The 460,828-nt window shown below is 41.2% G+C and overlaps 28 protein-coding genes across 56 annotated transcripts; 16 read left to right on the top strand and 12 right to left on the bottom strand.

Annotated features, from left to right (window-relative positions):
- Positions 1 to 323: 323 nt before the first annotated feature.
- On the bottom strand, positions 324 to 3,190 carry LOC125008972 (platelet glycoprotein V). The gene is made up of 2 exons (XM_047586409.1): positions 3,039 to 3,190; positions 324 to 2,946 (listed from the first exon to the last, which is right to left on the bottom strand). The coding sequence occupies exons 1-2, from the start codon at positions 3,100 to 3,102 to the stop codon at positions 947 to 949; spliced, it is 2,064 nt and encodes a 687-aa protein (XP_047442365.1). The 5' UTR covers positions 3,103 to 3,190; the 3' UTR covers positions 324 to 946.
- Positions 3,191 to 4,627: 1,437 nt separating this feature from the next.
- uts2d (urotensin 2 domain containing) lies at positions 4,628 to 6,129 on the bottom strand. The gene is made up of 5 exons (XM_047587626.1): positions 5,937 to 6,129; positions 5,656 to 5,760; positions 5,534 to 5,571; positions 5,198 to 5,288; positions 4,628 to 5,105 (listed from the first exon to the last, which is right to left on the bottom strand). Exons 1-5 carry the CDS (start codon positions 6,034 to 6,036, stop codon positions 5,080 to 5,082), a joined length of 360 nt encoding a protein of 119 aa, XP_047443582.1. The 5' UTR covers positions 6,037 to 6,129; the 3' UTR covers positions 4,628 to 5,079.
- A 3,369-nt stretch (positions 6,130 to 9,498) lies between these two features.
- On the top strand, positions 9,499 to 27,931 carry ccdc50a (coiled-coil domain containing 50a). 4 transcript variants are annotated; one of them, XM_047586913.1, is made up of 13 exons: positions 9,499 to 9,855; positions 13,180 to 13,242; positions 16,803 to 16,932; positions 18,452 to 18,542; positions 19,453 to 19,555; positions 21,719 to 22,621; positions 23,312 to 23,335; positions 23,451 to 23,602; positions 23,871 to 23,915; positions 24,074 to 24,202; positions 24,345 to 24,427; positions 24,515 to 24,624; positions 25,730 to 27,931. In XM_047586913.1, exons 1-13 carry the CDS (start codon positions 9,801 to 9,803, stop codon positions 25,747 to 25,749), a joined length of 1,908 nt encoding a protein of 635 aa, XP_047442869.1. In that variant the 5' UTR covers positions 9,499 to 9,800; the 3' UTR covers positions 25,750 to 27,931. The 4 variants fall into 4 exon arrangements, with proteins under 4 accessions (XP_047442869.1, XP_047442870.1, XP_047442872.1 ...); XM_047586914.1 differs by lacking the exon at positions 23,312 to 23,335; XM_047586916.1 differs by lacking the exon at positions 21,719 to 22,621 and having other exon boundaries at positions 9,500 to 9,855.
- Positions 27,932 to 40,979: 13,048 nt separating this feature from the next.
- Positions 40,980 to 42,986, top strand: LOC125009371 (claudin-19). Its single transcript, XM_047587284.1, has 4 exons — positions 40,980 to 41,320; positions 41,695 to 41,859; positions 42,204 to 42,282; positions 42,387 to 42,986. Exons 1-4 carry the CDS (start codon positions 41,119 to 41,121, stop codon positions 42,547 to 42,549), a joined length of 609 nt encoding a protein of 202 aa, XP_047443240.1. The 5' UTR covers positions 40,980 to 41,118; the 3' UTR covers positions 42,550 to 42,986.
- Positions 42,987 to 47,046: 4,060 nt separating this feature from the next.
- On the top strand, positions 47,047 to 93,590 carry p3h2 (prolyl 3-hydroxylase 2). Its single transcript, XM_047587279.1, has 15 exons — positions 47,047 to 47,663; positions 80,449 to 80,601; positions 81,252 to 81,441; positions 85,260 to 85,391; positions 86,887 to 87,020; positions 88,806 to 88,895; positions 89,365 to 89,405; positions 89,793 to 89,884; positions 90,007 to 90,134; positions 90,330 to 90,425; positions 90,619 to 90,769; positions 90,943 to 91,060; positions 91,185 to 91,260; positions 92,034 to 92,174; positions 92,384 to 93,590. The coding sequence occupies exons 1-15, from the start codon at positions 47,247 to 47,249 to the stop codon at positions 92,474 to 92,476; spliced, it is 2,052 nt and encodes a 683-aa protein (XP_047443235.1). The 5' UTR covers positions 47,047 to 47,246; the 3' UTR covers positions 92,477 to 93,590.
- A 4-nt stretch (positions 93,591 to 93,594) lies between these two features.
- On the bottom strand, positions 93,595 to 99,547 carry ccdc181 (coiled-coil domain containing 181). 4 transcript variants are annotated; one of them, XM_047587280.1, is made up of 7 exons: positions 99,477 to 99,547; positions 99,374 to 99,399; positions 98,257 to 98,367; positions 96,883 to 97,869; positions 96,609 to 96,755; positions 96,133 to 96,290; positions 93,595 to 94,184 (listed from the first exon to the last, which is right to left on the bottom strand). In XM_047587280.1, the coding sequence occupies exons 3-7, from the start codon at positions 98,356 to 98,358 to the stop codon at positions 94,013 to 94,015; spliced, it is 1,566 nt and encodes a 521-aa protein (XP_047443236.1). In that variant the 5' UTR covers positions 98,359 to 98,367; positions 99,374 to 99,399; positions 99,477 to 99,547; the 3' UTR covers positions 93,595 to 94,012. The 4 variants fall into 4 exon arrangements, with proteins under 4 accessions (XP_047443236.1, XP_047443238.1, XP_047443237.1 ...); XM_047587282.1 differs by lacking the exon at positions 99,374 to 99,399 and having other exon boundaries at positions 99,477 to 99,538; XM_047587281.1 differs by having other exon boundaries at positions 98,257 to 98,361; positions 99,374 to 99,530.
- An 820-nt stretch (positions 99,548 to 100,367) lies between these two features.
- On the top strand, positions 100,368 to 103,863 carry cpox (coproporphyrinogen oxidase). The gene is made up of 7 exons (XM_047586728.1): positions 100,368 to 101,058; positions 101,234 to 101,377; positions 101,460 to 101,570; positions 101,685 to 101,826; positions 102,620 to 102,838; positions 103,016 to 103,120; positions 103,220 to 103,863. Exons 1-7 carry the CDS (start codon positions 100,485 to 100,487, stop codon positions 103,302 to 103,304), a joined length of 1,380 nt encoding a protein of 459 aa, XP_047442684.1. The 5' UTR covers positions 100,368 to 100,484; the 3' UTR covers positions 103,305 to 103,863.
- A 501-nt stretch (positions 103,864 to 104,364) lies between these two features.
- On the bottom strand, positions 104,365 to 110,125 carry prrg1 (proline rich Gla (G-carboxyglutamic acid) 1). Of its 2 annotated transcripts, none has more exons than XM_047586729.1 (4): positions 110,046 to 110,125; positions 109,125 to 109,165; positions 108,136 to 108,296; positions 104,365 to 106,838 (listed from the first exon to the last, which is right to left on the bottom strand). In XM_047586729.1, the coding sequence occupies exons 2-4, from the start codon at positions 109,132 to 109,134 to the stop codon at positions 106,374 to 106,376; spliced, it is 636 nt and encodes a 211-aa protein (XP_047442685.1). In that variant the 5' UTR covers positions 109,135 to 109,165; positions 110,046 to 110,125; the 3' UTR covers positions 104,365 to 106,373. The 2 variants fall into 2 exon arrangements, with proteins under 2 accessions (XP_047442685.1, XP_047442687.1); XM_047586731.1 differs by lacking the exon at positions 110,046 to 110,125 and adding an exon at positions 109,747 to 110,023.
- Positions 110,126 to 113,726: 3,601 nt separating this feature from the next.
- Positions 113,727 to 120,081, top strand: tmem47 (transmembrane protein 47). The gene is made up of 3 exons (XM_047586567.1): positions 113,727 to 114,188; positions 118,154 to 118,294; positions 118,564 to 120,081. Exons 1-3 carry the CDS (start codon positions 113,963 to 113,965, stop codon positions 118,740 to 118,742), a joined length of 546 nt encoding a protein of 181 aa, XP_047442523.1. The 5' UTR covers positions 113,727 to 113,962; the 3' UTR covers positions 118,743 to 120,081.
- A 75-nt stretch (positions 120,082 to 120,156) lies between these two features.
- tab3 (TGF-beta activated kinase 1 (MAP3K7) binding protein 3) lies at positions 120,157 to 127,340 on the bottom strand. 2 transcript variants are annotated; one of them, XM_047586565.1, is made up of 7 exons: positions 127,143 to 127,340; positions 126,285 to 126,456; positions 124,812 to 126,042; positions 123,881 to 124,041; positions 123,459 to 123,552; positions 121,532 to 121,615; positions 120,157 to 121,024 (listed from the first exon to the last, which is right to left on the bottom strand). In XM_047586565.1, the coding sequence occupies exons 2-7, from the start codon at positions 126,384 to 126,386 to the stop codon at positions 120,879 to 120,881; spliced, it is 1,818 nt and encodes a 605-aa protein (XP_047442521.1). In that variant the 5' UTR covers positions 126,387 to 126,456; positions 127,143 to 127,340; the 3' UTR covers positions 120,157 to 120,878. The 2 variants fall into 2 exon arrangements, with proteins under 2 accessions (XP_047442521.1, XP_047442522.1); XM_047586566.1 differs by having other exon boundaries at positions 126,285 to 126,483.
- Positions 127,341 to 131,629: 4,289 nt separating this feature from the next.
- nexn (nexilin (F actin binding protein)) lies at positions 131,630 to 141,052 on the top strand. Of its 5 annotated transcripts, none has more exons than XM_047587730.1 (15): positions 131,630 to 131,840; positions 133,261 to 133,696; positions 133,817 to 134,014; positions 134,775 to 134,856; positions 134,957 to 135,105; positions 136,642 to 136,842; positions 136,960 to 137,139; positions 137,236 to 137,424; positions 137,700 to 137,891; positions 138,273 to 138,317; positions 138,701 to 138,895; positions 139,122 to 139,343; positions 139,430 to 139,618; positions 139,734 to 140,094; positions 140,245 to 141,052. In XM_047587730.1, exons 2-15 carry the CDS (start codon positions 133,310 to 133,312, stop codon positions 140,256 to 140,258), a joined length of 2,604 nt encoding a protein of 867 aa, XP_047443686.1. In that variant the 5' UTR covers positions 131,630 to 131,840; positions 133,261 to 133,309; the 3' UTR covers positions 140,259 to 141,052. The 5 variants fall into 5 exon arrangements, with proteins under 5 accessions (XP_047443686.1, XP_047443683.1, XP_047443684.1 ...); XM_047587729.1 differs by having other exon boundaries at positions 131,631 to 131,840; positions 139,731 to 140,094; XM_047587727.1 differs by lacking the exon at positions 140,245 to 141,052 and having other exon boundaries at positions 139,731 to 140,129.
- A 623-nt stretch (positions 141,053 to 141,675) lies between these two features.
- On the top strand, positions 141,676 to 149,867 carry mindy4 (MINDY lysine 48 deubiquitinase 4). 2 transcript variants are annotated; one of them, XM_047588385.1, is made up of 18 exons: positions 141,679 to 142,203; positions 142,479 to 142,598; positions 142,674 to 142,897; positions 142,989 to 143,250; positions 144,618 to 144,871; positions 144,982 to 145,034; positions 145,124 to 145,233; positions 145,333 to 145,449; positions 145,553 to 145,647; positions 145,802 to 145,915; positions 146,065 to 146,143; positions 146,269 to 146,334; positions 146,434 to 146,501; positions 146,589 to 146,652; positions 147,391 to 147,552; positions 148,356 to 148,536; positions 148,771 to 148,852; positions 149,176 to 149,867. In XM_047588385.1, the coding sequence occupies exons 1-18, from the start codon at positions 142,144 to 142,146 to the stop codon at positions 149,222 to 149,224; spliced, it is 2,160 nt and encodes a 719-aa protein (XP_047444341.1). In that variant the 5' UTR covers positions 141,679 to 142,143; the 3' UTR covers positions 149,225 to 149,867. The 2 variants fall into 2 exon arrangements, with proteins under 2 accessions (XP_047444342.1, XP_047444341.1); XM_047588386.1 differs by lacking the exons at positions 148,771 to 148,852; positions 149,176 to 149,867 and having other exon boundaries at positions 141,676 to 142,203; positions 148,360 to 148,511.
- Positions 149,868 to 157,884: 8,017 nt separating this feature from the next.
- On the bottom strand, positions 157,885 to 165,739 carry alkal1 (ALK and LTK ligand 1). 2 transcript variants are annotated; one of them, XM_047586259.1, is made up of 6 exons: positions 165,607 to 165,739; positions 165,041 to 165,322; positions 162,715 to 162,768; positions 161,984 to 162,064; positions 159,877 to 159,950; positions 157,885 to 158,022 (listed from the first exon to the last, which is right to left on the bottom strand). In XM_047586259.1, the coding sequence occupies exons 2-5, from the start codon at positions 165,309 to 165,311 to the stop codon at positions 159,886 to 159,888; spliced, it is 471 nt and encodes a 156-aa protein (XP_047442215.1). In that variant the 5' UTR covers positions 165,312 to 165,322; positions 165,607 to 165,739; the 3' UTR covers positions 157,885 to 158,022; positions 159,877 to 159,885. The 2 variants fall into 2 exon arrangements, with proteins under 2 accessions (XP_047442215.1, XP_047442214.1); XM_047586258.1 differs by having other exon boundaries at positions 161,984 to 162,067.
- Positions 165,680 to 174,538, top strand: zgc:153738 (uncharacterized protein LOC558115 homolog). Of its 4 annotated transcripts, none has more exons than XM_047586256.1 (19): positions 165,680 to 165,786; positions 168,098 to 168,425; positions 168,786 to 168,905; positions 169,105 to 169,287; positions 169,366 to 169,437; positions 169,696 to 169,901; positions 170,020 to 170,104; positions 170,238 to 170,348; positions 170,505 to 170,580; positions 170,859 to 170,965; positions 171,066 to 171,152; positions 171,234 to 171,295; positions 171,412 to 171,494; positions 172,082 to 172,189; positions 172,268 to 172,467; positions 173,334 to 173,420; positions 173,503 to 173,680; positions 173,778 to 174,016; positions 174,325 to 174,538. In XM_047586256.1, exons 2-19 carry the CDS (start codon positions 168,111 to 168,113, stop codon positions 174,436 to 174,438), a joined length of 2,433 nt encoding a protein of 810 aa, XP_047442212.1. In that variant the 5' UTR covers positions 165,680 to 165,786; positions 168,098 to 168,110; the 3' UTR covers positions 174,439 to 174,538. The 4 variants fall into 4 exon arrangements, with proteins under 4 accessions (XP_047442212.1, XP_047442210.1, XP_047442213.1 ...); XM_047586254.1 differs by lacking the exon at positions 165,680 to 165,786 and adding an exon at positions 167,031 to 167,174; XM_047586257.1 differs by lacking the exon at positions 165,680 to 165,786 and adding an exon at positions 167,031 to 167,174 and having other exon boundaries at positions 173,778 to 173,887.
- Positions 174,539 to 176,792: 2,254 nt separating this feature from the next.
- obscna (obscurin, cytoskeletal calmodulin and titin-interacting RhoGEF a) lies at positions 176,793 to 214,274 on the top strand. 5 transcript variants are annotated; one of them, XM_047587209.1, is made up of 83 exons: positions 176,793 to 177,005; positions 177,360 to 177,451; positions 177,741 to 177,825; positions 177,924 to 178,190; positions 178,601 to 178,762; positions 178,862 to 178,966; positions 179,139 to 179,405; positions 179,662 to 179,931; positions 180,283 to 180,549; positions 180,632 to 180,895; positions 181,013 to 181,279; positions 181,510 to 181,779; positions 181,933 to 182,199; positions 182,634 to 182,900; positions 183,148 to 183,420; positions 183,494 to 183,757; positions 183,878 to 184,144; positions 184,272 to 184,538; positions 184,630 to 184,899; positions 185,168 to 185,434; positions 185,562 to 185,837; positions 185,984 to 186,250; positions 186,975 to 187,241; positions 187,483 to 187,749; positions 187,852 to 188,118; positions 188,265 to 188,531; positions 188,691 to 188,957; positions 189,162 to 189,428; positions 189,767 to 190,036; positions 190,202 to 190,480; positions 190,583 to 190,840; positions 190,974 to 191,240; positions 191,491 to 191,757; positions 191,949 to 192,215; positions 192,463 to 192,729; positions 192,868 to 193,134; positions 193,408 to 193,674; positions 193,874 to 194,140; positions 194,312 to 194,578; positions 194,717 to 194,983; positions 195,078 to 195,344; positions 195,524 to 195,790; positions 195,877 to 198,099; positions 198,203 to 198,275; positions 198,360 to 198,454; positions 198,552 to 198,664; positions 198,837 to 199,037; positions 199,195 to 199,277; positions 199,574 to 199,747; positions 199,894 to 200,053; positions 200,149 to 200,250; positions 200,492 to 200,656; positions 200,749 to 200,907; positions 200,996 to 201,173; positions 201,371 to 201,484; positions 201,687 to 201,854; positions 202,109 to 202,211; positions 202,308 to 202,437; positions 202,563 to 202,668; positions 204,474 to 204,582; positions 204,733 to 204,863; positions 204,949 to 205,061; positions 205,264 to 205,432; positions 205,604 to 205,691; positions 205,774 to 205,974; positions 206,081 to 206,141; positions 206,220 to 206,297; positions 206,396 to 206,568; positions 206,780 to 206,806; positions 206,934 to 207,086; positions 207,339 to 207,384; positions 207,493 to 207,570; positions 207,650 to 209,390; positions 209,661 to 209,789; positions 209,898 to 210,020; positions 210,684 to 210,851; positions 211,017 to 211,122; positions 211,436 to 211,675; positions 212,126 to 212,349; positions 212,469 to 212,483; positions 212,727 to 212,823; positions 213,203 to 213,352; positions 213,506 to 214,274. In XM_047587209.1, the coding sequence occupies exons 3-83, from the start codon at positions 177,786 to 177,788 to the stop codon at positions 213,684 to 213,686; spliced, it is 19,158 nt and encodes a 6,385-aa protein (XP_047443165.1). In that variant the 5' UTR covers positions 176,793 to 177,005; positions 177,360 to 177,451; positions 177,741 to 177,785; the 3' UTR covers positions 213,687 to 214,274. The 5 variants fall into 5 exon arrangements, with proteins under 5 accessions (XP_047443165.1, XP_047443164.1, XP_047443167.1 ...); XM_047587208.1 differs by having other exon boundaries at positions 176,793 to 176,987; XM_047587211.1 differs by having other exon boundaries at positions 176,793 to 176,987; positions 212,748 to 212,823.
- On the bottom strand, positions 214,271 to 219,735 carry guk1b (guanylate kinase 1b). Of its 2 annotated transcripts, XM_047587213.1 has the most exons (9): positions 219,578 to 219,735; positions 218,299 to 218,414; positions 218,065 to 218,106; positions 217,618 to 217,728; positions 216,357 to 216,453; positions 215,453 to 215,591; positions 215,102 to 215,186; positions 214,937 to 215,022; positions 214,271 to 214,856 (listed from the first exon to the last, which is right to left on the bottom strand). In XM_047587213.1, exons 2-9 carry the CDS (start codon positions 218,408 to 218,410, stop codon positions 214,824 to 214,826), a joined length of 705 nt encoding a protein of 234 aa, XP_047443169.1. In that variant the 5' UTR covers positions 218,411 to 218,414; positions 219,578 to 219,735; the 3' UTR covers positions 214,271 to 214,823. The 2 variants fall into 2 exon arrangements, with proteins under 2 accessions (XP_047443169.1, XP_047443170.1); XM_047587214.1 differs by lacking the exon at positions 217,618 to 217,728 and having other exon boundaries at positions 219,578 to 219,734.
- Positions 219,736 to 220,366: 631 nt separating this feature from the next.
- On the bottom strand, positions 220,367 to 249,115 carry LOC125009499 (E3 ubiquitin-protein ligase RNF220-like). 3 transcript variants are annotated; one of them, XM_047587517.1, is made up of 16 exons: positions 248,802 to 249,115; positions 246,878 to 247,490; positions 229,913 to 230,039; positions 229,058 to 229,100; positions 228,867 to 228,959; positions 228,038 to 228,080; positions 227,697 to 227,786; positions 224,926 to 224,969; positions 224,491 to 224,572; positions 223,977 to 224,073; positions 223,653 to 223,712; positions 223,490 to 223,548; positions 223,298 to 223,382; positions 222,144 to 222,252; positions 221,174 to 221,248; positions 220,367 to 221,085 (listed from the first exon to the last, which is right to left on the bottom strand). In XM_047587517.1, the coding sequence occupies exons 2-16, from the start codon at positions 247,467 to 247,469 to the stop codon at positions 221,014 to 221,016; spliced, it is 1,671 nt and encodes a 556-aa protein (XP_047443473.1). In that variant the 5' UTR covers positions 247,470 to 247,490; positions 248,802 to 249,115; the 3' UTR covers positions 220,367 to 221,013. The 3 variants fall into 3 exon arrangements, with proteins under 3 accessions (XP_047443473.1, XP_047443472.1, XP_047443474.1); XM_047587516.1 differs by having other exon boundaries at positions 223,490 to 223,551; XM_047587518.1 differs by lacking the exon at positions 227,697 to 227,786 and having other exon boundaries at positions 223,490 to 223,551.
- Positions 249,116 to 266,715: 17,600 nt separating this feature from the next.
- dmap1 (DNA methyltransferase 1 associated protein 1) lies at positions 266,716 to 273,863 on the bottom strand. The gene is made up of 10 exons (XM_047588212.1): positions 273,417 to 273,863; positions 273,157 to 273,248; positions 272,636 to 272,831; positions 272,288 to 272,446; positions 271,999 to 272,166; positions 271,634 to 271,819; positions 271,246 to 271,317; positions 270,513 to 270,585; positions 268,182 to 268,531; positions 266,716 to 267,461 (listed from the first exon to the last, which is right to left on the bottom strand). The coding sequence occupies exons 1-10, from the start codon at positions 273,510 to 273,512 to the stop codon at positions 267,402 to 267,404; spliced, it is 1,452 nt and encodes a 483-aa protein (XP_047444168.1). The 5' UTR covers positions 273,513 to 273,863; the 3' UTR covers positions 266,716 to 267,401.
- Positions 273,864 to 274,428: 565 nt separating this feature from the next.
- On the top strand, positions 274,429 to 281,489 carry hnrnpm (heterogeneous nuclear ribonucleoprotein M). Of its 3 annotated transcripts, XM_047587127.1 has the most exons (16): positions 274,430 to 274,709; positions 275,525 to 275,712; positions 277,251 to 277,303; positions 278,013 to 278,020; positions 278,120 to 278,213; positions 278,339 to 278,587; positions 278,679 to 278,832; positions 278,927 to 278,976; positions 279,058 to 279,115; positions 279,359 to 279,481; positions 279,563 to 279,610; positions 279,859 to 279,927; positions 280,028 to 280,129; positions 280,249 to 280,817; positions 280,909 to 280,960; positions 281,039 to 281,489. In XM_047587127.1, exons 1-16 carry the CDS (start codon positions 274,618 to 274,620, stop codon positions 281,200 to 281,202), a joined length of 2,073 nt encoding a protein of 690 aa, XP_047443083.1. In that variant the 5' UTR covers positions 274,430 to 274,617; the 3' UTR covers positions 281,203 to 281,489. The 3 variants fall into 3 exon arrangements, with proteins under 3 accessions (XP_047443084.1, XP_047443083.1, XP_047443085.1); XM_047587128.1 differs by lacking the exon at positions 280,028 to 280,129 and having other exon boundaries at positions 274,429 to 274,709; XM_047587129.1 differs by lacking the exons at positions 274,430 to 274,709; positions 277,251 to 277,303 and having other exon boundaries at positions 275,568 to 275,712.
- Positions 281,490 to 283,761: 2,272 nt separating this feature from the next.
- Positions 283,762 to 291,493, top strand: timm44 (translocase of inner mitochondrial membrane 44 homolog (yeast)). The gene is made up of 13 exons (XM_047588135.1): positions 283,762 to 283,901; positions 284,393 to 284,497; positions 284,917 to 285,120; positions 285,217 to 285,297; positions 285,390 to 285,539; positions 285,720 to 285,856; positions 286,143 to 286,228; positions 287,246 to 287,338; positions 287,589 to 287,713; positions 288,334 to 288,384; positions 288,575 to 288,664; positions 289,153 to 289,263; positions 290,204 to 291,493. Exons 1-13 carry the CDS (start codon positions 283,872 to 283,874, stop codon positions 290,321 to 290,323), a joined length of 1,383 nt encoding a protein of 460 aa, XP_047444091.1. The 5' UTR covers positions 283,762 to 283,871; the 3' UTR covers positions 290,324 to 291,493.
- A 28,287-nt stretch (positions 291,494 to 319,780) lies between these two features.
- Positions 319,781 to 320,559, top strand: LOC125009261 (cortexin-1). Its single transcript, XM_047587034.1, has one exon. It carries the CDS (start codon positions 319,828 to 319,830, stop codon positions 320,206 to 320,208), a length of 381 nt encoding a protein of 126 aa, XP_047442990.1. The 5' UTR covers positions 319,781 to 319,827; the 3' UTR covers positions 320,209 to 320,559.
- Positions 320,560 to 321,925: 1,366 nt separating this feature from the next.
- Positions 321,926 to 381,988, bottom strand: fbn2b (fibrillin 2b). The gene is made up of 65 exons (XM_047587033.1): positions 381,826 to 381,988; positions 376,720 to 377,044; positions 368,166 to 368,248; positions 367,906 to 368,004; positions 362,623 to 362,718; positions 362,190 to 362,285; positions 353,953 to 354,150; positions 351,165 to 351,290; positions 347,445 to 347,570; positions 344,165 to 344,317; positions 343,084 to 343,323; positions 342,791 to 342,934; positions 342,433 to 342,552; positions 342,179 to 342,304; positions 341,945 to 342,067; positions 341,059 to 341,334; positions 340,898 to 340,951; positions 340,685 to 340,810; positions 340,193 to 340,318; positions 339,894 to 340,013; positions 338,864 to 339,001; positions 338,552 to 338,602; positions 338,265 to 338,390; positions 337,940 to 338,167; positions 337,685 to 337,810; positions 337,458 to 337,586; positions 337,164 to 337,289; positions 336,896 to 337,021; positions 336,689 to 336,811; positions 336,434 to 336,559; positions 336,072 to 336,197; positions 335,600 to 335,722; positions 335,386 to 335,508; positions 335,169 to 335,294; positions 334,944 to 335,066; positions 334,472 to 334,594; positions 334,025 to 334,186; positions 333,862 to 333,930; positions 333,606 to 333,731; positions 333,369 to 333,494; positions 333,113 to 333,262; positions 332,951 to 333,022; positions 332,719 to 332,844; positions 331,972 to 332,097; positions 331,566 to 331,691; positions 331,288 to 331,404; positions 330,797 to 330,925; positions 330,595 to 330,714; positions 330,241 to 330,366; positions 329,989 to 330,141; positions 329,818 to 329,883; positions 329,602 to 329,727; positions 329,096 to 329,215; positions 328,875 to 328,997; positions 328,274 to 328,405; positions 328,033 to 328,158; positions 327,649 to 327,855; positions 327,326 to 327,451; positions 327,093 to 327,215; positions 326,660 to 326,776; positions 326,401 to 326,529; positions 325,875 to 325,994; positions 325,173 to 325,404; positions 324,912 to 325,065; positions 321,926 to 324,825 (listed from the first exon to the last, which is right to left on the bottom strand). Exons 2-65 carry the CDS (start codon positions 376,896 to 376,898, stop codon positions 324,448 to 324,450), a joined length of 8,661 nt encoding a protein of 2,886 aa, XP_047442989.1. The 5' UTR covers positions 376,899 to 377,044; positions 381,826 to 381,988; the 3' UTR covers positions 321,926 to 324,447.
- A 20,897-nt stretch (positions 381,989 to 402,885) lies between these two features.
- On the top strand, positions 402,886 to 419,216 carry LOC125009687 (ceramide synthase 2-like). The gene is made up of 11 exons (XM_047587848.1): positions 402,886 to 402,969; positions 403,943 to 404,119; positions 406,309 to 406,426; positions 410,952 to 411,070; positions 411,415 to 411,472; positions 411,699 to 411,749; positions 413,943 to 414,035; positions 414,612 to 414,740; positions 416,172 to 416,278; positions 416,602 to 416,758; positions 416,858 to 419,216. Exons 2-11 carry the CDS (start codon positions 403,944 to 403,946, stop codon positions 417,065 to 417,067), a joined length of 1,218 nt encoding a protein of 405 aa, XP_047443804.1. The 5' UTR covers positions 402,886 to 402,969; position 403,943; the 3' UTR covers positions 417,068 to 419,216.
- On the bottom strand, positions 419,047 to 421,543 carry LOC125009685 (kelch-like protein 23). Of its 2 annotated transcripts, none has more exons than XM_047587846.1 (3): positions 420,356 to 421,543; positions 419,747 to 420,158; positions 419,047 to 419,650 (listed from the first exon to the last, which is right to left on the bottom strand). In XM_047587846.1, exons 1-3 carry the CDS (start codon positions 421,374 to 421,376, stop codon positions 419,347 to 419,349), a joined length of 1,737 nt encoding a protein of 578 aa, XP_047443802.1. In that variant the 5' UTR covers positions 421,377 to 421,543; the 3' UTR covers positions 419,047 to 419,346. The 2 variants fall into 2 exon arrangements, with proteins under 2 accessions (XP_047443802.1, XP_047443803.1); XM_047587847.1 differs by having other exon boundaries at positions 419,494 to 419,630.
- An 85-nt stretch (positions 421,544 to 421,628) lies between these two features.
- On the top strand, positions 421,629 to 424,227 carry lsm7 (LSM7 homolog, U6 small nuclear RNA and mRNA degradation associated). The gene is made up of 4 exons (XM_047586166.1): positions 421,629 to 421,700; positions 421,962 to 422,052; positions 422,196 to 422,267; positions 423,784 to 424,227. Exons 1-4 carry the CDS (start codon positions 421,695 to 421,697, stop codon positions 423,924 to 423,926), a joined length of 312 nt encoding a protein of 103 aa, XP_047442122.1. The 5' UTR covers positions 421,629 to 421,694; the 3' UTR covers positions 423,927 to 424,227.
- An 804-nt stretch (positions 424,228 to 425,031) lies between these two features.
- Positions 425,032 to 432,184, top strand: tmprss9 (transmembrane serine protease 9). 2 transcript variants are annotated; one of them, XM_047587809.1, is made up of 16 exons: positions 425,032 to 425,388; positions 425,931 to 426,169; positions 426,290 to 426,417; positions 426,494 to 426,561; positions 426,653 to 426,828; positions 426,950 to 426,994; positions 427,281 to 427,394; positions 427,494 to 427,659; positions 427,941 to 428,215; positions 428,426 to 428,568; positions 429,236 to 429,515; positions 429,607 to 429,720; positions 429,806 to 429,974; positions 430,058 to 430,323; positions 430,898 to 431,034; positions 431,660 to 432,184. In XM_047587809.1, exons 2-16 carry the CDS (start codon positions 426,016 to 426,018, stop codon positions 431,819 to 431,821), a joined length of 2,397 nt encoding a protein of 798 aa, XP_047443765.1. In that variant the 5' UTR covers positions 425,032 to 425,388; positions 425,931 to 426,015; the 3' UTR covers positions 431,822 to 432,184. The 2 variants fall into 2 exon arrangements, with proteins under 2 accessions (XP_047443765.1, XP_047443766.1); XM_047587810.1 differs by having other exon boundaries at positions 425,934 to 426,169.
- Positions 432,185 to 432,337: 153 nt separating this feature from the next.
- Positions 432,338 to 434,236, bottom strand: timm13 (translocase of inner mitochondrial membrane 13 homolog (yeast)). Its single transcript, XM_047587811.1, has 3 exons — positions 433,991 to 434,236; positions 433,615 to 433,683; positions 432,338 to 433,412 (listed from the first exon to the last, which is right to left on the bottom strand). Exons 1-3 carry the CDS (start codon positions 434,108 to 434,110, stop codon positions 433,314 to 433,316), a joined length of 288 nt encoding a protein of 95 aa, XP_047443767.1. The 5' UTR covers positions 434,111 to 434,236; the 3' UTR covers positions 432,338 to 433,313.
- Positions 434,237 to 440,015: 5,779 nt separating this feature from the next.
- Positions 440,016 to 451,987, top strand: enc3 (ectodermal-neural cortex 3). Its single transcript, XM_047587521.1, has 4 exons — positions 440,016 to 440,303; positions 441,495 to 442,529; positions 442,633 to 443,407; positions 450,586 to 451,987. Exons 2-3 carry the CDS (start codon positions 441,507 to 441,509, stop codon positions 443,377 to 443,379), a joined length of 1,770 nt encoding a protein of 589 aa, XP_047443477.1. The 5' UTR covers positions 440,016 to 440,303; positions 441,495 to 441,506; the 3' UTR covers positions 443,380 to 443,407; positions 450,586 to 451,987.
- Positions 451,988 to 460,828: the final 8,841 nt, after the last annotated feature.

Below are 460,828 nucleotides of genomic sequence, written 5' to 3' on the forward strand. Positions count from 1 at the left end.
TTGCTACGGAACGTTTTACTGACCTCATAAGATTACCATCAAATGTTCTTCCTGTTATAGGAATAATGGTCTAGTTTACCAGTATCCAACAAGTGACTCATTTTAGAAAAGCACAACTTCCCTTCATTCCAGTAAAAGGAGAATCTGTTTAAGAAGATTCAGAAAAGGAAATGGGAGTGTCTCAATATGTGCTCATTCTTGTTCCCGCAATTTAAAAGTTGACAGGTTGTTCTGAGTGCAAACAGATAACAGATGTTGACAAAAGGACACTCTCAACTAGTGATGGGAGAGGTAGGAATAATAACAGACAGGGAGAAAGAGAATCTGAACTGAGAAATTTATTCAGTATTTATGCAAAAACCACAGTTAAGTACATTCTGAAGCTGTGATGGTTCCTCCTGCAGTTTAACATCTTCACCACTAGAGGGCATCAAAGTACTTCTGATAAACTTAATGACGTTTATTCTTATATATTTTCTAATGCAAAAGCAGGCAAATAAAACGGGGTACATTTACACATACTGGACAGACATCAGGGCGATTTAATGGTTGCATGCAACACTAGACAGGGTACAAAGCAAAGGAGGAAGCATTGATCGATGAGTGGTTTGGTCTATTTCTGACAAAGAGTCAAAAACCCAAAGACATTAAGATAACCTCTTTATTTCATGATCTGCTTTCAATGAATTGCTGAATATGTTAAAATTGAGTAATTAGATCCTAATAGCTGTACAAATGTTATAATTACGATCAAAAAATTGATGAAAAATATATAACATTATTATAGCTCTGTTTTCTGAAACTTACGACTTTGCAGTATTACTTAATGCAGTTCCACTATTTGAAAATGTCTTCAGATTTATCTTTGTCACAGCATTTCAGATCTTTTATTCCAGGTTCAGTTGTCTTCAACTCAACTTCAAGAAAAAGCAACAACTGTAATGGTTCAGGAAATGGAGCCTGTGGAGAAAGACAGTCTATCTTCTTGTGCAGCACTCTTGATAACAATGTGTTTTTCCTTATAATGTGCATACTCAGCATTTAGCATAGCTTTGTTGAGGCGACACATGCCATAAATGGCAGCGAGAATGAGCAGCAAGCCTGTGGTCACAAGAATGATGTGGCAAAACATGAGGAATCCAGCCATGGTCGTGTTGGAGGGCAGAAACCAAACGTACACCCAGCCTTTGTGGAAGTTATGGTGGACAAACTCAGGGCCCTGTTCAACCACCAACATGCCAGAGAAAACAGCTGCCACATTAGGAGCTCCATTAGGTAGAGTGGTGGCTGTAGAAGGAAGGGATGTTAAGAGGGCTGTAGGGTGTGAGGTAATTGGTTTTGAAGCTGGAGTGATCGCTGTCTGGTCCGCTCCTGAAGTGGTGCTTGATGCTGTTGTTGTTATTTTTGTTGTTTTTGTTGTTGTGGGTGACGTGAATGTGGTTTGTCCATGGGTTGAAGCAACATGCAATGGTTGTGTTGGCTCATGGAATTCTTCATCACTAAGAGGAAAATAATCGTTGGTCCTTTTAAGATCGCAAGAGTCGAACTCATCCTCTGTCAGAGAGCCAATGGTGCGGAGCATGTTGTATGATGGACTGTGACATATCACGTCTTTTTTGTCCATAACAACATGCTCATTGTGTCTTATCCATCGTGCAATATCCCTGATGCTACAAGTGCAGCTCCAGGGGTTGTCACTCAGAGTAAGAGCCTTCAGGGCTGCATTTGACAAGAAAATATCTCCTGGAAGAGTTTTTAGCATGTTTAATCTTAAATCTATGCTCACAATTCCTCCAAGGCCCTGGAAGATGGTCTCTGGCAGACTCTGCAGTTGGTTGTTATTGAGGAGCAGTGTGTTCAATTTAGGTAGTTTGGAGAACAGGTCAGGGTGCAGGTGGACGATGTTGTTGTATTTCAGGGAGAGCTTTTCAAGGTCGGGAAGGCAGCAGAAAACATCTGGTGGCAACTCCCTTAGCTTGTCATTTAAATGGAAGTTAAGCCTCAGTAGCCCAGACATGTTAGCAAACAAATTCCCAGGAACAGTGGTGAGGTTGGTACCATACAGATAAAATTCTCTCATTTCAGGCATGTGACCCATCAGCTCATCTGGCAGAGATAACAGAGGGTTGCTGTAAATGGTGAGTTTGTTCAACTTGGGCATGTTGTAGAAGCTCTTCTCTGGGATAGCCTGAAGATGGTTGGAGGACAGAGTCAAGATGATTAGCTTCCTCAGTGACCAGAACACCTGAGGTGCAATCCTGGCAATATGGTTGTGGTGAAGTTTTAGCTCCACAAGGTTTACGAGTTTATCAAAGATCCCAGCTTCTAGCACGTCTATCTCATTGTGATAGATAAAGAGAAGCTGAAGCTTGGTAAGGGAGTGAAAGATGGTAGGTGGAAGCTTCTTGATGAAGTTCCTGCCGAGGTTCAGAAAGGTGAGATTTGTCAGTCCATCAAAAATGTCCGAAGCAGGACTCGTAAGTTTGTTACGACTCAGATCCAGATCCAGCAAACCAGCAAGCCCTTGAAACATTTCTGGAGCAAGGGTCTCCAGCTGGTTCCCGTCTAAATGCAGCTGGTTCAGCATACTGAGTGGACTGAACACTTGAGCAGGGAGGGTAGAGAGATCATTGGACGACAGCTTGACAGACTTAAGCTGAGGAGCTACGTGGAAGGCCCGTGGGTGGATAGTGCGCAGGTGGCTGTGAGTGAGACTAAAACGCAACAAGAGGTCCTGGTTGGCCAAACTCCGCTCATTTATGATGACCATGTTTGTGTCATTGAGCTGTAGCATGTATGTGTGGAGGGGCAGCTGTGGTATATCTGTGATGGTGTGGCCAACGCACATGACAGCTCCCATAAAGTTGCACTGACAGCTTCTGGGGCAAACCATGGTGCAGCTGAGGAGTGGCAGTGTGGACAGGATGAATGTCATCCAAAAGTTGCCTGTACAGTTAACACAAAGGCACACGCTTTTATAAAATTTCTTCAAATTTGATATAGGGCAAAAACTAAAACAAGATAAATATTCTACTAACCTCTGAAGAAGGAATCCATTTTTGTGCCTTGTCTGCTGTGCTCTGTGCTGCTCCTCTCTCTCATGCTCTATTGGAAGAGATGTACATCCTCTGTCTATCCCGTCTTACCCTCCGCTCCACCAGCACGACTAATCAGATGAAGCCCTCCATCACACACACCCTTCATGTGTTGCCCAATCGTTGATCTCAACCCTCAAGTTCAGTTATTGTATGGAGTATTTAAATAAACATTACATGGTCATGACTAGGATGACCTATTTAATTAGGCTTATCTTGATCCTAATACTGGAACTTATATTAGTGTTTGAAATAATAAAACTGGTTTAATGCTGTATGTTTTTGCTACAATTTTGAGTGACACACAGGATGCTGGTTCATTTCCTTAGGACTTATCTATGCAGCCTCAGTCATCCACTTCTGCTGCTTCCATGAAGAAGCAGAGGAAGTGGATGACTCCCAGTTTGGAAGCAAACTAGTTAGGGCCTGTAAAAAAAAAAGTGATTGACCTACTCGTGTTTCTTCATCTGTTCCTTTCATGTCCTTATATATTAATTTATATACTGTATATATACCATCGATACTATTTCTGATCAATGATCTTGCTGTGCTCTGCTCTGAGCTACTGCACTGAAATTTTATTTTGATGCTAATCTAAATGACAAGTAAAGTCTGTCTATGTCTAAGTCTAAGCATTATCCACGTGGTTGGTTTGACTTCTTTTTTTACAGATGTTTTGAGTCTGGAAACAATTTTCATTTGACTGGCATTAAGTTTTTTGTGACATTAAAACCCTCAGAGAGAGTGATGGGAACAAACAGCTGTCAGCTATTGCATGAACAGCTGAAAATTCTGAAGTTAAAGACTGAATTAGAAGCATTTTTCCTTTCTATGTTTGAAATTTAAATGATGTTAACATTGAACATAATGATATTCAGATTTTTTATAATGCTACATTTCCACTATAGCAAATCTACTATATGTTTGTCATGTTGTGTATGATATGTGAATGAATACTGAGTGGACTGTATTCTTAATTTAAGTGTGTGTTAAGGCTAATACTCTTTGACCCTGCAGCTAAAAATCATCAGTTTATTTGAAGCTGTTGTTTTAGACTGTGACTATAGCTCAGCGTCACATTCAGTCCGGTTTCCCTTAAACCCATTATGTGTGTCGTGCTCTGTATGATTCACACCTTTTCACCACAGCTCTCTCTTTGTTTAGACTAAGCTTGTGACTCATCTTCAACCAAAAGATCCAGTCACATGAATATCATTGCACAGCAAATCACTGTGAGAAATCACTGTGAATGTGCACCATGCACCACATTCCTTCACTTAGACGCTTACCGACGCAGTCTAAAATCACTGATTTTGATATACAGTGAACAAGTTTTATGTGTCTGTATTTTATTTGTGTTTTGTGCATTATATATATATATAATGTTATACATATTCTAATATTATATATCTTTTATATATATTTTAATGGTGAGCAAATGATTCAAAAATTCTCCTCAGACATCAAGTCATACCCAATCATTTCTCTCTCTTTCAGACACCTTAGATCTAAAACAAAACAATACAATAAAATACAGATTGACATTCTAATTTTATTTACAGAGTAAATTTAACAGCAGAGCGTTTGTAAAAGCAGTGACAGATGAGACAGTGGAGTAAAAAATGTAATTCCCATTTCTGCCACAGGAGAGCGACAAAAACACAAGCGACAGCCAAACAAAATCCCTGTGAAATAATAATATGACTTTGCAGTCAAGTCAAGTATTGTCATACCTGATCCTCAAGTATTTCCAGTGAGTCGCCGATTATTTACAGATTCAACATGTACAGAGACATTTCGTAGAGCTTTCACAAAAGCACCTCAGTGCACAGAAAATCGTACATTTATTGATGACATTGATTATGGTACAACTTTATATTGCTGGAATAAATACTGTGTGATTATACTACTGGTGTTGAGAGTTTTAAGGCTATGTTGGGCTTTGCAGCAAGATTTCAGTGGTCCTTCTCCTCTTGCATCTGTATCAGACACAGTACTTCCAGAAACAAGCTGTAAATGAAATATATCAGGAATTTTAGTAGTGCAAAGGTTGTGTTCAGTTCCATATATTAATCTGAGTGTAGGATTCTTATTTAGCTTACGTTCGCCTCGTTTCTTTGTTAGGGATTTGCTTTCTGCTATATTAGCTGTAATCTTCCTCTCCAACTCCAGGTCCTCCCTCAGTGCCTGCAGCTATAGGCAAAGAACACAGCAAGACTTTTATATCATATTAATACGGCGTCCAGTCGGTGGTTAATAAAGTAGTGAGACATTTTTTCATTCAATGTGCTGTGTCTACTTAGATTTAATTGATATTTTAGACTTGTATTGAAACAAGGTACCTGCCCTCCATTTCTAGACAAATACATTATTCTAAGATTCCTGATTAATTCACACTTTGTGGAGCGGCTTCACTTAGGACACAAGAAATTCCTTACCTCCTCTAGCTCAGCTAGTGCATTAGCCAGCTCGATACCTGCGGATAGGAAATCCAGATAACGTACATGCAATGATGTATTTGTATTATCAATTATTCCTTTTGTGGTTATTTATATCTCACCCAGATGATCGTCCTTTTCAACAGGAACTAGGCTTTTCTGCAGTAATAGTGCTAGAATCTTGCTCTGGGAATCTGTAACTTCTTTGGGATCAAAAACAGGGTTTCCTGCATGTACAAGGAAAAAAACAGCATTTTAACAAATAAACAGAAAATTAAGTCTACCGACTATCATGATCTTAGTTAAAAGATAAACCAGTTGCATGTAGCATCTCTCTATCTTTTTTTTTTCTTTTGCATTTGATTGGTTATGGTCTGTAAAGAATGAAATATTGCACACTTACCAGGGTTAAATATGCTCCGCCCCTCCACATTAAGCACTCCATGCAAGAGTAACAAACCCAGGAGTCCTACACAGTAGCTTGTAACTGTAACCCTGTCCATGGCAGTCGGTGTATGCTCCAAACAAACCCTGCACTATGTGCCCTCCTTTAAGCAAGGTTAGCAGTCCACTGCCTTGAGTCCATCCCGTCAGTACATTTATACTTTCACGACCCAGGAGGAGGGGGCAGTCTAGATCAACAGCTAGTCGTCGTTGGTTTCGTCAATAGGCCACCTCCTCACGTGGTCCATAAAGCTTCGGAGTGAAATACGGTGATCTGACGTTGCACTGGACGCCAATAACCCTACATCACTCTGACATGGGCAAATCAAACAGAGAGGAAGTTATCAATCAACCTGTTGCTTATGAGAGACCAGAATCAGATGTTCTTGGCATCTGCTAGTCTTTTTCTTTTACATTAATTGCTTCTTTAAATAGCTACATAGGAGTGTGTTGGTTTGAGGAAGGAGGGGGAGTAAATTGATTCAGTGCCTAAGTGCACCATAGACAGAGATGAAATCCTCAATCTTGGCTTCAGGACATATTTGGAGATGAAGGAACATCCATCACTGAGACCAAACACCCAGTACCTCCTAGGTCACTGCAGTCTGCTGTGTGCATCAAGGAAATCACGTCTCGTGCTATTGCCAGAGGAGCAGGCTTTGTGTTTGTTGGGTGTCAGGGAAATGAGCTGGCACCTCCTGAATTTGGCTGGTGTTGGACTCTTAAAAGTCCCCCAAACTCAACTTAGGAGCCTTGCATCCAGAACTTTTCACACTTTTCACGTACTTTAGCAATTTACCTGTTAATTACGATTCAGCTTATTGACCTAATGAAAGAACTACCAGTGTGGAAGAACTGGAAAATTAGTAGATGTAGTCATGTAAAGCAAAATCAAATGTATCCATGGGAGGTTTGTATAACAAATAAAGGACAAACAAGCGATAAATAGCAAAGGAAACAAAAAGAAATGTTGCCAAGAAGCAGTGTCTTATTGACATGCCAATTAACTTATGTTCTTAGACAAAGACCACTCAAGTTTTTGATGTGAGAAATGAACACGGTGTGTGAGTAAAGGCCTGCAGTCACCAATCCTGTTTGTGTTTCCAACCAATTCAACTGTGTCGGTGATGAAAGAGGTCAGGGTCATGTTGACCTCACGGCCTTTCATCGAAAAATAAACTTTGAGAGTAATTTCCTATTAAGCATGTGCACATCCTGTGGGCATATGCTAATGGTGTTATTGGCTGGGCTGTAAATGGACCGCTACTGCCAATTAATTATAACCAATGAACCGCATTCATTTTAAACATACAAATATCTGGAGACTGGTATGGCAGACACCTGCAAGTTGAACTGTTGACCACTAGAGGGAACAGTTACATTAACATAATCGAGATCACATGACACGCGAGTGTGTATTTGTTTATTGTCACTTAGAAATGTGAGTCGTGTTCTTGCAAACACGAAGATCTGGTCAGTCTACGAGTCTTCTCTATTTTAAATTATTCTCCCAGAGCCGCAAGTCTCTTTAGGTGGACCACAGTTTTGGCACAGGGTGGATTTACGTGAAGATTAAAGCTATAGCTGCATCGGTCTACTGTCACTGAACCTCGCGGAACTAGGTGTATCAAGTTAAAAACGTTTCGCGAACATTACACCGGAACTGTGGTAACTCGGTCTTTCAATTTAAATCGAAAATCTGATGCATTTTATTAAACCCGTGACGAAGTTGCGCTATGGTTAAAGCCGCAATTACATTACATTTCTCTTTCACTGGCCTTTGGCAGCATTCATTCACATTTATTGCACATAAAAATTTCCGCGCAGTCAAAGTCAGTGATAATACTTTTATAATAATATGTTCAACAGCACACTAGAAGCCAAATGGACAGGAAATCCCTTGTCGTGTTTCAAAAAAGACTGACAGGAGGGACACTTAGAGGGATGCATTAACGTGACATGCAGAGGCTTTGTAGTTTTGCAGAAAAGATATTGTTTTGGACAGACTACCAGTCCTTGAGAAAAGAAAGAAACTCAGGAGGATGGAGGATCAGCCCTCTCCTCAATGGAGAACACACAGACAAGGACAACAAAACCTACCCTGGTCTGTAGATACACTTTTTCATCACGGAAGTGCTTCCTTGTAACTTTGGACTTTAAACATGTATTTAAAATATTTGCTACATAGACCTTAGCTACATTTACACTGCACCGTAGCACTGTAAAAAGTACACAAAGGTGATTAATTACTTCAAAAACCTTTCAACAGACAAAACCGAGGCTCTCTCCTCCAGCCTGTCTGTCCGTGCCAGCAACAGACTTCTGGGTCCAAGTCTTTCTTGGCAGTCAGGTGGCTGCCCTCGCTTGCAGGAAGGCTCTAATGGCAGGTGACAGACACAAGACCTCAAGGTCTTCCTTCAGCCCAGAGTGCAGCCTCAGCTCTGTGGAGAACCACACATCCACTGAGCTGAGGGGCAACTGTCTTTTGGAAAGCACTGTTGAGTTTTCAGCCTTCTCACCTTTTTCAAGAAAAGGTTGGTTCTTACTGTTGAATGATGATGACTATCTTTAGCGGAACCACCTTATCTTATCTCCAAAGCTTCAACACAAACTGCCAAGGGGTCCCCTGTGGTGAAGCCCTTGATCCAGACACCTCCAGCTGTTTTTCCATCGAATAAAAGACAGCCCCACACTGCCCTGCACCCTTCAAAGATCGTCAGTGGAGAAAGTCAGTTCTTTTCTGCCCTTCTTGAATAATTGTAGAATAACATTTATTTCATGAATTTCTTGAACTTATTGTTAAACAGTGACATTCATACGACCTGCAATTTTAGTGAAACACAGTAAATATTGTGATTTTTGTGTAGTGTAAAATTAATTTTACATACTTTCCATTTTCATTGTTTTCAGAAGTAGTTTGAGCCTTAGCTATCCTGGTGTCATTTGTTTGGTTCTGGAAGTTTAGTCTGATTAATTTATTCTTTTCATATAAATAAAAAGGATGAAGAAAATGGACAACTCGAAAATCCCTCAAGCTCTGGTCCAGCACCAATTTGAGACTTTGATTACAAAACTACATGAAGTGTGTCTGCTCCTCATCAGTTTGAGGTATTTAGGTATTGTACACCTCTTGATGTTTTTGTTTCATGGTTTCATGCAGTTTCTATGTGCGTCCATGTGTTCCTGAACAGGTGAAAATAAAGATAAAGAGTGTGGTATATAAGTGGTATGTCTGTGAAGGTTCTCAGTCATCCAGGTCATGGTAATTCAAAAAAGTGTTGAATAACGAATGAGCAAATGAACTGAAGAAGCTACTCGGATGAGCGGCGAAACGTCTTCAAGAAATCCTACAAGTCCAGCTGACCTTATTCAATGCTCTTGTGGAATATAAGTGGTATGGTACAGACTGTTTTTATAGCATATGGACAATATTTACAGAAGAAACCCTACAGTTCTCTTGAAAAACATTTAAGAATTGCAGTAAGGTCTTTTATTTTGACAGGTCGCCCCAGGATGTTTGTGTTTCCTGTGTCTGGCATGGCGGGCTGGTTGCTGGTTGAAGGGAGGGAGGAACGCTCGTAGAAAACCCGACTGACACGCCAGCCTCAGCCGAGCAGCAGCCAGGCAATTACAGCGGCGACGTATCGAGAGAGGTTGGCTACCGAAACTAATCAAAAGGGCCGTCCAGCACCTGAACCATCAATCGGGTTTATGAGTAAAGGCGATCAATCAGGCGGCCGTTAACCTTCGGAAGAAACGCGGAAGTGTAATTCAGCGTCAGCGGCTTTTTTTTTTTTTTTTTTGACTTATTATCGGTGACAACATGGCTGAATGTAACGTTAGCATCGACCAGAAAAAACTACCTGGAGTGAAAGAGGGTAATGTCCATGATATATTTGCTGGCTAAATGTGACACGAGCTAGCTGTTAATGTTTATGTTTTAGTGAAAACAGGCTTCTTTTTGTTTTTTACACAACATTGTTAGTGGGTGGGTGGCAGCTAGTGCTAGTGGATGCTAATAGGCTGCCTAGTGTTTAATGCTGGAGTCAGATATTTAGCATTAATTAGACTCCTTAGCCTGGGTGCAGGTGTCGTGCCAGATTTTTTTGTCTAAGACAAAATCTGTTATCCAGTCAAAATCTCAGTGGAAGTCATTACTGTGTGTAGGATTCACAATAGACACAGTTTTAAGCGAAGTTATGATGAAGTGTTCAGCTAAAGGATATTTACACCAACATAGTGAGAGGATGCAGGGTTACAGGAGTCAGGTGACTGGTGGCTTTAGCACTGATAAGTCTGAGTTGTTTGTTTGTTTTCAGGTATGTGGTTCAGCCAGAGCTCTGAACACAGTGTGTGTTTGTTTTTTAGGACAAGTCCAGTTTTCTACTTTGAAACATTATCTTTGAAAGAAGGCTAACACCAGCCCCTCCCACATTACTACACACAACCTAGAGTGCTATTGTTGCTGATTTTGATTTAGAAACTTGTTCTTGAGTGGATTTTTTTATTTTTTATTTATTTATTTATTTATTTTGACACTGAGGCAGATTATAGCTGGCCTCGTGTCCTGGTGGGAAGGTGGAGTGAAGCAGCTGCTCAGAGAGATGCTTGTTATTCTGGTCAGAGAAAGAAGAAACCTGCATTTCCACTGCTTGTGAAAGAGCGAGAAACCTGCTGGAAAAGTTGAAGTTCACCTCACACGTGTTGAAAATACCCTCACCCGCCAGTTCATTAGGCACACTCGTGAAAACATATGCGTTCTTATGAGACAGTACTCAGTCTGGGCTTGGTTTGTTTAAAATAGCAACTGTTGATTCATCTGTGTTTTGCTTTTCGAGGCTGTGGATTGTGTAGAATTATTCAGCTGTATTGTTTTATGCCCACACATGTTTCTAATATTTTGACAGCCCCCAATGTAGTCAGTGTGCAAGGCTAAATAACAGAAGTATTTTAGTGTTAGAGTCAATGCAGTATAACAGCAGCACAGACTACATTGTAACACCTGTTAAGGGGAAACAGGACTGTTACATTGTTAGAATACATTTGTTTTCACACATGTACCTGATGACTGGCAAGTGAGTGAAGTGTACACTGTGAGGTGTCCAGCTATTGAACAGCATATGAAGCACAGATGCTTTCCCTTGTGATTATGCATGTTGTCGCCGTATTCATCCTGTTGCTGTATCTAGCTTCAAGTTGGATTGAATGAAGGTAAACTGAAACGTCATGACTTGTAGCTGTAATCCTTGTGGCACTTGTTGCTTGTTCTTGCAAACACTGAGTTCTGCAAAGCGTTGCCTCTTACAAGCTTCAAAAGCAACTGTCACACTTAGCAAAATTGTTAGACTACCGATGCAGAAAGCTCGGCCAGCCACAATTAATCTCAGGTTACTTGGCTAAGAAGATTAAGCATATGGCTGAAAAAAAGAGTCAGTGTTAATCAAATCCAGCACTGGCCCTAGTCAGCGTGAGGCTTTGTGAAGGTCTTGCCCTCCTCTTCTCAGCATCTGTTTATCCCAGCCTTGCACTAAGTCATGAGCCATCTTCTACCATCAGACAGTATGGGCTGCTCTTCAGAGTGTGTTCATACAATAGCAGTAAATCTCTTCCACTGAGCTATCTCCAATGTATGCTGACATATAGTTACCAGTTGTTCATTTTTATGACGTGGATGAGGTAATCTTTGTCTTTGTCAGTGGATGATGGGCTGTAAGACGGGTAATACTGGGTTACTGAGTGTGGGTACATTGCAATAAAAGCTTGGAGGGGATGCGATAGTGATTTGACAGATGTGTATGATGTCAGAAACGCGTGTAGATTGTTCATCTCTTTATTTTTGTCTTCCCTGAAGACAACCGCTGTCAACAGCAGAGTGGCCCATGGCCTAGTGCATGATGTATTTTCCATATTTGAAGCTGTGATGTTTGCACACGTTTTCTGCTGACAGGGGGAAAAACTACTGCAGAACCTCAAGAATACTGTCCCCAATCTTGGTAGTTGAACCATTTTGACAGTCCGCATCCATTATTAGCTGCTAAGGTTGTGAGAAAGGTCCCCTTAGCTCTCCTACTCAGGAAACTGTCTTCGTTTGAAGACTGGTTGAACCCAAATATTCAAAGGGAGAAAAAGCTGCATCCTTTCATAACAGTGTGTGGGGGGTTTTATGAGGAAAGCTCCCCTCCTACATCGATCTGCACAATTGTTTTCAGGATTGCTGTTCACAGCGTTTTGGCAGCATCAGTAATATCGAAACCCAAAATGGAGAGATCGCTGTGGTTGATATTTGGTGGAGATCTGTTTTGAGATGGAAAATAAGGAGACAAATGGAGGTTTCTATCCTCTGTTTTCATATCTTTGAGGTCATAATTGTTGCTGTAACAGTTTTCAAGCTTAGGCCAAAGAATAATTACTCCTCTCTCATACAGCTACTGTTGACGTGACTCAGTCTCAATCAGACTCTGCGTAATGAGGGTATTTCACACTTCTAAAGGTCAATCTTGCCTCTAACTTTTTAAAAAACAACATCTGTGCACACACTTATTTATTTTTTACTGTGAGGGCTGACCATGATTCCTCTTTACAGTTTCACTTCTTCTTGGCATCGATAAAAATTACCATGAAATCACTCTGCAGATGGCCAAACGCTGTGTCGAAATGACACACAATTTGGCCTAGTTTGGAGCCTGAAAAAAGTGCAGGGATGCAAATGTTTTACATTTTTTTTTTTTTTTTGATCCAGTAATCATATGGACAAATCTGCACATCACATCGTAAACAATTGAGAGTACTATGTTGCAGTATTTCGTTTGTTTTTCTTTAATGCATTCAGCTTGTGATAGAAAGAGATGCTGAGCAAAAATTAAATAAATCATAAATGACGTTTCTGCTAAGTTCTAAAATCGTATTCATTGATTCTCTGTCTATATGTTCTTGTTAATCAGCTTGCTGTATTTGAGTAAGTCACACCTTTTAAATAACTGCTAAAGTACTGCTAAAGAATGCGTGTTGGCTGATGTGCCGGATGTTAAGTTTGTGAAACTGCAAATGTTAGATCCTCATCTAACATCTCATCTGCCTCACTTGAAGGCCCAGAATTTGAATAAATGAGCATCCTGTTGTTGAAACTAAGTTTGAATGTTTTTCTGTGGTAGAGCTTTTCTCAGTACTCAATTTGAATTTAAACATCTTTCTGTTTTTTTCAGTGTGCCGAGACTTTGCTGTACTGGAGGACCACTGCCTGGCATACAACCTCCAGGAACAAGAGAGTAAGAATCCTCATATTTTTGCCTTAAGGAATGGACAACCTACTTCAGACAGACCATGTTTGCTGTTTTTCTAGAACTGCAACAACTCACTGCTTCAATTGATTAACTTGGATTATTTTGTTGATTAATCTATTAACCATTTTCTGAGTTGGTTCAACCACTAAATAAATAACTTTACATCCCCTGTTAAACTGTATTCACCCATAATCAGAACATGTTGCTGTTTACTATATTCTGTCACTTATTAGCATTCACGGTGATAAGTATGATTCAAATTCAGTGACTTGTGCAGATTTTAATTGGAAATGCACCTCTATTATCTTGTAGAGGGTCACCCTTCACACTCACACTCCTTTTTAGCCTGACCTGGGATCTGCTTCAGTTGGATCAAAGCTTGGCTGCCTTTGATCTGTTTAGTTTCATCCCAGTTTATATATACTGCACAAAAAAGGGACACCTTTGAAAACCCATCAAATTCTCAATAGGTAAAAGGAAATCATGCTGGATATCTATACTGATATGGACTGGTCAATGTGTTGGGAACGTAGGATGCCATTTCATCTGAAGGAAATTAAAATGATCAAAAACACCTGAAAATAAGAGAAAAAACAAAAGATGTGACGGGCTAGTCCATTTTTCTGAAATTGCATTGCAGCAAATTGCAGCAACAATTATTCTCAATAGTTTGTATGACCCCCACATGATTTCCTGACAACATCAGGGCATGCTTCTAGTGGGACGACGGATAGTGTCCTGAACCAGGGCATTACTGACTGGACAATCTGAGGGCTCTGGCAGTGCTCGTCCTGTTCCTCTTTGCGCAAAAGAGTAAATACCGGACCTGCTGATGAGTTGAGGAACTTTTATGGCCCTATTCATCTCTCCTATTGCAAGTGCCTGTCTCCTAGAATCTCCACCATGCTGTTGAGACTGTGCTGGGACACTGTAAGCCTTCTGGCAATGGCATGTATTGATGTGCCTTCCTGGAGGTGTTCCAGGTATCACTTCATGCAACCAATAGCCTTCAGCAGTAAAACTACCCCTGTTTTGGGAGTTGTCTCTTTGCTGCCCCCCTTGTGTACCTGATATCAACCCTTCTCCTACTTAACTGATCAGACCAATGTTCCAGATGTTTCACTGACTTAATGCATCGTTGCAACATGTGTAACACAAACAAAAGCTAAGGAAAACTTGGACATGTGCACCTTCACACACAATGTTGGAACTATAACATCCTTACATTTGCTTTGTAAAATATTCCCTTATCTAGACAGGGTGTGAAAGACTTTTATAGTTATAGTAACGTTTATTGCGGCAGACGTGTTGTCTCACAATGGACTGTTGTTATTTTCAAGTCACTTTATGGCACACATACTTTATCTCAAAAGAACAAGCCATAAAAGTCAACAGTAAAAACATTAATGAAGCAAACATTGCTGTCTGCAGCCTGATTAAGTTTAGTTGAACCCTGTTTCAGCCACACAGTTAACTGAGAGAATGGGTTAGGATACTACAATAGTACCGTATCAGAGCAGGGTGAGCTATAGTGTATAAGTGCATGTGATTTATCTGGATTACATTCACTTTAGCGCAGATCTGAAGTTCAACTGCACGACTCTACATGTGCATGTTTTTTTGTGTGAGATTATATCACGCTCCATCTAGTTTCACGTTTTGGAGATTCGGAAGAGGGTATGATCCCCTATGTTGCTTTCTACATTCATTTTAACAGTACTGATTACTATTAATGCTTTTAAAAGAAGTTAGTTTTATCAGAAGCGTGTATTGTTTTAGCTGTATGCTGGAGCCACCCTCTTCTCAGTTAAGAAGATATTTCCTGCCAAGTACAGACAAAACTTCAGACGTAGACAAAACAAGACCTTCCTTTAATTGTACACAAATGAATATCTACAGATGAGTAGCAAGCACTCCTCCCCATCTCCTTCACTTGCATAAAGAAATGTCAGGCATCAAACAACAAAGAGGCTACTGATATAACATTGGATAATTTTAGTAAAGATTTAGTGTGTGAAAACATGCATGTCTGTGACAAAAGCTAAAACAAAGCCAACTGGACTTGTTGACTGTTTGTGGAGTTGTAGTTTAGTTTTTATTAGAAACAGCTGTGAGTGGTGCCCATGTGAAACTAGCATGACTCACATGTTTATTAACAATAATGGTTATCTGCATTTAGAACATGTTGTTCAGTTCGTGGTTTGCCACAGTTAACAGCACTCTTAGGATGCATCAGTGGTTTGAAACTCAGACAGAAATAGTGTGAAAGGAGCTGGCTGATTGGATTGTGTTGTGTGCTGAAGCATCTTTAAAGAAGTGGCCTTTGGTTGGATATACCATGACCAGTAAGAACCTTCATAGACTCTGAACTCTGTAACCATGGCTCACTGTTGCCGCAATAGTTGATCTGGTTCGTGCTCGAAAAATGTTTCACCCTTGACCCTGGAGATCACCCAGGAGAATGCTGGCTAATGTATCTTTATTGTTGCCTAAATGTGCAGCGTCCCTTTCTTTGTCCTTGATCATTTTGACAGATGGCCACCCCATAGAGAGCCTTTTAGCACATTTCAAGATGCTGTGGTGTTACAGCTGGTTTTTATTTCCACTCAAATTATTGAGTATGCAGAATACTGAAGCACCCAAATGTCACATGAAAAACATTTTTTATGGCCGTGTCAGCACTTGGCATCTTTCGTATCGGGAATGTGTTTTCTTCATTTGAGCGTAAAGCTCTGCTCTGACTTGTCTGAGGCTGAGATAGCTGAGCTTTCTTACCCTTTTTCTGAATGAGGACAGATCTATTCAGGGTCAAGTTCGTTGAATCAACAAATGTAGAAAATGTCTGGTCATGTTCAGTAAATTCTGTTGAGAGAAAATGACAGTGGATTAATGATAGTCTTATCTTGATTGGTGACAACAGTTGTGCCACTTTCTTGAGGTGTCATCAACCTAAATAAATTGATAAATCATCCAAAAAAAATCCGCCAAGAGCTTGACTTTTTATCAACTTGGCACAGCTGTGACTCAGTTTCCTCTTTCAATTTAACCAGTCAAAAGCAGAAACTTTATGGTTCTTCTCACAAGTAAATTGCCAAATGTAATTTGGTCCTTTTCACATGAAAGCCGGGAACAGATCAATAGCCAGGTGAAACAGAGCTCAGCGTGTGAGTGATGCTCTCCATGCTTACAAAGTGCTTGGAGTGCGTCAGCAAGCAAGATTTATCATCTGTTATGGCCCGCAACGTGCCGTCACGTAACCTTGGAACAACGCCTCAGCTGTGAACATTCATTTCTCAGTGACTCAGAGCCCTCTCTGTTCATTACCAGAGACTGAAACGTCTGCGCCCTCCACGTTTATCTTGTCTTCTGCCGACCATCTAAACAACAGTGGCAACATCAGAAAAGTCTGGATCTATAAATAAACTCTCTAGCGCTCCGCTGGTCATCATTTATCTCATTCCTCATCAGTAGTATTGTCCAGATGACCAACTCTGGTTTGTGTGTACACAGTTTCAAGAGCGGTTCTTATGTGTTTGTGTCTACAGTTGAGAGCCACTTGGCATCCAATGTCCATAAGAGCCGTCTAGTGCAGAAGGACCTGCAGGTGGCCAAGAAACTGCAAGAGGAGGAGGATGAGAGGGCCAAGGTCCAGAACCAGAAACAACATGTTGACATGTGGGTGTCTCTCATACACTAACACACTCATCACACACAACGGTGTTAGCGAAAAACTGTCTGTTTTAGTGTAATTAGCAATATTAGCATTTGCCATCTAACTGCAGATGTATCAATCTGTCAAATGTTTTAAATGACATGTCTCTTACCCTCTCAGATATCTCTTGAAGTAATCAGACTACTGTGCAGTGCTAACTGGGTACAGGACTGATTATTTTGATCTAGTGTAATTACTCCCAAAACTGATAGATAAGACAGATTCATGCTTCAGCAGCAAGGTGATCTCGCCCTGCTACCATAGATGACTATTTGGAGGCACAAGGGAGACCTATGCAATATGAGGAAGGTGGTCATAATGTTATGCCTGATTGGAGTATATTTACTTAATGTAAAAGTGAATTCATATTTGACACACAGATTTGTATCTGCACTGCAAACACCATCATAAACTTACAAGTTTAGACACGGGCAGTCTCAGCCATTCTTGTGGTCTTTGTGTGGTATCATTGGTAGCCGTGATATATAATTATATTCACTCATTCACTCATATTCAAGGGTTTTGTGGTTGTTCCAGCTGCATGTCTAAAACATGAAGCACATGCATACTAACCCCAATGGCCTCAGTGTTTCTTAAATCAAGCTTTAGTGCATACTTGTCCAAGATAATATTGCTAAAACACAGTTCAACGATATCACTTTTGTAAACACACAAACCTAGAAGGATCTAGTGGACCCCCAGGGAGAGGCCAGATGCTGCTCCATCGATGGCGCCAGGCTAGTGCTGTTGTACAGTGGCGCACTGCCAGTGCCACTTCATGTACACCCACTCTCAAATATTGGACTAAATGCGCACATACACAGGGGATGTCACATTACTTGCTTTTTGTACACACTGTTGAATGCATGCTGCAGTGCTACAGTTAAATTAACTTTTAAAAGCTTAAGTCGTACTGAGGTCTAATACAAGTACAGTTCAGGGCAGATAGGCTGCTGCTGCTCTCCTGCTGTCAGTAAAGCATTATGCTTATGTTCGTCTGCACACAGAGAACTGATCTTTGCATACCAGCCTTCCAGGCAGGTGGTTTTGTTGTCAAAATCATGTCATTTAAAGATGAGAGTGAGTCAAGGCAAACTGTTGAGATTACGACAGGCACAGATATTCCTGCTGCTGCCTGAAGCTCACCCGTTATCTCTAACAACACACTTGATCACTTCAAAGCGGGGCTCTTTGTGTGTTCAGCCCTGTCATGTAATATGATTATTTCACATATATTTAATGCTTACATTTAAAACCAAAGCGATTTATAATTAACTAAAATTACAAAACTATAAAAACATGGAGCAGCAATTAAAAGTTTTTACGCCTGTTTTATGGACAGGCTTATTAGAAATATGTCATATCATACACTCATTTATAACCATTTTGATTATCCAACTGTAGTTTAAGACTCGCTGTCACTAATTTTGTCCATTTCCCTCCCATGTACATGGAAACACCATGAACCTTTGACAACCTCAGTGAACGACAAGACAATGAGATTGCCCAAGAGATTCAGGAACAACTGGTCCGACAGGCCGAACAACAGCGACAGCAAGAAGAGAAGGATGCAGTAAGAGATACACAATGAGACATTTCAGCCCATTCAAGTACAACGTCAGTACATCCACTTGTCAATAACTTGACTTCTAGTATTGATGTCCTTTAATGGACGGGTCATCCACATGAATCAGCCCCCTGTTGAAGCCCCCCCTCCCCTTCTCCCCATGGACTGATTGTTATATTGGCGTAGGCTGTATTTATGGTCAGTCTTTATACCACTGACCTACATAAAGAGCAGGGATTTGATGATATAGTATTAAATGTTATTGTTCATAAAATGGACAGTTGAGAGATCAGTTTCTATCCTCACTCACAATCATAGGTTCAGTTAACCAGACCAAATGAATGTTTAGGCAGACAAGATTGATTCAGATTAAAATTGCACAATTTGCAACGCGACACACAACAATGACGTCAAGTGATGCAACAGCTGAGGCAAATTCATGCTCAGAGTAGAGCAGCAATGTGCAGTAGCTGGTTCCTTACGCTGACGTTGCCATTAGAGCCCAGGCTGCCAGGCTGGTGACACACAAATCCAATCTGACGACTTGCAAATAACAGCACAGACAGTTCGATCTTAAGATCTAATTTGAGAAGCAAATCTGATTAGCGTGCATTCTCAGTAAAGCCACAGGTTCAGATTCAGTCCACTGACGACTGCCACCGTTAATAATTTGACATTTCTAGCATTACAAACATTTCTTAAATGGCCCGCTTTCTCTTATATTGCTAGTGATTTTTTTCATAATGTCTGACGCTGCTGCTCAATTAATTTCTTTATTTTATCTGATTAAAGATTGAATGGTGAGTTTACTTATTTGACACTACGTAACAGTTACATATCAAATAATGACCCAAACGGGAGCTGTTTTCATATTGACACTGGGCAGCTTGTTTACTGTGTCCGTGTCTCTTTGTAGGCCATTGCTCGTAAGCTACAGGAGAAGGAGATGAAAGAGGAAAGGAGGAGACAGAAGCAGCTGGAATCAAACTTTGAGGAGGAGTATTTTGAAGATCACGGAGGTGAGAAGGACACTTTTGGCTAATGTTCTGGTGTTACAGTGTGCATGTGCTTCTTCATCTTGTGCCTGTGTTGTCTGAATGAGCTTATGTTTAAGGACATAAGGATACAGAAGTTGCCCCCCCACCCAGAGGGTGGAGGTTTGACCCTCTGAGCTGGAGATTGTTGCTGACTACAGGCAAAGATTTTGGAATGCATTTATTAGCACATAATTAACCTTGGAGAAAGGCTTAAGTGTTCCTGCAGAGAAATAATTTGTCATTTCGCTTTCATTCAAGCACGTTCCCTGCTGTAAGAGGCCTCAGGTTTAACTTTACCTGAACGAATCCTAGTTACTGGATAATAAATACATCCAGAGAGACATTTAAGTTTACCTCAGTTATGTTGTATAATTTAGAAAATGTTGGTTTGACTTTCTTCTATAATTTAACAATGGAGTCATATAATTGTTTTTAGTCACCTTTAAGATCAGGGTTGATCATCTCCTTTGAGAAATCTTGAGCAGACTGACGGTATAGTGGCAAAGTTTATATGTAGGTCCACCTCCTGAGCCAAGGGCATGATTTTGAGTGTAGGAGGACAGTGTGTGTGTGTGTTTTTTGCTGCAGCTCTCAGCCGTCTGAGACTAATATGTCATATTGAGTCCCAGATTTCCTACCAGAACCCATAGGCATATTGTATTTAGATTGACACATACTGTAAACCACCTCATGTTGTTGCTTGGTGTAAAGGTTTGGAACATATTTTAGGTTGCACTCTCTGGACTCTGGATTTGCAAAGTTTCACAGGCAGGTATTAAAGTGTACACAGCTTTGTCTAGACATAGACCTTGGCTCGTTGTCTGACATAAACAGGACCGGGCAAGTGGTTCAAGCTTTCAGTTTACCTGTCTTGTTGCGTCTGTGTGGACTTGTTGAGGTTTCATTTATTGATCTTGTGGACTTTGCCTTTTTTTCAGTCAGTGCATTCTTCATTTAAGGGTAGTTATGCCACTGCCAGCTCCACTGTGTTTGGTGTGAGTTACGTAACCACACACCTATAATGTCCCTGATGAGTGTGTGTTTGCATATAACTGGAGAAGCATGAATATGCTTACGCTAGAAGAAAGGTACAAACGCCTTTGTTTACTGAACAAACTTTAAGGGGATGACGTAACAGTGAGTAATCAGACACTGTACAGAATGTTTGAGACTGTTGTTGGGCCTTTCATCCATGTGTGAGGGGATATTTTTTACTGGAGGGAGGCTTTTTGCATCTCTAAAATCCCTTTTTTTCATGCTCACATTTTTGAGCTGTCATGTAGCCTCTCATCAAGCTGCTGGTGAGAGGAAATGAGGAGCTGCTGACTGTTCTTTTCAATCCAGCGGATCAAAGTTGAACATAAATCTGTGTGGGCAGAACCTGTCTGCACTTGACACACACAAAATGGTGAAGATGACATAGAGACAGGCTATGTAGAAGAGTTGTGGACAAAAGAGAGCAAGCACTCTGACCAGGTACCAGTCAGTCTCCTTTATAAAAAGCTAGAGCTATGAAGTCGAGTAGATGTTTAGCAGCCGGTTAGATAGCTGGAATTCCTTTGTGACGCCTTGCTCACTGAGGACTGGGCTGTGCCTTGTGTTTCCCAACGTGTGTTTCTACACATTTGTTTCCATTCAAATTTATGTTGCTCACACGCCAATTCCCAACAGACAGGTTTTTGTTGAAGTGAACATGCTGTTCAATCTCAGGTTCAGTTGTTTTCCCACTTAAGTTGATTATGCTCTGGTTTTTCTTTGTCAAATATGGTGAAATACACAGTTCATGAACTGTTCACATTTATTAACCCATCATTTAAAGGTATAACAGCAGATTTTGAATGTAGACTAATTTCATAATATTTTATTCAGGATCCAGACTCTTGCTTCTGCTTTCCTTATTGTGCATTTCCTAAATGAAATATGACAACTCTGGACATATTTTGTATCCATTACCTACACTCTACATCTATAGTGGATACTTTCTCTCTCCTCACAGGTGCCGCTAACTCAGTGCTTACTAACTTTCTTAGCTTATATCATTCCTGTCTGTTGTTGTTTTCACATTTCCATATTGTCATCAACCATCATCATCATCATCATCATCATCATCATCTTCTTCATCACCCCCCCCACTCTGCTGTTCAGCTTCAAGAAGATCCCTTGACTTGGACAAACACACCCATCATAAATCAACTTCCCCTGGCCGAAATGATGCATATGCCCCAGTGAGCTCGCATCGTGATCGTGATTGCTCTCCAGATTATAGTTCAACTGAGCCTAAAAGGAGCAGGTACCCAAAACTGGACTCTGCAGCCCCCCATAGCCATTCCAGATACCCTGAGCACTACCTAGTGGCAGAAGGAGGGCGCAGCAGACATGCTGATCCATACCCAGAGCACCTGTTGCCCTCCAGAGGCAAAAATGGTGACAGGTATCCAGAATATGAACCAACACAGACTGGAAGAGGCAGGTACCCAAGAGAGGACGATACAGAGAGAGTGGTGAGAAGGAAAGAGAGACCAGCTAGACCACCTCCACCACAGTATCCCAATGAAAGAGACAAGGCCAGAGACAGAGAAAGAGACAAGCATCATGAAAGAGATAGAAGCAGAGAATGGGACAGGCACACGGGAAAAGACCACAGAAAAGACAGGGAGCAGGACCTGAAATATGCCAGAGCAGACGGACGAGATAGAGAAAGGTCTAGAGATAGAGGACTGAGTGCAGAGAGACAGAGAGAGAGAGAAAGACAAAAAGACAAAGACAGAAAACGAGCCAGAGACAAAAGCAGAGACAGGGGACTTGAAGAAGACGTTCTAGAGCCGGGACACAGCAGGAACTTTCCAAGGGAGAGCAGGGCTTCCTGGGAGGAGGAAGATGATGGTGAGAGGGAGAGGAGGGCCAGGGGACGGGAGCGTGTCCACTCTGACCCCAGAGAGGTGTTTGATGAGGTCCAAGTGAGAGGCGACACAGAAGAGTTTATGTCCCCCCGACAGGGTGAGGGTCCTGGCAGAGAACACAATCGTAGCCATCTCAACGGAGAGACAGGTACAACCCTGAGCGCCCCACTGGGCCCTGCAAGGGTGTTTGTGTGGTGTGCTGGACTGGCTTTACGCTGTGGCAATCTCAGGTGGTGGGTTGATCTAACATGGCAATCACTAATGACGACATCCATTCTCTCTGTTTCCATGAGGATGACAATGATTATCTTGTCTGACAACTGATGTGATTTCACTTGATCTGTTGCGCTTGTGCTGTTTGACTGGCTTGTTTTTGAATTGGTCGTTGGGTTTTAACACTGAGCAATGATTTTACTGCCAAGGCTAAACTGTGTGTTGTGGTTTTTCTAGTAGAATAGGTCTGTGGATTTTTAATAGTTAAACTTGGGCATTGACAAAGGGCTCCTGAGCAGATGAGCTGGTTGAATTGTCAAGTCAGTAACCATGTAATTCATGGTGACATTGGTAGCCCTGTCAAAGGCATTAAACAAAACCATGATAAACACCAGTGAAGATGCACTGCAGCCCTTTTAGGTGCCTAAAAAGGTTAAATGGTTTAATTTATTCAGTTTAATGCACTGTAGTAGCAAATCTGGTATTGTATGCTTCGTCAATATACAGAAAAAAATCTTGATAATCATTTCTATCAACAAATGCTTCAGATTTTATATCATTTTCTGTCATGTAAATTGATCATTTAATTTTTTGTTTTCAATCTCTTTAACCTTGGAATTTGAAGACATCGCCTCTGGGTTTGGTGAAAGTATGATCATAATTTTTTACAAATTTTCAACAAAACAATTGTGATAATCCTTTTCTTTTTAAAACCAATATACCATTCATAATCTTTTGCTCATGAAATGTATTGCCATTCGCAGGTCGTATAGTGCACCGAGGCAGCGGAGCAGTAGTAGCAGAGACTAAGTATGGAGTGAGCGAGGCCACCAAGGGTTTAACGAAGCTTGATATTCGCGATCAGGAGCTGATTGACATGGAGGTGGCCAAAAAACTGCAAGAGGAGGAAATCAAGGTGAGGATGGAAACAAGAAAATAATTTGATTTTGTGGTGGAATAATTCAAGTAGACTTAAGACTTAAAGACTTAAATAACTACTGAGAGCAAAGATTGCCTCAAATACTTATTACTGTTATCCCTGAAGACTGCAGGTTCATTTTGTAGAAGTAAGAAATGACTGTGCTAAATGACTTGAAGCATATTTAGAGTCCTAAATCTCAGTCATTATCAATCATGTTTCACTCTGGGGAAAATATTGACTTTTGATTGTTTTCCTGTTTCAGGCAAGCAAGATGCATGTGCGTGCAGCCCAAGTGGCACAAGACGAGGTGTGTAGAAAAGTCTGGGAACGCGTCTTATGCTGTCCTCTTTTTTTCCCTCTCATATCCTGTTGAGCAAGCATGTCTTAAACCAGACACTATGTAAGAAATAATTCAGTAATGGAAGTGGTAATTAATGCTGGGCGTTTTTTGATTGCCTGTGGCAGGAAATCGCCCGACTGCTGATGGAACAAGAGAAAAGGGAGTACAGGAAGAATCGGGAGCGAGAGAAAGAGAAGGAACGAGAGAGGGAGAGGCTGGCCATGGAGAGGAGGCGACCAGAGGGAGACTACAGGGTAATTTTCCATAACCACACTTATTTTTAAAATCGGTGCTTCAGGGTGAATTCTTTTCGCTGTGATTTTATTTTATATAAAAGAGTATTTCCACTGTGGCACTAGAACCATAATTACAGGAACTATAACTTTTTGTTTTCAGCCAAATCCAGAGGAGGTTGTCCGGCCCCGAACACGAGAGGAGTATGAATACCAGAGGCAGAAGAACCACAACAAGCCTGCCAGGTACAAAACTCCTTAGAACAAATATTCCAAGTCAGTCAGGAAGTCAGGGAAAATCATTTAAATAATTCCTCTGTCTGCATGTTTCAGACCTCCTCAACCTCGTACTCATGACTATGAGAATGTGAACCCGGGCTATGTCTATTCAGAGCATCCTGTTGCCCCTCGCGCTCCCACCAGACCTGAGGCTGCTTACAAAGGTAGTGACTTAATAATAAATAAACTATTAAGTAATTATGTTTATTTTTAACCACAAGTTGCTCCTTTTTGTCGAAAGTACAAATGTTCTGATTGGTCATGCAGTAAAATAATGGCTTCTGAATTTGCTAAAGCTACAATTCTGTAAGAAGATTTTCATCGGTAGATTGTATTCATCTTTATTAGATAGTGTGTTTTCTGATACTTGAATTAAGTACAATGCTGGTGTTAACGATTAACTTTCTAAAGTGTAAAAAATAAAAAGATGATTGTGACAATTAACCAGGTCTCTAAGTGAGAGCTAGCGTGTGTTGGCCACCATCAGGCCAAAACCCAGATATCTGTCAATCATATATGACAAGGAGAAGCACCATCACTAAAGGAAGAGACATAGCACCTGTAATCATCCATTGGTCCGTGGACCACTGTTTTGGCTATGACCATTTAGTTTTTTTTATCTTGCCAGAGGATGAAACATAGCTAGCTAGGTTAGCGGGACATGTCCATAGTTCACATCAAGTGTGATATTTAGTGGAATGTTTGTTTTGGCTAGTGAAAAATAATTAACTCAAATTAGTCCATTGAATCTTTAGCAAAAGCAAACTCAACAAAAGTCAAATGTAAAACCCAAATGTTAAAGTTGAAAAAACAAACTACTCACAAACACAGGTCGTAGTAGTGACTTTACTTTACTTATTTATTTTACTTTACTGTATTGGAGAAGAATTGAAAGTAATAATACAAGCTCATTTGGAGAAGATGTCGGGTCATTTTCTTATAGTTTTATGTGTAATTTGACTTTGTTCGCCCCCTGCTGGTCATTTGAATGAATGAAAGTCCTTCGGCTTCAGCGGCACTTGGCCTGATCTTCTTTTACGTTCCTACGGAGAGGATTACTGGTACACAGGAAATGATGAGCTGTTCTAGTGCATAAATGATCATCATTTCATATATTGATGATCAACCAGAAAGAAAAAATATATTCCTTGAACACTTCCTCAATGTTCAGGGACACTGAACTGCGTGCAGTGCCAAAACACCATTTTAAACTGAAGCGGGATGTATGAAGCTGCTGATAAATCTGTCTTTCTCTTCCATCTTTTCCAGGTGCCTATTATAAGCGGTGACTCAGACTCTCCACCTTGTCCAGACATGCCGTCAGTCCTTCTTTTTTCTCATTTTATTTTATTTTTATTTATCTTTTTGTTGTAAACCATTGAACTCTGTTGACCAAAAGCCTTGGGACAATCCAGTGAGTTGCAATGGAATTATTTTTTTTAATACTCTCTAAAATTGGCCCAGAGCTGAACAAGTGGGTCTGGGAGTGCTGGAACCACACTCACGTTTTCCTTTCTTTTATTTGCAAATTCTTTTTAACTGACTTGACATTAAGACTCGCCAAAGGCCTTGTGACATAAACTCCCATAATTCTTAGCTGTTGAATTCGAGGAAACTGGATCCTCACCACCTGTTGTCATTGTGTCATACTGTTTATCTCATATTGGACCGTGCCATCACAAGGGCTGAAGGCCTCTGCTGGATATAACCATGTAATGTCAGATGTCCTCATGACTCTTCATGGAACATGCCTGTCTAGTCCAACATGGCTGCTACAGTGTCTTAGATTACACCATGACAGCTGCTTCCTTCAGCCATGCTCTTGTTATTCTGTGCAAACAAACGGGCTTCACAGGCCCTGTCCATGTGCCACATCGCCAATGACTCTGGAGGAGTACGTTTCTGTTGCTCTATTCAAACAAACAAAAAAAAAAGCTTTCAACACGGTGCGGGTAGTGCTGGCTTTGACATGCTTACCACCTTGTTCCCGTGCACAGGAGGTGGAACTTTGTGGAGATCCACAGAACTTTAACTGGCTGTAGGCTGTCTTTCTCTGCTTGTGAGGGCCACTTTTTACCCACTTTTTAACTCTTCAACTGAAAGTGGTATGACTGTATATGACTCACTGTTTCTATGTGCATGCTTACTGAGAGTACTACAACCGTGCACATGCATTTCAGCTCTATCAAATTATCTGGCTCTCTGTTTAATATCAGAAAGGGCTAAAGCCACAAACAGCTAATCGTTGTGAATGAACAAAATTCCCGCTATCTCATTTACTGCTGTATAATATATCACTTTTTTGCCAATATTTCATATCGGCATGTCCTCTACAAACCATAAAAGAACCAGTACCAAAATGAAATGCATGTAAGTTGCTTGTCTGTTTCAAACCAGAATTCATGCTTGTGCTCACAGCAAATTGATAGTTTTCTCGCTTTTTTTTAAGTAGTTATGTGCCACATGTCAGAATTGTAATCTCTCCTACTAGTTTTCATTGTTCAGAAAGGGAGCTTTATATTTATTTTTTATACAATATTTTGTCATCTATCCTCACATTGTTTTCTGGATTTCCATTCCTGAAGCTTTCCCTGCTCTCCCTGCCAGTCCCTCTTTTCTTTGTCTCAAACTCAAAGGCAGACGTCACTTCCTATCTGGAGAAAATAACAAACCTTACCACAATAGGAGTGTGTCTCGATCAAGGGAAATCAGTCACATTCCTGCTTCTGTTTTTTTTTTTTTTTTTGTTTTTTGTTTTTTACTGTTCCAGGATCTGACATTTCTGTTCATATTGAATAAGGATCTTAAGGAAAAAATGAAGAGAACATTTAAGCTCTTGAGTTTACTGAATTGTTTAACAGTTACAAAAGGATTCTCCGACCATGTGATTCTGCTTCCAACTTCTTTTGTTGTACTAAATGTTCCTTAAATTAGAATTCCACTCGCACAATAGCCTCCCTTGTTGAGAGAAGATTTTCAGTTTTCTTGAACCAAGTAAAGTCGATATTGCTGAGTTGAGACATGAAGTTGTGTGTTATTGAATTATACTATGTGCTTATTGCTGTTGACAGAATGAGATGTGTGCCATATGTTTGTAATATTTTCAGGGACTTAAAAATGGGATAAAGTGGGAGTCGTGGTTGTAGCAGAGCTGCCACACCCACTGAAGTGGATCTCCTAATTTATTCTTTGATAAGAGCACCACCTTGTGGACATGTGGACACTTAAAGAAGACAATGCTTAGGATGCGTCTTTGTGTATTTGTGAATGTTGTGCATCAGACATTTTGTCTACATCAAACATATTTTTTTGTTAATCTAGGGCTTGTATGCAATCTACCAATCATGAATCAACACATATGGTATGTGTTGGCACTTGCTGTAATGACGTTTTTTAAGTACAACGAATTAACAGTTGCTTTTACCTACAGCGTCTCAAGATGTAATAAACCATATCAGCATTTACACTGTTGAAGGAATACGAGTCATTCATTAAGCCACTGAACATAAACCCCATCCTTGAATGGATTCATTACCAGAATGTCACCACAAAGATGACACACTAACATGTAGCACAAGTTGCTACAATATCCCACAGCCAGCAAGGCATTTTATCTTCAAAATGTATCTGCAGTCAGTACCTCCTGAAAATGTTGTGCAAAATTAAGAAAAGGCGTTTTATGTGTGAACCTAGTGCAACGTTTGCCTTTGTTGGCTTACAAAGGTTCGTGTAACATTTGTTTTACACAAACTGGCACTCGCCTGTTAAAGGTGTTCATGCAGGTATTTCTGGTCAATGTTCACACAGCTCTACTGAACGAAAGAAACCAGTTTGAAGGAACCTATTTTGTAGACCTCCAGGTGTTTGCACATATTAATACAAACTGCACTAACTGTATCTAAAAGACATGAACAAGAAACCTTTAAATCATTTTCAACATCAAAGATGTTTTTCTTTATTATAATACATACGGTACTTTTCCACTATCTTAATTATGGACTGAATTAAGTGTGTGTAGCGTGCAATTATTCCCTTGTATGGAGTGCTCACTGGAAGTGATGTGTCATTTTTATTGTCAGCATTTTAATTAAGTTATGCCATTTTCAAGGAAAGTACAGAGCTACACCCATCATCTGAGAATGGCTGAGTGGAGCTGGTTCACCAACATACTTGAGATTCTGAAAGGTTTGTCTGCATGTGGTAACACCACTGCCATGCCCTCTGTGGGATATGTCACAACTAAACTACTTGAGCTACACCTCTATAACCAGAAATATTGCTGCTGCTTCTGTGGTGAGATTAAACGTTTTGAAATCAAACAGAGTATCAGTTTCACTCCCAGTGTCTGCAGCAGCCGGACGATTATAAAAGCAGCATCAGATGAGGTTTGGCTATATCAAAAGGAATATACCAGCCAACATGTGGCTGCTAGCTTGTAATGTCCTTAGCTGCTTTAATATGTTTTCAATTCAACATCGACGATGAAGATGTTGGGTATGCGCCTCATTGTACAACCAAATACATTTCAAAAACAAATTAAATTTTGCACAGCAAACCTCCTCTGAGGCCCTTCTTCTCAGTCGTGGATGCACATTACACACACGACCAGAAACAATGACTGAAATTTTTGCGCACAGAAATTCCCAGGCAAAGTTTCCAGCTGTGCGGGTAACACAACTGCTGTGAAATCATCCTGTGAACAGAAAGTAAAATTAGTGTTTTGTATATCAACACTGTTCGAGTTGTTGTATGGGAATGTGTGCGTGCGTGTGTGTGTGTGCGTGTGTGTGCGTGCTCTTCCTGTACTTGCTGGTTCACCAATACAAATAACACAGGAGCTCAGGAGTTAAAGCAAATATTTATTGGCGTTCAGGCTCAAACTTGTAGGTATGTTACCCGATCAATGACTTAACACTTTGTATCACACTCCTGATCACAGGCTAGCAGCAACAGGTGTTTGTACTGGAAACTGGATTAAAGAAATATGCTGTTAGTTCTTTTAACTATCAAGATTGTTTGCTGACTGTGTTGTGTAGCTGCACAGAAAATACAACACAACACATATTTACAAGTAAGTGAACTCACCTGTGCCGGCCGGGGTCATCTGATCGTTCAGTCATTCACCTGACCCGAGGATGGTGAAGGAGCTGCCGCGCTCACTAATGATCTGCGAGGACTGACTGTTCTTCCGTGTCACACCTAGCAGGTAGAAAGGTGAGTGCAGCTGTCTATCAACTGCTACAGCCGTGTTGAGACACGAAGACACACCCACTTATTAGAGAGAGACAGAGTGAAAGAGAGAAAGAGAGACACTGCCAAAGCTGTCCTTTCCGTCTGTCCAGGGTCGTTATCGAGAGAAAAATCCTATTAAAAGAAGAAGAGAGAGAAAGAAGGAGCATGTTTCCTCTCATGGCTCTATGGTCTGACTCTGTAAGTGAATAGCGTGTTTTATCCAGTGCACTGGGGTTTTATTTTCCTCTCTGGGCCTGATACCGCCTGGGGCACATCTTCAGGAAAAACCGGTAGAGGTAGTCAGAGAACTATTTTGACAAACGCCAAACCAACCCTCAACGGAGAAAATCCAACCCCTGCCTTTTTACAGAATGAGTTACAACAAGTTTCACATTATCATTTAAAAAGGAATAATCAACGAATAGAACATCTAATACAGTACATCTTTTGGATTTGGCTTAATGTATGACAGTATGTTAGAGCAGCAGTTTTTAGGTTACCTTTTTAAGCATGTTTTGATCATGAAATGCAAAACACTGCATGCATTGAGTTGATTCTGGTGACACACATTTTACCAGGGAGCTACTTTTCCAAAATCAGTAATTACTCATAATCTGAATTTTAAAAGATAAACTGACCAAAATCAAATCTATTCTTTAACCATTTGCCACCTATTCTTTCACCATTTTCCACCAAATGAACGTATAGTCTAATACAACTCTGTGGAGAAAAATTATTTCACGACGTATGGCCGCACATAGAAATCTACAATCAAACTGATGTGAGAGATATGATCTTAATATCTCATGTCATATGCTTAATGTTCATCTTAGCTCATATAAACTTGAATAAACTTCTTAGTTTAAGAATGACACCCATACCTCTTAAACATAATTTAAAGGCTTAAATAGAGAAAATGACAGCTCAGACTCCTGGTATGCGGACAAAAGTAAACTCTGAGTTAACAATTTGCCGGGCCGTTTGGCCTGAGGCGCTCTGTGCTGTGCCTGATGAAAGAATGACATCCGACTGGTTTGAAGCAGCATCTACTCTTTATCTATGTAGGGAGTCACCGTAATCGTTGCTGAGGCCATCCTCAGGCTTTGTTTAAGCATGCACAACCAAATAGAGTACTACTGAATTTATTATAAGATACTACTAACTGATATAATTGCAGCGTGCAATACGACTAATGGTATATTACAGCACAGCCACACAAACATATAATAATATAATAATACAAACCTTAATATTAATGTATCGTCTTTTTTTTTTTGTTTGTTTGTTTTGTTTTTTTGCTAAGCGGTTAATTGTGATCTCAGACATGATGCCATGATAAGGTCAGCATATTTTGGATCCCTTCTAAGCACCTTTCTGTACATTGTTGGTTTGATTTGGCTAACCTTTGGAAGGCTTGTCAGGACGTAATGTTGTTAATTTGTCATAGAACCAGTATTTACAAAGTGCTCCTGCCGCGCTCCTGATGTTCAAGAGAGACTGGAAAGTTTCTCAAGATTTTTAATTGCTCACTGATCTCAGGCCTATTAAATTGCATTAGAAGTTGGTCGGGTGACATCAGGGGACCTGAAGCTCACTTGCCACTTGCAGAAACACTTCCGCTTAAGATGTGAGTAGTGCTCCAGGAAAAAAAAATAAAATAGCAAACATTTTTATTTTAGATGCTCTTTAAAAGTCTACAGAACATGAACACAGAAATGATTAAGTGTGTGTGTGTGCTCAATTGTGTGTACACGCACATTGGGAATGCTTTTGATAATAATAATACATTTTATTTATGAAGTGCTTTTCAAGAACTCAAAGACACTTTACAGACACAAGATAAAAACAGAAGAACATACTGAATAAAATGTTAATTAAAATAAGCATGAAAGCAGCTATAATGAGCAGTGTAAAGCTAAACATTAAAACCAATCTTAAGAATGGGCTTTGTGATGGAGGGCTTTGTGGGGGAGGAGGAGGAAGGTATTCTTTAACAGGGAGCAGCTGAAAGTGTTGGTGGACAGGGGTGATGTGGTCTGATGTTTTTCTGATCTACAGTTTATTGAGGAGTTTGGAAGGAAAACCACAGTGCAGGCTATTGTCGTAGTCCAGTCTGGACGTGATGAAAGCATGGATGAGAATTTCAGCTGGGAACTCAAAAAATCAGTTTCACCCAAAGTTGTACATGACTTGACTTCCACTGCACCTGAAGAAAAATAAAGGGCAGAGGACATGACAGGTAATGTTACAAAAGCTTATTTGAGTCTTATGGGATATTAGAATGGAAAACAGCTTATGGGAGAAATAAACTGTAAATGCAATACAATGTTTTTAAATATTTAATTGAGACAAAAAAGGAAAATATCTCACCTTCATCCACATCTTCATTGATTCCAGAATATGGATCATTTTCATATGTGACATGCCCCATTTGTTAACAAGATCTTTAGTGATATCTTCAACGGGACACACAGTCCCTTGACACCCAGAGTTTGAGGTTGAGGTTGAAGTTGGTGGTTCAGCAGATGCTACAATCCTTGAAGGTGTGTGTTGGTGGTGCAATGTTGGTGGTCGAAACAGGGGCAGACGATTCTCTGTGTCTGGAGTCATGCAAATCACCTGAGGAATGCTTAGTGTGCCTTTGATGGTGGGCAGCTCTTTTTGCAGTAGAGCACTTACTGTCAAAATCCGTTCTTCTTCCATATAAAAGAGTTTGACTTTGACTTTCAGCACCTCTGGCTACCTGTCAATCTACTGTTCTCTTTATGGTAGTTCTGACACCATTACCCTGTACCATGACCAGCTTCCAGGAAACTCCAGTTCAAATCAGTAAAACCCATCTGGAAAGGACTGGTGGTCATGAAGTAAAAGTTCTCCTTGCCCCTACACTGCATAGTTGGGTCGTTGCTAATGAAGTTTAGGTTTTTTAACTTTTGGATGATTCACCCTCAGGAACTGAAGAACTGGTTCAAGTTGAAGCAGGATCATGTTTCACTGAGGGTGACAAGGCACAGAATGTCAGAGTATTTTCTGTGGTGTACAAAAAAATTGTGTAGTGTTGTCTGTCTATGAGATGCTCCAGAATTGACTTGCTGTACCTCCTTTGCATATTTGCGCTGCCAATTTTCTGCTTAGTCAATGTGCAGAGAGATCTGTGCAAAGACCGGCTATGTGTATTGATGCTGGATGTTGAAGAGGTGTTTGCACACCTTGTCCTCCATTTCTGTTTCAAACCTTTTACCGACATGAAGTGTTCCTTTTTTATCACTACAGAAACATCACCACATGTTTCAGCTGTGACTGTTTCAGTATTGACAATTTTAGATAACTTTGTGCCTATCTTAAATATGCTAATCAGCAAAGGGTTGGCTGGCACTTTTTTTCTGAACTACTGCACACACATAAAAACATTTTTTCTGCAATAAAACCATAAAAAGAAGCCCTGGGAGGAACGTCTCTTTAAGTTACTCATTGATTTTCAGAAAAAAATTTAGAGTTGTGGCTTAAATCGTTCTCAGCTTATGGACTTTAAAAATTTATTTAAAAAAAAATTCAGTATCATTTTCATGAATTGAAATTTGGGAGGGACAACGTTTTTGCACAAATTTGGAAAAATTATCAATATATATTCATCAAACTGCATGTATGCAAGTTATTGTACCCAGTGGAAAAAGTATTAAAATGTTCAACTAAACACGCATCAGTCGGGAACAGTTTGATCACTCTTCAACATTCAGATGTACCGCACAAAGCTTCGACATAACACATCTGATGGAATGTGGCCATCATTAATTAGTTTCACCAGTCTGACAGGTCAAACCTTCCTTACGTGAGAAAGGCTTAATAGGAGCCTTTCTGTTTAACTGTGTGTGAGAAACAATGCAACCAAGAAATCAAAGTAAAACTTCTCAACTAATAATTATAGCTCCAATACAATCAGCAGCACTGACTGGAGTCTCTGTGTGTGAATGTGATGCTTACACTGTATGCTGATATGATGATATAACGCAATCTTGTGGTCAGCCGACGGACCCTACTAGCAGGTCTAAAGAACTGACTGGGGTCTGACCTATAAGCAAGTACTATAATAATGCTTTTGAAGAAGTTTCGAGTTTTGAGTAGCTATGTTTTCAAAAAATTCTTTAAGTCCAGTTGCCTTTCTTGAAACATCTTTTGTATTACCATGAACCTGAACTGAAACTGAGAACATTCACAAAAAACAGTGCAATCAGCATCAGAACTTGTGACAGGTGCCTCAGCGTGTCTTCAGTTACACCTACTTGGTGCATGTCTTGCTTGGGGAGGCCTCTAGATGGCATCCTTGTATTTTTCCTTTCTATAATATGTGGCTTTTGAAAGGATTCAGGCCCTGCTTGATCATCAAGCTTGTTCACATTATTTTCTTCAAGTGTGATGACTGTCCTCTTTAATATCAATTCAGCGTAACACTGTTTTATTTATGTTGAGTCAATAACAAACAAACTTGCCTCCAGTTGCTTTAGGCCACTAACAATATTGGAAAATCAGAGTTAGACAGAAACGGTCAGAAGTATGAACAAGCTTACTAATTCTCGTGCCTCCGCTGCAATATTTTGAATCATCTGGAGACTTTGTAGATAATTATTTGAAACATTGTGAAATGTTGTGAATAAAATGTTCAGTATCACTTTAAAACAAGGTGTTTCTGATTTTCAAATAATGCACAGGTGTCGAGGAGGCCACGTTAATGCCACTCAGATTAACTGTGATTAGAGTTCAGATGTTAAAGACAAATACAGAATTTTCAGTTTCATCTGAAGTTACAAGTATACAAGTATATTCAGGCCCGCATGCCTTAAAATGTGATTAGAATTTGATTAAGTGATTTATTTATATGGTGGAGTGTGATCTGTATGATGATGAGCAATGGAAATATTTACAGTGTTTCCAAACAACATTGTCAAATGAAACTAGCATGCATAAGGTAACGTTTGTGTGCATTGAAGAATGCTCACTGGCATGACTACACTATATGATCAATCCAGTCCAGTCTATTATTGTTACAGTACTTTCTGGAGGACTTTAACTTTCATTTTCTCAAATCAGCAACTTAAATAAATATTTGGATGTAATTAACGCTAATAGCTTTCCACTATTCCCAGAACTGAGTTTACACTGTAGCCTGGTCCTTGCTGACGGCTGCTTCCTCCCTTTGTGTAATGATGATGAGAATCTCGCTGCACTTGCAGGAAGCCTTGCAAGAGCCATGCCAGGACAACTGCCTGAGAGATCAGGAAACCTGAAGGACAGGGCCTCCATCCTTGAATCCATCCCGTGAATTCTGACAATGACATTTTCCACTGTGATCAAACAAGTGGTGGTGTGCTGTTTTCCAAGAAGTGAATCCTGCATTTCACTTAAACTGGTGTTGTTATATGTATCCAGGGAAAGCATTGTAATCTACCCACATCACCACCCAGTTGTGCCGGAAATAATGGAACACATTAAACGGATGTATACAAAGTCATGCTCCAATTTACACCGGGTCAACTTTACAAAAAGAATCAAAGAATATGAATGTGTCTGTGCTCAAAATGTGTGTATCTTCCGTGTAATCTTTACTTCCTGTAAAAGCTCAGGCGCCTCTCTGTGGGTGTTTGAAAACTGGTTCGACCAGCAGTTCCTGAGCAATACAGAATCATGTAAGATGAATACAAATCTGACAAAAACATCAGCAGCAGGGACCTTACAAAATTCAGGAGCATTTGCAGCTTCATAATGCTACCCTGTCAGCGAAAGTAATAACTTGGCATAGCACTGCAAGGCACTAGCAATAAAGCCTGAATTAAAAACAACAAAGCTTTACTGACCCCATAAGACTTACGTTTTCCTGAGGAAAATTGCCTTTCAACAGTCTATCAGAACTTTGCCAGCCTAATGGATATTTTTACATCCACATGATAGCCTGACATTTACTTGTTAGAGGAAACTATTTGAGCCTGCTGATATTTGATAATAACTGCCTCTTCAACTGCCATGGAAGTCCATGTAGGTAATGTGTTTTTGTCTGTGATAAGGTTTCCTATTTTCTTAGATAATCCTCATTTTTTTTTACATTTACAACTTAAGACATTATTAATTATTTCATTATTGGGCTCATTATTTGTATTTAAATATAATCTAAATATATTTTGTCCAATTTTAATCCCACTATTCATATGTTTATGATTTTTTATATTTTCTTCCAGTAAGGGAATTATTCCAGGGTGCAGAGTTTTGTTTGTCTGGTGAATTATTATCATCATAGTGATGACATGCAGTATTTATCACTGATTGGAGACATGAATCTAAACCCAAACAGTAATCTTCAATGTCCTGTCTTTACAGAGACAGCCAGATACAGATCTAAGGGGATTGCAACACACACTCACCAGTATGTGAGACGCTTGCTACGCATGAGTTTCACTCTTCACATTATTTCCCAATCCCGCCCAGTTTTACATCCCGCCAAAAAGCATCAATGTTACATGCAACTTTGAACATCCACACACTTTGACCTCTTCCTCTTTTCAGAGCACATGATGTCTATTCTGAGGAGTGCGGTTTTTGGGGAGTTGTTAAAAGGGAAGTGTGGAAGCATCATTCAGTTTAAGTTGCAAACGTCCAGTGTCCACAGTATGATGCTTCAAGGTGATTCACTGCAGTGACCATCAGGATGATTGAAAATACATTATGTTCCTGTCACAGTGACGTTTGCAGAGGTTAGGTTTGGTCAATCTAACCAGCAAGTCCGAATATGGTCAGACGCTGTGATCTTATTTTTAGCTTTGCTATCACTTGTTTTCCTGAAATGTTCTGTTATTTCATTCATGTCCTGTTAACCAAGAAGTGTTTTTTACATGCAACATCAATTTATCAAAAATACAGCATTCACAGTATTCAACATGAGGTACTGAGGCTGCACAGTGGTTCTCACAACAGGGATACGAATCCACCATCCAACTGAAGCCTTTTTGCAGTTTGGAGTTTACACGTTCATCAGTTGCTGTGGATTCATCCCACCATTCAAAGATGACTTGTTAGGTTGTTACTGATGATTCTAAATTGGTAGGTGTGAGTGTGAATGATTGTCTGTCTCTGTGTTAGTCCCGTGATAGACTGGAGACCTGTCCAGGGTGGACCCTGCCACTTGTCCAGCGACATAATAGCTTAATAACAAATAAATAAATAATAACAACACCAAATTGTCCCCTTTGTTTCAGTGCAAAAAGGTAAATTATAAAAATGTTTTCATTGAATGAGTTATCCTTTTACAAAACATTTTATGAACAACTCTTTTTATGGAAAAAAATTTGCAATTTCAGTGCATTGCTACCATCTAAATTTAACTTCTATGTTGTGTCATAACCACAACTCTGACTAAAACAGGGCAAACATCTTCCTCCATATCTCTCTGGAGCAGGACAGAGACAGCACTGAATGAGCTTCTCTGCCTGATTATGGTGTCATGTAGAGGGTGGCAGACATTGTTCATGATGGACCAGATTTTGTTCAAGGTCCTTGCACCTGCCACTGAGCAATTGCAGTTAATGTCTTCTATGTCATTTTCATCTCATGGCCCAGATTGGACTCTCTGGCAGGCCTGGCCTAAATTAACATTTAACATAAAACTATTGGTCTTTGAAGGGACAACATGTTGCGGGGTGCATGCTGGACATGCAGGCATGCGTACAGCATACACTCAGCATACCCCCTTCTGCCTTCAGAACTGCCTTAATTCTTCATGTCATACTTTCAACAAGCTGTTGGAAACATTCCTCAGAGATTTGGGTCCATATTGACATGACAGCATCACACAGTTGCTGCAGATTTGTCAGCTACACATCTATGATGCAAATCTCCTGTTCCACCACATCCCAAAGGTGATGGTCTATTGGATTGAGATCTGTGACTGGAGGCCATTGGAGTACAGTGAACTCATTGTCATGTTCAAGAAACCAGTTTGAGATGTTATGAGCTTTGTGATGAGGTACATTATCCTGCTGGAAGTAGCCGTCAGAAGATGGATACACCCTGGTCATAAAGGGATGGACATGGTCAGCATGAGGCTGTGACATTTAAACCATGCTCAGTTTGTACTGAGGGGCCCAAAGTGTGCCAACAAGATATCTCCCACACCATTACACCACCACCAGCCTGAACCATTGATACAATACAGGATGGATCCATTCTTTCATGTTGTTTACACCAAATTCTGACCCTGCCATCCAAATGTAGTTGAAATCGAGATTCGTCAGACCAGGCAATGTGTTTCCAATCTTCTATTGTCCAGTGTTGGTGAGCCTGTGTGAACTGTCTCAGTTTCCTGTTCTTATCTGACAGGAGTGGCACCCGGTGTGGTCTTCTGCTGCTGTAGCCCATCTTCTTCAAGGTTGGACGTGTTGTGCATTCAGAGATGGTATTTTTCAATCCTTGGTTATGACCAGTGGTTATTTGAGTTACTCTTGCGTTTTATCATCTCCACCCAGTCTTCCCATTCTCCTCTGACCTCTCACATCAACAAGACATTTTCGTCCACACAACTGTCACTCGCTGGATATTTTCTAATTTTTGGACCATTTTCTCTAAACCCTAGAGATGGTTATGCATGAAATTTCTAGTAGATCAACCATACCACATTCAAAGCCTCTTAAATCTCCTTTCTTCCCCATTCTGATGCTCGGTTTGAACTTCAGCAAGTTGTCTTGATCACCTCTACATGAACAAATGCATTGAATTGCAGCCATGTGACTGGCTGATTAGCTATTTGTGTTAACAAGCAATTAAACAGGTGTACCTAATAAAGTGGCAAGTGAGTGTATAAAAGAGCTGTGGGTACACTGGGTACCACATAAGATCCTGTGTTTATATCCAGTGACTCAAGCTCAAGGTTTAAAGTCCTTATGTCAATTTGTTTTAACCTTTTTCTTTTTGCACCTTAGTAACAACTCTTCTGTCTTCTGCCCTCAGGATGTTTGTAGGCACACACCTGCACATTAAACTAAAACTTGTCTAATAACAGCTGCAAAGAGCAACTTAGTTCCTAAAAAATTTCCATAAACAACAGTTACAAGTTTGACCAAAAACTGTTAAATTACCTGATAGTTGTTTCAAAGGCAAACATTAAGTCAATGTTACTACTACAATATGAATAATATACGGTTAGTGGTATGAAAATAAATAGTAGTTAAATAAATAACTACAGTACCTACTGAGAAGGTATTAGCCCCACAATAACAGATGTAATGTCTGGATTGTTGCGTAGTCAAATAATCATTTAAGATAATATGTATAATAAAAAGATACAGACAGGGCTCAGTAAATTATGGATGCAGCAATAAACTACTTAATGCACATTTAAAGCATCATTTCATACAGAACCTGCTGTGAAATGGTGAAAATTTTATGTAATGTTTCCTACTTTTATTACACACACAGCATGCACTAGCACCTGCTACACATACTGGCAAGCACATGCTCCAGCACAAATATTTACGGCCTATCATCATTACTGTTATTCTCATCTGTCCCTCCTAGGATGTGAGTCAGTCATTACACACTCAGGGAAGGGGCTACTGCATTGCTTACATGAATCACAGATCATTTACAAACACTGTGTTGTTCATGTAGAGTGACAAAGAGCACAAGTTCACAGGAAGGGTGTTTATCTCCAGAACTGAACACTTCAATAACTTTTCATTGTGCAGTCGCCAATTCATAGTTTGATGGATGGTTCTTGTTAAACAAGAAGCTAGTTTCCTGATACTGTCGTCAAGCATCTGATGCTGCTGCTTGCAGACTGCAAACGTGCAATAAGAATTCCACTGACATTAAGTCTGACCCTGGCACACCTGGGAAGCAGTATTAAACAATGAAAGTGACAAACATTAAATAAATGAAGTAAGTGCCTGTGAAGGAGGGATACTAAATGACCTGCTTTAGACAAGCCTGCAGCAGAGCTGTGGGCTTTAATTGCAGCGAAATGTTTTGATAGAGGCTCGTTTCAGGAAAGGGTGGACTCCGATCCAATCTAAGAGACAAATGGAAATGTTTACAAACTGGCATCCTCTTCACCAAATATGGTCAAATAATCTGCTAATTGGCTGAGTAAAATGCAGAGTTTGTTTGCATAAACACATGTTTGCTGCTCCAAATTACTGAGGAAAGGAATGACAATTGAGCATGTTAACCTAATTATTTAAGTGAACAACCTCCTTTTTAACTGCTGTATCATCAGCCCTTTTGCATCTTGATTTTGCTGTTGTCACTTCATGTATAAGATCTTTATTGAGGTTCATGCAATAATAGTTGCTCATTACATCAGACAAGTTTTAAATGGAACATCACTGTAGGGGATAGGACATTGCTAATGTGGTGAAATGGTGATCATTGAATATTGTTCGACAAGCAAGAGTATATTAAATATCAACAATAGGTGTGAAAACATGTGTCCCTACATGTTTAATTTTACACAACTGCAGGTCACACACAGCATGCCACTAGTGAAATGTGCCTGATGAATGTGAAGTTTAGTAGGCCATCAGTGTCAGGTTGATTAAAATAAAACATGCATGTTGCAAGCAGCCTCTGGATTTAATGAACAACAGCTCTAATAACAGTAGTTAATGACAATGAACCTGATTTCATAACTAGCAGGGGCCTGCATGTGTATGCTGGGCCCCAAGTGGGTTCATTTAGGTCAAAAAAAGGTGAGCTACAAGAAGGGCCCATAATGCAAATATCATTTTTCAAATTATTATCTAAGTTTGATCATTCTAGGTACGTAGGGGCACGTGTACATTCTGTTTTCCCTGACGTGTAGTACGAGGAATGGGCATGGGTGGGGCCAAAGCGCACGCCCCCTTGCGTGCCACACCAGAGACCACAGGCTATCAGTTGGCATCTGGAACACATCTGGCAAAAACTGTCAATTTGTGAAATGTGCACATTTTAAAATGTGTTTCTTCAACTATATACACTGTAAATTGTGAGCATTAACAAGACATTTGCATTGCCAGCGCGCATAAACTGAATTAACTGATTTTTATTTTATTTTATTATTATTATTATTTTTTAAATGTCATTGACTAACCTATTCTAATGTTAAACACATGTTTTCTTCATTCAAGGTTCGTAGGAACGGTGTTACCAGCATTTATTAATCAGTTTGATATGACTTCTTGAGAAAATACGTCAGCCTCAGGTGGAGTATAGAGTATAGAGACCCTTCGTGCGTCATGCGCCTTGCACTTTAAATAGAGGACGCAGCGGAATGCACGCATAACGGTCCGAGGAACTACGAGGAGGAAGAACACTTTGACAACAAACAAAGGATCCTTGTTTAACATAATTTGGAAATTCAGGCCCACGTTTTCTAACTTTTTGAGCTGAGCACTCGTCTGAATACCATGGCCAACACTGGATTACAGCTCCTCGGTTTCTTCATCTCACTGGTCGGAGTCGCTACCACTGTTGCCGCTACTTTCATGGTGGAGTGGAAGAAGCAAGCTCAGGGCAAGACGCACCGCATCTATGAGGGCTTGTGGATGAGCTGCAGTGGCAATGAGCGAACAACCTGTGAAATCCACGAGTCCCTGCTGAAGCTGCCAAGTAAGTCCTGTCCTCTGAAAACCAGATACTGCCTGTTGAGATACCTTCCACTGACAATAAGTTTCTATATTTAGCCAGAAGTTACTCCTTTGGATTGACCTCATAACTTGTTGACCCAGTCTGATATTCCTGCGGGAATGTAGTGTATATTAGAGTTTGCTTTTCTGGACTTGCTTTAGGACTGTGACAGAGTTTATGGAATAAAGTAGAAAAAGATACCTCATGATTATCATACTTACAGAAAGATGAACAATGAAAAATGAGGACTCCTAGAGAAAGGCAGTCACAAACTGAGATAATGTCCAACACACAGAGAGTGTGTTATTAGTAAGAAGTAAGAAGTTTACTACATGTTTGCACTTCTCCTCCTCCAGCTGAGGTCCAGGCCACCAGAGCGGTGATGCTGTTCAGCCTCTTCCTCTCTGCTGTGGCGCTGATGGTCTCCACAGTGGGGATGAAGTGCACCCGCTTCATGGATGGCATGCCCGAGAACAAAGCCACGACGGCTATGATCGGAGGAGTCATGTTCATGATTTCAGGTGAGTTCAGAGTGAACAGAGTCGGACAGGCTTTCACATGTCACTTATAATATTGTCAACTGTTTCAATTATCCTTTTTAAGGAAAACTGCCAGAGTATGTGAGGATTTGTTGCGTTTCTCTGTCTTATTTAATCATAAACACAAGTGTTAAAAGCACTTTTTCTCCATTTTCCTACATTTAATGAAACAAACAAAAAAATTATTAAGAAAGTAATCTGATCATTATCTGACTGAAAATGATAGTTTTATTTTTAATTTTTTTTATATATATATATGTTGATTAATGACAAAGAATTGAAATGAGCACTACTGTAATGAACAACAACGTGCTCTGTTTGTCTAGGTTTATTGACAATCATCATCACCTCCTGGTATGTCAAAATGATTGTTGACACCTTCCATGAAACACATCGTCTACACAGGTACAGTATTCCAGAGAAGCCTAATGCACACACGTACTTGCAGATGCGCTGATCTTGCAAATAAAAGTGCATCTAAATGTGTGCGTATCCATTCTTCTCACCAGTTATGAGTTTGGTAAAGCAGTGTTTGTCAGCTGGGCCGGTGGACTCCTCACTATGGCCGGTGGCACCTTTCTGAGCTGCAGGAGATGCTGCAAGTCTAAATCCCCGGAGTCCATGAGCTCCAATCTCCTCGCTACCACCAACCCCAAGTCCAACTACGTATAGTGGAGGAGCCAGGACGATCTCCAGGTTTAGAGTGTCACAAGAATATATTCATCCAGTAATAAGATTAGACACAGGATCTGAATTCATCATGTGTTTATAAGGTGCAGTGGACACAGATGGAGCAGTAGCTCCTTCTGCTGTCACCTGAAAAAATGTGAAACAGTAAGTGTTTCAATGGATTACCAGCAATTACAATTGAGCTGTACTGTTAAAAGTTTGCTTGCTGTACTGATTTACAGTGCAGACATATTGTATAACACTTTTAATAAATGATTCCCTTTACATACTGGTGTTAACTGGCGTTGTTTGTATATGTTTGTTAATTACTGTATATGTGTAAATTTTATATTTTTCATCTTGTGTTTTTATTGTATTTTGTCAGTTGGAAAGATAATTGTATGTATATTTCAAAAATAAAAATAAAACAGTCCACTTTTCCTTGTGCTTAGTCAATTTGTATATGACATTCACTAAGTTTGAGTACAATTAATTTAGTTTGATTCAACTGTTTTTGAATACCATCAATAACAATACAAATTTTCTGAAACACCCAAAGCAAGAATGAAGGTGATAGTGGCAAGAAAAACCCTCATCTTAAACTCTTTTTCAAAGGTTTCAAAGTGCTGTACCCTCACAGTAACATCAATCTGCACCATAGACTGTATACTCTACACCTAGTATATACAATCAATGATCTACATCCACTCGTTCATACAAGCGCACACACAGTTACACACCATTGCTAAGCACATTCCCTAATAGCACTGGAGTTACTAGGGGTTCACTGTCTTGCTCAAGTGCACTTTGGCATGTGGTCCATGCGCTGGGGATCCAACCACTAACCCTCTGGTCGACGAGCAACTCGCTCTGAGCTTTGCCTCTGATTGGGATTTCAAGAAACTGTGCGACCATAATAAACGAATAAACAAAATTACTAAGAAATCGTTTTATTATGAGTTGGATAATGTGATTTAGCATATAGTTCATAAAGTTTTTGGCATTTGATGCTGTTTGAATTCTGGGTCGTCACTCTGCTTAGGGTTTGTTCTTATCAAGATGAATGAATGTTACATCAAATTATGTGATATTCTCTCTTTTGAGTCCTGTTAACAGAACTGCGCGAATATCTTTTTTTTTACTTACAATTTTAACTCCTGCAGTATACTAAAATTATTACTAAATACAGTATATTTAGTTATTAAATAAAGCACTCATTAGTCAGAGTACTCATGAGTCAGAGTACTTTTCAGAAGAGTGTGCATATATAATATTAGTGGATTATATGTTTATTGATGCAACAATTTAATAGCATCATTTTAATGTTGTGGCTGGCCACCATGGGGATAAGTTGTCCCTCTTTACACATTACTCGGTAGGGTAAACAGTACATCTTGAATCTGCAAAATCATCAACTAATGTTGCAATACAAATCTTGAGCAGTAACTAAAGGAACTTCAAAAACGATACCACCCATTATCAAATTAATTTATTTATTTTTTTAAAGAATTTCATTTTCTCCTTATGTTACCATTGTTTTTCCAGGGCAAACAAAAACATCTGTAGGCTGATAAAGATATGACCTCAACAAACAGCAGGATCTGCTTTGCCTCCTCAGCGGATGGAAATTATCTCTCACGGGACAGACACTCTGCTGCCCTGATCAACCCTTCCTGAACTCCCACAAAAAGTAAAATGAGAAGAAAATAGGAAGCCATGTGATGGATGTTTACGCATGTTATGGCTGTGGAATCATGCAAAGATAGAAGAAGCTAATGTTTACCATCTTCATGTATTCTTTTCTTTTACACAGGACTTTGTAATAATAAAATAAAACAGGCACATAAAACAACAAGTTGATAAAACAGGACAGTTAAAAGAAAAACAATAAAACGCAGCAATTAAATTAATTAATTCATTAAAACTCACTTAGAACTCAAGTAAGTATGGTGCTAAAAGGTCAGCAATGTAGCGTGGGGCACAGTCATGAAGAGCTTTAAAAGTAATCACTGTAGTGATGTCATCCCTTATCCTGGTCCTGGTCAAAAAGTCAGGCAGCTGAAATCATGGACATGGAGTCACACTGAATTGCTTCAGTGTCCAGACAAGTAAAAGGGCTGTTGCAATAATCCAGATGTGATTAAATAAAATCCTCAGATGGTAGAGACTCGAAACTTAAGTCTGCATCAATCCAAACACCAAGCTTTGCTGTACTGATGTTGTTGTAGAGGGAAACAGCCTCAGTAGAACTTACTTTGGCAACTAATGAGGTCCAATAATAATCAATCCCGTTTTATCTGAGTTTAACAGCAGGAAGTTGTTGTTCATTTAGTTTTTGATGTCATGTAGTCAGTTGTATAATGAACTCAGGGTTTCCATGTCTGGTGTGCTAAAAGGCGAGCAGGACACAGTATCGTTGTGGACAATGATGTCTCCCAAAGGAAGCATGAACAATGAAAATAAAATTGGTCCTAAACCAACTCTTGAGGAACCCCATATTTCGTATTACACGCAGATGATTTCAAATTATTGACAATAACATAAAACCTTCTGTCTAATAAATATGAGGAGAACCAGTCAAGGGCTGTCCCTCATATTCCACCCGGTACCTCAGCCTCTTTAAAAGAATTCCCCGATCTATCGTATCAAAGGCTCCACTCACATCTAGGAGTACCAGGACAGAGCTCTTACCTTTGTCAGTTTCCATTAAAAGGCTATACTGAGAATAATGTGACCTTTATAATTTTTGTTATAACTGTTCAAATTAAGTTACATTCTGCAAAAAAATTGATCCAATGACTTTAAGATTGCAAATTTTTGAAAAATGCATTGCACATGAATGAAAGAATTAAAAAGGAACAGCCCTTACACCAATACTTTTAACACAGCATTGTGTGAGTGGAAGATTTGACTTGACTGCAGTCAACTTGTTATTAATCCTCTGTGTCTGTTGTATTGCATAAAGCGTAGTCACAGTACGCCCATCCTCATCCCACTGGTGTTACTGACACAAGCTCCACCAGAAAAACTCCTGTATTTGTAAGGCATGAAATGATGTAAAATTTGTAATGAATAATGACCAGGGAGTATTTTATGATTTCCTAGCACCCTCCCTGACAAACCTGCTTGTGGACCACAGACAGCATTCAAAACTAAACTAGTACAAGCGAAAAGGCTTTGCATACTTGGATCAGAACTTTCACTGAGATTTCTGAGATTTGATTTGATTCTGAGATTTGAAAATAACAAAAAATGGCGCTGCCAATAGCAGAACAAACAGGGAAGGAAGACTGGATGTGGTCTCACTGCTCTTGGACAGGTATGTATTTATAAATGCGTTGGAGTACATTAAGTAGCTATCACATTTACTTTATGTAAATAATGAATTATTGATGTGGATTTATGAACACAATGATGGAATAGTAGGCCTACAGTATGTCATATGTGTTTACAGTGTTTGTGCAACTGCTTACATAGCCAGCAGATGGAAGAAAATTACAGAACGCAACAGTATGTTAATGAATTGTGTGATATTAAGTTTGTTTTGCTGGAAAATTACATTCCACTCCATTCACAAATATCCAATGCTGCCATCTAGTGGCAGACTTGGATATTATGTATTGTAGGATTGTAAATTGCCTTCAAATTTATATTTAAGAAAGATTCTTTTTTGGTATGACAGTAAAACAGTCACTCATTCCAGTCCTTTACAGTTGCTATTTGGTAAAATAAAAAATTAAAGCAAACACGTGTATACAAACACGTATAAAACGTACTAAAATTCAGTGAAAGTTGAAGTGAGATTTATAAGGCCTCTACTTTGGCCAGGTTGAAGAACTGTTTATTTATTGAAATTCCCACGTCTAATAATGAATGGGAGAACATTTTAAATAATGAAATCGCTTATAGGCTACCTAATAATGACCACAAGAGGGAGACAGAGTCCAGTAAGTGTGTTTTACTTTCAGCTGTTTCTCTCAGACGCTGAAAAGTATTTATTTTGTTGACAGGCGTTTCTAGAAAATAGTAGAGGATAGAAGCTTGGAAATAATCCTAATTTACAATAATTTATGAACATACAATTTCCATTAGAAAAAAAATACGAATTTTAACAGTAGATTTATCGCGTAGTCGCGCAAATTCTTTGGAGAATGATATGTGTTGTTTGTTCAAGATTAGTGTTGAATCTTAGAACATAAAGTTGAAAAACAAAGATAAGAATTTCTTTCAGGCATTTTGAGGGCAATTTACCCTTTTACCTTTACATTTCAGTGTTTGTATTGAAGACAAACTTGACGTCTGAGTTTAACGGCAGGAAGTTCTGATATATGAAAATATCAGTAAAATCCGTCTTTCTGGGTGCTTTTTTAAAAATAAAATTAAAATATATAATTTCTCGTGTTAGCAAACTCCCCGAAGGACCCCTGTGATTCCTCCACTGGTTCTAAGGAGGGGAAGCTGTTGTTGCATTCTGGCCATTCATCTCTTGGAGGGGAGGAGTTAGCTGCGCCACACAGGGGTCATGACAAAATGTGTGTCCCCGATTGACTAACATTATTTCCGCCCTGCCCCCGGTGAAGCTCTGAACATCTTTGCCTATAGAGCAGCATTTAAATGGACCGTGAAACGAGTGTGAGCTGGTTGCTGTGACCTGCCTGCTGTCCGCCTGTCGCTCCTCGCTGTCTGAACCGAAGCAGAGAATGGATGGAAACTTTTCACCGGCTCTTGTCTCCTCTATACTCCTGTTATCCGCCGTGTTGACATCCTCGACAGCTTTTCTGGAGCCTTATGACCTGTTATATGACAACGCAGTGCAGGCATTTTACAACAGCGACTATGAAAATGTGGTGCGCTACATGGAGGGAGCGCTCAGCAGCCACAGCGAAGTCCGGCGCACCAAAGTCCGGTGCCGGCTGAGGTGCCAGGACCACCATCAGTTTGAGGAGACATTCACGGACCTGCGCTTCTTCGACGTGGTTCTGCGGAGAGCGGCATGCATGAACAAATGTATCGAGGAGAAAGTCGGCACACAGTCTGTGCACCGAGTCAGCGAGGATGTACTTCAGGACTTTAACAGGAGGATCCCATACAATTATCTGCAGCTGGCTTATCTGAAGGTAAGGGCGAGGATCTGCCTGTGAATCTGGTCTGAAAGACCTATTGTTGCCCACTCAGTGGGGAGTAGTTTATCTAGCTGGCTTGCTTTACATTACCTGCTGCATTCTTCATCAGCTAGAGCTGCTGCCCAGCAACGTGATGCGGTGCGATAAGAGGAGAGGTCACAGGGGGATCTCCAAGCTGCTGCACAGCACTAGTTCATCACGCAGGGTCATACTTGATGTCTGAAAAAAGAAAGAGTTTTAAAATAATGCATATATCTGCCAGTATTTACCTCACATAATGTAAAGAAAACTCAAGAATTTGACAGGTTGGTTTGGAAACTTAAATATTAAAACCGAGAGCAACGGATAAACTGTAAACCTGACTGGAATTAGTTGACACATTCTACAAACAACACATCAAATCTTTTATTTAGGAAATATATAAAACACATACTCAGTGATACTGGCCTGTTGATATTATTGGTCAGACTGCAGAGGCCTAAAAACACATGGATGTCATGGGAAATGAAACACAAAGTAGTTCGGGTCATATTCAGAAAATGCAGTCAGTTAAATCTTATGTACATAGCGTCAGTACAAATGGTCTCAAGACGATTTACAGAACCCAGAGTTTGAAACCCCCAGAGCAAACACTAAGTCAATAATAGGAAGAAAAAACCTCAAAGTGAGAGAAATTGGAGGAGTTCAGTCCCGACAGTGTCAATACAATGTTAGACTATTTATGTCTGTGTACGCTGATAGTAGCCTTCCTTACAGGTGGATCAAAGCTCAGTAGCTGGGCCACAGCGGCTTGAATTGATGACTGTGCACTTGTTCAGTCCTTTTGTTTACAAACGGGGTTTGTTTTATGTGGCTCCTCTGCTTGTAGTGTTAGTTTTGAAGGAAATGTTTGTGGGATTTCTGTCTCCTCCCTGCCCCTTCCCATGATCACAGTAGAAACCCTGTTTCAAATCGTGCGTGACTCAAGGCCGACATGAAAGTGCTTTTTTTTTTTTTCTACTTTCAACTATACACGTGAGCAGAATATTTTGTCTCGGACCCTTTTCCACAACAACACTTACTTCCGTCAAGGTTTCTTCATCTTTTGGCTGGGCCTTTGGTGAGAACACAGCGTGGGAACAACTAAATAGAAAGATAAAGCATGTGAGCTGGAAACAAATATAATAGCTTATTCAGACATGTTGACATTCTATGGTGCATCCTTTCCCCAGGAGTGGGGAGGTCTGATGTGTCTGTGGCATTCTGAAAATATTAGCCTTAGGTTTTGAGTGCGTACATTTAGTAAAAATAACTGTCAACAGCACTCATGGGTATTTCAATTCAAGGATCTTTATTTAGACCGTCTAATAAGTAGAAGATAGACAAAACGTGTGGAAACTAAGCACACATGAATGCACATGTTACAACAATTCCTACATCTGTCCCTCAGTGCCATACTCATGGATGTTTCCAGTGGCTATAAGTGCAACTAACATTACGTCCGTAAAGAATCAACTCTGTAGTGTAATCTCATTCTTCATGTGACTAAGAAATTGGAGTCCAGCTTGAAGCTGGCACCATCTCCTCACACGTACCCGACACCCAGTCAACTTCCACTGCTGTCGACTGCAGACCGGTTCCAAATGCCCGGTCGATGACACACAGCTTCCTCTGCTCAGAAGTGGTAGGAAGTTGCTCAGTCCTGTTAGTGTCTGCAGGAATAATCCTGTTTTTTTCTGAATCAGCAGAGTACAGCTGAGGTGACGTACTCATAAAAGTGAACGCTGTCTAGACATGAGACATGGCCTTACACACAGATGCTCGCCCAGCTGTAAAAATATGACTCAGCTTTTGTGCAAAGAGTTATGATTTCTCTAACATCTGCTTGGAGAATAAAGTGGTACATTATGTATTTTTTTTTTTAATAACAAATGTGGTGAATGTGAGTGCAGATCTTTATTTCAGCTTGTCCTGTGTTGGTCTGTGTCTGATGTCTTTATGAACGGAACAGATGATATGAGCACGTCAGACCAGTCAGTGTGTACATAAGCATACTGGTATCTGATTTTGCATGTGTATATATGTTAAGGCGCCCCCACATGTGTGTTGGTAGGGGGGTGCTTGGTGGTATTTATGAAAATAAATAACATTCCTGCAGTATTTAACATTCCAAGCATCACACACCCTCCTCCTTAAAGGCTCTGGCATAATGCCGCCATTGGGCTTGTTAGAAGAGACTCCACAGTCAACAACTGTTCTCCTCAGCCAGGCTGCCACGAATGTCCCCAGCTTAACCATCATTCAGACTGGCAAATATTTTATTTTCCTGTTGTGGTCTGTTTGCTTTTCTAAAAAAAGCGAGACACGCCACCTTTTGCAGGTATTAAAGAGAGACTTTTGTAGCTGCCACTGGCCACAGCTCTCGTTACAGTCGCTCTTGTCCTCAGGGATGAGGTTGATGAGCAAGATGAGATTGTATGTCCAGCGGCTTTGTTCTTAATATGATGGGTCTCATTGTGTTGATATGCCAAGATCAAAAAGTAGGACACTTGTTGCTTTGTTTTCAAAACACTTTTTCACAGTCTTTTGTGATTATACAAAGTATGTGAAAGCCTTAATGTAAGCCTTTGCATTGAGACAGAAAACCTAGTGGAAATCTGTGTATTTCCCTTTGGACTCATATCTGTATATTGTACTTCCAAACACTTCAATCTCGACGCCCACAAAAGGGGCAGTCATTCCAAACTTCCTCTCTGCAGCCAAACATTCTTTTGTCTTAAGCTAGATTTATGCTTTTGTGTTGATCCACACCATAGCATGCACCTCTTTGGCGACAGACTACAACTGCAACATGCTTGTATATATAATCTACTCAGACATTTTCTCATTCTTCTGCCTGGCTGCATTTTCAGTAAATTTATGTATTTACGACGCTTACGAGTGCACAAGTATGCTTTCATGCTTTTATTTTTGATAGATAGTAGTAGAGAGAAATATAAAGACAACGACAAGCCAGCCACACATATCCAGGTTTGTAACTTGTAACTTGTAGTCTAAACATAGCAATTGATTGAGATCCAGTTAAAAGGACTGTGAAGACTGTGTCAGTCCCTTCGGATCCAAACCCTGCCAACTTTGCCCTCTCTCTCATGCCCTGGGTATGACAAATATTCTGTGCAGATAATTGTCCATTATTAGCCTCTGTGTAGAAATCTGTCCTCTGCTTTCAACCCATCCAAGTATGCACAGCACGGTGCAGTGCGTGGGGAATGAAACATACAGTTGCCATCTAATGCGTGTATATGCATTCATCTCACAGTGCATGACGTCTCATATTTTCAGGCCACAACAATGCTTATCTCAGAGCTAGCAGTGGCCCAGCTCATCCCATACAGATGTGGGAGTTATGGAAGCCATTTACTAGTAATTGTGGGGGATGATGATGTTGTGTAATGTTGACATTCTCATCCTGTGCACCCATTTTAACCCAAGCTATGAAAACAGATGGGGCTTTTGGAGCCATCAGTGTAAATGTAACACTGATTTTGAAGAACATTAACAAAAAATGTGGAGATTTAGCAGGGATTCCTAATGTCACACTTGCAGAGTAGAGAACCACTCTCTTGGACTTGTCTTTGGAATAGTGACAGATTGCTTGATAACCATCCCGTCTTCATTTTGTTTTGTGAACCTCCCAGCATGATGTTAAAAGTTGAAAGAAGGTCAGGACACTCTGTGAAGACTGCTGCCGTTATGAGGCTACTTTGGAATTTCACTTTAAAGTATCTCCCTCTCTTCTGTGACTATAATGATTTGATCACACCACAGCAGACAGCTTGGGTCGCAAGTTCAATCCTGGATAGCTGCATGGTTAGATAAACACACATGATATATGTGTAGCATGTGGCAAGGCCTAATAAAGAGACATTCCCCATGGGGTGAAATGTCTGTTTTCAATTTTAGACTTTCACTTATTGCTTGGACCCCAATTAGGTATGTTCGACCTATTCAAATCTTAGTGCAAAATAAAAAGATTATACGATAACAAAGCTTGTAGCCATGAGTCTTTGTGTGCTCGATGGGAGTCACAGATGATATTATTGTTATCTGCAGCTGAGAGTAAGGGGATTGAAGGGTTCAGACACATCAAGAGTGAGCTCTGAGTTGTTAAAGACAGCAAATACACTGCCAGTTGCCAGAGGCAAGCAGGTTGTTCGCCGCCAACTCAGATTTATGTGTCTGATGTGTCCATGGGGTCGTTTTGCGGTTATCCTATTTGGAAAGTGCTGCAAGCCTGAAAGGAAGATGAGAGGACAGATGACTGCAGATTCAGATTAGCTTTTCTGTGACTCAATAACAGATCCACTGAGAGTGGTAATGACTTTATTTGAACACGGGACAAGATGCTGAACCAAGTATCTGTTGTTAGCATAATGTAGTGTTTCCTACCTTTAAAGACTCTCCCTGGATGTATAAGCTGGTCCCTCCTGGTTTCAGTAAAGAGACAAATTTGATATTTTGTTAAAAGATTAAAACCACCTTTGTGTCTATGCTTAAAGTTTGCAACAGGTTGCAGCCAGTCAATGTAGTTTTACATAAAAACTGAAAATGATGACCAGCTAGCCAGCTAGCAACCATGACTGTAGAGGCTCTTCTTACTTTCCATATGTATTTGCATGACTTAAATTTAAACATCTGCCCAAACCCACAGAAGTTGTGGACACCTTGCAGATGTCCGCATGCAGCCCAAAATCTATTGCGACAACTCCACCTTTGCCAGTTGTTGTGGGAAGTCCTTTCAAATTCTACGGATATTCTGACTTTGCTTTGGAGGGTAAGGCAACAAAGTTGATGTTACATAGTGCTTGGCAATGCTAAGTTAATCATTTACACAGTGCTGCTGCCTAATCTGTATCTAGCTGCTATGCTTTTCCACAAACATGCTGGATCTAAAAGTGCACAGTGATAGCCAACCTTTTAGTGTTTGGTTCTGTAAGATGCTAGAGGCAAAGGCAATGAACAACCAATCTGTGTAGCTGACTAACATGCACACAAGTTGTAGCATGAAGGGAACTGCATGCACACCAACTGCCCACTGAAAATTTGCATCAGTTCTGGCACGCAAAGGTGGAAATCATGAATTTGTCATGACAATGTTTACTGTTTTATTAGCATTAGCTTGGCCAGACTTGTTTTTTGTCAGGAGATGAATCTGGCAACAGAGAAAACAACCCTGTTTATTTGAATAGTCCTGCAACCAATCAGAGCCGTTTTGCTAAAGACAAATTCAACTCCATTACGACATGAAAGCCCACCCAAATGATTTGATTGGACCGGCACATCTTTGCTAAAGCATTATCAGTTTCCATTGGATATGTTCCAGACCAACTTTCTACCACAAAGCATTTGTAAAGGCTAGTCACTTCTTGGAGTCTGCTGGTTGTGTGGCAATCTTTTTTAGCAGCCAGACCCAAAGAAATCATTAAACAACAACAAGCGTGAACATTAAATATATACTGTCAGTTGGAGGCATTGATTTGGTAGATGTACCTTTTGTGGGGTTCATGATTGCACAGTAAAGATGGCAGAGAAAATTCAAAATTTAAATTAAATTCCCAAGAAAACAAATACCTGTGTTTATAATGTCTTAATGATAGCAGGAATGGTAGACAAAATCTTGTGCTACTGGATTCTATCTTTAGAGTTTACAACTTTAACACACTTCAAATTGCATTATAATGGTCCCCTGGCTCCAATAGCCTACTGTGAAGAGCTGTGTTTTGACCAGACGATCAGACATTGTGGCTCTTGGCTGTGCCAAAGGTCTGCTGCATGACTGGTTTTGAGTGGATAACTCGTCATAGGAATGCGGGGGCATGCTGTGGCACCCCCATATTGTTCTCACCCTGATTATCAATTAAACTTCAACAGGAAAAGAGGTCGCAGCAGGTTGCAGGAGGTTGCAAGACCCTGGTTAAAGATCAACACTGAAAATAATGCAGTGATATATAAGCAGGGATGAGACAGCAGCTGTGGAAGAGAGACAGAGTTGGCTCAAAGATCACTTTGTTAAGTATTGGCATCTGTGAAAGTGTAGCTGAATCCCTACAGAACAGCACAGTGGCCAAAAATGGAAGCTGGTAGCAATCAGCACATCTTTGATTCAACCTACCGAACCTCTTGATTAATTAAGAGATTTATCGCCCTGGTCACATTGTGAGCACATTTTATTACTTATTTATTAAAGATCACAATGTCCTTTGTCACAAAAGGGAGAATTTGGACAAACTTATTATCAAAATCCAACCGGCTGGAGAACAGCATTAAGGCAGATACATCTGGAAGTCTTTGTTGTTGTTTTTGAGTAATTGACAGGTTGTCTGGTTTTGTGTTTATTATTCTTTGTGTTTGGTGATTGTCAGCCTGGCCAAGATCTCCTGGGTGTCTGAGTGGAGGAATCAGGGGTAGGATGGAAAAAGCTGAGTTTGCCAAGCATCTGTTCAGTTTCACTTGTGACTTGAACTTGAATGTGTTGGCTACTGTGGGGCAGAGAAACCACCTTCTCTGTTAAGTGATTGTAATGTTTGTTAATGGAATCCATGGAACATTTTGTCATCCACAAAATACACATAAACTGAGTTGAAATGTTTGCATTACATTTTCATGTGTGGACTTTTCGATAAAAATACTGAAGTGGACAATTTCGAAGTGCTACATTTTTGTGATGTGCTGCTTCAGATGGAATGTCTGAAAAGTTTGTTGTCATCCTGCAGATGAAGCAACAGGCAGCCTTTTATGGACTCGGGGATGATGCTGATGTAGAACATACATTGATCACTGTTTGTTCTCATAAGTCAGTGGCCATTTCATGAAGTTTACTGAGTGGCTTAGTGTTCTCACACCTAATGTGAGTTTGGCTTTGACAAAACAGTTGGCACATACGTAAGCCAACCTTTCAGTTCATGTAAAAACGAAAATGTTCCTCAGCTTTTGACATAGCTTCTATCCACCTCACAGCTCAGTCTGTCCAACCGTGAGCTATAAATTTTTCTTACGTCTCAAGTTGCTTCTGTCCTCAGATTATTTCTGAGAAATCGAGGCCTGTAGGCTGTGGAGTGGAAACCACAGAGAGGGGAGAGGGTACATGAAGTTAAAACTGTTAGGAAAACACTGGAAAATGAGGCTTGCTCCTTTGGCAGCTTAGATTTAGACTGCAAAGACAAATATTTCACCTGTGCCGATCAGCCATGTATTGAACTAAAGGCCTCTTCAGTGAGTGGGTCCCATATTGCAAGTTGCAATAAGCCTGCAGACCCCAGCAACCATTTTTTCACTTTCTGAAACATTTGCCACTACTCTGTCATAGCAGAGGAAATGCATGTTATTCTGATTCTGTGTGTATATGTGGGAGAGGCCCAAACATTGATGATCTCCACCCTCTCGACTAGGCTGTGTTGACATTAATTGGGGTCTGCTTGACTTCTTGTTCAAATGGAATCTGATTACACAGAGAGCAGCGATGAAACACCACAGCTGTACTGTAGTTTGGAGTCCAACATGGTCCCCTGCTGTAGTGCTGTTTGCAGCTTGAACTGTTTCACTCTGTGGCGTACTGGTCTACAACGTTAACATCAAAGATCTGATGTGATTCAGGTTAAAAATGTGTTATAAAAGTGATGATGTATGAAATGACAATCGGACAATTGGCTATTAATTAATGTCAGTAAATATGACAAGAAAGTATTTAACACTTTCTTTCTGTTCTGTCCCTTAAAAGAGGGCTGGGCTTTAAAACTTTGTTCAGTGATTCTTCATCAAGTGTTCCTCGCAGGCAAGAATCATTCATGTGCTGAAATTAGTTTGTTAGCTTTTGTGACCCCACAGCTGTTTCCTGTGACATTTAATTAGAAGTGTTGATTGTTTATCCAGCTCTACTCTGCTGTCGTCAGCCTATAAACCATCATTCACGGTGACTGTGTACCGAATAAGCACACAGTGTTGTGGTATTAGAGTGTTTGTGCTACAGAGACTGAGATAGTTGTGTGGATGTCAGATATTACAAAATGCCTGAGGTATGTTTTAGCCATGTTCTTCCTGTCTTGTGTTCTAAATATTCCACTGCAGTTGTTTTTCCCCTCACAGTTTTCTGAATTCACCTTATGGTACACATCACCATGTTTAACAGCTGACACAAAGGCTCTTCTTTACTTCCAAATTGCCCCCTCCCCTTGTCCTCCGTCTGCGTTACAGTTGCCAAAGAACAGTTAATCATAGCAGTGCCTGATGCCAGAATCTCCTGCTTATCTTTGTCCTTAGACTTCAGCATCTCCTCTCCCTGAGAATTTTCCCTTGCAGGTGATATAACACCTACTTAGAGAACAGGAGTGAGTAATTTTCCTGATCCCATGTTGACCCAACCCCCAGTTGACACTGACCTCACAGTGTCTCCACATCTGGTTCAGGTCTCTGAATTGCAGCTAATAACAGTGTTGAACAGCAGCAGGCACGAGGAGCCACAGACAGGCCTGTCTACTTTATCGGAGTGGTGTGACAGGAATGGAGAAAGTGACGTTGAGGCTCCATTTTTTTCCCCTCAAGTAGCGCATTATGTCATCTCCAGCCAATGAGAGGTCCTTCTCAGTTCAGGTAATTAGCCAATTAGATCATGGCTATCGTATACTGCTGTTTTCATTATTTGAGGTAAGCCCCGCAGAATTTGTGGAAGTTGCTTGTCTAAACACAATGGTCTCTATTTCATAAAGCTGCCTTATACCCACAAACTACCTCTTGATTGTTGTTTACACTATCATTGATACTGCTTAAATTAAACAGAGTGACAGATCTAGACAAAAAAAAAAAATGCTGGAAGCAGCTTGGAGCTCTCAAGTGGCTGGGTCCTGGCTTCCAGACATGGGATTTAACTGGATAATACAAAGTGCGCATGTGTTGCTCTTGCGTCATAAGCTTGTTGAGCCAAATATCCTTAAAAACAACCTGCTGTAAATTAAAGACTTTAAGAAGTTTATCATCTGCACAAACGAGAGGCCAGTCTCATTTCATCTCCTGCTGGTTCCACTCTATCTTAATATTATTAATATGGCAAAAAGTGAGACAGAAGTAACTACGTGACGATCATAAAGCTTTGACAGTTGTTTGGCTTGGGTAAAAAAAAAAAAATAGAGTCAATAAAAACTAAATAATTTCTCTGTCTGTTTGATAGTATTCAATGATTTGTGCCACAGTTGGCTGCCACTATGCAACATTAGCATTCTTGAATCCTCCTAGAGGCTATTTATGAGCAATAAGATGCTGAAAGGTTCCTCAGAGGTGAGAGCTGTAGAGTTAAGGGATAATTCTTTGCTGTTGTGATTTTATATATATATTACTGTATATATACTGAGTATATATAATACTGAGTGGGAAGTCAAACTAACTTTTAAAGCCACCATTAAACAACACGTGGTAGTTTGGGCTCTGTGTTCTGCAACTTATATACAGGATGGAATAGCCACAGTGGACTACCATTTTGAAGTTTGGTATTCAGTGGTTGTTATCCTAGTTTCGGTGCCTGTTGTGATCATATTTGATGGAGAGAATGTTGGATCTGACTGAGAACATGTGAATGGCTTGTCAGTCATTGTTGATCAGACGTCTGAGTCAAGCCAGGCACACTTCTCAATTATTGACATATTTTCAAAAGGTCCACCAGCACACTGATCATGAAAAGTGATTTCACTTGAGATGTCATAGGCACATGTGGAAATAAAAACTTACTGGGTAGTTTATGAAAGTAGTTGACCTTTATGAATGGGAAGCTGTTCAACCCACCACCCCTCAGTGGTGTACCACATTGGCTGTACTTGGCTTGGTGGCTGCATTTGTCTTTTATATGCATTCTGCATTCCTGCCCAGAAATCGTAAATGTTATACATAGATCAGTTTTCCAGAGTGCCATGTGTATTTTCAAGTGTTTGTGAAGGTGTCATGCGAAAGAGCTATTGACTTCACAGCAGCACCAGGACTAAAGAGGACTGACAAAGTTGTTGAATCTACAAACAAATTCTGGTTCCCTGTCTTATCTGTAGCAAACAATAATTTACAATGATTTGTTGTGAATTATTCTAGTTTCCTACAAACTACTATGTGTAGAATGATTTGTATGTGGCTGCTACTGTTTAAAAAGTCCAGGATGATATAATGTGATTAGCTCTTTGTCCGACACATAACAATACGTGTACATGTTGTAGTTTGTTTTACAACAGTTTTTTTATGGTTGATCTCCTGCTTGGGTCCTGTCTCTATGTTCAGGTCTGTTTGCCAATTTAGTCATTAGAGTGCAGATTCTAAAGGCAAGTTTATAAAAAGCAGTCAGAGCTCTGTAATGTCAACCAGTGGAAGAACCCCCGTGCAAGAATGTAAACTTTTTTGCTTCAGTTGTGATTTTTAGGGAAAACAACTTCATAGCTGCCACTTCAAGACGAAGTATTACCTTCTGACCGCATGCACTCAATAAATGGGAAGGCATCAGTCTTCTTGACTGTCTACTTGTACGTGTATTCATTGGACTCATCAAGACAGAGGGATGCTGGAAAATAAACGCTACCTCCTGTTGGAATCGTAAACAGGTTGACACAGCCAAGGCCAGTTTTGATAAAGGACATTCCTCCAAAGACAGTTTGACATCCATACAGAGAGTATTCAATGTTACCCTGTTTTTGTGCTTTGTATGGTATGTTTATAGTCATTTCTTGTTTTAAACGTGAAGTGGCTCTGGTGTTAGCATAGATATGATGATGTTTGTGTTTATTAGGAGGTCCTGAGAAACAAAGGGAACATCGCTGATAACTGAGATTCCTGTCACAGTGTGGATTGTGCAAATGTGAGTTTACAGAGGAAGAAAATCTATCACTTTGTCCAATTCTTACTTTGATTTTTGTGTAAATTGACCAGTTTTTAGGATTCCAGTGCTTTTAGCATTCATTTGTGGTTCAGTGTGGGATCAAATTCAAGGAACTCTATTTTGATGTTAATATAGATGATTTTTTTTAAGCGGCTGCATCTGTTCTCCTGCAGTAGAATTAACATTTTCCTTGGTGACAGCTTTGCTTCATAGGAATTTAATAGAAATAGGATTATCCTTTTGCATTATCATCTGCTGTGGAGACAGTGCCAGAAAACCGACTTGACAAGTGGCTTAATTTAGTAGAGAAAATACTAGGGGTGCCTTAGGTACAGCTCAGAGGTATTTATAGAATGTGTGTCCTCAGGAAGGCCAACAGTATCATACACTATGCTGACCAACCCTGTAGGAGTTTGAACTTTTCATATGTTTTTTCTTAGAAGACAAAGGGGCTCAAATATGTTTCTGTATCCATGCCTTTTACTTATGTTCAGCATGTAATAGCGTTGGGAATAACCATATATTTGCATGGCATTCAACCTCACTTCTGTTTTTGCTACTGTTGTTTGTATTGTCCTTATGATCTACTGCCATAGAGTGTTTAGTTTGTTTAAAAACTCCTCTCTGACTTCTACACTTCACTTTATGTGTAATATGTAACATTTCTGCATTAAAATGTCTAGAAGCTAGACCTTTGTATTATATTGGCTCATGTACTCATTTTATCCCAAATAGTTTCTACAGTGTTCACACCAAGATAAATATTTAATTTTATTCAGCGTATTGATGTGTTGCATTTCCCTGTCAAAGGGCGCCATATCACCTTTATCCTAGTTGCCAGGGAAACACAGGGAACACAGTGATATTGGGCCTTCTTGTTTTTGTCCTTTCTGCTTTGGTTGAAAGACACAGTGCTCACTGAGTCATGTAGTTGTAAAGAGTTTTCCTTGTAATTCTTTAATATTTTCTATCATGCCTTTGCATTTCCTGTTAGGAAAAGTGACTTCTAGGTGGGAGCTGTTGTCTAGGAGCAGTGTTCATACAACTTAAAGTCAACGGTATGACATAAAAATCAAGCATTTCATATTCTCATCTTCCCTTGTTGTTGTAGCCCAAACTTGAATGCAGCAGTACGTTAACTTCGTTAACTGATTGCTGTGATTGGGAAACCTAGTGACAGACATTACAAATGTGCATTTATTTGTATGTTGTATGTGTGTTAATGTTTATATGAAGGTAGCCATGCTGTGTTTGTGGTGGCGGAGTTAATTATATTAACGTGTGCCAGGTTGATACTAAAGTATACAAACACTCCCTTTTGGTGCCCGATGAAATAAGTGTTATATTGTTGTGATTACGACTTTGCATTCCAGACTGATGACTTTTAATTTTCTTTGCTGTCAAACTGCTTCAGATGTTATCTCAAACTGAGATTATTGTGCAATAGGGCTGTTAAGTAGTGCAGCAGATAGCAGTGTGGATGAGGAAACCATGTGCTGTCCGTGGCAACAATGCATCTTTTGTGCACGGACCGCTTCATGAACGCATCATTAAAATGAACATCTGTAGATATGAGTTATTTTGTGATATGTCTTGTCATCCTTCCATGTGTGCATGGTTCTCAGCAAACATACTGACCAGACATACAGTATTTTTTATCTTCGCCAGCATCCTTGGATGACGGTATATTCTTTCCGTTAAGCCCACAATTGCTGACGCTGTAGAAATCCACAGGTCGCCGATATGTCTTTTCATGTTGCTTTATGGGTCAACCTCAAGCTCCAGTAAAGTTAAGTCCAATGTGTTTCCTTTTAACGGCCTAAATAAAGCAGTGCATGGTAGTTCGAGTGGTTTCTGTTAATTATAAGTGTTAGGAATATCTCACATGTTCCTGCCATATGTTGCCTTATGACTGTGATGTTCCTTGGCACGGCTGAAATAAATCATGAGCTGTGAACTGTAATTAACTAAATTCCTTTCTTTAAACTGAACCGCGTCTCATTAAGATGTTGAACGTCAGCTGAGCAGCAGGAAAATTCCTTTGTTACTACTTCCTCTCAGAAAGGGCTTCTAATTAATGAAGCCCGATGCAGGAGCGCACCTTGTGGCTTGGTTCCTAAGCAGCTCTGGGGATACAAACACATACAGCAAGGCTGCTGCTCTATGGGTTAGTGGTTTACAGCACCTCTTCATCAAGGAGGAATTTTTACATGGTTTGGGCAGAAACTGAGACTGTCATTCTGAGAAAACAAGTGGTTAATTCCTCTACAGAGCCAGCAATAAAGACAGAAACTGGGATGAGTAATGTAGCTCTTGGAGAGTAAACAACTGTTATTTGTCCCACATAGTGTAAGTGGAAAAATGTTGTTACAGATTATTAGAGTTGCGTAGCGTCTCTGAAGTAAGGTTTGATTTGTTTTATGATGGGCAGTGTGTCAGCTCTTCTTGACAGCTTATTATCCTGTACATCAGGCAAATGCTGATACAAGTACTACCTGCTGGTCATCACTGACAGTACATAATTAAGTTTTCCTCTGAGGATACCCTTCGTGTGAAGAAGCTTCTTCATCCGATCTGACTCCTCACTCTGTAACGCTTGTGTGGGCTTGAACTCAACAGTTCAACAAAAACACAGGACTTTCTGTCCTCTCACTTGCCGGCTGCAGTGTGGTTTTGAGAAACGTGTAGGTATGTCATACATACAGTTTTCCATGCTTTTACAGAGCAGTCTGGGTACGGTCTATGCGGTCTCGGTGCACCGTCTGCCTGTGGAGGCTGCCACTCGGACCGCATGTGGGGTGCGATTGACATAGCCGAGCGGGTTAGTAAGGGGATGGCCAGGCCTCGGATATCAAGTTGCTGCCAGGGTGGGGTGAGCTCATGCAAATTAGCCGCAATCAAATTAAATTTTAATATGTTTATGCACCAAACTCGAACGGTATTGTTTGAAATTATTCAGACTTCTTTAGTTGGTTTTATTTGTGTCTGAAAGGATGAATATAAGTGAATATAAATGAGAAATGAGAAAAAGTATCAACAAGTGTTCATGAGCTGTTGTAAACAGTATTATAGCATGAATAATAATGATTATTTAAAGCTGGAAAAATAGATACTCAATACTGCACTTGGTCACTGAATTGTGACCAAGTTTAATGGTGAGAAGAGCATTTTACTGAAAATAATAGTAATACATAAATATAATAATATCAAACCATCTTTTGGTTTTTGTAACTGCAGTTTGTGTTGCATTAAGGCAAACTTCAAGACAAACTGATTTAAAGTATTCCTGATCCGTCTGATGCATTTATTGGTCGACATCTAAAAGATGATGTTTTCCAGTTTTGTTTGGGGGGGAAAGGCCCAGTGGAGATTTGCTACTGTTTCCCTTATCTAAGTGATCTGTGCTTTACCATTTACCACTCAGGCATAATGCTTAGAAAAGTTTCTCTGCTTTTAATCCATCCAGGTGAGCATACGTGGGAGCAGTTTTGGGGGAAATGGAGATGATGAAACCTGTGACCTCACATTCCCAAAGCTGCCTCCCTTACCCCTTTTCCTCAGGCCCACACAACTTGTGGATCACTGGTATAGGAGGACAAGTGACCTCTGCCCTGTGCGTTTTCAGTCATAGCGTCTCTCTCTAATCTCGCTCACCTGCTCATCAGTGCCCAGAGGCACACAACACTCAGTGGTTTCAGACTTAATAAATGCTTTGTACTCCTTGGTGGGTTAAAAAGGAAAAAAGATCCGGGATTAAATTTAAGTGGGAATGGTTGTATTTCGAGAGCCTGCTTTCCATTGTCCCCTGCCAGCGAAGTCGGTGTCACTTTCCCTCAACTGCTTGAGATTAACAGACAAGGTCTGTGGGAATGTCTTTGGGCTTTGCTTTTATCAGTCCCACCTCTTACAGCTGTCATGGATTACAGTGGAAATATACACTCAAAACAACCCCACATCCTTGCTTATCCTGAGGCCTAAAAATACCACGAGAGTTTTTAATAACTGTTGGAGCAGTGACTTATTCTAACTTGAGTATGCAAATCTTGGTGCATATCTTTTGTGAATGGCTCAGTGAAAGTTAAGACGCACATTCTGTCACTCCCTGCTTTGTAATTATGTATTGTATGTTGGGAATTACCCCTTCTCTGAAAGCGTGTTATTACAATGTTTTCAGCCGTTAACAGATACATTCAGTAGTCTCTCAACCTCCTCAGGCTACTAAAGCCTTTAAGTAAGTTAATGTTTCCAATGACGGTGAAGCTGAGGAATGTGAAGTTCTGGTTTTATGACTGATTATTTCATTTTCTGCATGTTTTCCATTCATTCTCCACGCATAATACAGATCACAGCAATTCCTGGCTTTGCAGTCTGAAATAAAACCCAAACAAAGGAGGTCGGTGTTTGGAAATTATGTCTGTGGGCTACAGTCAGCAGCTAATGAAGTTAATGGGAACAGCAGTTGTGGCTGGAGGCCGCGTGGTTGGTTGCCTTGTCACATCCCTGTCCCGGGTGTACAGAGGCAGGAAGAAGAGACACTGAAGGATAGGGCCAATTTCATTCTCGAGGTCTCAATATAACACAGCTGTGAACTGGGAGGAAATTAGGTCAGCCTCCACTCTCGGAGTCACTCTGCATTTTTGGAACCACCCCCACACACGTCACTAATAATGATGTATATGTAAAGATGTATTTCCTTATCTCTTTTGATAAAGTCCTTATATTCCTTTTCCATGCACCTTATATCTGTAATAATAAATGAAGTGCCTCTTACTTAGTTGAAACTACACGTAGTTTAGTTACTAATGGTGTTGGTGGCCAAGCGTGTTTTAAGCTTTGTTTCAGGAGGTCTGCTGGTGTTTTTCCCCCTCCAGAGTGCTGGGGATTTCCTCTCCTTCCCTGGGGACATCCTGTTATCTGAGCTGTGACTCAGTGGAAAGACCTCACTTCAGTGACTGAACATTTTCCTCCCTTTAGATTACTACAGTTGATTGATGCAGGCAATTTTTCTAATCTAAAACTCCACATTAAAATAGTTCCAGTAAGCAGCATTGATGTATTATTTCATTAGACTAAATGATTGAAATTACAGTTCAAGATAGGAGGAGGAAAGGAAAAATATCTCTAATAATAATAGCTCTAGCAGCTGTGTGTGGGATGAGGTGACTCAGGTCTGGACAAGAGGAAACTCCTTTTCAAGACGATCTGTGTAACGGCTACCAAAGGTCTTATCTTGTGAGTGGGAAACAAGTTCAAGAATGTAGAAACAGATTAAACATCTAAAGTTCATATGTTTGGACCAAAGCATTTTTTTGTGGTCATGAAGGGCATCGGTGAAACTAAAGTCAGACCTGGTAGTGTTTTTTAGAATATTGAATTATTTACTGGCAGGACTATTGGCTCATGACTTTAAACTGAGACATCTTGACAACGGCTGGATGGATTGACCTCAAAAAACATTCTTGGGCCACAGCTGATAAGTCATCATGACGCTTCTGCAGGCGGTAATCACATAATTGACAATTCAAACAGAGGAATCAGCTGATTGATCTCGTGCTGTCTGAAACACGCCCCCGGGGTTTCTCTTATGTTCCACTTTTAAGCCCCTTCCGCTATCAAAGTCTGACCTTGTCTGACTGCAGATCTCTTTTTGTCCTCTGCTTTTACCTCACTCCTGTTAAAAGGCGACAACAGACTAGTCACATAATGTCTCTCCAAATAGTTCATTAACATCACTATGTGCTGTGAAGTCAAGTGAGGGCGACTGATAGAAATATACACTGGCTGTGCCCAAGGGCTTCTTGTTAAACAGCTGGGTGGGGTGAACTCTGGCCTCTCTGGTTAACATGTAATTTTCTTCTCCTCCTTAGAAAGACTACTCACAGGGTTACACCCAAAATATTGGGGACCTGTGCACTCAGCTAAGGCCAAAAACCACAGTAGACATAAGACAAATGGCCTACATTAGTACTTTAGTTGTTTGCACCTTTTTTGTGACCCATTTTGATTCCGGTCTATGAGTACCCTTGTGCTCCTGGACCTGTGGACAAGTGTAGCAGGAGACATTTTCTCCTCTTCATGTCCTTCTTCCCTTATAGCAGAGGTATTGCAAGGGAAACAGCTTCTCTGACCTGTTTACGATGTAGAGATCAGCATGTGTGTGTGAGGAATGTGAGCCTGGGATTTACAAATTAATCCATTACAGCCTTAAATTCATGTAAACACAGGCTGAAATACTTTCTCAGTGTGAGCTCACATTGTCACCCAGACTTTATAGAACCCCCACTATTATGTACCTCTCACCAAATTGGTAAGTTGGATTTGCGGCTGCCGCTCCCCTGAGAGTTTTGTTTAACCACTACGGTATCATGATGTGCCGTCTCATTTTGTAGTGGCTTGCTGAGGAGTTCATGAAATTGAAGTTGGGTTTGAAATATTTTATCAAAGGCATTTTGCTACAGTTGTCTATTTGCTGATTAGTTTAGCCTGAGGATGACCACATGTGATTCCAAAGACATCTGACCCACATAGAAGAACATGGATACTGACAATAGTGTTGTGTGGCACCAATTTTCAAGCAGCTGTGGGAGGAAAAACCGCACACAACTTCTTTGCAGCAGTACTATCATTGTCATGTTGTGATATCATCGAAGTTCAAAAGTGTAAAAGTTCTCACCATGGTTTAATAGTTACTGAGTCCCAGCAGCTTCTGTGTTAACTGCTTTATCTGGCAGCTGTCATTGTTTCCTGCCAGTCCCAGCTCCTGAAAATAAGGTTATAGATGGGGTAGAGTGTTCAAGCTGCAGGAATCTAGATATTCAGAATTCTTGGATGAAGAGATGTGCTTTGTTTGTGTTGTGGTGTTTGGCAGAACAAAACCAGGACTCTTTGTCTTTGTTGACTGAGAACGGTTTACAGAGAGTCTTTGGGCTCTTTTCAAGGGTCAGGGTTCGTCTTTGTTTTTTCTCCCTGTTCAATTAGACTGAAGAATCTGTAAGCTCTTAGAACCAGTGGGGAGACTGAATCACACACGCGGATACACACATTGATGCTTGAGTGCACAAATGCCCGAACAAACCTCTGCCTGAGGTGTACACAAACACACGGCTGCAAGAAAACTCAACACATGCATTTTCCTCAGGTCGTCATAAACTTCCTCCTGCTGCTTTTCTTTCCGAGCCAAACTGATCTCACATTGACTCTGGTTTAACCTCAACAGGTAATCTCTGCTCGTGTTCTTATTTCCTGAAACACTCTTTGTAGGAAGAAGCCAGTGTTCGATCGCACCATTGAAAGTGTTTTGATTTTATTGCCTGGCCCAGCATGACTGCAGAAGAAACCATTGCCAGGTGGGCTGCTCTGCCATGCAGACTGAGGGGTGCCTGATTTATATCTGTCTCTCTAAGTGTTTCAGGATGGCTGCTGCTGAAGCATTAGCTGCCGTCAGTCATTCACTGTCATGAGAACAGCACACACAGAAACTCTTATCCTAAATAGAGTCAGCGAGTGTTTCCTGACTCATCCTGACATTGTAAGAAGGAACTTTGTGCTATCATTCAGTGAAGCTGTCTTAAATGATCAGTGTGTTTGTTTATTTAAGCATTTTAGTCTGTATGGCTTCAAGACTCAAGTATTTAAAAAAGAAATAGGTTAAAGGTTCTTACATTTTTCTTTTCTAGTGAAATATCTTAACATAAATTGTCGTGTTTGTAGTTAGAACGTCCACTAGGACTGAAGGGAGGAGGTTGTCAGAATCCAATGGTCCTCTCATTGTTACCTAAAGAGACATGGTGGCCTCACACAGATGTCTATAACTTCATTGTTCAACATTCCATTGAAAGTCTTTACTACATACAGTATAGTGCTTTATTTAGATTGTATATAAGCTGTATGAGTGTGGTCAGGGTAGTGCATTGTTACTGTCCGCCTGCCTCCCACTCTTTAAAAGGCATGCAGGTTAGGTTAGGGTTAGGTTAACTGGTGATTGTTAGCCCTTTGATAGACGGTACACCCCTCCTCTTGCCCAATTCTGGCTCCAGTCAGGGTATTTATTTAGATAGGACTTCCGTTTTCATGGTTTAAAGCTTCCCCAGCTACACTCACTGATTAAATATGCAACATAATGAGTACGATGTTGAGTGTATCTCATCCATTTTCTCATACACACAGATGCACATAATTTGGCACACGAAGACAGATTTGTTCCAATAGGAAATAGATTTTAAATTACGTTATTAGCAGACAAGAAAATTGTGTGAGGTTGCAAACAAACAGCCCACATCCGGGTAGGCATAGTTTCCGATAATGTCACCAGAAAAGCAACGCAGATTTCAGTGCTACTGAATTACTGCCCCTTTAGACGTCAGTTTTTCACATGCATGGATGTAAATTAATTTTGAAGTGAACCTTCAAAATTCCTAAGAAAGGGCAAAAAGAGAGCTAAACAGTCAAAAGTCTGGCTGTACTTCACCTCAAAAGATGCAGACTCTGCAAACTGCAACCAGTGCTCAAATATTGTGCAAGGGAGGTAACGCCTCAAATTTGGTTAAACATCTGATGATGAATAGAATTTTCTTTTTAAAAGCCCAGAAATGTTCCGTCTTTGATAGCCTGCCAGACTCCACGTCACGGATTTTATTATGATAATGAAAGTTTGTTGTGAATTTTACTTTATATTGGTTAATGTATTTCTTAGTCTTAGTTGTATTTATATTATTTAAATTAATATTCTGTTCGACTTGAACATCACAAAATGCATTAAAAATGAAAAGGCTGTATGAAAAGTTTGTATTTTTTCCATTCTTTAAGTACCGGCACCATTTCAAAAGAACTAGTTTGGCACCAGTATCGGATAAACTCTTAACAATACTCATCCCTACATCTGGGTCAGCCTCTCTCTACGTCTACCAATCACACTGATTGGACTTAGTTTCTGGACTTAGTTTCTATGGGCGTACCGGAGTTAAGCTTTCTTAAATACTTAAATACTCAGTCACAGAGAAACAGACTTTTGCTCTTTCTGTAATTTGCCAAGTGGAACAGGCTTGGACACAGACTGGGGTTAATTGGGTTCCATTAGTGTGCACCCACTTTGCTAGCGGACCTGTACCTCCAACAGTGAAGGCATGTGAGAGGTTCCCTTGTAACAAAGAACAACAACAAGCTGAAGTAAAGTGGAAGCAGCTTTTCATAATAAAATATAGGAATTCTAGCTGGAACCATATTTGAGGCCTCAAGGGAAGAACACATGGATCATATTATTGCCAGGTCTGAATTTATGATGTTAAAGATTAGCACGGCTTTGGTGTAGTATGTTTTTATTCCAGGTAAGCTTGTGTTGGTGACGTCCATATTTCATCTCGGTAGCCTTGCTTGTGCATGTGTTTAGCTCGTTACTTGGCCAGAAGCATTTTTAAAATTATAACCGGGAACCAAACAAAACCAAGACTGCGCGATGTAGTCGAGCAGTCCAACCCTGACCTATTACGAGCACCCTTTCTCTTCAACACATGTCGCTGTCCTTTTTTAGACCTTATAGTTTCCAGGCTCCTATCTGCATCATTTTCCTAGAAACCGGATCAAATGTTTCCAACATTTCGAGGTGGACACATTGGTCAGGGTTCCCTCCATGCTGTCTCATGATACCATTAGTAATGAGTGAAATTTGACTGTTTGGTGAGACTATACTTTATGAGTCCATGTCACCAAATTTATTATAACTCATCCTCATCCACATGTTTGCTCTTCGTGGTGACACTAGAGAAAAAGACTCTAACTTGTGGAGACTGTGAATGCTTGTAGAATATAGTTGTGGCAAACCGCCTAATAGTTGTTGAGTCATTTTGTCTGGACCAAAGTGTTGCCATTCTGCTTCTACCACGAAAAATATACAAGCATGGACCCAGATGCTGCCCATATACCACTGTACTCTGATGTAAACCCAGGGGCTGTAAAATTAAAAACAAGAGGTTTTTATAAATATGGGCCAGCAAACAAGTTGAAACTAAAACTCTAAATCTGCTCTTTTTTAAATGTGTTTGTGTTGCGTTCACACAGTAGATTACAGTTAGGTACTAACTTTGTGTTCATCACAGCTGACACATCAGAGCTTCTCTTGATCCCACGGTGGGCTGCAGTTGCTTCTTGCTCAGAGTGCGTCGTCTGAGCTCCACAGCTCCTCAGTCACTGCCTGAGAATGTGAGGCATGCTCGCTCCTGTGACATCTGACCACCGGGTCATCGTTCTTGCACCCGCTGGCCACTGACTGCTGCCGTGTCCAGCCACTCAGGGAACATGGTAGACAGGCGCAGACTTGTTTGCTAACACAAGCTGATAGTTTTTCAGGCAGCTGTTATTTATTCCAGAATCCAAGAGAAAATGACATAAGTGAGGAGCAAACTGATCATTTGGATTTTACTGTTGTGGAAAACATCTGCTTACACATGTGACTCACATATTCATTTTACACATAAACAGCTGGGCACAAACACAGTCTCTGACAGAGACCGAGTATTTCAGAAAATGTGTGGCAATCAATATCATGTATATGTGTTTCACCCAGTTTGACCTAAATTCCCGTTGGCGTGCTGTGTGTCAGGAAGGTTAGATTTGTGTAATGTGACAGCATCAACATTAATATGTTTCATTTATGAAGGGAGTGCAAATCACGCCAAGGCGCCTGTGATATTTATCTCCAGCCCTCTGTGGGTGGTTTATAATTGCCTCCACTGATAAAGCTGAAATCAGCGTTATGTTTTTCTATGATATCTGGAAATGAACACACTGATTAAATGTGACATAATCCCCTGTGATAAACCTGATAACCTGAGGTTGACAGCTACTTTGTTTAGGTCATGCTTATTTAAAGGAGGCATTAGGCAAACATTTAGACATCAGTTCTTTGAAAGTTTATTCAACGCAAAAAGTGAAAATGGCCAGGTTTCCCAGGTTTTTCCTTTACCCCCACATTACATGAGGGTAGGGTCCCTAAATAGACTCTCTACTGCAAATAACCTGCCTCGTGTCTTATTGCAGAGTTATCACTGCTTGCTTCCTCGCATGTGTCAAGAGGCCATGTCTATCTTGCCGATAGACATGGCCTCTTGACATGTTTCACAAGCTTTGTGAGTGTGTGTCCGTGGCCTCTGATTCTCTGCAAACATGCGTAAAGAGCCAGATGAAATGCGGCGGTGTGCTGAGCCCCTGATGTGTCTGCTTGGTCTGGTTTTTCTAATAGCACCCAAGGGGGGAAGTGGCGATGTGCCGAGAAAGTGCTCCAAGTGAGATCTTTTCTCCCAACACTTCCACTGAGGATTTATTTGCCTTTTGTATCATCTCATTATGTGTGGAGTGTATTTTGACTGTTAGAATTGACTGACCCATAAATCGAAGTTATTGCTGCTGTCATGTGCAAACCAACGTGTGCCAAAATCTCCTAGTGGGTGAAAGGGTGTGCATATGTGCACATATTGATGCGTATCTTTATCCGTTGGACATTAAATCATTTCTCAGTTGTTAGTTTGGTTTCCAACTATGTCAGGAATGTCTTCTGTCCACAATAATGGTTCCAGCCTGTCAATGGAATTTACACCACACTTTGTTGTTAAATTGTATCACAATTTTCATTCAGCAGCTTTGCTCACTTTATTTTGCAGTTGTAAATATGTTTTCCTTTCTTTTTCATAACTCTGACACAGATCTTAATGCTTTCATTGTTGTGTTTTCGTATTTTTTTTCACAACACTGTTAACCTCCAACTATTGTTCCAGATTCATGAAGTTTTCTCTGACTTGTCTTGAATATGCTTAGATTCATTCAGTAATTAAAGCATGAAAATGGTGGTGATCATCTTACTTAAGTTAAGAAAATGAAAGCAACAGGTGTCCTTCAGATAGAACGGATTGTTTAAAGAAGATTGAGCACCATGAAAATGGATGAGTTGTTGAAACTAGGTAATATTTAACGTTGTGTTGGATATTTTTGTTTGTTTTTTGTTTTACTTTTCCCTCCTCTTTCCTTTTTCACCTCTGGACAATTTTGCAAAACTATAGGCTTCCCTCCCACCTTATCTGTTGGATTCAGTTGCGTCCTCTCTAGTGGTAGTCTCTGCAGGGGAACTAAGTTGCGTAACTCCACAGGAGGTAGTGAAAGGCAAGAAATCAAGGGAAACACTGTAAACTCCACACCATCCCTCAAGCTTGTGTAAGTGGGAAGGGGATGTTTGCTTTATGGGCATAAGGACAGGACATTTTATCTCCTGGCTCCATATATTGAACTACTCTTAGCCCTTAGCTTAGTCTCAACTTGCATACCATCAACAGCCTTAGAAAGAGAGTGTTACAGGGACATTCTTTTCTCCTTTAGGTAATCCTTAAATCACACAGGCTTTACTCTTTTTGCTTACTTTCCAGGCCACTTCTTGACCTTTTTCCATGTGTGTATGTGAAAGGTTTTCTTTTTTCAGAGCCCAGGGGTTAGCGGCTTGATTGATGACTAAATTTTGTGATGTAACATTACACAGGACAGGACCATTCTGTCATTGTTTGATTTAGTCCCTCAGTAAAGGGTGGATCCATTACCTCACCAGAGTGAGACTGGACCATATTTAAAGGTTGAAATATACCTTCAGGGCATGTGACATTTTCATACTACTAATCTGCGAGAAATTCTGTGGGACACTCACCAGTTAAATTTTAGATGATATCACAGACATGTCAACGAGAGGGACGTGGGAACCTCACATTAAACTGAAATAAATGCACACTTGCATACAAAAAGAACAGCTTGTGATTTGTGTCCGATGAAAAGGACACAATGGAGGGACTCCAGGGACTTCAAAATGTATGACTCCCTTTGCATGTTTGCATTGATCTCTGGTCCTCGGACTCATTTCAGACTCTCAGTTAAAGCTGACTGCTGTGGGTGTGAAATGCCTTTTGTCTCAACAACAGATTGATTTCAACATGAACAAATATATCTTATATTTCTCTGGGGTATGTGGGGGCCAAACAGGGTGAGAATAGAGTGGCTGGATGAATGTGGGCATTGTCTGCTGTGGACACACACGCACACACACACACACACACACACACACTGGCTCACAAACTCCCAGAAACAGAGTCCCTGAGTGTACTTGTTGTGTGTGAACTAACATTTGTCTGCTTTAAATTTAACACTTAAACACCACATCACACTCACCTTTTCTTATTTTTCCACTCTGATAACTTTGCAGCCACAGAGGAAAAGCCGAGTGCGCCCACACTCATGTGAGAGGATGACCTTTGAGCCTCTATGTCTGAGTGGCATGCTCGTAAATGTTTCCTTCAAATGCTCTGTTCCTCATAATCCACCCCCCCCCCCCCCTTATACAGTAAATCCCCTCCGTCTCTGGAGCTTTATGGGAAAACAGAGCGAAAGGTCTACAACATTTCTGAGTAGTTTTGTCTCATGTTTTCTCCTGTGAGTAGTTTAAAATAAACTGGGAAATAGTAGCTGGGAAATGTCACTGCACTCCACTACTCTTAGTGGAAATGTCCCTAAATGTTCTCGAGTTGTAATACGTTTGCTGACATTTTCACCCAGGGTGGAGGTGGGCTGTCGTATGGATATTTATTTGTTGTTGTTGTTGTTGTATTTCTAGCTGAGGTTATGACTTGAACACCAAGCATTTGTCATAGTCATAAACACAAGTTCTGTGTTAGAGCTGCCTATGCTGCTGCCTGCATTGTCACACCACATAGAATACAGAATATAAATCACCTCTTAAGTGCATAGGGCGGTTTTGATGCCTTCAATTATCTTATTGTGTTTTTGTTGCCTTTATGTTTCATTTTATGCTCCTGTCGAAAAAAAGTGTTGTTGTGAGGCAATAAACATCTGAACTCAACATGAGAGCTGGTAATACATGTCTTCATGCGTCTCTTGGCAAGAAAGCAACTTCCCCAGAATGTTTTCCATTAATCTCATTCAAAATGGTAGAAGGTGCTGAGGGAAGCCTACTGTGTATATACAGTGTGCGGTATCCAATGCGTGGGCTCCAGCTCCAGTCTGTTTACAGTGTTCATACACATGGTACGACCTCATCCGAAGGCAAAATGACAGAGACAAGACACAATTGTTTTTAAATTTCTGGGCCATGTTAGAGTTTTTCCAGTTTTTAGAAAGGCACCTTAATATGAATGGAAACTGGAGTGTGAGATCAGAGCATCGTAACATTAAAAAAAAAAGAAAAGGTGTTGGCTCACAAGGCCTATGTTTAGACGTCCTAGAGAGAAAAAAGAGAGTGTGTGTGTGTGTGTGTGTGTGTGTGTGTGTGTGTGTGTGTGTGTGTTTTACCGTATTTTTAGAGTGAGGGAATGTGAGGAAGGTGTTGGGAGGAGGGCATGAAAGTGGCGCAGTAGGAGGAAGACATTATAGGTGATTTTCCACCCTGTCTGCCCTGTTTTAAACATACACACCTTGTGTTTTAGAGGTTTGCACACAAAGGTGGCCTTGTGTGTCCTGGAACTGCGCAGGAAGCCAGGTCAGTCATGGGAAGGAGTGTGATGGTTGACTAAGGATACAGTAGCTGATGTGGTGTCAGGTGGCCTCAGGACAGCTTCCAGGGAAAAGGGTGTGTAGCCTCTCAGCGTTGACTCCCAGAAAGCTTAACTGGGATGTTAGTGATGATGAAGAGGATAATGGAAGCAATCATTACCCTCTACAGTCAAATGATGTCAGCCACAGGGCAGACGTGGTCACAGATGTGCAAACAGCCACCGTAGTCTGGGTTTCCTGTTCCAGATTAGCTCATAATGGACACAAACTGTGTTTTGATAACTAATAGATGCAGGATCATGTAGGCCTGTTTCACATTTTCTGTTCCTGGTGAGTTTAGGCCACAGTGGTCAAGTATGTTCACTCATGACTCTCCTAATCAAAACCAGCAGTTTCTAAACACACAATGTGGGCATGTAGCATGCAGTAAGGGTTTGCCCCTTTAAACAGTGGCATTATTATTCTACGGCTGTTTTCCTTTCTATGTACAGTCTCACAGTTTTTGGAAAGGTTGACGGATGGAGGAAGGCGCAAGGGATTGCTTTTCCGAGTTCGTCATGCCTCCCATGTCTTTGGGGTGTGATGAAAGAAGCTTTTTAGCAGCAACAGCGGTGAGGCTTTCTCAGGAATTCCTTTGACGTGACCTTATAAAAGGACCACGCTTCGGCCCAGGGAGGGGCGAGGACGGGCAGAAAGAGGCCACTGTACAGAACTGTCAGCAGGAACGAACAAACGAGAGGAGGAGATGTGATGTGATGGAGAGAGCAATGAATAGAAAGGAGAAAGAACATCAAAGTAGACAACTGTCACCAGTGACGTCACTCAGAGGCAAAGCCCCACTTCATTTTCCGCAGCATGTGCAGAACATGTTATCCATGTTGAATGTAACACACACCCTGACTGGCTGGTTGGTTTCCTGACTAGCATGGAAAAACAAAACTGACTTACAGTCAAGTTGTTGTGTTTAAGTTTGAATTGATTTAGCAGAAGAGCAAAAACAAACCCTTGTCTGTTTTACTGAGCTGAGATTATGAAGCAACTTATTTACCCCTTCTGCCTACAGTAAGACATTATGTGGCCAGCTAAAACTGAAACTGAAGATTTTTCTCTAGCTGCAGTTACTGAAATAAAAGTGCACATGATGCAGAGGTTAACTTGTGGGAGCTGTATGCTTACTCTCCAATTAGCATTACACATTAATGAAAAGTCCTTTGACAGAGTGTGGTTCCAATATAAAGTTTCACCTTCATCTTGTCAACCACAGCCTGGTTGGATGGGGGGTTGACGTTTTGTCTTCCAAAACAGACATAAGTTGTTTTCCAGGCTTCCAGGAATCTCTGAGTTCCTTGATTCATCAATCAAAGTGCTCGCTGCGTGCCTTTGAAAGGATCCAGGGTAGGAGGAAGTGGGACGCTCGCCTCATGTGGAGGTAATAAGCCATTTAGACAAACCTTCCCACAGAGAGTTTTTCATGCCAGGCATTGGTGCCAATCCATTCACTGACTGCAGCTGCTTCAGATATCACTGACAATGTAAAAGCTCTATTTAACAGAATCTCAGGGCGTGTGCCGCTCACTGGTCAGTCCTATTTTTATTTGTTAATGATTAACATGTATTCAGGAATAGTCTCCACATTCTTTCCAACCACATGCTCATATCCAAGTGCCATCCTCTTAAAAGTGCCATATTCGTTTCAAAAGCTTGGAAAATGGACCTCAGCAGGGCAAACCAGGTGCAGATCTTTGGCTGGATTGTATTTACAGGTTTAAAAAAAAAAAAAAAAAAAAAAAAAAAAGTTTAGGCTAATGATTAAATTACTTGTTCAGTTAAAGTTTATGTTGTTTATGTAGGTGTTTTTTTCTTATTTTCTTTTGTTTGTTTGCCAGTGATCAACAGTCCAAAACCACAACATATTAAATTTGCCATGATGGAAGTCCAAGAAAAGCAGCCCATTCCCTCTTTTTACCATTGAGAAATAAAAACGTGATTTTCATTTAATAAAATCCAGGTTTCTCAGTTGTTATCGGAGTACAGTTTCATTTGAGTGCAAGCAGCTGTACAAAACCTTTGACACAGTATTGGTGAAACTATGATTCAAATCAGGAACTGATCAGTGAATAAGTACAGTACGAATTTTGGTTGGTTCGAATGTAGAGTTGGATGTTGTAAAAACAAACCCTCATGTTCGAACCACTACTGTTGCCCAGAAAGAAAAAGCAGCCCTGTACCCGACACCTTTACCAAGACTTCCTTTTCTTCTCTTATCATAGAGTTCACCTCATGTTATGTCTGAACTGAGCTGGTCTTTTTCAAACTCATCTTTTTGTGCATAATTTGCTGCTGATCCTCAGACAGATATGTGTGTTGCTTGCTTACTTTTGGGATAAATATGGAGTTAAGAATCTGCCTGAAATCGTCCACCTCGGTTCAGTGACAGTAAACATGCCGTGGGTTTGATTAGAAAAAAGTATTACTGTGTGTACAGAGAGGTAAACATTTCTCTCATTAAAATACTTTCTGAGCCAAATGTTTTGGGACTATCTGTACATCAGATAAGTCTTTGCTTGTGTTCATGAGTTTCAGAAGTACATTACTGGTTCAGTGTAAGTATGTATGATGAACTGTAGTTTCTTTCCTTCCTTTTCCTTCAACAGTTTCTGAACCTCAGACTTTGTGTTACAGTACACGTCGCTTTTGTAGGCCCAAACATCATCTTTATCATTTGCTTGTTTATGTCTAGTGATGTACAAATGTGACAGTGCCTCCACTGTACATTCCTACAGTACACAGACCTCATGAGGCAGGCTCAGAAACAGTTATCACTCTTGCTGATGTTCCTCATGGGATACTAGTGTAAAGTTTGTGAGGTCATAATGTGCTGTAGGTAGTCAGTAATGACTTGATGCTTCTTTTCAGGAAGGTTGACAATTATCAGGCTAAATATTATTATCTAACTGCAGGTGCAAGACTGCTTGGAATGATGAGCAGCACTTGAGTGTGAAAAGGGCTGGAGTGGTGTCTAGATACAGGCAGCGGTGAAAAAATAAAATACAATGGAGTGATAGAGTTTGAGTAATAGATCCGTTTGGTTTCAGTTTCAGTTGTCAAAACTCTGTGCACAGATTTATAAAACTGTAAGAATGTAAGGAACCTTGGAAAGTCATACTGTATGTTATATGTTTTGTAAACTCTCTGAAGTGGGCTTGTGCATTGAACTCATCCATGTTTAACTTTCATGTTACGGTAGACTGCATTGGCGCGTGCACACACACACACACACACACACACACACACACACACCCCATATCAACATACTATCTTACTGAAATACCTACTATTGACTGAACGTGGCCTTAAAGTGATAGTGATAGTCTCGAACATTTCAGCTTTAGTTGATCTGCCAGCACCTGCAACAATGGTTACCTCACTGGGAAGCTGGAGGCCGCAGCCCTTCATCTGACAGCTCACTGTAGCTGCTCCTCCTTGTTCCATTACAGTTAACCCATGAACAATAGCAGTGATTGCTGAGATATTCAATGAACATGTCACATTTGTTGTGACTACTTCATAATAGCAGTCAATTTCTTGTTTCAACAGTTAGATGCTTCGGTGTTAGCAAATTGAGAATTTGTTTTACAGACAGCATGGTGGGAAAGAGTTTGAGACATTGTTTAACCACTGGACGAGCAACTACCCTTGTAATCCTTACTGCCTAAGGACTTACTGCAATTGCTCTTGTGTTCACTGTTAACATCTTGTGAACCACAGAAACACTTGAGTCTCAGGTGACTTTGACCACTCACCATGCACAGCTGCATTTTTCTAGTATGTTAGACTCGGCATCATACACTGATTGTGGCCGGCCATGTGTCTGTGGCGCCAGCTCATGCCTATTTACTTACCTACAAATCAAGCAGGAGGTCCAAAGTAGAGAAGCATGCAAATGTGCATTTGACTTGGCAGTGACCTTGTTCCCACATGAAGAGAACTTCTCTTGGAGTGGCAGGGCGGTCCAGCAGCTCTTACACAGCTTGCTTTTTAGCAAGGAGGGCAAACTGAGGGCTCAGGCTGAGTGGTAGTTATTCATCTCTGCAGGTGCTTCTTTGAAATTCATGCATATACTCTTGGGATACAAGACGTACACTTCTGAATATGTTCAAAGATTTGTTTTTCATTGCAGAGTTTTAGTGTTACTGTGATTTTCTGTCTGGCACCAACTCAACAATTTCCTATTTGTGGAGAAGTGCCTTTCGCACTGGAAGAAGTGCAGTGCAATTAAACAGCTTTTTCTGTTTTCCAGAGCTTATATTAAAATATATTTACTAATCTCATTTTCCAGCTCAATCCTTCAGGACAAAAAAAGCTCAATGATATTAAAAAAAGGACGTGAGGGGATTAATACTATATTTACGCTAGCTCAACGAACTACATTGATTTATAATTTGTTTAATTTTCTGGGTTAGCAAATTAAGAAAAAAGTTTGACTTAATGACACTTGCTCATAAAAAAGAAATATTATGACTAATGATGTGCAGACTGCACTGTTAGTGGGTTTTCCTAGAAAATGACTGACTTTCTTACCATTTATCTTCTCCTCTGTCATTGTGATTTACACATGTGTGGCTGTTTCCAGGCCGTGTTGTTTTCCATTACACTATTCAGCGCAAAAGCAGTCTCCCTTTAAACCTTTGATTGATTATTGCTCTGTCATCCTGAGGGGGTGTTTTAACCTCTCACAGTATGCTGTGTGATATATGAACATGTGCTTTCAATTCAAAATCTTCAGGCTTTTACCACTTTTAGTGAACAAATACTCTGTTTGATTGCAATGCAGACCGTCTGCAGTGGCAGTTTATAGAGTTTTCGCTCAATATTGGACTGGTTCCAAATATTCTGTTGCCTGCGTACCATTAAGATACAAAAACTGAAGCGTTCAACTGAAGGCTAACAGAGGAGTGGTTTTAGACATTTCCTGAAGCATTCCTACTTTCTGTTCCATTATCTTTTACAAACAGAAATGCTAGCTGTTGCTAATCTGAAAATATGCTAAGAGGAAATGCACAAGAATGCTCACAGTTATGGGATGTTTATCCTTGGGACAGCAGATATGGCATTAGTCAACTGTCCTTTCAAACTGAGTCAGATTGTCCTTGAGGGGATGAGGGCATCTGTGGTCAGAAGAGGAGAAGGAGAACGAGGTCGCTGCAGACTGACTTCCCCCTCACTTCTTTCCTCCTCATGCACCAATGCCACGGTAATCGCTGGCATCCATGTGATTGCTGGAACTCTGGACTAAACACATCCAGAGATGGTAATCAGATCCAGTCCAGCTGACAATATCTTAAAGGAAAAATTCTCCCTGAATTATCTCAAAAAGACATGGTGAAGAATGGTGAGGTGAGGACGCATAGTAAAACTGTGTTTTGAGCTTGATATTGTGCCATCAGTTAGAGGAAAAATCCACTCTTACACTGATTTCATCAGTTTTAAATGCATTCCAGGTTTTGTTGTGCACTCAAGTTTTTAATTTACTTGGATTTCTGTGGGTTTACAGCCTATTTTTGCATTAGAGAGTAATTACTCTTCACATTAAATGTCATTAAATCTGTTTGACAGCTGCTAGCAAAATGGTTTCAGTTTGTTTCATTTAGTTTTCATCACATGCGTAAGTCTATTAATTTGTCCTATTAATTTACTTCAATCAGTTTCTTAGTGTATTATGTCACATGTATGTTTTTATGGCTCTCTTCCTCCCCTGGTGGCTGGTCAGTCATGTTGGGGCCTTCTGGTGGCTCCAGCCAGGTGATCCGTCCAGGAATGCACTCACGCCACCTCACTGCTTGGCCTTTCAGGGCTAACCAAGCATGTCCAACTGGGCTTTTCTCTCCTCCCTCCTGTGCTCCCACATGAAAGAGACCCGATGCTGTCTGACAGGGGAATCGTTCTTCAAAAAAATGTGGGCTGTTGGTGGGAAGAAGAATTTCTGCTTTTCCATCAGAGCAGTTCTGTATGTCTTTCATGATCTGTTGAGCAGTTTATGGAACATCTTTGCCTCCTGCATAGAAAACACAACACATTTCTTTTCGGATCCATCTGCAGAAAAGGTCATTCCACCCTTCAGGCACAAGGTTCTCGAGAGGCTTGTCTTGAATAAATGTTGGAATTTCCAGTCATTATCAGCTCTCCCCATGAAAGCAACACACAAGTACAGTACAAAGGTTTTCTTCATGCACAAATCACTGCTGAGACAGAGGGATGACTCTGTTGAAAAGCAACTTATGTTTTTGGAAGCCAGGCCAGACAAACCTTCTCAACTGTCAGGAGAACGATTGTGAAACACCAGGGTCTGCTTTAAGTTTGCAGGATTAAAACAAATGGTGTCAGTTGCCACTTTGTTTTGCCAGTTTACTTTATGTCATGGCGCAAAAAATATCCAACAGATGACAGGTCCTGCTTTAAGGCCTTGTCTGTTTGAACCTTGTCTGTTTTTTATCTCCTTGTAATCATTCTGTCATCCCTCTAATGCTTTCTGGTTAACTCCTTGTGTGACTTCATTAAACACATTAGACTTTGACTTTTTTAAGGTCTGTTTTTGGCTTTGTTTGTCTGTGAATATTAAAAAAGCAGCTGTTTTCTGGGTATCTGGAGGTGTGCAGTGACCTGAATCCAGCACATGCGATGGTTTAATATGCCTGTAATGTCTTGTCATGGGGAGGAGAAGGGAGGAGAAATCTATGCATGTTTAGGCTTGAGAATGATCTCTGTCTTATCTGATTGAGACCACATATGTTGTAAAGGTCGAGTTCGTCCAAAAAACAAAAACAAAAAAAGACACGTCTTCGAACATGTCTAGACATCTTTTGTTCATCACTGAACTGAGCTCAGGACAGACACATTAGTAGAGTGTTGTTGAATACCACAGTAAATGTTTAAATGCAGTAGATTTCATGTTAAAGGAAAGCATCCTGGTGTGTTGTGGATGGGAACAGTGGGTTCCCCTCTGTCTGATAAACAGACTTCAGATATATCATCATGGCTTCCAAATAACTTTTTTCTAACTTTGTCCATTTTGCTTTAGCAAATAGCAAAAACAAAACAAAAAAACTATCCAGACCTATCCATCTGCTTCTAATGAAATCTGAAAATCTAGTTTGACAGATTAATTTTTTGGAATTGAATTGGAGAATACTAAGGCAAACATGTTCAGGCAGTTATAGGGTAGCTCTGTTTGGACCTGTTTTAACTAACTTCATGAAACCGTGTGTGTGGTAATTTTCAATTATATATCGTCAGCCAGTCTGCTGTTATTACTGTTGTTATTGTCGTAATAATGTCTTTCCTTTTTCTTTTTTTCTCTTATTTTTCTAGTTGAAGCAGCCTGACAAGGCAGCAGCGGCAGCTCACACATATTTCCAGGCCAATCCAGAACATGTGGAGATGAGTGAGGACCTGGAGCAGTACAAAGACCTGCAGGATGTCAAGGAAGACCACTTTGTGGACCGGGAAGCCCGGCCTCACCAGGTAAGACAGAAAACCTGATTTGTGAGATTCCTTAACCTATAAATGCTCTGGCCAAAGCACGAAACCTTTGACTTCTGGCCTTTTATCAACGCTTGCCAAAATATCTTGCAAGGATGTTAATTTTTCTACCTCACTAATCTCTAAAAGAGGAATGTTCATCTGTTGTCACTGTATGAAGGGGCCTTTGTCTTAATGGCTCTTGCTGTTTAATGACTGGAACTTATGTAGGCCTTTTAGTGCTGATTGTGGTGAAACTCTAAATGCTAAGGAACGTTTAGATCCTTTGTTTCCTGCTCTTGTGTCCCACGGCTGTTTTTCTTCCTGAAGACACTAGAGTCTCACTTGTCTCTGCAACAAATTACTTAGCATTGTTACTGTGCGCACTTAAACTTTAAACCGGCTTTTTTGCACTTTGTTATTGAAAGCAGTTCTTCATGTGCATTGTTTATTTTATCATTGTTACTATGGTAACAGTTTCTGGTTGCTTACCTTACCTTTCTATCCCTATCCTTTCTTTCCTGTTTATTCCAACTGCTGCTGCAAGAATCATGAAGTTCCTCAGAGGAATTGTTGTATTCCATTTTGTATTCCATTTTTTTATTAACCAAGTACTCGAATGTCTTTTCTTCTCCCCATTTCCTATTTCATAGCGCTCTTTCACAGCAGCAGTGAAGTTATACGACCGTGGTGATTACGAAGGAGCCATCGCTCTGTTTGAGGAAGCTCTGGAGGAGTACTATAGGGCAGATGTGGAGTGTCGAGCCTTGTGCCAGGGACCACAGAGATTTGAGGGTCACGATCATGTCCTCTACCGTTACAGCCTCCATGAACTCATATCAGGTAAAAGATCGCAGATTTCCTCGGAACAGAAAACAGATGTCGTTGATTTGCATCTGTCATGTATTTATCTACATATCTTCTTTTACGGAACTCTCTCATGTAGTCTTCCATCCCTTACTAAGCATATTTACAAAATTTCAGCACAGACATGATGTGTTTTTAGATTTTCCCCTATATGTTTTAATTTAGACCCAGGATGGTATTTACATTCTTTAATCCCTGATTATTTGCGTCACCTTTAACAGAGGATGGAGACCTATAGTTATTATTGCATATTGCACCAAATTAATACCTTATAAAACATGTCATCATTTTCTGCTTCTGAGTAATAATTCCTGGCGTTGTTTATTGATATAAAAATGCCATGTTGTGTTATTTTGTAGATATGCAGCTGCCTTATGGTGATTTCCTAATTTCTGCCTTGAATTCATTCAGATGAGTCTCATTGATCCATTGCTCTGCAGTTCCACAACCCAGTTCAGTTAGTAGACACAGCCTTTTATCAGCAGATTGGAACTCCTCCACTGACACTGGTTATGCTACGGGGCTCTGAACTCAAGCTTGGGTTAGTTGTGCTGAGAGAGCTGGCCCAGACTTATGCAAGGCCAAACAACACCCTTCGCGCTCATGATCAAATCTGCCTGGCGGTAGCTCAGCGTAGGATGGTAGTTGGCACTTAGTCAGCGGAGAGGAAGCATAGAGAAAGAAAATGATGCAGTATCTAGAGGTTATACAGCTTTGTGAACATTAAAAAGCCCATATGAACACAGTTTCACTGCACAACACTGCACTTCTGTCTCATAACAGAAATATATAAACATGTCAAATTTTATGTAATGTAAATCAAATGTTGCATTAAAATGTAGACTATTAGTGCCATCTTAGGTGGTCATTAAGATGTATACCCTATACTGCAACACAGCTTCCTCAGTTAGATTTTGCTGGCAGATTAGCTCCATGTTATTCTTCTTCTTTTTTTCTTTAAAGTCCACTATTCAGAAAAACTAAAAAAAACAAAAAACAAATGTGCATTTAAATACCCAAACCAGAGCAGAGCATTTCTGTGGTAATTTCTATTAAAACATACATGTTTAGACACAAACAAAGGGCACAGGGTTCCCCCAGATATCCATGAGTTTTTCCCTCATTGTAATACTTACCACAGCACTGGGGTTGCTAGAAAACAGCAGAAAATAACAGAGCAACATTCCAAATTCTTACTTTAAATGTTATCTGATCCTTCATAATCCTGGTTTCTGTTTTGGGTCTAGTGACATTAGGCCAGACCACGTTATACCGTTTAACTCTTCTCATGATGCTATTACAGTGTTTTCGGCCACAGTGTAGAACAGCAATGGCACATACTGCAGCCAGAGAATTTTGGCACTGGTGAGTTCGCACTCAATGTTTTAGCAAACCCTCCAGATTAGATCATGTCGGTGCAGCTGGGAAAGTGACCTTAATGTACGCGGCATTGTGGGAATTAAATAAATAAATAATAATGTGTTGAATGCCTTTCAGAACTGTTAGAGGAGCTGTTCCGTCAGCTCTTGGATTTGATAGTCATGCTTTATTAGCATCTTCGACAGCCCAAGGAAACAGGCTGATCCAAATCCATGAAAGCAGCCTGAGTGCACCCAAAATCCCAACTGCCCTCTGTCTCTTCCCATTATACTTCTCCATCCCTGTGACAGCCCGGCCTCACTTGACCTTGTTTTTCCTGACGCTTTCTTGGGTGCCTTTTCTTTGTGGTATTCATGCATTTCTCAGCTCATATACTGCAAAATGAAATGATATCAAGTCATCTCTCTGCATCTCTCTGCTGCTGTTGGCCTTGTCCTCACCATGACTGTTCAGTTCATTGACGGAGGTTACTATAAAACAACTCAGCACAACAGCAACTGGAGCTCATCAAACTGACAGTTGTAAGGAAGAGTAACAGTGCTCTTTCATTACTCAGTATTTGCCACGCGTTTTTTTTTTCTATTAATTCCTAAGTAATGACCACTAATCTTGCATTTTATGTGTTATCAGTTCATTTTGTTTACACTATGTTGGGCGCCAGTAGGAGTCTGTGGGGCCCAGTTATCTCGCTGCATAGAACCAGGCCTGTTTGTGAGGGAATGCGTGTATTCACAACAAAACTCTTGGACCAGATCGTAATTACTTTATTATATGGATAAACTGAGGTCTGGAGCACATTTGTTGGTTCCATTCAGACCTTTCTCCATGGAAACCAAGGTGGCTTTTGTGCAGTAGCTGCAGCTTAATTGCTGACAAGTGTGCTTTGCCTCAAATATGTATGACCTGACTGGATAAACACAGAAAGGCAGCTAATTAGTTTTGACCAGGCTTTGTTTTACTTCCAATCATTGGATTATTTTCTATAGCACCACTGTGGTACAGTCTGTGATCATAATGTTTATGTTAACGTGCATGTATGTATTTTCGAAAGTAATATAATCTCTTAAAAAAAAAGAAGGACTTTCACAGACTTTCTTCCTCCATATTTGATTCTGTTTAAAATCTTCTGACCCAGTACTGCGTGATTCAGTTCTGATCTCTGCTCCTCTGAGACACCTGAATGGATTGAAACAGGTCCCAACTCTGCTGTCTGAGAGTGGGGAAAGTAGTGCTGCAGCTGCTCAAAAGTGACCTCACTGTACATACCTAACACACACATAGCCTGCGAGCATGCTATCACCTACTTTGCTGGCTCTCTTCTCAGGGATTGACATAAGGAAATGAAATGTGGCACCTTGTAATGTCTGTCTTCTCCTAAGGCTGAAACAAACAACGGGTTTATAACTACGCGAGGAACGCATGAAAGCTGCGTACTCTTAAAAGCAGAGCAACATTTATTTGTCTCACAACAGGGACTTTATATGACTAAATACTGTAAATTCAGTTGATGGAGCTCATCAAGGAAAACTTACGCCAAGGTTTTGTTTTTACAAGTACGGGTTTGGACAGATATTGAACAGGCCCTCCACTGGAACTGGACAACAGGGAAATCATTTACTGTCACAAATGCTCTTTAAGAACAATGTCCATTTTTACCATCTGTTTTATACACAGTCACATTTGATCTGGGGTGTTGTGTATTCTTTGGGGTCCATACAGTATTTTACTTGTCCATGCTCTGTTATTCTTCTGTCAGAGCCTTTGACTACATCATATGTATTGGTTCCAAACTGGTAAATCAGAAAATTCAGTTAAGCCTGAACTGAAGTCGCTTAGATGATTACATCAGAACTTGGCACATCTTGTAAAGTATTTTGAAGAAAAACTGTGATTTTGGCATATCTTAATAGAATTAAGCAACCATTAAGTAATACTTAAGGGAAATTATTTTTTAGACTGTTACGCAATGAAATATATTGGGACCATATTAGTTGTAAGTCATTTGAAAGATAGAAGAGTATATAATGCAATTGTATCATTACACAGCATGTAACATAACATGTGAACTAATGTTTTTTCTGTAACTGGGTGTAATGTACATCTTTATGCTGATGATATTATCCTGTACTGTAATTCAGTCCTTTCAGCACTACTTTGCTGATTTACTCCCTGTATCAATAACCTTAAATGGAATGGAACACAAGGTTTTCACTATTGTCAAAGAGAGCAGAAATAAATGACCACTGTAACTGACCACAACCTGAATCTGTGAAGTTAGTTGTTCTATTTTAAGCTGCCACATTTCCATGTTTATCTGGCTCAAGATGAAAAAAAAAATGCATTTTCTCTTACCTGAATAAGCATAAGAGAGAAGGTTATCAGTGAAGACTTTATCTGAAACTACTTCTTTGCAGACCACTTCACTCAGGTGCTGCACTGTGAACACGAGTGTATCAGAGACCTTGCTACTCGGCCAGGCCGCCTCTCACCCATGGAGAACTACCTGCCTCTGCACTACGACTACCTTCAGTATGCCTATTTCAAAGGTAACTTCTTCAAATTCATCAGCATTTTTTTGAATAGTTCGAGAATAGACGAAATCTGTTCTGGTCTTTTTGTAGATTTGACCGATTACACTTGGAATACTTTCACTTTGGCTCTTCTGTGAAGCACAAAGCTATCTGATTTAGACACTCAGAAACACAACATGGCTATCTGACTGTGTTCGGGATGCAATTATGAACAAATAAGATGGAGACGCCCAGGGGTTGTACACCTAAACCACATGCATGCACTTGCAAGAACTCACAATTATCACAAAGAGCAGCGGACAAGTTGAGTCAATCAACAGTGGGCCGCACCCCATTCTTGATTGTCTTAATATCAATGACATTATATACTGTGTGTTTGTGTCCCTGTCTGGGCATTTGTGTGGCTGTTACCCAGGAAGTAGCAAAATAAGCTCTTCTCCACAAGGCTGTTGGCTCAGCAACCAAGTGTAGTTGGGAAAGACAAATAGAGATCACCAGATTACATTTAATTATGCATAAGCATGTGGCTCTAATAAAGAAAAGTAGATCACTGCGTCTGAGCACACAGACTAAGAGCAGGAGCAAACACTGCCTGAAAAGCTTTTTCACCTGAGCATTTCAGTGTGTCATTTATACTATTTTATGGCTCAGTGGATTAGGATTTATCAAAAGGCCAATGAACAGTAAGAATACTTTATAATACTTGATGTGCATTATGCTAAAACTAATTTTAGATACTATATTTTGGTTAAATCCAGGCTTCAACTACTTTACCATAAACACCAGCATTATTACAGTCCAAAAATAGAATTAAGGCACTTCAGCTTTGCTCACAAAGCAGTAATTTGGCCACATGTAGCACCCAGCAGCACTGTGGCCTCACTGTGTTTTACACACCACACTGTCGCAGTGGACATTTGTCAACGCTCAGCAGCTGTTCACTGCGCTGTAGCTGCTTTAGTTTGCACACACACTTCCTCAGTGCCGGTTTTCTGTTTGAGTTCAAATCTCCAGAGTCTTATTGAACTGGGAGCACACAGCCTCTGCCTCAGCCATGACAGGAAGTCTTTTGTTAACCCTTCTTTAACAATCTAATATAAAAGGGAATCACATGTCTGCTTAGCAGTAGCAGTGTGGAGAAGGTGTTTGTGTTTTTCCAGAATATCTGACACATTCGGGGACAGCCCTGTTGTACAGTTGTTTCATTTCATCACTGACATCCGTCCATTGTAACTAGCAGCTCTTGGGCCCTGTGAGTATCTGGTGTTTCCACTATGTCAACTAGAGTGCAGCTTTTGCTCCATTGCAGTAATAGTTTTGGAATGTCAGCCATCATAGATACATTTCACATACACCGGTCATCCAGTTCATCCAGGGAGAAGTCAACATTGTAGAAAACAGCAAAAACGTGCTTACTGTGTGTTTGTGATTTGAGCATCTTAGAATATTCACATAGAAACAATAAAGAGAAACTAATTAAACTGCTTCCCCTCTCTCTTTCCCCCTGCAGTGGACAGGCTGGAGGAGGCACTTGACTGTGCTCTAACCTACCTTTTATTCCACAAGGGAGAGGAGTTCATGATGGACAATGTTGATTACTACAGAGAGGTGCTGGGACGATGGGATGCCGGTGAGCCGCGAGAGGTCAGGATCTGCTATGTTAACACAGGGTGTGAAGGGCAAAGGGATTAAATTTTTTTTTTTAAAAATTAGCATAAATTAGATATAATAGATACAATAGATATCATTTTGGTCTTAGGCATCCAGGTGGACAAAGCTTAAAATGTTTAAATTATCTGCTGAAAATCCTTGTCAAAAACAGCTTTGGCAGATCCAACAATATATGTGGCTTTGGTAACTCACAAAGACATTAACTGTCTTTTTCAGTTAATTGTAACAAGTCTAAAAGTGGAAGGTCAGTAGTTCTTGTGGCGTATTATAACAGGTTTTTGAACAAGCTGCAGATGATTAATCACAAACTGGAAAATAAGAAAAGAAGACGGAGAGCATGGAGGGAAGAAAAGTGTGGATTTGAGGGGAAAAGGGGGAGACAAGAGGCATCAGGCCATTTTCTGTATTTCTTGGATGAAGTTGCTACTCTCTGCTTGGCAGGAGTTGCCTCTTAGAGTTTGCTTTTCACTTGTATATGTTCTTCATCCAGCTGGAAGCATCAAACACACTGTGCTACGTCAGTACATTTACGGCTCCATATTTCTTCCTCAGGGCTGATTATTAACAGGAATAATTAAATGGCGGATGTCCACTGTCTTCCTGGGAATGTGTCTTTCCTAAGCTCTGGTCAGCAGCTTTGAAAAGTCACGCAGCGTCTTGTTTAGGTCTCAAGTACACAACTTCTTTTTTTTTTTCCAAAAAAGCCTGGTACTCGTTAGAGTGAGCAAGGCTCCCAGCAGGACTGTGAGAATGTGTTTGAGCTAAAGAGAAACTAAACGCTACGTGTTTTTTTACTCATAGCTAACATTTTTCTAGTCCTCAGCTCTCTCCAGTCTCGTCAGTTTGCCGTGCAGTGGGCCAGTGACTCCGCGTTGTCTCTCCCTCCAGCCTTGGGGAGCTCATTTAGAGAGCCCTAGATGTCAGTGCCAGGCCCTACCTGCCTTCTTGCCAAAGAATCCTCCTTTTCAGTAGCTCTGGAGGAGGAGAAAAAGTCATATCAGAGTGCCCGCAGAAGTCTCTGGAACAATTTTGGGTCTGTTTGTGTTTAGAATGATGGAAAAGAATGTTTCTCTTTATGTAAACCACAACAAAGGCCCATATACCCATAATGGACTCACAAGTCATTTAGAAAAAAGTCAGTTCTTTCATTACTACAATAATGGTGAGTTTAGTGCCACTCCTACATATCTCAATGTCAAAGTTCATTGTCAAATATTTTGTGCATCAATCAGTGAATCAAGAATGAAATATGTTTTTCTCAATTTTAAAATTTTGATATTAGATTAGCCCTCAAGATTTTAAATAGTCCTAAAATACAAATGTACTTTATGTCACAATCCACCCCATAAGCAAAGCTGAAAGCTGTACCCAGTGTTACTGTGTCATTTTAGTCTTTAGAGACCCCAGACTTTGTCTACATTCAGGTTTCTGCTCAGAAGGGGAAAACTGTTAAGTGCTACGAGCCAAAGGAAAAACAAGCTCATTGTGCTTTGCTTTATCTGGGCAGTGAACACGGGTCACTCTTTTAACTCTAATGTAACTGAGCGTAAAATGGCATCATCTGTGAATGAGCACGCCAAAGATCTGTGTTAACTAATAAAAACGTAGTTCTCTCTGTCAAAACATTAACATGCATATGGAATATTTCTTTATCCTGCTGTTCAATATGGAATGTGTCTTTCTGCTTATCTACCTTTGCTTTTACCGCTAATGCATTTTCCAACTTACACAAACCACTGCTGTGTTTGCGTCCTTTAGAAAGCTGCGTGGTACCTGAGGAGGCACCAACAGGAACTGGAGCTCCTTCTCATAGGCAGCAAAATCATGGGTGTGGAGTTCACTGAAGGGGTGAGTTAACAAACTAAACCCAGTACTGTGACTACTTATTGGCAAACCAGTGTCCTTTCATTCAGTGTTTTGCCCAGAAGTGAATGGAGATCTTGTAATATAACAGCCAGTTATCTGTAAGCCAGTCCACATGTCTCTGATGCACAGTAGATCTCCTGCTGGGTGTGTGAGGGCCTTGGTGTGGCCCTGCTGAGGCTGACTCAATGCAGGGTAACAGGTGTCTGGCACCTCCACCAGACCCTGTCTGCTGAGACAACCCCTCCACCTGCTGGTCACAGCACAACATTTCACTCTACTGGCATTTATGAAATGACATAGACAAATTACAATCTGCATTCCATTTGATTTATATAAAATATAAAGTCAATTACAAACATACAAAAGTGCCTACTTTTTACTTTATGTATTTATTATTTTCTGGCGAGTTTAAAATGTACTGATTATGAATTTTACTTTCTTTTTTTTACAGAATTACTGGAGCAGCACAGGTGGAAGAGATGACTCAAATAGGTAAAAAGACTACTGACTACTAAGTATAATATGAATGACAGTACTGGACGAGACTAACTTACAGAGAATTTGCACTTCCATTAAAATATAGTGATGGAGTTCTTACTTATTTAAAGCTTTGGTTCTCTGACTTTACTGTTCTGTTTAGGTGAAATAGTATTTAGCAGGAAATTCTCTTTTCTCAGTAGTTTTTGGAGATTCAAGCAAAACGAATTACATTTTCAGTATTTGTATTCATGAGGTGAACACAAACAAGGCTTCATTAATTGTGTTTTTCAGCGTCTGCCAACTTTGTGTCCTGCACATGATGTTTATTTCCGTGTTCAGTAAATATTGTCAGATATTCTGTGTGGATGACTCCTTGTGACTACCTATGCTCTCTGTCAGGATCCCCTCTGGCACAGATGGCTGGATGGAGTATGTTCCCATCTCTGAGAAGAAAAACGCCACTGTCACTGCCCCACAGCAGCTCAGAGAAGGTAAATATTTGCTGCGTAGCTGAACAGGAATGGGAATGAAGGGATATGCAGCATATTTTTCTCAACACCATTATTGAGACAACACGCTGCCTTCTTTAAACTCTGCACTCTGATCTGTGTAGGTGGGCCCTTGGTGTACGATGGTGTGCAGCTGGTGCAGAACTCGGCGGCCTTGAACGGGACCCAGAGGGTGCTGCTAGATGATGTCATATCTGAGGATGAGTGTGCGGAGCTCAGGCACCTGGCACATGTAAGGACATTATACAGGGTTCATAAAATAAGGATTTAAAATCCCTGTCATGGACAGCTGAAAATCTTGGAGTGCAAGTTTACTTTTTGCTGACAGTTGCTTTTCATCTGATGGTAAATGAGCGCTAACAGTATGTTTCATTGTCTGAACCCGGTCTTAAGCTCTTAAGGTCTTAATTGTGTTTTTCTCTCCCAGGCTGTCACCATGGCAGGAGACGGTTACAGAGGCAGGATGTCTCCACACACTCCAAATGAGAAGTTTGAAGGAGCCACTGTGCTCAAAACTCTGCAGGTACAACTTTTAAGGCTACAATGAACTTGTTATCAGAGCTAATGAAGTTTCAGTTCACACAGTCATTATGAGTGGCGTTCAGAGACAGTACTGAACGTCATACAGTATATGGAACCTTGTACCTGTGCACCACCTTTCTTTATTCTTCATTAATTATATTTGTAATCTTTTTTTTCCTTTCTCCTCCCTTCAGTATGGATACGAGGGCAGAGTCCCGTTGAGGAGCGCTCGCCTGTTCTACGATACGAGTGAGCGAGCGAGACGAATAATCGAGTCTTACTTCATGCTGAACTCCACTCTGCACTTCTCCTACACTCACCTGGTGTGCCGGACAGCCATCACAGGTCACTCAATCACCGAAACACACTTGACATCAAAACGCATCTATACAGTCATTTCCTATGGAGTCTTTAACTGGTGCATATGTGGTAGATGTTCCCTGTATATGTTCACACTGTCATGTGAAAGGCTGTATAGATGTGTATTTATTCTTTTGGTGCTCGTTGTTTGTACTTAGGCCAGCAAGATCACAGGAATGACCTGAGCCATCCCATCCACGCTGACAACTGTCTACTGGACCCCGATGCTAATGAGTGTTGGAAGGAACCACCCGCGTACACGTACAGAGACTACAGGTGTGCGCTGGTGAAAATCGGTTGTTGTTATTAATGGATGTGCAATGTTTCTTACATACAGTGAAATATTTTACATTTTAAAGTTCCTAAGTTGACTGTCTGCTCTCCACCACCCTTTTTGCAGTGCACTATTATATCTGAATGGAGATTTTGAAGGAGGAGAGTTCATATTTACAGAAATGGATGCCAAAACAGTCACGGTGAGATGATTCTCCTGAGGAACAACATGTATTTCTCTTAGATGAAAGGTTATTTGTTATCAGCATTTGATATCACCTTGTAGTGGGCTCATCCCATAGACAATGTGATCAATCTGTGGTTCAGCATTAGATAGATATGCCTTTATTGTCCCATGAGGGAAATTCATTTTCACACTCTGTCACAAGCAACATATAGAACAACATGTAGACACCAACATTAAACCACATGAATACATAATCAAAAAACAAAACAACACAAAACAAAAAAAACATCACCAACTCTGAGCCAGAACGCCACCAGACACTATGCAACATATACATATACACACACCAGACAACCAAACACTTAAGACACACTCAGGAGGGCTGGGTCCATGCAGGGCTACTGGGGGAGGTTGTTGAGTGTGGAGATGGCAGACGGGACAAAGATTTTGTTGTAGCGAGCCCGTCGTCATCTCAGAGTCCTGTACCTGCGACCAGACGGAAGCAGTGTGAAGTGTGGGTGGAGAGGGTGAGTGGGCTTGTTTGTTATTGTCCGTGCCAGGCGAGTGACTGCTTTGAGGTTGAGCTCGGTGAGGTTGGGTGTGGGATGATTTGTGATTTTGGATGCGGTGTGTGTAATTTTTGTCAGTTTGTTCCTGTTGGTGATGGACAGCATGCTGTAAAAGCAGAAGCTGAATTTAAATAGTCACTAATATTTAGATGCCGAATATTAAGGACTAATATCAATTTTAATTTCTGTCCGTGTTCCCTCTTTTTGACACCCTCTCCAGGCATCAGTGAAACCCAAGTGTGGCAGGATGGTGGGCTTCTCATCAGGAGGGGAGAACCCACATGGTGTGAAGGCCGTCACCAGCGGGCAGAGGTGTGCTGTGGCTCTGTGGTTCACCCTGGACCCACTCTTCAGAGAACTGGTAAATGTTATGTTATGTGTTGCCCTTACACTGCCCTTCAGTGTATGAAGTAGTTAAATTTGGTTCTTAAATATGAATCGTATTGTACTAAACATGAAATCTATATAGTCTAGTAAAAATGCAGTACTGCTAAAAAGGTATTCATAGTAATAAATTTGAAGAGAGCTTTTTTTGTCTTAAAAATCACCAATCTGTTTTTTCTTCCCCAGGAGAGACTGCAGGCGGATGAGGTAATCCAGGCATTGGACACAAAGTCTGTGTGGGGTCAGAGCCTCAACATCAACCCAAAAGATGAATTGTAGACACAGAGAAACTGCACCCGCACCCTCTTCAACAAAACCTTTCTATATATTTTGACTATTTATTGAATGGCCTTTGGATCAGAACATTTCTATTTTTGTACTGTTTGAAGTGCAAGGTTAATGATGTTGTCATTGTCCTGTGTTTTTTTTTTTTTTTAATTATTATTATTATTTGTGTTTCTCTTCGACACTTGACTTCTCTTTGGTTCATTGTCTTTTCGTCCAGTCACAAACTCTAGTTAAGAAAAGAGTTATCTTACAAAAACTCACTGAACTGTGAAGCTGACATTTCACTGCTTTGAGTTGTTCTTTTTCTGGGCAACATATCCAGTGGGTACGATTCAAATATGTTATGAGTTCTTTTTAAATTGCCTTGTTTGTTTGCCTTGTCAGTGGTCATCAGCTTCAAATAATATCAAATGACATCTTCACACATGGTACTGTTGAATATGTTATTACTAACAGCATCATGTCATTCTATTTCTTCATATCTGTGCCAGTAATAATTGTTTTCCCAAGTAGGCAGTGCACTGTTTTTTTTCTCATTTGGGAATCTGAAATAGCACTCATTTAAAGAATTTAAGTAAGAGATCATGTTATATGCTGAATATTTAATGATCGTGCACTCTGTCTTTGTCTGTGTGTGGAGTCTGAAACTGAAAATGCTTTCAGCCACTCTTAATTTTACTTGCATTAAGTCATTTTCCTGCCCTCTGGACACACAGAGTAGAATACTAGTGTACATGTTCGCTGAGACGAGGACATGACAAGTGTGTGTTTATGTTGTACTTTTATTTATGTATTAATAATAGACAGCTGCTGTCTGCATTTAAAGAGAAATTCATTTTCATAAAAGATGCCAATCATTCCTGTTTCAAGGAATACATATTAGTCTTTTATTTCCTTACATTTGTGTTGATGATGATAGGTCAAGTCGTGCACTGTAAATCAAAGGGTAAAAAGAGTAACTTTGTTTTTTGATTCAAGATGCTAACCAGACATTTAATCTTGTCCTTGTCATGAGGTTGGCCACTTTTGTGTCACTGATATTTAATTGCTGTAGCACACAAAACATGTACATGCTTATAAATTAAAAAAAAAATCTAATATTCCATATATGTTTTTGTAGTTTTCTTTTATTTCTTAATGTGAATCAATGAAATTAAGCATCACATAGTAAGAATTCTTATTACATAAGGAAACAGGCTACTTTAATTTTACATCAGTTCACCTATTAAGAATATATAGTTTATCAAACACTGATAAAAGGCAAGCAATCAAGTGGTTCATTTCATCTACTGAAGGTGCACATGAATCATACATTTTCTCACACCTATAATTGTTGTTGAGTTATTTACCTGGAAATATTTACACTGAGAACGCTGTGGTATACTTTTTCAGAAATGTCCTGTAACACAGTAGATTAGCAGAAGAGATAGTTTTATGTCTTGTGTTAATGTTAAAGAGTGGAGTTCAACCCCTTTTTTGATGATGGTCATGTGTATGCTGTGTGAGGGCATGCTGGGTTTGTTTGGTTCAGAAGCGGTAGGCTAGCTGTTCGGTGAACCTGAATGGTTTGGTTTCATTGACAGTACACAGCAGGTCCCTCATGCGCTTTGCTCGTCGCTCCTCCAGCACCATCCTGCGGGAGCGCTCCCGAGCCGCCTGCTGCTCTGCTCGCTTCTCTTCCCGCTTCCTCTTGAGCCATCTAAAGACAGGAATATGATGATTATCAGAGCGTAGTTCAGTGCTAGCATAATGGTAACATACACATATACACATGTGCCATATGCCAAAGTGCTCCCAGTGCAACTGGCACTGGTGTGTGAATGTGTGTGTGCTTGTGTGAGTGAGTGGGTGGATGAGACTGTGACTGTGAAATGCTTTGAGTACCAATAGGTAGAAAAGCTCTATATAAAAGCAAGACCATTTCACAGGGTTGTTTTTAGACATGTTGGTGCATTTTGGACTATACATCTAGTGATGCCCCTCAGGAGCCTGATCCTAACATGTTACTTTATTCAACTGCAGATATTCTCTGGTGTGTTTGATGGCATCAACATGAAAGAGCCAATAAGTGACTCTGTCATTTCTTGATTTCTTGATAGCTGTTGTGCCAGGCCAAATAACAGAAACAGTTTATCATGCTGAATTCAGTGCAGTTTAACATGCATAAACGATATCATCCAAAATGATCATAAAGTTGAATTGCCACCTTTCTTACACTGCGTCAACATAAAATGAACATTACAACAGTCATGACGTGGGGTTTAATCCTACTTTTTTTTCATTAGCATACTTCATATTGTGTGTGTAGTTGTTAATTGTTACCTACTACTCAAATACTACTTTCCATGGCACTGAAATTTGAGAAATAACTGGAATTTTGACCAGATCACAGAAAACTTTACATGCAAAACCCAAATTAACAGAGAAGAACCAAAAACTAAGAATTGGGTTAATTTGTCTCTGGTCAGTGTTACAGGGTGTTAGTTACAGGCCCTGATGCTGTGAAAAGTGACTTAAATGCTTCGACAGAAGAATAACCTTATGACGGGTTGTTACAATATAAGCTCTGATGTTGTGACATCATCTAACCTAAAATTTCATAGCCTTGAAGATAAACTTAAAAAGAATTGAAATGTAGGTGTAGATGATACCATCACCTATCTGCTTCAGCAAGCTCATTCTCACTTAGATGGTAGCGGTGGCACTGTGAGGAACATGGTTTTTGACTTCTCAAGTTGGGTGGTTAGTAACACAGGAGGAATATCGCCATTCCTTTTCACTCAAAGCACCTCTGATTTCCAATCCGATACATAATCTTGCCACCTACAGAAGTTCTCTGCGACTGGGTGCACTAGAGATGGACAGTAGATGTGGTACAGACAACAGGAGAGGTAGTGCAGCAGGAATCATCTGCACCTAAATATTAAGAGGACCAAGGAGACGATGGTGGACTCTGGGAGGAAGCAGCCACATCCATAGATGTCTTGGGGGCGGAGGTAGAGACTGTTCAAACCTACAAATAGGTGTTAACTTGAACAGCACTCTGGAGTGGAGGGACCACATCAATGCAGTGTACAGTAAGGGCCCAAAGACAGACTCTATATTCTGAGGAAGCTCAGATCGTTCATTGTGTGCAGCAAAATGCTGGAGATCTTCTACCAGCCTGTAGCAGTGAGTGACACCTATTGTGCTGTGGTCTGCTGAGAGAACAGCACCAGTACCAGAGACACCGGTAGGATGAACAAACTCATCTGTAAGGCTGGCATCATTGGACAGAAATGGAGACGTTTGAGCCAGCAAGGAGCAGGAGGTCACTAAACAAACTGATCTCCATCATGGACACTGCATGTCACCCACTCCATAGCACAGTGCAGAAACAGTGGAGCTCATTCTCAAACAGACACATTCAGCTTTGCTGTTATATTTTGTTTTATATTTCAAATATTTAAAACCATTTTTTTATCTTTATTGATTTGTATATATTTCTGTTAGATTCTGTTGCTATGACACAACATCTATCTATCTATCTATCTATCTATCTATCTATCTATCTATCTATCTATCTATCTATCTATCTATCTATCTATCTATCTATCTATCTATCTATCTATCTATCTATCTATCTATCTATCTAAAAGCAAACTCACAGTTTGAAGGCATGTTCACACTCTGCACGGCTGCGCAAAAAGTAAGCGCTGTCCTCCTCTAGCCTCTTCAGCTCCACAAGCTGCTTCTCTTTCTGCTGCTGCTCCTGTTTCCTCTGAAGCCACAACTTAAAGGCTTCCTCTGGATCACTGAAGTCTTTCTGTGACAGTAGACAGAAATTATGGGAATTTACTGTAACAAATATATACATATATATTGTAATTTTTGTATTTGATTGTCATATTAACTAGAACCACTTCTGATGTACTTTTCTTGAGTTTGAGATTTGTGGATCTTCGGTCTTTGGACTGTTCATCATTACTGGGTACATTTTATGTTAACAAGTTAGTTGTTCCTCTTTTCATAAAAACATTGAATTTTACTACTAAATATCTAGAAAGGTATATTTGTAAAGGGGTGAAGGTTTCTTAAACTTGTTGTAGGCTGTTGGTGTTGGTGCGCCCTCGTGTGGCTGTACTTTAGAATTCATTCTCTCCATCTCCTGGGCTCGGTGGATCCTTCTCTCCTCATGAACCTGCTCTCTCTTCTTCATCAACCAGGCTTTGAAGGCCAGCTCATTCTCTTGCTTCTTCGCCTCGTCTTCCTCATGTTTTCTCTGCTCTGCCTGACCAGCAAAGAGAAGACTAATAAATACAAGTAAACATAATCACGCAATAGCATCACTATAATCTTACAAGCAAAAGCAGCAGGAAAACCTTATCTTATAACAAATAACTTTTTATCCTTCCTACCTCTTTGGCCAGCTTCTCCTTCCTCTCCTGGATCTTCTGCAGCAACTCTTTCTGCTGGGGCGAGAGGGTATAGGTGCCCTGGCAGGGTGTTCCAGTAGCTGACTGCACCCGCCGCTTGCTGTTTTTCCACTGGCTGGCCCTCTGGTTGTGGCTGGCTGAGCTGGGCCTGGCCCTGGGCTGTGCTGGAGGCCTGGGTGCCTGAAAGTGATCAATGCCCTGGTGGAAGGAGGAAGAGCCAGCACGAAGACGAGAAGAGGAGGAGGAACTATGGATATTACTGGGCTTCACAAACTGCTCCTCAGCTCGTGGTGAGTAGTGTGAATGGTCACTGAAGTTGTTTGCTATCGGTGGTAAAAGACCTTGACTCTCCACTTCTTTCAGGTTAACTAGGTCAAATTTCCCATCCTTTTCTACGAGGACTCTGCCCTCCTTTATTTCCTGCCCTCCATCACTGTTATCTCCACATCCCCCTCTTTCATCGCGAGGAGAAAGTTTTAGTTCAGACAACTTCCCTGACACTTCAGCATCTGCCTCTGCATCCTCACCTCTACCCTTGGTGTCCGTTCCTCTTTGTACCTCACTGCTGTTCCCATCTTTCTCAAACCGCAGTGGTGGCACCACCAAATCCACCAACTTCTCTTTAAAATGCAGCTTTCTGCGTCTCGTCATGTCAGGCACTTCCTGGTCCCGCAGCTCTCGGTTTGCCTGCTGGATCTTTTCTAGAATGTACTTTTTCTCCTCTTCTGTTTGGTCATCCTCCGGAGGTGGAGGAACTATATATGCTGACTTACTCGGGCTGTCTCTATCTTCGTCATACTCCAGTGGCTCCATAGGAGATGGCCATCGCTCTTCATCTTCATCCAGTTGCTCTGTTTTGTTGCCTCTCTTATCCTCCTTGTAGCCTTTCTTGCTTTTCCCTCCCTTTTGTTTTTCGTCCTCCTCCAGTTCTTTGTCAATTTCTGCCTCTATGTCCTCATAGTCAGGACCCTGTGGGGCAGATATAGTATATCTTCATTAATTAGATCTGAATGTGAATGAAAGGGCAACATCAATAGTTAGCAGGTAAGATATGTGCTGGTGTGATAACAGATATGCTCAGGTTTGTTCATCAATATTGCATCCAGTAGTGGAACAGTGAAAGTATGTCACTGTTTGTCAACAGCACAGGTTTCACATGCGAACATTGAGATGTGCCAGGTCAGGTAACTCAACACTACTCACTGTCACACTTTCACAGAACGGGTCAGGCACACATCCAGCACCCAGTCTGCAGTAAGTAGAGCAGCACTGGGTTTCACATAATATAACAAAAGCAGGGTGATGAAAATATAGCATAAATGAAACTATCCAGTCCAATGAAAAGGCCAGACATACCTGATCCTCACTTCGGCTTTCCTCACTTATCAGCCAGTCCAGATCCTTCTCAAAGTCGTCCTCATACTCCTCCTGAGACTTAGTGCAAACCAACTCACTCATAATCTACAACTGGGAGAAGGGAAATAAGGAGAATTAAATGTGGATAGGATTTTTTTTTTCTGCACTAGCTGCAAGATATGAGGAATGTATCAATCATTTTAGTTAACTGAAATAAAAGCAAAAACAAAACTGTCTCTCACAAATATGCAAAACAATTGATTCTAAAGCTAATAAAAGCTAAACATTTTAAGACATTAAACTGTATAGAAACAAGCGAACCCACACTGCAAATGGAGGGATATTAAATTAAAATGATTTTTTAAATTTAATTTAAAAAATTTTAAACAAAAGGAAACTACAAAACTACTATTTATACTATTTATATTTACCACTCTTTCTGTCATCATATAATGAGTGACAAAACTGATCGATACCCACTGACAAATGGAAGATAGACATAGCCTAGACAGAGCCTGCATAGACTCCAGCTATTTGAATTTGCAAAATAACACACCACCATTATGCTCCGAATGGTTCTTTAGTTTTTATGTTATATTCTTTTTTTTCTTTTTCTTTTTTTTTCTGTTGCATGAAATATTTAAGTCAAATTACAGATTGGGTAGAAGATGCCTATTAATCTATCCCTTTATAAGTAGTGTGGCCACCACCTCAGAACACTGTATGTTGTGAGTTATACAAGACTGCACCTGTATTTTGTCGCCAACTAATGGATAGAGACCAGTATTGCGTGGTTAACAGTAAACGATTATTCTTGTTTTTATTAAAATTAGAATGTATCCCTCTTGTTAACATGGCGGTTATGTTCACAGTACCCTTTTTATATATTCTGTAACCCGTGGCTACATTGTTAGGCTTGAAAACAGGTTATAACATAAATATAAACTGCAATCCTGTTTATTTTTAAATATATTTCAGTGGTTTATAAAAAATAAACAGGGTTAGCTGGACAGCAGAATGTCCCTGCACATACATCACATTAATCTGACTTTTGGGAAGTTTCTTTGGCTACAGGAAACAAATATCGGTGAAATTGTGGCAATATGGTTAAACTCACCGCCAGTTGGTTCTTCCGTAGAGGTCCTGTTTAGTTAGAATCAACAAAAAACATAACCGGACGACTTGTTTTATTACTATTACTATTACTATTATTGACTCACATAGCGCCCGGTTGTCTGAGAAGCAACACCTCTGCACATAATCTGCTTCTAGTCTCTCCACAGCCCTAAAAGGTTTAATAGGCCCGTCGTCATAGGGACCGACAACACGTTTTACTAGCACATGCGCACTCGGTCCACACACAGATGTGTGTACATATTTGTAAACACGGGAAACACCCCTATAGTATCCAGAAGAGAAAAGACAAAAAATACTAGTCCTGTATTTTTGCAACCAAAATAAAACAGAAAAATGTATGTTATTTATGAACGTAACCTGAAGTTGTTACAGATTTAAAACTGCTATTAACGTTGCCTGTGTTCTCCAGCTTTATCGAATTTAAATCACTGAACTGTAATGGATGAAGCCACTGCAACGGAATAATAATCACTATTAAATTATCTATTTTTAAGTATATAATAATTACAAAATAAAAAATCAGAAAAAGAGAAGAGAGGCAATTCACATGAGAGTCGTTTATCCTCAATGTTATTTACGAAAATGCATCAAATAAAGTATAATTATTCAAGCCACTTGACATGATTTTATTTATGATTAACGGGTCTCAGTAAAGAGACAAACAAAAGTGAAAATATTAATATTCCTATTATATTTATTTAACTGAATGATATAATTACAGACAATCAGAAATGCTGATGTATTCCAGTAAGTCTCTGCATCACTGTAGAGACACAGACTGTAAATACTCATATATATAGAGTCTGTAGGATATTAGAAGTCCTTGAACGTAACAACCATGTTCGAGCGCACTGCACTCTGGGTTTTGAAGTTTACTGTAGACGTTTAGCACACTCCGCTCCACACTGCGGGTAAGGGAGAACTACATTTACCATGTTGGCCCTGTCACTACCCAGGAACTACACACCCCCTAACTTGAAACACGACTGATAGCACGTAGGCTCAATTTAAGATAATGTGCGAGTAGTTGAAATAAACGCACTAGTAAGGGCTGTCACGCGCTGAGAAAGAAGCGGGCGTTTCACCTAGAAATGGCGACCATTGTCTTTTGCTCGGTAAACAAAACGGCTCAGACTACCGCTAGACGATGTTTGAGTTCACGTTTAAAGGGTATTTCTAGTAACGTTACTGCGGGAGAGTGTCTGCTCTTGTCATTCACTCACAGAACCTCTGTTCCTCTACTTCCGGGAACGAGATGGTTTTCCAGGGGTAACAGCGTAAGGTTTATGTCCCATGGGACCGCAGGCAGATCCGCAGGCGGACGAACCAGAAGGGGGGCCCTGGCTCTCAGTGGAGCCGTGGCGGTGACGGCGGCTGCGGCGGTAGCGGGGTTTTTGGCCAACGCCGGCCACTTCCAGCGTGCAGAGATGGCAACGAAAGTCTTCCAAGCCGCCAAGAAGAAGGAACCAGAAGGAGACATCCTGGAGAGGTGCAAGGGGTTCATGTCTCTTCCGATAACCGACATCGACGTGCTGCAGGGAAGGAAAGAGGAGATGCGTACGAGGATGGAGATGCTGATCATGGAGACACAGGCTGACTTTTGCAAAGCCCTGGAGAAGGTGGACGGTGGGACCTTCAAGGTGGATCGATGGGAGAGGAAGGAAGGTAGGCTTGACTCGTATGGTAACGTGACACCTCATAGCTCAGTGTGCAAGAGAACACTTACATTTTCATCTCAACTATACTATGTAAAGTGTTTAAGAGATGACTGGTGTTCAAGCATTTTGGTTGTGTTTATGCTATTAGAAACATCATTTATTCCCCTGTGTGTCTGTGTCAGGTGGTGGAGGAATCAGCTGTGTTATGCAGGATGGGAAGGTGTTTGAGAAAGCAGGGGTCAATGTGTCAGTGGTGTTTGGGAACCTGACTGAGGAGGCTGCAAAGCAGATGAGGAGCCGAGGGAAAGTCCTCAAAGGGAAAGATGGTGAGTTCTGATCTTACCTTGCACCCGGCATTTGTCATCATCTATGTTTCTGTTAAAACATTTATATTCTGTTTCCTTCCAGGCAAGCTGCCATTTTGTGCCATGGGAGTGAGCTCCGTTATCCACCCAAAGAACCCCCACATTCCCACAGTGCACTTCAACTACAGATACTTTGAAATTGAAGAGGCAGATGGTGAGTGTTGGTCCTTTACGTCAGCGACTGTGTCTTGGTGTCAGTGACACTATTGAATATGTGAATGAATGATAACCCTTGTTTCCTTCTTTCTAATTTCTGTGTGTGTTCCAGGCACTAAGCAATGGTGGTTTGGAGGAGGCACAGACCTGACACCAGTTTATATCAACAAAGAAGATGCCTTTCACTTCCACAACACCCTGAAGGAGGCCTGCGACAAGCACCACTCGCAGTACTACCCTGACTTTAAGAAATGGTAGAGTGTGATGAGTCGTCTGTGTGTCAAGCTCCACTGGAATGTGTCTGTGTGCACATCAGCACGTATGCATCAGTGTTCCTGATTTTTCTGTATTTGTGTGTACGCGGATTATAATGGGTGGATCCTTTCTGTAGAGCAGTGATAAGATGAAGTCTCTGCCTAAAATCTGCAGATGCAGAAAAACCGTTGAGTGATGACGATAGTCAGTAATGACCAGAGTGGATATGGAAAAGCTGGGTGTGGCTTATCTGATGTTGCCTATAATGCAAGTAAAATTTAGGCAACACAATATTAAGTTGAATATGAGAAGAGTTGGATGAGAAAACTAAAAAAGCTCGATTAGATATTAAACTACAGATGTCAGCTTGTTGTTTGGACTGAGTTGCTTGGAGGAAAATATAGACAAATATTTGTTTTATGTTTTTTTTTAGTTCCAGGCAGAGCCAAACTTACTAGTTCTCCCAGCCTCCAGTTTTATGCTAAGCAAACATACTAATGAGACAGTACATCTGAACACTCCCATTAAATGTCTTTCTATAGATGTGCTTTGACCTTCAGATGTTACTTTAAATTTTAAGTGTGCCTTTTCTTATTTCTTGTGTTTTGCCTCAACATCTTTTCTTTATTTTTGTACATCTGCAGCAAAGACAAAACTGATTCAATTCAACATGTTTTGTCATATATGCTTTAAATAAGCTAATATACCTGTGCAGGTAGTTCTCGCCACTGTTTTCACAAGGAAACCTCTAGATTGATACTGAAAGTGAATCCAAATCCTTCTGGTGTCCAGGTGTGACAGATACTTCTACATTCGCCACAGAGATGAGACTCGAGGAATAGGAGGGATCTTCTTTGATGACCTGGACTCCCCGAGTCAGGAGGAGGTTTTCAACTTTGTCAAGAGCTGTGCTCGCACTGTAGTGCCCTGTTACCTGCCCATTGTATACAAGCATCTCAATGACTCCTTTACTGATGAGGAGAAGAACTGGCAGCAGATACGACGAGGCAGGTGAGTAAGAGATGGATAAAACACATGAACACAACTAACCTGGAAGATAATAATCATCATTCATAAATGACTTACAAATGGTAAAATAATAATATTTTTGGTGTTTGCTTACCTGTACAAATTTTAAACGTGTGTCTTCACATGGTATATTATAACTGTGCACGTGTGTGTCTTCAGATATGTGGAGTTCAACCTGGTGTATGACAGGGGAGTGAAGTTTGGTCTGGCCACTCCTGGTTCCAGAATTGAGAGCATCCTCATGTCCCTTCCCCTCACTGCCAGGTAAACCAAAACTGGTCTTAAGGAGCAGCAGTCCTGCTCTTGTCTGACAGTCACTGTCTACCTGTGTTGCCTGGTAACAGACTCACCCTTCACCCTCAGGTGGGAGTACATGCACGAGCCTGCCAAAGGTACCCGGGAGGCTGAGATGCTGGAGGTGTTACGAAACCCCAAGGAGTGGGTGTGACCAAAGCACTCACAGGTTTACATGCCAGTAAGAAGAACACATCCTAGGAGACCACCTTTGTCGTATTTCCTGAAGGTGTTACATGTTTTGACTACATCAGCAGCATTTAGCGCTGCTTTCGCCTTAATAATATCAAGTTGCACTGATATTGTGTGTCTAGATTTATGCTGGTACTTTTCTCTTTCCCTTCGCCAAATCAGCTTTGTGAACACTTGATCACAGTGGGAATGTGATATTTTCTTAATGAGACTCTGTTGTTACACATAATGTCTGAGCTTTGTGCCATTGCTTACTGTCTGGAAAATGAAACCCAACAATGTAACTTCTCATGTGACCAGCTTTTGGTTCATGTGATAGTGATGATGTGCTCCTCTTAAGTGTTTGAGTCAAGCAGTAAATGACGCAAACATTCTTTTCTTGTATGCTTGAGCCAAATGTGGCTTTAATCGACTTGTCATAGTTCTACCTGGAACACTGAAAGGGAAAATAAACAACAAACTGAGCCACTATGTGTGCCCCCACTTCCAGCCAGTGTTAATAAAATCTTCTGTGATTTTTATTTTCACGCATGTGATTTTTAACAATCAAAGCAAAAGACGTGTCAAGAAGCTCTCTGTTGAGCCCCGTTTACGTTGTGGTTGGTCTTTCATTTGTGGTTAATGACTCACTTGCTGGTTTGTTTGAACCACAAGTAAACAATACTCAGATTTGGGGTCATGTTTCACAGTGAGGATGAATGTGAATCAAAGGCCAGTAGGCTCCTTGGATTGTTTCTGGGTCATATCATTTAAAAATAACAGAAGGTTGCAAGTTGCAACTTAAGGAACGTTAAACTGAGTTAAGTTCTCAACAAGATGCCAGATTGTCTGTCTTTATTGACACATTCTTGTTTGTTCACTCCCTCAACTTTTTATTCAATATTGAGAAGCCGTACAATACACAAGTGTTTGCAAAGCTTGATCCTTGTGGAAGTCTGACAATGAGAACATGCGAAAGCTGGCCACAAATAACAACTGTGAGCCTGTTCTTGAGACACTGAATGAAATTAAATCACCACATGTCTCATTTTGAGTGTTTTATTACAAATTAATTCAAGCTTTTGCACAAGTCAAAGATTTATAACAAGTTCATTTTGCATTTAATGTTATATAACATTGTGTTTGATAAGGCATTGTAAAAACAGGACTCGGTAAGTAAAAGTACAACAACTGACCTATCCGCAATGGCTACCTCTTACAGCACAACTCAGTTCAGTGTCATAGCAAGTGCTGAGGCTCACAGGTCAACTCACAAACAATATAGTAATAGTACAATAAGAATCAGTGCTCAGTGTCTGTGAGGTGTACACAGTAAATACGTGACATGTATTGGTGCGAGTGTAGATATATTTGGTTTTAGAGTGTATGCAGCGATGTTGCATATAGATTATGAGCACTTTTATCTGAATACAATGACCTTGTTACTGCTGAGAGTAGCGGTCAAGATGTCAAGCCAGACTGTCCTACTTCTCATTAAACCGCGCAATTTCAGCTTCAATACAAAGTGCCTTCATTTATTCACAACCTACTGGAGGATAGTTACATTAGTACCAAAGCTTTCACTGCAGCCCTATGCAGTAAAGAAAAAAAAACAATCTCACTATAACTTTCACACATACATACTTACATATAGAGGTGCGTTACACATGCTTCTTAATCATAGAGAAATTAAATACAGAATCTTCCCTTGCTATGTTCCCAAAGCACCTGTCTCTGCTGCTTGTCCCACATTCCTGTGCAAGTCACTCCACCACTAGTGACGGCATAAGGCTGTGTAGTCCTATCCAGACGATGCATTTGCTTTAGGGGAAAGGGGAAGTGGGGTGTTTCACAGTTAAAGCAGGCTCTGAGCAACTCTCCAGTGGCTCACAGGTGTACACAGGCCAGTGAACCCGGCTGTCCTTGAACAGTGCAGAGACACATACAGCCTTGTGTGTACAGGCTGAGCTGCATGCAGATATAAGCACACATGATACATATGTACAAAACCGTGCCCCTGTCATAACTGATGGCCTCAGTTTTTCCATCTCAAAAACATACACAAGTGTATACGGGAGCTGGACCGACGCATTGTTTTGGCAACTGGACTATTTAAACCTGCATAAACACTCATTTTTGATATCAAACAACAAATAAAGAATTCAGTTGCTGATGCTCACGTGGCAGTGAGAACTAACACCCAGCCTCGTGGCTATACTCGGCTTTGACTGATGCAAAGTGTGGGCACCTACAGTATTAATTTTATAGTCAACAAACTCAGAATTATATGCTACCTGCCAAGCACAAACCAGCATAGAGAAGAAGTAAATGACTGGTATGGAATTTTCTTTAGCAAGCTCAGATATGCCTCTTACGACCAGAGCTAATGATTAAATATTAAACCGGGAGTTGGTCACAATCAGTATTTGGAAGCCTATAATGTTTCTGGTCTCAAATAGCTTAATGCAATTTTAATTAGCCTAAACGTTTATTTTTATTGTTGAAATGCAAAGTTCTGCAAAGCCTTTCAATATAATGTCTTTAAAATGGAAACCATGGTTTACTATTTTCTGAAGTGATCACGTTTAAAACTTTAAAAACCGGTAAAACAGATCCGAAATTGCCCTCTTCTACAAAGTCTACAAAACTTGGCACTAACCGTCTATGAAAGCATCAGTCCAACCCCTATATACACTTATAGAGCTGTCCTCCATCATGGCAACAAGAACCATCTCTTCTACCCACATTTGTTATGCTTGCAGTCTTAAAAGACCTGTGACAGTGTGACAGTATAGATGCAACTTGAGGATTTGGTTTTGGTATTGCAATATCATCCGCTCCACCCTGTCACCGTCCACCTCACTGATGAAAGGTTAGTGCTGGCCCCGGGAAAGTTTGCATTAGTCCGCTGTGTCCAACAGTTAGTTGTGGCTCTGTTGTAAGTGTTGAATGGGGAAGGCTGGTGATACCACAGCAGTCGCTCTGCTAAACTACAAGCTGGTTTTAGAGTTTAGAAGATTTTTTTTGGGTGGGAGGGTAGTTAGAGACACATTTACTTTCCGTTGCCACCATTGACACTAGCAGAGCTTGTGTTGACTATATCCTCATACTGGGGAGGTGGCTCCGTCTCTATTTGGACATCTGTATGACCCACAGCCTCCTCATAAGATGGTGGTGGGTCCCCAGCACTTCCTCTCCCTGATGTGAGCTCTGAGCCTGGATAGGCCGGGCTGCTGTGGACACTGAGTTCTGACTGGTCACCGTGGTGGTAATCCCTTCCCCACTGGTCCATGGAGACCACTGACAGGACGTGGTTGTGATGTGAGTGTCCCATACTCGGGCTGCGCTGTGAGCGCTTTCGGGAGTGGCAGCGCCACACGGTGATGGCGACAGCGGTGATGATGAGCAGAACCAGCAGCAACGGCACGATCAAGTAGAGCGAGTGGACTCCACCAACCACTGTCTCAAGACCTCCAGATGGATTGCTTTCCCGTACGTATTCCTCCCAGAACCGCTTCTGCAGACAAGCATATCACAGTAGTACATGTTAACAGATCACAAATGTTTGTGGAGAATAAATCAAATTCAGGAAGACCACGGGGTGGCACAAATCTGTGTCCTAAAACTCAATGTCAGAGTATACACATGCACTCCGTATGAATACTTTTTATGTGGATTATTGCTTCACAAAGGCAGTGTACAGCAAAACAGCCAAACAGAACGAGACCACATGATCGTGACATTGCTCTCTAGCTTCACACAATGGTTTTCAAACACACCTCCCTCTCTAGCGTCCTCTGGACTGTTTTTCTGCTGATAATAATCGCTTCCGGAAAAAACACCCACATTCCATAAGCTATCCTTCTTGGCGTAGGACTTCACTGCTAGACACACGAACCCTACAACACATCACTTATCATTATTATACCTATATTATAGCTGGAGTTACTCAGCAGTAGTAATACTGATTTGTGGAGTCGTGTGCCAGAGATGTCCAGACAATCAACTAGTGGTCAAAATGAGAATTCACCAGCATAAAGAAGGCAAAGCTAAGCAGGAAATGTCCAAATGCCTGGCTTCCTGCTGGAGTTAACCTCTTAAACCCTAGGGCGACTTAAAAGACATTAAATCAGGAACAGCTCCAAAACCATCAGGTCTTCTGTATAGATAACATTACAGAAAATTAATTCCCCGTGTCAATAACATTGTGACCATCACTATACCCAATTCATTTCCGCTAAGCCAAAGGAGAAATCTACATTTTTATTCAAGGATTTTGTCAGGCACGACACTATATGGCCCACAGCTGATGGAGAATTGCACAGATAGGCTCAAAAAAGAGCTGTAACAAAAACAATGTGAGTTGCATTTGTGCGGTGGTTTCTATCTATCTATAATATTCTACCAAACTCGGGTGGAAAGGTTCACAGAAAATTAAATATGCCACTTTTGTTTTTGATTACACTTTTTATTTTACTTTAGTCTAATTTTATTTTATTTTTTTTGTGTTTATTTTTTATACAACAAAGCCACGGTGAAAAAGTAATTTCCCTCGTGGATCATTTAAGTCTGTCTAAGTTTAAGTCTAAGTCTAAGTCACAGTCTTTGGGTTCACTGGGTGTAAGGGGTAAATATACTAGCAATAATATCACAACTCATACTAATGTTTGTTTTGTTTTTAAGGAACTCTCTGTTTCACGTGGTTTATACCAGTATCCTCATGCAGGCCCTGCATAATCTGTGTCAGGTGTTTAAATGTGTTCTACGTCTTCAGGAGAGAAGAAACAGTGTGATGTGATCACGCTCTCTCTCACCGTCTTCTCTTCATTCTCAAAAGCCTCGCGGGCCTCCTCATACGTGCAGACCTCCTCACGGCACTCCCTCTGGATGTCACCCTGCTTCATCTCTTCCAGCATGAAGTTGGCCCTGCGCAGCCGCCGCAGCACCGAGTGGGCCACGTCTGCTGGCAGGAACACTGGAAGAAGGGCAACGGGGAAAGAGAAAGAAGGGGGAGGAAAAGACAAGTGCAGAGTGAGCAAAGGGATGTAACATTGGGAGGGATGTGGGGAAAAAAATGCATGACTCAAGATAACAAGTGGAGACAAGAAAATAAGACAGAAAAAGGGAGAAGGCAGCAGTGAGTCAGTCACCGGAATAAAACAGGAAGCAAAGAGAGGAGAATTGAGCAAAAAGAGAAGTATTAAAAGTAAGGCAACAACGTACTGAAAAAGGCGAGAAATGAAAAAAGGGAGAGGGAGAGGTGGGGATGGAAACAAAGGCAGCAGAGCTGAGCGCTGCTCAGTGCCCACATTTCTGCATAAAAACAAAAGCTCCTTTGATTAAGGCTTCTGTCGCTGGGCCACATAAGAGAAACTGGGAGAATGAACTTGGGAGAGACACAGCGCCCTTCTGTTTCACACATCCCCATGTAAACGTAAACTCTTCCACACAAACTGTACACAAGATGCCACAACATGCCCTCTGAATGCCCGATGCACTATATTAACAAGTAGCTCCCTCCGCGTGACTCACAACTTATGGGCTGAGATCACCACAAGACTTTGAAAGGAATAATAAGGACAAAATGTAGGAAAACAGGAAATACCCAGAAGAAAGAATAGGAATTGGAATTTGGGTACAATCAACAGGAAAAAAACCTGAAGGGTCACATTCCATTGACCGATGGGCGACAATGTTGAAAATGAACACAATGGAAAAGAAAGAAAAGAAATCAGAGAGGGGTTTCCAATGACACTGAGAACATTTCTGCCCTTGGGGTAAGTCATAGAGGCAATAAACTTACCACTCCCCATGATTCCTGCGGATCTGTTTGGGGTGACTTATCTGCAGAAAAAGCAAACAGTCATTAATGTACAGCCTGATGACACAAGTCAGATGATTATTAACCAAAACACCCCTCGAACAACACTCTATTCCTTTGTTTCCTTCTTAAGATAAGTGGTTATTGAAAGAACCAAACACAGCAACTATATCCTCTAACTTCTCTGAGACACGGTAAAGGAGGTAATGTCACACATTAATAAGGGCACAAAATCTACTTGAAACCAGATCACATACGACACTCCACGGAAATTCTTTTGTTAACAGGAAACTACTTGTAAATGCAATGTTTAAACGGCACAATGATAAGATCACATCCTCACTGACAAAAATAAATAGCTTTGGAGGAAAACAATAGCTCAATATTAGAACGGCAACAGTATTTCCCTTCCCTTAGCCAGATGTTAAAGGGCGTTGTTGTGAACAAGAGACATCCTTGACTAATGTGACAGTGACCAATGGCGGCTGCTCGCCAGTGTTACACATGGACGTGTTAACGGAATCCTGTTCCCGGTTGCCCAGAATAGATCACCATCAGCAGAAACAGACGCAACAAAGCGCCGCCGCCCCACCACAACAATTACCATTGAGGGAGAGAGACGTCTGGAAGCTTTACCGGCTAGATAAGCCTTACTAGCTGCTGGTCTATTCCTGTCCGTGAGGGTGCGTGTAAAAGCGGACTGGAGCTGGTCAGAGTCCCGTGTATCGACAAGCGGAGATGATTTGTGACCGGAGCGCCTCCAGCTTCGGATGTGATTTAACGAGCGGTTTCAAAGGGCTGGATGTCCAGACCCAGGGGTCTAGGGAAAGACCTCCGCTGAATATCAGGGGCGTAACTTGGCGGCTGTTGGAACAAACATTAACTTTAATCCGACAGGCTTACCTCTTTTCGTCCCCAAAATGCGCATAAGCGATCCCTCGCCTCCACCGCTACCCGAAAGAGTTGCTATGCAGAGAGCGCAGGCGCACAGTGCTGTTTGCGATGGAGGGCCAATGAGCAGCCCCCTGCTTTTAGTTAAAGGGACAGTACACAATACAGAGACAAGGTCCAAAATAAACTTTACCTGGCACCAGACATGTGCCAGTTAGGAGTGACTTGTCTTTGTGATATACATAGTGGTGTGAAAAAGTGTTGGCCTTTCCAGATTTCTTATTTTTCTATGTTTGCCTCAACAGAGTGTTTCAGATCATCAAACTATTTTAAATATTAGGCAACGATAACAGCAGTTTTAAGTGAAGGTTTTCATTATTAAGGCAAAACAAAATCCAAACCTACATGGCCCTGTGTGAAACAGTGATTTCCTCCTAAATCTAGCAACTGGTTGGGCCAGCCTTAGCAGCAACAACTGGAATCAAGCATTTACGATAACTTGCAATGAGTCTTTTTCAGCACTGTGGAGGAATTTTGACCCACTCATCTTTGTTTGTTGTTGAATAGTTGTAATCCAGGCATGAACCACCTTCTAAGTTCATTCCACAGCATCTCAGTAGGATTCAGGTCAAGACTGTGACGAGGCCACTACATAGTCTTCATTTTGGTTTTCTTTAGTCATTCAGAGGTGGACTTGCTGCTGTGTTTTGGATCATTGTCTGGCTGCAGAACTCAAGTTTGCTTCAGCTTGAAGTCACAAACAGATGGTCAGACATTCTCCTTCAGGTGTTTTTTTTACTTTTTTCACACAGGGTCATGTAGTTTTGAATTTTTGTTTGTTTCTTTTTAATGTAATTTAAAACTGCATTTTGTCTTTACCTGGGTTATCTTGGTCTTACATTTAAATTTGTTTGATGATCTGAAACATTTAGGTGTGACAAACATACGAAGCAATAAGAAATCAGGAAGGGTGCCTACACTTTTTCACACCTCTGTAACTGAAGGTAACAGAATTTAAACAATTCTAGTATTTCTCAGAATTATGAAGACAAAAGAACTCATAACTAACACCCACAGGACCTAGACCCCACACAACCCCAGCCAGTAGAAAGAGTGGCCAGCTTCCAACAATCTCAGCGTCACACTGAACAATAACCTGAACTTTAACCAGCACACCACAGGAATCCACAAATGCTGCCAGCAGAGACTCCATGCCATGCGTACACTTGGGTCCCTCTCTATCAAGCCCCAACCTCTACTCCTGCTGTACTGCAGCATTACTGAACCAGTCATCATGTACTGTGCCACCTGTTACCTCACGATGCTCCCCATCACCAGTACAAACAAGCTACATAACAGCCCCTGCACATGCTCCAGAATAATTGGCCTCCACATTCCTAATCCAAATCTGAAAAGAAATGTGAATTGTGTAGTTTTTCCAAATTTTGCATCCTAAAACACAATTGATCCAAACTTCTGCTGTAGCCTACTTCATTTTCCTCCATTAACAGGCATATAATAAGCAAAACAATATGACCTTCTTTTAGTGCTAACATTTTTGAATGTTTCTTTAGAAATGATTATGCAATTATTATGCAATGATCATCTTCACAACTGCTGCTGTACCTGAAATTCATCACCAAAGCTTAATGCAGTATATTAGATTAAATTATAGAGGTAATTCTGCTTGAATTTAGATGTTTATTAGCGTAAATATTAGCCACAACACAAAGTAGAATGTTGTGTAGTTGAAAATCTAAATTTCCATCAGTAGCATGGCTGAAAAATAAATTTAAAAAATACAGTGAAAAGCATCCATTTCAACTAATTTATTAGCGTTAGGTTTAGACATTTCTCCCAGTCTCATTTTCTGTTTTGGTATTTTGCACATATCATTACAGTTCGCACTGAGCTGAAAAGAGCAGCTGCATGTCAGCAGTAGCTCCATGATGTTAACCTTTTTTGGGTTATTCTTATTGTGTTATTGGTTGGTTTTTGTCTGACCTGTTCTTGTTTTTCTGTGCCTTGAACCAGTCAAACTGGTTTTTGGTCGTTTTTGTGCTGTTTTTATTTTGTTTTTGTGGACTTTGTGTTTTTTGGCTGTGTTGTTGGTCGTTGGCTGTGGTGTTCTGCAGAGTGGCCGTTGTGTCTGGTGGTGTGTTCCACAGATCAGCTGCTAGCGCTGGCCATGTCCCCTGAGCTGCACAGAGTGAGGTCTGAAATTCCCGCTGAACTTCAGGAGAGGTGCTGGAGATGCCAGGCTGGAGTTGGAGGTGGAGGTGGAGGAGCGGAGAAGGAGGTTCGGGTCGGCGGTGCTGTCTGTACTCATGGGGAAGAGAATAGATGGTCTGTGTGCACTTGATGGGACCCAGTGTCATGTGAAGTGCTTTGGAGACCTAGGTTCAACCTTAGACACTGTTTTGCCAGCTACTTTTGTATATATGTTCATAACACTAATTATGTACATTTTCTTAATTAGACTTTTTATTGTACTAGATATTTTTTTTTCTTATTTTATTTTAATCTAATCATATTTGATCTTTCTTGTGTTTTTTTAAGTGTTTATTTATATGTACAATGCATTTACTGTACTAATTTCCCTCGTGGATCATTATCTCTGTCTAAGTCTCAGATTCATTTTTGAAATGTCAAATATAAATATATTAAAATATCAGAATAAGGATGAAGAGGATTGTTTTTGTGTTGCGGGAGTGCACGTCAACTCTTCCTGTGGGCAAAGTCTGAAGAGACTTTGCCTGAAGATATTGTACTGAAGAGATTGTAATCAGTAGATACACACATCAAAGTCCAACCCTGCATACATATTGAGCCCATGCGATATAGCCTAATAATGACTTGATGATCACTTTTTCCCTCAATTAAACAGCTGCAAAAAACAACCAGTAAACTTCCATTTATAGCAAATAAACAAAGACTCTAACGCATATGTTGATCTTAAATTATGTTATGAATTGTTATGAATGAAGTTCAGTGGCTTCAAAACTTGCCTCATCTGCATGTGTCTGTGCACGTTTGGTTTGGTGTGTGTGTGTGTGTGTGTGTGCGTGTGTGTGTGTGTGTGTGTTAATCAGCATGAATTAATTCAGAGATTCCACCCTAAGGACAAAGAATTAGCTAAGTTCAATTAGGAAAGAAATGAGTAGTGTAAGCCCCCCTCACAATGTGGTTTTGTGTGTGTGTGTGTGTGTGTGAGAGAGAGAGAGAGAGAGAGAGAGAGAGAGAGAGAGAGAGAGAGAGAGAGAAAGGGACTTGTGGATGTGATTAAGAAAAACTAGGATTAGGATACTGGGCAAAAAAAAAAAAAAAAATAAATAAATTTACAGAAGCTTCATATGATGGATGGATGGAAAGTACCTACCACGTCGACTGACTCGTATCATTAAACCTTGAAATAAAATGTTAATAAACACTCTATCACCATGAATCCACGAGACTGGCTGATCAACAGTATGACACTTAATGTATAAATATAAATATATGATATATTTGATATATTTAATTTGTGAGTCTCAGTGATTAACTTTTATCATTTCCGAAATGAAAATCACTGGAGAGCAGCATGAGAGAGAGAGAGAGAGAGAGAGAGAGAGAGAGAGAGAGAGAGAGAGAGAGGGTGTGATTGGTCTAGGCACTAGGACCCAGCAGGTGCAGTCCTGTGTTATTTTAGATGTGGTGGCCAGTCCCGTCAGCAGAGCCGTAGAGAGCTGAGTCCTCATCAGCGTCCTCTGCACTCAGGACGCGGAGTGAGCGGCAGCTCCGCATCCTGCAACCCACGGCACGGGCAGGGGGGGCAACCACAACTTCACCCTAACTCAGTTTGCCTGGACTTCAGAAAGGCCGCATTTCAAGAAAAGCCCTTATGTTGTTCCTCAACTCTTTTATTTAACCAGTGAGATATTTTCGATGTTATGGCTTCATCCGTGAGCGGCGCAGAGGAGGTCCGGGTGTCGGCGCTGACGCCCCTGAAGTTGGTGGGACTGGTGTGCGTCTTTCTCGCGCTGTGCCTGGACGTCGGAGCCATGTTGAGCCCGGCGTGGGTCACGGCGGATGACCAGTACTACCTGTCCCTGTGGGCGTCCTGCTGGAAGCCCTTCAGCTCCTTGGAGTGGTCCTGCAACAGCACGCTGGCCACCGGTGAGAAAGAGCGCCTAAACACACAAGCTGGCTGATGGGGTGATGCGCCACCATATTGTTTGGAAGTTTTTAAAGCAGTTGGATATTGTAGTTTAGTGGATGTTTTTATCATCAAATGTTAGAATAATAGCCGCAGACAGGCACCCACATTCATATCCAGCGCTCAGGGATAACAAAGGATCCCTGCAGACAGTGCACCGCTGAACCAATCTGTTCTGTAAGTGAGAATTATAAAACATCACCCCAGAGAATGCTAAATGTTAATTACTTTATAATTAGCCATTGCCTGGTTAATTTAAACTGCAGAACTGTTCAGTATGAAATAAGGTGGTGAACAATGGGATGCGCACTGCTCTCCAAGTGGGAAATTATCCACCACAGGAAAAAAAGTTTATCCTTATAAGTTTCAAAGTCTGTTGAATAAGTTCCTCTTTGGTATTCTTTCTAGGTTAGTTAGCTTTTTTCTTTAAAACATTTGACCAGTGCGCCACAGAATGATGTGGGAATGTTGCCTCGCCAGGAGCGGTCCAGCTGGGGTTTCATTTGGCCTTTTGTTGCTCACAAAATGAGCCTTTGTGTGGGTTCCTCCACCGGCCAAGGAGCAAGGGCAACACAGAGCAGAGAACTCCCCAGAGATCCAGATGCCTGGAGATTAGTAACCAGGGAAACAAGTGAAGCACTCCAGAAATTCTGAATTTCTCTGTTAAGGAAACTTCTTTTATGGAGTCAGTTAATGGAGCACTCTCTGGAAGCATTTGATATTTTCCATCACAGCTGGACAATCAGAGATAAAATAAGTTTAAATTTCAGAATTCAACCCCAGAATTTTTTTGGGCAAAGATTTGTGGATTTTCTATTATTAGGTTTCACTGGGTGGTAAAGTGTACAAAATAACAGAGCCTCATCACAAAGTCAAAATGACAAACCTGTTCTGAAATTTATACCAAGTTTTATGTGTTTTCCAGTGTTTTGTCTGCACTCCTAAGTCACTGTGTGTTACTGAGGTATTAGTTGTTAATATTGTGTCAAATTATCTCAAGTGGATTTTTATCGATTTTCATCAAGTTCTCAAAACACAGTTTTTGCCATCCCTGAGATGAGCTTCTTCCGTTTTGTGACCGCGTGTCCGCCTGTATATTAAATTTTTCCCCCGCTGGCACAGACGTCCTTGTGCACGCTGAGGGGTGAATTGTGTTTTTGTTAGTCTGACAAAATGTTTTCTTTTTGTCTGAGATGAGTAACCGGGGCTCACACTGGACCCGTTCTTCCTCAGTCAGCACAGACAAAGTGCACTTTGGTGCCATATAAAGACATGCAGTCTCCCTGTCAGCTCTCAGCAGCAGCATACCACAGTAAATGCACACAGCAAACTTCCCATTTCCTCAGGCTTGTGCTTGGCTAGGCTTATTGATTTGAATCCCAGTAATCACTCTCTACCCCCCCTCTCTTCTACTTCCCCAATATTTCCTCAGTGTCATGCTCCGGGCATTAAATAAATCCTGTTAGTTTGACACACCAGCTGGCCACGCAGATGTTTTGAACTGGTTTTGCAAGGCCTGAGTGTGTGTTTGCTCTGAAAACCACAGTAACATGCACGGTGAGTTAGAATATTGCTCGCCCTGCCTCTCTTTCTGTATCTCTCTCTCACACACACGTAGGCATGGAGGGTCAGGGGTCATATATAGAAGATACAGACTTGACACAGAGCTAGGAATGTGGAACAGCCGTGTAAGAGCAGAGCGTGTTGATGCCAGGGTGGTGCAAGATGAAGGCACGAATGTGGAGCCACTGTGTGAGTGAGTCCACTCAGTGAGGAGCGGTGACGGTGAAGTGTATTAATATACATGTAACGTAACACATTATCAATCCCCCTTCCTGAGGGTCATCCCAGCACGGTGTTGGCCACATTGTGGCGGTTCACTGCCTTGCTCAAGGACACTGATGGCTTGAACCAGGGACCTCTAATTGGAGAGCATACTGCTTCAAACACTTCTCCATCCCGCTCCCCTGGGAGAGTGAGGCTAAGTGTGTGTGACAGCGGGAGAGATACTTGGGGCACTTCTGTGACACAGATCTTCCACTACACTCTGAGACAAAGAAACGAATTGGGGCCCCGCAGGATTTTTTTGATTAACACTTGAGCGGTCCCTGACATGCACGCAGGCTACCATAATTAATGCTCAGATTGGATCTTGTGTACTGTATCTCCTTTTCCATCTGTCATCATGCAAGGCGCCGATTAATAGTTTGGCGCTTCCTGCTCGTCAAAGCCTTTAAGCGCTGCAGCTCTGGCTGTGTCTCTTGCACCGCACACTGTTCCAAATTTGAGCTGAGATGACTTTCTGCATCCTGCTGTTTCATGAGCTGGCTGATAACGCTTTCAGCTGCAGACTAACTGGGCTGAAGGCACCAAGCTGACCGAGAGAACACATCTCTGCAACGACGGGCCTTGACAACAGCAGGTCAAGTCACTGTAACCTTTTCTTTGGAGAGGCAGCCAGTGAGGCAGTGACAGAGAATGTTGAGGGGTCGGCCTCTGAGGGGGGGGACTCGTGTTGTGCAAGCTGGAGGCTGGAGGGAACGGGTGCTCTGCTTTTTGTGGGCTCTTTCCAACATCCTGTGGTGACAGGGCCCATTTTTAAACTCCAAATCCTGAACCATATTTGGTCAAAAGTAGTTGATGTTTGTTTATATTTGAGCTGCTTGGCCCCTGGAATAAAGTTTCCCTCCAATAAGAGCGGGAACTGTATTTTAAGCAGCTTATGTTCCGTCACTTTCTCCCCGCTGGTGAATGTTTTAATGATTCTCTGCCTCAATTGAGGAGAAATAATCTGGGCAATTTTTTTTTTCTTTTTCTGGGCTCCATAATAGACGATACAATGTATACTTACTGAATATAAAAAGGCAAAACCTTCTCAAGCTGAAGTCTTGAACTTACACCGGACTATATGTACAGACTCTTTGTGCTTTGATGTCTGTTATTTTTTCCACCCAGTGTACTTTAAATTAATTCCTCCTGGGTAATCAAATGCCTCATCATAATATTCTCCGCCTGTTTACATATAGACCTCCTGTTTCCGTGAGTACACAGTAAAGAGACCCTTCCTCTCTAAACAATATGTGTCCCTCAACAGTCTCCAGTTAGTGTCCCATGGCTAATTAAAACTCCAGGAAAAAATAGTTTTCTGAAACAACCTTTGATTTTCTCTAGTGTTTTTTTTACAGCAGGCTAATAGCAGGCTTCCATATATATTCCCATTTAGTTTCCGCCTTGGAAATCTAACTAAACGCAGAAAGCGACATTGACCCTGCAGTCATGTCCAGTTGGGTGTTTTTCAAGTAAATCTGAATGAAATGCTGAGAATGCTGCTGAGCTAGGCACCAGCCGAACCGGAGGGATACTCATTATCTGAGTCACCTCACAGAATCAGAGCTTTTTCTGCTGCACTGGGATCCATCACCGAAGCGCTCCGATGTGTGCGCAGCCAAGCATGCGTGTGCATTTATTTGTTTCTTGTCAGGCAGAAAGCACCATGCTCGTTTCAAGGGCTGCTCTCTGCATGGTTGGCATTCTTCATCTGCCACTGGCCCTGGGTCCCCAGTGGCTCGCGTCGTAACATCGCGAGCCGTCGCCAGCTTCTCAGAACGGGGAACTTTCTCTGCCTCTCCACCACGAATAGTTTAATGATTTGCCAAAAAAAATGTAGGGGACGAATCCTTTTTCTTTAATATGAGACTGACCATTGCAGTGTTGCTGTGTCTAACTACTACGGCCTGTGACTGTTCTGCTGCCTCCCTCTCCTTCCTTTTAACACTCCTCATCTGTCTCTCCACTTCCCTCCGTCCTGTCAGCAGCACTCAGAGTGACCTCCTTTTAGCTACCTATGTCACTCTCTGTCTCAGTGTGATTTCACGGCTTTATTCCCTCACACCCTCCCTCCTCTCTGTCCCTGTGTTGGTATCAGACTGGCAGATTGCCACGCTGGCCTTGCTGTTGGGGGGAGCAGCCCTCACCTTGCTCTCCTTCCTCGTGGCGCTGGTCTCCCTGTGCTTTGGCTCCAGGAGTCGCTGTTACAAGCCCGTGGCTGTCATGCTCTTCTCTGCAGGTATGTAAGGAGATTCAGACTTACTGGAAGCAAAAAGGAAGGATAATCTCAAACACAAAACAATGATTGACCAACTTCCAGGGAAAAATATTCAAACCCTTCATCATCTCTTTGAATACAGGATTCAAGTAGCCACCAGAGTGAACTGCATTTCCTTCCTTTCATTTTTTTATATGCAGGTCATTGTTCATGGTTAGTATCTTTCTGTGTGCGTTAACTATTTTAATTTTGAAATGACACCATTTTTTTCTTTCCGTCTCTCCTTGCAGTGGTGCTTCAGGTATGCAGCTTGGTACTGTTTCCCATCAAGTTCATAGAAACAGTCAGTCTGAGGGTGTACCACGAGTTTAACTGGGGCTACGGCCTGGCCTGGGGATCCACCATCTTCTCTTTCGGAGGCGCCATCCTCTATTGCCTGAATCCCAAAAACTATGAAGACTACTACTAAAAATACACGAGGCCAAACAAGAAACACAGGGCTCTCTGTTTCACCCAGTGTTCACATAGTGATAAGAATTTTCTGTCTGTTACACAGTGCACAGACAGAGTAGAAACAGAAAAAAGCACATTCTTACCGGTAGATTTAGGACTGGAAAGGAGCTCTTCTATTTGATACAGAGAATTTATTGTCTCAGAAAGACCATCCTCTCTCATTGGACTGCAGCCTTGAGCTCTCTTATGAGATTTGGCAGCAAACCTATCAGTGGAAAAGGAACTGAAACCCAGCCATTTAGGAGAGAATGTCACATAGATAATTCAGCGTCCCCTTTAAGAGTAACACCAGTAGGTCTTAGATTTGGACAGAAAATCTAGAGGGAACAGATGGATTCACTGACCCCATGCTGGGATGAACTGGTGGGACGGCATACATGGAAAGACAAAAAAAGAAATAAATAACTAGGCCTCTGTTGGAGAGGAAGATGTCCTATTGAAGCGATATCCTGAGGATGACAAAGCGAGGAAGACGGGACACAGGGAATGCAACATGCAGCATGTCCCTCGAGATACGTGGCATCTGGAACTTGGTTTAGCCTTCTTCCTCTACTAGGGTAGACTGGTGAAAGCGTGTTGTGGAATTCTGATGAACTATCAAAGTAAAAGCATTAAATGGGAAGCTTCCAAATATCATCCCGTCGAGAGGAACATTTATTGGTTAAGGATTCACGACTGAGTCTGTCACAAAAAACAACACAGTGGTAGAACCTTCAGCCACTAACGTAGACCCTCCACGTATCCCTGCTGTAATACATGTACATATGCATAATGAAGTAATACTCATTCCATGCAGATCACCGGGAAGGGAGATGGCAAATGACCATGCTGCTCTGCTGAGTGTGTGCACATGTCTGCATGATCATACCACCCGGCATGTGCTCACAGGCCTCCTCATGTGATGCCTCCTTATCTTCCCACTTGGTAGGAGATGCTCTCTAGAGCAGGAACAACTAAGAACACATCTGTTTTCAACCAGAAAAAAAAGCAACAGAAAATTCACTAGTTTGAAGAAGGTAGTATACTTGTTTTCGTATTTAAGTGAAAGTTCATAAAAACAGTACTCACGGAAACACCAGAGTGTGATGTGCTGTGCATGAGTAGTGTGAGGACAGAGGAGGCTTACGGGATAGACCTGCACTGATCTGCTATGGAAATGACCATCTTCTCATATCTCATTTATGGTGGTCATAAATTTCTTCCTCATGCAATATTAGTTAAAGTGAGTGTGTGCATGCTGTTTGCTGCTGAGTATCAACATAATAAACATGTACTGAAAAAGAAAAGAAAAAGAATGTGTTCGTTTGATTTGGGGGGAAAAAAAATTAACATCCATGAATTGTAAGATAAGCCAGGCACGTTGTGCATGGTCAAGTCACATAGAATCAGCTCCTTTATTAAGTACAGCAAGTTGAGGCATTTGCACGGAAACAATATCTTTTGAACACATAATACATGGTGGCATAATATGCATAAAAGTACCAGGAATATACTTGTATGCAAGTGTCTTTAGTGTTCTTTCAGTGAAATGAGCTCTAATACAGAGCCAGATACAGTGTACAGTCTACATTTCGCATTAGTCAGAACTTATATACCATTGTTTCTGTCGTTCCACTATCGGAGAGAGGGAGTTCGGGATCCTGGATTAAAGTGGAAGTGCCTCCATTTTGAGTTCAGGAATGGGCACAGTGTAAACAGGGCAGTCACTCGTTCTGCGTGGAATGTTCGCTAGGTAAACCGTAGCTCCTTCTCTTCTATCCTCAAATCGCTTTGACGTTACTGAAGCCTGAGCCACCTACTGCCAGAGTCACAGAGCGTCACTCCTTCTTTTATAGATTTGCTATGAGAGGAGTCTCTGACTGTCCTGAATGAGATTCATCATCCGCCAAAATAAAACTAAGGTCAAAGTGCACAGGAGTAGTGGATGGGACAGGACAGGTGGGCAGAGAGGGATAGTGGCTCTTCCTCAGCAGGTCAGAGGGACTTATATATTGATTGACAGGGGAAGATCCCTAGACAGATTCTGGAGGGGTGCGGCTTATAGTATCCAAGGATTTGCAAAGGATGGGAGCAATACAGCGCAGTGCTAAGTTCAGGTGTAGCGTGGCATCTCGCACTGTTCACAGCGGTTGAGTGCAGGGTGGTTGAGAAAGGTGCAGCTTTCACAGTCCCAATGGGCGCCCTCAAAGTCCTCATCCCTCTGGGGCGCCGGCACAGGCTTGGAGCTTTGCTCCCCTTCTGACAAAAAAACAGAAAGAATGCCTGAAAAGAACTACTGATTCACGTGACAAACAGCACACAACAACAATTTAAGTGTCATCAACTCAGGGTTGAAATTAACTATGGCTGTCACTCAGCTGGCAAGTGTGAGACATGCATTCAAGCATCAGCCATTCAAGTATAAATGTTGATGGACATGGGCATTCACTAAGTAGCAAGGATTCTCATCTAGTTTCCAAGCCAAAAGGTCTGCGAATGACAATACAGACCAAAGTCAGTGAAGCTTTTTTTAAGTCTTGCTTTTCAAACAAAATGTACCAAACCTCTAATGTGCTGGAAGCCAAAAAGACCAGTGTGAAAGATGAGGACCTAAACGGTTCACGCTAATACTCAAATCTGTATCTTGGCAATGGTATAAAAGTGTTATTCTTTCTTGCACAACGCACATTCTTCTGTTTTTAACACATCCTTATCAAAATGCACCATGGCTCAGGGTTTTGTCCTGAAAGCTGCAACAGTTCTCACCTTTCTTCACAGGTTTGGGCGGCACTACTGGACCAGGCTCAATATTGTCATAAAAGTTGTTCATTGCTTTGGGGTCAAACTTCCCTGTGGAGGAAAGCAGAAATCAGATACAGACATAATTGGTTTGTTTAGGAGTGCCCTGTCCTACTTCCAACCACTCCCACTGAGACTTGACAATGTCACACAGCCATTAGCAGTGCGTGTCAAAAATGTTGAATGCTGTTCAGTTTTTTCAGTAACTTAACTATTGGAGTAACGAACACAAAAACACACATAAACCTTCAGTTCTACTGATGGAGGGCCATTGTAAATGACTTTTCAGCATTCTGACATCTTAAATGTTTTTCAATTCATTTGGACCACGGTGGTGTTTTATATTCACACTCGCACCAGAAGCACTGAGACTCAACCAATGCACTTTTTAATGCTGTGCTACATTTGGTTGCAACGATTGGAAACAACATGTTTTCTATGTGACTGTTCATATGCTCAAAGCAATACCTTCTCCAGATCTGTTTTCTGTCAATTACCAATATACTGTTTTATTGTGTTGAGTGAAGGCTAATGATGGTTTCAACCATCAAAATGATGTGTGGGCTTAACAGGTACAGGCCCAGGCAAGTCCTATCTTTATTTCATTTACTGATTTATTCTCACAAGTGGATGGAAATTTTCTGCAAGTGTTTTCAAGCTCAATAAACTGCTCTGTAGGTAGGAAAAGAAGAGCTCCAAGAGGTGCACCATTACGCATTTACACTGGCTCTTTGCCAAAATAAAGAGCACAATAAACCCCTTTTTAGAAGCTTGTAAAATAAGTACAATCAATAAAAACTAAATGTATCCATTCAAATACAGACCACAGTCCCCAGTATTTCAAGGTAGCAAGAATAATTAATTAATAAGTAAACAAAGTTAAAAGTCTACCAGTAACTAAAAGGGACATAGTTTAAAAAAGAAAACAAAAACACATGTTGATATTTTAAAGTTGGGAACATAAAACATATTTATTTTTAAATTAAAAAAATAAAAACAAAAACAAGTGGGCCTATGTTGGCCTTCTAGCCACCAATAAGGAGACTCTTACACTTTGTCATGTTCGCCTTCCTATATTACCGTTAGACATAGATAGAAAGTTATTAGTCTCCACACCAGCTTTCATTTTTAACATGCTGTCAGGTACTGGAGATGATCGAGAGAGAATCCTGTTATCTGAATGATCCTCAAACAGGATACCAAATTTCTACTATTGTGACATTCAAACTGTCAAATTGAGATTTATTTATGCCGGTGGAGAACCCTAACCCACTAAACAAAATGCTCTGAGGAGACATTTTAACAGCTGCCAAATCAAAGATGATGACAGACCAAACATTAACATAATTAACATCATCTTTAATGTTATCCAAACATTTCAGTAACACACCATCTGTGTATCATGATGTGTAATGAGCATCAAACTCACCACCATTCTGCAAGACTTTTGTACAAAAACACCTAAAGGTTTAGTGGCACTAGGTTGTTGCAAGTATTTGTCACACTCTTGAGGCTGGTGATGGGTAAACTGTTTCAGCAACATCAACACCACTGGTACACATGAAGAACTGCAACTAACTAAACATTTTGGGTAGGGTGAATGCATTTATCAGTTAGGTTTTCAACAAGGATCACGTGCCAGGCAAACACTGTACGTTGACCACAGAGAGGGTCAAGCAAGAATTGGCCAGAGTCCTGTTACGGACCAGCCGGTCATTTTACAACACAGGATCTGTATGCACTGTGGTGGATCCTCATTCATCATTTTGGACCCAACTCTGTCCGCTTCAGGGCTTGGCAGTTTCAAGATCAATGTTTTCCAATGAATCAGAGACACACTTCAAAGGTTTTGTAGGAACGTGCACTTATGTGTGTGTGAGTGATGTGTGTGTACCTCTAGACTGCAGCAGATCGGTCTCCTTCAGTGTACAGTCAATATCAATCTGAAGCTGTCTGTTGAGACTCCGTAGTCGGGTCATCTCTTCAGGCTGCAGCCACAGCAAAAAAGAAAAACAAACAACCCAAATAGATCAGACAGAAAAAAGGTAATATTGAACCATTAATATTCAAACTATTTTTCCTTAATTTGGGCAGCAGTTGGAATAAATGTGATATTTTTAAAAGATGATTAACATCCTGACCCAATCTCAGAGTACTTACTAGAACACATTGTTTATTTTTCCCATATATGGGAAATATTTTTCTTAAATCTGTGACAATTTCACAGATGGCGGTCTGTCCTTTTGTCAACACAAAGTTCAGACTGATTTAACATCTAATTGTGAAGGTACATGCATGAGTTGAACACATTCTTACTCTGGGTATAAGACTGGTGGAGTTGACTCGTCGAAAGCGTCTTTGAAGGGCATCATATTCCATATTGTTGACATCGCCTTTCAGTTGCTCCAGTTTCTGCTTCTCCAGCCGCAGTTCCTTCATTAAACGCTCCATCCTCGCCCGCTGGTGGAGCAGGAGAGCTGGAAGAAAACACATCAAACACATTTAAGAAGCAAAAATGATTTTTTTTCTTTTTTTTTAAATAAAAGAAAGAAAAGAAAAATCAGCTTTTGTTTAATCAACAAACAAAGGACAAATGAGCACAACATAGTGAAACACAATTAACAGTCTAAAGTTTAAAACAAGCCAACATGACAGTAGCAAAACACAAATTAATTCATGATATAATCGTTATTTGCACTAATGTCAATTTTAACAGTAACAAAGTTGCAAGCATGTATGGATTACTGCCCATTACATTAGCAACACATTGTATCCATGGCTACACAACGATGTATCAAGCAGCTGAAAAAAATTGTTGGATCAAACTAAAAACTGTAATCTGAGAGACTTTAAGTCAACACAAATAAAATATATATGAATAATTAGCTGTACAGTGGAACCCTCAAAATCCATATGGATACGTCTTTTCAGTTTTTTTATTAGTAACTCTACACATACAGTAAATGTTTCAACAAGCAACAAATGTCTGCACACATTTGCAATCAACCTGGAAATGAAAAATTCCAACATGACTATCGGCTCTACAGCTGGTTTATGAATACCAGCAAGAATTAAAATGTCTGCTAAGACAAAGTCACATATTCTCTGCCTCAAGGCTTTCCCTCGACTTTAGTACTGAAAAAACAGCTTCAAACACATCCAATGTCAACTCCGACTGCAAATACAGGAACAAGTGCACAGTCCCTAACATGCCATGTAATAGAGAACAAAAAGTAGGAATTCTTACCTTGTGTGTAGGCATAGTCATCAGAGCCTGAGCTTGAACGTCGGGGCATTTGATGAAAGTGACTGACATTCCCCGGTAGAGCCGAAATGGGAAGGATGGGTGGAGGGGCAGCGCTGTTCTCCCCTTGATCTACAATGTTGAGAAGAGACTCTGCCTCGGCCACAGGAGGCGAGCTTGGTGGCCTCTGAGCCTGACCTCCTGGGGACACTTTGATTTTGAAGGTATAGGCTGACTGGCCCGGCTGAGGAGAGGAGGCAGGTCGAGGCCTTGCAGGCAGATACATCCCATGGTGGAACGCTGCTGATCCTGAGGGTCCAGTCATTGTGATAGCCCTTGACGGGGAACTTGGCGAAGTGCTGGTGGCCATGTAAAGCGCTCCCTGGGGGTGTGGGGTGTGCACAGGTGAGTTGCTGCGTGGCCGTGGACCCTCCAGAGTAATCTCTATCTGATTCTTAAGGGAGGATTTTGTGTGGTAGGGCCTGTAAACGGCTGGCTGCTGCTGGGGCTGCTGCTGGTGATGGTAGGGCATGCTGGGGACATTTGGTGAGCTAATAGGGAGGAAGACATATTGCTGGTGCTGTGGCTGGGGTTGTGGTTGGGGCTGTGGCTGGTGCTGCGGGGAGCTGTAAGGAGAGACATATGTGGGCGTGCTATAGGGAGACTGCTGATAGACAGGCGCCCCTGGGGCTGACCAGGGTGCTGGCTGTGGACTCTGAGAGGGTGAAGGTCGAATGTACAAGGTGGTATTGGTATTGTTAGGATAGTGCCCAGGAGGGATCTGCAGAGCTTGTGGGACACTGGGTATGGTTTGCGAAAGACTGACTGTTATAGGGTTCATAGTATAACGTGGAACGGGGGAGTATGTGGGAGACATGCCCTGCATTGTGGGTGGAGGGGTGGGAGTGCTGGCCGAGCGGCTTTGATCGTTCATAAAGAAAGGATTATATCCCGGGGAAGGAGCTATGGTGGCAGGAGCTGATAGTGGCTCAGGGTAGCTGGGCCGCTGGGGTTCGATGTGAGTGTCACTGGTGCTGTGCACGAGGGAGCGGCCTACTCCTACTGCTCCTCCATTTGTTTTGCTTGCCTCTGAGCCTGGGTAACCAACGCTAATGTGTAGCATGTGGTTTCGACTGAGCCGCCCCTCCTCTGGACTGTGATGGAACTCCCCATACAGGTATCTGTTACTCTCCTGAGCCAGCAGGTGGCAGCAAAGATCCAGATTATTGTTGTTCTGAGAGCAACAGAGAACAGACATAAGTATCAGTGTTGTGATCAGTTCTTTTATCATGTTTTATCTCACATGACACCTTACAATACAGAATATCACGAAGGATATTAAGAAAGTAATAACAGTAATGAAATTGTAATGAAACAAACAATCCTGAAACAAAGTGAATATCGCTTGGGCAGACGCATGTCTTACCAGCTGCAGAAATGCAAACGCAATATTGTGTACGTGATCAGTGTGTGTACCTGCAGAAGGCACTGTGACACCACCCCCTCTGGGATCTCTGGGAATCGCTGCTTGAGGTCCTGCAGGACGTGGTAGTCGAGCTGAGAGCCTCCCTGCGCCATCCTGAGCCAACACAGAGAGTCAACGAGCCCAAAGCTGCAGACGCCGAAATAGCCGACCTAGTCTCATCCCCTGACGGTGCAGAGAGGAGAGACAAAACTGAGGGCGAAACCGAAAGATCGGATAATTTCTTGCAATGAGCCCATTAGGATTGTTACACGCCATATGTGTCAGGGGTAATCTACGTGCACATTTCAATTAAGCAATCTTTGTAAAGCACGCCAACCTGAGTTTCGCAAAAAGGGCATAGCTCCTCTATCAACCTAAATATCAACCCACATAACCAGAGGGAAAGCACACCAGTGTCGCTCGCATTCATTCGCATTGGCACAAGAGCGCTAACTAGCAACTTTTGTCGGTGTGTGTTATTGTTTGTTTAGGCATACTGTTGCACCAAGCAACGACGACATACCATCGCTAGCTAGCAGGCTAACTATCAGCATCAGCCTCGGATCATCCCTCAAACAAACAACCGCACCTGTATACGGTATGGGTATGACCGGAAACACCATTACTATTCCTTGGAGATTGTCTGGTGTCACCCATGGCTAAAGCTGCGACGCAAATGCCGAAACAAGTCATCTGTTTCAACAAGATTAAGTCAATTCGTCAATTATCTGCCAGCTAAGTGCTAATGCTAGCTGCAGCTTGGTGCTATTGGCTGGTCAGCTGTCACAAGCTGGGGTGTTGATGGATTAGCGAGCTAACTATGCTAAAGCCTGCGAGCATTAGCCGCTAACGGCTTCATGAAAACTTACCATATGTTATGACTCCCCCTCATGTCTCGGACCATAGCTGGGTCCCGAGGAGAGCTGTGATATTTCTGATATGGTGCGCTGACGTTTGTCAATTTTTTTGTTTTGGCTAAATAACTTGTAGTTTCGCATTCCAGCGTCAGGCCCCTACCGCTGAACTGCATAAGAGGAGGAGACTGCCTATCGCGATAATGTCAGATTTCCCGGACCAGGAAGTTGTTCAAAACGACGGGATGGACGTTGTCAGTGCGCATGCGTGCATTTTGGATTTATTTATTTATTTATTTATTTATTTATTTATTTATTTATTTATAGACCGAATATATAGATATATATATTTTCGGTTGTTATCAGTATACACACATATATATATATATATATATCGATTATATATTTTACAATTCAGTTTATTTTTGAAGTTGTACATTCAGTCTACTTCTGTTCCCTACATGATAAGATTTTAAGTTTTCACATTGCATTTACGTTAGCAATGTTAAATCAATATGTGTAGTATTTGTAGAATGAAAGTCAAATTTTAGGTGAGCAGAGAAAGATGTTCCTCTCCATTTGACGAATTTGAAAAGTGACTTTGAAACTGCATGTACCATATTTTATTTCGAATTTGGTTCAGTAAGTTCAAATATTCAAGTGATCTGATTAAGCAAAATCCACTTAGACTTGAAGTATTTCTGCACATTGGAGGAAAGAACACTTATCAGTCTATTTAAAGTGCAATTCCAACAATCATATGCCACATTTCACATTGATCACATTAATTGGAATAATGTGTTTACATGCACTTAAGTTCTCCTGTTATAGTCCGATTGAGGCAATAATTTGTTTTGTTTTTTTCACGTGGATGAAAACGCACTGACTGTGTGAACCTGCAGCCTGAAAGGTGTTCATCTGATCTGCATGACTTAATAACTGACTTAAACAAACTAACAAGAAATTGTAATCAACAGGCTTTATATAGCAGACACTATTTGCAATATTACTAACTTTTTTTTTTTTTTTTTCATTTTTCAATTCACTTTGGTCTGAAAACTGCTCTCACACAAGCTGGCAGTGCATGGAAAATGTTGGTATATGTCAATGGTCTATTTGTCATACTACGTATTACATTGTTTACAATACTTAACTGTAAACTCAAAACCAGGATTTGTCTTACTTAATTCACTAGGGGGCAGTGAGAGATGCTTGAATGATGTCCTTACACATCAGTGACAATAACCAAGTCACTGACGAAGTGATGAAGTCACTGATGTGTTTCTTATACACAAAACCTGGAGGGACTAATATATAGGAATTGGTTTTGATTATTGTTTACCTGTTTAATTGCTTGGGTGCAGAAAACACAGAAAACAATTGTTAATCTATGCATAGCACCACTGTGTGACACTGTGGCTTGCTGTCAACAACCCAGTGACACAGAATCATGTGTTGATTACAAGACAGTGTAAGCTCATGGGACTAATATTAGTATTTTTGAAGGATGCAGCATATTTTAACTTACCTGAAAAATCCTCCCAATCTGTAAAATAAATAGATAAATAAATATTTATGTACTAAACAATTGTGTTGGAACACAGCCAAATATTTAATCACACTGAGCTAGTATTGTATGTGTTACATAGTGCATGATATATATGTCTTCTTATAGTTCTTATAAACCAGCCTGGTTAGATTTTTGACGGCTCTGTCTGCAGACTGCACCTGTTCTTCAGTGGAGTAGCTTTTTCTCTTTGTGACAGCTGAGCACTCCACAGACACAGCTCAAGAGACAGATCTAAAAAATAAACATCAAGGAGAAATGTAACAGTTGTATACAGCGCCAAATTTAAATCACTTAAGATTTTAAGTGTGTATGTATACCCAAACAAGCTATCTAATGGCAATACAAAATGATGTTTTCCTTTTAAATTAAGTGCAGGCATTGCAAGATGAACAGTTCCATTTGGTCAGGAGCATATCCAAAGTGCAGCCACACAATTTCATCAGTACATGACTCTTTGCGTGGGATGTCTCATGCTGAGAAAACTGATCACTATAATATTCACTAAATCACAGTTTCTTTTGAACAAAATACCAAGTAAGCTCAATTTAATCACACCAGACACACAAACAAGACTAAGATGGCAGTGTGTCATGGCTGACATGACTGAGTGCCAAAAGACATAAATTAAAGACAGTCACAGTACAGGATGTGATTTTGATAGGCAGGTATCTGTCACACAACTGGTACATTAGCCAGTACATACATACATTATTTGCTGCTGCTATTTTGGTCATGTGTTTGTGATTTAGTGGTTCAAATGATGGGAGCGGGTAAACCTAAAATCTTGGATGATTTGTTGCCAAGTCACAGTTGAGCCAGCCTACTGGGGCCACAGCAGGGGGCATGGGCAATACCACCACAAAAATATTCACAGGGGTGTTGTGCTGCAGCAGCTGAGGCTGGCCCAGTCTGACTCAGGTTAGCTGTCTTTAATGTGTTGATTGGCTGCCACAGCTGTGGCGCTATTTAAAGCAGTTGTCCCCTTGTTGTCCCTGATGCCCTGCAGGACTCAGAACAGAGGAGGGCAGAGCCTTGAGGGTTCACAGAACAGACTCCCAAGCCATTAAATATCTGAGTAGGAAATGAAAAAGACAATGCAATAACATTCTTTGCCTTGCAACTTTGTTTATTTTAAAGTTCAAACATAACTCTTTATGGTTTACAACACTTAGAATGTGCACTTAAATGATCAAGAACAGACAAGAGTAGACAGCAGCATAAAGACATATGGAAGCTTCTTGCCTGCTTCAGAGAAGAGCACATTAAAATTACATTAGTCGTCTCTCTATGTATTTGCATACCATCCATTCTTACGTTCAGGTTTTATTGTACGTCTTGCTGAATGGGCTTCACTTGAAGATTTCTAACAGTCTTTGTGCTTTATCAAAGGGGCCCTATACCTTTTTGACACTTGACTCTCAGATCTAAGTACAGTATTAACCAACAATTTGGCCCTCCTGCCGGGGGTTCCCCAAAGCATCAACACCTCTATTCAGATGCCTCACCAACTGAGGGATTGGTTTAATTATGCAACTTCACAGTTTTAGTGTGCCAAATAAATCACGCATGACAAGTGCTGAGTTAAAAAGTGATAAAAAAAAAAAAAAAACTTTTGTGTGCCACTTCTCAAAAAGTTTCTGGAATGATTAGATGGAGCCTTTGCTTTGTGGATTTTCTGACAGATGCCTATTTGGCCAGTGAGTCAGCAACTGTGCGAGGAGCCATTACAGCAGACTAAATGTGTCTGAAACTGAGTTTCTATTTACAACCATCTACAGTGAGAGAAGCAGTTTCTCATCTTAGTTTAAATTAAGATATGCACCAGCACTGCAGTTGATGATATACAGTACAACTTCAGATGTCTGACACTTATGACGTTCTGGTCTCTGTCTATATGTGACCATATTGAAAAACAGGTTTTGTCTCCCTCTTGACGTGACGATATGAGTTCCAACCGTCTCTGCTTGGCGGGGTGACAATATCTAACCTAACTGATAAGTCAAGAATCCTGGCCCTAACAGGCCAACAGCAGATAACAATAATCTCTGTCTGCATTTGGATTGTAGTCTTCTCTAAACAGACCTGTTCAAAAGAGAGTCCAATTTCTATTTTGCCAAGTAGTTCAAGTATATGTGGCTGGTTCATCAAAGGTAGAGACAGAAATTATATTGGATCGTGCTAACTCCAGAAAAAAATATTAACTCACTTACTTGTTGTATTGTGTTATACCAACACATGTTTCTGTTATTTTGATTGCCCCCATTTTAGTCAGTGGGCTGGGCGCCATAATGGAAACACTTGTGTGTTCAGTTCAAAACAGTTTTACAACACCACAAACTACATCCTCCAAAATGATCATCCAGTTAAATCAACACCTTTCAACATAAAGTGAACAGTCATTAAAATTTACTACAGGACAAGTATATTCGATTTTTTAGATATTAGATAGCATTTGTTTTGTGTGATGTGGCCAGTGAGTGGTATGGTAAATGCAGAGTAAAAACATAGAAATATGTTTGAGTAGAATACAGAATAGAATGGAAATCATCATGCATGACATTTTATTGTCTACCTCATACTGATCAGCAAGACTGTTAAGCAAGACAGACTCTATATTATGGCTATCATGGTTATTATAGTTTTATTTAGCATACATATTAACCAATTTGATGTAGAAAAAAATACAAAAGAAAAGACAACAACAACAACAAGAACACATACCAGTATAGACACCGTAATCCTACCAAACTGTTAGTGATTTTTGTTAATAACTTAGCGAGATATTTTAACATTATTTATGCAGCTGTGTTTGCAAATGACCCGGATGAGCCTGTGTGAAAGGGGGTGCGTGGGTATGTGTGTGCGCGCGCGTGCACGAGGCAACAGCTGAACCTGCGGTAGGCGCGCACGGAATGCAGTATCCGGTAGAAAGTAACGGTACTTTTATGGACACTTGGGACCGACACACAACCAGCAACCAGCAGTCCAGTTGGTGTACAGAGTGGTCGCTTCTCGGATTGTCCCGTCTGTACACTTTTCCTGTTTTTGGTATTTATCCACCCAAAGGATTAAAAAAAATAAATAAATCAAGAAAGAAAGAAAAAACAAAGTCTTAACCCGGATTACGACATCAAGCTGAAAAGGTAAACATTTTCATTTACCATATTATATAAATTATGAAGAAGAGGCCTTTTCAAACCATAAAATAGCCTGTTCATCATCTTATAACAAGACTAGCTGGTGTCATACAACTTCATTGGGCTTCACTGTGACATCACACTTGTTGCATTTTTGCTTTTAGTTACAGTTACACTCCATGGTCAACAATGTGGATTAGTGAACTTGGTCTGCACCTTCAGAAACATATTAAAATATCTAATCGATCAAAATAGATTTAAAGTATAAGTTAAAACACTCATTCATTTCTATGTGCCAAACTCATTTCTGACATCCTGTGTGATTTCTTGAGCATTGCCTGTCAAAATGTTCCTGAATGGTCATCGATTGTTATTTTTTGAATGTAATGTTAATCTATAAAGACCTTTACATGTTCCAGTTCATTTGTGGATCAGAGGATTTACAATGGCCACTTCTGACTTTGGATACAATATGAGAATATATAAACTATTTGCTCATATGAGATGTTTTGAAGTTTGCATTAAATAGGAAGTTCAGAAATTTGCATGTCCAACAATGCATGGACACAACCACAGTAATTATCTGGAAAAAAAAAAGACTTGGTTTTAAGTGTGAGATATACTGAAATATCTAGTATTTTATCATAACTCTGATGTTTGACAATCCTGTATGTTTCTATGGATGGAACCATGAACACAGTGTCTAGTGTGTATTTAATTGGTAAATCTGCTTCAGTTCTCTTGACTGGGATGTAAACTGTATTGAGAGGTGGATTTCAAGTTAACCAGGCCAGTGAGGCCTACAATGGTCACACCTCAGTTTGCTGTAGTTAGTGCTCCTGATTAGCCGCATTGTGTTGCAATACAGTCATCATACCTGAATAGAAAACAGTATCTGACAACAGTGATAAACAGCAACAGTTTTAGTGCGGGATGACGAGAAGCCCAAACAGCTCTCATTCATCCAGTTGTCTTGCTCTTTGTCTGGCCATTTTGTCAAGGGTCTGTGGGGCGACATGTGGGTGCCAGTCTGAGCTCTGTTCAACTGCCTATCATTCAGCCAAAATAGCCATGATCACATGTCCTGGACCTACAAGTGGGCTATAAATAGGAGTCAGCAAGCTTCCATTGCAATCTTTCTCAACATACTGAAGAGTACAGCAGCTCTCTTTGCCTCTGAATCTGCCAGCAAGTCTGCATGCAAGAAGCTCTTCATAGTAATTCCAGTAGGAAAAAGGCAATATAATGCAAAATAGAAAATGACTAGCATTCACTTGAACAATAAAAACACATGTATTATGAAAAGACACAAATTGTTGGGGTTTTGTCTTTTTGTCTTAAAAGAAGCCACGTTTTGGCCATATTTGCCCAAATTTCTGACGCTTACTTACCATGAAATTGAATCATTGTTCCATTTGCTTTGCAGATAGAATCTGAACAGAGCCTGTTTGTCAACGTGTCATTGTGGAACAAACATGACCGAGGTGGCGCAGGTTGCGGATATATTTGCCTACGACACAGAGGATGTCACAAATGAGAATGAAGATCACATGAGTGGTTCAGAAAACAAAGAAGAAAATGATATAACTCACAAAGAAGATGATGCGGCAGTCGATGAACCTGAGGAGACAAGTGAGAAGACATCACATACAGAAGATAAAAAACCTCACCACAAGAATGATGAAACAAGTGAAGAGACTGACGAGACACAGGTGAACGGTGTGGAGGACAAAGAAAATGACTCAGCAATGGAGATAAAGGATAGAACAGACACTGTTAATGGTGTCACACAGAAAAAGGAAGATCTACAACCTAATGCAGATGAAGAACAGAATATCTCTGATCTGGCACTTAAAAAAGAGGTGAGGCCAAAAGGACAAAATAAGAAACACTGAGAAGACTCACTGTGAGGCTTCTCAGTGTTAACAATCCCCATCACAGCAATCCACATAAAATAACTTCTTTTAAATGTTAAACTGCAGAAACTGCTCAGATCCCGAAAGCCGGTGGCAAGAACCTACGTGCCGAAACTGAACAAAGACAAGGGAGATGTGTCAGGCAAGTTTGAGGCCATGCAGAGGGCCAGAGAGGAGCGAAGCAGACAGAGGAACAGTGAGGAGCAGCAGAAGAGGAAGGAGCAATTCATCAAGGAGAGAGAGTGGAATCGCAGGAAGATGCAGGTCAAAGAGAGATAACCCCACTAACCGTCGACTGTGATCTGCATGGCATGATGAGGCATGAGGGGCTGACACAGCTGCCAGTCTGAGTGAGAATTCAGTTTTTGACACACTTCACCACAACATCAATCACATTGTGTTACTTACAATTAACCTAATATTTACTTTTATTTATTATTCAGCTTTGGTTTGTGCTTGAGGTTAAGATGGGCATTGTTTAAAATATGCTACTTTTAACCACATTAATGTGCACCAAAAGATGGACCAGCAGTACAATATACATAACTATATGCAAATAATAGACATAAATAATAATCTACATTATTTTTGCTTTATGGGAAGATATGTCTTTGATTTTATTACACTAGAAAAAAATGACAATATACATGTGTACAATAGTGATATATAATGAAAGGGAATGTCAGAGATCAAGAATTCATAGATTAATGCTGCTTTTCTTTGAGATCGACTGTGGGGAAATAAATGGAGTGATAGGGTGTTATGTGAGTGGATTATCAGACAGGACAACCTGCCTGTGTACAGCCTTGCCATAGCCGGGCCAGGCCTGGACACCTACGCTCATCTCCTCTCTGTGCAACAACAGCACAGGCCAATCAGAGCCCCACCTGCACACCACATGACCCTGCTATTAGTAGGGATTAGGCCCTTGTTCTTGCTGGGACCAGCATGGCTCCTGAATGGCAAAGGAGATGATCCCAGCTAAACCGTAACCTCACCACGCTCTCTATCTGATCGGTCACAGATAAAGGAACTACTCGCTTCCAGTGATGAGGAAGAAGAGGTGAAGCCAAAGGTAGAAAAATCCTACGTCCCCAAAATCACAGGTAAGACATGTAAAACGTAGAAAACAAAAGATGGATACTGACAGAGGAATATGGGAGGGAGAGGAGGCTAACGGCTTGAATTTCGCTGTGAAATCCTCAGGTAGCGTAAAAGGGAAGTTTGCAGAAATGGAGAAACAAAGACAAGAGGAAGAAAGGAAGAGGATGGAGGAAGAGAGAAAGAAGAGGGAGGCCCAGGACAACATGGAGAAAGCCAAAATCAAGAAAGAATTGGCTAAGAAAGCTGCTGAGGTCAGTGAACCCTGGTTGAATTCATTGTAAAAAGTCTCAACTCACCAGGAAGCTTTGTCATCATGTCTCCAGTGTTGCCTTTACGGTGGGAATGGTGCACCTTAATCTGTAATGAATCATCAGATGTCACTCAGATTAGTTATTTTAAGTGGCATTCGAGAGCTAAACAATTGGCTTGTGGCATTGTTGACATGACAGCCTGTCACTAGCAAATAGGTTGCTTTCAGTCCAACATGTAAGACTCATGCTCATCTGCAACATAATAACATTTTTTTTTTTTCAAATCAATGCAGTACAGAAAGAACTATGTGAGTTTTAGACATGTTATACGTTCAGTCACTGCACTTCTCTGGAATGGTTATGTAAGTATTCTTGTGGCAGATTACAGGCAGTTACCTGCTGCTTCTTTGCCCTAATTCTGCTCGAGTACAGCAAGACCTTTAATGATGTTAACAATGCTGTTAGACCACTGATTTTAATCAGGTTTCAACATTCAATGTGTCTTTGTGGCTTGAACAGAAATGCATTTTTGTACCATAAGAAACCTCCATATTTGATAGAAAGGGGGAAGGAGACAAAGTTACAAGTTTTTAGTTTAATTTGTTGTCTTCATTGTACTGTAAGACAATTGTAAGACTTTTTTTGAATATACTTTTCATTGTCATCAGTCTAACACAATATTTTATTAAAACAGTACAAACAACCAACATACATAAAATCTTGGACACTATATAGATATGTAAAATAGATATCTTTATTGTCAATGTGCATGCTAGGGATCCAAGAAACAAGGTACAAAAAATAGAAAAACTAAGGTATATAAAATTAAAATTAAAATACTACTCTGTGGTCGAGACATGGGAGAACAATAATAATGCTGCTGTGGTATTGCTGAAAACCATGAATGTTAAATGAGCGTTGTCAGTGTGGCTAACCTTCTTCCTCTCGTTGACCTGAGTGTTTTCATTTCTACGTAATTTGCTTAGAACTGTTATATATAATGGGTCACGCACTTCTTTACTTTGCCTTTTAATTGTTTACTTTTATTGTTCTTTCCTGTCTAACTGAATGAGGCTATAGATCTCACTATTAAATGATCATGTTTAAAATGGAAGTTCTGACTTGATGATCTAGAAACAACTGGAACAGAGGAACAGAGCTGCCAGGTGTAGACAGCACATGACTGGCAACTGTTTCCCACACCTCCAAGTGACTAAATTAGCTCTAGACTTCCCTACTGTGACTGAATTAGACACTGCTATCTTGACTGACACCCATTACACTGACCTACTGCAGTTGGTGACATTAGGCCAATAGAGTTTGCCCCCTACCCACACACATACACTCATTGTCCTGGTTTGTGTGTGGGTTTGCTATCTGAGTGACCTCAATTTATCTTTTCCAGCAGTCACTGAAAACTTGTGTCAGACTGTCTAAAACAGCGTAACTCCTGGGAATAGCTTGACAATAGGATTAATAATTTATCTACTCTCATATAGGTCTTTGTTATACCATGGTTAATCTCACTTCTTTTAGGAAGGAGATGACACAATCCTGGTTCGTGTGGTTCCAGCGAAGACATCCCGACCTCCGGGCAGAATCAAGGTGAACTTTGAAGACATGGAGAAGAACAGAGAGGAGGAACTGAAGAAGAAGTCAGAGGATGAGAAAAAGAGACGATACGATGAAAACAGGCGCTCCTTCAGGGAAGCCAAGCGGCGATCGGTTGTTCAGCAGGTAAGAAAAATAAAAATCACAACACTGCTAACATTTCATTTTTGGTGCTTTTTATGGCCACGTTGATGGCTGCAGAACATAGTTTAAAAGTGTCTTCTGCATTCTGACATTCATCAGGATCAGGATGAAGAGGAGAAGCCTGCAGAGAAGGCACAGGTGACTCCCGGAAAGCTCAAGATGACATTTGAGGAGCTGGAGAAGGAAAGGCAGGAGCAAAGGAAGAAGCAGGCCGAGGAGGAAGCCAAACGCCGTCTGCTGGAGGAGAAGAAGGCTTTTGAAGAAGCCAGGCAGGGGATGGTAAACTAAACATGAGAACATAATACAATAGAGAAATGTAAATTATTATTTCATCAACACTTAATCAATGTTTACAACACTTTTGTGTTTTATCAGGAAGAAGATGGGGAAGGCACTCAGCCAGCTGAGGAAGACAAGGAGGAATTCCGTCCAGGAAAACTGAGACTGAGCTTTGAAGAGTTGGAGAGGCAAAGGGTAGAAGAAGAGCGCAAGAAAGCAGAGGAGGAAGCCAAGAAACGAATGGAGGAGGAGAGAAGAGCTTTTGCGGAAGCCAGGAAAAGCATGGTCAGTACACTGCTCAAAATGAAATACATCATATACTGTATAAAGTGAACTATGTGAGCTTCCTGTTATTAGAATATTGATGTCAACCATTTGATATGTTCATTAGGAGTTTGTATGTGTGCAAAGAGACCAATATGAGAACATTTATCTACTAAACATAAAACTACAGAGCAGAGCAGAGGCAGGAGAATAGATAGATGTCAAAGGAATGCCGCCATGCTTCTGGATGTATCAAATTATCCATTTAAAGTAAATCTCACCTTGTTTCTACCCAGCTTGTGGATGAGGATGATGAGGTACTGATGGCCTTGCTAAACCTGGAAGGCAGTAAACCTGGGAAGATATGTGCCAGTTTTGAGGATCTGGAACGCCAGAGAAGAGAGGAGGAACAGAAGAAGGCCGAAGAGGAGGCCAAAAGGAGACTGGAAGAGGAAAAGAGGCTCTTTGCTGAAGCACGCAAGAGCATGGTAAGTTTACATGGCTCAGTGGCCAAAGCTCACACAGTGCGATTTGCTGATGGTTAGCTGTTCAGCTCCTCTTACCAGAGGAACAAAGATAAACCTGTGTTACAATTTTGAACATCCCAAACACAAGGACAAACAACCTTTATGTATCATTTTTTAGTATTATAGCTGTATGTACAGTACAAACAAATTATAAATATCACTTGTTAATAATAAACGGTTTTGGTCGACATCAAAATGACACTTATTTCATACTGACTCAGTCTAAATGATATCTATAATTGGATTCAAATAAATTTTGGATTTGTAATTTTTGTATTGTGTATGATTCTGATTGGCTCCCATGCTACATTTGCACTGCCTTGTCCAAATTATTTCTTTAAGAGCCCTGGACTGGATCAGGAAAAGTCTGCATATGGAGATGGAACAGTAAGATATTTTTAATTTCAAATCTATAGCAAAATAAGAAGAAGCCACAGTTATTCATGCAATATGTTAATAAAATTTATAAGAAAAAGGAGGCAGATGGGTCTACAAACGATGATAGCATTTTCCCAGCTGTTGCTCTGCATGCATACTGCCTTTAAATGATATGTACAGTATGAGAATTGTCGTGCTTAGCTGCCAACTGGTTTTACAATGTAACTTCATGTTAGGTAAGTATTGCATATTATCAACATCATTTTGACATGTTCTTAAATAATTCAATACTGACTGAGATTGTAATACATTTTGGAATTAATAATACTCGATGCAGTCAGTTAGTCAGTCCTTGGCTGTATGTCTGCTTTTGTGGGCATTTATATTTATAGGTACTAGATGAAGATGAAGGTATGGTGAAGAGTGAATCTCAAGAAGCACTCCACCCCAGAAAACTGGAGATTAACTTTGAGGAGTTGCTGAAAGAGAAGGAGGAAGCTGAGAGGAGGCGCAAGGCAGAAGAGCGCAAAAAGAAACTGGAGCAAGAGAAGCAAGAATTTGAACAACTCAGACAAGAGATGGGCGAGGTCAGTCTGGAACAGCTTAAAATTTAAAACATACTGTATGGTTTTGAAAACATAGACTTTCTCAGAAAAATTATTCCAAGAAAAAAAAAACAATAGCTTTTTTTGTATTTAAATGAATGCATTCCATTGTCACAAACATGAAAAGGTTACTGCTTAACATTTTATTATTTCCATGATGTATAAATTACTCTCAGTCATGCCTGTTAAATTGGTTTATATTTGACAGGATGAAATAAATGAAAGCTCTGATGTTGTAAGCAAAGAGTATGAAGAGTTGACTAAGCTGAAGAGAACTGGCTCCATTCAGGCCAAAAACCTCAAGTCCAAATTTGAGAAGATCAAGCAGCTGACTGAAGAGGAGATTCAGAAAAAGATTGAGATGGAGAGAGCACGGAGGAAGGCCATTGATGATGAGATTAAAGAGAGAGAAGCTGAGAGAATCCAGGATGTAAGAGAAATGGAGGAATATCTTGGACTCAAATATTATGTGATACACACACATTATGTACAAATATAATTTGTTTTGTTTTACAGGAAGATGAGGAAGGAGAAGCAACTCAAGTTAGGGCTGAGGAGTCACCATTTAAACATAAAGTGGACATGCGAGCCCGGTTTGAACAAATGGCCAAAGCCAGAGAAGAGGAGGAAAGGAGGAGGATAGAGGAGCAGAAGCTGCAGAGAATGCAGTTTGAGCAGCAAGAGATTGATGCGGCCCTCCAAAAAGTAAATCCTCCCTGTTCATAACTATATATGCACAATTATTTCTAACACTTGACAGTGAGGGTTTGGTTTAAGGATGGTAATTATTTTTGATTGTTTTGTCACATGTTTGAAGAAGAAGGAGGACGATGGGGAGGATGAAGGCAGCATCATAAATGGCTCTGCAGCTTACGAAGATGAGGAGGAACATGCCAGGTCGGGGGCACCGTGGTTCAAAAAGCCCCTTAAAAATCAGTCCGTGGTGGATTCTGAGCCAGTTCGATTCACCGTTAAGATCACAGGGGAGCCAAAGCCAGAGGTGACCTGGTGGTTTGAGGGAGAGATGCTCCAGGACTGTGAGGACTATCAGTATATAGAAAGAGGAGAGACGTACTGCCTCTACCTGCCAGAGACCTTCCCAGAGGATGAGGGAGAGTATATGTGCAAGGCTGTGAACAGCAGAGGCACAGCAGCAAGTACCTGCATCCTCACAATAGAAAGTAAGACCACCTTGGTGTGACTGCATGCCTGCATGATACCCCTCATCTGGACTTCAGCCTCACTTTAGAAGTGGATCGCATGCTCCTCTTCCTTGTGAATTCAGGAAGCTTGGCAGATGTGGATAACTTTCTTTTCCCTTTTTTTTGCAGCTTACGACTACTGATGACCCTCCTTGTTCTGGAGATTTTCCCTGTTGTCTCTCACTCCTATTGTTTGTCTTGTCATGGTATGGTTAAACAATAGAGAGGAGAATATAGCAGTATGCTTGGCATTCCTAAGGGACGGATACAAAACACATACACACACAAAAAAAAATAAGACGTTGTTTACGTATTGCTCAGTTGTAAAGCTGCACCCCCTGTTAGCATGTAGGATGATACCTGTGCCAAAAACAGATTCTTGTTCCCAAGCCAAGGGTTGCACAACACTTCAAAACAATCTTTGCTTCAAGGCCCTAATCATATTTGTGATACCAACAGTTTCTGTGTGCAGTATTGCAGTAGCTACTGTATTGTAAATACCACATTTTGGTGCATAAATGCTATAACTGAAGTATTGAAATGTAAAATGTAAGGTGTCCTTGTGTATTAATTAAAAGAACAACATGCAGCAATATCAATACAACCTCTACATTTAGGGATAACACGGTCATCACTCAGTACTCTGTGCACAATGACAATGGCAATATAAGTGCAGCTGCATACTGCAGGATCAATAAGTATAAGAACTCCTGTGTACATCCTGATTTTTATTTGCAGCATCTAAAAAAATGAATGTGGATTTTTCATGCGACAACCGTTTTTTCTTTTTTTCTTTTTAGAGTTAAATGTAATACTCTTGATACGGTTTTCATCATTCAGTTGTCAACAGTTTTATGGTTTGATAATGAAACAAAAAATGTAGGTTAGAATATTTGTCATATAAATAGAAAAGGTTTTAATAAAATTTCCAAAAAGAGCAGCATTACTGTGATGTTTTATAATGCTACATTCAAAAATGTTGAGTAACTACATTTCACTTGCTTTGCTTTCGGTGAGTAAGACCATTGGCCTTAGCTAACAGTCACAGATCAATCATCACTGGTATTCCCAAAAATCGTTCCCTGCAGAAATGTTATACTCCTGTGGTGTGGTATCATGAACTTGAGCCTCATCCTTTGGCTATACTTTATCACAGTGGCCAGGTTAGAAATTGTATATCATGTGATATCTGTCACATCGAGCACAGCAGAAATTTCAGTAAAATAATACAGTGAATTGTCAATCAATAATATATCCTTCTCTCATATGTGGTCATCACGAATGATTTCAGATTGTAAGTTAGATTGTAATAATGGAATACACACACACACACACACACACACACACACACACATACATATATATTACACACACACACACACACACACACACACACACACACACACATATATATATATATATATACACATATACACAATATTATAAAAATATATATATATATATATACATATATATATACATATATATTATTATTATTTTATGATGTATGTGTGTGTGTGTGTGTGTATGTGTGTGTGTGTGTGTGTAATCCATTTGCTTCTTTGGAAACAGCTTGTTCTGTACTTCCGGGTTGGGAAGCGCTGATATCTAAAAGAAGTACAGCGCACGAACTTCCTTCGGTATAAGCGCCGCCATGTTTGTGTACCTACTCCACTTGATATACACGGGTCGCGAGCGCCGTCTCCATGGCAAACACGCACTGGCGAACATCAGGAAAGCGCAGTTTTCCATGCATTTCTTGCACATTTAAGGAGATTCCATTGTCACTCAGTCGCATCGAACTGCAGTGTGTACCTTCGCGGTTCGCGTTATGATTGTGGGAACCATAGCTAAACCAGTTTCTCAGTGGATAATGTACTATCCCTTACCTTAAGGAAAACTCAAGGAGCCCAAACTTAGCTTGACTGGCTAACTGCCTCAGTGTTGATCCCACGGTCGTCTCGCCAACACCATGGGGCTTTCTTGTTGATTATAAGTGTTGTCTCTGCAACCGGACACGTCCCCACCATGGTGGCATCAGTTGAAGAGGTTTCATCGTCCCTTGTACGGGAATATCTGAGTCGAAAGGTGAGTCGGCTAGGTGTGGGACAGGACTGATGAGGGACACAAACCGCTAACGCTGCGAGCTAACTGTCCAGCGGTGGCTTCTGCTCATCTCAGAAAAGTAGCTAACAGCGCTCATATTTTTTATATAGACGAGAAGGTAGACACATGAATACCATGTGAAAGCTTTTGCAGTTGCAATTTGAGTAAGATTATCCAATTTGAGTAAGAGTATTTGAGTATCCCGAGATACATCCTCTGCAGTGTAAATACTGTGGTCCTTTGGTACTGATGCACAGGGGCTGAAGAGAACTATTGCCTGTATGGATGAGGAGCATCCACGCACAGAGGCCAGTATCAACAACAGATCACTGCTGAGGCAGGTGCTCAACATTGAAGATCTCTACAGGAAGAATAAGGTAGGCCAGATGATGGCTGCTGTGTATATGCCCAAGAGAATAAAAAACATAACTGACTTCTCTTTGTCATTATAGGCTCTGAATTCCCCCTTGAAAACATTACTAGAGATTATTGTAAAACATCATATTGAGCGACTTAAGAATACAAAGCCCACCAGCAATGAAAACAATCCTCTGCAGAGCAGCCAAACTATCAGATCTTTAGCCAATTCTTCTCCAGGACAACCAACAGCAATGGATAGCACTGAAACTGAGGAAATCACACCAGCTTTTCTTATTAGCAGTCAGACCAAACTGAGGTATTTCACAAGCTATGATTTTGCTATGTAATGTACCATTTGAACTGTTTTCCAAATTGATTTCCTCCTAATATGAGACTCTCTCTTGCAGGTCTGATACAAAAGGAAGTTGCCCGCCTCAACCTGTATATATGTCACAGTTGCCTGACAAAGACAGACTGTCTAGTCATAATGAAAGACGTTGCTGGGCTTATGACGCTGAAGAAAAAGGCCAGCCGCTGATGGCATCCGTTCACGGCAATGAGAGCTTCATCCAAAAAGAACCAGAAAAAAATACATCCATCACAGAGACCACACAAAGGGTCAGAACTAATCGCATTAGACGGGGCATGATGGCTGCACCGATGCCCCAGGTAAAACTGTGGTACAGGGAGTTTACATCTAAATGAACCCTTGTCAAATGACTGCACACAATGTTTAATAAACCCATCGGTGCCAGGTTAATTTCTCAAATTTAAGCTCTATTGTCTGTGGCGACACTCCTGCGCTATCTTGTAGTAATGTGTTTTATGCTATTGTCAGTCAGTGTATACTGTGTTCATGAGAAAAGTCCATGAGTGGTGCCCTCTTGTGGTTTTCACAACCCTGCAAATCCAGCCATAGGCTGTGTATGAATATCTTGTAGACATCTTTATACAGTCTATGATCGGTATAGTATGGTATGACTTTTCCTGAATACAGAGAAAGGACTGTTGACTGGAGTGGTATGAAAAAGTGTTGGCCCCATTCCCAGTTTCTTCAACTAGGCAACTCCGAAGTTTTCATTTAGCTCTTCACCCATTCAGAGGTGCTGGAATTGCTGGTGTGTTTTTGTCCTGCTCCAGAACCTAAGTTCTCTTCAGCTTGAGCTCACAAACAGATGGCCAGACATTATCTTCGGGATTTTTGGTAGACAGAAGCATTCATTGTTCCATTTATCACAGTACGTCTTCCAGGTCTTGAAGCAGCAAAACAGCCCCAGATAGTTACACCATCACCACCACCAGATTTGACTGTTTCTATGATGTTCTTTTTCTGAAGGGGAGTGTTACTTTTACACCAGATGTAATGGGACACACCTTCCAAAAACTTCAACTTTTGTCTTGTGAATCCAGAGTATTTTCCCAAATGTGAGGCCTGCAGTTTTTTGAATGTTGTTGTGGGGTGTTTTGTGACCTCTTGGATGAGAGGTCGCTGAGCTCTTGGGGATGATTTTGGTCAGCTGGCCACTCTTAGGAAGGTTCACCACTGTTCTGTGTTTTCACCATTTGTGGATAATGGCTCTCGCTGTGGTTCACTGGAGTCCCAAAGCTTTAGAAATGGCTTTATAATCTTTTCCAGATTGATACATCTTAGTGACTTTCTTTCTCTCCTGAATTTCTCTGGATCACAGCATGATCTCTAGATTTTGAGGATCTCTTGGTCTACTTTACTTTGTCAGGCAAATGATTTCTTGATTGAGAACAGGTGTGGGAAATCAGGCCTGGTGTGGCTAGAGAAATTGAACACAGGTGCGATAAACCACAGTTACTGTATGTTTTAACAGGTGGAACAATCACTTTTTTTCACACAGGACCATGTAGGTTTGATTTTTTTTTCTCTTAATAATAAAAGTCTTCATGTCTTCATGTTTATGTAACTACTCTTTCTGCCAGAAGGGGACGACCAAAGTTCTGCACTCCATTTTATCATACTCATATTCATCATATTCATACCATTTACTGATGTTTTTACCCTTTAGGAATCCAACACAAAAAGACAGAGTCGGAGGGTTGAAGGGTCCCCGCGACTGTTCAGTAAAGAAGAAGAAAGCAGTCATTCTGGAGATGAACCTTTAGTGCCTGGCCTACATAAACAAAGCTTTAAAAGTAGCCTAACTCAAATCATCCCAGCTGACTGCAGCAGATCGAAACAAAAATGTCTGAGTGCACCAGAGAGAATACAAAGTGAGAACAGCTTTGACAAAGTGGGACATAACATCCTGAAGACAAGAGAGTAAATAGCTTTAAGTTGTTACATCCCACATAATCATTGACAACTTAATAGTTTTATAGTATTGACAATGTTGTTAATGAATGTATGTACATTGTGTCCTTTCTTCTCAGAGTTAAGAGTCAGCTACATGTGGCCGAATTGGATGTGTCTGAGATGGTGTTAGGTAAGTGCTGTCTACAAGGCGCTTCATCCATCATCTGACATTTGTTGCCCTTGATTTGTCAAAGTTGATGACACTTAATATATTTCCAGATGACATTGATGAAGATGATGATCTACCACAAATCTCCAGAGTATCCCTCCGGAGAAATCTTGCAGATCATGTATACACAAGCCGCCCATTGGACCAACACACTGTCATGGTATGTGATTTACGGCAGTGTTTCTTTATAACTGCTGGCTACAGTTTACTGTGGTTTCCTTTGATTTTCAGTTTGTTTTCTGTTTGTGTTTTCCACCAGGAATTGAAATCTGTTCTTCTTGGTTCCAGCCTAAATTGTTTCAGTGTTGAGTGGAGGAATCAGGGTTTCGCATTCTCAGAAACACATGACCTCAGATATGGAATTGTACAGAGAAAGGTCCTTTTAACCTGCCCTGACCTAAGCTGAAACATTTATTTATCTGTGTTTGATTGCATTTTGGCATTCAGAATTTTATATCAGTTTTTTGTGTGTTTCTTAGGGTGGTCCTTGTGGAGTTCTGGCATCAGTCCAAGCCTTTGTTCTAAGGAAATTGCTGTTTGAAAACACTGAAAGCAAGCATAACACTAGCCTTCAGTAAGTTGTCTTTCCCTTAAGAGCTATAATACAAACTTTTGTGTGCCCTTTTCCAATCACTCGAATGTCTTTTACACCCATTACTTCACATCAAGGATTCATTTGTAGCAACCATCCAGCACTGACCTGCATTTTGGTATTATTTGTATTGCAGTAGCATCAGTATGAAGTTAAGACCTTCCAACACTACCAGAAGAAAGTGTCTTGTTTTAGCCATGGCTGAAATCTTGTGGAGGGCTGGCGAGGAGAAGCAAGCCACAGTTGCCATGTAAGATCACACCTAGATCCACCACATCCAGATGTTTTACACAGAACCTCTCTATTGATGTTTATGATTTGATCTTGATTAGATGTCCAAGGTCAGGGTAGTGCAGTATGTCAGTTTCATATCACCGCTATCCTGATATGTACCCGCAGCTGTCAAACCCGTTTATCTCATGTGAGAAGTCATTTCACCCCAACTGGACATTACAAATCTCAAGGAGTGCTTGAAAAGGTATTGACAGTTCCATATGTATACATATGCTAACATGGATCGATTAAAGCCACTCTCAAGTCAGTCAAAAGATATTCACTTTGATTCATCAGTTGTTTTCTGACCTTTCTGATCCTTTTCTCTAGTTGACATGTTTCACTGTGGACAACATGAAGGATCTGCAGCAGCTTCTGGAGGAGCATATTGAGCAAGTAAAAGACTCAGCAACTATTTTCTCTGGTTCGTTGTTGTCAAAATGTAGAAGGGCCTGCTATCTTTTATTGTTCTAATCTCTGTTTTTGTCCCCGCAGTTTGAAACTGGGACGTTAGGATGTGTGCTGCTGACCGTATCAGCTGTTCTCTCTAGATCAATTGAAAAGTATATGAATCCTCTTTAACATAATTCCTAAACATACAGTATTATGTAGAAAGTGTCTTTAGTTGTTTGGCTTTTTTCTTTCTCTAGAGTAAGAGAAGACATGGATGTGCCCACCACCACGCTGATTGGAGCCCATGGCTACTGCACACAGGTTTGACATAAACCTAAGCTCTTGGTATTCTGCTCGTTTGTTATAGAGAATCACAATTAATTGAAGTGAAGAAGGTAGAGGAACTGGTCTTGATGAAGTTTGATTTAGGTTCCAGATTCCTTAACTTTGCAATGGAGCAGGATTTTCTAGAGAGCTGGGACGCCATGTGATTGCCAACAGTGTCTTTCCAGGCTTCAAGTTACAGTATGTGCTTGTGGCTTATCCATAGCGTGAGGATTCTGAGGAACTACTGACGGCTCTGTGCATGTTTTAGACATGATGATGCCCAGAGCCTCCTTTAAATGGCCAAGAGATCGCTTACAGACATGCTAGAATAGCTGCATAGCTATACTTACTGCTAGCTAGCTGTCAAACCTCTTTAGAGTGTGGATTGGTCTGATAGTTTGAACTAACCACAGAAAAGATGGCAATAGACCGAAACTATTTCTTTGAAAATTTTTGCCCTTTCTGAACTATTTCCAATTCCAGTTTATCACTTGATTCTGTGTAACATGTCATTTGCATCTCTGTATTGCTTTTGCCACTGCTTTCAGATAGATTCAGGTTTCAGTTTAGCTATGTCTACCCACTGCATATAACTGCCACAGCAGGAAATATACATGTTTTTTTGATGGTACAACAATAGAATGTAACACATGCTGTCAAAATGACTTCATTTTTAATGCTGAAGACACAAAATATATTCCAGTGCTAACAATGTGTTCTTGTGTTGACCAGGAACTGGTAAACTTGTTGCTTTGCGGCAGAGCAGTCTCTAACGTCTTTGACAATGATATGGAGTTGGACTCTGGCCATAGCAACATGACTCTACTCAAGGGGATTAAAGACCACTGTGATGTTGGCCTGCTCTCCTTGTTCGAACATTATAACATCTGTAAGGTGAGTTGCATTGTTGGCTGACTGACTCTCCGGTCATCGTACCACCATCAGACCCTATACTAGTGAGATTCAAGTGGAAACACAACATCTCATTCTTCACTTTAATGGCAAACATCTGGGCTGCTCATGGCACATAGCATGGCGAATAATGCTCTTGAGACTATTGTGGGATTTATATAATAGTCAACAACACACTGCCCTGGTAATGTTTTCTTTCCACACATGACAAAAGGATATGCTTAAGAAAAGGTGAAAGCAGGAGCAAAAATTAGTTTACTAGTTTACTTTACTTAAAATGATGATCAGTTTCCAGTTGGAAGGCTATCAAACACTCACCAGGAAATGGCGATTAATGGCAGATTTGGCTCTGCTAATGTTTAAAATTACTGAGGCCTCAAGGTTTAATTTCATTTGAATAAATCCCAGATTCAGTTTAGCATCATTTGTCAAACATGCAAAAAAATAAAATAAAAATGATTTGGCATTGGCTGGATAAAACTCAAGTCCAGGGATGCTAGTACCTTCAATCTTATATAAACCTTAATGGCAAAAAAAAAAAGAGTGTAAACCAGTTTGTATTTCACTCTTCTCCTACTGTGCTAGTAGTGCACAGATTATTGTTTCCCCATATCTTTAGTGAGGAATCATCCCAGAAGGACTTTCATATGGAAAACATATGGACATGTCACAGTGTAAAAGAAAGGTGGCTGAAGTACTCGTAGCCGCTTTAAAGGTTCATGAAATAATTCTACTTAACATACTTATAGACTGCTATACTTGCTTTTGTTCTCTTTTCTTCTAAGGTAGGAGCCTACCTGAAGACACCCCATTACCCCATCTGGGTGGTGTGCAGTGAAAGCCACTTCAGCGTACTGTTCAGCCTGCAGATGGAGCTGTTGACCAGTGAGGACAAAGATCTGGAGTTTGACCTCTACTACTATGATGGACTGGCCAATCAGCAGGAGGAGATCCGCCTCACTGTCTGTATGTTTGGGCTGCAAATTCTCAATCATCATTTTTAATTTCAGCATTTCCAACATAAGGACAATGTTTTCTGTGACTCTTGATATAATCTAATAGTGGTCTATATCTGAATATGAGACAATCACTATAAATATGAACTGCTTTGCTTTTTTTGTGGCACATATTATATGCAGCCTGCACTATCTGTGGTATTTGCTTGCCTAATCTATAAATGTTAATTATCTATATTTTTAGCTGTTGGCTCACTGGCTGTGTCAGGATGTCAGGATGTTGATGCTGATCTCATTCCTCCACTGGAACTTTGTATCCGAACAAGGTAAGGAGCTTTTTCAGATAAAAACCTAATCAAACACACACAGCAATAAATGTTTATTGCTGGTAATCAAATTCCTCACTTACACTGAAGACTAATTTTGTAACGTCTTCTAAAATGTGGGCCACTTACTTAATAGTATTTGTACTTTTTTTTATACTTTTGTATTTTATTCTTTTTTGTTCTGATTCTGTTATCTACTGTTCTGTTGCCTCTGCTGCTGAAACACTGTAAATTTCCCCACTGTGGGGAAGGATTATTTTGTTGACAAAGTATCACATGACTAGGTCAGTCCTAAATGGTGTTCTTTTTTGTTGTTTCTTCAGGTGGAAAAATGCAGTTGTCAACTGGAATGACACAGAGCCCATTCTCTGAATGATCACATGGTGATTTTAATCCTATCCCATTTAAGCCTATGTCATGAAATTTCCATCACATTAAGTTCTCACATATGATATTATTACTTTTCTTTTCCATTTTAGATGCAGCTGAGAATATTTAAAAGGTGTAAAGCATTTGTCCCACACTGGGATATGGAATGTCATATCAGCTACTGAAACCTAATGCCCTAAAATATAATTGTTATTGAGAATGCCATATGCTTGTTTGCTGAAAGGTAACATTTTAAGCTTTTCTCAAAATATATGTGAAGATGAATAGTTTGGGATGTAAATTTATACTTCATATGTTGGTGACATATAAGTTGGTTCAAGACTAAGTATTCACCGCAGAGGCCTTTTAATCTCTACATGTGCTTTTAACATACACATAACAAAGATTGCTGTCCAAAATTTTACACAGGATGAATAGATTTTCTTGAATTCTTAAATCCTTTTCACACCATAAAAATGACACTGGCTTGACACTGAACGCTGTGTTTGTCAAAGAGGGACATGAGCAAAGGTGGAAATCTTCTGTGTGCTTGTGATTGTCTTAAATTGCTTAAAATTGCCTTGACTAACTCACATTTGACACACCTCTCATCTGATCAGATAATAAAATTATTCAACACCCTAAATGTCTATGCACTCTGGTTTTATACGCATGCACTAAATAGAGGCAGTTCTGGCACTGTTGTGACTCATCAGCGAATGGACATGGTTCTTCTGAGGATGTCCTGTGGATCTGCCAACAGAATTTTGTTAGTGGGGGCCTTTGGGTCCTATGAGTTAGGCCTCTGTGGATCATTCCACAGTACTTAGTTGTTCCTAAACTGTTTTTGTGTGTGTGTCTGTGTCATGCTGCATCTTGCTAGGGATGGCTGCTGCCATCAAGGAGTGTCATTGCTACAGGGTGGGTGTGCCTGGTCTGGTCTAGGTGGGTGGTACATGTGGTTCAAGTAACATCAACATGAATTCCAGGTCCAAAAGTTTCCGAGCAGAACATTTAATTGTTACAAGATGGTCAATGTTATTTACTTTTCTTGTCAGTGGTTTTAATGTTGTGACTGAGTATGTGTATATGCTGGTTGTTAGATACTACAAGTTTATTTCCAAAAACTACAATGTTCATTTTACCTCTGTTCCACAAGGTGGTGTAAGTGCATGTAGCTGGAAGTTGTTTGATGATGTATGCCGTGTGTCTTTTAAAGTTATTTCAGTGTAAGTCATTTATTGATGAGGATGTTGTTTATGTGTTAAGCTAATATTAAGTTTAATGGTTGAGAAGAAACGAGTGGAACCTTGTTTCCTGTGTGGCTCCAGTTAACCTTAAATCAAATACAAATTGGTCCTTCGAGCCAGATACTGATCCACACACCACACAGTGACAGTAGCCAGTCTACATCCAGACAATATAAGGCCTACTGATGAGCCCCCTAAACCTGAGCTCACTGAAATTGGTGCAGATGGATCCCATGGTGAAACAGAAGCAACTCGGCTTTATGTGGAAGATGAGGCCACCCCCAAATGTCTCAACATCACCTGAGCAATCTGTAACCACCTATCAAACAGAGTCTAGCCTTTCACCTAAACCCCTATTATGTACTTCTCACAAAGAGGATCAGATCTCTTTGCTATCACTATCTTGCCAAGTCATCTCAAAGCCACCTGTCCATGACTCTGGAACTAGACCTAAAAGGAAAACACAGCCCCCTGATTCCTATGGTATTTCTATGCCACAGCAAATGCTGTGCACACAGTCCCATGGCTCCTGCAGTTCTCATAGTAAGAGGACTCATACTAAAACAACATTTAGTGTCCCTACTAGATCTCACAATACCAGGCATTGTAGCAGCAGCCACGCGACATGTTTGAGTGACCAAAAGTCAGCATACTTGGCACAAAGAAGCAGAGAGATGAGCTGGAGGGGCTGCAGACACAAAGATAAGAGGAAGAGGAACTGGATGAACAATGCAAACTGATAAGAAAGCCAAAGCTACTCAGCAGTGGTAGGAAGAGACACATAAAGAAAGACAGAATTGTTAGACAGGTTGAGATAATATACCCACCTCTTCATTTTATGATCTGCCTCCACCCAGAATATTCACTCCTGCCCCCTCAAGAAGTACGCATGCTGACAATCAGCCTCTCACAGAAACTCTCAGAGTTTCCCCTATTCCCTCAACTTGGCCCTCCCAGGGTTCCCCAAACCTTGCCTATTCTGCAACCAATGGAGCAAGACTTAGCTCTAAGTTCTAAATGAACACCGGCCCTCTAGACCTGTCTCACCGGTCTACCTGTCACAGTCGGAAATGGATGCCACATCAAGAGGAGCACACAACAGCCAAGAGAATGTACAAATTAAGTGCAGGCCTTACTATCAGTGCTTTGTAGGAGCTACTACTCAATTTTCCACTCACTCTGTTCAGTCTCGCACATTGCACCCTGCAGCTATTGCTCAAGCTACAATGCTGTCCATGACCACTGTGTTGCCCAGTCTTCCAGTCACCATGCCTCTGTCAGTGTATCACAAACCTCCCTTCCTGTTCACCATGCAATTGTACCTTCAATTACTACCCAAGCTCCTGGTTACACTGCATCTATGTCTGGACCTAGACAGCTCACTAGTAGACTGCCACCAATTCAAGTTCCCAGCAACCACAGTCTCCAATTCAATCCCCCAATAGTATGGATCTATTAATAGCCTCTGCATATGGGATACCATGATCTTACCATGATTCTCCTTGAGAATCACCCACATATTACTGAACAGTATAAACATCAGATCCTCTGGATCATCAGCAACACCCTGGTGCTAACAAACTGGCCAGATCCAGCATGCATGATGCAAGACCATATTCCACAGCACTTGAAGAGAAATATGGTCAGCCAAGGCTCCTTGTTCAGAGCAAAAATGGAGCAATATTGAATTCCCCCATTATTTGTGTAAGTGATGTACGGGCCTTGGATTATTTATCCCTTTCCATCCATGCTTTGGATGTGTGGTAATGTTGCTGCTCCTAGAGGGCTCAAATGCCTCTGAAATAAGGTGAGGCTCTCATGTTGACAGACTACTTGGCAAACTCCCTGTGCATTACCGGTGAGACCACAAGTTCTAAATGAACACCGGCCCTCTAGACCTGTCTCACCGGTCTACCTGTCACAGTCGGAAATGGATGCCACATCAAGAGGAGCACACAACAGCCAAGAGAATGTACAAATTAAGTGCAGGCCTTACTGTCCTTACTGTAATGTTAGAGACCATTTTCTTAGTTCATGCCCAGAATTCAAAAAACTCTCCAAAAATAACATTCTGAAATGGATTGAAGAGGAGGAGAGATGCAGTAAATTGGACATATGTTGATTCAAACAGTAATCCAGCTGACTTTCCTTGAGCTTCCTCGGCCAAACAGATGGAATCAAAGCCCCCATTCCTTCTGCTGAATCGTAACTGTTGGCCAGCCAATCCAGGTGTGTCTGTTGAACCAGATACTGTTGAGGAACTCAGAAAATCAATGTTCTGTGGTACAGTGATGTCTGATACAAGCCTCCCTGATCTAAATGAGTACAGCAGCTGGGATGATTTGATGGATGGAATGAAGAAGGTGCTGTGGGGTGGCACAAGATCACTTGGCCCAATGTTATGCTAACTGAGCTGCTAGACACCATGACTGCAGATACATTCTTGATGGCCTTCCGAAGATTTGTCTCATGTAGCGGCAAACCTTTGGAACTGTGGGACTGATTTCAAAGCAGGAGAGGCATTACTGCGAAGTGCATTCCAAGCTATGACCCCAGAATTAAAGCAGCAAATGGCTTGTGCATAAGACAACTTCCAATCCAGTCCTCCATCAGCCCTACATTTCAGTGAAAGCTGGGAATGAAAGATCCTAATAATAAAAATGACCCTCCATGTTGTAGACTAACAGGAAACCAACCAATAACTGAAACAGTCCTACACAAAATTCTGATTTAAGAAGGGGCCATTCTGAATTTGAAACCCCTAGCATACATTTCCTGTTCCTCAGTTACGCCAAATATGTTATTGATGGCGGTCTGATTCCTCTCTTCAAGCAATCTACTATTCCAGTGAACTCCTCGGCAAGAGAAGATGGTGTCATAGTCAAATTTTGAGTGATCAAATCTGGTCAAGCTGACGAGGAGAACTGGGATTCAGGTCAGGTTGTGATGTTTGTTGTCCCCCAGTTTCCCCGGGAATCCTGGCCTATCAGAAGGTTAACTGAAACCTACCCTGGAATTCAAGGTCGAAAAATACATATGCCCTGTCTGCACAAATCTGGGGGAAGCTGTTAGAAACTACATTTATTTCCAAAAACTGCAACGTTTGTTTTACCTGTGCTCTACAATGTGGTGTAAGTGTAGACAATCTACCTGTTAATCATTGCGTCCCCTATAAATACAGACCTGGATGGACTAGACTTCCTCTCTTTGTCCCCAAACACATGTAGCTGGAAGTTATTTGGTGATGTTATGTATGCCACGTGTTATTGCAGTGTAAGTCAAGTTTCATTTATTGATGAGGACCATCAATAATAAGTTGAATGGTTAACAATTTGATTTAACTTGTTTATTATTAAGTTAATCTAAAGTTTTCCTAGATATTATTTGAATTATCTACATTTAACATAATGTATTATGATGGGAAAGCTGCATTTCTTTGGACATGATATTGTAAGAAACGAGTGCAACTGTGTTTCCTCTGTGGTCTGTGTAGCTCCAGAATCTTAAATCCAGTACACTGTTGACACAGTACAATTGCTTGTGTAACTCATGTAGCTCAAGCAGCCTGCTTAAAGTATTTTATACACATACACACTATCAGTCAAAAGTTTGGACACACATTCTCATTTACTTGAATGACAAGGTGTGTCTAAACTTTTGAATGGTTGTGTGTGCGTGTACTTGTTCCAACGTATAAATCCCATGTTACTATAAATGGTTGCACAGACGTACTGCTGAGGTTTTTATTTTAACTCGATTGCCAAATGAACATTTATATAATTATTACACACTTTTCCAAATAAAGAGAACAAACTCGGAGCTAATTATGAATTAACTGTTAACTGTGTCGCATGTTGGGCTTGGAAAAACAACAGATTCGGCTGAAGGATGCCTTGCAGTTATCAGCTCGTTCAGTCTTAACCGTGGCAGGCGTCAGAGCACACACAGTGTGGGGCATGCAGAGGGGGTGGCAGGGAGACGGTGCCAACACCTCCAGCACATGGGATCAAAGAAACCACAGCTGGCGTGCAGACAGAGTCGCTACAGCTCCCTTCTTGTCCAATTGTATCATGCAGCATGGACCAGAGTGCATGTTACATGTGGGAAGTGCGGTGAAGGGGTCAACACATATGTAGACTATCTTGGCACCGGCCACGGTGGAACAATCTAAGCAGCTTTCTTTGTTTAATCTGTCAAAGGCATTTATGTTTGCAATATTCCCATTTTGGCGTGATGAAAACTCTGGGGAAAAGCTCCCTTCATCCTTCAGCTGTCATATCCCTAATGGAGGCTGTAATTTGTGAATACAGTATATTATTGGTGACTCATGTAGGGTTTTGTGCATTCTAGAAAAGACATAGGAAGAGAGATGAATTAATCATGAGAAGAATCAAGGAAGCTTCTACAACAATTTTACAGCCATCGAGGCCACTGTGATCACTATAAATAAGATGGTTTCTTTAATTAAGCCGTAGGGTCTAAGAAATTGGATTAAAGTGTTTACTTTTGCCACAGAATTCTTCTGAAGAATGGTTGAGGGGGTTTGATATATATATGTCATAAGGAACCATGTTTAGGTTTTAGCTTGAAATGCGGTGAGTGCCAAGGGGCTAAGCAAATTACAAATGTGTGATTTCAAAGCCAATTAAAAACAGGAACAAGAACGATCCATTCACACGCTGAACTGCTATCAGTTCAGAACTGGGATTTCATTAAAAGGCCCAAAGTCTGTGTGGCTGAACATTACCGTGTTTCTCCTCTCTGCGCCTGAGCTTTGGTGGAGCGTGGTGGTGCAGTTTGACAGGAAGGAAATGGCATGGCTTTGTTCTCTATTTACTATTTATTACACCAGAATTTCTCAGAGGTACCAGAAGAGGGATTTGGAGCTTGTGCGTAATTGTGTTAGAGCCCTCCCACATGCTGTCCCCAGTGCATCTTCTGTCTCCTCTCCTAATCTGTGCTGTTTGTCTCCAGATAAGTGATATCCTCCTTAGATTAGGATCCGGTGTCCCTGCTCTGCTCATCCGGAGGGGAAGGGATCCCCAGTGCATCCCCATGAGGTGCACATTGTATTTTTAGCTGTCTAATCCTTTTATAGGTTCAGGAGAAAACATCAGCTTTTCCATAATTAATGCAGGCAATCATTAGACAGCATGCCACAGAGAAAGTACTTCATCTGTGTCTTTTTTCTTTTTTTTTTCTTTTTATCTCTTTTGGTTTTACAGGCTTGAGATAATATACAGGAATTTAGAGTCTCATAAATTTCTGAGCTGGACTCCTTCCTGTGGAAGCTGTGATTTGTGGAGGGGTGGACATTGTCCATTTTATAGCCCTGCAGTACAAGGCCTTCTCATATCAAGTTGGAAACATTGCCTGGACTGAGATCACAAACACATAGGATGCAATCTGTACATCATCACCACAACATAGCACGATTTTCTCAATGGAATTTCAGTTCACAACCCTTTGAACTGATTTTTGAAAAGGATCTTACAATATGCCAAACTTTTTTGAATAGATCCAGTGTTACAAGACGTTCCTGTTAAGTCTTCAGAGACATGCTGTCGTGAGAACTGAGCTGTTGTAATCTTTGGCTTAGCGTATGTTTTCTTCAGAACTTTGCCTATCAGCAATCCTGTGTGTGTGTGAATGTACGTGTGTGTGTGTGTTCGTGTGTGCGTCTGCGCAAAAATGCACAATGATCAAGCTTAGTTTTATTAAGGATTAACTCTGATCCTGATTTTAGCGAGTCACTGTGAGGAAATAACAGATTTGCTATTTTTCACTTACCATGTCTTGAAGGAAAACATGCAGGATTTCTCAAGGAGAAAATAAACTATTTTCTTGTCTGGCACAAAGGCAAGTTAAGTTGGACATAATAATTGCTGGGTTTGGATTTCAGCCAGTTAACTTGTGTGTAAATAAGTGGTCTTAAAATTGCTGCACTCTTCATTCATTCGATTTACATTATCTTAAACCACTTGCTTGAAATAGTTTCCCGAACCATTTGTGAAATACAATAAACATATGGACAAAAGATGTTTGTACAAGCACTTATACTGAACATAATACGACTATATAATTGTTATTCCCTGAAAAACAACAAGTGTTTTAAATGCCTTGTACCTGTGATTAGTTTGCTGCATTTATCCGGAGTATATGTGTATCTGTTGACCTTCTATTGCTCAACATCCTCTTGAGTCCAAGGGATCTGACAACCATGATTGAGTGTGTGATTGCCAGAGACAAACACAAACTCTGCCAGAAATTGTGCAATGAACTCCAGTTATGGGGGGAATTCAGCAACGGTAACACCTGCTCCGAGGAGCTGGGTCAGTTCAGTCAGCATCAGAAGGATGATGAAAACATAAAAACTTAAAAAGAAATCAGAGAGCCAGAGACAGAGAAGAGAGGAAAGGAGTATTCCCTGAGTAGCAAACTTGTAATGAAACCCAGTCTTGTGTACCACTGTCTACAAATTTCAACAGCACTGAGCACAAAGCTACGTTTATCTCTTAAAAATTAAGACTAAGATTATTGTTAGGTTTTCATTAAAGTCCTCATAAAATCAGTTTGAGGTGTTTTTATATGTCTCAAAAAATAGAAAAAATAAAAAAATACATTACATGTAGGCCAAGTTCTTCTCCCCCATTGACAGAAAGGATTTTATTAGGCATTCTTAATTTTAGAGGTGGTATTTTCCTGGAAATCCGTTGAAAATGTTGATGACTCATCCTGCACGAGGGAGGGGGCGTATTTATGAGTCCAGTAAAATGAAATAAATGCTGTTGCTGTCCCTTCCTCCCCTTGTGTGTTTCTTTCACCATGCAGCACTGTTGGTTTTGAGTCTTGATTCGAACATGTATAGGTGATGTCTACCTGAGCCGCTGGCGTTGACCAACCACAACAGGCTAACACTCTGCTAGCCATTTCAAACAGTTAACCACACACAACTAGCATTTTGTCACTCATGAGTACTCCTCTGCCACGAGCACCAGTCCTGTCATCACATCTGCCTCTACTTTTCCCCATCTTCAATAATAGCAAAATGTGCTGTGCTTCAATATTCTTTATTGTTCAATACTGCAGTGCATTATCACCACTGTTGTTATTCCATATGTTCTCATTGTCAGCAATCACTCAAGTGCCAAATAAAATATAATGAAGACACTGACATAGCATAATATTAGCATATTAGTGGAAGTGGAATAATGTATAAGGAGAAAAAAAAGGTTCTTCTCCCATTCCCAACATTCATAACCAAAATCATCAAACTTGTAATGTGAAATTATTATATACATACCCCTTCAATAAATAGGTGCATTTAATATTAAATTAATATTTCCTTACAAATATATGGTACATACAATTACATTAAAATAAAAATGAAATCCATTCAGGAACAACCAACAATGTCCATCGGCATATTCAATGATGACAAAAATAAGAACAAAAGTAGAAACACTATAAACAACAATGTTCTTATGACTGCTGTGGGTCTGAAGGCACTTCCTTGGCAACGCATTGATCCCTCTTCCATTATTGTGGGACCTGAAATGAAATGGAAATAAATGTTTTCAGTTTCTGCACACGTTAAAGCTCTCTTTTTAGAGCCCCCATTGTCCAGTATTGGACACATCTTAACATCTTTCTCCATTTCTGAGGAAGCTGTGTTGTCAGCTTACAAAGAGGGGCATTACTGGCATGTCATTACTGTTATTTCTCTATGTTATGTCTAAGCTCATTCAGAAATGATCACTATGACTAAATAATGAATCACTTATTCCTTCGGAAGTGAGTCGATTGTGATATACATTTGTCAGATTTCTCAGAACAGTGCGGACAGGATCTTATTATCTGATTCGCTTGAGAAACTGAATACTAGAATGAGTGTCAGCCTCTTCAATTTTATAATCACCCCCTATACCACAGAAAAACCAAATGAATTGAAATGACCACTTGTGTAGATGAACCCATCACAGCAATCACTCACCAGCTAGGCCTAATTGCTTTCATTATGAACTCATGCTTTTGCCCATCTTGGATTTTGAACTTGAATTGAACAGAGAAGTCTTCAGACCTGCTGTCATCAAAGATCACTTTAACAATGGGGTGACTATGACTACATCCCAAATTACTCCACTGACAGTGTTCTGAGAGTGGCCATGGTGAGGTTTCGTCAGCACAGTAGTAGTGTAGTAGTGTTCCTTTCAGTAACTTCTGGGCTATGCATTATTTTGTGTTATTCGTAAAGATTAAAGAATTATGTTTTAAATGCAGTTAGCTAAAAATGGCATGTCATAGCTTCTCATCAAAACACAATCCTAATATAGTTCAAGTGCACTGAAAAATTGATTGCAGTCACCCTAGGGTTCATTTAAAGGCAACATACTGTATTGTGCATGCACTTTTCTCATGGTTTTTGAACATAGTTTGTAGCTGTGTGTCTAGAGACACAAAACATGAGAAAAGGCCATCTGTTGTTTTTTTTTTTTGGCTTCCTTTTTTTCCCTCCCCCAAACAGTGTTATTCTATTTTTCACCCCTGTCACTGTCTGGCTGTTTCAAGTGAGTGTGAGTCCTTTGTTTTGGTCATCAGCCATCTTGATTCACAGTCTTGATTTTGGAACATGCAAAGGCTCACAGTAGTCAGGAAAGGTACAGCCTCTGTGCACAAAGCACAGCCTGTTGAGATTAGGGCTTAACGGGGCTTCTGGGGACATGGGAGACTTACTTTATGTTGTTAAAAATATTAAATGTAATATGGGACATTTAAACACAATCGACTAGTTCCAGCACAAGTTTTTACACAATTACAAATGGCGTGCCCTTCTAATGTTCTTGCAGCAGGATGCAGGAAACATTTGGTCACATATTGCAGCCCTCTAGTGGATGTGCTCCTTCCCCACATTTGCTATTCAAGATTAATTAAATGTCACAATATATAATATGTAATTTTGGCATAATGATTTCAAAAAGATGTGCAAAATCTGTTTCTTTTTTACTCTCTCACGAAGATGTGCAGCTACAGTCAATCAGAACTAATTTTAAATGAAGTCTCAATTAAGATTAAACACTCTTCCTGACAGGGATGCATTTCAGAGTGTCCAACAGCAAGAAATTCCATATTCGTAAAGCATAACAATGTCGGACAGATGTACCAGAGATGCGTTTCTGATTATGTGAGTTTCAGTTCAGTTGCACATCAGATTCACATTATATTAACTTTAACCAAGACTAACAAAGACATTCCTCCTCATCAGGCTAAGGCATAAAATGTACAAGGCGTTTCCATGTGAATGTCATATATCTATTTAAAATGTGTTGACAAAGAGTAAATAAAAAAGTGTGCGGAATGGGCAGCAAAACTAACCCAACCCAGGAAGAGGAAACCACTTTTACTCACACGCAAAATCTATGATTGCATGCAGAGAGGACTCATTGCTAATCGTGTTAGCAATCTTGCACATCTTTTGTAATCTGAAAGAAAAACAAAAAAGTGAAAAAGGTTATTATTATTATGACTATATCGTTCAATCTCTCTAAAAAGCAGGATTTTTAAAAACGGGACCGAAATGGCATAAAATTAACGTTTCCAATTTAGACTGTGACAAGTATGCTTAAAAATAATATTTTTTTAAATTTTCACATGTCCACCTGCTGATCCTTCACACACTAGAGTACTAGTGTTGAATGTGAGAGAATTTTTTAAATCAAAGAAAAAGACCAAAGAGGCCGTAATGACGTTAAGGGTGTAACTAATGCTAATTCCCTACTGAGCATTTAAGTACGAAATCACTCATTCTTACTTGTATCACTAAAATTAGCTTGAGAAATGACCCATAATTGCAAACTACAATACTCTGCGTCATCCCAGTCCTGCAGACGAATGTATGTGACCCAGCTGCCAGTACTGTCTCTAGTTTTCCACCACATCGTCCTGTCTGTCTTCAACTAAACTATATACTCTAAATCCCAGCGGGAGAATTATGCTGATTTTATCCAACTTGATCCTTGCTTCATCCATCAAATATGTAACAGACATCACAAAAAGAGGGACATTTTTGTCTTATTCGTTCTATCCACAGTGAAAGAATATTTATACAAACAGATATCAATAAACGCTGAACATCATCGTTGGCAATTATTCTATGATGCCTGCTGTCAACATCCAAGTCCCAAACTGTAATTGTCCCAAAGGAGATGGTCAATCCTTTGTAATTCAAACTGTTTCTAAGCTCTGTGTGCTTTTATATCATTGAAACCAGCCTAGGGTCCAAGGCACTCCAAGGGTAGGAGGGATAAATGAGTGACAAAATGGACTTAACCAAAGAAAATAAACATATTCTCCACATACAGTCAATCATCTTAATGTTTCCGACAGTTCCCCAAGCATGGCTTTTTTTCTTATAAAATACTGGATTATATCTACATTACTTTGAATACAATTTAAACTGACACTAAATTGGAGAAGGGAACATCGCTCTTCAGTTGAAATGCTTGCAAACGACAGACATATGCAGCTTGTTGCAAATGTGGATCTAAAGACGTTGCAAAACATCATCAACTTGTCAGAGGTCCGAAAACAAGTAGCATTCCAATAAGCTGGACATTTCAGTAGAAAAAAGTCATCTGCAAATCATAATTTAAGAAAAAAACGTATTATTTGTCAGAAACAAAGACTGGCCTACTTCATAAAGAAGGAGTATCACGAAATATCTGGATCACATTTGATTGACAGTCTTTGTACTAGACAGTTTGACACATGCATATCCAGTGATCCGTGGTCCCAGACTGTATATAAAAGATGTATAGCCAGTGAAGTCACCACTGAGGGCTGGAAACAAGCCAGACTCACTCCCAAAGATGCTTTCCTTTGAGATCCAATATCCACTTAATTATGGAATTAATTTACTTAGATGTATCATAATGACTAAATGTGTTGACGTAATACTTCATAAAAGAAGTTGACAAGTTTGAGAGAGTTTTTTGACCGTCAGTGACAGTGCAATTAAAACCACTTCTACTTTAACTTGACTTTTCAGACACACTGACTGCATCCATCTTGTATATATTTCTATGACCATTTCAGTGGACACCATGCACAAAAACAAAACCCCCCATAAGTGGAATATGACTGTGATAAATACACCTGTGCTTTTCCTACTGCGACATGTTAAAGTGGGTGCCGTATAAAGGCTTGTGAACAGTCGAGAACCCACCAGCTGTCATTAGAAGATGATTAAATCTTTGAACAAAATATGTGGCCTCCAACAAAAAAAGACAACCACAAAATAACCAAATAAAACAAAAACAGAAAGAACAAAATGGCTTGGCCAAAAACTTTGGCAAAGCAGCTTTGTTCGTGTTAAACCAAATCCATCTGAGCCGTAAACAAAATGAAAACAATTTCAGGGTAAATTTAAAATGTAATACTTGATGATAAAGAGCAATACATCAGACACTGAGCACATTATAAAAACAACAACGTAAGATAAAATAGGCATACATACATGCTGGTCTTGAGCAATCCCTTGTGTTGTGATAAAGTCTATGAAAGTGTGTTTTGCACTCCGACGAGAACTTGACTTGTCCTGCTTAATAGAAAAGGTCTCATCAGGCAAAAGATTCAAAGTGCATCATTATTTCTGCTTTAGCTTACTAGGCTGTATAACTACTGCGCACCTAACTTCATGGTGATCTTGTCAGTCAACCCAATGAAAGGAGCAAATCACAGAGTGAAAGTGAACAGTGCACTGCACAGTGCATACAAGGGTTCAGCTTGGCTTAGTACGCAGAGGAACTGAGCCTTAGTTGTAATCACCTCCAAGAGTTTCTGAACCAACAATTAAGCTTCCAGATTTTCACACCAATAATGAAGTCTACTCATAGGTTCTGAGACAAATAATCTGCTTAACCTGGCACTGCCTTCAACTTAATTCTGTTTTCAGACCATTTTCATTTTCTCCGCACAACTGCCCTACAGTTAAACCAGGCAACACTGACCTGACCCACAGTGTGCACGAAGCTGTCTATGATTTGACCATAGTGTATGAAGATTTAAAAGAACAAAACTATTTTCTCTGAAGCGGAAAATTTCCACCTAAAAGATTGCATGGGAGGCATTCCAACCATACTCTTTATGTTGTTTGCCAAAAAAACTGTTTTGCAATATCTGAAGAGGACAGGGAAATGCAACTGAAAGGTTGGACTCGTGATGTAGTCTTTGATGGTGACTGCTTACCTCCGAAATGCTGAATGAATTTTCCTTTCAGCTTTGCATCTCTAGGAAAAATTTCTGTAAAAGAAAAACAGTGTTTGTTACTCAGTCAACATTTAAGTAATAATGTGGATTATAAGCACGTTATCTCCAGGCCTCCACTGCTTCTCTAATTGTTGTGCAGGGTTATTCTCTATTCGCCACTTAAACGTAAGGCTACAGTTATCATGCATGACCTGTATGCTTTATGTTTTCAAGTATTCCTTGTACATTCTGGCCATCCATAGCATAGTAAATGTAGTTCTTGTTTAATTCAACTTCATTTTTCTCAGTGATGACGGGTTCCCACTATGATGGCATTTTATTTAAGTAGTTAGGCTAAAGGTATCAAGTACCCACTCTCTGTTCGGTGTCCACACAGACATTACATGCAGTGGTCTTATAACACACTGACAATACTAATAGGCTAAAGAGATTATTGTATGGGGGTTTAATGCTCCTCAGAGGAAGGCCATGTAAGTAGTTACTAGGCTAGACGTGCAGTGGTCCCCAGACCCAGCAACATCTAATGCTGTAACAAGCAGGATAAACAGGAGCCATTCAGACATTTTTTAAGGTGCTAGCTCTGATGTCCAGTCATACAGTAAAAGCCTAAACAAGACAAATGTTTATTTTATAATTATAAAATGAGTTGTAGGCACTTGGGAGGATATTGAAAAGCTAAACCCGAAAGTGCAGTATGAAAATTGTAGTCCAGATTATGTGAAGTCAGCCAACATGGTTTCTCTACACATGGCCTGCAATCATTCATGCACATCAACCCAATTACAATATAAAAGTCTGAAAAGACAAACTAAAAAAGCTATAACGTAAATGTGTTCCCTTATGGTGTGTCTTTCTCATCATAACTGTCATTGTGATGAAACAGCCATGGCTGTTAAGGACACAAAATGAGAACTTCAGAGTCAACATAATGACAGATTTACAGATGTTTCTATTTTCACCTCTTTGTGTTCAAAACATCTATCTTTGCGTGACCATGAATCTTTGGTAGTGTCATACGCCTCAGTTGCTAATATGCTGCGTTTTATATCCTCAAAAGACACATTCCAACCAGTCACTGGCCTGAGAAAGGTACTTTTCCAATTGCATAAGCTTGGGCCGAGACTTTGAGCTGCACAATGCCTGTGCAACATTTCTGCAACATGATCTAATTGATGGTGATAGGAGACGGAATCTGAAATCGCATATAAACAACACATTATGTTCGTTCAACACTTGATAAACTCCCACTGTACATGCCAGTGCGGATCTACCCTTTTCTGTTCTTCGTAACTTTCTCCGCTGCCACAATAAAAATAAATAAATAAATAAATGTTACTGCACATAAAAGGATTTTTCGGACAGCTTCTCTTTATTACGTTCAGACTTGGACAAATCCTCTCCCTTGGAGCTCAGGTCACTGAAGGGATATGTATACTGAATTGGCTTATTTCCAATCTGGATATCATGCTTCATTTAGGCCAATAAAAGTAGAGCTCTATCACACTTTCTCACTTGGTAGAGACCTTGGATACTAGTTCAATGTCTTCCAGGGGAGAGGATCAGTTTTAGTAACAATGCTGTTAAATAACAGCCAGTTGAGATTTAGAATCTCAAATCTGGAAGATGCTCCGTATATTCTTACATATAAATAGTCCAGTATTCATATTCTCCTTGAATGGGCTATTAATTCCACAAATATAGTCACAACAAGTGCTTCAGGTAAATGAATGTGACACAACACCCCTGTCTTGTGGAGACGCATGTGATTAGAGGTGTTTTCTGGGACATGGCAGTGTGTCTGCGCGCGTGTGTGGTGCAGTTTAAGATTCCACAATGAATCATACTGAATGAATCATTCACAAGTTTGGCATGATGACGCTCCTCCTACATGATTTCATAGTACCTCTCCACGTCTCCATCCATCAAGCAACCCATCACAGTTAGAATACGGTAGCAATATGATGAAGACATGTGGTGAAAAGTATCTCTTTAAGAACACTTAGTACGATCAATGTGATGTAACCTCTTTGTCCAGCGCAGATAGATCACATTCATGACGTACATTATATAACCACTTTGAACTGAGTTGGACATTTGAAGTCAGTTTGGTCAAGCAAAATAGACAAGCAAAATTAGTATCATTTATCTAGAGTTTTTGAATTTGTTTTATGAATGCACCAAGGTTCATTCAACTAAAGCTGCTAGAATGCACAACACTGACCAGACCAATGCCAGCTGTCTCACACAGTAAAATGGGGATTATGCTTTCATCATCAAGACCTAAAAATAAATCTTATCAGCTTACCTATGAGTCTACTGTTATCCAGCCTAGGGACATAGAAAGGCTTTTCACGGGAAGAGAACTTCATGTCTTGGGCTGAAGTGAAGAGTCCACTGCTACAGCGCCTGGAGACGGGTTTGTCCCGTTGCTGGCTGTCTCTGATAACCTGTAAGATTAGATCCAACAGGGTCCTTCTTTCTTTCTGTTTGACCTCCTTGCTGTCCATACACTGACCAGAGGTGACGAGCAGAAAGAAGATAGTCAGGAGTATATGCCATTTCCTCTCCACCTGCATGACTTCACTATCTGAAAACACAAATAAATACGCTTTGTTAAGGATTACATGCATCTATTCTATAAGTCCAATAAATGCTCAATTTTTTACAATCCTTATGACCAAAAGGGTAACAGCATTTATCATTACTGCCACTGATATCCTGCACATTTCCAAAGCATCCATGTCAGAGCTAAGATTCTAAAAGTGTAACAAATGAAAAGAAATGATCTGTTAATGTCCAGTTCACACAGCACTTTTCTTTCAGCCCCATAAAAAGGTAAAATCAATGTATTTAATCTAACTTCAGACTTACTGGTTTTGGAGTTAAAGATGCTTATGTCCTGGAGAGTGGACACAGTTGTCTTAAGCAAATTCTTCCAGGCGTTGTCTGAGGTCCCGATAAGAGAGAGAGAGAGAACAGGCAGATTGTGCTCACCACCGTCTTTCTTGAAATAATGCGTTCCTATTTATACGAGGAGCCACCTTCTTGAAGGTAATACAATCGATTTCGAGTGGGTGGTAAAGCAATGTTGACATCTTTGGTGTAATTTCTTCCAGTGGCACTCACTTACTTAGGCATGCGCCACTCCTTTACGCACCGAAACATTACTGCTTTTAGTTTTACAGGAACGACCAATTCCAAAAGAAAACGATAATCGATAACGATACTTCTCACAGAGAATGGTTTTAAGATCTATAAAGGAGTCGCACTTGCATATCCATTGAAAAAAAAAAAAAAAATACACGGCAACGACCGTGGTGCGACAGCGCGCAACAGCTACTTTTCCAAAAGGAACAACTTGTTGGATGTTGGGTGCAGAGAAGAAAAGAATCAGTGGGCCTGTAAGCTTCTAGCTGACCTGTCAGCGTCTCGATGTTTTTTTTCACCGATGTCCAAGTCTTGTGACCGCCTAAGCGCTGCCGAGAATGCGTCTACAGGAGCAGCCATGCGGCTGTTTCCCCCACATGCTGAATAGAAATCTACAAGTGCGAGAGAGCTTCTGAGTATTATATACACACATTAACTGCTAGATATATTTGATATGCATTTCAGCGAATTACTGTTGGAAAGTTACACATGTTGGTTCCAGAGTAATGTAAATTGTTTCACTGTACGGATATTTTAAAGCGTGAAGCTCTATAATTGATTCACATTTTCATCTGTTATTGATAGTGGGTTTGTTGGCTGCAGTTCAATATCCACCGAGACTGTACTTTGTCTGCACCCCATAATATTATACAGTATAATTGAAGAAAAAAAATGCATCCTTCATTCAAACTTTACATGTTTCCCAAAGGAGAGACGTCACGTGGTATTGCAACTGTACATGTTTGGCCCCGTGCAATAATCAAGTGCACATTTCCACGATTTGAAAAATAGTAATCTTTGGGGGAAACATATTTCTTCTTCTTCTTCTTTATTATTATCATTATATATTATAATATATATATAATATATATATATATATATATATATATATATATATATATATATATATCAACTATATATATATATACTGATAATAATGTCAATTCCGTATTATTGTTGTTGTTGTTTTTCAAATCATATAAGTTTAAAACACTCCAAATAGTGAATTGGTCACAATAAAACTATATATATTTAAAGTGCTGTGAAAGTCTATTTCCCCTTCGATAGCTATGTGTTTAACGTTACCTGAATAACCCCCCCCTAACCTGTTGTCCTCTGGCACTGACTTCCTGTTAGACTGTTACCATAGAGACGGGACAGTCGCCGCAAAACTGAGATAGACCAGTGATGTTTGATACGCCTTAGCAAGTCCTACTTTAGTTTTACACTGGCCACTTGATAACTTGATAAGAAACACATTTACCCTCTGGACGCAAAGGCATGTCGCAAAGGTAACTTTTCAAAAAATAAAATAAAAAAGTCGCAGCGTTTTGTAGCTGTTTTGCCAGTTCATAAGGTAGGTTAATGTAACTTTAGCTAGCTAGCTTCAAACGATTGTAGCTGCGAACATGTGCTGTGTGCAAAACGTAAAAAACACTTAACTACGTACATGTGAAAGCGTTACTGTGTAAATAGGCCCAGACCTGTTTTAGCGTCCAACCCACAAACGCAGAAAATAAATATTAAGAATAATATACTGTATGAAAGTGCTTCGTAGGCAATACTAATGCATTGTTCTTGGTAGGTCTGTTGGTTCCAGTGATTGTCTGTAAACAGGACTCCTCCTAGCTAAATGACTGTCCACTGATTAGTCCAGTAATACCTTCAGTACCCTATACATTCTTAGCCCATTCTTCAAAATTAGACAAGAATACATGCAAAAAACAATATCACATTTGAAAGAATATACAAAATGTAGAAAAAAAATAACAGCACTCAGCAACAGCAAAATATAAAGACGCAAATAGAAATTAGTGTGTAATGGGAATTAAAATTGCTAAAAATTGGTAATATAATTGCTAATATTTTAAAGTGTAGACAGTGAGGTAGTAATTGCTGCAGGATAAGGCAGGGCAAAAAAACAAACAAACAAAAAAAAGATTACTTGTGCAAAAATCTGTGCACACCTCCACAAAAATCTAAGATGTTAGTTATTGTTGATTCAGGCTGATGCTGTACAGCCTGAGGGCAGTCGGCATGAAGGACCTGGGGTAACATTCCTTCTTGCAGCAGGGATGCAGCAATCTGCTGCTGAAAGAGCTGCTTAGGTGCCCTATAGTCTGATGCAGTGTCTCACCCACTTTATTCTGTGAATTACCATTACCATTACCATTACCATTTTTCCATGCTCATGAGATTGTTTGCACTGTTCCAGGGCGTACAACGAGATGTGGGCAGAAGCTCAGCTAGAGCTGAGCTGTCTGCTGGCTGAAGAACTACCTGTGGAGCCCCCTCGCCCAGAAAAGGACAGGGTGGTGTTTTTCCAGCGTCTGGCCATGCTTTATGTGCGCTACATCCAAGTCTTTAGACAGCTGGAAGAAGTTTACGACCTGGTAGTCCACCCTCAGAAGAGACGAATTATTGGGACGGTTCTTGAAGCTGTGATGGGGCGGGTGTTAGAGCTGAAAAATGAGATGGTGGAAAAAGAGTTTTCAGAATACCACTACATGGATGATGTTCTTCATGACTTGAAGCGTACACCTGTAAGTTTTATTTTTGAGAGCAAAGTTGAAGTGAATTAGATTCCTGATCTGAATTAATTTTCATTGTCTTATCCACTCCAGATATTGGCTTTATCTATCAGGGAAACTTCTATACAGTGACTTGACTCAACAACTGTTTTCTTTGGCGGCTGTGGCTCAGTAGGTAGAGCGGGTTGTCCATGAACTGAAGGGTTAGCGGTTTGATCCCCGGAATGTGCCATATCCCGAAGTGTGTGTGCTTGTGTGAGGGAATGGGTTGATGTGTCTCTGACTGTAAAAGCGCTTTGAGTACCTTTGAGTAGGTAGAAAAGCGCTGTATAAATGCAAGACCATTTACCATTTTCTTTGTTGTCCTTTCAGGCTGACCTTGAGATCCCTATTCCTCACTACTTCCTCTCTGAACGCAACAAAGAAGTCCAAGAACGAAAGACTTTGCTGACAGATATCCTTAAATTGGTGGAGATTAATGAAAGCCCTGAAGTGAGTTGACAGATATCCACATCACAGTTAAGGCACACATGGAAAATTTGTATATAAAGCCATGTAACCCCAGCATTGAGATGAAACACAAATAGGATTTTAGCTGAAAACAAAAAAATATTATTTGTGATTACTGCATTTAATAGTGAAGGGCAGAACATATTTCTGTTCTTTTACATACTTTTTATGGCTCTTACAGCTTCTAATGGCCAAGGAGATGAGTCAAGAAGAAGCTGTGAAGCTCATTCAAGTGGCAGAGAGGGCTCGGCAAGGACGCCTTCGGGCAAAGTTGAATGAAGAAAGCAGAAAAATGAACCAGATGCAAAGGACCAAGGACATTGGGACTGTTGATATTGAGTTGTCAGCGATCTGCATCCAGAAGGTCCTTTGTTACCAACATAATATCACACTCGTCTTTTTTTAGCTAATGCTCAAAGATTTGGTTGAATGTGGTTTGCAGGTGTGGAGGGGCTACGTGGAGAGGAAAAGGACAAAGATTGCTCGTGACGAAGAGATGATTCTTTTGGGAATGGTGACTGGAATGAGACTGTTTCACTGATTGATAAATTGTAGATTTACACATTTAATCGTGTACTTGTAATATTGTATCATATTGTATCATCAGTGAAACGAAGCTACTACAGTATTTTGCTGTGAAAAATGTATTAGTGTACCAGTTTGATCGGATGATAATTTCCCTTCATGTCCATGCTTGTCATGTGCCTCAGAAAAACTCTGACAAAGAAACATTTTTGACATGTACATTTTGTTTGGATCAACTTCACTTTAGAGCATGGATCCAAAGTATCAGGTGCCACGTCCTGCAGAAATCAGTGCCCAGGCCAGTGAAGCCTGTACACGGTTTAAACAGGAGGAGCATGAGGAAGCGTACCAAAAGTCTATTGTGGGTGTCACAAACCAGCTACGAGAAATGGAGGGTCATGACATAGGCAAGACCATGAAAGAACAAATTCGACAGTGGTTCCTTGAATGCCGGTAAGATGGAACAGAGTTTGTTCCTGTGACTTTTGCTATAGTAGTGAAGTATTTACACATTTAGTCAAACTAATGAAACAGATGTTGTTTCACCTTTTTGTGACCTGTTTTTTAATAGTAATTCTACTGGAGTGTTTCCAGACTACCCAGATGAAGAGGACGGAGGCTCGGCCCTCATTTTTGCTGAAAAGGACCCTAAGCAGGTAAAACCTTACATCTTCAATCAACATCACATACATACGTTGCATGTGTATCATGTATTTTTTTTAATACCGTTTAGGTTTTTAGGATAGCTTACTCACAATAAAAAAAAAATAATTGGTGTATTTTCTTTAGTTAATGGAAGAAATTGCTGAAAAAGAAGAGGAGGATTCAAGCAACAAACCAAAAGGAAAAGAGGAAAATAAGGAAAAACAGAAGAAAGACAAGGCTAAGAATGATGAGGCGGTAAGAAGATACAGCTGCCAATTCATTCTAAGTACTGCGTATTATACATGTTATCAGACAGTTTGAAATAGAAAACAATATTGAACAAAATCTAACCAGTCCTCTTGAGATGTTGATGCACTAAGTGAACCAATTTTCCTCTATTCTGAATCACAGGAAGAGGAAGCAGGGTTAAAGATGCTTCCTTCTGCCTTCCTGTCAGACTTGGAAGTGGGTAACAAAGCATTTGTAGGTATGGTGAAATAAAATAAAAGGCTTATGGTATCAGGTACCTCACATTTTGTTGTGTAACATCTCCTAATCTTGGTATGCTAAAAATGCACTAATAATTCACAGTTTCTTTGGTTTGAAGTACAGAATGTTGTTTAAATGGTAACTTCCAAAACTGCAGTAGATATGCAACATACCATGAAGTCTTTCCTTTATTTTGCCAGTTCCCTCAGCTCAGTTAATGCCAGTAGCTACTCATTCATGTGCATAAAACCTGTACTCAATGTTTTATATTTTAAGATTTTTGGAAAACACGCAACGAGTCAGAGAACTTCCACCAGCGGCATGAGGTGGAGCTGATCAAGGAAGAAAAGAGAAAAGACATTGAAGTTGAAATTCGAAAACAGGTGTTGCTGGCTGTAAAGTTGATATGCAAGTTGGAGTCATGGATTTGACTTGTAATGCATCTAACTTAGACCACCAACTAGCCCGTTCTGTTTCCACCAGGTAGATGAGCAAATGAGACAAGAGCTGGCTGAATGGAAGCTATTTGTGGATAAAGACAAGGGTGGAAAGACGAAAGCAAATGCCAAGGTATAAATGTAATAGAGTGCTTACAATTTACACTCATTCCCTTGAGGATTCTGAATGTATTATGTTAATTTTTCTCCAAAGAAGAAAAAAGGATCTAAGAGTGGGAAGAAGAAAAAAAAGGAAAAAGATCTGACAGCTGATAGGTGAGGTCATACTGAGTCTGTATGATTTTCAACACAGAATCCGGTTGTATGAACCCTGTAAATTGGTCATTGAAATCCTGGAGAAAACGATTATATAATTTATTCACATCTGCTAGGACTCTTGAGTCTCTGTGTCAGGAGTTGGTGGAGCAGGGCTTGTTGAAGCAAGCAAACAATGTTAGGCTGCGGGATTACCTGGGTAAGACATTGCATATTGTCTAGATTTGTGTGCCATTCGTCTTATTTCCATTTTGTTCTGTTTCCATCTGATTGCAAGTGATGTGTGATCACCATACTCAACAATTTTTAAAAAGAAAGGCATGTAGGAATTATTTGATGTTGATGTGCCGCCCTCTACTGGTTTGAGATTGCCAAGACAGTAATCAGAAGGACAAGGCTATACAAATTTCAACCAGTTTAGGTTTACTTTGCTGGAGCTAATGATATCTGCACTTCATTCTGTCGTCTTAAAGATTATTATAAAATTTTGACTCAACTGTACAGTTGTGTAGCAGTTTGTGTTGCTGTCATACTGAACTGTGAAGTAATGGAATATAAACACAATATCGCAGGTGCACCTTCCGATGTGTCAATATGTTTCAATCAGCAGTTCAATAAAACAATTTCAACAGGAACTGAACATTTTAATCTACATATAGGTAAACTTTATCTCAGATCTGCTGCATTAGCTTCATCAAGGTGACACCGATCAACATTTTAAGTTCCTCAGTTGGGGAATTTGTCAATAATTCACTCTGTCCATTAATAACTCCTACACACTTCTAGGTGACTACAGCTATCTTGGGACCACACTGAGGCAAAATGACATTGAGCCCATGCCATCATTGTCAGACGTGCGACAAGTCTTATCGCTATATGCAGTTTTACCTTTAGGTATGTAGTTATTCGTTTCGTATTTAAAATAGTATGACTGATAATAACTGTTGTGGTATGATATGTTGTCTTTTCCAGGCTCTCAAGCGGTACATGAAAAGGCTCCTCTGATAAAGGCCATCCTGCTGGCCGGGCCGGCCGGTGTAGGTAAAAAGATGTTGGTCCATGCAGTTTGCCAGGAGACGGGCGCCTGCCTGTTTGATTTGTCTCCTCTGACTACGGCAGGAAAGTATCCAGGCAAGAGTGGTCTTGCCATGATGCTTCACATGGTGTTTAAGGTGAGGCGCTGCAGTTGTCCATTCAGCAGTGGTATAATTGCTTTTTAAAGCTTATTAGATTTTCTGTTGCAATCTTCACCTTCAAAACATAAGGAAAAAACCTGTATTGCATAAAGCTTAAAGTCCTATTAAGCTTTACTCAACAATTTTGTAGTGAAATTTGCTTTTTCTAATCACTCACACCTAGCTAGCAGCTGAACCTCTGTCGAAATGGATTGACCTGTCGTAGGATTAAAAAAAACATTGTTTTGACAACCCAGCTAAAGATCAAGCATGTACATCATCTGACTTATGTTACTTTTCCACTAACAAGAAGGGAAGCTCAGCATCTATTTATCGGCCTTGTGTTTCTCAAAATTCGTATGAATGACTAAAAGCCAGTGTGAGATTTACTCTTGTCCAGTGTCTTGCTTGTTCTTTATCTTTTTTTGTCTTTTTTTTCTTCTCCTTTCCCAGTGTATGATATACTAAGAATATTGAAGTATCTTTTTATACCCAGCGTGTGATTTAGTGCTGCAAAGTGCTTTACTCTTTTTGTGGATGTGTAGCCAGTCAGTCCAAGTTGCCTCATGGTAATGACAGAGTAGTTACAAATCAGTGTGCCCTCAAAACAATTGTGAAGCTCTTATTTTAATTATTTTACTTTCATGGAGCTTTATCTCATTATAGAGCTAACAGTAGGACTAAGTCAAATGCACTAATGCAATTGATGAATATCATCCTTGTAGCTGTTTGTTAAATGCAAATAGGTATGTGATCATGTGTAAGCAGTGCTGGTTATGTTTCACATGTACTGTACAGTAGTCTATCTATCTGTGTATACATACTGTGATCTCTGCAAGAAAGTCATCATCATTTTTTACCAGGTTGCTAGACTTCTGCAACCATCAGTGATATGGATTGAAGATGCAGAGAAAATGTTCTACAAGAAAGTTCCCAAGGAAGAAAAAGAGGTACTCCTCGTGATGTTATATGAATATTTTATTGTTTATTTGTTTACATAGTAAATTTGGCGATTTTTTGTATGTTTAATAGCTGGACCCTAAGCGGTTAAAGAAAGATTTACCCAAGTCCCTCAAACTGATCAAAGGAGAGGATCGTGTTCTGGTAATAGGAACAACTAAAGACCCGCTAAGTGCTGATATTAAGGCCTTGTGTAAAATGTACAGCAAAATCCTCCTCATCCCAAGGCCTGACTACGGTTCAAGATACAGTAAAAACAAGACTCTTTTTTTTTTTAGAAAAATTCTGTTAATGCTGTTTTTATTAAGTTGGTGTAAAGAGTGACATTTGATTTGGTTTGTGTTTAGTCTTGTGGAAGCACCTGATCAAAAAGCAGGGAGGTGAGATAACCAAGGCCTTGGACCTCAGCTCTCTTGCAAAGATTTCCGATGGCTACACTCCCGGTCACATGGTCCAGGTGATCCAAACTGTTGTTACCAAGCGCCGCGTCCTGCAGCAGGCAAACAGACCGCTGACTGCTGCTGAATTTGTTGCCCCATTAGCCAAGATTGACCCTGTGTTCCAGGAAGAGGAAGAGGCTTTGAAAGTAAATTTATATTCTTTATTTAAAGAGTAACTTAACTAATGGATGAGAACTTTGCTGTCCCCTGTGGTTCAGAGTTTTAAACGTGTTTTGACCACGTTTCATGTGTTTTGACCACATGAGGATGGTTGTACTTTTTAAGTGTATTTTGTTGCACTTGTAACTGCACCCAAAAGGGATATCACAGCTAAATGCCTGAAGGTGGCTTACTCTTACTCTTTCATTTTTAATGACATTTTTGTGATTAAATTCTTTTATGTCATCGTAGCGTAATAGCAAACGTCTGATACAGTTTCATTTTGTGTCACCAGAACTGGTATGCAAAGACCCCCCTGGGAAAGAAAAGAATTAAAGCTGCCACAGGAAAGGAAGAAGAAGAAGCAGCAGCTAAAGGAAAAGATGCAAAGAAGAAAGGGAAAAAATAAGTTTATATTCATGCATTTTACCTTAATTGTTTTGTAGCTTATATGTGAATTTGTTTGTGTTGAGGCAGAACGGTGTTCTGTTTGAATAAAAATGGAATAACATGAAGTCAGTTTATTTTTGTGCTTTTTGGTTCCATCAAAGATCATGTTCTACATTTGAAGATGCAGAGGATTCTCACACCTCTACCATAATACGATAATATGAGGTCATAGCCCTGTTAGTGTCACAGTAACTTTGTTCTGAGCAGACATTCTGTGCATACTCTCTTTATGCTTTCACGCTTCATTTTAATCTGATATCAGTGTTGTGTTCCATTTCATAGTTACCCTGTATATGATGTTGTAAACGCACAATATTGCAAATATTTATCTCAATAACAGAATCCATCATCAGCTCAGCTGTATATACTACCAGTCAAAAGTTTGGACGTTCACTGCAATGAGAATGTACAAATTTGTCCATAGAATGGTAGTATATACAGTCAGTCATACTCAATGTGAATACAGCCTTAAATAAATTCAGTGGTGTGTCTCTGCTGGACTGACTCCTAGCTATAGTTATCAAACAGAAGGTCTCCCTGTAATTAGACATGCCAAGACTGTCTGTTTCCTTTGCTTCTGTCAAGGGCATCCAGTGTGGTTTTACCGTATGGCTATGGCTGCCTGGCAGTGACAAATGGTCATGAACGTAAGTGGGGCAGATTTCTGGCAAAGAATACACAATCGAATTATGGTGTCACAAACAGCACCTGAACAAAATGGCTTTAAGGTGCACATTGGTGCTGAACATTTCTACAGCATATTCCTTCAGTATGCTCCATGTCAGATGTGGAGTGTCTGGATCAGAGGAAATGTGAAACAAGGGAGGGGGAGTGTTTCTAAACATGGATCCAGAGGCTTAGGCGGAGTGTTCAGCTGTTTTGTCAAGTTCTAAAATTCACTCAACAGATCCTCACATTGCCTGGGTCCCTTAAACATTACTGTATTTTTAGAGTGTGTGCACTGTCAATAGGAAGCTACACACACGGTCCACATTTCAAGACATCCTGTTGGCCGTCTTCATTGTCACAGGACATTTTATCCTCACAGTTTCCGAAAATACCAAAGAATCCATTTCTGTGCATCTAAACTGATGAATTTCCTTCTCAAAAATCTCCACTAAAGCGGTTGGAGTGGTTTTATAATGAATATTGCTGGAGATCTGTAAAATGGCACTGATGTCTTTGGCCCACCAGTCTTCTCTCTGTGACGACAAGTTGTTTTTGTTCCCGGCGCAGAGATTACCCTGTTGATAGAGTTTCACAGGAGTTAAGAGTGCTCAGTGGCACATGGAGCTGTCTGTCAAATTGATGTGTACAGAATGCTGTACGTGCCGACTTTGAGGAGAACCCCACAAACGTAAATCCATCTATTATTATTGTTTAACCAGTAACGTTGATGAAACATCTTGGCCTTAGGTTGGAGAAGCTAGAAAAATGTAAGTTAGTATTAACTCTTTGTAGAATGATGAATGTTACTTTTAACATTTTCTTATTGTTTTTACTTTTACTGAGCAATTGTTTAAGTTGTTTGGGTGTGCAGACCAACTTATTGCTTCCTCTGGTATAAGTAATGGTTCACAAGGGAATGTAGATAGTTGAAAGACAGTTTGTGCTAATCTGTGCAAGGCAACATGCATAGGGGCTTTCATGTCTGTACTCAGTAGTGATGACCTAGTGAAATGGGAGCTTCATATCGCTTAATCTTTCAAGGCCTTTCAACTGTGGCAGTGGTGGAAACTCCCTGTGAAGTTTCAGAGACTTTGATCTCTCTAACCTGAACTTTAGGACAGTGACAGATGTGGGTCAATAATGTAAAGAGCACGTGAGAAAACTATACAGATCTATAGCACATACAGTGCTCTGCTTCATTAGAAATGTCTGAGAACCTATGTTCTTATGTAAAGGTAACAGTATTCAAACACATGACCAGTCAAAAGCCTGGACACATTTTCTCAGCGAATTATATGAGTAGATGTGTTCACATGTTTGGCTGGTAGTGTGCATGTACTTTACATTCACTGAGATGTCTTCAAGGATATTTCTCTGAGCTTGTCAATCACTGGAAAACCATCAAAGTCACTAAGCCTGTTGTATACATTTTGATCGTTTTTGGTGGTTCCATTGATGCTGAACACGAGTTGCCCCGCGCCATTAAAGCCAAACCTATCTTCGCCGTTGTACTGACAGAAGGCTATTTTGGAGGTTAGTATGTGGGGGCGAAATATGTCAGCTGTTCAGCACTACGCTCCATCACAGAATGGAAAAAAGAGAAAGCACTATAGACTGTCCTCTTTGGGGATTGAGATGCAGCAAGCGAATCTGGACATACTCTCCTCTGGCTAAACGTTTGCTGTTAATTGCAAAGGCTTTGTGAGAAACAAGACCAGAGTCGGACAATCTATTGCCTTGTGGATGTTTTATTTTCAGGTGAAGGTGCTCTCTTTTTTGTATAAACACGAGGGTATGGGAGGATCTATTCTTTCTGGAAAACACCTGTTTCAATTGAGGGTAGGTGCATCACTCCAGGTGAGCTGATATGTTCCTGTTTAATTTTGGTAAAATATCCAGTTACTTCATTTTTTATTTGGATACTTTATTAGAACCCAACAGAAAATCCCAGATGAACATTGTAAATCACATCAGATATGTATTTTTTCTTAGCCTAAACACATGACTACTTTTACAATCAGCTGTTTTGATTTTGTTGAGGCATCTACATATAATCTAGGCAATTGTTTGCAAAGTTGTTGATATTTTTGTGTGACGCATCTTGAAATGCCATTTGAGTAGATGCCATGAAGCAGATTGACCCTGCTGGAAGGGTTTCAAGTTCTTCTTTAAATGGTAGTTTTCATGCGTCCTCTTGTTTATCTTTCAAAGCTTCATCTTCTTCTGTGATCAACGCATGCAGTCTGATGGAGGTGGAATCACAGCAGAATCTATATTGGTGGTGCTGAGCTCAACTAAGTGAGGTGACAGAGATTTCTAATGCTCTTCATTACTGAGGGGGGCTGGCATGCCATCACAGGGATGAGAGAGTGATACCATGTGTGTCCATTTTGATAGGCCAGTCTTGTTGCCATTTTGGAAGTGGTAGTTTATACCATTATTAGCCAGAGAGGAATTTGTTTTGCATGTGAAATGCAACTGTTTCCAAAAGTATTTCACATGTGAATTGCACAAATTAGCTAAATTATTTGACAGACACATTATGGCAAGACAAATCACGTCAAGTTTTGTAATGTTTCACTGTGGTTGCAGCTCAGTCAAATAGTTCTTAATTACCCTGAAATAAGAGCAGAGAACATGGGAGACAATACATCTGGAGGAATAGTAGCAGCTGCAAGTAAGTTTTATTCTCACAAACCAACATACCTCTCAGTGTTCTACTTGCGCTGTGCAACATCTACATGTCTAATGCTGTGTGTGGGTTTCTGGTACTAGAAAACCGTCTGCAGGTGCTGAAAGGCTTGGAGGATGTGGAGGTGTCTGAGTGTGAGAGTTGCTGCTTTGAGGTGACTCTGAACCTGGCTTACATAGAGGGTGTGTGGACCAGGGATGGTTTGCAACTTAAGTCCAAGCCCAACTGTCGCATCAGCACACATGGGAAGAAACATTCCCTCAAACTGAACAGAGTGTCTTTGGGAGATGCCGGTTTATTCTCCTTTGAAGCTAATGGCATTCAGACCTCAGGCCGGCTCAGCGTCAAAGGTAAGGTAATACATTAGACTGAATTAATTGGGTCACAGTTGACCAGGCATGAATATGACAAATCGAGGTCCATACACACATTCTTATCTGATGCTCTTCTTTATAAGTTAATAGTTCAAAACACTGTGGCAGAAAATACGTTTTTAATGATGTATTAGTTTGAACAGTAACAACCAGCAGTAATATGTGAGGCGGAGTGATTTCCCTTAGCAGACAGGAGGTATAAACCATCAAAATGTTCCTGATTGAGATGCATCGGTAATAGTACCGCTTTAGTTCTTTTGTTCCCAGTCAAACAGCTGAACAATCTGGTACAATCTGCGCTTGGAACAATGAGAGGAACAATGAGTGAATGAATTACAAAACTCACTCATGAAGTGTGAAGTCATAATTTGGGTATTTTCTGCCAGCTAGGGACATCCACATTGTTAAAGAGCTGGAGGATGTTGACACGATTGAGCGTCAGCCTGTGAACTTCGTTTGTGAGGTCAACCAGGTGGATGTGGATGGCCGGTGGTATAGAGATGACTGCCGGATCCGTCCCGGGGACAGCATCAAGATCAGACACCAGGGTACAAGATTGAGTATTTTAACCATAACTTTTTATTTATTGGTGCTTGTGTTGTATTGTCAATATTTAATACTAATGTGTGTTCTAAATTTGACTTCAGGCCAAACTCACATACTATTCTTCAAGTCAGTCAGACCAGAACATGCAGGAGGAATCAGATTCACTGCAGAGCGTGTCTCATCTTATGCAACACTCACAGTAAAAGGTGAGCCATCAGACTCTTAACTCATCAGACATGAAGCAATATAATGTTTAGCTAGGGCTCACTCAAGTCAAGAAATCTTAAATGCAAGTTATGGTTATGTAAGGCTATAATAAATTAACCCTGGACACAATTTCATGACTTAAATAGTAAAGTTTGGTCTTCCCTTCTTTAGAGCTCCCAGTTCAAATAGTTCGTCCTCTGAGGGTCAAGATAGCCATGTATCGCCACAGAGGTCTGCTGGAGTGCCAGGTATCACGTCCTAATGCTCAGGCCAGGTGGTACAAGAACAGGAAGGAGCTCCTGCCCAGTAAGAAGTACCAACTAATCAGCCAAGATATCTACAGGCAGTTGACCATTGATGACGTCTGCTCGTCAGATGAAGACACCTATACATGTGATGCAGGAGATGACAAAACATCTTGTCAGCTTCTGGTGGAGGGTGAGATGCTTATGGTCAGAGCAGTCATAACAGTCACAATGCAGGGTTTATGCTCTTCAAAATGTCACACATTCATGAGCCCACTCTTCAATTGACCTTTTAGTTAACGCGCCTTTTAAGTTTTTTTACTTAATGTCAAGTATCACTTATCATTTGTGATTCTAAGGTGTCAATGATGTAGTCAGAAATTGCTCTCTAATGTTCTGAGTCAGAGGTTGTGCAATAGTGATAATATGTATTGTGGCTGTGCATGCAGAGCAGGCTATCAGCATAGTGCGGGGGATGAAATCAGTGGAGGTGATGGAGCCAGAGCCTGCGCTATTCCAAGTGGAGACTAGCCTGAAATCAGGGAGGCCACCGAAATGGACCTTGAACGGTGAGGTTCTGGAGCCATGCACAGCAGTGAACATTGACAGGGAGGGCACCCTCCACAGTCTATGTCTCACCTCCACAGAAAGCTCCATGTCAGGCCCTGTGGTCTTTTTGGCTGGAAAGAGTCGTTCTACTGCCCAGCTTACTGTGAAAGGTGAGTTTCACAGACCCCAGTAGGTAACGGAAGTCATGGGCCAACCGATCTGAAGTTGCCATTTTATGCTAAAGCTTAAGCAATGAAATAATGTGTGATGATGTAAAAGGCAATGGTACCAACAGTTTCAGTGCAGCTTTACAATATGATGTTTCACATGGCAGCTAGCCTACTGTAACCATCACTTATCATTGCATTTAATTCAGTAGGATGAAGGTTAAACTGATAGACACTGCAGGGTACATACCATAGAGTATTTCTATGTCCAAAAACTGTATGATGTGAAATAAAATTTCAGTGTGTTTATCTTTTACACACACGTCATGGTGTTCATATATCACTTGCCTCCAGAGCGACCTCTTCAGCTGCTCCACCATCTGGATGATGTGGAGGCAAAGGAGAACAGCTCTGTGACTCTGAGCTGTGAGTTTGTCCCCTCGCCCCGGGTAGTGCGGTGGTTTAAAGGGCGTACAGCAGTGAAGACCTCGAACAAATACAGCATGAAGAGACAAGGAAAGCGAGCTGAGCTGATCATTCATGGATTGACAGGGATGGATGCAGGCCAATACCGTTGCATGGCTGGAGGTGCACAGAGCACAGCCCATGTTAAAGTAGAAGGTAGGTGATTTCAAACAAACTAACATTACTGCACTGCACCTTTAAGCTTCTTTTAATAATTTACTGTGTCTTTGGATTGCAGTGCGAACACTGAAATTGGTCAAAAACCTCGAGCCAGTAGAAATCGAGGAGGATGGCATTGCCAGATTCACATGTGAACTCAACTATGTGGTTGCTGATGTGGAATGGGTCCTCAACAATATCCGCATCTATTCCAACGCCATCAATAAGATCCAGCATATGGGCACCATGCACAGCCTCATGATGAAGAAACTGCGGCCACAGGAAAGCAGGCTCACCTTCAAAGCAGGCCTTCTTACTGAGACAACCACCTTAAAGGTCAAAGGTCAGCTATGCGAATAACTGAAGGGCATGATAAGCAGTTTTTGTGATGTTTGATTTTCTGTTTATTTCTGAGAAACATGAATATCATGAACAAAATTATGCTGTTGTGTGCCTCCAGAGCGCCCAGCAGTATTCCTGAGGTCTCTGGAGGATGTAGTCGGAGAGGAGCAAGGGCAGATTTGTCTACAGTGTGAAATTTCCAAAGAGACTGTCACTCCTGTCTGGAGGAAGGATGGTATAGTCCTGACAGCCAGTGATAAGCATGAGCTGCTCCAGTTTGGGAAGTCCATGGCACTGATTGTCCATTCACTGAGTAAGGATGATGCTGGACAATACACTTGCGACCTGGGCACCAGTCAGACCAAAGCTAAAGTTACAGTACATGGTGAGTTGCAGAAAAAAGTATAGCAGGTAGCTTTGATTCCAGCATTATACATATATAAGTCTATTAATACACACGTACTAATGTATTTAACTATTCTCAGGGGAATAAATTTTTTTTCTCACTCATTAATGGCATCCTGATGCTTTGATATGTCATCACATCCTAATATGAAATGCATAAGGCTTTGAGAAACACATTTATTATAATATAGCTGTTATGTTTATTTACAGACTTGCACATTACTATTGTTCAGCGTATGAAGACGACTTCCGTTCTAGAGGGCGAAAGCTGCACTTTTGAGTGCCATCTTTCACATGATCTCAATGATGAGCCTTCCTGGACCATCAATGGCCAGGTGGTGGTTACCAATGGCCGTATTCAGGTTATCAACAACGGCCACATATATAAGTTGACCATTAGAGATGCTATCCTTACTGATGCTGGAGATGTGGTCTTCTCAGTAAAAGACCTAAGCTGTAGGACCATGCTCTTTGTTAAAGGTAAAATTGTTATTTCTCTCAGGTAGGCATGGACCATTTGATAAATTTATTCTCACATAAAATGTCTTTACGTATCTGTTCTTTTAAGCTTTTAAAATTTAAAGGTGTATTAGCAAGAGAATTAGAAACAATGTGCAATTTTCTATCTTTCAGAGAAGCCAGTGCACATCTTCAGGGACCTGTTGAATGTGAACGCAGTGCCTGGTGAGGATGCAGAGCTGAGCTGTGAAATCACCAAACCAGAAGCCACCATCCGTTGGCAGAAAAATGGGCATCTGATCAGGCAGAGTCCTAAGTATGAGATGAGTGTGGTGAAGAACCTGGCACGACTGGTAATCAAGAATGCCACCATCAGAGACTCTGGAGAGTATTGCTGCCAGGCCGAAGGTGTTGCCTCTCGTGCCAAGCTGGAGATCAGAGGTAGATTTAATCAGATGTTATTTTTTTCTTAATACTTTATATTATTAGTTAATACTTCATATAATTGAAGCTTATTCAGATGTGATATCTGAAATGTAGACATTGTAGTGCTGTGCTATTAGCGTGAATTGTAATGTGTAGACCTAATGCTGTGTAAGATCAATAAACAATGACCAAGAATAGACCCTTGTGGGTCACCTATTCAGACATCAAGAGCATTTTGATTCATGTAACTTATTTGATTCAGTCTCAGAAAGATGGTTATTAAATCATTTAAAAAATAGTTAATCTAGCCCCAAAAATAATTAATAGTAATGTAAGTATTACTTAGTATTACTACTAATGTATTGCAATTTGTAAGTAATGGTTTTTAACTGACCTGTTTAAATGAGGGACTTATTCTGTAATTTTCTGAACTTCACTATTTGTTTCAGAGCTTCAGCACACATTTGCAAGGGAGTTGAGAGACACTCGAGCGGAGGAGAAGGGTAAGGTGATCCTGGAGTGTGAGACCAGGCGACCGGCCAAGCGTGTGATCTGGCTGAAGGGCATGGTGGAGCTGAGGTCTGGTAGGAAGTATGTCATCAGGCAGAAGAGCGTGGTGCTGTCCCTGACCATCACCTGTCTGGAGAAATCAGACACGGATATTTACACATGTGATGTTGGTACCATGCAGAGTCGGGCTCAGCTGACAGTGCAGGGTGAGACTGTGCAGTGAATGTGTAGATTTGCTTCATTGTGGATTGTGTGTGTTCTTTTATATTGGACAAGGGCCATTAAACTTGCTACAACAGGCACAAACCGATATACATTAAGTAGACATTGACATCTGAATAGATGATGGATTGTATTGTAAACCAATAAAGGTTAAACATTCTATACCAAAATCTTAAGTCAATATGATGCTATGTCTACCACATGATGTTTATGAGATGTTTGTCATTTTAGGTCAGAGGGTGTTGATCCTGGATGAATTAGAAGATGTGGAGTGTCTTGAGGGTGATACTGTCACATTCAGGTGTCGAATTTGTCCCAGTGACTACATCGGAGTCAAGTGGTATCTGGACGAGACTCTGCTTTATACAAATGAGCTCAACGAGATTCAGATGAATCCAGGAGGCTACCACTCCCTCACTTTTAGACAGCTTGCCCGAAAAGACACTGGGACTATTTCATTTGCAGCAGGAGACAAAAGATCCTATGCTTCGCTCTTGGTTAGAGGTGAGTCATTGGTCTTCTTGTGAGGTTTCATGTGTATTTTCCTGTCACTTGAACTAGCTACATCTGTTACCAGAGAGACGTCCCACCATTATCAAGGCAATGGAGGACTGTGAGGCTATTGAAGGAGGTGGTTTGATTTTGTCCTGTGTGACTTCAAAGCCGTGCCACATACTGTGGTACAAAGATGGCTGTCTGATGTGGAACTCATCCCGATATTTTGCCAGTCGTTCTGGCTGTGAAGCCCGTCTCACCTTTCGGGAGGTTTGCAACAATGATGCTGGGGTGTATGAGTGCAGTGCTGGATCTGTTACAACTAGGGCTGTTGTCACTGTCAAAGGTACGAATAGGAAGTTATTGTCTGTTACCATATAGTGATTGTTTACTTCATACTAAGATAAGTAAAGACGAGAAGGATCATAATGAGTAATTGATTCTCCTATTTGCCTTATTTTCTTAGCCATCCCAGCAGAGTTCATGCAGCTCCTGAAGAATGTGGAGGCTAAAGAAGGAGAAGATGTTACCCTGACGTGTGAATACTCTCTGCCTGGAGTACAGTTCCACTGGAGAAAAGGCTATGAAAGCATTAGACCTGGAGATAAGTATGTGATAAAACAGAGAAAGACAATTTACTGTCTAACCATTAAAGCTTTGACACCTGAAGACTCAGGAGAATATACATGCCAGTGCAGAGACCACCACACAAGAGCAAGCCTCAAAGTACATGGTAAAGCTTGTTATTTTGTTTCAAGTACAATCAGCAACAGCTTTACTGACATACGCTTGTGGTCACTTGCCACAAAAAAGCATTTAACTTACAACATGTAAATGAAAGATTACCTGTTGTTTTCCAGCTATTCCCATTACCTTCATACAACAGTTGAAGAACATGCAAGCAGATGAGGGTAGCAGTGTCATCCTGCGATGTGAAATTTCCAAACCTGGGATACCAGCAGAGTGGAGAAAAGAACATGAACTGCTGAGGAATGGGTTCAAGTACCAGATTAGAAAAAGGGAGACCACCTTGGAGCTCCAGATATGGAAGCTTGTGCCTGAGGACAGTGGGGTATACAGCTGTGTGTGTGCTGATCAGATGACATCTGCCACAATCAAAATCAATGGTAGGAATTTATGGGACAATGAGTCAGTTTTTAAATGAAACCTCAATGGTTTTCCATTATTTTATATCTAATCTCATATGTGTCTCCTCAGCTCTCCCAGTCACCTTCAAGCAAAAGCTGAGGAACGTGCTGGTCGAGGAGGGCAACACTGCAACGTTACGCTGTGAGCTGTCTAAACCTGGTCATGCTGTGGAGTGGAGGAGAAGGGGGAATGAACTCCTCAGGAATGGAGAGAAGTATCATATGCGACAGAGAGATATGCTTATTGAACTGAAGATCTTTGATGTGGCACCTGATGACAGTGACATCTACACATGCATCTGTGGAAACATAGAGACCACTGCTACTCTAACAGTGAATGGTAAACTCATTTATTCCCAGTATTTTATTTGTTTCTAGTATTATCTGTCATCAAAAAAACCAAACCGATATCATAATATCTTATTTTTTTTGTAAGAATCCAATTTTAAAACCAATAAAAGTTTGGTTCGGATTAATTAGTTTACTTTTAGATACAATATGAACATGAATAGTTACCACTGGGTGCATTAATTTAAAAGCAATGTAGCACAATAATGCACTGACTACTGGTGCTTTGTCATAAGCTTACACAGTTTTTTTCCTTTTAGCTCTTCCAATCACCTTCAAGCAAAAGCTGAAGAACCTTCAAGTCGAGGAAGGACACAACATCACACTGTGCTGTGAGATCTCTAAAGCAGGTGTCCCAGTGGAGTGGCGGCTTGGAGGGGAGCAGCTGGAGAATGGAGAGAAGTACCAGTTGAAGCAGAGGGACTCGGTCTTGGAGTTGACCATCAGAGATGCTGTACCAGAGGACAGCGGCGTCTACACCTGTGTGTGTAGAGAGCAGAGGACAAAGGCCACTGTAAAAGTTGTTGGTATGTCTGTGTATCATGTGTACAGTAAAGTTAATTAGCAGTGTCTCATTATTTATTTGTTGACATATATTACATATAAGTGACTTCACACTGTGCTCTGCTTTTTATGTGTATTTCTTTGACACAGCGGTTCCTGCCACGTTCAAGGTGAGCCTGAAGAGCCAGGAAGCTGAAGAAGGAAACAGTGTCACATTACAATGTGAGCTGTCAAAGAAAGGAGTCCCAGTTCAGTGGCAAAAAGAGGGCAAGGTGCTCTCTGAGGAGGGTTCTTGGGGAAAGTACCAGGTGAAACTCGAAGGAAAGATATCTCTGCTGATTATTTCCAACATCCAACCAGAAGATGCAGGGAAGTACAGCTGCATCACAGGAGATGAGAAAACCACTGCTGAACTCAAAGTGAAACGTAAGTTTGAGGTTAATCCATTTGAAGATGCAGCTGTCTGTGGGTTTTCATCACTAATTTTATGAGTGATGAAAACCCACAGACAGCGAAACCTTGACTATCATAGCAATCACAAAATAAGTGTCTTTATAATCTACCTACAACAGCACTTCCTGTTACATTTAAACGGGAGATCCAGCGCATGGTGGTGAAAGAAGGGGACAGTGGAGTTTTCTGCTGTGAGCTGTCCAAACCTGGAGCTCCAGTGGAATGGAAGAAAGGCAGAGTCATCCTGAAGCCCGGAGAGAAATATGAAATGAAACAGGAGGGACGTCTCACTAAACTGATCATCAACAATGTGGAGGAGAGCGATGGCGGCAAATACACATGCAAGACTAAAAACTGCCAATCAACTGCTGAGCTCATAGTTCAAGGTGAAATAAAACTTTCCTGATATCATTATGCTTTTACAAACCACATTTCTTCTTATTTCTTTCTGAATATTTATGTATTATGCACTCAACAGAATCACCAAAGCGCAAACGCCAAAGAGGTCAGCCAAAAAAAATAGTCAATAAATAGTCACATTGTGCTGTTGGCACTAGCTTCATTATGTAGTTTGTCACCCATCTCATTTTTTTTTTTTTTTTACCCTGCTCATGTCTTACTGTCACGGTAATATGTATACCGTACATTATTTCTCGAAAGCTGGGTAAAAAAAATACTGTCTCATTTGGGTGTTTTGGTTGAAGCTTCCCTCGCCTCATTTTTCCTCAACTGTAGGAGTAGTATCAGTAGTAGAGTATTTTTTTTCCATATTACATGTCAGTTAGTTGGTGCAAGAATCATGATGAGTAGAAGATTAACTTCATCATCTGGATTATAACAGATTATTAGATAATCTGTTATAAGTGTCTAGAAGATATCCATTTAACTCATATTTATACCCTAAATAATTATGAGCATGACACTTCTTCCAAGTGTACGTCCACTTGTTCTTCATCTGTGCTCATTTTGTGCTTAGATTTTATAAAACTCTCCTTGTGCGACTTATTTTTTAACTATTTAAGTTTGTTAAAGATTTTTAGGTGATATTTTCCAAGGTGATGAGATGGTCAGGTCCATGTAACTTTCCTTTTGCATCTTGGATGTTAACAGCTTTGCTGCCTAGTTTCAAGATACCGCTGGTCGACCAGGAGGTAAGAGAGGGCAACAGTGTGGTTCTGCACTGTGAGCTCAATAAACCTGCCCCCTCTGTGGAGTGGAGGAGAGACGGTGAGCTACTGAAGAATGGAGACAAATACCAGATGAGGAAGAAGGACCTGCAGGTGGAGATGAAGATTGTAGAAGTCAATCTGGAGGACGCTGGAGATTATACCTGTGTATGTGGAGAACAGAGAACAACGGCTAAAATCATGGTGAATGGTAAGTGCTGCTTTCACTATTATACATCCTAAATTGTTATTTCATTGTTTTTGAAAGTGCTTAATGACTACCTGAATACGCAACTTATCACAGTTTGACAAAAAATTGTACTGCTGCATAGAGTTTAAGTCTGACACTTGAACTAGCATTGTGTACTGACTTAATTTACAAGTAATAAGAAACAAACAAACAAGAATGTTTTCTGTTTCAAGTTGACCATTTGTCTTATGCCTCTTTCTAGAACGTCCCATCAAATTCCTTCAAGAGCTGAAGAATATTCACGTGCAGGAAGGAAATTGCGTGACGCTCTCCTGTGAGCTCTCCAAAGCCGGGGTCCCTGTGCAGTGGAAGAAGGGAAATGACCTGTTGACCAATGGAGAGAAATATCAGATGAAGCAGAATGGTTCTGTGCTAGCACTCCTTATCAGAAAAAGCCTCCCTGAGGACAGTGGTACATACAGCTGTGTTTGTGATGACGTGAAAACTACAGCATCTGTCACCATCACTGGTGGGACACATTGCACATTATATAAAGAGAAATAATAATTCTGCTTTAATAATTTACACTTATTATTCTGGATTTTTATTGCTTCTGCACACCCCTCCTCAGCAATCCCAGTGACTTTCAAGCAAAAGCTGAAGAACCAGGAAGCTGTGGAGGAGGGATTTGTGACATTACGCTGTGAGCTTTCGAAATCAGGAGTTCCAGTGGAGTGGAGGAGAGATGCTCAACTCTTGAAGGAGGGAGAAAAATATCAAATGAGGCAAGAGGGACGGATGGCTGAGCTGATCATTGGAAATTTAACTCTCACAGATGCTGCAGAGTATAGCTGTTTAGTTGGAACCGTTGAGACTTCGGCTGACGTCAAAGTCAGAGGTATGCTTCACTGACATGGACCAGGTAGACATGACAGATAATTAAGAGATACAAAAAAGGACAAAATGTGTAAATAAAGAAAGAGCAACAACGAGCTGTCTCCTGTTTTTTGCTCAATATGTTATTTTTTTTTTCTTTTTTCTCAGCACTTCCTGTAACTTTTACGCAAGGGGTTGAGAATTTGGAGGTGAAGGAAGGAGACAGTGGAGTTTTCTGCTGTGAGCTCTCAAAACCTGGAGCTCCAGTCGACTGGAGAAAAGGCAGAGTCATCCTGAAGCCCGGATACAAATATGAGATAAAACAGGAGGGACGCTTTACTAAACTGATCATCAATAACGTGGAGGAGAATGATGCTGGAAAATACACCTGCAAGACTAAAGATAGCCAGTCTACTGCTGAGCTCACAGTTAAAGGTTATTTATAGATCCTAGACTTAAAACCTGATTCTGAAATATCTAAGCTCAAAAAAACTGGCACTCATTTGATGGAACGGAACATGAAAGAATTCACAGTAATACGACAAAATAACATCAGTGAACCAATAAAATTAACCTTGTTCTTTCCCCTTGCAGCTCCACCCGTCACGTTCAAGACAAAGTTAAGGAACCAGCAGGTGGAGGAGGAGAACAGTGTGACGCTGAGCTGCGAGCTGTCTAAGCCCGGCGTTGCTGCTGAGTGGAGAAAAGGAAACGAGCTGCTGAAGAATAATTTCAAGTACCAGATTAAAAATCGAAACGGCATCATGGAGTTGACCATCAAAAACACTCAAATGGAGGACAGCGGCCTCTACAGCTGCACCTACGGAGATGCCAAGACCACAGCCAATGTCACAATTACACGTAAGGGGAGACTGTAAATGTGAGCATATAGATGTGCATTCAATTTCTGCTTAAATTATGGAAAGCAGGATCATAAGAACATTAAACTTTGTATAACCTGTTAAAATATCCTTATTCGGAAATTTTATTACTTTATTTACGTTATTTCTATTGTGCCATGTGTGTTCACTTGATTGATGATAATGTGTCACACTGCATCTACAGCTATTCCCCTCACATTTAAAATGGGTCTGAAGAACCAAGAGGTCCCTGAAGGAGGAAACGTGTCCCTGCGCTGTGAACTGTCTAAGGCCGGGGTGCCCGTGCAGTGGTGGAAGGCAGAGGACCAGCTCTATCATGGAGGAAGATATCAGATGTCACTGAAAGGGACGATAGCTGAGATGACCATCAGAAACATCCAGCCAGAGGATGTTGGAGAGTATAGCTGCATCTTTGGGGAACAGAAGACAACAGCTGAAGTGAACGTCAGAGGTATTTGAAGTGTATTTTACACCAGGTCACTTTTATATAGTTTTATAACATATTTTGTGTGCACCTGCAAGTTCTGTGGTAGAACTTGTAAATCTGGCGTAGCTGTAATCAGTGTGCTATTCTGTTGGCTCTGAATCTATAACCCTGCAGATGAGGACTGTCATTTCTCTTTGATGAAATTTTTATGGTTGAGGACGGTGATAAAATCAACCTTTCATACTGCATGCAAATCTTGTATTCACGTAATAATCACAACATTCCACGTGAGTGTGCTGAAGTTGCACTCACTGAATGTAATGTAAATTCATTTTTAGTAACATATTGTCTTCTGTTACCAGCGGCAGCATCAGTATTCTTTGAGAAGGAACTGGAGAACCAAGCTGTGATGGAGGGGAAATCGGTGCTACTGTCTTGTGAAGTTTCCAGTGCTAATGTTCCTGTCACTTGGAGGAAGGACAACACCTTGGTGGAAGAAGGCGGACGTTACATTGTAAAGAAGAAAGGACCTACACACACTCTGGAAATAAAGAAACTGCATCTGGAAGATGGTGGAGAGTACTGTTGTATCACCAGAGGCAAGAAGACCACTGGCAAGCTGATTGTGAAGGGTATGTGGACACTGTAGGGGACTTTTATCCATTATTCACTGATAGTGTATATTGGACCACATTACTTAAACTGGAAGAAACAGGCTACTCTTAGTTAAGTAATTGTAAATAAAAAATTTAATTCTCTAAAAAGCCAGCTGTATTTAACTCATTCTTCCTCTACAGAGCGCGTTCGGATTGTTACAGAGCTGCAAGACGTGACAGTGACGGCAGGGGAGGACGCTGTGTTTGTGTGTGAGCTGAGCCATGCAGATGTGAGCGAGGGTGCCTGGTGGCTTGGTTCCAGCCCTTTGCAGAAGAACGAGATGAATCAAATGACATGCCATGGCCGTCAGCACCGGCTAGTCCTCTCCATGACCACACCTGAGGAGACGGGCACCGTGGCATTTGTAGTTGGGGAGGAGAAAACTTCTGCATGTCTGTTAGTTGTTCCTAAGCCCAAAGGTGAGCAGAGAAATAAGGGATACAGGGTGTTTAGCTTTAAATAATTCACTTAAGGGTTTTTGTTCTGTGTCAATCTAAACTTAATTTGTTTTCCATTTGTAGTGTTATTTGAGGAGAAACCCAAAGACACTGTGGTCATGGAAGGAGAGACAGCCACTTTGAGTTGCACCACCTCTGACTTCACCACCGGTGTTACCTGGAGACGCAACCATATTCCCATTCAACATGGTTATAAATATGAGATGCGTAAGGAGGGAAAAGTCAATCTACTACTTATCCATGATGTGGAGCCCCTGGATACTGGTATATACTCCTGTGATACAGGAGATGTGCAGAGCAATGCCAAACTTACTGTAACAGGTAATTAAGGGTGATATTTCACATTCCAACATTCAAGTCTCGTTTTTTTTACTTAATTTTATTAAAATTTATTAAATACTTCATTATTATACTAAATCCATACTAAGTCTCCAATTGTGTCCCTTTTTTCCAGAGCTCCCTCCGTTCTTCCAGGAGGAGTTGCACAGTGTAGAAGCTGAAGAAGGAGGTTCAGCCTCTCTTTACTGTGAGCTGTCTAAACTTGGAGTGCCGATTCAATGGAAGAAGAACAGACTGCCGCTAAAAGCCAGCAGGAAGTATGAGATGAGGCAGGACGGCTGCTTCCTTCAGCTCCACATCAAGGAACTCAAACTTGAAGACAGCGGCAGCTACTCATGTCAAGCTGGGAATGCAGAGACCACTGCAACTCTGTCTGTGAGAGGTGTGTAAAACTGGATGTGTGATTGATGAACTTTCTGTATGATAAAAATTGCGCATTTGTAAGACAAGGTAGATTTGCGTACCATTGTTCAACTTTCTCTCACAACTGCATGCACTCTCATACTAGCATCAAGTACAGTAACTTCCCTTTGATTGGACATACTATCAAGCTCAACAGAAATAACAAATAATCATTTTGTCTCACACATTAAATAGATGTTTAATTTTGTCTCTCTCAACCTTTTCTGCAGAGCTCCCTCCATTCTTCAAGAAAGAATTAAGGAGTGTGGAGGCTGAGGAGGGAGGTGCAACCTCCCTACACTGTGAACTGACTAAACCTGGGGTGTCAGTGCAGTGGAAGAAGAACCGACTACTTCTGAGAGCCAGCTGGAAGTTTGAGGTGAAACAAGATGGCTGTCTCCACCAGCTCCACATCAAAGAACTCAAACCAGAGGACAGTGGCAGCTACACATGTCAAGCAGGAAGTGCTGAAACCACTGCAAATGTGTCAGTGAAAGGTATGAAAGGTTTTTGCAATAAATTTCATATCATACGTTTTCTCTCTGCTTTCACAGGAAAGTCCAAATAATATAAACTGAATTTATTCAAAACAAACATCACAAACATCTACCTGGCTTCAAAAAGGTGTAATGTCAGAAAGATTATTTCAGTAAAATATATATACTTCCAACCATCTTACCTTTCCCAGAGCTCCCACCATTTTTCAAAAATGAACTGCAGAATGTGAAGTTTGAGGAGGGAAGTACAGGCTCTCTGTACTGTGAGGTGTCCAAACCTGGAGTATCTGTACAGTGGAAGAAGAACAAACTGCCTTTGAGAGCCAGCAGGAAGTATGAGATGAAGCAGGATGGCTGCTTCCTCCAGCTACACATCAATGATCTCAGTCCAGAAGACAGTGGAAGCTACACATGTCAAGTAGGAAGTGTAGACACCACTGCAACTGTATCAGTGAAAGGTTTGTAAATTTTTAAATCTGAATTGTTAATCTGGCATTCTTTGCAAGCTATAAATCATGAAGGACCATGTTCAAATAATTATTTGAAAACTCCACGTCCAAGATCTTAAATTTCAACTGCTAAAAATAAGTATTTTACTGTGGAACAGGAAAACATTATTCATTGATTACAAATGATTCATTTTGTCTTGATAATTTCACATTAGAGGATCCCTCTGTGTTTCTCTCTATATCTTTTTTTTTCCAGAGCTTCCACTGTTTTTCAGAGAGGAACTGCACCATATGGAGGTGAAGGAGGGAGGAACAGCCTCACTGTACTGTGAGGTGTCAAAACCTGGACTGTCAGTACAATGGAATAAGAACAAGCTTCCACTGGTAGCCAGCAGAAAGTATGAGATAATACAAGACGGATGCCACCTCCAGCTCCATATTAAGGACCTAAAACCTGAGGATGGAGGCACCTACACATGTCATGCAGGAACTGCAGAGACCACTGCAACTGTGTTGGTGACAGGTGTGTTCATTTGTATTTTGCAATTTTATATTTTGCTGAAAAGTTTTGATGCCGTATGCCTAAAAGTCCTCCTCTGATTATGTCACAACTTTTTCCTACTTTACCAAAGATGTTTTTCCTATTGTCCCATGTCCTCAGAGCTCCTACCATTTTTCAAGCAAGACTTAAAAGGTGTGGAAGCTGAAGAGGGAGGTACAGCCTCCATGTGCTGTGAAGTATCTAAACCTGGACTATCAGTACAGTGGAAGAAGGACAAGCAGCCACTGAGAGCAAACAGGAAGTATGAGATGAAGCAGGATAACTGCTTCCTCCAGCTCCACATCCGAGATCTCAAACCTGAGGACAGTGGACGTTACACATGTCAAGCAGGAGCTGCTGAGACAACTGCAACTGTGACGGTGAAAGGTGAGTGCAGCCGGAAAATTGTAACATTTTCGTTACATGTTTTAATTAGAGCTGCATTGTGTTTGTTGTGCAATCTTTTCCTGTATTTCACTGCTCTATCTGATAGTCATTAGGTTATCCAATAAACAACAAACTGCAATAGAATACAGATAGAATTTAAGTAGTCTGAAAAAGTTCTAGTCTGATCTGTTCTGGTAAACTTTCACCATCAAACTCCACTTTGTATTATGAATGCACAGATCTTCTTACAGTTATTATTTGCCCATTTCCCAGAGCTCCCGTTAATCTTCAAGAAGGACTTAGTAAATGTGGAAGTTGAGGAGGGAGGTACAGTCTCTCTTTACTGTGAACTGTCTAAACCGGGGGGGTCAGGACAGTGGAGAAAAAACAAGTTGCCACTAAGAGCCAGCAGGAAGTATGAGATGAAGCAGGACGGCTGCCTCCTTCAGCTCCACATCACGGATCTCAAATGTGAGGACAGTGGAAGCTATTCGTGTCAAGCAGGAAGTGCAGAGACCACTGCAACTGTGTCTGTGAAAGGTTTGTAAATTTGGAAATCTACACTAAGAACCTTTTAACCATAATCAAAAACATTATCCATTATCCAACATTATTTGAACTTTATGAAAAGATCGCCAAGTGAAGCTAAGATTACTCATCTACTGTTTTCTGCATTTATTTTTTTGACTTGTCACAAGATCCCATTCTGATTCTCTCTAAACCTTTTTTCATTTGCCAGAGCTCCCGCCATTATTCACAGAGAAACTGCAGAGTGTAGAGGCTGACGAGGGAGGAATAGCCTCATTGTGCTGTAAAATATCTAAACCTGGGCTTTCAGTACAGTGGAAGAAGAACAAACTTCCACTGAGAGCAAATAGGAAGTATGAGATGGAGGTGGATGGCCGCTTCCTCCAGCTACACATCAAAGATGTCAAACCTGAGGACAGTGGCAGTTACTCGTGTCATGCAGGAACTGCTGAGACCGGTGCCGCTGTGACAGTGAAAGGTGTGCAGCTGTAGAATTTTTTTGTGCTAGGCTTTGCTATCTGATAGTGATTATGCTATCCTGAATTAAAAACACACCCTCTTAGAAAATAGCTACCTTAGAATGGTGTTTTACCACCAAACTTGTATTGTGAATATTATGTTACAACTGTTATTCTTTACCCATTTCCAGAGCTCCCTTTGTTCTTCAAGAAAGACTTAGTAAATGTGACAGCTGAGGAGGGAGGTACAGCTTCTCTTTACTGTGAACTGTCTAAACCAGGGGTGTCAGGACAGTGGAAGAAAAACAGGCTGCCACTAAGAGCCAGCAGGAAGTATGAGATGAAACAGGACGACTGTCTCTTTCAGCTCCACATTAATGAACTCAAATGTGAGGACAGTGGAAGCTACTCATGTCAAGCAGGAAGTGCAGAGACCACTGCAACTGTATCAGTGAAAGGTTTGTATTTGGCACACAGCATGGCAGACTATAAATCACCAGCATGATGTCAGTTACAGGAAAGGGATTGTCAGTAACATATGTCATTGTAGAAAGGACATGAAAGGGACATTTTCTCTTTCTGGCAATGTTTCACAGAGCTTCCATCATTCTTTGAGAAAGAATTACAAAATGTGCAAACTGAGGAGGGAGGTACAGCCTCCCTGTACTGTGAACTGTCCAAGCCTGGAGTTCCAGTGCAGTGGAAGAAAAACAAACTTCCACTGAGAGCCAACAGAAAGTATGAAGTAAAGCAGGATGGCTGCTTCCTCCAGCTCAACATCAAGGACTTCAAACGTGAAGACAGTGGTATCTATTCATGTCAAGCAGGGACTGCAGAGACAAGTGGAACTGTGACAGTAAAAGGTATGTACTGTGGGATTTGGCCACGTTATATTCTAATTGTGTCTTCAACATTGTCCTTTTGTATGATTATCTTTTTCCAATTATTGCCCCGTAGAGCTCCCACCATTCTTTAAAGAAGATTTACAAAATGTTGAAGTTGAAGAAGGATGCACAGCCTCTCTGTCCTGTGAGCTGTCTAAGCCTAGAGTGCCAGTTCAGTGGAAAAGGAATAGTGTGCTTGTGAGAGCAAGTACTAAGTATGAGATGAAGCAGAATGGCTGCTTGGTCCAGCTGCTTATTAAGGAACTCAAACTTGAGGATGGTGGCAACTACACATGTCAAGCAGGAAGTGCAGAGACAACAGCAACTGTAACAGTGAAAGGTGGAATATTTCACTATATCTAGTTCATATCATCTCTAAATCTCTGTGTGAATTTTTGCAATATTCAATTGTTACTGTCAGTGAAACAAACAGGTCATATAAGCTAAAACAAACCATATAAATGTATTTGGTGCCTTATGTCACGTTGTATTTTGTTGTGCTCTTTCCCACCTATACAGAGCTCATTCCATTCTTCAGCAAAGAATTACAAAGTATAGAGGCTGAAGCCGGAGGTACAGCCTCAATGTTTTGTGAGCTGTCCAAACCTGGAGTGGCTGTGCAATGGAAGAAGAACCAGCTGCCGCTAAGAGCCAGTAGGAAGTATGAGATGAAGCAGGACGGCTGCTACCTCCAGCTCCACATCAAAGAGCTCCAACCAGAGGACAGTGACAGCTACTCTTGCCATGCAGGAAGCGCAGAGACCACTGCAACTGTGCAAGTAAAAGGTGTGTGCATCTTGGCATCTTATTGTCAAGGTTACAGAATCAAGATTATTTTGGTCTTGTTCATTTTCTTCCATTTTTCTGTGTAGCACTGCAGCCATCTCCACCAAAAGCAGAACCTCCCACAATACAACCACGGATGAAAAGCACAGTTTCCAAATCAACACATGCTCCAGAGAACGAGAGGCCTGGTCTCCCAGGTGTCAAAGCCGCTCCTCCTGAGCCCAAAAAGAGGACTAATAGAAGAACATCTATTACAAGCTCAGAAAAAGATGCAGAGACAGTTTTTGATCTAAAGCCTTCCAAACTGAAGGATAATATTGAAGCTCAGGAAGATATCCAACCTACAAGATTACTAGAGAAAGACTTTGATGTTGCAAAAAAAGTAATACAGGTGGGGAGGGCTGAAGAGAAGGACAACATGCTGAAGAAAAGTGGTGCACCTGTGAGACCACCAGAGAAGGATGATAGGGATGACAGGAAGGTCAAAGAGACAGTTAGACCTTTGGAAACTGAAACTTTCCTGCAGGCAAGACAATCAGGAGGAACAATGGAGGAAGTAGGTATAGTTGACCATGGCGTAAGTCAGTTACACAGAGTTTTGTGTGACACTGCGTATGAACTTAATCAACAAAAAGAAAATGACTTTGAACCTGAACTGTCCTTAAAACAGCCGAGGAAGCCTTCAGAGAAAACAGGTGAAGTTGAGAAGAAGGTGAAACATCCAAGTAGAATACAGACAAACAGTGAGGATGAAAAAGGCCCTGTGACACCACCAGAAAAGTTGATTAGAAAAGACACAATGGAACAGTCTATTGAAAATGAAGCTAAAGTTGACAAGACAAAAGAGGAGCCTTTGGAACCACCAGTGAGATCTAAAGGAAAAGTAACAGAGATAAAGCAACAAGTCAAGTTTATGCTAGAGGAAAGTGAGGAGATTATTCCCCAGGTGTTTAAGACTGCGATGAATAATTCTGAAGAAGACCATAAACAGAGAAACCATGAGAATGAACCATTGTCCACAGAAACAGAGAAAGAGAAAAAGACACCAAAGCCATCTGTAATTCAGTCGGACAAACAGCCAGCAGAACAAAGAGAAAAGTTTGTCAGTAAATTAGCTGAAGTCACTCCTCCAAGGCCACCTGTGAGGACAAAGAGTAAAGCAAAGGGGGAAGTGGAAAAGCAAGTTTCTAGGGAAAGAGAGACGGATCAAGAAGAGGAACAGTTAACAAGAGATGTAATCCAAACAAGTGAAGATCAGTCAGTAAATCAGATAATAAAGAGGGAAATAGAAGTTGAAAAGAAGCCCAGGTTTGAGAGGAACCAGTCGGTGACAGACAGTGAAATAGTGGAGAAAAAGAACAAAGCCAAAGTGCCTTTAAAACAGCCTGTTAAACCCATGAGAAAAGAACCTGAAGTGGACCAAGAAATGAAACTGGTCGTTGAACCACTGAGATGGATGGAAGAGCAACAAACGACAAAGATGGAAGAAAACATCCCTCTCCTCTATATTTCTGAAGATGAAACTTTCTCTGAAGCTTTGACTGAGATCCCAATTGACCACAGCCATGTCCAGCTTGACACTTTTAGGCACGAAGGCATACAAAAGCCTACAAAAGAACTTTCTCTCCAGAATACACAGCCATCCAAGGATTCCCCACAAGAGACTGACATTATCATTGAGGATGAGCCACAACTGCAGGAGGCTGCAGTCAAGATCCAGGCTGCCTTCAAAGGCTACAAAACACGCAAAGATATGCGACCAGTCTTTAAGGAAGTGTTTAAGAACCAGACTGCAGATCTTCATGGTAGACTCACTCTAGTGTGTATTGTGGAAGGAAAACCCAGCACAGTGCGCTGGCTGAAAAATGGCCAACAAATTAAAAATGACCAGCGATGTCATATGGAGAAGACAGAGTGTGGAAAATGCTTGCTGGTTATTGAAAATCTGATTAACAGTGACAGTGGAATTTATACCTGCGAGGTGGTGAATAAGTTTGGTATAACCTCGTACAATGGAAACATAACAGTTCTGCAGGCTGTGCAACCTATAACCCAGAAGCCTGTCCACCCACCCCTTGCAGCCATAACTCCTTTGCAGCTGGCCCCACCAAATCCTGAAACCCAGACCGAAACACAGGCTCAGAATTTGCCGTTGGGTCAAGCACAGGTGCCCGCTTCAGTGACAGATGCTGAAAATTATGTAGAAAGTGTGAATGTATCTCTGTGGGAGGCCTATACTCTGACTGAGCAGGAGACACAAATAAGTCTACAAGAGAGGAGACGTTCCTCACTCTTTGCTGCCAGCTCCAGTGAGTAACCATTGGTGTAAAGATAAAACAGATGTTATTACTAAGCCATGTTTATGTAATGCAGCACATGTGATTTTCATTATCTAAACTCGACTTTCAACAGTGTCCAGTCCCTCTGATTATGAAACAGCTCCAGATATAATGGAACCTCTTGAGACCAGCCCAGTCATACCAAGGTAGTAGAACTTTATTCTCCTCATGTCATTGCCTATCATACTTCTTTGTAAAGATATTAAACATATTTATGAATACTGTCACAGGGAAGTTTCAAAAGCAGCAGACCAAGCTGCGCCAAAGGATAATAAAGAAGAAATAGCTGCTCTGAAACCTCCTAAGAAACTACTGACTGTTAAAGGTTGGTAATGTTATGGGAGATTTTAGTTTGAAATCTCTCTGTAGTTAATTTTGAAGTTTCTAGTTGTACTGAAGATATCTTTAATTTTAACTCATAGGGGCACCTGATGGTAAAATGAGGACAGCATCTCCAAAGCACCATCGTGCCCATACACCTTTGGCAAGTACCGTATCTGGATCAGAGTCAGAAGGGGAAGAAGATAGACGAGAGGTATTTCTTTACTTGCTCTATCTTGACTATATACAGTGTTTCTGTGCTCTCTGTAAACAGCAAGGTAAAAATCTGGCCTGATTAAGTCATAATCTGATGAAGCAATGCTGCATTTTGTGGACAGTATAAACCATAAAATTATGTGATGATAGTTACACTTTTCTTTTCTCAGACATTTGAAATGTACGTGGCTCGTGCAGACTGCAGTCCGAACAGTGGGAATAAGGACAGTATTGTTCTGAAGGAGGGCCAGTTTGTTGAGGTCCTGGACTCGGTTCATCCAGACAGATGGCTGGTGAGGACCAAACCCACCAAAACTAATCCTGCTCGGCAGGGATGGCTGTGTCCAGCCTATCTGGAGAAGAAAAGAAAGGTAGGATGTATGGTAACTCCTATACTGAGTAAACAGATGATATAGTGGAACATTTATCATTTACTATCAGTTTGTTATGCTTTTAATTGAGATATCAAGGAATGAAATAATGTTTTTTTTAACAACTGTCGACTGTAACGCCTGTCATTTTCAACAGGAGACATACCCACAATTGAGAGCACCTCAAGAAGATCTTGATGGAATTGGATCTACAGGAGAGGAGTACAGGAGAGCTCTGAGGTTTGTCTTTATGCAGTTACTGAGCAAAACTGGTTGAATGAACAGGCAGCAATTCTGTTTTTAAAAAAACATTACAATTATTTAAATGTATTGTTATTGGATGTATTCATGTGTTCAGATGATGGTCATATTGTATGTACGTTATTATGACTACACCACATATACAGTATGGTGTTATTTGTTTCTACTATTTGATTGTTTGAGCTTTCTTGATAACTTGGCTTAAGTGATGAACGGAGAACACTTAAAATGTTCTGCATCACAGTCAGTCTGATTACATTACTTTGTGTTGTTAGTCAGCTGATCCAAGGTCTGATTGATGGAGAAGAGGAGTTTGTAAAAGAGATGAAGATGTTCATCTCTCACCAGCTAAATTACCTGGACTCTAGCCACCATGTGCCCATTAACATCCTCAACCAGAAAGAGATCATTTTCCGGAACATCAAGGACATTGTCTTATTTCATGAATGGTAATACACACAAACACAGTATACTGTACGTGTACTTTGTTATATCATTAATATAATACATATTTGTATGCAGATGATGAAATAATAATTGTCAATCCATTTTTAAGAGAATGTGACTTTATGTTTTGTTTTTTTGTTTTTTTCAGGTCTTTCCTTCCTGGTCTGAGAGAGTGTGCCACAGATGATGATGTGGCAATATGCCTGATCAAGCATACTGAAGCGTTTGAGACGTATCTCCACTACATGGTAGGACAAGAACAAGCAGAGGCCTGCATCACTGACAAGACTGTGCAGAAATTCTTCAAGGTATTCACAGAAAGTAAGGTGTCGAATAGGAACATTATTACACTAATCTAATGAATGTTCTTTACTTCTTTACTTTGTTGCTCGCGACATTTCAGGAGTTAACAGAATCTGGTTCACCTGATGCTCCTGTCATGGATGTCCTCACATTTCTCCAGCAACCAGTAGAGAGGATTCAAACGTATCAGGCCTTACTAAAGGTCAGCAAAAACTTTCTTTCTTTTTTTTTTTTTTTTTTTTTGTAGTAATAAGTAAAATATATTTTTTGTACTTAATACAATACAATATTTTAACTTGTTTCTTTATGTTGTAATTCTCAATGTATAGTGAAATAACTTTCAGTAAGTCTTTAAGCTGATGCTGTTCTTACACACATTCTAGTTTGTTGTAGAAACTGTATCACCTAAATGTCTGGGGTATAAATAAAACTTTTCTTTGTAGGAGTTAATCAAGAACAAAGCTAAGGGTGGTCAGAGCTGCTATCTGCTGGAGGATGCCTTCTCTATCGTGTCCTGCCTACCATGGAGGTCTAACAACCTGCACCAGGTGTCCCTCATCGAGAACTACCCAGCTCCTCTTACTGCCCTGGGTGAGCCTGTGCGACAGGTAAGATAACTGGCATGTGGAGTTGTTACAGAGTTTTGTGTAAGACCATTCATGGCATGCAGTGCATATGATCCGTAACTCTTTCTCTTAAGGGAACCTTCACAGTGTGGGAGGAAACGCCAGAAATGAAAACGACCTCTAGAGGGCATCAGAGACAAATCTTTCTCTTCAAGGAATGTATTGTGCTGTGTAAGCTGAAAAAAGACACCAGCACGAACCAAGACACCTACACCTTCAAGAACAAAATGAAGGTAAGGTATTTCCTGTACTCTTTTGATTTTTCCAATTCTCAATCTCACCCTTCCACCTCTTCATTCTCAATGTTTGCAATCCATCCAGCTGAATGATGTGGAAATCAAAGAGACTGTGGGTGCAGAGGAAAGGTCCTGGGGCTTGTGGCATGAACACAGGGGCTCCATGCGGAGGTACACACTGCAAGGCCACTCCAATTTGGTTAAACTCTCATGGCTCAAAGACCTAAAGGAGCTACAGCAGCGTTCCAGCGACCTTAATAACAGTAAGGCTCACGTTATCTTAATTCCAGTTTTGCCACACTGGTAGAAGAAAAATAAGCCCTGTGTAGTAGTGAAGGTAAATCTTAAGAGTATAAATTCTTTACTCATTTGGATTAAAATAACATAGTTCACAGCTCTATAGTTGCACTGAATATTTTTATTTTGAGAATTCTGGATTTGTGTTTGTCTCTATCAACAGGTCCTCCAGTGATCAAGACGCTGTTGTCCGACTGTACAACAAAGATAGGACAGACAGTCAAACTGACCTGTAAGATCTTGGGATCTCCAAAGCCAGTTATCAGCTGGCTCAAAGGTTTGTAATAAAATATTACATATTAATATTAATATACACAGTCAAATTATTGTCTATATGTTGTACCACTTTTAGCTTATCATGTCATGTATAAATGCAGAGTTGTTTGTCTGCCATGACACACAGATTTTTTTTCCAAATGACATTACATTTGCAAGCATGGATTGTGTTGTTTGGTGTTAAAAAAATGTCCACTTTTTAGATGGCCTTCCTCTGGAGGATGACCCACGCCACATAATCACAGCAGACCGGTCAGGCACTTGCAGTCTCATCCTGGACAGCCTCACTGCAGAGGACTCTGGACAGTATGTGTGCTATGCTACCAACTCAATGGGCAGCGCTGGCACTCTGGCTAAGGTGATAGTACAGGGTGAGTTTGGGGTGCAGCTCAGAACAGTGTAATGACAAATATATTACAACCTCTACCTGTTTCTGTTGCCATTCCATTTACTATTGTGACTAGTACTAAATTACATATGCCAGTTCTACTACTTCCTCTAGTGTTTATTATCATCATGACAACTGACATTATTACTATCACTAAATGTTTGTATTTCTTTACTGTAATACAAACTGTTGATCTATTTCTAGTCTGAGGTTTTATGTATTTCTTCATCTCTCTAGCTCCACCTAGGTTTGTGGGCCGCCTGGAGAGTGCTTGTCTGATAGAAGGAGAAGATATCCAGTTTTCTTGCTCGACACTTACTACCCCTTTACCGCGAATCAGGTATGGAAGCACAAAGCTTACGTAAACGCAGCAGTTGCCATACGATTGTCTTTGGTCACCGTGCTTGTTAAAGGCCTGAATGTGTGGGTTTGGCAGGTGGTTGAAAGATGACAAAGAGTTGACTGACCAGCAGAAATACTCCATCATGAATGACGCTCGGAGTGGAATCTTGTCTCTGACTGTCATTGGGGCAACAGAGGCAGATATTGGGCAGTATGAGTGTGAGGTATAAACCCATATTTATAAAGTCTCGTCCTACTCAAACTACTCCTACTTCTAAAGCTTGCAAAATGGTATTGATATCTGAGACTTTCCTTTAAGATAATGATTGTTAAATACATATGTTTTCAGCTGTGGAATAAACTTGGCTGTGTCAAGTGCAAGGCAGGTCTATGTCCAGCATATGTACCACCCACTGACATTGAGGCAGATCAACCCCAGGACTTACCTCCTAAAGGTAGGAGAGTCAGGGCTGCTGAGGTAAATATCCACCACACAGGATGGGAAACCCATGACAGGGTTTACATGTGGATGGTCCACATTTTCACTAGTACAGCTGTGTTTGAGAAGGGATGAAGCACATGCCATTGTCCAGTTTCACTTCAGACCCTTCAACCATTTTACATCACATCATGTGACATTACTTTATAATGGATGCCTACATTTGGATCAGTTTCCCCTGTCAATCACTACCATTCATTCATTCTTCCAACTTTATATCACTTGGAAATTTTACGGTACTTACGTTTGTTTTTCCTCCATTTCGCACACTCTCATGTCATAAGTAATTCCACCAACCATACCAGTTGTTGCTAGATTTCCAGCAATTATGGCATGGAGTGCAGCCTGTAGCTGAATGGCACAAAAGAAGAGAAAACACAGTAGAAGTGCCGTCTCCTAACTATTAATTATATTACATGGTAGAATGCATGAGGTTAAATTAATCCTAAACATTTTCTCAGCCCGTCATTTCTAATATAGTCTTCTGAGTTAAATATTCTTTGCTTCATGCTTCATCTTAAAGTTTGCTTGTGCTTACAGGTTTGTACTGTGTCAAAACACACTGTATCTCTATAGCTACAAAGCTCAAAGCCACATCAAACCCAAACACATAAGTGTTTCTGACCTAATACTTACACATTACCAACACTGACTTACCGCTCACATCATCTGTTAAAAGTAGTAGTAGATCTTGGTATGGGATCTTTGGTAGTTTAAACTCTGCATGTAATGAAAAGCTGTTCCGGTCACATATCAGTCATGTGACACAAACCTTGCACAAAGCCATAACAATTTCTTACCATGACTACTTCTGACTTGCCATAATGAGTGGAATCTAGTGGCTCCCATTCAACATAGACATCATACTATACTTCACAGCATCTTCTCCTCCGAAGACATTGATACAACTGTTGTATAAAATGTTTTTGTGTTTTTCATCATGTTTCACATCTTTTCACAGACAGCATGGATTGTAACAGACTAGCGCATTTGATATTATGCAAACTCCAGAACAGCCATGGAGGTAACATAAACTGACAGCAGTAATAAATAATGAGAAGAATATATAATTTAACATATCAATGGAAAAAGACCTGTTACTGTTCTATATAATGTAGTCCAGCTCTGCTAGTACCATCACAGATTATCAGCAAAGAAACATAATGAGAGAGAGTAACATAGAATTCATCAAATATCAATAAACTCCTTAGTTACTGCTGATGAAATCCTATTGTAAGGTTAGCACGTAATATACTTAATAAGTATAAGTCTCAGTCACGTACATACTGGTTTCTGGATATTTGTCATCATGTTTGCCCATCCATTGTTCATAATCCATTGTTTTCCATCTTCCTTCTACTCGTCCTAAAGCAGGAGGTTCCTCACATGGATCGTTCCATGTAAGTCTTCATTGTCATGATAACAAATAACCACTCAATGTTCCCGTCTCTCCTCTTGCCAATGCATGCCCAGCTAACTCTTCACTCCTACGAACACAAGATGGTCATGTGCTGGGCAAGTGTCCCCTTTACCTCCATGTAGGAGTGGGTATGTGCCCATGTCCTGTTGATGTGATGTGTTAGTGGGGTAGAACCCTGAAGCTGGAAGGTAAGAAATACATTGTACTACTACTGCTGCCTCACTGTAAGGTAATGTACTCCCTAAACACTTCCTGTGTCTTACTATATTTTAAAATACATTTAACTTTTTTTAAATTGCATACACTGAGATTTTGTCTGACTGGTGTTTTGGTTTTCATAGATGCTGACTCAGATGGCTGGTCTACTGCATTTGTGAATAAATGGTTACAGACTGATTTCAGCCCCACTTCTATTGCCAAGATGCTTTTCCCTCCGGGGCATCCTGAACAGTAAATTACACCTTCTCTGTATATAATCACGGAGTGAAAGCATCAATCTTAGAATCTATGCATACGTTTTGTTAAGAGATAAAAGTTTTGTTTCCCTGAACCATAAATACTATGAAATAGCATTTATTTTTATCTCATCCTTGATTCCAGTGTTGAGTCCAGTTCTGAAGTAGATGTTCATGCATCCACATCCATGGCTCCAGCAAAACAGCAGCCTCTTTATTACTTAGAGGAAGAAGAGGAGATCTACATCTCAGAGCCAATGCAGGAAATTACAGATGGTATTCTTGCCTACTGAACATAGAAGAATATGATTAAACATTTTACAGTTAAGTTTTAAGTTTAGCGTGTTAATGTCCTGTCCAGCTCCACCCTCCATCCAGGTACCCACTGAGGACCTGTGTGTAGAGCCTGGTCTGCCATCTACATTTACCGCAATCATCACGGGAAGACCTACTCCTAAGATACAGTGGTTTAAGGTACCATTATTTATAACAGATTTCTTTACCCCCTTTTCTAAAAGACGAGTAAGTAGTTCTCAGCCCAGTTACAGTGTCTCAAGGTAGATAGTCACAGTTTCACAAGTGGTTGAAATAGGTCATCACATGATTTAAGAGGTTATAAGAAAACTGTTGGACATAAGTATACATATTTAACATCTGTGTACCTCTGTGATTGGAGGATGGAGAGGAGCTTGGAGCCAGTGAGAACGTGAAGATAATGCAACATGGAGCCCGCTGCTCAGTGACCATTGTGTGCCCCGAGGGAGAGGACAGTGGTATATACACCTGCTTCGCTCACAATGACTCTGGTCATGCTTCATGCCAGGCTCAGCTTACAGTGGAGGAAGGTGAGGCAACAGCAATGCTGCTCTGCATCAAGGCTAAGATTTAAATAAAAAGCCATATTGACCACTAGGTATGTCTTAAAATTGCATTCTTGTAAGGAATCTAATGCGTATCACTGTATTGTGCATGGTCTCCTGTACTTGCCTTAGTTATAAGCTCTGGTTTATCTGCAGGTCCACTGGAGTCGCAGGAGAGAGAGGTGGAACTGGGGAAGAGAAGGAAGTTATTCGCTGTCTATGATGTTCATGAGGAAATTGGAAGGTGAACCTAGACTTCATATAGATGTAGTCCCATCACCTCTGCTGAAGTTGCACACGACTGAAATGATCTTTCTGTGTTTCAGAGGAACATTTGGGGTTGTAAAGCGTGTAATCCATAGACGGACTGGTGAAGTATTTGCTGCCAAGTTTCTGCCTCTGAGGAGCAGCACTCGGACCAGGGCCTTCCAGGAGAGGGACTTGCTATCCCGTCTGGCTCACCCCAGGGTGGCCTGTCTGCTGGATTTCTTTTGCACCAGACGCACACTGGTGCTAATCACAGAAATGTATCCTGTCTTTGATATATTATAGGAGAATGACTGGTTTATCCTCACTGTTTGATTGACCACATACACACAGACATATCTGTGAAGTCTTTAACAATGTTTCCAGCTGCTGTTCTCGTGGACTGATGGATCATTTATTACTCAGAGGATTGGTCACAGAAAAAGAGGTATGACTCATGTTTTTATTAATTTAATCAGTACAAATGATGCAGGATTCTCCACAAATATGCTGTTCTTCATTTCAGATTCAATCATATATCCAACAAATTCTTGAAGGAGTTGGTCATATTCACAGCATGAACATCTTGCATCTGGACATTAAAGTGAGATTTCCAGTCCTGCCAACATTGTATTACTGACATTGTATTAGCATCAGTTTTCATGTGATTTTAAACTGCATTGCTGTTTGTACTGTCTTTAGCCTGATAATATCCTGATGGTCTATCCGCCAAGAGATGAGATCAAGATCTGCGACTTTGGCTTCTGCCAGGAAATAGACACTTCCAGACACCAGTACAGCATGTTTGGGACACCTGAGTTTGTTGCACCAGAAATTGTTCACCAAGAACCGGTCACTGTGGCCACTGATATTTGGTGAGTTAATCTGCTAACCTGGCTAAATGAAACTTGTGCCTGATAATATTTACAAATTAAGGCTATTTTTGCCAGTCTTTGTATTTGCTGTAAAATATACTATGTATACATCCACCTCAAGTGTTACAAGCAGATTTAAATAAAAACAAAATATTGCTTGCGCAGTTGGAAAGTGCAGAGATAACATTTAATTAATATCTCTTTCTGTCAGGGCTGTGGGTGTTATGGCCTATGTGTGGTATGTATCACTGTTCTTCGATAATAACTTCAATATCTTACATAGTAAATGTATAAATAATCTAGGCACACTTCGTTTCAATTGTTTGTTTCCTTTGCTTTATGCTGTATATCTATCTATCTAACAGTCTGATGTGCCGATGCCCTTTTGTGGGTGAGACTGACCGTGCAACCTTGCTGAGAGTTGGAGAGGGGACCCTGAACTGGGATGCCCCTGATGTAATGCACAGAAGTCATGAAGCCAAGAACTTTCTCCGCATGACTCTTCAGCCAGATCCAGAGTATGAAATCATATTTTTAGTAGCTGAGTCTTAAAAATGTTTAATTTACCCTGACAAAACAGTCAATGAAGTATAAAGTCTGACAGCTGCATAAATCTGTATTCACTAGGTTCTACCAACACACCTTTCAAAGTCTATTTTGCCCATATTTTCTGCTGACCTCCAGTGATGTATTAGTGCATCCAATGTACAAGTACTGACCTGATTTCAGGTAAACCACTCCAGGTAAATTTGTTTAACTTGTGTTCCTAGGAAGCGACCCTCTGCCTTTGAGTGCTTGAGTCACGAATGGTTTGAGGTAAGTCCTTAAAGAAGGACAAGCGTTTCCATTAATTCAAACATTTTTGCTTTAATCAACAATGAAAGACAAGTTGACTTAAGCTCAAATCCTTTTGATCCTTTTCAGGATGAACATGCAGGGGAAGATACTGAAGAGATCAACACAAAGAGTTTGAAAGCATTCATCTCAAAAAGGAAGTGGCAGGTGAGTTTGCATTGTATTCTCCCTCAAATGAAAAAAAGTTTCATGTATTGTTGAATCGTTTCCCTATCAATCTCCTCAGCGTTCTCTGACAAGCATTGGTTCAGTGCTCACCTTAAGGCCCATTCCTGAGCTACTGGATGCTCCTCTCAGAGAGACTGCAGTAACAGTGCCTCGTGAGCCCCAGGAACACAGCAGCAGCTCTGTGAGCAGTGGCTCCTCGTCTGAGTATGATGAGGCAGACTCTTGGGACTTCTTCCAACACTGCAGCCAGACTGAAGAGGAGGAGGAAACAGAGGAAGACTATGATCCTTTAATGGAGAGAGCACAGATCCCAGAGCCCTTTGCCAAACTCCACCTAGATGGCGAGGAGGAATCGGAAGCGACATTAGGGGAGGAAGAGGATTTGGAGATCGTAGGAAGGAGGAGTGTATTAGAGCGGAGTATGAGCAGGCAATCAATAACTTCATCAGAAGTGTCGTGTCAACAGACACCTCTGAGGGAGCGTCGCTTCAGCAAGGACAGCAGCCCATCCCTCTACCTTTCTGATGGGGATGAGGGCTCAGGGAGTGATGGCGGTCGTATCCCTCGGGGGAGCCTCATCCGAAGCACTTTCTATAACACCTCTCACCAGCTGTCACCATTGTCTGCCAGGCACATGACATTACGAGATAAATTCCAGGCCAAAAAGCAGGAGAGAGGCCGCAAGCCACTCAGGAGGAGCTTCTCAGGACGTCTCAATGAGCCTCTTATTGAATACGTGGAAGATGAACCTGAGAGCAACCGTATGCAGAGACGGGGATCCGTCCAACCCATCATGCAGAAGTCCAGCTCGTTTGACAGTGGAGTGGGCCTTGCCCACGTCAATGTACTTCCTCACAGAAGGAGTAGGTCTCTTGATGCATATTCACGTCGCTCTCCCAGCTCACCCACCTGTGCTAAGGCAGGTGAAGAAGAAGGCTCTCAGAGTCTGAAGGAAGATTTCACAGATGATGAAGTGCCAGGGAGAAACATGCCAGTCATGCAGAGCCCTCAGCAAACAACACGAAAGAGAAGAGGCTCTGTCGCTCCTCTACAAGGGGCTCATACTATTAGTGGATCATCTGTTCCCTCCACACTCCTTGCTGGAGACAGAGCGGGGAGCAGAGATCAGGAGCAGAGAGAAAGAGACACCTTTACCGGGTCCCAAGGGTCTCTGGCTGAGTCACTTATTTTAGAGCATGGTAGCTCTGAATCTTCAAGTAGACTTGGTTCCTATGAGGAGCTGAGTCGTGGTCATCTCACAGTAAGGTACAGACCAGAAGGGAGTGAAGGATATGATGATCAGGGTGAGCCTCTGATTTCCCCTTCCCCTTGTTCATTCCAGGACATACAACCCAGAGGCTCATTTCCTCAGGCCCCCCCACGTAATCGTACACGCTCAAATCCCAACTTATCTACAAACAGCAGGGGTCAGCCAGGGACCCCATTAATGCCGAGTCCCAGTCCCAGTGTCTCTTCTCTCCAGGTTCCAGAGAGGCCCCCCAGAGCCAGAGACAAGAAAGAGGGTCATGGCCTCCAGAGGCATGCTTCTGCTCCAGCTCTCGAAGCCCGGCCACCTCCTGGAAGGTCGCCCAAGCTGGGACTGCTGAACATTTTCCGCAGACAGTCCTGGACTGCCCATTCCTATTCCCAGCTGGAGAACGCAGAGTTAGGGCCCACACTGGGAGAGATCATGAAGCCGGATACCCCCACCATGTCATTAAGGAAGAAAATGAGAGCTTCGGCCTCCAGTCTGACTAAACTGTTTTCCAGGTCTTCCAGTAAGGAGGATGTGAGTAAAGGTAAGTTGTTTAAATTAATGTTTTAACCTTGTATTAAACAGGAAATTATGTTAAGAAGCATCCATAGTGATAAAGATGTCAAATAAAATTTTTAGCCATTAAAAGAACAAAATACCTGGTTGACAATCATACCTTGCCAGTCTCATATTTTAACATTACTGTACATACTGTGTAGTAATCAATACATGCTCTGCATTGAATCATTGAATTATTGTCAGTGTTTTCATTCTCAGATTTGTAGCATTTGGTGTTGATTTTTCTTTATAACAGGGCCAATAGTGAAAGGATCAGCCCCGATCCCACCTGAAAGGCAGCTTCGCAGTGGCCTTGAAAGTCCAAACAAAAGAGCCTCAAAACTCTTGCCATCTTTCAAAATTCCTGCTTTCAAGAAGAGGAAAGGTGGACAGAAGCTTAATTCTTTTGGTTGCTTTTGCAGAAAATGTATAGTTTTCCTATCGCATTTCTCCTACAGTACTGCCTGCATGAAATCATTTTCTCACTATCCAGATCTGGCAGTCCGTCCCAGCAAGGCTGAGGTCCTACAGTTGGATGGAGGTGAAGTCCTGCTGGTGTGGAAGCCACTTCAGTCTAGTGATGTTGTCACTTACTGTGTGCAGTACTGCAAAGAGGGTGGGTTCACAGAGAGGATATGACAGCACACACTGTTTCAGGAGATTTTTTTGATGTTGGCAATTTTATTTAGTGTTTATGTCAGATAGATATATACACTTTAATCTTTTTATATACACAGTAAATTCAAATTGATACAGTTCAATTGCTACAGTTGAAACAGTTTAGGCAGTATTAAAGTAGTAAGTATTTATGCACTGATGTCTTTCCAGTGTTTTTCACACGAATCAATCCCAAAATTACAATGTAACTCCTCATACGTTTAGATCATTTCCGTTCATAGGATGTGTCACTTCACATTTGGCTTTGAAGACTAGTCTGCTTAACTTGATTTAAAAATGAACTAGCACCAAGTCATAGCTCACATACTTTCATGAGTGGTACTGGTGTCATCTACTGCACAAATGAATGATGAATTATAAACAGAGGGACACTGTACTTCTGAGACAACAATGACCAAGGAAACATTAGGAGACCACAGGAATGGGTGGTTGAGGAGGTTATTAAGGTGAGGGAGAAGGGCAAAGACATCCATTGAAATATCTTTTATAAACAAAAACTTTTCATAGAATAGAATTTTATTTTCTATACTGTGATGTATTTTTCGGCCCTACTGTAAGAGCATTAAAATATACAGTCAGTGTATCTCATGTGTCTCCACAGGTGGGGAGTGGATAGTGCTGTCGGAGGAGGTGACAGACAGCTGCTATGTAGTGAAGGATTTACCCCGAGGATCTTCCTACGTGTTCAGGGTGGGCTGTATCACAAAGACTGGAGCAGGACCTTTTAGTGATGCTTCAGCTCCTGTTGTTATGGCCACTCATCCCGAAGGCAAGAAAAACATGGCTGAATGTTTGTAGTAGAGCATGTGTGACCATATTCATTTATTTCTTCACACTGATCACACACAGATCAGCCTTTGAAATTTACCAGTATACAATCATCAACTACATGCAGGGTATCAACAGTTCCACCAGTTTTCATTTTGTTTTGCAGAGATTCACATCCCTCTAATTCAGACTCAGTCACTGGGGTCAAAGATCACTGGATCCAAACAACAAACAGTAAACAAGAGCTACAGCTTCCTCTCTGAGATCAACAGGTGGGATTTTTTTATGACCCCATTTTGTCAATTCTTCACAAACAAGGGCATAAAATCTCAGGTGTTTTAGTTTGCACGACAATATATTTCTGCCTTTAGAATTCAGTTATTTTTAGATTAACACACACTGATATTTCTGAATTAAACTGAATGCTTTGTGTTCTTTAAAAATATTTTCATCTACCCTGTTTTCTGACTGCTCAAAACCACCTCACTTGCACGTAGCCAATCATCCGTTCATTTCCTCACCTGTTATTCACCTGTTGCTCAGGCTCCGCCTCTCTCTCATATCCTCTGTTTTCATGCCTCTCAGGGGTCGTTTCAGCGTCGTGAACTTGTGCAGGGATGTTGAGACGAGCCAGGTGTTTACTGCCAAGATCACCCCTTACAAGGCCGAGCAGAGACAGTTGGTGCTGCGAGAGTACCAGCTGCTGAAGAGGCTACATCACTCGCACCTGGTTCAGCTACATGCCGCGTTCATCACCCCCTGCTACCTGGTGTTAGTAGAAGAGCTCTGTCCCGGCAAGGAGCTGCTCTACAGTCTGGCTGCGAGGTAAATGGACAAATTATGAAATTTAGGCAAGCCCACACCCTTTAGTGTAGTGAAAATTCCAATTATACACAGGGTACATATTTTTACATAAGTGACCTAACTTACAAGTAATAATACAAATAATACAAACGCTATGTCATTCCACAATAAAAAGTGCCAATTAGTCAAAGAACAAAACAATAGACTTGCTGTTTTCATTAGGTTTAACTGGCTAAATGAGGCCATTTCCACATCTTGTTTTGCTTTGCTAGTGTTGCATAAGCGCAGGAGTATATTCATCTAATATTAATGTAATTTGAACATAGAATACTTCTGAAGAGATTTCATCAAGACACGATCAATTGGCACATCATCTACTGTATGACATTCTGAACAGCATATAGAAAATGTATGTTTAATGTATATCCTCGGTTAAGTTTAACAAACATGTTCGTGTTTGCGTGTCCTCAGAGATCTGTATTCAGAGAGTCATGTCGCAGAGCTGCTAGTGCAGATTCTAAGCGCAGTTGACCATCTGCACAGCCGCCGCATCATCCACCTGGACCTGAAGTCCGACAACATGCTGGTGGACGATTGTAACCACCTGAAGATCGTTGACTTCGGCTCGGCCCAATCCTTCACACCTGGACAGCCTCTCAACATCGAGCACATCCAGGGCCTCTCAGACAGCAAAGGTAATGGGTTTTTCATTTCAGTTCAAAAGAAAAACTGAAGTATGTAGGATTTTGATGTGTGCGCACATTGTAGACTAGTTTAATGTACTAAAGCTTTTACTGTCATGGCCTTCCAACAGACTGCCGCAGCAAAGGTACTCATCCTTTAACGAGAGGAAGGATTAATGGATGGAAATAACTCAAGCTAACTTCACCCACCTCAGCCGAACCTAGCTACCATAACAATCCACTTTGCCCAAGTCCACTTTCTTATCATTTTTTCCATCCATGTCAGATCTGAGTAATTTTTCTAATATAGAAAATTAAGCATGTGAGTGAAAATGGCATTGCCTGTAGGACAACACCTTACAAAAATGGTCCTGTGTCTGTTTTGTCAGTTTATATTGTCCTTCCTAAAGCTCCGGAAATCCTGGAGGGGCAGGGTGTCGGACCTGAGACCGACATTTGGGCTGTTGGAGTTTTGTCTTTCATCATGTAAGCATCAAATTATTATATTTGCGTTTTTTGTCATAACTTTGCCATCATTTGTCATTACATTCATGATTTCAGCAAGCCTTTTGTTGACGGCTTGGTGTAGAAAGGAATGCCACATGCCAAAGTGTCCTTGAGCAAGACACTAAACCCCCTATTGCTCATAGTGTGTGTGTGCTCGTGCGAGTAAATGAGTAGAAGTACACCTGTGACTGTAAAGAGCTTTGTGAACCAATAGGAAAGAAAAACGGTATATAAAAAACAAGATCATTTACAATTTACCATAGGCAATATATTACTATATTTACATTTACAGAAATGTGGGAATTATTGCATGCTATTTGTATTTTTTTTTACCATTTTTTCTTCTTTCCATTACTAGGCTGAGTGCCGACAGTCCTTTTCATGCAGAGCTTGGCTGGGAACAAGACAGAAATATCAAGAAAGGGAAAATCATGTTTGGACAGTGTTACCCTGGTCTGTCAGAGGGAGCCTTAAACTTCATGAAGAGCTGCCTGAACAACAAATCCTGGTGAGAATCTTTCCTAAAAGTGCACTAAACATGTCAAACATAACCATATTTCATGCCTCTTGTGCAATGATTATTTCTGTGAGAAGTGTTATTAATTAAATAGGAGCATAAATGTTTATTAAATATTATTCTATTGGGATTTTAACTCTGCAGGGGGAGACCCAGTGCAGCTGAGTGTCTCCAGAACCCGTGGCTGCGAGCCCATCGCACTCCACACAAAGGCCGACACTCCAAAGTGTGTTTCTCTACCGACAAGCTCAAAGCTTATCTCAAGCAGAAAGAGGAGAAACGAGATCAGGTGCGCACCAAGCTTCAGTTTCCCTTCTTCCAGTAAGCCAACGGTAACAGAAAGCCAATCTTTTTCCTGAAAAAAAAAGAATATGCAACCTTACAATTCATTTTTTGTGTTTCTGTGTTTCTTTTCTGACAAAAACAATGGGATGCGTCTTAATGAGTGTGAAGGTGTACTTATATATACTGTATTACCATTTGAATGTATGTGTGCTCCATGTTTGTGCTTCAGTTTATATGCAAACCTATCAGGGATAAATCTACAAGTGCACACTGGGGCATGACTTGTAAAGTTTTGGTTGAACTGTTATTTTGCTCATCTACTTGTGTCAGGCGAATGCATGTTTGGCTTTACATGAAGCATGTTATTTTCTGTGCCCCTACAGAAAGCAGATTTTATTTGAAACTTTACATAGTATGCATTAAGACTCACATCATCTCATCTTCCATACCGCTTAATCCTCATTAAGGTCGTAGCAGTTTGCATTGGGACTGCTTAATAGATAAATAGGAAATAGATGAAGCTTTGTTGGAAGCTTATATTGATATTAGTTTAATAATATTCTGGGTCAGCCTCCCTCTTGAATGAGTTTGTGAATTAAATATTTATTAAATGACACACCAGTGTTCAGTCATCGTCATCTTTTATTCTGTGTTATTTGTGCACAAACACATATACTTATGACATGTAACACACAAATGTACCGAGGCTAATATATGGGTCATGCAATCTGAATAATATGCAGTAAATATAAATCATCCTAGTTGTTGTTTTATAATACACAAACTTTGAGAGAATTAATTTCTACTTCAATCAGTCCAACAAAACAAACGAAGACCAGTGGGACTGTTTCTTTGAACAGTTTATGTGCTGTGTGTAGCAGGCAGCGGCTGCTAGTACTGATGTGTACTCGACAATGAATGGGTCTGCGCCAAAGCTGGATGCATTAAGAGTGATCACTGTATTTGGCAGTTGTTGATCAGTTATTTTCTTTTTCCATGCTACATGAGTCACCTGACAGAAATCTACGGTTCAGATATAGCTAAATCTAACACAACCTAGACTGACAATAAGAACAACAACATTTTACTCATTTCCATGAGTAAAAGGGTGTAAATGTTCTTAGTCAGTGAAGATGAAGGTATTCAGGTCATTGCCTCTTCTATCCAGCAGCAGACATTATGATTTGGCCTCCTGAACTTTCTGAATTTCCTGTTGAGACAGAGAGACGAGATATAACAAAGTGTTTGTTTGTAAAACAAATAATAGGACCTTTTTTCTGTTGTACTTACTTCACTGAGGATATCTTTCAGCTCCTGATAGGCCTTCTCTAAGTCATCATTGATGATAACCACATCGAACACTCCGGGCTCCTTACCTAGGAATCACAATTGAATTAGCTGCAATGATTGAATTTATTCAGCATCGCGTTGCAGCAGCATTACTGAGAAACTTACTGAGCTCCATATCAATGCGCGCTGCCTCCAGACGTTTCTGTAAACTTTCCTCTGATTCAGTCTGCCTGTCCCTCAGACGTTTCTCCTGAGAACACCAACACAACAGGACATTGACACAGGAGTTGCTCCATTAAAGAAACAAAGCTGCATATTTAAACTGGAGCACCTGCTAATAGATGCAGCACTCAAACTATAGATCAAACTTAAGTCTTTAGAATTAATAAATAGTATCATATATTTGCATATTAGTTACTTTCAAAGATAGTATCACGAACAATTAAGCTGGAAAATACAGAAACAGAAACACTGCAGGACGATCCTGGAATGGAATGCAGTAAGTTGGACATTTACCAGAGTCTCAATGGATGGAGGCTGGATAGAGATGTAGATTGGGTTCAGATCAGTCTCTTTAATCCTTTTCACACCCTGGATGTCCACATCAAGGATACAGATAAGGTTCTTGGCTTGCACGTCTTCTACGGCAGTCTTACTAAAAAAAAGAAAAAGGCATACATGTGAACATAGACAGTTGAAGGCGTAATCATGTATTATTCTGCTTCTTGCATGTAGTGAGAAAAAATGAGAGGATCTGTGTTGATCCAAGCTGCTCAGGCTCGGTCAGTGAGTGTTATCTTCAGAATAAGAGGAGGAGATTAAAAGTGACACACAAGGTACTGAGCCGCAGTGCTGCTCTCTTTGACCTAATGGCAGCTAAAGCTCCATCTGTCACCAGACTATTACATATCCTCTTGATCCTTGTTTCTAAGCCCATGGACATTTTACATAAGACACGTCTCTTACTTACGTCATATGAAGCCAATATTCAATATTCGGTATCAACCAGTATTACTAACATTTAAGGTTTTATTGTATTACCATGAGAAAATCCCCCTTTAGCTCTTTGAAATATTATTATGGTAACGCTAGTTATGGCAGTTCCTTGAGCATGCAGCTCAGGGAAATGTGGTCATTTTTTCAATTACAATCTCAAGATTTTACAGTGACGTAGTCATTTCCCCTTGAGCAATCACACGAGAAAAATTCTCTTTTACAGGAAGAACCGTTCAACAGAACGAGACTCAGGCTGACTCTGTAGACCAATAAATAGATTTAAGAAGGATGTAAGGAAAAAAAACATATTCTGGAATTGGTAGAAAGAATGAACCATACACTCCATTTGAAATAAATATTAAATAATAGAACTTTAGTAAAGAATTATGCTGACACTCATCCAGATATTCATTTATATGTTTACCTTGTTCCATACAAGTTCCCAGAAAACTCTGCATTCTCAATGAACTCTCCGTTGTCAATGCCCTCCTGCAAGGCCTCTCTTGTTGTGAAGTGGTAGTCTGGAAAATTCAATATATATAATGAATATAATTCTGTTTGCACTGTAAAATCACAATAAAATATATACAGTACACAATAAAATATACATACACAATAAAAAAAATGTTTTAAGTTATTTAGGTAATGTACAGTTTAGTGAAATATGACCCAAACTTTACAGTAGCCATCACAGTGATCACAGCCAAGTTAATGAAAGTCCATGCACAAACGTTTTGATGTGCACAACTTAATGTATAATATCTTTACTAATTAGACATATTTTCATAGAACTGTGCGTTTGAATAATGAATGGAACACATTCAGTATGGAAAGCACATGCACAGATTACCAATGGTTTTCTGTGTGACATGTTATTCTTTTTAATAGCTGCCATTAGTGCAACAGCTGCAGAACACATTATGCTGCCCATACCAGATCCATAGGCCTAAATCTTCCAAACATCAAAACGTCTGGGGATCTAAAACACCAACAGAGTTTCAGAAGCACACACGTTTTTACCACTAGGACTAATGGCCACTGTGACTGCATACAATCATTAGCCTGACAACATGAAGGAGTCTGTTCACACTGAAGTGACCATTTGAAGGGAAACACTGAGATAAAGTGACCGTACTGTAAACACAGATAATGAGCCTGAAACAAGAGCAGGATAGACTTTAAACAGCACTCATCACACCTGCAGTGGACAAAAGGTTTCTATGCAAACTCAAATCATCACTATGCTACACAGTGAGCACATTTCCTTCCTAAAAGTAATGTATTTTGAATGAATGAAACATATATGTCTCAATTAATTTAAACAAGAAAAGGCCACATGGATCCAGTAAATATGGGAGATATGCACTTAATGAGTCACTCTGTGTAACTAATGGTTGGATGCAAATCATCACTTTTCTATTAGTCACAATGGGTAATGGTAGGATTGCTTCTTTGGATGGAATCATAACAGGAATCACAAACCAGGCATCACAGGGGGCTATTTTCAAAAGCTTTTTACTCCAAAGTGTGGACTGTCTGAATTTTTTCTTCTATTTTTTATTTTTTTTTTTTTTTCCTTTTTGTTTGTCACACGACTCGTTTCTATGAATCCAATGCCAGGATGATGAAAGTAACCCCCATCCCTCTACCGCAAAATCTGTGATCACAAATCACAGTGAGATCACCTTTATGTGTGGTCTCTGATTCATTTGGACAACATTCTAAGTCTTCAGAGGATAAGACGTCTGCTACGGGCAGTAAAGTAGCCCCCAGAAGCATGGGGAGCTTGTTCAGCCCTATGGAGAAAACAAAAAGGCACAAAAAGATGTTTATCCCCCCTTTATATAAAGGGAGGTTTACAGGGTGATATAAGCCATTTGCGCAGCTCACTTGGGAGTAAGAAGTGTTGTGGACTGGGCACGAAAGGGGCTGGGAAAGTTATATTTGTCCTACTTTATAAAATGCACTTTTATCACAGTTGTGCAGGTTCGAATAGAAGTCCAGGCTGCTCCATGAATCACAGAGCACGGTAGTTGTAATACAATGTGAAGGTGCTATCATCTGACCACCCACTTGTGCAGAAGCTAAAAAGTGTTATCAACAGTATCAGCATTTTGCCAGAACAACTGTACCTTTGCCATCTTCCTCTCCTGGTCGAGGGTTTCTCGTTGTGTCTATGAGGAAGGGAAGTCATTGTTAAAAAGCAGACAGGAGTAAAGAAATGAATGCTAAGATTCTGAAGAAGCCTCAACTTTCTCAGCTGTATGAGATTTTACTGCTGTGCAGAATTAGACACTGTGTCCTACATCCTCCCCAGACGGGGTTGTTGTGATGGAAGCTGATCACCAGTTGGCACAAAAACATACGTGACACGCTGAATCCGAAGATGCCTTCATGTTCGTTCATCAGCCTCTTCATCAGAGTGCTCTTCCCGGCTCCTGAGGGGCCACTCAGCACCACGGGCCTCGGTCCTGACATTGTTCTGGTGCAGACGGACGGACGCAGACAGGAGAAGACAGGGACAGAGAGAAATCAGGTTGCTTCTAGAAACCGATTAGACTCAGACGGTTTTTGTCAGAGTTTATCCAGGTTTAGAGGTGTGCCGGCCACTTGTTGAATAAGACACAGTGACTCCTATTGAATAGCTTACATTTGTCTTTGTTCCTTTGATTTGCCACTGCAGTGCCGATGAAGCTCACCAACTATCCAATTAGCTGGTGCAGGTGAAGTAATACTAATCCTTTGATCCAAGCTTCTTTCAACCACTACACAGAAGGAGGGGCACATCCCAGCACACAGGCTGAAAGCAGGCCCCTGCCCTCATATTATTACACTTTTAATCTCCACTAATAATTCACTGATAAGAATTCTCTAGGTCCTCATTGCTTAATTAAGCTATTAAAATACGTTCCCGTCCTAATTGCTGACTCGTTAGACAGCCGGAGGCCCTGAGGTTAACGTTAAGAATGCCCATTAATGAAGTCATGACAGGTCAGTCAGGAGGATTAATTGGATCTGGACCAGGCGGTATACAGGATGCAGGACAGGTGACCCATTTACCTGCTGCACCAAACAAAGGATGATGTTACAGGGACGCAGATGAATTGATTTGTTCTGTCATTAGAACAAATAATTTAGGAGTCTGGTTACCTTTGCTCTGCTACTCCACCTCTGATTTCTGATATACTCCACTACATGTACAGTACAGTAGGAGTTAGCTTTGTTAATAAAACAGTATATAATGTTATCATTGTCAAACAGTGAATGTAATAATAATAATAATAATAATAATAATAATAATAATAATCTTATGTAATGTATTAAAGAGTCTGTGCAGCTACTGATACTGATACTTCGATTTGATGCAATGATGAGTTTGCTTTAGTTTACCTTTACTTTTTCTTTACAGAAGTATATTTTACTTTATACCTCTAAGGACAGCTACCACACATCCCAATTAAGAGTTACTTCCCACTTGTCTTAAGATTGTCAAACTTTTTCCCTTTGCCAAGCATAGGAATCTGTTATATCTGTCATTTCTGATGCACAGCATTAAAGCAAGTGAAGAAATAAGAGCAGGTACTGTACAGTAAAAGCTGAGAGATTGAGATTTGCTGAGTTGAGTAAAAAGAAAGCGTGTCTTACCTTTATTCACAGCGCCTGTATCCTCTGTGTTGTAGGGACGTCCAGTAACAGATGAATCCTCTGTCAGGCTCTTTAATGGGCCGTGTACAACATGCGGGTGTGTGCGTGTGACACTGAATCCGCTGTCAATCTAAATTAGCACCACCTCCCTTCAGATCACTGACCACTCACATGCATGAACGCTGGCTCGTTTTCTTTCTTGTTTTTTAAACCGCCTTTTGAAGTTCCAGCAGGTAATTTTTATAAACAAATGATCTTGTCATCTATTAAATCTAGTGCAGGGAATTTTGTGCAGACTTCTCTGTGTATTTGTGTCTCTTTAGAGAAAAGACCTGTTGATTGAGCACTAGATTGTCTCTTGCATATTTGATTTGAAAGCGAATGGTACCAATATCTCTGATGGTTGTGAAAAATCAATATATACACTCACGTATCCTGGGCAGCTGCATAGCCCACAGCCCTGTCTATATAATGAACACTTGCACTCACATTCTGCTTTAAACTGTAATAGATTCATCTTATTTTTGCTGTTTTCTTATTCTCTATAAGTATCAGGGCCGGCGTTGCCTCACAGGAAAGCCTTAGAATAGCAGGGTTTAGTGTCCTTCAACTCTAGATGAGCTGCGATGGGCTCGGCCTGGCTAATCCTGCACCGACCCACTTCTTAAAGGTACCGTATAGTGTTATCATAACAAGGCTGTCAAGGAGACTGACCAACACAGGACAGTTTGCTGACTGTCTCTTCAGGCCCCACAAGCCAGGATATGTTAAAAGACTCTGTGAAACAGCCACCTTTAGACACACATTTTATTGTAGTTAAATGATAAAATTAGATTTAATGGCCCTATACAAAGAAATACATCAATGACGAAGACAAAATGTGCCTGAATGTAATGAGATTACTATAAAAGCTTCCAGCCTACAGGAGTTAAACAAATAATAAATGATCTAAGCAAAGACAAACGCTGTACAGTAAATAGAGCTAGTCAACATCATATACACACACCACTCCGAACATACATACACAAAACTATGTACATGTGCTTTGCATTTCAGTTTAATTGAACTATTTTTTAAAGAGACAAAAAAGGATTACAAAATTGATAAATATTGTCCCAAACGATAGTTGTTGTTTTTTTGTTGTTATTCTATGCTTGTCGTTCAGTGCCTGAGCTCTCGGTTAGATTTCAGGTGTTTCTTCTGATCTGCCTGATGTCGCAGCAGGAACTTGGACATTGAACAGGTCAGAGGTCGCACTTGCTGTTCAACTTGTCAGGGGTTAGCGGATGTTTGGAGTACACTGTCAAACCAGGTGGGTGTGAGGAGGAGGAGGAGGACGAGGAGAAGGAGGAGGAGGGTGAGGGAGTGTATGACAGGCCAGCTGCACACAGGTCCTCCTCTGACTGGCTCCAACAGACACTTCAGTGTGTGTGGAGTCACAGGTAAACCCGCCTTAGGTCTCCAGGTGAGGTGATGGTGTTGCACTGAGGACACAACTTCTTTGCTCCCTGGAAAATAAACAAATGAATAAATAAATAAGATTGGACATTTTAATTGAATTTTGTGTTCATGTTGAGCACCAGTCAGACTTTTTACCAATGTTCGAAGCCAACACTCCTCACAGTGAACGTGCCAGCACTGGATGGAGGTGAGTGGTGTTGTGTACGTATCCTGCAGACAGAGAGACACAGTGAGTTCTTACCTGCAGTGCAGACAGCTGCCACTAGAGGTCCACGTGAAACTATGACAGGTGTATGACAGTTGGATTTCTAAGGACACTTCTTTTAGATTAACAATATGTGAACGTCCAACTGGTTTGTCCAGTGATTTATTAAACTATGCTGTTTTAGTTTGAACTAATATTGTTTGGTGGAATTTCCTATGTAAATTCAAGACAAAGTTAATCCATTTAAAACATCTTTAACTTGGCTAAATTAGGACGAATGTATAGAGTTAGCATCGTTTGGTACAAAAATATGTGACATTTTTAGCTGCAGTCCAAATGTAAAGAGCTTTGTCACAGCTAATAAAATGGAGTGTCAAGCAACAAATGACTAGTTTTATTATAGCTTAATACATTTTTCTGTTAACCAGTTAGTCATTTACTATATATATAAAAAGTACAGTGAGTATTTTCTTTTGATCAACGTGGAGAAATGTGTGGAATTTCTATTTAGAAAACTTACATTTTCTATCATAATAATGCTGAGCGTGTGTCTGTTTTACAACTAGAATGAAATTGCTTTTTAAAATCAGTGTCAGAGCTAGAGATTTTTTTTAATATCAATCCAAAATAACTTTAAGCAAAATTCAAAAAATTTGAATTTTATCTTAACTTATCCCACTAGCAGGAAAAAAAACATCTCACAATTTTTGTGTAAAGGTTTAATTTCGTGTCTCACTCTCATGTGATTACTGTGATAATTTACAGTATATTCCATTCAAGCACCAACAATATTAATTTATTACCCAAAACACAGGTCTCTACAGAAATACTGGCCATTGTGTATTAGTGTATCTTTTTTCTGTGTCTCAGATCATTAATTGAATGTGTCTTTATACTCACCATGCAGATGAGACATTTAAATCTGTCTCCTTTAGACAGTTGTTTCTCCAAATCCCGTATCCGAGTTTTAAGTGCATCCAGTGTTGTCAGCGTGGAATCCTCTGAGAGCCTGAACGCACACACACACACACACACACACACATGCACGGTAGCAGGAGGGGGAAAGGGAGGGCGCGTGATTTAGGCAGACACTGGAGAGTCATTTATAAATCGAAGACAGATTAAATTATTCGCTGGCCAACATGGACACTGAGCATGAAATTTAGCAGCAATCACATTGCCTGCATTCGCTGTCTCATTTATCATAGGCGGGAGGGGGGTGAGGTGTCATAGTCCTCACAGAAATAGACATACAAGCAGACACATGCACAATTACAGGACAGACTCCTTGTCCTGTAAAGCCTACTGTACAGTGAGGCAGACGGGATACAATGCATTCAGTGTGATGAAACGTGTGTACAAGCTTGCGTCGCCTGCTATGACCTTGATTGATGATATCATCATGTTGATATAGTATTGTATATCATGCTGGTGGGAGCACAGACAGGAGGTCTGAACCGAGAGGCAGCCAGCCTGCCAAAATACACTTTACAGAGAGAGGATTCTTACAGCTCCTCAGCTGTGATTGGCTCATTCATAGCGTATCCCTGTCCTGTCATCCGGTGCATGCTGGGATACGGATCCCACCTCATAGTCCCCCCATCACCTTGCTCTCAAATAGTGAATCTTTAGAAAAAAAAGTTTTGATCTGTTGTTGTTTCCTATCATCTCTCTGCAATTATTTTTAAAAGGCATAAACCCATTAGACAAAGTTATTATTAATGCATTTGTTTTGATTTTAATTGGGTTTTAATTAACAGTCACGACAGGGTCACAACACAGCAACACAAACATATAGCATCCATTTTATCTCATAACAATAGGGCAACAACCTGCAAATAAGGCGGTTTTACTTTTACAATGTGAGACAATGTGTGCAAAACAAACAATTACATGATACTGTGGAAGAATAGAATCATTTCTTTATTGCACACTTGAATTCTGTTTCATTTAACACTCAGTCTTCTTACCATTTGTTAACTGTGAATAAAACTGTTTATCACAACAAGAGGTGCAGTAGATACCGCTGTGAGGACATATCACTGCAAACTTACGTCTCTATGTCAGTGTTTTTGCAGGTTCTGGGGAGACTGGCTATGCTGCCATCCTGTTTCTCTCCGCTGCTCGTAGATGGACTCCCTGAGTCAACAAAGAAGTGAATAGATAAACAGTTACATACAGAACCTCATCAACATCTGCTTTAAATTGTGTGATTCCTGAAAGCAGTTTCTTTAGTTTTTACTTACCGTCATTTGACCATTTGGAAAAGTCAAGGTTTACTCTGGAATCAGGCAACGCACTGCTGCTGCTGATAAACAAAGCGCACGGTGAAAAGCCAAATACAACTGAGAGGAAAAATGTTCACATCCTAAAAGGAAAGTGATTTAGCTGGATGAGGGGGATGCATACTTCACTGTCGCTTCCTTGGAGCTTTCTGCTGAACAGGGAATCACATCGGTCTCTGTGTATCTGTGAACTGAAGTCAGGAAAAACAAAGCAAGAAATATTGCAGCCTTGCTGAATACAAAAAAAAATTAATTTAAATTCAGCAATTTATTCAAGTACAGACAATTTTGGATTATGAGAATATTTGTCTATATTTTGGTCAAAGCAAAATGTGGATAATTGGGATTTATTGTCTCCCTTTTAAAAAATAAATTTACTCGCTTTAAATCTGATTCCTTGGAATTTATACGAATCTGTGTATAATACTGTGTCCAAGTTAAAGGATACTGCGCTCTGCCGTACTCCAGAGTATCATCTCCATCCACATCCAGGTCCGCATCGCTGTCTCGACATTCCTTTGAAGTCGTGCTCACCAGCACTGCCCCTGAGGAGATGATTTTACATGTAAAAAGTTCCTTTATAAGAGTGACTGAATGCTACGAGGACCCACATTAAGGCACGGGGGAGATTTAAGGTCACAAAAGGGAAAAAGTTTGGATTTAGAAGATGTTAGGCCGCTCGTTGTTCTGCCCCTCTGCTTGAGTCTGTCAGTCAGTGTGGAACAAGTTTGCAGGTCAGAGCCTCCTTCTTGGGCAAGCAAAGCGTCACTTTTAAGCTAACCTTCAAGGCATCCCGCTCTGCTGTAATCTGGACTGAAAAGTTCAGTGGTTTTTCAACTGCCACTCAGTCACATTATACACCCTCCACTGAACAAGATCACACACATGGGTACCTTGATGGCACAAACACACATACACACCCACGTGCACGCACAAACGCACGCAGACACATCTAAGCTCACCTTTAAAACCTATAGATGCCATCTGTATCCTTCTCCTCTCATTCCACTCGTCCTCCAGTGGTACCAAGTCCGCTGAACCCTCCTGAAACACACACACACACACACACAAATATAAAGTACACGTCTTGACTGTGTGGAAGAAAATGGCCATATGCCTCCCATAGCCTCAAGCTACATATCTGCTGCTGTGTTTTCACAGCTGTGAACCAACGACGGTAGTGTTTTCACATGGATACACAGTGAGCTGACAGTGATCCTGATGCTACATGAACAAAAGCCAGTCAATCTCTGGCTCTGAACCCCCGACATTCCCTCAACCTGAGGTCAGCACCGCTCTATGTTTGATATAACCATCTCCGCTTACAGTACAAATGTCAGGGAAACAAATACCTTCATCTGTTTGTTATACAACAAAAGAAAAATCAGGTTGCGTACCTGTCCTTCCTCTGGCTTCCTCCTCTTCAGCTTCCCAATCCTGACTGGAAACAGAGGAGACAGGCAATGAAAAGAAGTTCAAAGGTGTTACTTTAAAGGGGGAAACAATGACTTTAGAAAGAGTTTGATCAGCGTGTGAGCTTGTTTATTTAATGTTATGACTGTTCTTGAACTCTGTTATGAACTCTCAGAGATGCATTCTCCTCGTCCACACTGTCTGAGCAGGATACATGACTTCCCTCTCAAGTTAATGCTATAAATCAGAAAGATTTGTGCACATTAAAATTTCAGATGAGACTTTAAATCATTACGTACATTGGACTACAATTAAAGAAATTATAAAACATACAGAAAACAGCAATAACACTGGAGAGCCTTGCTCTTTAATTGAAGTACAAGATAATCCACCAACTGTAACAATTTTTATTTAATCTTTCCAGGGAGTGACCGTAGAGCTTATTCAGTGTTGTCAAACTATTTAGACTATTTCGACAAAAATGTGTAAATAATTGTGTCTTTACTGTTGAGGCCTAAATATTTTAACCATGGAAAGTTGCTAACATCCAGGTTACTTGTATGAGCGATGATTTATTGTTAAAGAATAATCACTAATATGATGTTATTTATTAATTTATTTTTAAAAAAAATATTAATATTAATATATTATTTTATTTAAAAAAATAAATCTTATTTTAAGTGTTGTGGTTAATTTCTTTACTTTCTGTATGTCCAGTTTTAAAAACACACGAATTACACATTTAAATCTATGAATAAAACTAACAGTGTAATGGTTTAAACTTTTGGCTCTCCATCTGTTAAAATAGGTCCAGTGCAAACTGGAACAAAATTTCTGAAAAAGGACAACTCTAAAACACAATTTTCTGATCTCAGTGGCTTGAAAAAAAAAAAAAAGAAAAATGAAATGAAAAATGATTTAAAGAATATAATGTGTAGATATGTTCCTCTATACAAGTACTATCATAACGTATTTAAAATTAAGTGAATTCTACACATGGGAAAAATATAATTTTGATGGTTAATAAACTTAAATATGTCATTATTTATTATTAACCGATGTCAATTATTATTAATAATAATAATGATTTAGTATTATTTATTTTTAAATTATTTGTATTGTACTGTATTTTTGAAATTAAGTATTATTAAGTACATTAAAAGTTCCTCAAAATAACACAGAAGCCTATTTGAAAAAGATGTTGTTACTTGTCTCCATTTCTGAAAGATGCCTTTATCAACATTCATATTAAAACTTGCGTTTAGAAAACTTCCAGTTAAAATCTGAGTGAACATATTTGGGAGATGGTGGAAGTCTTCATTTCCATAGGGACGTCAAATCAGTTTGTTTGGGAACTAATGATGCGACATAGAAAAATAGCAGCTCTCTGTTTGAGGTCATTTCACAAAATATACTGCACACAAGCCCGACAATGAATGACAGATGTTGGCTTGATATACACTGCAGGTTTTCTCAACATCAGATTCAGAATGCTGCTCCATCCTCAGCCTGTCATGTCACCGCCCTCCTCCACTTTCCTCTCTGAAAATATAAAAGTTAACATGGCAGAACACCAACTGCACCTCCTCTCCTACTGTGACCTGACTCACTGCAGATTGCAAAAGGGGACATTAAGTTTTAGGGCTCTCTAATTCCTGTCGGATGACAGCGGCTGCTGAGGCTCGACACAGACAGAGAGAGAGAGAGAGAGAGAGAGAGAGAGAGCTGGTGGCCGTGACCCGAGTGGCGCCATCCCAGCGAATGTAATGAGGGTTAAAGAGACGGTCAAAGATGAGGAAGAGCTCATCAAACAGAGCAGGGGGAAAGAGAGAGAGAGAGGTTGATTAATCAACAGAGGAGCCCCCCTCTCCTCTTCCTTCCCACTTGCTTCTCTTTTCCTCCCTGACGTGTATTTAGAAGCTCATTATGCTGTCCTGTTATAAGGCCCAATAAAGGCTAACAGACCTCGACAGCAGTGGCAGTCTGAAGAGCCGGCTACGAGCCCGAGACTCTCAGTGGAAATAATGACAGGAGCAGGAAGTGTGTAGTGTCAGCCAGAGTCGGGATGCTCTGTACGTCTCCATGTCTGAGTGAGTGGCTCAGATTACTTTATTGATGGCTCATTAATAGCTTGCTGATTCATTTTTACACCAGCGTTAGAGAAATGAATGTAATAGCTCTTCACAGATGAAAAGATGCTTTATTTTAATTGCATATAAAAAAAAAATAAAAAAAAAAACACAATGGAACTTCATTTACAGCATTATTTCAAACTCCAGCTCCGACAGCATGTCATTTTGATGCTAATTGTTGTGGAGCTCCAGGCTGCTGCTACTATTCATGCCGCCAGCCTTATGCATGCTGCCATTATCATGCTGCTGATGTTTACAGGTACAAATGTGTAAAAGCAACATCATGTCAGGGAACGCTAAATGCTATGAACAGTGCAAAGTGGCTTTTAACCCAGATTTTATGAAACACATTTTATGTAAGATTCACCTTCAATAAATACTTAATTACAAATTAATATTAAGAATAAAAACATTTATTGTGGCTAAACTACTTTTAGAGAGCGGTGCCTTTTACTGGAAGGACTAGATGGAAGAGTGGCACCAGCAAATAAATTATTAAAAATATCTATTAACATTTTTCTTTGTTAATTAAACCTGTGTTAAAGTCTGCATCTGTTCAAATCCAGCGCAGCTAAACACGAGTGAGGGGGAGAAATAAAAAAGTGTTTCTCTGTGTTTCTTACCAGCTTGTGTGCAGTCTAGGTGGGCTCCTGCGCTGTGGGGGCGTAATGGGGCAGATTTGACGTAGCACCTGCACCAGCAGAGGTCATCGACTGTTAACATATCAAGAGGTCAAAGTTGAGAGGTTAATAGCTCCTCTGCTCGTGTGGGCGCTAGGCCGGTGTGGAGATGGTGTGGGAAAAAAGGGGTGACATTTGAATGAGTGCTGGTGAGGGAGGGGCTCGGACGAAACATATATAACTGGGCTGATGAGTGTGAACAAAGGAAAGTAGTTAAAAGTGCTGAACTCTGTCTTAATGGCAAAGTGAATCAGCGTTTGTCCACTCTGCATGCGTCAACGTACCGTTTAGTCTCGTGTGTCTGTTGGCCCGCACACGGAGGAACGTCTGCAAGAAACACAATCATGTTCACTTTAAAGTCAGTAGTTTTCATTTGCATTTCTATTAAAGGCATTAAGCAGAAGTCCAGTATGTTTTGGGATAAAACATTTTTAAAGCTCTAAAATATTTTTATGTTTAGAAAAGTCTTTAAATGAAGTAACAACTTGACAGATGCCAGAATAATCCTGTTTTTTGCTTAATTAATACTGTATGTTTATGATCTTTACATTCTTATTCTCCATTTTAACTCACACTATAACATCTTTTGAATGTGTGTCCATTCGGCTGCTTTTCCAGAGGTCTCTTACAGTGTTGGACACAGTGTTATTATAATATATGGATGAATGATGAAAGTGTCTGAGCACTAATTATATATCACAATTTGTAAAGGCCCCTGACTCAGATTTGGGGTTTTAACTACACAAATGACACTGACTCAAGAGTTTGATGAACCTCAGGCCATAACAGTGGTGAGGCAGAGGCACCACACCAGGGGTAAAAAAAATATTCTTTTTGTGATGTTGTTCACGACTAATTGTCCAACTCAACAGAACAAATGCTCACATACAGTAGAGATGCTTTAAAAAATAGTGTTAACAAAGGTAAACTATCTGCAATGATCAGTGAGTTGATTTAGATTCTATCTTCAGTATGAACTAGACAAATTATTTACATGGATCTAGTTTTAAATATTATTTGTGATAATAACTCAAACACCATTCATTGTCGCTTTTAAAATTTCTTTAGTGTCCACACCTTGGAGAAATCTCTCCCACTGAAAAAGTGCTGTACCTGGTATCTGTCAGAGTGGGCCTCCTCAGCTGGTCTTGGGGGTGAGGTAGGAGAACCTCCTTCACACTTGATATGCAGAGACAGTGAGAGGGACTAGGCAAGAAAAAAGAGGAGCAACAGAAGAGAATTTAAGGGCAGGATCATGTTGACTTTGTTAAGAAGCGCTGTGAAGAAATTGCAGCTAAGTTTACCTTCGGTGTCCTTAGTAGGTGGTCATGATGCACTGGAGTGGCACTACAGGGAAAGAGGCGAAATAATATGGAAACACATTTATTAAACCAGCCTGGAAATGGAAAGGCACACTGCACACATAAATCAGCTACACGATCTCCCTTTCCTTTTATATATCATCCTGGAAATAAGCTCTGCTTTTATCTTGTCAGAATTTGGATCTGAGTCTGTGTATAACCACATTTTACTCCTTCTCACTTTATGCCTATCGCACACATACTGTACACTCACACACGCACACAAGCGCGGTGTCCCCGTGGGCCAAGTTCAATTTGAAACCATTACTGTCCACGGAGCGGTCGTTAAGCAGATTTGGAGTGTAATGTCTTTATTGGAGGAATCATTCTTCTGGCCTAAGCAGCAGGTAATCTGTGTGTGTGTGTGTGTGTGTGTGTGTGTGTGTGTGTGTGTGTGTGTGTGTGTGTGTGTGTGTGTGTGTGCGTGTGTGTGTGTGTGCGTGTGAGGGCTCAAAGCAGCCATTAGCAGGACATTATTCGCCCGCTGTATGAGTTGTCGCCTTGAGGCCGGAGGCTGTTATATGAAATATGTAGGGAACAATGAGGCAGCTTGTAAACAGCATACAGGTGACAGAGAAGATGGGAGATACCACCTGAGGAAACTATGGAGGACGGGTTTGGAGGCAGCCAAACTAAATCATTAATTGACACCTGAAAGATGAACAGTATAGAAAGTCTAGAATGAGAAATAAATAAATAAAAAAGAAAATAGATAAACAAAGGAAGTGGAAACTTTCTGAGGATGGGTAGAGGAGGGTTGTGAAGATGTGATGGGAAATCAGTGAGTGAGTGTGATACCTGATTTGTAGCTGCGTGAGTTTGGATAACTCCTGCTGCATGTGTTCCTGCAGCTCCCCGGGTCGCAGGATGGCCTGGCAGACTGGACACACTGGAGCCTGAGCGTCATATAGACCCTTCAGCTTGCCTGGCAAAACAAATAAGAGACAGTTAAATGAGATTATATAAGAAAACTTGAATCTTGTTTTTTTTGTTTGTTTGTTTTTTGTTTCTTTTTCGTCTATGAAGCTGAAGAGAAATGCTCCACAGCAAACACTGGAGGTTACTATGGAGAAATTATTTTTGTAAACCATGAGGTGCCCTCCTTGACTCAACTAAAAACTTTTTTTTATAAATAATGGAAAGTAATTTTATAGCTCATAGCATGAATGATGAGAAAAACATGTTTGAATGATTCAGTAGTATTATACATAGGACAGGAACACTGACAGATGCTGCAATCTGTGTGTGTGATGAATACTAGTTAATTTGGCTGGTAGAGAAAGGTTTGAAATATCTGAAGTATTATTTATTTGAGCTGTTGTTGCTGTTAAATGAGTTAAGGTAAATGAGCAGAATACAGTACTTCTTCAACAATGCTATTTATTTATTGTAGAGAGCTAAATATAGATAAGTCATTGATTCCTTGTGTTTTAATATATGAATTAATACAAATTTGTCACAATTAATATGTCTAAATACAAAGAAAGAAGACAGTACGTTTGTGTCTGTGAGATTTCGTGAATTTGTTACATTCTACAACTTTTGGTGAATACAAAAACTGAAAAATGTTACGTTCAGATTCATTCTTGAATAAGTACTAGAATATGTATGGCAAAATATATCTAAAATATACAGACTGAAATAATTCATTAATATTCTTGTTCTAATGTATATACATAGGAATGTGGAAACAAAGCTTTAATTCCTGTCCTACTGCTGGATTGTTAATATAAAACAAGCCAACTATACTATACGCCAGATAATGGAGTAAAAACTGAACACTTTTAACTAGTCCTGTTTAGGCTACATAGTATTAATTAACACAGGCATTATGTAGTTGTGGGTTTATGTGTTCAGTAGACATATCGGTACTCTGGACACATCCACACAAACACACTGCTATGGCCCCCCACTGTCAGTGTGTTGACATCATAGGCTGTCAATAGGAACATTACCCAGGAGGGCCACTCGGCCCATTGGGTCCCACTGATGGATTACTGCCATAAGCAGCCAGATGGGAGCCTGAGGAGCTCTACTATATCAAGATTTTACCTAGTAGATGAGGTGATTTACTCCTGAAAGCCATCAATCATACGCAGAGAGCTAGTAGGCAAGATGCACCTAATTTCCTATCTTCACACAGTCGAAGGGGAAAAAAATGGCAATCAGGATTTAATTATTTTAATATACGACATTACAAACATGTTAGTAAGTTTGTCACTTTCCCACCACTGAATGTGTAGTATAGCAGACTGGACCTCCTTCAGGCCACTAATATCTAAACATTGTACCAGCACTTTGCTCCAAATGACCAGCCACATGACAGGCTTGTCTAACCATGAGGGCCGTCCCCTGACATCAGTTGAGCTACGAGCCTCCGTAATGAGGAACCAAATAGGACAAAATGGTCTCTAAATAAAACATGGGGAGGAAAATAGAAAGTGGAGTCAGGTGTCCTTGGGAGAGTGACAGCTCTCCCGGTTTTACCCCCACCCCACCCAAACCCTCTCGCCTTTTTTGCATCCCCTCGCGGAAGCCTAAATGACTTTTCCCGACACGCATTGAGCGTTCCCGGGCTTTCTGCGCTCTGCCGCCCGGAACATGCAGGCATCAGTAAACAATGAAATCTGTGGGCTGAAATTGAATTTATAACCACATTACCTGCACAGATAACGTCTCTGAATGGCGCCGCGATAAGAGCAATGGGATTTGATTTTCAGGTGTTTTATTGGTCCGCTTTTTGGATAAGCCCCCCTCCTCCGACTACAGCCTCTTCCCCACTCTTCACCTCTGTGCCACACAGTCATCAGATTTAATGGTGTGGGAGCGGGCACTTTTGGATGTATAGATGAGTGTGTGTGTGTGTGTGTGTGTGTGTGTGTGTGTGTGTGTGTGTGTGTGTCTGTGTACACACTTTTGCTGCTAGATGCTTGTGCTGCGCTCTCGTAAGTGACAGTTGTTGGTTCATGAGCACCTTTTTACACATCTCCACCCCCCTCCTACTCCCTCCCACATAAACCCTGTCAGTATCAGTCAGCTTCAGCCCCTCTTCACCCTGGGGGGCCGAAGACACAACAGGGGCTGTAAAACCTGCCTGTGGGGCTTGTTAAATGTTCCCTCACTACGGCAACTGGCTCGGATGGATTGGCCCTCTCTCACTGGGCTTTGGACTTTGACTGGCCTGTCTTCTAATGGATTCATTGTCTCTGATTGTTTCCCTTTTCTGTCTTGTGTCCTGTCCAGTTCAGGACCTAGTTTTCCTGACTGTCTAGCCTTTGTCCAGCCTTTGTCTTTTCATGTGAGACAAATTGTATGGATCAGAATAACCACACTTACATTTTCTGCCATGTTTTAAGGTCACTTTAAACTATTTTACAAAGGTGTCGTATACTCAAGTGTAAAATCTGTGATGTAGTTTGTTGTCAGGAGGGAATTACACACAAATATGCATGAATATAATCTCTATGAATCTGAAGAAAATTCATCCCTTGGGCAAATAACCCATGCAAACACTGTGACATGTCTCTGCCCCATCACTGTTATCAAGCACATCAGGAGATAGCAAAGCTCAGCTTTTGAAACAAACAAAAAAAAACATATTGCCATCTTGCTTCTCCCCTTGTATGATTGATAGTCAAAACCAGATGCTGTTGTTCTGCACCAGTTTGGACAGTGACTGTCATGTGCTCCAGACTCGCCGCTGAAACAGAGAGATCAGAATCCTGCTGACAAATCCTCAAAGCATCAAGCCCCCCTGAGGGTCTGGGTAATGGCCGATGCCAGCGCCCATATGACGGCTGCCAGTTCTGCTGATGCGGACGAAGCGGAGATGCCTAACGTGACCTTTAGTGAATGCCACATCACATCAGGCCGGGATGTCACCCACTGACATTATGCTAGGGCATGAAAAGGCTGTTCTGCAGGGAAGACATGATGACGAACGTCCCCCCGGTGACAAACCTGTAGACGCGGTGTAACGCTGATTGACGTGTGCAGGATTGGACGGCTTTGAATGACAGGGGATGTACTCGCAAACATCCAGGCGAGGATGTGGAGGTTTTTTTGCTGTTGTTTTGCGTGGGCTTGGTCTGTTTTTTCTGTGTTCGTTGGCGATAAAGTGCTGAGACAACTCACTCCAAACGGCATCATTATCCCAATCATCAAACAATTCTCTAAGCACATCAAAAAATCCCTCTATAAAGCCATAACAAGCATAGACTCTATATAACCAGTAGGCATGTACAGATTGGTGGGGGAGTAAAGTTAACGCTTGGCGGCTAACACTGCTGTGGTGGATTGTGTAGGCAAGTCCTTGGCACACTTTCAGAGGAGATGGAGGGCTATAAAAGCCATTGGCTCCTGCCACACCTGTACCCCACCCTATACCGCAGCCTGCTTCCTATTTAAAAGTATCACATGCAGGATATTAGTCAGGATTTTTCGCCGTCTGTGAGGTAGAGCTAACCTCTGAAGCAGAGGGGGGAGAAGGGAAAGTATGCAGGCCGCCGTTTGTTTTTTATTGAGGAAATAATGGCCTATTGAGAGGTTGGGTATTTAATGAGCAACATAATAGGGCCTGTAGTAACACATCTGCTATGAGCAGAGTCATTTCCTCAGCTTTCAAAGGCTGCTGCTCCAGCCTTTGAAACAGCAAGTCCAGTTGCCTTTGACTTAGTACTTATACATATCTGCTTTTTATTAATTGCAGAATTGCTACACCAGTCATACATAAAAGACAAATGTGTTGCAAGGCTCCATGTTCAATCCTAACTGCATTCAGTGGACAATAGAGGCACACTCCCCTGGCCTGACCTCATATCTCTCACTGTCCAATCTAATACTAGCATCCTGCAAAATATCCCTCCCTCTCTGCAATCAATTGTGTTTAATGTATTAAAGACACTCACCACAACCACCGCAACCTTTGGCCCCTGCACAAATCAATGCCTCGTTAGACCCCTAATGATCATTCATTGACTAATAAGATCTGTATCAACCTCTTGTAGAACATTGATTGGCCTTTGGCCTTTGTAGTGCTTTGTGCATTATGTGGACAACAGGAGAAGGAAGCTGTAATTCCTGGGGAGTCAGATGATGAAAAAGCTCCTGGTGGGAATGGACAGGAATCCTAAAGCCCAAATGGACTCATTCTGAAGCACCTCAGGCCAAAGCCCTTTTCTTCTGCCCCACAGATCAATGGACATAACCTCCGTGACCACAGGTCAATCAGCACACAAACTATGAATTTCACTCCCTCTCCCTCTCGTTTGGTCTCTCTCTCATCTTCTCCATTAGTTACCACAATTGTTCCATCAGGTGCGGACGTGGTTCGGCATGTATGTATCCAATCACCTCGATGATGGAGAGTGGACTGGGTGGCTGCACAACTGTGTCCCTGTGACCACATTTCCCTTCTCAGGACCTGAGGGCAAGGATCGAACCCTGCCTCCACTCCGCTCCAACCAATCAATCTGCCGCTCATTGAGATGCATGGCTCAATGATCTTTGATAGTGACGTCCCGATTGGAGAGAGGGAGTGGAAGTCAGGGGAAGAGTTACCAAATCCCCTTGGGTATTTGCAGAAAAATGAGGCTACTTAAAAGCCATCTCAAAGAAAAATGTCTTTACATTTATTTGAATTATAATTCAGAGTTGTTTTCACAATTTGGTAGCCTGGTATTTTCTGGAGGGGGAAAATGTCATTCAGGTATTTTTTGCAACGTTCCTGAACTAGAGGTCTCCATTGGGCTGCTTAGTTCCAAACCTCAACCCTTGACCCTTATATAGCCAAGTAAATAAATGCTAGAGATGAGGTTCTATGTGGTCTAGTAACAGAAATGACTCAGATCTAGGGATGCTGGAACAACCACATTTTGAATCAGGTCTTGTCTTTCAGTGGCCCTTTCAGATTGTTTGTGAGTTTGGATGTGTTCCAAAATTTTGGATCCATAAAGGTCACCTGACTCGTGAAATAATGAGCAGATGTACAGCAATGCAAGTCAGCGTTTATGATCCTCAATTCGCAATTTACAAAAAAGTAATTGAGCTCATACTCCGGGCAGTAAAATGCCAAATCTAGACTTTGACATCCGTTTGCTAGCTGCTGTCTGTCAAAGTAAGTGCAGTCTCGTTGGATCAAGATGCTACTGACAGCGGACAGCGATAGAGCTGTTCACCGGTGGCCTGTCACTCATTTTGATGCCGTCAACCTGCACTCACAAGACAGATGGAAATATACAGATATCCAACTCTGTCACTCTATTTCCTACTGCCAGGACTTGAACCTCTCGCAATACACTTCAGGCAATACATATCCATCTATAGTTTACTATACCTTAAGCTATTTTTGTCAGGATGGAGAAAGGGAATGTAAGAATTTTATGACTGAAATTTTTACATATATAGTCATACATTGGTTTAAAAAGTCCAACTTGGACAACCAACCACATCTATCCTAACGTATAAATATCATATTTATAGGATGAAGTAGAGCTTGGGCTATAAACAACAAAGAAGCTTCTGTTAGCTCCTAAAAAGTCAATCTGTTTTAGTCAGTGATAGCAGTGACACCTGGCTTGTTTTAGGAGAAAACTGACACAAAACCTGCCTGTTAGCTGGATTTCTTTGACAGCGAGTAGCTCCTGTATTATTTAATGCAGCTGAATTTTTGCTTCCTTCCCCCTTATTTCCATGTGTATTTGAGCTGAATTAAATGTGTGAGGCTACTGTTTCTTTCATTATTTCGTTCATGTTTGTGTGTATGACAAAGAGGGAGAGTGACAGAGAGACAGTAAGTAGCTAATAGACAGATCACAATCCCTCATTAGAGGGAAATTAGATTGGCTCATAAAAAAAAAGACAGAACAGATAACTATTACCCGGACCACTGATTAATACACATTAACACTCTCTCTCTCTCTCTCTCTGTCTTTCTACCTCTCTCTGTCTCTCTCTCTTATTATTCCATCGTCTGGTTGTCACATCTCTCTCATTTTCATTTCCCCTCTCGCTCTTTCTCTCAATTAGTGCTTAATAAGGAGAAAATGAGAGAATCGCTCTGTTGCTTGCAAATACTCTTTTTCTTTTCTAAACAGTCCTGGACAAACACTGGAACTCAGTGTTGAGTTTGATTATACAGTGATACTATGGCCTGCAAGTTCTTATAACATGTTAGCTTCAGTTGCCTGCTTCGCTTAGTACAGGTAGTACATTGTGAGCACAGTGTATGCGTGCATGAATTTCAACAAAGCATTGTTCAAATGAAACAGTATAAGTTCACCAGAAATAACAAATAAAACAGTTGACCGATTGATCTGTGTTGGTGACAATAACCGTGGTGCAGAATCATCATAAAATGTTAAATTAACTCCATAAACACACTGATGGTTTATCAAGTATAACCCTGATAATTGCACCGAGAAGTGACCGTTTCACACATCATTTGGGCAATCATAATACACTCTATGCTGTGATATCTGTCAGTGCAGACACACTCAAAATTACAGGCTTTTTATTACAGCAGCATGAGCTGTTTTTACTATTACCTGTTTCTACTTTAATTCTACAAAATGCCTTTGAAATGAGTGAGGAATAACTCTGACACATTCAGTATTTAAGGCCTTGTTCAAACAGCCAGTCAAAAACATTTTTTTGACAAAATCAAAATTAGCCCAATTGATTTTAGGTAGTGTAGACCATAGGTCTTCAACAGGGGGTCCACAGAGGTACTGCAGACGGGTTGCAAAATCTTTGGTTGATTAATATATATATATATATATCTTACAATTTAAATTTTTTAAAATGCACATTAACATGAATCCAACATTTTAGTAAAGAGATAAAGGGAAAAGATCGTTCAGTCACCACCCTACTGTTATACATGTTTGAAATTAAAAAAATATATACATACATTTGTACCTGTATTATTTTAACTTAATATTGAATGCAAAATTATATATATATAAAGTGATACGGACAACACGGAGAACGCAGTCAGTGAAGTCAAAGAATAAATTAATTAATACTGTAAAAAGCAAGGAGAAACCTACTGTTTCACCTATGTAGCTATGTAGCTAGTGAGGCCTATGCCAGTGGCACAGCAACTCAGTAGAATAGGTTGGGGGTATCTCGATGTACATTAATCTTGATCAGATTAATATGATCTCATTTGAAAAAATAATTAGATTTTTCAGAGGTCTAAACAAAGACACACACACATGTACTATAGCTATGTCTTCTGGTCCAAAACCCCCTCAAGAAACACGATGCCACAGTTGCAGTACTTTTGAACAGTACTCAAACACATTCACTAGCAGCCAGTTATTCCTTTCAGTAAGCAAAAGGAGCGGATTAACTGCATTTTATCCGCTGCTATCAGGTGCATGAGGTAAGCTCTGAAAATACAGATGAGGTTTGTAGATGGTTAGAGGTTATGGTGCAGTTATTTGAATACTTACAGCATGTACAAGAAAGGGCACTCTGCTAAACTGCTGTTAAATAAATAGAGAGACTATGGACTAGTGGCTGGGTTTCCTTCAGATCTGTTGAATATTGGATGTGTTGAATATTCTGTGCAAAGGTTGCAGACAATACTATCTATGCCCTTTCAGAAGCCAACAAAACAAGTAACAGACAATAACATGGAAACAAAAATCTACAGGTTAGTAAAATACAATATGTCACACTGACAATGGTCAACGCACACAAACACGAATTTAAGTGCAAACTGCTTTACCAAAAGAAACATGCCCATCTGCTTTCCCCTCACACACCTGTCCCATATGCACTTTATGCAGCGCAGGTGAGCAGCAGAAACTTTAGTCATTAGGGAGCAGGTCTTTTGGGAGACTAAGAGCTGGCAGTACACTTCAAACAAAATCTGAATTGATGTGTTGTCCCAGGCAATATGTTGAGTTTATGGCCCAAAAAGGTCCCGCATCAGGCTCTTGTTGACACCGTCCCACAACATCCCTCCTCTTGGCCTCATCCATGGGCATTATTAGAGATAAGCCCTCAGAGATATGCCCCTCACACCTCTCTTCCAGATAATATCAGATACTGTCAGAAACACTGTGTTGACAGCTGCTGGTATGAGAGGACCACGGGCACCTGGAGCTGTGTGATACACCTGTGTTTGGGTTAGTCACACTTCCTAAAGGTAGTTATTGTGTCTGCCTGGATGAGCAAACAATTTCAGCCGATGACGATGGTTTTATCTTCAAATGGTAGAGAGATACAGATGATTGAGCAGCTTATCTTCAGACACAAAGGGAAAAGGGCACGGGGAGGATTTTAACCACTGATCCTGGATGATAACTGAATTCACTGTATATAATACAGAACACCACAGAAATCTTGCAGGTAGACTTTGTTTCATATGTGGAAAATAACTTGTATTTAGCAGTCATTTTGCAGTAGCTCAGTTTCAAAGTTAGTTACAGTTATTCGGTGAAGCATAATATACAACTTCTTGTATCGTAGTATACAGTTAGAGTAAAGTATGTTAAGATAAGCATGACAACACTAAGGTCTCAAAGTAGACCATAAACTGAACATTAGAACATGCACGTGATTTAGTTTCATTGCTGTTGATCTTGATTCAACTGCATGTACTGTATGTCTATTTTATCCCTGCATCAACAATCTGTAAAGACTGCTGGAATTTATTGTGTGATTTAGGCACACTACAAATAAAAGTGAGCAGCAAATAATGCTCTTACAATTTTCTTTTGAGGCTGAAGGACACCAGATCTCTGTGTGTGGCGGGTGGTATCCCAGCACCAGACAACCCTTGTAGAGAAAAAGATACAAGGCTGTAATACAATACTAGACAGACGGTCCTCAACAACATCCTGTGTGTAATGTGTCAGTGGTGTGTGTGGGTGTATGTGATTAGGTGGATTTGCAAATATGCTCGAGGTCAAGTGTGAAGTGAACCTATGAGTGTGAATATGCACACAGTGTAGTTCTCTTTTGTGAGTGTGATGTAGAAATCTGACGAGACTTCTGAGAGTGTGTATGTGCTGGTGTAGGTCATTTACACGCACCGCCATGTAGCCGTGGTGAGCGCAGCGCAGTGTGAGCCCCCGTCGATACGCCCCTCCGATCCCCCCTGTCAGCAAACACAGGAGAACAAAGAGGCCGGTGGCTGCGCCAGTGGGTATAGATCTCCTCCCCTGTGTTCTCGCTCAGCGGGGTCGCACAGGCGCCGCTCAAAGTTCAATCTCCTCTACTTGACTGATCTGGAGCTTTGAGCCACTGCTAATGAGACTGGACTCTTTCCAGTACGCAGGACTCTTAAGCAGCCCACCCAGAGCACAGTCCATGGGTCCACTCCGATCAAGTTAAAACTAACTGAAAGGAATTATAAATATTATTGGACGAAGGTACTCAGTCATTAAGTCAGTGGGTAATATGATATGACACTAAAACTTTCTATCTTTGATCTATGAATTTGAAAAAGGTATATTTAAGCCTCTATATGGTGTATGGAAATTAAAACATTACAACACATTCATGCATATTTTACATGCATATTTAGTTGCATATTATTTAAAAATAGGGGCATATACGAAGCAGATATGTCTAGCCTTAGTGACGGTAAAAGGTATATTTCTTAAACAGAACCTTTTACAAAACGAAGCAATTTTTTTAACATTGAGCCATTTTCTTATAGTCAAGATGGAATTACACCTGATTCTCTGCATTCGGGTAAAACTGTCCCTCGTGGGATAGTTCTGAACTTGACTATATTAGTGGCTATTTGACAGTGTTATAAACGGTTTGTGCGGTTATGTGAACCTCACCTATAGTAGAATAACCGCTCAATGTGCTATAATGGCATCATTTGCATTGAAACAATCCACAGCATGTATCCCATAATCATTCAGTGATTGATTTGTAATTGCACTAATAGGGTCACGACCGAGACAATAGGATGTGTAAAGAGTCCCTGCTCTCACTCAGCCTCACAGACTCACAGCAGGCCTGCCGAGCACTGCCTGTGTGGTCTGTGGGGACAATTAGCACAATCTCCATACTAATGGCAGCCTGTAATGGACACTGCTGAGCCTGCCAGCCACTGTGTGCGTTTGCATATGCATGTGTATGTGAGGGAATGTTTGCATACGCGCATGTCCTCCACTGTGAGTGCCTTCCTGTGTGTAGCTGAGCGTCTGCCTGCTCTCTGGTGTATGTGTATTAAGTGCACAATGAATTCCTGTGCTTATGTATTTATACGTGTCTGTCTGCAGTGAGTGTGTAAGTAACCAGTAGCCTGTATTTTACTGAGGTGAACCCTCCCTTTGCTCACGGCTCTAACCCTGATCCACGGCCACTCATTAGCACCATAATAAAGAGTTGAGACGACACGTAAAAGGTTATATACTGCTGGACTGCTGTTTTCCTACCAATTATCAGGCCCGTGATTTATGGCTCGGACCCAACGCTATTCTCTGAGGAGAATTGGAGGAGTGTTTACACCCCTACACAGCGGGGTGAGGGGTCAATCCTGGCGAACTTTGACCTTTGAGGCAGAGGTGCTCGGGCAGGAATGAGAGTTTGCCAAACAGCTAAGCACCACTAGAAGTGACTCAGTCGCTGAGAGGGTGTTTAGGATGCATATGTAAGTAATCTGTTCTGTTTCCTGTGCTTTAATGCGTTTGAACTGTCACATGCACATGGTTGTATAACCCCTAACTTTCTGCACATAGAATCACGCTCTGTTTGCTGATTTATTTGCGGGTCGCTGTTCTGGGTGTGAAAGTCATGCACTGTACAGAGCCGTCAAACGCTCCCACAATGGAAGGAAAAGACAAGTGTCAATGGCATCTACACAATTTCCTGCTAACAAGCCAGCAATGCTCAGCGTTGCATTTTCTACATTTTACAGAGAAAATTTACCATCCTATCCAGCATCTGTCAATTGGCCAAGCATGCAAAAAGCTTAATTTGCTGCTCATTAGAGGATAACCTTTGAGTGTCTGTTTTGTGGGCACCCTGACACTTTGCAGATCCCTATAGATGTCTTCCTTCTATTCAAATTACAAAACTACATAAAAAAAAATAAATAAATAAAATAAAAAAGAATGATGTCAGAAATTCCTGTATTTGGGAGGTAAAACTATCACGCTTGGCATGCCTTTGACATCTTGGCTTTTGTCAAGCTCCTCCACAGCCGGGAGACTTGCAACTAGCACAATTGACATGCTGTAATGAGGTCTGTGTGTGTCACTGAGAAGACATGCATATGGAACACATACACAAACTGTCTATATATGTATACACACACACACACACATATGTGTGTGTATATTATACATACTGTTACTGGCTGCTATCCAAGCATATGGAATTGGTGTGGTCGAGCTGTCTGTCTGCGCTTCTCCTCAGCAGCATGTGTTTAACCCCAGACTTTGGCCTTCCTACCCTCTCTATCTGCCTGACTGATTTGTTAGGCTCCAGGGAGAGGACGGATGGTATGTGTGTGTGTGTGTGTGTGTGTGTGTGTGTGTGTGTGTGTGTGTGTGTGTGTGTGTGTGTGTGTGTGTGTGTGTGTGCGTGTGAACATGGGATTTAATCTGCAGAAATACCGCCTTTACCCCAAGCCTTTCCAATGCACACACATACAAACCAGGTCTTTGATGTGAGATCAGAGGCAGCTACGATGCAGGTCGATCAGGTGCACAGAGAGAAAAGTAGAAAGAGAGGAAAGCAGGGAGAACGGAAGTATGAAGGATGGCCTTAAAAAAAAAAGCCTGTTGTTTTAACAACCTCTGGGCCCTGCAGTCATTATAACTCTCTCTCGTTTTCTTCCTCTATCTCTCTCCCTCTCTTTCCACACAGAAGCATCACTGTTCGTGTGGGCCGATCACAGTAGGAAACAGAGGCAGATGCAGCGACTGCAAGATGTGTTATGACTCATGTTTCGGCAGAACATTCTGTTGACCGTCTAACAGGTGCTGATGGTCACCACAGAAAGACCCCTACACACATTTCCCCCTTGCTACTTTAAAAGTCTACTGCCAGACTTATAGAAACTCTGTCTGTCTGTGACAAGCAGTGTGGTCCACAGCCTGACACTTTTGAAGATACATCAGCCTGCACAGAGAAAAAACAGACAGACAGACACAAACTCCTGATGCATCTGCAAATACACACTGAGACCACACAGTCAAAATGTAGGTGTAAATACACAAGGAAAAACGTTCAACATTCCCGCTTTCCAGCCCTGAACACATGGAGGGAAGGAGGCAAAAAGCTGAGAAGACTTTCCCCTCCCGCCAGGATGAAAGCCTCTTTTACTTGGGAGAACATTAGGAGAACAAACTACCATCACAACAGGAGGGGGAACAGTCAACCACGGCGTGCTCTCACATCAAACACAACCACCATTAATATTGTAATGCTTCCTCCCTGAGTGGTTAAAATCAAGAAGAAGAAGACTACCAGTGTGGTCAGAACAAGAGATGGCTGCAGATGGCACCTTACTTGGGAGGGTGCAGCTTTTAAAAGCAGACTGTGGCTGCATTGTGTGTGCGCGTCAGGTGAAAAATCGAATCTCCGAATCTTGCATTTTGACTCTGTTACTCTTAATTTAGGACGGTTGGTCCTCAATTTGATAACCTTTGTTTCTGTCTTTACATCTGTGTTAAAATTACAAAAAGCTTCACGTTATTCACTTCAGATAATTTCAGCTTTCTATGCCTCTACATGCCAGCATTCCCCAGTTGCACTGTTGCATGTTTCCATCAACTTATTGCTACATTACTTCCGTTTCCTCAATAAACTTTGTCCGTGACCCATCACACAAACACAAAATCACAGCTGAAGGAACATAATAAAAAACGAGGTAGAAGCACGGGGTGAGTGTGAGTGCTGATGCACAGAGTGCACATGCCAGTCTGCCTGATGAGGAGTATGCACACTGGGAATAATAGTAGGCAGCAGATACTATATGTGTATGCATGAGCATCGAGTGGTTGCTATTGATCTCCTGTGGTCTGCTAGGGGGATGTAAACACTGTGTCTTTCAACGGGAAGCTTCACTCAATACGAGTAGCCGTCAACGACAGCCGCGCATAAAACACAGCACACAGGCCCTCCCTGTTATCAAATCAGCGCACACAGCTGGAGTACACAGACAAGTGCGTGTTTGTGTGTGTGTGTGTGTGTGTGTGTGTGTGTGTGTGTGTGTGTGTGTGTATGTGTGTGTGTGTGTGTATGAGGGAGAGATACGTCAATATAGAATATATGCAAAAATAAATGTATGGAAAATATGCACAAACACGTACAGTATGTGGGTGAAAACATTCCACATGTCCTCTGTAAGCTAATTCTGCAGCTTTTATGATTACAGAATGAGCTTTAAACTGCTGAAAACTTTTCTGAATTAACTTAAATCTAAAAAATACATACACCCACACAACCACTCAGACACACGGATAACAAACCTTTGTAAGCCGTGTCTAGAATGAACACCGCGGCGATAATCCATGTTCTAAAATGAATCTATGTAACATCGATTCCGTCCGAGCAACAACCCATGAATAACCCACCGTGGAGGACACTTGCACACTGAGCACATCTGGTGGAGAATCTTCCGTGTGTGTTATGCTTAAATGTTTCCCCTCTATTAACATCCTGCGGGATTTCGTTTCACACAGGTGAACATTTGGTGAGTCTCTCAGAGCCCTCTCATCATAGGAGAAGTCCTCGACGGCCTGTGTCTCATTCAAAGGCCCGACGCACAGATTTTGTTGTGATGAAGAGTTTTGTCTGTCTTAATAGCGCGGTTCAGCACTTGTGGAGGAGATCATGTTTTCCTTTAAAGTGACACACAGGCTCAGGCACACAGGCGATACACAAATATTCACACAGGCTCTGATCAAACACTTCGCGTTGACCACATTGTCTTCTAGAAAGCCAGCAGACCTCTCGCAGCATATCTATGATGGTTCAAAAAGCTGAAGAACATAAAAACAAAGCAGACACAATTCACTGGAATTTATGGATGTTACTGAGCATTTAATTGTATTCTTATATGATGGTTATAGAATTATCAGATATAATGTTTTTAGTTTTTTTGCATGGCTGTGTCAGATGTTTGGTTTTCTGTCAGCCACATCCCCAAGTTGAACGTTTTAAGTGCTGCATTACAACACAGGGGCTCTCAAACATCTGGCTCCGGTTATCACAACTCTCACTTAGCTTTGCCACCACTGTGATATGCAGATGCACACACACGCACACAAACACACACGCACACACACAAAACCCAGCGCCTGGTCGCGGTGTGTTTTGCCACTCTGCTCCTCTGGTTTCCCACCTCATGTTTCTGGTAAAGGAGCATTTTAGTTCCAGCTCGGGCCTGTGGCGGAAAGCATCTCCCTGAGGAAAATAAGCATGACTCGCTCCAGTGAAGACATCTGCCCTTTGAAAGCGAGCGTGGCTGTTTGAACAGCTGTCAGAGCACACCGTGCGTCTCAGACCTTCCCTGATAAAACAGAGGCGAGTCTGGGAGGGAAAATCGACAGAAGAAAGTCACTAAATGGACAGAAGGAGACGACCACTGGCAGACAACGACACACAGGGCAGATGGAAAGGGGGCCATGTACCTGCTTGCTGTGTGTGTACTGACAAGGAGGTTTGGTCACCAGTGTGGACTGGAGACTGTGACAAAAATTCCTACAGATCCTTCAACAGATTGCCAACACAAGAATGGAGTTCTCCTGGACAGAAAAGTCAGCCAGCCAGACTGTTTCTATTAATACAACACAAACTTGAATTCAGCTTTAATAACCCCGCATTTGATCCAGCTATCTAAATATTCAGGAGCATCAAGCAGCCGCGGTGCCCGCAGTGATAGACTTTTGCCTTGCTAGAGAGCAATGTCGGAAATATTCCAAACATGGATGTCTTAGCTGTCTCACGCAGGAACAGCAAAAATGCAAACTGCCTCCACAGACAGTAATGTCACTAATAAAGAAAACTTTAAAAGACTAAAAGTAGGATTTTATGGTCTAGCTGGAAGTTCAGGGGAAATTTGCATTGCCATTGTAGGAGCTGTATGCGAGCAGTAGACACTCAAAAGAAGATTTCAAGCTTAAGACTTTTGGTCCTGAAGTGACTGTCTGTTACCCAGTCAAGAGGAACAAGTGTATGTCAGACTTAGAGAAAAGTGCTGGGAGCTCAATTGCATTAAAGCTCTTAGTTTGCCTGAGCTCCAATCTAATTGGATAAAGCTGGAAAAGCAGCTTCCAATGTGCATGAATCCATTTTCCAATTTTTTGGGGAGGAGAGTTGCTCCCCGTGTTCTGTTCCACCTCGTCTTTTGTCCTTGTCAACATTCCCCAAATGAGATTCCCAAAATCAGGAGGTGAGCACGCATGCACGAGTGCACAGAGCAAACATTGTCAGACAGACACACCTCTCACACCAGCATGCTGGCTGGCATCTCTTCTTTTCCTGTCCTTATTAAAATTCCATATTGAGATTCCTTCCTGCCACTCCGCCTCCCTGGCCTTGTCACTCAGCCACCAACCGGCGACAAAATCAGCAACTTTCAACAAAGGCGCACACATATGCATAGAGACACACACGGCGCACAATCCAAACTTTTCTTAAGACAACTCGTCCTGCTCCCGCCCTTTATGTGTGGGATGAAAGTTTCCTTTAGGTGATATGTATGAGAGCGTGTATGAGCATCTCCCCCTCCTGCCTTCACCCCTCTCTCCATCCCGCTCCCTCCCTTCTCATTGTCATTATTTTCCATGTTGTCCCCCTCTGATCTGCTGAGCCTTTGGGTGCTCTCTCTCCTCTCTCTGTCTTTCCGTGGTCCCTTTCATCTGTCAGGCGCTCCCCTTGGCGACCGCCACTGAGGGGGTTTGATTTCCCATCATGCCTAGCATTGCCTCCCTGACTGCGGTCCCCTCACTCCCTCCCCGCTCCCTCTGAGGCGAGTGTTGTGCCCCCGCGACGTTGGGCAATTATCCTCGGGAGTAATGAGGAGCGTCTCTCCCTTCGCGGTGCGCTGACTGACACCTCTCCCACTCATTTGTCAACAAATCAGACGGCTGGTGTGGGCGGCCATATTGAGCTGAGGGTTGTCGTTGGGAAGCTCAGGCTGAGGCGCATCAACGCATCTCTCTCTCTCTTTCTCTCTCTCTCTCCCTCTCCCTTTTTCTGTATCCTCCTCCATCCTTTCCTCTCTATCTCTGCCACCTCGTTATCTCTGACAGGGTGTCATTCGTTCCAACTCTCACTCCTCCTATGTCAGCCCTCCATACGCGCGATGTATTTGTGTTCCACAGCCACCAAGAAAAGTCTGACTTCCAAAAGGCCTAATGGTCATATGCGGCTAATGATCACTAAGCTGAATAAGTGACACTATTCAATTTATTTGTGTCAAAGTCAGTCCCAGCCAGCCGCTGTAAACACTTTCCCTAACTAGACAATAAAGAGCAGAGCGCAAAAGGGAAAATCTCTTCAGATGTCTTTACTCACAAAAGCTCCTTTCAATTTGTCACCTTTAGTCGATGCAGCTGCAGACGGTATATTAATGTCATTGGCCATCAGGCTGAGCAAGTGATTTGATGTGCCAGTTAAACTCCACACAATTCACTGCATAATTTAGAGATGTGAGATGAAGGACTGAGTCTGCGCGTCAGATGTGAGCAGGGAGAGCTGTGCATGTTTACATACAAAATGGGCATCAGATCATACGTTATACTTACAGAGTGGTTCTGTAGTCGAGTGTGTACTCACTGTGCTCTTTGCGCTCCTCCGGGCTTGATGACGCCTCTCCATCAGACAGCAGGCCGGACATGGAGAACAACTTCCTCCCTGAGTCCTCCCCAGCTTTGAGGGCACCTGCGAGGGAGCCAAAGTCAAACTCCTTCCCCTCCACCTCCGGAAAGCAACTTTTCAGCCTTTTGGCGGGGGTGAAAGCCGACTGATAGCCCCCTGACTCCCTCTCTTCCTGTGGAGAGGAGAAGGGCCGGAAGGCGCCCACACCGCTGTGGTTGAGCATGCTCAAGGTGGAGCAGTCCAGGTTTGGCGGGGTAAACTGAGGGTGCAGGTGGAGCAGGGAGGCCGGGAAGTCTCGTGACGGAAAGGTGCCTGACATGGGGCCCTGGCGCTGATACATGGAGGTGAAGGTGTAGGAGGCTGAAGGGAAGGGGAGGTGGAGGTCTTTCTCCACAGAGGCGGGTACACCAAAGGGCCTGGGCGCCTGACAGGGGACAGAGGCGTCTCTGCCGGCCTCAGCGGTCGAGGCTAGTACCATCAGGGCGGGGGAGGCCAGTGGAGCCGGCAGGTAGGAGGGGCTGTCCATCTTGAAAGGGCGGTGGAGGTCCATTCACCTCCTTGTATGCTTGTTCTGAGGAGAGGCAGGGGACAGGCAGAGAGAGGGAAAAGTATTCAGGAGGAGAGTTAAACATGACCTACAGCAAGACAGGGCGAAAAGAAAATACTAATCATAACAGATAGGTTCTTTCTATCAAAAAGTTACAAATATGACATTACTGCAAGAATAAATCTGAGGTGTATTATGAAAAATAACACATTTGACATAAGCTGAAAAGAGAATTATTTTACAGGAAATTGTTTCATGACCCAAAACGCCAAAATCTTCATCTCTTCATTTTGTGAAAAACACCAAGTCTGCAATTCTCGAGGCATTTTTACAATTACAGTTTTGGAGTAATTTCAGCAAAAAAGGGTTAGAGGAGGCCTCCTGTGCCTGTAAATAATTACGACGGAATAAATTGCCAATAAAACACACACGTAGCCGGAGCCTGAGAAGAGAAATTTAATAGTGAGGTCTAAACGATTAGATTAGGGGAAATCATAGAAACCTTAAGCGTTCCGGGAAAAAGGACGATTTCTCTTTTCCTTTTTGTTTTAATGAATCGATTATCTTAGTGAATCCATACAGTGTAAATTATGCGGATTGGCGTCTAGTAAAGCCGGTGTCACAGCAAGAACTGCGGTAATATAACACTTTCTCATCATTTCTTTTTGTTTGTTTTTTCAAATCCAAATTGTGAAAAATCAATCTTGCAACTAAAACAAAGGATAATTAAAATATTATACATAAGGTTTGATTTTGAGTCAAGCTGCTTCATCTAATTCGTCTTTTCTGTGTTTCTGTTTCTGTTTTAAGGACTAAAACGATTCGAAAGCTAGTCCGAAGTAAGGCCTAAATAGGAAATTAAAGTTTGGGCTTCACCCTTCACCCGTCTTTTAAGAACAAAAAAGCGCTTGCTCTTAAAATTTACTAGGAAAAAAAAAATTAAAGCTTGAAAAGAACAGACACAGTTATGTATGTATATATATATGTCAAAAGACATTTTCAAACTTGTCAAAATAAGCGACAATTTGGCAATGCCGTTACTTTTTACGCACGCCAGAGCGCAAACGAGGTCAGAGCTTATCCTGTCTATCCAAATGATTACTCTAATATTCAGTCTTTTCATCAACGCGTTTTAAAACTGATCAGAACTGTTTTGTTTTTTGTTTGTTTTTTTTTTCAGCAGCGAGAGCGCGCTAAGTTCCTTGTGTTTATAAAAAAAAAATACAAACCCTCACACCCGACAGAACACATGGCAATCAAATAACCAATTAAACCAATTAAACTAAATGAAGCTCTAATCACTTGTGTTATCGGGAAGCATCAGCCGGTACTTACCGTGATGAAGTACTCAAAGCGAGATTTATTTCGCCGCCAACTCTCTCACTCCGTGTCTCCTTCAACTTATAGTTAATTTCAAGGACGCGGCACTTTCTCCTGGTCGCGCAGGAAAGAGAGAAAAGGAAAAAAAAAACGTGCAGCTGCGGGCGGCTTTTCGGTCCTCCTCCAGATGTGTTCACGGGATGAGTTGAGGCTGTGATGCGCGTACTTTGGAGATGCACAGTCGCTGCGTTTCTGGGAAGGATCAAGGTGCCACTGAGTGGACTGGCTGCGGGTCGGGCTGTTTCTGTTGGTCTCTGTGTGACAATCCCCCTCTTTCCCTCTTACCCTGCCCTCTTTCTCTGCAGCCTCCCCACACCCCCCCAGAGACGCGCTGCCTGCGATGGACACATTCAATTTCTTCCCCTCCGTTAAGGTGAGTTACACTGAAATTGAGTCAAGTATTTAGTTTTGTTTTGTTTTGTTTCAAAAAGAAAAGGAAAGAAAAAAATGTTATGATGTGTTCAAATTTATATGGGAATATAAAATCAAACCCTGTTCTTTTCTTAATGAAAAGTAACCTAACTTTTTATGATCATTATCCTTTTATTCCTTTTCACCAAAATAACTAAAATACCAACACTTTCAAACTTGCTTAGCTGTATCACCACACACAATAAGCTTATAAAAGACACGCAAATTAAACTTCCCACCATAGAAATGCTGGAATTGAGTGCATTACGCACCAGTTCACCCATTCAGGCTACCACTTTTTGTGAGTGTGTGTTGGTGTCAATGCTTTGAACATCAGGTGAATGAGTTATCTTCTCCTCTGTGGCTCAGTGAGCCCATACTCTCCCCACCTTGTGTGATTGACACTTGGGAATATTCCCTTTTGATGAGACACAATGCAAACCAATGGCATTATTTGTCACAGATAATCTGCTTTCAAGTCCAACACATTACACACAGTGTAATATCTGCATTATTCATATCTGATTTCCAGCACATTGTCAGAAAGCACAGCTCAGAGCACCACAAATCAGCCCAAATCACTCTTAATTTGTTTTTATCGGTATTGGTATTGCTTAAAGACTTTTTGAAATAATGTAATTGAAATAATTCCTTATTCCCCGGAGCCAATCCAGAGGCTTTACACCGCTAATCTAATGTGACACGCAATTTCCGTCTCTCAGACGATTGCTTCCCCTCAGGTCCCTGTCTTTAATGAACAGCCATTTGGCTGTGAGCCTGTGTGTGTGCATTTGTGTGTGTGTGTGTGAGAGAGTGTGTGTGTAATCAGAGAGCGAGACACAGTCCTGAGATAGGAAATGAGTGAATTGGGAATATCACAGCCAAGAAGGAGACGCAAGGAAACGGGTTGAGACGAGACATAGCTAGAGATCAGTGGGTTCCTTGAACCAACTCAGCCTGAAAACACACCAGATAATTGGGATGTAAAAATAAATATTCACTCTCTTGTCCACATTAGCTAAGACTGAAGAGAACCACGGTTTATTCTGGACAGCTCATCTGGCCCTCAGGTTCTTAAAGTGCTCCCCAAGTTGGAGCTTTTCCTCTCACACCTAAAGACAGCCGGTTGGTGAAGAGGTGGAGGGCCAGACAGCAGATGCAGACCTTTAAATGGGCACATAAACGAGAGACCAGACTGACTCTGTAACAGTGCTGCCCTCGGACCAATATGGGGGAGTGCAACACATGTCTTCCTTGTGACATGGCAAGGTCATTACTCCACTTAGAGAGCACCCTCTCACTCACACATTGTTTTGTGGTTAGACAACTGCATGCCATCACACACCCACACAAACATGGAACTGGATTCCCAAATCAGATCCACTCAGAGAAAGTCTGTTTCATTGAAAATTGCTAATTAAAAGTAATCTTTATTGGCTGTTCTTGTTGGAAACTTCAGTTCTATTCTTTTACTAAGAAATGCCAAAAATATCCCAATTTGGCAGTTGATCAGTGAGCACATTCACCACAAGTGGCTCCATTGACATTGTGATTATTATTTCTTCTCTGTTACTCCAATTTGCCCCGCATGCTAGTGGCTGTGGGTGGTGTATAGTGGATGATGGGTGTGTGTCCTGCAGGCCCAGTGAAGTGTTAATGATGTCCCCGCTGCCTCAGCCAGGTTACGGCACAGGGGCCGTTAGCCGCCCAGGGTAAACTGCATGGCTCCCAGAATAAATTGCCACCCGAAGCCACGCAGGCTGGTCAGCCAGCCAATTACAGGGCTGCCCGCTCAGCTGAGGATGATGGGATGCGATGTTAATTGTATGCTTTCATTTTCTGGCAGGAGGTGAGTCACTTGGCTGTCTTTTTGACTGCCATGCACACACTCATGCACAAGCAGAGCGTAACGTCTTAATGCATGCAGTTTCTGCTTTGGATTATTCTGGTTGCCCCACCGTACACATTTCTTTTTTCTTGACCTAGCGGTAAAAGCAGTTTTAACAAGCATTTAAATGTTAGTTTCTGTGGTCTTCTGTGTAATTCTCAACAAATATGAGATGAGCTGAGGCGAATTAAATCAACATAATGAGAGTTCTTCACTTCTTTTATTAGGATGCCACAGGTCATTGGAGGAGTCTTTTAACTCCCTCAATGTGTAATTGGAGTATAGTACAGTCAATAGTCATGGTTTTGTTTTTATTGCCCTCCTTTAATTCCCAGGAGTTTTTGGGGGGACGGCATGGAGTAAATTAAGTTACTATTGTAATAATTTCCAACACACCAATTAGTGATAATTACTTTTGCCCTGTCCTGTTGCTGCAGATTGCCTTCAAAATTCATACAATGTTATGGAGCAAGAGAATATGAGAGCACCAGGTAGGAATTTTGTTTTAAGTGATTTTACCTGCTGTGAATGGAAGGAGTTGTGTTACAGTGGTTGTAACAACAAGTGCAGGATCCTCGGAGTGGCAGTATCAGTGGTGAAGATGAAGAGTGCTCAGTTCTCTGGAGTCAGTTGGGTAGTAGTTGTGCAGCGGACTGCTACACTCTCCTCAGTATATCAACATAGACTGTCTGGTAGCAGTGCTATGGAGAGAGAGGTTAGCTACTATATTAACATAGGGAGAGACAGCGCCAGAGCAGAGCAGTCTGCCAAAGACTAAGCAGTGGAAGTGAGACAGAGAGAGGGGCCATCGACCAGACAGCTACAAGATGGAGTGGAAGGGAACGTGTGAGAGATGAGCTGTCGAACATGTGACAATGTGTGTGTGCGCGTGAGTAAAAGTGGAAGTGTGTGTGTGTGTGTGTATACGTGTGTTTGACAGCTCCCCAAAGCAGCCAGTGAGCGTGAATGTGAGGACGAATACAGAGAGGTGCATTATGGTCTCAATCATTGATCGCTTCCTCCCAAGGGGGCTAGTGACTGCCCCCCCACACAGACACACACGCATTCACATGCACACACGCCAGTATCCTGTATGTTTTCACATCCACGACACTCTGCTGTCAGCAGTCCGGTAGGGTTTGGCTGTCCTCAACTTTGTGTCCACACTTCTGGGATGTCATTTCATCAGAGCACCGTGGATTGAAATGGTTTAAGAAAAGGCTATATGATAAAAAGTGAGGTGTCTGGCTTCAGGGAACCTGATTTTCAATTTTATTTTGACTTCAGTAATAACTAATTTTACAGGTCTTACAACTTTTCAATGTCGTGTCAGTCTACGGCATTCAGCTGCAAAGCCATGTGTGATCTTTAAAAGCAGATGTATAGCTCCATATTTAAGAAAGAGAAACCCATACATAGCAGGAACTACCAGCGACATAAAGAGTTAACCGGGGGTGAAAACCACATGAAGCTCCTCACAAATTAGCTGAAGGAAAACAAATGATGACAAGAATTTGAATCTTTATCTGCATCACGTTTGGACTACAGTGGTAGAACTTGTTCTGATCAGTGGAGCAAATTTACTGTTGGTTTACCTCATTTTAACAAGGCAGTGACAAAAAAAACAAACATAAAAAAAAACTTGCCTACTTTATCCTATGAAAAAAAATACAGCGTTAAGGCAAACGTGTCTGTGCAGGACAGACACTGAAGTGAAAAGTTGTAGGAAAAGTGTCCACCAATTTGTTATCCTCGCTGACTTCCCTCCTTAATCTTTAGCCTTACAGTATGTAGCCACAAGGCAAACAGTGCAGACCAGTGACAGCCTGTGTCCTCAACCCACAACCACTTCAACCTACACACATAAATACAACGCTGCCCACCACCAAACATCACACCCTTTCCCCTCCCCTCACTCCCCGCCTCACCCATCCAGCCAGCCCGGGCCCCGGTCCTCGCTGCTCTCTCACCGCCACGAGGCTGACACTAATGTGACACTCTGGAAAATAATTACCAACAAACGCACTGCTGACTGCAAACAGCTCGCTCCCCTCAGTGGACTGTCACTAGTCATTAGTCTGAACCCTGGGAGAGGACAGGACCACAGAGAGGGGGAGTGGGGGCTGTGGCATGATGAGGAGGAACATACCATGTGTGGACGAAAGAAATAAAGAGGAGGAAGGGAGACCTGACAGGTAAGACAGAAATAATCTGCTTTGCAGTTGTAAAACATGTTAAAGACTGCTGTGAGCTTACTGTGTTGGAACTGAGTTTTTTTTTTCTTTTTTTTTGGGCCCAGGCGTCATCATTGGCCCCCTCTGCTGGTTTACATTGTATTAAGTGTGGCATGGTAGCAACACCTGGTCCACTTTGCCCAGGAACCAATATACTGAGCACTCACTTTATTGGCTCCTAGTGTGGGCAGTGTCCATCTGACTTCCACCAGGAGCTCCCAGGTCTGAGGGATTTAAAGGATAACAGGTGTTGGAGTGGATCTGAAGAAGAACACTGAGAAGTGAGAAAACAGAGCAATCTAAGGTCCAGGTAAGCAAAGCGGCTAAATGAAGAAAGGGCGCTCAGCCTGAAAACTGTTCAAGGTGGCAGCAATTCCAACACAATTACCCAAATGCCAGAGGGTACATCAATTCTTTGAACACCAACCCCCCTCCCAAAGACTGTTATTTGAGTTGCCTTGGGGGCAGCCGTGCCAGTGAGAGATTAAAAATTTTTTAGAGCTTCCACAATGGCCAATATTAAAATGTCTCGATAGATCTGCCTGGCTATTTTGATTGGTAACTTAACCCCTGACTCCTGAGCAAAAAAGACCCATTCTCCGTGCTATTGTCAGCGGGCTGGAGTCTAATTCTTGTATGATTCAGGCTAATGAGACGGTAATAGTGTCCTGTGTGTGTGTGTGTGTGTGTGTGTGTGTGTGGATGAGGAGGTTATTACAGTGTAGTGGAGGGAGGGCAACTGCGAAGAGGGAGCTGAGGGTTCTCATTGTTCAATAATTGGAGGATACAAGGTTTAATCTGTGAGCAAGAAATAGTTCCCGCTCTTTAAAACGCAGCAGAGGTTTTCATTGATTGTTTCCATATAAACAAGCAGACTTTGATTGAAATAAGAGTTCACGCTTCTCTTTCTCAGGTCAAGACAGTAGGACAGAGCGAGAGGCGAGGAGTTAGAGAGAAAGTGAAAATGTGTCTGTCTGTGTGTCATCCAGCCAATGGCTTCATCCAGCCTTATCCTGAACCATGAAACCATAGTGCATGACACCCTTCTATGCTCTGCACAGATATGGCTATTCACTGTTAGCACAGAGATTTGACAAGCTAGACTGCTCTCACTCAACAGCCTGGGTCAAATGGATGACTGTCACAATCTTTTTTTATCTGTCTCTCTCCCTCTCTCTCTCTCTTCATCGCCTCTCTCCGTACACCATCCTTTTACTCCCCACTTGCCACCAATCTCCCAACTTTGCCTGTTCAAATTGACAAATTCAACCAGCTACAGAGGAATAAATGAAAGAGAGAGAAGAAAACCTCTGAAGGGGATAATCTTTGCAGAGGGAAAGATCTGGTTGACTGGACGACAGGTCAACACATTCATCTGCTGTTCACAATGTAAACATCCAGATGTAAAAATGGTTCACGTTCTTACTTTTTTTTTTGTTACTTTCTTAGAGAAATATCTTTGCTGTGCTGTTCACTGTCCAGACGGAGATGCCACACTTAGCCAAAGAGGAGTCTGTGCTCAGTTAAGATGCCACTAACTATTTAAAGTGATTATTTCCATTCAGTATTCTACCAAACAATCTTCAAGATAAGCTTCTCCTAAATCACACACACACACACACACACACACACACACACACACACACATATATATATTTGAATATGATTGTGGAGGAAGGAAAAACAATACATACAATAAAACATATTGATCTACCTGTCTGGAATAAATGTGCATGATTCATTTTCATCACTGGAGATTCTTGTTATTTGACGTTCTTCATTTTAACGATTGTCGTGTGAAACGATGTGCTGGCCTGCTCATTTCTTGTATCCGATCCGTCTTCTAAACCTAACAACAAACAACAAATATAGGTATGCGTTGCCCTTGTCTACCTCTCCTCTTGTGTGTCGTGTGTACCTACCTCTAAGCCTCAAGTAGTCCCTTCATGTAGGCTGTGATTTTGTGTGTCAAAATCCTAATCACCGCACAGACTTTAGCGCGTCCACACATACACACACACTGTCTATCGGTGTTCAGTCAGGAAAAGGTCTCTCAGTCGTGCTCTGTGAGTGGCCTCTGCTCAAACAGATCAATAGACACTGGCACGTCTCTCCACCAACCAAGAGAAAACAATTAAAAGCCATCGATCCTGTGCCAGGCTCCTCCATGAATATGCATGTGTCCTTGACCTTCCCTTGGAGAGGAGAGCAGTGAGAGAGAGAGACAGATAGACTGACAGACAGGTATAGGAACTCTCTTTTTTTCCTCCCAGTGTTAATATTAACCAGGTTGTTGTATTTTTATCAGCCTTGTGTTATTCTTCTCTTTGTGAATCATCTCACATTAGATCTTAAACAGGTTTCCTGTGATTACGTGACGCAAATTGTCTCGTGTAAGCTTGAAATTAGCTGCTCTTTTGTAAGCCAGTTTAAGGCACGGATTGCTCTTTTCTGAGTTGTGTCAGGAACAGAGATCAAGTGGTCCCACAACAACTGTCCCCTCTAGCCCTCCCGCTGCTTGCCTCTTTTCTAATTACAGATGTGTGACATGCACATGGGGACGTCTCCATGTTAGCACATCACTGTGCCTGTCCTGACACATCCCGTGGTCACAGCAGCAGAGGCTGCAGGGGACAGCCCTGCCCTGTCCCCCGTCACTGGAGATTAGCATTAGCATGCTAACAGGACCCCCAAGGGAGTGCCAAGCTAAGGGTCAGGCACACAACTGTCAACAGCCTGCTTTAATTAGCCGTGCCTGGTCATCAAGGAACTGTGTTGATGCTGGCTCTATGTTCAAATTCCAGTTTATTTACATGTTATGCACAGTTTTATACAAAAATATAATTTTGTGGGTTTCGAGTGCTTGTAACTGAATAGATTTAAGTGTGACAGGTGTTGCAGTTGAGTATAAAAATACGACCCGTGCATCCTCTAATCCATCATTCATCATCAATTCCCATTCCCTCCTGACCCAGCCTTCTTTGCGTTTGCTCTAATATTGAACATCAGGAGTGAATCGTGTGAGTGCTGACATGTCACACCGGCTGGCTCCTAACCTGACAGTATCAAGTCGGTGTTGTCATAGGCCTGAAGACGAGGTGAGAAGCAGAGTGTGTGAGAGGTAGAGTGTATCGTCAGTCAGACAGTGCATTATCCAGCTGTTCCATGGCTGTCTACCTTTTTCTGTGGTGGGGTAATGGGAGTGTCACACAGTAGCAGACAGTTGGAGTCTCACTATTCAGCTGAGAGGCCACATCCATATACACTGCCGTCTAACTGACTGCCAACGCTGCCGATGCTGTCCTGTCGGCCCCACAATGACTGTCAGTGGCAACCTGGGGGTTGGCTGGCGTGGCTGTCAGCGACTGGTCACAAAGCATTTACCTGCTGACAGAATTGCAATTAGTCCAGAGAATGTTGTTACAGGGAGAAAGAAAAAGGGAGACAGAGGGGAGCCAGAGGGGGGGTGGGTGCGGGCAGCAGGAGAGACAGGCATGGGAAGAGTGGAGGGAGGGAAAGGACACAGATGGAGAGTGAGAGGTGGGTAGATAAAGAGGAAAGAGGGTGTGTTTTGGGGTGGTGAGGAGGCAGAAAAGAGATGTGGAGACACCAGGAATGGAGAGTGAGAGGTGAGTAGATAGAGGAAGGTATAAGAAGAATGTGAGGTATTTGATCTCTGAAGCATCCATCGCTGTGTGCATGAGATTGGCTCGTAGCATCAGGGTGCCTGTCTGTGGTCCAGGTCAACACACATTTACTTAGTGACACCATCCTAATGAATCTCTCCAGACATATCACCCCATCACCCACGCAGAGCAACCGCCAATGACCTCCTGGAATAACTAGTCTCTGCCTCTGAAGAAAGAGTGAAAGACAAAGTAGAAAGGACGCCTGTCTTTTCATATGAGGTCTCATTACAGCACATGATAGCTCTATGGTACCTCTACATCTGTTCAAATTTCAACACATCCCCATTTTTCTGGCACAAAGATTTCCACAGAAAAGAATCAGTGGTGGCCAGTCCTTGTGAGTTGCATGACTATGTAACATTCTGTAGCCTCACACAAAGCCAAACCTGAGCGGCTTTCTTTCAAACTCTGGAACTCATCACCATCCACTAATGACCTCTCTCCCTTCTTCTACAAGCTAGTAACACTCCCTCACGCCTTTCACTCCACAGCTCTCTCCATCCCACAGTCTTTGTGTGTGTGTACTTTCTGCCTGATAAGAGAGTAGCAAGGGCTCCTCCCTGGCCCCTAAGGGACAGACGGAGCGTGACCGAAACTGTAGTCCCAAACCAAACACAAGTGGAAATTGGTCTATGGACCAGGATCAATAGTGAATTAGCCAGTACGCTGGTTCTGTGGAGGGTTGCCGAGCTCTGATCTGATGATCCATAGTAAAAGGCCGCAAGTGGAGAATTGAGACGAGTGCAGAGGCAAAGAGCACTTTGGGGTTCTAAGAGGCATCCCTCTATCCAGTGGTGACCTACTCATATTGAAGTTCCCTTCAAAATGTATGTTGAGCACCACAACTGTCCAAAATTATAAATTTACATTCATGTGAAAATGACTTTTGAAGTCTGTAGAGAATGTATCAGAATTGATTTGAAGCAATTAAAGAGTCACTATGTCACAGAGATATTCCATTCTAAGAACAGGCCGACTGTTGTCTTGTAAGCCAGTGGATATCTTGGCAAAGACTTTACATTCCACTTTACAGTCCAACTAGTAATTTTGTCTATTCCTAGGTTTTTTGTTCCCTAAACATCTAGTTTAAAGTGACTGTTTAAGATATTTTCTTGTAATGTGTTCCCTTGGTCACAGGAGCAGGGACACAGCCTTTTTACCAGACTTTTTACCCGAATCCAACCAAAACACACTCAGCATGATTTGTTAGTCCCAATACAAATGGAAAGCATCTAATACTCATGTTTTGTCTGTTTACTATGTCTAAATCTGCTCGCAAAGATATCCTAACTGTTGTCCACTGACAAGGACTGAAGTTATTAAATTCTACTATTCACCTGATTCAGCTCCTGTTTGCTCATCAGAAGTTAATTTATCAGTCTAGATGAAGCTCTCACAGTCCATGTACAGCACTAATGCATAGTCCCTATTACAGACAGAAATATTAAATGATTATTAATCATGAAAGAGTATACATTAAAGATGTGTTTCTTTTCACTGAGAAATAGACAAAGGAAACAAATAAATGTCATCAAACCAGAAAATTCAACATAAACACGATCCGTGGTACAGATGCTGTCTCTGGGGGTTTTCTGAGGCCACGGTCATGTCATGTTGTGCTCTCTGTGGTGCAGGTGTTAGTGCTCCACTAAACTAACCCTACTGTTCATCACTGCCTGCCCTGATCCCAAAGGTGTGTGTATGTGTGTGCGTGTCTGTCTGGTGATTAATGAGCGGCAAGGCCTGATGGATTGTCCTGATCACAGAAGGGACACAGTGTTGAGGAGACACAGACACACCAAGTCCTGATCCGCTGCTCTGCAACGCACACACACATGCAAATGTATGCACACACACACACAAACAGATATTTATCGACCTTTTGCACTTATTCAGATGTCACAAACTGCTTCAAAAAACGTAAGAAGGACAGATATCTTTGCCGAGTTTGTAGAACGTATATACATTAGAGAGGAAGTAAATAATGTTATCAACACAAGCAGTGAATAGTGGCGTGTCATGTTGTCATCCAGCAAAAATGCAAACACTATATCAGTGGATGGCTCCTCTATGTCACCCAACTGCCTACTGACATTGGCCAGGGCAGGCATCTAGACAGTGAGAGAAGTTTCCAGAGGTGAATATGTGGCACACAACTTCTGAAGTCTAAGCAGACACTGTAGGGGATTACGTGTACCTGTGTGCTGATGTGTCTGTATTGTTCTGTAATTATGCCACTGAAACACTAGGCGGTATCTGGCCAGCTGTGATGAGTTTTGACTTTGTACTTCCCACAGTGGCGAGTGGAATAGAGCGGCTCATGTTGGAGATTGAAGATAATAAACGTGGATCACCAAAACCTTTCACTGAAATCACTGTGGCACAGAATATAGAGAAGAGATCTGAGTAGACGGAGTGCAGGAGCCTAAACAAAGAGGACTTTCTGTGTCTGTCCTGCCACTGAGTAAGTAAATGCGTTTTGGACCAACCACAGCCATTATGGTCCACATTGCAAGGGGCGTAGATACATTTCTGAGGAGGTGCATGTCAGGTTATGGCATAGGGTCTGGAGCTACGCAGGTAAAACACCGGATAGAGAATACACAAACCCTCAAGCACAGGCCTCTTCTGTCAGGTCTCTGCAGATGTAACATGCATGTTTCTTTCTTTCTTTCTGGGTTATTGTGATCTGAATCCACTTTGCAATGCTCACCGTTTGACTGAGTTCTTAAGGTGATATACATCGATAAAACAGGGCTTTCTTGGAGCCAGTGAATCACATTTGGAATATCCCATTTTGCAACTCAAACACATGCAAAGGTGCAGACGCACACACACACATCCACGTTGTCCCCTCAAGCGGTCTGATAAGGTTGCCTTATCAGAAAAGAAAGGGGAGGGAGGAAAGGGGGGGGGGGGGGTTGCTGTGTGATAATGGCTTTCACCAAATCCCTCCTCTGTCACAGATTAAAATGCCTGCTTGGAGAGCATTAGCAATCTTTCTTTTCATCTGTCTCCTCATTTTTTTCTCTGCCGGTGAGTGCCATCGGATTTCTGGGCCAATCTATTGTCACAGGCCTGCCACACATACAAGGAGAAGTCAACCTCAATCTGATAGGCCATTGTCTTATTCTCCCCATCGCTGATTCCTGCTCATGGTATTGATCGCAAAGCTGTCCCCCTCACATCTCATCACATCTCTGTGTGTGAGGGAACGTGTTTGTGTGTTTGTGTGTGTGTGTGTGTGTGTGTGTGTGTGTGTGTGTGTGTGTGTGTGTTTGCGCCGGTGTCAGTCAGTCTGATGGAAGATGTGGTCAGTGTCCCAGTGGAAGACTCTTTCTATTGGGGGAAAATGTCCAAATTAGAACTCTTTTTTTGTAATTACTGAGATCTATATGTGGCAGGGTCGCATACCGGAACTATGTAGAATTGAACCCAGCGGACATCCACCTAATCTGGTCAGCGTGGGTGGGTATCAGGAGATCACAGAAGTGGAGAGAAGAAGAAGTCACTCAAAAACTGTAACACTGCTTAGCCACCTTCCCAGTAACCCCCTCCCTTTGCCTCCTCCTCACTCTTGCGCCTCCTCCACCGTGCCTCACAGGCCCGTCTGTCACCCCTCTATAATTATGAGGAGTGAGAGTAATGTGTTGCAGTATGAATAGGATTGTCGGCCTGATTGTGATGTATAGGCTTTCATTACCATGTCCAGGCCTGTGCCCTTCGCCATGTAGGAAATCCTATTTAGGCCCTAATTTGGGAGCCTCCCCGACCGTCCCGCCTGATAGCAATCACACACAGTAATTGTGTGCTGGGGCAACTGACAAGAGTGGAGGCAGACGTGGAGAGAGGGAAAAGAAAGAAGGATTGGAGGAGAAGGAGGAGGAGGGAGGAAGTCCTGACAGTGATATATCTGCATAGTTTGGTACATTATTCAAGTCATCCTCTGCAGAATATGTATGTTATTTTTTTGTATATATCTACTTATTTTAAGGTGGTTTGTTAGCAGGAGAATTATTTAGAGGCACTCACATTAAACCTCGACACATTCACATACATGATTTGGGATCGTATAATGGACAATTGGAGGGGTTCTCCCTTTCTCCCTCTTTCTTTCCGCTTCAACAATGCTACATGGCTAATTGGGAGGAGAGATCATGCTAACTCGATAATTATGATTTATGAGACAATCTCCAATGGATATCGCGCATTCTCCCCTGATTTGATGACAACATATAACCAGCCCTCTAGCAATCAATATTTGTACATTTTCCATGTCTAACTTGTTAACTTTTTTAATATTTCATTAGTTCCGTTTTAGAGGGGAGTGATTCTCTGCACCAACATTTATGCAGATCTCACTCCACTTATAGGCTTGTAGATAATGAATGTCTAATTGACTCATTTAAATACTGTTTGCCTGCAGGAGGGCCTTTGCATTAAATGTTTGATTGCCCTCATATTAACTGTCATTAATCCCCTCTGCTCTTAATAAGGACTTTATGAGGCTTTCTTAAAACTTCTCATCTACATCACTGTTCCCTTTGCATAATTAAGTAGAATATTCAAAAATATGGAAATGAAGGAGCTCTCAGGATTTGACTAATGGTCTTTGTGCCACAGACTTCTAATTATAGGCAAACCTTTGCATTTTCTGTTCAGCACTGGGTCATGGTTCATTAGCTTGGGTCAGTCTGGGTCAATACAGTTAACTGTTCTGTTTAATGTCCAACTTGAGCTGACTTTTCACAGCACATGCAGCATTTGACCAAACTGGGCTGAGCTATTCCCATACCTGTTGTGTTGGCTGACAAGATGTTTGGCACATTCCAGTGCTGCTGTGTCCTTTAAAGGAAGATGTACGGCACACAGGGAACTTTTGACAGCCATTACAAAGTGTCACTGTGCCAGAGTGGGTGAGAGACACAAACTTGTCTGTGTTTATAGCTTAACTGATCCTCTTATTCCTGCTACTCCTCCAGTCTCTCTGCTCTGCCCTAATCTCTCCGGGGTCTTACTGGCCCAGGATGACAAATGGGAAGGAGAGGCCAGCCAAGCGTGGGCTGTGTGGAGAGGCTCAGGACGGGGTCTCACTAAGCTCCCACAGCTACGCCCTGGATCATCTCTGACATGGCCTGCACTAACCCCAAGGACGTAAAGGCCACACACATCACACACAAACTCAGGTGTCTGCACAGGACCTGCAGCCCCACATGTATAACTCAAAACACATCTCCATACACACAGAGAAACATAAAAAGAAATCAACTTCTGATCAGTGTACTGCACCCGATTGATTTGTCTCACAGGCACGTTGAGGCTGATACCTTGTTTTACATGCGTGCACATACATACACCTACATCCCCTCACACTTTTCTGCTACTCCAACAATCCAGGGCAGATTTGTGAATGTCAGCCCAGAACTGATGTCACCAGATAAAATCCAGCAAGCTCTATTTTAGTATACACAGTCCAGCTCAATAAGAGCATGTACTAAATGACTGCAATGTAATGAATGGCTGTGTGGCTGTACGCAGAGCTGTGACACTGACAGGGCATGAGAATGTAATGCGTGGAAGCCCCCCACCCCCCCACCCCTTCTCTCGTTCGCTCCATGCTCTTCTGCGCCCCACTGCCTCTCAGCCACGGGATCAGCTGCAGGCGCTAATGAAACGTCAGTCAGGTAATTGAGGCTCTGGTGGTGGCGGGCCAGCCAGGCAAGTAGTCAGCCTGTGTGGGTGATGACACTGGGATGCCAGGAGCTACGGTGTCCCACCAACCCCCTATGGAGCATCACAGGAACTGCTCCAGGACCCAGCGAGGTGGAAAACATTGCATTTATGCTGACATTTCCCCACGTCGTCCTGTTTGTGCTACAAAGACGTTTGAGCGATGAGCAGTACAGTGTGTACTGGTAAGTTGAGTCGTCAACTTGATCAGAGATTGTTAACTAGCACAGAAAATGCTGTTGGTGAGGATGTTGTTTTACCAGCAGCCTCGCTAAAGGAGTCATAGGTTAAAATCCTTTGTTATTGCACCCCAGAGTGATCTTACCATCCCTGCCATCCGCTGACCTGCTCGGCACCCCAGTGAGTTATGGGTAATGTTTAATTCCCCTACCGTGACAGCTGTGGATCCGCATGGTAAATTGGATTTTTTCTCCCCTCTTTGTTAGAATTGTGCTTGTGCAGGTAAAGAGAGGGTGAAAGACATTCCCTGCACTGCTTTGGCAAGGTAACTCTGTCACATATTGTTCAGAGCCTTCTCTATCTCTCGCTGACAAATCAAATCAAACTGGTTTGTTTCTGGGGGCTGATGGGAGAACAGAGTGGAGCTGATCTGTCCAAGCAGGCCTCGTTTATAGTCAGTATGCAATCAAAGCTCAGTCCTGTGTAGGCCGCATTCTCCTCTCCCTGCTGTGTGTCCTTGTCTTTGTTTTGTATATCACGGCAGACAATAAAATGAAAGAGCTGGTGCAAACACATTCTAGCTGATGATCAAATGCAGGTCATGTTAGAAAGTTAATTCATTTAACACTCAAATTTAACTGTGGATCAAATGTGAAAGACTTTTCTTTGCTTCCACTGAGCTCTGTAGAACGTGTTAGCACCATTCAGCTTGCTTTTCTCGCTTAGACAGGCAGATGTTTTCAGTCTGATAAACCTACTGTACCGTACACCCCCCAGATTGTAGCTACACAAATTGTAGCTAAAAAGAGTGAATAGTGATATTGACATATGAAAGTGGTCTGATCACATTTCCAAAAGAGTTTTGCAAGCACATGTAGTTGATGTATACTTTTGTAGCGTAGAAGTCATACCAACTTCCCTGCACACCAATTCTTGGTGAAAAGTTGACGTTGAATCGCTCCGTTTGAAACTGATTGTTTGGACAGCCTCTATGCTGTGATGAAAAGTACAGTAACAGGGATGTAGTCATCCATCATGTGTCATTTTTTCCCCCTCTACATTGGTTGAAACATGCCCCATCATTAAATAATGAAATCCAAACGGCTGATACCAGATTCATATTCTGATCAACTATGTATCTAGCTTTGTATAACTAATGTTATAAAATATCTATTAGTAGTTTTTGCAATAAACATCACCCTAAGCCCAATTTGTCCTTACCTTGTGACTACACAAAGACAACTCTTCCTGTGAAATGACATTTAACAGCGCATCACTTACCCCCCGTTCTTCATTCAAGGTAGGACACCTTGAAAGACAACTGGAGATGTTCCCAGGAGCGGTGCAGAGCCGGGGAATAGGAAGTCCAGATTTAGTCCCACACTCTGCTCCACTTCACTCCACTCTCTTCTGCCTCCCTGGGGCTTTAATGTGGAGAGTGGACAGTGGGGTTAATGCCTAGCTGTAAGCACTGCTTAGTAGTAGTGATTGGGTTTGTGCTGTAGCGGGCCTTCAAGCACCCGCAAAAAAAAATCCAGTGGAAATGACTTCTACTGTCCAGCCCTGTGGGCACTTTATTTTCCAACCTGCGGTTTCAACTCTCCTGCTCTTTGTTGCAGCTCACTGTCCCAGAGGACACGGGTGAATTTGATGTGGAATGATGATTAAAAGTTTTCTCCCTCAAGGTGACCTAAATGCTGGAGAAGGTGAATGTCAAAGAGAGGGACATGAAAGTCTGTTCTGTTTTGGACATGTGACTGCCAAATTTTTAACTCAGGAAATCATCCTCTTGTCTTTACACTGCTGCTAACCGTTCCTGTTCCTTTACATTATAGTCATTTGTAATTGCATGTGACATGATGGGTATAAAGCCCCGCTCGACAGAAAGGAGGCATCAACAATCTAATCATTGTCACATCAGCGATTACCTCAAGGCGTGATGTATTTGAACAATGTTCTATCACATCTGCGATTACCTGCCTCTCCCTGCCATATGTCCCACAGTACACATCTTTCCTCTTAACTGTGTGTTCAATCACCACCACCAGCTTCGCCTGCTGGTGCAGCCGAGCAGCCCCTCGACAGTGACGTATGTCGGCGATTAGCCTGGATACAGTTCAATTATGATAAAAAGCCAGCACACCTCTTAGGCCGTGATTAAAGCCTCAGCCTGGCCTTGATAAAGAGATCCCATCTCAATGCCATCACAACCACATTATAAGACACTCCTGAGGTGTTCTGCCTCATGCTTTTCACATCAGTGTTGCAGAACGTACACTGTAGCCCTGATAGAGCTTGTGGCAGACTGAGATGGGGGCTGCTGGGGGTCTTTATCATTCACACATGGCTGATGATGCTTCCCTGCCCACCTATTTTCAATTTAGACTAGTATTTATTAATAACCCCTACGTTCTTGATGCCTATCTTACAACGTACCTGCCATATAACTTAAGATGGCCTGAGAGTAAGAGAGGAGAGAGAAGCCCCGGTTTTGATAAATGGATGAGCAGCGATGAAAAGAAGATATCATACGAGCATGAAAAGAGAGAGGGACAGAGAAGAGCATTAATCCAACACCAGGCTGGTAGAGAGAAGGAGTGAGAATGAAAGACAGAGAGAGAGAGAGATGGGGGGAGGAGGAGGCAAAAGAAAGATAGCCTTTCGGCTGTGTTCTGTCAAGGGAGAAATTACACATTTACGGAGGTTTTTTCAAGCAACGACGGCTTCCATAGATCAAACCGCTGGATTTATGAGCCAATTTTCAACATGAAATATAGACACAGAGAATCCATTTTACCCATGTTTACTTGCCTCCTCTGACTCTTTTCTTTCTCTCTCTCAATCAAATGGCCTGCAGTGTGTGAATGGGTTTACTCTCGCAACCTTAGCAGCGCTTATTAGAGCTGTAAATGAAGATTTGATTGATTGCAGCTATCTGATAAAGCAATGTTCAGTGGTGATATTATTGAGTATTTGAACCTCAGCATAGGTTTCTGAAGTTGAGAAGTTTTACTTGATCCTCAATGAATTTCTTCTTAAGATCAACAAAATCAAACTTGATGTAAAATTGATATGTGTATATATATAAATATATACACATATACACTGTATGTATATAGTTTCACACACATCTATTTTTTATTATTATTTTGTGTATTTTTTATTATTTTTTATTATAATTATTCTTTGTAACCCAAAAACTATGTACGTAACCCTCAGGTTTTCTGTAACAGAAGAAGTAGCATGTTCATAAAAATAAGCCCCCAAAATAAGGGAGACTGAAACTTGAAGTCTTTTAGCATTATAATGAAGACAGCAGCACCTGAAATATCCAAATTACAGCTACATGTACATGTATATATACTCACACAGTATGACCAAATAACTGTGCTCCCCTCTTCTGGGCAAACACATTCAGAATTTGCATAGAAATTAATGTCTAAGTAGGCTAAACGACATAATTGACATGCAATTAGCAATATTATGGAGAGGAAACCTAATGAAGTTTCAGTGGCTGTGCCAACCTAAGAATGATCACTGCTTAATTACCATATTAATGAAGTCATTAGTTGTCACTTACCTTAGATGACAGGTAAGGTAAAAATGTCATGATCCTACACTTTCCCCAACAAATGCGTATTCAACACTGATTACCCCTAAGTCAAGACCTCATCTGAGAAAGAGCAACTGAAACTTGAAATGTGAAATGAACGACGGTGGCATAAACATGCATAACCTGCAGTAAGAGGAGAAATTTTGATATTTATTGAATCATTTATTAAAGAATCTTTAAGGTCACCTGAGGACAAACAACATAAATCAGCCCTAGAAGTCCACCATAAAGAATGTGCAGATGGAAGTGGCAGCGGCTTCCACAAGAGAACAAATTTAACTGAAGTTCCAGAGGGAGGCAGCACTACAGGCTAACACAAAAGCACATATCCAGTAAACACTATGGCATGATTAGGCTACGGAGAAAAAAATAAAAAAACAAAAAAACAAAAACTCAAGATGGGTCAAATGAGCATTGCAGCTCGAGGTCCTCCCACTCCCAGACTCTGTTCTTTCATTCCAATTCATTTCAATTACCCGGTCATTCCCACCGCCTTCCACACGTCCCGATTAGCTCAGCCTGGCAATTTACAGTTGATCTTGCCTCATCTAAGGCCAAGCAGTGGTGGAGGCAGGGAGACGAGCAGTAATGGAATGAAATGTCACTCAGTTGTTGCCTTTGTCACGGCGATGTTGGACAGACCAGGCGGGGAAAGGTTGGAGAGGTCTCGTTAGTAGGTGAAAAGTTGTAGTACTTCTACGTAAACAGACAGCGTTACAGTGTCCGGCTCCTTTCTCTTGTCCAGCCTTTACACTTATGGGTATCTTCACAATAAGTAACACAGTCCTTTGCTTTTCAGTGTCACTCCTATCAAGGCTTCTTCACCTTTTTCACTGAAGACGAGCTGGATGCAGATTCTCTCCGTTTGCGCTGCAATGTAAAACACAAGACAGTCACACTTGGGTCTGGTAGGTTTCACCTCATCTAACTGCATTAGCTATCAAAGGCAATTTCTAGAACAGGCTTGCCAAACTGTTTGCCATATGTAGTGAATGTTGACAACTCACAATGTTTCAGTGACAAGTGCAGTAACTGTAAACGTTGGCCCAAGCAGGGTGAAGACAGTGATTAATCTCAAACTATTACATCTGGAGTAAGCACCAGATTATTTTTATGTACCAACATAGAAATGAATGTTTTATGGTTCACACTAGCTAACCAGAGCGGAACCCTTTACACACCACAACCAGGAATAACAAGGTGACACTGGTGTTGGCATGGGTGGCATGACATGGGTTAGGTTCCTCACTGGCTTATCACCCATTACAGCTACCAACTGGTGACTGGATGGTAGAAACTCAAACTTGCAAAAACTGTCACCTGAAGTTGACCAATTTTTATGTCCATTTAAAGCCATTAATAATTGATTTTATGTTAGTGGATCATCAGCATTCAAAGATTAATATGCACTGTAAATAATCCAATTATACCAATAAATCTATAATTAAGATCATTAAGATTTTCAAATGTATGCACACAACTTTTGCGTATTATGTATTAATAAGATGTTTGAAATGGATATTTTAGGGTAGGTTATTAAAATTCAATTACTAACAAACATTTGTTTGTGCCTCATCTGTGCAGACTTACAGAGTTAGGGGTAAGCGGTGCTCCAACAACGTCAATGATCTGCTCCTTAGCTTCTACTTTGATGTCATCTGTGCTGAGCCAGGGCTGAGCTTCGCCCACTGGGGTGGATACTATAGTGTTTGTGGCGTTGAGTTCCCCACTCTGCTGCATACTGGCAAGTCCGGCCCCAATGGCTCCACCACACCCGCCCCCGCCGCCCGCCTTCAGCAGGGCCTCGTAGCGATGACGCAGCATCTGTTGTTCATACTCACAATTGCTGTGGGCCTGCTTCAATTCATAAAGCAGCACCAGGTCGCTACGAAGCTCATTGAACATTTGTACGATCTCCTCTGTAGGCATTGGGTTAAGATCTGGATCCACAGGAAGACACAAAGGAAAATGAAATTGTGATTTGTGCACTTTTAAACAGTACTTTACAAATACGTATTGGTAAGTACAAGATGATAATGTGAAGGGCAAATGTTTTTGACCCCGAACAGTTTGGTTTTTAAGAGAAATTACAAACTATACACTGCCTGGCCAAAGAAAAAGTCACCACCTGGATTTAACTAAGTAAATATGTACGAGCCTCATATTAGATAATTGTTGTATTATCTCTCAGCTGACAACAAGTCATTTAACCCAAAATGATGCAATGAGTAGCTTCTCATTTCTTAAACAATCATGTGGAAAGACACATCCCCAGGTCGTGGAAAAGAAAGTCTGTTTGAGAAGGGTCACTGGCATGCATCAAACAGAGAAAACATCTAAGGAAATCTAAGCAGAAACTACTAAAACTGTATTAAGAACTGTCTAACGCACTATTAAAAACTGGAAGGATAGTGGGGAACCATTGTCTTCCAAGAAGAAATGTGGTCAGAGAAGCCCCATGTGTTGAGGCTACATTCCTCACTGCAGGCAGCCCTGGTTCAAATCCCGCATCGGGTGCCCTTTCCTGCATGTCACTCTCCTCCTGTCTGCCTCCCATTTCCTGTCTGTCTTCACTGCCCTCTCAAGTACAGGCTAAAATGCCCCCAAAAAATATACTTAAAAAAAAAAGAAGAAAAAAATCCTGGTTGATTATGATTGGCTATCAAACGTCAGGTGAAATCAAATCAAAGAAAAACAGCAGCAGACCTCAGGGATATGTTTAATAATGAAAGTAAGAGCATTTCCACTCAAGGGACTGGGACTGAACGGCTGTGTAGCCTTAGACCCCGTCATGTACTGTGCCACCTGTTACTTCACCATACTCCCCATCACCAATACAAACAAACTACTTTAAATCACCCACACATGCTCCAAAACAATAAGTTCACACTGCTGTAACATGGAAAGCATTGACAATAGCACATGACCTCTGTCCTGCCGTATCTGCCCTGGACACCTCAGCAGGAGGAAGAGGGGTTTTCGTTTTTCGTCACCGTATCATTCATGTAACCGTGTGTGATATTTGTGATATTGTGATTTGTGTTGGGTGTTACTATATGTGCTGAATGCTTTATGTGCTTAAACATTATATATTCTTATATGTGCCTGTTTAAGGACTGAAAAAGCAAATTTCCCCCAGGGAACAATAAAGTATGAATCTGAACCTGAAAACCATGATGGTAACCGGAATAAATGGCTTCAATTTGCTGACGAGCACAAGAATTGGACTCTGGAACATTGGAAGAAGGTCATGTGGTCTTATGGGTCCAGATTTACTCTGTTCCAGAGTGATGGGGCATCAGAGTAAGAACAGAGGCATAGGAAGTGATGCACCCATTGGGGACAGTGCTATGATCTGGGGTCGCTGCAGTTGCTCAGGTCTAGGTTCAGTAACATTATGTGCCCAAAGAATGAAGTCAGCTGACTACCTGAATATACTGACCAGATTATTCCATCAATGGATTTTTTTCCCCGGTGGCATGGGCATATTCCAAGATGACAATGTCAGGATTCATTGGGCTCAAATTGTGAAAGAGTGGTTCAGGGAGCATTAGACATCATTTTCACACATGGTTTGGTCACCAAAGTCCAGACCTTAACCAATTATGAATGTTGTTCTTAATGTTCTTGATGTGCTGGAGACAGATTCTCGCATCATCAATACAAGATCTTGGTGAAAAATGAATGTGATGCTTATTGAAATAATGCCACAGAGAATAGTGCTGTAATCAAAGCTTAAGGAGGTCCAATGAAATATTAGCGTGAATGACCTTTGTTTTCGTGGTGACTTTTTTGGCCAGGCAGTGTGTATATAATTAGTTATTTTCCCTGCTATACTAACATCAAGAACCTTTGCAGACGAGATTTGAAAAAGTAAAACTATGTAGTGTTGGAACATTCCTTATGTTTATTCATACTCACCCACTCCTTGCTCTACCAGGATCTGCTCAATGGCCTTGATCTTCTTCTGGCCTACTGAGCTTGGCAGTTTCATCTGAATAACACACAAACGCACACAGAGACATGTACACCCACACACACAAAACTGTGATTTAAGGTAGCAGGGATATTAAGATAAACAGCTCCACCTCAGGGCTTTTAATTCATATGAAATGCACTTCAGCGGGCCAGATCAAAATGTCTTTATCCACTGAACTCCATCTGACTGATTAGCTAGAGGGGCACTCCACTTCCTTAGCTGTGCTAATGCATTTCCCATAGAGAGCAGCAGCTCCTCATCAGTCTCGAAGATGAATAAGAGTTCTCTCACTAGGTTTTACAGATATTAGCAAGTCAGTAACAGAATTAATCATTGCAGTGTTAATAAGAGATAGCTAGCACAAGTCCCAAGCTCTGGTTTCTCACATAGTTCAACTGCATGGTCAGGCTTGGCTAAAATTAGTTTCATTTTAATAGTGGTCCTAACAAAACTATCAACATTTAATTTTCTGAAAATCTCAAGCTCTTATTTACACCAGTTCTTAAGTTATAAAAAATACTTCTGATAGGTATCTACAATATTCATACTCATACTTTCATGCAGTAGTTTCTGGTGTGTTCTGTTTGTAGTGGTTTACATTTTTAAATGACTTGTGAAAAGCAAATACGATTTCATATCAAAAATGTCTTCTGGTTTTGTAGTTTCAATACTCACCCTCTGACTGCGAAGTGTGACTCCAGCGGATTTGAAATCAGGGAACTTGATGCCAGCCGTCTCTGGAACAGCCTAATGACAAAAGAAGAAACTGATAAGATGAGATATGGTACCTCTCTGAACTGTGGAGGTGTAAGAAAACAGGACTTTTATTTGGTTTTTGTATAGTTATTCACAGACTGAACATCAAGAGGACCCCAAGATTCCTTCAAAAATAATGATGAATTGATAATGACACTATTTATTTTCAGTGTAGTATTGCACTGAATACACATTATTGTGAGGATAACAGCTTTACTATCTCTATTATAAACATGTTGCTTCCAAGTCTAAGGAATTGATGGTTGCCTTGTGATAAACTTTTCTTTTACTGGAGTGCATGTCTTACCGGTTTTTCTGTTTCTCTTTTTTGTGGGAGCTTCTTCTTGGAAACCCTCTTCTCAGCTCGCCTTAACTCTGTAGTTGTGTCCGCTGCTTTGATGAGCTTCTGCAGATCCTGGGCTTTCTTCTCACGCTCTTTTTTCCTTGTTTCAATCTTCCTGAGTTCCTGAATAAGATATTCCTCCTCTGCCACCTACAGGAAAAAATAGAGAAGCGCAGTTTTAATATCTACATGGCTGGAAAACATCTAGGTTTTGCCAATACTAGTGAGTCATTATGAATTGCGGTTGTTTTCTCATCATATTTCTTCTCGTCTTGGATGAGGAATAGTTATGAAAGCTGCATATTAATACAAATTTCAAAGTAACTTACTTGCTCAGGTGTGCGATTGAAGAGCTTTTCCAGCTGATCTTTACGACGTCTTTCATGTCCAGCATCAAAGATATATATCTTGGGCTCTGTCCCTGATGCGGCACGTACTTTGGTGAGCTTACCACAAATACTATAATATCGTTCCTTTAGGTCTTCCACGGAACGTTTCTGAAAAAAATAAATGTTACTTTTTACTAATAATATTTGCTTTAACTTATACTGACATTTTGTCAATATAACTGCTGTGATAGAGAACATGAATACTGTTGGTGATAGACTGAGTAATTACTCTGTATTGTTGGTGGTCGTAGCGGTCGTGCACAACTATGAAGCGAAGATCAAAGCGTTTACACAAGTCAAACAGGTGGTCTGTCTCTCCTTTAGTCCAGCCATCGTCATGGAGATGCATTTGATACTCCTGCTCTGAATACACTGGTACCTGCACTGTCTGTATGAGCAGAGAGAGAGAATAACGTGAATTAAGATGAATAAATAAAAACAATACATGGTTAAGAATGTCTGAAATGTAGGACATAATACAATCTGGGTAGAATATATTAAGTATGTACCTATTAAGTATGTGTCTAACTGTACTGCATAAGTGATAAGATTGAAAGGAAACCATGATATTTTCTACCTTGTTGAAGCGAGCAAAAGGGTAGTCCTTGCCCTCCTCTGCCACACGTCTCCAGTGATGGAATATGGCCCCATCCCTGCGAGCTGGATTTGTAAAGGGCATCCACTTCCAGGGCCGAACCTTTTTACAGCCTAGCTTGGCTTTGACTGTCCTATACCCTTGAGTAGTATCGCTAGGCAGCAGAGGAGGTGCATCTCTACGGATTAACAAGAAAAGTCTTTGTTAAAGTAAGGGCTTGGCAGTAAGATTACCAAATATAAGGAGAATCCGGTTCATTATCTTACAGCCAGATATATGGAAAAAGAACACAACAGAGGCTTAGGTTTTTGAACCTAACCTATGCTTCTGATTTAATCACACAAACAACAATGTCTGCTGGCTTTTCTAATTTTTTTTTTTTCATAATGAACACATAATATTTGTGGATGAGTGCAAGATGCCTCCATCCTCAATTTCATTAATTCCTCGAGTAAGTTAAATGCTTGAACAACAACAACTGTTTAAAGTAAAGAAACTCATACTTCTTATCTGAATAGAGCAGAGCGTAGACCTCTCTGTGCATTCCCTCAGGTCTCTTGAAGGTCAGCGTTTCTGTTGACTTCTTGGATTTTTTCTGAAGGAGAAATGTGTTATTTCAATTAAATAATTGATTTCAGAATACACAGAAACACGGCACAGATGCTTCAAATTTTGCCTTGAGAATGTTTTTTTTTATGTTTGAAGAGTCACTCACCATGAGATGACATGGGTAACATGTAAATACTGAGACAGTCACACTCACCTTGTCTGAGTTGATGAGGTCTTTCTTGCTGATGGGACCATCATTCTCCCCTCCGGTCAGCTCAAGAATATCCCTGACATCAGCACCAGTAGTCATGGCTACTCAACGTTGTATGTTGTTATATTAACGCTTTTCACAACCCGTCAAACGGAAAAACTGTTATAAACAAATAAATTCACACACGCCCATTCATTTTGTGCATGTGGTAACGTTATTGTCAATCGGCTACGGTCCTAGCTAACGGCTAACGTTATTATTTCAAAGCTACGTTTACTTCATAGAACCGTAAACAGCCAGGTTATACGTTTCGATTTCTTAACGTAATGTATTCACGAATGTTCTACGATTTAAGAACGCTACACAAGTAGTAAAGACGAATATTCACAAGCTATTGTATTTGGAAGGGTAGTTATCCATAAAGCAACATTACTTCCGTCCCCGCTCATGTCGTTGTGACTAGGACTACGCTGATTCAAGAATTGATTAGTGCCTCCGTGAGGTCTGGCGGATAACTGCAGAATTTATTTATGTGTTAATTTATTTTGAAAAAGACTTATACGTTTTATACTATTTTAAATACCTTTATTTTATTTAGCTGCAAGATAAGTTGCGATAAATTAAGTAGTTCGCCAATGCCATATGAAACTCTTTATTAAACGGAGGATGAACTATATTTATGTTGAAAAAATAATACATTACTTGAATAAAATTAAAACGAGTTATGCAAACTCGTAATGTAAAAATACAGTGCAATGGTATAAACATGAATTAAAAGACAACCATACTACAGGCACAGGTAAAAAATTGAGAGGGAATAGCGAAGATAGATGCGCTGGCATTGTGTTCCATGTAAAGCATGAATAGAAACAAATGTTCTTATTTATCAGATTATTTTAAACATTTAACGTGTGTTACTGTGTTCTGGGAATGAAAATCGCCCTTCTGACATCAGGGCATTTACTTTTCAAAGAAACACCGGAAGTAGACGTTCCACGAGCCGTTATAAAATCAACTGCCTCCGTCTTCCTGGGTTACTCGCGCCGCCATTTTCGATATATTGTGTCGTAGAAAGAGTTGACTCAGTCAGTCAGCAAGCTTTTGCTTTTAAGGCCGTATTTGAAAGTGCTCGAGTCGCTTAACCGACGAACATAGTTTGCTAACCTAAACTTTAATAAGGCAGCACGCTCATCTGCAGAAGAAAATGTCTAGCGAGCAGGCTGAGAACACAACCGAGAAAGCAGGCCAGCCGCAGCAGCAGCAGCAGCAGCAGCCACAGCCGCCGCCTCAACAGGGGTAAGTCCATTCATTGAGGTTCCTTTGTTGATGCTTACGAGCTAGTTAGCTAACCAACGCTGATGTTTTTGTTTCCCTTTTACAAAAACCCTCCCCAGTTTCACTCAAATATAGTAATTATACATTCATTACGTAATGAGTTTTTAAAAAAATAAAAATCAGCTGCTTTATGAATTTAGCTATTCTTAAATGGCGTATTTTGCGCCCCTTCTATGTACAGGAAGAATCAATCCTTAGACACCGCTTAATCTCTAGCAACAAACAAATGCTTGTTAACGTGAAGTTATTGGACACGTTACTTTTCTATTTGTTTCCGTTTTGATCTTAGCCTTAAAATAAGGTTTCTGTTGGTAACCATGTAGCTACGAATGTAGCAGAGGCCCTATGTTCAATGAGCGGCCTTGCCATGCGGCTGAATTTCAAGCGTCTCCATTGCCAGCCATCGCAGACCGCCATTAACGGTTTGGTACGGTGTGTGTTACTTAAAAGTCCTTGCTGTTAAAGATATCACTGACTATAAGTTTTGTTACTTACAAATTGAGGTTTAAAGCAGCCTCTTTTATATTGGTGGTTTTGTTGGGCTACAACAGTGGACTCGTTTTTTCTAGAGGCGCAACAAGCAATGAGGTTACGCTTTAAGTATTTTTTTCATAACATGTAGTAACAAATGCTCATGCAAAACCGCGCACATTCCTAATTTGACCTAATTTTTGGACTAATATTAAGGCTAAAGAAAATACTCCATGAGAATATGCTTAAGGATTTTTTTTGTTCGTTGACCAACTTTGTAACAGCTGTTTTTATTTTGTACTTAGCGAAATGAATGGAAAACCCAAGAATGAGCCCCCCAATCCCAGCAGGAAGGAAAGGCCCCAGAAGAGAGGAGGAGGAGGTGGTCGCTATGAACCCTATGGAAACGCAAACAAAAGATACCGTGTCTTTGTCAGCAACATCCCATATGATGTGAAATGGCAGGCCCTGAAAGACCTGATGAAAGAAAAAGGTAAGGTGTTTGGATAAGTGACTGAATCATGTCAACCTTGGACATGATGATTTAAAAAAAAAAAAATAGATAAAAAATCAGCTTACATGGTCATTTTGTTTGACCACTACAGCTTTGAAGGGCTTTTGGGAGTGGTACCATGTTGTTTGAGATCTTGTGGGAGTTATTTGGAACAAAGGTTTTGGACAAGGTTCTTCTTATGCAGACTTGTATAAATGCGGTGAACCTGGATGTTAGGTTGACCATTTAGTCTCCATTGAGATTACCAAAGCCTTTTGAGGTTTTTTGTGATGTGGAGGTTGTACATGTTCATAGCGAATCCACTAATGTGAAAATACCATGGCTTGGGATCATGAACGGTATAATGAGATGTACTTCCCAAAGAAATGCATGACAAAAAAAAAGATGTGTTCAAGGAACAGGTCCCTCTCAGTTGAAACATTTAAATTATGATAAACTATGGACCAGTATACTGGTCCATATTTTGAGATATGTCAAACAAAATGCTTTGGGATGCAGCAACTTGATGTTACATGGAATCTTAAAGCTTTCACTTAAATATAACGGTTGTATAGTTATGGGATATTGCAGAGGTTTAGGCGTATTATGAGTAAATTGGCATTTACTTAAGCCAAAGCATGTGATAAGTTGGGTGCAATCCTTTTTCAGAAGGAGGGCCAAGTATTTGTTTGACAACTGACTGTGGAGTTAAATTGCATTTTCTTTTTTAGGTGTGACCTTGACAAGCAAATGTTTTCTCAGCAGGTCTCCATGTTGTGCCAAACACAGCTATGTGCTGGGGATTTCTTTGGGGTACAGGTCTACAAAATGAAGCAACTTCTTGTGCACTGTCCTTGTCTCTACATGGTTGGTCACTGATGTCTATTTGTTGAGCAGACACGTGACCTGGAACAAAAGCGTGGCCGCGGGCAAGGCTGAATCAAAATTCTGATTTCAGGCTTTAAGGCTTTTTCATGCTTTAAGAATATGCAAGAGTTTATTGTCCTTAAGTATATGGTCAGTATTTTAGCTGTAGTTTTTTTTCTTAGGCTCAGCTGATGGGCGGCTGTTTTGATGCATTACCCTGAGGGTTAAAATGGCGACATTTGGCAAAGTAGGCTCAGGTTTGTAACGAAATGGGCTGAGGCATTGAAGGTGTTTTGCCAACTTGAAATTATTTGGTCAATTATCTTAAGGTAGAAGGTGGTGTTAAGGACTTTATATCCAAATAGGGTGGTTATTTAAATAGTTGTTGTCCTCAGTCTATAGCTTTTGGTGTTTCTGGAGAATTCCAACAGGGACAGGCTAAGAAGTCAAATTTAAAATAAAAAGATAAGATGAATAAAAATAAAAATCCACAGCTTACTTTTTGTAGACCTGTACCATATTGTGCTGATGAGGTGCTGGGAGAAGGCTCAGGACTGGCAGTTTGAGCTCACTGTCACCGGCCACCCTACTTGTGTTTCTGCTCTAAACCCCCATTGTTCTCTCGGCTTCTCTCCCCTTGGTGTGTGTCGTCTCTGGAATCTGATTTGTAGTGGGTGAGGTAACGTACGTGGAACACTTAATGGACGCAGAAGGCAAATCGAGGGTAAGTGCAAATACATACAAATAAAACACACGAATAAGCCTAGACAAACCTGTGTTTGTCAGCTTTGGTTTCTTTATTTACATTGTTGGAAATTGTTCAGATTCAGAAACTTGGTGAAGTGTGTGAGATGGTGATGTGCCGGAGGTGTGTTTTTATGTGGTGCCCTCTGTGGCACTGACTTGAGGCCATCTGAAGGGTTGATGCTCTTATAGCAGGACTTCAGCTTTCTTCATAGCCAATCCTGTGGAATTGCATTAGCTGACAATGTCCCTTTTGGTTGCTGGATTTGCTCCTTATGATCTAACCGGGGTCTAGTCTGCAAGAGGTTGTTACAAGGCTGTCAGATGGTTGATAAATGTAACTCATTCCGTAACATGGCTTTACTGGAAAAGTTACCTCCAGTAGGGAATCCTATCTCACTCTGGACTTTCTGCACTTAGGATGCTGGGAGAAAATTATATCTATATTCACTACACTTGTGTCATTGGCTGTTTTTAGAAAAAAAGGATCTTTTAAATATTGTAATATCATTTGGAAGCGACGAGTTGTGGCCAAGCTGTAGGCTTGTGTGTGTTCTGGAACTTGATTTTGCATGAAAGTGTTAATTTTCTACAAGTTCACTGAAGTATTTATGTAACCATTACTTTTACTAATTTTAAATGTTCTTCACTCCTTTTGATGCATCCTGGTCTGACTTGAATCAACAAAGGGTTGTGCGTAAGTATCAATTTATTATCATTTTGTAATGGTTAACAAATTGGAAGAAATAATCCAGTTTGCAGATAAGCAGTTCTTGAGTATGTGTTTCTGTGTCAGTGTCGTTGAGTTTAGGACTGAGGAACTGATGAAGAAAGCAGTGGAGAAGGTCAACAAGCACAACCTCAATGGACGACCCCTGAAAGTGAAAGAGGTAAATCGCAGAATGAATTACAAGGAATGCAAAATGGGTATTGTAAATATTACCACAACAATAAAATCTCAGATGTGCTTTTCCATGACTGATATTCATGACTTTTTGTGTGTGTGTTTTTTAAGGACCCCGATGGTGTGATTGCTCAAAGGGAAATTAACAAATCTCAAGGTGGAGGTCCTCCAGGGGGCCATGGTGGAATGGGAGGGATGGGAGGAATGGGCGGAATGGGTGGAATGGATCGCATGGGTCCTGGACCCAATGGCCCCATAGTCAACATTCCTCCCAGTCTGATGAACAATCCCAACATCCCCAATGAAATTATCCATGGTCTTCAGGCGGGCAGGATTGGCAGCACTGTGTTTGTAGCTAATGTAGGGATTCCCAAGATTTATTTATTTTTTTCAATTTGTTGTATTGTAAAATAACATGTATTGGAATTCAAGTTGTTACTTGTGTTTACAGCTCGACTACAAAGTGGGTTGGAAAAAGCTGAAAGAGGTGTTCAGCATGGCTGGCATGGTAGTGAGGGCTGACATCCTGGAGGACAAGGATGGAAAGAGCAGAGGCATGGGCACTGTAACATTCGATATGCCCATTGAAGCAGTTCAAGCTGTGTGTATCCTTCTGAAAATGTAAACATTGTTTGAAAATTTCCTGCAGTTATGTTGTTTCATGGTGTCTGGTGTGTAGTCTCCTTAATTATTTCCCAGCTATGTTCAATGGACAGCTCTTATTCAACCGAACCATGCATGTGAAACTGGTAGGTGGCCTGGCCTGGATTGTACGTTAAATGTCATGGTCTAATGATGAGCCTGATCTAATTTTTTTTTCACCCTAACAGGATGAAAAATCCCTCCCCAAAGATTTTGGACCGCCGGACAGAGCAGCTGCTCTTCCCCGTAAGTATACACATAGCTTTTTCCCAGGTTGAAGTAATTGTTGTACAAAGAAGGGAGATTCATGATTAGCAGACTGGCACTTTGATGGACGACCAGATTAACTGTATAGTCGTATTTTCAGCAGTGCATTGGGCTTGCTTATGTGCTTCCTCATGTTTTACACCGATCAGTTGTAGCATTCAAAGAGATCGGCTACATGTTTAACTACTTTGGACATACAATTTACTTTACTTTTCTGCCTAGGTGGCTTGAGTGGTATTGGTTTGGGCCTGGGACCTGGTGGCCAACCCATTGATGCTACTCAACTGAACAGAGGAGGTGGTGGTGGTGGTGGAGCAGGAGGGATGGGCAACATGGGCCCTGGAGGTAACAAACTATAGTGTAGTATTAAAGTTTTGAATGAAAACACTGTTGAATTTAGAGACTCACCATTACTCTCAACACTAGGAATGGACGGAATGGGCTTTGGCAACATGGGAGGTCGTATGGGAGGAGGTATGTTGCATAACTCATTATGGTTATATTGGATGGATTATATTTGTTGTTGAAGCTGTGAAAATGTATTAAAAGCTATACTACCAAAACCATTGAAATAAATAACAAATTTAATTGGGTTCCATTTTCTGGAAGTTTGCCTTCCACCACAAGTAGTATAAGAAAGAGTTTTTTTTTTTTTTAAACCAATTATGTCTAAAAGTTTTTTGTTGTGCCCTCTGGTATTGATACATTGTACTCTGTTTAAGGAATGGACAACTTTGGAGGAATGAACAACATGGATCGTTTTGGTTCTTCAGGGATGGGCAGAATGAATGGTAAGGGGCTGCTAATGCAAGTTAAGGTCTCCAAAGCAAGCGTGGAACACTTACACGTTTTGCTGGATGTTTCTAATGGTTTCATCTCTTGCATTGTCAGAGATGGACCGTGGGATTGGTGGTGCTTTTGACAGGGAATTTGGGCGAAATGAAATGGGAATGTCTCGCAATAATTTTGGAGACTCCTTTGAAAGAGGAATGGGTTAGTATTTTCAGGATTTTGTTTGAAAGCCCCTGCTTAGAATTTTGTATACACAACTTGCTTCAACTCTGTTGATTCCGCTGTCCTTTATGTTTGTGCTTGTTTGTTCTCTTTCACAGGAAACTCCCTAGGTATGGACCGCATGAACTCTGGAATGGACCGACTGGGAACCAGCATGGACCGCATGTCGGGGATGGACCGGATGGGTATGGATAGGATGGATCGTGTTTCTGACCTGGACAGGCTGGGCTCTGGCTTTGACCGGATGGGCTCAGGGATGGACCGTCTGGGGCCCAGTATGGACAGGCTTGGACCTGGCCTGGATCGCTTGACCTCCAGCATGGACCGCCTTGGCCCTTCTTCATTCGAACGCTTGGGCCCATCTAGTTTGGATCGCATGGGAACTGGCCTAGACTTCAACTCCCGCATGGGCAACACTGGGCTTGACAGAGTGCCAACCAACTTCGACCGCATGGGCTCCACAGGAGGACTGGACCGTTTTCCGTCTGGTGGCCTTGACCGCATGAGCTCTGGCATGGACCGGATGGGATCTGGAGGCGTTGGTGGTCAGTTTGATCGCTCTGGTGAAATGGATCGTGGATTTGGTGGGAATTCCTTTGGAGGAACTGGAGGTCCTGGAACTGGGGGAGGCAACGTTAGGAAGGGATGCCAGATCTTTGTCAGAAATGTAAGCATATATGCATGGGTTATTGATTTAGGCCTAGTTCATATGAGAATGCTCAAGACTAATGATTTTTCAATGTTTTTTTGTGTTTCAGCTGCCATTTGATTTCACCTGGAAGATGCTGAAGGACACCTTCAATACATGTGGTAAGAGTAGTGGCAATTTAAGTTGACTGCGTTTATTTTTAAGATCATGCTTGACATTTGTGTTTCCTTGTTCTCCAGGCATGGTCCAGTATGCCGATATTAAGATGGAGAATGGAAAGTCCAAGGGCTGTGGTGTGGTTCGCTTTGACAACCCTGAAACTGCTGAGCGTGCCTGCCGGACCATGAATGGCTATCGACTTAGTGGAAGAGAGATTGATGTTAGGATTGATAGGAATGCATAAATCATTTCATTGTACATCCGACCTTTCACTTAGACCCTAATGTCCAAACACTCTGCATTGTCTTTATTGTCCATAATCATATTTGGTTTATTAGAGATTTGTAACACTGAAAATGTTGTTTTAGTTAGTAATCTGTTACAGTGAAAGTCTTTTAGTCTTTGCTTACATTTTTACTTTTCTTTATTTTTTTTAGAGACCAAATTTTTAATTTTTAGTTCTGTTATGCTTCACCTGTTATTGCCTTCTGTTCTTTAAGGTGTTTTGATAAATAAACGTCAATATTTGAATGCTTTGCTTTTTTTTCATGAAAATTTCACCAGGTGTTGGTAACAACCCAAGTAATCCATACATAGAAAGAAACCAAAACTAATAAGTTCATAAATTAAGTTATACTAATGTAAAATAACGAATGGGGGAAAGCATTGAACACACACATGAAAGGGAGGTGGAAAAAGGCATGGAAAGCCAAGACACCATCTGAAATCGATCAGTGATCAGAAAGCCATCCTGCCCCTTGTCAGTGCAAATGAATATCAGTTGGTTCAGTCCAAACTGATGGCCTATAAAAAGGTGTGTCATTACCAAGGTGTCACACAAGGAACCTCTCATGATGGGTAAAAGCAAAGAATTCTCTCAAAATCTTTGCAACCTCATTGTTGCCAAACATTCTGTTGGCATTGGTTACAGAAGGATTTCTAAACATCCGAACATTCGTTTGAGCACTGTTGGGACCATAATCTGGAAGTGGTAAGAACATCATTCGACCATAAACCGGCCATGACCAGGTGCTCCTCACAAGATTTCTGACAGGAGTGAAAAGAGTTATCAGAAGAGTTGTCCAACAGTCAAGGACCACTAGTGGAGAGCTTCAGAAAGACCTGGAATTAGCAGGTACAATTGTTTCAAAGAAAATAATAAGCAATGCACTCAACGGCCATGGCCTATATGCACGCTCACCACACAATACTCCATTTCTGAAGAAAAAGCATGTTGAAGCTTGTTTAAAGTTTGCTGTACATTTGGACAAGCCTGTAAAATACTGGGAGAACGTAGTCGGGTCAGATGAGAGTAAAACTGAACTCTTTGGATGCCATAACATACAATGTTTGGAGGACAAAACGCACTGCACATCACCCCAAAAACACCAAACCAACAGTGAAGTTTGTTGGTGGAAACATCATGGTGTGGGGCTGTTTTTCTGCATATGGTACTCACAAGCTTCATATAATTGAAGGGAGGATGAATGGAAAAATGTACCGAGACATTCTTGAGAAAAATCTGCTGCCATCTACCAGAATGATGAAGATGAAACGAGGGTCAACATTTCAGCAAGACAATGATCTCAAACAAAGAGCCAAGGAAATTCTCAACTGGCTTCAGAGAAAGAAAATAAAGCTGCTAGAACGGCCCAACCAACCTGACTTGAATCCATTTGAAAATCTATGGATCTATGGAAAATCAGAGTTCATAGAAGAGGCCCACAGAACCATCAAGATTTAAAGACTTTGTGTGGAAGAATGGGCCAAAATCACACCTGAGCAATGCATGTGACTAGTTTCTCCATACAGGATGCCTCTTGAAGCTGTCATTACCAACAAAGGCTTTGGTACAAAGTATTAAATATCAGTAAGCGTGTTCAATACCTTTTCCCTCTGTGATTTTACATTATTACACATAATTTCTGAACTCATTTGTTTTATTTTCTTTCTATGTATGGATTACTTGAAGAGTTACCAACAGGAGTAGTGTGTGTGGAGGTGAGTTCCACCGGGATTGGATAAGGATTAGATGGGGTAACATAGTAACTGGGAAAGATGAGATTTTATCGATCCCCAAGGAAAAACTGAGGTGCTGGAGTGCAAATGGAAAAAGGAATACAAAATTACACATAAGATAATTTACAAGGTGTTATTTGCAGGTGTTGCACCAAACTCGAATAACTAAAGGTGGGGGGACATACAATGGGGAGTGGTGGAGAATGGATATGGATGCTGACACATCCAGGTATTAAGGGTATTGGTCTTTAGATAAACCAATATCCACCAGAAGATGGAAGTGATCACAGAGGTACTGTTATATTCGACCAAAGCTGGAACCAGTAGTGCTCTTTATTTACAGTGGAGCTCACATTACTAAAGACTGACAGTCATGTTTTGCTCAAACCTACCAAGAAAACAAGGTCACAACTAATTGAAAACACATACACCTATCCAGATCTTGTATATGCAAGAAAAGAAAACAAGTACTATAACACTACTGATGACGCTGCTTGTTGCCTGTAAGTTTAGTACAAAACACCTTCAATTTAATTCACAACAAAACTTTATTTTCTGGTCATTGGAGCCAAGATCCACCCATCTATCAATGTTGCATAACAAATAATTACTCCAGCACACACGCAATTACAGTGTTCACGTTTGACAAATTGCAGTAGTGCTACATTTAAGTATTACACAACAGTATTTACAATAAGTAAAGTTTTTCACTTTATGTAGCACTCATTCGTCCACACAACACATCCTCTCAGAGAAGGAGATGCGAACACAGAAGGAGATGCGAACAAGTAGCCATATGAGTAAAAGGCGCCATCCAGCAGCTCTCAGAGGACCCTCCCCCTCATTGACGTGGAAGGTCATCACCGGAAGAAGGTCACAAGCACGACATCCAAGATGGCGACCCCCTTGTGTCAGTGTTATCAGGTGAGTGCTTGGGACTATTTTCTCAAAATATAAATATTTAAACACCATGAAATAACAAGAGGTGAACTTAAACGACTTGTCTTAAACAGTCAGATAGGTCGCTGGCAGTAAGTTCCAGAAATGTATCTAATTGATACGCTGAATTTAGCGTTAGCTAGCTAAGTTAGCTCCATGAATGTGAAGACACAGAGCCGGCGTTTAGATCGTTACCTTCAGGACAACCTCGGGACTCCCGAGTTTTTAAAAAAAGTAGTACTCATATGTCATTTTTTTTTATTTTAACAATATATTTTGGTGATATAACCCCTTTATATGGAGGTATCGTTTTCACCTGTGACATGCCGTGCTCATAAATTTGAGACAGAGTTTCATGTAACACTAACAAGACTGCAGCAATTACCATTGTCACATTCAATTCAGAAATTTGTCTTTGTCATGACTGTCATTACCCAAATAGTCAAGTTTGAGTTGTTGTGTCTGTCTGTCAACAGATATGTGTAAGAAGAGGTTTGGTGGCGTTCCCTTCCCATTACCTGCTGATTCCCAACAGACCCAATGTCTACAGGATACGTGGGCCACTCACAGTCTCTCCACAGGTATCAGCACCTGATATAAGATATGTTACTGATGCAACACTGCATATTTTGATACTGTATTATGCGTGTTATGTGTCTGTGCCCGCCTTGTATGGAGAAGTGTGTTAAGGGAGATTATCAACTCACCCCCCTGAAATGATCCACCTCTATTTGATTTATTTTTACCAAGAAAAGAAATGAAAAAACACTTGACAATAAATATGCAACATAGACTTTATTCTATGAGTTTACATTTGCAGTTTATGTAGTTACCTCTAAAGAAGTCTTAAAATAATTGTATTCTAGATTTATATAATGGTAGTTTGGAGTTTATAAGTAATACTATTAACATAATCCTTTTAAAGGGGTTGTTAGAAGTGATCAAGACGTGCTTTAGTTGAATTCATCCTAACGTGGCATTTTTATTTCATTTCATCAAGGTGTCTCAGTCGCCACTTCTTCATGTACGGTACTTGTCAGGGCAGCGGGGCGGTGGCAGGAAAGGTTTCTTGGGGGAGTTTTTGGACAACATACAGCAAGAGCTAAACAAGAATAAGGAAATGAAAGAAAACATCAAGAAGTTCAGGGAAGAGGCCAAAAAACTCGAAGAGTCAGATGCTCTGAAACAAGCTCGGAGGAAATATGTAAGTATCTGGCTGTACAAGCTGTTGTATACATGTTATTAGGCAAACTTAGTCTCAAGTCCGAATGCTCTAATGTTTTTTTTCCCTCTGTTCCAGAAAACTATAGAGTCTGAAACGGCGAAGACGTCAGAGGTTCTGAGGAAGAAGTTTGGAAACATTTCTGAGACGGTTAAGGAGGTAAATGTGATATTGACTTGTTGTATTGTGGGAGTGCTGTTCACTCTGCATTCATTCTTAAAATATATATGTTTGTCTCTGTGTATGCACAGGGGCTTGAAGAGGTCAGTCGTACAGAAATTGGGAAGAAAATCAAAGAGGGAATGGAGGAAGCAGCCAAAACAGCCAAGACCTCTGCAGAGAGTGTCTCTAAGAGTGGAGAGAAGTTGGGCAAGACCGGTGCATTCAAAGCAATCTCTCAGGTATGCAGTCACTGGGGGTTTCTTCATTTTTTAAAAGCTAAACAAATCTCTGCTAGACAAAGTAATAATGTTATATTCTGTAACTGTCACAAAAATGACAGGTTGGGGATGTCAAATAACAAACCTGAACATTTCTTGTTTGTTTTTGTTTTTTTGCTTGTTCAATTGTGCTGTTTTTAGGGTATGGAGAGTGTGAAGAAAGAAATTGGTGACTTGGGTGACAGTGGACCTTATCGGCCTCCTGCCAGGCTCCGTAAGAGGAGTGAATTCTCCTCCAAGGGGGCAGGGGATGACAGCAAGGTCTTTGAAGCAAATGAGTACGTGAGTGCCCTCTGTTTGCCCTGATTCCGAGAAGGGAAATCCCCTCTGGTTCAGACATAATTAGAATGACATATTTGACCTCACACTGTCAGTGTTAATACAGTAATATACAGTAAGAAACTATGCAAGCTGAGAATAGCTCATGTTTGGGATTGTTGCGTTTACATTACGGTTATTGTTCTTGCTGTGGTGTCATTATTTCCTTTCTGAGCTCCTCTGGTTAAATGTGATGCTCAGCTTGATTGTTGCAAAAATAACCGCTTCTCTTTATATGTTCCTCAGGGAAGCTATGGGCGTGGTGCTCCACAAAGACTCAAAATGGTACCAGCAGTGGAAAGACTTCAAAGACAACAATGTGGTCTTTAACAGTAAGGAATAACATATGTGTAAACCATCCTCTTGTTTTTTTCTGCTACTTACACAGCAGTCTACCCTCTTTTCTAAATAATACAGAGGCCAGGTCAGCTAGCACAGAGTCACGTTTTAAATATGGAACTTGGAAAGCTATGAACTGATTGAATAACCAGTTAAGTGATGATTGTTGGGAGTTTTACAGGGCTCTGGTAGGTTAATCCTGAATCAAAGTAAACCAGCTTGTGTACTTTACATTGTCTCACATTGTACCTGGGCCTGGATGGTATACCTGACTCTCAGGTGTAGGAAAGTTGAATGAGGTTCCACTATTTGAGTTTTGCTCAAACCCTACTAAGAAAACAACTAATTGAAAACACATACACCTATCCAGATCCTGTATATGCAGAATGAATGTCAAGAAAAGAAAACAAGTACTCTAACACTACTGAAGACGCTGCTAGGTTCCACAAGTAAGAAAGTTGGGCAGTAAAGTGCTGCTTTGGGCTCATATAGAGACTCTGTAAAGTGGAGCTTTATAAATGCGCATAACTAAGTTAGTTGATATTCTGCATAATAGTCTATATGTTGATGATTAATAATGTTTTGACAGGTGAAAAGTTACCTGCATTGCAGTTCAGACACTGTGCAAAGTCAGCAGATTTGAAGCTGGTAGAGTTCTATGTCTGGTCTTGTAGTATCAGCATTTTTAAATGCTTTAGGTATTGGGGACCAATACATCTACTTTCAGGTCTTCTCTACAGCAGATGGCCTGTTTAACTCAGCAAGATAATGCCTTCATTAGGTCCAGTTATATTAGTATATGGTGTCATTCTCTGATCATCTGTGGCTTTGTCATTTAAAGCATAAAACAACCACACAATTGAAGTTGTGAATTTGAAAAGATCCCTTAGGGAGTTCCAGGAAATACACAACTTCAATGGCAGGTCTTGAAAAAGATAATACTCGAGTTTGGCTTCAGGTTTCAACTAACATTTTGATTTGACATACTCTCATTTTCATGTGTGCTCCAGGGTTCTTTGAGATGAAGATGAAGTACGATGAGAGCGACAATGCCTTCATCAGAGCATCCCGGGCTGTCACTGATAAGATGACTGACCTTATAGGTGAGAGAACTCTAGTGTGAGAATAAACTATAACACATAAGATACAACTGTCAGAATTTCTTCTTTTTTTTTTTTTTTTTTTAAATGGAGTCACTTTTCATTTTTAGTTTTGTATTTAGCTAAGTTTTTCAGAGACGATGATATAATTTCATGTCCTGACAAAATGAGTGTTATTTGAACCCTCTAAAACTAGCTTTGTGTGTGTGTTTAAAATGTACTGCGTGTGTGTCGCCTATACATGTGTGTACAGGTGGGCTGTTTTCAAAGACGGAGATGTCCGAAGTATTAACAGAGATTCTGAAGGCGGATCCTTCGTTCGACAAAGATTCCTTTCTTAAGCAGTGTGAACGAGATATCATCCCCAATATACTGGAGGTTTGTAACTGCTCAGTAACAGTCTTACCAACATCTGAAATGACTCGAGCAAAAAAAAATTGTACAACACAGAATCTTAATGGATGTAATTAAAATTATTACTTTGTGACAACACTGAAAAAGAGAGCGGCCACTTACACACTAATTAGCCACCACATTATGGCCAGTGACAATTTAATGTTCTGCTGGAAAACGTTTGGACCTGGCATTCATGTTGATGGTACTTAGACATGTATCCCCCGCCTAGACCACAGCAGGCACCCCCACCTCATGGAAATGAAAACAGAAAAACAGCACAGGGTGTTGATCTGGGCTCCAAATTCATTAGGTCCCAAACTGATCAAGTATCTGTGAGATGATCCACAGAGGCCCCTCCCCTCAACTCAGAGAACCCAAAGTCCCCCACTAACTGAGTCACAACCATTTTGGAGACACAAGGGAGACCTACACAATATTAGGAAGGTGGTCATAATGTTATGTCCACTCGGTGTAATAATGGTAGTATAAGTCAAAACATTCTTACTTGAATTAAAATGTATAACACGTTGAGTTGTACTGTGTGTTATTATAAATGTAGCCTGGAAGTTTCCTTTTTAAGTGTTTGTTCTGGTTTCAAACAGGCAATGATTAGAGGGGAGCTGGAGGTACTGAAGGACTGGTGTTATGAAGCGGTAAGGCCTTTTCTCTAAATACTGATAGAACAACACCATTTACTTGGTTTAACAGTGACATGCGTAGATGCTTTAACTGGCCCATAGCTGTACTACCTTGATTGACAGTTGCTTGATGTTGTCTGCAGTCCTTCTTTATTATCTGTGGAGTCATAATGTTGTCTTCTTTTTGTCCTTCACTGGTTTGCAGACATACAGCCAGCTGGCACATCCCATACAGCAAGCCAAGGCCATGGGACTTCAGTTCCACTCCAAGATCCTGGACATTGACAATATTGATGTAAGTCACTGAAAACGTTCTCTCTTATCCGTATTAACTTTCAGGCTCAGATTGTTGGCCCTCTGGAGTCAGGTTTGAAGTCCTAATATTTCACCAGTTTACAACCAGTTGTAAACTTAAGTCAGCTTTATTGGCCAAGTAAATATACATTTTGTTCTGTGCATTTAATCCATCCACTTGGAACTGTGGGCACCAAGTTGAGGGCCTGGGGGCCTCGCTCAAGGACACTAGTGGATATACTCCAACGTGGCTTTGAAATCTGCTGTCATCTCATTTTAAGTGTATTTTTAATGTGTGTTAAAACTCCCTGTTGTTTTGCTGTTGTTATGTTAAGTTTAGGTCACCTATTTTGTTTTCCATGAACCACAGCTTGTGGTTTTAAATGATTGTTTGAGATGTATTGAGCTTCTATATGACTAAAAATGTCTAAAATGTCTAAAAATCTAATTTATTGCTTCAGTAAAGGTTTTGTGTTTCTTCTCCTTCAGCTTGCCATGGGAAAGATGATGGACCAGGGTCCCGTGTTGATTATCACCTTCCAAGCTCAGCAGGTCATGGTGATCCGAAACACCAAAGGAGATGTGGTGGAAGGAGACCCCGTAAGTTAGACACAGGAAAATACAAACAGTACATACACACCTTAGTTACAGATGTGTTAGTTCTGACATATGATCAAAGTTAAGATATCAGATTATGTTGTATAATGTTATTCTAGTAATACACAGCTTTAGCTGGTAACAAAATCCCAAATGTGTGACAATTTCTCATAAATGAGTCATTAAGAGGTGAAATGAGACCATAGAGACATGTTAAAGGATTTCACTTGTTTAGACCAAGAAAGCTTCATGGGTACTGGGCAGTTTGCACCTGCCCAGTATAAGACTAGTGCCAGATGATTCATTGTTAATGTACTGTTCTTCTGGATTTTATCATCTTAATCCTAATTTCTGGGTTTAAAAAAAAAAGTGAGGCACACAAACTGGTGCACTCTGTTCTTCATGGACCTTTTTCCCTCCATCTATCACTACATTGCCTTAAAATCTTTTGTCCTTTCCTTTTCAAACATGCTGACATCTGGTATTAACTTAGCACAACTGAGTAAACCGTTTATTTAAAAACCATTGAGTTCTATATACAGAAATTCAGTTCATTCTGTTTTTATTTATTTATTTTCATTCCAGATCACTAAATTACATTTGCTTAGATTCTGAAATGCAAAGTAGATGAGTTTTAGCCAGGAATCTGTTTTTTAAAGATACAATTTTAGCTTAATTTGTACAGCTGAGGTGCTGAGCTTTTGTCATTGGTTGCAAACATTTAGATTTGTCTTGCCTGTTTCTGTTTTGTGGCCTGAGGCAGGGACACTGCGTGCACTGCTGCATTGATGGAATGAATGATAAAACAAAGGTTCATACTGGAACTATAGGACAATGTCACTCAATGTAGCGTAGATCAGGCTAACATTAGCACAGAATAAAGGTTTGTAAATCTTAAATTCAATTACAAATGTCTAATTTATGGTTGTTGTTCTTCTTCCAGGATAAAGTGCTCAGGATGATGTATGTGTGGGCTCTATGTCGAGACCAGGAGGAGCTCAACCCGTACGCTGCCTGGAGACTGCTTGACATCTCCGCCTCTAGCACCGAACAGATCCTCTGAGACTCTTTGATACACACAAAACACACTCTCCCAGGGGGAGAACATACTTTACCTGAACAGGCTGCAGAGGACTCCAAATGTTTTTGTAGAGAAACATTGCTGTTGCTGAACACTAGGTGCTTTACAGTCTCTTTTTACCTACACTTTGGACTCACTCTTTCTTATCCCCGGCTATTCCTTTGATTCACACTAGAAGGCAGTAAACTACCAACAAAATTAACCCAAGTACTTTCTGCAGTGCCTGCTCGGCAATTCTGAATCAGTTTGGTGCAACGCCGCCTTTGTAGACTTAATATCATAATTCAACAGTTTCATAATGAATAGAAGAAAGATGCAGAGATAGTTTTGTAACTGAAATCCTGAGCTGCCACCTTCCTCTAATCAGTCCTTGATAGCGTTTTTATTTTGGTGGTGGTTGGTGTTGGTGCCAATCAGTGCTTCCCCATCGTTTCATCAAGGATCACAATCCTTGCGTGTATGATAATTGTTTAATGTAATTGTTAAACTGTGAGAAAGTCTATATTTATTATGAAAAATAAATGATGAACACTGTTTTCACATGAACCGACAAAACAATCTATCAAACTTTTTTACCTTCTGCCCTACAAATGGTTAAGCTTTCCTTTAGTTTATGTCATGTGATCACACCTAGGGCAGTTGCTAATTATTTTTTTAAATTAAATCCTCAAATGGGATTTCAGTGGCCATAGTATTTCCTTTGGGAAAAATGCTCCTTCGGAGTCATCTTTGCTATTAGATTTCCAGAGAAGAACTAGAGCACTCATTTGTTTTGAGAGAATTTCCTCTTCCTTTAGTGAAGTGGTTTGGTCAGGTTCACACGCAAAATATCCCAGCCTGAACACGACTGTTTTCTTGGCTGTGCCATGATTTTGACATAACAGTTATAAAGATCCTCATTTACTGCATATCATTAGCCTAATAGCATAAATCATAGTTGAACATTTTTGGAAAACAAGAAAAACACAATTTTTAGCAAGCACATTGGAATTTTTATTGATAGTCAAAAGTTACTTGGGGAATTATGCTATTAGGCTGATGCCTTTTTTGCAAGCCAACATGAAATCATAGGTACGTTTTCCTTCTCTGTATTCAGATTATTTTTATTGTCTAATTTGCCTCAATTAAATTGCTGAATTGCAATCGGTGTAATAGCTGTTTTAGTTATCCGTTTCGTCTTTTTCATCTTCAAAAATACATTTTAAATTTCCTGCAATTCCTGTTACCCTGGGTTAGTTTCCACATGAGGCTGGTCTTTGTTAGGCCCTTGTCCTTTCACTTAGTATTTGTCCTGGGTACAGGGTGTGATCACACCAGGGTAGCTGTTCATCATGTGCGGCAGCAGTCTCGGATGGTGTGACGCTGAGCAGGTTTGCATGAATTTGGAGGGGTCTGGGCACAGAGCAGGATTGATTACAGCAGCCCTGGGTAAGAAAGTAGCAGGTGGCTTATAAACAAGCTTGCATGTTGTTCATGCCGGCATGTGTTCTGGATGTCTGTCTGCACGCGCAGACCACCAGGTCCACCATCCCACCGCTGTCCTGATGATGGATCCTGACTGTTGCTGAGGTGTGCTGAGCTTGCAGCTCCCTATTGTAGTGCTCATCGCTCAGGATGCACCACCGCAGCTTCATGCACACACAGGACTCACCACACGAGCGTTAAGAGGAGGCACCCTGGAGAAATCCTAGCCACAGATTGCGGTTCCTGTCAGAGACGCCCATTGGTGTGTTTGTGCTGGTTTGCCTTCTGATTGACCGAATAGCTCTCAAGCAGTGTGATAATTAGCTTGCTGTGTCAAAAACAAAATCAATTCATCCTTGTTTGAATGATTTCTTGTCTACTTCTGCTAAGAGAAGGTTGCACACGAGTATGCTTCGACATGAGAACCAGTTAAATATATTTTGAGCTGTTTGTAGTCTTGCAGAAAATACATTTTAAGTCTCTGTAAACAGACTCCAATAATGTAAGAAAACAAACTGATCTAAAAAAAAGAGAGACTGTTCTCTGTAAAATTATTCTGAGATTTAAACGAACAATTAAGAAGACATTGGGCCTCAATCATATGGATAAAACTAGGCATGAAAAAACATTTAATGTGTAAAAAGAAAGGATTCATATACATTTGTACCCATGGTCCGTCTCAAACACGACAAAGTCACTAAGGAGCACGTAAGGTAGCAGCCTTGCATCTGGTCAACCCGGGGCTGCTCTCCCGTGGGTATTTTCTTACCCAGAAACACACACACACACACCGAAGTGATGCTAGGTCAAAGGAAGTCAAGGAAGTAGGACAGAAGTGTCACATGCACTCTCTCACTTGATGAGTGAGTGCTGACATCCCGCCATGGCCCGGGATCCAGGTTGGCAGCTGCAGCTGGACTTACAAACTGAGTGACAGCGGTACAAGAAAAAGGCAGCTTACAAAAAACATGATGATTATCTATTAAATACATTAACGTTTAAGATTAAATAACAATGAACAACACTAATGAAAGAAGAAATAATACAAAAGCCTTCAGAGTGATGCCATTTTACTGATTGTGGCATTCACGTTGCCCACGCTTCTGGTTAAGATTGTATTATTCTGTGGTGATCACATTTATCTTTATGTCACGAGTTTCTGAACACGTGTCAGGTGTCCCTTATCTGTCAGCCATCCTTTTATTCACCATCCACCCCATTTTCTTTCCTCTCTGTCATCTGTCTGATGGCCCATTATGTATGTTGTCCTTGAGCTCCCCTGACACCCTTATCCCTTTAGGGTGATTTAACCAGCATTTTCTCTAGTCCTCCTTCCATCTAATTATCTACTTTATTAAGATTTACTGTTGAGGCTAAACTATACAGTTTATTTTCTGCTTGTGAGCTTCTCAAGTTCAAGCAGAAGTATAGAGGCAGGCGATGGTACATCTCACTGAAAAGAAAAAACAACAGCTTTATACATCAGATGTTTCCAGATGGGCTTAATGCAACATGACGTTACTTGATCTGAACTCCAACACAACAACTCTGTGATGTGCACAACGCACAGTAAGTCTTTTGGAAAAAGCTGAAACGAAGGTCACCAAGTGTGTGTTGGTGTGATAGTGTACGTATGGGTACTTGCTCTGACCCATATTCAGCAGTGCAGGGGGACACTGCTGACATGTCAATTCATGGGCACAGAGGAAGGAGGGCACACACACATTCATGTGTATGGACGACAGCAGCCAAGGGGAAAGGTCAGGAGGGTGTCCCGGGGAGAGAGGGATTACGCAGGACAGTGATGTGTGTCAGGAAGCTGCTGGAGCACTGTGTTTGGGCACAGGGCAGGTGGGATCCTTTCTCTTTGTTAAGAAAGTGAAAATGAGTGCCCGGGGTGTTAATTACTGGAAGAAAAAATCACAAGACCCAGACCGCCTGCTAACCATTACAGGATTTCAGCCCAGATGTGTTCTTGTCTGGGCACGTAACTCAATCACAGCCACATTTTTCCATCTTCTCACTGTTTGCGCCCGCTACTTGTTCAGATGAGACTTCTGTCATTGTCAAATAATGTACGCATTGTTAAAATCCTTGAATGGACACTAGCTTTTCACTTTTGTTGTTATTTAATACAGTAAATATGCATAACTGAGTATTCGTCTTTTGTTTTCATAGTAAAATTAGCTCTTGTTGGGAAAAGAACCTGCAGGATCTGTGTAATAGATAGACTTATTGTGAAACTGTGTCCACTTATGACAAAGAGTGGTTCATTTACAGGAACCACTCGGAAAGATCGCCAGTCTGCCACAGGCCTAACTTAGAAAAAGACAAACAAGCATTCATACCATATTGGAAGCACATTTTACTTTTCTTTTTATTAGATAAACAAAAGCTCTTTTACTAGCAATCACAACTGCAAGAATAGGATCCAGAGCAGTTGATTTTGAAGAAAAATGTTCACAATAACCTCAGACAGTAAGTATGAGACTCAATTTGCCAAAAGAAAAAATAAAATACAATTCTTATGATTTCTGTTTATATTATTTTTTATCATAATTATACAGTCTTAGCTCTGAAGTCAATATGTGGCCAAATAGCCATCTTGGATGCACTGTAGGAAAATCCTTTTCCCTGGACTTAATCATCCTTATTTCATTTTATAGATACTTTTTTGAATTTGACATATTGCTAAAATGAGTGATACCACATTTTCTGCCACATTTTTTTCTACCACACAGGCCTGCCAGTAGTTACTGAGAAACTGTTATTTAGGTCTGAGTGATACACTGACACTGAAATCATTTTTCTTTTAACTGTAATTTTTCAAATCCGCAAAAGTGGAACTCTGTTTCCAAAGGTTCTCTCTGTATTGAGCATCAGGGAAAAATGTTTCATTGAAGAAAAACAAAAAACAAAAAACCTGCACGTCTAGATACCATTGCAGCAAACATAGGAAATCTGTTGATTTTCTGATGAATAGACCAATCATTAATTAGCTGCTCAGTCCTCTATCTGGTGTGAGTCCCATGCGACACATTTGTTAATAACAATGTTTCTATGATCATTTTGTTTTCTTATATTTTGCACAGCTATAATAAGACAAAAAAAAAAAAAAGCTTCTTCAGGGTGAGGACAGTTCAATAACAGGTCTTTCAGGCTTTTGTTTGGGGATATTGCCACACATTAAAAATTACATTTATCTGTTAAAGTTTATCCTCCTCATCTTTTCATAAAACTGGACCTGTTATTGCAACTCTAATAGACATGGGCTCTAATATTGAGAAGCTGCCCCACTATGAAAATCAGTGGTCAATATGTCCTTATCTCATTTTCATATATCTCTGCAGTCTCCTGAGATCAAACACTGATATCAGACGAGAAGAGGAGAGCCAACTTAGAACATGTTATGAAAATATCACTTTTCCTTTAATAAAAATGAGAGGGAAGATGGTAGAGATGTGTGGTCAGTGGAAAAACAGAAAGGGAAATGCTGAAAGGACTGACAGGTAGACACAGCGCTGGTTTGGCATTGTAAATGAGCGGCAAAGCCGGCTGTAAATTTATGGATGGGTGTGTGGGCCTGTTCAGCAGTAATAGGCAGTGAGTGCTCTAAGCAGCCCCCGTCTCTCCAAAATATGCACGTCCAGAGACCAGGGGACGTGCTGGAACTCCCTGAGCCAACATTACAGCAGAAACGTGGGATAATGGCCCTTATAGAATGAATGTATCCGACACAGCTTTGCGAGTCTGCATACACTGCTGCTGATAAACGCTCACTAAGGTTTGTCTCAGCGGCGTGGGCACAGGTCATGAAACACTTCTCACAAGTTCTTTTCAGCTCTTTTCATGAACAAGCTCTTCCATCGTTCCTGTTTCTATGACTTTCATTCAGTCTCCTTTTCAGATAAATTTAAATCAAATTAATGAATGCCGAACAGATCCTACAAAGATCTAAGATATAATGTAAAGGTAAAACAACATATATATAGTTTCTTTCCCTTTCCCTTTCTTGTTTATTCAATCATTAATCAATCAGCCCTTTGGCTTGAAACTAAAAAGAAAATAAATGCAGGTTAGTCAAAATTCATTCAGGTGACTCTAGGTTTCTGGCCTCTATCCATTCATGCATTTAAAACTAAATTCTGTACAATCAATACAATCAGTAGATAAACTCCTTTATGCAAGTTTACCCAGTGAACTGTAAGTGCTATGTGCTTTCGATCTTCTGTTGCTGACATGTGGATGTTGGCTTCCTAGTAATGACCAAGATAGGAGAGTGTACAGTTAACGGACTGACAAGTTTTATCCCTGCAAGGTACTGACTCCCAATTAAAAGTTAGGTTCCTAAAGCAGTTGAAGTCTTCTTTTTTAAAATATTTTTTTGTACTTTTCCATTCGTTTGAATCTCATGCATTAGCCAGTTTTTAACTATTCCAATTCCATTATCACCCATCCACCCTCCACCACCCGCTGCCCCCAAACCTCTTTTTCTAAATCGAATCCCCTGTCCACCCAAGACACCATCAGCAAGCCCGCTCTAATTGCAGTGAGCAGATTCTTTATGAGAATGGCAATTCTGCTGAGAGGAGGGAAAACAATGGAAACAAATGCTGTTTCTATTGATCAGCCAGTGTCTCTGTCCTCTCTGCACCCAGTATTTATTGTTCCCATTCAGAGGTCTGATATGTCGTTAGATTTAGTGGCTTTAATGCACATATTAGCCTCTGCAGAAAATATCCATGGACCAGGAGTGGGTACAGCTGTAAACACACGCACATGGGTTCATAGGTTGTCTGGAGAAGAGCCAAACATGGCCATTTGTCCCAGTGCATGCTGCACAAAGGGCAGTCTGGAGAAAAGTGTGGAACCTGTGTCCTAGACTTGTAAGAGCAATGCTGGAGTACAGTACATCATAATTAAGGTGTGTGTTGTCACAGGACAGCTCAACAAGTGGAGGTGCGAACAGATGAAGTATGTTATGAGTTCAACCTAATAAAATGACTCATTTTTAGTACTAAGGGTACCATGACTCATATGTGTTTTCCTTTATAGCCTCTTTATAGTGTAAGTGTCTGCCTGTGGGCAGACACAGAGACAGATTGTCTCACCTCCAGTGACGACTAATCCATAGGAGTAAATCAGATTAGCACTGAGGCCAAAGTACAGTTGGGGTGGGTTACAGGTACTGCCCTTTCTGTGTGCATGCCCCCACTGCTCTCCATAGTCTATCAATACCTCTAATGATGATGGAAGCCCGGTTAGATTAATTTTCCACACTGTTACCATATCTTATCAGTCACGGGGGCCAGCAGGCCGGGAGAAACGAATGTAAGCTTGTCAAGATTTTGCATTAGCATAAGGGAAATTACAGACTGCTCATCATTAAAGAGGATCTTCTGGCTGTCCTCAGAGAAATCAGAGGTCAGTCCAGGACACTTATCCATAAGGCGTAGCGAAGTGTCTGTGTATTTCTCTTTCACTTCTCCCTCTGTTTCTATATATGGGCGTGCTTGATTGTCACTGTGGTTGGTTTGCTCTTGTCTCTCCATCAACATGACAGGTAGACGAGGTTGTGAATAAAGAGTTCCATCCTATCATCAGTGGTTAGCAAGGTCAGGATCAGACTGACAGGAAAGGCAATTTATTTCTGGAGGGAGAAGGTGGAGCGTGAAAATGACAAATTGGGGAAAGGTAAGGGCATGCAAAAAATAAATAAAATGGGGGAAAATTAGAGTTCAAATAGTGTAAACTGACCAGAGGTCAAACACACATCATACACTAGTGAATTACATAGTGCACTGGAAATTGCTCAGCTGGCTGCACTTTTAAGTCAGTTAATTTGAAGAAAGATATTACATGTTAGGGTGATTTTGAGTCCGTTCATGTCCACCTATGATCAGCAATCATTAAACAGCATGAGTCTTCTCATTAAGGATTATTAAACGTTTATATGAGGATTTCGGACTTTGATGACCTGCAATAAGACAAGGTTCAGCATTGCTAATCAACCCCAGGCTCTTTCTTATGAGTCTCTCTCTCTTCTTTTTGACAGTTCAAAATGAATCAAACTATTAATTGATAAAAGATTTATCATTTTCCTGCTGAACCTTCCAAAAATGAAGACGTTCATTTGCAGTAATTTGTACGTTCCCCAGTTGGCAGTGTTTCTCTGCACTCCCCTGCCAAGTGTCAGGCTGACATAGTTAATCCAACGCAATGTCCTCATGAGAAACCTCCACAGGCTAATCATGCCTCAAAGAATAATTGCAGTCGTTTAAAAGCGATGCGTGAATGGTGTTTGATAACATGATTTCACTGTCCCAACAGTCTCCTATTTCCCAGTGATCCTCCACTCCCTACCTTTTGCCCTTGGCAAGGACTCTGTGAGGTCTCCTGTTTGCTAGTTAATGCTCATACTACTTTAAGATCTGGGCGCAGTGTGTCACGCCTGTATGACGACTTTGTGTTTTATTAGACGACCAAAAGCTAACATAGAGATGAGGTTGAATAAAAACTGAACATTGAGTAGTAGTTTCCTATTATGAGTTTTAGAATGAAAAAGATTTGACTTCGTGCCACAGCCATGCTAACATATCTGCTAGACTGCACACAGGCACAACAACATTTGGTGCTAAGAGACAGTTTTATGCATATATATATATATGTAATTTACAGACTTTATAAGTAATCCATCTATTAATTAGATTTTAAATCAACGTAGTAAATAGTAAACTAAGCTCGCACTAATAGCTAAATTAACATGGCTACCGTGTGTCAGTCATCTAATTTCTATGTTCTCTTTTTCATTCTCTGTCTAGCTTGCTCAGGTATTCTTTCTCTCTTCATCCCAACTGCATCAATAATATCCACATCCATCATAAGGCCAATCAGGTCACGAGAGATATGTTTACTAAGGAGCAGCTAGTGGCTCCATAAAAGGCGTGCCACAGAGACAGTGTAGTCCAGCCTGGAGTGACGGATTGTACCAGTCCTCCCTGGCGGAATAAATAGAGGCATTAGTAGCTATACAGCTGGACCATGCTACTGCTGAGGCTTACTGGTCTATGAAATGTGCAGCATGGCAATGTCCTGGGCCTCACCACAGTGTGATGAATAGCTTATATTCCTTCGTAAAGCATATTAAAGTCAGATCACATGATGGATAGCAAGGAGAAGACAGCAGGAAAGGAAGTGAAAAAGGTAGGAGGGGGAAGATTAAGGAAGTGGGGGTGGGCATTTTTGATAAAATATGTAAAGAGAGGAAATTAAATTCCAGACAAAAATATCAAAATCCAAAGCTCCTCTGCTTTCTAGTGAATGATGAAAAGAGCAAAGGCGATCCTGAATTTTTAATGAGTCCTCTTTCGGCCCCAGTACATTGTCTGGTTTTGTAGGCCTCTTAGTCTCAGTGGAGAAATAGTGCTTCTCTTCACACAAGTTTAGGTGTGCTCCCATAGGCAACAGATCATTCACATGCCCGCTGTTTGCCATTTGGTGTAATGAAACTGAACTTCACATGCCACTGAAATGTTTCTGAATCTGAATCACCGTCAGCCGAAACCACTGCTAATAGTTTTTGTCTGATTCATTTCACACTGGAGCTAATGTGGAGTATGATAAATTCAGTTATACATGTTTACAGCTTTCACTCCAACTCTGTTTGAATAAGTCTTAAAGAAACAAATGTACTTGTTAAACACTTCAATGCTTATTAAGTACATTTTTTTTATTTTTGACAGAGTAGTTGGACATAAGGGAAACTCTTTTATTTGATTTCTTACTTACTGTGTGATGAAAGAAATCTATCTCATGTTTGAAATCTAAGAGGATGAGTTAACATAAAATGAAAACCTGACAAATACCTGTGCATGCAACCCACTACAGCATCCCCAGTATCACCCCAAAGTAGGAATTAAGCGGGCCTGTAAACCCATCCATGCACCCAGACCTCCTTCCACAACGACTCTGTGGCTCTGTAACTATGCCACACTAGTTCAACCTATGCTTCCATCATACTTAGAAGTAATTATGGGTCTCCATTATCAGATTGTCAGGCAAATAGTGAACATTGTAGAAACTGTAGCAAACTATAGCTTTTGCATCTTGGATTTTGAATTGATTAAGCCATAGACAAAAGTGAAGCCAAAGCATGTGGCGTTCCCCCTGGTGGCTGGCGGCACTACAGGGCATTAGCTCCACCTTCTCCTTGTTTGTGGATGAGACTTGGGACAAAGAAATAAATAAATAGGTGCATATTCGCTTTTTGCAAATAGTAGATCTAGAGCAGACTGCAGTTTTAATTAAACACAAACACCAGAGACTCTGGTAGAAGTGTGGCTGGGTCATCTATAACGTGACTCCACTGTTCAACAGTGCTGCACAGACTCTGGCTCCGAATTCACAAAATGGTCCCATCTGTATCCCTGGGATACCGCCATTAGTTTGACCAGTTTGAAGTGGAGATGTGTTGTCCATATTTATATACAATCTATGGATTAAACAAACATGATACACAATGTTGAACATTAGAAGTACTGAGCACAGAAAAACTCTCTGCCTGTCCCCTTACATATTATTGCTATTTTAACCATGGTATGCATATCATGATAAAAAAAAATCTCACTCTCTTGAAATGTGTTGAGGGCATTACAGAGACGCTTACTGCACAATATTTTTATTATGTAAAGCACTTTGTTGTGTTGCATCTTTTATGTATGAAAAGTGCTGTATAAATAAAGTTTGACTGATTGATTGATTGAAATGGGTGACAACCAAACTTCCTCAGCTCTAAGTATAGGCTCCCCTCATCCCGTGTGAATGACAGAGTTCCATCCTGACACGAATCACTGCAGATGTGCAGATGAGTCACACAGAGGTAGACACTTGACAAGTTCCTTGGAACATTTTCTCAAACTCCACGTTAAAAATAAGTGTATACATAATCTCAAGTAAAACTTACTTCTTTAAAACTGCAATCATGTAATTGATTTACGATGTGAAGGACCCATGAGTGAATTAATTTGGCAATTCCATTATTACCTTATGAACAAAATATATGAATACATTTGTTAATGTTCACTGCAACACCATTATTTTAACACTGCGAATGGTAATTATATGGAAATTTTCTTTGTCATCAGTTAGCTGTCATTACAAGCTCAGTCCAGTAATTGCTTTTTCATTGGGTTGATGTGATGTCGTGGTGATGAGTGAAGCTGCCGTTTCATGTAGTCTGGATAGAGAGCAGTACTCACAGTGATGAGATGCTGAAGCAGTCTTGCAAATGTGATCAAAAATGTTTAGATGTAATCCAATGTCTAGATGTCCTCTCTGTTGCTGGGGAATCTGTCACTCCAATACCGTGTTGGTAAGAGTCCACTGACCGATTGGCAGAAGGGCTTAACAAATTGGTGAGTCAATCACTCAGCTGATCAAATGCTGATATCTTCTTTAAAACTAGAGGAACTATGTATGACGATTTGACTTGAGGCTGTCTAATGGATCAGAGGAGACTGATCCCTGACCTTTACTATTTAATCACTGGTAGAGAGATGCTATTGACTTATTGGCCTTGAAGTGAAGAAGTGAACAGTTAAAGGTTTCACACTGATGCTGGAGTCCCCATGAGAGACTAAAGCAAGTGTTGTAAAGAGTCATGTGTGTGGGTGTTTATACTGGACCAGCATATGGCATAAAAAATGTGAATGACAAATGTGAAAGTGATGCATTGCAGCAGCATGGCTTGTTGCCATTCCAGCAAAGCTTATCGCTCATTTGTTATTAATATGTTTATTATTTCTTTCATTAATTCATAGAAATGATCAATCACTTTAAATGTAGCCTGAATTAATCCTCTGGCGATGTTAATTGCGTGGAGAAAATTTGAAACAGTGCATCATCAGTCAACTGGCTCCATCAGACTGTGTTATCTGAACCAAGTGTCCTCTCATTTTAATTTAATTCAGCTCCCCTTCCCTCTCAACTCCTCTCTCGTCCTCTCTCTCTCTCTTGTCTGGGAGAGGGAAAATTACACCGTGAGCAGCAGTACAAAATGATTTTGGCAGCCTTCTTTGACAAACTCCTCCAATCACTGTCTACTTCTTTGGCGTGATCAGACATTTACAGCTTTACACTTAATTTCCATAGCTGATATCAAACAGTCATCTATCTTTTTTGCTTTGAGTTTGGGGGTAATAAATGTCCCAAAGCCTGGAGCTGCATCGAGCAGCTGAAAAGTATTTTACCGGGAACTTGTTTTCTCACCCTACAGAGGGATTGTTTACTACTATTGGACGTTCATGCATAATTAAAGCTCCTATGAATACCTAAGACAGTGCATTTAACCGTGCCGCCTTCTCCTGCGGGACAGAAAATAAATCCTTACAGTGCTCTTAACCAAGGTCAGAGGTTCAGCTAATGTGTCATTAAAAACTCATTTATGTGTGAATTGGGAGTTTTAGACAGCCTCAAGTTACTGATCTATACTTGATATGCAAAGTAGCCTCAGAGGAGAATTCAACATAACTCATATATGTTTACAGGTCTGTGAGAGTACTGCTATTTAAGTACAGCCACAAATTCTGATGATTATTATTTTTAGTTAATGCCACTTGGAGTAATTCTGGGGTGAACGACTGAAAGGTTGAGAGAGAGATTGACCCACACCTCTGCTTAAAGCTAAGCATCAGTTGCTGTGAATACAACCCACACATTTTGCACATTCAAGTCTGTTATTGCTTGATGTTATGTTTATGTATGTTTATTTCATTCCTCCTGCTACTCTGTTTTCTCTCTTTTTCTGTCTCTGCTTCAGGTAGATGGGTCCCTCCACATGAGCTGGGTTCTGCTCAAGGTTACCAAGGGAGTTTTTTTCTTGTCACTGTCATCTTCATTCTTGCTTTGGGATTTTCAGGTCGGATTTCAGACCGGATTTTAAATCGTCTGTAGACAATTTGTATTGTTATTGACCCTATATGAATAAAATTGAATTGAATTGTACTTCTAAAAGTGCTACAGAAGTGTGATGATAAATTTGTGATATATCAAAAATGGATAAAATAGTAGTCAGGGAACTTGAGGCTTATGGTGTATAAAATCACATATGCCATGTCATACACGTACACGCTCAAGACTTGGCCCTACCTTGTCAGGGACTTAGAGTAATTAAACAAAAATAGACTATCAAATGGACCGTGAAGTGTGGATCAGCGAGGAGGAGCTGGCTGGGGACTGATAGATGGAGGTCTGTGTGCATACAGTGCATGTGTGCGTGTATCTGACTCCGAGAAGGAGTGTGGACCTGCACAGCGGTGACACAGGGACAATCCGGGGTGAAGTTGTGAAGCTGTATGATGAATGTTGCTTCATAACCAGGACTGAAGGGGAACGATTAAACCCTTTCCACCAATCACCTCTCCTGGAGCTTGAAGGAAACCACCAGGGAAATGTAGCCTCTGCTCAGTAACCCCAGCAGCAGAGGACACACAAAGACACACACATCTGTGCACGCACATTTGAGGAGTCATTTTTCCAGCTGCTCACCCTTGATGATTTAAAGTTAAGTATGTGCAAATATCCGCAAACCAAATTAGCACAGAAAATTAAATCATTCTGTCAATGATACTGAATGTGGTGAAGCATTTGGTATTCCACATCCATAGCTACATGTAATTGAATGCCTAATCCTTCACTTGTTTGAAGTATGTGTCCATGTGTGTAGGGATGAAAATGTGCTGATGCAGCATTGGTTTCAGCCAGTGAAGCACCTTTTCTGAATTTCATGTATGTACATTTGGTTGATGTATCATGATGGATGAGCACAAAGCAGTAAAATATCTAGCTTCAAGGGACTCGTGCACATGTAACACACCACTGTTGTTTTGGCCAGGTTCCTCTATTAAATCAGCCGAACCCCTACAGTAACTGCCCACATAAACTAACAAACAACATGGGAACTGACATGGCTCTGAAGGTCAGTGGCTACAAACCTACTCTGATTCCCAGAGGTTTTTATGACTTTCAGACACCCTGTTCACTTTACCACTTTCACTTTGAAAACAGAGCCCACTGGGTTTGTTTGTATGTTACTTTGTTAATCCATGTACTGGTGCTGAGCTTGGGAGAGAACACTGCCACGGGGGACAGTTGACTGCAGAGAGAAGCCTAACATTTTTCTGCTTGGCATGAACACTCCCCTCATACACGTAGATCATATTGTATCATAACATTATGACTGCCTTCCTAATATTGTGTAGATCTTGTGCCTCCAAAACATTCTTTAAACATTCTCTTTAGAGAATGCATGTGGGCCTTTTGAGGGTGTCCTGTGGCTTCTTGTAACAGAAAGTTGTTAGTGGGGGTCTTTGGGTCTTATGGGTTGAGGGGAGGGACCTCTGTGGATCAGGCTTGTTCCAGTGCATCCCAAAGATGCTTGATTATTAGATCTTGTGCTGTTGTTGTTCAGCTACATCACATACATGTGTGTATAGGCTATATATATGTGTGCATATATATACTGACTCCTTTTCATCTAACCATTAAGCATCATGTTTGGATTGTGACACAGAGAACCAAAATACAGCTGATTTATAGTGGGATATTTTCAGAAAGTAATTTCCTTTGCTGTCAGTCATAATAATACCCTACACCACTCAGTATGACTCAAGACATCACTGTAACTGTTAACGTTAAAGCTACCAAAAAGGATTTTACACTCCAACTGATGGGTAAATTATGCAAATGGAATCTCAACTTTTTATGTATTTTACAGCACTTTGGCATTTTTGGATCATTTGAGAGATAAGAGTGTCGTACAGAGCAATAAGAATTTGCTTAATTGTGAAAGCGAACAACAGATCATGAGGGGGGAGGGGAGGAGATTAGTCAGTGGTGTCTGGTCGGTGTTGTGTTGTCTCCAAAGGTTAATGCGGTGCTTGTTCGTTTGGAGACGACGAGACAGCGGTGCTCTTTACGGAAGAGGAAGCGTTGCTCGCCCTAGGGGCCACCATAACGACACCCCTCAGATCTCATTATCAGGCTTATTGATTGGTCATGGCCACCTGCCCCTCCACCCACACACAGAGACCCACAGCCACATTCACAGACACAGAAAATGTTACACTTTTTTTCCTTTGCATACAGCAACACTGTGAATGTGCAACACTGCAAATGTATATACGCTTTCCTGTGAGATTAACAAGCCGAGCTTGTAGTCAGCTTGCCTGATACAAGCTCTCCAGCTCCAATCAAAGCCTCCTACTCACACAGACATCCACACACTTTTGAACAAACACACCTGGGAAAATGACACACTCACCGTCCATAATGTGCTGGCTCACACCCACACAGCCACTCCACAAAGAATGAACACACACTTTAAAATACATAGACATTTTCAGCCTCTAATGCGAAGCTGCCATTTTGTTCCAAGAGAAAATGACTTTAATTAAAATGAGCTCAGAGATAATAGACGGGCGTCCAGCTGGGTTGTCAAAGGTTTGAACGCTCCTCTGTGTCAGCCTACACATTCTCACCATCATATGATGAACCAGTGGGGAATATGTGACACTGTTGAGTAATGTGTCCTTCCTGCACTCAGAAACTGGTGGTTCTACACAGAGGAAATGCATATGGAGAATATCTAAACTACCTAATCCTCAGCTTGTTTCTGTTTGTTCCTTGAACTCCAAACTGAATTGTTTTCAGGTTCCTCCCTTCAGCCAGTGGCGGTAAAATTTCATTACAGTGATGCAGAAAATGCAGTGGAATAATGTGTAATCTGGTCTGAACATGATGAAATCAAATAAGCTCTTATTTTGTGGAAAACAAAACATTTCAAGGGAGCATGTTTGCAAATCTAAGTAAATCAATGTAATCTACAGATGTGGGTCTCTGAGGGCCAGATGAACACCAACAATAAATCTAAGTAAGGCGTCTGCACATATTGGACATGTCTGCTGCCTCTTTCTTGCTCCTGTTTCCCACCTACAACTACACTTGAGCCCTGACCCGTCCTACCGAGGACACCAGTGGCAGGATGGAAGGATGGTAGCAGGTGGCACAGATTGAACAGATGCCACTGGTTCCCCCTCATGGAAATTTATAATTGGAAGTGCAGGACGAAGACGGAGCAGGTTGGCTAAGGAGGAAGGACAATACATATTTACACACGGAGATATTTAAGAATCGGGAGTGTTTATTTTAATGGTGTCATCTGGTTTAAAGATGAGGTCTGGAGGAACATGTTGGAGGAACCCCTGTGGAAGTCCAACTGACTTCCACAGGGTTTTTGTCTTGGAGGACCCAAACGTTCCTGTTGACGAGAAAGTACCAGAATCAGAATGTCTGCATTTAAGGAAGCATTAAATCAAAAAAACTCAGGCTAAGGCCCGATCAGGGATCAGCAGTAGATTTTCGAGATTTAATCATTTGATGTGATGAAAATGCTTTCAAGTACAAGCTGTGGACAAGAAGAGGACGATGGAAGAGGCATTTAACTGTGGACTGGATGATGCCTTAGGACTGCATTACAGATATTATTGATCTGACAGGAGATGTAAATAACACTGACCATCTTGTGACAACTTTTGGACCTGGAGTTTGTGTGGATGTTACTTAGACATGTACCACCCACTAGAACCCAAACTGATGAAGTATCTGTGGGATGATCCACGAAAGACTCTCCCCTCAACCCATAAGACCCAAAGACCCCACTAACAACATTCTGTTACAGGACACCACAAGACACCCTCAGAAGGTCCATATCCATTCTCCATGAGTCACAACTGTTTTGGAGTCACAAGCAAGACCTACACAATATTAGGAAGGTGGTCATAATGTTATGCCTGATGGATGTAATACATCCATCTGGCAAGCCTCTCTCATTCCCCGCTTCGGGTCAAGTAAAGAATTATCTTTTAGTTCCAAGTGCAATGACGTGCTGTAACATGCACATATATGTTTATTATCCAGAAACATTTGATTAATTTAATCTCTTCTCTGTCCTGCCCTGACAAGTTACGACTGTGGACTGTTGTGTTTGTCTAGATGCCTTAATGTGCTACCTTTGTGATTGGCTGTGCGCCCTCGGGGAGGCCTGAGTGGGTGGGGAGCTTTAAGAGTCGCCGGCTGCTTCCAGTCGTGTCTCGGAGCAAAGCGACGCTCAGCAGCAGCAGCAGCAGAAGGTGCAGAAGGAGGAGGAGGAGAGACGAGCACATTCCAAAGTTTGAGGCTGCAGCTGTACGGACACCGCGGTCGCGCGTAAAGGACACCTGAATCAGGTTGGTGATGCGTAAAAATTTGCAAATACGAAATTGCGTTTACAACAAGTAACAATCCCTATTTAGGTTATAAAACTGTAGATGTTTAAATGTGTTTGCGATTTCTACTATGACTTGCATGTATTTTAAGATACGTCGTCAAATTCGGTATTATTTGTGCCGACTTTGGAAGTTATCTTTACAGATGCTGTGTCCACTTGCAGCTCGGCCAAATCACAATTACGGATCAGGGTCTTTCAGAGAACCAGGGGCTGCTTCTGCTGGTCTGAAAACGGACAGAGCGATGCTCCAGATTGATGGAGCAAATTAATCGAATTAGTCAAATTAGTCAAATTATGAACAAACGCATTCCAGAGAAAAAATCCTTGACTTCCCGACTGAAATCCCGACTGCTGAATTATTTAAACGGAATATATATTTTGCCCCTATTTATGGAAGTTATATCTCCGATCATGGAGTAACCATACACCACCATTGTCATGTCATCCTGCTAACCTTTCAATTCTTTAAAACTTAAAAAAGGGATACCTCAGTATGGGCCAATGTACCATGAAATTACTTTGACTGAGCTTGCCTGTACTGGAAAGACAGAATTCCTGCTCCCCATTTATTTCAGAGCGACATACATTCAGGATATATAAATTGAATTATCATGAGATGGTGTGTGTTTTTTTTCCCTTGGGAAACCCCATATGTTAGTAAGATTGCACATTCAAACTACCATGGAGGTGAATTTAATGTAAAACTGTCAATCAGATCCTAATTTTCCTTCATGATGTATTTTGAATTTTCTTTGCTCTTTAAGGGTTGCAGTTGATACCAATAGGAGAGCTGTGTCGTGGATCCATTTACACTCTATCTGTGATCAGGTCTTAGCAGGTATTGTGTAATTTGATCCCATTCCTGGCCTGGGAGGTGTGGGCTTTGGCCCGACTTACACCTTATCATTTACCCAACACAGGACTTGGAAATCTGTGCCAAGCTTGACCTGAACCAAAGCCTTCCTGGCTTCTTCCATCCGTACTGTCTCACATTGCAGTGACAACTGCTTAATAATTTACCCTGCCTTGTTTTCTGTAATGAGTGATCTACTGTAAGTTACTGCATGGTATCGGGGAATCTGATGGAGGACCAGTGATGTTCAATGACCAGTCTAAACTTTCAGATCTAAATGTAAGAAACAGAAAATTAAAGGAATGCTCAACTATCTCAGCTCGAATAAAATGAGAAAAACATAATGACTTGAGATCAGTTTAGTTTTTATATTGCCTTTATTTTAACCTGATGATAGATGTTTACTGAGATATTTCTGCCTTAGCTCTTGACATTCAGTGGCTGGCTATGTTTTGTCTGTTTAAAACTCTTTTTTTTCTTTTTTTTTTTTACCAAATAGCTAAAATCTTTCACTTTAAAAAAAGAAAATACCAAGTATTTCAGAGTCAATTTTAGTGGAAAATGTATAAACGTTATGCAGAAAGTTTCCATTTGATGAAACGGTGCACCCACAAAAACATTCCATCTTGGATTTATGCACCGCAAGCACTGAAACATTTTGTGTCAGTTAAGAGTTGGTCCAGAAGTTAATCAAGAATGTATTGTAATGACCAAACCAAACCAATATGAAGGGGAACTGCATGTGAAGGGTTAATAGAAAATGAGCACAAGATCTGTGGGTAATTTACTTTACTGACCACTCTCATCTTACCAATTCTGATAAACACTGCAAGCGTGGCAATGCTGATTGGCAGGAAGTGGACAGTGTCATCTTGTAATGACCTGTAATGAGAGGAGAGATGGAAAGGAAAGAGAAAACCCAGGAGGGCTTACCCACACGCCTTCCTCACACTCCTGTCAGGATATACTGTACAGTATTATACGGAGCACAGTAGTGAATCAGGTTCTCCACCACACAGCTGTCTCACTGTATCACTGCCAATTTCTATTATTAGCTTTGGTATCTTATATCATTTACTCTCCACTGCCCACCAAGGTAGTGGCTTTATTGCATTGTTCAGGCCTCGTTTAGAAGCAGCTGAGTGAGGAGGTAAAGTCACTATAGTGCCTTTGCTGCATCATTCGGAAAGCCGTAAGTTAAATTTCATACTGAAGGATCTGAAATGGCTTTTTCATGTGGAGGCATAGAACAAGAAATCACCTGTACATTTAGTGGCACTTCAGTGTATTGGCCCTGAAATAATAGTAATGTTACATTGAGCGTGATTCAATTTGGCTGTACATTATATTGCACCACAGCACATAGCGTCATAAACATCCTATTTGCTGTCCCTAAGAGCCAACCTCCTGACAAACCATCAGGAACGTGAACATGAAAATGACTTCTGTGTCAGTACACAGGAGACGCAGTGAAGTCATCATGGGTCCTCAACCTTGACAAGTAAGAGTGAGGCTATCTCCAAGACATAGTGGTTTTGATTTCCTGTTGAAGATCAGCCATCAAATATTCATCAACCCCATAATCTATCAGCCTCTGGTATCGTGACACAGGGACCTGGGTTTTAATGTCTCGGCTCAAAGAAAGACCCCAGGATCCAAAAGCACCTCCCAGGACAAGTCTATTAACTTGTCTGGAAACACCAGAAGAGGAAAAGAGGTGAGGTCAGGTTTCTTATTGGAATAAAATCTGCTGATGGGCTCTGAAGTAAAGTGTGCACATAAGCTCTCCTTTCTTCTGCCCTAGATGTGTTTGGCCTGGGAGGCTTTAGGATCCCCCCTCCACCCAAGCTCAGTAATCAAATCAGCTGACAGACTACCTTCGCCTCAGCAAGGTGATATGTCCGAGTCTTTGCAATGACTTTTTTCTGTTTTTAATCCGTGCTTAGGAAGAACTGGTGACTTCTTTTGTCTCTGAAGATCAGTGCAGTCAGCAGCACCACGCTGAGCAAACTTATCACAGCTTCAGTCTTTGAATCAGCACTTTGCCATTGTTGAGTATTTAAAGCTCCTATTTTTCTTAAAAGGTGGACCGGATTTACACTTTCATGGGTGTAGGCCATCTGATGTGTTTTCGCCCCACTGATTGAAAAGCATTGTTTCACATCCTGACTCGTAATTGCTTTGGCGTTACTGGTCATTTCCTTTTAACGTTTTTAAGAACGTTTTTGACTATTTATTTTCTAATGCTGACTCTCAGCCCTCTTCCACCTCAGTGTTTAGCAAGTGTTGTGTGAGCAGGACATGTAATATATATGGCCTCCATCCTGGGCCGGTCCACTGGCTGGCACTGGCTGGCACAGGCTCCGTTCTGTCCCAGTGGACCTGACAAAATGACTGCGTGATGGAAGGAAAGTACTGTCTTCCGACTTTAGGAGTGCTGACAGTTCTCACATTGGCCCTCACATACACATACCTCCTACTTTCTCCCTGACCAGATCTCATCTTGTTTTTCCTCTTCTTCGTTCATCTCCCAGGATTTTCTTACACCCAGATCTGTCTGATTGCTGCCACCAGACCTCTGCCTGTGAGTGGACGTGAGTCATGAGGATTAGCATTCTGTGTGCCATCTTTCCAGTTTAAACATAACTTAAGCCCCTACTCTGAGTTCTCATTTCTCATCATTCGTCTGACCTCTTCTTACCCCACTGCCTGGTCTTCCACAGGCCAATGTTGCACCGTTAGCTGTCGTGATTTGTACCCTGACAGTAGAAGGGAGTCTTTCAAGGTGAGCTATATGTTGTAATTGGCCATGTCAGCTGTGCCCTTTCATGTGCTCACTGCTGACCTCAACCACTCTCCCTTCATCCTCAACATTATGTGAATATTTCATGTGTGTGATTTGTGAATTAAATATAGGACTGAGGTGGGTATGATTGGGCTGACATTTATTCACATTGACCGCTGGAACAGACAGAATTTTAGGGCTGATTAAAGAAGTGGTCTTAGTGTGAACAGGAGATAAATATGGAGTCTTTAGCTGCCCATCTGCATTCCTGGATCAGTGAAGTATAACGTCTGCAGCGACTAATGTGTTTTAGGAATTTCTTGCCTTCAATGCCTCGAGGGTTCCATAAAAGGAAAATCACATTTAAAGCTTGCAGAGTCGTGACTTGGTTAAATAAAATCGACTCTGTCACCTTATTTACGGGAAACACACACAGGGACACTGGAGACAATATAAAACCTTTGTATCCCCAAGCTTGAGAAAACACATACTGATGAAAAAAATTGGAGTCTCTTAGTACAAATTTCAGTCAATAATACTGTTTAAAACATGTGAAGTATGTCATGTGTATCTCCTAACACTTCAGAATCTGTTTGGCAAAAAAAACATTCACTTATAAACCAGAAGGCATTTTACTTGTAGAGACTTGCAGAGTCCAGTTGTCCCTTTTTTAAAAGCCTTTTGGATTACCGTGACCTGGATGACTGAGAACCTTCACAGACATTCTCTTATAAACCATCATCTTGATCTCCTATTCGTCGAATACAGTAAATATATTATAGATGTGCATGCATATTATGCATAAACCGTCTACTTCTGCACTTCAACACAATCTTGCACTATTTTTGCGGTTGGATCTCTATAGTTTGTTTTTGTCCACAGATAATTTTAATTTTCATACGTGGATACAGATTAAATAGCAAAGTAGAATCTATAATGCCTCATTCAAGAGACATGCAACAGAGGTGGGAGCGATGGATGGGATCTTATGGAGCCCCATGTGCCAAATGAGTACTGTATGAGTCAGTGATGTGCCTTGTAGAGCTCATACACACACACTGTTTGCGTGTGTACATCCTCCTACTGTCTCTGCGGGTGCTCTGCGTCTCTATGTCCATATACTGCTGACACACAATTTAGAAAACGCATTTCTGGATTTTAACAGTCCTGGATCGACTTCATTAAAATGTTCCCTGGTGGCAGTCAGACCCCCCCAGGTGTCTGGAGTTCTGATCCCATTTGGCAGTTTTTGGGGAGAAATGTTCAGTTCATCGTGTATCAGATGATCCAGTCAGGGAAGAATTTCAGCTGTACATCACACCTCATTGTTTAGGTAAAACAGAAAGCTAATTTGTAAAAAGATAAAATCATAAAAAATACATATAATAGTAATAATAATAACACCATAATTGAGTGTATTGAATTCTCTCACAATTTTTTGAGGGCATGACCGTCTAAATGTACCAATGAAGAAAATAGTTTTAGTGTTTGTGCTGGTGGAATAATGACAAATTGTAGGCAGGCCTGATCACAGAATTGTTCAGCTGCATTGAAAATCACAAAGGGCTTGTTTTTCCTCTTTGCTCTGTCATCTGTGTACAGCCCCATTTGTCTTTCCCTGTGTAGCTCCATCCCTTGTTCATTTCTGCCAGCTCAACACAACACACGTTTCTCTGTGAGCTCATGGGAACAGTTTCCTACAGTGGGTTACTTTTATTCTTTAGAAATGCCCGGCCAAATTCGAACTCTTGAGGAGTGGGCGGGATTTTAACACACCTTTGTGTTTTAAAAGGTCAGCAGCACATTCCCTCCCTCTCTTTCACGATATGTTTTTATATTTTTTCCTCACATGCCAAAAAAAAAAAATAAAAAAGAGCCGAATGACTGTGACTGTGTTTGGAAGCTCAGAATATCTGACTGCCCATCTTTATCAGCATTACTGTAGGTACCTGACTGTGTGCCAGCCTAACTATGACAGGGGCTATCTGAGGAGCCAGCTAGTTGAGATGCTATCCAAGTGTAAAGAGAAATGGTCGAGCTAAAAATACCTGTGAAAACAGTCAGGTGTGTTTGTGTGAGTGAGTGTCCTTCCATATCAAAAAGTAACTGAGCTCCATGTGAAAGTTGGATACGGTTTGTATTTGAGGAGCGTTTGTTTTTGCACACAGCTCAAGGTGACCCGGTCCCCATTGTCCTCATTAGCCACAGACACACTGCGGGTGTCAGCTTCCTGAGGTGACAAATAGACCAGGACAAACGGGCATGTATCACCTCGAAAAAAATAAAAAATAAAAAATTACATCAATAAGACTTAATTATGTATGATATCGATACATTTTCACAGGGGCCTCCCACCCTTTGATGATGTGTGTGTGTGTGAAGTTAATGTGCAGTTGTGTCATCTGAATGGTGCATGTGTGATTTATAACGGGCGTTACTTCTATACTGATGTGATGGGGATGCCCACCTGAGCCTGGGGAGCTCAGTAGCTTCCCTTTGCATTTTCTTCAGGTCCACTTTATCTTTATAAGTAGCAAATTGGAAAGGGTTAATTCAATTCTCAGCAGGCTGTGGCTGAGACTGGGAACATTTACCCCCTCTCTTCCTCTCCCTCTCTCTCTATCTCTTGCTCTTGCCACTTGCTCTGTGTTGCTCTTTTCTCCCATTCCCTTTGTTTCTAAAGCCTAATTACTTTTAGAGAGTGGCTTTGCTCTGGCTATAAATAATGACAAATCAAAGCTGTCTGCACAGAACCTCGTAGAGGCTGGTCAGGTTTGCTATCTGTTGGCTGAAAATGGGAGGAGAGTTGTGGTTGGTGGATCTCATGTTGAAAACGTCACACTCAGCTCGGATGAAGAATCTGCGAAGGGGGGAACCAGATGACTACAAGTCCAATAACGTCCTTTAGTTCTGTGTCTAGCATCGATTTTCCTGAGATAAATATCTGACTTTTTTGTCCCCAGTTCTTCCACTGTTTTCAATAGTCTCTATCTGTGTCTGTCCAGTCTTTGTTGTGTATTGTGCATTGAATTTCTAGAGTGGCTTTGCTCAAACACCTCGCCTGCTGTGGCTACAAACAGCACTGTGAGAGAAATGAGAGTGATCCAGAACAGGAAAGTTGCTGAAACTTGTGCAGCGACATGAGGCCAAGGTGCCAGCTGATGATTTATGTGATACTTTTCTGTAGGTAATCATTCAGGTTGTCACAGTGTTTTCAAATAGTTATTAGTTACACTTTTACAATTTGTCATTATATCTAAGCCCACACTGAAGTTACAATCAGTGAACTTGATAGTAGTATAGATTGAGGAGAGTAATAGAGTGAAGACTGGAGTCTGAAGTGTGTGCGCGTGGGTTTGTGTGTGCATGCATGTGTGCGAGAGAGAGAGATTGCGTGAGGTGGCCAGAGGAGGGAAAAGGTGACACCCTGGTCACCTGAGAGGTAACTAACTTATTTTCAGCTCTCTTCATTTCATTTACCCTGATGAGTTCTGTCAACGTTAGCTTGACAAACGGCTCAGTGAGATAGTGATGACAGTGCTGCTGCTGTGTATTTGTGTCTGCACTGAGTGTAAATGTGAGTCTAAGAGTATTGTATGTATGTGTGCTGAATCTCTGTTTCACTTAAGCAATCTTAAGTTCGTCTGCTCCTGCCTGCATGCTGCTATGCCATTTTGTGTTTTTGAATATGAATGTGTTTTCTTTGTGTTGTGTGCGTTTGTGTGTGGCACAGGGATTGTCAGTTTAAGGGCTTTTCGATGAAGACTGACGAGTGTCGTCTTTACTTCCGCTCACCTCTGGGGTGTTGTCGCTTTGAGGAAGTGTCCTGGAGGAGAAATGGTGCCGGGGACAGCCAACTGGACAAAGCTGGACGGACGACAGTGGTGTGTGTGTGTGTGTGTGTGTGTGTGTGTGTGTGTGTGTGTGTGTGTGTGCCTGTGCGTGTGTCTGTGGCTGATGGAGGGTGATGGCAGGAGCGAGACTTAGCGAGGAGGAAAATAAGCTGAGCAATCTCTGTCTGTCCTCCCTCTTCCACCCAATGACTTATTCACAAACACACGCACACACACGCAGTTGAGCACTCATTGAGCCCATGCCTGAACTATATGACCACTGAGTCTGAGAAGGCTTGCTGCAAGGCAGAAGATACAGTATCTCATTGCTAATCACAACTCCAGTCCAGTCCAGTCCAGTCCAGTGTATCGGTTTACATAAATCAATACACTATATGTAGAAGTAATGCTATGTTGTGTTAAATGATAAATGTCACCATTCCAGATAGAATAAATGCTTTTTTCTTTCTCATCTTCAGGTCCATTTGCTCCTCTCTCTCGCTCAGTTCATCATTCCCTTTCTCAGTGATGAGTTCGCGAGAGAGAGTGGAGAAAAGCTGCCGCTGAATAATTACAGTGTGGGTATGACTGGATGAGGGGGTTATGTTTGCACCTTTTAGCTGCTCCACCAAGACTCAAAATGGAAATCATTTCAACGTGTGGGTGGCATCAGCAGTGTTCGTTTAAGCTCCCACTTATGTTTCAAGTATTGATTTCATAGGTCTTCAACCTGGTGTGCGTGAATCCCCAGGCCGTAGAGGTAAGGGGAGTCGTAAAATCTTTGGTTGATTAGACATTTTTATGTTTTTTTTTTTTAATTCCCCCCACAAATTAAATTAATTTCTTTAATTACACATCAACGTGAATCCAACATATTTTAGTAAACAGATAAGGGACTGCTCAATATTAAATGCAAAATGACAATAATAATGTATATTTATAAATAGCACTAGGCTGAGTTTAATATAAAACACATATAGTAGATAGAGGGACCCTATCTCTCCATCAGTTTGGGGGTCCTTGGCCTGAAAAACATTGAAGACCCCTGATGTATTTGAATATCTAGAGGGTAGAATAAGGTGAACATAGTGTGTGTAGGTAACAGAGAAGCAGGATTACACTGGCTGTCTGCATCTCTTTCCATTTCTATGTCAAGAGTTTTCTTCTCCTGTAGTGAGCTACACTGCCTGGCCAAAAAAAGGTCACCAGGTGCTGAAGGAGGAGCTGCAGCAGGCAGGTTGCAAGATTTATTTCCATCCAATGCTGCATTAATTTTTCACCAAGATCTTGTATTGATGTTAGGAGAGTCTGACCACTGCATGAGCAAAGCGCATTCAAAGATTCTCAATGGGGTTGAGGTCTGGACTCTGTGGTGACCAATCCATGTGTGAAAATGATGTCTCATGCTCCCTGAACCACTCTTTCACAATTTGAGCCCAATGAATCTTGACATTGTCATCTTGGAATATGCCCATGGCATCAAGGAAGGAAAAAATCCATTAATGGAATAACCTGGTCATTCAGTATATTCAGGTAGTCAGCTGACCTCATTCTTTGGGCATAATGTTACTGAACCTAGACCTGAGCAACGGCAGCGACTCCAGATCATAAGACTACCCCCCCATAGGCTGGTACAGTAGATGGTAGGCATAAGTCCCAGTCCCTTGAGTTCCCTTCATGTTGTACATGTGGAAATGCTCTTACTTTTACTATTAAACATATCCCTGAGTTCTGCTGCTGTTTTTCTTCAATTTGATTGGACCAAATGTTAAACTGATTGGCAAGGACACAGTTCTTCCTGGATGATGATGGTTACCCACTGTCCTTCAAGTTTTTAATGATACACTGGACAGTTCTTAACCCAATTTTAGTAGTTTTTGTTTCAACCTCCTTAGATGTGTTCTCTTCTTGATGCATGACAATGATTTAACCCTTCTCAAATAGACTTTGAATTAGTCTTCCAAAACATAATGTTGTTCAACATAGTCATTTAAGAAATAAGAAGCTACTCATTGCATCAGTTGGGGTTACCAACTTGAATATCTTGTTGAATCAACCTGTTGCCAGTTGAAAGATAATCACCCATTATCCAATAAGAGGCTCGCACTTGCTTAGTTAGCTCCAAAGTTTGTTGTGCTCATGTGCTTTTAAGTCAGAATGAATAAATAACATAAACGCTACAGACAAGATATCTTGAAGATGCACAAAAATGCTAGCAAGTGAAACTGCATCAACATCTGCCACAGTTGAGTTAGGGTTACTTATAGCCATACTTCTCTATATTGGACATCTACTTCTTGGCAAATTGTGCATCCAAAATGTTGCTTTCTGGGCTGTAATGTAGTGCATTTTCTGTAGCTGCAATTTTCCGATAATAATCACTTGGCATGCAGGCTGTCTGTAGCCTGCTAGACTAGCTGGGTAGGTGTCACGAACCAAACTCAAAAATAAAAAATACCTCCAATGTATTATTGTTATGAAGTAGTGTGGTACGGAAACTTCCAAATCATACACACATAATATCACACAAGTTGCAGTCTTGTATCTGTCTGGTCCTGCTCCATCCTGAAGTCTAAGCGGCCGTTGGCTTATCTTGAATGAACCCTGTGCCAGCCCAGCTAATAGATCACTTTTAATGCAACTGGCCAAGAACATAAAAGAATAATGACAGAACCACTGAACAACATCAATCCTAAAAGGACATAGTCATTAGTCTGGTTTCAAAACTACGTGTCTTGTCTGTCTTTCTGTTGTGCACCTGCAGATGTGTGACATTGTCCGTTGTTTTATCATCTCTGACACAAGCTTCAAGGCTTTCTGACCTACTTTTAGGTTTTGCACCTCACATCACTCACAGACAGAAAAGATTTGAAACTGCCTGCACGGATGCAGCGGGTCTATTTTGTACACACACAGAAGAGCACATTGATTCACAGTGTGAGTGCCACCTCCCTGTTGTGTCATCCCGCTGTACCCCTGAGATTCTGGCTGATGAAGTAGCAGATAGAAAACCTTTGAACTGAACACGACAGAGAGACAGAAAGGGGCTTGGAAAAGGCATTTTATCATGGTCATGCAGAGGAGAGTTTGTCCAGTTTGTGCCAGAAAACCTCTCGTCTCCGCTCGGTACTGCTGCTGTTCATCCATCTTTACCTCCTCTGTCATTCTTGATCATTTTCTTTTTATCTTCTTCTGTTTTTTGTCCTTCTCAGTGCTTCACTTTTTTTAAGAAATCTTTGATAGACATGATGCACTTTCTGTACAGACAAGTCAAGTCAGTGAAAAATTTGTTGTCCGTGCAACTTCATTCATCCTTTGTCCTCATTTCATTTGCTTAAAATTTAAAAACACTTTTCATTTCTCTTCTTCCCCACCCATCACTCTTTTCTTTCTCTGTCCATGCAAAAACGCCTGTGTCTCTATGTGATACATAATTCATTCCTTAGCCCCTTAACCTAAACCTAACCATCTCAACTAAATGTATAACCCAAATCCTTACTCTAGACCTAACTGGAGTATTACAATAAATTTACAGTGACAAAATGTCCCCACAACACCAGTAGTAGTATTAAATATTAGCTTCATAATTTAAAAAAAAAAAAAAAAACTACACACACACACATTGCTATCCATATCTCTTGGCGTCTCATTTGTCAAGGTCTAACACTAGGTCTAATAGCCCAGTCACCACTCCGTTCAGGTGCATGAGTAGGTAAAAATGGTTTACGTATCGCGTGTCCTCTAAGATTTGAAACTTGTGCCGCCACACGAGATGTGATTTTGGATTATTAATGAGGCTCCGCCACACTTTGTCTTTCCCTCCATCATGTGAGCAAACAAATGAAGGGGGTCAGCAAGTGAACAAATGGCTCACTGTAACAGTGCACTGACAAATGGAGGGTGAGATAATGTGTTTAGAATCATGCATTCATTACTGCTAATGTGACCATAATGCCGCCATAATCAGCTTACTAATTGGGTGTCATTACATGCCATCAGAGCGCTGTGTTCTCCCCGCAGATGCCTAATGTCACCCTTACTTATTGAGTGGAAGGTCGTAAGAATCACTGTATGATGGTATGTACTGTTATATAAAATGTCCTAATTATCGCTTTATTAGTGAAGCTTGGGGCCTTTTTTTAATGGGTGTCTCTGTTTCTTTTAGGTGGGGAGTGGTGCTCTGCCTAACCAGGAACATCTGATGAACCCTGGTCGCATTTGGTCTCTGCTGAAGATTGCTGGAGAAACGCAATGAATGGATTCTGCCTACAAATAAGGCCATATTTGATTTGTGATTGACACTTCAGCGCACCCGATAAACAAACTCAGAGCTCCTCACAACCTTTTCTACCACTTGTTGCTACTCTGTTTGTCAAGGGAGGCAAATTTTCAATCTATCGTCCTGGAGGGAAAAGGTGGAAGGGACTGACAGCCTGACCCACTTATTACGCTCCAACTACCCAGACGAGGGAAAACTTTTCATTTAGCAGACAGCATCAGATAAAGTTACGCACTGTTTTCATATTCAGGGCCTGACCTCCTGATCTAAGCACCCACACACAAACACATGTACACACACAGACATACACTTAAGCAGCTGAGCCTAACTGGGTGTTAGAAGTGTGTCTGCACACTGTGAACTCCCTGGGAGAGTGCTGACCTTGATAGCAACCAGAGACGGTTTGTGCTTGCATTAGCAGGAGGCAATGTCACGTCCTGTCTGCTCTGACTGAGTGTGAGAATCAGAACTGATGTGGCACCGTGGCTCTGATAATAAATACGCTATAAAAGAATTACCGCCCCAGGGTCGGCCACTCAAATAAGAGAGCCACCAAGCGTCATTAGGCTTTTTAGTCACTACCTCAAATGTGTGACACAGAAAAGTAGTCCATATTAATTGAAAAGTGTTGGTGTGTGAGTATATGCGTGGGCCTGTCACATTGTCAGAGCAGATTAGGGCCATGCCTGTCTAGGTCATGTCACGTCGACTGACCCAGATTTGACAAAATAAACTGGCCACTAGAGGCACGTTCAACACCTGCCATGATCAGAATACACATCAGCTTCTCTGAACTTTGAAAACTTTATATGTGCTTGCCTGCTAACTTAGGCTACGTCACTTCTTGTTAACGCCACTCACCTGTCACCCAACTATTGCTATCAGGGTCTGCTACATAAAAGTTGCCAGTTGACGTCTCCAGTTTGACTTCTCCCTTAGCATCGCCCCTCATGAACACCTTCCCTTCTTTCTCCGCGCCTACACCCAACACACCAGGCATCCAGTTAGCGTGCAAGCCCTGTCTTCGGGCCCCTTGGAGGATGAATGATGTGCCCACACTTGACTATGAGTTGCTGCTGTCCCCGGCTAGCTCCTCTCTCCCTGGAATTCCTGGGGGTGGCAGCAGCAGCCCCCCTCTGACCTTAGTGGGTGCGGACAATGAGCAACGTACCGCCTTGGCCTTTGTAGGCCTCCTCATGCTGTTTCTGATCTTCCTGCTGGTCAGATGCTTCAGGATCCTGCTGGACCCCTACAGCCGTATGCCTGCGTCATCCTGGACTGACCATAAGGAGGGGCTGGAGAGGGGTCAGTTTGATTATGCTCTGGTTTAGGATGAAGTATACCTTTGGTGTGGGCAGGGAAAAATCTAATCGCACACAGACAGCATGGACCGTAGACTGTAGAAAAAAATTGCCTCTCCACTTCCTCCCATTGGTCAAACTGCTGCTAGAATTCCAGGGATACAGGCAGCGCCAGAGACTGCGCAGTACTGTCCAAAAGTGGAGCCATGCTATCAATGACTTGCCCACACTTCTGGCAGATTTGCTGGCGTTTGTGTTTAATTAATACTGTGCTCTGCTCTACCTCTGCAAATTACAAAAAAAAGTTTGAATTATACATTGAACTTATTACAATTTTTTTTTCTTACTTTCCGCTTCACAAAGCAGATGTCACATCCTGTTTCTAAAGAGTCAAATAACTAACTAAAGGGAAACTTCGTGGTTAAATGGACACTTGAACATATATCAGTATTCTATTAACTACCTAAAATGACAGAAACCATTCTTGAAAAGAAAATATATATATTTGATGTATACTTAAGTGTTCAAGTCCCATCTATTAACATGGAGGAGGTGGAGCTTATGACATGATACTGCAGGAAGCCAGTAGGGGGCGCTCCTCATGCTTGGCTTCACTTTTAGAAGCTGTCATGACGTATTTAGAGACTATGGCATTACCATGGAAGATTGTTATGGGGGGTTCAACAAATGGCTCACCCTGCAACCTGAACACTCACCCAGTCAAAGCCCAGTTTTGTACCAGAAATAATCAAGACAGAAATAAAGAGCTGCACAGCTGCCTTAACCTGACCTACAGTAAGAGTCAAACATGCTACCACAACATCATATTACTTTAGGGCTAGGTTTCCAAACTCCAGGGCTTGACAAGTGCTAAACACAACTTGATTTGCGGAGTAATCCCTCTTTATCCTCAAAGCTACACATTTTCAGAACACCCCTTGTGCATAACACGGAACCAAAATGGAGTTTACACATAAGCAGATGCCCCTTTAATGAACCATGGTCTATTATAAAGCATCCGAGTTTTAAGTGCTGACCAAGGAGCACAAACGCTTTTTTGTGCTGATTCTGATTTTGGACACTGAACCTCAAGCACCACTGCAGATGCTTTTTAACAGCTAACCAGGTAGTTTGTGTCTCCATGAAATGTTGCTCTGTGTATGTTTTGTGTGTTACTGTGTCTATAACTGAGAAGCCATACTGAAACTATATTATCCCTTCTTACTGCAAATAGAGTTCACATTGACTGGTTTGTCCTTTGCTCTAGTCAGCCTGCCAAGTGTGGTGATGAAGCAAACAACAACCTTTAGGCTGAAGAAAGCTTTATTTTTCTATTCTCGGCTCAAGTTTTGGAGTCCTCTTTTTGCTATCTTTTTGTCTCTTCCTCGTATTGTATCAAACTTTAGGAGTGTGGTTTTTTGAGGTAGTCATGCAGCCTGGTCTTAGAAGGCGGCAAAGCAAACGACTTTGCCTTTTTTGTGTTTTGTAATCACATATTTTTCTGATTATCTGCTTTGGTTTTGATACACTGGGTTGAAACAGTGAAAATAATACGGTTTTGTTCCTTAATTACTCATCTCTAATTTCCACTGATAGCTCCTGGGGCCCGAAGAGCCGGACTGGAGCATCCACATTATTCATGTTGGAAATTAAATAAAAAGAACTGCTACTACAGTCTCTCCGTGTAGCTTTTATCAACTTTGGACACACAGAAGCCTACAAGGGTGGAAAAACAACAACACAAAACTTAAAAATATAACCCACAATACTTTATTGCCATTTATGTAATTGGACAAAAGTTTACATTATTAAGTGAATCACTCTAATTTTACAGACTGCCATTTGGTGTCATAAATCTTTGGTTTTCATCTTTACATAAAGATGACGATCATTAAGGATGATTTCTTTACTGATCGGCAGCTAGCTGATAAAGCTGTGGCCGGATGATTGTCACATCAGCTTTCAGTTAAACTCTGGCATCAACAGGCTCATCATAAACAACTGAAACTTCAAGGTCTTTGTTTTTTTTGAATCATAAAGTACGCAATACTTCTATGCAGGCAGATGATCATGACAGTATTCAAGTTTGACACTGAAGCTGAGATACAGTAATCACACGCAACGCGCTGCATTATTAAAAAAATAGTGGCAAATACAAGAAAAATTACAAACTGACAATAAAGATACAAAGTATACAAAGGTTCCCAGGTTAGAAAATGGTTATGTATTATAAACATTGTCTAGGCTGTGGGACAGTGCAGCAACCTTGAATGTTCAAAGAAAGATTATCACCTAGCACCATTGATCCTTATGGCATAGTACAGACAGTGTAAGCCTCCCCATGTGTTAGGTAACAGACAGAGGGAATGTTGGTAGTCTTAAAGTCTGACGTGTTTTAATTGCTCATGGCTGGTTTGAGTGATGAACAGTGGCTTAAAACATCAGTCAGTGATCAATTTTTTGGTTTCTTTTCCAAACAAAGACAACAGCACTTAAAGCCTTCAATCTTGGATTTTACTGTGAAAAATTTGTTTTGGCAGCCTTGACATAAAAAAAAGAAAAAAAATCTACATTTCACTTAAAAATATACAATTTAATTTTCAAGAAGCAAGTTTGATAATATTGGTTTTTCAGCACTGAGACAATACAAAAGACAGACTTACACAACAACAATAAAACCTAGCAAAAAAAAAAAATCACTTTTGTAACGCAGATTCAAGACTGCACTTCTTTGTACAGCGTTAAGAGATGGTATAATGTAGCACCTTTTTTCCTCTTTGAGAGAAAAAATATCATAGGAAATGACCTGGTGGATACTGTTTGTTTTTCAGTGAGGTTTCATGTTCACCTGTGGGTGACCTTACTCTGTAAAGGACTACCTCTAGTTCCAGCTTAACGTGTCATGTACCTTTGAGACAGCTGCTGTATTCAGCTGAGTGTCTCTGTGTGTTGTAAACGCGGCTCAGCCTTCAGACATCGAGCTTGCAGTAAAGTCAAAGAAGTCAGATAAAGTCAGCTTAATGTCACTTCAGATATCAGCCACACGACGCCGGCTGTCAGCATTTATGTGGAAGAGATGGGAACTACGAGAAGCTACAAGCTGTCGATCCCCGATAAAGGAGGATGATTTTAGACTTAATGAAAAAGCTGGCTCTCAGGTCCAGAATCAGTGCACCTGAAGTCATAACCCCTTAAAAGACAAAGGACAAACTTGACCTGATCTATCTTCTTTAAGGTCTACTAACTGGTCAGTTCCCTGCTCGTGATGGATGCTGAGGCACACTAGCACCCTCTTTTGTTTTAAAGTCAGCATCACAGCAGAGCGTCAGGGTGTGGATGCCGTGCTGTGATGCTGACTGTACTGAGGTAACCAAACATGACAGTACACACACGTAAGCTTGCTAATCCCTGCTGGCTGCTGCCCACAGGTGCAGGACGAGAATCAGTCACATCGGAGTACAACACAGCTCGGTGTTTTCTTATCTGAAAATTGTTTGATATCCAGCTACAAAAAAAAAAAAAAAAAAAAAAGAGGGCTCTGGACTAAAGAACCTGAAATGTTGTGTAAATGTTGCAGTCCTTCGTGTTAACATTTTTCAAGCAGCACAAATACATTAAATGACAATACTACAATACTGTGAGGGGCAAATGTGACAAACCTTGATCCCCAGTGTTGTGATTTCTACTAAGATCACAGAGAGGTGAGAGAGTCCTTAGACCACTGTGACAGCACTCAACCTCTTATCTTGAGCCTTAATATTTATGCTTCTAAACAAAAAGACAATTTTAGATGCTGCCCTGTGATTTAAATGCCACCATACATGTTGCATTGTAACAGCCTGGGCCACTCTCAGCACTCTCTACTTGGTGTAATGCATTGTTTAATACAAAAGTGCTTCATGGACTTGTGAGCCTTCTGTCTGCTAGTTTTTGTGATGTGAGGTGGCTGTGGTCCAAGCACAAAGGCGCCTCTCTGCCATCTCGTCCACTGTCTCTCTCAGTGGAGATTGAGTGCTGGGTCATTTAGGAGTGGAGGGGCTGCAAGAGTCAAGGTTAAAAGAAAAACACAAAACACACAAAACATGAACATATAATAATGTGAACAGTAACAAAGTGGTGGTAGAGTTGGGCTGTTTGACTCAGTCTTTCATAGCCCTTGATTACCCCCTGTAGTGTGATGGTCCTGCGGGGGGGAGGGGTTACTGGATAAAAGATTAAAACTCAAAGGCTTTAGGAACCAGTCCAGAGCAGGATCAGAGCACTCTGAGCTCAGTGCAGGTGGATGTGAAGCTTGATGCGTAGGGCGTCTCCTATTTCCCCTTGTAGGTAGTCACTGTCATGCTGCTCCTCCAGGTGGTGTAGTTTCCGGGGCCCAAAGAGCCGCAGGCTGGCAATCTCCAGCCGGTAGGATCCCGGTGGAGGTGGTCTCTTGCCAAGCCGGAGCACGCTCTTCCCGTCACGGCGTTCCAGCAGGCGGAAGTGTTCATTAGCGTTGCCGTGGGTTATGACGTAGCGTACATGGTGCTCCAGGGGCTGCAGGGCGGGCCGAAGCTCTAGCAGAGGCTCTTTGTTGAGCAGCGAGGCCAGAGAGATATTCATGGGGAGGGAGGCCTGGGTGTCCACACTGGCCATGCTCACTGTTGGTTCCTGTAGGAAGGAAAATGGACGACCAGTTCAGACCCTGACACTGACTGTGAATAGCAACTGAGAGTCAATTTTGTTAACAGTTGTACCTGGTTGAGATCATTTTCGTCAGCGTTACGTCTGTGCCGTCCGTTCTTTCCTCCTCCATTGATCTTACACTCATAGCAGGCCTCAGGAGACAAACTGTCTTCGTCTTCACCCTCCACAAACTGGCTTGGGAAACCTGAACCTGACAGACAGTGACTGGAAACAAACACACAACCAGAATGTTCAGTTCTCCCGTGATAAGATGCAACATTTATTTAAAAATAGAATCTGCTGAATGAAATCTCTACTCTGCGCTCCCTCACCCCTGCCCTGCTCTGTAGAAGCCTCCGGGACAGCCACACAGGTAGCCTCCGTCGGTGTTGGAGCAGCCGTAGATGCAGGGGTTTGAGCTTGTGCTGCATTCATTCACATCTTGGCAGCCACCAGCTGTCTGCTCAAAGTCAAAACCAGAGGGACACACGCACTTGAAGCTGCCCAGTGTGTTGTAGCAGGACGCAGAGCCACAAACGGTGCCCGCCTGACACTCGTTTTCATCTGGGGGAAAAGGAAGGAGAGGAATGAGAGAGGTTTGTATGATGGAAAACTTAGGCATAAGGAAAAAGACATGTCTATTCTTTCTATAACAAATGTATATTTACATCTTAAATGATATTTTCATCCTGACATCTATCTTTTATAATGCACAGCTGTACGTATGATAAAATATTGATGAATAACAAAATGCAAAATGTACAGAAATATCTTGTACTACAGTGAATTTCCACACAGTAATGTTTAAACTGGCTTTTCAGGCAAATAGTGATAGAGATATATTAGGGAATAGTAATTCTGGAAATAAAAAAACGATCAGATTCGTAATATACTGAGTAGGAACTGTGCTTTTAATAAGCTTGGGAATTGACTTCATATCCTGGCTCTTACATAGTACTTGTAGTACTCCCACTCGTGGCTCTGTTCTTATTAGTCACAACATAAAAGTCACAGTCTGAGTCACAGTTACTCACCCACACACTGGTTCCACTGGTAGTGCTGCACATAGCCCTGAGGACAGCCACAGCGGTAACCTCCCAGCATGTTCTGACAGCCGTGCTGACAGCGGTGGTTACTGCTACATTCATCAACATCTGAGGAAAATAAAAAAAAATAAAAAATTCCTATTATTAAAAGTGACACCTAGTGCCACTCAGGGCAACCACAATTAATGGTCCCCCTTTCTAATGACCTGAGAATGTCTGGGAATGGAAAACCCTTTGTCGTCACTCTCAGACTTAGAAAATGTGTTTATTACATTAGGACTCAACTATTACTTTGTTACCACTAAAAGAAACGTCCACAAGCTTCGGACAATGCCGCTGCTCAGCTTTAACTTGCTCCAGCATAAGAGGCCGCGTTGCTCAAACTCTTGTTAGTCTCCCCTGTTTGCAAGTCAGCTTTAGAATGGATTTTAAGATTTCACTGTGGGTGTTTAAAGTGTTACACGATCAGGCTTCTTCAGGTAATCTTTTAACTCCTGAAATCGTGTTTACTCACCCTCACACTCCAAGCCTGTGGTGTCCAATGAGAAACCTTTAGAGCATTCACAGTTGAAGCTACCGGGTGTGTTGATACAAGAGGCCTGGGAACCACACACACTGCTCTGACCCGTACACTCATTGTTGTCTACAGAGAAATGACAAAGATTAAACTCATTTTGAGATGAGAATTTTATATAAACAGTGTGTGTATCACATTTAATTAATTGTCTCTTTGTTTACATCTAGGAGGGAAGCTCCGAAGTTCTTATACTAACCAATGCAGGCGGTCTGGTGCTGGGTGAAACCAGAGGGACACTTGCATGTGAAGCCTCCAATGGTGTTGACGCAGAGGAACTGGCAGTTATGCTGTTTTGTTGAACACTCATCCAGATCTTGGTGGGAGAGAGGAAAGCGCAGAGGTACCATGAAAACCAAATCACATAGAGGGATGAAGCCTCAAAGTCATAACGCTGGTTGTTAAACATGATATTAGAGCAATATTTCATTTAAAATATTGATAATTAGCATTATCCACTTAGTGGAGCAATATACAGAACACAGACTGGTGAAAAGAATGAGATTACTAAGACAGCTGATTATAACCAAGGCGATCGAGTAGCACCTTGTGTTTTTATGAGGCTTCGAAGAAGCCACAAACGTTAAGTTATAATTTATGCACAGATAAAAAAAGATGAAGAGTCCATGAACCTTTGCAAGTCTTGCCATCTGGCTGCAGGGTGTATCCTCTGGGGCAGGAGCAGAGGTAGCTGCCTTCTGTATTTTTACACAGGAAGTTACAGGGTTTGGGAGACAGACTGCATTCATCCATATCTGAAATATGCACGAAGGGAGACAAAAAACAACAAATGTGAGAAATGCAGAACGTGTAAATTGCTGGAAGTCTTAAACTTTTTGCAATATTCAACATCACTGGGCCGTACCGACGCAGGAGGTTGCTGTGAAGTCAGTTTTGTATCCCACATTACAGTGACAGCGGAAAGATCCGATGGTGTTAATACACTGGCCATTGCGGCACAGATCTGGCATCACCTGGCACTCATTTATGTCTGGGAAAACAGAGACAAGTTAGAAGGTGATCTGGATTAAACATATGTTCACAGAATCTCTATGTGACTGCTCTGTTTCTCAAAGCTTTATTTAACTCACAAATTACAATTCTATTTGTTTAGCTATTGTAACTAACTCTGATTATTCCATTAAAAAAGTTGAAGTGATATTGTTTACATGACTTGGTGTATCTCACCTCTGCCATCTGTGGTGTAGCCAGGTCCCAGTGGACACATCCTCTTGTACTGTACGGTGCCAGGCAGTGGGCAGAGCTCACACTGTGAGCCCCAGCCTCGACCCGTGTTACAGCAGCACTCAGACTTGGTCACACTGTTCCTGTTGGTGGATGACTGCTGGCACATAGTCTGCAGAACCTCTGTGAAACAGTAGCCCTTTCTGTTGTCTGAATGAAAAGATGACAGGAGTGTCTGGAGTTAGAAATGACATTAAACAAATTGACTTTTTGAGTCTTTGTGCTTCTGGACAGGCAGGTGCGTGTAGTTCCTCAACTGAATTTACAACAAGAGGACAGTTTTAATTATGGCATCTTCAGCAGGTTCTTTATTAGTAGAGATCTTACCAATGCATTCAGTTCCAGTGGAGCTCGGCTCAAAACCGTCATTGCACTCACAGCGGTAGCTTCCCACTGTGTTGACGCAGCGGCCGTTCTTACAGATGCCAGGCTTGGCACGGCACTCATTCAGATCTGCCAGTGTACACAGCAAAGGATGGCAGGATGAGAAGAGAGAAGAGGAGAGTAAATCCAGTTACATACTTCACATGTGTGTGAGATTACTTCTCTCTGTCTTTTTTTTACTCACCCATACATCCCTCTCCATCTGGTCGGCGCTGCATGCCAAGAGGACAGATACACATGAAGGTACCAATCAGGTTCTTACAGGTCATGCCCTTGGAGTCACAGTCATCCAGTCCTTCTGAGCACTCATCCTGGTCTATGAGTTGCAATGACAGATGACTTTTAGGTTACAAAACCAGCTAAAGCACTAGTAAGACAGATGACAGATGCTAAAGGGATAAAAGTGTTATATGATTAGCTATTGAAAATACTCAGTTATAAGATCCCAGTGTCCTGTACAGTACTTGTACAGTACTATATCTACGTATTTAACTTATGTGAAGAAAATACACAATCAAGGGACAGATACTAGGCAAAAAAGCTATTACTAGGAAATGAGGAAAGAGGAAAGGAAGACATCTACACAAAAGCCTACAGGAAGCTCAGCTCGAAGATAAATGGATGAAATGGACGATATTCAAGACCGAACAGCGATAAAGACAAGGCTGTGCCAAGGCTGTAACTCTCTTGTGTTTGTACTTGCTCTTGTATTTACCGATTTTTATGCTGATTTTGCCCTTATTTAAAAGAAAAATTCTCAATAAAAACTAAAGTGACCCTCTCACCTCTGCACATGCGCTGGTCGTCTCGTAGCACATAACCAGCTGGACACATACACTCGTAGGAGCCAAACGTGTTGACACAACGGAAGGCACAAAGCAGAGGATTCTGGGAGCACTCGTTGATGTCTTGAGACAAGAAGAGAGGGAAGGGTGTTTTAATTGGCTGACACATTATTCTGATGATAAGTGGAACTGTACAAGGACATATTGCTTCTACGACTAACCTTCACAAGTCATCATCGATCCTGGTTCAAAACCCTCCTGGCAAGAACACTCAAAGCCTCCCACGACATTGGTGCAGGTTCCATTTCCACAAGGGTTTCCTATCGAGCACTCATCAGTGTCTGGAGCAGCCAGAGAGCAGGGGATAAAAAAAGAAGACGCAATTAAAGTCAATAAAACATTTATACTGTACCTAGAATTTAAAAGCTTTTATTAGAAGTTAAACCCAAAAAAAAGGTCAGACTATACTGCGGGAAATAAGCCAAAGCATGGCTCTACAAAAAACAGACTAGGATGTTAATATTGATTTTCTGCGACACAGCAACAAATATCCTGGCAGTCAGAGTTCCTAAAACGAAGCTGTTGATATTTCATGGTCTGCTCAGCTGTTTCATAATAATTGATCAATGACCAATGAGCAATAAAAGTGATATGTCACATTAGTTTGGAAACAAAGCATGAATTACATAATAGTCATTGTTTAGTTTAACTGCATTAACTATCTCACCAACACAGTTGACTCCGGTGTAATCCAGGTTGTATCCAAAGGGACATTCACAGCGGAAGGAACCGTCTGTATTGATGCAGATACCATTCTGGCAGATGCCTGGGTTATCCAGACATTCATTCATATCTACAAAAGATCATTAGCATGGTTTAACAATACACCCAAAACCCAGCCATAATTTCCATTTCTAAGGAATCAAAGTGATGAAGCGGTCACCTTCCCGAGCATCACCAGGTCCAGGCAGGGCTCCGTGGCCGTAGGGACACAGAGTATCAAAACCAGCTGGAGACACAACAAAAAAAAAATGTCAGTTTTATGTTTTTGCAATTCTCACTATATGTGTGTGTTTCTGTCTTACAAATACACATGTGTGTCTGTGATACACACCATCGCTTTCTCGTGGACACAGCTCACAGGGCAGCCCCCATCCTTCTCCGGCCATCTTGCTGCAGCAACACTTGGCCTTGGTGGTGTTGAAGGCCTTGGGGACAGAGCACTTACCTGCCTCAAACTTGGTGAAACAGAAGCTCTCCCTGGTATCTGTGAAAAGGAAATTCAAGTATGATTATTCCGGAGCTTTTCTGTCAAGAGTGAGGCTTTCAGTGATGTAAACATGTGATCTTGACGGTTTCCTCTCACCATAGCACCGCCGTTTGTTGTCAGAGAGCACGAAGCCCGGCTGGCATGAGCACTGGAAGCTGCCAGGGGTGTTGGTGCAGGTGCCAAACTGGCAGATGCTGGACTCCACATCACACTCGTTGATATCTGGGAAGGGAGCGCAAGAAGACAGGGAAGATGAGGGAAAATGGAAATACTGGAGCATGTACTGCATATTAGAGCAGATGGTCTGAGTACTAATGTGTTTGACTCCCTGATGTTAAACTGCAGATGTTTGTCCAGGCTCGTGGCTATTTGAACAAGCTGTTGTGAATATGTGTGGAACGTGTAGTGCGTACTGAAGTGTGTCTATCACTTTATACGTGTGTGTCTTACCTATACACTGGTCATTTTGCACCTCGTAGCCTGGAGGGCAGATACATCTGAAGGACCCATCCAGATTCTGACAAGTTCCCGGAGAGCAAGTGCCAGGCAGACTCACACACTCATTGATATCTGTGGAAAAACGGGATATTATAATAACGTCCTGTAACTTTATGACTCTGTATGTCAAGGCCATACATATCTAGTGACTCACCAACACAGTTCTTCCCATCAGGCGTATTCTCATAACCCTCATGGCAGAGACACTGGAAGGAGCCAAGTCCATTAATACACTGTCCATTTCTGCACACTTGACCCTGGAGGGCGCTGCACTCATCTATGTCTGTAAGATATATGTTAAGTTAGGGACCCAGCAGTCATTCCTTTGATTTTAGGTACACTTACAGAAAATGAAAAGGAAGATATTGCGTTACCTTGACACCTTGAGTAATATTCAAATTCAAAGTAGTCTGATATATTTCCACACTAAACACAACGTTAAAAACACAAACTGTATATCTAAATCTCATCTCATATCCGTGCAAATGTAACACAACAGCAGAGAAGGTCAGCATTTATTGAAATGTAAAGACTTAATCTTTAATAATATGCTGACTAAACCCTTGTCAAGGCTTTGACCTTTAAAAGAAAGTGATATATGCTAACTAATGACCTTTGTGGAGCAGAACAGTAAATGATTCATACCCATGCAGTCATTGTTGTGTGTGAGCTCAAAGCCGGGGAAGCAGAGACAGTTGTAGGATCCCACTGTGTTTTTACAGGTACCGTTACCACATGGCTGCCTGTCACACTCATCAATGTCTAAAAGACACACAAAATAACACAAGTGGGTAAAAACATCAAACATACTTCAAATACAAAACAATACAAAACATAGTCTGTGGCTACATTTGTCCCATTTTGCAGGATTACACAAAATAATGCTGTGTATTTTTAGTATACTTTCAGATTGGACTCCTCACCCATGCACATAGTCTGATCAGCTGTAGCTTTGAAGCCATTGTGGCAGAGACAGCGGTAGCTGCCCTGTGTGTCAATACACTCCCCATGGCTGCACACATTAGGAATCTCCTGGCACTCATTGCGATCTGTGAAGAAGCAACAGGAAAAAACATGTTAACATAATATAGAGTAGGACCGATACTAACGCTCGTAATGTATAGGTTGTGTATAACAGAATAAAGTCAAACAAGCCAATAAATGATCTAGTCTTGAGTGAAAAGCGGAAGAGTAAATTATCATCCGTCTGCAGAATTCTATTGCTGAGTACTGCAAATGCAAATTATAACACTTTCCTTATCTGTCCTCCCCCTTGGTCTTTTATGACAGGAAACCCCAGTGAAGGCCTGTCAGACAGGCTGCACTCACCCACACAGGCCCCGCTGGGAGAGAGTTTGAAGCCTGGCGAGCACTCGCAGCGGTAGCTGCCTGGAATATTGATACAGTTGGCATTGCGTTGGCACAGGTTGTCCCCACTGCTGCACTCATCAATATCTGCACCCGGGAAAGAAAGAGAGAAACAGTGGACATCAATTGTAGGCTCTGTAACTGCCTCGTCAGACTAGGCTGTCAGCTTGTGGACAGCAGGACAGAAAACACTACATGGCCAGTTTGGCTCTGGTAGAGTTCAGACAGTCGCTGGCAGGTTTTGGATGATTGATGCTTCTGGCAGGGGATCCCAGTCAGAGCTACTATACTTGTCTTTGCAAGGACGTAATTCACGTTGGTGAAGGCAGCATTAACTCCACTGAGTGGACCGATTGTAAAAGTGTCTCTTGGCCAGACAGTGAATGTCACTGTGTGAGTCTGTACTGTTCTTTGATAGTGTATGTGCATGCTTCTAAGTGCATAATTTAGTGTAGTAGTATATTAGCATGCAGTGACTCAGCAGCTCAGTGAGGAGACAGAGTTATGAGGTAAAAATGTTTGAATGTGTATGTATTTGTGTGTGTGTGTGTGTGTGTGTGTGTGCGCGTATATACGTGCAAAGGCAACAGATAAAAGAAAAAAATTGTGATTTTGTTGTACTGGAGTGGTACTCATCAATGTAGTTGCCGTCGTGGAATGAGTCACAGAGGAACAAAACCATAAAACTAAGTAAAGCCTGAGTCTTACCTTCACAAATGAGTAGTATGTTGTTGTAGCTGAAGCCCATTGGACATTCACAGCGGAAGCTCCCGATTTGGTTGATACACACTCCATTAGCACAAATTCCAGGGATCTCCCTGCACTCATCGATATCTACAAAGAAACACAGCAGAATGATATCGTGCTAACTGCAAACATTTCAGCTTGAATGGTTCATTTGAAGGTCAGATTTCTGATAGGCTGCCAGAGTTAATCTTACCAATAGGCTTGCCAGTGTGAATGTCAATGATGAAGCCAGGAGCCTGGTTACCACACAGTATCTGGTACTCAGCTGAAAGCAGGAGAAATATATATAAAAAAGAATATTCATTCATTCAAAGCAAGGTTTTAGCAGCAGCTTTGAGATTTTCAGCAAACTCACAGGTAGCAGGAGTAGGACAGGCCTCGCATGGCTTGTTCCAGGCTTTTCCCACATTGTAGGCGCAGCAGCACATCTTCTTGGTCATGTTGAAGGACAGCTCATTCTCACATGTGTCGTTGAAGTTGCGGTAACACACACTCTTCCTCATGTCTTCATTGCAGGGAGGAAAGAACAAGTGAAACATTTTGCAAGTTTGCTTTAAAATGTGACATTAACAAAAACATATGACTGTGTGCCTGATGTCTACTTCACTCACCCATGCAGTTGTTTCCTCCATTAACTTGCATGTATTCAGGAGGACACACACACGTGTAGTTGCCCAGAGTGTTGTAGCAAGTGCCAGGCCCGCAGATCCCAATGTGAGCTGTGCACTCATCAATATCTGCAAATAAAGATATGATAACGGAAAGATTAAGTGGCAGCACTCATGTCCCCAATAAATTATCCAAATAAAAATATCTAAATTCAATGTGATTTTCCCTTCTGTCCTTACCTTCACAGATGCGAGTCTGTTCATTGAGATAGTAGCCTGCTGGACACTCACACTGGAAGCTGCCAAATGTGTTAACGCAGTTTCCGCCCTGGCAGAGACCTGGAAGCTCCTGGCACTCATCAATATCTAGTAAATAATTGAAATTGTTAAATTCGTCAGTGCTGCTAATCTATAGACATCTTGTTAGATGGCATTTTTCGCATTTTGTTAGCAGTGCTTGGCTGCTACACTAGTTATTGACAGCAGGACAGTTTACCTTCCAGGATGACAGTAATGGGATTGGGCCTGAACCCTTCTCCTCCTGGACAGAGAGTCTTGTATTCCGCTACAGACAGAGACACGCAGTAAATAACTGTGACTATTCTTTTCAAAAGACAATAGTATAAGTAAATGGCTTGTCAAGGTTCTGTGGTGCCTACATGAGTTAGCGGCAGGGCACAGTTCACACGGGTTTCCCCAGGCTCTTCCCTCGGAGCAGCAACAGGAAGCTCGGGTCACACCCACTCCAATCTCTGCACTGCAGGAGATTCCTCCATCACCACGAGCAAGGATGTCCAAGAAGCAGTTTCCAACACGGGTGTCTGAGAAAGACATACAAAGGTGTGTGAGTCCAGAATGAAAGAAACAATTGTTTGTCCCACACACCATTAAGTATATGTTCAGTTCAGTTGTAGTGAGTCAGACATAAATCACAAAATTTTAGTCCATTACCCAGCAGTTATCTTTTTGCCAGAGAGAGAGTGGAGACTTCCACTTTGAACTTGTAAAAATGTACTATATGGGACAATAGTGGCTAACTATAAAAGACCTTACCTCCAGCCTTTAATGACACCCAACTATACATATAAATGGTTAGTGTAACTCACCTACACAGCCCACCCCAGTGGGGTTGAGCTCAAAGTCGGCTGGACAGTTACACATGTAGCTCCCTGGTGTGTTCACACAGATTCCATTGATGCAGTTCACAGGGTCTGCACATTCGTTGATGTCTGCAGTGTAAAGTGACACATATTATAGATTGGTTTTACACTGCTGAGTTGAAATCTCAAATCTTTTCATTTCTCAAAAGCTTACTTTTGCCACAAACTAAAACAATGTGGACTAAGAAACAATGTGAAATAAAATATCAGATAGTTGGCAAACCATTCCATTCTGCAGCTAAAACAAATACAGTAGCTGACACAGATAACATTACTTAGAAATTATTCAAATAATCTGTTGGACTATCATCTAAACAATTTTTGGTTTAGCCAAAGAAATATACAGTAAGTACTAACAAGATGCTGCACTCTGTAGTGTCTTATTTTAGAGATACAGTTGCTGAAGTACTACACTAACCAGTGCAGTTTCCTCCACTACGGTCCAGTTCGTAACCGTCATCGCACACACAGCGGAACATCCCTGGAAGGTTCTGGCACGTCCCAAACACACAGATGTTCTGGAAATTACATTCATCAATGTCTGTGGAAAATCCAAATAGGAGAGCGGAACTGTTTGTTACAACACTGAAAAAAATTAACAGCGAAAATAAGAGATTGAAACAGGACTGAATGAGTGGGGCACCTTGGCAGGCCTTGCTGTCTTCTGTGGGAGTGAAGCCCATCTCGCACTCGCAGCGGTAGCCTCCTGGAGCGTTCAGACACTGGCCATTCTCACACAGGTTCACATTGTCTGCACATTCATCCATGTCTGAAACAGAACAAACCAAAGCAGTATAAACTTACAGTACAGTGGATGCTTAGAAGGTAGTATTCAATCAGAACAGCTTTGACAGTCTCACCTGAGCATGAAAAGCCATCTCCATTGAAGCCCTCTTTGCACGTACACCTGTAGGATCCTGGTGTGTTGACACAGTCTGCGTTGGGGTTGCAGTTGTGGTCCTCTGCAGAGCATTCATCCTCATCTGCAGAAAGTTAGAGGAAAGTGTGAAAATTCAGGGTAAGACAGATTGATTGTTCAGGAGACATAACGGCTAAGACATGAATCATGCTCACCCTCGCACTTGATGCCGTCTCCCACCCAGCCATCTCGACAGCGACATTTAAAGCTTCCTGGCACGTTGATGCAAGCGGCATGCATGTCACAGTTGTGAGCTCCAATTTCACACTCATCGACATCTAGGAGAAAGTCCAAAAGTTCAGTTATTGAAGGAACTGGCAATAAGTTATCTGTTTCTGTGTAACAGCCAATACAATAAAACAAAATAACAGTTCATAATAGCTTCACTCAACAACTCTTTTATTTAAAGACAGGACAGGACTGTCTAGAGGAATAATTCTTTCAGCAATGACTTTGGTAAGTATACTGATAAATAATTAATTTCTAGAGTATAGACCTGTAATAGACCTGCATATAGTAACCACTACTATATGCATGAATAAACCATCTCAACAGTCAGCCCACATATGGACACATGGAGTCCCAGACCTCTCAAACACAACTGCCCTGATTTTCAAATCTGTATACCTGTGCAACCCGTGGATCCCTTTTTGACAAAGTATCCCAGCTGACAGTGGCAGATGAAGGAGCCCTTGGTGTTCTCACAGTCGCCGTGGAGACAGATGTTTGGGTTCAGATCGCATTCGTTCACATCTGGGAAGCCAGAAATGGACAGACACAGATTATACAAGAATGTTCTCACCTTGGAGATTACAGTGACAGAGAACAAGACTGACAGGGGACGTCCCACAGAAGGCCAGATGGACGCAAAAACACATCTATATTTATATGTAAGTCAGAGACTGAATGAATAAATGAATGCGTCAGAAAGGAAAAATAGAAATGGGGAAAAACGGATTCAAAAATGGAAGGTTTGTTATTAGTCCCACCGATACAGGTCCTCATGTCCATGGAAGCCATGAATCCATCGTAACAGAGACAGCGATATTCCCCAGGAATGTTGGTACATTGTCCTCCATCACAGATGTCTGGGGTCTCCTCACACTCATCAATATCTATCAGACGCAGCAGAAAGAACGGTTTTATTGTGCTAGGGGCAAGAATACAATGTACTTTGTGACATTGCTTAACAGATGGTACTTTGGAATAAAGATTTGACCACAACATATGTGATTTCTTCTTACCTGAACATGTCCTGAGGTCAGGCATGAGAGCATAGCCCTCACTACAGCTGCACTCATAGCTACCCTCCGAGTTGGTGCAATGGGTTTCACAGCCGCCATTCATAATTGTACATTCATCAATATCTGCAAGGAGATGCCACAATTAACAAGTTAGAAAAAAATGAATAATATAGAACAATATATGCAGTAAAGCTTAGCTCTACTCACCAACGCAGCCTTGCCGGTCCGGCGTGGCCTGGTAACCAGTGTCACAGGAGCACTGATAGGTCCCCGCCATGTTGACACATTGGCCATTCTTGCACAAGTTGTCACTCAGCTGGCACTCATTCACATCTGGACCAACACACAAGCACAGAGAATTTAATATTACAGAAGATGGTGCGGAAAAATTGCCTCTCCTCTTTAAGTGAGGACTCAAAATTGCATCCATTTAGTTTGTTGGTGTGAATGCACTTAGAGTATATGTGTAACCCACCTTCGCATGCAGAGCCATCGGTGCTGAGCGAGTGGCCAGCGGGACATTCGCACTCATAACTGCCTTCTGTGTTCAGGCAGGTTCCTCCGTGACACAACAGGGGGTTTCTCTCACACTCGTCAATGTCTGTCAGCAAAATGTGAGGAATGGAAGGAAGGATGACATCGATAAAAAGGTGAATAAATTGAAAATAATGTGAGAGGAATGCAAAAATTGTGTGAATGGCCAAACATGCTTTGGACTGACAAAAATTCACATAGTGTGTTTTGCGTCGTTTTCGTGTTTCAAACGTACCCATGCAGTTCTTCATCATCATGAAGCCGCTTTCGTAGCCCTCAAAGCATTCACACTCAAAGCTGCCGGGTGTGTTGACACATGTGCCATGACCACACAGATCAGGGGAGATGCGGCACTCATCAATGTCTAAAAACACAAACAAAACATATCAGAAAAGGAAACTCATTGAGCAGTGACTTCACTTATTTGAAACTGGTTTCACTCCCTCTGCCATTCCCTCATACCTGTGCAGTTCCTCTCTTCGGCGGTGAGAGCGAAGCCATTGTTGCAGCGGCACTTGAAACTGCCGATGGTATTTCTGCAATTTCCGTATGTACACAAACTCTGGAACACCTTACACTCATTGACATCTGGAAAGAAACACATACAAATGTATTGAATTGCGGCTGTAATGTGAATGGATAGCTGAGGACAAGTAAATTCTAGATTTCCTTTATGCACCAAATATGTAGACAGATTCATTAGGCTGAGAACGGTACCTTTGTAGAAGGGCCTGCCAGTCAGAATGTCTCCTCTGTTGGCAAAGCCAGGTCCTCTGGGACAGATGGCTCTGAACTCAGGTGTGCCTTCTTTGGGACACTCCTCACAGTCGATGCCCCAAGCTGCACCCACTGTACAGCAGCACATGTCCACACGGTATCTTCCTGGCAGTGGCTGACCACACTCATCCTCATGCCACTTCATGTAGCACTGCTCACTACGCATATCTAGAACAATGAATAGGGAAAACAAAAACATCACCATTTGTGTCTCTCCATTACACAGCAAACAGATGACGTCTGATTTCTTTTGCGGGTCTCTTACCCACGCATGTGCGACCGGTACTGTCCAAGGTGAGGCCTTCAGCACACTCGCAGCGGAACGAGCCTTGGGTATTCACACACCGGCCGTTTGTACACACTCCAGGGAACACCTCACACTCATTAATGTCTACAGGGAGTGGGATATTATAAGAAACGTGATTTCAAGATGAAGCAAAAAAGATACACATTTTTTATTGAGGCACATTACAAGGACAAAAAGATAAAGGGTCAGTGGTGGATGAAGGGAACACTGCAAATGTGTCACCCCTCATTAAGTTTTCAACTTACCTTCACAGACGAGGCCCTTCATGCGAGCAAATCCTCGAGAACAAGCAGTGTCTGAGGAGACAAAAGATGAGATTAAACTACTGTATATTATATACGTGATACTGCTTTACCTTAAATTTAGATTTTACACAAGTTATACATATATATGTTCTTACACCAGTGAAGTTTCTTACAATATGTTTGCATTGCTTTTTCTGTTTTAGTTGTTACAAGCTTAATGCTGCTTTGATCCAAAATGTCTTAACAGTTTTTTAATTAAAACCATTTCCGAAAGTCAACACTGCACAATTGTGTCTCTGCGTGTGAGCTGACCGAGCTCGCAGGGTTCACAGGGGCTGCCCCAGGCGGCTCCCAGTGTGGAGCAACACTCAGACTTCAGCGTGGCTCCATTGATGTTGACCTCACAGCGGTTGTCCTGGATTGTAAGCCAGCAGGTACTCTTCATACTATCTGTGGAGCCAAACAGAGGAGATTTCATTAAAGGAGCCCTGTGGAGGTTTCATGGAAACGCAAAAAAAACAGTCATGTTTACACTCAGTTTTTCCAACAAAACAGACATTAAATATAACAGAAATTAAATATAACAATAATAATAATAATAATAAAAAAATCTAATAAATATGTCATTTGTTATTTGTTTTTTCTTCCCAAAAAAACATCTGCAAAGCCACAGGCCCACTAGTGGTTGAAATGTCCAAAGTTCCTCTAACTTTAGCAACATAAGCAACCACAAAAATAAATAATGTCACCTTCAACTACACACAGGTAGACCACAATTCACTTTCCCTTTCTCCCTCCACAAAATGATGAACTCTGAAAACATAAACCAGAAATGAACTGAACCAAAGGACTCGTGAGCCCTCTGACAGAGCCAGCTCATGCAGTGTGTGTGAGTATTTATTTAATGACTCATTCTCCCTTCCACTTGTAATAACATCTGTATTCTATACTAGAATGTAGCTTTCTCAAAATGATTTCCCAAAAGTAAGAGACTTCCAAACAAGTGGAATTATTAACCTCAGCAGAGAGTCTCACATACCACATGTCATTTTTAATCTGTGGCAGGCCTCTGTGAAATAAGACAATCTCTCTGTGAACTAAGGCTATGCATGCAAGTATGTATCCAATAAATGATCAGTGTTTCCCCTCTGAGATCGTCTGAGGATGATTGATGCCAAAACAGTGCTCCAGAAAACATTAACTTCCTTGTGTTTGTTTACCAGAATAAAGACTAAACATGTATTGGAGGGATTATGAATAAAAGATTAATCATCGACTGTTTCATGGAACCTGCAGTGCTTCCATTATTTGTGTGGAGCGTTTGGGAGAGGTGATGTCTTACCCACGCAGATGGTGTTTGTGGAGTCCAGTTTGCTGCCATGGGTGCACTCACAGTTGAAGGACCCAGCCACGTTACGGCACGCTCCGTTGATGCATGGGCTGGACTCACACTCATTGATATCTGAAACACGTGCACAGACACACCTGAGGTCAGGACTGACCGGATGATTCAAATTCAACATCACCCGCATTTACAGGAAAGTTAACGCAACCCATCTGGCAATGATGTCAGCGCATAATGACGGCAGTTGTTGGTAAAAATGATAAAACACAAGTGAATGTGTTTGTTTGAGTGCTCACCTTCGCATGTCTCTGAGTCGGGTTTGAAGACGAATCCCTTAGGACAGGAGCATGTGTAGGAGCCAGGAGTGTTTCTGCACAGACCGTTGTCACAGAGCAGTCGGTTCACCAGACACTCATTGATGTCTGCAGGCAGGGGAGAGAGATTACTCTGTTTGTCATGATAACTGTCTAAAACAAGTACAATCAATAAAGGAAATGTTGTCCAAAATATCACAGATGTTTAAAATGGAGACAAACTGATCCAGAAACAATAAACATTTGACTCCCATCACCATACTTTGACTGGCATCTATTGACTAATCTTAGCAAGCTTCCCAAAGATTAGAACTTTGTGCCCTCCCCACTTCCTATGCAGCTGTGTCCTAAATGTAGCCTGAACGTCTTTACATTAGGCCACAGAAAGAGTCAAAAAAAAAAGTTTTGCTGTAACAACAGGGACATGGCAAACTTTGATAGATAAAAATACGCTGCTTTAAAAAATAAACTCACCAACGCAGTTCTTGCCACTCGTGTCAGATTCATAGCCAATGTTACAGATACAGCGGTAGCTTCCCCTGAGGTTTTCACATATGCCATTCTGGCAAATATCAGGGTCCAAGGCGCACTCATTGATGTCTGTGGGACATTAGTAGATATTTAGGATAATGAACGAATGAACGGGTGTTTTTTTACCACACTATCGTAATATTCACACATACTCACCTCTTCCATCAGCTGTGATGCCAATACCACTGCTGCATACAGCCTGGAACTCAGCTGGAAGACACATGACATCAGAGGTGAGTGTATTCATTTTCCTCATTCATTTAGATTTCAAAATAAGACAGTATTCAGATATTGCGAAGTGAAATCAAGGATGCTACCTGAGTTTCTGGACGGGCAGGGCTGACAAGGCTCTCCAAACCCATGCTCAGGGTTGGCACAGCAGCACTCCGACTTGGTCACTGCACCAGGGAACGGACGTGAGCATGTGCCCATCTTTATGGCACCGTAGCAGGTGGTCCTCATGTGCGTGTCCACACACACCCTCCCATCGACATCAACTGCCAGGCCCGGTGGGCATTCACAGCGAAAGGAGCCCTCAGAGTTGATGCAGCGTCCATTCATACAAATGCCAGGTGTCTGACACTCATCAATGTCTGATGGAGAGGTGATGCAGAAAATCAATACAACACATTAACACACACCATTAGATACAGCAAATGTCTGTTTGTAGAGGCAGCTTACATAAATTAACAAACCAGAGTGAAATTCCCCCAGAAATCAGTGAACTCTGTAATGTAAATTGTGAACATGCAAGGATTTTCTTCTACAGGGTAATATTTATTTGTGAATTCCAACTGGATAATGATCTGAATGTGCTGCAATTACAGAGATTGCAGGATGTTTAATATAGAACCAGGTCATGGGAAGTTAACAGTGTCTAGTTTAGATAAGTGTATTTGGGATGTGCACCTGGGCTGCCTCTCTTATAGTGTGACTGCAATGGAATGACAGCATCTCTCAAAGCTTCCAGGCTAAATCACTCAACAGAGGCCTATAAATTCAAACATCTATTAATCTATTTCTTGACAGTTCATAATAGCACATAAGGGAAATTTCAGATATTCTCTAATAATCTGCGCACACATCTATTCAAAATGAGATCTGCAGGATTTCAGAGATCACCAAATCTGTCAACGCAGATTTGAAACAGGCGGTTTGACTCATTGCCCGGGTTTTATGGTCTGCGTTTGTAATTATACATACCTGTGCAGTAGCGTCCGTTAGGTGCAAGGGCAAAGCCAGGCTTGCAGATACACTTAAAGCTGCCATCCTCATTTATGCACATGCCGTTGAGACACATGTTGGTTGTGGCACACTCGTCGTGATCTGGAGGGGAGCAAGAGAAAAGGTGAGGCGATTTTTATTGACATATATGTTAATGTATATGATATATATGACGGCATACATATATACAGCCTGTTTTTGTTTTCCTCTTACCGATGCAATTCTTTCCATCTGGAGTCAGCTCAAAGCCAGCATTGCAGATACACTGAAAGCTCCCCTCAGTGTTGACACAGCGACCATTTCGACACATCATACCATTCACAATACATTCATCAATATCTAAAAAAAAAGTTACAAAGGCTTTTAATAGTCTTTTAAGAACCAAACATTAACCTAAACTAAACTATTTTTGACTGCTTTTGTGATATTTGTGTACGTAATGAGCATTTTAAAAAGTCCTGATATACCAATGCAGGCTTGTTTGGTAGGGGTCCCCTGGTATCCCTCATGGCACTTGCAGTGGTACGATCCGGGTGTGTTGGCACAGTCTCCATTGATACATGGGTTACTCACACACTCATCCACATCTAGAGAGAGAAAAATAAATCAAACAAAAACTCTGACCAAACTGCAGAGAATAAGACAAACGTATAGAATATGATACACATTTTATCAGATCTCTCCTGCAAGCATCTCCATTTGTGTCAAGTTCCTAAGACTGTCAGAAGATGGCAGTGCAGTGCATGCAGTGATCTGCAGTTTGTGGCGGCTGCCTGTCTTGGGAAGTGACTAACACTTATGCCGAATACTGTTTGTGTTTCTTACCAATGCACTCCCCACGAACATCCTGCTTGTAGCCCATGTTGCACTCACAACGGTAGCTTGCGTGTATTGGGATACAGCGTCCATTCAGACACAGGTTGGTAAAATGTTTGCACACGTCAATAGAGTCGTTCACGGAAACAGTGCCTAAAAAGAAGCAACACAACAGACAAATGAACAAAACAAATGCAACACAGAAACACAACTTGTTTAAACATACAAGCTCTAGCAGAAATGTGCCCTTTTGTTTTGTGTGATTTAACAGACACACTCAGTTCCTGAGCTTAGCTACTCACCTATGTGTTGATGGGTCAATACTCCTCCATTACCCCCAGAGCTGCCCCCGTTGCCTCCAAAGGTTCCTCCTCCTCCATTGCCACCGGTCCCTCCATTACCGTTGCCATTCGGCCCACTAGGGAACTTGTATCCATAATTGAATCCGTTTCCATTATTGTTGGGAAAGTGTCCGTTGGGGTAGCCATGAGGGAGGCCATGTCCTTGGGGAACACCCACTATACACAGACGCCTGAACTCATCTACAAGATACGTGAGATCACAGGGAGCAAATCAGTGAATGCAAACAACCTTAGGTTATGTTTATGGTATGAGGAAGGAAAAACAGTTCATATGGACACACAACATTTACTCTTCGAACGTCACGTCATGTGCAAACAGTGGTCCAGTCTGCTGAAGTTGAAGTGAAGTTTTTCTAAATATTATAGTATATTTACATGGACTTATACAGTACATGTGTACACATGTCTATCTTTTATATATAAATGCACAGTATGATAGTTTTACGATGATTTTATGTATTTCCTCCCCAGTCACAATAAATCAGCACACACACACCCACGCACATCTCAGTCTGGTGGTGAAGGAGTGGAACTAACAGATCAGTTATGGATCGTACGGTCTCACGCAAGCGGACACTTTTCCAAATTCCAGCTTAACTAAAGAGATGATGGGTAATTATCTTCTGACGCATGTTTTTCATCCTCTGTTTTTGGACTTTGCTCATGACATTGTGCTCATCAGTCTGAATGTATGCTCTTGCCTCTATGTCATACGCACAAACTCAAAGCAGCCTGCTCCCACAATGTCAGGCTCTTCTAGATTTACATTACTGTGTTATATTAATTTGGCTTGCAAACTGTTAATTCTGTCAGAGCTTAATTTATTGGCTGCGTTGTAGTTTTGTGTTCTAGACAATCTATCGTGACCATTGCCAAGTTTTTGTCAGCAAAGGAAGGTGACGAATGTTGTGTCCTACTTTTAATTTCACATCCATCCCTTTCATGAGGATCAACAAGCTAGATTCATGTGTAGTTGGCACTAAGCCGCGAGACTTCTCCCCTGCTCATCATGTATACTCACCGGAACCTCTGACAGGGCACATCTCAGGGATCTGCCCCAGAGCCCAGCAGCGTCCATTGTCACAGCAGCACTGCATCTTGGTGTACTGGCCAGTGAGTTCTCCAGTGCAGCGGCCATTAGCCAGAGCAGAGAAACAGGTGCCCACACGCTGATCTGGAAAACAGTAGACGAATTTACAGAATTAGTCAACTGAACAGACGGCAGCATCAGTTTGAGCATAAAAGTGCCAGACAGACATACTGCATGACTGCATTGAATTAGCATTTTATATTTTCTCATAATATTGTGGAATTGTAACAAACATATCCACACATGATATTGTAGAACAAGGTATTTCAGATTCTTTACTTTAAATAAAATCCTAACAACTGTAGACATTTATTATTTTTTCCTGTCCTCCTGAACTTGCTGCAGTGATGTAAAAGTGTACTCCAAGATGTCATTCCACTGTGACCTAACTGTAGAATGTAACACACCTTACACAAGCAAGTCAGTGAAACACTGCTTTTTCAGCCTGGTGTTGAGTTACTATTTAAAACCTCAAATCAGTAGAGCAGAAGAGTGGCCTGCCATCTCCGTGGAGGCTGAGGAGGAAGCTTCTTTATAGACTAGCAGTGGGAAAGGCGGCCCGGGGTCTCAAGTAACTCACGAGGGCCTCCAAAAGAGGGGGTCTTATTTGTTACTGTTTCCCAGGTCACGGTCGATGGGACGGAAGAGGGGGCTTGGGTTGAAAGAGCGTGTGTAAAGACTAAATGGAAGGGCGAGACCTGGGGTTTCTGGGTATTTATTTAGGTATTAAAGGGAAAATATACAGAGAAATATGAAGACAAAGCGAAGGAGGGAGTGTGTGGTTACCATTTAGAAAGCGATCAGAATATGTGAATAGGAATTTTAAATACATCCATAGAAAGAAAGCGAAAGAAAAGGGAAAAGCACAGTTGAACGGCGGAGGGAGGAGCACAAGTCGATTAACTCACTAATGAGCGAGCAGTCTGGAATTAATCAGTTCCATGTGGAGCAATTCTTGCCAATTAGATAGAACATGAGGGCTTGTGCTGTGTCTGGGAACACATACAGCACAGCGAGCGCGCACTTACATGCGATCAAACACACAAGTATGCATTCCCATACATATCCGGAACGTGTGCACAAAATAACATGCTCATGTGCTTGTACAAATGTGTCCACACAGATAAATAGACATTCAACACACAATCCAAAAAACATCCCATAGAAAGACCAAGCTGGAGGAATGGTGGAGGAGAAAGGAGAAAGGGAACGGAGGGGAGGAGTTTGGGGTTTTCTGATGAGGATGATGATGACTTAAATTGGATCCAGACCGTGGCTTGCTCGCTAGTGTTGCTCCACTACACAAGCATATGCTTTCATTTGGTGAGGTGTTTTTACAGACTGACTTACTGGACAGGTCTTCTCTTTTTTTCGTGCTTCCGTCGTGTGACAGGGCATTAGGATCTGATTACTGTCAGCCTCCACCCCCCCAACAGCTCCCACTGGCCTACTTCATCACAGTACAGTACATCCCACAAAACACAGGCCACATAGCTTAGCCTCCAGACCAGACCAGACCAGACCAGACCAGACCAAACATCCTGCTTCTAAAACATGAGGCAAGACAAACCCTAAATCAGCCCTATAAAAATAATTAAGTATTCACTAAATATAAATATTTTGACCCCTAAATAAACCCAAAAAATCTAAATACATGGGAGATGAAGAGGAGATGAGTCAGCCACATGAAGAGGAAAGAAGTCTGGATTTGATTTGTGGCCTGAAGAACAAGAGAAGCTCTTTAAGAGGGGGCTGCTGCGCATCCAGCAACAAACAAGCTAATCATGGCCGAGCCAGCTGAAATATACTTTATTTTGAGCGTATCATTTAAATGTAGGTGACTAAGAATGAGGCCTAGGGTGTGAGATGCCATCACTGTTTCTGTATTCTCCTGATCTAGCCTCATCTATTTTGGGAGGGATAGCGGTGGGGGGTGGGGGGGTGGGTGCATGAGGTTTGTCTGGCACCTGTTTTATCTATACTTTCTTTTTCTCTCTCTTTTTTTTCTCAGTGAGCTGCACAAGAGCAACCTGAAACCACAACTGAAAGAAGCAAGGTGCAGGATCCAGATGCCACAGGATACAAGGGGAAAAAACGTCAAGAGGGAACATGAAGATAGATAAGGAGGATGGGGGAGCGAGAATCTAGCGTTTTTGGGGATTAATGGTTAAAAGAGGGAAAGGGGAAACAAAATAGAAAATGGAGACAGAACAAAAAAAGCCCAAAGGAGATCCAATGTGCATAGTTCCGGAGTAAACAGCAAAACGTACCGCTGTAAATCACTGAACTTGTAGAGGATGGGAAGATCTTTGGTATCATGTATGGTTTACACAGAAGAATGACAGAGTGAAAAAGACAAAAATAAAGCGAAAGAGTGATATATAACGTCAGGGAAAAGAAGAAGAAAAGGGATGAAAGTGAAAAGGGAGAAAAAATATGGACACACATAAAGACAGACAGATGGAGAAACTCTAAGTTGGGCGATTGGAGCACTGGATCAATTTGCGATCCACATTCTCTAGTACACGCACACACGAGTATGCAGGGCTGCCAGAAGGGATTTGATCTATCTTTAACTTCATCTTTCTCTCCCCTCTCCAGTACTCCACTGGATTTTAAAAGAAAACACAACTCAGATAGTTTGAATTTCTTACATCTCCAGTCACCTCTTCATCCTTTCTTTTATTGTGTTGGCTGTTGTCCTGCCCATATTTAAGTCTGATCTATTGCCTCACACGTTTTACTTTTTACTTCTTATTTTTTGTCCACTGTCAGTAGTGTTTTCTTTCCCTTCATCTGATTCCCTTTTTAAGAGCACCCTACGTCTGAGGAAGAAGAATCTGCTTCAAGAATCCATTTCAAACGCACACATTACCTGTGTCAAAATATAATAAGGAGGAATAGGAATACATTAACACCAGGTAGTCCTTCACTGCACGTCACTGAGGTATGCACTATACTGTATGTGTGTCAGCCTGTGTGGGAATGAGAGGTCAGAGGTGTAGTAACAGACTAGACTAGGTTAATACTGTCACAGCCAAATAGTGTGTACAAGTGTGTTTGTCTGCACATGGTGACCACAGGTCTGCAGGCCAGCGTACCTCATCTGGACGCCACTCGCAGGAAGTAGTGATGAAGAGAGGGAAGTTACCGGCCAGACGTGAGGGTTTTAGCAAGAAATGTTGAAAAAGTGTGTTGATCTGTGACTCACCCACACATCTGGAGCCATCTGTACTGGAGATGTAGCCTCGCGGACAGGTACAAACGTAGCTACCAGCAGTATTGGTGCATTCTCCTCCATCGCACACACCAGGAATGGTGCTGCATTCGTCAATGTCTGAAACGCATAGATAGAAAATAAATACCTTATTTCATGACATGGTGGGATACATCTGTCAATGTTAAAATGTTCAAAGTTTCTCTTTTTGGAAAGATGCAGTAGCACACCGTAGCAAAGATTTATGGTACTGGAGTTTCCCTGGGGGAAAACTATGGAAGGCAAACGGATGTGCATTCTACCTAAATAGAACTGCAAGCTAAAGTTGATACTTAGAGCTCATCAGCCAAACATAAATGACATGAGTAATCATGAGGGAAAGTACAGCTACAGCTCAGACCAATAACACCTAAAACTACATGTACAACCAAAAAACGAAACTATTTACAGCTACATGGTAGAGACTAGCATCCCAGCAATAGACTGATGGTTTAACCATCCAGGTATTGAGTCAGAATTCAAGATGATCATGATGATTATAAAAAAGTGGAATAATTAAAGGAACAAAGAGCCTGTACAGAGGCAATAATAGCAATCATTTTACTGAAAACAAACAGAACCTGTTTCAGGATGAGACAACAAAGCACTTTCTCATTAGAGAACGAGGACGCTATCTATTATTCATTCATTCTGTTTCATTTCTGTGGCATCAATAACAATATGAGATGTCTCAAGACACACTTTACAAAGCCTAGCCTGAAACCAGTCCAAATCAGCCCCACAGTATGTAATGAACATTAAAAGGCAAAACCAGTGTGGTGTAATGATGGCCTCTACAATTGCTTCCAATTTACAAATTAGGACTTAACTGAAACCACAACAGGTTAAGGGTAATAAGCTGACCTGATTTAAACATACTTTAAATGTCTGCGAGTACCTGGGTGTGGTGCTTGGCAAGGCCTGCCTCAGTGTGGTGCACTTTATGACGGCATTAAGTTCTATTATTTGATGAGAGGGGGCCTCATTGCTCCATGACGGGGGACCCCTGAAGTACAGCTCCACAAGGTATTGGGTTTTTATGATGTGTCATGCTTATTTCTACGTATATGTAATTACCGCACCACTATGGGGCAATTACAGCATTTGTGCAGATGTGGTGCATAAGTTGTGTGCATGTGCCTTATGCATTCATTTGGAAAGTGTTGAGTTAGGAGGATGCAGCTTATATGCATGTGTCTGGGACTTATAAGAACACCCGCTGTGGAAAGCTAAAGAGGCAATTCTTCCCCTGGTGACTCCTGTCTGACAGCAGTGGCAGGAGGTCTAGGTAAGGCTGTAAAAGCCCAGCCAAGTAAACCTTGTGTCAGCAGCAGCAACAGCGCACCAGACATTACTGCACACAGACGTAGTGCTGAGGGACTGGACAAGTCTGTGAAGGGAAATGTGTGTAACCTGGACAAACGTCTAGAATAGAGCCATCAAGTCCGCCACATGCATATAACTGTGCAAACGTTCCTAAACCTTTGTGGTGTATGTACAACATAAGTGTGTGAGAATCTGTTAGTGTCAGAACAACCGGGAGGTCTGTGGGTGTAATAAGAAAGTCTCCCAGATGCCGTAAGTGTTTCTTTGTTCAGCACTAACAGCTGGTTTGGGGCCAAAGCACTGTATTTATGGAAGGAAAATGGAAGGCGAACCAGAAAAGGTAGAAAAAGGAGAGATTGTTAAGAGCAGTCAAAACTAAAAGCTGGCTATAAAACCAGGTGCCTTGTTGCGCCCAAAACGACCAGACAGCCATGACATCTTAACTGCACTTTATCTTAACAGCTCCAGCAGCTCAGTAATTTCACCGTGAAAGCTCTCAGTGAGCTTGTTTAGCTAAAAGGGCATTTCAATAAAAAACTTTCCCAAAGGACCTGGTCTGATTGTTTGTGAGATTGCGCTAAACACAGGCTTCCTACAAATACATAATTAAAGACACAATTGTTGTTTTGTTTATAAGAAGTTAAAAACACTGAACTCTTTCTCTCCTTGCTCTGTATGGGACAAATGAACATTTATCATAACCACACATCACACACATCTTAAATGTTAATATTTGCTGTCATTTTTCTAATTTATATCAGTCTTTGTTGTCTCTTCATTGATGATGGGAAATAATCACCATTTGCTGTTATAGTCCGTTTAGACCACTATCACTTTTTTTCTGAATGAAATAAAGCGCACACTGTATATTCAATTTAACATGATTTGAATTACAGTAAAGATACAGAAACACAGTGTCAACCTCTCACAGTCCCTACAAATTAGATGTCGTCACATAATCATTGGTAGCCAGCTTAATCTGTTGGTAGCCAGCTTAATCTAAAACCTGATTATCTACTGGCTGTAGGACTATAATTCTCAACATTCGGTTGTCAGGGAGGGTCAGAAAGGTCGCAGAGACACACTAATCCCGAGTGCTTTTTTCAGTATCTGAGTGCCCCTGGGATTTGCGTTGTAACTGCTTAGCCCTCCCTCCACTATATAGCACCAGCTGGAATTTGCCTAAACATCCACGCCCAAATCTGTCTAAGCAGCACTCAAGCACTCTGGAAACGCCTATTCTCGCCTTACTGTAATTCCCGGACTAAGGTGGCATTCCCCAAAAACCACAACTGATACTGGGGCTCTGGTGAATTCAATGAAGTCACTCTCCCCATTTCCTCCTTTACTGACTGAGGCATAAATCATGTTTTGGAGTGTCATGGTAATTGCTTCTCATGAATCTCAATGTGGAAACACCAGGTTTCCAGCAAAGACAAACAGTTGTATTCTCCCTGCATCTGGTGCAGCTCTTAGTGTTGCTACAAGCTTGTAAAAGCAGAGTTAAGATAATAATTCATAAACCCCTACATGATACCCAGTGCAGCTGAGGTCTTGTTCAGTAGAATAAATGTCATTTGGCTGAAACAGTTTAAGAGCTTTCTGTAATCCTCCCAGAAGACTGAGAACACATCTGCCTCAGTCCAACAGACACAACCCCTGCCTGGCTAACTATCAGACTGTTTAGCCTGGACATTGTCTAAATTCCAGCCAATCAACACATTGTAATGTGACGCCACTCCGCGGTGTCCATGCATGTGTCGCCATGTGTTTCTGTGTGTTTCTGTGCTGATGTGACGACTACTTTAACTCTGAACACATCGTCTCTTTATAAGCACCCGTGGAGATTTGTCAAACCAATCCCAGCAAACCCACACTTATGAAGTGCAGAGTCCGTGACTGTCACAACATCAACGCTAGTCTACGTCCCACAAGGTTCTGGCTTTAGAATGCTTTTCTTTGCTTCATCTAAATTAATTGAAACTTTGCATCTGAATTGTAGTTGTCCTGAACCATCATGTGATCCATTTTCCATATCTGTAGAGAATAACATTAGCTATATATTTGTAACCACAGAGTCCATGTCTCGTTCAAGGTCATTTCAGCAGGACAGACAGAGCACATTTACCACCCCTCCCTCACTTTTAATATTTCCCCAGTCACTCAGCAGCTAGCAATTTACACAATGATGGTGGCATATCAAAGATGGGTCCATGTACATGTTTCATGACCAGGATTATGTCGGACTTTTGGGAACACATTTTTAAAATACAGACAATAATAAATTCAGTTGAAAACATTCCTTTCTTAATTCTTGATAATTATTTGGTGCTTTCCTCTCAGACTCACCTTCACATTTGTGGCTGGTTTCACTCTGACGGTGGCCGGCGGGACATTTACATTCGTAGGATCCCACTGTGTTGATACAGTTACCTCCAGCACACAGACCTGGCACTGCCTGACACTCATCCACATCTGAGAGAAGGAAGGAAATACTAAAATTAGTAAGAAAATGCAAAAGCAGATAAAACTAGAGATGGCGTCTGCAGAGTTTAAATTTTAAAACTACGCAGACTAACTTAAGACATTATTCAGTATGTATTATTTCAGTGAATTTACTTCAGTTCATTTGTTTCTGACACATATTTTCTCACTTATACACTTTTCTTTGTTCTTTCAAACTTGTGCAACGACAGAGTTAAAAATGAGCAGAAACTTGGCACCGGCTGTGATGTCTAGTAGGAGGCCAGAAAGGCCCACTTTGGCTCTTGTTTGCACAGGAAATGACTTTTTAAATGTACGTTTTTCCCAGTATTTAACGTGAGTCACTTTTACCAGTATTGGGGATATTTGAGTGGGTGGGTTTCTGTGGATACTTCTGATTGGGTTTACAGTACATGCACCTCAGTCAATGAAGAAGGACCCATCCCAATAATATATACATGAGAAAGAGAGAGAGAGATAAAGAGCAAGATAAACTACTGTCTAGTGCAAAGGAACTCTCTACTGCAAAAGCTGAGAGAAAGAAGGGGGAGGGGATAGAGGGGGAATTGCCAGCTAACATCCTGATGTGGAGCCTGGAGTGGAGTCCTTACATTTGGATTCATGGTCATGTGTGCTTTGTACTGCTGCCAGCAAGACGCTGCTGTAGGCTCTCTGGCTATTAGAAGTCTGTTTTGTGTGTTTTCGTGTGTGAGCGAAAGAGTATAGAGTTAGGGAGTGAAGAGAAAGACAGAAACAGATATTCAGAGAGAGGAGGAAGGACAGTCAGACAGCGAAAATGAGGGTCATGGTGGACTTATGTGAGTCACATGGGGATGAGTTATTGTCTCACACTGCCATACCTATAACATATGAGCATACTGGCAGCCTCAACAGAAGGAGGGGAAGTTGTGGTTCAAATCATTTACTGATCCCAGATGCAATACCTTTTTACCCCCATAAATAATGTATACAGACTTACACATATAGCTGGATGGGTTGCGTTATTACTATATCATATGGAAGACCGTGTTGTAACCCTGTAATATCTTAAGAACATGTCTGTCTACTTGCCAAGTGTAGTTTCTCTAAAGGTTAGGACTAAACTCAACTTGTAAAACCTTTTCAAAGACTCAAATATACGGATGGCAAGTAAGCATTTAGTGTCAGCATAATTCAAGCCATGAGAATCACTTGCTTCCACAATTTTATGACAAAAAGAGTACCAGTAATATACTGCTACATCCATTCCCGTCCAAGTGGGTTTGATATGTGTGATAAAACTACTACACAATCAGATGCAACTTTACATGCACCCTCTCAATATAGTAATTATTAAAGCTCAAACTAAAAATGATACCATAATGATCTAAAAAGAAATGCCACAACATGGTAATTCAGACTGGATAAATATAATCCTAAAAAGCAAAATGCAAGATCATGACGTGCTTAGCTCTGAGGCTTTTGAAATGTTGCCAGGTCATGTGAGGATCAACACAATACAAGATTAAAACAAAAATGCTTCAGACGATAACGTTCTCCTGCCCTGACCATCAGACATTACAGTGGTCTCGCCTGGTGCATCCAGGTGAGAGGAACTGGATGAAGGCAACAAATGTCTATTTAACAGGAGACATCACCTCTACATGTGTCATATATTGATGCAACTCACTGGCTAGTCTGGACAGAGATATAGATTATTGGAAACCACCCGGTGTTCTAGGACAGTAACCTGTTAAAGAAGTGTGTGTGTGTGTGTGTGTGTATGGAAGCTTCATACAGGTACACCTGTACTCCTTAGAATACTCCTTCCATAATGTTAGAGGGCTTGCATGACACAATGTAAGAATGAATGGTCAAACTAAGACAGCCATGTCTCTAATTTAAGACTGGATCCTATTTATCATAAAATGTAACTCAATAGCGGGTGTTAAAAGACCTTCTCTTACTGGTTAATATCATCATCTCTTTGTAACGCGATAATGGCTTTCTGCTTAAAATGTGGGTCTCTAAGCCAAAACCAAGACTGCGCAAATCAAATGATCTCACTTTCACATTACACAACTGCTTTTACAGGTTAAATACTACTCCCAGTATTCTAGTAAAGTGAATGTAAGACGTCCAGGCAGTAGAGCGGCCTCAAAGCGGCAAAGTTTCTCTTTGAATAAGCCATAATTCATCACGTTGCAGGATGTATTATACATGCACCATATCAGGTTTACTGAAAATAGAAATACTCTAATAGCTTGACTTAGAGAAAGACAGATGTGAGGACTTTTGTAGGTTGATTTACCCACTTGAAAACAGCAACACTGCACACTGTTTACATTTTTTTGACTGAGCCAGGATACAGAAATGCTGCATGAACACGACATGGTCATTTTGGTGAATGAGACCCTAGCAGGAAAGTACAAGTCTGTATCCGGTGTACTGTGTACATATAAACACTCCCTGTGTTGTTAACACTAGTCTGAGGATGTAAATGCGTCAGAAAATTGCAGCTGAGATGATGATAGATAAAGTAATGGTTAGAATGTGTATGATTGTATGTCGGCATTTCAGAATCCGTGTGTATGTTATTATTGGTGTCCTCCTTCATTGCAGTTAGTATGAACCTCCAGGTGTGTATACAAGACGAGAAAGAGATGAATCTGACCTTGGCAGGCCCCGGTGCGGATGTTAGGGATGAAGCCTCGCCTGCAGGGGTGGGGCTGGGCTGGACACTGCTCACACGGGTGGCCCCATGCTCGACCGATGGTTGCGCAGCAAAGGGTTTTGGTGCAGACGATTCCACTGAGCTGCCCCTGGCACATCTGGTTGTTAACCTGGGTGAAACATGGCCCAGTCCTGTAGTCTGTGGTTGGGGCGACACATGTATCTTTTGTTAGTTGGTAGCTGATTTAACATTAAATGGAATGATTAAATGCAGTGATTCGTTTCCTGAAACACATCTGGTGACAGATGAACAAAACCAGATTAACAACATAAATGAGGAAATTCTCGAGAACTCCTATTCCCTGCAGCATTTGAGTCAGTGACCCTGTATTTCTTTCATTCTTAGTTTTACTGAAGCAGATGGCAGAAGGGATGTGGCAACTGGCACCAGATTAGAAGGTCCTTTTGAATGACTCAACAACCACACTACAAAGAAGAGCACTTAAAAGGAGCAGGCTTTAAAGGAACTTACTGTGAGAGTTGGTAGCAGCGTAACAGATCACATTAGGCATGTGACTTCAGACATCATCCTATTAAACCTGCTCAGATAAAACAGCAAATCTCATCCACGCTGTCTCTTTAAGCAGGAACTTTAACCGGACTGACATACTGAAGCACATTCCAGTACTTTAACGAGGAGTTGACGATGAGTTTAACAGTGGTGGCTTCTGTTTCCATTAAAATGACAGTCCAACCAGTTAATGACAGCATGATTATCGACAACAATCAGTTTAGTACTAAATGGGTTGCTTTAACCTACGTGCAGGTCATCTTTGTGACAATGCACTTGTGTGTGACTTTGCAAAAACACACTCACAACAAACTTTATAATGCAACACTTGCTACAAATCACCTCTTGTGTTGAAAGGTGATACATGTATTCAAACAGTTTCAAATATATTACAAAAACAATATGTCCTCAGCTTCAGTAGTCACCTTGCCTTTCGCAAAACTGCTGTTTGCAGGAAAACTGGCATAATCTCGTTAAAAGCACATCACCAATCAGACACAATGACCTCATGTTGAAACCATTTCAGCGATACGATGTTCGTCCTTCCAGTCAGATACAGCCTAACGATGGCTTCCCTTTGGGAGCGACCCTTAATAAGTCCTCTGCAGTGGCGCCAAACTTAATATAGCCTTCATTAAAAAAGTAGATTGTTAGATTGTCACAGTGCAGATGAAAGGCAAGCTGCACGGTTGACCAGCAAAGGCTGTGACAGCGAGATGTGGTGAAAGAGCATGGCCTGCTCAGCACTCAAGGAGAGAATGAGATGCAAAGATAGGAATCAGTGGTGGTGTCTGGTGGTAGGATTACAGCACTTATTAGTTCCTTGTGCGATATCAAAGGGGAAAACGGAAGAAGGGTGCAAAGAGTAGGAGAGGCAGAAAGAAAAAAAGAGAGGAGAGATGAAAGTAGGTCAAACTGAGAATGTAGGTTGGGGCTCAAGCCAGGTCCCCTTCTCATCCATCTGTCTTCATTTCTCTTAGGTCTTCCTGTCTGTCTGTCTTCACTCTGTCTTTCTGCTTGTCTATCAGTCGCTCTTTGATCTTCCACCTTCAAGTGACCTGGTTGGCACAGCGGAGTACTGATCTACATCACACATGTATCTATTTATGTTCTGAGGTCTAGAACAACACATTACCCGCACACACATTAAATACTGACAAATCAACCAGAATAGTTCCTCCCAAAACTAGGGTTGTAATTTAAAAACATAAAAAACTGCATCTAGGCACTGGCATTTGTGGATCAAGTCGCAATGTAGAACTTTAGAACATACTGTAGAACATATGTCACTCAGTAAAGTACAACTGATTTACATATTCCTAGACTTGTCCTAAAAACCGAACAGTTGAAAATGAAGAACAAAGGAGAACACTATGAGAAGGAAAACAAAATGACTTTAAAAAAAAAGTCATCTTCCAGTCTCCCAACTTTGATTTTGTCCCCTTGGCAAGAGTAAATGGACTCTCCCACGCTCAGATCATCTAGCAACACTAGACAGTCCAAGTTCAGCAGTGTATGCATGTGTGCTAAATTAAATATACATGCTTACACATTCTTTCTCAAACACTGCCCCAGTCTTGTCTGCCTCTGACACGCACAACACAAAAATGCTCATACTTGTCTGTGTACATACACATGCCTGAAGAAAAACATCAGCATCTGCCTGAGCTACGGCATTGAGCCAAACAAAAGATTAGAGCAGAAATCACAGCTTTCTTTAAAAAATAACAGTAAATAAAGCCCATCTGTCTTCCTGCCTTCCATTCCAAGAAATCAATCATGTGTACCCAAGAGTTCAGGTTTTTGTTTGCCATGCACATACGTTTGTAAGTGGAAAAACTATGAAGATTTCATGTGCATAGTTGTGAGTCCAGAGGTTATGTCAAAGCCCAGTGGTACACACATCTGTATATTATACTTGTAAATTTAATGAACACATGCAAGCAAGAGCACTGGCAAGTTAGGACGAGAGAGCAATTAAACATCCTGACTCAGTCCGATTGACAACATTCGGAAGCAATTTTGTTTAATTAGAGTTCAAATTGCTCAGTAGATCAAAAACATTCTGCTAACCCTTCTCTACGCCTTGCACCTAAATACACTGTTAGTGACCTGTGTCTTTCATCCAGACATTTTTAATCAGAACATCCATGCCATGTATTCTATGTCCAATCACCGTACACCTTTCCTCCAGTAATGGAAACTTGTCTACTTTGTGTTAGACATAGTGAAGTCTTCATATTCTTGCATATTTATAATGATTTGATTATAGCATGAAGGAATTCCTGGCAGACCTGAGATTTTGTAAAAGCCACTGATGCACTTAAACCTAGTTTGTTGGCCAGCCAGTCACATCAGATGAGGTTAATGGGATCTGACCTTTCATGCATGACAATGCTTCTTCAAGTCAAGCTAAACTGTAGAATCTGATATTGTAGGAAAAACATGTGATCATTCATCAGAAACAATTACACTTTGCGTTGATGAAATTTGGATTTAAGTAAGATAACATACAGTAACAATATTTAATCCTGTCTGGAACTCAAAGCCTTCTAGGAAAACATTTTCCCATCAACCCTTTCCAGCTATGGGCTCACGAGGGATGGGACAGGCCACTGACCTGAGTGCTGGGAGGAGAAGAGAGGGAAGGAGAAATGGCACAAGAAAAGAAGAAAACTCTAGTTTCAGACTCATTAATAACTGCTGAAGTATTTAAAAAACTCTCGAGGGAGAGGGTCTGGGAAGATAAGGAACTTGAAATATGAGTTTATTAGATTAAAATGAGGCTATTATCATTTGTACATTCTTTCTTTTGACAACGGTTCCACAAGTCAAATGAATAAATAGAAGTATTATGTGTCCATGCACATGTTTTAAACCGGATGTCCTCTCTAGACTTTATACAGCTGGAAGATTTACCCTGAGCCTAAACGTCATGGTGTTACTCACCTGTTGAGAAATGTTCTAATTATTGCTGTCCATATGTGTGTTCGGGTGTATGTATGTGTGCATATGTACTCCATAAGTGTGCTCACGTCTGGTTGCTGAGCACATGTCTGGCGGTTTTGGTGGAATATCTGATTGGAGCATTTTGTTTGTGCCCATGCATCCTTCTACTGATGTGGATGTAAATAAATGATTTAAATGTGTGGGTTTGTTTGTTTGTATGTACATGTGTGCACGTACATCGTGCAATTGGATCGTTTATCTCCATCCTGACCAACCACACTGGTCTCTGTTAGTCTTATCAGCGCCATTATCAACGGGCTTGAAATCACTCCTTTCCTTTGGCTGTAATCATTCCTCAAGGAGTCTGCTCCTTTCATTTCTTCCACACCACAAGTAGCCACTCAAATGTGACTAAATGTTTAACACAGCACAAACACAAATGCGTACATAGAGGGGCAACCACCATGGGAGGATAGCAAAGAAGATAAGCCCTCAGCATTCAAGCACTTAAGAGGCCGCATATCTCGAGCTAACTGCTGCATGTGAAGGCAACTATATGGGTCACATATGACAACATACGAGCAAAAAGCTCACAGAATAGATGAAAAACTGTGAGATTTGTTCTTAAATATATTTTACATTTTATTTCATGTACTTAGAAAAAGGTTATGTGATGTGGTATCTTGTTGTCAATGCTTTACTTCCTCTCTCATTGTTTCTATATTTCACCCATTGTGGTGTAAAATTGATCTTAACTTCTACAGCTATTCTTGTCCATTTTGGGACACTTCCTGTAACAATACTGTCCAACAGTGGAACAATAATTCAGCCTCTATTGAATGCAGACATCGCAGACATGGCAAAAACATAGCCGGGCAAGTGGGCTCCAGTCTCCATCAACAACTACCAATCATGGGACATTCTACTTACTCAACAAAAGGGAAGTCTTTGTAGTGCTTTCTTAACTGAACTGAGAGTAAATCGGTCCATTTTTCATTCTGGCTAGATCAAATTACAGTCTCCATCACAATCCCATGAGGTCATTCAAATATGGACTTGAATAAACAACAAGTCAAACAACATATCTCAGTAAGCTAATCAAAGTTCTGTCCCATCTCAGAGAGATGAATTTGGTTAAAACTTTTCCAGTATTTGCTTAAAACCTTTCTGTTCAAGTAAGCAGAGCGTATAATGAAACAATTTCAGGTTAGGAATAAAGCACCGTTGCACCATTTTAAAATACTCTCAGCCAGTTCTGAAGGCTCTCTGTTAATATTTGCTCCTTTGTGACTCAGTAGGGATTATTATGTATATTGCAGCAAAAATGTCCATCCAGACGTGGAAAACACACATATGGTCGACATTAAAAGGCAGTATAGATCAAATTTAGCAAGACTCAACACTGGCTGACTCAACTTGAATTGTCATTGCGGGTATTTTCCACACAGCGACCTGTGTCTGCCCCTAGTTCCACCCACCCTAAAGTGCAGCCATCCTGTCCAGCCATGTTCTGTCCTTTCTTTTCCAGAGTCAATAGAGCACAAATAGCGCAACTTCCTACAATTCCAGCACCTCAAAATGTCCTTGACATCATCCCTAGCTGGGGGGCAGAATAACTCCTCTGTGACTATCCGCTTGTTTGGTCTGGATGGGATAGAAACTGGCCAGGAGACTCTATAGATCCACAGAGACAGACTAAACTGAGTAGCCCTGAGAACTGGATCGATGGGCCAAAGCTCTGCAGACACACTTCAGCACCACTCCCTGCTGTATTCATGTGTGCGAAATGGTGTAAAGACATTAAGACAAACGATGAATGAAAAGTGCACAAAGGTCCATACTGACTTATAATGCGCACAGTTTGCCGTTTGGATTTCCTTACGATTTCAACTGACAGAGAGAAGAAAAATGCACCTGACACAACTGGATGGTCTGACTACCAATCAGAAGTATTTTGTTGTGTTTCTCAATATTCTTATCTGTTCTTGTGGATTTAAGAATATTATCATTCACTAACGAAGCACTGTTCCAGTTGTAAGTATGCATCTGACCAACAGTCCAAATGCCCAATGTGTTCTTATCTCACCATTTTATCAAGAACGCAACTGGGGGGTAACTGGACTAGAGGAATCCAGATATCCCAGAATACATTTCATGAGTGTAATCAGTACTGCTGTTCCAAATTACCAGCTGATCACTAGCTGTCCACCAGTCCTCAAGGGTCTATACTTCATGTCAAGTGAACTACCAGATATACAAGTCTGAAATTCTGATATTGATAAGTACTCACAATCATCATCATCACAATATGTCATTAGTGTAACAACCAAAGGATGCAGAGAAATGTCTAAATAAAATACAGACAATTGACTGTAAAACACAAATGTCCATCTCATGGTGGCAGTAAAGAATATCTGTTTATGATTCATACCAACAGGAGCTTGATGATCTATCAAAACTCATAGCAATCTATTCAGTACTGGGTTATATGTTTCAATCTGAACCAAAGTGGTGGACTGAATGTCATTGACTGACCAAAAGACAGACCAGAGACACACTTCCATCATGACTAAAACTCAAAAGAAGGTATAAGTGTAGTTTTCTGTGCATGCACACATATTGCAGTGATTATGGGTGATAACTGTGATTTAATTTTGAGACTAACTCAGCTACATTCATGCTAACCATAACCAAAATCAGAAAGTGTATCACACATAGCTGCACGTGCACACATTACCCATAAACGCAGAGGATTTCCATGACTCCATCCCGCACACCCAGTTCAGCCATATTGGATGACTTCCATTGCGTTCATAATCACAGTTCATCAGAAGTCCTCGCACTGAATCACACAATAAATCTACTGACTCATGACCTCACTTACACAAACTCTAAAACCGCAAAATACAGCAAGAGTACCAAAGAGTACACCAGGGACCCTGCTAACTGTTCAGGACAAGCGCAATATTCACAAAATTTACTGGTCGTTTGTCAAACTTATTGACCATCTCAGATGATATTCGGTTTCATAATATGACTTTTTTATGACTTTTATTTTGGTCAGTGTGATTAAAACATCCATTGAGGATAAATATTTAGAAGTCCTTTTGACCTGTGTGAAAGAGGTTCAAGCAAATAAGTAAGTAAGACAACTAAGTAAGATACATGAAAATTATACTCTGGCTGATTAAATTCTAATTGCTGTTGTGCCATTGCCACCGTGCATTATTTTCATGCCTGTTACTAATGATCCCTTAACCTATCAGCTTTTGATATCTGGCACCAAAAACACACAGAAATACAAAGATTTTTAAGCGTCTCCCATGTGGCTACCTAAAGGTTATTTGGTGTCCCTGTTTCTCCAACTTGAAAAGTGTTAGTACTCAAGCAGGCTTTGTGTACACAGCTGGGGAGTCCATTTTCCTTTTCACCCTGGCCCTCCCACTCTGTCACCCCCTCTTACCCGGTGTCTGCTTCTCTACCTTGTTACATTTCCCATCAGGAAATGTCCACGAGCAGTCATTTAGCCATTTTTGTAGCGATGTTGTTGCGGGGAGGGGTATGTACCGCCAGACGTTCTAAAGCCCCCTAAACAATACCCAGGAATTTCATAAATTATGGGGACAGAGATAAAGGCTCAGGGTGTACATATATATATATATACATACACACAAGTGGCTGAGACAAACTGAGTGCAATTACAGGCCTTTCTCTACCCTAACAGCAGGGGGGAAGGAAGGCGCAGAGAAGGGGAACATGGAAGGCAAGGGTCAGTGGAAGGTAAGATTGTTGACAGAACACATCTGAAGCTTTATTCTCCTTTTCTAAGAAGGTGAATTTAGGTGAGCAGAAAGAAATTAAGCATAGCTATTAATTCAGACATTCTTTAATCTGTCAGAGTACTTCACCGCCTACCTCCAACACCCTGCCATCACTCGCCACCACACACATACCTCGGGCTACTGTTCAAAGAGCAAGAGACGGACACCCACTGTCTGTCTGAGGCTATGAGGTCACCCTCGTTAGAAGAGCCTGTAAAGTAATGAATTAAGGGAGTGTCTGTACTGATAGCAACAGCACCCACATAGGCGACATCAAAGCCTTCCTGGTTTCGATATCTTTTATTGACATTAGAGTACATGTGTGGGAGGGGGTTGATAAAAGGCTGATTCACACCACAGTAACCCAATCCCAGTCTGTTTGGTGTCCATCTCCCTGCAATGCTGACTCTAAAGTAAGAATAACAACTGAAGCAGTCAAATGGTCACATACAGTAGGTTGTGTCAATGTCTTACTTTACTATCACCTAAACATATATTTGGAAGTGAAACCAAAAGTTTGCATGGACATTGCCATATTAAAAGTACATTAAAGTGGAAGCCCATATTAAGTAAAATCTCAATATCAGGAAGTTCCTCAGCAATACCAAAAACACCTGTAAAGTTAGCAATTCTGCTTGCCATCCATTTTAATTCAGAGGTAGGAATGAGATTTATAAAGTGATTTGCAACTCATACTCTGTTCATCCCCTCTACATTAATCCGTAAACCACATGTATCAGCTATGAAGCTGGTGAGTAAAATGGTTTTATAGGAATTAAATAAAAAGCACAAATGTAAGGCCGACGTTGATTAAAAATGCCAAAGAGCCTCTTTCATTTCTATGCAAACTGAGCACAATGGAACAAAATTATAAACCTAAGAATGAGGATCTCTTACCTCTCTCGCACTGCGGGCCAGTGAAACCATAGACACAGGCACATCTGTTGGGGCCGATGCAGCGCCCACCGTTCTGGCAACCATTCTCACAAACAGCTAATGGAAACAAAGAAAAAAATGTGATTCACTTCATACATTTTGTCAAACACACAAAGCTTGAAATGATAAATACAACACAAACATATTGTTGTATGTACAAGTGCAATTGGTTTATAAAACGTTGGTTCCTTAAAATTTCCCAAACATATGGTATTTCAGCTGTAGACTCCAGTGGTCCAAAGACAAAATTATCAAAGCAGAATGTTTAGGAGACTGTTCTTGAAAACTTTTAGTCTTTAACTACAATAGCCCCTGTATCCTAACAGGTGGCACATAAAAAATCTGCATACATGCATAGCACATCCACCCTGACTCCACATCAGGCTGTACTCACGCTGTCCACAGTGACTGCCTGTGTATCCCTTGGGGCAGGAGCAGGAGTCCTCTGCACAGCTGCCTCCATTCATACACCTGACATTACAGGAGTGCACTGAAAGTCAGAGGAAAGATATCTTTTATTTTATTTAATTATTACCCATCAAATGTATTTCAGGAGTGGTGTTGAATGAATATGGTCGTTTTATTCCATAAGAGGCTACTTCTACTTCCACCAGGTTTGCACAACTTGGATGATTTGGAAGCTTTAGATTGACAGACAAGTCTCAAAACTCCCCTCACAAAACCAAAGCTAATCAAACGGACTTGCTTTAGGGAATCGGATGAACCAGCTGTATGCTACAGTCAGTCAGGAATTCGCTGCGAGGAATAGTGGGTGAGGGTGCTACGTGAGAAACAGAGGGAAGACAAGTGGGGTACAACGGACAAAACAATCTAAACATAGTCGAGTCAACAGTGGAGTGAGGCAAGAAAAAGAAAAAGTAACTAATAAACAGAAATGTGCTGTAGTGGTATAAGCACTTGAATGTGAAGTAAAACCTCAAGGCTGGAAGGCTGCTCAGCCTTAGTGAGGTTTCCCTGCATCCTCTTTATGTCTTTCATTGCAGTTCAAGTGGGCATTTTATTGTCCTTAAGTCTCCAAAGTACTCTTTAGCTTATACCTTTCTTCCTTCCTTTGCTTTTCCCTATAATCTCAGTGCCTTTCATGCTTTTCTGTCTATATTTTAACCACAAGTTCAGCATTCATTTCCTTTCCTCTATCTGCCTCCCTCTCCGTCTGCCTGTTTGTGTGTCTTTCTCTCTTCAACATTTCTGGCATGTAGAGCTCTAAAACAGAGGGGAAATGACTGAGCTTCCTCGTAGCTGAGTTTGTCTAATGAGACTTTTTGAGTTTGCACACTTGCCAACAGGAGGTATTTTAGCCACTATAATCCACCCACTTAGTTTGACTCTACCAAAACACACTAAATAGGAGTTGTGTAAGTCATGATGAATGAATCTAGCTTTTCATTGTGATCACCCCATGCCTGTCTTACTGGAAGCTCACACAGGACAGACTTCAGCTGCATGAGTCAGAGCACAATAGAAATTGATCTTGAAAGTGGGCGAAATTCACAAAACTGATCAACAAGGCTTTCATTTGTTCCATAGATTTAATGCATCTGGACGTCTAGCAGGCATTCCAGTTAAGTTTCTCACAAGCAGTTCTTGGCAGCCTCCATGTACAGAATTGGCAGAAACTACATTTGTCTGGATTGTGCCTCATGGCAACATATGGTGATAAATTAAAGCAAATTCTTTGAGACTAGGTTAGTGTACTAGTGTGCTGTCTCTTTTTTTCATTTCTTCTTCACTCTCACGGAAATGGGTCAGGGTTTCCTCTCAGGTCTTAAACTTCATTCAAGAAATGTGGTTATGCAGTGCTGATTCTCTTTCTTCACTTAAGATCAAGAGTAGGAGATATGACGTGAATGATGATTGAAATGAGTGATTACAGTTTTCCCTGACCATGGAAAATATAACTGGAAATAAAAGTGATCCACGGTGTCGCAACTAAGACTAAGCTGAGTGGACCTTAGGTAAACCTTCTGCACAAAACAATAGTTTATGTAGGTCAAGGAAGCATGGGGGAATACTTGGCTAGAGGTAAGAGACATGCATCAGTCTGCCTACTAGAGACTGATGAAACAGGTGACTGTAAAGATGGAGAGACGGAGGTAAGAGTAACATTTTCCATGTCGTGTGTTTTCTCTGTAATTGGAACAAGTTGGGAAATTGAGAAGACAAAGGAAACGGGCACATTTGGACGCAGAAGGAGATGATCTCACTGGATAACTTCCCCTCTTAAGCCCCTCCTCATGGCACCCCATCTCCTGCAGGTGGAGAGATGGTTTGGCCCAATGACCCGTGCCTTGAAAGCTGCGTGTGCAGAGTAACTTGGTGAGGGGGATGTGCATGTGTGCCTGTGTGTCATCCAGACGTTGAGCAAAAGGGGTTAGCGTTGCGCCAGCACAATGCACCTCTATTTTCTGGTTGTGTCGTCGGTGAGCTGCTCACATCTGGGTGTTTTTTACGAGAGGCTGCGAAACACAGGAAGTCCCGGCTTGTGTGTGAATGCGTGTGTGTGCGTGTCGACGCATGTGGGTCTGATGGAAAACTGAGGAGCTTTATAGCAGTGTTTTGTCGTGATTCACTCCAGGGATTGGTGACAAGTCAGCCACAGTTTCAGTAAGGATAGAAGATGTGGTGAAACTCAAAGCTATGTAAGAGTCTGTCAGAACAGGCTGAGGTCCAAGTGCAAAAATATCCATTCTAGGAAACTCCGCCTTGTTTTCAGTCAACTCTATACCTCACACACATCATCAGTTCTCTGGGTAAATTAGAGCAGCTCATTTGGTTAACTTGCTTGCTCAAACCTCCAATCTAACAGGGCAGAGCTTGGCTTTACGGTCAAGATGGACTGTCGAAGCAGCATGGTTTCTAATTAAAAAGCCCCCCTCTGTTTTCCCATGGCTTCCTGCTGCTCCCTACTGCTACTAGTCAATTGCCAATGGAAGGCTGTCAGTCTGAAGACAGCTGTTTCTCAGCACTAGGGCGAGAACATCCCTGCTAATGATTTCATAATTATGGTTATGGGAAGACAAGGTTATAAAGACAACCCTATACGATCGCCAGCACATCTGCTCTGCCTTAAACACTCGCGGGTTTATTACAAGGCTGACTTTGCAGCATGAACCTTCGTTGTCTGGGAAGTGACAAGACATCTCCAGGTTTTTAGTAAATGTGACTCATACAGTTATAGATTCACCTTGGCTTTAGAGAGACTCTTCTTTTTCTGGAAATGCACACATTTCTGCCAGGCCTTTCATAGAAACATGACCTTGTATTGTTCAAATTCCAGGAAAAGTCATTAAAGAAAAAAAAGAAGACAGCCAATCATCAGCATGGACACACCAATCATCAGAGCCATGTGGATTACATGAAGTAAGTCACCAATGTGTTGCTGATTTATTTAAACCTCTGCATTCCACAGGCAAGATGTGAGACATGAAGATGCTATCTATAACCAAGCAAACCAGGGTGCTAGAATCAGCCTGTATAATTAAGGAAATTGGTGTTTCAAAATGGATCTCCATAGAGCTGCAATTTGTTTCCAACTGCACTGAATTATCCTGTTAAATTGTGGACTCTTGCCAACAGCTGAATTAAGGATTTAGCACATTTAGGGAGACAAGCTCTACAACGAGAGTATTTGGCTTTTCTTGACAAGACCTAAAGCTTCTGGGACCGATAATGTTGTAAAAACAGTTTTCAACTTAGTCATTAGTTAAACACACATTTGGGTATAAGGGAATTCAATCCAAAACTAAGCTTTATAACCAAATATTATTGAATCAAAGGCAATTGAAAAGAGGGAAGAACTCTATAAGGGAAGAGAAATACTTGTTATAATAGATGAAGAGTAATGACCAAATAATGTGGCCTCTGTGGTCTCGCAGGGTCATCCAATAGCAGTTTCCTTACTCACAGGGCTTCACTTTATCTTAGGTCGTAAAGCTGTTTGACCCCTGACATTAAAACTGTCAGAGAGGCCAGAGGAATGTCTTGTGCAATAATACACTCTTAGCGATCCATTTTAACAACTTCCCCAGCAACTAATAATAGAACATTAAAGTTGTCTCCGAATAAACTTATCACACAATATCTCAGTAGCTTCTTTTCTTTCTTCTCCACTTTCTGAAAACCTGAATCAATCAGTTTAGGACAACTGAGAGTGAATTAACGTGACAGTCAATTCAGTCCAGCTCTGCAAATCTCTCGCTCTAATTTATCACTTTACTTTCTCAGGCCATTCCTGCTCCTAAGGATCATGACTCCATAGCTCAGTAGGATATCTGTGCACGTCCGGCCATACAGGTCAGGGGAAATTTTTCTTCTCCCCACCCTCTGTGTTTTCTGCTAAGGAATAGGCCCTTACTCACGGCTGGAACAGATCCTGTTTTACACCTCTGGGTCACAGCCAAATGATGCTCGCTGTGCATGTGTTAGCTACATCTGTCTGTTTGAATTTAAGTGTGTGTGTCCATGTAAGTGTCTCGCGGCGTGTACAGTACATCGCAAGTAAAACTGTGTGTGTTAGTGGACTTAATGGAATGTGAGCATGTGTAAAGGGTCTGGCAGGGACCAGGCGTGACTGACGAGCTGACTTTGTCCTGCTAAAGCAGCGAAGCTGAACACATTGAACAAACTGCGATGCACAATGCACATGCTCTCAGAGTGGCATTTAACAGCATGTCCTTTTGCATATTAACTTCATACTTGAACCCTGCACACCCTGCAGTAATCTCGCAAAACGTGATTTGACACACTCTGCATGTGCAGTAAAACACTTTGCTCCACTCCAAACACACACATCCTGAGTGGTCTGTAACTAAGCCCAGTAGACTGATCTGGGGCTGCCAGACTCTCTCCTTTAATCCTGACAAACCCTGTGACCTGTGCTTTGGCACAGGCCTTGGACTCTATACATTGCTATTAAACTGGATAATATTCTGGATCCCACAAGGGAAAGGTGGGACCAATGCATTTGACAACTGAAGGGAGGTACTGCACAGTGTAACTGACTACAGCAGAATCAAACTGTAAAAGGAAGTAGCGCTCTAAGCCACTCAGCGGAATAAAGGGAATTTACTACAACAGTGATATATTAGATTATTGGACCAGAGTACAAAAGGAATCAGATAAGGTCATCAATGGGCCAAACATGCTGTTTCTGTTGTATACACATTCAGAAAAGAGTATATTGTGTTTTGAGTCTTTGTATATTTTTTTGCTTTGGATTTTTGAAAGAGTTAGAGAATGTGTTAGAAGAGATTGAACCAACCTTTTGAAGTAGTTAGTTTGGCCTTATTTTCTAGGAACAGCCAAGAGTCCAGGTATTTACTGTTTCCAGCTAATTAGATGTGCTGGTAGTCACCTTGTAACCCACTGACAGAGCCAGGTCTGTCGTTTCCTCATGTAGTCAGACATATCACCCTCTCAGCCAGTGAACAAGTCCATTTTCCCAAACATCAACATGCTAAAATATCTTTGTTTCAAAATATAATATTCTAATCACAAAAGACAGACAGTGCTGTTTTAGAAGTTGCAACCCGAAATTGTTGATGATCAATCAATTATTGTCCTTGAAATGGATCAGCCCATGCTAAATAGTTATTCCCTTGTCCGTTGTCATCTTATGAAGGGGTTTGATGTGTGCGTGATGAGTGGCACTACTGACCTCCTCCTGCTCCACAGCTGGGAGAGAGCTGGCCATTCGCACAGGTACACATGTTGGGTCTTGAACAGAAGCCATCGCCGCATGAGTTCCTGCAAATCGCTGGGAAGAGGAAGGGGAAGAAGCCGAAAGTGAATTTAATTGGTCCCTTTATTTTTCCTAGTCTTCAACCATACATTATCACATGCACAGATTTATCATATTTGTTATCTTCTCGCTGAGCTTTGTGTTATTGCAGAGGATTTAAGGACGGAGGAACTCACGAACAATACACTGGTTCCCTCCTGGCAGTGTCTTCCAGCCTGGACAGCAGTAGGAATGGAAGCGAGAGCCACACACATTGGGTCTGACAAAAAGAAAGAACAAACAAACTCACTACTCACCCAGACCTCCCAAACATATTCTGCTGCAATCCAAAAACAAATACACAAAGTTCTGAATTATTTTCTGAGCTGTACAAGGCCTGCATGGTCTCTGCTTTGAGAGTAAACAAAACAAACTTTGATACAAAGCCTGATGGATAGACGTCTTTTCAGACAAGGGAGGAGGGAGGGAAATTGCAAGGGGCCTAAAACATAAGGAGTAGCATTTTGTTGCTTTCAATGCAAACTTTGAAGAAGAACAGGATGTGTAAAGTCCTCCTTTCCTTCAGATTTCATGCCTGACTGTGCTATTTTCTGGCAAATTTCCAGCCCTGCTCCATGTTGTCGGGCTCAGTCAACTCTTATTCTTACTGGTGGAGAGGCAGCAGAACACTTTGACCTGCCTGACAGATGTAAGAGTCATCACAGATTACGGAGAGCTCGGCTGGCCTGACAGGTTAGCCACAAAGTTTTCCTCTGAGGAAATGGCAAAACCACATCTAGAGATGACTGACTCTGCTCTCACACGCACAAATACACACAGAAACCTACAGTGGGTTTACAAGATAATGTGAAGGAACAGTTTGTTATTTCGTCATCCATAGATGAGAATGACACACCTGCCTATAACTATGATTCTTTTGGATACTGTGTCATTACAAAAGCATTTACTCTCAGGAAATGAGCGTGAGATATGCCATGCAGTTTAAAGTTTTTAAGCAAACTGACATGATTCCAACTTTGCGGCTAAATAATGATATCCTTAGTGACCTTTCAGACCATATAATGAGGGGTTTTGTGGTCGTCTGTGTTGGTGGTTAGTTGTTTGCATTTGCTGATGGCATGACTAAGAATTAAGGGACCACAGCATGGTAAATTGGGATAAAGCTTGATCCAGATGCACATATTAAAGTCATTTTGGATCACATCTCTTAAGTCTAGACTATTTCTGCCCCCACAAAATAATTCATTATGTCTCTTCTGGTTAGAAACTGTTTTTAGTAACAGTAGATTACCCAGTTTTGATGCTGACCAAGGACTAGTAAATTTAGTATTATCAAAAAAGCATCTGCCAAAGCAAAAGCTGAGATATTCTAACTTTTAGTCGCCAGATGTAACAGTTGAATCCTATATTTCCCAAGTGCAGATTTCATCTGACCTTGCCTTTTAAATGTCTGACTGTTTTAAATTCCATGTATCATTTCTGTTATATAGTTTAATGCTGAAGTTGAGTTGTTTTTTTAAACTTTGCCAAGCTATCTTCACAGCTCTGGGAAGTTTTAAAGCTGTTTTCTGACTATGCATAGGGAACGATGACATGTTCATGATACAGTTGTATACTCAATATGGGCTTAAAGTGCAGAGCTGTCTCAACTGTAATTTTAGGGTATTTACATACAAATTGGACAAAAGGTCCAAGAATTGCAGCTCTTTGATATGAAGGTGTCTCTTTTACAAAAGCTATTACATTGGATGCAGGGGCCATTCCCTCATCCATCCTTCATTATTTAAGCAGGTACAAGATCTGGAGTTGATTTCAGGTGTGGCATTTGCATTTAGAAGCTGTTGCTGTGAACCCACAATATTAGGTCAAAGGAGATATCAGTGAAAGTTCAACAGACCATTCATCTAAAAGAAGAAATCCGAGGGACAGCATAAATATTAGGAGTGGCCAAATCAACATTCTGAGAAAAGAAAGGCACACTGGTGACCTCTGGAACTCAAAAAGGCCTGGATGTTCATAGAAGACAGTGGTAGGATTCTTTCCACTGTAAGAAAAACCCTTTAGAATAACAAATAGAGAAGATTTCATGAGAGTAAATACAGAGGATTCACCACAAGGCACAAACCATCAATCAGCCTCAAAAATTAGGGCCAAAGGCCAGATTACACTTTCCCAAAAAAAACTTCTGAAGAAGCCAGCCCAGTACTAAGACAGCATTCTTTGGACTGATGAGACGAAGATCAAAATGTGCCAGAATGATGGGAAGAAGAAAGTATGCAGAAGGCTTGGAACAGGTCATGATCCAAAGCACACCACATCTTCTGTAAAACAGAATAAATTCTAAAGCGTATAGGGATACACATTGTGCTCAAATTCAGCTAATGCGCCTGAATGTATTAGATGTTGCTTCACAATGACTCAAAACATACAGCAGAAGCAACCTCAGGTGTTTTTTTATTTTAAGGTTAAGAAGTGTAATGGCCTAGTCATTCAGCAGATCTCAACTCGGTCGAGCTGCATTTCACTTACTTAAGACAAATTTAGTGCAGGAAACCTAACAAATAAGCAACAACTGAAGACAGCTGCAGTAAAGGCCTGGAAAAGCATCACAACACAGGAAACCCAGTGTTTGGTGATGTCCATGGGTTCCAGACTTCTGGCAGTAAAATAAGGAGACTTTGTATAAAAATGGTTGTACCAACGATTCATAGGATATTTTTGTTCAACCCCTGAAAGTCTGCACTTCAACTGCATCTTAGTTGTTTAATTATATGGTAGCATATAGAGAACAAATCAAGAAGATTGTGTCACTGTCCAAATATATATGAGCCTAACTGTACAGCTAAAGTGGTGAAAAGTCAAGATGACGCCATTTGTAGTCTTAAGCTAAATATAATTCAACTGGAAGGCTTTAGCTTGGACAGGCAGTCAAAACCAAGAGATTAAAGGTCCTCATTTGGAAATGAAGTGTGTTGATCTTGAGTTGCTACTGTGTGAAACAGATGACCTTCCTCCCCTCCTCATGAGACAGCATCCGTAGTAACCCCGGGCTGTCACCAGGGAGATGACAGCTGGGGTTTGAGTCTCTCATGGATGGAGACCAAAGCACACCTCCAACCACATTACCAGATGGCACGGGTGGGGGGCAGAGAAACAGACAAACAGGTGGGAAGACAGACAACACAAGATATTTATGTATGAAGAATTTGTGCACAAAGACAGAAAATAAAAAGAAAAAAAGGGGTGAAAATGGAAGACGTGAATCCTTCCATGAATTACTTTGGGGACATTTGCAGACATTTAAGATGTGATATTCAAAAGTGTGAAAAGAGTGAGAGGAATGTCGACTTAGAAGGGGGAAGGCTGAGTGGTGGGAAAGGAACAGGGGATCAGTGGGAGAGAAAGCAAAACAAGTTTATGTTGAGAAGAGGAGGAAGCAGGAGGAGGAGTGGGAGCGGAAAACCAAGATATGGAAACGAGGCAGAGAGCGACGTGAGCACGGGAAGGCAAGACCCTTGGTGGGGGTTGAATTTCTGGGCTAAACACACAAACCAAACAGTCTTCGAAAAACGTTTAGAAATTGATAAAGCCAGACATAAGCATTCCAACATTTAATGAACAGTCGACCAAAGTTCCTCCCTGATCTATTTCTCCATAGCGCGTTGAAGATTCTCCACCATTACAGACCTGGGGGATGTGAATATATTAAAGATTATAAGGGTCTGACCCTGGGGTGAGAAACTTAGGTTTGTTATTCTTCTATTTTTTCTCTCTCCTGTCAGTGCCTGGTCTCACAGGCTTCAGCGGCAAAAGTGAAGCAGAACACAATGAGAAACAGCCCTAAAAAAGTAGTTTAGCTCTAAGGCTTTTCCTCCATATATGAAATGTCCTACTGTTCAGAGGGCTTAATCTAATGGAGATTAACTCGTCTGTGGTCATGTTGCTGCCTTTGAAGTTGCATCTCAACCTGTGGATCGCTTGATGTTGAGTGTCATTAATAGTAATGAAAGGAGAATGGCTCCCATTTCAACAAAGAGGAATATGTGGAATGAATGACACTGTAATCAGAGGTCAAAGTTGAATGGGAAGGCACTTTCGTAGAGATCTACACAAGGAGGCCAAATAACCATAAGAACCATAAAAATTTAAAACCACATTTACATACTACATCACAACATGTCAAACTTGTAATTTTACACTCAAAACCACAACAGTCTGATGTTGCTGAATTCGACAAAAAGGAAATCCTTCTAATGCACTTTTTTTTTACTGTCTGCTGTTTTTAGAACAGAATTCATCAGAGCCAAGTGACTCCATAATGAAAAAAAACAAAAACAAAAAAACCTTTGAGCTTCGCTTTTAAACTAGTCTTTTTTTAAAAAGGATTTAGACCAGATTAGAAACTGCAAAATAAACAAATTATATGGCTATAGCCTGAGGGCCTTCTTCAAACAGGAATCCATGCGGTCAAAGGTTAAGGCAGTTTAGAGCAGCCAGTCTCCGCTGGCCTACAAGGAAGGGCACTGCCGGCCAGGCATGGAAAATGACTACAGACAGTCTGTTTCCATAAAGACACTGACCAGAAGTTCACAGTTGCCAGGGCTCAGGGTCAGGTGTCTGTGTCCATGTATGTGTGTGTTTCAGTGTACTGGTCATAGGTCAAAGGTCATCTGTGTGGTATATGACCTGCCTGGGGAAAACTCTTACACATTACGGCTTCTAGCAACACCTGGGCCTGTAACTCTCCTATCAGATCTTGGGGCAGGATGATATGGGAATGTAGGATACAGAAAATCCAAAGATAGATCCAATAGTAGATGGAGATGAGGGGAATTGATCAAGTTTTGGTTTTGAGTTTGTATTCAAGTCAGCATTAACACGTATGGATGGAATAATGTCTACACGTATGAAAAGTGCTCAAAATATTGGTTTTCATGCCCTGTAAAGGTTCAGTTCAAAGTAGATGAACAAAGCAATGGAGGAAAAAACAAAGGACGGAATTTATGGGATGGGAAGTCAAAACATTAGGAAATAATCTTATGATCAAATGAATATATCCACATTTACAAACATCTCATTGGACTAATGGGATGTTTTAAATGTAGCTGAGTATTAAATTTCAGTGTCACAAAGTATTGGAGAAAATAATTTTTTTACAAATGTGAAGAAAGAGAAGTGGAAAATTTGATAATCGTGGTACAAGTATTGTTTTCATAAGCCATATCATTAAAGATTTGAAGCTTAAATTGAGGTGGGATTGAAAGCACAGTTAAAGCAGAAGTTAAAATGTTGGTGATGTAGAGTGCTGTAGTTTATGCAATGACTATTCCAACTGACAGGAGATTAAGTTATATAGCACAGTAATATACACTGTGGTATACCACACAGACCCCCAAGGGAAAATCTGTTTATTCTTCCATCAAAATAAAAATAAATGTCTGTCTCATGATTTATGGCAAAGATAAAATTGTTTGTGATCAGTGAACATGTTAGTTCACAGAAATGCGATCATAAAACAAATAGATTTTTGCACATAAATAAGCTCAGTTAATGTCTGTGAATGTGTATGTTTTGTTACTTTGAGAAGTAAACTGATGGCTGAATGTTTCATACAGTCTGACATTATGTAGAAACCACATTTATCACAGACCACATGCCAATCAGCTGTCCCAGATAATCCCATCTTTACACCTCACTCACGCACAGGTGTGTCAGCAAAATGCAGACACACAAAAAGCTAAAACGCACATAAAACAAACTGGCAAATGCTAACTCATACCAAATCTAATTTCTTCTCAAGGTTTTTTTGTGGGTCTTCCTTCCCTCTGTGCTCAAAACACACAAATCTTGAACGCTTAAATTTCTAATTAGACATATGCCAACGTAGGCTATAAATACAGGACCCTGTCCAGGCCATCAGGGTGGTATTGACATTATCCTGGAAAGAACTGGAGTGACTAAATATAAGTTTCTGCTTTGGGGCTGACTGTCTGCCAAGTTTGCCAACATCCAAGAGCTGGGAAAAGCTAGGGAAAGTGGGCAAGTTCGGCAAGTTAATAAAGTGGACATCTGCAAGAAAATAAGAACCTGGCAGGATTTTCAAATCAAAAATACAAGGGCACTTTTTTAAAGTAAAAAATGTCTGTGAATGTGTATGTTGTGTATGTCTGTGAATGTGAATGTGTATGATCTCCTTTGGTTGTCAAGTCACTAGAAGGAATAAGAGAGGAATAAAATAGATGTCTGCCTTTGCCTCACACTTTCCCCCATCTTGTTCTACCAACCAGATAGTCAATCAGGGGCCAGGCAGTCAACCAGGCGGCTGTGGTCTGATCAGATACTGCCCTTGAGTGGACTGATGCCAGGCTGCAGTGTGCTGTGAGAGCCAATAAATCATAGTCAGTCAGCATCAGACCCAACGCTACTAGAGACAGACCAGGGGATATGGAGCTGTAGCCAGCAAATAAACAGTGCGCCACGGCCCAAGGCCAGTGTAATGACCATCATTAAACGAATGCAGCGTTTACTTCTCCCACGCATTCAATCTGTGAAACCCCTACTGAGTAAATGACTGCGCTGTGATTGGTGCAAAGGCACAAGGGTGGGTTTGCACATATTATAGTGAGCTTGGTTGAATGAGTCTTAATAAAATTCAACAATTCACTGTGTAAGAAACATTAGTCCCACAATACACAAAGCATTACAAACAGCCAAAACACTTACACATGACAAATGTGATTTCTTCACACTCAAGGCTTTACTCCAAAGCTGGTTGGATGCAACAGACCCAATTGTAGACTAATTTTACCCAATCCCAGATGAGCCAACAACTATAAAACAGTAAGTGAAAGTTAATTTATCGCATTAGGGCTATTTGTTTTAGCCAGACTGCCAATTCAAGGGAGGTAGTTTCAAAATAACTCAAGTGACAGCTACTAGACAACACCTAGAAATCCCACCAAACAAATCGAAAAGATTTTTTCACACGCTTGAAGTGGCTCAAAGCCCGGCATGCAAACACAGCTTATTAACCTCAGTTGTGATTCAATGACGTTGCAAGACCTTGTCACCTTACTTTAGTACACAAAACAATTGTTGCATGAGCATTTCATTCCCAATACTGTAGCGCTTCCAAAACTTAACAATGTAATGGGAAAAGTCTGCAGGCTTTTGTTACTTGTTCTCATGAAACCACATACTATTTGATGGAAATAATATGCTATTGTGCAAGGTTCCCTGGTGGATTGACTCTCTTCTCTGGCTGTTCACTGCCTGTTGGACAAAGTGTGAATGTGAATTATTTCTAAGTCAGTCATATATTTCATGGTTTGAGTTCAATGTCAATGTCAGTTTGCTCAGTGAAAACTTGGTGTCGGACAGGATGGCCCTTTGACAGTGGCTATAAACAGAATGATTAGAGCTGTTAAAGGATGCTCAAACTTTGGTTTAAAACATCTCTTTTAAAATATAAATGCACAGGGACAGCATTTTTTTTAATTTAATGTGGCGAAATGCCTTTCATGTTAACCAGAATGAGTAACAGGGCAGAGTATGGCTCTATGAGCGGCATCCTCCACTGCTAATAAGCCACAACTGAGTAAAATTCTCTGTGTTTAGTTCTGTCTTCCACAAACTTTCCTCACATTTTCTTCTTCATTGCTTTTCTCACTTCCTCACGTGCTCTTTGTTTTTCATACCTTTCCTGTCTTCTGTTATTCCTTCGGCCTCTTTGTCACCTACAGCAGTGAAACAAATGCCCCTTTTCATACCCCCCTCGGGTGATACGAATACCTCATTTCCTGTGGCTTGGCACTGGGGGAAACCATAAGCTGGGACAGATGGGAGAATGATTGGAATAACTGATGCAGACACTGAAAACGGGCTCCAACAAAACATTCTTTGTTTTTCAAGAAGAGGCGAAATATACAATGAAAACTCTTTTTCTCCACTGAGATATATTTCACACCCTGACTCACGGTGTTTAGGTAACAAAGTGAAAAAGTTGGGCTGCAGAAGAGAGAGGGAACAGAAGGCCAGGAGAGGGGGGGGTTGCAGCTGGTGAGAGGTGATATGTTTCCTATAGTTCATTTCACTGGATTCTCCCTACACGAAGACAAATAAACAACACCTTTAAAAACACACATAAGCATGCATATGATGTATACCTCACCACTCCACATCTATTTCCCCACTGGCTGCGTCAACATGAAACACCAGGGCCTGCAACCCCCCCACAGAAGTCCTGAACCACTTGAGTCCAGCTTAACTAATACACTCTGGGGAATGTGGGTCATGCTTTTCATTCATCATCCCCTCATGAGATGTAGAGAAAGACACATTTTTTTCCCTTTTCCCATGAAAACGTCAATTTTCTGTAAATACACAAGGAGATTTCACTGTGTCAAGCAGCCTGTTAAGGTCGAACATGTGCTGTTATTGAGAAAACAATGTGGTAGTATTCAGCAGCATAATTTGGTATAAGGAGAGTTTGGCCTTGGCCCAGAAAGCACATGAGTTGAAAGAGAGCTGCCAGGAAAGCAAAGGAAAGGCATTTATATTTCTAACCTTCTCCAGATACAGCTACAAAGGTTGTTTAGGTAATGTGAATTGTTTAGGATTTTCTCCAACAAATCAGATTCAGTGCACTTTTCGTTTTCATACATATGAAAGCCTGTACAGTACAAAATGAATAAAAGTAATGAACAGAGAGTAACATAGACAGATTCTCACCCTCTCAGTGTCTCCTGACCACGGCGACGAACACGTTGTGCCTCTCTCTGGTCCACAGTACCGGTGAAGCGGCTAGTTTGGAACGGTCCATTCCCAGTTTGAACACAAGCCACGTGAACCGCCCCAAGACACACCGCCACCCATCCCAGCAGCACCTGAGCCAGCTTCCCTGATCCCATTGATCGGCCTCGCTGTCCCTCCGACCGAATCACTCCCTTTCTTCTGCTCACTCTCTAAATCTCTGTTCACCTTATGGACCCAGACTGAGCAGCAGGATCTAGACTTGGATCCAGACCAAGTCCCGGTGTGCACTCCTGAGTATGGGCTAGACAGTGGGGGAAAAAGAAGATCAAAGCTAAGAAACAGGTCAAATGTTAAACACAGACAAATACGAAACTTACACTGAAAATGAAAGAAGTTCAGCCCATGGAACACACCCTGCATCACCATTTTCCAAATTATAATTATTATATCATTACTGCAAACTAGATGTTTATTATTTTTTATATAAAAGTGGATTATGTACTGATAATCACTTCTAACTATTTAATCCTTGGAGTTTAGGTTGTTCGGTGATGTTTGGAATTGAAGAAGATATATCTTTCAACCGTTTAAGCCATTCATTTCAGCTATTCCAACTCCTTATTTATGCGTTGATCTAAAATTTAATTCAATTAGCTAAGCTTGAGCAAGATTCTTCAACAGTTTACATCACACTTTTAGCTTCTATAGCTAGCTACAGTTTAAATTAAGTTGGAATACTTTGCTAAGTGAATATGGCCATGCGGGTTTTAATTATTTTTTCTACTTTTATCTTTTTTCCGTTTATCCGTCCACAGAATTTTAGCTAACTCTTTCCAGTGTCTGTCCATTTTGATTCTTCAAAAGGTGTCAGCTACATCCAGGCATCTCTTCCAGGCAGCTTTATTCTCACGAAATTTGTGAGATCACGTGACAACTGTGTAACTAGCAAACCATCTGGAGCTAAGTATTTCAGTTGTCAGTTTGTTGCATTGAACTAACTATTTCAGCTGTGATTTTGTGCTTTTAGCCAAGTCTTTTTAGCCACTCTCCCGTGTTTGTCTATTTTAGGTTGTTACAGTTTGCTAACTACCTTTAGCTTATTATTATTATTAGTCCACATTTCTGGTTTTTGTTGTTACTACTGGATACCTGTTTATCAGTTTCCTTTATCCACAACCACTTTTATCTATTCCATTTTATTGCTAACAAATCCATTTCTTTTTTTCAAATGGTTCGCAGCAATTGCAGTATTTCAACTGCTTGCCCCACCTGGCTTATTTGGACTATGTCACGCCTTTATTCCTTATTTTTAGCAAACCATTTCAAATTCTCTCGCTTCTCTCAGTTTCAACACACGATGTTGTTACAACTGACTAAAGTTAATGGTGGTTACATGCATATGAGGGGTGAATAAAGATACATACATATGAGGGGTGAATAAAGAAGGACATGCAAGGAAATAAAACACACATAAATCCTGACTTTTAGCAATCTGTTTTCACTATACTGTACTTCAAAGCAGTCTCATGCATGGTTTATCACTTAGCAGACACCAAACACTGTTTGTACTGATTATAGACTGCATACAGAGAGAAGAGTCATAAACTAATTAGAAAGATGTGCTCAGTGTCTAAAATTCACAGTTGTTCAAGCCATTATAAATTATAACAGCTTTTTGCCTTGTGAGCTACTATGCACTGCAATGTTTTAAACATAATAGCATAACATAACATAATGGTACTTGAGGTTTTTTGTTTTCACCCTTGCAACACCATCAGTCCATCCATCTGACAACGATATGTTTATTGTTTATGTCTGAGTCATTGTGTAGTTGTGTAGTTTCCAGTGCAGCACATGACTTGGAAAACTGTTTTATTTTAAGAGGCCTGGGCCATTGCATTAAGACTAGAGGGAACCAGGGGGACGGACTAGAGTCTGAATAGTGTCAAACATACGTCCCCAAACCCAAAACTAGTCCGGCTGAGGGTCCAACCTGGCCCATGGGATGAATTTGCTGGGATGAAGTGTGAAAATTACAATGAAGACATTAAGTGTAATTTTACAATAAAAGTATCTGTCCTTCCTAAATTTTCCACTAGGGGAGCACTGTTTATATATTACAGAGAGACTGGCCAGCTAGGGAATGTACCGTCTGAGCTAACCTTCTATGCTGATTGGTTCTGAGCTTGTCACGTGTTTCATGGGTGCCATGTTAGATGCATCTAACCAATATTCAGCCATAGAAAAGGCAACAGCAGAGAATAAAATTGTAATAAAAGTTGAAATACGCTTCAGTGTTCAGCCTTCGGCTCCAGTACAGGATCAGGAAAGAATGGGGGAAACTCCACAGTTTCCCCAGTGAATAAATATGGAGAATGTTATGGGAGCAGAGTTAAAAGAAAGAACTGGATGTCAACTGATCTCTCCCTATCAGGGGAGGTAAATATCAATTTCTCTCTTTAATGTTTTTTATGATTTTATATAGGAAAAATAAATTCATACCATCATTAAAGTGTACCTTGATCTCACAAACACCCAACACCACTTTACAAATGAATGAAGTTTGAAGTTGGCCAAGCCTTTTGCTAGCCTTGTCCTAGCTAGTTATTCTAGACTTAAGGCTTAGAAAAATAGCAGCTACCATCATATATATTGTGAACCCCGTGTGTGCATGTAATATATGTCTGTGCAGATAGGACGAATTTATTGGACACGTAACTTTGCGTCAGTTACTACTAAGTTATTATTGCTAAAGTGCTAATGTTATCATGATAATACTAAGTAACAATAAGACTAGATTAATTTTCAGTATTTCTGAGCCTTAATCGTTTTTCTGAGTAATTTCAAATTTTTACTGACGATGGATGAACATGGATGACTGAGAAGAAGATAAACACAGCTCTGTTACTGATGACGTGATTGGGCTACAAAGCATTTTTCAGGCGCATTTAAGATATTTAAAGTAAGTAGATGCTGGGATATTTAAGTGAGGGCCTTTTACATATTGCCAGACCTTGGCAATAACACTTGTAGGCCCGTTAATGGTGAAAATCAGCGATTTATTTCAACATAGCACATCCGCCCCATAGGGATACACTATAGAATCTTCCCTATGATATATCTAACATGGCGCCCATGACTTGAGTTGGTCAGACTCTCTCTAATATATGACTCTGGTTGACAAAACACAACAGAGAGACCATGAACGGAACAGCAGCTGGGAGCAATGCGCTAAAATTGCATTATTATTTCTTAAGAAACTGCAAGTTCTCCATAAAATGTTTCGTAAACTAATAGATGATTAAATGTAAACATTTTCATAATGTTCTTCTCACGCTAGATTTGGAGTTGTCGTTAGTTGTAGATACTTATGCTGTTGTGTTACTGGTCTGTAGCCCCTAAACTAAAATTAACTAAAATTAATTGACACCACTGGAAAAGAGGGTCACACAGTCAGGTACAAATCATCAGAGTAGGCTTTATGTCTATCACACATTCCACAACCAGAAAGAAGAGTAAGAACAATTACTCATCCATATAAAGACATTAATTTCATTACTGTCATTCTTGTTTATTGTGAGATTTATAGATGCTGGGTTCCTAAATCAGATTTGTTTTGATTTGTTGACCAAATACATGGCCTATCAAGTCTTACAACTATGTCCTAATGGCATTATGTTATATTAAATTGAGATATCCATGAAGTTTATTTCTCTCTTCTCCAACTCATTATTGGACCACAGATTTAACAGTAAAGTGTGGGCCCCTGGTGATATACAACCTCAGCAGACTAAACCTCCAGCCCTGCGGCGATGGGTCAAACCACATTACATATCTGGGTTGGACAAGAGAAACACAAGAAATATATCCTCACATCCCACTTACTCAGATTCAGATGGGCAGTGAACTCAGTCAAGTATGCAGGGGAAAGACAGGGAGGGAAGCGGTTAGCAAGAATAGACAGGAAAGGCTGGACGTTAAAAAACATCAATGTGTTTATAATTGCCCATGATTATTGCACCATTCACATTTTCCATATTAAAAATAAATGCATCAAAACGTGTCAACGTGTGGCACTGATATGCATAGGTTTAAAGCCTCATATTCTTTTTAGGGCAAAGTTATTCAAGAACTCGACAAAAAAAAAGTTGTAACTCTAGCAGTTAGCAGTGGGGGGAAAATTTTTAAAAAAAAATATGGAGGCGGGATCAATGTCGAACAAAAGAAGTGCACGATCAATTAGCGAGTGGAATCTTTGCGGACCATTTGTGCGACTGTGCCTTCAAAATAAAGCATCACGCACTATCAATTACCCATCTAACCACTGAAACAAAACATCCCATGTATAGTGGAAAAATATTGCAGTCACGCAGAGATCTGAAAGGCAAATCTCTGCACAGCTTTACATTCCGATACGGATATTACGAGTTTATCATATGCCATACAACTTACAGTAAGTTCACTGTTGAGAACCACTATTCCTGGTTCAATCCGCTTTACTAGAAAAGTGAGTCAGGTATTAAAACCATCTGTTGCAAGCTGACAGACAGGCAAATATGATTTTCCACGATACCGCCTCACTGAAACGCGCTGTGCATGTCACCACAACTTTATGAATGGAGCAAAACGCACCATCAGTCCTCACTGAGACACAATTTACTCCCAGATGGAAAAATGCTTTAGTGCGTTTTTTTCCCCAAATCCGCTATTCTCTCCAGGAAAGCTTAAACCGCAGTGAAACTCCAACAAGACATCAAACTGTGAAACGTGACTAGCCTGTTCCTTCTGCTCTTTTTTGATCCACTTTCCCAAACGCCGGTAAAAAAAAAATTAAATAAATAAATTAAATTAAATTAAAAAAAAAAAAATGCGACTTTCGCGCGTCATTGCGAAAACTTTCAATCTACCTATCTGCAACTAAGACTTTAAACTTTTGCCCGCATCTTTTTTTTTTTTTGCAGCCATGCATACACAGATAATCTCCGTGAAACAACGGGCTTCTGAAACAATAGTCCCTCTCCAGTACCACTGATACCTTTATTGTACTGTTGTCAATAGATCAGTAATGAATAGATACAATACCTTGCAGCAGCTGGGGTGGCTATGCGTCGAGGAGCCCAGTCGGAATTTGAGACAGGATGTGTGCCCCAGAAAGGAATATTGAACTATAGCCTTGTGAGAAAAGGAGAAAACTTAGGGAATTGCCCTGTTTGGAAGAGGGGAGGGGACAGAGAGTGAGGCAGAGACGGGGAGAGAGAGGGGGTAGTAATGGACTGCAGGACAAACCCACATTCCTCAAGACTCCTAGAGTTGTTATAACAGGGGCCAAGCGGCATAATCTTCACACTGTGGCTAACTTGGTTTCACTATCATTACTCTGACAAAAAAAAAAAAAAACGCTCCCCCAGGCAACCTAAGTGATGAGATAAGACTCTGTCAGAGTAAATGATCTTTAATGATTGCTATGGAACATTTACATTGACATCAAACTGTAGAAAACGAGCCATCAATGATGGAAAGTGGGGTGAAGGGTCCCGGTCTTTCACCATTGAAGATGAAAAAAAATATATTAATTATAGTGTTGTATGATTTTTAGACAGAAATCCAATTTACTTTCACAAGTTCCTGTATTGCTCTCAGATCACAGATAACTTCACAGCAGATCTAAAAGAACATGTTGTTGCAGTGTGTCAAATTTACGCTTGTTGTTCAAATAGACCTGCTATTTACTGCCTCAGACCACTAGTGCTTGTGATTGACACATCCTTGTGCTTTGTTGCCACAAGTGCTGATAGGAAGTTAACATTAAGAGAGTGGCCATCTGGGTGGTATATTGCTGAGGACAGCTGAGCACATCTCAGATGTTGTGACCTACTGCTATGATTTCACCACTCTCAAAAAAAAAAAAAAAAAAAAATGGTTTCAGTGTCGACCTAAAGGAAGACTGCCTAGGGTTAAAGAAACACGGACAACAAGTTCATGTAGAGGTTCATGCAAATTCATAAACTATCCAAAAGGTAGCACAAGTTCTATGACAAAAAAAGAGGTACTTAACTTTATTTTAAAATTATTTTACACATTTATATGTGGTTCACATCCTCTCTGGGAAAATATTATGCATAGGTCTTCAACTTCATGGGAAAATAACTTGTGGGTTGTATTATATAGTGTTACCAGAATCCATCATTTTTCACAGATGGTCAACATTATGGGCTTTTGTAGGGTTGAGATATTGCGTAGAGAGTAGAAATATTGGCAAATCTGTTGTGTTGCACTGTCCAGCCTCTGTTCGGTTCCATTTAGCACAAAGGGAATGAAGTTTGATGCTTGTTTCTGAATATACCAATGATCTTGCCAAAACGTGAAAAACCTTGTTGTGAAACCACAATTTAAATAAGGTAATTTTAAATCCTTGTTCAAACTGGACCTCCATCACTGACATGACAATGAAGATTTAACCTAGTTTGAATATAAGAGAGGTAATGACCTTGTATGACAGTGGTTCATTCTTTCTCACAGCAAGAAATGCCTTGACAGAACTACTTGTTGGCTGGTCAGTGTGGTCAGAGGCTCACTTCTCACAATTGGTACACTTTTCTGACTTCATAAAGCCATTTGCACCCACTAGGTAGAAATTGGACATATATCCCTCTAGCTCTGTTCTTTCAGTCTCTACATAACTACTTCTGTCACTTTTGTACGACCAAGTGAACACTATGGATGTCTTCAAGATGAAAAGTAAAACAGTAGTTGTCTGCCTGTAAAAGTCAGTTTTTAAATATGTTCTACATATGCTACATGATTGGACAACAAGTCATATGAACAAATGCTTTTCAAGTATAACCCGACCTTTATTTTGGGGAACTAGCTTCGGTGACAAGAACTTCAAAGAATCTCCCAAGAGTCCTCTCAAAGTGGAGAATCCTTGCCACTGCAGCCTTTTCATAAAGGAACAATTCAGTATTTGCTTGAGACACTTGAATTGTCTCTTGTCAAGTGTCATAAATAGTTTTTTCCACAATAGGGCATTATTTAGAACAGAGGGTACCTGCAAATCCTCTTATTTATTTCCCCCAACATCCTCTGGTGAGCTTATAAACGGGCTTAAAGATTTTTTTGTAATGTCTTCGGTCAGTTTTCAAGACACAGATTAACAAAGTTGGATAATTACAACCATGTGCATGATGCTTTTTATCTCTGCAGGACTTGGCACAGTTTAAATTTACCAAACTGAATCCAGGAGATGAGGATTTCCGCAGAAGAGATGATGTAAAACCGCTTTTTAATCATCAGGGGATGTATTTAAAATTTACTTGTACTTTCCTCGTACATTTTGTCCAGTGATTAGCTCGGTTTCCAAAACATGATTTAACAGTAAAAGAGACCAGAGAATTCCCCATTAAACCAGATTTTATATTTTAGTATTACTACTTTCTCCCTTGAACATGCTGACCATACACAACCAACTGTCTAGTGATACCTCCTGTAATTGATCTTATTGTACATGGTCATTTATTCTGGTGAGGAACATACAGCATGCTGTAGGACCAGCTTTTGACATGCAGACAGTCATGTAGGATGATTTGTGGTGTGCTTTAGAATCGGGAAGTCTCGCAGTCTCACACTGACACCAAAGGCTGGGTGGATGGCAACAAAGAATCTGACCCCTAAGGAGTCTCAAGCCCATTTGTGTGTGTGTTTCTGTCCCCTTTCTTTCCTCCTTATCCCTCCCATCCCTCCCAGCAATCCTTGCCCCTCTCCCTCTAAACAGAACCACATTTCATCAACCAGTGATGTGGATACAGTGAAAACACACCACTGTCTGGAGCATATTGTATTTTCAGGGCCTGGGGAAATACTTTTACTAGCGATCTGTTGCCCTCTTTCTCTTTGCACGCTCCTTCTTGCTCACTTGTTTCCAATCTCTTTATATCCAGAACACAGGTTTGTATACACATAGGCAAACACTCATGCACACAGACGCCCCATATGCCCAACTTAGGTAAATACATATGTCTTGAGGAGCATGCTACCTAAATGAATTAGTGGTAGTGGGTGCTCACAATAACACTGACATTTCAGATCAAGTCAGTAAAAGAAGCAAAAAGAAGAGTTTTGTCTTAGCAGTGCAAATGTGTTCCATGGACATGTCAAGCTGCCCAGTTTAATACTAATTATTCCATGAAATCCTAACTGTTCTGGGTGAAACTTTGTGGTGAGTTTTGCGGTGCCTGCATGGGCTCATGGTGACAAAAGCAAGCTGTTTGATTTATATGGACCAGACTCCATTATGGTTACTTGTACCCAGCCCTGCAGGAGCAGGAATGCAGAGGATCGGCCATTGGTGGAGGGTCGAGCTTGGATCCTGTCTTGAAGTTCACATGAGAGATGACAAGCTGGTACAGAAAACAGATGAGGTCGGGTTTATCCTTACATGAACACATAGTTTCATTGTTTTACATTTACATATTGGCACGCACGAAGCCCAACTAGTCATTAGGTGCCACTCATAACTCAGGATCCATGTGTGTTAGCTTTGATTATTAGTGGCTTTTATACAGAGGAGTATGAGACGTGATGCAACAGTGTCCCATTGTCTTTCCATGACTGCATAAAAAAAATTATGTATTCTTAGTTTCGGAGTTGTGCATTGGTTAAATTTGCCCTCTCCGGTGTTGAAAGAAAAAATCAAGAGAGGTCACTAGTGCTTGATGGGGGCTTTCAGATGTCTTTTGCCAAGCCAGGAGAGCCATCACTGAGCCAAATCACTTCCATGACAGCCTCTCAGCAGCGAGAGATTCATGGCAAGTATTAGTCATTCTGTACTGCTGCCCATAGGGTTGAACCAGTCCATATGTGGGTCAGCAGAGGCAGGACTGGGCCACAGGAGTTTATGTTAAAGGATTTAAATTTCTTTCCAGAAATATTTTTTTCTACAAATTGCTACCTAATATTACATTGTATGCCTGTATGTCCTGAAGGAAGCAACAAACATTCTCCTTCATGATTTAAAATATAAAACACCATAAGGTTATTATTCATTCTATAAAGTAGTTCCCACGGTCACAATACTTTTGTATCCTGAGGAAGGGTTTGGACAAAGGTATAAAAACATATTTCAACCACAAGCTTGTCCTCTCTAAAAAAAATGTATACACAGCAAGAAATAGAATACTTGGGTTTTTATGAGGTGTTCAAATATGTAGTAACTCTGACATGCCTTACCTCAGGTCTGAAGCAAAAGATTCCATATGGGCAATTTGTAAATCATATGCCTTGACTTACACAGGTGGTAATGCTTGAAACTCACGAGGGTAATGATGCTTCAGCTGCACTGGTATCAGCTCGATGTTATAGTGGACAGCATGATCTAAGACGTGGTTTTGATATGCAATCCTGAATGATCCGATCACAAGTGGGCAGCTCCCAAGTACACACCCGAGTACAGCGAGGATGCATTTGTGTCACTGCTGCATTGTTTTGGTCATATATCACGCAGATAAATACATAAATATTAACATCATTGGTGGACAAGAGAGACTCCACAGGTCCTTAATTTCCAGAGATTCTACAGTGTGACCATCCGCACACAGCAAGCAGCAGTGTTCATGGTTCGGAAACGGTGGTAGCAAGACACCAGTTATTTGCGCAATATTCTACTGCATTCCAGATGATGTAGTATGTGAGTTATTTGCATACAGAGCATGAAACTGTGACTGGATCTTGAGTGGCCCCTCAAAGATGACATGGAGATGAACGCACATACTCGGATCAATGTTATGGTTAGGTATGGACAGAGATTTCAATTCTATGTATGCTAAATTAGATTCAGAGATTCAAGTCATCAAAAACAGCCAGTAATACTTTTGCTAGTGTGCACACAGACTGCCACAGCTTTGGATTTCTACGCTGAATTTATTGTTCTCTCTTCAGTTCATAGTATGTTTTGGCATAGTTTAACCTTAAGGTCATGGAAGCGGGGAGTTGTGTGTTTGTGTGTGTGTACGCAGTCTGTGTATGGTACGTGTATGTGTGTGTGATAAGGCGGGGCTGCGGGTTTGGAGGTTGGTTTTCAGAGTGTCATCATGGTCTTGGGGTTTGTGGTCAGAGCCTGCAAGGTCAGGGTGGAGTGTGACTGACTCTAGAGATGATCCCAGCTGGGACGCTTGTGGTCCAGTGGTGTTTTCTTCTCTGTGTGGATGAAAATATGATCGATTTACCACACATGCACGGAGAAACACACAAACAAATCCATACAGATTCTAGGTGGAAAATCATTACGTAGACAGATCCGCTGGTAGAGCAACAGTTTTTTCGCCTTTAACTTTTTCACATATTTCTCCCTCTTACCTCTTCTTCCATCATTCCTTCTGTCATTTGCTTACAGGGAGAGCATTTTTTCCCTTGCCTTACCTGGAGCGTTCATTTTCTCAGCCCTGTAAAGAGCTGGCCTTGTGCAGCTGGTCTGCCCCAGTGATGCAGTGGGAGAGGAATGCAGAACTTCAAAGTATAACACGGGCAGAGACAAAGGATGTCAGTGTTCAAGGGGGGATGAGAATATGTGATCTCATAAAACAGCACACAAACACATTGGTCCGTTTATGGGAGGTTAGGCTACAGAGGATGATGAGGAGGAGGGAAGACCTGCCTCACATGTCCCCAGTCTGCTGAGTGGGAACCGGGGGAAGAAGAGGCGGGTATACACGTGATGTTGCTCCCCAGTGGCAGAGCGCGGTGTAACTCTGCACAACTCGCTTGTCCACGGTTAAATGACTGTTAAAACACACAGTGATGGAGAGAGGCTGATATGGCTGAAGTTTGGAAGACTTCAGTTTCAGTGGACCATGGAGTAAAACTTTCTGGATAAGAGCTGTGAAATTCCATAACCCCTGTAACTGAAAAGGACAGAAGTTGCAGGCATGGAACAAAAAGAAGAAATAAAAAAAGGCAAAGAGAGAAATGTAGCTAGATTCCAAGAGAGCGGAAAGAATCCTCAGACTGCTTGCTAATAGTTTCAGGGGCTAATGGCTTTCAGATGTGTGCGATGTCTTTTGTATTTTCAAAGGAGCATAAAACATTCCCTCTCAGAGGAATCCAAACAACGGCTGGAATTGACAGAGAGAAACTCACAACAGCGGTCATAACTAAATGTTTATCTCATGTTCGCTCATGTTTCAAGCGTTATATGTTTCACATCCGCAGACAGGCCTATGTTTTTCTAAAATCATATTTCATTTTAGGGTTCTGTAATGTTGACGTTTTCTCTTAGGGAGCGCTGTAATGGGTGTACGGGTCTGGGTGGGGGTGGTGTTCTCCCTATTTCCTGTTCAAACCTTGGGGGAGCTGGGACTTGGACGAGGTGAGGTCATTTCTTGTTCCAACTGTAAAGCTCACTGCAAAGGGAGGCGACGGTGGACTGCTATAGTTACTCTAGCCATTCTCACACGTGCACATTACGGCTGCTCCGTAATGGCTCATGGTCTCTATTGTGTTGTCATATTAATCATATATATACACTGTAAAAAAAAAAGAGAGAGAGAGAGAGATTACTTTTTTAAAAATGTATGGCGCGGTTCTATAAAATTAGAACAATAATCTGAAATGTACATTTTCACTTTCTTGATTTTTCTTGAGATGGTTGATGTCACCCTCCACTGTCAAACTAATAAAATCCATCCATCAGCACATGTAAACTTCCCAAATAATCTCCAGGTTCCCAGGACAAATCCAGACAACTTTATATTCAAGTGCAACTTTTGGCCTGGACTAAGACAACGTGAGCTTTCCATGCAGTTTATTTTCATTGTCGGTTACTCTTTGATGTCAGTTTGGTGTGTCCGCTCTTTAATTCGAAGCACTTACGTTTCTAGTATCTCTTCTGGGTGCTTAGCAACTGAGGAATGACATCAACCCTCAAATCCCCAGCCCCAAAAATTTGAACGGGAAATAGAGAAAATATGAGATATCTTACATATTTGTTTAGTTCATACATAAGAGATATATCCATCTTCTTTTATCATTTCATGTAAACAAACACAAATGGAGAGTACAACAGTCACTGACTGACAGAAACAGAGGCTCAAGTATGAATGATGCGGAAAATGTTCCCTCAATAAACCCCCTGCCATCTACACGGGAAAAAAAAATGTAACAATTCACATGTGTCTTTTTATCCAGAAAATATTATCCAGATGAAGCAAGATATTTTTAAAAACATATCTCCTTCCTGTGTCCTTTCCATGCACCAATTTTCCCTCCACTCATGAAATAATGTCACATCCATTTTATCAGCGTAGATGTACATTTACATAAATACCACCAGATATACAGTACTGTATGTAAAAAATGTGACTGCATCAGAATTAAATCAAGACAATGTGAGCCTGTTTGACTCTAATACTAGTCAAAGCAAAGCTTATTTTTTTGTGTGTTTAGTGAAATCGTCCTATGTAGTTAGTATAGACCAGTCCAAATAGAAGTGTGGTTCCCCCCAAAATGACTTGTGCCATTGAAGAGGGTGAAATACGAAGTCCAATCCTCCTTCTCCCCGTCTCTTGTTGGCTCTCAGAGTGGGGGATGGGACACAAACCCATAGGAAATGGCGTCTGGCTATTTGAACGGTCCGTTAAGGAGAACCTGAATGTAATAACTTTAATATGTACTTCCTCTTCTCCTCTTAAAATGTTTGCACTTTAGCGTGCCATAAACTTGTCATCTCCATTCCAGTGGCGTAGTGATTTCCCCCACGCTGAAGTACACACAGATTAAAATTTACTGTCGTCTTGTGTCTTTAAAGTGAGCTGAAATTTAAAAAGTCCAGATTTACTCATGGAGGATTCAGTAACACCACTTGAGACATGATCTTGTGGATGATGTTCTCTTCTCCCAATTCTTCAGTCATACTTAGTCTGTGGTGGTGTAATTTGTCTTTTGCACCATGAACTTTAACCATTTCTGCCTCATTTACATCGGCAATTACTGATTCTCTACATTTTCCAGAAAATGGCTCGACAGAACATGGCTGGACTTGTTCCAGTCAACTGCAAATAATTTCTCTGTGTAAGAATCCATAGTGATAACATTAGCAACAATAATAGCAGAACAGACCCACATACTGCAATACAAAGACACAGTCGTTTTTTTCACTTTCTGTTTGAGTGGTGACTTCAAGTCCACATTTTTATGACCAGAACTTGAAATCCAGTGAAAGCCAAAATAGAAAGCTCAGTCACAACTCACAAATCTTTTGAACAAGTGAAGAGGCTGTTAACCGATTTACACCATCTGGATTTTAGACATCTCCCATTACATACTACTTTTGATCTCTGTCGGCTAAATGTAACTGTTTATCCATAAACGTTAATTTGCCGTCTGTAGAACAGGTGAAGATAGTTGTAGGACATCTGATCATCAAAGTCAAAGGATTGAACACAGAGTGATTTCCTCAAGCAGTCTGAAGAGTTTTCTCATTTTTTCCAAGTCATCCCAAGACAATTTTTATCATCTATATGAAATCCCCAAAATAGCACAGCACCAAACATCTGTATACCCATGTGTGCATTAGCTTGCGCACATGCATGTGTTTGTGCACATAGAGAAGTACAAGTATGTTGTCAGTTTGTGGGTTGGAAAAGCCACAAAAATCTTTTTATGAGTGTGAAACTCTTGTGAACCCTTTACTTGTAAAGCAGGTGTACTGGACAAATGGAAGAACAGGACGTCTAGTTAGCAGCCAGGCTGATCCCTGGCCTGCTCTGCTGTTTCTGCTGCTCTCTGATCATTAGAGGTCCAGAAAAAAAGATGCGAAGGTGCTTTGAACATCCTCTTAACCTACATGCCTATAAGAATTCCTTTCACTTTCCATCCATCGCTTCTTCTGGTCCATCCGTCTGTTGTCCCATGTTTGGCTGCAGCTGTTAGAAAGCAGAAGAAGAGCGGATCTGTAATGTTTGAGACATCCAAAGCACAGTTGAAAATGATGGGTTACAATATATCTAGAGATGGCAATCATTAGCACAAGGAAATATGTACTGTATATGTTCTGATAAAATATATTTTGAAAATGCCTCTGTTATCCAGTTTGTGGGAAACCAAAGTCATGCCTCTCAGTCAACACAAACAAGTCCTGTTGTTCCCTGTGACGCAATTGTTTAGGGTCAAACTTCCATTGCCATTAGACATGCATATGCTTTGAGGCCTATTAAAGCTGCATATCAATGGACCACCCAGGAGTTTTACACAAACCAAAAAAAAAAAAAAGCAAAGAAAGGGGGTTGTAGTCTACAAAGACAGAGCCGAGCGTATGTAGTGACAAGAAGGAAGATCTAAAGAGATGAGTCTATTTTCACGCTCTGAACTGCTAATGCGCACAAATGGTCCCAGCACATATGTTTGCATGCACATACGCAACACACGGTACAAGGACGAGTTGTCACAAACATTGTGGTGATTCTGAAGAGCAGCTTGAACGCATCAGGTGACCAGCTGTGTTTTTTACATCTGATACTACAACACAGTTCTGCCCTTCTCTGTCTTGATCTCTCCATGCTTGGCTTCAACACATGACATTTGAGAGCTTATTCATCTAGTATGGTCAGTTTGGATCATTGCAAACAAATGCACTCATCTACCGCAATGAGTTGTCAGTGTTACTTTCATACTCTTGAGCTTCCTCTTAAGTATTACCTATCATGTTGTCATATTGGTTTTCCTGAAATAAGAGGGAGACATGTTTAAAAATACTAGTCAGTACTAAATATGAAGAGTCACCCAGGAGCTGAATAGCTTAGGACACAACTGGAAGAATGTACAAATAGGTAAATATCTTGTAAAAGTGTAAAAGCTTGAAGTAGTGATATTCTTGTCCTAAACTATTACTTGGACTGTTGAAAATATTCATGCCAAGTTACTTGAACTACATTTACCATACGTTTATATTTAGCCAACAGATATGCAATGACTGGCAACCAGGAAAACAGGGCTGTACTAGACTTGATTTAAGGATGCTTTTGTCACAGCAAATGTGAGATTTTGAACTTTGCTGGTACGTTTTTTCTATTTCTATTCTTTGAGCTGTAACAAGAAAACATTTTAATTTCAGTGTATGGAAATATTAAACTGCGTTTTCCATGTTCACCCTGGAACATAAGTCAGTCATCAGTTGGAACAGCCTGAAAACAACATGCGTTAATTCATATCCTGTTCCTATATGTTTCCTCACAGTAATCATTATTTTATTCCTTTTTGGCTTTCGCTCACTAGCCAATCACTCACACTACAAGTCCCTCACACCAAGCCTCCAACATGTGTTTCCATCGCATTGACAAGTGCGATCATGCTCAGTTGGGCTATAGCTGCTTGTCACCTCGCTGCAGCTCCGACGCAGGGCACTTTGAAGTGCTGAGGGCCCCCCACATGGAGAAAGCAGTCCTGTAGGTGTACAAGCAGGCAGAGGCCTGGAGGTGGGAGGGGAGGTGCCGTCAGGATGAAAGACGGTGCTGTGGCAGTCCAGCTGTTTGCTCTGCCAGCCCAACACTAAAGAAAGACACAGGATCTGGAAGAGTCAATATTTGGTGCGTTGTGTGTCTGGCTGAGACCGTGATAGACTCAGTGAACTCTCCAAAGAGTCTGTGATGTTGCTCAGCTGCCAGTTCATCATTTTTGTGGTTCTCTGAATACTTGCAACTCCAAAGCTGTAGAGAAAAAAGGCTTTTAATATTTAAATATATTTTAATACAAGGTACTATTCATTTCCTCCTATTATGTTAATTAGAAGTAAAAGAAACTAAGACATGACAGTGGAGGTGTGTGGTCTTGCTAAGGAAATGCTTGCGCAGGGCTCTCTGTAACGCGGTCTCCAGCATCTGGTACTACTTGAAGGCTGGTGGTTTGATTGTTCTCTGCACATTCGGAAAGCCTCCGCCACAGCAGTGGAGTGTTTGACTTGATTAGCATACTTTGCTCTACTTTACGTCACCGAGTTAAACAAAGACTCCACACGAAGTCTTTGCGCAGATATCAGGGAGCTAATTAGCAGACACTGGATGTCAGCACACATTTGTCAACAGGCAAGGTCGACTTTTGGCTTTTCAGCAATATTAATCAATTGACAGAGAAAAAGCCAAGCAGCAGAAGCCTCTTTTTGTATAGGCCTGTGCTCATTTATGATGAGCATACGCATACTGTGTTTGTGTGTCTTTTTGTTGACATGGAAGGGGAAAGGTCATGAGTGAGAATGGAAGAGGGTTGTTGTTTTAAGTTAATGCTCAGATCACAGCTGAAATAGGATTCAGTCTAAATAAGTTTTTAACGTTAGAGAGAGTTAAAGAGTAACATGGGGCAGTGGTATAAGTCTGAGGGGTGAGTGTGAGATCACTGTAATCGGAGGTCTAGCCTGAGGAATGCGACTCCCACTGTCAGTGCCTCTCTCCAGCCCGTCCGTCTTCATTATGGCCATACCCACATACTGGTCATGTGATTTACAGCTACGGGCCCCAACTCTGGTGATATAGGGCAAATTCCTCCCTGGGATCAGTCAGATTTCATACCCAGCAGGGGTCAGGAGCCGAGAAGAGAGGAGGGATGGAGCAAGGAAAGGGGCAAGGGGATGAGGAGATAATGAGGGGGAAACACAAGGAAAGGAAAGGAAAGGAAAGGAAAGGAAAGGAAAGGAAAGGAAAGGAAAGGAAAGGAAAGGAAAGGAAAGGAAAGGAAAGGAAAGGAAAGGAAAGGAAAGGACCAAACAGACTTTATTTGCACTCAGATACATCTTTCAGCAGCTTGACCGAAAAGAAAGTTAAAAGAAAGTAAATATTGAATTGGCATTAATTTGGTGAACACGTTAATACAACAGTCGCTGCGCTGTGTGTAAATAAGTGCTGACACGTTTACCATACGGGGTTGAAAGGAAATACATGTCTTCAAAGGTTTGTTTGTTTAACACGGGACTTTGACGTTTTTTGGGGATTAATCAGAAACTTTTCTGGGGGAGAAAGCTGAAAAAACTAGGTGTGGTTAACAAAATCAGACAGAACAAGGCAAAAGCTTCACAGAGTGAGAGTCATTTCCAAGTGCAGGGTTTTCGCTAAGAGGTGTGAGGTTTTACAGTGTTTAAAAACTCCCAAGTCTTGTTGACACAAGACCTCAGCAGAGATTGCAAGCCGGTTCAAGGAAACAGCCAGCTGTGTACAACCACTGCTGTGGGGTTCACTACTGCTGTTATGGTGCTCAGGTTGGAATGTGATATATAATATTCATGCATGCAGTTGGACTTTTATGCAGGATGTCATACACAGCAATATGTCAGGGCCAGTCACTATAGAGAATAATGGAGATTTAATCCTTGTGAATGTACTTTCATACTATCAATCATACTGACAGATTAACAGGATTATTTATAGTGATATCATCTGTTTATGTTCCAAAAACTGCCTGCATTTGTTTTTATATCAGAGGTGGGGGTGAGTTATTAGACCAGTATTGTTAGACATTGTCCGTTTCATTGTCTGCTCTGCTTTGTCAAACTGTCTTTCTATGAAGTTTAGCCTACAATGTCATAGTGTTATATCCATGTATCATAATAAATTGTGTTTGAACAAACGCTGATGGGTCGAATGAGATTAATTCCAAAACTGATTTAAGAAGATGAGCTGTTAAAAAAAATCTGAAACTTTACAGTTCTCATTTGAACTACAGAGAAGAACCTGGTTAAATGTTATTGTGGATCCACTTTACTGTAGTTTCCTGTTTTAAAACTATGGCCTACAATGCTGCAAAAAATACAGAAACTGTTTGTTAAAAGTGTATTTTGCATGCATCCCAACTCATTTAGTATGTCCCCTTGCAAAAACAAACGATCAAAGTATAGAAAGCTATATCCTCCATTTTACTCACATAGCCGGCTGTGAAACAATGTAAAAGGTCTGTAAAATCTTCAACACATTCCCAGCCGTTGTTGCTGATACTTGATAAGAGTGGCCGTTCCCATCTGAGAGAATGGTCAGTGTGACCCATTGTAAAAACAACACAGTCATTACCTGCCTGAACGAAGAGCCGGGCCTTTCACGTGAGCTAATGTAGGAGACGCGGTGTGTAATTGCTTCTAACCACTTCAAACTCAGAAGGGCAAATAAATGAGGTGGTGGAAAAAGAATCAAAACAGCAGCTGGTGATAAGAGACTGTGGTATGTCTGTTGTCGGAGTGATGACAGCAGATAAAGATAATCAGATGATGATAAAGTTGAATATTGTTATCCATGGTAATGATAAGGGAAGGCCATGTATGATTAGCAACCACGATCTTCTGTGGTCGTATAGTACTCCTCAGATAAAGCGTAAGCGGTCGTAAGCATCAGCGTTATCTCTATTTGTCTCTAAAATATGCACCCAACCCCATCACCTCTTCTTCCTCCAGCCTCCGCCCCACATGCCTCAGCACCTTTCAAAACTGGGCTTTGCCTCCTGTTAACCTTTTTCTCAGGACTGGGAAGGAAGTCAGCCAACCATGATGCCTTTGCGAGAGACCTTAACGTTGGTATGATAATGATAATCATTACTGAAATGATGATGAAAGATGTGTTGCCGTGAGTAACTCGATGATGTCAGTGGAAGACAATGAGAAGCTGAGAGGCAGCTGTGCGCGTCCTGACCTGCAAACCAAAGGGACAAGGCTGAGGGCAGCCAGGATGAAGGAAAACTCACATGATTGAGTGTGATGAACGGAAGGGAAGGTTATCAACTGAGCTATCAATGCCAGCCCTAATAAATGTTTGTCCAGACAATGATGTAATTAGTGTGAAGTCTAGAGCCCTGCCCTGCCTGCTGTTGAAGGACTTGTTCCTAAATGAGTATGTGAGTAGGTAACAGTTGCTGGGAGAGCAGAGGAAATTTACAAGTGATGACGGTATATTTTTGTTCTTAAATACAGACCAAACTCATCTGGGAGCTAAAAGGAACAACGTGTGCAAAGTTAACTTGGCAAGGTCTTCATTTGAACCTGGAAGCTGGAGTTTGTTTGTCTGGAGTTTGTTTCCATATATTAGTTTCATTGGCTTAAGCAATATTTTAAAAAAGAAACAACAACATGTGAGCACACAATACCTACATGAAGCTACCCTACCCTTTTGTTTAAGGGAATAACCAAATCCCCTTTTAAAACTAAAAATATTTACACATGTACTGTATATAGATGTCTGTATGCGCATTTAAATATTGATATCCACAGACACAAATGAGTTTATATGAGGTTATATGAGTTTTTATGAGGTTATAAACTGTGTAGAAAGACAAATGATACGTCCTCACTTCCTCCCACTGGCCAAAAGTGAAGCCAAAACATTTATCCAGGCGCTGCCATGTTGAGTGTTTGGCATCAGCTGGAGTCACAGTAGTGTTTGGGCATGAAACCACAGCATCATGTGCATATACTGCCTAAAGCCAGGCATGCCCTGTAGCCGGGCTGCTTGGATATTGATGGTCTCTGCTGCTAGTTGACTACAGCTGAAAGCTTTTAAAACAAAGATAAACACAACTAACCAAAGTTCAATGATGCAGTCGATTGTTTATGTAGGTCATCGCTGTCAGAAGGAGAGGGTTGTCAGGCAGCTTTTAGAAAATAATCTTTGGTCTAATGTGGGAATCTTTTGACATGTGGGTTATTCTGAAACCTTCTTTTAAATTGGTGGATGATTAAATGTGGATTAATTATTATTAATTAGTCAATAACTATAACTCTATACTCCATGTTTCCTTTAGCAGAGGTCTTTTTGTGTGCACCACTCACATATCATGCCTTCAGTATTTGTCTAACGATAAACGACATGATTTAACATTTTAAAGGTTGGCAAAAGTTTTAACAGAGACTTGATAAATCTTGAAATATGCAGAGTGTTGAAAAGGACAGAGGTGAGGATCTGAAGAAATAGGATGTTAATTGCTGAGGAATGCTGTAAAACAGACCTCTACCTGTGACCTTTGACCCAAACAAAAGTAGTTTAACACCAGGTATGCATAATAGCAGGACATTAGCGAGGTGTACCGTTAGCTGGGGAAAAAATGGCTGGTAGCGATGATTTTACTGCTCAGCTTCACCTGGTTTCTCTTTCCAGAAGTTTTTTAGCTGATTGAGGACCAGGTACAGAAGGTGAGAGGGCCTCTGTTATATCCTCACTTTGCTTTCTTTACATAAAGTATTTGTAAGTGACTCACTCTCAGTAGTCATTACTTAAAACAGTTGGTAAAACTGTTTTTGAGACGTTTCACTTCCTGTTTGGTTTTCTCGAAATCATGGTTCTGATTTTATAGAACACTTTTACTTGGAATGCTGAATGTTTAGTTAAGTTAGTTAGTTTAGCTCACTATCATGTTTTCTTTTAATGGTTTTGTTTTTTTGATTGAGGCTAACTCTTCTATTGTATTGTTCTTCCTTGTGTTAACGGGTAACACTGTTCCCATTTAACCATGAAGAATACACCTGGAGAGATGATTAAAATTAACATTTTGACTTTAATAAAGGGTGTATTAAAACGAAACAAAACTAAGCTTGTGTTTCTCTCTTTATTGACCTCTGTTTTTTTTTTTATTACAAGAACAATAAGTTTGAAAAACTGCATCCCATTACTGTTCAAATTAGAATGACGCCACCGCTCCGCTTTGGTTTGTTCTCTGGGAGGTTACGTCTTGTTATGACCTTGAGGTCTCTTAAATACTTCCAGAGTGAGTCTACAAGAGACTGACCCCCAGCCTGACACGGGGGATGACATAGCCTCCATCTGACTTTAAGTTTGCCTGTTAATTAAGGCCGTAAACAGGTGGGTGAGAGAGGCTTTGTAGACGACTTTATACTTGACAATCAAACGTCCTCGCTCAAAGTTTAATGATGTTTACCTCTTCAGGACCCCTTGAAGGATAGAAACGTACCATTGCCAAGCACACAAACGTGAGTCTGTACGCAGACACACTAACACATACAATGTGAGGAGTACCCGTACAGCTGGTGCTGAATTAGATTTAGTGTTCTGTCTGCTTCCACAGGAGAGATTCATTAAGAAAAATAATGTTCTCATTATTCTTTTGGCATGCACAATGCACCTGAAAACAACAATGGCATATTGTACTAGGCAAACGCTTGGAGAGGTATTTTTTAAGGATTATTCTGGAAATTAATTGGAGGATGTGGTGGTTTATGTCAGCAGCCAAATAAATAAAGCCATAGCTTTTGCAACAGCAGTCTCAGACTATTGTGCACTATTCTTATTTTAACTGAAAAAAATAATATTCTTTCTAACTTTTCTTTTTTGTTGTTTTTCACAGACTTTTTTTTTAAATGAATGGATGGAAAGTCAAAGAAATCTATAATACCTCTGGAATAATAAAACTGGTAAAGGCAAAGTGTACTCCACTTATACTTTGAGCTGCACAACATCATATAAAATATATATGTCAGCGATCTGCCAGTAATTAAAAGACAGAGCTTAGGAACCACGGTTCATTCAGATTAGAGTGCCTGGATGGTTGAGCATTTTATTTAAAAGTATGAAACACAGGCATTTAGCTTCTGACAGGAACAATAAAGAATAAAATGTAACTGAAAATAAAAACTTACAGACAGATAAATGTTTAATTACTTTGAACACAAATTCCAAATCAGATAACATGTATCATTGTTTTTGAATTGAGCTTTAGGGAAATACATAAGAAGTAAAAAAAAAAAAAAAAAAAAAAAAAAACTTTCAAGATTTTCTTTTTGAATATTGAACTGGATAGTTTGAAATGTCTTTACACTGGTATGTATGAACTGGAGCGCCTACCAGAAGTTCCACTAAATGACTTGTGAAGGATGCTGCAATATCTGGTGCCCTCTGCTGGAATAAAGTAGAATCTGCCTGGAGCTGAAATTAGGTCAAACTCTGTCCACAGAGGAGACTTCCAATTACCCCAGAAACACCATTTTTGCTATGTGCCTCCAGCTGTTGCTTTAGCTTTGTCTCATATGATGCATTTGCTAAGACATGGAGGCCTTGCACTGTTGTCTTTAGAGCTCCGAGCTGCAGAATCAACTGGCTTCCCTCAGGAGGTGCCAGGTAGAATTGATGCCAAAAACAACAGACAAAAGAATGGGAAACAACAGTGGAAAGCATAAGAATGCGCCAAGAGAGAATTAATAGAGATGAGAGAGTGGAAAAGCAGTGAGAGAAAAATTCTTCCCAGGAGTCTTCCAAAGGCAACCGAGAACAGAAGTGTTGTTGTGTTGGCTGCCACAGAGGGCCGACAAAACACCTGGCAGAAGAAAAGATAGAGGGCCGGGAGTGTCAGAGCTCAGAGAGACAATAGTGAGGTCAAAACCTGTGGCTATGCATCCACGTGTGTCTCCAAAAAGAAGATAAATAAAATGAGATTTGGGCTCTGCAGTGCAGCACATATAAAATTGCATGTATGCTCTGGGTTAAAGTGAGACATACACATGTATACACATGCATGTGCATACTGTAGTCCTAGGCTGGGTTCCGTGAGAAAGCGTGTGTGCGTGTTTCTTGATGAAGTCCACCCCATGTCCTCCCCCGGCCCTGTCTGAAACGTGACTGTGCTCCAGCCAGGTCCTAAGCAGCTCAGCCCAGCTCAGCCAGGCTCAGAGTCACCATCATTGCTGCTCCAGTGAAGTACTGGTTTCCTGTACACATTCCCCACCTCCCTGGCTGTGTTATTGTTGGCCCAGACAGAGGGGTGCACTGCTAAGGATCTATTCAGAAGGCCTGCAGCGTCCAAAGAGAAGAAACCGGGCGTAGGGGATCTTCTGGGTGTGGAGGCGTTGTGTCATGCAGAAAGTGTGGCGCAACAACCAGGTTCTTTATTCACATGCATTACCAGGTACACACACATTTAGGGGGCTTGGGTAGCTGGTCACAGGATTCCTATCAACCAATTTGGACATTTTTGCTAATTATACAACAAAGCAACATTTTGGAGGTGGTTCTATTTATATGTCCTTCATTTGCATATGTATATAACATCATGTAAAACTTTAGCTAATAATAGTAGACTAGTGGTATAGCCATCAGGTCTCTGAATGAAACTAAGTTTGATATTCAAATTAATCTTTGATAGCCGAATAACAAACAATCATATCACTGATTGGTCCAGTGGAGTCAGTTGACTTACCTGGTGTTGTTGGCTGTTCCACCATCTCCCGATTTGACAAAAACAACAGGATGGTGATCACTAAAGTAAGTCAAATTGAAAATGTTGACAAGAGGGCAATTTTATGGTCTGTACATTGGAAAAACAATGATACTTTCAAGAAGCATAGACATATGACAGCTAGTTAAGACATTGAAGACATGACTATCAAAGGTTGGGCTGGAAGAATATATATATATTAAAAAAGAGCTCCCAGCAGTGGTGAGAAATGATTTGATCTCTTAACAATTTCACACTGCAGACAAATTTACCATAAATCTTTTCAGCAGTTGGTGCAGTTACTCAACAGCTCAACAAGTACTTGTCACCTCTACTTCGCCTCATTATCTATAAATGTCAGTGTCAGTCTGTGCATTTGATCCAAATTATAATTATTATGTCTCCTTTGCGTTTCACCTGAAATTGCCATGAGATACTTTGTTGTTTTGAGTGATATATGTGTATACAATACATCTTCTAAATTTCAGCATGTTAGCACTGTGAACATTTAACTCACTACTACAGAGTGCTCACTATCACTCTTTATATACAGCCTCGTGCTGCAAACTAGTCTGTTTCACTTAACTTTCCATTAGTCTGTATTTGCTTGCTGTATTTATATCCAGATTGATTTTGCAGGTTGTAGAAAACAAATAAAGCACTGCAAATAATTATTAAAAGGCCAGAGTTGAACTGCAACACAGTAAAGCTAAAAAAATCATAATGACTCCGCTGAGAGCACGAGAAGGCAGCAGACACATTCTCAATTAATGCAGTTATTAATGCAGAACATGCCACTTTGACAAAGGGTTTTAAATGGAACAAACTCAAAGTGACATCCTGTATGTGATCAGCAATGATAAATACTTAGCACCTCACCGTCTGCACAGTGCCTGTGGGTCGGTTGTCGCGACTTGCACTAAAGCAGGAAATTAACTCAATGGTTGTCATACCTGTTTGGGCGCAGATATTCCACCCATTATATCAGATATGTATTATCACACACTCGCTGCAGGCCTGTCTGGACACATGCACCATGCACACACTGAGATGAAAAATCATCAGTTCATTTTCATTAACCTTGCAGCTCTGTCACAGTATTCTAGGAGACACTATTCTGCAACCTGATCAAATGCAATAACCAGGCTTGAACTAAGGAATATTGTGTTATATCTGCTGTAGTCTTACTTTAAGGAACGTGCAGACTGTATGTGGGCATGGCGGCACGTGTTACATTCATGAAATACCTGCTCGCTGGTAGGTTTGCTTGAGAGAGCCTATAGGATACGAGCAATTCCGCAAGTATGAAGGCACAAAAAAATGATTATCTCTGGCTTACAAAATGAAAACGACAACAGCTGACCAACAGCTGACCAATAATAAACATGTAAAGATAACAGAACACACCCCAGGTGAGAGGAAATGGTAAATTGTCACACCTGTCGACCATGACTTATCACTGTTTCTGTTGCTCATGTTAGATAATCACAGCCAACAGCAAAAGTGAATCAAAACCCTGAACACATTGTTATTCTAAAATACACTAGAAGACCAAATGATCCATGTGTTTGTACACATTCCCTGTTTCCCGCAACACAATAGCATGTAGTCATCCTCTTCTAAAACATTCCCCAGTCACAAACTTAGAAATCGAACTGCCGCATAAGTCACCCAGCATCATGTGCAACTCCTTCTCGGGTTAACATGCTAGGATGTGAATCTGACACAATATACTTACAACAACAAAAAAAGAAAGAAAGACAGACTTGACTGGTTAAAGACAATGTCATTGTGTAACCCCTTGACCTCAGGTGGTGCCGTCTTTTTGAGCAATTTGTATTTGGAAACTAGAACTTGAAGGGGCAGTTGTCTGACTGTACTCACAGATCTAAGGTTACGGTTAACAGCATTCATTTCAGTTCCTCTTTTGCCACCTAGGCTCTGTATAGAGTGACTAATTCGGCAGAGATGAAAATGTCAATCATTGCCTGTGCAGAGATTAACAGGTCTTTACCCTTTCAATAGTGGAATATTACCTGTCACTACCTATTATTTAAATTGATTAAAGACTATGTGACACCCTGATTATTAGCTTTATTTAACTTTCTTATTGAATATGTATAATGGTGGTGTACGTATATCCAATATGTACGTGTGTATATATTTTATCCTCATAAATAACTATTGGTGGAGTTTTCCCCTTGAGGCCTTTCTCTTTCAGGGCAAGTGGTGCTCAAGTATGACTGGTATGAACGGCAGCGTCATGTGAGCATGCCAGTGAACCTTATCAGCTTCCTCAACGTGACCGCTGTTTGTTAAACGATATCTATGACAGGATGCATCTGAACATTGCGTTTCTTTCTTTACCACCGTCTGTTTTCTGAAGCTGTCCTTTCAATAGTGTTTTCCTCAGCGACTATAACAACAGCATAAGGCAACGTCTACTAGTGAAACCGTATGCCACTGTACCCTGAGGCCACAGTAATGATAAATGAGGCTGTAAGGAAGTACAACAGTAACAATTTCAAAGCAGGAGGCAGAGAAATAAAATTATGAAAACAATAATAATAATGTATAGTATGGCTCGTGTGGTCCTAAAAGTTTTGGCTTTAAAAGGGTGACTTACTAAAAAACTAAATGATAAAAAAAAAGAAAAGAAAAATATTTAGCCTACTTTATAGAATAGAAATCTTCATTGGTCGAGGTGCTCGACTTGTTTTGATTTTCAAATTACATTTACTTTTTTTCACGAGGAGTTTTTATTTTAGTTTTTCTTTACACATGCACATTGTTATAGGCTTGTTTATTTTCTAATTGCAGCACGCTTCAACGCATGATTGAGCGTGTATTGACTCAGAGGAAATACTTATTTCATACCGGTTTACATAGAAACCCAACGAGGTGACGGCGGTGATGATGATGATATTGTGGTGGTGGTGACAGCGCCGCCCCTCCCCGCCCTCAGAAGGAGCAGGGTGCGTCAGACACGCTCCTCCTCTGCCGTCTCTTTCAGCCTCTAGACATTTCCCATCACCATCACAGGAGAGCGGACAGGTAAGCGCAATATCGATCGCATATGTGTGCTGTTGTGGAACGACAGTAATTCGTTTCCGTGAATAATCTCGTTTATAGAAAACAACGAATGTACAAACACGATGCAAAGCGGGGGTAGGCTATGTGTTGATGGAGCTGTTCGGCTCCAGCGGGGTGTTGGAGGTGGGCTTCCTTCCTGCGCACATTCCGACTTCACTGGACTATGGCTCACAATGTCTTCCGTGTTTTTAATCAGTTAACTGATGCATTTATTGATGTAGAGGATTCGTGTGTGCTGTCAGTGCCTCGCACGTGTTGTGATTTTTGCCAGGAGGCTGTGTCAGCTCCTGCTGTACAGTTATAACTGATCAATATGCCAGTCAATGGGACTCTACAGAGAGCTGCGTTTGAACCCAGAACATAATCTGTTCCATCAGCTGAACGTGTGTTTTCACAATGGTTGAAAGAAGTGTGTCCTTATGTGTTTGTGTCTCTTTGTGCGTGTAGACAGAATGTAGGCCTACTTGAATCATGCATCTGTCAAGGCAGCTTTTCTCAGGTGTTTTTTAGGGTACAGGAATAGACTCCTGTTTGTATCAAGGCCCGTGAATCTGTTTTGTTAGTGTCTTGCATTGTTGTTATACACAATGTCCTCATTGCCACTGTGTTTGTGTCTGACTGAAATGCAGATTAAGTGATTACTTGACTGAGGGGGACGTGACGTGCAACTATTTTGCACATCGGTTGATTGCGACAAAATATCCTCACGTTCAGGACTGACGTTCTAATAGAGACAAGAATCTGAAGGCGTCACCAAACTTTCTTTAGATCAATGCGATTTGTGGACATGCAGGTTGTCTTATTTTATCTTTTATTTTGAAGTTTTGGGAATTGCAACTGCTGTTTTGCATGACTATGAATAAGGCATTAATGTTTTAGTAAGTCAACAGTCAGCATATGAAACCTCATCCCTCCTCTCCTCTCCTCTCCTCAGGATGGAGACGCTGTTAAATGAGTGGCTGTGGCAGGAGGACTACTGGCTTCCTCCTGGTATCCAGTGGCAGGACATTAAAATGAGGGAAGATGAGGGCTACTTTCCTCTACCCAGGGATCTCATCTACACTGTGCCGCTGGCCTTTGCCTTTATAGCCCTCAGATACGTCTTTGAGAGGTGAGACCTTTCCAACTGATGACCCAAGAAATCAAAAGATGTATTTTTTTCACTGTTGTCATTAACTTGCTTGATATCTCGACCACATTTGTTGATATTTCTGTTGGACTTGCAACTGTAATCTTAAACAATTTTTCATCAGAAAATTAAATCAGCGTTGTTCGGTGAAAGTTGTTATCTTGAGTCTTGTTTTAACCTGCTGTGTTCTTGCTGGCTGGCTGATTGGCTCGTTTGCTGCCTGCTACCCTGTCTCCTTTATCGTTTATCACAGTAGTGCCCCCTATATACGTATAGGAGGCATAGATCAGCATACAGTGAGAGGTAGGTCTCATGAGTAGACACTTCTAGCTGCTGACTGTGTGAAAGCCCTTTTCCTCCCACTAGGAACTACATCCAGCCTTATACGATTGTGATGTGTGTGGAAAACGAGGAAATTAAAGGCTTAAAATTAACAGGCTTAACTGCTGATTCACTTCCCGAATAACTGTAAAAATGGCTTGGAGAGAGGTACCAACAACTGCATGCTGGCTTTAATGCTCAAATATAAATTCACAGTAATCAGCATCTGGAGATTTCTTAGAAAAGGTCCACACCTTTCTGTGGTGATGACAAGAGACGCAGCATACCTGAAAAGCTGCGTTTGTCTTTCGAATATTTAACAGGAGGTGGAATGTTGTCCTCCACTGAAGCACTTAACCACATTTAACACCGCTTTGTTTACTGAACATCTAGAACTTTAAGGGGGTGATGTGACAATGAGTAATCAGACACTGTACAGACTGTTTGAGACTCAGTCTGCATTTTTTTTTGGTTTTGTTTGTATTTTAGTCCAATGAATGTCCATTTTTTTAAGCAAATTCAAAAATGTAATGCTAAGGTGTCTTCAAATGTTATATGGTTAATTTGGGCCACTCTCTGTTTTGAGGGTGTATGTGAGCATCAAAACTGTTTGATTACATTAATGCAATTGCACCACAACTCATAGAAAGTATTTCTAAACCGCGTGTAAGTAAGTCAAGAACAGCTGCAACAGCTAACAACATGAAATCACAACTTTGAGAAACCCGTTAGGGCAATCTAATTAAAAATGAAACAATCAAAGAATCCTGCATTGACCTGTTAATAATGAGGTTTGTGTTTTTTGGTTGTAACAGCCAGTCACATTCCCCAGCTGGCTGTTCATAATGTTTGTTATGCATGACTGTACGTTGATAGAAGGCAAAGCTGCCATAAAAACAGTCTCAATGTCAGTGTCAGTTAACTAGTTCTGCTGGTACAGAATGAGAGAGACAACAATCAAACACATGTGATGGATGAACAGATAAGTTTTTTTCCCCTTTCCCTTGGATATGCTTCATGCTGAAAAGTTGTATTTGCTCTTTTGGCCAGGCTTGTGTACGTTTAGCATCATTACATGCACCTTCATCAGGTATTTATAAGCAGAGTAGTAACTTAAGATGTGTTAGCAGTGATAGGATAAAACCATATGCTAAATAGCAGCATGAATAATGTGTGTGTGTTGTAGTGGTGGCATGCTTTGTTGTTGTAGTGGACAGGGCAGATATGTGAGTCAGCTGGAAGGTGAGGAGGTGTATCTTCATGTGCTCATGTCAGACCGCAGCTGTTTTTTGTGTTGAGGTAGGGGCCTATATTTGTGTGTTAAAGGCTCCTGTAACCAGAGACCATGTGTGTGTCTGGGTAACGCTAACCTGACCTTCTCATTCTCTCTGATCTCTTTCTCCATGCTCACTTCAGGATGATTATCTCTGAGATAGAGTTGCATGCATGTGATTAAACACGTGCACACACAAGCACACATCAAAACATCTCATCTGGCGCTTGTGTGCTCACATTCTCGGTCTTCTTCTTTGTCTTTTCATCTATCTCCTTCTCCCTGGGACACATACACACAGAGGTCAAGTGTCTCTCGATGCCATATCAGCTAATGGTGAAAGCTGTCTGGTTAAATGTCACACTAAGCCCATGGGAGTGGCTCTGCAGGCTGTCAGGAGGAGCATAATAAGCTATCCTGTTGCCATGCTCTGTACTGTACTGTGTTACCATCATACTGGACATCTGTTAATCGCATCAAACTTTAATCCTGCTTTCAGTTTAAAATAAATTATCCAGGGGTTGAAGTCGCTATAGAAATTACATGTTTTTTTTCTTTCTCTTGCTTGTCTCCTCAGGCTCATCGCCATCCCGCTGAGCAAATGTTTAGGTGTGAAAGATCGGATTCGTGTTCGAGCTCCTCCAATCCCAAAGTTGGAAGCCTTTTACAAACAGAAGAGTCGACAACCATCACAAGTTTGTATTTATATTCTTCTTGATTTATAGTTAAAATTCTCATACAAAGAGACACTTCTATTTAGTAAGGATTCAAAACTCTTTTATTATGGGTTCAGTTAACATGCACAATACAACTGAGTAAACAAATGTTGTGAGTGCAGCAAAGATGTGTATTTGTATGTTATAGAGTGAATCTAAATAAATATAAAAAAAATGTAAAACTGAAATAAAAGAAATCACTGAAAGTGTCCATACAACAAAGACCTAATCTTTAAGATTTATTATTATCTTTTAGGATTGTAAATTCTTTTTTTCTTTTTAAGGAAATAATATATTTTAAATAATAATGATAATAATAACAGCTATCCAAGAACTGCAAAATAGCACTAAAACTATTCAAAGATCAATTTAACAGTATAATAATGAACAGAAAAAAAATAATCAATGTAGTTGAAATTTAAATTCAGTTTTATTTCTTGATAGAATGTGAAATGTTCAAATAACTGCTCTGGCTGAGTAGTTAAGTGCACACACACATTTTTAGCCAAAGCAAAAAATTGCTATTACTTTATCTAGCCAGCACTAAACGTAAAGCTAAAAGTTCATTATTTATTTTTGATCAGTATGGCGACTGCGCTGACACATTTCTGCAGTGAGACGTACCATGTGATATCTGTGTTTATGTCTTTAAAAAAGAAAGCAGCTGACTAATCAACGCAATCAGCTAACGCGAGAATGGAGTAGCTAGCTAGTGCTTAGGCTAGTTACCTTAGGCTAGAGCTGAAACCAAATTTAGTTGTATTCCAACTCACTGTGACATAGTATTAAATGTTGTATTTCAATTAACTGTATTATTTTTTATTACTGTATTAACTGTCTGACAGACAGCAAATACTTTCAAATGGAACTCGACATGAAAAGTTGTACACACAAATGTTAACATCAGCCCTTATGTGTGTATCTAGAAGCCAAAGCCAGTTACGCCCCTCTGCACCTCCACTGTCAAGCTTTATTTTGTGCTTAATCACCTTAACCAGCCACACCTGAGAAAACTGAATAAAGGGCCTTGTTGAAGAGGTCTAGGAGGATCACTTTTCAGCTGTTGGAGCTCACCATATTGTGTGTCACCTGGTGTCTTTTTAACGAAATACACTGGTATGTCTGTAACTCCTTCATGTTTCACCACTCGAGTCGGACCGTAACATAAATGGAGGCTCATCCAGGATAACTTTTGGACTTTTTTTTGTGGAGTCTGAATGCTGGAGTTTTTTTTTTTTTCCTAGGGTGAGAATGGAAATTATTCAAGTTAATGTTGCCACTTCCAGTTATCATGGCCAAATAAAAATGTCACGATAATGATATTATCATATCAAAAAAACTGTAAACGTCAAAATCCAGGAAATGCATTGTTAACTTGGTCATTTTCTCAAAATAACTGAAGAATGGAAGAAAACGGGGGCAGATGTAAAACACACACTGTGTTCAAGTGGCGCTGGATCATTTACACCAGGGGTGTCCAAGTTCTTCCCAGTGGAGAGACACAACTGAGTCCAGCGGAGAGCCATGGACCAAAATGTTAATTTTGCAGTACATAAAGTTAAATATGGTTACATATAGCATACATGTGCAAAAATAAACATCAAAAATTAATGACAACTGGTAATTGTGCTTAACATTCATGTTCAAAAAATTACTGAACATCTACCTGGCTTCTTTAAATAAGAAAAATAATTGAAGCACTCTGAAATATTTGAAGACAGGCATGATTGATTACTAGGCCTTGGGCCTATGTCTTCAAATACAAAGACGTTTACTGCAGTAAACAAAGTAACACAGGACAAAACCTGTCCCCATTAATCATAAAGTTCAGTCATACTCTGCGGTGGAATAAACCTTGGTAAAAAGACATCGTGTTCCCAACTTTTTTTGAATTTTCGTTTCTCTTTGTGCCACTGCCTAACACGCTCCATCTGCATTGTGGCTGGTCTTTTTCACCTCAGGAGCTCGGAGGAGGAGCTGGGAGGAGCTCAACAGCGCCACCCTACCAACAATGTATCACAATGTTATTCTCTGGTCAGGAATGGAAGTGCACCAATAAATAATCCTTAAAACCAAGCACAGAAGTGCTGACGATGGGAATATTTTTTTAACAAAAAAATAATACAATGGGCAAGGTGCAGGCTCCAAATTGGGCAGCCAACATTTATATGATATTATCAAACGCACATTTTAACAAGATATTGAAATTTCATCTTTTAATACTGCGACCTTTAGTGTTATAGGGAAGTCGACCCAATTTCGGTGACTAATGTTGTAATGTTACTGACTGGGTGAAGGCAGCAACTTTGTGTGGTCGTTGTGGATGTGGCTTTTCCATTTGTTGGTAGGTCACTTGACTTCATTGAATTTGCGTTGCACGTGTGACCATTAAGCTGCGGACAGTTCATTGTGTTGGGATTACTTGTGGCTAACCTAAGTTCAAGGTAGTCACTTGGTGTAAGGAATCATCTAGTTCGTGGCTGTTCAAAATGTCATGCAACATGTTTTGTATTTGGTGTCGAGATGTTGTGTGATCGTGTGTAAGGCCATCGATTTTTGTGCTTCTTGGAAGATGGGGTATGACTGCAGAGGGGCAGTCATAAGTAATAGGGAGCCTCCTGGAGGATTTGATATGATTATTATTATTTGCTTCCTTTTTCATAACATAAACCCTTATTTTTGTAAATCTGACATGTGTCTCAACTTTATGTTGCACTTCTTGAGTCAGGTTGTAACAACGGGTCACTTAATGTAGGAAATGTAAAGACATAAGGAATCCCAGGCATTTAGAAACAATATATTGTCCATTCATGTCATTTCTGAGCTTCAAAATGCATCACCACTTTTGAACTCAGACTTAAAAATGTTGTGTTATGATTATCAATAAGATCGATAATGTGGATTGTTATTGTGAATACAGTAGTCTATTTCACATCAAATCAAACTTTATGTAACACCTTTTGTACAAATGCATTGTAACCCAAGGTGCTTCACATATAAAACAAACAAATGCAAAACAAACCAGGAAAAGAAAAAAAAAAAACAGAACCCTGCCTGCTTCCCACACATACGCGCATGTGAACACATGCACAGATGGCCTAATGAGGAAACGCCAACACTAGGGGACTAGGGGACGACACGATGGGGACCATCCCCGTCATGTTTGAACGCATTTGAAGATGTGTCATTTTTAGATGCATATACATATAGTTCCCTCCAAACCTTCTTGCCATCAACAGCTGGCACACGTGAGTCTGACAAGAGATTTCTATGAGTCAAACAAGTGCATGTTTAAACATGTAAGCTGAAGAGGAAATGCAAAGGGAAAATAATGCATGATTTATTAATGCTGGGATATTGACAATGCATGAAAGGAACTTACAATTTTTTGGACACAGTTTACGTGAGTTGGGTGGGATTGCAATGTGGTGTGGTTATGGGTGAAAAGCTCAACAGTCTGGCAGTTTCACTTGGATCTATCGGGTGCGGCAGGACAAAGAATTGTTTAATAACAAGGAAGTTTACAGAGAGACTCTCATGGTTCTTGAGTCACGCTGAGGCTAAGCAATCCTGGTGTTACACAGGTGAAGTAATCAGTCATGGAAATGTGTTGTGGCAAGTGCATACTTTCGACAGTGTGGGAAAAAATGCTCTGCTCACCGCAGCTGGCATTATCACTTCATTTTTAATTGAAAACTGATAAATATCCCCTGTGTCAAAAATAAGACACGAAACACTTCTAAAACTTTACTTGTGCATGGTGGTTTCTGTACTATGTTCTCTCATTACACAGGTACACATAAGAAGCAGAAATATAAAGCTTTACATGGAGATTCTCCTCTCACCTCCTGGTTTGACTTTGCATTGCAACAGTCGTGCTCCCGGGTAAACAAACTGGGTTGTGCAACTGTCATAACATACATATCAAATGAAAATGCACTGGACCATTTTGCATTGTGTGTCTGTCCCACCACACAAGTTATTTTTTCGATGCATGTATTTCTGTGTTAGAATGGGCGTGTCCTAACTAATTTGCAAACCTTCCATTTCCATGAGGCCTTGACAAGCAGCAGCAAAAGACTCTGTTGTTCAGCTATGTAAATACTCAGCCACAAACGCACCATACAGGCTGTGCTCAGTAGGTGCATTTGTTAGATGCTGGTACTGTACATTCACAGCAAAGTCAGTGGTATAGTGTCACATTTTAGCCAAATGAAAGCATGCACGAGTTGTTACTCAGCAGTAAACTTAAGTTAAACTTACTTAAGTTTCACCCATCACAGCGACCTTTTCAAAAGTAATATAAGGCTGTGTAAAGTATCAGAGTACAGAAAGTTGGGACAGAAAACATCAGACTAAGTCTTGTTACAGACTCCTCAGCAGAAAACAAAAGCACATTTATCACTGTGGGCATGTTGACAAGGTAATAGATCATCATGGGGCTCAAGCATCTGAGACTGAGAAAATACTTTGCTGACATGTTTCTGTGTTTGTGTGTGTTCAGTGTGAAGTGGTGAGTTTGGGCAAGCAGTGTGGTCTATCCCAGAGAAAGATCCAGGCTTGGTTCAGACACAGAAGGAACCAAGACCGGCCCAGCAACACCAAAAAGTTCTGCGAGGCCTCGTGAGTTATTTTTTTTTTTTCCGCTCTCACAGTTTGGCAAAATGCTTCCAGCAAAACATGAACAAGTCACTGATTTGTGGTTTGCTGATGTCCTGTTACAGGAAGTCTTTATTAAGTCCTGCTGCTGTTGCTGCTGCTTTACATTAATTTTATCACCATCTATTTTTTTTTTAATTGAACTTAATGCTAATTTTAATTTTCCTAAACACTTAGTCCTGCTGGACAGATATTATATGTGTAATCATTTGACTTTTGGTCTGTTTTTATTTTCTTTCTGATAATTTGCCGGTTTGATTTGAACCGTAGCCTCTAACAAATGATGGTGTTTATTTTTATCTGTGCAGCTGGCGGTTTGTGTTCTACCTTGTAGCATTCATAGCAGGGCTCGGCTCTTTAATTAATGTAAGTAATGTGTTGTAAGTGTTGGTCACGTTTTCTCACGTCCTTGCACTTAGTGACACTTGCAAAGTATTTCTGCAATTTGTAAGAACATCAATGCTGGATTTATTGTTAGGTGTGTGTTTTTCATGGACATAACCTAGATGCAATATGAGCTGCATTCAGTTTGCTCATGATAATCCAGTCTTGAATAATGAATTGTGAATGATTGTTTTCCTCGATCTTCCAGACTCCGTGGTTCTGGGATCAGAGAGAGTGTTGGAGGGGTTATCCCAAACAGGTGAGCATGATTTGAATATTCTGCACTGTACCGGAGTTTATTTACATTTATCTACAGCATCCACTCAAACACTGGTGAGTGGATGGTACATATCCTCGATGGTATAGGGCATCTCCCAGCAGGGCCCTTACAAACTGCACAAGAAAGGTTTGAAGAACGCAACAAATAGCCCAATACATTGACCCAGCCTCCAGACTTCCAAAATCTCTACACGGTCAAGTAACTATGGGATCCAGCCAAACAAATCCACTTCAGAGGTCCCACCACACAACCAACAGGACCCAAAAACTGTCTGTGAAAGCCCCAGTGCCAGATATTACAGGACACCACTAGAGATCCATTTCCTGATGGATAGAGTGGTTTCTCTGGAACAAGGAGGAGATGCACAATTTTAAGCAGGTGCCTTTAATGTTATGGCCACTGAGTGGAGATGAGCTGAGTGTTCAGTCAGCTGAAAATTAAGTAAAATATTTTGACAACTTTATTTATATCGTTTATCAAATCCAAAAAAAAAAAATCCAAACTTTTTCTGCATCAAATAACAGTTGCTTTTCTCACATCATTAATTTAGTCTTCGTAACTACTTACCAGCTATAATTGGGAAAGAGGCGCTGTGCATGTCAATAGGTCACCAACGTAACAGGGCTAGCACTAACAGACAGACAACAATCAAAATAACAGTTATGTAATCGTTTAATGACACACCAGTCAGGCATAACATTATGTCCTAATATTGTGTAGGTCTCCCTTGTCCCTCAAAAACAGTTGTGACTCATCAGAGAATGGACATGGTTCTTCGGAGGGTGTTCTGTGATGTCTGACAACAGGATGTTGTTAGTGGGGGCCTTTGGGCCCTATGGGTTGAGGGGAGGGGCCTCTGTAGATCATCCCACAGATACTTGATCAGTTTGGATCTAGTGAATTTGGAGGCCAGGTCAACTCTTTGTGCTGTTTTTCATGTGTTTTTTTTTGGCTGCTGCCATCAAGGAGTGTTATTGCTACAGGGTGGGGGTCTCTGGTCTGGTCTGGTCTAGGTGGGTGCTATATGTTTAAGTAACATTCACATGAATACCAGGTCCAAAAGTTACCCAGCAGAACGTTAAATATTCGCAAGATGGTCAATGTTATTTACTTCTCCGGTTTTAATGTTGTGGCTGATTGGTGTAAGTCAGTGTAAACTGGTTACTGCTCTGTAGCACTTACACACTAATGGTTTTAAAAAGCAGTGAAAGACAATAGCTGAAACTGAAGGGACAAAACTTCAGGATTCAGCTGGGGCACACTTCCCCAGCACTCAACACCCTCCCACTAACTTTCATATTTATTCGTTCACTTCCTTTACACCAAAACTTTCCTGAATGCTTTAGTGTTTCGAGGTTTTTTTTTTTCTTGGTGGACGACTAATGTCTCTGCTGTTGATGACGGTTACGAGTCAGGCATGCTGTCAGGTCGGCATTCCTCCTGGGAAGCCAGCTCTTCTTCACAGGGTCATGGCACTGAATAGAAAGCACAAGAAGAAAATGTAGAGCTCTCTCTATCTGTAGTTTGACTGATTACAGCTCCTGCACGCGATACTGCTGCTGACCTTTCTCCCTTTCCTTAGGTACTATGGCCTCTGATGGGGGAAAAGGATGTGTTTTTATGGGTTAAACGCCTCAGTCAACTTCCTACCATTGTGTCGCCTCAAACTTTGAATGTTGTGTCTTCTACAAGTGTTTTCATTGGCAATAGTACACCTCAGCTTCCTTTGAATAAAACCCCTTTGTCTTTCTGAAACAGGTCGGGGGTTATGTTAATATTTGCTCTAAATAGAAACAGTTTCGAAACAGCTGGCAAAACTTCTCATTCATAGTACTGCATTTGCAGACAGGCAAAGTTATGTGAAATCCAGGAGAGTTTTAGGACAAAGGGCTCTTTTGGAGGGTTCCATTTCATCCAACCCCCAAGTCTCCAGATCTTTCTCAACAAACACTTTGGAGTCAGTCTGCATCCGTTTATTCTACACTTTTAGCTCTTGAATGGCATATATTTGAGCAACACACAGTTTATATAGACTTTTCATGAATGGGTTTGAGCTTTTGTTTTCTCTCAGATATCTACAGTATGCTTCCCGGATACTGATAAGCTTCTGTTTTAGCCAAACATCACATGTAAATGTTGAATTATGGCTCCTATCTCCTTGTCATTCTTCAGCCTGTAGCTGATGCTCATTATTGGTATTACATCCTGGAGCTGGGTTTCTACTTGTCCCTGCTGCTATGTGTCTCTGTGGACGTCAAGCGAAAAGTGAGTATGAGTTTTAATGACAACCCGCACCAGTTCCACCACCCAGCAGACTCCTGTTCATGTGATTTCATTTACATTTCTTTGTATTTTGTGCCCAAGATCTAAACCTTTGCAAGTTGTGGAAAAAATATTAATAGAATCAGTCAACCACTTGGTCTTTTTTATTATTATTATTATTACTGCAAACCAAATGTTTTTCCGAATGGATGATTATACTTAATACAGATTATGGGCTGGATTATCTGATATTACATCACAGCTTGGTGTACTTTGTTCTCGTTTTAAAACTAGTGAAGTGCTTGTAAAGATCAGCACATACTGTAAAATTCTGTTTGTGTTTGCTGTGCTAAACTGCTATAATGTTATGCATAAATTACCATTGCTATTTTTAAAAAGACGGGTACTGATTTATTTGTTTTTTTTAGGCAGCTTGTTCATGTTTGCATAAAAAAAAAAGGTATTCATTATGCACAAGGCTGCTATTTGCTTATCAAACATATGTGAGCTTCAACTGCATCAACAAATGAGTCGAGAAAATTACATCTTTCTCATACTGTGTCTGCACATGTGTTCCAGGATTTCAAGGAGCAAGTAATCCATCACATCGCCACCATATTCCTCATCAGTTTCTCCTACTGCACCAACTTTGTGAGGATTGGCACACTGGTGATGCTGGTGCATGACTCCTCTGACTTTCTTCTCGAGGTACCTGACTTCTGATTTCACTTGAGTCAACTTTTTCCTCCTTACACCTCCATTCCACTGCTGTATTTAGTTGATTTATTTATGGAGGAACAACAAGGTGGCAAATCACACAAACCTGACCTGGAGAAAAGGGAAGTAGGAAATGAGTGAGCCATTAAACGCCCTGAAAGATAACTGAATACTTGTCTGCTCACATTTAGTACTTTGAAATACCAAAGCAGCACACACACCAGGGGAATTTCACTTGTGTAGATTTTTGCAAATGCTTCCTTATCCTTCCACCTACAGCCATTATATATTTTTTGCTTCCTCATAGTAACAATAAAAAATACACCTGTGCCTTTGGGTCTCTCCGCAAGACAAAAGCACTGTTGTCTTTGGTGTCTCAAGGCTGATTTTACTGGGTGCCACGTTTCACTGATAACACACATCTGAAAATCTGTCATCCCTGAGCGCAGAGGAAACACGTAGAGCTGGTCATGTGACCTCAGGTGTGACTGAGTGGCGTCAGGTCTCTGATAAAAAGCCATGAAGGGAGGATGATGTGGGTGTCATTTACAGCAGCTACGTGCTGGTTTTAGGATAATATCTGCAGACTAGACAACAGACAAGACAGAAAATATTCTATTTCCGATTTCCTCCAAGTCTAGCCAATTAATCTCCTTCTAGATACATTTCATTAGCCTAATAGCATTTGCTAATAGCATTTTTCGGAAAACAAGAAAAAACATGACTTGGCAGTTATGCTGTTAGACTAATGATTTGCAGGTAGGCCCATTGCCTCACTAACGGCACTGTTCTGGCAGAGTGTGTTTAAACAAGGCACAGAAATCCTGCAGTAATCCTGTTTGACTGTCAGGAAAGGCCAGAGTAGTTGCTGTGTGATTTGCTTACTCACATGCAAAATCATTAAACCTTCACCGTTTCCAATAGAAGAGGCAATTTCCTATGCAGAGTCTGTATACTGTAGGTTTGGGTAAAACAAATGCATCCACTCCTCTCTCTCTAGTTTAATTCATATAATGGAAAAATAAAACACAATATCTACCCTCTTATAAGGAGAGGTGTGTGTGTGTGTGTGTGTGTGTGTGTGTGTGTGTATGTGTACGTGAGTGAACTTATATGTGTCTGTATGTGAATAAACGAGTGGGTCTTTATTTTGCTTCTCTTATTTTGTGGGTTTTAATTCACGTGAAGCACTTTGTGTTGCATCTGTATGAAAAGTTCAAGTACAACAGCTGGATCGGTAGCTCCTTCGTTATAATACCTCTGCTTCACACAGCAGGATGACGCCCCCAAGTGTTGGGAAGTTTACCAGATAAAAACTTCTTTCTTATTTAATTTGAAACTTTTTAAAAATTATTACATATAATAGAATTATTATAATCATTATAACTTATATTGTATACATGTTTTTTTCTTTTACTAAAGTCTGCCAAGATGCTTCACTATGCAGTGTGGACAAGGACGTGCGACTCTCTGTTTGTCGTCTTCGCTGTGGTCTTCCTGATCACACGGTTGGTGGTGTTTCCTTGCAGGTGAGACATGGTGGGGGAATGTGGTCGTTTATATTAGGGCTAGACTGATCAGTTTGCTTCTTTTGGCTTATTGCTGATATATAATACTGTTGGTGATTATTGGTGATTACAAATTGCTGGACATAAATGTCTGTCTATGTATTCCTGGGATTTAGAAACAGTTTCGCCCATTGCATAGGTTGCATGGCGGTTAGCGATGTAAAAAACATAGACAAGGAGTCCATCAGCCCTAAAGCTATAATACTGTGCTGTTAAATAGCTTGAACATGAAATCACCACCAGTCTGGGTCTGAACCGGCTGTGTCTCTTTCTCTGTTTTCCAGAGTGGTCTACTCGACCCTGGTAGAGTCTCTTGAATTTTTCCAGCCCTTCTTTGGTTATTATTTCTTCAATGCTCTGCTGTTGGTGCTCCAAGCGCTGCACATCTTCTGGGCCTATCTGATCCTGCGTATGGTCTACAAGTTTGCGTTCATGGGCAAGGTGAGAGAAGTTTACTTTTTATCCAGCACACATAAACTAATGAGGGGGCGCAGAATCGTTTATAAGCTTCTATGTTTTTGTTTTTTGTTTTTTTTTTAGGTTGAGAAGGATGAACGCAGCGATGAGGAGAGTGAAGTGGATGATGGTGAGGAAGAGGAGGAAGAGCCTGAGGAAGAAGAGGATGAGAGAAGCTGGGAGCAAAGGAAGGGTACAATTAACTCCAAACTGGCATCGCTGGCTAACAACTGTGTCCTGAACAACCTGACCAACCAGAGGAATATAAATAGCAGGCTCCCCAAAGCCAGGTAGTTGAGCAGCTTCCTTCCCTGCTCAAACAAGTAGTTATTTCCACTTCTTATTCCACGCTTACTGGAGATCAGTTCATTTCTGCCATATGATTCATACCGTTTGTGTGCATCCAACACGGTCCTTTGATGATTTCAGGTCTGCATCTGCTAATCTCAGAACAATAGGGCAAAAAAAGCACAGATGATTGTAAATCCTCATAACCAGTGTGGGGGAAGAAACAGCATTGTAGTTACCCCTCACTCTGCTTAATGTAAATATAAACTATAAATAGTAAAACAAGGAGGTGGTGAAATGTCCTTGACATCTAATCATAGTTTGTGCATCATTGTGTTGCATCATAATTTTGTATTTATTCTGTTTCTTTCCATTGTATTATAATAATTTGTAAATAACTCCAGACAGAACCTGCTTAATTATTTTTTGTCAACAACATAAAGCAACTGCCTTTATATAAAATCAAGCTGTCATGTAATATGTAGTTCAGTATATTTTAAAGAGACCGACTTATGACTACAGTTTATTAGCAATTTAGCCCTACAGATTTATGTCCACACATGGTTTATTGTAGATATTAAAAGTGTGGACTGTAGTGTCGATAAATCACTTTATACTATACTTTAGACTATTTTTATGAATCATATTGTTAATGTTGTAATCTGTGGCAGAACACTACTGCAAAGGTCCCATAGGATTTTGGAGTTATATTTTTGTGACAGGATCATCTTTGACTTCACCTAATAAACTGCACTGAATAGAATGGATATGGCGTCCCCTAAAGGACAAAGTAAGTCATATCAACTAATCCAAATGACTTTATTGAATTGTCCTTACAAAATACATAGAAATTTGGACTATGGAACCATATTGGTGTGTGTCAGGCAGCATGATTTCCCAGTAAGGTTTTTATTAAGGTTTCCTCCACTGGACTTTTGCTTTGTGCCTTGGCTGCTGTTTTTAAACTATTTTATTACGTGTGTATGCAAAAATGTTTGCTCTTATTAGATAACCACATGAAAAGTACTGAAGTCCATTTCTGCTAATATGATGAAAAAAAAAAGAATCCTCATCATAATGAGATTTTGTTTTGAAATTATGTGTTGGTGTCTCCAAATAATAAAAAAAATACTCAGCAAAGCAATGAAAAGTATGCCAAATACAGTAAAACCTTTCTCAGTATCTTAATTCTGAAATACTAACTCAATATTTTGAGAAGGTTTCTGATTAGTTTGACATACTAACTCATTATACTGCAAAGCCAAGTTATTTTGAGAACATTTCTCATTTTGAGAGATCTTGTCATTGTTTTGAGGAGGTGCAGTTGGACCCTGTTTTGTGACATGATGTCATTATTTCAATAAGTTTTTCCACTATAATGACTTACATTGAATACTTTTTCATCACAGTTGCAGAAATCGGCTTCCATAGGTTAAGTCCTAACTGTGGCTTAAATGTATTTGGTTGAAAGAGAGCATGCACACAGATGGGCATTAGCGAGATACTTTAATAGTGGAGTTATCTTCAAGAATCAAATGTTCCAGATGAATAAACATCCGGGTGATACAAAGAGAGAATTTTTATAAATGTTGATAACATATTTTAGTCTGAGCTCTAACAGGAAACAGGTTAAAATGAATTAAATGTTTTTATCCAACATACTGGAGAAGAGTGAAATACGAGCCAGTATCTGCTGCTGTTGTGACTTTTAATAATATTCCACAGATATTGTTCAGAAACCATATTGTTGACTATGATGACATTTTATAGTGTGATAATAGGAACTCTCCAAAAACAAGTGGCTTATGTGAACTGCACTGTATGTAATAATCTTTCATCTGAAGATGTATGAGATAGCAGTTGAAATAGAATCATAACTGTACAAGAACCTCGTAGCTCTGAGGTCCACAATACAAAATGGGATTAAACAGAGAGCACTAAAAGGGCTGATCCACTGAAATGAAACATCCACTAGAATGGTGTTGTTGTTTTTTAAAAGCAAAAAAAAAAAAAAAAAAAGCAGAGGTGTGATTTTACTCTTTAACTGCATTACATGACTGTTATCTCTTATGAGTGCACATGGATGCTTTGTTGATTGAAATGCTTAAATAAATCACTCCTATTAAACAGAACAGCAACTGGTGTCTTAGACTCATGTTCATGCTTGTTTTCATTTATTTCACTGAAGGGATGTGCACTGATTAAGGCAAAAATATCACTTGTATTTTACATATTGACAAATACTACTGTAGGAGACATTAGTGCTTTTCGCTCTTTGCACACCATCACGTGACCATTCTCATGGTGACACATCCTCTGATGGGCACAGGACAGGGAATGGCATCATCGATCTCAATGCACGTGTCTATGTAAGGGTCAAGCAACACCATGTTTGGAAAAGCTTTGTTGCTCTTCCTCTCACTGACCAGGTATATCTGTCCACTGACGGTCGTGCAGCCACAAAAGAACCTTCTGTCCAGGTATTCCTCCTCAAGCACCGTCCACTCATCCGTCTCCATGTCAAAACGCAGCGCCTGGTCTCCGAACAGGTAGAGAGCACCGTGGAGTTCTGTAGCGACCAGGTCATATCTGGATAAGAGTTATAATAAATACTATAAAACAAATGAATTCTGTTATTTTGCAAGACGAGCTGAGAAGTGAGTGCATTCTTGAGTTTTTACTCACCGTGGAAATGGAGAATAGGAAACCACATCCCACTGATCCTCCTTCACTACGTACCTCTGAATTCCAGCATACACCTCCCCATTTTCATCCAGGCCGCATGCCACGTAAATGCACTGCCCAAGAGCAGCAGCAGCAGCCCTCTCGACTGCCTTGACCAAGGGGCTGACTCCCTCCCAACCCTCCTCTGAGCCTAGGACCAGCCTCTCTACGTCAGCCACAAGTCCCTCGTCCATGCTGCCGCCCAAGACATACAGTACTGAATCAAGTCCTATGGAGCAGTGGCTGTGTCTGGACTTCTGCAGGGCTGGACCATCCACCCAGCGCTGGTTCCCACATTCATACATTGTGACCCAATCCACACTGAACCACAGCACGTCCCGGAAGTAACCGCCAGTCACAACCACATTGTCTCCTAAATGATTGAATAAAGTTTGATGTTTAAAATGTGACAGTTCTAAATGGTTCACTGAGTTGTTTTGTTTATTCTTTTCATGTAAGAATATAAATAGATGTACTGTACTATACAATGCAAATGAAAGCACACACACTATCAGTTTGATTACATATCTTAGTTGTCATAAACATCATACATTATATTAGAAGCATTACCTACTGCAGCTACAGAATACTGTGTGAGGTTCTTCCTCTGCAAAGGTGCACAGCTCTGCCATCTACCACTGAGCGGGTAAACATGGTAGAGTGCTTGTTGTTCCTTATCATGAGGCCCACCCAGGACATAGAGGGTCTCTGCAGCCCTCGTCCTCTTCATTGATCTTCCTACTGACCAAGATGTTGGGAAGTGTTCATTCAGCTGGCAGATGAGCTTGGCTCTGGGATCAGAGCTCTTCATTCTGGTTAAAAGTTCAGTGATAAATGGTAAAGAGAGAGACTCAGGCCTTATCAGCTCAATGAGCTCCAGAAAATGTTCCTCACGTTTAGGGTCAAACGACACCCAGCGCAGGGTGGCCTCAAGGGCCAGATCATCTTTTTGGATGGCCAGGTCATCACTAGCAAGTAGATTTGCTATTGTCTCCTTGGAAAGTGAAAGAAAATCCTCTTCGGTGGAGATAGCAGTGAAGTGTGTGAGCGCCACCTGTCGTGCTGCAGAGTAGAGATCAGTGCAGCCCCGCTGCCAGGCATACTCCATCATTCCCAGACAGTTACTGACGTGCAGCTCACGCTCCAGAAACTTGCAGCACAGCAGTTTGGCTCGTTCCAGTTGTAAAAAGTCTGCAGTCTCAAGGATCCCCAGAACATTTTCTCTGTCCAAAGCTAGGCTGCATGTCTTACTGTATTCCATCAAGACCCTGAAATGTTGCAGACACAAACCTTTGATTTCAACCCGCCTTCTGTTCCTTTCTATACCACAGCCAAAGAACAGAGCCCTGAAGTAGGGGCTCTGGAGGGCCAGGCATCGACGGTTGACATAAAAACTCTCTCCTTCTACTTGTAAAGTAGCATCAGGCGTTACATCAGGCTCAGGGTCCTTCAAGTGTGAAGCAGATTCCTCCTCATCCAGTGTGTTTATTTGCTCAGAGAAAAGTGCCAATCGAAAGCCCTGAGGTTTCAGTTCAGTGTCAGCTCTGCAGGCCATGTCACAAGTAACAGCCTGGCCAAATGTCTTCTGCATAGTACCTCGTCCTCGATCTGGTTCACACCACACCAACTGCTGGTATTAATAGACTCTCCTCCAACTGACTGCTGGCAATACACAACAAGGAAAAGGAGGTCAGTTAAAATAATTCATTCTAATCTAAACTACTCCTACACGTCCTGATTTATGATTTGACGCTAAAATATGTCATATTGAACTAAAAAGAAATCATTTATCAACAGAGTGAATAAAGTAGTGTTAAAAAAAACGATTTACGTCAGCTAAAGGCGCTCGATCATTTGATTGGTTGAACACTCTCCGGTCAAAGTTTAACTTCCGTGTCACGCAGGGAACATGGCGGTGAGTTCGTATGGTTTTCGCTTCCATTCAAACATATTTCTACCTTTGTACACGTTAACATGAGCAAATATATTGTTAGCCATCGTCGGATTATTCCGAACTCCACGTGTGCTCTATAGCAACTTTTCAAAAATAGTATATGGCGTTTTTCTTACATTTGCTAATTTAGCTAGCCGAGTTGAGCTAATAGCCGGCTAGGTTATCGTTAGTTTGGGTTTGTATGCATGTGACTTAAAAACAACATGGATTGTCCCCGTGCAGGATAAAGAGAAGAAGAAAAAGGAGAGCATCTTCGACCTGTCAAAATACATCGACAAGCCGATTCGTGTGAAGTTTCAAGGAGGACGGGAAGGTATGCGGATTAATGTAGTAATATGCTAACGCTAACCAGATGCTTTCGCGAAAGGGGTATTTGTTTTGGCTTTGCTACGTTTGTTGGTTGCGTTTAAATCTGATCTAGATTTGCAAACGTTGCAATGTGTGTTTTTCTCTCAGCTAGCGGCGTCCTGAAAGGGTTTGATCCTCTGCTGAACCTGGTGCTTGACGGCACAATCGAGTACATGCGTGGTAAGTGAACACACACTCACACACGGTCGGCATTAAATGCATGAAAAGTTAATCAAGAACAATAGCCATCATCCACCATTGATGGGCCAAATGATTTCAGCAGAAATCTGTAGGATGCATTAGTGTTGTCAGTCCAGTCTGTTGCTGACCTGAACACCCAAGCACCTGTATGACTTCACAATCACAATCTCCATTCCGCACATGTTCACTGGTAGGTAGGGATGGTGTTTGCACCTGCTTTTAGCTTAATATCATCCATGCAGCACTTGCCCCAGTACAAGTATAGCATAGTCCCCAGTCCCATCTACAAAAGGAAATAGGGATCCTCTGGAGTCTAGGCACTGGTGGTGCTGGGGACATCAGCTGATGACGTCATTCTAAGCATGATATGGAGAGGAGGATGTCTGCAGGACAGACGGTCTGGACGGCAGAGTGACAGAATGAAAACGAATGGCTGTAACTAGGCAAGAGTAGTGACGTCGAAATTGCCTGTGAAGTGATTTTGCCAATGTGGAGAAGCGGAAGTGATGACATGAATTCAATTAAATTTTATTTATGTAGCGTCAATAACAACACAAATCGTCTCAAGACGCTTTTACAAAAAACGGCCTGAAACCTCCAGAGCAGCCTGAAGGTGACGGTGGCAAGGAACAACTCCCGCTTAACAGGAAGAAACCTTGAGCAGAACCCAGCTCATATAGAGGGACCTGTCTGCCGAAGGCCAGCCGGGTAGAAACAGAGACGATAGAGACAAAAGAAGAGCCGGAGACACTTCTGTCATAAATACATGCATCGTACTGAAGGAAACGCATAGAATCTAATAATGCCAGATGTAGCTGATGATCTTACGTGAGTTTGAGAGTGTAAGGGGAATCATAGACAGGTCGGAGAATTGAACTTGAGACTTAAACTACTGTCATCCTGCGGGCCAAAGGGTCGGTCTGTCTGTCTGTCTGTCTATCTATCTATACATCTACACTTTGCATTTACTTTAGATAATCGACAATGGCTCGATTTCTTCTGATTATATTCCTGAATGTGAATCTTATTGTCAGAAGTAGAAGTGTTTTTTAATCACTTTTAAATGGTGATTTTCCCAGGCAAATAAGCCTAATATATGTCAAATGCAACTAACTTAACCACAGATAATATACACTTGCAGATGTGTACATTACACATCATCCTTACTTGTATCCTAAGTTATGCACTGTACATTTAATGAGGCAAATCCTTTCTACCAGATTTAGCTATGAAGTATGCTTGTGTTTTTTATGCAGCTGTTAAAAATGTCCCCTATCCTGACATTTCTCACCGTAGTGTACAGCAGTAAATACAAATGGCCACAAAGAAAGGTTGTATAAGTTGAATATCAGGTCTCTTTAGTTTAATTTTGAGTGAGATTGCACCCATCTTATGCCAGGAAATGTGTTGGTATTTTGAAATGTAGTAATAGCCTAGTGGTTTAAATAATGTTTTATCCTAAACTCCTAAGTACCTGTACCCCTTGTGCTCCCAGATCCAGATGACCAGCTGAAACTGACAGAAGACACCAGGCAGCTGGGGCTGGTGGTCTGTAGAGGAACCTCTGTAGTTCTAATCTGTCCTCAGGATGGCATGGAAGCCATACCCAACCCGTTCATACAGCAGCAGGATGGCTAAGACACAGGCTGCAGCCTGATGAAAGATGCACACATACACACTTGAATTTTTTTGCCATTTTATTTTCTTTTAACCATGACATTAATAGTTAATACAACAAATCAGTTGTGTTAATCAGCAACAAAAAACATTTGTATGCACTTCACTTTTATTTCTGTCTCTTGTGTGCAAAGATTTGTGTTGTAAAGAGTCCATATGTTTGGAAAATGTTAACAGGACAATTTTCTTTTTATGTAGAAGAAGTAAACTTTTTACTATTCTTTGTTGTTTTGATAAGAAAATAAAGTGAAAATCTAGTATACTCTGGGTCTTTGTTTTTGTTTAGTTCTTATTTAGAGTGAATAGATAGATTCAGTGACTGAAATGTGGTTCAAAGAACCCTGGAGATTGCAAAATATCAGCGTCCCCTTGTTGAGCTTCAACTAGTTCTGGTTAATAACACATCCAGAAAGGGGGTCATATTATTGTCATGTAAGAGCATCCACCCACTGTTGTATCTAGTGGTCAATATGAGCAGTGAGTGGCATAAATGACATGTAATTGTGATCTTTGAGTGTTAAAAGGAATAAAGGGAGTGTTTGTTGATTATGTGAAGTCTGTGCTGACAAAGGACCATTTGTTGTTTTAACTGCTTTAAGCAGGGTGGGGAAAATGTCTTAAACTTATTTACTTTTGTTAGCATTTGGTTCCTTTACAGATGCCAGAAGAGACTTTGTGCAAGTAAGACTAACACTATGTAAATTTCTTTTAGTTGAAAATGGATCCAGGGGCTTTGAAATGAGAGGCTGTGGTTAAAACAATAAATGCAGGTTAACTGGAATGTCTCTCTTGTGGAATACATTCAGAAAGGGCCTCCACGTTTCACTTAGGTGATTTAAAAGTCTGAAATGTATTACTGGACTGTGAATAAAACTTTTAAACTTTCTGATGTCCAGATAAGAGTTTTTTAAGTGCTGGAAGGCTGGGACTTTCAGCCAAGAAGAAAAAGGCAGAATTCCATCTGGCTTTGCTCCTCCTCTGCTGCTCAGTCACTGTGTCAATGGAGCACAGACACTGGAACAACAGCTGCAGAGGGCGCACTGAGCTCCACTGAAGAACATATGCACCTTCATGTCCTTTTCATTGTTAATACAAACTCCGGATTTCAGTAGTGAAGGACTATGAGGTGTTTATTATTTACCTGGAGACTACGGGAGCTCTGAAGTGACAATAGAAATGCCTATGCACACCGGGGTGTAACCAAAAGGATCAAAGCGGATGGAAGGTGGGTCGGCTGGGGATTTCTGAAGCTGAGTCGTAAAGGTGAGCCACCTGCGGGACGGAGGCGTCACGCCCCTTGGCAGGTTGGAACAAATAGCAAGAACCGTCGGTGCTATCGTATCGTCTTCCATCCCCGTTTCTGCTCGTGTGTGCACGGAGAACCTCTGGAAATCGGCGTTGAAAGCAATGAGAGAAAAAAGAGGTGAGTGAGTCTATCTGAGGACATAAAGCCTGCATTGTTCTACGCGCCGCAGTGGGATGCACCTGCGGTCAACGTGCGTAAATTAGAGTTTCGGAAAATGTCTTCGGCGTCCAGTTTTCGGTATAACTGTAAAAAGTTTCGCTGTTTTTGTCCATCTTTCTCCGCATCTGATTTGTGATTTCCAAGCAACATGGCCTCCTTAGTCTCTTTCGTGCACACTTCTCAATCCACAATCTCAGCCAGTGCTTCTGTTCACACGCAACTGTGCGCTCATTCAGAATGGATTCCTCAATTACCTACACCATGGTGAACTTTACAATAGTACTATTATATGTGTAACTACCCTTGAGAACTAACGTTACTATCTTATATTATGGTGAGTATACTGTTCTGTATATGGTTCATACTGCTCTGTTCAATAAGAATAATGAAATTTTTTTCTGTATGAAATTGTTATGAACACATGAATTATCGTGTACAAAGTTTGATCGTGATGTCCAGCAATACTCCAGTGATTTACAGAGCTATTGTTTTATTTCCAGCAGGCCTGGATGATTGTGTCTGTCAGGTATTATGATACTGGAGACAGTTGAATGTGAGCTGTGAGGTTGGTGCTGTGAATCCAACATGGAACTGAAGAAAGATGGAGGTGGAGGAGGAGGAACGTGGTCGTCTTCGGGAGCATCTTCTGAACCCTCTAACTCTGCTTGCTACAAGAGTACCCTCATAGCCTTCCTCCTCATCTTCCTTATCATCGGCGTCTTTGTAGGCCTGGTTATAGGTAAGTCAGCATTCACCAAAAAACACGCTTTTGTAAAGTGATGTTTTGAAACTGAGTATGTGGAGCATTTTTTTCTGGATCCCTTTTATGTCCTAACCATTTGTCCTCCTTCCCTGCCAGCGTACCTGGTGCAGGAGCAGCATTATTTCATGGAAACAGTGGAGCTGAAAGGTCTGAAGTATGACGCAGCTCTGCAGGACGAGAACTCTGGTTTCTCCATAGTACTGTCTGCAGTTTTAAAGTCCAAGGTTAGTGCTGATCTCCCGCTTTCACATAATATGTCCTTTAAAAAGGGATAAGCTCATAATTACCCTTACCTTTCAGATTAAAAATGTCTTCATTGCCTCATCTATATCACACCACTACATCGACTGCAGTCTCGTTGCCTATGGGTAAGTGAAAGCTGAAGTAATTCGCTCAAAACAATTAACAGTATCTTAACAATGAAGCAAGCAACACTGTGTGTATTCTCTGTCTTCTCAGTAACATCAATGGTGACGTGATGGCAACGTTCAGACTGGTCTTCCAGGTGTCCAAGATCCAACAGTATTCAGACAACTTCATCCAGGACTTGTTGAGAGCAGGCCTCAGCTCAGTGATGCATGGGAAACCACTGGAGGTGCCAGAGTTTGGACAGATCAGTGCTATCATCTTACTGGGTAGTAGAGCTATGCTGTCATCAGCTGAGTGTCTGTGGTCCCACAAGTGGATGTGTGCAGTAACACAGCTCCTGAGCTGAGCAATGTGTTGTCTCACAGGGTCTAATGTTTTTCTTTCTAGGAGCCAGTGGGAAGTCGTTTTATGCTATCGGTGATGACATGACGAGTGAGTTAACACACATCCATAAAAAGAGTTATTCTTGCTTATATAGATACAGTTATACAGTTGCTTATATAATTAAGTTACATTTAGAGTAGAGAAGTAGAGATGCCTAATTACCGCTGATGTATGCCCACAAAGACTCAACCACAGCCATTCATCTCCCTCCTAACACCTAGCCCCTAACACCCATCAACTATTTCCAAAGAAGTACATTTCCATGATTTCCATTCTTCTGCGTTTTTTTTGTTTAAATTTCATCTTACCATTGTCCACCATCTGTGTTTTCCAGCCAGGTGTCCTGACAATACATTCACCTGTGACAATGGCGAGTGTGTCACCAAACTAAATCCGGAGTGTGACTTCACCCCGGACTGTGCAGATGGATCTGATGAAACTCGTTGTGGTGAATGAATTCTTAAACTATAAAAGACATTCGTTGTCCACAAGATATAATGTGATTGCTCACCTTTGATACACTTTTACTCTCCATCCTCCCACTCAGCCTGCGGTACACGTCCTGCCATGGGAAGTCGGGTGGTGGGCGGGGAGGATGCTCGGCAAGGGGAGCTGCCGTGGCAGGTCAGTCTGAGGTTCCATGGACGGCACACCTGTGGGGCCTCCATCATCAGCGAACGCTGGTTGGTCAGCGCAGCACACTGCTTTGAGAGGTAGACAGCTGTTAGGATTTCTTTTTTATTTACCCGCCATTGCATTTGAATGAAATAGTATGAAACTGTATTTTTGCTTGATGGCAACTAATCTAAATATACAAGGAATATAAAGAAGTGTATTATCAGTTTTATTGTTTTGTTTTGTTTGTTATTTACTATACTCATTTTGGAAGTCAATAATTAAGTGACATATCTGTATTTGTTGTAGTCTTCAAATCATTTTCTCAGTGAAACTGGGTACAGGGGATAACGCTGAGATCTACCTTTTTTGGTTTTAGGGACACCGATCCCCGGGATTGGACCGCCATGGTTGGAGCCAGATTGGTGAGCGGGGAAGAGTCAGAGTCCAAAACGATTAACATCAAGTCTTTAGTTGTGTCTCCAGACTACAACCCCATGACCACAGATAACGACGTGACTGTGCTGGAGCTGGAGACCCCTCTCACTTTCAGCGCTTACATCCAGCCTATCTGCTTGCCTTCCCCGTCTCATGTTTTTGCACCGGGGCAGAGCTGTGTGGTGTCAGGATGGGGCGCACTAAACCATTTTAGTTGTGAGTCTGCGCGCATGTGTACACCACAACTCAACAGATGAGTAATTTAGAGTAAAAAGGAGACATACTTTAGTCACTCAAAAAGGGCAGTGACAAACACAGGGCAGTAACAGCAAACATAACTCATATAGTCATATAGTAACAAAACTAGTCCCACAGGACATCCAGTTTCATATCATAGTATGATGTCTGTAATCCTCTGTCATTCAGCGGCGGTGCCTTCCACACTGCAGAAAGCGGTGGTGAAAATCATCGACTCCAAGGTGTGCAATAAATCATCTGTGTACAGGGGAGCTGTTAGTCACAACATGATGTGTGCTGGATTCCTGCAGGGCAAGGTGGACTCGTGTCAGGTTAGTATCTGCAGCTCTGTGACAACAGCTCACACTAGGTGGGTTCAGTAGCATGTGCTATCATCTTACATTCTCCTACAATACTGTCTTGTCTTGGGGCAGAGTGTGTACTCATACACTGGTGCTCTTGATCTTCCTTTCTACCTTGATAAATAAGGCCAAAGCTGTATATCAACACCGTTCCCACCCTAGAAAAGGGGATGCCTGGAAGTTGCGTCTCTTATTTTGATCTCCGCTTAACATGTAACTACTCTGAAATGAAGTCACTTTGATACCCTTTATGTGACAAAGATGGACCAAATTGCATAACTGATATATTATGTTCGGAACATTTAACCTTCTGGTAGTATTTGGTTGCTGCTTCTAAAAATATATGCAGAAGAACAGCTTGTTTTCTCAGAGCACAGGTGTCAAACATGCGGCCCGTAGGCCGAAAGAGGCAAGTGGGAAAATTACATAACTACTAAACCCTCACCCTGATAACCCTAAGACATTCTCCTGATTTAGTTGTTTAGGCTGTCTTATTAAAACAATATACCCTTGCAAGTTTATAGACATGAACCTCCCATTTGTATCCAACACTGATTAGACTGAAAATCATAAAACACTTTTACAGACTCTATCAGTTGCATTAAAACAAATCTGGGGTCATTTGTGTCATGCGCAGGGCGACTCTGGAGGGCCTTTGGTGTGTGAGGGTGCCCCGGGGAGGTTCTTCCTGGCCGGCGTGGTGAGCTGGGGAGTGGGCTGTGCCCAGATCAACAGGCCTGGGGTTTATTCCCGTGTTACCAGGCTCCGCAACTGGATTCTAAGCCACGCAGATCCCAGCTTGGTCCATGGTTACACCCAGTCTGTTCCCACTGTGCCAGTCCCTGTGACAGGAGAGACCCTTAGTGAAGGTTCAGTATCTGGAACTGAAGCCATGGACTCTGCACAAGCATCCCCTGGTAATATCATCCTAAAACCAAATTAATGTTGAGAGCTCTGTCATTAGTTATATCACTAATGGTGTGTTGATCTGTCTCCTGTGTCTTTCAGTTTTGAACTGCAGTGGAAACTTCCAGTGCAGTTCCACTTCCTGCATCAGTAAGGTCAATCCAGAGTGTGACGGAGTCTCCGACTGCCCCAATGGGGCAGACGAAAGAAACTGTGGTACGTTAATATGGATGAAAGGAAGTACATGCTAAAGATTTCTGAGTGGTGTTCTTTTATTTATTTATTTGTTTTATTTTTTGAGACTGTGGTTTGCGTCCTGCACTGGGCTCCCAAAGGATTGTGGGTGGAGTAACAGCTCGGCGGGGGGAGTGGCCTTGGATTGGCAGCCTCCAGTACCAGAGACTTCACCGCTGTGGCGCCACACTCATTCACAACAAATGGTTACTGACTGCAGCGCACTGCTTCAAAAGGTACTAACATTTACTCAACAATCATTGCTCTTCAGGTGTATGACACTGTTATAACTGTCCTCGTTCATAACTCACACCCACAGTGACTCTGGTCCTACTAACTGGGCTGTAAGTTTGGGATCTGTGCTGCGATCTGGGGTAGGAGCACTGGTCATTCCCATCCAGAGGGTAATCATCCACCCGGCTTTCAATGGCACCAACATGGACCATGATGTGGCTCTGCTGGAGCTGGCAGTCCCAGCACCCATGTCTTACACCATCCAGTCCGTCTGTCTTCCCTCACCGGTGCACCGCTTCCTGAAGAATGCGGAGTGCTACATTGCAGGCTGGGGATCCATGAGGGAAGGAGGTGATACAGGAACTGTAGTTTCACACCGACGCTCCAGTTTTTCAGAAGATATGAATAAAATGAGCAGTCTGGATAATTGTTAACAAGTTGTAGGGCACACAAAAAGAAATCACGTCCCTCAGCTGAGATACAAGGCAGAAAACATTCCAAAAAATATTAAGGTCTTTAAAGCTTAATGAAACTGTGTGCAATGTAATAATGAATACTTAAGGTGTGGAACTCTGTACAAGTTTATAAAAGCTTTGTTCCCACCTTCCACATATTTGTAACATAATTTGTGCTAAACCAGTAAACTAAACTAAACTAAACCAAACCAAACCAAACTAATACTACATACAGCTAAATTTGCCCCATTATGCAGATTCTAAAATCCCAGTATTTCTTAACTGAATCTATTGAAATACAGTCTGTCAGATACCTTTGCTTTGATTTGTTGAGGTTTTGATTTATCTACCACTGAAACTCCCACTGCTAACAATGGAATTCAGTTTGATGGTCCTTGAAACAGTTGAAAATAATGTTTACAGTTTTGACTAAGTGCATATCAAGCTAATATACCAGTTGATTCCCATAGGTTCACTGACGAACCTGCTGCAGAAAGCTGCAGTGAACATCATTGACCAGGCAGACTGCCAGCAGTCGTATGGAAACGTGCTGACTCCTAACATGATGTGTGCAGGACTGATGGAGGGAGGCAGGGACACCTGTTTGGTAAGATGCTGTACAATAAACTGTGTTAAACATGTCTCCTTCCCTGCCTGGAAACGAGCCAGACATCTGGCTAAAACAGTGTTGACAGCTTCTGAGCTGGAAGATTGTGGACCAAGATTACACTAGGCTCAGGGAAACAGGGCCATGGCTCTAATGAATGTTTTCACAGTTGATGGTTAACCAGGTCAGTGTGAAGTAAATCTTGCCCTTTAAAAGGTTTCCAAAAGATTTTTCAAGAAAAAGTAAAGGCTTGGGATAAAAGTACAAAAACACAAACACAAAAACACGTATTACACTTCTGTGAGAGATGCTTATCTAATAGAGAAACATGCCTCCTTTCCTAGAAATACAGACCCCCTTCTCACCCTCACCTTCTTTGTAATCTTCTTATGTAAGGAAACCCACATGCATTCCTGTCTCGGTCAGAGCACCTGGCACCTCAGCAGCAATCCAAGTGACTTTCTCTTTGTACTGTACTGCTCTGTCTTTCTCCTGCTTCCTCTCTCCTCCTTAATCAATTGTTTTAGTCACTTTTATTTAGTGGAGACTAAAAATCAAGTCATTTTAATTTCTATTAAAATAAGTGTGCTATTGAGCTTATTTTCCTTTCTTTTCAATCATCCAGGGGGACTCTGGAGGACCACTGGCTTGTCGTCAGCACTCCAGCCCGTGGTTTATTGTCGGTGTTACCAGCTGGGGACACGGATGTGGGCGAATTGGTTTTCCGGGGGTCTACACTCGTGTGACATCTGTCAGGAAATGGATATCCACATACCTACCATTCTGAAGTGACCGTGAAAAACGGAGCTGTGCCTGCAGAAGAATGACAAATCATATGGATGCAGTGGATTTCCATGATGCATCTTCTCCACAGAACTGTACTGTACAAGGACTTAAGTCATGCTAAAAAGCCTCACAAACTCAGCTGACACAGTATTGACCGGTGTGATCTACTGCTCATGGGTGCTGTTTGTTATACTGTGCAATCGTGTAACCTTCCCTCATCAACTCAAGAAATAATCCTGAACTGGCTTATGGACATTTCAACATGTGTGATTTGAAGTATTTATTACAGTTATTTATTTTCCTGACAGGTAAACATAATTTACACGGTGTTTTATGGGGTTCAGAATATATGTGTTTTAATCTTTCTTGTCTTTTTGTATCTAAAAAAATAAGACAAAGATGGAATGTAATGATTATTAATGAAAGGTGTATTTTGGGGGTAGTTCATTATGGAAACTGGTGTGCTGTGTGATTCACTATTCTTAATGGGGGAGAAAAACAAAAACAAAACAGAAAATAACCAGTTGACAAGATTTATTTTTCACGGAAAATATTCCTTTTGCTCACAATCACTCTGCAAATGGTGCTCACAGGCTTGTCTGGCTCTTAATTGTGACACAAACTCAGTTGGGAAAAAAGGTGGGCTGAGGTTCCCAGACATCTGACAACCCGCACACACGAAGCCGAGAAAGCCACAGTCTAGAGCGAGGCAGACCCCGCTGAAACAAGCCCACTACTGTAGAGGGCAACAGATAGAGTGACAAGTAAAACACATGCTCAGACAAAACTGTTTTGTTCTCAGGGTGTACTTTGATACAGGTCTGTTTGGAGGCTGGTGAATGTCAGAATTGCGGCTGTGAAAACACCAAATTGCTCCTCAATTCTTCTTGATAGTTGTTAAGTAGATCTTTTAAGTCTAGCCCCTTACTGGCTCCAGGTGTGCTGCATACTTTGCAGGTGCAAACAATTTGCACACTTTAGAAGGAGTTCCATTTACTGCACTGTGTGTACATGATAATTCAGTCAAAATCTGGATTTCACTTCAAAGTGACAAAAGGAAGATATCAGAGTAAGTGTCTCCATTCAGCCACATGTGTCAGCACTGCTTTCCTGTTCAGGAGGAGGCTGAACACCATGCCTACACAAGACACGGTGTTTAAGAGGCAGCACGGATGCTTGCGTACGAGCACCCATTCACACTCAAGTTCACTCCAACACACAATTTAGAGTTTCCAATCAAACTGCAAAGGACAAGCTTAATTATGTCTAACATACAACATACAAATAATTAACTAACTCAGAACAAAATAAAAATGTCCACATTATGGCAAAAGTCCACAAGCTCTGCTCGCCTGTCTGTGAGGTATTATAGCAGAAGTCGATAGTGTGCCACTGCCACACCTGTGCACAGCTTGAGACTTCCAGCGGTGCACTGAGCTGGTCCTAACTGTGGGCAGCAGCCAGAGGAAGGGAGGAACGTGAGAGAGGGACGTTCACATGCGAGCTCTTTCCCTCTGCAGCCTGGAGTTGTACGTTCGGGACACGGTGTTCCAGGCATCCATGTACCGATCCATACACATGGCAATACATTTCTGTGAGGAAGATAACAATGCGATTAACAGTCATAAAACATAAAGCTTGTTCAATTATTTTCTGTATTTATTTTGTCTACATTTTCAGTAGCAGGTGATTTTAACTTAAAACAATAAAAAAAAAATGATCAAACTATCAACTAGTAGTTCCAACTGGTGTCTGTATGGATCTGAAATCTGCTCATCTTGTACCAACGCTTACCTGCTCAGAGTTGTCCAATGAGCTTCCAGGTTTACCTATGCACTTCTTGAAGCATTTGTCCGTCATTCTCTGAAACACAAAAGCATTGACTATTTTATAACATCAGTCGATTCAATTTAAAAGCACTTATATGACGATCTGCAGGTTTTAAAAAAAAAAAATCTTTAACGACTCTAACTGGGTCAAAGGACAGCTGGTTTTAGGGGTTACAGTGTATCAGCAGCGTTTCACCTTCTTCTGAAGAGGTTCTCTAACATAACATTGGCCTTGTAACATTCTGACAAGATCAATAAATACAATAAACTTTAGTGCAGTTAAAGCTCTCTCATGTAAGCAGGTTAGTTCTGCTAGCTTAGCAGCTGTCTCACTGATTTACCTGCAGCAGCTCCTGAGCGTTAGCCACTGCGATCTGGACCTTGACTTGCTCCATGATGGTGCCGGTGTCCATTTTGCCCCCCGATCCTCCGGCTGAGAAGTCTGAACTGAAGCCGTCCATTTCCACAGGAGTCGTTATCGAAAGTGCGACTTTGTGGAGTTTCTTTCAATACACGTGCGAACAGCCACTGCTAGTACCGGCTAACGCTATTATCCAATGCCCTTGACAGAGGCGGACGTCCGTTCACGTCATTTCCGCTTCGGAGATTTTTATTATTATTATTTTTGAATGACTCCTGCACCTTTTGTAATAGCAACGTAGAAAGTTCTTCACATTTGTGTTTTTTTTTTTTTTTTTTTTTTTTGTGATGAGTCGAGGAAGTTTTGGTGGGATCTTGGATCTCACTTTTCTGGCGCTGCTAACTCCGTCTACTCCCTTACTTTTAACGATATAATTTGCTACTACGTTAATCCAGAAGATCGCGCTATTGAACACCTGATGAACTTTATCATCATTTTCGCAAAATTCTTTATTCACAAACAAAAATTTGCTAATTCAGTAACTAAATTCGCTCCTTTTTTACTTGAACTAAATTCTCTGTTTAAAACTCTTTATTTGACCAATAACAAAAAAAAAGCAATACATTACTGGATAATGATGAAAGTTTTTTTTCCCCAGAAACCTCTGACTAACCCTTTATTAATGACTATTTTGTTCTCTTTTTCCAAAAAAATATTATTATTATTTTATGTATCATTTTTCATCCTTGTTGTACCAATTTCTGACTTATTTTCATTTATTTATTCATCTTACTACTAGTTTTATTATTATTGTATTTTCAAGCTGTATTCTATAATTTATCACTGTACTGTCCCTTTGTACTTTTTGACGTGCTGTTATACATGAATGGATACCTTGTTGGTTCTGTCTGAATACCTGCAAAAAAAAAAAAAACGTGTAACTGGACGTCGTTTGTATGTAATGAAAAGGGTGCAAAGAGAAAGGCGTGAAACTGAATATTACACCAGTCAAATACGTAACGTAATAAGCCGTATTACAAACCGTTTTAAGTTATGTAACACACACGAGAGAGAGAGAGAGAGAGAGAGAGAGAGAGAGAGAGAGAGAGAGAGAGAGAGACTAAATATAGTATTCAAAAATGCTGGATATACATAAAGTCAAGCTGTGGTTGATGAAAACATCACATCTTGCAGGTATTCAGACAGATATTAAATGATTAGATGACGTGACATTTTGACCTGGTACTGAGTTATCTGACATATTTCAACAAATGGCAAAAAGTTCCCCTGATGGTGGTGGAAGAGGGGCAGAGGTTCCAGAAATACAGGAGGATATTTTATGTGGTTAATATTTTTGGAGTCCACATAATAATTGAATCACTGTGCAGACCAACCAAAGCAATGTTGAAACAAATGACCAGATACATGTAGACTATGTTATCAGTGTTGTTATAAAATAAAACAACACATCAATAAAATAAAAAGAACAGCTTTGTATTTCTTGTGTTTCTTTAAATGGTATATTTAACAGACAGAGGTGTTTCTCAGGACTCGCCTGTCCCAACCCAACTCATCGAAACTGCACATCACATATTTGCCACATGGTGGCGATGTATGGCAATGAATCTCCCCTCAGTCTACATCAAACAAAAGAAACTCTAATTTCAGCTTTTTTCAAATGAGATACAAAGAGATACCTATTTATGACATATGTATTCCTTTTACAACAGAGTTTAAGTTAATATATTTAAAGTTGTTTTATGTTTTATATCATTCACCTGCTAACTACAGTCCATTAACTGGAGCATGAACATGCGTTTCATCCTCAGCAGCAGGCTATTTGAAAAATAATACAGTTTTTAAAATGTAATAATAATCATCCACTCCCTGGACAGTCCCTCCCACTTTATACATTTATATTCGGCACATGTTCAGCCTTTTACTGTAAGCAACAAATAATGCTCTGCCAGCTTGCTTTGTACCCACAGTGGAGATAAATAAACCTTAATTTGCTCCAGTGAAGAGCAAGTGTTGGCCACAGAAATAGAAAGTCATAAGAACCTCTGCAGTGTTTGCTGCTGAGGCCCAGGCTCCAGGATGACCCCCTGAATGGACCCCTCGTCTTATGTTTCAGACACAATGACCTCACCGAGAAGACCACCTGCCTTGAGCGAAAAAATATGTGTTACAGTGAGTCTGCGGGCAACAATAGGGTGACGGTTACTGTCATCTGAACAGACACTCACTGAGCGGTTTACTGCAATGCTGGGGGCTTTGAGAAATGATTGTGGGGGGTCTGATTAGTGGCGTGCCTGCCTTAGAGTAATTAATGACCAGTTGCACAATGCTTGCACCAATGCACATGCAAACACACACATAATACACACAGTCCCCAGACCAGTTTGCCGTGGGGCCATGGGGTTGGAAGGGGGAGGGGACGGGAGGGTTGGGTTAAAGTGCACCAAAATGAATTAACCCTAGATTACAATCATGAGTTCATTAATGTAATCTGCTTAAATTCTTAATCTCCTTTAGGCACACTTGTGTGTATGAAAGCATTTGGCCCAGTCAGCTACAAACACAGCTTCAACGAGCACAATGGTGAATTAATGAGCAATTTACAATGACAATGTGAATTGCGATAACGAGTGTGTTTACTGATGTCAAACTATGAGGTTACACGAGACCGTAAGTGGTTGCTACATCAAAAAGAAATGGTATGTGGTAACTTGAGACATGAGAGGCACCCAAATGTAAATCCCTTGAAATAATAAGAAATGGTCGATAACAGGAAAGATACACCCATACACAGTCCATGGCGCACACACCGTTCTCTGACAGCTGGGAAACAGGAGCAGTTTTTAATCTTCAAAAGCAGCTGCTGAGTGACAGTAAGAAGGAGTGAAAAATGGGGAGAGAAGCAGTGGAAACCTGAGCCGTGTGGCATCCAGCCGGGAGTTTGAGCTCAGTGCACAGACAGGCTCTCCCACTCTGTCTGTCACTTCTTCTCAGCCAGTCTATTGTTTGCATAAAGACGATGCTTCAAATATTGAAACTGCCAACGCTCAATGGTGAATATCAGCATAATTTTGCAATTGTTTTTTCTTTGCAGGCTTCATTCAGGATTCTTGTTGAATCCCAAAAAAAGCACAGATGTAGCAAAAACCATTAACAATCCGTGCATTACATTTAAATGCCCAGTAAAGGAAATACCACAGGCCTGAAACTGGCACGCCCAAATAAAAGACTCATTATTAATCATTAATTATATATGCAGACAAGTTGAGGCATATCCCAGCAAAGAATCCTGCACAAAAAAAGAAACTTCATGAATGAATATGTCTCTCTTTTATCTGCTGTTAAATCCTGGCAATGCAAATTTTAAATTGTGAAAGCTAGTCGTCGTATTTGTTGTGTCATGTTTGGGGCAACCCATGAGTTCCCTTGCGGGCTGACTTGGCTGACCTGATTTGCTTCCCAATAGGCTGACTGGAACCAAGAGACATTCTTGATAAATTCTTGTAAACCTCACAAGTACTTCAATCCTGCAGAAAATGCCAGGAATTCAGCTGAAGAAACAATCTCGTGGTCCTCAGAGGGATTTAACCTGAAATCATAAGATCATTAAGACTCTTAGTTATGTGGAACTGGCTGTGAGATGTCCAGTGTTGATGGAGAGTGGAGTTTCAGATGAGTACTTCCCACCAGAATTAATATCTGATCTTAGTTATGAGAAAATCCTGGATGAATATTATCTTTTTTGTTTTGCTTGAAATCATGTAACACTGACGACACAGATGTCATGCAAGAACATATAGTTAAATTCTAATTTTCTTTCCATTTTCACGAATTCGGGGGTTTTTAAATCAGCAAGGGGAGTTTATAATAAAACATGTAGACATAGTGGACATTTTATAATCTGATCCACACATTTGAATTTGTCAATTTCTACTGTGGCAAAATAGCAACAAAACAAAAGTTTTGACACTTGCCTCCAAGATTTTTACTCTACTACTACAGAAAGAATAATTCAGTAACGCAATGAATAACATAATATGAAATATCTAAATATTTTAGATACATTGCTTACTGGACTGGAGTGTCTAAGGCTGGTGATGACAGGGCAGGGATTTAGTCTGTGCCTTCTCAAGATGCTTAACGTTTTAGTTCAGTGCGCTGAATATGATGAAATATATTCTAGTATGACTCATACACAGTTTCTGGTAACAAAGAAGTGTCTAAGTTTCTGTCATTCACATTCTTCACTGAGTGACTAAGATAGCATATATCAATAGAATAGAATAGAATAGAATAGAATAGAATAGAATAGAATAGAATAGAATAGAATAGGCTTTATTGACATTGTACATCTCAGCATTCACAACTAAAAAAAAATTAATTTTTATGCCATTTTTATACAGTATGTTATTTTAACTATACAACGCTTACCTAGGCCCAGAATTGCGTCATTTTCCATTAGATTAACATCTGTTGCTGAAATATGTTTTTATGGTTCTTCTGACACAGCACCTCCAGTTTGACTTCATGAATGTCCCAAATGTACTTTTAGCTGTGCAAGATGAAATGCATGTGACAGGTTTCATGTATTATTAACATAAATGAGTGAGTGCGATAAGATGTCATTTCACCTTGATGCATACATTGGCACTGAGTGCACATGTTTTAAACACATGTGCACATGTGCAGTGGGGGTGATTAGGGTGTTTTTATGTGAAATGTCATTTTTCCATTTTTCATGTTTAATGGCTGCAATTTACTGGTGTTGTTTCTGGAAGCGCACCTGCGTCGTATATACCTCATTGACAATAAAGAAGCTTATCTGACATTTACAGTTAAAAGTAGTCAGAGTAGATTAGGCTACAGTTTTCAGCAACCCTGAGTGAAAACAATCCCTTTTCATAGCTGCTCACCTGGGATATTTAACACAGTATTTGATATTAGATCGTTTTTTCTATTGTGTGTCACTTTCTATGTTGCTTTGTGTTGTTGTTTACTAAGCCATAACCGTATACCTGTGCAGGCAAGTAGCAGACAAGAGAGAGTGATTTGTGGCAATTTAAGCTTCTCCTTATTCAGTTATGTTCATTTGCTCCATTTGCTCTATTTGCTGAATTTTTTTTTATAATTTTTTTGGGCTCTGATTCATTCCCATTTTGTCATGTCCAGCTTCGTTTCTAAACCTCTCCCAATAACAACAGGGTTGTTTCAACCACCATCGCTGTTAGAATTGTTCGGGTTGTTTTTATTGCTAAAAATCTATTTATTCTGACAAAATGTTGGTGTCCTTTTTATATTATCCCAGTCTAACAACATTTGCTGTTATGTGTTGTGTCAGATAGAAGATGCACAGGAGGCATGTATTATTAACTTAAAGGAATAGCGGAGTGGATTTCCAACAATCACTGGGTGAACATAATGTACTATGATATTTGGGGGCGACATTGTGATGTGTAGCGGGAGTAGGGAGCGGGGGGAGGAAAATCTAGAAAGGTGGAGGTTTGGAAAGAAGAAAGAACGTTAGCTGAAGCAAAACTGAATACATGTGTATGGACCGGTAAGGTTACAGGGAGCAGAGCTACAGAAAGTGCAGGACTTTAAATACGTAGGGTACACAGTCCGTACACGTTTTTGTAGATGCTTGTAACACAGCATTGTATATTTGATCACTTTTGTAAAAAAAAAAAAAAAAAAAAAAAAAAAAAAAAAAAAAATCTTAATACATTTATGTAAACAACTTTATTTTGTCTTGATGTAATAAACTAAAAACAAAGAGGAAGAAAGAATGTACTGGCACTAGTGCAGACCTGCTAGAGATTTTCTGAACTAGTGTGCAGGTGAACCACACAGTGACAGGTGTTTTTTTTTTCTATTCTTTTTTTCTTTCTTTTTTCGTTATCCAGACAATAACACAATTATTGAGCCATGTTTAAAAGGAGACTAAAGCGAGGCTCTGTGTGATTGGCCAGCAGCAGCAGGAGTGGGAGGAGCCTGATTCCCGTCTCTTTCTCTCCGCTCGGCTCGTTGCTCTCCCGCAGACTGTGTGGCTACAAAGGGCTCACCGAGCTACTAACTTCTTTTTACACTGTTTCATTCGCGCGTACGAGCCAAAAGTTGGCGACAGATGGCTCAGATGACTCCCACCGGTTTAGGACGTGATGCGGTTTTAAAATCGGGCCTTACATTCGTGTAAGTTTTTTCCTCCAACTTCAAACAAATCGACGACGGAGCAAGTTGCAACCGACATAAAGGAATCCGGATCTGCTCCTACAAAGGTAAGCGTTGGACGCGGTATCCGACTAAAGTATGGATTGCGGAGTTTGTGTAAATTAACTTCCGATATGTGAGATTAGCTTCCATGTGTTTGACACGGGGTCTTTTGATGGTTGTTGTTAGCAGTCTGGATGTTTGGACCGCTGCTAACTTGGGTTGAAAGTTGAGCGCATGCTGGAGTGCTGACCAGAGTTTCACATTTACTGCACAAAACGAATTGGATTTCACGCTGAGTCCCTCCGCGGAAGTCCACAGTGGCTGTCTCGGTGAGATTCAATAGCCGACTCAAATTTATCTGCTTTGAAACAAAGGGGGCTTTTGAGCGAAAGATATTTATTTGGTTGTTTTGAAGTTGCGCGAAGTCTTTGTCAACCAAGAGCCACGCCATGATTGCTGCAAACTACAGCGGCGTTGTACGTGTTGTATATTATATTTCCATTGTATTATTATAACCTCCCACCCAGTGCAGTGGCTGTCTTAATCTACTACAGATGATCGAGAGAATATTTTTATTTATTTATTTATTTATTTTTCATCTGTTGCGCCCTGCTCGCATAATTTTCTCCCCAAGGAGCTGATCTGAGGTGTCACATCATATGCGGTCTTGAAAGCTTCGCCTTTGGCACCATCTTGTATGTGAGCCAGCTGGGAAACGGAACAAGCTGGCAGAAATGTACTGGCTCCCTCTGTGGCTGAAGGTGACTCACAGCCCTGAAATGTTGATAGGGGTGGAAAGACTTGTGATGTAGGACAACACACCCAGGTGCTGCTTCCTTACCTGACATTTATTACAGATGGTTGTCCGTTGAGCGCTTAATGCAGCTGGTGGTTTCTCACGGCTTTTGACCGTGATGTCCTTTTTTATAGAGTTTGCAGTGTAAATCTGTGTGGGACACGGTGTGCACACAGGTTTTTCAGTGGGAGTGTTCCTTATCTGATCCGCTTTCATCTCAACAAAGTCTAAAGTACATTTCCGCTGTACGCCAGAACACTGATATGGCTGTTTTATTTCTGAGTGGCCCATTCATCAGCCGCTGGTATGGTTTTCGTTTAATCGTGAAATAGGAGGAGTGTTTATGATAGTGTTTACCTCAAGAGATTATTTTAAATAAAAACACACAGCATAAGCAGTTGAATCCGTTTAAAGGAGCAGCTCTTCACACTTCTATTTTTTTTTTGTATTTCTGCTCCAGGTCAAAGTCAAGATGTCGGTCAGCAGCCACGAGAACAGAAAATCTCGCTCTAGTTCTGGCTCCATGAACATCCAACTATTCCACAAGACTTCGCATGCCGACAGCCTGTTGACTCAACTCAATCTGCTGCGCAAGCGAAAAGTCTTCACGGATGTCGTGCTGAAGGCCGGCAACCGCTCCTTCCCCTGCCACCGGGCCGTCCTGGCCTCCTGCAGCCGCTACTTTGAGGCCATGTTCAGCGGCGGGCTAAGGGAGAGCCACGATAACGACGTCAACTTCCACGACTCTCTCCACCCGGAGGTGCTGGAGCTCTTGCTGGACTACGCCTATTCAGCCAGAGTCATCATCAACGAGGAAAACGCAGAGTCGCTCCTGGAGGCAGGGGACATGCTCCAGTTTCACGACATCAGGGACGCTGCAGCAGAGTTTCTAGAAAAGAACCTCCACCAGTCCAACTGTCTGGGGATGATGCTGCTGTCGGACGCCCACCAGTGCCACAGACTGTACGAGCTGTCGTGGAGGATGTGCCTGGCAAACTTTGCGACTCTCTTCAGGACCGAAGACTTCCTCAGCTTGCCCAGAGACAAAGTCCAAGAGTTGATCCTCAGCGAGGAGCTGGAGGTGGAGGATGAGAGTCTGGTGTACGAGGCCGTTATCGACTGGGTGAAAGCGGACATGGAGCGGAGGCACAGCGAGCTGCCCGAACTGCTGCGCTGCGTCCGTCTGGCTCTGCTGCCTGAATCATACCTCCTCAAGAACGTTGCTTCAGAGGAGCTGGTGATGTGCCACAAGGTGGGCCGGGAGATCGTTGAAGACGCCGTAAGTTGTAAGATGAGGATCCTCCAGAATGATGGGATCGTCACGGGGTTCTGTGCAAGGCCAAGGAAAGTCAGCCAAGCCCTGCTGCTGCTGGGAGGGCAGACCTTCATGTGTGATAAAGTCTACATGATCGATAACAAGACCAAGGAGATCACCCCGAAAACAGACATCCCCAGCCCTAGGAAAGAGTGCAGTGCCTGTGCTATTGGTTGTAAGGTATGTGTGTGGTTTATACTTCAGCATTTTTTTTTTTTTTTTTTTTAAATATAGGCTTGAGGATGTACACATTCACATTGTGATTTCTCTTCCCGTTTCTCAGGTTTATGTTACTGGAGGACGTGGCTCTGAGAACGGAGCCTCCAAAGATGTCTGGGTCTACGACACTTTACATGACGAGTGGTCCAAAGCGGCGCAGATGTTGGTGGCCAGATTTGGACACGGCTCTGCAGAGCTCGACCACATGCTGTATGTAGTGGGAGGACACACTTCTCTGGCCGGATCATTCCCTGCCTCTCCGTCTGTGTCTCTCAAACAAGTGGAACAGTACGACCCTCAAACCAATAAATGGACCCTGGTGGCTCCGCTCCGAGAAGGTGTGAGCAATGCTGCCGTTGTGGGCGCCAAAAACAAACTCTTTGCCTTTGGGGGAACCAGCGTGAACAGAGACAAGTATCCCAAGGTGCAGTGCTTTGACCCCTGTCAGAATCGGTGGTCGGTACCGGCCGCTTGTCCACAGCTGTGGCGGTACACGGCAGCAGCAGTGGTTGGGAACCACGTCGTTGTGATTGGTGGCGACACAGAATTCTCTGCCAGCTCTGCGTATCGGTTCAACAGCGAGACTTACCAGTGGTCAAAGTTTGGTGACGTGACAGCCAAGCGGATCAGCTGTCATGCAGTGGCATCTGGAAACAGACTATATGTGGTCGGAGGGTACTTTGGGGCGCAGAGGTGTAAGACACTAGACTGTTATGACCCATCGTCAGACTCCTGGGACAGTGTGACCAGTGTACCCTACTCACTCATTCCTACTGCCTTCGTCAGCACATGGAAGTACCTCCCTGCGTAGAGACACCCTGACTCTGTGAAGTTTGTCGGTGAGTAATTGTAGCTTCTTGAAGCTAACGCAAACAAACAAGATGGCAATTATGTGTGGTATTCATAGTGTCCCTTATACTCTCAGATAATATATAGGAGCTAACTCTATAGAAACACGAAGATCTTAAATTATCTCAAACCACACTGTTACATAGTTAACACCCCCAGGTGAATTTGACTTCAGAGGCCAGTTTAAAGCCCCTCTCTGTTTTCCAGGTTGCTAGTGGTAACGGTGGTTAAACATTATCTAGCTGGTGTGACGGCTGGGTGTTGGATAAACACAGCAGAGTCCAGCTTTAGAGAGCAGGAGGAATGTCAGTGGTGCTGATAATTACAGAGCAAGAGCAACAAGACGAGACCTCTGTCACTGACAGGAGCGAGGTGGAGAGGCAGCGTTCAGGTCTGTGCTTGTAGTTCCAGAAAAGCAGGTGAGCAGGGTGCTCTGCAGGGCCATTGCTAACAGACTCCATATCATGAGTCAGTCCCCTAAAGCAGTTCTAAGTTCTAAAAGGAGGTTTGACACGCAGTGTCACTTTCGGTGTGTTTTAGATAAGATCGGGACCATAGCTTTTATTAGCTTTTGCAGCCATCAAGTACAAGGCTTAATAACTTAACACTACATGATTGTAAAAGAGGAACTTTCTACCCTTCTTTATACAACTCCCTATTAAAATATACATTATCCAGTGATAAAGTAAAGTAAAGTCCTGTATGAGCTGACAGGAGCCAGAGTGGCCGGATCGGCTCAAAGTAAGTCAGTTGGGTAATGTCATTAGGAATTCAGGAATGGAGCAACTGGGGAGAAAAATTGAGGGAAGGGTCTGAATATATGACTGACTTAAATGTAACATGCCACAGAAGAATTGCTACACTTGCCAGTCTGCCCGAGGGAAAGACAGGTGGCAGTTTTCACAGTTTTATTTGAGATAACGATGATACGTTTTTCCTGAGGCGTTCGCACTTTGTGTACAGGGAGACCAAGCGGGGGGTTACTACCTGAAATGGAAGGAGGAAACACGGTGACATTTTGCAGCGTTGTAGGTTGTTTTTACATGTGCCCCGTGGAGATGGAGCTGGTTTTACATTTCATGACGCGAAGCTCGTCCTCTGATCTTATTTTAGTACTCCTGCAATCAATGGAAAACAATTCAGCTCTGCAGTAGTCATTGGATTTGAAATTTAAACGCACACACTACTTCATCTTTTTATTGGTGGGTTTCGTGGTTGTGTCTTTATTGGAGTGATGAAACAAGGCAGGGTTTTATTACGTTTAGCTTTGACAAAGGACTGGATTGTCCTAATGTAGCAGTTTGTGCAGCAGGCTCAGTGGCTTAATTTGGCTTATTTGCTGAAAAGCTCTTGTCTGTCATGAAGGAAAATAAATCTCCTCATGTAAAGTAATAATGGTCTTGGGCCATACTGACATTACAGCCAGTTAGTTTAGCTTGAAGCAAAGAGTAGAAATGAAAGAAGGGATTTTTTTCTTTAAAAAAGCTAACAAAAGGAATTGAAATGTACCTCATTTGCATATTGTTCTGGACAAAAGTGTCTATCAAACGAAGAAGTGCAACAAAACCCACCAGACTGGCTGTTTTCCACCTGTTTCCAGCCATTATGCCAAGCTCACTGTCCCCCTGGCTCCAGCTTCATATTTACAATTCAGATCAGGTCATGTAGCTCTCTCCAAGAAGCACAGTGGAGAAAATGTATCTTTAAAGTAGACGGGCCTGCTGTTGTTTGCCAAATCTTTGTTTTCCACAACTCTAGCCAGAGATGATCGTAAATAGATGAGCACAGTATGAAAATGTCCCCTGAGCAGTTGGATTTCCGCTTAAGTAAGACGGAAGTCCTACGAGTTTTACTGCAAATAGAATACTTAAATAAATGTTTTTATGTATTATTATTAGTACTTCATATTTGGTCATTTTCTGTTCAAACTGATTCCGATGCAGCTTGGGTAAATCCCTCTCTTTCGAGAATATACAGAAAAGCTACTTCAAACAAGCTCCTTATTCTGCTGCCAAGGAGTTTGAAAGTAAAGCTGAGCTGGAGCAAGTGAGAAGCGCAGGGCTTATGTGTGTACAGTAAACAGCTGGAGATGATGGAGCTGGGGGCTTTAGCATTATGAGGCTGCTGGTAAGGGCCGCTGTATCCGCGCTGTAGTCATGGGTTTTTCGTGCCAGGATGGAGACAGACAGGCTGACTATGAAACATCAAGGCACCGCATCCTTATGAACTCTCGCAGTTACGGTAGCCACCATCCTGCTGCTTCTGCTGCTGACTGCCTTTATGTTTAATTACAGCCGAGATGGAAAAAGCTCAGGTTTCTAGCTTGTTAAGCTGATGCTTACAACTCAGTCTCACCCTGGACAGGGAGGGCTGAGAGGAGGAGTGAAGAGGCAGAAATGTAGGAACAACAGAGTGTCACAGAACACACAAACACACACACACACACACACACACACGGAGGAGGAGATAAAGCAGAAAACTAGTAAGACCAGAAGAAGCAAAGCTATATTTTACACCGTTTGGCAGCCGAGCCTAACGCCTGGCTAAAAATACATCGCTCCCGAGGCTTTCAGCGGGGGTTAGAGAGAAAAATACTTGGAGTGTGCGCAAGTGACCCTGTGTGTATGTGTCCCTTTCCCCTTTGGTGGTGTTGTTGCTGAAAACCACCAGTCAGCTGTTCAAGTATTCACTGGTAGTATTGTGAGTTTTTGCGCAGTTGTAAAACCATTCATTTTCCACTCCTGCTACCCTCTCTCTCTCACACACAGAGGCAGTCACATTGCTGGCATTGCTGGTCCTTTAAAAGGCCAACCATCCTCGCTCTAATTTGGGAGGAATGAAGGTGTGGTCTGCATTCCCATTAGTAAAGATTTGGTAATGTTGCCTTGTGCTTCGGGCCTCTCCTGGCTGTTTGCGTCGCCTGTATGGGATTACCAGCCGTTCTGTTTTTTTGTCACCACCTAGTGTAGCTTGTCACTGCCCCGTGCATTTCCACCAGATGTGACTGACCGCAGACTCCAGGGCCAAGCCAGAACCCGCTGTTGATGGAAAAGCATTTGTGAATGTTATAGCATTATGGTTTGTGTTTGTTACGGTCCAGACGGGAGAAAATGGCTTTTTAACTTTCTCAAACTGGCTTAACTTAGGCAGAACTAAACACGCGTAATTTTGTTGATTCTTTCCCGTGTCTTTCCAGTTACCAGGAAGAGTTTAAACAGTGCGGTCAGGTTACGTTTTGGAACTGGTAGGCAGAGTAGTGTCTAGTGGTGCCAGTCGTTGGTACCAGACATCAGGCAGACGGGGTGTAATCAGAGATCCCTGCATAAGATGAACCCAGTCTATCTTTCTCCTTTAAACTGCTGAACCACAACGGCCATGAAATGCCCCCACCCCAGCTCTCCCTCGCTGCTCTCCACCCCTTTCCCCTTCCAAAGAATCACAGACACAAGCAGCATTCTCCTTTTTTAACGGCTTCAGCGGCAGCTCTTACGAGGTGGGCATGGCTCTGTGTGATGGGGTACACCTGGAGAGGTCAGGGGCCACAGAGACACTCCTTGGTGGACCCCCCCCCCTCCGACAGCTGCTGTAAAATGGAAAGGTCACGGTGGGATCATGGAGGAGGAGTGCGGAGGCCCCCAGTCACTCAATACTAATGTTTTATTAATGTCTGGCTGTGAGGGCCACCAGGAACACAAGCTGAATGAGGCTTTTATTGTGGCATCTGTGTACAACAACGTCTCCCCCGTCCTTCGCTCTGACGCACACATCTACAGTTGGAGGTAGCACGTGCACGCACACTTCGTCTCCGGTCCCTTGAGTAATCAATCTGCCACATTACAGCCCTCAGCACGGCCGCCAAAAATTTACATAAACCTAATGGAGTTTCTATTGGTCTTTTCTCTCCATGCTGAGAGTAACAAAAAAGGGAAAGGGAAGACGTTGCTTAAAATGGCCAAATAATCACCCAGACTAATTTGATTACTCTCTTAAAAAGGGACGAGCTGTCATACAGTTACAGGGGCCTCTTCAGAAAGCCAGCTGGGGCAGGACACAGTGTGTCTGACCGGTAATTAATCTGAATTACATAACAGTTGCTGAAGTAGTACTGAAGCGGGACTTATTCACTCAGAGTGATGCTCTTTGTTCCGGTCCTCAGCTGAGAGTCTTTGCAAGGATTCATCAAGAGACGACTCTGAGCTCGTCCTGGACTCCTTCAAGCGTCCCCAGAAACAATGCGGACTCATGTAAATGAAGTGACTGTGATTTGTACGGTGGTCAATACAGTGGAATTCTAGATGGTCATTAGTAAACATGGCACAGGCCGTGTTGCACACAAGGGACGGATAAAGAAAGGGGCTCAGCTTTGGTTCGGGTAATTGGGCTCCTAGAAGACGCAGATGTTGTTTTTAGTTTCAGTACCGCTAAAAAAAAAAAAAAAAAAGGACGAATGATGTGTCACAGGGGTCATTCATTCATAAATGTGACCTGGTCTCCAGGAGTGTTGAACTGGACAACGCTTATTATTTTCTTTTATTTTTGCTTAAACCTCAGAGCATCGGACCACTCACTTCACATAGTCCCAGCCCATCTGTTTCTTTTTGTGAAGGACACACAGACTGCCCGTTTCCCTCACATCAACACAGCATGGCTGCTGCAGACACACACAGAGTGTTCATCTGGATAATTCCTGGTTGAGGCATTAGGTGAAGGTGAATTTGCTTATTTTGTTCAACCATTTGCATTCCAGCATAATGTCTGAATTCAAATCGGAGTGACTCAAGTGCATTCAAATAAATTAAGTTTGAAATACAGGTGAAAGGTGAGCGCTGTAACCAGCTCAGCTCTGTGTTGAATATGACCGACCTTGACGTGACAGGTAATAATGAAGGGACTGTGGAGCTCCTTCCTGGTGACAACAGGATCCCTGTTGTGGCTGAGGGAGCTGAAGTCTGATCATGTGGGACCGGGTGGGTGCTTTGATGGATCTAGTGATAATGACTGCACATAACCTTGTGTATTTCAGTGTCAATCAATGGCTACATTTGAACAACACGATCTAACTTTGTTTGTTCCACAATGGAATGTTCTGCATCTTTTTATTTTATTTTATTTTATTTATTTATTTTTTTTGCATCTTTTTAAACACTTCCTATCAAACACAGAACAACGCTGTGTATGTGGTACCAATCTGGTACAATCACATGTGTTGGGATGTTCAACTTGCATTTGAGCACATTGCAGAGATGGCAGCCAGCTGACACATAACTTCTGTGCATAGACTGTTTAAATATGTACAATGAGTCCCCAGTTTCTTGCGTTTCTTGCCAAACTGATGCTATTTTTCCTGGTGATTCAGGCGGCACCATCTTGCAAATTTGGAGACAGAGTCTGTACAGTCTGAGAGTAGAGCTAGGTAGAACCACGACATCCATAACAGATTTACAGAGCGGTTAGCGTGGAAACTGGTAGATATGTCTGGGAGTCATCGTGTCACATGCTGTTTCTATAGTTTCTATAGTGTCAAATAACTTACTAAAACCAAACTGATCCAAACAATTGTCACTTGAGCATCAACATTATATTAACTACCTAAAATGACAGAAACCTTCCCTGGGGAAAAAACATGGTTGTGTATTTCAGTGTTGTAGTTTTGTCCAAGTCCCATTCACTAATATAGAGCGGGTGGAGCTTAGGGGGCGCTCTACCAGCTTTGGCTTCACTTTTGAGGAGCCGTCATCCATCTTTGTTCAGTCTGTGGTTCTGAGTCTGTGTGAAAGAATGACTCTTCTCAATAACAGGTGGCAATAGTCTGTATTTGTTATTCAGAAAGGAAACACAAGAGAGCTACTGTTAATAAGGAGGCTAGGAAGAAATACAAAACTGTTGAAAAACTAGAAGAGCCTTCTGAGGGTGCCTTTTTGAACTTCTTCCATTTACTTACACCACTTCTGGTCTCTGGTCTCCGGTTCTTCCAAGTGAACATCCGTTTGGAGAGGTGTCTCTCAGTGTGTTTCGTTCGTTGCTGATTCAACATGCTGAATTAACTCAAAAGCTGTTAACAGTTGTCCAACTAGTCCCAACAGTGCAGGACACACCTGAAAGACTAGGCTCACCCAACAAATAACTGACAACAATGAGCAAACGTATGTCACACAATTACTTTTAACAAATCCAAATATCTTTCTGCATTTTCTTTTTTTTAAGTATTAAAAATGTATATATTTGTATTATTAGTCCTCGTTCCTAAATGTATAGGATGACATGATTTTAATTTAACTTTCTGATATAATAAATAAAAATGAATGATACTGTACTGCTTGTAATCTAAGCCCTTTGGTAACCCCTTGTCACCTCTTTGTACTGGTAGTACTCTATGTCATGCTGTCACTCTTCAGCCTAAGTATTCATAACAGTAACGAATCAGTGAAGGCTTGCTACTGTAGTGTCTGCAGGCTTTGTCAGTCCTGGAAATGAAGGCTCATTAGGTTATCCAAACAAACTCCCAGCAGAGCCTGAATGTTAACTCTCCTTCCTCGTAGCAGAGAGCAGGGCAGAGTTATCTGCACAAATATGCAAATCGGAGGTAAACATCCCTTTCAGGTTTCTGTCCAACCCCTGCAAATATCCAGTGGAACATTTCTTTGTAATCGCAGGCGAGGAAAATTCTACACAGAGTTACCTGAGGCTGCAGAGAGGGCTAAAGGCGACAGATTCCAAAGAATTCATTTCAGTGTTTGTAGTAAAAAATGTGGATTTCAGATGCAGGAATGCTAAAACCAATGAATTCTATCTGGATGAAGCAGACGAGCAAATCCTTTTGGAATATGGGTTTCATAATGCTTATTTTCACTGTCACTGCCACCCACAGATATTTATTACCCAGCGACATATGACTTGAGCGGCTTAAACCTACATGCCAGGAGGAATTTGGTTAAACAATGCCCTGTCTTGACATTATTAATGCCATGTGGATAAGCCTGATAAAATGGCATGGTGATAAGCTGATGTGTAGCCTGGGGGACTGAAGCCTCTGCGTTCCTATCCGTTCTCTGGAAACGTCCCGGCCACCCTCTCTGGTCATGCGGGCGGCATTCACACACTTGGTTCCTGTACACAGGACGCTCACAGGAGCTTGAACGTTAATCTCCCTCTCTGTCTCTCCCCCCAGATGAGCCGTGGCGTCTGGTATGCAGGCATGTGTCTCCCTTCACTGGCTCGGAGGAAGAGGAAGGGGTTTGTGTATTCTCGGGCTCCATCCAGCCCGATTCACATTATCTTCAGCCGCAGAGGAGCGAAGGCCTGGAAACAGCCCAGAGACTGGGAGTCTGCGGCCTCTTTCCACCTGATCTGTTTACTCGTACTTCTTGTGTAACTTTCCCATGTGGTCCCCCAAGTCTGACTCGTTGCCATGTATACAGCAGGGACCTCATAATGGCCTCAGTAGAACATCACAGCCACCTCTGCAAGCTTCCCTCTTTCCACCTCCTTGGCTAAATAAGCTACTGTTCCATCCCTGCACTGCTCCACAGACTCAGCCCGCCGTGTCAGCAGCACATTACCAGTTGAAGTGACGTGGTGTTCTACAGTGAACGTAAAGTGAAGCTGTCGGCTGTTGTGGTGGTTTCTCTCCCCTCCTGACACTGGGCGTTTACTCAGGTGTCGGTTCTTTGGACTGAATCAGGCCTTTCACATGCCAGGCGTGTGGAGAAGGAGAGAAGACATTCGGGGAAGTGTATGATTTTGTGCACAGCAACTATCTTCCGGTCTGTATTTATAGACTTTTGGACTTGGGCTTCCCTCAATTTTGGTGAGCTAAATTTGCATCTTCCTCCTCGGCTAAAAATACAAGAGAGAGTGTGTTCCATCAAGGCTGAAGGAGACACTCTTCTGTTGGAGATGTTATTTCACACTATGGTTTCTGTCATATTTTTGTGTTTTTGTGTCTCAGGGTTGTGTATATTTTTGCCTGTACTTGTTGAAAGAAGGGTTACATCATTGTTGTCTGTTCTGAAAATGTTTTTTGTTTTGTTTTCTGTGAATGTACTATTTTTGTGACAAACTATTTTACAGAACTCTCTTTCATTTTTAGTAAATGTTCCAAGTAAAAAAGTATGATTATGCTTAATAGCAGTGGTCATATTGAAAACATACACGTTGCCAAAACCTTACTAGCTAACCTTAGTGGTGGTGAGGATTTAAATAAGATAATTGTTTTCCAAGTAGTGAGATTTGTAACTTTTAATTTCATGTCATTTTTAAATCTCTTTAGTTGAAGTCTTTTTTGTGTGTATAGTTTGTATATTTGCTCTGTAATTAACTCGTAGAAGCCTTTGATTTGCACAGTCTGTACAAAGAAAACTTCATGGTCTTAATTTTGTATCTTAGCCCAGCCTGGGTAGTGTGAATAATCAAAGCCTTTTTGTAGCAAATAACCAAGTCGCTTGTCATTTGACGTTTCATTTATTCTTGTGCAAGTCTCCCAGTATATCACCGTAGACATCAGATACACTGATTCTCCATCTGTTACTTCTTGTTCCACGTCAGTAAATGTCATCTTGGTGAAAAACACATTCCCTTGTTTGTCCTCTTGATTTCCAGAGAAGGTCTGGAATTCAGCGTTTTTTTTTTTTCCTCCTCAGCGTGGCCTGCTGTATAATCACACAGGTACTTAACATGCTTCAAATAGTTTCCAAATGCATGTTAGCAGCAGTTTTGGTATTTACCAGGAACACCCATCTCCTTCCTGCTGTCTGTGTGCGCTGAAGGTTCAATGAGATCCCGGTTAATACTTTAAATCCCAAGTTCTTAGTAATTTCACACATTAACAGCCTCTCTCGTCATGTAAGATGTGGAAGCCCCACGTTTTGAATAACGCGCTGGTGCGGTTGCTCGCAGATAGTCAGACCATGCTCCCCCACACCTCTCACGCTGTTAATGTGACAAAATGATGTTGAGTGGGAAGAGGTTTCAGGTTGTTGGAGGCGATGCAGAATGTGCTGTCTACGTGTTTGAGGTTGCTTGCGATGGAGCTACAGAGAAATCACTGCTGTGAAACATCCATCGCCAATACGAAGACATCAGAAACACTTCAAGTTCTTTTCCCTCTCTGTTCTGCTCTAAGCTTACTGATCTCTTGGACGTTTCTCAGAAGATCTGGCAGCAGAAGCTTTAAAAATTCTTATGAAGGTTTGAGGTTCAAGAAACGCTTCAATAAACTAGAGACTATAAATATACCCTAATATACCCATTTATAACGTACAAAATTAACCCAAAGAACCTCCTCTGTCAATGGACACATTTCATCAGTCAGTTTTAGGACGGGGTTTGTTTGTTTGTTTGTTTTGGAAGCAAAGCTGATGAATGAAACAGAACAGTAGAAAAATAATCTTTCACTAAGACTTGCAGCCTTCTTTGTCTCTCCCAGTCGGCTGCAGACAGTGGGAACACTAACACCTGCAGCTGGCCTTTGTGGTAGGACTGAAAATTAACACTTGCAAAATGTCACACAACTTTAAGGCTGTCCCTTATTTCAGCTTTTATTACATTTTCCTGAGAAGATGGAACGCGTTACCTTGAGGGTGTTTGAATAAGAAGACTTATGAGTGGGTGTGAGAGAAATAAAATGCTGAAAAGACACAAAGGATTCAGCCGTTTGTGTTTTTGCAATTATGGCATTTTTGCAAACATTAAACATCAAATTATGAATATTTAAAGACGAGATGCAATGATCTAGATGCCTACAAAGAGAAATTATTCCACTCAAAAGACTGAACACCAACTGATGTCCCTTGAAGTGATATTATTTGTGTACCAAATTACATGAAGCTCTAAAACCAGTGACATAATGCAGCCGCATTGTTATATCTTTTCAAGCACCGCCGAAAAAACTTCAAAGCGCTCGGTTAATTGGACGTAAACAAAAGCGGCTCCAAAAAATCGCCCTCTGCAGCCATGACATCATGCCAGTAACAGAGCATGTCCAGTCAAGCATGTGGACGCGGTGGTCCAGCATGGCCACGGGTTTCATCAAAAGGTTAATTTATGGATTTTTAAATACAAAGCAAACATACATAAAAAGATGAGACGCCCCTCTCTGAAAAGGAGCCCTGGCACTGGACAGCGGGACGAGCCGCTCCGTTAATGGCTCCCATTGTGATGCAAAATGTGCAAACCGAGAAATTTCAAACAGATTGTGCCGACAACACAATTAAACCTCTGCAAATAAATAGACAAATTAAAGTCTGTTGGAGACAAAAGAAGATCAGAGGCCATGAAATAAAACAAAAAAAGGAGGGGCAAACTGCCAGAACAGTTGGAAGATATGTGGGGTCATTGTGCCTGTGAGTGTGTGGTGTGTGTGGATTTCAGTTCATCCTTCATGTGTGTCTGTGTTCGTGTACAGTGGGGGATGAGCTGTTGCAGCTTCTTGTGAGCACATAAGAATGGAGGCAGCGAGGTGGAACGGACAGGGACGTTGCACTCTGCCTCTCCACCCAAATATCGGCGTGTGTCTGCAGGCCTGAGACCCCCAGCTGGGCCCTCCGCGTGCTTTTGACAGACACAAAGAAGCCTTGATGAGGCCAGAATCGACCTCCTCTCACCTTCCCCAGGGGGGCTGGTTGCCCTGAAGGCCAGATCAGGAAACCACGCAGTGAAACCGGTGGATCGATGTGGACCAGATTTATGTCTGGATTTAAAATACTGTATTGAGAGAAGTCAAAATAGTGTTCTGCTTACACCACTGTACCTGTAAAATCTCATAGGTTTCTTGAGGTTGTAATGTTATGCTGGATTAGTTTGATTCATAATTATGTGGTGCTTGTAGCTTATAGTTGAGGATGTGCACAGTGCACAACGTTTGCTTTTGTGGGTTAGGATTGAAAATCCCAGCAGGAACCTTGTCATAAAAACTGTATGCTGCCTGAGAGGAGACATCGCTCCTTCACTCACACTCTTATATAAGTGTCCCTCGTTGCTTAGCAAGCAAACATCAATCTTCTTCTCCCTCTACTCTCCGTCTCACGTTCAGACTCAGTTCATTTCTTTGGACTTTATTGATGTGAACTCTAAGAACAACAACTCATGCCTGTCCAACCTTGAAGAATAAATAATTACCAAACAATGTTGTCCTCTTTCTCTGTGTCTGGTGCTGCCGGTAGTGTTAAATGTGTCTCTACATCTTCCTGTCTCCCACCTCTTTCTCTTTCCCCCTTTCTCTTGCTGTGGGCATCTCTGCTGGCAGCAGCTCTAAGGATTCAGAGCTGACTGGGTAAGCAAATGAGGAGTAAACAGAGTGTGAGACAGACAGTCAGACAGGCGGCCCAACCACTGAAGCGAATGCCAGGGTTGTCTTGTTTCTGCTGTCTGAGCAGGAGGTGTGTGTGTGTGTGTGTGTGTGTGTGTGTGTGTGTGTGTGTGTGTGTGTGTGTGTGTGTGTGGAGGGGCACTCAAGAGCTGACAGGCCCACCAGCACCAGGAGGGAAAAGAGACCTGCAGCTCCTGTGTGAAACGTGCACTGGCTGCAGACTGAGACATATACACAGGGTTATATGTCTGGAATTAAATGTTCCACCGTAGCTGAGTGAGATACTGGTATGTATCATTACATAAACTGAATGATTTAATTAGATGAAAATGCAATACTTGAGCTCTAACACTGGTTTCAGTGTGAAGTAGTCCTCAAAAGTGGTACATGTCAAAGTGATTATCCAAAAACTGCAAATTTTGACACAAGATTTTGACTTTTTTCTTGCATGCCACTGTTAAGCTTTTGCACATTTCACAGCTGTTGCTTTTAATTCACATTCAAAATCACAAAAGGCTGAGATACATGGTTTTCATTAGGCAGTGAAGTTGACACTACACTTTGTTAGGTACACCTGTACAGTCTAACACAATCCAATATGACTGCTCTCTCATACACGTACAAGTGTTATTAAATGTAAGGAAAAAATAATAGAAACACCTACTGATATATCACTGTAACTGTGACCTCTGTAAAAAAAGTGTTTACATATAAGCTGACACGCAGGTGTAACATCCCGTCCAAAGTGGATAATAAATGTTGTCAGTTTCTGCAGAGAACAACCTTTGACCCTCTCTTTATTTTTCTCTTTCTCTCGCTGCCAGATTAATTGCACCTCTGCTATTTTGAGTTTCTGTGCAGTGAGGACCTGTGGCTTTGACAGAGAGAGAGAGAAATGTGAGCATGGTGACGGGACAGCACTTTCAGACTTGCCAGATTTCAGCCACAGTAATAGCTGTTTACACAATGGAATAATTACCCGGTAAATTGCAGGGGGAAAAAGTAGAGAGGAGAGGAGAGGAGAGGAGAGGAGAGGAGAGGAGAGGAGAGGAGAGGAGAGGAGAGGAGAGGAGAGGAGCATTTTGGTCCTGACAGCTGCACAATAGAGTTGACACTCAGAGATCTATCTATCTATCTATCTATCTATCTATCTATCTATCTATCTATCTATCTATCTATCTATCTATCTATCTATCTATCTATCTATCTATCTACATTTACTGATGTGCTGTACTTATGGAAAGTACATTACCATATTCCACATCACAGTGACAGCTGCTCCCTAAACCTCTTGGATGGTTTCACTAAATAACTACACAATAATGAGGTAGAACTATCTAATATTTTCCTAAATAGCAAATATTAGAGAAAAGTCTAAAAATGCCATCTTAAAATTCATGAGCAGCCAAATACCAATTAAACATTGTTGCATTAAAAGGCTGCATAATTTATGATAATCAGGATGATTTTATTTTTCTGAAAACCAAGCACTTTCAACATTTCAAATATCGCTCGCTGACTTCTCGAGGGCTTCTTCCATTACTGCCCACGTTCTAATGAATGTGTAGATGCATGCCTCTCTGAAGAAAAATGGCATTTTTTGGATTCTTCTCCTCTGCTTTGGAAACACAGGGTGGAGGACCGAAACTGAAATATGTGCTCGGGTGAATATCCATGTGAACTCCAGTCACGTCACTGAGTCAACAGGAGGACAGTTTCATTCACAGAACAAGCGCACAAAGGCTTCATCAGCTGACCATAGCTGATGAGCAAAGACTGTGGGCAGAGCAGAGATGAGCCAGCGGACATTCCAGGCACGCCACACATACTTGGATTCATGTGGTATAAAAATATATATTTTTATTCCTCCTTGTTACGAAGACACTGCAGCTCTTTGTCCTTTAGCAGGAACTGAACAGATTTTTTTTGTTAAATATATAATTGCTGCTTCCTCTGACTCTCATTAATAAAACAGAATAATTCCCAGTTGGGTTGAAGTGAGGCTCAAAGGGGGAGTTGTTGAAGGTTGAGGATGGCATGGAGGGGTTTGATATATTGCCTGAGGTGACACACACACACACACACGCATACGCAAGCACACACACTGCTACAAAACAGCCCTGCTTCTGCAATCAAAAGCCTATTTTCTATCAGAGGTGCAAACTTCAAAAGCCTCATCCACAGCCTGATGGGAAGGCCTCCGAGCTGGAGTGTGGCAGATGTACACCTGCCCTCTGGCAAATAAACCCTCCTCACAAAAAGTCACTACAAACAGAATTATGAAAATAAGCCACATGCTTTTGTGTGTGTGTGTGTGTGTGTGTGTGTGTGTGTGTGTGTGTGTGTGTGTGTGTGTGTGTGTCTGAGGCAACCCCTTCTGCTGAGTCCTGTCTGGCTGACCACTTCGGATGAGATGTGACACCGAGGATGAATAATACAATAGGGAGATGCTCGGACGTGTCAGCGGCATCTGTCTCTGTCTGGAGCTGACGTGTGTCATCCTCCCTCCTCATTCATAGCGCAGGGCAGACGCTTATACAGAACTAATGAAGCAGACACATGCTGTATTAACACACACGCACCCACTCCCATGCATGCACGCACACTGACAGACAAACAAGTGCAGCTCGGATTGGACGAGGGGAGTAGGTGCCGTGCGGCCTCATCGTGACCAGAATCTCATCTCAGATTCCTCAAATTCCCCCAAGAGCCTCAACCTGCTCTTGATACATAGAAATGATTTCCCAGTTAAAAGGAAAGGCTCAGCAGAGTCTGGTCACTGCAAGCAAGAAGCAAAGCACTGAATGATTTATGATTAGACTACAGTGGAGAGCCGGTTGTTTCCGGGTGCATTGTTCAGGACTGTAAGTGAACTGAAGAGGAGTTTGTTGTTATTTTCAAAAAAAAAAAAAAAAGGCGATGGCCCGATTGCTGCTCTCTAATTGGCTGACAGATGCCATTTCCCAGGGGGCTACGGGAAGGATAATTAAAAGGGGAACAGAATACAGGATACAGCATGAGGAGGAGGAGGAGGAGAGAAGGCAGGAAGAGATTTGCTGTGTTTGAACAATAGCAGAGTCTTTCCTTTGTGGTGGAACAGGTTCCTGTGTGGGTTACAGTAGATGACAGAGCTTTCATTTCGCAGCTTGAGTCACATTATCATATTATCCCTCTTAATGCACTTGAACTCTCTGCCAAGAAACATTGACATCATAATGGTCTGAAATAGGAGCCACGGATAAAAAAAGAAAAATGTGTTTGGGAGTGGGTGTATTTATAATATTTGCGTGCGTGTGCACGCCCAAAACGTGATTTCTCTGTGTTGCCAAACAGTCTCGACATAACACTGACCCTCTTGTGACAATTCAGCGTTCTGCTGGGAAACTTTTGGACCTGGTATTCATTCATGTAGATGATACTTAGACATGTGCCACCCACCTAGACCAGACCAGACACCCCCACCCCATAGCAATGACACTCCTTGATGGCAGCAGCCATCCCCAGCAGGATGCAGCATGACACAGAAACACACATACAAATAATTTAGGAACAACTCAAGAAAACATGAAGAACAGCACAAGGTGTTGACTTTGCCTTCAATCACTAGATCCAAACTGATCAACTATCTGAGGGATAGGCAGCAGCAACCCCTACGGCCCTAGTGAGGATTAAGCGGTACAAGTAGATGACATTAGATGTTAAGGGTCTTGAGGCACGTGGTTCAAAGAGGGTGGTGCATTAAGTGTGGAAAAACGTGAAGCAGTGGATAAGTGAGGTACAGAGGACAGTGCCTTATGGATATGTGCTTCAGTGCATTGCCTCTGGGTGATTTTATAAACCGACTTGCACGTTACAATCATTTCTTTTTCTCAACACACAGGAGCACAGATCCTCTCGGCTTTGTCATTCTCGGGTGTTTAGCGTTGCAGCAGTTAGTGGCCTTTTGGTCTTCTGGCAGCGTCTTCCCAACTCGCCTCCCCCCGCTCCTCCCCCATCCCCCGTCAACAGCGGCCAGACAGCCACCCAACCCTGCCAGCTCTGGTGGGAGGCTGGCGACTGCTCCGTTCCAGCTCCTAAATCAGAGAGGCTGTGTTTAGATCCCCCCCGTGGAGCTGAGCTCCACTAGCAATGAAAGCACTGCTGCGCTTTACTCTTCCAAGATGAAAGAAGGATGTGCTGAGGAAGCTGTATGCTGTTATTCTTAACTCTTTTTGTCCAGCTTGATTTGAGTCTTTGTGGTTTGGCAGCCTGTTTAAATTCTCCCCTTCATCAGGTTGTATTACTTTTGCAAAAGATTACCAGAGAGAGAGTTGCTTTTAAATTGAATGTATTCAGGGAAACTATGAAAAGACACAAGTTGATATGCGGCACAAAACTGCCAAAGTAAGTAATTTTCCTCTACATCTGATGATGTTGAAAGCCACATACTGGGTTAAAGTGCACCGCCTCAGGCTACATTTTTTGAAAGGAACAATAAATGCTCACAGAGAATGATTACACAGGCAAGTTGAAGTGCACCATCTATAAAAGTGTATCTGGTTTACCTGATGCAGGGAGAGCTTCTCTCAGCTCCTTTTTACTCACTTTAGGTTCATATCACATCACTATCAGCAATTAAGGCCTTCCTTCAGGCTCCTTTACTTTCAATATGCTTGTATGTGATCGCGTCTCCACTTCTCGTTCCCATTTTCTTAAAAGCACATATACCCTAGACTTTCAAAAACAAATTTAATGACAGCAGCAAGAAACTTTTACACACAGCAGCTCCGGGGTCTTTCCAGACTTAGCAAGTTAAATTGCCCACATCTTTGTATTCTGACATGAAGAGGGTTTTCCATGCTGGCTGCCAGGAGGCTATTTGACTTGGCTCCACTAGTGTTTCACTTTAGGTACCAAAAATGTGCACGCTTTTGTGTGTTTGCATGAGACACGTTCATTGTAATTCTTTGAAAATGCTGCAGAGACCTCCCACACAGCATCAGCCTTCACAATGCTGCATCCCTGAAACACAGATGGAAGCAGGTAACAGCTCTTGTATTTATCTTGTTTGGTAATTATTGCACAGTCAGAGAATCTAATGTGGTGAATGTGTAATGTAAACTCATCATTTAGATGTTATATATGCTATAGATGAAACGTTTTAGATCACTCTGATACTTGTGCAGCAAGTATGAAGCAACAGACAGCAGCCTGTTAGCTTAGCTTAGCTTAGCATAAAGACCGAAAACAGGGAAGTAGCTTGCCTGGTTTATTGACTGTATACAGAACTGGTTTTGTCCAAAAGACCACAGTGTTTTTTCTATGTCAAGAAATGGGACGGTGTAAAAGACAATTTCACCACTGTGTTTTGCATGTGGTTAAACAAACATGGTATTCTAGCAGTGGTGCTTGTTTTCAGCTTGTTTTCGGCAGACAAGCTGTGTCTCTGTTCCCCTCTCTCTGTTTTTATGCTAAGCTATGCTATGGTAACAGGCTAAGCCCTGCAGAGAGAGCACTAACCGAAGAATATCTGGTTGATTCATGAGATTTATAGTTTTCAGGCTGGATGGAAAACTGTGCAGCAAGTAGTTTGCTTTAGCTGAATGTGGACCTAGGCTAAATGTCTCTCTAAATCATAGCCATGAAGACAATAAAATAATGAATGCATAAAAGTGTAGTGGTGGTGCACAGCTGCCACAAATCTGCTTTTCTTTGAGCAAGACTTTTTTCTTCTCCATCTACCTTTCATTCTTAAATTGACCAGATGTTTAGTGCTGCACTGAAGCATCGTGCTATTTAGCATCGTAGTTCTGGTTGAAAATGAATGAACATAGAGTGGCATCAATTTTCTCATCTAACCTTGTAAGATATAACAAATAAATGCATTTCAAGCGTAGAGTTGACTCAGTGAAACATGACCAAAGGCTGAAACATGAGAATCTGATGTTTACTCTTCTGTGTAACAGGCTGATCCACGACAATAGCGTCCATTCATCACTTCCCGATGCAGCGTAATCAGCACACAGGCACACGGGAATAAAACTGGACCAGCAGGGCAGCCACCAGGCTACAGCTGACTGCTAAATGCAAATCCTGTGAGCACAAAGGGCAAGCCAGCACTGAGCAC

This window comes from Mugil cephalus, chromosome 6 (assembly GCF_022458985.1).
Source record: "Mugil cephalus isolate CIBA_MC_2020 chromosome 6, CIBA_Mcephalus_1.1, whole genome shotgun sequence".
NCBI classification, from domain to species: Eukaryota; Metazoa; Chordata; class Actinopteri; order Mugiliformes; family Mugilidae; genus Mugil; species Mugil cephalus.

What these genes read in the sequence shown, in the direction of transcription:
- LOC125008972 (XM_047586409.1), bottom strand. Translation starts at nt 3,102, where the DNA reads ATGAGAGAGAGGAGCAGCACAGAGCACAGCAGACAAGGCACAAAAATG. An exon ending in AATGGATTCCTTCTTCAGAG is followed by an intron (nt 2,947 to 3,038) that starts GTTAGTAGAATA and finishes TTAACTGTACAG; the next exon opens with GCAACTTTTGGATGACATTC.
- uts2d (XM_047587626.1), bottom strand. Translation starts at nt 6,036, where the DNA reads ATGGACAGGGTTACAGTTACAAGCTACTGTGTAGGACTCCTGGGTTTG. An exon ending in TGAAAAGGACGATCATCTGG is followed by an intron (nt 5,572 to 5,655) that starts GTGAGATATAAA and finishes TCCTATCCGCAG; the next exon opens with GTATCGAGCTGGCTAATGCA. An exon ending in AACAAAGAAACGAGGCGAAC is followed by an intron (nt 5,106 to 5,197) that starts GTAAGCTAAATA and finishes TTTCATTTACAG; the next exon opens with CTTGTTTCTGGAAGTACTGT.
- ccdc50a (XM_047586913.1), top strand. Translation starts at nt 9,801, where the DNA reads ATGGCTGAATGTAACGTTAGCATCGACCAGAAAAAACTACCTGGAGTG. An exon ending in TGCAAGAGGAGGAAATCAAG is followed by an intron (nt 23,603 to 23,870) that starts GTGAGGATGGAA and finishes TTCCTGTTTCAG; the next exon opens with GCAAGCAAGATGCATGTGCG. An exon ending in CCCAAGTGGCACAAGACGAG is followed by an intron (nt 23,916 to 24,073) that starts GTGTGTAGAAAA and finishes TGCCTGTGGCAG; the next exon opens with GAAATCGCCCGACTGCTGAT.
- LOC125009371 (XM_047587284.1), top strand. Translation starts at nt 41,119, where the DNA reads ATGGCCAACACTGGATTACAGCTCCTCGGTTTCTTCATCTCACTGGTC. An exon ending in GTCCCTGCTGAAGCTGCCAA is followed by an intron (nt 41,321 to 41,694) that starts GTAAGTCCTGTC and finishes CTCCTCCTCCAG; the next exon opens with CTGAGGTCCAGGCCACCAGA. An exon ending in AGTCATGTTCATGATTTCAG is followed by an intron (nt 41,860 to 42,203) that starts GTGAGTTCAGAG and finishes CTGTTTGTCTAG; the next exon opens with GTTTATTGACAATCATCATC.
- p3h2 (XM_047587279.1), top strand. Translation starts at nt 47,247, where the DNA reads ATGGATGGAAACTTTTCACCGGCTCTTGTCTCCTCTATACTCCTGTTA. An exon ending in CCTCCATGAACTCATATCAG is followed by an intron (nt 81,442 to 85,259) that starts GTAAAAGATCGC and finishes ACTTCTTTGCAG; the next exon opens with ACCACTTCACTCAGGTGCTG. An exon ending in ATGCCGGTGAGCCGCGAGAG is followed by an intron (nt 87,021 to 88,805) that starts GTCAGGATCTGC and finishes TGCGTCCTTTAG; the next exon opens with AAAGCTGCGTGGTACCTGAG.
- ccdc181 (XM_047587280.1), bottom strand. Translation starts at nt 98,358, where the DNA reads ATGAGTGAGTTGGTTTGCACTAAGTCTCAGGAGGAGTATGAGGACGAC. An exon ending in TGGAGAGAATGAATTCTAAA is followed by an intron (nt 96,291 to 96,608) that starts GTACAGCCACAC and finishes CTACTGTCACAG; the next exon opens with AAAGACTTCAGTGATCCAGA. An exon ending in TGTGAACATGCCTTCAAACT is followed by an intron (nt 94,185 to 96,132) that starts GTGAGTTTGCTT and finishes TCCTGTCTTTAG; the next exon opens with ATGGCTCAAGAGGAAGCGGG.
- cpox (XM_047586728.1), top strand. Translation starts at nt 100,485, where the DNA reads ATGGCGACCATTGTCTTTTGCTCGGTAAACAAAACGGCTCAGACTACC. An exon ending in TACCCTGACTTTAAGAAATG is followed by an intron (nt 101,827 to 102,619) that starts GTAGAGTGTGAT and finishes TCTGGTGTCCAG; the next exon opens with GTGTGACAGATACTTCTACA. An exon ending in CAGCAGATACGACGAGGCAG is followed by an intron (nt 102,839 to 103,015) that starts GTGAGTAAGAGA and finishes GTGTGTCTTCAG; the next exon opens with ATATGTGGAGTTCAACCTGG.
- prrg1 (XM_047586729.1), bottom strand. An exon ending in TTGAGAATGAAGAGAAGACG is followed by an intron (nt 106,839 to 108,135) that starts GTGAGAGAGAGC and finishes GCTTGTCTGCAG; the next exon opens with AAGCGGTTCTGGGAGGAATA.
- tmem47 (XM_047586567.1), top strand. Translation starts at nt 113,963, where the DNA reads ATGGCTTCATCCGTGAGCGGCGCAGAGGAGGTCCGGGTGTCGGCGCTG. An exon ending in CAACAGCACGCTGGCCACCG is followed by an intron (nt 114,189 to 118,153) that starts GTGAGAAAGAGC and finishes TGTTGGTATCAG; the next exon opens with ACTGGCAGATTGCCACGCTG. An exon ending in TGTCATGCTCTTCTCTGCAG is followed by an intron (nt 118,295 to 118,563) that starts GTATGTAAGGAG and finishes CTCTCCTTGCAG; the next exon opens with TGGTGCTTCAGGTATGCAGC.
- tab3 (XM_047586565.1), bottom strand. Translation starts at nt 126,386, where the DNA reads ATGGCGCAGGGAGGCTCTCAGCTCGACTACCACGTCCTGCAGGACCTC. An exon ending in CCACCAGTCTTATACCCAGA is followed by an intron (nt 123,553 to 123,880) that starts GTAAGAATGTGT and finishes CTGTGGCTGCAG; the next exon opens with CCTGAAGAGATGACCCGACT. An exon ending in GCCCAAACCTGTGAAGAAAG is followed by an intron (nt 121,025 to 121,531) that starts GTGAGAACTGTT and finishes TTTTTTTGTCAG; the next exon opens with AAGGGGAGCAAAGCTCCAAG.
- nexn (XM_047587727.1), top strand. Translation starts at nt 133,310, where the DNA reads ATGACCGAGGTGGCGCAGGTTGCGGATATATTTGCCTACGACACAGAG. An exon ending in ATCTGGCACTTAAAAAAGAG is followed by an intron (nt 133,697 to 133,816) that starts GTGAGGCCAAAA and finishes GTTAAACTGCAG; the next exon opens with AAACTGCTCAGATCCCGAAA. An exon ending in TCAGACAAGAGATGGGCGAG is followed by an intron (nt 138,896 to 139,121) that starts GTCAGTCTGGAA and finishes TATATTTGACAG; the next exon opens with GATGAAATAAATGAAAGCTC.
- mindy4 (XM_047588385.1), top strand. Translation starts at nt 142,144, where the DNA reads ATGGTGGCATCAGTTGAAGAGGTTTCATCGTCCCTTGTACGGGAATAT. An exon ending in AACATCCTGAAGACAAGAGA is followed by an intron (nt 144,872 to 144,981) that starts GTAAATAGCTTT and finishes CTTTCTTCTCAG; the next exon opens with AGTTAAGAGTCAGCTACATG. An exon ending in CCCATGGCTACTGCACACAG is followed by an intron (nt 146,653 to 147,390) that starts GTTTGACATAAA and finishes TGTGTTGACCAG; the next exon opens with GAACTGGTAAACTTGTTGCT.
- alkal1 (XM_047586258.1), bottom strand. Translation starts at nt 165,311, where the DNA reads ATGCAGGTGGAGAGGAAATGGCATATACTCCTGACTATCTTCTTTCTG. An exon ending in ATTCATTCAGCATTTCGGAG is followed by an intron (nt 162,068 to 162,714) that starts GTAAGCAGTCAC and finishes TTTTCTATTAAG; the next exon opens with CAGGACAAGTCAAGTTCTCG. An exon ending in GGATTGCTCAAGACCAGCAT is followed by an intron (nt 159,951 to 161,983) that starts GTATGTATGCCT and finishes TTTTTCTTTCAG; the next exon opens with ATTACAAAAGATGTGCAAGA.
- zgc:153738 (XM_047586254.1), top strand. An exon ending in AGATGATTCTTTTGGGAATG is followed by an intron (nt 169,438 to 169,695) that starts GTGACTGGAATG and finishes ACTTCACTTTAG; the next exon opens with AGCATGGATCCAAAGTATCA. An exon ending in TGCTTCACATGGTGTTTAAG is followed by an intron (nt 172,468 to 173,333) that starts GTGAGGCGCTGC and finishes ATTTTTTACCAG; the next exon opens with GTTGCTAGACTTCTGCAACC.
- obscna (XM_047587209.1), top strand. Translation starts at nt 177,786, where the DNA reads ATGGGAGACAATACATCTGGAGGAATAGTAGCAGCTGCAA. An exon ending in GGCCACTGTAAAAGTTGTTG is followed by an intron (nt 185,435 to 185,561) that starts GTATGTCTGTGT and finishes TCTTTGACACAG; the next exon opens with CGGTTCCTGCCACGTTCAAG. An exon ending in AGCAACTGTAACAGTGAAAG is followed by an intron (nt 195,345 to 195,523) that starts GTGGAATATTTC and finishes CCACCTATACAG; the next exon opens with AGCTCATTCCATTCTTCAGC.
- guk1b (XM_047587213.1), bottom strand. Translation starts at nt 218,410, where the DNA reads ATGTCAGGACCGAGGCCCGTGGTGCTGAGTGGCCCCTCAGGAGCCGGG. An exon ending in CTTCGGATTCAGCGTGTCAC is followed by an intron (nt 218,107 to 218,298) that starts GTATGTTTTTGT and finishes CCTTCCTCATAG; the next exon opens with ACACAACGAGAAACCCTCGA. An exon ending in GCGCATTGATATGGAGCTCA is followed by an intron (nt 215,023 to 215,101) that starts GTAAGTTTCTCA and finishes TGTGATTCCTAG; the next exon opens with GTAAGGAGCCCGGAGTGTTC.
- LOC125009499 (XM_047587516.1), bottom strand. Translation starts at nt 247,469, where the DNA reads ATGGACCTCCACCGCCCTTTCAAGATGGACAGCCCCTCCTACCTGCCG. An exon ending in ACCTACTAAGGACACCGAAG is followed by an intron (nt 228,960 to 229,057) that starts GTAAACTTAGCT and finishes TTTCTTGCCTAG; the next exon opens with TCCCTCTCACTGTCTCTGCA. An exon ending in AAAAACACTGACATAGAGAC is followed by an intron (nt 222,253 to 223,297) that starts GTAAGTTTGCAG and finishes GTGTGCGTTCAG; the next exon opens with GCTCTCAGAGGATTCCACGC.
- dmap1 (XM_047588212.1), bottom strand. Translation starts at nt 273,512, where the DNA reads ATGACTACTGGTGCTGATGTCAGGGATATTCTTGAGCTGACCGGAGGG. An exon ending in ACCTCATCAACTCAGACAAG is followed by an intron (nt 273,249 to 273,416) that starts GTGAGTGTGACT and finishes TTTCTCCTTCAG; the next exon opens with AAAAAATCCAAGAAGTCAAC. An exon ending in ACGACCACCAACAATACAGA is followed by an intron (nt 272,167 to 272,287) that starts GTAATTACTCAG and finishes TATTTTTTTCAG; the next exon opens with AAACGTTCCGTGGAAGACCT.
- hnrnpm (XM_047587127.1), top strand. Translation starts at nt 274,618, where the DNA reads ATGTCTAGCGAGCAGGCTGAGAACACAACCGAGAAAGCAGGCCAGCCG. An exon ending in CAGAGCAGCTGCTCTTCCCC is followed by an intron (nt 279,116 to 279,358) that starts GTAAGTATACAC and finishes TTTTCTGCCTAG; the next exon opens with GTGGCTTGAGTGGTATTGGT. An exon ending in GGACACCTTCAATACATGTG is followed by an intron (nt 280,961 to 281,038) that starts GTAAGAGTAGTG and finishes CTTGTTCTCCAG; the next exon opens with GCATGGTCCAGTATGCCGAT.
- timm44 (XM_047588135.1), top strand. Translation starts at nt 283,872, where the DNA reads ATGGCGACCCCCTTGTGTCAGTGTTATCAG. An exon ending in CACTCACAGTCTCTCCACAG is followed by an intron (nt 284,498 to 284,916) that starts GTATCAGCACCT and finishes CATTTCATCAAG; the next exon opens with GTGTCTCAGTCGCCACTTCT. An exon ending in AACAAGCTCGGAGGAAATAT is followed by an intron (nt 285,121 to 285,216) that starts GTAAGTATCTGG and finishes CCTCTGTTCCAG; the next exon opens with AAAACTATAGAGTCTGAAAC.
- LOC125009261 (XM_047587034.1), top strand. Translation starts at nt 319,828, where the DNA reads ATGAACACCTTCCCTTCTTTCTCCGCGCCTACACCCAACACACCAGGC.
- fbn2b (XM_047587033.1), bottom strand. Translation starts at nt 376,898, where the DNA reads ATGGGATCAGGGAAGCTGGCTCAGGTGCTGCTGGGATGGGTGGCGGTG. An exon ending in TGACCTCAGGACATGTTCAG is followed by an intron (nt 336,560 to 336,688) that starts GTAAGAAGAAAT and finishes TGCGTCTGATAG; the next exon opens with ATATTGATGAGTGTGAGGAG. An exon ending in GGACATGAGGACCTGTATCG is followed by an intron (nt 336,198 to 336,433) that starts GTGGGACTAATA and finishes CTGGCTTCCCAG; the next exon opens with ATGTGAACGAATGCGATCTG.
- LOC125009687 (XM_047587848.1), top strand. Translation starts at nt 403,944, where the DNA reads ATGGAGACGCTGTTAAATGAGTGGCTGTGGCAGGAGGACTACTGGCTT. An exon ending in AAAAAGTTCTGCGAGGCCTC is followed by an intron (nt 411,071 to 411,414) that starts GTGAGTTATTTT and finishes TTATCTGTGCAG; the next exon opens with CTGGCGGTTTGTGTTCTACC. An exon ending in GGCTCGGCTCTTTAATTAAT is followed by an intron (nt 411,473 to 411,698) that starts GTAAGTAATGTG and finishes TCGATCTTCCAG; the next exon opens with ACTCCGTGGTTCTGGGATCA.
- LOC125009685 (XM_047587846.1), bottom strand. Translation starts at nt 421,376, where the DNA reads ATGCAGAAGACATTTGGCCAGGCTGTTACTTGTGACATGGCCTGCAGA. An exon ending in GTATTCTGTAGCTGCAGTAG is followed by an intron (nt 420,159 to 420,355) that starts GTAATGCTTCTA and finishes TCAATCATTTAG; the next exon opens with GAGACAATGTGGTTGTGACT. An exon ending in TCCTATTCTCCATTTCCACG is followed by an intron (nt 419,651 to 419,746) that starts GTGAGTAAAAAC and finishes ACTCTTATCCAG; the next exon opens with ATATGACCTGGTCGCTACAG.
- lsm7 (XM_047586166.1), top strand. An exon ending in GTTTCAAGGAGGACGGGAAG is followed by an intron (nt 422,053 to 422,195) that starts GTATGCGGATTA and finishes TTTTTCTCTCAG; the next exon opens with CTAGCGGCGTCCTGAAAGGG. An exon ending in CACAATCGAGTACATGCGTG is followed by an intron (nt 422,268 to 423,783) that starts GTAAGTGAACAC and finishes TTGTGCTCCCAG; the next exon opens with ATCCAGATGACCAGCTGAAA.
- tmprss9 (XM_047587809.1), top strand. Translation starts at nt 426,016, where the DNA reads ATGGAACTGAAGAAAGATGGAGGTGGAGGAGGAGGAACGTGGTCGTCT. An exon ending in CTGCAGTTTTAAAGTCCAAG is followed by an intron (nt 426,418 to 426,493) that starts GTTAGTGCTGAT and finishes CTTACCTTTCAG; the next exon opens with ATTAAAAATGTCTTCATTGC. An exon ending in TATCGGTGATGACATGACGA is followed by an intron (nt 426,995 to 427,280) that starts GTGAGTTAACAC and finishes TGTGTTTTCCAG; the next exon opens with CCAGGTGTCCTGACAATACA.
- timm13 (XM_047587811.1), bottom strand. Translation starts at nt 434,110, where the DNA reads ATGGACGGCTTCAGTTCAGACTTCTCAGCCGGAGGATCGGGGGGCAAA. An exon ending in ACGCTCAGGAGCTGCTGCAG is followed by an intron (nt 433,684 to 433,990) that starts GTAAATCAGTGA and finishes TTTGTGTTTCAG; the next exon opens with AGAATGACGGACAAATGCTT. An exon ending in CATTGGACAACTCTGAGCAG is followed by an intron (nt 433,413 to 433,614) that starts GTAAGCGTTGGT and finishes TCTTCCTCACAG; the next exon opens with AAATGTATTGCCATGTGTAT.
- enc3 (XM_047587521.1), top strand. Translation starts at nt 441,507, where the DNA reads ATGTCGGTCAGCAGCCACGAGAACAGAAAATCTCGCTCTAGTTCTGGC. An exon ending in CCTGTGCTATTGGTTGTAAG is followed by an intron (nt 442,530 to 442,632) that starts GTATGTGTGTGG and finishes CCCGTTTCTCAG; the next exon opens with GTTTATGTTACTGGAGGACG.